Genomic DNA, 576,716 nt, shown 5'->3' on the forward strand with positions numbered 1-576,716 from the left:
GGAGCCACTGCCTTGGCCCAGCAGCTGGCTGTGCACGGGACACGTGCTGCTAACAAGCCACCAGCCAAGGGGACATGAAGGTCTCATTGAGGGACATCCCTGTCAGAGCACAGAAAAGCCCTGACCACACACCTGGCCAGCACAGCAGACAGCTCCTTGCATGGCAGGCAAGAGGAGGGAGTCATCCAGGACACTGTGCTCCTCATCAGAGATTTGAGAGCTGACCAGAGCCTGCGTCTGCCAAAAGGGCTTGGTAGGGCATCACAGGTGCTGGTGGCTGGTGTGGATCCTCACACTTTGTTAGAGAGCCCTGTCATCCCCCAGAGCCCCAGCTGGATGGCACAGCAGGAGCAGAGCTAATTACTGTGCAGGGAGGAACATGATGGAAATGTCTATACAACATAGTGCTTAACTTTCTTTTCTTAATAGAGGGGCTATTGAAAAAGATGCTTTTTACCTCATTGAGAGTTCCAACTCAACATCTGAGTTTCAGCACAGTTTTCCATTCAATTAGGACTATTAAAGTCATCTTGACATTTGAGAAGTTAAAATGATTTACAGAATACATAAGCTTGAGCTCAGTAGATAAAAGAAGCTGTTTTTTCATTGTGAGCCTTATGGATTTGATACTAAAAAAAGGCAGCATGTCCTACTCAAATACTCCCCGTTACAATGCCAGATGGGAATCTGGCACCAGAAGCTGGAGCTGGCAATAAGCAGGGGTCCTGATTTGTGATGTGAAAGGCTAAATAATGCTCAGAAATAACTGTCAATCATTGATAGAGATGGAACCATTTTGGTAAAATGAAGTCTAAGTAGCCCATCTGAATAATTTATTGTCACAGCATAATCTGCAGATTTCAGCTGTGATTACAATATGAGACTCTATTAAAGACTAAAAAGTACAGAGAATAAAGCTCAGAATAAATCAGAATTGTAAAACCACTGTCAGCAAGAGGAGAGAAAAAGTTCTCAGCTCTGTGTGCTGAAGGCATCATTTTGGGAGTTTCTGAGAATTTGGTGCATGAGTTCAGATGACAAGTTAGAAATCTAAGTAGCATTCTTGGTTTTTTTTCCTGAAAGATGTTGAAGTTCTTGAAGTTAATGCAAATTGAGAGCATCAACATTTCTGATAATTCAAGAACTTATGAATAGAGCTTTCAATTTGAATTCCATAAAATTCAATGCTTGGACACTGCCACAAGAAAACTGCATATTTCTGAGGAAAGCTCTGTCTCTGCAGATTATTGGGTTTTGACAGAGAAACTAACACACTAGGACCTACTCTTCACTTCTGCCTCTAAGCTCTATTATTAGTATTAAATTGTTAGATAGATGAATAAATAAAATACTGAAAACACTTTATAAATGTATCTTAAGTCAGACAGTTGGACTTAACCCCTTTTCCCACAACAAGGGCCTGCTGCATTTTCCCTTCAGTAACCACTCTATGGGATGAGCCCTGACTTACCCTGAAATGCTTTTTATGACTTGGACAGCTGTATATGACACTTTGGTTTCATTCTTGGGGTTTTGAAGGCACAAATGCTTTCAAGTCCCCCCCAAAACAGCTTTGGAGATGGCAGCTGTCTCCTTCCTCTCCCACAGTGGGGTCTCAGTCAATGACAGCAGCTTCTGGGCAGTTTATAATGAGCATAAATAAGGAAACCAGAGCTTGCTGCACAGGCTCTGAGAAGCACAGGAATGAAGGAAAAATGAAAAATGCAGTGGTCCAGATTAAAACCTGATGGATAGAAAGGCAGCAGTAATGTTTGCACAGATGTCTCCCAGTGGAACCTGTCTTCAGTCTCTCCCTGTTAGGGCTGTGATGAATGACATGGAAGGAACAAAGCCTGTGCTTTCAATTCAGCAAGAAGAGGATGTAAACTTACTTTAAAATTAAAGAAAAACCTAAAAATGCGCTTTTCTCAGCAAAAAGTGTTAACTAGATTAAACCTCCCACTGAGAACAGGTCTAAGCAGAGGGAAGAGAGCTGTAAACAAAAGATTTCTTACAATTATATTTTTGTCTTCTGGCCATTGTTGGATCCCCAAAGACTTCCAAGAAAGGGAAGAGAAAGAAACAGATCCTGGTATAGATGAAGGCAACTGAAAAGTATTCCAGGCAAATTTGGACACCTAAATTCAAACTGCCTCACTGGGTTTCTTCACCAGCTGTATTCCCTAAATATCTGAAGATATAGGCAAAATGAAAACAGCAATAGCAAAAATTTAATAAAATAACTCTAAGCTGTAGAAACATGAAACAATAGTGCATACAGGTAAACAGCTGAATTTCAGAATAATCCCCTACATTTTTGGAAGGGATTTTTTTCTACCTTGTGTACTTTCTGACTAAGGTCAGCCTTAATCCTGGCTGTCCCATTCCCTCCACCCTCCACTCCAGGGGAACATACCAAAGTTTCTGTGCTGGTATCTATGGCAGAAGAAGCATTTTTGTGTTTTCCAGTTTTAAGGGGCAGTAATGTGTTGCTGGGTTAGACAACAGAGAGTCCCACCCAATACTGATCTCAGTGGTGACAGTAAAGAGGTTATTTATGGGAGCACAGGAGCCTCAACACTTTCTCATACTTTACTTTTACTAGATTAACTGCATATTCCTGCCAGTTTCTGTTTATGTGCTTGTTGGACACAGATGTGTTTAATCCCTTTTTCAAACTGCTGACATGTCCTCATTCATGTCCAGTGGTGTCAAGCTCCAGAATCTCACCACCTGTTTTCACAGCAGCCTTTCCTGCATCTGTTTTACACCATTCTGCTCGTTTCAATCAGTGCCCCTTTTTGGGATATTTGATGACTGCTGATACCACAGGCAGCACACCTGGGATCTCCACAGTTCTGAGAAACCCCACTGAAATTCCCCTTCATGCTTCTTCCCTACCAAGGAGGTGACTTTTCAGGAGGTATGGTTGATTTAGAAATATTGTTTTCATTAATCAGATGTAATTTGTCAAAACTGGCGATGACTGTGGAGTAACGAGAGTCCTTGGAAAGTGCAGTAGTCAGCAGTGTGAAATGGCGTTTACCAACAGTAATTATTGTATTTCTGTTCCTGTGCTTAGGTAAAGAAAATAGCTGTGACAACGGTTGGCAAACCAAGTCCTCATGATAAATTCCATTCCACCAGCAACCCTGTGCTTATTTTGGTTAGCTCCCTTGCCCTTCACTTCACAACACAAGTAAAACCTGCTCTAGTGTGTGGCAGTTTGTAATTTATCCATCAAAGGTATTTATAGAGCGCTGGTCCCCGGAGAATTCATGCTCTAGACCCACTGATGTGTTAAAAGAAAGGGAATAGAGCTTATTACAAGGGACTTCTTAAGCATTTTTTCTTGGCAACAGGCTTGATGAAGCAGACCTTCCTTTGAAAAGCCAAAGGTTTTAGGAAAATATTATTAAAGGAAATGTTGCTGTCTGAATGCAAAAAAGGTGAAGAAAAGGAGATAGCCTAAGCTGTACAAAAACATCTGTTTGAAGAATAAATGTGAATAAAGTTCAGAAATCAATACTTTTTTTCCATATAGTGAGAAAATTATTTCAGTTCATTTATTTCAGGCAGTTCCATTCCTGCCTAAAGCACCAAGATTCTGAGCACCCAACTGAAATAAAAGGTCATCCTGGTCAATCAGAGTCATGTTTTCATCAGCAACACTGGTTGTATGGTGAGGTCTCCTTCCCAGTGAGACAACCATGGCATAGGAATAGGTTATGGGGAGTGAGATCTAGTATGGGACAAGAGCTTTAAGGATTTTCTCCTTTGACAGTGCGTTATGCCCATCATCCTAATATTCATCTCCTCTGAAAGAGCTGAAAAAGAAACAAACCTGCAGAACCACACAGGCTGAAAAAACTCTGGTTTTAGACTTCTTATCTCCAGCCACTAGACAAATGAAGAAACTTGTGTCTCACTGTCTTAGGGTGTGATTTATGCCCTGCTCAACACCACCCTGAGGCCAAACTGACACTAGCAAAAGCAGCTCCATGGGAGCCAAAGTCTAAGCCAGACACGAGGTTTATGCTGTACATCAGCTCCATAAACACTTAGAAATATTGTGTGCAAGAAAGATGAATGAAGGCTGTTAGCTGGACCATGGGGGCTGCTCTACACATGGCAGGTTTGCACTGTCTCAGCACAGGGTGAAGAGTTGCTGCCTGCCAGCCCCATGTTACTCCTCCTAGCACATCAAGCCCACCCAGATACCACAGATGTTGTCAACAGCCTCCTTCCCTCTCCACTCTGTCTCCAGAGGGCACTGTCAAGAAGCCTTCCTGGCAGCACTTTAAAAGCAGATGAGATCAAGCATGTATTTAAGAATAAATATATTTAAAACAACCAAGCCCTTCAAACCCATCTGTTGCTGAAGAACATAAATTCAAATACTACTCACACTCCCTTTAGCTCAGTGCTCATGAGAAAGAGAAAAAAAAGATGAAGCTATTTGCTGATTTCCTTGACAGTATTCATATGATATGTCCCTCCTTGGGACTAAAAAGCTGGCAATTTTTCATGGCTATGCAGCACAAAGTGGTTCGTTTTCAGGCAGGTTCTCCCACAGCCACTGGGCAGGAAAAAGTGAAGGGTGTGAAGACTGAAGGTTGAGGGATATTAGGGGGTGAGACCTAATCACCCTACAACTAACAGTAGGTGAAAAAGAGACAAAAAGCTTGAGTGAGATGGAAAAAAGCAAACTTCCCACAGCAGGAAACTGGAGCTCCTTTAGTGAAAATAACATTCAATAAACTAGGAGACCCTTTTCCAATGTCCAGGAGTGGGACAGTGGATTCATGTTATCCTTACTCAGCCTTGCTGGAAGAGGTGAGCAGAGTTTTACCTCCCACAGGTGAGAAGTGGGCAGTGGGCATGGCCAGCACAGGCACTACATTAGAAGAAGAGGAAAAGGGACACCAGCTGCCCCATGGAGCTGGCTGGGAGGCACACAGCTGGCAGTTTGGCATTCCAAATTACTTCATTTCAGCAAAGGCTTTTTATCTGTCATCACCACAGGAGCCTATGGATTTTCCTTTGTAAGGCAGCAGATGGCCATCCAGGTAACCTCACTGTGGGTGAGAGAGGGTCTAGGAAGCTTGTCACAGCAAATCAGGCTGGCTTCTCTCTCCTTCACAACCAACAAGGAGGGAGTGTCATGGGGGAAGTCCCAGGTCAGATGGGCAGAAATCAAAGCCACTGGCTTTGCTTTTGGCTGCCCCCTCTTGTCTCCCCCCCTCCTGGTGATGCTGGAGGCAGCAGAGGCACTCTGGGACTGCCTGTTATCAATCTGATGTGATACCAAGGCTCTCCAGCAGAGCACCAGTGAAAGAAAGGAACAGCAATTTAACAGCCTGTATCTCAGCTAAGTAGAAATGAATTTTCATGGGCAGGAGTGGAGAGGAAAAAGCATTATCTACCCCAAGCACTTGTCTTCAGCTGAAAATCTCAAAAGCCTGATACGAGCAATGCTGTTAGACTTTCTTATAAAAGGGCTCCAAGGATTCTTATAATAGCACATAATACCCTAAATATGAGGTTGCTACTGACTTTCCTAAAAGGAGACAGCTATAACACAAGTGGTACTTGATTAAAAAAAAAAGGTTTAAACAACATGTTCTAAAGAAATTTCCTCACCCAAGACATTTCTGTTTAGTTAATAGAAAAAAAAATATGAACGGACAGTATGCTGGGCATTACTTTTCATCAAATCAATGGCTTCCTTTTCTTTCTTACATGTGTTTTATAAGAGGAAAAAAAGTCAAAATGGACAGCAGTAATCCTAAGACTAAAAAATATAAGTTATGAAAATAAGTTAGAAAACTATGTTCATAAGTAGAGTTTTAGAGAAGTGACCAAAATCATAAATGACTGAGATAACAGAAGCTTTTTTTTTAGCTTAAGTGCAGAAGACTGAATAAGGAGAACACAACTGGAAGTTAAAGAAACATAAATTCAAAGTAAACTTTAAAAAATCACTTTACACCTCTCATAGCTGTAAGCAGGTTGAATGACCTGCTGCTCAAGGTTGTGAGGTGATGACCTTGGGATTGCTCAGGAAGGGGACTGGACTAGAAAATGTTGCAAAATAAGGAAACTCCACCAAGTGAAATAGCTGTTACTTCCTGGTTCCCATGTGTTCTTGTTTTATAAATGTTTCTGCTTTAAATATCATCTACCCATGCTGGTAAATCTAACATTATGCACTGTGATTTTCCAAGCTTGTAAAAATATTAAGTATTTATTAGACCAAGAAAGTGATAAGTTTCTGTAAGAACTTGAGATTTAAGTAACTTGATATTTAGGATGCAGCATGTAACCATTCAATCATTCTGATATTTTAGATAGATGAGAAAACAAACACTGCTTATCTCTGTACACGTAACAAGTGTAATCATGCTAATGACAGAAATCATAACCCAACACAGATGTGAGAAATAGACCTAATATAACAGATGTATATTCTATTACATCTGTGCTAAAAGGGAAGTTTTCTTCAAGATGAAAACACTGAAATGAGCTCTTGGCTACCATCATCATTACATGACAACCTGGAAAGATCCTGTGAATCAGCATCTCTTTGGTGCCCTGCTAACCACCCACAACCTGCATGGAGCAGGGCTGCCTTTGCTTAGCTTTCCTGGAGAGTGGTTCTGCATGGCAGCTGTGAGGCACCAAAGGCAAGGCTGTTCTTATTTGGCACTTCCCCTTTCTTGCCTGCCATAATAATTTAAACATGGATTCAGAAAGCTGCTCTGGCTCATCAATTCAACAAGGCAGGCAGGAAGGCACGTTTGAAATCCTTCTGAAACAAGGGCTGAGTCACTGCTCCAGAGCCAATAAAATCAATGTCTTCCTTGGAGTTTGGATCAAAGCAAAAGCTGGTGTGGTTGGGGATTTTTCTCCCCACCTGCTGCATCCAGGCATCCTGATGGTCCCCATGCAGATCAGGCAAGTCTCTCTCCCTTTTGAGCCATGTCTTGATGGCACAGAAATTTAAGCAAGCATCCTTTAGCTGTGAGGGCTCACATGCACTAATGGATCAAAACATGGCAAGGGTTTGATTGCAGGCACCAACATGAACCACTCCTCCAAACAGAGAGTGAACAAATGCTGGTAATTGAAATTTGGCTGTTAAAATGCAATTCTTCAAGTAGAATAATTTTAAATGTGGGCAGTTCATCAGATTTGCTAGATGGTATATTTTTTTTTCTTTTTTACTAGGGTTATCTTTCTTTTTCTTTGTTTTTGGTTTGGTTTTTTGTGTGTGTGTGTTTTTTGGGGGGTGGGTTGGGCATTTTTTTGTTTGTTTGGGGTTTTGGGGGGGGGTTTTGGATGGATTTTGTATATGTTCTATAATAGAGATGGTTCAATTGAACTTAGTTTCCTCCATTACACATTATTGCAATAGTAGATACATATAAGTAGGAGTTTAGATCATGAGTACAGAGGTGACAGTGGCAAACAGAACAACTCATGTTGTGGACATTAGCAAAGGCAACCTAAGTTTTAATTTTCCATTGGTTTCTTCCCCAACAACCTTTAAAAGTTTGAAATGCATTTAGTCTTAGTCATCACACTGGCTGAGGAAAAAGCAAGATTTCAGAGCAAGATTTAATTAGCTGTCTCCTAAACATGAGACAGAATTTTACTTAGGTTTGGGGTAATTTTACGTTCCTTTCTAACTTCACATCCCCAAAAGACAGTTTTTTTCAACAAACCTCTGTTCAAGCCTTGATTTATTTATGTAGATAATAAATGGTTGTGAGGTAGTTATTCTATTCTTCCTTTGATCCACTATTAAAAGTGTCATTATTTACACGACTTTGATCACACATGTGAGAGTAAATTTAGGACAAACAGCATTTAAAACAAAAGATAGAACCAAAGATAGACAGCTGTATTTTCTTGAAAGAGACAAGATATCATCTATTAGATTTTTCTGTTCTGTGAAAAGTTCTCCAGACCCATTTACTGAAGGTAACTCAGATCATTTCTGCAGCTAGTATCAAGGAGAGAGTAAAATATCCAGATCAAGATGCTGACTCAGCACTTGTTCAGTCTCTTTGAATGACTCCTCAGAGATGCCTTCATCTCTCCCCATGCCGAAATGCTGATGAATTTGCACTGCTGGTGTCTGCTCTTATCATTCTCTGGCCACAATGCATAAAGGAGAAAAGGTGCTGGCCCGTGGGTATGGCCTGGCACACAGGAAGGATGGCAGGGCAGTGTCAGCCCCTCTATATTGCACTCCTCAGAAAATTATTCCACTAAGTCTGTGCTTAAAGGGAATTTGGCAGGTAGAGGTATGCAAGTCTGTGCACTGGTCTTTTATGTGGCTGCTTGGTATGTGTCTCCATCTCCAACTTTATGAAAGTACTTCTTTTTTAAGAGCTGTCACTCTCCTATTTTATATAGGAAAATATTGGTTTAAAGAGAGAGATATGAGCAGTCCATGAATTTTCTCATTGTTTCAAATGGTTTTCTATAATTTCTTAAGAAAGAATTACTGGTCCATAATCGCCAAGGCCAGTACTGTAGGGGTTTTTTGTTTGGGCCTTCTTTTTCTATGAATAAGTGTTTGGCATTTGCCAGTCCTCTGGGATGTAATATTAAAGTCTGTACCAAGTTGATAGAAAAACTCTTAGAGCACAGATTAGCACAGTTTAGGAAATGGACAGAAAGTGTATGTCGTGTTCAACAGTTTGACAAGTATCTTCTCTTGATATCTTTAACCTCCAATAGTGAGTTAGTTCTCCTTTCCATAAGGAGAAAGACTGGGCAAAACTCTTTTTTTCATCTTCTGGTGAAAATGGAAGTGTGAAAATGGCCCAGCTCCTGTGCTGTGTTCACATTACCTCTGACTATCCTACTTGTTCTCAGGCTCCCCAGCTGATCTCATCTTTGATTCTGCTTCCAATTTTCAGAAGAACCCTGCTCACTGAGGTCAAGAGAAGTGACTGTAGCAAACTCAACACAGCTCAGACCTGCATTGTGCAGAACTGGAATGGATCCCTTTGGACATAGTCTTTGCCCCCTCCCTGAAGAGCAAGAGTACAGATTCATTTCACAAACAAGTCTTAGGAAAGGGAAGGAAAACAGTTATCTTTTATTATTCAATTTTATTAAAGCTTCTCCCCAAAAAGAGAGGGAGAAGAGCTGTGTGTCTTCAGAGTCATCTGTGCCCTCAATACACTCAACATTTGCACTAAAATGGTGAAAAGAGTGAAAAGGGCATTGGGTCATACTGTACTACTCATATTTTATTCATGCTTTAAATTACAAGTTTAAATGAGAAACATCAAATATAAATCTTGACAGATGCTTACTAATGTTTTCTTTATTCATCTGTATGAAAATGTAACAAACACTTCAGTCTGAAAGCATATTTCTTTTTTTTTCCTGAAAAATTAACAGAACTCTTCCTGTTTGTTCACAGCAATAAAGAAATTACGTACATATACATAATTAGCTGCAATTTAAATATAGAAACATATGGATACATGGAGGAAAATATTCCCAAATGTGCCTATTTCTGGATTTCAGTGGGTGTTTAGGTTATTCTGATAGAAATTACATTAAAATGAGAGCATATATATAGAATTTTGTTAATTCTAATGCAGTTACTTGACTTGTATAATGGTGCATAATTATGTAATTTGGGTAAATATCCTTAGTACTTGCGCTGTGGAACTATCTGAGAAGATGCTATTGAGAAATGCCAGCACATTGTGGTGGCATGCACGGGCTGGCTGAAATAAGGCAATCACAAAAGCTCCTCTCTGTCCCATTTCTCACAGGAATTGTCACTTGCTCACTGCACTGCAGTCACCCTTGCCTTGCTGCCTTACTTACATCCATGTTTACATTTCTTTCATATCCACTGGCTTCTTCATATGTGTTTCACTACTAATTATTTTCCTCTACCAAAGAAGTAAAACATTGCTGGCACTTCAGATCTTATCTAACCATACACAGTGAGCCTTTCATTTTCCGAGGGTTTCCATTCATTTTCTGGGTGACCATTCAGCATGAGAAAAGAGACCAAAACCAGCAGTGACTTCTGACCTTGGTCTCAATTCAATAAAGCACCAAAATTGCCCTTTCACTGCAAAGGCACCACATTGGCTGCAGGTATCAAGACACTGGGAGGCTGGAAGATGTAAGAGATGGCCATGGGCTACCCTGTGCCAGGCACAGACATTTCCAGGCAAAGGGAGGAGCAGCAGAGAGGAGCAAACCCCCATTCCCTGCTCCCTGCACTGCTTGGGGGTGAAAGATCAGCAGAGAAGCAATGAAGCTGAGCAAGGAAAATGGGGAAGGAAAAAGGTGCTGGTTTAATGTTTTTAATGTTGTTTATCCCTACTCTTATGTATTTAATTGGCAACAAATTAAAAATTATTTTCCCCTAGTAAGTCCTATTTTCTGTCCCCATCCCACTGCAGGGAGTGAAGTGAGCAGCTGGTTGAGAGCTTGGCTGTTAGCTGTGGCTAAGCCTCAGCAAAAAGATTTTGTTTGGATGTTTGTGTTCTAAATCACTCAGACCTAAGAGAATTTCCATCAAGCCCACAATTTCAGAAACAAGACTCAAGTCCTACCTGCGCTCTGCTCTCCTCCTATTCCTGTTCCAACATCTCAACAATCCATTTAGATGCAACAGCTAAGCAAAGCATTTGAGCAGAATTTAGGCATTAATGATTCGAAACCTTCTTCATTTTCACAGCTGAAATACTGGTTCAGTTCTCTTTCTGCCGCTTCCTGGGAGGCCTCCAGAAGTGTGCCACATTATTCTTACTTAGCTTGCTTTCTCAGAGTACTAAACTGGCCTGTATTTCCAGCTCAGGCATAGTTTAACAGACCTTCTCTGAGTATCTCCCAAGAGAGGAGGAAGGTAGGCACTCACACACACAAAGAGAATCAGGAGAAATCTGCAGTGAGACAGAATTAATCATTGAACAGCTGCTAACAGGACCATTTGTTGGAAGATCTAACTTTTCTTGAGTAAGAAATGTTACTGCTGCACTTCCAGGGACTGCTGCTGTTCTTGGGGAGAGGGGATCTGGGTTCCCAGATCTGAAGTTTGGGGCCTTAGCTCTAAAAAAATGCAACTTTTAGTTTGATATTCTGCTCTGCAACTAATTGCAAATCTCACTAAGGGGAAAAAGGCTTTGTTATGTCCTATCATTTTGAAGGGAATGGTCATTGTGATAGTCAGTGACCTCTTAAAGTGAACACATTCACCCTTGTTCTGAAACTCTTTAACATTGCAGGCATACAGGGAGAGCTAAAATCTGTAATTTTTTATCTGCTTTTGCTGGGGACAGTTCTGCACCCACAGATATTCACAATGTGTTAGATGAATTTGCTCAGTATTCTCCCAACTCAGAAGTCCCAGTGTCCTTCTAATGTCTGCAGATATTCTTGCAAAGGATGTCATTACCCCATCTGACAAGTTCATGCAGCAAGCATGCACTGAGTACACTTTAATACAAGCACTGTTTATTGAACTTTGTCAAATACCAGTCATTATTAGTGTCCTGGGTTGACTATATGATGCTTTTATCCCCAGTTGTCTCATTCTGTTTATGTTGAATAATAAGTTTTGCACCTTTAAGAGTGTTCCAGAGAGTGAAGGGGGGGAGAGAAGAAGCGGCAGGTTTTTTTTCAGACACTGCACTCACTCCTCCACATTCCTGCTCCGGGACTGTTGTTGTCTGCAGATGGACAGACAGCGGGACAGAGCTCTCTTTTGCTTTTAGTTAGTTTAAGCCAGCTGAGGCAAAGAAGTTCCCTGGACTTTTGTTTTTTTCCCTTTTCCTTGGGCCTCTTGAAACCTGCTCTGGACTGAACACCCAGGGGAGCACCGGCAGCTGCACCTGTGGCCCACCGGGCCGGGCCTGGCCTGCGACATTTCCAGCACCGGAGGGACTGATCAGAGCCTGAGTGAGCTGAGCCACAACCTGGGCAGGGACTTTCTCAGTTTGTCATCTCTTTTGGAGTGGCAAGGGATTTTATTGTTTGATATTGTTTAGGTTTTATTGTTTAATAAACAGGTTTTTTCCACCTTTCTCCAAGGAGGTATTTTCTCCCGGACCAGTTAGGGGGAGGGGCCGATTGGATCTGCTTTCCTACCAGAGCTCCTTTGAGAGATTCTCTCCCAAATTTGCTCTAAACCTAGACAAATACAATTAGAAAGAAAGTAACTACTACTTCAAATCAGCTTCATACTTTAGTTATAGGTTTCTAATATATCTTTAATTACAGTGATTACAAGCCTTTATAAATTATCAGCTGAGTCTTTGCCTTCATCTCCATCTGCTTTAATTTATTGTTCCTAAAAAGAGGATAATTATCATTTGCAACCAACTGCTCCTTAAACACACTCGAGAAACGGGATTTGTTCCTGAAGCTCTTTCTCAGTTGTTTCTCCCTTTATCTTTTTTTAAACAAGCACATTTCATGTGGTTTCTCTTTTTGACCAACAGACAGACCAGTCTTACAGACTCCCTAACTGGCCACCACAAGTTTCTGAGTTTAGAAGGGCTTCCAGTGGATGCCAGGAACATGCCCATGAGGACCAGGGTGGCCACCCATGCCCTGGCCCTGTCTGTACAAGAGTCACGGTCTGCCAAGGATGGCAGCTGCAGTGTGTCCCTGCCCCAGAATGGGAGAGAGCCTTGCACTCATCCAGTCAAGCAGAAGGGTCCCTGCAACTGCAAGGAGGGAATTTTTTGTCAGTCTTCTGGTCTGAGTATGGTGACCTACAGATGACAGACATTGGCATGAGCCTTACGTGGGCTGTGGGCCAACACTGATGGGACAGCACATCTGGAATAATCACAGAGGGACAGCAGGATATCAGCTTGGCCAGAGGGACTGGGGGCCAGTGCTGGCCCATGGCTATAATGGCCCTCAGGGCTGGTGACCAGGGCAGTGCTGGATGTCACGTGAATGTCTGACAGCGTGTAGCATCTGAGCTGGCCCCATCATGGGCTGGAGGCAAGCCAGTGCCCAAAGGTCAGCACTGGAAAGAGCATCACAAAGAGGCATGGAACAGATGAGAGAGGCTGGGCTCAGGTAATGGGCATGCCTGAGTGTGTGAAAAGCTGCTTCTCTCAGAGCCTGTCTCTTGCTTGCTCTGCTAAATTAGGCCCAGCTTTGCAGCATTACATCATCTGGTGTTCCTTTTCCTCCCATTAAGATTAGGTAAATCACATCATAATGAATTGCAAATTTGGAATGTTCATTAGAAAAAGACCCAGGAATATTTTATCTTTGTCGCAGTAACAACCCTAAAAGAAAAGGCTGCTGGAAAATTCTTATTACAATTTTGAACTTATATCGGCACAAAGGAACCAAGAGAAAGCTGAAATAGCTGTAGATAAGATCTTATTTAGAAAAGCAGGGCCATGGTACAAGGAACAGAGCCATCAGAGTAACAGGCAATGCTTCTCATGAAGTTTTGTTGACACAAACAGGACTGCTGTGAGTGAACTAAGGAGACTGGTAATGAATCAAGCTTAATGTAGCATTCTAAATTCAGTGCTCTGTAAGAATTAGAGGTAGGTAACAGACAGCAAGACTGTAGAATCTGTCCATTAGAGACAGCTTTGGCAGAGGACAAATAAAATAGCACTGTAAAATACTGCACTTTCAACAGCGGACTAAAATCCATGGTTGCTTTTGGGCAGAACACTGTTGCTGCCTTTGGCTTGCAGTTGATGTTGGTCAGCAAACCCACAGATGCTTGATTGAATTTATCCCTTTGTTAAATTCATAGGAAATTGTGCAGACAACCTAGATGTCCTTTATTAGCAGAGTCTTAATGATTCATCCATGTATCAAGGAGAAAAAAGGAAGGTAAAGAGAATCATTTTCTCATAAACATGCAGGATAATCACACAGAAGAAAGCTGCATTGACTCTTCTCTTTGGTTTTTAATGCTCCCCCATCCTTTTCAAGTGGATTTCTGAAACAGTAGGAGTCGATCTAGTGCTAAGGGAAATATTTAACTATTTCAAGACTTTTTTCATCTCAGGCTCATACCTCTGAGATCAGTAGTGCTTATCAATGTGCTATCAGATTACTCAGCAGTACAAAGAAGATCCAGGGCAGACACAGGCAGATGGTCATATTTCTGTTGAATAACCTCCACAAACAGCAAGGGATTTATTCCAGTTTTATGGAATCAGGAGCAGTGGCTGCAGAGGACAGCTGAAACCTGATCTTGTGTAAAGCTTCTCAGTATGAAGTTAGCCCATCCAACTTTTCTGGAACAAAATCTGAATCCACGGGGTGACTTCATATCATGTCAACCCACTTCATTTTGAGTTCAGTATTAGGAGCTCAGAGCCAGACATACATGCCATGAGCCAAGGTCAAAGGAAGTCCCTTCACAGTACCAGAAAGTTTAAATCACTTCTGAATTCACCTGAATTCTTTAGAGAGAGTATTTTCTGTTGACTCCAGGAGAGTTATACTAACACCAACCAAGGCTTAGTTAAAAGTTAAAGAAGTTTCTGATATTTTAGCACTGAAAATAACTAAGTTTTCTGATGTGCAACCAAGATTTCTGATGTGCACCATGCAGTATGAGTATGGCTGCAGCAGCAACAGCAAGGACTCAATAGCCTGGACAGAAATGTAAGCTATAATGTCCTCTGCATCCTCACACTGTGACTGCAGGCTGGAGCACTGAACTACACAGCTCAGGCTGACATCTTGCAAGTCTCCACTGTGGTCTCCTTGCATGCTTGCTTGTGCATGCTGTTACATGTGGCACTGTGCTCATTTTGCAGGACTGGTGGCAAAAAAGGAACATGCTGGAGTCACTCAAGCCTAGAAGACGACCTTTAGTATTTAATTACAATGTTGTGAGTGAACACCATTCTTGTGTTCAGTGGCCTTCTATACTTCTGCTTTTAGATTGGTAGTGTAGACCTTAAACCTTTTCATCCCTGGATGATGCAAGTTTGCTTGAGGGATATATTTCCTTAAACTTGTACATATCTGGGGAGAAATTCAGTTAGCACAATGCCTCAGAATCTCATGTTTCTCTATAATCCAAATTTGTTCATTTTAAGAGGAAAAACAAAGACATAACTGTTACATAACACCCATGCCAGTGTGATTTTCATCACCCCTGCAGATGATCCAAGCTGCACAGCAAGCATTTTGCAGGGCTCTTTAACAGCAAACATAACTCAGTTCTTTAGATTTTGCCTTACTTTTCTCATTACCTTCTTGCAGGAGGCTTTTTCCTGGCTCCAGGGAGAGCAGAGATCAATAACACAAATCTAATATTAGAAACATCTGCAGAAGAGCAGGATCCATGGGTGTGCTCCTGGCATGCCATGTCCCCCCAGCAACCATGCCAGGACGTGACCCTGGACCACCCCAGCCACACACCAGGAGATATGAACACCCCAGCACCCGCTCCCTGCTTGCAATAACTGTATCCCCTGCAAGTAATTGGAAGAAGGAAAGGTGTAGAATAATGTCTACATGATTATTTTCATCCACTGGTATCTGAAGGGAAGATTAAAATTATTCCCAGAGTTGAGAATAATATTGTTGCAAGGCCTAAGGAGCTACAGGAGTTTGAAAATAGGCTGGATATTGCTTTTTCTTCAGTACTGGGCTCAACTGGAAGACAGTTTGCAAGTCTGACAACTGGAGATGGCAGTTTGCTACACAGCCCTGGAATTGTAGGGTTCTCACAGAGCAGCATCATTACCAGCACCCTCATCCTGCAGCACATGGCCAGGTATGCTTAGAATTTCATGGGTTTAATATCCATCCACACAGATCTTCGAGAGGAGACTTATGCTCCTGCCTACAAGCTTCTCACTTCTGCCAAGATCTAGAGAACTGCATTTTCAAGTAAGACCATTTGTTAATGAAATGCAAAAATAGCTAAAAATTTGGCTTCTTTTAGCTCTTGTTTCCCAGCGGGAAAGACTGCATAGAGTTCTGTAATAGCTGTCTAATGGCATGAAAAAAACCCAGTATCCAGATGTAGCAGGGTTATTTTTTAGTTTATCCAGTTTTCTACAAGACATTATCTTCCACAGCACCCTTCTTAACTCTTTAGCAACATAATACTCTCTTTGCAGCTTGTTCAGCTCTCTTTCCAATACTTAAATATGATTTCAAAAATAACTCTTTCAGAAGCCACACAATAACATTTCAAGTCAGGTAATCAGAGTTTGACTTAAGGCAAATGGGTAATGAAATTATATCCAGTATTGTACAGTAACCAAAAATAAATTGAGAAGAGAGTCCTCTTGTAGGCTGTGGCTCAGCACCAGATATTGCTGCTCCCAGAGGAGGCTGTTTGGGATGGAAAGCAAAATCTTTCCTTTCTCATACACCAATTTAATCCCAGAATGCCAAGGTTTTTCCATAGAGACCACATCAATACCTCCCACAGTGGGCTTCTGGGGAAGTGGTGAGGGAGAGGATTTGACTTCAAGTGCCAATTTCAAGTTAAAATGGACACATAACTTACAGAAATAATTAGACCTGAGTTGCTTCTAGGAATAATGCCTCCAATTAGTGAAAACTTACTGGCTGGAAAGAAATTGTCTAAAAAAACATAAGCTAGGAGTGTCAGGGAGTCTGAAAGGAAGCTGTATAATGACAGTAGCCAGTTAGTGGAGAAAAGGAGGCCAGCTCCTCGCTTCCCAAGCTCTTTTTATTTGAAGTCAGGAATGACAGACAAGTTCAAAGACTAAGGTGCAATTGAAACAATCTCAAGGAAGACTCTATAGCAAATAAACCTACCTTCCCATTATCAGCACCCAGCATGAGACTGGAGGAGTAAAGGTGAAAGAAACCAAATAATGTGCTTCAACCTAAGGCAAGAGTAAAAACCTCTATGAGACTGAAACCTGCATCTCCCTTATATCCATCCATATGCACAAGGAATGGATATATTAATATCAATTTACTGTATTTTTTCCATCAGATACAGAGAGGGTAGGGCAAATATTGCCTTCTTTTCATAAATTGGATATAACCCAGTATTATAGGAAGAGCCTTGAAATATAGTGAAGTGCATTCGATTTCCAAATCTCTATTACAGTGGCAATAAAATTAAAGAAAGCAGAGGCAGAAGTGCCTGTATGCAAATTGATGCCTTGTAAAATTGGAAGTTTTTAAAATGTATTTCTAAAATGCAGAGCAATAAACCCATGCTCGCATTATCATCACTGCTCAGGCATTTAAAGATTTGCTAGACACATTCACCATGCCTGCATCCCGCTCCTTTTTTCTCCAGTACAATCTCATTAAAAGAACAGCAGGATAACCCTTCTGACATGTTCACATAACAACACAGGCAAATAGGTTACTTTGGATTCTCAGGCTGGTTTTCTTAGTGTAAGTATTGTCCATCTTTGCTTTCTCATCTGTGTTTTTAAGAGCATGGATAAGAAGACAACATATACAATGGATCCCTCTCAGTTTGCAAAACTAAAATCATAATCTAAGAAAGTCACAATATAAAACAAATGTCAGTACTGGAGCACAGTACAGATGGAGGCTGAGGGATTCTTCCAGTCCAGGCAACTTACTCTGCACCTTTGGAACAGGCTGCAGAGTAAACCAGGGCCTTGCCCATAAGATTGTCAGACTTGCCAAGAAGGAGAAAAAGCTGAGGAGCAAACACTGAGGAGCAAGCTGGAAGTGGATGACGGCATTATTATTAGCCCTTACCTGTGTTCCTACTTTACAAAGGCTGTGCCCCTGCCAGGCTGAGGGAACTGGTGGATGCTGTCCCAGTCTTGAGGTGGGTTCTTGGATCTGGATGACCCACAAAGTGCTCCACAACTTACTGACCCTGTATGTCTTGGAAGATGATTGTTGACTGATGCTTTGTTACTGTCTTGTTGGGTTTCTGAGAGAATGGGGTGGGGGATGAGAGGCAGAGTGAGGCTTTGTGCCTTGGAATGGCTGGCAGGTAGTTGTAGGGAGAGAGCATCCCCTAATCCTGCCAGCAGAGCCAGGCAGCATCCTTTTGACTGGAGGCCAGAGCACGTTTCTCAAATGGTGGTCTGCCCACTAGGCTGCTCATTTCTGGCCAGTGCACATGGGGACAGACACTTCTGCCAGACAGACAGACTTGTATGGACACAATCATGACCTGATCTGCAGAAGGGAGGCCACTGTAATTTCCTTCATGCTATTGTTACACCGGAGGAAAGGGATTCTCCCTCTGTCAACTTCTGAGTTGGGAGCCATGCCTGGAGCACTCAGAGGCTCTGCGAGCACCACATTCCTGATATACAGCACATTCTAATGAACACAGAAAGCTTCACAGGGCACAGACAGTGCTTTTGCTTTGCAAACAGGATGCAGAGGCATGGGCAAATGGCAGTCACACAGAAGTCCCCAGTTCTCCTGATTTCTAGATTGTAGCTTTATCCAACTCACTATCTTCAGGAAGCTGTTGCTTTTAGTCTGCGCTGTGCCAGAGCCACCAAGCCTTAAGGTCTTGAATGCCCAGCAAAAAAATAATCTGCAGCCCAGAGATGTCCCAGAGCTTTAAGCCATACAAGCTGAGCTCCTGATTCACCTGCTGGGCAACCTGCCAGTAATTGATCTGCAGCACTTCATCTTGCTGCAAGATGTTATCCCTGTCAGCTTGTGATATTACTGAATTCTTAACGATATTAAAGAATTTATGTGACCAGCACTAAAGGTTTTTAATTTTTCTTTTACTTTAGAAAAATCACTTCTGCTACAGAGAACTTCATCATAACTGCCACAGGGAGGGAAATGAAAACGAGGATTAGCCAGCAGATAGCATCTGTAGGTCGTATCTGAGGACAAGGAAGGGAGCAGGGTCATTTTAATTCCAGAAGCAATTTGGTTGCTGAAGCTTGTCTCCATTTACATTTAAGTGGTTATTGCATCCTGCTTATGTACTTACGTCCATTGTGTAAGTTCATAGACAACTTTTTGCTTTTTTAATCAAATATATCTAGAACATTTTCCCTCTGTTCTCTGTCCCATAACTTAAGCTTCAGCATTGTTCAGGAGACTTATTTTCTGCTGACTAGATTTTTTTCAGGTCTTTCTGCCACATCTTTTTTCAGCTTTTCAAGAAAATGGTCACCTTTCTTTTTAAAGGATTCTGAAATCTTTCATGGGCATCCAAAAAAGAATGAGTTTCTCTCTTCTAATTTTCCATTGGCATCCAAAAAAGAAAGCGTTTCTCTCTTCTTTGCAGTACAAAAGCATTAGAGGTTTTTTTCAGTCTTCTAGAGGGTGAAGGTCTCAAAACAAATATAAAGTTATTTTCCTTAACGGTCTTACAAGCTTAACATCAATGCTTTCCGTGTAACAGCTCTCACCGGAACAAATTCATATAATCCCTGTACCTCAGAAAGATATTTTGCAATTACTCCAAAATATTTTTGTGAGAAACTCAGGAAGTTTTAGTGCGTTGCTTAGAAGTTAACATCTGCGATTTCCTACTGAGTTCTGAGATTTAAATCAATTAGCAGTAATTGGAACTGTTTACAGAGGCCTTCCAAGTGGAACAAGCATATGTTGGAATTTGAAACTAAATATTTAAGTCCCTGTACCAAGTGACTATCCTGCAAAGTTTAAAAATATTTTGACCGAATGTGTTGGTTTTTTTTAGTAACTTGTTCTTAGCAGAAACTATTTCTAGTGTTTTTTAAACAAAAACTAAAATCATAAGGTTTGGAGGAAAAAAGTTATTTTCATTTTATTTTTATGTTCTCTACTTCTCAACATGTAGATGATTGTGCTGCACTAAAATCTCATGAGCCTGAAAGAACATCAATTAACTCATTAATTGTAACAAAACAGCTAAACTTGCATGGAGTACTCTTGAAAATTTTCTCCTGTGTATAAGTGTAATAAGCCTACCACATCAAATGACATTCAGAAGTGCTGTGTGCAGTTTTCTTAAGGTATAAAAGGGATCAGTGACAGCAGTAGTTAGTTGTGCAGGACTGTACAGTGCAGTTTTGAACAAACCTGCTGGTTTTTCAGTATGGAGAAGGTACTAATTCAAGAAGTTAACTGGGAGTTTGCTGTACCACTTCCCCAGAAGTGAATTCCCCAATTGCTCCTAAGCTACTGCACCATGATGAGAGAAGGAACAATACACTCCCAAGATTTTCATGGTTTGGGAGCTTTCTAAACCTTCAAATGAGAAAGGAAAGTGGATGGATCAGAGTCTGTAGTCCCAGTTTTTAAGTGGATTTACTAGTGCTAGCACTTCTGGAAGCTGTCTTTATGGAGGAGGCCTAAAGCAGGTGCCAACCTACTGCAGATGCCTCAGCACCTTCCCCTTATGGGACAGGGAGCTCTGAGAAGCTGTGAGACACAGAAGCTGAGATGCACTAGTGATGCTGAGGAGCAGTTTCACCTCTACAGTGAAGGGTTTGCAGGACTGTGAGTGCAGATGTAAAAATGACTATTGCATATTAGAACTGAAGCAGAAAAGATTAGTACAAATGCTTATTTCCATACTGTTATGTTGTCAGGGAAATCCATAACAAACACGACCATTATTGGAGAAAGCCAATTCAGTGGAGAAACGCTTTTAAAAAGTTGAAAGTCAATGGGAGACACAATTATATTTTATTCAGGTCAATAGGCACTTTCACTGAAGAGGACAATTATTGAATAGCAAACAAGAAGATGCAAAGCCATAATTACTCAGTAATGAACCAAGCCTGGAGGTGGCTTAGCAACTATAACCTGGGAACAACCTCATCAGCCATCTGCCAGTAACTTTTTCAAGCTAAATGAATGTTTACATGAAGAAAAGTGGGAGCAGTGGTGGGGGGCAGTGAGAAGGAGGGAGGGGATCTGTTAGGGGGTGGGTGGAAATGCACACCACACAACTTCTTTGTGGATATACACCTGAATCTTCAAAGAATGCTCTATGTCCCCACTGCTCCCTTTGCAAGTCTCTTTCCCAGGGACTGGGGCATGGGGGCTGAGAAAGTCACTGATCCCCATAATGCCTTTGCAAAAGATACAGAGGTAACCACTGACAGGCTCCAGCAGGGCCACCATCCAGGCCTTCCTCTTGCTGTTGCCACCAAGATTTTTTCATAGCTTCTTCTCACAGTCATGTTTATTCCTCTTCGAAAGGCAGGAGCCTGCTAGATGCCATTTCCCCACATTTTCAGCCAGGTGCCTTTCCTCAGCTGGATGTTGCATGTCCTGTTTCTCCCCTTCTCTTCAGCCCTCTGTGTTCTTTAGCCATCCCACCAGCACCCTTGCCTCTCCACCCAAGAATTTCACTTCTCTGTGTTGAACCTCATGATGTTCCTGCCAGCCCATTTCTGCAGCCTATCCAGCTCCTTCCAAATGTGAATGTTGGCGGCACCAACATCTGGCACACCACCCACTGCACCCATTTTTGTGTCATCTTCCTCCCCCTGACCCACCTCACCTGAGGGGAAGCCACAGCTGGGGTCCAGCCTGGAGTCCCACTCCCGGCTCTGCCCTGGGGAGCAGCCAGGTTCCAGCAGCCCCATGTCTCTGCTGCTTGGGCTCTCTCCAGTGCAGAGGTGGATGGAGGAGACTGTGCTCCAGAAGGCTGTGTCCCTGCCCCACCAGGAACCTGAGAGCCACTATTTATTTTGCCTTGTGTAACTTGGGTCATTTTAATCCTGCCTGCCCTGCACAGCATATGGATGAAGGCTGTTTGTGCAATTATCTTTCCATAACCTAATTCTGCAGAACGTGGCTCTAATCTACATCTGTATCTCCTTTCCACTGCTCTGACATTGCAAAAAGGCACTTAAATCCACTTCAAGAACCTTTGATCCAGAAAATGTCATAAAGCAAGTGAAAATTACTATTACAGCCTTCCATAATTCTGTATTTCCTTTAACTGTAGTTGTTCCTTGTTCTTTCTTCTCAAACATTATTTTGTGACTTATTTTCATCCTAGCCAATCTCATCTTATCCTCCACAAGCTTTCTGCATATAAGGCAGGTGATGCAAATTAAGAAATGCTTCCTTCCAAAATTTGTCACAGTCCAATTCTTTCCCTATGCTTTCCATTTTAAGCCCAAAATACCTCTAATTTGAGGAGCTGAGTCTGTGATGATTGTGGTGATGACAGACCAGAACAACTGATGTTTTTGGTGGTTTTTTGTCCTGACATCTCACTCCATTCTGATTTAAGAAAGGCATTCAAATTGCCTTGACATATTTACTTTGATTCCAGCTTCACTGTCTTTAGATTAATATACTAATACTGAAATATTTTACAATAATTCCTAAGTCTTTATTTTCTGTTGAACAACATGGGCCTCATATTAAACAGTTTCAAGTGTATTTGAGAGACGAAAGGTGACAGAACTGGTAATTACCTCATTTCTCATTAAAGATGACTTAGTACCCCAGGGACCTATATTAGAATAAATATTCTATCTCCTGTTTATTAACCTTTGTTCTTGAAAATGGTGAATGAGTGCTGATAAAACTGTTGTTATTGCAACTGCCTCAGGAGCTGCCACCCAGTCTCTAATATAATTTGGAGTCACCTTACCAAGAACAAATTGAACTTGACTATATTATGCTCCAGACTATCTTTATTTCTGACAAGTCCTTTGAGCCTAAATATACAGATATTATTACCTGATGTTTCACTATCTGAGTGGAATCTACTAACTCTTGCATAGTTTTATATATACTAAGATAGCATATAAAACATATAGCACATATAACTTATATAGCACACACATATATACACATATATATGGCATAGATAAGATTTATAGCATATAAAATATGTATATGCTGTAGGGAATCAAGTGCAGAAATACATGGAGTCCCTAAGTTACCTGGGATAATGGGTTTTTTTTTTGAGGGTAAACTCTCTTTTTTTAAGGAACACAAGCTTTCCTATGCTGTATGAGAGCTGTCATCTGTCTTGTTTTCAACAGAAGTCAGAACATTCAAAAGAAAGTTCCTAAAATCCTTAATTTGGCTGCTATAGTGCAACTTATTTGCTTATATACAAGACATGTGTCCTGAAACAGAGTCTATACTGCTTCAGTAACTGATTATTTAAAATCTGGCAATTTCCCTTTAATGCCAGTACTAATGAAGTGTTATTATTTCAGCTGCACAACCTTTAAAAAAACAGAACAAACAATGAGGAAATAAAATAAGCATTGGTTTAATAACAAATCAGGACTGTGCCTTGATGGAGAACAGTCAGTTGTGGAGTAGCTGAGTGTAACCATGCAATTTTGGGCAAGTTTGGTAAGACTAAGTTGAGTAAGAAACAAGGTAGCAGAAATCAAGAGGACTAAGCTTTTAATGTGCTCAATTACCATTTCCAAAGAAAAGTAACCCAACAGGATTTATTACCCTTGTGCATATTAATATTTTCAGTCTCTAGAAAGACTAGACAAGTTAATCCTTGATAGTTCTACCATATATTACTTCACATAAAATTTCAAAATTTTTTCCTACCAAAAAAAGTAACAAATTGGGTGTCCTGAAGGATTTCAAAACTATCAAAAATACTTAGGACTGAATTCAAATATCCTGCTATGGATACCTATCATGGACACTGAAATTATTTTAGCCATTGGCTGACTAATATGCCTCAGCCATGGACACAGACAGTGGATGCTCTGAATCACTCAAACTTCTAAATAGTGCATAGAGGAAGGGATAGAATGTGGTTCTCTAATGCTCAGCCTCTACCAAAACTAATGGATCTGGACAACTGGAAGTTTTCACTGGCACTAAAAAAACCCTGGAGAAAAAAAAAAATCTGGTATTTATATAGCCTCTTAATTTTTTGCTATAAAGATCCCCAAGAATAATGACAACGATTTTTGATAAGAACTGGAAGATATACTTAGAAGCTAGCTACACTGATTGCTTTTTAACCTTTTAACTTCCCTGCCTGATGGTCACACTGACAGGTTTGACACTTTATTTAGTGGGGATTGGTATTAATATCATCTTGGCTAGACATTTGACACCTACTTCACCTTATTATTTTCCTATGCATCTCCTCCAAGGGCTGATATATTTTCAATAACATTTATTGCTAGGAGAAGCCACTGGAGCACAGAATGACAGATGAGAATATGAAGACTTCTATCTGTTATCAAGCTCAGTACTCATGAGTGATGTGGGAAGCCACACCACAGGCAGGCAGCCAGGACATTTCCTAAAGTCCCTCAAAATTATACATGTTATTGAGTTTGGAAGAGAGTGCTCAGCTGCCCTACTAACTGAAGATTGCACAGGGAGAATCAAAACACAGTGAGTCCTACATTTCTCTGCTTGAGAGCCCTGGTCAGTTATTTAAGACTGCAGAATCTCAGTTTTACTGTATATGACAGGTATGCCACTGAAATGTGCTCAGTATGATTTCAAGTGGAAAAAAACAACACAGTGGGAAATACATGGCAAGAGAAGAAAGTCCATGTCTCAGCTTTTATAGATAAGCATTTCCACTATAGAGAAATAGAGTAGAGAGCTAGAGTCTTTATCATGTTCAGGGTACATTTTACAGTTCTGTGAGAGGTTGAGTGAACAGCTTTGACAGGTGAGATCATAAAAGGTGCAACTGGATCAGTCCAATTGATACTCCAGGAACAAAGTTCTACTTTTCAGCACCTTTGTCCTCCATTTTTCTCCCCTTGCAGGAAAAACTAAAGCAACTAAACCAAGGTGAATGTCTCCTGCTTTGCGAATTGCAGCAGTGTGCTGTATGGTCAGAAAGCCATCACAGGGGCATGGAGAAGAGGGCAGAACTGCACAGCTGGCACTGAGTCTTTAGATGACACCACTAGGCAGAGTCTTGTCTTAGATATCCCATCCTGGTGATGAGTCTATTCTTCACACACTGATGGTCAGATCTCAGGCAAAAGTAGGATCTGAATCCATGCTTCCTGCAGCCCAGGTCAGTGCCCTGCCCACTTGGTCAGATTTTAAAACTGGGACTTTCATTTCTTCAGTCCTGTTAAGAAGTAAGCTTAACATTCACTACCACTTTCATTAAAAAAAAAAAAAAAAAAGCACAGCACTTGACTCTGGGAAAGGATTTCGAGTTGCTAAGACACAGGAGCCTGTCTCTGAAGCACCTCCTGCTCACCAGATTAGGTGGCTGCTTGCATTTTCCCCATCCCTGGGACCCCCAGGGATGCAGCCCAGTGGGGCTATGCACAATGTGGGCTTAGTAATTCCACAGGGCTGCTCCACCAGTCCCACATGCTGCAGCATTTCACTTTCATTTGTCAAGCTTGCTTTCAGTGTGCCCTCAGCCTTAAAATGGTTGCTAGGGAGTGCTGCTTTTTGCTTGGGAAAACAAAAAGAGGAATGTGAAAAAAGCTGGGTAAATACTTAGGTGCATGCGTTATTACATCTATGCCTTTGTTGTCTTGCTTTGGAGATGGCAGCAATAATTCCCTTTGCTGCTTTAGGATTTAGAAGTCAGAGTAAGATGCTGGCAAATGTTCTGATATAATTGCTGGTAAACTGCTTGTACCCCCAGCCTACCAGGAGCTGCTCATGAATGCAGAAAGAAATGGAGAAAGATAAGCTCACTCTTATCAGGGGTGTTCACTCTTTCAAAGAGGACTAAAAACACAGCATGGCTCAAGTGCACGGGTGACAAATTCCCACAAGATCACCGAGATTTAGGAATGCTCATCAGTGTCCTGCTAAGAGCCCTCATTGTGGGAAGAGAGGACTTCACCTCCTCACCTCTAGGTGACCACTTCCCCAGTTGCCTATTAGGGCTGTGGCAGCCTTCAGCAAGGAACATCTTGTTTAACCAAATGCTTTAACTCCATCTGAGTTAAAGCAAAATCCAAGTGGGAACATTTATTTACAGCATCCAAAATAGACACTGCAGCAGTAAGGGTTTTAAAGCATAATAAAGAAGGCTATAATCAGCCTACTTACAAGAGAAAATATAAAAGGTCCTTTTTACTCCATCTCCTTCTTATTTGCTGCAGGTAGTCTTCAGACATGTCAGGGACACTGTCTCCCTGCATGCCATGTGTCACAGGCTGTACTTGTTAGAGAAAAACCTTTCCTCCACACCACCATCTGTAACTAATCTTCTTTCCAGGGGCTCTGAGCAGATTTATTTCTTCCTTTAGAAACTTTTTGTCTTTCTATCTGAAACTTACTTCCTTTTAACTTACTCAGCAGATGATCTTGACACTTCTCCAGTTAAATTAAGAAGTCTCACTTCTCTGGAGATGCAAATGTCACTTTGTCAGAGCAGCTGTCATCCCCTGTACTTTACTAGCCAACAAGCACCTTCTTGACTGAGTGCCACTTTACCTGCTGAACCTTCCTTCCCTGCTATGGTGACTCAATTGCTTTTCATACAAAAGTGTCTCCAGGCACCGAAGTTTGAATTTAAAATGAGATAGAACATTCATAAATATCCTTGGCACAAACATCCAGTGCAACAAGTGAACACAGTCATTATCATCTCTTGAATGAGATGGTAATGCTGGGCTTAAGGCAAATGAAGGAGACAGAGAGGAAAGCCTTTCTTCCAAACACACATGAAAATATCTCAAAGCATTGACAACAGAACAGCCTTTGGCACCTGTAACAGATATTTTCCTGGCAAATGTCATATTTCCAATCCACATTAACTCTCTGTGGAACGAGAGGCAAATACAAATTGCAGTTGAAGGGGAAAGTCCAAGCTTTTTTGTATGTACACATGAATAAGGGTCAATTATTTCAAGTGTCACTCTCAGGATGACCTGTTTTCTTTAGGGCATTCTATGTGTTTCTGGATGGGATGACAAGGAATGACAGAGGAGCTGACAGCTCTATTAGCTGCAGAAACAGCACAGGTGAAAGCTCTTGTATCACCTCTGAATAATGAGCTGGATTTCAGAATGCAGCCCAGATTCTTGCAGGACAAACCATGATGTGACAGATTAGTGGTAGATGAAGCAACACAACCTGAGGACTTCTTTTATATCCAGGGCCTTTACTAATATACCTAACTATAGATAGTGCAAGAAAGGCAGGAAAAGTCCTACATAAGAGCTGCAGGGTCAGAAGAAAGCAGATTTCAGTGACCTGGAAAAGGTTTCCTGGGCAAACCTTTAAGCAAGACGCTGTGGGTGACATCCCAGTGTTTTCCTTGTGAAAACATCCTAGTGTTTTCCCTGGCCACACTCCAGTCTATTCTGCAGGTCAGGTTGATTATTTCTCACCCTTCCCTCTTGCAGCACAGCTGTTGGGTCTGGACATAGCAGCTCTAAAGGTGCAGGGGAGAGATTTTGTCCCAGGTTCCACTCCAGAAACCTTCCTTTGTCTCTTTACAATCAAGCAGGACAAGACAGGAGTCCTAGGGAGGAGCCAGGCTGTGTTCCTACACCCTGGCAAGCCCATTCAAAAAGGCATTAGAGTGTGATGATCAAATGCAGCTACACAGAGTCCAGGTCAAGGCTGGTGTTTGCCCACAGCCAGGAAGCCCTCTGTTTGGGAATTGCTGACATTCAGTGCATTCAAACCAGTGTGGCTTTACCCCTACTAAAACATGCACTTGAATTATAACAAGCAGCTCAGACATGAGCTGCTGCTAGGCTTGGCTAAAACATTGGCTGTTGGTCTTTTTTGTTTATTCTTGCTCAGTTAGCTGTTGTAGAAATGTGCTTCTTCCAATTTCTTCCAGAGAAATGCTTAACTCATCTTCCCTTTTTTTTTGCCTGTGAAAAAAAATTGTAAATAAAGATTGAAGAAAAAGGGGAAACTTTTTTTAAAGTAACAAAACACCAAATCATTTTTGTTTTCATCCTGAGGCAGTATGATGGTATGATTTACTGGGAGGGGAAAAAAAGGGGAGGAAAATTAAAATTGCCAAGAGAATTAACATATTCCAATAGATACTTAGGCTACTAGTTTTGTGGAAAAAATGGGGAGGTTTTGGGGTGAAGGTTTTTAACCTCTTTTAATTATGTATTCAATAGATGGCAAAAGTCAAGAAGGGATCAGAAACAGGCTCCCTATTATGTGCAAGCATAGAGACAGACACACAATAGACATGGGGACAATATTGTCTGCCATATTCCTAACTCAGATCCTTGTCAGTGCTGCAAGAGAGTGAAAATCCTTGTAGGATTCTTTACATTCTTTCATGTAACATCTCTCAGCAGCTGCTCTCTCCCCGCATTAACACAATTCCCAACACATTAAATAATAATAAAAAAGTTATTTCCATTGTTTAGCTTATAACTTATGTCCAAAAGATGCAGAAGGTTCTTCATTTGTGAAACTGTGAAAACAAATTCAATGGGGAAGCAGGAGGTGCTACCAGTTCCCTTTCAACTGTTCTCTTACTGAATGTACTAAAGACATTTCTCAAACCTACTTTCAGATAGAGAGTACTGGAATTGCTGTATCTTTGCAGAGAAAGAAGTGCCAAAGATTGTATGTCAGCCTGAGAAGAGCAGATATGGAAAGTGTTCCATGAGACTAGAGAGTGACAAGGAATTTAGAAGCTGCAAGGCATTAATGAGGTGCATTGATTTAATTAGCTAGCATAACATCATTTATCATGGCAACCACGAGAGACGTGCCCATAACAGCGACTGCCTGAAGGTCACACACACATGTAACATCTCTCCTAAGCCACACCAATGTCCAGCTGTAAAGACCTGTTCTACCCAGGCTTGGAAAGAAGTCAGTGAAAGACAATTTTGAAAAGCTTCTACAAGAGTAACAGAGTGATATGTGTTGTCATCAGGTCCATTCAACGCCTTAATAACGTGAAGTTTCTGGATTCTCAATGTTTATGGGACTTAAATGTGGGAAGTAAACAGTAAGGACTAATTTTAAGAGTGTTATCTGTAATAGAGTCAGAATCATCAAGTTTTAGGACATTTCATGGTTTTATAACAGCACATCCACGCCTGTCAGTCTTTTCTGCCTACTGTGTCTTGCCTGTTCATTATTCAGGAAAGAACTTAAATAATGATGAGGCTCTGAAAGAATTCTCAGTAGCAAAAACCTTCATAAGGGCTCATTTATGGTCTCAGCTACCTAGGGATAAGACTCAAGAGCACTGATGAAGTGAAAAGAGTTCCTGGGGACACATGCTGGCATAAATGGGTGTTGCATATAAGCTAAGCCTTATTAAATAAGGGCCTTGTAGAATCCTGGCTCAGGCCTGATATTTGGCTAAGTAGAAGAGGACTATGGGGAAGTGACACAGCTGAATTAGAGGTAAAAAAACAAGTTATATAACCATTATATGTTCACATCGTCGTGTATGCTGGTTGGTTGAACTATGTCTGTTATGATTTAAAACTGTGTAACTGATAAAGGCCTCACTGCTTAAAAAGACCTGGGTTTTGCAATAAAGCTGCTCTCCTTTGCACCTGCCTGGGGACTCTGTGTTCCTTTTCTTTGTACAAATGGGGGTTTAATTTGGCCCTAAATTAGAAACCATTTGTCAGCTGGGAGCTCAGATATCCAACGGCATTCAGTGCTGCCCCTCTGACACTCAATAGTTTTCCAACTGGAATTTCCTTACATTAGTAAGGAAATTGTCAATATTTTAATTAAGTTTTTAATGTGATTTTCTTTTTCATTTTCTGAAAGCATTTTACAAACATTTACAATGTGTTTTGAAAGTGTTCATATTTGTTTCAGTTTTTAAGCAGTACATGGATCTGTTAACCTTTCCTAAGCATGTGTTTCTTTAATTGAAACTCCTGTTTTTAAGAAGGCATAATAGGATCCATGTTGATTAACTTCCTCATTCACCTTTCTATCAGAAAGTACAAGAAAGGCATCCCAGGAGCATGTGCCTTCCACACCTTCTATGTGCTGGCCTGGAAGCTCAGCTTCACCCCTGACCATGTGAACCCTCGAGCAGGGGAATTTCAGGTAGAGTGCAACAATTCAAAACTTTGTAAAGAAAAAGCCCTCCTGCATTTCATGGGGTGGGAAAGTGTTCAGCACTGAGACTACACAAGTGACAATCTGTGGGGTAGGATTTGGCTGCAGGGACTTCTGCTGGTGCATCTTTTGGATGCCTGAGTTGAACAAGGATGTTGGAAATTAGAACCCCCTCATAACTTTGTCAGTGAGTCTGTTCCTGCTGTATTTAAACTGCCTTTGCATTGGTTGCACAGCAGAGCCAGACTGAGGGATTTTTTCTGTTCCAGAGAGAAAGTGGTGTTAGGCTGTTGTAGCTCTGTTATGTGCAGAACATCTCCTGACATCTAGTTCTAATTCTTCTCCCTTCATCTCCTTCACCCCTTGCTTGTTACCTTTTAAAGTTTCCTTCGGGGTAATTTAAAAACATATTATTTTTAAATTTAGTACAGTACCAAAGGACCATTTCTAGCACAAAATGGCCAACATAATTGCCCAGAGAATCTGGTGTCGCTTTCAGAGGTTAGAGGGCTGTGTTCCTGCTGACAAAAGAAATACAGGTTGCACAGACATCAGAGTATTTGCATGGTGCATGAACAGCATGAAAGGAAAAAGCCTGGAGAGTAAGGGTTTAGTGAGAATGCAGGCAGTCATCAGGGCTCACTGAAAGAGTTCAGCTTTTGGCTTTCTACCCTGTTTCGTGCAGTATTTGCTGTTGGACCCTGCCTTATTCTTCAGGTGCTATTTCTCTTGTGGGCTACCAAGTAGGAAGACAACATTAGCAAATAAGTGAAATTTTGTCTGATACCATCCATTAGGAGGGACAGGACATTTCTCTGCCTGCACCTCTGTTAAACCTTCCTATATTACATACCCTTCCTAATGACCTGTAGGATGTTCAGCCCAGCTAGTATGATGAAACTCAGATTATACAAAAAGAGCACATACTTGAGAAGTCACCTCTTTATGCTTCTGTTGGTGGCAACAAGGGGAGGCAGCATCCCTCCTAGGTCTTAGCAGCTGCCTGTAAAAGAAGGGACACCTCTGACAACTTATCTGAGGGTCTGAAGTACAGATTTTCCACTTTGGAAAAGGGGTCTCCCAGAATACCTTGCAAAGACAGGACTGTCCCCGCTTTTGCATGCAAATGTTAGATCTGGGTGTTAGACTGGAGTTACACTTAATCCATGCTCCTTGATATGAGGCAGGAAATTCCAAATCTGTGATCAAAGCAACACACATACTATGTAACCCTTTTAATGTTTCTTTTTCAAACAGATGGAGTAGGACAAAACAAGCAGCACATGTTTTAAGAAGACTGGCTATTACATTAATAAAAACTCTGTGACAGGATAACTGTGCTGCTGCACTTTAACAAAAAGAAAAATTCCCTAGACTTGCATGAGCTATTGGCTCATTGGCTAACATAAACCTGCAGTCTGTTTGCTGGAGAAGCCCAGGTACTCTGCCAATCTCAATGAAAGAAAAACTGCAACTAGAATAAACACCCTGGGATCTTGAAAAACTTGGGAAGATATCAGCTGCTGTTAAACAGCAAAGAAATAAAACACTAGTGAAACTAATAAATACATATAAACAGGTTTAAGGTGTCCTCTTTAGGAACACTATCCCATGAGTTAAAGATCTGAAAATTTATCTTTTAACAGCTCTGGCACACAAGGAGCTAATACAAGTATTTACCTATCTCCCCTGTGTAAGTGCTTCACTTCTTGTTCTTGGCTACATAAATCAAAGGCAGGGTAAACACATTACAAGTTAAGAGAAGGAAATAATATGATCTCCTAGCAGACACTGGGAGCAACAGCTTTCCACTTTCGTGCCAAAATGCCACACAACTCTCAGTCTGGAACAAGATATGCCTTCTTTTAGAAATAGTCTGTAGCAAATCCATATTTCATCTACTAAATCCTTGACTGCTTAGCTTAAAACTCACAGTCTTTTAATATGTTTCTCCTCAGACTATCTCTTTCAAGACTAGACTGTGCTTTTCTCTCATTTTGTAGGCATAGATAAAGACAGAGCTATAGACAGGTGCAGATGCTCAAAGAGGAACAAAGTGTCCAAATCCCAGAGTGCCAGCCACAAAGCCCCAGGATATCCAGTTACACTGGTCAAAAGCCAGAGTGGGAAGAGATAGAAAAAAATCTCTATTCTGATATAATTTGACAGTGAAGAAGGGTGGACAGAGTCCATATAGATGCTCCTGATACATAAAAAAATACCTCAGAATTGTGGATATACCTGAAAGTGGGAGACAAATGGATAATATAACATTGACCACGTTGTCCACATTCTGTGCTCACAAATCAGTTTTCTTTTGACAAGACTCATTTTTCACAGCAGTATCTTTGTCTCCAAGCCCTTGCCAAACAGTTATAACTTCATCAGTGCATTTGGGGATACATTTAACAAAATTGCCTTTCGCAGAAGTGAGATGGTACCAAAGCAATGCAATTCTGAAAAACAAAAACACAGAGGGAAGAAGAAAAGCTATTCTGAAAAACTAGAGAATATGACCCTTAATTTCCTAATAAAATGCCCCAGTGCATTGTTGCTTGCCTATTATTCTCTTTACGAATTACAGGAAAATAAAATTACCATAATTTTGCAATGTGTGCAACATCATTTCATTACAAGGAAAAGAAGCCAAAATTGTGCTTTATTATTGAGGAATGATGTCAGTATTAAGACTGCTTGAATGTGACCTTTGATCTTGAGTTCTTCATGAAATCAGATGCACAAGGTGCAGTTAGTGACCTAGAGAGACTGGTCTCTGAAGTTGTTTCAGAGGCTGTGTCTAAACACATGACAATCTCAGAATTCCTTAATGCTTTCCTCTAAATAATCAAAAACATTTTCATATACACCAACAAACACTTACACCCATGCTGAGATTTTGTGACTAAAACTTCAAGGCATAAAATATCAAATGTTAGTGTGCATGTGTCTCCTTGTCCATCACTGTATCATCTTTGATTCGAGGATCATTTTTAAATTAATAACTAATAATAGCTTGGCTTACCTTCTGCAGCTGTACATATGGCATTTGTTGTGGATGTATTAGAGCAATAAAAAACATGATATAATATATAGACCATATTACTAATTTTCAGGAACTCTGCTTATTCATCTCTCCTTCCCCTCATAATACCAGGCCAGTAGCTCTAGCAGGCTTTTGTTTGAACAAGGCTCACTTGACATGGGTTGCTGCTTGAAATGTGCTTAAGCAAGAGAAAACATTTCTAGCTGGGGATGGAGGCAGAGGAATGCAGAACATCCTGAGGACAGAGCAACCAGCCCTTGGCTGATCAATGCAGCCTGCATTTGAGAAACACTACTAAGTGACAGGGCAAAAATTTTGTGGTGTATACTAAATGTTTTAAAACACAGCTTGTAGATTAAAAAAGTTCCTTCCAACTAGAATTAAATAAAACTTGCCGGTGACCTAACACCTGCTGTCTGTGCTGCTGTCTCATGGAGCTTTGAATCAAGTCCATGATCTCAAAGTCCTCTCTTTGAGACACCTGGAAACCTGGGCTCAGGATAGTTATTGCACTTCCCACAAGAGAAAAGCCTTTCACAGTGGCCTCTTCACTAATGGAGGGACCACACACAGGAACTCTGGACCATGGCAAATCCAAACACCTTCCGCTCCTAGGCACGCTTCTGTCACTCACCTTTTCTAACAGAGCCACCAAGAAGGCTGGAGGCTTGAGTCAAGCAAGCATGGGGGTGTCCTCCATGCTCACCCCCACAAGATCATGGAATCAGGCACTTTGCAGCTCCTTTCTGCAGAGAGCCAGGGATTGTGTGGGTCACACTTGTGAGGTGCTGCCAGTGCTGCAGAAGGCACAAAGCTGCTCCGACACGGCAGCGCTGACAAACTCCCAGCACGCACTGATGGATCAGAGGGCTGGCACTTAAATAAAGCCTACCCAGCAGATAGTGCAGTATTATTAGCCCACGATGTAAATAACCATACATATGGAAAAAACAAAGCACAGATCTGTCTAAGGCCTGACAAACATCTCTTTGAGAGTTTATACACTCAGGCAGGAGAAGTCTGAATTGCCCAGGCCCTGCCTGTAGCCATGCTATAGACACAGCTATCAAAGTTGTGACATCTAGCATCCAAGCTCAGACCAGCAACACTTTCTATTGACAATACCAGAACACGACCCTTGTCTTGCTCCCACTCTCATAACTTGATCTCAGTTTATCATCAGTCTGTGTTTGGTACTCACAACAGAAGGATGGAGTGTAACACTGCATTTTTTAAGGAGCATTTGCTTATTGAGTCTCAATCTTTTTGTACCAAAAACCAAAATTAACAAACCCCTCTGGAACAAAACAAAATAAAACAAAGCAACCCCAAATTGACCAGAAACCCAGTGCTAAATAAGAATGAGATAATCTACAATTTTTACCTAATAGCTCAAGTGTATAATACTCCAACACCTCTCTACCACAGTGGGGGCTCCATTCACTAGAGCATTTGTCTTTCATGCATGGTCAGGAACAAGTACTGCCCAGTGAGTGTCAATAACAGCTGAAGGGCTGATTCTGCTTAGATCAGTCCTGGCACAGGGCTCAGGAGGACAGCATCAAGATCCTGACTCCTGCTGAGGTCTGAAATGAAATTCCAAGGCTCAATTCCTCAGCAGAAACCCAAAAGAGAAGTAAATGGCTTGAGGGAATTGTAGTTCTGCCTATAAGCTGTTCTTATTAAACATGTTCACTAGTGACCATAGCAGAGTGACAGGTTCACTAGAAATGTTATAAGAACACTTGCTGATGTGACAGCCAGAAGCATCATAAATAAAGATGAGGATCAAAAATACTAAGGAAAGGATCAACATACAAAGCATGAGATCATGCACTTACAAAGTAATCGGATTCTTCTGCCAGAGAATAATGGCATTCTCTAGGTCTCCACAGTTGGAAATGGAAGGGAAGAAGAGCTGGGGTGAGCCAGCCTCCAGCAGATTTGAGAAAAAAGAGAAGCACTCACAAATACATGAAGTGAGGTATTCCCAAAAGAAGTAAGAAAGTATTAATGTGTCTTTGCTAAGATGCACACCTCGAGCATAACTTGCTCACTCCCACACAACGGAGATCAATTCATGCAGGTACAAACACAGAATTTAGTAGAATGCCAAGTTTATCTTTGGGAATGAAACCATTAATAAAATTAACATTGAGGAGATAGAATTGTTCCCTAAGTACAGAATAGGGTTTAAGAACCCAGGAAGGAAATTGCCTACATTAAAGGATGCTGTTGGCACAACAACAAAGAGGTGCACTACAGCTGGGGATACACTTACCTCAGAAATCTGAAGATTCCTATCAGAAGAATGAGACTTTGGGTCAGGTTTTCAGTAAGGGTAGCAGGACAGAAAAAGCCAAAATCAAATAAACTGATCAGTTTTAGGGTGGATCAGGATATGAAAGTAGTCATATGAGAGAGAGCCATATGGAAGAGTGACATCTCTAAGAGGAGATTGGGTTTAAGGGTTGGAAAAGTCTCATGGGTTCTGAATTCCAGGTCTTTCAAAAATGCTTTAAAATTATATTCTATGGAGAAAATAAAAATTATTAATCTTAATAATGTAACATCTCCCCAGTAAGGTAGGACACAAAAATCCACTTTAAAATGTATGCACTAAAAAACAAACAGCTTGCTTGAGGTCTTCTTTACTTACTAGTCTTCTGGTAACTGTAACAACAACTTGCAATTAGTTTCTACCTAATATACATTTGTGTAAATGGTGACTACTGCTAAGCAGTGTCAAAATCTAGAAGCCGAGGAAGATATAGATTGTAATGCATTCACTAATAAATCCACAGGTAACTAGAAATATTTGCAAAATAAATCAGTGTTACTGTACAACAAGATGTTCTTTTGCATTCATGAGATCATTGAAAAAAAAAAACCAGCCTAGGAAATATGTTTTTATTTACAAATTACAATGCCAATTCCAAAACCCCCAGCTTACAGAGATGTTTCTTCATATGCCTGTTGCAATCTAAAGAGAACCTTTAAGGACATAATAAATGTCTCTTTCAGGCAGGCTGTTAATATATTTTCCTCTCCAGCATCTCAGAGCCCTCTGCTGCTCTGAGTGATGCCCTTCCTCTGTGGGGCTCGCTCACGCCCTGTTTACCTGCACAGAGAGCTGCCTGAGTGCCAGAGCTGTGCTTGCTGGATTGGAACAGACACTGCTCTTTGTGCTCCCGAGATAAGGGGTTGCAAAAGTCAAGCTGGTTTTGTGCATCTCAACCACAAAATATCATCTTAATAATTACTGTGAATCAACTAAAATAGCAACTCATATCTTCTTCCCAATAGCCATAGATTTAAAAGGTGCTCTTAATTTAGTGCTTTTTCATCTTGCTTCACGTGTTTGAGAATATTTCTTCCAACAAACTCACAAAACCTCCTTCCAGCAGCAAAGCACAAGCTGTAAATTGTTCCATACCTCAGTTTTCTTTCAAAGCTCAGACAAAGGATTGTTCTTGCCCTTTTCATATTATGCCCACATAAATCAAAGCCCAGTAAAGGACAAGTCAAGTAATCTGAGCAAACAGCCTACACTAAATATATGACTGGATTGTTGCATGTCATGCTTCCCATTAGTCACAGATAGAAACTAGAAACTTCTGACGAGGTTGACAAAGAAGCTGAGAGTAGAGCCATTGCATCGTGGATTTACTCAATAAGCCTGTTAAGCTAGGACTCCATCATGCAGAGCTGATAGAGCACTGACTGAATTTCTTTCTTCCCTCTGCTTTTTTTACAGCCAATGCCCTTTCTTGCAGAAACACTTGTGAGCTGTGCAGCACCCTCTAATTATGATGGTTCAGTGATGGAACTGACTCCGTATCTGTCCAGATGTGTTTTCATGCTTTTCTCAGATATAGTCAGCCCTGTTCCTATCTATGTGCCAACCCAATTTTATATTCTGAAACAGGACTGACAGGGGAAGACAAGAGACTCCATCTCCCTCCTGTTACACTGAACATCGTTGGCTGATATAAATTGGCAACAACTCCACTAAATTTGGGACAGCTACATCATCTTTATTTTGTTTGATGGTCTGCCATCTGATGATCTGTGCAACTCAGCTGATGGCCACACAGGGACTTTTTTCCCAGCTGCACTGCTGAGAAAATGACCTTGTTGCTAATGGGAAAACCGTGAGTCTTATGATACAGTCAGAGATTCAGAGGTGAGGACACACATGCAGTAAAAGACAAGATGCCCAGCCCACTAGGGTTGTAATAACCCAGTGTCAGTAATGAAGGTGTAAAGTCTGTTTCACAAGCCCCTCATTGGTGGTGCTGCCACAAGGACATGGTGGAGCCCATCTGCAGCTGTGCCATCCTGCCTGTGCTACAGAAAACCATTATCACAAAAGAACGTGAATAATTAAATGCTTTGCAGTCTTGAGGAAATTATTAAAAGCACATAATATAGACTTATAGATGTTTAATATTTTGAAATAAACAGTTTTCTACTATTTACACTGGCAAATTGATAGATATTTATATTATCACTGAATATAAGAGGGTAGAAGAAGTATCTATCACTAAGAACACAGAACTGACCTGCACAATCCATGCATAAGACAGCTAGCTGGGAATAAACTCTGTGGCAGTGAGACAATAGCACTACTGCCATGTTTAAAGAACACCAGCCAAACACACAGAACCACAGAACTGTGGGACCTGGACCCAGCAATTGCTATCCACAGCAAGAAAAATGTCATGCTATTCAACACTCATGGTCCCATTCAGGTATTAGAAGACACAGATGTTGCTACTGAGCCATTTTCATGGGGACCTGCAGAATTCCTGATATTCATTGCCAAATGCTCCCTGGCATCTGCTATGAGGCAACTCAGCCTGCTCTGAATGAACAAACTGAAGCTGTTTCAAAAGACAAGAGCTGCTCAATGTCTCTACAATTTGTTCATCTGCAGATTTTGCAGTGCTTCTATGACAGTGATTCAATGGTAGCAAAAAACCCATGGAGGAAAACCAAAAGGAATGAGGTTGATGAGCTAAAGCAGTACCTTGAGCAAGTTACCTATCATTTATAATGGAGAGCAGTCAGCTAGGAGAGGAATGATAGTACACAAAATCTAAAATTGAAACCACAAAATGATGTTTGAGAGGAATAAAGATGAAGGCAGCAAAACAAAAAGAAAATTACTGGAAAGCATTTGCATTTAAACCCAGTATGTTTGAGAGCAGAATCATCTATTGTAAATTTTAATTAAAGCTGTTCCTTATATGCAAAAGTTTCTCTACACAGAAAAGTAAGATGGAGGCAAACTAGAACTTGCCCTCCAACTCACAGGGTAAGGCCAGTACAGCTCTCTGATTAACCCATTTGTTATTCAGTTTATCCTAACCTACTCTAGCAGGGATTTAAATGAAGCAAGAAAGCCACCCTAATTTTGGAATTAAAAGAGCCCCACTGGGACTCAATCTAGTATGCCAATTTACTATTCCAGTTAAATGGTCACCCTTTTTAAGAAGTAATAGCAAGCCCTACACAAATGCAATTGCCTTGTGACCCATTAATTATAGCAATAATATTGTTGTCTGTTGTTGCTAATGGCAAGTACAGTACTGGTCTGACAGTCATGTTTTCTGCACCACAGCAATAGCCAGCTTTATAATCTAATAACATACAAGAATTAAAGCTAACATTTTTAATATCTTCTTGGTGCCACACAGTATTTGGTAACTGCATTAGGAAAGGATGCACATCTCAGTTAATGCAGGTTGTGATCATTGGTTAGTTATTATTACTTCAGGACTAACATCATGTGTGGAACTACAGAAAGCAAAAATTAAGACAGCTTCTGCAGTGAGAAATGCAGACCGAAGGAGATAAAAATGCTGGAGAGAGAAGGCAAGCAATAAGGACCAAATGTTTTGTAAGGGCACAGCTTCTAGGCTAGCCCCTATCTTGTTCTTGCTTTTCCATCTTCATGGAGCTACTGTCTGCACACTTCAAAACTAAACAAACTTTCTGTTACAGTTGTATCCTGACATGGTATTTAAGCTAGACTAAGATGTACCACTAACTCTGGATGCAAAGCAAATAACACAGTAACTAATTGTACTTTGCAATTATACCACTTCTCAAAATGCTGATGTTAATAAGCAAACATAAAAATAAAATACTCTGCTATTTAACAGAGGGAGAAATGGAGGCAAGAGCAGTGGTAGGCAAGGGTCAAGGAAGAAGGTGTGAGGGGAGCTCAACAGTCTTTCTGAACATAAGTCCGTTTTTTATAAGGGCCCATGGTTCACTGCAAAGATAACAAAGGCCAAGTTTTGCTTTCATAAAGCAGAGAGAATTCAAGAAAGTGTCAAATGAACCATCAAGCCTCAAATCCACTACTGGCTCAGTAGGAAATGTGACATAAAAAATAGGAGGGGAGAAAAAAGATCCAGTAAAGTTGTCTTCAGAAACAGGAGTTCTGAATAATGTATTGCCAGGTACCTGGAGAGCACACGAGCTCTCACATTTTCTGAACATGGCCAAATTAATCTATTTTCAAATGGAAAGACATCAGAGACAATTATATATTATCATATGTGGTCTGATATTTTCCAGTAATTTCAGTAGTTAAACATCAGTAGAGGTCTCAGAGCTAGAATCAAAGAAAGGGAAAAATAACACTAAATGTGTCAAATTGCCCTGCCTTGCTGACACAGACAGGTAATTATGACCATTGAGAACATTGAGAAGGAAAATGTCCCCAAATGGGAGGCCAGCTTGAACAGAGAGATTAATTCTTTTTATTTTGGGAATTTCACAACTTTACTTGCAATTGTGGTGGGTCAACCCTGGCCAGCAGGTAAGCAAGCACCCATCACTCATGCCCACGTTCCTTTACCAGGAACAGGAAGAGAACAGGAAGAAAAAAGCAAGAAAATCTGAGAATTGAAAGACAGTTTAATAAAGGAAGAGGGAAAAAAAATCAAACAGAAATGGAACCAAGCAATGCAAAGGCAGTAACTCATCACCTCCCACAAACAGACCAATGCTCACGTATTCTCTGAGCAACCACAAACTTGGAAGGCACCCCTCCTCCCCTTTCTTCCTCTACCACCACTTGCACTGCTGTGTTTGATGCTGTATGGTACAGGATATCCCCCTGGCCAATTCAGATCAGCTGTCCCTGCTGTGTCCCCCTGCTAAGTTCTTGCCCCTCTTTACCGGGAAAAGTGGGTGCAGAGTGTGAAATAAGAGAAAGTTCAGCTATTGTCAAAATATGGATGTTGGAGCCACCATTGGAGCCACAAACCACAGCACCATAGGCTGAAAAATATTTTAAAGATGGAATATTTTGGTGTGGTATGAATGATTTCCTTCTGCAAATTGCTCAGTCCTCCTTAGATACTTAGGTATTTACCTGTTGTTAGATATTAATTATTTTAAGATGTTTGTTATTTTAGTTGTTTACTATTGTTACTTATCTGTTACTAAGTACCTATTATTAGCAGATACTTAAAATAGAGACTCGACAAGGTAAAGGCCTTGTCAAGCCTCTAAAGAAGAGAAATGATGCCTTAAGTTTTAGCATTCATTTTTTCCAGACTCTATGCTGCCTAGGTGTGTAGTTCTGAGCTTCATATTAAGTGTGAGTAAGCTCTCAGAGTAGGTGGACAAAACAATTCCTTTTCTAGCTTGAGACCAAGGACAACCTATACAAGTTTCAGGCCCAAGAGCATAAACAGCTGTGGACTGAAGAGAGCAAACAAGAAGGATGGGACTTCATAATCTGAAGGTGTAATTGGACAATTAGCCCCAATATGCAAATGGACCAGAACTTACGAAAGTGTGAGACCTCGTGACCGGTTGTCCATTTTTTGGACCGGTGACCATTTTGGGTTCATCCTGGGTGTTGGCCCTGGCCAGGCTCTTGTACTGCCCAAGGTGTATCCATTAAAGCCTTTAAATAAATACCTACTTTATTCTTTAACTCTGTCTAGCCTCTGTTCTAGGTCAGCCTTCTCAAGGCATCATGGGAAGCTAAAGCTGTCACAGAAATTAGGCAGAACAAATGGTAAACTAATTTAGAAAAAATATTTTATTCATAAAATGACTCAACATTGGTGCATAGATAAAATATCTTGGAGCTAGATAATTTAGTCCCTGAATACAAAACTCAGAATAATTTTGCTCTTCCTTCAATACTGAAAATGAAGATAATAACAGAGAAATTATATCCAGAGTGGGTGCTGTGAGGCCTCAGCTCCTTGTTTTTGGATACTGAGGTGTCCAACACTTTGTAGGATCACTTCCTATGTTAGGATCATTTAATGAGTAAAGGGCATGTTAACTTTCCTTGAAATAATAATAATAATTATTCCAAATAACCATAAAACCCGATTCTTCAAAACATACATCATATGATGTATGCAGAAACTGTCTTCCTTCACTCTCAAGCAGAGAGGCAAACCTTAATGCAAAAACAATATACATGATAAACATGTACGTTTTACAAAAAACAGATTTTATATTTTAAAGTTGGACTTCTAACTTCACCAGAACAAAGAAGGTAAAGAACTCATATTAGTATCCATGACATTTTAAAACATTTGCTATCAGTTGTGAACTCTCCTAAGGATATATACATTGCAATGTATATATAGCAATGTATATCCTAAGGATATACATTGCTATATATACATTGCATATATACCTAACACTGGTAAAGGTAGTACAAGATACACAGGGAATTTCCTTTTAGCAGTGAAGACAGGATAATAGTCACCCCAGCTGGATGTCACAGGAGTGACAGGTAAGTCACTCTTCCAATGACATCTAAGAATGCACTGGATACAAAAGTCAAGTCTTTGGTTTTGAACACATTCAGATATGAAAAATACACCCACCCACCCCACCTCATTTTCTTTTGTATTGCCAAGGGATTTTCTTCTAAAAGTCCCACTATTGGAAGTTATCTGTACACTTTTCTCCTGAAAATAAATCTAACAACAGTTTTCAACACAGGTATCTTCGTTCTTCACATCTTCAAAAAGGCAACCTACAAAAGGAAGCAAAAAAACAGTGTGATTAATTTCAACACTGCAGGTGAAACAAAGATGCTTCTTTGTATCAATAGAAATGATATAATAATCTTTTTACTTAATGACACACTAGTGCAATCAGAAAACAGAGGATGTATTGCTATTTTTCCACCTCTTCTCTACCTAACATGTCTCCTAAAAATTCCCAAACTTTCTTTTTTTGCTCAAGCACTGCCTGTATTGTAGAACTAAAATGTTTTCTTCCCCTAGAATAACAAAGACTGTTTATCTCATCTAACTTCAAAGGCTATTTGATAGTATTTTGAAACTAGCTTAGATTAAATCTTTGATACATTCCCAGTTTTGTCTGAATATTAGTTTATTTGAACAGTGCTGTCACTCTACGTCAAATACCGATTCCAAAGTCACAATGAGAAGTCCAAAGTAATAAAGAAAAATGTCCTACATTTTGAAATAACCATAATCTTACCAGAGGGGAGAAGATAAATACTTGTATATGATCAGAAGATAGCAAATTATGTACCTCTTCTCTTTACTGCACTAAGTGCACTGTCTAACAGCTATTTAGAGGGAAGGTGATCTAACAAATACAAGCAATCTACAGGATTTCTGCTGTCCCAAACTCATTTGTTCTTGGTCACATGCATGCAGCAGTTTCTCCTGTATGGTTTTGATTTTGTTTGGCTTTCTTCAGGATATGCAGTATACTAATGCAGAAAGTTAAGTAAGATGACTGGAAATGACACATCCAGATTCTTATCTGATAAGGAGATTGCTTCACATATTTCTTGTTGATCACAAAAACAGAAAAACAGATGTACAGATGCCTTTGCAAAAATGCAAGAAGAGAGAAAGAAAAATGACCACCAGGTTACACAACTGTCTTCTGAAAAGATACAACCTATTCCTCCTGTCTGATGAAAACATACAAGAAAAGAACTTCTGAGACAGACACTTCCTCTTTGTTCTCTGCAAGAGCTTTCAACAGTCACTTAAGTGAAGATTAAAATGACCATCAATTACAACTCTGGATTTTCAGAGATGACCCTCTCTACTCAATCATCACTCTACTCAATGCTGTGACAAAAGAAGTCATGAAGCATGATCAACCAGAAGGAATTAAATGCAAGCATGAAGTATCACTGAGTATCCAGAACAGAGGATAAAACACAGCTAAAACACTCCTTTTGGATCCTGTGCCCAAAGTATGTTTAAGAGAGTTATATGTCTGCTATAAAGGATGTAAAAAAAAAAAAAAAAGCATTTTTTAACATTTTTAACATATCTAACATAGTTCTCAGAGAATCAGTCACACAAAGGATTCATGTCTAAATATCACATCTACAAGGCATAAATGGGACATGACAACAATTCTTGGTTCAGAATAGAAAAAAAATACCATGCAAGCTCACTTTCTGAACACTCTTTTGCTACTCCAAGACTAACAGCAATAACCCAGTAGAAAACTGCAGTTACTGCATGGAAGGGTTTGTACAGACAACACAACTGAGATCCCTGAAATCTCCCACATTTCCAAATCATTCTTTTCTTCTTCTGAACTGGAACTAAAATTCAGAAACAAAAATTTTCATGTCTTATATTAAACAGAAGGAAGGAATTCTTTATTATAAGGATGGTGAGGCATTGGAACAGGTTGCCCAGAGAAGTTGTGGATGCCCCATCCCTGGAAGTGTTCAAGGCTAGGCTGGATGGGGCTTTGAGCAACCTGGTCTAGTGGGAGGTGAACCTGCCTGTGGTGGGAGGTTGGAACGAGATGATCTCTGAGGTCCCTTCCAACCCAAACCATTCTATGATTTAAAGAGCATAAATTTTCAGAAATGTCTATAGGCAAACCATGCCAACAATCAGCTGGCTCACCAAGGGTGGAAGTTGGCCTGCCTTTCCCATGCAAATCTCACCACACTGACACATGCCCATAAAGTGGTTTTTTTCAGCTTCATCAGCATTTTCCAGCAGTAAGCTGCTACATCAAAATAATTTCTGTCAGCTCAACCAAGGGGTGTTGTAAAAGTTAGAGACTACTCAACATATAGGGAAATTTATCCACTATGCCAAAGATTCCCATCCTCAAAGACAAAAATTGAAAGCAAAATCAATATGCTTGTCACCTTTCTCATGATTTAATTGCTCAGATTAATAGAGACATAATTATGAGCAAATGTAAAGTTTTAGCTCTGTGGAAGAGTCATAAGTTATACAGGCTACGGATAAAACCCTGGCACCAGTCAAATCAAAGACAAAACTCACAGTGATATTAGCAATGCGAAAGATTTGTCCTTGCATTGCAAGGAAAAAAATAGAAAAATCAAGAAAAGCAATAACCATCTCAATACACAAGACTCAAAATTTTAAGCAGATTTTTCTACCTGAGATTGCAGACTCCTTTGCTACACAGTTTTGATGTGCCATTAGAGTGGATATATTTGTTTAATTTGACTGCTTGCTATATTTTATAATGCATGAAATACACTTTTCTTCTCCTTTGAGAGAGTTATTTGCAACATAATGCTTCCCTAGACTGCTAGGCTCTCCTACTGCCCAATAAACTGAAAAGCAACGAAAGTAATAAATTATTACTGTCTGTGTTTATATTTACTACCAATGTGAATGAAAAGAGCATATTAGATCATCCTACAGCTGACATACCAGCAAAAAAAATGCAAATCAAGCTGTTTAAAAACACCTGCAACCCATGAAAGTACTTCAGAACAAAATCATCTGAAATGAAATCACTTAGGAAGTTTCACCTTATCCATCCAAAGTTCAATATGAGGCATATAAAATATTCCTTTATTATACTGTTACTGTAGATGCAGTTGGATATCTAAACAGCAGTAAATTATATGTTCTACATAATAAATGAATTACTATAGGTTGGGAAAATGGGACTATGTGGTTTTCCCCCAGTTTTCCATCTATTAGGATACAGTCTCTACAAGACAGACAACTACTTGCTTCTTCCAGCTTTAGTAGCAATGCTTTCAGCAGTCTGCACATCCAGCATTTCACTGCTATGAGAGGATTTTGAAAGAAAAATGTGTCAAACACTTATCTCATCTACAAAGGTTTATTACTAAATTCAGAATAAAAGTCAGTTCTAATCAGTTTTTTTACTGACCTTACCTCAGCACATTGTCCCCTTCTGAAAGCTCTCAGATTACCCCTTCAGTAAACAATAAAGCAGCATCAGCTTTGTTAAAAATCTCTCGGAGTCAGGACAAGTTAAGATATCCAGGTACTGATGCTCAGTTTTAGAAGATGTGTTCTCTTGGCTTTCTCAGAAAAATCATAGAATGGTTTGGGGTGGAAGAGACCTATAAAGATTATCTAGTTCAAATTCCACTTGCCATGAGCAACCTGGTCAAGTGAAATATGTCCAAACACCGAGGAGTAAAAGGTGAAAGAAAACAGTTGCAACTTCTTAAAATATTTTTTAAACTATGGAGACCTAATGAATTTAGAGATAAAAGAAGGTGGTTCCAGATGGCTGAAGCTGGTGAAAAGAAATCTCTTCTACCAAGTGCTACCACTAGGTGAACTGGCAGAGTGGATGACTGCTGTAAGAGAAGCAGGAGTGTGAGAGAAGCAGCTAAACAACATATTTTAAAGAAATGCAATCTGCAAATCATCTAAGCAAGGAAAAAGAAGTTCAATCTTTGAATCACCTCCAAGAATCATCCAAGGAGCAGGTTCTTACTTCCACAGTAAAACAGGAAATAATACATCAAAAGCTGCATTCCCATGTTGTAACACAAGTTTTGAAACTGTTCTTATGTTGCTCTCTTTTAAGGAGTCCAAGTGAATGGTGCATAAAAATCCCTATGTATGTCTCTCAAAGCTGACAATGAAGGATTTTAAATACCTAAGTCTCTCCTAAGAGCTAAACAAAAGTATGTAGAAGATACAGAATTTCTCTTTAGTTTTAGAGAGGGAATTGTACTTCAGTTTACTTCTGCATAATTATAAAGGAAAATAGTGGGTTGGAAGTAGTTATGTATGCTTCAGTTTCAGCAGAAGAAATTAAATCTCTGAATGCTTCCTAAAATATGACTGCTGTGGTTTTTTCCACTGCACAACAAATAATAAAACACCACCACCAGCTCAAACCTCAAGTTTAAATGTATAAAATATATTTTACTTTTGTCTTCTTTGAACATTAGGCCAATTTTTAAACACTACCATGCCCAGTTCATAATGCTACATCGTGTTTTAGAAGAACACAACTTACATGGCTATCTTAAATCATATCTACTGCAACAGACAGTCTGTACATAGACAGATACCCATGCTTTAATCCTGCACATGTGCTAGTGTGAAATCAGCCGTGATGAAACGACTGCAGAGGAAACGCTGATTACACACCAGCAAGGCTACAGCCTACAATCAACATCAAATGCTCTATTTATTTCCACTCAAGACTGACAGGTAATCAAGCAATGCCATGCTATCCATGTGCACAGGAAGAGAATAACCTTCCCAAAAAGACAAGGACAGCTGTGGGCAGAGCTCTGCTCCTAGATCCAGCTGTGCTGGATGATACTAATCTCACAGGCTCATGGTGTCTCTCTGCTGCAAGTTACCATTCCTTTCTCCCCACAAAAGACCACTTCAGAGTTTCTCCTACTATCTGGTGAAATCAGACTGTTACACCAAACTCTACCCTCTGGTCTGTATTAAATGGATGGGTTTATCCTAGAAACAAGAAAGGGAGGGGCTTGCACAAACAATTCTGCTGGCAGATCACAGAGGAGAGACAAATCTCTGGTGGAAATGAGAGTGAAAAGCTGAGGATAGTGGTATTTTCCACATGTACAGCTGGATTTGAAAGATAACATATACTCAAAGCCTCAGACCAGTCTAATTCAACCAGATTTGTATTGCTACAAATGTTATGGCTAGTGCTAAGTGTTATGGCTTAAGCCTTAATAACTACAGCAAGTACAACTGCTTGTGTGGTTGCAATTATATTGCAGTCAAGATGCCTTGTACATAGAATACACTTATACCTTGGAAAAAGACTCAGAGAAAGTGATATAAACATGTTTGTGTGAGTATAACTGAACCTACATATCCCTTATCCCCATATTTAATAATGCACTAATACCACTACAGGGACAATGTGCATAAACAGACAGAGAAGGCCATAACCCTGCCTGACACATTTCTCACTCCTGTAAAATAATGACAGATCAACGAGTGGGAGGATTAAAGCATCTGCACCATGCCTAGGTCCCAGCTCTATAAATATTTGATTTCTGATAAACTCTGTGAGAAGTTTGGCATTGCCACAGGTGCTGAAAAGGGACAGAACAGACAAAGGAATAAGGTCTTTCCCAGAGGGGAAACAGTGCTCCTTCCATTCCTGCACCACTACCAGAAGCAGTGACAACTTATAACTGTTACCATTACCCTGTGGATTAGCAACTACTGGCAATAGCTGGTTATAAATAACCACATTAAATCTTAAGAGTTCTCCTGCCTACCCACACCATACAGTTTATATATTTGTTCTCACCTAACAATCTGGGATCAAGCCTGCAGATGCACAAATACCCTGTTCCAGAAATACATTTGGCACCAGTGTCAATGAATGGACACAAAGCAGATGGCATTAGATGAGCAGAGACATGAAAGAACATTAACTGCTATATTTACACTTGCTCCCACTGAATCCAGAGACCCATAAAAAAGCAGCTGTCTTTTCCAGACTTGAATGTTACCAAGCTGTTGCATATTACCCCAAGATCTCTGGGGTAGCTTTTGGGTAGAGCAAAGGTATTTTTAGAGGAAATTGGAGAGTAAAGCAGCATGTTCACTACTAGAAGAATAAGAGAAGCCAGAGACAATCATTATGGTTGGAAAAGACCTCCAAGAAGATAGAACCCATCAATCACTGAGATGATCCTACCTTGACAGCACACTATGTACTTGCCCCATAGGGCCTCCTGGCAGCCTGCAAACTCCCTGGCTACACTCCAGCAGCAAAGGTGTCTCTGTTACACTGATGGTTAGCTCTTTTTCTTCTGTACTCCAGGCTCTTGTGATAATAGTTGAACCTTGGGTCACTCAGTGCCTGTTTCTCCTATGGCATGGAGGTCATGTAAGCAGGATTGGCTGCTCTAATATCCCCTCCACAGCCCATCAATGGCAGCCTCTTCACACAGCACATCAACGTTTCCCAACATGCTTTAAATGCCATGCAGTGAGAAGTCTGGTTTTGAGTATGCACCAGAACATGAAAAAGTGTTTCATCTAATTACCCTTCCTTTACATTTTTGGTCTAAGAAAACCAAGGGAACATCAGCCTGTGTTCAAAGCACCATAACTTCATATCACTGGGTTGGTATGTCTTAAGTATTTTACTATAGAAACAAAAACTTTTGAAAAAAAATGTCTCTAGAAGAATACAAGTCCCTTGAAAAGGTCACTAAAACAATACTACAGATTGACAGAACAGATACAGTTGTACAAGCCAAACTCAAAATATTTAATGAAATAACAAAATTAATGTGTAGGGTCAATCTAAAAAGTGTTCAAGACTATCACTATCATGCTCAAGTTTCAAAGAAACTAAAATACATCTGGCATACTCTCTCAGGCAAACACAGCAGCACTGTGCTGCAAGACTATGTCATGAAGGCAATAATGAGGCACAGATTGTGGAACCATGCTATCCCAGCAAACTAAAACCCTGCAAATTGGGTTGAAGAACAAAGGGATGTGGAATGGTGGCTTTGCAGTCTGACCCACTAACCCCTACAGGGCTCAGGTTTGGGTAGGGAGGAGGGGGCATTCTGTGAAGGACTCTTTACCTCACTCACTCCACAGGATGTCGAGGTCATTCTTTAGCAGACATCTGCAGGGAATTTCACATCTCAATGAGTATGTGCTTCAAACAGCTTTAAGGTCTCACAAGAAACATAATTTTGGTCAGTGCAATGCTACCACAGAAGCAGAGGAACAGAGGTGGCAATGAAAGCTGGGAAGAGCCTGGCTTCAGCAGACCTATCATCTAAAGAGTGAAATTCCCCAGAACTCCCAGAAGGCTGGGGAAAGGTAAGTCCTCCACTGTACAATGTGAAAGGCACTGTACATCTCTGGGCTTTCCAGTCTTCAATGCAGGAAGAAACTGGTTAGAACAACACTCAGATAAATCACTTCTGTCCAAGCTGGAGAAAATGTGAAATACACCCAAAACAACCAAGCAGAAAGAGAATTAGATTACTTTCATTCAGTTTCTAGTAGAATTAATTTCAACAAAAGCAAGGGTTTCCTCCTTTAAATATGATTTCTCAATCTGAAAATGTACCTCCAGGATTTAAGAAATAAACCCATCTATAAATCAGCATGCATTCTTTCAACCTAATCCTTCCTAAAGTATTAATTTCTTATAATAATGAAGCTGATTTGAAATGTGACAGAGATAAATTACAAAAAGCAAGAGATTTCTCTTAAGAGTACCAGGCTGTGCATGTGTACTGCAAGCTATCACTTTGCTATTGTTAACAGTTGCATGATGAAACTTGCCAAAGCTTTAGAGAGAAAACCACTGGCAGTTGCAAAAACTGTAGAAAATAAATCTCTGCATGTTTTTAGCTGATAGAAAGACAAGCAATTCTTTAACATTTTAGATCAAGTAGTTCTTCGTGTGAAAAAAGGAAAAGTTTTTTTGAGTTTGTTTTATTTCAGGATGAGATGGCTATTAATCTTTTTGTTTCTTTACATCTAGGAGCCACAAAACTTCATGGCTTTATTTTGTTTCCTGCCAACTCTTCCTCATTAGCCTGTACTATTTTTATTTCCATGGCAGATGTTATTTCTTGAGGTACCCATCATTAAGACAGGCACAGAAATAGCAGTATTATTTAACTTTGCTAGTCTTACACACACTTTCTTGAATGCAAACCATAACAGAGTGTGTAATTGGGTACTAATGTTACATTGCAATTACTGATAGAAAGCAAATTGAGCTAAAAAACCCATGGAATTTGGGATTTTCTTAGTCAACACCAGATGAAGTTTGGTTTTTACTGTAGTAGTCACCACACTCCAAACTTAAAACTAATCATGCAGTCAGAGCAGCACATGTTTCTGCATCAAGTGGTTTTAAACTGCTGCAGAAAAACATTTGTTTAAGCACATATATTCATGGCAGTTGTGAAACACAGGTTAACCTATAACAAACAAGGCACTGCAAGCTGCTGTGTCAATTAACTGCATGCTAGCTGTATCCTAAAGCTAGAGATGTGAAGAAATTAATGCCTGACAGCCCAAATTTAAACATATGATGCAGTCTCTAAAAACTTCTCAGCCTTGCTGAAAGGTGTGTCATGAGGCTGAATTGGAGGAGGGTGGGTCTGCCACCCCTGCACTCCAGTGGGCCATTCCACACTCACAGGCTGCTGTCACAGCAGGACTTGCTCCTGATTCCCTGAAAGCCATGTCACTCTGAGCCTTGGCTCTGTTTTTGCAGCTCTCATGCCACTAGATTTCTCTGTACTCTTGGGAATGTGTTTCAACTGATCAGAATCAATAATATACGCCGTATCTTCCCCAGAAAGGGAAAGAACTGACACACTGGTGCTGCTGTGGCATTCAGCAGCTGCATTTTTTATAGTATTTCTGCATTGAAGATGAGGATGAAAAAAGCCCTGAACAAGGCACTATGAACAGTCTGCTGTCTTATAAAACAAAGGGCTAAACAGAGAAATATATGGATTTATTTTGTTGACCATGAAGCAAGTGAATTGTACCTAATCCAGAGAGAATAAATAGGGTGAGCTAAGTGGCCACATAACCTCTCTTAAACAGTGAATCTCCTGTCTCAAAATTAAGCTGATAAAGTATGGTGTATGTCAGGTGTGTTTCACAGCACACAATGCACTTACATCTTTGATTAGATGCTGGCTTTCCCAGATGTGGGACGTTCTGGTCATTTGCATGGCTGTTGCTCTCAATTAGATGCTCTTAGGTGGTATTCTCTGCAACAAAATTTATGAAGCATCCTATCTCACCAAAATACCCTTGTACTCTATTTCAATGCCACTATGTCTTAAAGAGAGGAAAGTGCTAACATATGTGAAAGAGATGAACTGGTTTCAGGTCTTTATTACACTGTAACACAGCTGGATTCGAAGCTGGAAAATGTGTCTTTTCCTCTCCTTTTAGACATGAAATACTGTAGCACACTCTAAAACAGAAAGGTGACTTTCAAGTGCTGCATCATACAAACCAGAAAAATGAATAATATATTCTTCTATTACCAGCTTCATTTTCCAGCTCAAATGATCCCCTCACCATAAACTAACATTTTCTCTATTACTCCCTCTTATTGAATCATTCCTCACAGTAACTCAAATTGTCTTTCTCCTATTTTTAACCACTACTCCTAATCAATCCTTCTCCTTTAAACACACACAACACACCTTTCATCAGGATTTACCTCCAACCTGCACAATGTCAGATATACTGCAGTAGAAGATAAAGTCTTGCTCACAGTTTCTCCAGGAAAAGATTACTACAAAAATAGTTATTTGTTTCCCAGCTGCAGCAGCAGGTAAAATCTAGAAGTCAGAATCCCCTTCAGGGCCCGGCTGGAGATGCCTTTCCTTGCTTATGTTTCTTGTCTTTTTTCTCCCCTCAACTTCCTTGCCCTTTATTTGAGTAAAACAGCAGGCTAAGCTTGTTTCAGGTCTAGAAGAAGCATGGTGGAAAGATAAAGAGGAACTGAACAGCAAACCTAAGAAGAAAGGAGGAGAAAGCACTGTATCTTGCTATGAACTGAAGTGTAGGCAAGCATTTGCACTAAATAAAAGAGATACAATTGGGGTGCATTAACAAAGCTATCATGCAGGCATCAACCAGAGAAATTACTTGGCTCCTTAACTCCCAGTGTAAAAGTAATACAGTTATCTCCTGGATTCGACACTGGCAAGATGCCAGAGATATTAGATATTAATGTTGTAGGTCAATGCATCTTTGAACTTTAATTTAATGAAAATCGGTCTTTCTCTTTTTGTCCAAATTTAGATCCCTGTTCAGAGTCTGTTTGAGGCCAATCATAAGACAACCTTCTCATCTCTTACACTGAAATGCCTTAGAAAATCCAATAGACAGGTAAAACTGACACAGGAAATTATAGAGCAGCACCAGAGGTCTCGTGCTCTGCCTTCAAACAGATTGTTAGGAAAAGATTTGTTAAATACTACTGTGGTAAGGTGCTTTACAAACAAAGAGGCCACAAGGAAACAAACCAACTACTTTGGTTAATACTCTACTTGCTGATGGCCTGGAGGGTATAATTGCAGTTTAATTTTGCTTTTGTCTCTAAACTGTTACATTTTTTATCTAAAAAGAAAATCTACCAAACCCTGAAAGAAATAGTCCACCCTCTTTGTATCCTGCAATGTTTATAGTTAGTTATGTCATAGAAACCAGTACATAGGTGTAAACTGGGTTTCTAAGAGCCTCCCTCAGCAAATGCTACAGGAGCAGAGCACACTGTGATGCCATGCTGAAACTTCTGGCATATCTTGTCACATACTCGATGTTGCCACAGTGTCAGACATGGCCATCTCTTGTGTGCACACCCATTTCTCAACATACCAAACCCAAATGTTACCTGACATATGATTTGAAATACCAGTAAGATGTGAGGAGGGGGCAGAGGGAACATGACATAAAATGGGTGCATTAGAGAACAGAAATAAATTATATCTTTTATTGAGAGATTGGTTATATGCCCATATTTACACACAATCTTTATTTTTACATGCAATCTGAACCATAACTCTAAAGAAAACAGTAGAGGAGATTAAAGGAGAATGTGGCACTGTTATGTAACACTTTAAAACTAGATAGGTTGAACACATCTCTTCATTAGATTATCTTTTGAAAACTTCATGGAAAAAAAAGCAAGTTCAGAAAATTAGCTGCTTAAATTCTCTCTTTGCTTCCTGGCAATTAAAACTGGAGTGAGAATAAATACCTCCCTGCATGAGGTATGAGGATTAATTTGTTTGTGTATATAAATGGGTATTTAAGTATCAACTACTATTTTATTTTTAACACTTTATTGGGACTACTGCGTTCCTACCAGAGTTCAGCTTTTGGCAAGAGATTAAGACTGAGTTAAAACAGGAACAGGTGTTAGGAAGATGATATGGCTACAATAAAAGCACAAACCAAGAAGATGAAGGAAAAAAATTATATAAGGCATTCATTTGTATCCTGTGAAATAGAGACACACAGAAGAAAACAAAACCACAGTAATGAAGGAATATTCCGGAAAATATCTTCTCCTATTATGATTCATTCCCAGGGGAACAGAGTCTGAGCAGGGCTGTCCTTTGGTCCCAGGTCATCCCGTTCCTGTAAAATCTCATGATGCCTATTAAATGGCCAAGCATTCAGTAAACACTGCTTAATACTGGCTGGGTAATAAAACATTTACAAAGCCTCTAAAGGATGTAGGATTTTAAGGCCACTCTCAGTGAGATTTGAGCTCCTAAATTATATCAGGTATTTTTACAGTGTAAAAATTTTTGATTTCTGGTCTCTAAGATCCCTACAGCCGTTACTAGGTCAAACTGATTTTTATTTCTAGGGATTGAGCACATTCTTTTGCCAGCTGCAACCAGAAAAAAAGCTGAAACCACCCATTTTAAGGCTCAAACACATGAAAACATGTTTTCTTGGTAAAAAGAACCATTACTGACCTTGAAGCTTCATAAGAAAATACAGAATTTACCATTTTCAGAATATTTTTCCTGTAGCAATAAGATAATTGAAGAGAAAAGCTTTCAAGTAGTTTGTTTTTTTGAAAGCAGACTGTGCTCAAATATCAATCCTGCAATTTAAACCTCTTTTCATCAAGGTTTACTATTAATTCATACTAAAGTAAAAGTAAATAAAGTGAAGATTTTTAAAAGCAAAGATCTGTGGGGAAGTAGGTGTTGAAAGATGTATGAGGTTTGTTACTACTATGTTTATTGCCACATTCTTGTGAGAGTAGGACATGGTGTACAAAATAAATAAAATTTAACTATGGAGATACCAAGAAGACTCTCCATGGGCAGCATGAGCTCTCAGCTCTGGGAACTCTCAGCATGATTGAACCTCAAAAGTCAAAAGTTTGACTGAGAACATCATAAGAAATTAAAATGGTTGTCTAAACTATATTCAAGTCCCTTATGTCTTTCATTATGAAAAAGCGTGCCTGTAGAACAACTGAGAGAAGGAATGTAGTAATGTAATTTCTGCATGCTAGATGTTTATTTTCCTGGTATTATATGATTCTTGCATTTTAAGAAGGTTTAATGCAATTAACTTTGACTTCAGTACATTTAAATTGCATCCTTTCTAAGTATTTCTTGTCAGTAGTCACCCATGAGAGAGAAGTTTATTAAATTAGCAAGAGAGTAAGAAAGATCTTAAAACAAGTTATGACAGAGAATTCTCTTTGAAAACAATACTGAAAAAACAATTTTGACCAGAGACAAACGTCCTCGTCCTCTTGATTCTAATAATGTCCTCAACAATAACATGGTTATTCCAAAGTTGACCTTTGAATCAAAGTGGATCTTTCATTCTGTACACACATTGGAACACCTCTATTGTCCAAGGGAGGCAATTATTCATGTGGTGAAGTGCTTATAGGAGTCAAATCTAGACTCATAAATAGCTTTTGGATTCCTGCCTCTGATAGGCACCAGACAATTTTAAATACTTACTCTCTATCAGGACAGATTTGGAAAATTTTGATGAATGCATCAATTAATGACAACTGAAAGTTAATTTGCTTTCCAAAAGGAAGGGCTGTACAAGGAACCAGGGGGATCTTAAGACAGATGTTGACCCATTGATGATCCATAATGTTATCTGCAATAACAGGACTAAATTTGATGAAATACAAGAATTCCATGAAGTCCCAGATATAAACCAGACCAATTACTGTGAGTCTGTGAAGTAAAAACTGCTCACAGAAGCTAGGATAAACATCTGATAGCACAGAATTCAGACCAAAACCCTTTCTGAACCAGTCTCTTCATTAGATTCCTATCCCAGCATGTCAGAAGAGCAGCAACAGTGGGAAATGCAAGTTAACACTCTAAAGCAGAGGTCAGACTGACCCTACTCACTGGCACAGCAACTTCCACTGCAGGGACAGGACTGACCTTTTGCAAAAATGACCTGTTGCATACTGCAGTATCACTGGAAGTTCTGAATCTCAGAAGCCTGATACTGTTCTTCTCAATTAACCATGACTATTCAAAAACAGGAATAAACCCCACATATAGGCATTTAATTATTCAAACACTCATCCCAAGCACAGCCTTTTTTGGAAGAATCCAGGATATAGCTGCAATAAAAGCACAAACCAAGAAGATGAAGGAAAAAAAAATATATAAGGCATTCACTTTCACCAAATGAAATATCAAAGATTATACATGGACCCCAGCAGCCTTCACTAATGTATTTCACCAGAAAGTATGCATTTCTTTGGTGGAAGGTTAAGCAATAACCAAATGCTCTTGCAAACTTCCTCCCCACTGTGTTGGCACATCTGCATAGTCACTGGATAATGCCAAAGAGGCAGAAGGAAGAGACAAGGTTACATGCACAAGAGCTGGGGGAGATGGAAAGGCTACCTTAGATTAGATAGGTTGCTGCTGAATAGAAAATTACCACCCTCAATACCACAGCAATGGGAGCTGATGTACAGATCATTAAAATAGTCAAAATAAAGGTATAGGCAGAGTCATGTGAATGGACACTGAATGGACATGGTATTAAAACATCTGCAAATACACTCTGAAAGCAGCGGGTTCCATAGGCAGCTTTTCACCATATTCAGCTTTATACAGAGAAGTCACATAAGGAAGCAGGATACAGAAGGCAGCTTTCCATATCATCATATCATATTCTGTTACTTCCTGAAGTTATTTTCATGTCTGATTTATCATGGAAAATAAGGTAAATGATTCCATATGTCTTCTCTGACCTCCAAGTGATCCTGCCTAGAAGCCCCAGACCTTTGCTCTCCCCATAGATCTCTGTTACTTCTGAATTGTGAGGAAGAGTTCACATCCTTAAAGATGTGAAATGTGACAAAAATTAGGCAAACACTCAGGAAAACCTCAGGCATTTACACACAGTTAAACACAACCACCAAACCAATCTCCCAAGAAAACCTTCCGAGAACTGGATTTAAAAAGTAGAGTGCAGGTGCATCTATTGAACAGTGCACCCTCTCCTCTTCCCTCACTCTTATTTACTCATTTCATTTCTAATAAAAACATATCAGCTCTGAAATTGAGGAATGTGTATGCATCTACTACCACAGCATATGCTTGCACTGTGACAGAATCAAAGGATTAACAAGACAGAAATTCCTGTGAGCATTACCTATCTCCCTTTATAACCATTTTATGGAGCTCATAAACAAACTGTTTCCCCCCATACTCACTTTCTGCAGCCTCCCTTTTTTGTCCACTTTTGCCACACATTGATTGAAATTTGAAATAATCTCCTTGGATCATGCTTTTAATTTTTCAGCCAAGTGCTATGCACAGCTTTTATCTGTAATAGTAACAGATTGCCCAAGGACACACACAATGAATGAGTCATGGAAAGAGTAAGGATTTCCTGGCTCTTAATCCAATGCTCAGACAAGGCCTCTCATGTTTCCAATTTTCAGGAGCCAGCAGGTGGGGAGAAGAGAAGACAAAAGAAAAAAAAGATGGGAGGGAGTCTTTCTTAGGTAAGCAAAATAGTCAACCAGAAAAAAATCTGCACAAGCTCTTCTCAGTTCCAGATAACTGATGTATGAGTAATCACAGAATCTGCTGAAAAGCTTATATTTGATTAAAAAAAAATGCAATGGATAGAACAGAGGAAATATATCAATCAGCAGGAAAAAGACACCAAAAAATTCTTAAAGCAGAAAGAAAAGAACAAGTTTGCTCAATAAGCCTGGAAAGAGAAGAGAAAGGAACTTACTTCCTTTCAGGGCAAAGGGATTTGGAAGCTTGCTCCCAAATAGGAGTGTAGGTAGCAGCATTAGCATATGCCCACCACAGAACTGTGAAATAATCTGGGGGTTGTGAACATGGAATTAGGTGACATAAACCAGTTCTCACCTGAACACACTCCAGAAACACTGTGTGTTACTCTGGTCTATTTAACTTAGGAAGCTGATTCCCTTCAAGACCAACTATAATTAGCAAAAGATGAGGAAGATGCAAGAGACAAATACAGAGTTGATGTATCAGCATCCCCAAAATAACTAATATCCATCCTAATAATGCCACCTACTCCAAAACACTATGCAACTGTTTATAAGACCCATTATGTCACAAAAGAACAGGAAAATAATATTTCATCCCCATAAAAGTAGGCCACCCATCACATTCTGAAAATGGATCCAAGCAAAAAAACCAACAGATTATGATACAAGTTGTACTCATTTATCACTGCAAAGCACAGCTCACACATGGGCTTCTTTGACAGCACCCTGGATAACTGGCTGAAATAAAACCCATTTCAAAAATGAAATACCTGTTAAAACACTGGTGTCAGACAAAGACATTAACTGCACACATGTATGGGGTACGTAGGGGTTGCTGGTCTCATTGGGCTGGGATAATGCAATTATTTAGAGACTACCATCGAACCAATATTCACTCCTGACCTATCCATCACTGCAGAGATCTAGAGCAACATCTAACAGGTGCAATCAACCCTACACCTCAGAAATTGAATGGCTTCTTTGGGTCCCCAGTTAAACAGCTGACTGCAACAACAGCCACCACCATGGACAGCAAACCATATCAGCAGAGGGTGAGAAGCGAGGGAGCCAGGAGGCAGCTCCTTCCAGGTTCTCAGAGACACACAAGCAGTGAGTAGCACAGCATTAGCCTGCACAGTGCCTGAGGCCCTGCTGACTAAAGGTTGAGCTACTCAATGTCCTTTTTGCCTCAATCTTTGCTGATCATCAGCCTGCAAGAATCCCAGGCCCCTGAGACCAGCAGGGAAGACTCACCCTTCATGAAGGAGGACCAGGTAACAGAAAATAGTGGACATACATCTGCATCAGGAAAAGTGCTGCTAGCAAGTTGAGGGAACTCATCCTTCACCCAAATCAGCACTGGGAAGGTCACATCTGAACTGGTGAGTCCAGGTCTGGGCTCCCCAGTACAAGAAAGATATGGACTTAATGAAGCGAGGAAAAGGCTAAGAACAGGCTAAGAAGAGACCATGAGGATGACTAAGATATTGGAGTGTCTTTCCTGTGAGGAGAGGCTGAGAGCTGGGACTGTTCAGCCTGGACAAGAGAAGGTCCAGGGGGATCATATCAATGTGTAAAAATACCTGATGGGAGGGAGTGAAGATGAGAGAGCCAGACTCTTCCCAGTAGTGCCTACTGACAGGACAAGAGGCAATAAGCACAAATAAAAGAGCATGAAATTCCTTCTGAACACTTTGACTGCAAGAGGGTAGAACAGGCTGCCCAGGGAGGCTGTGGAATCTTCATCCTTGAAGGTATTTAAAACCCAACTGAGCGTGGTCCTGGGTAACCTGCTCTAGTTGTCTGTGCTTTAGCAGGGGGATATCAAGAGATCATGTCCAACCTCAGTGACTCTGTGACTCTAAATGTATTTCTGTTGCATGCATTTTTAAGTGAACCAGCTAACTAACAAAGTTTAGTAGTTCTAAGGCATCCTTGAACACAAATAGTTCAAATGTTTTGTAAAACTTACAAACTGGATTTTGTCTACTCCGCTCTTTTTGGGGGGTTTAGTCAGTGCAAATTTCACATTCCCTCTTAATTTTGCTGTCTAAGCTTCTTTTTATAAATCAATCTCCTTCATTCATTTGAAAGATACTTTAGTCAAATATGACAGAAAATGCTTCTGAATTAAACCTTATCTTGCAGTTTTGGTTGCCTTCTCTTCTCCCCTTCTCCTTTGCAACCTCTTTATATCACAATATAGTATGAATCTGTCCTTCAGCTTATGGCTCCATGTAGTACATATTATTCTCTTCAAGCTTCTTTTCCTCCCCTCTCTTTTTCTTTGTCTGTTTCTCAGCCACTGAATACTTTCCAGTTTCAGAGGAAAATAACAATTAGCTTTTATTATTATGAGACCATTTCTTGTACTGATAAAAATCTTATTATGCAAAACAAAGCCAGAACAATTTCTTTAACAATGACATTTTCATGTTCATTTTTAACTTCTTTTTAGAAAACATTAATGACCTTCAAGAAGAATCAATTTTCCAGATTCTTTCTTCCAATTCTTTTTCTTATTTTTTTAATCCAATTTTACCATCAAGGATAAATATATATGAACAAAGTATACACTGGAGTCATATCTCCCTGGAGGCATCACTTTGGATTATCGAAGTACAATTATTACAGCACATTGGTCTGCTTTAAGACTTCTAAAATACTGTTTAAAACATCTTCCTTAGGGCAAGGCCACTAAAAAAATATGCTGCTGAACCATAATTGCCTGCCTTATAAAAAAAAATTTAGCATTTCCCCAAGTTCAGTGAATGAAAAATAGCATAAATTAGTAGAAATGTAGAAAGATGATTATCAAGAACACGTTAGAAATGTTCCAAAGCTGAGGATCACAGCATGACCTTAAGGTTTGAAAGAAATAACCTGAAATTTTTCAAAATTTTACTAGCTTTATAAGATAAACACTAAGAACTACCAAAGATCAACACCAGACACTTAACATTTCTGCATGAAAACTTTTAATAAAACTGTAGTGAGTAGAAAAAATAAAAATGAAAAATTGTTTGCCTCAGACTTCTAAAACAATAATTCTCCTAGACTTCTCACTAAACCCTTTGCTGCTTGACACACAACACGAACAGATATTTTTTATTCACTTTGAACATCTGCCACATCATTTCACTTTGTATCCTGAATTTAAGCATCTTATACAAAATTCTATTGTACTGCATATACAACTAAAAACAACTCTCAAAAGGGACTTTGATCCTAAAAATCTTAAATTGCCTTACTAAGCCAAATTAAATGAGCATGGTTGCTTCCATGTGCAAGGGTTACTTTTATAACGTGACTGACTCTCCCTACCTTTATTGATTTAAAAGAATAAACTGTCCCTTAGCTTGCTTTTTAAAATAGAGGCTTGTAATCTTTAAATCTCAGGGATCTTTCCAAAAACCTAATTTTTTTCACATTACACATTTTTTATGCACAGTCACAGATACATGTCCACGGTGCATTACACAAAGTCCAACTATAGGAAAAAAATGTTTTGCACTTTTCCCTATCTTCTATGTCTGGCTAATCTTCATTTTCCCAAATTAAAAAAACCAAATAAAGCCTGTTTAGAAAACAGAAAGACTGAAAACAGAAGGAAAGAAAAGCACAGACCTTGAACACCAGGAGTAAAATTAAATTAGTTAACTGCTAGAAGCATGAAGCATTAATGAAATAGAAATAGAGAATTTTTCCCTTATGAGGAACATTTATTCAGTGTTAATTAAATTCTTTTATTCAAAATCTATACTTACCCAAGTGTAAAAATATTATATCATATCAATAACTGCAGAGTGTAAGCAAGTACTACATTACAAGCATCTTTTCCCCATCTAGTGGAGTGAGGCCTTTAAATCATTTATACTGATTGAAGTCTTCAAATAAAGGACAAAAAAAACCCAACAGAGAACCCTCTGCATGAACCAGCAGCCACAGCTATTAATTCGCTTGTCTAACAAATAGCTATCGGAGATTAGCTTCAAGCATTTGCTTGCAAAGTTCACATGCAATAGTGTTAATGAGGAACTTTCAGAGTCTGCAATAATTATTTCCCTACAATATATCCAGCTGGCTGGTTTATTCATTTGCAGGCCAGTTCTGCACCACTGAAGCCAAAGAGAGTTTTGATATTAACTTCAAAAGGTTCAGGTCCTTGCCTACAATGTTGAGCTATCACCACAAACGCTTCAGGTGAATTTCTGTAATACCACACAAACTAATTAAATGCAAAGCTGCCACCACTGAAGGACCACCACTAGAATTTTTAAGCTTACAAGATGAGGAAAAGGCTCTTAGGTCTTCAATTGGACACCCCAAATGATTGCCTAACTTTAAAAACCACTCAGTATTTGTTCATTTGAATGAGAACTCAAGGTAATCCAAAGTCCTGGCAATTTTTATTGGAATGGTGAAAACTGGACTGACAAGTCACTTCTGCATAAACAGAGTAGCATGTAAGATTAAGATAATATCTTTACATGAAATTCTTTTTCTGTGACTTGCATCTTCTTCAAGATGATTACCTTGTTGTAAAAAAATAGTATGGGGTTGTTTTGAGAATCATATTGGAATCACATTGAATATTTAATCATATTAAATATGTCATATTTATTCAGGCATTCAATTGCTTTGTAAATTATCAGAATGTAGGCTGGGAAAGGAGTATAATCCAACAGTGACACTGCACTTTAGCAAGTATTAGTACTTTAACCAGTATCAGTATTGTTGTAAAAGAGTCCCTCTTGACTTCTTCATTGTTTTGTATTAGGAATGCATGCCCTGCCTTTGCAGGAAAGGCTTACATAAAATGATTAGCTATGAAGTGTCACCAGGGCTTTCTCCAGCTTCTGAGCTACACTTAAAAAATACATAAGCACTGTCTCACTTCTGACAGCTCATTTTAACTAAGTTACAGAAGCACAATAATTTCCAGGTGGAATCAGAGCTCTGCTTCATCTAAATCTAGTGTTGTAGATACAACCTTGTTGAGCAGAGTCCTCAGAAGATGATCTAATTACCAGGCAAATGGGAGAATGGTCTCTCCCCAAACTCCTCACAGGAGTGGCCTAAAAAATCTAGAATAAGATTCAGTAAGTCTAAATCAATCTTAGCATTGAGCAATATAGCTCAGACACATAAAAGCATACAGAACAGAATACAGTAAATTTTACAGACATTATTTAGTCACATTATACATCCCACCTTAAAATAGGAAAAGCAGTCATGTAAAGGAATATATCCTCAGGACAATCATGCAGAATAGACACTTCTGATTAATTTGACTAGTCATTAGCTACTGCTCCACAAAAATACAGCTGAAAATGCATTTCCTTTCTGTGCAAGCAGAGAAGGCAAACTGAAATATGATAGGAAGGCTTCTGTGTGTTCAGCAGACTTTTTTTTTTTTAAAGTTTAGGAAGCACAATTGATTCTACTTCGCTACAAAGAAGGATATAAAGCCCTGTTGTTCCCCCCTCCCACACCTGAAAAGAGGAAAATACAATTAGGTAATGGTAAGCATTAAAAGTTAGTGTCTAAACAGGGAAAAAGTGCAAGAAATAAAGAGCTGTCTGTTCATAAATGGCATGGAAACAAAGCAAATTTGTATCTAATAAAAATGAGAAAGTAACATGGAAACTCATCAGCGCATAAAACTCAAAATGGTTAATAAATTGGGAAACAAGACAGAATTTAACTTCTGTAAATGTAGCAAATGATGAATGAAATAGACTTTGTATGAAAACATGAAATATAAAGTCAGCAGCAAGCTCTCTGGTGAGTTAAGAAAGAAATCTGTTAGCTAGTCACCCCCCATTACACAGTAATAGCCTTTTTTTAATTTGGTGGGACATATAAAAATAGCAAATATGTCAAAGACTGGAGCATCAACAGCAAGAAAACCTTTTATTTAAAACTGAATTATGCAGTTATCGATAAGAAGCAGAACAAGGGTCAGCAGTACCAGTCACAGGAAGTGAAAACATCTGAACAGTAAAACATTCAGTCATTTTCAGGATAATATTTAGAAATGCCATGCATTCTGGAAGAACTTGGAAGTGGACTGATTAGTCAAAACAGTCAGTACAATTAAAATAACATCTTCACTTGTACAAATTTTCAGGCAAGATTCTTTTCCATGCAAGGTGCTTAATATTTTTTTTCCTTCTGTTTTGCATATAAAACTCAAGCTCAGTAAAAGCAACAGAAGAAATATAGCTCCCTGATCTGGTTTCATTTATCTACAGTGCCATAGCTCACAAAAACAATGGAGACTAGGAAATGGTGTTTTAAAATAGTCTCTTTCTCTATACACCATGCTTTTATAGTTTACATTAGCTATATAGGAATACGGGGTTTTTTTTCTTTAGGAATAATATTTTTTTCTTTCTTTCCTTCCATAAGGCAGAATCACTTCCTATTTTACTTGTCAGGCTTCTGGGAGACAGATGAAGAAACTTTAACCAAAATGCCTGGCAAAAGTCCAAACAGCAATCACATTCTGCCCACCCAACACTCCCTGTGATCTCACTCTGCTACGGCATCTTCAGATTTCTGCAAGTTTTCTACATATTCTTAAATGGTTGCCACATTTCACCTCAAGGCATGACAGCTTTCTATTGGATGCTAAACAGTCTCCTTATTTTAGTAGGTTGTGTTAATGCTTACACACCCTTTTGCCCTTCTCTTTCCTCCCACGGGAATATTCCAAATCTTATTTTAGCAGCTCTATAAAATGCATTGGCTGAGATACCTCCACACACTCCCATGTGTAAACCAGCTTCCTTCGTATCAAAAGCAGTGGAACTATTACAAAGAAATATTCACAAAACTGATCTTTTCTATAGATCAAAGCAGCAAACAACTTAGAGAAGGAAATAATAAGGAAATAATCTTGTCCTTGTTTTGGCCAGTCACAATTGTGTTGTTGTGTATGTCAATGAGAACATCACCAGCCTAGTAAAAGGGTAGTTGGTCTATCTCATCTCTTACACTTCAGGTTTCTCCCTACCCCTGTACAAACAGTGTTCTGTCCTGTTCCCCATGCCATGCACATTCTAGCTTTTCTAAATCCAAACAGAGTTTTTTTTCTTTAAGAAGCAGAAGCTTTCAAGCAGGACCATTTGTCATCAGCCACCACCCCCAGAACAGACCTATGATTTAAGCACAAACATTTAGAGCACACTACTCTGTACTGACATTGCAACAGAATGATGGACTTCTGCTTCTGAGGGAAGGCAAATTGTATGTTTCTCACTGGAGGCATTACTGACTTCTTCACCAAAAGATCCATTCCAGACTCATTTTCAACTGACAATAAAAAGAGGAGAACTTAACAGCCCTCTTCCTTTTTGTCCACCATGTACTTTATCATAGTCAAGTCATCGATTCAATTATTATGCTCTGGGTTTACAGCCTTCTGTTTATTTGTCCATTTGTCTCCTTGAAGACATTATTACCGTTTCCAGCTCTTGAACGTGTAACACTCCTGAGCTGCTCTAAGTGCCTTGGCAAGCTGACCTGTCTGTTAATAAAATGCTAGGATTTATTGACAACCTCCCTCAGGATTCCTCAAAATCTTGTAATTTGTGATAACATCATATCTACTCCAGCCTATAGCTGAAAGAGAGTTGTATCCATCCGTTTTTAAAGCACTTTTAAACCTACTAAGAATCATCCTTATAAATACATCTTTTACTCTGCAGAGCTTTCTGGACTCCTCAAGAAGCTTCAAAGATTCTATCCAGACTCTTAATGGAAATGAACAAAGTTGTAGCTTTCCCTAACAACACACATTCACAAAACACACAGCATAACAACATGAACTCCAAAGGAAAATCTCCTTTATAGAACCATTGTTATCCAATGACTCAGTATTATTTTTAAAGCAAAAGAGCTCTTTGTAGCTGATAATGTGATTTCTGTGCATTTTTAGCTACAATACTGACACTTGCACCTCACATAAATCAAGCTATTAATTGCAATCTGGGTAGAGCTAAGATTATCTCAGAGATGCCAAGGTTTTGGAGGCAAGCAGCCTTATACAAACCACATTGAACATGTATTGCAGTATTTGGTTGCGCACAGGTCTAAATATATCTTTTCAGCAGAGCTTGTTTCTCAGTCACAAACAGCCTCAATTAATAAATAGGAATGGATGGTCTAGTAGTATATCAGACCTCCCATAAGACTTCTTTATGTATATATTCAGGTATATAAAACACGGGTATTTGTCTTTTCCACAGTGTGGTGCCTATTGATAAAGACAAACTCTCAATTTCTGCTTAATCGTGCATTACCTACACAACTACTCAATCATTAGGACATAATAACTACACTTTTAGATTTCAGACTTGGAAAAATCAGAACGTTCACAATAGATGAAAACTGGAAAAATTAGTTCTGCCTTCACCCCTTTCAAGCAGTTTATTCACAGGCTATACCAGACCATCTAACAGGATCCCTGCAATTAATTGTACATTCACATCTAAATGGTAAATGCCTGTATTGGTTTTGCATAGCAAGGTTTTGGTAGCAGGAGGCTTCAGGGGTGGCTTCTGAGAGAAGCTGCCAGAACTTCCCCATGTCTGACACAGCCAATGCCAGCTGGCTCCAGGATGGACCCACAGCTGGTCAAGGCCTAGCCTATCAGTGATGGTGGCTGTGCCTCTGGGATAACAGCCTTGAGAAGGGGGAAAAACCCTGCTCAACAATCTGGGAGAGAGGAGTGAGCCTATGTGGGAGGAACAGTCTTCAGACACCAAGGTCAGTGAAGGAGGAGGAGGAGAGGTGTTCCAGGTACTGGAGCAGAGGTTCCCCTGCAGCCTGTGGAGGAACCTGTGCCAGAGCAGGTGGATGCTTTAGGATATAGTGACCCTGTGGGAAGCCTGTGCTGGAGCAGGCTCCTGGAAGGACTTGTGAATAGAGAAGCCCACACTGGAGCAGGTTTGCTGGCAGGGCTTGTCACCTCATGGAAGGGATCCACACTGGAGCAGGGGAAATGTGTGTGAGTCCTCTGCCTGAGAAGGAAGGAGCAGCAGAGACAATGTGTGATGAAGTCACCATGGCCCACATTCTCAACATCCCTGCACTGCTAGGAGGAGCTGTCAAAGAATTGAGAATATATTCAACCTGAAAAGGGAGGGCTTGGGGGTAAACATTTTCAAGATTTTGTTTTACTTCTCTGTACTTCTCCTACTCTGATTTGATTGTTAGTAAATTCAATTAATTTCCCCAAGGCAAATCTGTTTTGGCCATGACAGTAGCTGGTGAGTGATTTCCTCCCATCCTTTCATTGACCCAGAAGCTGTTCATTGCAGTTTCCTGTCCAGCTAAGGAGAGGAGTGATAAAGCAGCTTTGGTGGGCAACCAGGGTCAAACCCCCACGATGACATATCTCAGCATCTTTTCTAAGAAAACTGCTTTGAACTGTATTACTATATGTTTATGCAACAGGTGGTTTTTGCTATATTCTAGGCAAAGGGAATTGCAGAAATTAATTTCTTTCAAAAGATCTTCCCTCTCAAGCAGCAGGAAACCATACTTCCAGAGCAGGCACTTGCCTGCATCTACATGTTCACTGCTTTTTACTTGGAGCACATGTTTTTTTTTGTAATTTAATCTCCTTCTGTTTATGATAAGTGCAGGTTCACTCTCTCTTAATTTCCTCTTTACTGTAGAACTGCCTTGGAAGAAAAGAACAATTTACCCTTCCAAGAAACTGATGACAAATTTTGAATCTTGGTTTAGAGCCACTGCTGTCAAGGTTCTGATTTTCCACCACTGAGCACTGAAAGAATCACAAAATCTTGTGCTTCCACAAGTAAGCCTGGCTTGCATTTTTCCTATTCATAGCTTCAGTTTAGGTTTGCACATGATTGATTTCATTCTGTTTCAGGCCAATATAAATGGGCAGTTCCTTCCCATTAGAGGAAATGTAGCCACGCCACATATTAGATAGGGGAAATAATACCTTCCCATTAGCATGACCCAAGCAGCTACAGATATCACAAAACCATAGCCTAGAAATGTGAGCCTGTGCTGCAGATATGGATGAGACATATAGGGACACATAAGGACACATGGACATTTTTCAATGAGGTCCTGCATATACAGAACTGAACAGTTCTCAGTAATAAACTGCATGCAGAATAGTATGAAACATTTTTGGTACAGTTTCAACAAGAAGGTAATTATAGTTCAACTAAAAACTAATTATAGTTCAACTAAAAAATTGGTCCCTTTGAGATTGAGGTTAACAACAAACAAAAGGGATAGTCTCAACACATACACCTGAATGCTCCAGAGATACTTTTAAAAGATAGCTTACAGTGAGCACCAAGTAAGATAATCTGAGTGACATTATATAAATCAACTTAATATGGAATCATTAAGCAGCAGACAAAATAATAATTTCTTAACTGAACATCAAAAATGTCTATAATTCTGCAAAGAAGTATTCAGATTTGTCATTGAAACACTAACTCGCTTAATATCATTTGCTCTTGGCAGGATTTATTCATAATTTTATATTTCAATTTGTTCATAGAGTTTAAGAATTTTTTTCCTAATTATTCTGCAGTGTTTCAATAGATTTATTATGGCTCTTATTGAATGCAAAAAACATGAAAAAACTCCTAAATATATACATGATAAGTTCTTCTATTTAAAAGCTGCTGAAATATTTGTATGCATGTTTTACAAAACCACATCTGCTTTCAAATATAAGAATTAGGTACTTCTTTCCTGTTTAAAATAAATAATTTGAAATTAAACTTAAAAACTTACACATAATAATCACAAATAAAACAGAAAAAAGTCCATTCTGTGTCATCCTGGAAACCTATCTGAGTTAGTCAAAACTACAAAAAGCATATAGCAGGCACTTTTATAGTTACCTGCAAAAATCAAAACATCATTATTTTGGGTAAAATCTGAGTAGCCAAAAGAGGCTGGCATTAAACATTCAGAGTTGGTTCAGTGTAGTTTACATTATATAGAGTCGGTCTGCTACGGAAAACAAACATGACTGTATTCAAACAGATTACAATGTATTTGCAGTGGTTGCTTCATAATATTGTCAGTGTTAATGCAAAAGTTTCAGAGACATGGGCAAGCTTGAGAGAAATATTTTTTAAAAATTTGTACTGTGACTAGGAACTCATCATTTGCCTGTGAAATACTATAGAATATACATATTCAGGCCTCTACTTCATTTTGTGGGAGACTTGCACTAAGCAAGTAATAGCCTGTGATTTAAAAAAAATGTTTAAAGGGATAATAAGACATTTTACTGCATAAATTCACTTATTTACTATTCCTTTCTGGCATAGTTTAATAAAAGACACAATATTTTGAAAGCCATTTCTTCACTCCTAACATTTTCTTTTATTGTATTTTTATCCTTTTTTGCTGCTGTTTGACAGTGCTCCAAAGGAGTGGAATCCAGCTTAAAAGAATACATGCATCTTCTCTAGCTCCAAATGCCCAGAACAAATGGAAAAGCTGAACAGATTTTTGTAAATTTTACTCAGCTGTTAGCTTCAAAAAGGATTGTCAAAAGACACAGGTGCATCTGTTATCTTCAGCTAACTTCTTGCAATAAATAATTCTGAAATTGCTTTTCATATATATAGTGACACATAAAACATAAAAGTATCGATATTTAAAACCACCAAATATCAAGGGACACTTTAGTTCGGAGCAAGCATAGACCTGAGAGACAGCAGTAATTTTATATTTTGTTTTCCATGACCCTTTTGATACTCATACACTAGAGCTACTAAACTATAATGAATACTGTATTTATTCATTCTTATCTTTTCTGAGCAACTGATATTCTGTATTTCTAAACAATCTTGCCATTAGCAAGTTTTCTGCACTATATTAAGAGACTAAATGACAGAGAATTAACAGGCTGTTCTATGAGAAACCTTGGGTTTTCCTTCTTTTTTGAAAGCAAAGTAAATGCAAATGAGTTTTCCTTCAGAGATGCCACTAGGGATTCTTACTGCAATGGTAGAATAAACAGTTTTTTGGTTTTTCTTAAACAGTGGCTTCACTTCTCTTAACCAAAGCAGACACTGTGCTGAAAGCTGGATGCAGCTCCAAAAACTATCAAGAGCTATTTGAAACAAAATTTTTAAGCAGCTCAGCAGTTCTTAATCACAATCTTCCTTCAATTTCAGCCAACCATAAAAGTAAAAATAAAGCCATGATCTGTTTAACTGTGAAAACTGTTGTTTACAGTCTGTGGCCTTATGAATAGTGCCTTGATAGGGCAAGTAAAATGTCTGGTTTCTCACAACAAGAGCAGTAAGAGAAAATGTGCTCAACAGCCCCATATATCATCATAAGAATTCAATATCCAGGACATTTTCTGTTCACTGTGCTTGAATTCAGAGAAAGACGAGATAAGGTTAGAAAAACACAGCAGAGATTACTTGTCACTTTAAAGCATCTCCCTGTGTTAACTGTTCTGTGCTGTAGGCTCTGAAATACCAACACAGCCTCTGAGACTGTGCTCAGAAGCAGCAGCTGAGCAGGGCTGTGATAAAGTGCATGATAACTCAAGTGGGTGCTAGCTACAAGTGTTTGCAAGTATTAAGAATAATACTCAAAGTAAAGCCCAACCATTCCTAAAGCAAAGGGCTGACAGCTCAGGTGGGTGGATAGCCATACAGATTGAGTGTGTAATAAGGTAACACAGCTTTCTGTGCAGAGTCATGGAGCTGAAGAGAAAGCGGCAAAACAGCGCTCAGAGCAAAAGCAAACGAAAAAAATGAATCTTTTCTAGCAGCAAACTCCTCTCTCCTTTCTTACTGCTTTTCTCATTGCTCCAGGGTAAGTATCAAGTGCCTCAGTCAATCCTATTACCTTGATCTGAGACATCCTTAGTATGGGTGAGGGATTACAAGCCTGGGAAGGTACAAGTCAGGGCTGAAAAACCATCTTCTCCAGTAAACCCAGGAGCTGCCATCAACCAGCAAGAAACAGTCCTTCAGAGTTTACAGGCTCAGGCTTCCTAAGATTTAACTCTCTACAGCCCACCAGAAAAATGTCACTGCAATTGCTCAGGTGAAATGAGAGATGAGCCAAAGACAACCTAATATCTAGGCTCAACAGTTGGGGAAACTTATAAGCTGGCTGTAGTGAGCACCTTAAACTCAGCAGAGCTATGTAGCACAGTCTGCTCCTCTAGCAACATAAATCACACTGAAAGATCTTTACAGGGTCAAAACTGAATTGAAAAGTGATTTCAAATATTATGTTACTAAGCAGTAGCACACCAATGGAAAATAAAATGTAATTTATGTCTCAGCACTGATACAGAGTCTGCTAAGCTAGTCCCAGAGAGTACTTCCAGAGCACAAGGCAGAACAGAGTTTATTACAGATTATTAGCAACTAAGCAGATTTCCTTTGTGTGCTTTTTACAGCCTAAGCATCACCCAATGCAGATGCATACCAACTAAAATTTTGGCTTGTCAACACTGCAGTACTGTAATATAATTGGGAGGGGGGTAAATACATTCTCAAAAAACATGAGTGCCAATGAGATAATTTTTGGTTACCTAATTAAAAAACCTGGATTTTTAAAAGCTCCTGCAACAGGGTATTGGGAGTTAAACTCTAACTTTTAGATCATTACATTAGAGCTTCCTGTTAGATACATTTCCAAATACTGTATGAAAACATAAAGAAAAGCACCAGTAGAAAGCAGTGGTCCATTTAACTCCTCACCATGTGTCCAACTGTGGAAACACATATAAATGAAAGGAGAAAACTCTGGCACTTTCTGGGGTTGTTTTTCCCTTCTAATTCCTCCAGCATTCAGTTGCAGGACCCTGGCCCCTGCTGAACAAGACAGCCACTGTTCCACTGTGTAGATAACAGGGAACTCTGCAATTATTTTCAGTTCAAGTACAAGTTTCATTGTAATATAGAATTAAAATGTTTTAAATTTTTCTAGACAACTGCCAGATTAAGGACTACCACAAAATAAAGCATAGCTAGTTTTGTCATTTTGCCATTATTCCATTAAGATACATGGAATATCAGTTTTCAATTAGTGCCCTTTTATTATTCCCTTTTTGGCTCACAATCTTCACTATTTTGGATGCAGCATGATCTTATGCCCAGGCAACAGCACAATTTAGTTTCATTATTCAAGCTCTCTTCAGATCTTGCCAGCTTTTTCCAAGAAAAATACAAAAAACTAGGATCTGTAATTCTAGTATTCGCTGAACATGAAGAAGCAAGCCAGAAAAAAATCCCCAAAATTATAAGGCTGGCAAACCATTATAAAGCATCAGGGAAAAGCCTGGGCAAACTTTGCTTCTGCTTCATGGATTCACTGACTGAGATCCAAACAAGGTTTATAAGGATAAAAATAAATAAAACAATATTTTACTGGACAGTGTTTGCCCTCTAGGGCAAACATTTGGTGATATTGACTGTCTGCCAAGGAGAATGACAGTTGGAGTCACAGAATTTTATCAAAAAAGCCATTTTCCTTTCCTCCCACTTGGCAAAATAGAACATTATCTTAGCAGAGCAGGTTTCTAACTTGGGCTTTTCAAAAACTGCAATGTGTGTTGCTGTCAAAGACAGGACATGATCACATTGCCAACTTTGGCACACAGGCAGGAAAACCACGATCTGTGCAGACCAGTAAATGAGCCTAGCCCAGTACTGTTTGCTTTCATCTGTTCCACAGAAATCTGGGGTTGAAAGGCCATGGTCAGGGGGTCTCCAGGGGATGCATGATGTCCCACCCCATGGCTGACATAACCCTATGCTTCCAGAACCATGTGCCCCTGTTGGGCAATGGTTTCTTTACAGAGGTAGCCTCACAAAGCTAAAATTACCCAGGAGCAACTGAGCACAATCATCCAGAGTCAGCCAAGGAAAAAAAGAGTTTGATGTTTTGTGTACTCTGAGGTAAAAACACCAGCTGACAGACATCTATCACTTCCTGTCTCTACCCCATACACAAATCAAAGGGAATCCCAAATACACAACATGGGACTGATTATGCACAGAAACAATACAGGACACACAGCCTCGGCATACAGGAAGAGACTCCCTTTTAACCTGTCAGGGGTAAAGCAGGGGAGACTTTACCACAGACTGCTGGTAATGTAAGAACAGGAATACATCCTCTTGGATAAGACAACAAAAATGTTCACTTCTTAATAGGAAACATGGACTACTCAGCTGCATGGATTACTACTGCTGGCCAATCCTTGAAATTTATAATTATTGCAATCTATTGGCATGCAGGAAATTCTTCCATTTTATGGCCTCTAAATGTACAACCCAGTAACAATTCTGACTTTGTGTATTAAAATAACATTGAAGCAATCAGTGGCTGTTGCTGTACCCAAGTGATCACCATGTACAGATTCTCTATTTCCAAGCACACAAGATGCAAAGTGAGAAACAAGGCAGGTACCTATTTCCTAAAACAGGAGTTTTCAGCAGCTGTACATCAGTGTAACTCTCTTAAAGTCAATGACTTGATTTTGTTTTACAACCATTTTTTTTGCTTCAAAATCTACAAAAAGACTACTTTTCAGTAAACATAGCACAAGAATACTAATTAGAGGTGCCTCAAGTACAAACAGGAAATACAGACAAATAGAGGCTACCTGATTTCATGTTACAAACCGTTAAGAACATTCAGTCCCACTAAGATGATGACTCTTTCATAGCTGCCAGAACAAACACAGACTCAGCATACTTCCTGCTCAACAGCTGGTTACTTAAGATTTGCATCAATACTCAACCTACAGACTATGTAACTACAGAGGAAGACAGAAGCATCATAAAAAGGCTGAGTTGCTATGTCATATTATCATGAATTCAGTTGTCTCTGCTGCATTTGTAAAAATCATACTCTCCAACCACATTACAAAAGAAATAAAAACCACAGTTTAACATGCCTGCAACAATGTTTCCTTTGGAAAATTTTTGTGACTGCTGAGAACTTCCAAAGTAACACACAGAATAATGTTTTCATGACTGGAAATATCTTTATTTCTTTAAATTTCATCACTTTAAACTGTAACGAACTGATTAAAAATCCAATGGCATTTTCCACCTTGTTCTACATTTTAATATAACGGAGAGTCATACAACTACAGAAGACACACCCTCTGAAAGGGTTTATGGCCCCCAGGTACCTCTCTTTTTCCAAAAGTAACACATTTCTACTGAAATAGAAGCTGTTCCTACCTGAAAAGAGTTCATGCATCGAAGTGAAGGTGGGAGAGATGTGGTACTCAGAGCCAGTATCAACAATAATTCCAAACATGTTTCTGATGGAAACTTTAAAGGATGAACTCCCATATCATCTTCCCATGCATCAGCAAGCCTATAAGGTTAAAAAAAGCTTCTTCATTTTCTTAAAATACATCTAAACCATGAGTTTCAATTAAGTATTAAAATGTGTCATATCACTGTGATACATTTCTCTTCATGTTTTCCCTGTAAAAGTCAAAGATCAGTGTGTTTTACCAGAAAAACACGGTTTATTTAGATAAAGTGCCTTACCCATACCACCAATATCTTTCAAAAATATACATAATGTGAAAGGAAAACTTAGCCTATTTTAGAAAAATTAACTTGTGTTTCTAATTCAGTTTCATTACTTCTGAACAAAATTTCATCTGTGACTTGTAATTTCCCATTATACAATGAGTTTACACATAGAGTATTCTTTGCAGTACTTTAATATATATATTAATATATAATTATATAATGCTTCCATTTTTTATTTTGTTTCTAGAAAGATTCCATTCAATTTTGAAGACAGGAGGTCAGGCATGATTTTCAACTTACTAACAGTCTATACAAAGCAAAAATCAATCCCAGTTCACCTTATACAGATTTTTTTATTTGGATGTAGTAAAAGAGTTAAGATTTCTAGAGTCACTCATAAAAACAACATTTCAGAAGCATATTCCTGTAAACTGTTCCCACTATCACATGGTAAAGAACAAGATTAGTTCAACAAGATTTACTCAAAACACAAGATCATTCTGCTTCCTATAGTGCAGGCTTATTTCTTCCATAATACACAAACTGACAGACTGATCAGTCATCCAGTTACTTTAATAACTTTGGGTAGGTAATATCAGATACTTGTGGGTAAGATGAATGCCATTTATTCTCAGCACACCTGAGTGCATTGCTTTAGAAGACAATGCTTGCTACCCTTCCCTGTCCAAGACTTCAAAATTTCAATAAACAATCTTAGCATCGGCTTTCACTTTTAAACTCCTCCAGCTCTTCTGACTGAACCACTGCCTGTGAACATAACAGCTTATTTTAATGTACTTTCTAGAAATAGCTGCATTTTTTTAGACACTTGGGGCCCCAGCATTCAGCATGGTGAAAACTGAGCAAATACTCTCTTCACAGTATCTGTGTCATCCTGAATGGTTCTCATTCTCTCAGGCCTCCCAAACCAAATGACTCACTGTAAAGTCTTGCTTCTTACACACAGGCTTGCATATACACTTTTTATACACAGCACCTTCTTAGTTCTTCTAGAAGATGTCCTACTTAGTGTAATTTACACATCTTTCTTCAAAGAGTGGGTGTACTTTCACTTTCTTACCTCCATTTGACTGAAATCAGCCACTTAAATTTCAACTCTTTGCTTTTTTTCCTAATATTTACATCTTTTTCTCTTTCCTAATTTATCTATGCATATATAAGAATCCAACTCTGCTTTGATACACAGAAGCAAGACCTATAATGCAAAGAATGCCAGAGGGGCTTTCATCTCTCTAAAAGAAGTGTTTTCTCTCTTTTTTTCTTTGTCCCCACAATAAAAGACAAAGAGAATCATATCACATCTAGATTACCAGATATATAATTTCTTTTCTCAAACCTCACCAGAATGAGTCATCTTGACAAAAGAAGATCTAAGTTTTACATGGTAAGGAGAAGGAGGAAGGCACCCCCTGGCTCTTCTGATGGCAGTGCATCACTTAAGATTTCCAACTTATCTGAGACCATACCAAAGGGCAGAGGGCAAAACCTCCCACACATTAACAACCTTTATAATATGTACTATCTCACTGGACATTTATACTGTGACACATGGATCTGGAAAAGTTGTTAAAGCTACTACAAAAAACCCCAACTGACCAGTAGGACAGGAAGGTGATATATTTAGAAGAGACTCTGGAGTATTCTCATTATTGGAAGGTACAAACCTCCAGTTAAGTCACAAATACTATGTCAGTGTTGAATGGAAACAGGATTCTTTTATAAGACTACAGACTGCACAAGTGGCCAAGCCCAGAAAAGGCAGCCCTGAGTGGTTCAGAGTTCCAGGTTGGATGGGGCTCTGAGCAACCTGGTCTACTGGAAGGTGTCCCTCCCCACACAGGGGGACAGCAACTAGAAGATCCCTAAGGTCCCTTCTAACCCAAACCATTCTGTGATTCTATAAATGTTCTAGAAGGAACACTTAAAGCTAGATGATGAGCCCTAAGTACTCAGGAACCAAGGAGTCTTGTTAACTGTAATCCAGAATGGAGCTTTAAATTTCCTTATCCCTTGGTAATTTCATTTCCATACATAATTAGAAACTTAACTTTGTATGCTCCTTACTCATTCTTTTCTCCACATGTTCTAAAGTCTGGTGATGCAGGAAAATTTAGGTGAAGCTAGCAAAATAGGGGCTCTCTTTTTCAGAAATCAGCAAGTCTAAACAAAGCACTGTGCAGGCACCTTCAAACACACCTAGAGAGTTTGGAGACTGGAGGTGGTATGCTAAGGTTCTGGGTCTTGGGAAGGTGTTTCCAAACATCAACACCCTTTCTTCAAAGAAACTTTTCAGAACTCCAAGCAATATTCAAACATCACAACTTACATCAGTATCCTGATTCTATTCTTGTGTTTTGATACAAGGATTTTTTGGAGATGCCTCCTCATTTTAAAGTCTAACTACTACAGCCCTGACACCAAACTGGGGATTTTTCTTTTGTGGCTGTTGGATTATCTGAGGGAAAGAAGGTTCGCATAAAGACATTTAGCCTAATTATATTGGAATTCTTGTTTATTAATTGCTCAATTATTAGTATTTCCTGAAATTATTCCAGTGCATTCCCTTATTACAAACAAAACATATCCCAGCATTTACTGCTCCAGGAACACACATGCTAGGAATTAGTTCTTGTGACTTGCCCTTTCACGGCATTTAACACAAATGGTTGTGGAAAAATCAGTGCTTTATTAGATTTCTCTTGGCTCTTCTCTATCCCTGTTGCTGTAAGAAGCACTTTTCCATAATCTCTATTGTAGAGGAAAGAGATAAGCATCTATGCATAAAACAAAAGCAAAACAAACCGCAAAGAATCCATTGTTTTTCACCTTAGTTTCATGGTCTTTCCATATAAGGGGAGTTGTCTCACTTCCAGTACAGGAGAGAAGACTTTGCTTTTTACTGGAAGAGGTAGATGGGCTGATAATGCTCCTCAGGAGAGTGAGCATCCACAGAGGACAGCTCAGCTGATCACTCCCAGCACAATTCCCAGACATCACAGCACAGCTTCTATGCTGGCTGAAAGGAATAAGGGGGGAGATAAGACATAAGCTTGAGGAAAGTGAGGTTGAAAACAGAAATAATGCTGTACTTCCTTCAGCAAATATTCAACTTTTCTACACCACAAAGAAATCTTGAGATTCTGGACTTCACAGTCTGACACAAAAAACATGATTCTCAGTGTCAAACAAAATTTATAAATTCTAAACAAATTCCCTAAGTCATTGTGGGGTGCAAGGCTGCACCTAATTTTGGACCAATTTTGTGACAAGTAAAATCTCACCACTACTGATTGGCCTTGCCAGTATTTGAGGGAAATGTATCATTTCAGCTTTAGATACCAGGCTTTAAAAGAGTAAGATGTAGGAAAACATACTCAGGAAAATTTTACAAACTCAGATCATGCTCTGAGTCAAAAAAAGAGCATGCCAGAGTGATTTTTTTTTCACAGGATGTTAAATCCACCTCTGCAAATCACCATTATCATGCAGTTTTGTCTGTCAGTGATCTTACCAACAGGAAAACACAAATAATTCTAAGCATTTCATCTGCCACTCCATTCTTTCTGTTAGCATTCAGAAACATATAATCACAAGAATGATTATATGTAGGTGCTTTTATTGAAGAGCTCTGGGTGTCAGGCGTTACCAACCCAAATCTGACTCTGACATGCATTCGGGATGAACATGTTTTTATATTCTATCGTTATATAACTTTCATGTTAATTATTAAACTTATATTGTTCTATTGTATACATAGATTTCAGCCAAGCATGGCTTCTCGTGACCCCCCCTTAAATTTCTAATATAGTTTCTCATGATTCTTCTTATGATTATACAATAATTTTATTTAATTACTAAACAATCATCACATCTAACAATGATATCATTTATCATACTGCTTACGCAGGTGCAATGATTTGGCAAAACACAAAGCCCAACATTTTCAGAGTCTATCTTTAACATTTTCCAGGGCCCCACTATCATTTCCACTTTCTCTTTTCTTTATCCCACTCTTTCCCAAAACTTGTATTAATCCTTTTAGCTTATTTCAACCAAATTTTCTTAAGAAAGATCTCAAAAAAAATAGATTTGGAGAAGTTTCATGTTTTCCTGATTTTCAGGAGAGTACTGAGAAGAAATGCACATAAGTTGCTCCACAGAGAAAAGCTGCTAATGGAACACAGCAACATATATACCAGCTAATCAAGTGGTGCTTGCCTGGGAGAATATGAGCATGAATTTATTAATATGGTATTTCTATCTAGCAACATCAACTACTATAAACAAAGTAAACATGTTCTTCAGAGCCCACCACACTCCCTAATGAGTGAAACAAACTGAGAGACTTGGTGCTTTTACTTAAGTGCACTCTATGTTGTGGGTTCAGGACAACTGGAAAAAAAATGTTAAATTTTGAGGCAGGAAGAAGAGTTGGTGATAATTGAATTGATCCCTAGCAAGAAAAACAGACAGAGGCCTCCCCAGTGTTAATCAAACTTGAGATGCAACCTCTGCAGATCAGAGGTTGCATCTCAAACCTCAAACTCAGAACTTCCTCTGGTCAATCTAAGAGATATCTATTAGTCTCACCTATGAAAACACAATTAACAGACATTAGATTGAAAGATATAATTAGAACCTTCACATAACTTTCATTCTGAAAAGGACAGAACCACATACGATGAATGCTAATAAAACTTCCATATATTTCTGGCACACAATTCAGAACTGACCTAAGTGGTACAGAAATGAAGAAGTAAAACTCTGCTCAAGGAGGGCTAGATGCTGATGTGAAACAACAATGTGCTATGTGCTGAACTGTCAGAACAGATCACTCCAAACAAGTAAGGAATAAAAATGACAAACTGAGACTATCTTCCCCCTTGTCCTTTTCAATGCTTTCGCTAAGGAACTGGTCATTTGAAGGAGAAATTTATATTTTTTTTATATAATTCTCACATTCCCATAACCAGTCAAAGAAATACAGCTAGGAAAGCAAAGTTCCCATAGTCACATGTATAAAATGTTTTTAAAAATGAAGTGGTATTTTCAAAGTTGTTTAGTTGATAATAATGTGAAATCCAGGAAAATTTTGATTTCTTTAAAAGATAAAAATAAATCAACAAATGCTCTCTGAAATTCAAGCAATGAATTCTGAAAGCAGAGAGGAGTAAAACTTGAAAATTACTCACATAAGATGAAAGTCACTTCTCTAACAGAAACAATTGATCACAACGGTTTTAGAAAATGTTTTACATTTGAATCACCATGCATCAGGGAATGGTATTTTTCCACTGCTCCCTGTGGAATTCATCCCAATGAATTGTCTATATAAGTTAGAATAACATTTCAAAACTGTGTTCTTAAAAGCAAGTTTTAAAACACCAAAATAATGATTTACATTCATTTCATAATTTCTTGATGTAAGTAGTAAACTAACACAGTCATCCATCAGGTCATGGAACCCACACACAACATCCTAAGTCTTCATGGAAAAATGCAATATACATGGGAAATCAGGGAAGCAAAAGAAAACTTTGCATCTCAAACTTGAGAAAAACTGATGAAGATTCTCACAAGATTTTTAAAAACTGTACCAGACTTCTGACTAGATTACATTTATTTCAAAAGAATCCTATTCTATCAGTGCTAAAGACGTTTATCAATAATAATCCTTCATTGTACATGAGATTCACTTTTAAATGCAACTGAGCTGTCTCAGCAACAGACAAAGTAAGGCTGTTTTTGAAGAGGAACAGATAAGCCCTTTTTTCCTTTCCAGAACATCCCCATCATCACCTCTAATTTAGCAAGCTACTTCTATAAATACACTAACTGAGGGTAGTCTACACAGGTCAAAACTGAATAATGGGGAAATGCAAAAGCTCTTACTCAGTGCTGCTGAGGCAATGTACTAACTATATTTTATTAATTATGATCTAGGTAAATGTGCTCTGCTTTTAGGGCTCCAAATGCTGTGAAACTCTTGCAGGAGATGTTAACTGTAGCTTCAGTGCTTTGATGAATCAAGCCTGTGCTGAAGAATCCAATATAAAAGCTGACAGAAGCTCAGCCCTGAATCTCAGAGCTCCCTGAATGTTGTTAAAGCTGCCCTTTCCACAAGCTACAGCTCTGAGAGAAATGACAGATGACTTTACTGAACCAAAGGACAAACCTGCTAAATTAAATAACTATTTGTAAAAGTGATTTAATCTAAAAACAATTCTTAATTATGGTTGATGATGTGTCTATATACTTAATGTACCAGGAGGCTAAGTTATTTATACCTTTAATTATCCTTCCAGCAATCTAAAAACAACATAAAAATCAATGCCTGCTCATTAGCTACTGAACTCTTACCAAAATTTAAATAATATGGACGACTAAGAAGTGCAGTATTTCACAGTCTACAGTGAAAGTACTTCTTTCCTTTGGAAAAAAACTTGCTTTGTAGAACCACTGCTTCCATCCTGAAACTAACATCTGTGGTCATGTTTTACTATTCATTATTTATCCTGAGCAGCTGGGAGCGTGAAGTGTGGCTTGGAGCCAATTTTCCCTGGGATCTTTACTAGTTGCATGGTATCCCACACCAATAGGTATTAAATCTCTCATAAGAAACAAAAACCATAAGAACAGAAATTTAACCCACTGGTGTCCCTGCAAGGAAATGAGCAAGAGAAGAGCAAAATATTTAGGGAAGTAAGAAGGCAGTGAGCATGCCTCTGTATTTTTTCCAATGGACTACAGTGGTCAACACAGAAGCTCCATCTTGAAGTTTTAAACATTTTTTTTTCAGTGTAGCACTACAGAGACAAGACGTCATTTAACTGAATTTCTGTATTTTCACATGACCTTAAATACTATCACTTGAAAAGCAATCTCATTATAAAATTACTGATATATAATCCTTACACTAAAGTGCATCATATATATGGCATATAGTATATATACTTTAATGCAGTTTATTTAATTATATTAGTTATATATACAACAATCCTATTAACATACAATGATACATATTTCTATAAATTACTATAAGAGTTGCATATAGAAGGATATGCTCACTATTAACAGTATTCTAGCTTTTTTTTCCTGAGTAATGAATACTTTGATTGGAAAAAATATGCAAATCTGGAGCCTAGTCAAAAAGAAGTTAGCTAGAAATCCACTGCAAAAACAATTCACCAGGTCTAAAATACCCTGTCCTGCAAAATGTAAGCCCTTCTTGAACTTTCAATGTGTCACCATTTGAAAAGGGCAAGTTATTTAATACTAATAAGAAAGCCTTATAATGAAAATTCAGATTTAATCTCACCAGAGTACCAGTGTCATAATATTTTTCAGATGGGCTGACATAAGAGGTATCAACTGGTCTTGTAGTATTTCAAAGCACCTTTTAATTAAAATTATGCTATTTGCTCTGATGAACGCTTTTATGATTTAAAATACATACTCCACATGCAGTTTTCTCATTTCTAACTCCAATATATAGCATAGATTAAATAACTCATGCTAAAAGGTACATTAAAAGCCAGTGGATTAAATAATTTTGTTTGCATTAAACAACTACATATGAATCTCAATGACATTAATTTTATTAATGCATTTGAAATTATTTTATAACTTCTTGACATGCTTTGATCATTGTAAGCTACTTAAGGGAAGTCAGAAAGAGAAGTAAAGCTGCCTATTTCAAACTGTAAAGCAAAACCCAAATTACTTCATACCAACCAACATTTTTAGTAGACTCAACTGCCCTATATTAACTTAAACTACATTGGTTTTGGGACATTAATTAGGAAATGCTATTTGCCGAACAAAGCCTCTGCGTAGTCCACAGAATTAAATTCTTTTTTTCTCAAAGGGTAAAGGGCAAAAGCAGAAAACCAAACAATTGTGTTAATATACTGGTCCAAGACAGACAAGGTTGTTTACAAGCAGATTATTCCTCTGAAGCACAGAAAGCTATCTCAACATACTGCAACTTCTAGCATGGCAATAAATCTTGACATTTTAGTTCTGTCCAGGAGTAACTTTGCCATGGAGTATGTAATTTCAAAGTAATGCTCAACATACTTCTCCAGACTAAATATTCTTGGGTGTTCACCAACTTCTTTTCTACATTGCCTTTCCTCCTCCATCTGGCTGCTATGCAATTTCAAAAGCATTAATTTTAAGCTGCAAACTCTTATCACCCATAAAATATTTTCATTCCATTGCAAAACAGCACCAACTGTACAGTCTCTGTGGAAGACAAAACACAATTTCAGCTGCAAGAATCACTGAAATAAAGCTTAAACATCACAGAAGGATTAGCAGGTGTTCATCTATTCTGAAACCTGTAGGTTGAAGATTCATAGGATCTAAAATGGATGTATGAAAACCTAAATCAAGTAACAATGTCTAAAGCAGACTTATGTTCAATGGGACACCTAGATATGTGGGACCACAAACACTCACAAATGTACTAAATTTAAAATTCTCAACAGTACTCAAACTATGTACAGATGGTCTGTGAGTACAACTAAGACATATTTAGTCTTTGTTTAGTTTCAGCACCAGGTAAGCAGAAATAGGCTCATCCAAGAATGAAGAGAAAAAGTGATTTTAATTTCATGGGAACTGGTCTTGGATATAAAATCCCAAACCTGCTGGGTATGGCCCAGAATATGCTCTACCAGCAAAACCACAGTCCATAAAGGCATAGCAGCAGCAGATCTATCCACAGAGCAAACCCATAGCAACAACTATCTATGGATAGAGACAGTCTTTCTTCATTCATCTACAAGATCAACAGCTTACTGCAAAAACTGAACCTGTAAAAGCAGAAAACTGATGCAAATGCTTATCAGTTACAGTGAAAGTCTTTTTAGAGCACCTGACTGAAGAATAGAAGCTCACAGAGAAAAAGCTCCTGCTGGGCTTGTGATGTCAAACATATCTAGATATAACAGGAAGAAAACAAGGCAGACAGTGAATTCTGTCACAATATATATTTTTTAAACTACTTTCTAAAAATTCCTACGTAATTTTTGCCTACCTGGGTGCAAGAGTAGAATCCACATTCATTTAATTTTCCTACAAAACCAAGAAAAGCACTGGAGTTTAGCTCTTGCTGAGCATCGCCTAAAGTCTGCTGTGACTGCTCTTTAACATCCACACTATGCAGAATTGCTGGTGCAGCTCCAAAGTACAATGCAATTGCTGACTTCTCAGCAGCAAAGCAATGAGGTCCCACTAAAAGGAGAGGCAAATTACTGTCATAAAAACTGCATGGCCAAAGCTTTAGAATAAGCTTCTTCACCTTCATGGTTGTGTTAAGGCTTTAAGTTGCATTTTTTTTCATGTCTTACTGCATCCCAGGTAGAAAGAATTAAAGTAACTTTTCTGAAAACAATAAAGATCAGATTCCTGCAGCCAGATCACTGCTGATAATTCACCATAGTGGAGGATGGCAGTAGCAAAAGTAGTACTATGACTGTACAATGCAGTTTTCTTAAATATAGCTATACAACTCAGAATGATCGGATAGATTTGAATGCTTCCTAAAATACTTTTCTTCACCTTAAGCACCTCTTGATTCCTTCCTGGATACATCTTGCTCTATATTAGAACAGATTGCTCATTATTTCCCTAATGTATGACAATAACTGTAGACTACTGTGCTTGGGATGGATGCAGAGGACACAGCAGTGTGCTACTGACCTGTGCTAACAGCCTGACTGGTGCCATCTTACTTGCAAGGAATATCAAATGTGAACAGCAGCACCACCAAACTAAAAGGCCTCTCTTCCCAGTATGTCTGAACCAAATACTTGACTTCTCAGGTTACATTTCTTTTTTTGGTTTTTTCTAACCTCTCAACAAGTAATGTATTTAAGGGTATGTAAAGGCCACTTGCCCCAGCAAATGCATGTATGCCTCTTCTAATAGCCCTTATTTCCTGAACGGTGCAAGTGTATAGTAGAGCTGTAGAAAAACAAAGTACTGTGTAAAAGCTCCTTCAGGGCACCTGCTGGCATCAATATAGTTACTCTAGTAAATGCAAAGTAATTCCAGACAGCTCACCCTTAAAAGGTTCATTTAATTTTAGGGAAGCCTGCTTATGGGACTAGTGATGTCTGCTGCACCGGCTGCTTTCCTCAGCAGACTCTTCTTGCAACTGTTGTTGTCAACCTATAGTTTTTTTCATGATTGACAACATATTCCTCTACAGGAACACTTGCTTTACAGATATTGTGGGAAAAGTATAACCCAAAAGGTTTATCTCCAAAATCGTGCAAATAAAGCAAATGTGCTTAAAGTCAGGGCAGGAGAAGGAAGGTGGAGGCAACTGGCAAGACAGACAGAAAATATAAAATCACAGAATCATTTTGATTGGGATAGACCTCTAAGATGATACAGTACAGCTGTTAACCTAACACTATCAAGTCCAAGTACTGCCACAAACACTTCACTTTCCCAGAGAAAAAAAAAGGTATTTGCCTTGGTGTATTTTTTCTGTAAACCAACCTCAAAAACTTACAGAATCTTATCAAGGGACTCTAGAGATGGGTCATAAATGTAGAGCACCTTCTCCTCACTGTCTGCACATTAGCAGCATCTCCTGCATGCAGCTGAGCTTCCCACCTGAAGGCTGAGGCAATAGGCTGCCACTCAGCCCTTTCTTCCAGAGGCTGACACTAGGTAGAAGGACCAGAGACAACTCAAAATATCTCTGCTGTCTCCTGGGCTCCACTTCCACCAAACTCTCACACAGGAATAATTTTACAGACTCTTTCCTCATGCTTTCCCCTCTCAATGCTGGAAACTCCAATCATAAAATAGGAGACTCAGGAGAAAGACATTTATGTCTTCTACAAAAATATTGGCATGTCTAGATTTTTGAATGCCCAGATGTTATCAATAACACTACTCTCCTGAAAGTGCCTTTACATCTCTCCATGAAACTATAATCTTTATTTTAAAATCATCAAAATGAGGTGTTACATTAGTGAACATAAAAAATATGGTGTCAGGTATCCTATTATAAATACAAGGGCCCTTCACAGAAAGTTTCCCTCTGTACAAATGCTACATCCAGTATCTGAGAATTATTTTTCACCATGTAAAATGTGAAAGGTTGATAAAGAGGCAATCAAAAAATCCAAAACCATCATTCTAAACAGTGGCTAGGCAGATCAAATACAAGAATTCTAGTATTCTATTCTTTTGTACTAGTTCAGTACAAAAGGTTCCAAAACCCTCATGAGCAGTATGCCCAGACCCACTGAGGGTCAGATGCTTAAGAAAGAGAAGGCCTATGTAATTTGAAATGGCATTTAATTCACTTCAGTTCACCCAATCACTTCTCAGGTGAGCAAATTATTCTAAGAGCAAGGGGATAAAAAAAAGCTGGAGACTGTAAAGATAATTTATTTTTCAAAGAGAAGTTCTCATAATGAAAACAGGGGCAGTGAACCAAGCCGCAGTACCTTAGCAAGGTTTTTTACTAATATATCTATTTCAAAATAAATTAGTATACAATGTCCAAGACTTTTAAAAAAAATACTTACTATTCTTGATATCTTATAATAATTCTAAGCATCACAAATGCAATGTCAAGAATTATTTTGAGTTATTAAGCTCCTAGTTTCATCCGTGACGGATTTGTTTTCCAGTTTAATTTGTTTGAAGTCCTCCTTGATTCAATGAGACATTACTGAAGTCAATCCAAAAATACCTGGTTTGCTTGCCCAAAACAGCTACCAGCTGATTTCCAAATTGGTAACTCTGATTGAAATATCTACAGAGCAGCAGCAACTATGTCATATGTGCCCAACTGCAATAATCATTATTAACAAAATCTCAGAGATCTGCAGAAAAAACAAAAGAAGGCCCCACAATAGCAAAACAATTCAAGAGATGAACAATAATTGTTTGGTGTTTCATCAGATTTAACGATTTGCTAACTCTTCATCCTCAAAAGCAGAACTTTGTATCCAGACTAAATCATTCTACATTAAGCAAGGTAGGTAACAAGGACGTTCCAAGACAATGCTCCCATCACCTATTGAAACAAAACATCATTGGGGCATAGGAGGGATTACATATTCCTGTTGGATCTACAGAGTGTCAAAATTCATGCAGATACTGCTTAAAGACCAGTACCTGTAGCTTAATCACTAATCTAGAACATCTGTGTGTCTGCATTAAGTCATACAGTACTCAGTGTCACTGCTTGAAAACACAGCAATACCATCCCCAGCCACATTCAGGCTTCCATTTTTTCTTCAAGGTTTTCTGGGACTGTGCAGCTCAGTTACCTGTAGACTGCCCTGTATGAACTCTCAGTGAATCTAAATACTTTTACAGCAAACACTGAAAATTAAAACAGTAGAAATTTACCCAAAGGAAGCTGAATAGTGTACATATTTATCAATCTATAATCCTTACAAAAGGAGAACACCTGGTTTCTTGAGAGAGACAAAGAATGCACTTAAGTTTCTGATAGACAGATTGCTCAGGTTTAAGCAAAGGAGTGAAAATATATAAAGCAAGTCTGGTGCTTTGAAAATGTGGAACTTAAAACTCTCTGGCAACCACACTGTGGCCTCCTGTAAAATACCCTTCCTAAAAATATTAGGTTCAATTTTTATAATTTAGTTAAATGGCCTAATGTTAAATCAGATTTTTAATTTCCAAGCCTGTGGAAACAGTTTCATTTCTTAATTCCTCAAAGAAGACAGGAGAGAGTTGAACATAAAATATCTCATGAATTCATTTTCCTTCTAGAGGTCCCCAGGAGAAGGAAGTAGAGGGATGCTAAACTGAGGCCCCAACAGTGGCATACCTGAGTAAAAATTACCTCTTAGAGAAAGAACAGAGATTTGGGTGCTGAAGAGTGAGACTAAGAAATCTGATTAACTGTACAGGAGAATGAATTCTCCTGCTAGGGAATGAAGTCTATCTTCCATCCTCTGCTTTTCTTCAGCATTGCAAGTAGTTTTCTTCTAACAATGCTACAGATTTTCACTGCTGGTTCCTAGTATAGTGAAATGGCCTTAAAGTTCAATGCTGCCACTCCAATTGACATTTTATATTTGTTAATAGTAACTGTGGCTTTGCAGTAAAGGAATTCAGAGGAAAGATCCCTCATACCTTTCTGTATTATTTCAATTCTATGTTTATCAAATTATCTTCATTTTTAAAGTGCTGTCTGAAGAGTAGCTTTGCTCTGCATGGCTGAACATAGGAAATGTTTTGCCTTCAATAAGGCCTTAGATATCTAATTCCAAATCTCAGTGGGCCTTGTTAAAGCAACATCATAAAATTTTTACACATCCTTATGAGTTTGGAAAAAAAAAATTGTTCTATGTATCAGTCAGAGCTTATACTGACTAATGTGGCCTTAGGGAAGGGACTGTTGAAATTCATGCATCTAGCCATCACAAATGGATTGATAGATGCAATTATGATAAATCAGCATAGGTTTATTAAGTAAGATTTTTTTTTCTTTAATTAGTAGTTACAGGTGAAAAAAAGAAGACATTCAGACCCAATGCATAAATACTGTAAAGCTGGTGTAACCTGCTATTTCTGTGCACTGAGAGCACACTGGGAGGTACTTGCATCACTCACTCCTGGTACTCAGTGACCTGATGGATGAGCAGGGCTGATGAAGCCACTGGTTTCAATAGCTGACCCTGCCTGGACACCTGAACTGCTCATCACTCATTTCCTAAACTTCCGTGGTTCAATGTACAGTGTCTTTAAGCAATCCAGAATTGGCAACAATTTACTTTCAACCACATGCTCTACACTGCAGCACCTGAGGACTTGACTGTCAAGTGGCTCAGATGTCTGTGCTGTAAAAGCAAGACAAACAGTTGGTGCAGTAACCTCACCTAAGACCATGATTGAAAAGCAGGGTTGCCTTCTGCAAGACAATCTGAGTTTGCCATCTAGGCTGTGCAGGGAGAGTGGCAAAGAGGCAAACCCAGCAGCAATGTGGTATCTATATCCTTGCCTTGTTACTAATGGTCCCACCACTGTCCCCAGGAAAGGCTCTAACCACAAACCATGGGAATTAAGCACTATGTAGAAAACATAGCCCTAATATGAGCTCATTGCCACTGTCACACCAGCCAGCAGTCTCAACACTGTCACTGGTACCAGAGGGATGGTGTCTTTGATACTCTGCCCTAACAGTATTGAAACAGGTGTGCATTCAGGGCTGTGGAAGAGCCACAAATAGTAACACTGGTTTTGTCAGCAAAGCAAACCAAGCAAGCAGCAGAGAAGAATTATCTGTGAAGAAAAAAATCAAATTAAATCAAAGTTGAATGAACCAATGGTCTGCATGATGAGATGGCACTGCTGTTACCCTGTACATAAAGCTCTAAGTTCCCTAGCCACAGTATAAAGCACTTGGCTGGGTGTTCTTACAGAGGTTATTCCTACCAGCTGTGCCACATGAAGATTTATACATGCTCCATAAACTTTAATTCCCTTTTAAAGTCCTATTATACCAAGCAGGGGGCCATTTCTAAAGTTGAAATGGATTTTCAGAACAATATAAAGACGAAAATGTTTTCTGGCCTCTGATTTTTAAACCTCTGGGTAAAATTAAATCTCTTCCACAGCACTGTTGATATTCCATATAGAAATATTCACAAATACCAGGCACTCCAGAACATTATGTCTGAATCCAAAGGGAGAAGTTATCCTGCTGTACAGAAAAAATGCTGTAATCACTGTTCACAAAAATCTCTCAGCTTGATGCTTTGAAGTTTTTTCCTGATGTACTGACTTCAGAAGAGAAGGAAATTCAGTATTTTAAGATGCAATTACCTGCAGCAAAGAAAGAAACACCACAAATAATAGAAGTGGTAGATCCCGAATTTGCTGACAGCAAGATTTATTCTTTCTAGTCATTCAATCTAAACCATTGCCAAACAAAAGCCTAATGATTGAAGTTAGAATTTCATATATGTCATATTTTCCCTTTCACACCAAAACTACAATTTTAATAGACGAATTTATTTTTATCACGCTTTTTCCACTCCACAAAAAATTATACCTCTTGCAAAAATTGTACAGAAGCTCACTCTATGCAGGTAGCACAAAACTGAAGTATCAGATGTGGCTAGAAGTCAAATTTAACAAGCAATTAAATCCTAAATTAATAAAACCAGCAGTCAAGAGCACAGCTTCCTCTCCTAAAAGTAAACTTCAAGTTAAGTCAAAATCCTCAACCAGTATAAATTTTTTTACACCTTTTACTACATCCCACAGCTCACTTTGGAAATTTACAGCAGACCAACTGCATATCTGGAAAGACTCAACTTTCCACTTGCCCTTTTTCCATGTCCTCTGCCAGTATGTGTCCTCACATGTCTGTCAGTTTTCCCCTGTGCAGGGAAATACTCTTCCATAAATAAACCCTCCACCCTTCCCAAAACTGTCCCTAGTTTTAACACCTCCTCTCCTCAGAGCTATTTCCCAAGTTTTCCCTTTCAACTATTCTGAAGCTTCCCCCTTTCTGCTACAGCAGAGATTTACCAGTGCCTGTTTAATCCTGGCTGACACTGATGGAGCCCTTGGCAGCTTTTAGGTAGAGCTGTCCAGAGTCCTGCTGTCCGGCTGCAGACACAAGGCACAGCAGGAGGAATCACAGAGCCACCCACCAACCATGTGAGAGCACTGTGGGGGCTGCAGCCCACACAGACACCTTGACACAGTCAGATTAGTGAAGGCAGATTGTTTTGGCTCTTGAGTTTTATGAGCTTTCTTAAAATGTTATGGGTCAAGGAAAAGGGAAAGTTAGTCTCAGCTTAGAAACACAAGATACAGAATAAGGGAGGCATGCAGCCTGGCAGCCAAGTTCTGGACATGAGCAAGAGCAGAAGAAGAAAAAAGGAACAGAAAGGGGATTTAGATGGAAGACTTAAATCTATGTTTAAACCAATGCTGATGCAAGAATTCATGTTACAGACAGACTAAAACAGATTTTTGATAAAAGGAAGCGAAGGATGCATGGAATAACTGTCGCAGACATCTTTCATGAAAAATCATGAAAAATCCTTTCTTAGGATTTTTCCTTGTTAGAAGCTGCAGTTTCAGCAACCAAAAGTAAACAATGGTTATCTGCTGCTGTGGAATGCAACAGGTAGACCTGGGATTGGTCTCCTGTAGATGTTTAGATTTACTGATCACTAATGACAGAGCTGGCTCTTGCTCTCTGTCTGAGACACAGATCTTTGTTATTCATTCTTTTCTATTCTTAGCTTAGCTAGCTTCTGAAGAAACCTTTTCCTTTCTATTTCTTTTTAGTATAGTCTTAATGTAACATATATTATAAAATAATAAATCAAGCCTTCTGATCATGGAGTCAACATTCTCGTCTCTTCTTCATCCTGAAAACCCTTGTGACCACAGTCACAAAAAACTGTGTCAACAGACACCAGCTCAATGAGAAGTCTTTCAGTAGATGACCTTGTTCAAACAGGAGATGCAACAGCTGAAAAAAAGACTGCTATAAACCTTATGTATATTAAGTTAATTAGAATGGAGTTCAGATGTAGGAGAACACACCATAGGTAAAGAAGTAAATCCACACTTGATAATTAACAAATGGTTGAGTAACAGTCCAATCAAGACTGTGGTACCAGTGTGGCTCTCTGTGCAAAGATGTTCTGAGACTAAAAGGATTCCTGGCTCAAAACATTTCAGGTGCATATGGGAAGGGGTGGGTTGGGCCTTGGCTTCCATGAGGCAATGATGTGCCCCACACACCCCCAAGCCTCTATGCCAGCCCTGCAAAGGATGCCAATCCCTGGCACAGCACAAGCAATGCTCCACACTCACCTCTGGAGCCCCACTCTAGCCCCAGAGTGACCAGATGACCAGAAGTCCCACCAGGGGAGGGGCCCAGGAAAGCCAAAGGGTATCTAAGCCAGGACATGCAGTGAGCACATCTTGGCACTATCTCTTCTTGGAACTTCTATCAGCTGAACACCACTGGAAACAGGAGTGGTAGCTATACTTGTTCTCTTCTGTACCCTCCTGTCTTTCTCTTTTTTCTACTCATTCCTTCTTCTTACAGTTTTGAGTAACTTAAAAATGGATGGGATTGGAGCTTGCTAAGTCAATGCTTTGAGAAGATGCTTTTATGTTGATTGAATGGTGCTCTAAACTTACGTCAAAATTTTCTGATTTTCCAAAGTTGCCAGTCAATTTTTTTATTGTTTTGACCTCTTCAGAATATCTTTACTAGTATTCTTCCCGTGCATCTAAGTCAGAGTACATAAAAAACCATAAGCCCTTTTAAGACTCTTTTCAAGCATGTTTTTGGGGTCTTACAGATGTCACTCCAAATTGCCTCCAGAGAGCAAAAGAGTCAAGTTGAAGGTGCATTTTAAAGTCTTCTGGCAGAGGTAGAAGTTAAACTAGACATATAAAGAGAAAATACTCACCTCCCTGCAAGAACAGCTACTGAGCTGTTACTCTCATGGCCACACACAGTGGGAAAACAGACATGGTCAATCCAACATCTCACTCTGAGTAGATTTAATAGTCCAGTCTTTTGGAAATTACTTGTCTGAAGCTCTAAAATTCCACACAATTTTATTCCCTGAAACAACCCTTCCCAGCTTTCCAGTCAGATCTCCTCCACATCTCCCTCAAACATTCATGACCACAGATGGTGAAGTGGATTGAGAACTGAATGAAGGAGAGATCCAGAAGGTCCTGATCTGTGGCACAGGGTCTAGTTGGAGGCCTGGACTAGTGATGTCCCCCAAGGTTCAGTGGTGGTCCCCCAGTGTTGCTTAACCTATGCCTCCATGTCTTAGATGGAGGGGCAGAGGCCTCCTCTCCAAGTTCACTGATGACACAAAGCTGGAGGAGAGGCTGATACCCCAGAAGGCTCTGCAGCCCTTCAGAAGGACCTCGACAGAGTGGAGAGAGGGGCAGAGAGGAACCTTCTGAAATTCAACAAAGGCAAGTACCTCAGGTACTTGCCAGGAGTTACTCTTCCTGCACCTGGGGAAGAGTGCCCTGGGGCTCTACTACAGGCTGGACACTGACTTGCTGGGAGATGGACCTGGGGGTCCTAGTGGAAAAAGCTGTCCATGAACCAGCATGTGGCCAAGAAGGCCAGTGGTACCCTGGGATGCATTAGGAAGCGCATTGCCAACAGGTGAAGGGAGGTGATCCTGCTCCTCTACTCAGCTTTAGTGAGGCCACAGCTGGGGTCCAGTTCTGGGCCTCTTATTACAAGAGAGACAGGAGCTCCTAGAGCAGGTCCAGTGGAGGACAACAAAGTTGATGAGGTGACTGGAGCATCTCTCTTATAAAGAAAGGCGGAGGGAGCTGGGCCTGTTCAGTCTGGAGAAGAGGTAGCTGAGAGGGGACCTCATCAATGTCTATCAGTATCTAAAGGGAGATGTCAGAGGTTGGAACCAGGCCCTTCTCAGAGGTGCTGAGCAATAGGGCAAGAAGCAATGGGTAGAAACTGATGCACAGCAAGTTCCACCCACATATGAGGAAGAATTTTTTTTACTGTGCAGGTGACTGAGTATTGGAACATATTGCCCAGAGAGGTTGTGGAGTCTCCCTCACTGGATATATTCAAGAACCATCTGGATTCAATTCTATGCCATATGCTCTAGGATGACCCTGATTGAGCAGGGTGGTTGGACCAGATGGCCCCACAGTGGTGACTTCCAACCTTACCCACTCTGTGATTCTGTGATAGGTATCACTTATTATGCTTATTAATTATACAAATAATTTAATTTATAGCTTAAGGCCAGTATGCAGAGGAGCCATCATAAGAATTACTTGTTCTGTTTTGATGCCACAGTATTCAAAAGAGGCAACCAGCAGTAATATCCTATTGTTGCTGCACACACAAAGATGGAAGTATCCTGACCAATTTTATAAATAAGCCTTTTTTCTTTGGTCTCAAGTCATACACTCCCAATTTGCTTTAGCCTTACCAATTCAAAAATATTTCAAGTAAAAGTGGCAGCTTAAATCGTAAAGTATTGTTAGTTTACACAGCCTGTCATGGAGAAATACAATAGAAACAACAAATGCTAATTAATTTAAAACAGGTCAAGATACTAAAATCCAATAAATAAATCAAGTTTTGAAGTTTAAGTAGTTAATGTCAACCATCTGTCCAATAAGCTTTCGTAAGATTTGCTTTTTCACTCTTGCCTCATTATTTGATTCCTGACTGCTCAAATAGATCCCGTCATTTTAAAGGCATTACAGGAGGTGAGTACTTACAGTTCCCAAGCGAACCCAACAGTCTTTATAAGTCTATGAGAAACAAACTGCAAGCATCCAAGTGGAAATCTGCTATGTTTGATGTATGGTTATAAAATTACCCTCAATCGATCAGCACTATCATATTTAGGCTACCCGGTTTTAAAAAAAGCAGTGTTACAAGGAAAGCAAAATGAGAGCTATACATAAATACAGTAAGACTTGAGTAGATGTGACATTGATTTCCTTCCAGCAAGTAAGTCTAGCCTCTAACTGTAATCAGCAAGAACACTACATGCTGTAGTTTAGGATCCCCATGTCCATTTAGCTGGTGGGAATTCTGAATTGTGGTTTGCTAATCCCCACCCAAAATCTAGCAGGACGTAATTTCATGGGAGGTCAAAAGAGTACTACACATCAGTAGTGAACTTCTGGAACTTGTCACTTGATTGTGGAGGCAGACAGCACCACAAGGCCAAAAAGTATTAATACAAACAAATGACCAAAAGACAAATGAACAGACAGTAAAAGAAATAGGCAGGGCTGTATCCTCTGACATCTTTAATACAACCACAGAGCTGAGCACTACAGGAAAGTGCTCACACACTACTCTGAAGAACATTTCTGGATGTTGGAGGGACAATAAGAACTAAGCAGAACATGCTAAAGTGCTCTGACCCAGCATAGCATTTCTTACATTCCTATCATCCTATAAGTGTTATTAACTACCTGGCAATGCAGTTGTTTCTGACAACACATTTTAAACTGGTTTCAGATAGTCTTGTTGCTTTTAATTTACAATTTTTTTGCCACCCAACTTGACATTTCTCTTATTACCAATCCTAATATTCCTCAAAGAGCTGAACTGAGCAAGATGAGTCAAAGACACATGAAAACTACCAAAATTGTGCCTACCTGAATTGCAGTGTTTCACAAATAAATATGAAGAATATGGAAAGAAGGTAAAAGCCTGAAACTTATTTTTTGTTTTACCACATTACAGAATCACAAATACTGATTCAAAAGCATATTTGTGATCAGAGATCTTAAAGAAATATTTATCTTTTCTTTAAAAAAATTTGACCATAAGAAGTAGTTAAGCAATCGCCCTTACAGTCAATTTCATATTTTTACATTGCCAATTATTCTGTAGATAGTATTTAACACTTTTAATGCAGAGAACAAAAGCAGTACCCAGCAAGACAAGTATTAATACAACAGCATTTTTCACAATACATAAGAAGACAGGCAGGCTATCAGTCAGATAATCAACAAATGGATAAGCAATTTGGGATTACAAATCCCATTTTAAAAACCAGTAGGAATCCTTCCTCCTCTGACTTCAATGTGAAATTTCAAAAGATGAACAAAAAAAGCAACCTAAGTAAAAAACTCAGCAGGAATGATAAAATGAGCCAAATTTTTGAGAAAAAATATGAGAATTTGTTCAGTAGACAAAAAGTTTATTCCAACACTTTTATCTACTTCAATTAGTACTTCTAATTTTCAATAGCAAAGATTAGATACCAAAAATACAACAGCCCCAAAGAGTGGAAAGATATATCAGGTCAGTGTTTAAGAGCAAGAACTAAGTTCCTAAGTAACTACCATAAAAGGCTGCTGCACATGGCAGGTGTAGTTTCAATAAACAAGAAAGTCAGGATATTTCTCCTGAAAGTTATACTTAAAAGTTGTGCACACTTTTTCCCAGAGGTGAGGAAGGATGCCACTGAAGAGCAGTCTGCTGCCTAAGCCTTCAAATTTCATGAGGCTTATAGCTTCCACATGTCTATCAAACTCTGAGAAGTATTCTTTTCCTTCCTGTCCCAAAACCCTGACTGGGCATCAGACTCTATCTTTTAAAAATTTCTGCCTGACTGTTCAGCCATCTCTTCCAAGGTAACTCATTCCACCTACGGTGTCAGTTCTCTTAACTTGATACCATTAAATAATTCAAGAAGGGAATAGGAAAAAAAAAAAATCTGAAGCAAACCAGAACTTTCATGTTCTATTTACAATCACATCTACTCTTTTAATGATTCCAGATAGAGAAATCAGCTTACAGATAGCACAAACCAGGGAAACACTGATCACTCCTCAGTCAATCAATTATAGATCTATGTGGTCCCATGTGTTTTCTACAGGCAAGAGTCACCAAAAAACTACGAAAATCTCAGACATTCAAAAATCAGTGAAACAGGACACAGTTTGATGTTTTTATGAGAAGTGAATTACTCTAGGGTCATATATAGAATGAAAGCCATTCTTGGGAGAAATAAACAACATTCTGGAATACATCAATAACAGCTTCATAAACAGCTAACAATATATGGACTGTAATAAAAGCACTAGGACTCAAACCCTCCAGGTTTTCAGCCACAAACTCAATTTTCCAGCTTATTCTTGTCCCTCTAAAGCTAATAAAATGAAAAACTTCTGGAAGTAATTTTTCAACTCCCAAATTATAAGCAGCAAATTTTTATATAGGAAAAGGTTTCTGCAAAAGCTGTAAACCATTCAGAGATGCATATGAGATACAAAAATCTATCAACGACCTTTTGACAAAGCTTTGCCTAGCACTCTACTCTAAAGGGAAAAGTGCAATTTTCCTCCCACTGTACCTACACATATATTTTCTGAGATCAAGTTATGGTCAAATTGCCATGTAACCACATTTTCAATTTTCTTCATACATTTTTACAACACTCTCACTTCAGCAGTATTTACTATTATCACTCCCAGCAGCTAGGGCTGTTTACATAAGGTGTTATTTGCCAAGAACCTGCTACTTGAAAGGAAGACCTCTTCTGTCTGCACAGCAGATTTGTAGGTGGAGAAAAGTAGCCCTGTTGAGAGAAAAGTGGAGGGAACCAACATAATCACATGCACATGATCTATAAAGGACAGAGCAGAAAATACATGAGGTATCCTTCTCCAGTGGAACTCAAACACATTTAAAAGGTACTTTTTTCATGCAGTTTCTATTAATTTGCTGTAGAAGAATTTTCATAAAGCTCCCCCAGGGGCTAAAAGCCTAACTGCAGACGACTTAGCCAGAACTTGTGTTATCACACATAACACACACCTCAGTGTTTCTAGCTCTGTTTCACTGCTGAAGGAGTAAGATACAAATCACTACAACACTTTAAGGCTACCCTCAGGAAGATAGAGGAATACAGCTCTAAGGAGAAATGACAAGAACTACTATAAGAAGCATGTCTGGCTACATCTTAACCCTATTTTAACTTCACAATGCCTTAAAAGTTACTGAATGTCCTCAAGCAAAGCAGTCTAATATACAGAGAATACCCAGAGCACAGCTGTTAAGATTCCTTGCCAAAATAAAGGTATTTGGAGAGAGGCTCCACATGACATGTTCACAGTTTGTTCCTATCCCATATGTCAGTTGCTCTCCCTGAGACTGGATGAAGAGAGATGATTCTTCCTTCTACAGACAACATGGAGCTGGGAAGGGCCATCAGCAGGACACATGATGGGAACAAAAATGGCCACGACCAAGAAGGAAAAAAATTCTGAACAAATCAGGATGTCATTTGATAAAGGCACAAACCCTGCACAAAAAAAAAAAAAAAAAAAGAGGAAAGCTGCTCATTAGACTACAATCCACCTGGAAAGGAGCTGATGGTCAACAGAGATGAACAAATTTGACGTGAAATTAGCATATTGTTGATGCCACACAACAGGTAATTAACTCCACAGCAAATCTCAGCCGAACTCAGACCACAGCTTTGTTAGAAAAGGCTTCAGGATCAGCCACCCCTAAACAGCAATAACTCCAAATGGGTAATTAGCAGTCAGCAGCCAGTAATGAACCACGGCCATTTATCCTACTTGAATGTTTGTTTCCTTTGCATTATTAACATTTAGAGCAATAGTGAATGTAAGGTACAGTGATAGATATGCCAGTGATTTACTGGAGGAAAGAGAGTTCTGTTGCTCACTGAAGCAGTGTTGCTCACAAGACATAATTCCTAGTTTAAGGGGAAAAACACTTCTGTATCCAAGGAAGAGCATTAAGCATTAAGTTAATTACAAAGAATTGCAAAACGGAGCTCTGAATAAAGGAGGGATAAAATGAGTTTTCGAGTGAGACAATAAATTTCTTCTGACACCCTGGAAGTCTTGAAATGAAGATCACATTCAAAAGCTTCTACATTCCCCTCAAGAAAAACATTCAAGTGCATCCCCAGGAAAGGGTGCCTGAATGTCAATTATTAGGCAATATCAGTCAGACTCTCTTTAGCAGCAGCATTTGCCAAGGAAGAATCTCACAAAGCCCAAGATGTCAATTGCTACAATGGAACCGTGTATTTATCTCACAATAAGTAGATTTCTGCTTGTGTACATAAACTAAATACAGATTTTGTTTCATTTCTTTACACATGTTTTACAAATATGTGATTGTGCTACTATCTTTAGATATTAAAAACAATACTTCTAGGTAACCTTAATCTGTTTTAACCTATGGCCCAGCTAACCAGCACAGACTCTGCAGTGTCCACAAGTAAGAAAACATCACACAGCTCAGATTGTGGCCCTGCCAGAATTGGACAGAACCCAAGTGTACCCAGGGACTCACAGGAACTGAAGAGGCCCTCTGACCTAAAAGAGGATGCCAGAGTGCACACATCACTACTGGGGTCTGCTGGGGTCTATGTGGTATGCAGACCTCCTGTTGATCCCTTTCTATTCTGGAGGTGTCCTTGCTTATTCCTCTCTCATGGGAAGCAGGTCCTGGGCTCTGAAACCTTTCCATTATTCCAAAGGCAGGTGTATGTGCAGAAGACAGCAAGGTTAAATGCTATAATTTTTATCAGAATGTGGACATCTGAAAATTTTGGAACTTGCACCAATCAAGAAATCATGTATGTATGACAACATGACACTTGAGTTCTAAATGCGAATGCATCACATTAAATAAGTCATACTGGTTTTGATATTTTTGCTTATGCTGTGTTTATTCCTGCTCAGTATAGAAAGATTTCAGTCTGATTGCACAGATTCAGGTGGTACTTGAGGCCAGCTGATAAATGAGTTAGTGGAAACAGGTTGAAGTACTAATGTCCTTTTTACTGCGCTTTCCTAGAAATATAAAAATGGAAAAACAATACTAAACCAACAGTTTAAAAGCTTAAAAAAAAAAATCTTCCCATTTTCTCTTCCATAATTTTACTTGCCCAGGAACTAGATAGAGAAAATACCAATTACTGTCAGAGAAGAATTAAAACCTCAGTTGTTCTTTATGCTCACTGCAAAATCCCAAAGATAAATACAAAGTAGTGGAGTGGGGAAAAAAAAGTTGCAAAAAGGTGATTTCTAACAAGTCTGTCCGTGGAAATAGAAAGAACTGAATATAATCTTACACTAAAATACTGCTGCTGAGAACTTCATTCAAGAAAAGCATTTGTGAATGCCAGGAAAATGACTAAGTAGATGACTTTTATCTCAATAATATGCCAGAGTAGATGAACGTGTGTTAAGATAATTAAGCTTTCTCAGTGATAAAGAAATGAAACTTGAAAAGCCAAACTGGAAGTTACACTTCTGTAAGACTTAAGAGTAGTAAGTGAAATATCTTTCATTTTAGACAGATTCTTGCAAAACATCTCCCATTCTCAGAATAAGCAGTTTAAATTATAATACTTCAGGATATATTTTGGATCCCTAAATAACATTTAGATCATAAAGGTTTTCCAAAGCCATCTTCTGAAGCTATTACATCAAAAAAGGTATTTTTTCTCTTACATGACTAACATTAACAATGTAGAATGACCTTTTCTCTAAATATTAAAATTTTGCATTCTCTCCATTCATCACAGTTCATTTCTGCTATTCACTATTGCATCTGCTTGAATTATAAAAAGAATACACTTGGCAACATGCAGGATAAACACACTATAATGAGTCACACATGCTTGTAAGTTGTATGTTTCTCCTACAAAAATATTAAATTCATAGACACACATTTGCTTGTCTCTGTGAGAAAAAAATTTCTGTTGCACTTTTATGAGGTCTCGGGCATAAATTATTTGTGTATTGACTGAGTGTGGAGTGAATGTCTTCATTCATACTTATTTAAATCTTTCCCCTAGTTTCCAAAGTTTAAAGAAAAAACAACAATAAACCTCATTTAAGTGTGACTTATACAAAATCAATTTTTTCTTTTCTGTCACTGCACAAAAAAAGCAGTAAATTATGCTTAAATCATACTTCATCACCTGCAAACATTGGAGCCATTGTTTAATCAGCATGCTCTTATCTTTGCTCTCCAACACATAAAGGCTCTAACATGTTAGGCAGCGTATGTTTTTCATAATGTCGAACTCAAAGATTGCTGAAATCAAATGTTTCCTTTATGAGGGCTCCAGTACACTCAGACATATGAAAGAAAAACATTTTTATGACACTGTACTTGACTACCTTTGTCACTTCTCTTTTCCCTTCTCTCAGGGCCCTGCTTCTTTTTGAAATAACGTCGTCATTGGGCTGAAAGCAAATGAAATTTAAATGCTAATACCTAAGTTACCAACGTGTGCCCTTAGAAACAACAAAACTCTTTGGTCTATATTTTAATATTAAAATGCAAAAAATCTAACAACAATCTGGTTGTTCTCTGTAATAGAAACCAAATACTAGTCCTATGGCATTTTGCTTAAAAAACATTATAAGAAATATGCAAATTCAAAGAGGTTTATATCTGAGATTAACAGACTGTCCAAAGAACATGGAAGAAATACTAACGCAAAGAAAATGAATACCAGAATCTGAGTTTAAAAAAGGTTGTACTTACTCCTTATTTCTGCATTGAATGCATGGCTGGTAAAGGACTTTGAGAGCATTCCAGGATCCCACTGGTCCAGAGCTAGGTGTAAGGATATCTCCAAACAGTGTAAAACCACTGTGGGAGGAGGAACTTCCTAAAGACTCTACCAGCAAAGTGTCAGAATTTAAAAGCCAGATCTATAAATGAAAAATAATTTTGTTTACTGTACATTAGATACATTTCAATTTGTTACTTTACTGTGACCCTAAAGCAGCTGATACTAAAGCCACATTCTTACAAAGTTTCTAACAAAGCATTAACAGACATAAATTGATATTTTATTATTTAGAGAGTCTGCACAGCTTCTAGTGGAGAAAAAAGGGTAACACAATACTGATTTATCAGTATTGAAGTTGCCTCTTTTTGTGGCTGCAGCACATTCCCTTTGGTAGGAACAAAAGCAATAATCCCAAGTCATCTCTTTTAGTACCAGATGTATTATTTCTCCAATTTCATAATTTTTAGGCATTAGTCAAGCATATGGTGCTGAGCAACTGAGGGCTAAAGACAGGAAACTGAAAGACTGCCCACTGAAGTGCCAAAAATTGAGGATTTTTAGAAGAGGCATGGTGGTTATGACTCTATGGACCTAATACATGAAAGGAAAAAGACAACAATTAACATGGTCTAAAAGGCATGTTGGAATTTACAAACAGCTGCAGCAGACCTTCACTTGGAAAATAAATATCAAATTTCATAATGGGACTAGCATTCTTCAGCCCTATTTGCTCACAGCAATTTGAGAAATATTTACTGGGAAGAGTTTTGAGAAATCTGAACTTTTTGCATCCCATTATGGATCTTATTTAATCTTTGTGTGATTTGGTATCAGCGTTCTGACTTGGATCCAGGGCTTTCCTGCTAAACACCATACAAATAAGTCAGGCTTTTCCTTAATTCACAGCCTGCAGTAGTGAAGTGATCCAAGTTAACAATAGAAATAAATTTTTACAAATCTGGCACCTGTATGAAATGTTTATATATGAAATATTTATCATAGAAAATGGGATTTATACAGTGTTGCTCACTAGAGAGCAATCTTCTGTTTCTCATGATCTAATCGGCTTCAAGTAAAACAAGTTACATGATGTTATGCAGCAGACACATGATATCCCCTGTGGAGGGAGAAAGCAGTCATTAACAGGACACATAGTATATGTTGTAATTGAATGTGACAGTCACAATTTATCAGAGCCCAAGGCTCAGAACATTACAGTGGAAGCTTCATAAAGAAGGAAGGAGATATATTGACAAAGATATCTTGGAAGGGGATAGTAGGAGGAGAATCACTTCAGCATATGCACATGAATGATGACAAGCAAGCACATTTGGCTTTGCAAGAGGTTGTTCATCAGTTTTGCTCTAGTAACTCACTGTACACATTTACAGCCTAAACTGCAAAATATACCTCATTAGCTAGGACCATTACACAAGGTGCTTATAGCCAAGTGCTGAAGAGGTGTTGGAAGAAAATGAAACACAGAAACACATGCCACTGCCAACACAAACTGAACAGAGTTTCTTCCTTCGGCAATTTCTAACAATTCTGTGTGGAAGGAGCTTCCTGGGATGCTTTTCAGCAGGAGAATATCCTTCAAACTAGACAAGGGAACAATGTAGCAACAGCTGTCTGCTCCTTTCAGAATCCTTCTGCAATCTGCTGCAGAGAAAGCAACCAAAGCATTTCATTTGCAACATAGTCCATTGGAAATGCACCTCTTCTACACAAGTACCACATGTGGCATCTCACAATCATGTTCTAGAACTTGTATGAATATCTTTGTCTCACCAGCAACACAACAGATCTGCATTAATAATTTAGCACACAATATAGAGAAAGTAAATGAATCTCTGGGGGTGGAAGGATTCCCAGCCATGAGCAAAATCAACAAATCAACTTCTGAACTATACTTACTTCTTTAGGCAGCATTTTCATTCTTTTCCTTATGTATGAATTATTTTTTGATCTTGTTTTCAATCTGAGTGAACAATTGCTCACCCAGACTCAGTGTGTTGACTCTAAGAATTTTATACATGTATTTCTGGCTAACAGTTTCATATTTGGAGCTGTGCTTTCAACTATGTTATTCACAATGTGCAATCTCTCCTTTCTTTCTACTTCTTTGTACAGCAGAGCTGGCACAAACAAATTCCTTCCATATTAACTCCAGTAAGAAAAGAAACTTTGCAGAAGATATATATACATAAAGTGTAGAATTAATTCACAATGCCATTGATTACCTTTTCTGAAATGACAGAATCAGAAAAAAGTATTGAGGGGGTGGGGTTGTTGATCTTCCTTTCATTGTTTTCTTTTGGTTTCAAATCACTTTGTCAAGAGACTTAAAAAGATTTTCTTTGGGGACAAGTGGCAACAAAGCTACCCCAGTTATACTTCAAGGGACTTGAACCAAACAGCTGAAATACCACGATTTAGATTCTGTGATCAGTTTCCCTATATCTCAGTCTGAGTTTCCAGCATCAAATTGTGGACAATTAGGCATCAATTTGAATTTAACATGGGTAAAAAACCTGCTAAATCTTTTTCTTTTTCCTTGCTAGTTCTTTCCTAGTTATTGCAGACATTACCATTACTTTCATCATCACCCAGGTCACTAATGCAAACATCTTTCATTACAGCTATTTCATTCTCACACTCAGAGTGCTCAGGTAAAGATGTCATTTCCTCGTATTTCACAAAGAATAAAGCTCCCTGAGAGAGCTGGGCAGCTAAGTCTCAGCAAGGTTCTCATTATCTCACTGCTTGACCACTGCAATGTCCACCTCACCTCCAATCTTAACAAATACAAATTGGTTCTGCTCATGCCCTTCAAGACAGGGACAATAATCAGACTGACAGGTCTCTCCCATTTTGTTACATACTAATTTTCTTGGGATTTCTTCCCACTCCTCTCAGCTCACTCCTGAAATACAAGCTGCCTTATTTTCAAAACACTTTACAGTCTAATCCCACTCCAAAAAACACCTTTCCTTCAATACTGAAAGAATGGAGATAGTGTTCAAAGAGTCTAAACCACCACTGCACACTTTTTGATTTTCACAGATGTAATCTTTTTGGGTCTTATGAGGTTGATCCCATCCATGAGATGAATTCCCTGTATCTATCCATAAAATTACTTATTTACTGCTTTCAAAGCTACACTTTTTGCAGTAGAGACAAAATAGGTATCTATTGAGATGCTGCTATGCTGACCAATAATGTCCCATTTTTCTTGTGTCCTCCTATCTCACTATCTGTTTGCTGTCTTCCTCTTATTCTCAGCTTCTAAATCATGCAACTACAAGGCAGGGAACCCTTCAACACTGGAACAAAGAGAGGAGGCAAGTGATTCACAAATGTGAAGAGGGCAGAGATATAGTTAGGACAAATAAGGATACCTGTATGTACCACTTTTTTCCCTGAAACAAAGAAACTTTTTTAAATTGACATCCTTTAAAAATGAAAAAAAGAAAACCCAACATCCTAAGTAGTGTATAGCATAAACAACAGAATATGTGTAACTTAAAAAATGGAAACCTATATTATGGTATGTGCAAATAACAGAATTGAGAGTGTTAAGTGATACATCCAGAGGAAATGAGGAAAATAAGTATACATATTATTTGTGGTTTAACAAAATTAAAAATACTTGTGAGAAACCTTAACCTTAATTATCACATACACAGTTTCAGCTGTGTGTATTCATGTAGGTAAGCACAAGCTTTGGCTCATTATCAAAACAAACAAGTGGGACAGCTGGTTCATGATGCATCAATGATGAGACTACTTGTGTAACTTGGCTGTGTGCTCACAGCCTCAAGCACCCACGTTTTACTGTTGAGCTATTGACAATCATTAATACAAACAGAGCTTACATTAAACTTGTGTCCACAAGGCCTCCGAGTCCTAAGACTTAACCCATGACTCCAGAACAGCTGTTGGTGTGTACACAGTAGTGAGAACCTCATCCTGGACAGGAGTAAGGACTTTCTGATGTTAAATACTAAAAACACCTGCAAAAAACTAACAACTCACCAATATAAAGGAAAAGATGCCAATCAGAAGCCAGTCCCTATCTAATTCAGCCTACTCCTCTAATCAAAACATTGGCAAAAATGCAGCTCAGAGTTAAAAGAAACGGCAATCTACTAAATAGTGTGATTTTTCTGTTAAAAAATAATCAGTCTGCTGTATCTAAACGATTAGACTTAAGCACCAGAATTTTACATAACTTGGGAACAGATAAGCTACAAGGGAAAAATCACAATAATTTTTGATGACTCCTCAATTAGAATATATATAATTTTAGGTATGCTTATGAAACCTTCATTTTATCATCACAGAACAGATATTTCTCAGTAGTTGTACAAATGTTGTCTTGGCATTAAAATTTATTTAAAGGCAACAGATATACACTTCCCTCAGCATCTGGATGATCCAAAATCATAGAACTTGGACAATGCATATGTACAACAGTTTATATAATTACATTGCCTCAAGAAAGTGCATTTATAAGTTTATCCAGGGCACGAATCTCTAATCATGTATTTCTTTGTGTCTATGAATTATTTCTATAAACTGCAAAAATACAAATTCTATACCCATATTTAGTTTGGACATAGAAGGAAACATCTCTGGTTATAAGAAGTATACAGTATTAAGTTAACTCTTATCCATCTTAAAAGTTTGAGGAATCTAGCTGTCACCATCTAAATATCAAGCTTAACCAAGTTTAACAGCATTAGAACATTTGGAATAAAAGGCAATTTTGTTTTTGTTTTCACTTCACTTCGCAGTGCAATGTACTGACTACACTAATAGTCCCTGCTGACTTGAGACAGTGCTTGAGAAAGATGCTATACAATTTGATTCACTTCTGGTGATTAAAGAGAAGAAGTGCTGGAGCAAGAAGGTGAAATATAGATTAAAAAATTAAAACTTAAGCTTTCCATATTTTCTGGATACAAAATAGTGTTTTTTCTGTGCTACTTATAGTGCATCTGTAGTGTATTAATAAAATTTCTATGTGCACATCTAATTAGAGTAAAAACTTGTGGATATTCTTACTTCAACAAATGTACCTCAGAACCACTTCAAGAACTGGAATTTGTTAATTTTTTTAAACCTACAATAATGAACACCATAAATAATACATTTTAGGAACTGGGATACATGGGTTAATCTTCTTCATCAAGATGAAGATTTAAAAACTTACCAGAATATAGGTTTTTCCATTATCTCCTTTTATGGTGAATCTAAATGTGCTTTTAGCAGAGGATAATTCCAAAAGACACTGAGCAACAATGCTCTGTACAAACTGAGACCTGTTTAAGAATTAACCACATTATTATCTGTTTTCATAGCAACTACAGTCATTCATATCTATGCACTACGGGTAAATGAGTAACTCATACTTCAATTCCACTACATCCTACAATCACATTTTATTGAAAGATGGGGCTTCTTTATCTTCCTCTCACTCAACACCAGAGAACTTTTTATTTCCTACAACAGGAATTTTTTTAATAGATCAGGATTCTAAATTGCTTTACATCCTTTATTTTGGCTGACACCAACTGTCAAAGGTTGAATAGAAGCTTTTCCCCATTATATTTTACACATATGAACACAAAGTTCAGAATTATGCATGTTGCAAATACAATTCCCAAAAAGAAAGAACTGTGATTAAACCATTGTACATGATACCAGGTAGCTAGATCAAGTTCTGTTTCATCTTAGTCTTAAATTCAAACTGAATTACTTGAAAATTCAAAAGTCTCACTTCAAATTAAACATTTCAAACTTTACTTAATTTAACTTTACATGAAATAGACCTCTGTTTCCATAATTAGTAACCAGGCATTGTGCAAACTTAAAGAGTTCAAAATAAAAAAGTATTTTATTTTGGCTTAGCACCTCAATAGTGAGACACTGTGACAAATTACACACAATCTCCTGCATCACACACAAAGATGAGCAAACAAAACTGCACACGAGTGAATTCAGGCTACTTTGCCTTTACAATGCTTAAATCTGTGATGATTATATAAAATTGCACTCTGTTATTATATGCAATTATTCAAGAAACTACAATATTAGAGCATTTCTAGAATCCCTTCTAAAACATATGTGATTATTTTGTTACCTTGGTGTTGGACTGAAACCTTCCTCAGCTGATTGAATAACCACCTCAGTGACATAATATTTAACGGTACCTAAAATGAAAAAAATATTTTTCAACTATAATAGAATAACCAACTTAGTAATATTAGACTGTAAGTCACCATATCACTACACTAATCAAATATTTGTTCAGTAGTCAATTAAGAGGTGCAGCAGACAATCATATTTTGCTTGGGTTTGTAGGAGTAGAAGCAACCATAACAAAAAAAATCTACACTGCCTGAAGAAAACTGCTCCAAGCTAATTACAAGATCAGCAATTTCTCATTCATATTGATCTTTGTTTAAGGCTGGGAACAATCATCTTGAAACCAAGCAAGTAAGAGCTCAAGCCAAACCCGAAAGATGAATTGAAAGAACTTTCCTAAAGCACTGAGATCAGCATAGCTTACATAAGTATTTTAGTACCCTCTGCTGCTTAGTAATGCTGCAGTGAATCACTAGAGACAGTTTTAATAACAGCTCACACGGGGGAATAATTTCCTTCTTTGCTCAAAGAGCAGAATGGAACTTCTTTCCGAGAATCACGCTCACTCAACGTTAACACTGCATACATTCTGAATTTCAATGTAACTGTTCACCAAAAGCTCCACTAAGACAGCTTTTCACACTAAATGGAAGTATTTGAGGACATAATTTAATCCCCATCAATGAAGGCAGGTCAAAGATGATCATATTGAAGATCTGTGCTGCAAATACAGCCTAACCAGAGGGCCAGCAAAACAGGTTAAGAGTCATAAATTCATTCTACTAAGTCTCAAGGTGTGAACAACTGGAAGATTAATTTGGTCCACAAGTTTTAAGGATGGAAGGGTTTCATCTGATCTCTGTCCACACATACCATTAAAACTGGATGAAAGCAAACATTTCAGAAGGACACTTAATCTGTTTTAAACTCTCCAAAGGCTTGGTAACCCCCTCTCCAGGTAAATACTACACTTTCTAAATTATCTTCAGTGTTAGGAAGTTATATTTTACCTCTAAATTTAATTAAGTCCGCTCCATATTATATGAGTTCTTGGAGAATGGAAGAAAAGACAGTTCAATCTCTCTAGTTCCTCAGCCATTACCCTGAGTAATGAATTAGTGCTACTGCTACAAGGGTATTGGGAATTCAGATGTTTGCTTGCAGAGGGATAGAAACTGTGATTTCCCAAGAAAAAATCATACAAGTAAATGTGGATAGAGTTGGGGGAAGGAATAGCCCATTGGGGAATCTCAAGGCTGAACCTGGTCTCCACAGCTACAGCACTCTAATCGTGCTTTATCTTCAAAACACTGATATCTACTCATGAGGAAGCACCAAAGCATGCCAGTCTAAGTTTGCTCTCTAGTCTCTTTTCACAGAGATGGTTCTGCCTAGACTTACATTATACTTCTCTTTTGTTCTCTGAACTCTACCAAAATCTCCAGCACTACTGAAGAAACATGGCCAAAACAATGGAAATCCTATCTAACTTCAGCCATGTGCAGAGTCCATACCACATCCCTGCACACTGATAGTGTTTGCCTTTCCCCACTCCCACTGATCTATTACTCATGACCTTGTTATTCATGCTCTTTTCCCAGCACTCCTTTCCCAAAGTCACATCTTGCTTTGAGGGCTTTCAAACATTGTACCTTAAATTTGGTTTCATTAAAGCCTGTATTGTTCAGATCCCTGTACAGGACAATCAGAACATTCTGTAACAGAAGACACAGAAGATCTTCTGTCCTGTCTCACCTTATGGCACTTCTTAAACAGGCTTTGCATTTTCTGAGATGCTTTTATATTCACCAGATCTCTGAACTGAGGCAGTGGAAGAGAGGGAGGATGAAAGAATGAATCCTGCTAATAACAGTCTTATCATTGCTTCTCTTCCAAGAATAGCTGAATTTTAAAAACAACCAGACACTCTTCTTTACAACACTTCAGGTAAACCCTGCTGATCCAATATAATTACAGCTTTTAAACCAATAATCCCATCAGCTCATCATCAGATGAGGCACAACCTGCTTCTTTGAATAGGCTTCCTCCCCACAAAACCAGGCTGACTGTTAGCAATCTTCAGCTTCTAGTTGTGTTGATCAAGTTCTGAATTTACCTTTCACTTATTCTGTAGAACTGACAGGAAGACAAGCAACCTGTAATTTCTCAAATATCCACTTTAACTGGGATTCCTAGTAAACTGGAATCATGCATTGTGCCTTCCAAAGGTTTGGAATTAGCCAAATATGCCACAGAAACAAGGATAATCAAAATTCCTGCTGAAAGTAATTTTCAAGGCCTAACACAGGAAGCAACAACAACTTCGTCTGTTCCAGAAGGGAATGAGACAAACACACAGGAATTAACACTGCACCTTATTGATAAACTATTTTCCTTCAGTGTTTTTAACCTCCAGTGTCCAATGGCTGATGCAGTTAAGTCTAGTTGTGTTTGGACATCTCATACCTGATGAAACTGTTTCTCCCAGCATTGTCTTGCAGCGCTTACAAATTACTCTGGTATTTTCTTTTGACTTCTGTGGGACAAAAAAAAAATAATCATTAAATGTCACTCAGATATTCTGAAAATGGAATGCATAGCTTAGTATAATTTACAGAGCAGACAGGACACTTTTTACTTGTTTCTGTCCTCTTTATGTTTACATGCACACATATTTGCCTTAACTACTTCAGCTTTCTACACTTGGACTTGCTTGCATGTTTCATACTAATGTTAAAATCTGGCAATATATCCACACAACACAATCTGTAATGGGTAACAGGAGAATCTTGTAATATTGAGTGACTGGATGATAAAACAGTAAGCTAAATTTGATTGTGCTAAGGGCAAAATAATGCATCAGAAATTAAGTACTCCCTAATATATACATAAAATAGTATGCTGCAATGTGACTACCATTACTCACTAACAAGTTCTAGTAACAGTTCACTGTGGACAGTTTTACAGGAGTTGAATACCAGTTCAACGTTCAGCAGAGAGCAGAAAATGTCTGCAGATTATTTTGAGTTACTAGGAAACAGCAGAAATACACAACACAGCATGATATGCCAGAAAGGTGCAGTGGATTCTGTTCTTGAACAACCCTTCTCCCTCTATTCAAACAAATACAGAAAAGGTATTGACAAAGAGTAACTGTCAGAAGTGCAAAACAGTTTCCATATGTAGCATGAAAGTACATGTAACAGGAGAACATATGGAAGACAGAAAACTGAGGGGTATCATTGAGATACCTAAAATCACAAATGTTTAGGAAAAGCTGAACAGAAAAAAAACCAAACATATGCCCTCATAGCTCATGCTATGAAATTCCAACCCTGTTTGTATCAAAAAAACAGGAAGGCATTTGTCACACGATGCATAATACAGTTTAGTACTCACGATAGGAAAGCATTTTTCATATTAAAAGTATAAACAAGTTCAAAAAGCCTTCATAAGTTCAAAAGAAGCAATGTCATCAAGGGTCTATTAAAAACAAAAAATGCAGATAAAAATATCTAGTTCAAGGAGTCTCTACACTCTCCAGAACATCACTGAATATTTGCCTTAGCTTTATGCATCTATTACCGCCCTTTGAAAAAGATCTCACATCTAGAGGAAATCTACCCTATTAGACTCCTACTAATTACAGTGTTAATATTTAAATTCAATACATCAAACAAGCAAGCACAATTCTTACTTTAATCCAAAGTCTAAACTTCAGAACTGGTTCTGTGTGGGCTTATTAACCTAGTGTAGCAACTAGAGCTCTGATCTGAAAGCAGTACACTTTATATATAACCTTAATGATGGTAAAAAACAGAGAATCGAACTAAGAGCCTGAGAGCTGACTATGTTGGAAATACAGTCCCCTTGTTATGGAGATCAGGAATACAATCTGATTCATATATATGCAGTTATCTCCTTTCCCAATTCCTACCTTGCTAGTCCTCTCAAACATATGCAGTGAAATTACTTGCTCAGTGTGAAAAGCAAGGATAAACAGACAAGGTTTTGTGTAAGCCAGTGTTTCAGACTGGTACAAAGACTGCACAGTACAAGTGCAGAATACACACTACTTCCTTGAAAGCTACAACTTGAGTATTTTTTTCTGACTATAGTTACAGGCGCTGACTGAGAACTGTGCCTAAACACATCACTAACTCCTTGTATCATGCTTCAATGGAAAAAAGGATAGTTTTAGCTCAACTAATTAAAACAATTTATCTGTTTGACAACTTGCAGCTGCTGGCAATCTGCAGATGCAGGTGGATCACAAGCCTAATAGTTTCTGTTCCTATTCCAAAGGATCACTGATATGGTGTCAGGAAAAATATTTTCCCCAAGAGATACTATTAAGATGCTGCAAAACCATGTGACATTTAAGAACTATGTTACACTGGAAGACTAATAGATGTGAAAAATATGTTTGCAATGGACGGATGCTGTCTTGGTCCCACTGGAGTCTGGAAAAGATTGTTTAAGCATCTCTGGTACATTCCTGCTACTATTTTGGTCATAGGCAAACACTTTCCAAAGAACTGCAATGCAATTAAAAAGGAACTTTCATACTGGGGCAGACTGCAACACTATTCTCTAAAATGAGAACATTTATGCCAATAGCAATCTGTCTTGCCTGTAACTTTCTATTACTCATATTATGGAAGAAATTTCTGCTTCAGTATGAGGGTTTTTTTCCTTATTAGTCTAGCTTCTGCTGGATCTAACAGTTGTGCTCATTTGCTTGGCAACTGAGTGATGCTGGAAATAAGCAAACACAGAAATGAGAACTCATTGCAAGTGTGAAAGATGTAGAAAAAGGGATTGGATACAAACAAAGAACAAATTCTCAACTTCGATGCAAGTATAAGGAAGCAAACATGAAAATTCATCACACTAAACTACTATTGTATGCCCCGACATAAAACAGCTCCTCCCTCATTCAAAAGTTCTGTTGTTATCCTGGTTCAACCAACATCTCAATAAAATCTTTGTTCCACATCCTTTTATTACGTTTCTGCTTCCAAATCAATCCTTTACGCACATTCTCTTTGATCAAGAAGTGTGCAATATGAACTCCATGAGCCCTGCCTCTTCCCATATTTAGTCCTGGTGTTCTAAGATCTCTTTTAAGACTACTGAAATGTGAGAATTCATTTTGGCAACCACTGGCAGAAAGCATTGTCCTCTTGAGAATTTGGTATCATCTACTCCACTTCCTTCTTAAGGAAACTTAGAAGAAATAACTCCACTGTCACAGAGTTAAGCCAAATTAATCTGCTTCTGCCATGCTGATACCTTTCCAGCATATCAGTCCTTATTTTCCTCTCTGCATATTCTGTTTTTCAAAGAACAATGGAACAAGAAACCAAAGGGACCAAGCTGCAAGCCTTGCAGATAGGGACCACAGGACAGAACTGCTCCCCACACAGAGGGGTTGCTTGGAGCACCGCACCAGCAGCCACTGAACTGTGAGAATCCTGGTGATTCTTCCTGGAGATAATACATATCACTATAAGCAGCAGGTAGAAATCAGGCAGTCTGCTTCTCAAGAGATAAAATGTTTCATGCTGGAAATCTCTACAGAATAAGCCATCAATTTTTACAGGCACAAATCGCCAAGGCAGCAATGTACACAGTTTAATACTTCGAATTGTGAGAAAATACAGCATGTGTAGGCCCAACCCTTGTTGTACAGGGTAATCTACTGCTTGTTTGCATTTGCAGTACAAATGTTCTGGCAGATGTTCTTCCACGGCAGAAGAAAAGATCATTGCTTGAATGGATGTTCTTCTGGCAGAAGAAAAGATCATTGCTCGAATTTTCATACAAGTGCTAGATGTCCAAAAGTAAAGCACTGAACTGTCTTTCTTCATGGGTTTTATCCCACCACTGAAACATAAGCACCAACAAATGGTGATGGGCAACATCAAATTTTGATGTTTCTAAGCCAAATGACAGCCTTCTTCGTACAGACTTGGTTGATGAATCTATCCTACCCTGGAACACCTCACAAAAATCAACATGAAGAGCTATAATATAGGATGGCAGGTTCCTTTCACTAGACAGAGCAGTCAAGCAAACTCAATTTCCTTACTATGCTTTAAGAACCTAAGCCAGCCACATCTAAACGCAAAGCACGCATTCTGATATTTTCAAGTCTTTCTAAAACTAAAAAAAAAAAAGATTAAAAAATCCCACTTCTCTTTAATCATAATCATGATTATGCCTCAAGTCACCATGTAAGAAAAAAACAATTGCTACTTCAATTTCCACCTCATTCTCTGCTCCACTACCCTTTAACAAACACCTAACCCATCACAGTTATTAATTTACTGAATTCTGATGTCCTTCACTCATGATCATTTTGGGGTAAAATATCTGGGTTTAGAACTACATAATTAAGCAGCTTCTGTTTCTAGTACTAAATTCTACTTGCATACTGAGGTCAGTACCAAGACTGTGGTGTGAGCTTTAGAAAATGTAAAACATAGCCTGGAATATTTTCTGGCTTCTGTAGAGTTGAATATCAAGAACTTCCTATGACCTTCAGACCAGTTCTGTAATACATACAAATTAAATAAACCAGTTTAAAAAAAGTACTTTACAATGAAAAAGTCCAAAAAACTTCACCTAAGAACCATTTAAAGAAAATACTTTACCAAGTTGGAGTCACTCTGTGAAACATGGTGTCCAGCCTCTGAGCAGCACACAGGAGATTCAGGCACATGTGATTCATTTCTTGTATTCAACAGAAGAAAAGTGTCTCCAACAAAACAGTCACCATGCTGAGGGTGCAAAGTTCTTCTGGCAAAGGGGTCAGGGTGACAACACCACTCTTCAACTAAATCACTCCAGTTTTCACTCGGTAGAGGAAGAACTCTGAGAAATTTCCTTAGAGGGAAGAGAAGACAAATACTTCAGTTATGTTACAATTCACTTCTAAGTCACTTAAAGAGAGTTTAGGCTTCCTACAAATAGTGGGGGAAGTATGGCATTTTCTCAAAAGGAAGTGCTTGACTCTCTTTCCAGCCAAAGGCACTTTCTTTGGGTATATTCTGGGAAAGCAATTGCTGATTTTCCTGCCAAATCTGTGATGAAGCATTTCCCAAGGGTGAATCTTCAATGATTTTAAGGCAGAATTTAACACAGTCCTCTCTTGAAATGAATCACATGGCAAAAATAAAACAGTTCTACCCAGTCATGAAAAATATGACAATGAGCATTTGCAACTACATGTATTATTACTTCTTGTACTGTTCCCTTGCATCAAATGTTGCTATAAAACCAATAGAAACAGACTCATGCCACAGCAAGATTCAGCATGTTGTCTCAGATACAAGACTTGAAAAAGCTAATACCTGAAAAAAATACCACAGTGTATCTTCAATAAAAAAACCCAAACAAACAAAACAACAAGCAAAGGATAATTCAATCTTAATTTAGATTCAGATACTCGGATCTGACTTTCAGAAGTCACATACAAAAAAGGCAAATCCCTTCCTCCTGGGTAGCTGTATGGACCAAGGATACTGTTTCTGGAAAAATACTTTGTTTTCATTATCAGTATTGGATTTGCATTTTCTGCTCTCTGCCTAGTTTCCTTGAATGGTTACCCTATTTCTTCAGCTGTCGCCTGAAATCTTCACCAGAGTTTCTTGATTCTACTCCTTACTTAAAACTTGCAAATACAACTTTGCTTATGGTGCTACTTTGCAAATAAAAACACAGCTGCTAAGCCAACAGTTAGACATCCTCCCTCTCCTGCAGTTCCCAGACTAACATTTTCTGAAGATGTCATTTCTTCCCACTGTAGCTTCTTGGTCCTTTTAAATTGTTCCGTGGGTGAAAGAAAAATGTTCCACTAAAAAAAATCCCTTTTATCTAGATACACAATACATTTTAAACTCTGCTTGCTCCACCTGCAGATGAAAGTTGGAATAACTGATCCTCTGATGCAGCTTTACCAAAACTAAGATCACCTCTCAGCACTGCCCATGTTTGTCTTCATTTTCTGTGGTCTTATATATTGTTTGAGATACTACTCAATCCTGCCAAAGTGACAGTTTAGTTCTGATGTTGGTCTAATTGATTCTTTACAATTAGTTCCAGTGCCTGGACTCACACTACAAAAAAGTCTTCCTGTATTGCTTTTTACACAATAGTAACAAAAAGCTCAGCAATGTTCTTACAAGGGAAAAAAAAAAGACATTACCATAAGCTGCAGACTCATGCTGTCCTGTTTCATTAAATCAATGTTTCTTTACTCTCACAGTCTACAGCATAAAGATTTTCACTTCTTTTCCAACAAAAGCAGTTTTTCCAATCAGTAGGAATTTCCTAAACAAACTCCTCCTAACCCTGAGCTATACAGAAAATAAACCATTTCCACTGTATTTTAGGCTTTTGCCACCCATGGGTGGGAAGCCATATGCTGGATTACCAGAACTGGAAAAATGTAAACTCATAAAAACAGAGCCTTCCTAAAAAAACAAACAAACAAAACAACTTGAGGCTACTAAATAGCATGATAAATCCTAGAAAACAGGGTGATTTATCTTTCCAAACTTGCTCCTAATAACAACTGAGTTTGTACTTGAAAATAGCCACCTAGGCTGCATTCACAGTCAGAGAGTAACAAACAATTCTTAGATTGGTACCTTTAGGAGTAGCTTTCTCCTGAAAGTGTCTAATCTAGCCAGGCTGAATCTCCTGCTGTAAATAGTTCCCAGATTCCAACCAGAAAAGTAGGTGATTAACTTATTTTTAAAAAGTTTGAAGTTGAGCACTAGTCTATAAAAGCCCTGCTGTAAGGATATAACTCTTAAATGATCTTCCAGTCTAAGGTAAGTGTTTGACCATAGAGACCCCTGTAAGACTGGATGAAGAAAGGTAAACCCAAATGTCATTATTAACTAATACCCAGTAATACCATTCTGTCTACTGAAAATACTGAAAACTGGAAGTAAAATGGACTTTAGACTTTTAAACATATAATAACTGTTCAGTTCTATCAGAGAAAAAGAAAAACAACTGCATTTCTTTAACTGCAGTTTCCATTATTTACCTATTAAAAAATCTTGGGACAGCCCAGCTTGTCAGTTAACTGTCAGGCTTAACACTACTTATGTAGGAAAAGTGTAATTAGATTTCCCCTGCCATGAGTTTTTCCATGGAATATTTGTGCAGTACCAATTATTATTTGTTAAATTCAGTCTCTCCTGTCCAGCTGACGAGGGGAGTGATAGAGCACCTTTGGTGGGCACCTGGCATCCACACACCACAAGCCTTTAAGAATTTCTTCATGACAGAAATAAAGTCTTAAAGACTTATTATATATATGAGGTACACTTAGCCCAACTGGAAGGAGAGAAAGAAAAAAGAAAGTATCCCTAATTCTTTGCAGCTCTTGCACGATGGAAGAAAAAAAATCTAATCATTTTCTCTAATGTATGTAATGTGAGGGCAATTGAAAAGAATGAAAGAGCATAACTCTCTGAAGAGCTATCAGATTTATGGAAGGAAACAGACTGAGGCAGAGGATTTCAGAAAATGTATAGAGTAAATTTTTGTGCACCAAGGAAGGATTATTTACATTTAACCCTTTCCTAGTACATTTCTTAATTTAACCTTTAAAAGGAAGACTTCCTATGCAGTCTCTAACAGCAAAAAAATAAGCTTTAGAATAGGTTTGGGGTGGTTTGTTGGTCTTTTTTTTTTCTTTCATTTTCACCTAGATTCCTCGTGCTTCAACTGAAGATTACTGCCACCCTCTTTGCAGCAACTTCCTAGATATTGGAACAATCTTATGTCTTCTCCACAGCTTTATCTACACTACCCCATTTATTTAAATTTCTTCTTAAAGGTATGATTTTCTAGATCTCAGGTGTTTCTTATTACAGACCCCTGCTTAGTAATTCAGACTTTAATATGCTCTCTTTCACACAGTTCTGCAATTTCCTTTCAATCCTTCCACCTTTGCTGTCACTGTCACACTTAATTCTTCCTGGAGAGAGGAACACATGAATTTTGTAGCTGGAAGTTCTGACTATGCTACTCTCTTCCTTTTGTAAATGCTGGAACAGAATGTGTTGGATACACTGGCAGCTCCACTTTTCTACTCGTGTCTTAGGTTTTTTTAGTGGCAATATTCAAGGGATTCAGAGGCTCCCTCCAAGGAGAAATGCCAAGTAAAAAGGCATGAACATGCATTCTTTTTCCTTTCTCAAAAATTCTGCTTGTGTCACATTACAGGATGCAGAACCAAAAGATTTAAACTACATGGATATGAATTTGATGTGCTGAAATTCAGGAAAATTCCCACTCAGAGATGCAAATATAAACGGGCAACATGTTTTGAAAGCAAATGTTACTGAATACAAAGTTTCACTACTTTACAAATGTATCAAAATAAGAGTTATTACTAGACTTTCTGATGAGATATTTCAGAAGAGAAAGTTAAGAAATCATCATTCAGTTACATTCAGCTAGCCATAAATCTATACCTATGACAAGAAAGTAACAAATTTAGAGAATGGGACTTATTTGTATTACTGTTTTGAGTACTAGGAGCCACACAGATCATAAAAGGCTGTAAGTACATCTCTAACAATTCTTATATATTCAGCTGAAGCCATCAATATTGTTCATCAGAAGAGCTAGACAATGCAGCACCATTTTATTAAAATTCTCATTCACTCTGCAGACTTTTTAAGGAACAGAGATAAGGACGAGTCACACAGCTAAGACACAGTTCCTGTTTCCCAAATTTAGCATCCCTGAATTATGTGGAGGCAGGCTTTGCTTAAAAGATAAAAGGAAGCTGTGGTCAATATCCCCATTCTGAGCAGCCACTTTATAATTACAGCATGATGACTGAAGGAAATGTATAAGAGACTGAAAAGAACTGAAAAGGATACCTGAAATACAGAGAAAGAAAGAAATCAAGGAGCAAATGAATAAACATCTAAAAACTGCTTCAGGTAATTTTGCTTTTTGTCATCTGCAGAGCTTCAAATGTGTTCTTGTCTACCAGTTTCAAAATAAATACCTTTTAGCTGTCTCAGAGTACACAAAATAACATGAATACCAATCACAATGGCATTTATTGCTATAAATACAAGACACTGCAGTACTCACCGGTCGTTCACTATGATGTCACCACAGGACTGACAGTAAAAGATGTAATTCTTGTTGGGTTTCAGGCTTTCCCTCAAAGTAAAAACCACATCTATAGATGGAAGGAAATATATTAATCTTCAAAATAATGTAAAATTTTCAGTCACTTGTACAAAAAACTCTTGCCAAATACCTCAAACCAAAAAGGAAAAATCTAACAGACAAAGAAAAAGGCTGACATTTTAAACACAACCTTAATTTTTTTAAAAGCAAGTATTTAGATTTAGGAAAAATTTGTCATCTCCACCTCATGCCCCATATTACTAAGTAGGAACTGTATATGTGAATAATTATTTTCAAGGTGCAAATCCTCTTTAGAAGGGAAGCTGATATATTGATATAATTGAAAGGATTATAAAAATCAAATTCAATGCCACTCTTTTGTAATGATATTTCTGACAATCACTGTATCTGCAATATGAGGGGACACACTGATATGTTACACAAATAGTCAGGATGGGGAGCAGGGTCAGGCACTAGTTTTACATTTTCAGGCAGGTAAGAAACCAACCACTGTGGAACCACTCCAGGAAAAGATAGTGAGCAACGGCCTCTGCAGGCCAGGAAAGCAAAAAGAGTCTCATAAAAGGCAGCCCAAACAACTTCTCCAAAGTAAAAAAAAGAAGTTATAAAAGTCTCCCTAAATTATCTGGCAACATTAAGTGGAAGGAAAGTAAAACTTTAAGCCTAGTTCTAGGTATGAATATGCTTTGCATCACCCACTTTCTCAAAATTAAAAATCAAAGTTTACTCTCAGCACTGACATTCAGTATTTGAAATTTAGGATACAATCAAAGAGAAAAGTACTTTAAAACATTCCAGAATTTCAACTATTTTGCATAATAATATAAAACATCAAAGGGTAACTAAGACTATCCAATATACATGTTGATTACCACCTTGTTCACATATTTATTTTTCACTAGCATGACTTTCCAAGGTTGATTTTTAAAAGTGCATTGTTGGTCTTTTGAAACATGTCTTGTTAATAGGACACATTAAGTAATTTTAGTATAACTGAGTTGTCAAAGCACAGGCATAATTACAGATTAAAGTACAGATGCCATCTCAGCATACCAACAGAGTATTCCAATGTGCTTCTGGTGTTGCATTACTGTATATTATGTATTTTATCATCCTTTTCTACTTTAAAAGCTCAGAATGGCAATTGTGTGATATTTAATATATCTTTCTGTGTCACATCGTATGAAATGAATCTAAACATATTGAGCTTGATGCCAGGATGAAAGAAAGCAACAGCTGTACTCTTATGCCTTCTATTTATTGCAAACACATCCTAGACCTGAATTAGCATCATGGAAGTAAAGAAGGTAACTTTGCAGATATTACCTGTGACATTAACCTCTGAAACCCCAGCTATGAGAATAATGGGTCCCAACACAAACCCTTTCTGATTAAGTGGTTAAGGCTGGATAAGCATAGCGGTTGCCTGGATGAATCAGATTACTCCATTACCAATAGGATGGGGAGGAATGGGTACAAATTTAAAGAAAGAGAGTTTAGGTTAGATATTAGGAAGAAATTCTTTACAGTGAGAGTGGTTAGACACTGGCACATGCTGCCCAGGGAGGCTGAGGATGCCCCAACCCTGGCAGTGTCCAAAGCCTGCTTGGGGAAGTCCTTGAGCAGCCTGGTCTAGCGGGATGTATCCCTGCCAATGGCAGCGGGAGCTTGCGACTAGATGATTTTTAAAGGCCGTTCCAACCCCTTAGCATTTTATCATTCTACGATTTTCACCTACCAAATGCGGAACAGGAGAGAAAGAAAATCACTTTGAAGTACTATGGGGAAGCACAGGAGGGGAGAACTGTGAGCAGATCCCAAACACACCGCGTTTCCCTTTCATTACGTCATTTTTACACTTTCAATTTCTAAAACTGACAATTCCAGAAGGTGTTTGCCCTACAGAATCCACACTTCACAGCCTCTCTCAGTTAAACCTCCCATGTCCCAGATCTCCCTCCCCCGTTTCGCAGCCCCTGCCCCTGCCGGCCCTCACCGGCGGTGGGGGGCGGGCGGCGCAGGCGCACGCGCAGGTGCAGCCCGTCCCCGCGCAGGCGCCGGAGCCCGCGGCACGAGGACGGCGCCAGGCTGACCCCTGCCGGCAGCGCCGCCGCATCGCAGCTCCCGCCGCTCCTCACTTCCAGGGAATCCGCGCACACCGACACCTCCACCGGCGCGCTGGGGAGCTCCGCCGCCGCGCTGCGGAGGAAAAGCAACGGGTATGCCTCAGGAAGGAGCTGTCGGGGTGCGCTGCTGCTTTACACAGGCCGGCCCGCAGCTCCCCCGCAGCCCCAGTCGCGCCCCGAGATCCACGCGGTGAACGAGGAGCAGCCGAGAGAAACAATGCACCGTTCTCAGGAAAAATTTATTTGCACAGTAGTGCCGAGCCGAACAAGCAGGGGGAGGAGCCCGCAGGCAACCCGGTCCCCGCGCTGAAGGCTAAGGACGCCGAAAGCCAGACCCGCCGCGTCCCCCGGCTGCCCCGCCCGGCCCGAGTGGCGGCGGGCGGCAGCGCCCCGCACTACCGGACAACCAGCAGCGCGCTCTGCGTCGCCCGCCTGATCTCCATGAGGAACGCTGCCGCCATGCCGGCACCGCGCAGGAAGCAGCCGCCCTCCCGCCGGCGCAGGCGCGGCGCCGCCGCCCGCCCGTCACAGCGCCGCCTGCGTGGGATCAGAGAGTCGCCCCTAAACCACATCACCCAGCGCTGCATTCGGGCGCCTCCTCAACACTTCCAGGGATGGCGACTCCACCACCGCCCTGGCAAATCCTCTCCAGCCCTTGACCGCCCTAGCGGTGGAAAAGATTTTTATAAGGTCTAATCTGAATGTCTCCTGTATCACTTTAAGGGCATTCCCGCTAGTCCTGTCACAGTAGGCAAGGCAGAAGAGACCAGCCCCCAAAAACTCCTTTCAGGCAGCTGTAGAGAGCAGTGAGGTCCCCCCGACCCTCCTCGAGACTAAACAACCCCAGCTCCTCAGCCGCTCCTGAGGCTGAGGCTAAGACAAGTTTTCTAGAGCACCGTTTCCCTTCTCTGGACGCTCCAGCACATTAATATTCTTTTTAAACTGAGGGGCCCAGAAACTGATCACAGCACTGGAGGTGAGGCCTCCATTGCAAAGCAGAGGGACCACCACTGCCCTGGTCGTGCTGGCCACACTGTTCCTGATACAGGCCAAGGTGCCACTGGCGTTCTTTGCCACCTGGGCACTGCTCGCTCCTACGCTCCTCGCCAGCCCCCCTCGATCCTTCTCCGCCGAAGAGCTCCCAGGTCACTCCTCCCCAAGGCCGTAGCACTGCATGGCGTGGCTGCGATCCAAGCGCAGGATCCAGCAGCTCGGCACCGACGGTGCCCTGGGAGGCAGTGGCGGGAGGGTGTCCCGGGGTCTGCTGCGCCCCCGGCTTGGCCGCTGCTGGCCGTACAGTCAGGCCTGGGGGCACAGGGACGAGTCCCTTCGAGTCCCGAGCCCCAAGGTCCAGGTCTGCGCAACCGGCTGGTCTCACGGGGTTTTCTTATGCCCAGTCTCTGCTGTGTCAACATCGGGCTGTCATCTCCTGCTTTCCTGCCACACCACCGCCGGGAGGAGCCTGGGTCTGTTCTATCGGGCACCTCCCCACAGGAGCTGTGGGCTGTGCCTGGGGGTGCGTGCTCCGGATTCGTGGCCAAACAGGGTTTATCGTAAACTGTTTTAGCTGTTGCTGAATGGTGTTTGCACACTGTTAAGGCCTCCTCAGGGTCTCGCTCTGCACCACCCAGCAAATAGGCTGGAGGTGGGGAAGAGCCTGGGGCAGGGGAAGAGGTTGTACAGCTGACTTGAATCGACCAAAGTGATGTTCCATGGCACATAACATCAGGCGTGACAGTAAAAACTCAGGGCATAGTCCTTCCAAAATGACCATTGCTCAGATACTGACTGAACATCAGCAGTCTTGTTGTCGGAGGTGGTGAGTGATTGTCTGTATGTTATTTCCCTCATCCACTAAAACATTATGATCTTAACCCACAGTTTTTCATGTTTTTGCTTTTCTGGTTCTACCCCTGAGCTAGCAGCCGGCTGGGGTCACTCCATCATGACTGCAAAGTTCAGTCTGTGCAGAGGCCTCTGCTGAGACTGCTGGCAGGCTCCCCAGTACTAGGGACTGTGTCCTGTGGCACTACTACTCACCCCTTGCCTTGTGAAGAGAAAACCCTTTCCACCCTTTCTTGCAGCTTTACAAGTCTTTCTGAATTCCTCCCGATCCATGTGCACCCAGCTCTTGAATGCTGTCACATTGTACTCATAGCAAACTCAGGCAGCTGCTGCTCAAGGGTGAGGTTTTCTACTGCCTCTCATGAGATCTTTTATCAAGAGACTGTAAGTCCACCCTGACACGCCTGTGTGACTTTCCCTTACCCTATGAACACTGCCACCACTGCACACTTCATCCAGGATGCCACCCTCACAGTATGTAAGTTGATGCTCAGTATTCAAGGACACCATAGAAAGAAATTTTCACTTGAAAAAAAGGAGTCTTTCTGCAATGTTAGAAGTGTTTACTTTTTAAGAAGTCACAAGACCCTCTGTGGTTGCAGAGAGTTATTTGAAAACATGATCTGTAAAGCTTCAAACAAATAGGCAAATTTGCACAGGTTACTTTTATAGCAATGTATGATCAAATACAGGATTATAGTGAAATAATTCATAGTCCTTGGAGTTATCAAAACCAAGTAGGAGAGTCCCAAAGAAGAAAATGGAGTAGGGTTAGATTTTGTGGGGAAAAAATACAGCAGGCAATAGACAGTTTCAACTGAGTTATTTTGTTGTTTTTTACAAAGCATGAATTTATTGAAGTGTTCTAAGATGGGACTGTACTGCTGTTCTGAGTGTGGTGGTGTGGGGTTCTGTTGTTGTTGTTTGTTTCCTTTTTTTTTTTTTAAGGAAGAAAAATAATTAGTCCAAGTGGTGGGTTTCATTTCAAATTACTTCACAAACAAATTTATATTGTGAACTAAATTGTTGTGGACAAGTAGGTCATATGTCAAACATAAACCCCATGTAATTATAGGAGAATTGACTCCTAGTATTAGTAAAAGGGCCTTTGATGTTACAAAGGCTTAGCAAATCTACAAAGTTATGAATAATCTTAAGTGTTCACAGGGTGTGAGCCTCACTTATTCAAAATTGTCTATTAGAGGTTTCTCACCATTTCTGCTGTGAAATAATTACAGAGAAAGGAAGGTAGATTTCTACAGAGCTGGACCCAGCCCAGTATTTTGACTCCAACATCAGTAAAATAAGGAAGAGCTCCGTAATGTGGTTGTTTCCAGATACTTCCCCTGTGAGTACATCCCTACCCAATTCCTTCAGTGTCCACTTATAGATGTGTTTGTCATCAATATGAATAATGTATCCTTCAACCTACAGATAGTGTCCAAGTCCCCAGCCCCTGGTGCCAATATGGTTTAGAAGTTTTCTGCTTTGTAGAAAATAATTCTCTGTGCCTCCTCATTCTCATACTGTGGGGTTTAGTTAACAACAACTTTGTTGCCTTTTGTGATTTTGTAGAATTTGATCAATACTCTACTTTGCCTTCTGTCTCTGCATTGAACAGTCACAGTCATTATTGCTGTTGCTGTAATATAGCAGTGACATCTCTCCACAGTGCTTTTCCCAACTTCTCTACATCTCTCTTGAGCTGTGAAGACAAGAATTGATGCCATAATCAATCTGAGGCTGCACCAGCCTTTTACACAGCAGCCAAACAACTACCTCTGTCTTGTTCTCAATATTCTTCCCAACGACATACAATGTTTTTTTGATTGCCACTGCACATAAAGTCGATGAGGCAATTTGAAAGAAAGTGTTTTGGAGCTCTGAGCTGTAAATGCCACAACTAAATTCAGCACAAGGGAAGCTTAGAAATCCAGCTGCTCTGCAATGCAGTAGCATGTGAAAGCACATGGTCAGTTATGGGCAGTCACTTCCCCTCTGTGTTCACCACTGTTAAATAGCTCCAAAAGCACGACCAACCTAGTTAACAATTACTTCTCAAAGGCATTTATAAGTATCCTCAAAGAAAAAAAATTAAGTGTACTATTTTAATAAAAATACATGACACGTAGAGTCATACTTGATACCTCAGAAAACCAGTGGAAATTGTCAGCTTTCCAAAAAGTTACTATTTTTCATTTACTGATTCCTGGTATAGTTTAATGAGAAACGGAATTGCATTTACTCCTTATTATTATCCCAAGTCTGGAGAATAAAGTTAGACTTCATTAAATATTGGCTGGCAACGTAAGTCACCGAGTAGACGATTTATAAATATTATGAGATTTTCCCTGGCAATATTTTAGAAATACTTGTCTTCAGACAAAGCCTAAAATATTAATCATGTAAGCTGAACACACCTTTTATTTTTTTATTTTGCAGTTACTCAAGTAATTTATAACCATAAGCTCTGTTTGCTATTATGAAGCTTGCTTAAATTTGAGAACTGTAATGATGACTTAAAACGAACAGATTACAGTCTAAGAGTTGTACCCTTTGTACTGTGGAACTGGCCAGTTGAAAAATCACTCTTGCAATGCAGTAAAAAAATGTCCTTTGAATACCATCCTTGTGGGCACCCATACACTTTCATGTGTAGTAAGGATTCAAGCATACTAACCACAAGAAATTTTAGAAAATTCCCATTACAGCTACTGCTAACATAAAGGTAATATCACATCATGGCATCACAGACCAGTTTGGGTTGGAAAGGACCAGGTCGGGATTGGCCTCTTCTGCCAGGCAACCAGAGAGAGGACCAGAGGACATAGTCATAAGCTGTGCCAGGGGAGGTTCAGGTTGGACTTCCAGAGGCAATTCTTTACAGAAAGGGTGGTTAGACATTGGAACAGGTGTCACACTCCAATGGAGATGTTTAAAGAAAGACTGGACATGGCACTCAGTTCATGGTGTGGTTAACACGGTAGTGTTTGATCGTAGGTTGGACTCGATGATCTTAGAGATCTTATCAACCTAATTGATGCTGTGATCTTACAGATCATCTCCTTCCAACCCCTGCTGCCGTGAGCGGGGACACCTTCTACTACAGCAGATTGCTCGGAGCCCCATCCAATCTGGCCTCGAACACTTCCAGGGATGGGGCATTCACAGCTTCACTGGGCAACCTGTTGCACTATAATTTTCTAAAGAAGCCCCCACTTTCCATGTTTACCTGCGCTGTATTTGGTAAGCTCCGTAAATACCAGGCGAGATAAACAAACACGCACTCCCGCGGAGCCCGCGCCCCTGAGCACGCGTCCCGCCAGGGGGCGCAGCGCGGCTGAGCGCAGCGGGCGGGGCGGGGCGGGCGCGGTGCACGCCGGGAGCTGTCAGGGCGGCGCGGGGGTGCCGGTGGCGGTCGGGCTCTTCCGGCTCGGGTCGCTCAGGTAACGCCGCTCCCTCTGCTCCTTCCCCGGGATCTTGGCACGGGCACGCAGCGCGGCCCGGCGGCGGCTGCTGCTGCTCCCGCTCCCCTCCCTCCACCCCCGTCGCCGTTCCGGTGTTGGGGAGGGTCCGCCCCTGGAGCCGAGCCGAGCCGAGCCGAGCCGGCCCTCTGCTCTGCTCTGCCCTGCTGGGCTCTCCCCTCCCCTCCCCTCCGGCACTGTCGTGGCGGAGGACGGCCGGGCCATACTGGGCTGTGTGCGAGGGGCAGGTGCTGAGGAGCCCGGGGAGAGCGGTTATAGCCTGTTAATTACGCTGCATCCATTGACCTGTGGCACCTGTCCACGCTCCCCACCGTGCTCTGTCCCCCCGCAGCGCGGAGCGCGCCCGGGTGAGTTTCGGGCTGCGGAGCCTCTCCCCTCGCCCGCACCGGCGGCGGCCGGCGGGGCCTGGCTTCGCCCTTCGTGGTGGAGCTTCCCCAGGGAGCTCTTCCCGCCTGCTTGGGAAGGAGCTTGGCGTTGGGCTGCTAGGGTCGTCCTGCTTTGACCTTGGGCGTCCAGGGGACTGCGGGCCTCTTTTAGGTGAGATTCCCGGTTGCTGGAGTTACTGCGTGTGTCGTATTTGGAAGGATACATGGGACATACGGATGTCACTGAGTTGTGTGATGCAGGGTTAAATTTCATCTGTTGATGCAGAGATGGCCTTAAATCTTGTGATGCCCGTTCGAAAAGCATAAATATATGACAGCTTCTGGTGTTAAACGTTTTTCAGAAATAATATTTTCATACCTGTGACGATAACAGAGAAGCTTGAACAATTTATCTCTTTAAGTGACCTAAAATATGTAAGATATGAGGTGCAGATTTTAAAGAGCTTCTTCTGGGTGACTCAACCGTTGTTTTTGTTGCTGATTGCAGGAACCCTTTCACTCCTAGATCTTCTTTCAGTATGCAGTAATAGTGAAAGTGTTATGGTTCTCAGGTTAACTGCAGAGTGTTACTGATACCTAAATTCGGGCTGTAGGAGTGTGAAGAGTTGGGAAGACTGTATCTAAGGGGTAACAACAGGCTAGATACTTGTGGATAATAAGGGGCCACATTATAAGGTTGAAGATCCTAGTCTCTTCATTTTGCTGCCAAGGCTTGGCCTGTGTTAAATACTTAAGCAGGCCTGGCTATCAAATTTACTTTCTTTGTTTGTAGGGGTTTATTTTGTTTTGTTTTGGGGTGGTTTTTTTTTCGGTTTTTTGGTTGGTTGGTTTTAGGTTTTTTTGGTTTTTTTCATGTTGGTACCTTTTCAAAAACAGAGTGGAATACTGTAGACCTTTTGGTAATAGTGTGATGCCTAAATATTGTGATTATCCAAAATGTACAGTAATTTTCAAAATGGTATGTATGAATGTTACAAGGGGGGATGTCAGTTTGGAAACAGGCAGAATATTTACAGCATAATTTGTGGTTTTGTTTTCATTGACATGAGAATTGGCACTTTTGGAAACTAAGCAGCCTGTAAGTGATGTGGGGAGAGGCTGCATTTCTAGCTCACTTCCCAACTTGTTGGTAGCACCTGTGATGGTAGATATTTAAACAGCATTTTGCACAGAAAAGGTATCTTATATCTTCCATTACTGGAGTGGCTGTGCTTTTGCATGGATGGTTCTGTTCACAACATAGGCAGTGCTTTTCCTGTGTAAAATTATTGGCATGCCATGCAGACCATTAGAAATGCTCATTGCAGGCACAGCAAGCTGTGTGGGTAAGGTGGTGCTGTGGTTCAAGCCCAGCCAGCAGCCAAGCCCCATTCCCCTACCTGTGGTACAAGGGAGAGAATGAGAATGATAATAGGAAGAAAACTCATGGGTTGAGATAAGGACAGTTTAATAGGGAGAGCAGCACACATGCAAGGAAACCACAGCAAAGAATTAATTCACCCCTTCCCATGGCAGGCAGGTGTTCAGCCATCTCCAGGAGAGCAGGGCCCCATCATACCTAGTGGTAGCTTGGAAGAAAACACCATCGTTACAAATGACCTACCCCTTCCACTTTCTTTGTATGCTAAGCATGATGTCATGTTGTCTGGAATATCCCTTTGGGCAGTTTGTGTCCCCTGTCCCAGCTCTGTCTCCTCCAAACATCCCATGCACCTCCAGCCTGCTCACTGGCATGGCAAAAGTACGAAAGTACAAAAAGTAGAAAACGCCTTGGCTCTGTGTAACCCTGTCCAGCAATAACAAAAATATCTCTATATTATCAACCATGTTTAGCACAAATCCAAACCAGCCCCCTACCAGCCACTGTGAAAAAAATGAACTGTACTCTGCTGGTGTAAGTGGGCTCAGCCTGTAATCTCCTGCCATTGTTTTCTGTTTGAATACAGGGAGGACACTTCTCTGTGTTCACCACCAAGAGAACCCTCAGTTCTCTTGGCCACCGTTCCTGCTGTCCACCTTTAATGTCTTCTTAGCCAGGAATGACTGCTTGCTCTGGGTTGGCTGGCTGAAAATGCTTATTGATATTCTTTTCTCTTTTCTTCCTTTTCTTTTCTTATTTTTTGTCTTTGGTGGAGCTCTATTATGTTAAATCTGCAGTGTGTAGAAGAGAACCAAGAAGAGATATGAAGTATGTTGTTAAAAACCTCTGTTTTGAGAAGGGTTGAAAAAGTAGGAGATAGAGGCTGCACTAAATGATGCCTGCTAAAGCATGAAATAGGAAAATGGAAGTAATTTTTCTGTATGCACGTAAATTGTCTTCCAGATTAATGACCATGTTGCTCTGACTTGTAGCTGAAAAGAAGCTGAATGATAAATAGAAACAGTAAGTGATGTGTTTCCCTCTGAGAGGCCGGGGAGAAGAAACACTGCAGGATCAACCATTTTCTCCCAATAACTGAAACTAGAAATGAAAAGAAAACACCAAGGAGAATCAGTAAATAGTTTTACTAGTCAACACATTCCTATTTTTATCAGAAACTTGTAGTTCAGTATAAGCATTAAAAAATAATTAGAAGTCAGGGAACAGTGCCTAACTGGGTTTTTCATTTGCAGAAATTGTAGCAAATTTAGCCTTTTATTTATGTCTTTTGTGGCTTACTTCTGAGGATAGGGAGAGTGAACAAGTTTTGGTCCAGGCACCATTTTCAGAATAGTCAGGAAAGGATTCTACTTTAAAAATTCCTTTGAAATCTACCTCTGGAACTGGGAAACCAGATGCATTGTAAAATGTAACCACAGTCTAGATAATGCAGAGATATATGCACAACATATGACACTATTTCAGAATTAAAATCAGAATAAAATTATAGAAATTAGCTGAAATTTGAAATTAATTAATTGCTAATACCTTAGACCTCAGGGCATAATAAAAAAGGAAGATGGACCAAGTCTTGCCCTAATGCACTGTATTAGGTTATCCAAGTAAGGTAAGGATAAGGATATGAGAGCTCCTGACTTGTGCCTTTGTGAAAAGACCTATCGGGATCGTTAGGAGACAGAATGTTAAACCCACCTGAAGCTACATATTAGAACAATGGGTATGGATTAATGAAAGGCTATTGTGAGCAAAGAATAAATGAATAAATTACCTGGCTACCACTTTTTTGTTGCTAATTTGGTAGACTCTGTGTTAAACTGTGTATCAGAATATTTTGAGAAGTCTCACTGTGAAAACACAGCATTACCCTGGAAGCAAATCTTCTCTCTCAGTACAGAGTACTGCAAGTGTAATGTAAGACAGTAAACCTCATCTAAGTCTTTTTTTTTTGTGTATTAAGCTGAAAAGTATCCTGAAGTTGGCAAACTCTCCTTTAAAACAAAGTGTAAAAAAAAGTAGTAAAAAATATAAGTGTAAATGAAGTGATTCTGGTTTGAATTTATTTCATTGTTATGTTTGCTATGGATTTTTTGCTGTTGTTTATTTAAATGTTTTACATATTAATTTGTCTTACTAATTTGACAAGAGTAAAAAATATGCAAGAAAGAAAAAGAATACCTCAAGATAAGTCTCCTCCCAATAAATGCTTGGGAAAGAAAAGCTGGCTAGGTAAAAAGGAATTCTTTTCAGAGGGAATATAGGGACTATTTGAAGACACGAGGCTGAAACACACAAAAGCGAAAATAAATTGCCATTTATTTGAGGAAGGGTGTCATGTTCCTGTGCTCAAGCAGCTGGAGAGAAGATAACTATTTGACGTGGTGTACTTATCAAGCACTGCTTGCCACGGAGGGCAGTGTTCCCAGGCCAGGGGGTGTGTGTGAGAGCTGGGCAGTGCTGTGCCACGGAGGGCAGTGTTCCCTGGCCAGGGGTGTGTGTGAGAGCTGGGCAGTGCTGTGCCACGGAGGGCAGTGTTCCCTGGCCAGGGGTGTGTGTGAGAGCTGGGCAGTGCTGTGCCACGGAGGGCAGTGTTCCCTGGGCAGGGGGTGTGTGTGAGAGCTGGGCAGTGCTGTGCCAGGGAGGGCAGTGTTCCCTGGGCAGGGGTGTGTGTGTGTGAGAGCTGGGCAGTGCTGTGCCACGGAGGGCAGTGTTCCCTGTCCAATGTGTGTGTGTGAGAGCTGGGCAGTGCTGTGCCACGGAGGGCAGTGTTCCCTGGCCAGGGGGTGTGTGTGAGAGCTGGGCAGTGCTGTGCCACGGAGGGCAGTGTTCCCTGGCCAATGTGTGTGTGTGAGAGCTGGGCAGTGCTGTGCCAGGGAGGGCAGTGTTCCCTGGGCAGGGGATGTGTGTGAGAGCTGGGCAGTGCTGTGCCACGGAGGGCAGTGTTCCCTGGCCAGTGTGTGTGTGAGCTGGGCAGTGCTGTGCCAGGGAGGGCAGTGTTCCCTGGGCAGGGGGTGTGTGTGAGAGCTGGGCAGTGCTGTGCCACGGAGGGCAGTGTTCCCTGGGCAGGGGGTGTGTGTGAGAGCTGGGCAGTGCTGTGCCACGGAGGGCAGTGTTCCCTGGGCAGGGGGTGTGTGTGAGAGCTGGGCAGTGCTGTGCCACGGAGGGCAGTGTTCCCTGGCCAGGGGTGTGTGTGAGAGCTGGGCAGTGCTGTGCCAGGGAGGGCAGTGTTCCCTGGGCAGGGGGTGTGTGTGAGAGCTGGGCAGTGCTGTGCCACGGAGGGCAGTGTTCCCTGGGCAGTGTGTGTGTGTGAGAGCTGGGCAGTGCTGTGCCACGGAGGGCAGTGTTCCCTGGCCAGGGGATGTGTGTGAGAGCTGGGCAGTCCTGCTGGGGGACTGCGAGGGCACAAAGCTCCCGGTGCTCACAGGCGGTGCGGGAGCCGCGGCGAGGGCGCGGCTGTGCTCGCACCAGGACACTCGTTCTCCTTGTGACAGTGCTTTTCCAACCCACTGAACTTGTGGTTACCATGGATGTGCCTACGGCAGGTAAATTCCTTCCATATCCTGTTCCGAGTAATCCCAACAACCTCATTGCTAATATTCAATCTCAGGAGCTCTTTATGAAGGTGAGAACTGACACTGTGGGATGGTGTTGCAGGTTTGCTGTGGATAGCTGGAAAAGGCCCTACCAGCTCAGGGAGCAAGCCAATCTTTTTTTGGAGCATGGCAACAGTTTCTTTTGGTCCAGGGAGCAGTAGTTGATACACTCTATACAATGTTACACATTACTTTAGAGTAAGGATTTTATGTTTCTGTTTAGCTCAGTAATGTGAACGTGACTGGTGACTCCAGATTTTATTTCATGTTCTAGTGGAAGGTGTCCCTGCCCATGGTGGAGGAATTGGAGCTAGATGTGCTTTATGGTCCCTTCTAATTCAAAACAGTCAATGATTTAGAAAAACTTCCTATATATTTGTTATTGTTCAAGTGTCAGCTGTGAGAATGAAATAATTATTTTTAAAATGTCTTTAATCAAATTGCTTACACTTCTCTGATGGTTGCACTCTGATGGTTGCAACACTCTGAACACTTGTCAGATTGAGTGAACGGTAAATTTTAGGGGTTTTGGGGGTTTTTTTGTTTTGTTTTTTTTTTTTTTTTCTTCAAATGTGTAATTTAATATGAGAGAAATAGTGACCAGTTCTAGATTTAGACTGAAATATTGGTTGTTCAAATACAGTGGTCAATAAAGGGAAGAAGGGGACAGAAAAAGTACTTGAAAGTAAGTGTTGAAGAATAACCACAATTTCAAGGAGGCATTTTCCCATTTTTCTCTATGTTGTGTAGTTCTGACTTAAATTGCCATCTGTTTTTTAGTAAGACATGTTAGATGTTTAGCATAATTTAGAATAAGAAGCAAGGCTATCTGGGGCTTTGTTGATTTTTGGATGTAAAATGATCACTGATTAAGCTATAACTTTTTGCATAGATAATTCAGCAATCATTTGTTGTAAGACAGGAAAATGGGGAAATGTTATTCTAGTAAGAAGAAAATATTTTAGTTAATGGTTGACCTGAGCTGTAAGAAAGAGGCAAATCAGCATCTTTCATTTACTGAGTGACATAAGTTCAGATCTGTGAAATCTGAATATGTGATTTGATCTCATGAAGAATGATACTTTAAAAGCAGAGACTCTAGTGTAAAATTCTGGCATTCATGAGGTGCAAAAGTACTTAACTTTAGAAAAGATGATGTATGTTTTACTTTGCCAGAAACATTAAGGTAGCCCTGAGCAGTATGCAGGCAATGGTGCTCAAGGGCTGAAAGAAAAGAAACCAGAAGTGTTCTGTTGGTGGGTCTGGAGTCAAATTAAAATTTTATTCCAGTATATCAAACTGTTCCTTAGTTCACCTGTTATATATTGAGAAGCTATAATAAAATAAAATTGAGTAGAGGGGTTAAAATGTCACCCTAAACTCAGTTTCTAAGAGGCAATTGGAAGAGATATATATTTGTCCGTGAGAGTTAGAAGTCTTTGGTCACTTGCTTCTCCCCTCTGATAAACAGACATAGATTTGATATTTTTTTTTAATTTCAGAAAAATTGTGCTCTAAAGCATATTCATTTAAGGTTTGTTTATAACTATAAATTTGTTTTATTAAGTAGTAACTAGAGCAGCCAAATCCTTAGAAGAGTTTGTTCCTCTTTATGAACTCCTATCTAGTGTAAGCCACCTTTGGAAGACCATATGACAGGAATAGCAGAAAGAACATCTTACATTACATACCTGAAGTACTTGCATCAGTCTGTGCTCAATGATAGGTTTATTCCAGTCTCTTTTCTGTGAAGAACATGGAAAAGAAGGAAAAATGTACTTATTTTCTTTTTACTGACAGTTTGATTTTTTTTTCTGTAATAATAAATAAACTTGTTTTGTAGCTTTATAAGTAAGGAGGGTACACATCCAGTTGGGTACCTAAGCCAACCTCTGTAGTACAAGCCTTAGATTTTCTCGCATTTAATTATTTTTTGATACAACTCCCAGGAAAACATCTTGTGTTGATTTAGAAGTTGCCAGTGTGTGTAATGCAGATTATTATATAGATTTGATTTAATTAAATTTTGTTGTGAAAAAAATTTGAACACCTAAAACAGAGCTGTTTTTTCACTGGAAGAATATAATGTGCTATGTCCACTTGTGAATATGACTAGGTAGAAAAGTGTACTGAGAAGTTATTAATCACAATATTAAATCTTACTAAGTGTAGACTGTTGAAGGATACTAATGACATAATGGCTAGTTAATAATACTGCTAGGTGGGGTTCTTTTGTTTTGTTTGTTTGTGTAGTATGGGAGAGATTCTTCATTTGTTATTCTACTGAATAGCAGTTGGCCAAAATAACAAGTTCAAATGGTTCTTACGGTTCAACAAGTTCAACAAAATAACAAGTTCAAAACGGTTCTTACTCTTCAGAAGACATCAGAGATTCCTGTTTGAAAAATTCTGAAGAAGAGGACTCTGTGGAAAGTCAATCTAGAAACAGATGATTAGCTGTAATTGGAAAATTTTTATCTGTGGTTATAGAAGAATGTATGTGTTTTCTGTATATGAATTTTATCTGAAGAGTCTGGTGTGGGATTTGCAAGACTTATTTTGCTATTCATGTTTGTTAAATGCTTCTGAGGGGAAGCAAAGCATAATAAATTACCAAATGACAAGGCTTCTGTTTTCTTTGTATTCAAATCTGTGTTTGTATTGAGTCTATTTAAATACAAATGTTTTTCTGCAATTGCTGGCTTAATATGTGGGCACCATACATGGCTTAAAAAGCAATACCACTACAGTGAAATCAGAATTTTTTGTCATCCGCTTTTTAATTGTCTACCAGTTCTTTTACTGTATGTCCCATAGCTGCCTTTGAAATGGTACACAATGTAAAAAATGCCTTGGAATATTGCATTGCAAAGCAGAAACCCTGAGGAATTCAAAGGAGCAAGCTTGTGAGCTCAGATTCTTACAGTACTTGGAAAAAATCTTGAGATTTTTTGAAGTGACTTGATGTATGCAGATTTGTACTCCACAATCAGCCACTGGACCTGTACCAGTATTTCAGTATTGCAGATTGGTATGAAACATACAAATAGAGCAATTATCTGATGCTTGAAAAATACAGGAGTGGAATAGGAGCAAATCAAACCTGAAGAGGAATTTTGGGGTAAAATAGATAAGGAAGAGCTTATGAATCAAGTCTTATAATCTTGTGATTGAATCAGAACAGAATCCAGATAAAAGCTGCATTTGTGGAATTGATTTGGTGATGCTGCTGTTCTCTCCACATTCCTTTGGCTTCAGTGAAAAACATTTAGAGCCCTTAAACAGGTGAATAGTTTGTGTTGAGGTGAGACAGGAGGCACTTAGGTACAACAGCTATGAAGAATGAGCACTTGCTGTGGAAACACAGCTGAAGCAGTATTGTTTTAACATGAGTTGGAGGAAAACCAATACCACCTCACTGGTGAAAGCTGCTCTGGGAATACACTATGCACAACCCTCAGCTAAAGAGCCACAGCCTCGGACTCCTATTCAGAGTCATGTGCCAAGACTCCACAGACATCCAGGTGTACCCAGAGTCGTGTGGTATCCATATTTTAATTCCTGCTAGAAGGTGAAGTAGAAGGTAGTAAGTGTCAGGACCTACTTCTGCAATCACTCATGATTTAAATATAATTATATAAAATTATTTGAAAGTGTATAGTACATCTTAGTTTCTTCCTCATTGGTAATAAACTTTCTGCTGGGACAGGAAGCATATTTACTTTTTGACATTCATTTAAAAAGTCATGGCCATCTAACAGGTCAGTGATTGCCTATGCCAGACTCATGAGAATGGCTAAACCTTCAATCTGAGAAGTTTGGCCCATCTCTTCTGGTATACAAAAAGGGAAAAACAAGCCCCAAAGGATGGTGCTCTTAATATCTTTGTTTAAAAAGAGAAACAAATAAAGAACATTGCAAGGAAAGTTGGCCCTCATGCCAAATGGTGGTTGTGTAATGACTAGATAAATGCTTTGTTCTGTAGGCTGTGTGATGATGTAGCAGAAAATGCTATTTTTCAATTTTTATCTATCAAATTTTATTATTTAACCCATTTTTTCAAAGTAGGAAACCATGGAAGAATAAGATTGTGATACTTAGAAGGAAATAGACACTACCAAGCTTTACATTGTATTGAAATACCAGCTGTAAAATCAAATGTTTTTAATTCTACATTTTTATTATAAATGAAGAGAACAGGAAAGTATTGATAAGAATACATTATGGAAACATGAAAAGATTAAAAACTACATTGTGGAATATCTTCAGACTAAACAAAAAGAAAACCATAGTAAACAAGTTTATTTTTATGGATGAGAATACATAACAATTGACATTCCTGTAATTTTAATGGTTGTAGAATAGAAAAAGTCCAAGGTTTATAAAAAATAATACATAACATTTACGTAGTATCCTCTCTGGGTGCCTCACTTATTATGGCTACTTATGATTTGTCTAAAACTGAAGTTCCTTTGTGGGAAAAAGTATGCAAGAAATTCTTTGCATAAATTCTTTTGGAAAAAAAACCAACATTTTTGAGACAAAAAAATGAGACCATAACTGTAGAGTACTAAGAAAACAGAGTGTGTTTTTTCTTTTCAATACAAAACTTCATAATGATTGTATTTGCACAGCCAGTGTGCAGAAGACTTGTCTAAAAGTACGGTTATTCAGATCAAGATGTTAATGTATGTTGTTTTCAAAATTAATGGATTGTTCTGATTGGTTTTTAAGTCTGAAAGGAAGCTACCTGTTTATCCCTGTGCTCTACCTGGTTTGTTTAACCTTTGATAATCCTTTATCAGGCCACTCTCAGCTCTCAGGTCTTTGAAGCACTTGAGGAAGACAGAGCCTTGTCCCCCACTCAGCCATGAGAGGTTGCATTTATGCTTTAGCTGGATAAAAAGGATTCTGATGCATTCTTCACTCTAAAAGAATTATTTACTGTGTCAAGTTCTTTCCCCATCCACTGTGCATGTAAAAATTTGAATTGTACTGCTTTTATATGTTGGTTCTTTCTTCTTTTTTCAGTGTTAATACTTTATTTCACTTTTGGAGATCAGGCTTTGGTGGTTGTGCAGCTGTCTCTCTGAAAAATCTGTTGGCATTTTACAGGTTTTCCAGAACAAACCTGATCTTTTTTGGGATTTATTCAGAAGTGGTTATTATAACATGAAACCATGTTAAAAGGGCTTGGTTTTTTTTTTTTTTTTAATTAAAAGCGGTATCTAAGTGCTTTATGCCAGTGAGAAATTGTGAGATCTATCAATTTGACACTCAATGTGTTTTTTAAATAATGGTTTGCATTTCTGTTTTGTCTTGGAGACAGTTTGTCATTATTACTCTGCCATCAGAATCAAGAGTATAGAAACCTTATAATTTTTTTGCCTTTTTATTCACTCCTTCCATCCAGCTCTTTTAATTTTGTCTGCCACTTTCTAGTTTTTCTCTGTTCTTGCAACTTGCCTTACCATACTCAGAAGACAGTCTGATGAATACTACTTCTTTATACATGTTCCATGGTTTGTTTGGTTTTTCAGTCATGCTTCAGCCTGCACTGCTGCACACGATTTTTTCCCATTTCCCTTTAATCAAGACAGAAGAGAACAGCATCTGCTGAGTGTGAAGTCTCTTCTAAAGCCAAGTACAAAAGAGATCTCAAAAAGTTTCCTGCAATAACACCTCCATGAAAAGGGGCACCAAATCTGCCTTTTTCACAGATGTGCTGCAATAGCATTTCTCGCTGAGTTGTATTTGCTTGGGGTAAACATAGCCTTAAAAACTCTTTTCTTTTAAAGGTTAATGAACCTCTGCTATTAAAAAAAAAGTAGTCTATGACCTATAAAAGTACAGGGTGGTGTTTCTGGAACTAAAATATCTTAATTACTTGGTGTAGACTACCACACAATGAAAATATATTGGGCAAATTGCAAAAGCCTATGATTACAGAACACTGGTAAACATGTACTTTTGTTGTGCCTGGATGACAATAATATGAAAACAAAGTAGGGTTGCATCGCTGGATTAGAATAGCACGTCTTGTAAAAGGAAGTGTTGATGCACAGAAGTCCTCTTGAATAGTGTGTAACTATTGTATGTATCCTTCAGTTTTGTCTTCTGCTTGGAAGTGATTCAGAAAGATTGGTGTCTTCCTTTTGCAGAAAAGCTGGTTTGTTGTAAGGTGGGCATTTCTGGTGATGGACCCAGAGAAAGTAAAAAAGAAAATGAAAAATCACTTTGTTGCATTGTTTAGAACAAACAGTGCTTTTTGGGAGAGAAAATGCATTATTTTTCTAGGGATTTTTTGTTTGGCTTGAGATTCTTATTTGTTTGGGTTTTTTAGTAGGACTTGATGTTGAATATGTGTTAAATATTTGTTAATATTTGTTTACAATGTGTTAGCTTTTGTTTATAATTTGTTGTAACCTGATTTCAAATTTTTTTAATGTCTTTGAGGAAAATGTAGTGCTGCTTATACATATTTTAACAATCATTTCAGGGCTTTTTCCTTTTAACTTTTGACTAGGTAATGTCTGTACATGAATTGCAAGCTGGTCTCTAGCGGGGACACCGTGGGAGGATGAACACGGAGGAGCTGGAGCTACTGACTGATTCCAAGTACAGGAACTATGTAGCTGCTGTTGACAAAGCACTGAAGAACTTTGAATATTCCAGTGAATGGGCAGATTTAATATCAGCCCTTGGGAAGCTAAACAAGGTATGCTTGACAAGTGCTCTTAAAAAGACTCAGGAATTGCAAAAGGTTCTGGTGTAACAGTACAGAAATGTGAGGTTCCAGCCATCTCCTGCAAATATTTCAGTGCTCTGAGCCAAATGTTGGGTGTGTGCAAGGAGCAAACAAATCAAACACTTTTCTTTCTAGGGTTGAACCCTTTGTAATTGGAACTAAAGGAAGAAGTTATTTACATTTCTAGTGGAAATAAATGCAACATCTCTTTTATTAGTAATATTTATTTCTAATATTGTTCAATGGTACAGAAATAATGTGAAAAATAGTAACTGATATAGATGTCAGCAGTAGTTTTATGAAGCATAAGTTTTAAAATGAGGCTCATATCATTCATGGACCAGAGAATGCTATTGTTCTGATTCATTTTAACAGTTAATTTTAATGGACAATATCATTTTAATCTTTAATAGCACTTCACAAATGCATACAGATCATGATATTCATAAAAATCTTGTTGTAGTCAGTTGTATGTGTTTCTAGGCAGCCTCACTCAGGAAAATGACACTATAGTTGGAAGTTGGATCATTATTTTGCATAAAATCTCGTTTCTTTCTTTTTTTTTTGATTGTAGCAGTTCTTGCTGCATATTCATGCAATGTGAAGGCTATGATATAGAGAAAAAAAAATCAAAATATGTAAAAGCAACTTTGTTCTCCAGTCCTGAAGTGATTGCATAGTTTCAGACAGTAGTAAAGTTTTGTATGTGATCACACTCTTTAAAGATATCCCAGGCTCATGACCCACAGTTTATTAGTCCTCTTTGAGCTAGTGATAATGGATTTTATGAAATGGAAATAGCAATTTTTGTCCTCAAATGGATGAGTAAATGACAAATGGACAAGCTGTAGGCAAGAAGCCCATTACAAGCAAAGTTGCCTTGGTGATACTACCTGTAATGAGTGTATAAGTGAAAAGCATGGCAAAGAAAAAGCTCCATGGTAAATTTTAATGGCCTTGGCTTTTTTTCTTGTAACCTAGGTTTGTGTGGAGACTTATGAAACACATCCAAGAACTCCTTTATAAAATGTGCATTTGATGTTGAACATCTTTTGTGCTGTTTTTCTCTTTTTGTGCTGGTTTACCAGGTGCTACAGAACAACGCCAAGTACCAGGTAGTACCCAAAAAGCTGACGATTGGCAAGCGCTTGGCACAATGCCTGCATCCAGCTCTGCCGGGAGGGGTTCATCGCAAGGCACTTGAAACATATGAGATCATCTTTAAAATCATTGGACCCAAGCGCCTGGCCAAAGATCTGTTCCTCTACAGGTACAGTATTTTAAACAACTCCATTCCAAATGTGTAATCAAGATCCTTTTGTTTTCCTGCATTTTATATTTGCAGTATTACTTTATTATATAGCAAGAATCAATCAGAAGCAATTTCTTTCCCTCATGTTATTGGTGCTTGTCTAATATTTTTCTTCTCAATATTGTATAGCAGAAGAGAAACAGATCACCTAAATTTTTGTTGGGAACTGATTTAGTGCAAGAAAACCTGGAATTTGTTATTTTTTCATTGAAATGAAGTGTTCTGCCTCTATGTACCATATGTATAGTAATTGAAAAGTCAGCACCTCATTGTATTAACATTACATTTTAGTATTTTAAGTGTTGTTGGAAAAGAATCTGAATATAGTTTTTTGCAAAAACCTGTATTATCAAATTAACAGAACAGAAAGGTTTTGTTTTGTTAGCATGGAGGGCGAGTACAAACTTTTTCTCGGTCTCTGGAACTGATGATAATGAAAAGGAAGGATAACCTTGAAAAGTTAAGTTTAGTCAGCATATACTGATTCCTAGACCTCCATGATGAGGTGTACATTTTGGGTTGGGTAGGGTGGGCAAGACATTAATTTATTTGTTATAAAATGAATAGAGGGATGTGTGCACACTGTCACACGTTTCTTAATCTTTACCTGTCCCTAGAGATTAAAATTTCATTGGTTTGAGAAATAGCAGGATAAAATGGAATTCTGTTTTGGAAGAAAAACTGTGCATTAATGCTTGGAAAGAAATTGCATGCCTTAGCATCAGCTCTTCTGTCTTGCATGGTCATGATGTTTATATATAATCACATTGAGGATGACAGTGTTTCAGTTCTCTGTTTCCACATGCTTTAAAAGACACTGTGAACTCATAGCTCATATTTTGTGCTTGTACAGTGATTCAGTAGCTGCAAGATCTCATTAACAGTAAGTTCTAGGGTAATGGAAAATGCTACTTTGTACAATCTAACTAAAAGCTATTGTTACTGCTGCTAGGGCAAAGACAGACATTCACATTAAGGCATTATCAAAGATTCCAGTATTTGTCATGAAAGCAGAATGCCAGTGTCTGAACATCAGATCTTGAAGTGTGAGTAATAGCCTTACAAAGAATGACTGTGGGTTAGTGTGTTGCTTATTGAACAAAAAGACATTTTCTGTAGAAAAAAGAAGCCAACTGACAATGGTTAAGGACAATTTCTGCTAGTCAGATAAAGGCAAAAAACATTTTTACCAAAAGTTTTGTATTTTGGAACAAGTTTTGTAGAGTTTTTTCCTATGTTATGGACAATATCCTGTATACATAGGTATTTCTTTTAATAGTAGATTTGTAGGTATAAATTTTAAGACCCTTTCCTTAAAATTATCCATTTTACTGTTCTTTGATTTTCTTCTTCATATGTCAGGGTCTTCTAACCTGAGTCTTTAATGACTTTGAAAATTGAAGTTGTGTTCACAGGCATTTGATTATTGGTACAGTTTGTAATAATATAAGATATTTAGTAGCAGTAGCAAGTATTATTTTAATATCTATGTAACTTCTTCTTAGGAGATCACATTTATAACTTTCATGAACTTACATTCAAGTAAATTCAGAACATACTTCCAGTTTTTTCAGGCCCTTACAGGCTGTGTTATGAACAGAAATGCAAATAGGGTTTATTGTTAGTTTTAGAATCTGCTTTCAGACTGAGTTTCCAAATTTCCAAAGTAGATATATACTTTGATGCTACTTAACAGTTACCTCAAGGCTACTTGCTGAAATAAAACACCATGGTTTTTCTTTCAGAAAATTATTGCTATGAATTTCCTCAAATTGTTGTTATCCAGTCTTGTTTTTTTTTCTTAATAAGTGCAAAGAAAATGTATTTTTAAATACAATTTTCATTGTGATGTGGTTCAGTGTGGGCAAAATTAACATTTTGTTACGCAGAGATGCTTCTGGTTTATCATATTTATTTTATTGGTGAAAGACATTAATCTATAGGCCTTCAGTGCTTGTTCTCACAATAGTAATAAAACTCACAAGCCTTGGGGTACCAACCTGTCCATCCAAAGTCAGTCATATTGTGTGGTTGTCTATGCCTAAGCACAATTCTAAGATAAAAATCTGATGCTTATAATAACTATACTGGATATGCCTATAGCAGTCTTTAGAGAGAAATAAAATTGTCATATGAGAAGCTTCTTTAAAAAAGGTAAAATTTATTTTTCACAGTTCTGGACTATTTCCACTCCTTGCCAATGCTGCTATGTCTGTCAAGCCAACATTATTGAGTCTGTATGAGATTTATTACCTCCCTTTGGGGAAAACATTGAAACCAGGACTGCAAGGACTGTTAACTGGGATTCTGCCTGGGTTAGAGGAGGGATCAGAGTATTATGAAAGGTAAGGATACTTATGTTAATAAGGTGATATGCTTCATCTGGGGGTGTTTACTGTAACTTTTCACTACGTACTTGTATGTGGATTTTATTGTTTTCAAAGTGCTTGCTTTTTAATTTGATGCTGTTGTATTGCAACAGAATGGTATGGTAGGAGGTTCTTAGCATTAATTAGGACAAATGAACTGTTAGTTGTTCCTGCTAGTAGTTATGGAAAGGGAATTGGCATTAAGCAGGTTAGTGTTATATGCCAGTCTCTTCTCCCAGGTAGCAAGAAAAAGAACAAGAGAAAAGGGCTTTAGGTTGTTCCAGGAGAGGTTTAGGTTGGATGTTTGGAAAAATTGCCTCACTTAAAAGTTTGTCAAGCATCACAACAGGCTGCCTGGGGAAGTAGTGGAGTCACCATGCCTGGAGTTATTTAAAAGCCATGTAGATGTGGCACTTTGGGACATGGTTTAATGGTGGATTTTGCAGTGTTGGGTTGGACTCAATGATCCTGAAGATCTTTTCCAACTTCAACAATTCTATGACTCTTGATATGGGTTGAAATACATAGCTGAAGCATCTGGGCTGCTGAGGTAGCATCTTAACATATTAAAGGATGAAGTTACACTCCATCACTTGGAATTCTTGGAATTGTTCACATCTTGATGTTTCCAACTTCAGAAACTTGAATTTTCACAACTTGTACGTCAAGAGCACTTCAACACCGTCTTTTTCTATTTCTGTGTAGGCAGACACACACACACACAGTGTAGCTGGCATCACTACAGCAGGGAACAAGGTCTATCCAGCTTGCCTCCTGGGGCCTGCCAGAGGGTAGAGAGGTGTTGCCACATGAGTTGGAGGAAATGAGAGCAGGGGAAGGGATTGCTTGTGCTCAAAGAATTAGGGTATTTTTATGCCTTGCTATTACCAGATGGACTCAGTGCAAGGAATGAGAGGGCAAAAGCCATCTGCTTTGATTCTTTTCTTCAGCAGCTATGCTTTCCTGGTGTCTGTCTGAAACCTCTGTCTGTCGCAACACTTGGCTTTAAGCTGCAAATGAAGGAGTTATTTGGCTCTTTGAACATAAGGAGTACATAAGGAATATATAAAGAGAAGCTGTGGGCAAGCCAAAAGCATTTTGCAAGCCAGATTGGTCCACAGGCTTGCTCGCTGGATTGCTCTGTTCAGGCTGCATTATAAGGTTCAGTGTATAACTGGGCCTCTCTTGGACTCTCAAAAGGAAGTTTTGACCTTCCTGTAACAATTAATTTTAATACTTCTTAAAAATGGGGGCAGGAGCAAGAGCTGTGATATAAGCCCTGATGCAGCTGACTTGGTTTTGCTGCAGGACAAACACACTGCTGGAGAAAGTTGCTTCAGCTGTGGATCAGTCAGCATTCTACAGTGCTCTCTGGGGGAGCCTCCTCACCAGCCCTGCCGTGCGCTTGCCTGGCATCACTTATGTCCTCTCCCATCTGAACAGGAAGCTTTCCATGGAGGATCAACTCTACATAATTGGCAGTGACATTGAATTAATGGTAATGTTGTAATGGAACAATGAACTTATAATAAGTAAGTAACAACACTGAAGTTACTTACTTATTATGTAATGTGTTTTGTGGGGGGGATTTAAATGTGTTCTCTCTCTTTGAACCTGGCCTTTGAAGAGAAAAAATGCATGTTTATTATAGCTCCAGTTAAACTGATGTTTTGGTGCATGGTAGGAGTGTTTCAAAGCTGAATTAATGTATCAGAACTGCTTAGGTTTTGTGTAAAACTTTCCATTTATTACAGGCTTCAGCTAGAAGTGGTTGCGTTTTGTTGCAATTTTTGGTTCCTTTTTTTTCTTAAAGATAGAGAATAATTTTGTCTTTTAAACTTAAGATATTCATTGGTAGTATACCAGAAGCAACAGCTGTTTGTATAATTTAGGGGATCTGTTGATTTTATATTTCCTCAGTGGTGAATCTTTTAATTTTCCTGTTTTGTCTTGTTTCATTACTCAAAATTTAAAATAACTTGATTTAGTACTTATCATTGTTTGTAAATAACTGTTCTTATTTTTGAGTGCTGTCTTATATCTACCTCCTTAAAATAATAAATAACCATTCTGGGGGGGTCTGCCATTACTTCAGGTGGAAGCAGTAAGCACTTCAGTGCAAGATACCAGTGTTTTAGTACAGAGGAGCACATTGGACCTTATCCTTTTTTGTTTTCCTTTCCACATGAGCCAGGTAGGTTATTAACATGAGAGATGAATTGACAAATTCCTAAATGTACTTCACTTCCTTAAGTCAGTAGCAGTATTTGGTTGGTTTTTGTTAATGATTTTCTCCAAGCTACAGCAAGAGTCACATGTAGGAGTTTCTCTGATAGGTTTGGCTATTTTCATGTCATGATCTCTGCTCTTCTGCTTTTTAACTTGATGTGTTAACTTTGAAGTTAAAGTTAACTTCTGTGCATGTAAGCACGAATTATGTTTAGTCTATGCAGAAACTTTTAATTTGCTCCAGTTTGATGAGAAAGCAAATTACTTATTAATTTCTAAGTTTCCAATTCCCAGTGTTCAAAATAAGCAAAAGTTAATCCTCTTAGCACAACAGATTCAGAGCACTAGAGAATTGAAAATGGTTTTTGGTTTTGGGTGAGTGGTTAGCTCTAGCTTTAGTGGGAGATAGACCTTACAACTACTAGATAATTTTTTTTGGACTGCATTTATTGTTAGTTATGTCCTGTTTTTAAATGATCCATGAATTATGTAACTCCTAGAGGAAAACTTATGTAAGACTGATTCTCATCTTGTTAGAAATTAGGAAAAACCTGCACTTGTATGTAAGAAAGAGCTATGATCTTGCTTGTGGAAGGACTTAATTCACATTTATCAGTTACTATAGGAGTATTTGGAGTGTGTCTATTTAGGTACTGAAATGCTGAAATTATCAATACAACATTTTTGCAATATTAAGAATTACATGAGCATTTAAAGTAGTAAGAAACTGAAAAAGTACGTTAATTTTTTTTAAACTGGATTTTAAGAATTTTCTTCCAAAGCTTTTGCCTCATAGTAATATGAAATGTCTTGTAATAAAAAGGAGCTGTTAGTAAAATCTGTTATTTTTACTGTTTTTAAAGGGTGTGTGTTATTATATAGTATCTGCTCCAAACAATAATCATATTTTGGTTTTCTAAGAGCAAGATTGTGTTTTCTTGTACTATGAGGAATTCAGAAATGTCAAAACATGAAACTAGCTGTGTTTTAATGAACATTAAGCTGCTAACATAGAAAAAAGCATTACTTTTCATAATTAAACTTAAATGTGTTTCTAACTTCTTCAGGCTACACGTCCAGACATGATCAGAATTTTGTCAGCAGCCCTTCACGTAGTGCTGCGCAGGGATATGTCACTCAACCGAAGGCTTTATGCATGGCTCCTGGGTAGGTTTGTATTTCATTCCATTGGCACTAAAAGTGGAGGGTGGACTGGATTTTCCTTATCAGTGTTTGCACTGCTGGGTAGAAAGGATCTTGGAAAAATGAAATACTCAATTTCTTTCATAAGAGAGAAAGGCACTTTTTATGGACATAGAAGATGAAGAATGTCATCCTGGAACTCATTCCTGTCATATAAATTGTTGATGCATTTTCCTCTAACAGCATTATGGGCCATATTCAAGGGTAGAGCCTGGTGTAGTAGGCTCATGGAGGCAGGCACTCTGAAACTTTTTCTCTAAAAACATAGGCTGGAGAAAACAGAGAATAGGCATTATAGAGTGTAAATGGTAGTTGGAGCACAACAGTATGGAAGATAGAAAAGAATGCTGAAGAGCATTGGTATTACAGTATGCAAACTTCAAACTTCATTAGATCTTTGCCTGATTGAATTAACAGATCACCAATCACTTCTCAACACCTTTCTGGAGTAAAAATTGAGTAATTTGGAATACAATTGTACCAAATGACAGAAAATCAATACAGTACAAATTTAAATTTGTATACAAAACCAGCATATAATTAGAAGAGGGTAGCAGAGAATTATAGCTATTAGAAGGCTCTTGACCATTCAGAGAATAGTTAGAAGACCAGGGATTAGAAAATTTTAGAAAAAAATTACTCTTATTCAGCCTTGTTATTTTAAGGAAATGAAGCCTGTAGTCACATGAATCTGATCAGTTACTCTTTAAACCCATTTTGAAAGAAGTCAAAATCATGGAGGTTCCTAAGTGTGTCCCAGGAACTGGAGACTGAATGAAGAGACATGAAGTGGCTTCTCTACTTGATATGTTTTGCAGTCTGCTGTTACCCTCTTTGACTCCCCAGCTCACCAGCAAGCACATATGTGCTTCTTGGGCTACCCAGGACCTTGCCCAGCTGATAGTTATGATGTTAGAGGCAGGTAGCCTGTGGGTAGTGACTGGGGAGGAAGGAAGTGAGTAGCAAGGGGCCCTGAAAGAGAGCTGAAATTATGAGAAGGGAAAAAGTCAGCAACAGTGTTCTGCATGAGGGGCTTGGTTGTGTTGCTGTAGTGGTTTAGAAGTTAAATATGAGAAAATCCTGCCTTCTTTGGTTAATCATTCTTCAAGACACTGACTTGCAAAGGATTAATCTTTTAAAGATAGACAATGAAATGCAATGTTATGCTCCATACCTGCATTTTCAAATCTGGGGAAGAAATAGTTTCTAGATTAAACACTGCAATCATGTTTCATCTAAATTTGATGGATTGGATATGTCTTTTGCTATTATTGAAAAAGGTATTTCATATATTTAAAATATCATGCTGCTTTTTTTAGTTGTAGAATCTTCTTATACAGCTATTTCATGAACATAGTCTCCACTGAAAGTCATACAACTTTGGAGAATACTTTTACAGTGACTTCCATGTCCTGTGTTGTGAACAGCTACTTCATCTATTTGCTATATATTTGGACAAACTTTCTGACAATATTGGATTTTTGCATTTTTTTCTTTGGATGTTGTGCTGCTTTTCTATTATCATGATATTCTATTCCTAATATAAGACATTGCAGATGGAGATCAGTTATGTTGAAAGACTGTCTGAATTCTGTTGTTCTGTATGGCATTATTTAATTCTGGTGTGTGCTATTCCTTCTTGTTGTTTTACAGCTAAAGGTTACCTATTAACATTCTCTATGAATAGAAATTGTGTACATCTCCTTAAATCATGTTATCTTAACCATAGATTTTTTTTTCTTCCTTAAGCCTATTTTTTGTGCAATTAAAAACTTACTGGGAAAAGAAAAGAAACTTACAATACAAAGATCCACCCCATTAGTGTAATTTTGAACTAAAAAAAAATATTTTTGTAGTGTGACTAATATTCTTTCTAACACATTGCTGTGTTTTGGTGATCATCTCTGTCTGCATACTTAAAACACTGAATTTTGTGTTCTCATTAATATGGAAATATTTTTATGTGACAGCTTGTGGCTTTATTTTAAGGATTGTGGGTTTTGCAGCATTTGTGGATATTTTTCAATTGTACAAGATGTAATTGGTTGATAATATTGCATAAAAAAATTATTTGTGTGCAAATTGCTTGTGTGAAAATATAACTTAGTTTCCCTTATTAAACTCTATAAAATCATCTTTTTCTTGCCAACATGACTTGGACTTCATACTGGTAAGTTACCAGTGCTAGTGTGTTGATTTCTAGTTTAAAGAAATTGGCAGTGTATTCTATTGAACTGCAAATATTTATCTGCTTTGCCTTTTGTTTGCTTGAAGGTTTTGATAACAATGGTGCCCTTGTAGGACCCAGAAGTACAAGGCACAGCAATCCTGAGGAGCATGCCACTTACTATTTCAACACCTTCTCTAAGGAGATGTTAGTCCAGGTAGCTATACAGTTTTATTTATACAGTTTTCTTGGGGCATATATTTTTATAAACAGATCCTGATCAAAGTTGCTGTAACTTTATCTTTTGACTTGCCAATGCAATGTGACAATGTAATCTTGTCTTTTTGTGATATTTGTCTCCTATTCTTCCAAAACATTCTCAGTGGAAAAATGAGGACCTCTAGAATAGCAGAATGAACAGACTAAATATTAGATTTCTCCCTCTCCTTTTTCACAGTGAATGAAGCATACGTGGATGTTACTTGATTATGAGCCCAGCACACTGGAGCCTGTTCTTTCATGAAACTGAATTGGAGAATTCTCTTCTGTAGATATGGGAAACTCCTCTGTGTCTTGGGAATCAGAAAAAAGTTATCAGATGGCACTCAAAATCTGTGTTAAAAGGGTCTTTCTCTCCCCTAGGAAAAGGGAGCATCTTCTGCTCTCTGTTGGCAGCCAGGAATAGTTGAGAAAATTGGCAGTTAAACTAGTTTACCCTTAAAGCCTTCCTATGTGAGCTGAGATCACTGGTTCTAAGAATTGTGCTGCTTTTCTCACAGTAATCGAAATACAGATGTCTTTTAAACTTCTCTGAGTCTGATATTGAAGTCAGGAAGACATTTTATCTTTAAGGCAAATTGATAAGGTCAGGATTTTTCTGAGTCAGAGCTGTGATGCTGTGTATGGGAATGGCAGTGGCAATTCTAACAGTAGTAGCTGACAAGAATATTCAGCTCATCCCGGTTCAAAGCTGACACCCAGCACAGAGCTAGCACCTTCAATTTTATCTGAAAGTTGTGAGATCTGCTGTTCTACTGATGAGGAAGAGCCCTCAGAATTCCAGTATTCCAGCAGCAAGGACCTTGTTGGCACTCTCTCACTGTTTGCTTATCACCCTTCTGCCTTCCTTAGCAGATGATTCAGAAATTACTCAAATGTAAAGGAGAGGCCTGAATGAGATACAGTTTCACCTGTACCTTATGTAAAAAAACCATGGTGAGCTTTCAGCGACGTTTAGGCATGGTTAATAGTTAAGGTCATTTTAAATCTGTGCATCTTTCAAACTTAATCAGTGTCAATAAAGCTTTTCTGTCTGAAGAGTATGGACATCAGAATGTATTTTGTATATGCCTTGCCTATACATAATACAAATGACATATAGCTTCTAAAACCTTTTGCTGTCTCTTGAAAGACTTTTAAAGCATTGCTCTTTTATGCCTTATTCTCTAGCAGTCTCTTTGTGTTCTGTTTTATCCAGTCAACTCATATCTTATTCATAGATACAATGTACTGAAAATTCTGGCCTTCTAAAGACATATGAAAGGACAGAAGATTTTACTTTTAAGATACTTGCTGATAATACTTGGTTTGTAGCAGATAGCAAGGCCAAACTGGTTTTCATGGCTATTTTTTATCTCTCTTTTTTTTTCTTCTTTGTCCTTTTTTTTTGAAACTGTAAAAGAAACAAACTATCTCAGACAGTCAAGTCAGCCAGGCAGAAAACTAAGCAAAATCTGTCGTCATCTCATGGGGCTTTTTTTAATTCTGCAGCTCATTCCCTAAACTGCTTTGGTATAGAAACTCAGTCTTCCCATTTATTTCAAAGTTGTCATTGCTATTTAGTCAAGAAAGTATTCATCCTCATGAATGAGTATATCATAGGAGGATGGTGTTTTATTAAGCCCTTAATATCTACCTACTTTATCTTCTCAAATAATTTGTTCATTAATGCTCATGTATTCTGTTTTATTCTTAAGAAATTAATTGAATTACCTGCCTATAGTACTCTATTTTGATTTTAAATAAATGCAAGTTACCAAGTTCTGTTCACAGAAATGTTCTCAAAGGCAAAGTTGAGAGAACTTAATAATGGAAGACTGAGCTGCAGTGAGATGACATAGTGGTCTCCACTACTGAGAATTTTCCCTTTATGTGCAGCTTTTATTACTTTCTATCTTTCTTATTATTTTCCTGATATGTTTTTGCTCTTTGTAGGCAATGGTTGGAATATTGCAAGTTAATGGACAGGGAGAAGAAAGCACATTAATGCAAGACTTAAAGCCTTTTCGAATTCTTATCAGTTTGCTGGATAAGCCTGAACTGGGTAATTTTCATTTACTCTTTTTAATTTGTTTCATGTGATTCTGCTTTGAAATTTTTTCTCTTTTTTATCAAATTGAATAAGTTATATGCTTAGTACTGTCAGGTTACCCAGATTTCTTAGATCTTCCAAGCTGTATCTGTGTTTTGTATTTAATTTAATGTGTTCATCAGATTTACCTTTTACCAAATGCCATTTCTTCTACTTTCCACACAGGAAACAGTAAGTCAAAGTCATAGAGAGAACTAAGTGTATGTTGGAAGATGTGCACATTGGATCTTTTTCATTTCTTTCATCAAATAATGACTTTTACTATTATAAATCTCAGCTATTTCTTTTGGGAATAACCTGTTCTTTCTTTAATATACACACAGAGAGAATAGACATTAACAATGAAACAGTTAATTTTTTTTCAGAAGAACCTATGCAGAGGAAGCAAATCTCTTTTTTTGGTTTTGTGGGTGGTTTGTTGGGATTTCTTTTTGGTGTTTCTTTTCAATTTTCCCTCCCCTATTTAAAGTGTTTAAATGCCCTCTTTAGCAGATAAGGGCTGAGGACTATGGGACAAACGTATTTACAGTTAAGACTTGGATATCTTGCCTTTTTCTTTGGAATACAGTTTTGAAGGTGAATGAAAAAAATCAAAATAGTTTTTTAAATCCATTATCAGATTTGAGGGTGGGATAATAAAACCATAAAAATAAAATAATTAAAGAAAATAATTGATCAGGACAGAAGAACTACAAGGAACAAAATATCTGTCAGAAATTTGCCATCTTCCTTGTAATTTATGTTTTCTAGGGATCAGTCTAAATGTTCAGAGGCAATGTATATGTTAAGATTTCATGCAGAAGCAAAGCTTTGAGGATTCTTTCAGCAAAATGAGATAGAATAATCTAAAAGGATTTTTGCTTAATTCCGTGAGCATACTCTTACTGAAGGCAGCTCAGTGAGATTAGGAAGCACATAAAAATGATATCTCAAGCATGATTACTTTTTAAATTCCTTTAAAAATAATTTGGGGTTTTTTTCTTCAAAATTGAGATTTAGCTCAAATCCAAAGGAGGAGCTGTTTATAGAATCATAGAAAGTTCTGTATTGAAAGGGACCTTACACATCATCCAGTTCCAATGCCCCTGCCACAGGCAGAGAAACCTCCCACTAGACCAAGTGGCTCAAAGCCCCATCCAGCCTGGCCTTGAACACTACCAGGGATGGGACATCCATGGCCTCTCTGGCAGCCTGTTCCAATGCCTTATTACCCTCTGGGTAAAGAATTTTTTCCTAGTATCCAATCTAAATCTCTCTTCTTTCAGTCTAAAACTGTTCCCCCTTGTCCTATTCCCATCTGCCTGTATAAGAAGTCTCTCTCCCTCTTTTTCATAAGTACTGAAAGGCTACAATGAAGTCTCTCTGAAGCCTTCTTTTCTCCAAGCTGAGCAATCCAAATTATCTCAGCCTGTCTTCATGAGAGATGTTCCAGCCCACTTGGTATCTTTGTGGTCCTCCTCTGGATTTGGTCCAGCAGGTCATGTTTCTATGTTGGGCATCCCAAAGATGGATGCAGTACTCCAGGTGGGGTTTCACAAGAGCAGAGTAGAAGGTCATAATCACCTCATTTGGCTTGCTGGCCACATTTTTTCAATGCAGCCCTGGCTGCAGTTGGCTTCTGTGCTGTAATTTGCACACTTTCAAAAATACTTCCAAAAAGGATATAGCAGACTATATCCTGAGCTAAAAAAAAAACTGTCTCAAATTAAAAAGAAGGATGATGCTCAAAAGATTTTATCTTGTATTTGCATTTAGATATTTGAGTGTGTTGTCCATATGCTAACAGTATGAGATAGCTTAGGGATGAGTATTTCAAAGTGTTTTGACTGAAAGGCACCTCTGATTAAGAATCCATGAAGTCCATTTACATGTTACTGAGCTGGGCTAGTAAAAAGGGTGCGTTGGCTGGAACATGATGTGTCCTGCTGTGACTGCACAGCTTTTGCACTGGTGTGTTTGCACCAGCTGTCATTGTACACACATTGAACATGGGGCTTGTGCTTTGTGTACTCCCAGGCACTACAGTTGTCTCAGTGTTTCTGGAATGCAAACAAGCCAAACCTTCTGACATTCAGGTAGTTTATGAGATTGAACCAGAAGAAATGTTGTGGTTTCAATGACTAAAGCTAGCTAATGATTCCAATAGCTTTCAGCTGTGGACTGTTGGCAATGCTATAATTCAAGAGTGTGACTGCTGGTATTTCTCCCTAGGCCCTGCCATCCTGGAGGATGTGTTGATTGAAGTGTTTCGAACATTATATACACAGTGCAAAGCAGAACTGGAGCTTCAGACAGAACCATCTTTCAACAAAGATCACACACAGCTAAGCAGGTAAATAACGAGTATAACGTATTTTGTATTAAATAATACATCTTTGTTGCTGGAACCATGACTGTGAAGCCTGTAGGACTGTGGCATGTTTTCTGCATGGTACAGGAGCTATTGACATTAATTGCAATTTGTGTTCAGTGCAAAGATGTGAAGTGATTTGCTTTATTATTTTATTTTTTTTAATATTTAGCATAATTTTTATTCTTTATCCATGACAAAAATGTTTGTTTGATTGATTGTGATATTCTTTATATCTGTGTTCTTCAAAAACAAAATAGACTGAGTTTTCTTGTAGTAGAAAAATTAGGACTGCTACAAGAGAGCCGGGGAGTGGGATTTAGAGTTTGAAGATTTTTATTTAATATTTTGAAATTTGGAGAGGACAGGGGTGTTCAAAGCTGGAGAGGGTAGGAAACAACTGTAAGAACAATTATGGTAAAAGCAGATATACTAAAACTGTGTTTAAAAGATAAATATTAAAGAAAGAGGAGAAACCTAGCAACTGTGAAAAGACATCGGTATGAGCAGCCTGCCAATATCCTGAGCCCTTGAGCAGCAGCTACTTGTAGGGATGGGAGGAGGATCATTTGTAGTGTTACTTGACAGTGGGTAAACTCACAGCGATGTGTAGTTATATAACTTGAAAAATAAGTATAAAAATATGAAATGTTCTTTCTATTTTCTTTCAGCAAACTGAGAGAAAACAAGAAAACAGCAGAATTGATTAAAACTGCCAATCTTCTTTTCAATTCCTTTGAGCCTTATTATATGTGGGATTACATTGCTCGTTGGTTTGAAGAGTGTTGTAGGTATGTGATAATATTTAATCTCTGTGTGGGTGAAGTTGAAGTTAATTTTTGTTTTGTATACTTTTTTCTTCAAAGAAGTCAGTCTCATGAGATCATTAAGCCTGTAAGTATTTTTTTCCTCCCATCCCTATAATTTCAACATTTTGGCCAATTTTCATCAGAAGTGATTATGGGTCTTAGCAACATGAGTTCTCATAAACTCAGTGTCTGGGTTAAATCAAGAGACAGAATTAGCCCCTCTGCTGAAGGAGAGACCCCAGAGTGACCTCAAAGCTAGTTCTTGTTCTGTCTGGCCAGTACAGGATTACTCATTGTACAAATCACTTTTGGTAAAATTGACAGATTTGCCAGACACTTGATGTGTCATCATTTGTACTGCTCTTTTAGGGAAAAAGAAGGGTGGGGATTCTGTGCATGACAAGCAGGGCTACAGGAGAAAATAGCAAACCATACATCAGGGAAAGGTGAAAATATTAGGAGGGAATATAGGAGGGAAGGGAATGAAGGGACCACAGAAGAACAGAGGTTTTTGCTGTGGCAAGGGATAGATGATGTAGAGATGTCAAATGAAATTAGTAGAATTTTTTTTTCCATTGCTTATGGAATTCCTTGATAAAATATTAAGATACTTGGACATGAATTTGTCTATGAGCCAACAGTGTGCTAACTGTGTGTGTGTCTTGGGCTACATTGTGAGGACCATGGGCAGCAGGTGAAAGGAAGTTATTTTTCCTTTCACTTAGTGTTTCTAAGGACAGACGTGGAATATTGTGTCCAGCTTTGGACATGCCACCTGAGGAGAAGTGTTGAGAAACTGAAGAGACTCTGGTAGAGAAACTGCTAAGCTGGTCAGTTATAGGACACTGCATTGAAGGTTGAGGTAGGTGAGTTTGGTTTAGCCTGGCAAAGAAGGAAATTGAATGGCACCTTATGACTTCCTGAAAGGCATTTGCAAAGTTCATACAGCTATACTTTTTATAACAGCTGATGGAAAACAAAGGACAGCAACAAGTGCTCACTCAAGTGGTCAGGTTGGACTTTGAGAAAAGCTTTGCTAAGGACATGTGCAGCAGTGGAAGAGGTGGAACAGTGGAAGCCAGGAAGGCTGTGGAACTTTCTTATGAGATTTCCAGAACTCTGCTAGACAAAACTGTGGACAAATTTATCTAGTGTTTTTAGCAGTCCTGCTCAGTGTGAGAGGTTGATCTAGATGTCTGTGACTTGATTTTTGTGTGTTGGGCTGAATTGCTAACATAGTCATCTACAGTCAGGTAACATGCAGGTGAGTATTTCACTTCATATAAGTAGTGTTACTGTCAACATGTATACAAAATTGCATCATAAATAAATGAAATCTGGAGAATTTTTTTGTTTGGATTTTTTCTGCATCATTTGCTGTATTATTTAAGTTTTTGTCTTCCATGCTCAATTTTCTGTAGCGTGAATTTCCTTATTTTACAAATGAAGACTGTTTGTTTTACACCAAATGATTGGTTACTGCTTTTTCTGAAAGGATGGCGTGGGGCCAAATAAGGTACTTAACAGTAAAATGAGAAATTGCTTATTGTTTTATAGTGATTATCCCCCAATATATACAGCTTTGCATTAAGTTACAGAAATATGGTCAATGTAAGGGGAAGGAAAAATATTGTGAAACTCTATTTGAATTTTGCAGGAGGACTTTACATGCCAGACTTCAAACTGGGCCTGGAGGTGATAGTGAGCAACCTGAGTTACCTCTGACAAATTTCTGCTTGTTAGTGGATTTTTTGTTGGATATTGTTTCTTTGGTAAGAATTCCTTTATCCATTACTAACATTGGGATTCTGTATATTTATGGTCTGCAGAAATACTGTATATACTTTATTAATTGCTTTTCTTGAAAATATATTGACATAAATTGACATTAAAATAAGTTTTTGGTTCATTGTATGATTCTTGATAGACTGGTTAGACATAACTCAAATGGGTTTATGATGCTTATACCTGAAAATTTTAGTCTGTCCTCATTTTATTTTCTGTGTATTCATTGCAGGCCTAGTCTTATGTAGTTTGATATGCTAGTTTAAATGTGCAGCTTTCTTTTAAGGATCTTTTAAATGTCATGATAAGATGTAGCTTCTTTTTCTGTTGTCATTGCTTAATGTAGCAAAGACTGTTGGAACTGTTTTTTCTATAGCTGTCTTTCCTCAATTCTTTGCTTTCTCATTTCAAAGCCTACTAGAAGTATGAGAGTGCTGTGTCAGGTATGGCAATCAGCCTGTTCTTCCTTTAGCTCTTTACTTGTTTATGTTTCATTCTTAAACTTTTATCTTAAGATTAATAAAGTAATAGTAGCATTCTTCAGCCTTCTTATGATGTTTTAAATGTATTTGTTGTATAATGAACAATATGTGCTAGTTTGAAAAAGAGCTAAATATATTTCTATTTGTTTGTTACCCAACTTAAAAGTTAATTTTATAAATATTTTTTAGTAAAGCATGTATTTCTTATTCTTGGATGTTAAGATATTAATTTTCCTTTTTCTGTATTCAGTATGTTTAGAACAGAGTTAAGCAAATGATAGGTAGCTCTGTTATAGAAAATAAATTTCAGGATGGAATTTGGTGTGACAATTAACAAGTTTTTATTATTACTTTGCTACTCCTATTACTAGGAGACTTACATTGAAATACAGACTGAACACTTGCCTCAGCTGTTGCTCAGGATGATTTCTGCATTGACAAGCCATCTTCATACTTTGCACTTGTCTGAGCTTACTGATTCTCTCAGACTCTGCTCAAAGATCCTTAGTAAGGTTCAGCCTCCATTACTCTCTGCTGGTACAGATGGTATCCTGCAGCTTCCTACTGGACAGAGCAGCTCCATCAAAGAATGGGAAAATAAAAAGGTAACTGATTAGGTTTTGCATCATCTTGCAAAATTGCTTCTTATGTGGAAAAAAGAAATGGGTTTTGTACAGCCTGTGTTGAACACCCTACAAGTCTTTGATTATATGTGAAACCTGGGTAATCAAAATAAATCATAATTGTGGTAAAATTTCTTGAATCTTAGGGTTTTTTACCCAGATATAGTATTATAAATGTATAAATCACTTCAGAATCAGGGCCTAAGAAACAACTAATCAACTAAAGTTTGTAAAGCACTTCAAGAGTATCATGAAGTAAAATAACTGGACTGAAAAGAATTCACCATTTTGATTACATATCAGGCATATGTAAATTCTCCTCTCACCTAATTTATGTGCATTGGTTTAATACCCATCATGTATTTAACTGTCACTGTTAAGTTCTTAGAATAATTTATTAAAGAAATAAAATAAACCAGCCAGCAGCTATTTCTCTTTTATCTTGGTCCACTTTGTTCTATGCAGCCATGGCTATGTTAAGTGACATGCCCTGAAATCCTTGTTTTCCAGCTGAAAAAACTTAAGGAACATCATAGAATAAATTAGGTTGGAAGTGACAGTTGCAGGGCACTGCTAAAAGCAGGGCTGATTTCAAAGTTAGATTTTACTTTAAAGCTAGGTCATGTCACTCAGGATGATATTTGTCTTAATTTTGAGTATTTCCAAGGATGAAGTTACCGTGACTTCTCTGTACAGCTTGTTTGTTTGCACTGTTATTTAATCAGAATTTCCATTGCTACTGCTTGTGTTGGTTGCTTGTGTTCTTTCACTGTGGATTTCTAAACATATCTAAATCTTTTCAGCTGCCTAATGGGAACTCACAGAGAGCAATAGAGCCATCTTCACACAGCTTTTAGCATTCTTTTAAACTAAGTAAATCCACTCTCTGAGCATTCCTTCTACTTCAGGAGCACGACCTGTGGTGATTTTGCATTGGGCATACTCAGTATATCAGAGTTTCCTTTGTACTAATGAGAATAAAATTGGATACAATATTCTGGTTGTGGACCTAAAACTGCTTAGAGGGGACTAATTACTTCCCTTGATTTAGTGACAGTACTTCACCAAAGGAGTCCACTGCTACCTCACATTCCCATAGTCAATTAGGACTCCAGCATCCTTTATTCAGGATCCTATCCTTATTCTCTCTAGCTAATTGATACCTGTCTTGTTTTGTTCTTTTGGGTTTTTGTTTTTTTTTTTTTGTTCCCTTTTTTTTGTTTGTTTTAATAAAGCCTGCTTTAATTGAGTGATACTGCTCTTAGAACCTTCAGTGGCCTTCTACTTCCAATTACATCTGTCTCATACATGGCCATGGTTTCTCTTAAGAGATAGTGAAATGATTTGCCATGCTTCTAATGACTTTTAGATTGTATTTTGTAAAATACAATAGAGACATAGTCTCTTCCAGCTTTCTAGTACATTACTTTAACCATTTTCTGCAGTAATATCTCAAATTTCCATTCTTATTCCATCTCTGGTAAAGCAAGACATTATTCACTGTAAATAATAATGTCACTGTTTTTATTTACTCATGAAAAGTTTTTCATATTATTACATAAGGTTCAAGTTCTGTATTTAACACAGGTAGTGATTAGAGTCAAAACAACTGGGCCTTAGGTCTTAGGCAACATCTGCCATCACTGGTAAAATGCAGGATTGGAAGTAAGTGGGCACCTGCATTTAGGGCCACTGACTGATGCATTTCTATTCCAGTTGTTTCCCTACCTCACATTCTCACCAGGAAACAGACACTATACTACCAGTTACTCTGACTGTAGAGTGCTAGAGCAGTGCAAAAAGCCACTGTGGTTGCTTTTTCTGAGTAAAAGCCATTCATCTATTTATGCATATTCTGAATTATAAGAAATTAAGACATATAAGTCATGAAGAACTGTTATTGTTGCAGCAATCTCTCTTTCTTATTTTGAGGAGATGATTTATTTTCTTTGTAGTTGCAAATGATTAGTAGTTTTTAAATGAGAAGTTTATATCTTTTTGTAATTATAACTTTGTATTTGATGGTTTATGATGCTGTATAAATTAATAATACGCCTATATATTTCAGCACTCTTTCATCATAGACTAGACATAGTTATGATATGAAGAAAATGTTAAAACCAATAATATTTAAATATTTTTCTTGATAAACAGTTTTCTTTTAATGTTAGCTTAGTCTGGCAGGCTTACAGTATCATTTTGCATGAAATATATGAATACATTTAAAACTCTGGAATAAAATTGCTGCTTTCAAATGAAGATACTAATAAATATTGTTTTGCTAAGACCTAAATAACCTATTTTCAGCAGTCATTAAACTTTTATATTGCTCAGGTGCCATCAGTGTCACTTGAAAATCCTAATGATGTGTTTGAAGATGGTGAAAATCCTCCAAGCAGTCGATCATCAGAAAGTGGATTCACTGAGTTTGTACAATACCAGGCAGATACAACCGATGACATTGACAGAGCACTGAATGAAGGTCACAGTGCACCTGGCATCCCTATTGTTGGTAGCACATCCTCAGAGACTGAGACAGCATCAACCGTGGGTTCTGAGGAGACCATTGTACAGCCTCCTTCCATAATGACACAAGGGACAGCAACTCGTAGTGGGAAAACAATCCAAAAGACTGCAATGCAGTGCTGTTTGGAATATGTCCAACAGTTTTTAACCAGATTCATCAACCTCTATATCATTCAGAGTAATTCCTTGTCTCAGCCCTTAGGGGCAGAGCTTCCGGTAGACCCCACTAGAGCGCAAGGACAGAGCACAAAATGGGACAGAGAATCACAAGATGATGCTAAGGTGAAGAAAACAGCCAAGAAGAAAACACCAAAAGAATACCTGCCTGCCTTTATTGCTGCTTGTCAGCTCTACCTTGAATGTTCGAGCTTTCCCGTTTACATTGCTGAAGGAAACCGCACTTCAGAGTTACATCCTGGGAAGCCTGAAGTTGGTAAGCTGCACTCTCATTTGTGCTTTGTTTTTTAAATAATATTTTTTAAATTTCTGCCAAAAAAATTTAATGTAATAGTGTCGTGTTTTGTGTGTGTTATTGTTTTCTGTTCCTCTCAGTAATCGATTTTCTTCTATGTCAACTAGTTTATGTTTGGAAAATAAATTATTTTCTCATAGATTTTTAAGAATATTGCTGGCATGGAATTGGACAGTAATTAATATTGGGGTGGAAAATATAAATTATGCAAACTGAAGCCTGAGAGTAGAATCTATATTGTTGAGTCTTCCTCTTTACTGAATGGATCCACAATGTTTCTTTGTCATATTGCAATAGCCACAGCTCACATCAAATGTTTTTAGCTTCCTTTTATCAGCTTTGGATTGATGTGCACATTGTTCACTTCGGCAATACATGGAAATTGTAAGCTACTGACCAATAAAAATCATACCAGCTAAGAAATTTAATTAATACTACATTGCTCCTATGAAAGGCACCGTTCTTGCAAAAAATTCTTCTATAATTGCATTAAGAAACAAAATAAAAGTGGTGAGTTTTGGTGAGATATGGATGTGTTCACAGATGTATGAAACTATTCAGTACAGACGTGATTAAAACACTGACAGTTATGGATTACTGTAAATTGTGACATTTTAGGATGAACAATCCTTTTTACAGTTTGTTGAGTCTTCAATTTACAGTTCCAATTTTGGATCCACTTCTGATCTGCAATCTGAGAGTTACTTCTTAGAATGTTTTCATGGTGGATATGCTTGGAACATGCAGGAAATAGTAACACTAATTTTGTCTACTGTCGCAGTCGTCTCTGGTTTTATTTTTTTCTAGGAAACTTCCTAGTTGCAGCTTTTTGTTCTTATTTACAATTTTTAAAGCAAGGCTAAGTGGTGATCAGTGCTTGGAGTTGGATAGTGTTTTTGGTTTTAGAAGCAAGCATCTAATTTAACATGACTGCTTCTGTTTCTCTGGTCTTTAAGATGTGTTGTTTATGTCTTCATTATAGGCAGGAGCAGAATGTATATTTGACTTTGTAACATCCAAACATATAAAATGTTTGTCAGTTGAAGGCAATTTGGTTATAGCTGTTTATTAATTATGAGCATGACAGTGCCAAAGATCTGGTACCTTTTATAAAATATCTATCTCAGAATATTTGTGCTTTTATAGCATGACCCTGAAAATGCTAGACATTTATTTATTTATTTCTCCCAAACAGCCTACAAATGAATGTTGTGTCCAAATACTAAAATGTCAGCTGTTTGCTCATTACTTTTTGGTGCACATAACACTTGCTTTTTACTGCCTTGTGCACTGTAGAGCAGAGAGCCTGCAGAGCTTGAGTACTGTGTGCCTTGTATGAGGGCAGTGCTTCTAGGAATCCCTTTCACTTTTGGTAAATGTCTTGGATTTGTGTTTCTTGTTCATCATCTGAACGTTCCTATTGGTGAGTTATCATTTGCAGTCTATTAAACAATGTAACTTTGAGGAATAAGCATCAATTGTAGGTAGGTAAAACCAACAGGAAGGATTTTGTTTCAAATGTAAACATCTGTTGTATAGAATGTCAGGTCAGATGAGAATAGTGCTGGGCCTATTTCCCATAACAGAGAATTGCACTGGAACAGAGAATGGAAGAAGGTAGTTTCCATAATTCTCACACTATCATATCTATTGATATGAGGCTTTTGTACTGCAGAAGAGGCTGTGTTTGTTGAAGGGTTCCTAAATTTGGAATGTTATGATCCTATAGCTCTTAATCACTGGTCAGTCTGTTTTTTTGAAGGAGACGAGTTAATCTGATATTTAATATAATTGTCCTTTAGTTCTGCTGTATGCCTAATTTCTCAGCTATCTTTAATTGAAGAAATTGAAAAGGGAATTGAGTGAAGCTGAAAACAATGGTTATATCTGTACACTTTAAAATACAATATGGAATTGTTAGGTATATTTAGACTCCAGTGGAGCTGTGGGTATAAATTAGAAATTGCATCATTCTTCTCTTAATTCTAAAAGGGGGCTGTATTTGTGCCTATTAAATAACACTTCTTCACTTGTGTCTGGTTCTGGTTGTATTTGCCTTTTTAGGAACATGATCAATAGAGTCCTTTTGAAGTTTTAAGAGAAGTTAGTTTGGTATCTGTAAAATAAAAGGATGCAATATTCACTTGGAGAGTTGACTGTGAACTTTGGAGAAAGACACTTCCAGTATCAACCCAGACTATGGCTTGATAAAGTGAGAGGACAATAAAAAGGGGGAAGCAACCAACTACAGTGAAAACAGAGGATGGTCTAATGGATCATTGCTCTGAACCAAACCATCAATTTTTCTCCAATACAGATTTCTATTTTTAAAATGTTGCCAGGCAAATCTATTTTTGTCAATTTAAAATTAGTCTGCATATGTGTAATATATTATCCTAGGCTCTATAAAATATATTACAGAATTATTTCAGACTACTATCTAGGGTGTTAAGAGGATTAACCTTTGCAGGTTCCTGATTGCTGGTGAAGAATTTTGTGAAGAAGAAAAGTGAATGAAAGGATGTGCTAACTACTAAAAGTCCAGTTTTTTCTGAAGCTGGAAATCATCTGAATGCATTTCCATAAAATTTTTCTCTTACTTGTTAAAATTTTTCTATTAATTTTTGATTACTAAATGTTTGAAGTGATACAGTATTGCATTGGATTATTTTTAAGATACATCAGGAAGTATCTTCCTCTTGCATTTTCCTAAATGGACAGGTTAAAATATGAAGGGACAATTGCACATATAATGATAGAATACAAGAGGAAAATTCCATAATATTTAGATTGTTAAATAAATGCATAATCTGTGCTTTTTGTTTCAGACTGTGAACAAGTACAGCCTCCGCTGTGGCTGCAGACTTTAATGAATGCTTGCAAGCAGGCAAGCAATTTCAGTGTTCAGGGTGTTACTATTTCCCTCGTGATGGACTTGGTTGGATTGACTCAATCTGTTGCTCTTGTCACTGGAGAAAATCTGAACAGTGTGGAAACTGCTCAGCCTCTTAGTCCTAACCAGGGAAGAGTGGCTGTCGTCATCAGGCCTCCTCTTACTCAAGGCAATCTGAGATATATGGCTGAAAAGACAGACTTCTTCAAGGTTAGATGCAGTATCTCATTGCTGTTTCCTTTAGACTTTTTCTGTCTGGTGAGGAATAAGTCTTGACCCCTTTACCATCCTTGATGTGCTAAACCAAATTTTCTTGCTGAATATTTTGATAACATTTGTAACCTGTGTTAGAATCTAAATGAAATACACAGTAAGTTTTTTCCTGCTGACCTTACTGACCACTTGTGTGACACTTCTCTTACTGACCACTTGTGTGACATTCCTTGTTTAATTGAATATTTTAAAGATATAAACAAAACCTGATTGAATAGCAGCATTAATCAGCAAAGGTATAAAACTGAGATGTGCATAGTGTAGGACTATGTAAACAATTTTTGCATTTGTGTAATTCATGTAAGAAATCTTTTGAAAAAGTTAATCAGCAGCAGCGTATATTATGTAGTTAATTATATTTCAATGAAAATTTATTTCTGTACTGACTCCTTAACAGGAGTTGTTTTTGTAGTAAGTTATTGCAGTTTTCTGAACACTTCCTTCTCTTCATACAAGAGGAACCATTTTACAGATTGCCTCTTGGTCACAGGGTGTCATCAGATGTGATGTCTCCCATTGTTGCATGGAGCAGAACAAAGCATGATAGTCATTCACTTGTGTCTTGCAACTTTTCTTTTCGTGTACAAAGCATATAGCTTTAACTCTTTGGGACCAGCTGGGTGATGGAACTCCTCAGCATCATCAGAAGAGTGTGGAGCTTTTCTACCAGCTGCACAACCTCGTCCCATCTTCCAGCATTTGTGAAGATGTTATTAGTCAACAGCTGACTCACAGAGACAAGGCAAGTTGCTCATGTATTTACTTAAAGATGAGTAAAATATATACAGAAATATATTTAGATGAAGGACCCCTCAGAGGAGGGTATGAATAACTTCAATATTGAAAGAAATATTGCCTTACATTGTTTCACATGTTATTTTAGGTCTGTGATGAGTCTCTAGTTTCATGCTAGGCAACAGAGGTTTTTCACCATTCAGCAACAGGCTTATGCAGGAGACTTTCTTATCAAAGTCATGTGATGCTTCCCAATACTTAAAGCATGTGCTTAGTTTTTGCTGTTGTTAGTAGGAGTTCTTATCATGACAGGTACTTATTTTTTTTTCCTCACCTAGAAATTTGTTTCACATAGAGGCTGTCAATTTGACATTCAACTTGAGACCTGTGTAGTGCTTTAAATTTCAAGTATATGCGCAATTTTCACAGCTGCAACAGTATGAATAGAAGGGAAGTACTTGCTTACACATTCTGGCAACTCATGGTTGTGTGACTTCAGGAGTGCTTTCCTTTTTGCCATTCTACCAGAGTTACCAGGTCAAGAAGAGTGAATGTGAGCCCGTCTGTCAATCAGTGCAGTTCACAGCTTGCCATATTGTTGAAATTGGTGATGATTTTTAGTGTCACTTAGGCTGCTCTGTAAACTGCTGTGACTGTGGATGTAGAACTTGGTTATTTCTGCCTACCTTCTGGAGAAAGCAGTAATTTCTTACATCTTCACAGCATGGATTGCAACGGCTTACATGGAGTTATCTCTATGTGTTTGGGAATTGGTATTTTCACTCTATTCAATAACTCAGTGTATTATTTTGTGTAACTGTATGCATTTTGCAGTAGTCTTGTGGATTATTTTCCTGTGAGAAACATATTTTTCTAAATACAAGTGATGCTATCTCTTTTGGTTTTTGTTTTTGGTGTGGAGAGGTTGTTCTATTTTTAGTTTGTTTAACATGAACTGTTTGGTTTTTTTCGTCATTTTCATAGCTTTTACCTAAAGTTTCCGTTATTGTGGCAGGTATTGGATAGATAAGAAGCTGTTGCAAAGCTTCTTAAGTTGTATGATGTAAACTAAGTCTGGAAGTACGTCAGATTGTTAAAAAAAAAGTTGTTTTAACAGTTTTTAGTTTTGTCTCACTTTGGTTAAAGGTACAAATACCTACAGTTCATGTCCTATAACCATATATTCTAACAACAAACAAGTGAAAATCTTTGTCGTCGTGTCTTTGCTTATTTAGTAATTTAGTTTAAGCCCTTAGAATACTCGAAGTAATTTTGATTATTTATTTGGTGTTGTCCTGATTGCTGTGCTTTGTTAACTCTTACTATGGCTTACTAGCTTCCTTGTCTTTTTGGGTGAAGCTGTTTTTATACGTGTGTTCAAGTCATATTACGACATTTGCTGTTGTTTGCAGCCTTGCTGGAATAACTCTTTGCCTGGATCAGCCTCAGTAAGGAGATAAACAGAACAATTCTTACTTTACACCATTTTTACCATTAAATATCCTGAGCTGGACTTCAGTGATCCTTGTAGGTCCCTCCTAACTCAAGATATTCTATGATATTCTGCATATTAGTGCTATGACTGTATTAGTCATTATGAATCCTTTGGGCAGTAAGCATGTCCTATTGGTCCAATTTGTTCCAGAGTTAAATTTACATGTTAGGGAAGAGCTCAATCTACATATCTAGCTAGAAAATTATTCTGTTTCTTTCTAGTATGGCAGTAATGGCATGAAAATAAGTTGAATAGAAAGAGACAGGCTAAACTTTAAGGCAAGATGGAGATAGGAGAGAATCCTTTCATGGTACTCAATTGCTCATAGGCACCTATTGTTGGCTTCTACTGCTTTTAAGATTAAAAAATAGTACATAATCAAAGAAGTAAATTTCATTATATCTTATATCATTTAGGATGCTGTATGACTTTCTTTTTCCAGTTTTATCAGAAGTTTTACATTCTGACAGATCTAACTTATGGTTTGGTTCACAGAAAGTAAGAATGGAAGCTCATGCCAAGTTTGCAGTGCTATGGCATCTCACACGAGATCTTCATATTAACAAATCTTCTTCCTTTGGCCGCACCTTTGACAGGTTGGTGATTACAAGTCTGATTCAGTTGAAATAATTTTACTCCAAAATCTTTGACGGTATTATACGGGGCAACATAGGGTGTTGAAAAATTGAAGAACTACAGTGTAGATATGAGAGGAAGGAAGAAGGACAAAAAATGAATTTGTGGACAAGAATTTGTGTTAGACAAAATTGTTTTCACAGTGATGATTATGTAAGCTGTAAATTTTTCCTGGGAGCTATAAAGAGTGTGGGGAACGAACAGTGACAATATTCATTGACCATCACTGTGCTGTATATTGAGTTTAATATCTGAGTTCTTGCTGTGTTTTAATGTAGGAGCAGGAGAGAGAAATCAACCCAGGATTGAATTATATTATGTAGAAAGTAACAGTAAAACTAAAAAAAACTTAAAAACCAAATAGCAAGCAGGTGCTAAAACATGAGTTCTTCTGTTTAATCTGTGTTTTGTGTAAGAGGTCATTTATGGCAAGCAGCAGAGGATTTCTGTTTTGTGTTCTGGTATTGGACTACCTTCTTAGAAAAGACTGAAGATCTGGACTCTGAAGTGCTTGTGTCTTCCTCAGCTAGCGCAAATGTTGTGGAAAAGTGTTTATTTAGATTTTGTATTGCATACTTAGCTGTAAAGTGTAGAGTAAAAAGGTTATTTCTTTATCTTATGCTGTCACTCATTGCATAAATGGTGATAAATTCTGTGCATACAGCTAAAAGCTTATATACTACTGGGGAATGTAAAACAGGAGGTAAAATTCAGAGTCCACTATATATATTGTTTTTCCTTGTCCGAAAAGGATTCTCAAGGCTCAAACTGTTAAGAAACTAATAGTTGTAGGAACTGCTGAATTGTCAAGTATATTTCTCCTCTCTATTCTTGAAGACAAGAATGTTTTATTTTCCATATATGTTTGTGAATTGGCTTTTAAAATTGTATATTTTTTAATGGCATACCACTTACAAGACAACCAAGGCTTGTTATGCTAATAGCTGTACAAATACTTGATATTGCTACTATTAGAGCAACTGTTAAAAGTGACTTTGTTACTAGCTCTTCCTGCCCATTCCTTCATTGGACTAGACTAAAATATAAAGAGCAAGTTCAAAGTTTTGATTTCAAAGAAAATACTGCTTTGTATGGAGAAGAGACTGGAGTATGTACCAACATTAAATTTGTCATGTATGAGATTGAAGTGGGATTACTCTGTGAGTAGTGGACGATATCCACTGGATTGTTTCTTCTTTCCATTCTAGATCTTTGTTTATCATGCTGGACAGCCTCAATAGCTTGGATGGTTCTACTTGGTCAGTGGGACAAGCCTGGTTAAATCAAGTGCTTCAAAGACATGATATTGCAAGGGTTCTTGAACCTTTGCTCTTACTGCTTCTCCATCCAAAAACTCAGCGAGTTTCAGTTCAGAGAGTACAGGCTGAATGTTACTGGACTAAATCTCCCAATCACCCTGAAGAAGAAAATGAAAAGCAGTTCATGCAGAAGTTCAGCTGTGCTGATGGTATGTACACAAGAAGCCTGTAGGAAGTTTCTTAATTTCTTTGCTTGCTGTTTACATGCAATGTTGAAATCATAGTAGAAATTTTTGAGGGTAACTGAAAAAACTGTTGGAATAACTATGGCTTATATTTGCATTTGTGTGGTATTTTCCTAATTCCAGTTTGTGTGCCCCAAGTACTGTTTAAAGTTGTATTGTTTTTACATTAAAATGATATGCAAGTATTTTAATGCAGAGCATTTTGTTACATCTTACTGAGTCTTAGTAGAACATAAGAATATGGCTTGATGCTTAATCAAGAAATTAAACATTTTTATGGATGATGCGGGGCTGGCTGAAAGCATACCAAAAAGTTTTGAAGGTGTTTGCATGTATTGCATAATTTTAGTTTAGAATTTACTAATTCTGTTTCTTGTGAAAATAAAAGCAGATAAGACTGCATAATGCTTCATGGAGAATTATGTTGTTTTGCTAAGGTATACTGCTAAAACAATTTTGCTTTGTTTTTGCGAGCTTGTCATTTGCTTATTAACATATTTTTTCTTCTGTGAAATAGAAAGACACTCTTTACCCTGCCTTCATAATTTGAAATCTTAATTATAGTTTAAATTCTAAATTTTAATTCTGAATTCTTATTCTGAAGAACAAAATCTTATATGTATACATTTTTTTTGTGTTCTTCAAGCATTCTCCCACATGCCTGTAAGCCAAGGACAACTTATTATACCTAAAGAAGGCAATGAGAAGCAACTTGGTGTGGATGAAATGGAGAACTTCAGCCTGACCGTCAATCCTCTGAGTGACAGGCTTTCCTTGTTAAGTACCAGCAGTGAGACCATACCAATGGTTGTGTCTGATTTTGACCTTCCTGATCATCAGGCTGAAATACTGCAGAGTTCTGACTCTGGCTGTTCTCAGTCATCTACTGGAGACAACATCAGTTACGAAGTGGAAACAGAAAGCCTGAGTGCTCAGGATAGCTCTCAGACTCTGAAAGAAGACTCACCTGATGAAATCGTGCAACAAGTGGTTACAGATCTTATATGCAAAGTTGTAAGTGGTCTTGGAGAAGAAGTTGAATCGGTTAAAGACAGTCTGCACTCTGAGGATGCTTCATGTAAATTCAGCTCATTGGATAGCTCTGTAGAGGTTACAAAAAGTGATGATCAAAATATTCAAAGTAGCCAAAGTAGTTTACTTAGTAATGACAGCTCACAGTTACTATCAGCCTCAACTGAGACTGGACTTGAGAGCTTAGGAGATGAAATGTCAAGAAATAACTCTTCACCTTGTATTGCAGAAAGTCAGCAATCCTTCTCTGATCTTACTCTTTCTTCCACTGAATCAAAGTCTAGAAAACATAGCCACAGTAGTATTCAGTTCAGCTTTAAAGGAAAGCAACCAGAAAAATTGTCAGAAAAAGAAACAATTGTTAAAGAGGCTGGTAAGCAACCAGGTGCAAAACCTAAGGTAAAAATAGCCAAAAAGAAAGATGAAGAGAAGAAGAAAGCACAAACAGAAAAGCTTAAACAAACAAATGTCTTCTTTAGTGATGGTCTTGATTTAGAAAATTGGTACAGTTGTGGAGAAGGAGAAATTTCAGAAATAGAAAGTGATGTTGGATCCCCAGGAATGCGAAAATCTCCTAACTTCAATATCCATCCGCTGTATCAGCATGTGCTGCTTTATCTCCAGTTGTATGACTCTTCAAGGACATTGTATGCTTTTTCTGCAATTAAGGCAATTCTGAAAACAAATCCCTCCGCTTTTGTAAGTGCCATCTCCACTACCAGCGTCAACAATGCATACACTCCTCAGCTTTCATTGCTCCAAAATCTTCTAGCCAGGCACCGAATATCTGTAATGGGCAAGGATTTCTATAGTCACATCCCAGTTGATTCTAACCATAACTTTCGGAGCTCTATGTACATAGAAATTCTCATCTCCTTGTGTCTATACTACATGCGGAGCCATTATCCAACTCACGTTAAAGTCACCTCACAAGACCTCATAGGAAACCGCAACATGCAGATGATGAGTATAGAAATTCTGACACTCCTCTTTGCTGAGTTGGCAAAAGTGATAGAAAGCTCTGCCAAGGGCTTTCCTAGTTTTATTTCAGACATGTTGTCCAAGTGCAAGGTTCAGAAAGTGATCCTGCATTGTCTGCTGTCTTCTATCTTCAGTGCCCAGAAATGGCACAGTGAAAAGATAGCTGGAAAAAACATAGTGGCTGTAGAAGAAGGCTTCTCTGAAGACAGCCTTATAAATTTTTCTGAGGATGAGTTTGACAATGGTAGTACTCTGCAGTCACAACTTCTGAAAGTACTTCAGCGGCTGATTGTGCTGGAACACAGAGTAATGACTGTACCTGAGGAAAATGAAACTGTGTTTGACTTTGTCATAACAGACCTGGAGCACATTGGTCCCCAGCAGCCGATGACTTCTCTGCAGTATTTACATTCCCAGCCAATAACCTGCCAAGGCATGTTTCTGTGTGCAGTGATACGAGCTTTGCACCAGCACTGTGCCTGTAAAATGCATCCCCAGTGGATTGGCCTTATCACTTCTACGTTGCCTTACATGGGAAAAGTTCTTCAAAGGGTGGTTGTTTCAGTGACTCTTCAGCTCTGCAGGAACTTGGATAATTTAATTCAGCAGTATAAATATGAAACTGGATTATCTGATAATAGGTATGTAGATGTAGAGGTATAATTTTTTTAACTGAATTTGATTGTTTTGAATTACTCTGCTGTCAGATGAACTCATTAAAAAAAAATTACTCTTCTTTTAGGCCTCTCTGGATGGCATCAGTCACTCCCCCAGATATGGTTCTCACTTTATTAGAAGGGATCACAACAATAATTCATTACTGCCTCCTGGATCCATCTACACAGTATCATCAGGTAAACTTATCTGCGTGTCTGAGACGTTCCTAGGCAATTCATGTCAAATCAAGGACTGTGATTATATTAGCAGTTATGAAGATCTGGGTGACAAAAATAACAAATATGTTGTCTTAGCTATAAATATGGGGGTTTACTGACAATACAAACAGAAAACCACGTTTCTTTGGATGATACTTTTAAGAGAATACTCTTATATTTCTTTGCTTGTTTTGGTTTTCTGTTACCCTGAAATAACAGAAGTTTAATTCTTTAACTTTAAGACCTTTAAAATTCCACTTTATAGAGCTGCCTTTGTTGTGTTCACCTTGCAATATGTCTAAACATTATCCTTCTGTTCCTTTTGTATATTTACAATTTTTCTTTTTAGTCAAGCAGTATTTTTAGATCTGATATTCTGAGCATAGTGTCTCTTAAGAATTTGGTCCAGGTTCCATGAGACACTTTTGCCCTTTTTCTCAGTAATCTTGTTTTTGTGCTTTTTCACCATTATTACACCCCTTTGCTTTCCATTCATTTGAAAGTGACTGAAAGTAGGTTTTGCTTATGTAAATAAATAATTTTGCCTAGAGTATTAGCTAGACTTAAAATTCTGAAATAATTGTTTTGCAAAGGTATAGGCAGAGGGTACAAAATTGATTGCTATAGACATGAGACCTCCCGTGTTCAGAGTACATTTTATATTGCACAACTCAACAAAAGTTTCTCTATTATTTTAAAAGTCTCAAAGCTGTACATATTTTAAGAATTAATGAAAAAATTATGAAAAAGAGTTAAGGTTGAAAGCTTCCATGTTAGGTAAGTCAAAATTTTCTTTATTTTAAATATGCTGTTTATGTTCTTCTCTATCTCCTCTTCTCTCCCACTAGCTTTTGGTTAATGTAGATCAGAAGCATTTGGTTGAAGCACGTAATGGGATCCTCTCTATCTTGCATATGATCATGTCTTCTGTGACTTTACTGTGGAGCATCCTGCACCTTGCAGATTCTTCAGAGAAAACTACTGCTGCTGCTGCTGCATCCATCACCACTATTAATCTTGGGTCAACTAAGGTTAGAACACGAGGGATAATATCATTTAAATTGTTCGTTAATATCTTCATCAAAATAAGTTCAATCCTCTTCCCTTAAATCTAAATTGAATTTTTATGCCTTTGTCCTCATCTACTCACTCACCACAAAAAATAGGCTTTTATAAATGAATATTGAGTATGCTTTTAAGCTAAAATTTATCGTTCAGTGCAATATGTCACCTCTTTGCTTTCTGCAGAGAAAAGATTTTGAACTTAATGCTAAGATGCTTATCTGAAAGGGTATGTGTTCTGCTTTCGTATTTCAGAATTTGAGGCAACAGATTCTGGAACTTCTGGGTCCAATTTCAATGAATCATGGTGTTCACTTCATGGCTGCTATTGCATTTGTATGGAATGAAAGGAGGCAAAACAAAAATACTTCAAGGACAAAGGTACGTTTATATTACAGTGGTCACTTCAAATAGTGCTAATACTTCTAAGTGATTTTGTGTTAGGAAGAAGAAAATTCAGACATTCCAGTGAAAAAAGACAATGAAGTACGGACAATATTTGCATTTCTAATTAGCAACTGTACTGTCAGGGAGGTACCACTAGAATGGGACAATCTTCCTGAATTCTTCAGGGGAAGAGTAAGTGATACCAGGTCTCTAGATGAACTGTTAAGTGATAAAATTTCAATCCCATGAGGACAGCTGCCTTAGTTTTGGCATAGCCATTGTTTGTGTTGATAGTCTGTGACATACATCTGGTTCTTTTAGGTTATTCCTACAGCATGTGAAGAACAACTTCTGCTGGTTGAGCTGGTTCGCTCTATCAGTGTTATGAGAACAGAGACTGTCATACAGACAGTGAAAGAAGTTCTGAAGCAGCCTCCAGCCATAGCAAAGGACAAGGTATGGAAACTCTACAGATCCTATTGATTTATATGATGTCCTCTTGAAGCAACTTAGAACACTGATGATATGGGTACTTGATTGACAAAGCTGAGCAGCACAATGTGAACATTTTCACTATATCTTAAGAGATAAATGAAAAATATAACTTCACAGAGGGATGTCTGAAAGGGCATTTTTAGTGTTCTATTAAATTAAGCTATATGTTTAGGCATTGCAGTAACATTATAGCATTGTCAATTTTACCCTAGTGAGGGGAAAAAAAGCCACTTCTTTCTGATAACACAGGTTTCATATCTTTTTCTAGAAGCATCTTTCGCTGGAAGTCTGCATGTTGCAGTTTTTCTATGCTTATACTCAAAGGTGAGAATACAAACCCAATTTTATTTCTGTCATCAGGAAACAGATAATCAACTTGAATATTTTACATCTTTTTGTTACAGGATGATCAATAGTCTGTGTAATATAAATAGTGAAGAAAGAATGGGTTTGATCTGTAGGTTTGTTAAAAAAGGTGGTTTATTTTGTGAGTTCCATAGTACTGCATCACCTTTCTTCCTCCACCTAAAAATCCTGCATGTAATCTGCCCAAAGAAAGCTGATCTTAATTGTGCTGTAACTCATTCATGCCATTCCAGCTTTGTAATGAAAAGCGTCTTTTAAGAATGCTGTTCTACCTTCAACTGTTTCTTAATGGCTTGATGTAGCAACCTCGTATTAAAAGAAGCTGTAAGGGTGTTGATTCCAAATATCTGACAGCAGAGATACGATGTAAAAAGAAATTGGGGGAATACCTGAGGGAGATGATGTTTTCATCATTGACATTGCTGCTGTCTCTTCCTTAGGATTCCAGTGACCAGCTTAGTAGACAGCTGGGCAGCCCTGCTGCTTCTGTTAAAGGATTCCATACAGGTTGGTCTTCCAGCCCCAGGACAGTTTCTCATACTTGGGTAAGTGCTCCTGGTATTTGCAATTTTCAAATATGCTCAAATGTAGGTGTGTGAAATTATTCTGAAGTATTAGTGTTTCTAAATCTGTCCCTTACTTTTGACTCATAGAGTTATTGCCTAAGTTCTGTGGGCCTTATCAAATTAGTTTCTTCTCTGAGGAATGGCTACATATATTAAATTTTATACTATAGTATGATATAAGCCACAACCTCACCTTAATGATTATTTCAGTGATTCAGGCTCTTTAAGCAACAGATGTAAGTTTCTGATTTTTCCTAAAAAATAACAACAATGACTATTTCTTAGGTATTTGAAGCCCACTAGAGTGGGCTGAATTCTCACCATGGAAACAGTTTGTGGACTGTTAGAAATATAACTTTGAATATATTTTCTGTATAATGCTTCAAGGACGATTTTCTTCAATATTTTGAGTTTATCTTCCCTAGTAAACTGTCTCTGAAGATATTTTTGTATATAATCAAGTAAAACCTGTTCTTGTTAAACTCTTATGATAAAAATTAACTTAAGGAACTTGAAAAGATGTTTCCTGGAATATTGATAAGTAGCAATCCCTGTGGGTTTAGTAATTAAATATTGCACAAATAAATGTCTTCAGATTTGTCCTAACTCTGAAAACTGCTGAATAATGTATCATGAGAAGAAAGTCCATATTCAACTTCTGTATTTTTTCAGTGTTCTTAATGAGTTCATCATGAAAAACCCAAGTCTGGAGAATAAGAAAGATCAAAGAGATCTACAGGTAAGAAATTTGCTGTATGTGTCTTTTTAAAATAACTGAACAATAAATCATAGAATCAGAGACCTGGGTTGGAAAGGGCCTTAAGATCATCCAGTTCCCAGCACAGGAAGGATACTGACCTCTTGGAGCAAGTCCAGAGGAGGGCCACCAAGCTGATTAGAGCAGCCTCTCTTAAGAGAAAAGGCTGAAAGAATTTGGTTTGTTCAGCCTGGAAAAGTGAAGGCTTCCAGTACCTGGAGGAAGCCACAAGAAAGATGGAGAGGGTCTGTTTACAAGAACATGCAGTGATAGGACAAGGGGGAATGGCTTCAAAGTGAGATTAGATTCAGGTTAGATATTAGGAAAAAAATCTGTACTGTGAAGGTGGTGAGGCCCTGGAACTGCTTACCCACAGAAGTTGCAGTTGCTGTCACTGGAATTGTTTAAGGCCACTTGGATGAGGTTCTGAACAGCTGGTTTAGTCTAAGGTGTCCATGTCCATGGCAGTGGGGTTGGAACTGGATGCTCGAATGTACTAGAAATATTTGATATCAGTTCTGTAGTATGAAACTACTCTTTAATATCTTCTCCTTATATTTACAATTTTTTGAAAAAGCTCTCCTTTTCTGTGAAGATATTAATCACTGGTAATATAGAAATTATTTGAAAGCAATTCTATATATGGTTATATGGATTTTCTACATGTCAGGACAATGAATACAGCCCCTCTGCACAAAGTTCTTAAAATGTTTGGGGTTTTTTTCTACCAGGATGTAACACACAAGATAGTGGATGCCATTGGGGCAATTGCTGGTTCTTCCCTGGAACAGACCACTTGGCTGAGACGAAACTTAGAGGTTAAGCCTTCCCCCAAGATTATGGTTGATGGAAACAACTTAGAATCAGATGTTGAAGGTAGATTCATTTTCATCTTTATTTAAAACAAAACATTAATTTTCATGCTAAAATTAATCAAGAGAACACCTTTGCTATATTTGAATATATGTCAAATTCTTCAGTATTGTTCTAGCACTAATGTGTCTGGAAAGCTTGTGCATCTTCAAAATGCTTATTTTTAAAATATGCTGTAAGGTAAATAATGGCTTGAGAAAGCTAACTTTGGACATTTTTTTATTATTATTATCTTCATTTAGATATGCTGTCTCCAGCAATGGAAACTTCAAATATAACTCCATCTGTTTATAGTGTCCATGCGTTGACCTTACTTTCTGAGGTAAATGTTTCCTTGGAGATAATGAATAGTGTCTTTTAATAAACTATATTGTAAAAAGCTTTGGACTAGAAGCTTGGAGAAAGAGATTTAATGGGAAACACTGGTGTGAACAGATTCTGGGTCTTGCCACATAAAAGTTTGTTACTAACCCATTGAGATGGATGAGGTATAAAGCATGGCCTTTCAGATGTGTGGTATAGCCAGCCTTTTTGATTGTAAGCTTTGTATGTTTATCTTTGTGTTACATCTTATTTACTGCTGATAATTACAGTCAGTCTTTGCATTCTTTCTTTGTTAGTAGTTTATTCTCTAGAGTGCTTTAACTAGGAATTTGTGCTTCTGTGCTTTTACCTTAAATGTGTTATAAAAATGATGGAATCTTTATACTCTGGATTTTGCATAGTACCTGAAATGTGATCACTTCTATCATAAACTTGAATGTTCAGTAAAGAACATTACACACAAAAAAAAATGCTGAATGGTATGTAAAAACCAATTTAAGAATGCATTATAACATATCTTCCTCTCATTTTATAGGTTTTGGCTCATCTCCTGGACATGGTTTTCTACAGTGATGAAAAAGAGAGAGTTATTCCTTTGCTTGTAAATATTATGCACTATGTTGTGCCCTACCTCCGTAATCACAGGTATCTTTAGTTTATTGAATTGATGTAGATGCCTACAGCCAGTAGAAATTTGGATGGTGGCACTTAAGTTAAAACAGGCATGTTAAGGATTAGATGTCTGTCTAACTTTCTATAGAGCAACAATTCAAAATTGGTTTATGTGAATTTTTCTTTGTTTAGTGCTCACAACGCATCCAGCTATCGAGCTTGTGTCCAGTTATTAAGCAGTCTTAGTGGATATCAGTATACAAGGAGAGCATGGAAAAAGGAAGCCTTTGACCTCTTTATGGATTCCAGTTTCTTCCAGATGGATGCTTCCTGTGTTAACCAGTAAGACTTTATTCTTCTTGTTTATATCAATGGCCCTTACAAATTTCATGTATTCCATTAACATAGGGACTAAAATTTCCCAATAGATCTTTACAGAGAGAAATAGAGATTTTCTGTGGTTTAGGTTACCACATGAAATATGAAACTGATATGAGGTATATTTCTATGCACAAATCTATTTTTAAAAATAATTCTCTTAAAATTAAAAAAAAAATGTGAGGAAAACATGGATAGCATTTTGTAGAAACATAGAATGATTTGTATTGCAAGAGACCTTAAAGATGGTCTAGTTCTAATACACCTGCCATGGGCAGAGACACCTTCCACTAGACCAGTTTGCTCAGAGCCCCATCCAACCTGGCCTTGAACACTTCAAGGGATGGGACATCCACAGCTTCACCAGTCAGCCTGTGCCAGGACATCACCACCCTCACAATAAATTTAGATACTTCCTAGTATCTAAATCTGTCCTCTTTAAAAGTGGGATTACTTTACTTTAAAAGTAATTCCCTCTTGTCATATCACTCTATGCCCTTGTAAAAAGTCTCTTTCAGTTTTCTGGAGGCTCTTTAGGTACTGGAAAGCTTCCAGAAGATCTCCCTGAAGCCTTCTCTTTACCAGTCTGAACAACCCCAACTCTCAGCCTGTCTTCATAGGAGAGGTGCTCCAGCCCTGTGATTATCTTTGTGGCCCTCCCATGGACCTCTTCAAAGGAGTGCACATCCTTCTTATGCTGGGGGTCCCAGTGCTGGATGCAATACTCCAGGTGGGGTCTTACGAGAGAAGAATAGACAAGCAGAATCACCTCCCTTGATCTCTTGGCCACGCTCTTGGTGCAAACCTGGATGCAGTTGCCCTTCTGGGCTGTGAGCACACATTGGCAGATAAAATTCAGTTTTTCATCTTCATCCACTGTCAGCCACAAGTCCTTCTCCTCAAAGCTGTTCATTTCAGTATTCATTTTGTGCCCAGCCAGTATTTGTGCTTGGAATTGCTCTGACCATTCTGCAGGACCTTGCACTTGGCCTCATACATCATAAGGTTTGTATGGGCCCACTTCTTAAAACTGTTAGGGTCCCTCTGAATGGCTTCCCTTATTTTCTTGGAGAAAGGGGTTCAAGAAACACAGTTTCAGATCAAGTAACACCAAATAAATGGTACCTTATGAGGCAGAGAGCTTGGATTGGAAGCTTTAGCCTAAACAGAAAGAGCAGAAAAAATTTGCAAATGTTCCTGAAAATTCTTGCTTTTTTCTTGCTTTTCTGATTTGTGTATGATTTTTCTCTTTTAGTTGGAGAGCTATTATGGATAATTTGATGACACATGACAAAACCACGTTCAGAGATTTGATGAGTAAGTATTGATATAGTGGTGACTTCTCTCCAGTATAAACATTAAATAAATGAAAAATAAGTATATTAAAGAAAACACTTGTTCAACATTTCTTCCAATTTGATTTATTCAGTGTTTTTCATGTTTTCTTTGACTATATGTTTCTGGAGCTCCATAAATAACCCGAAGTGAGAGAATTTGATACCATCCTGGCACGCAGTGAATTTTGCCTATATGGCAAAGCTGATTAAGCAGAGTGGATGCGGGTGGTTTTTGGTTGGTTTGGGTTTGAAGATCTGACACTTAACTGCTTAAAAAAAATTGATCCTGCACTTTATAATTTTTTGAGCATCAACACATTCAAATTTTGTTTTTAAAAAATGGCTAAACTCTTTCCCAAAAGCCCCTAAACCCAGCCACTATTGTGTATACTTGCAGGGTTTCCTTCAACTTTCATTTTGAATTTCTGGTTACGGATTCAAATTGCAAACCATACATCATCTTAACATCTGCTTTCAAACCCCAATATTGTGAAGAAAGAGTTATTTGTGCAGAAGGGAAATTCATCAGCTCTTGGCTGCACTTTCCCTTTTCTCTTTCAGCACGAGTGGCTGTGGCCCAGAGCAGCTCCCTCAATCTGTTTGCTAACAGAGAGGCGGAGCTGGAGCAGCGCGCCATGCTCCTCAAGAGACTCGCCTTTGCCATTTTTAGCAGTGAGATAGACCAGTACCAGAAATACCTGCCAGACATACAAGGTCAGTAAATATATATCTGTCAGTGGACTTCTTCCTGTTAGCTGTGGAATGCTTGTGTGACAGTGTAAAAGCAATTTAAATTTTTGTCCTGTTAGATCAGTGTGTGATACTGTTTCCATAGCTGAAACGAAGTTTCTGCAGCTTTTGGTTAAAATGTTTTCAGTCTTAAATGACTACAAGATATGCAGATTTTGTGGTTGCCAGTTGTCTTTAATCCAGATAATTTCACTGATCTGTCATTTTATCCCTTGATCAATATCCTTGGATACCTGCACAATATGTCATGTCAACCCAAGTGTTGACATGAACATCTGAAGTGCAAAAACCGATCAATTAGGGAAAAATAGGAAAACTGACCTTGACATTTTGAATTCTTGAGTTCTTTTGCCGGTGTTTTTTCCTCAGTTCAGTTTATCTGTCATATTTATCATTGAAGTTTATTTCTTACAATGAACCTTTACCTTAGGTGACTGGGAATGGAAACTGCTAGGATCTTCTTCTTAGGTGATGCTAATAGTTAGCAGCAGCTTTTAGATGTACCATTTTTTCATGGCACCAAAGGGACACTTTGGTCTCTTCTCCTATATGGAAAATCAGTTGCATCAACTTTTTTGTTTTGTTTGTTCTAGAATCTATTTTTTATTTGTTTATATTTATTTTTTAAATTTAGTTATATTTAATTTTAATTAAGAATATTTGGGTTGTTGGTTGGTTTTTTGTTTTTTGTTTTTCTTTTAATTTCCAGTCGATTCAGTAGCTGAGATTACTATGTTCATGGAATAAGGTGATTTTACTGGTCTGAACTGCAACATGCATGTGTGCTGGTTGGACTGAAAAATTTCATTGTGTCTGCCTCTGTATATAGAGGTGATCATAATTCAATAAAACCATATAATCCCTTTGTAATTTCTCAAGTATTATGATGGTGCAGTGTTTTAATAACAATAATACATCTGAGTTGTTCAGGATGATTTTGTATTGTTTGGAATCTGTTAACTCCTCCTCTGGTAATTAGTGAAACTCTGCATAAGATAAGCAAAGTTCCCAGATGCACTATTGCATTTATCTAGAGAACTTTCCCAAAATAGGCAACTGCACTCCTTAGAGGTTTCTCTATTTTGTTCCTTCTTTGGTGGAGTGGTTATTTCTTCATGTTGACAGAATAAAAGCAGTAAAGTACTGGAGCACTACCATGGCAGATACTTAAAGTTAACATTGAGAGTAAAGGAGGGAAGGAGAAAATTCTCATTGGAATTATTCTGAACTGAGGGATCCTTCTTGGCTTTTTGTTTCAGAAAGGCTGGTAGAAAGTCTCCGGTTGCCACAGGTGCCCACCCTTCATTCCCAAGTGTTCCTGTTTTTCAGAGTTTTACTTTTAAGAATGTCTCCACAGCACCTTACCTCACTTTGGCCAACCATGATCACTGAACTGGTGAGTTGCAGGTGTCATTCATTATTTAGAAGACTGGTGGACATCTGAGACACAACCTCATTCTTCCTCAAGATTTTTAATAAAATCTCTTCTAGAGATTGTACAAATAAATGTGCAATGGCCACAAACTGAAAGCTGACTTTTTTTCATAGTCCTGATGTCTGTTTTTTGTGATGAAATTTAGTATCTGTTAGCTTAGACTGTTTCAGCTGTTCAGCTGTCTCCTGAATTAAATTTGCATTTGCCCTCATTGTTCCCTACTGAATCCTACTTCAATTTCTGTACCCTCTCCACCACTCCCACTCCTGCTCTTCTTTTTCAGTGTTCCCTGTTTCTATTTTCTTGGTCATTCTTCTTCCAGCAATGGGGATGAGAATCCATGTATAGGAGTCAGAATCAATGTTTTATTGGCACTTGATGACCATTCAGTTCACATTGTGACTCAATGTTATAACTAGATTTATACAAGGCTTGGCTCAGATTTCTTCTTTCTCATTTTACTTTTCATAACAAAACAGTGAAAATACCTGTTTCCAGAGTTTCTGCCTGCAGAATCTCCTGTGTTGGCTGTTTGACACACTCTTTTGGGTTTCACCTTTGGCAGTGGGAATGGAGGAGAATGATTGGTGCATGCTGTGATCCATTCAGCCTGCTATTCAAGGAGTTCCCAAGGGACTGAATAACAGAGAAAGCAAACCAGAATCATTGCTGTGATTAATTATATTTTCAATCTGCAGATGCCTAATGTAGCCCCTAAATAACCACAGATCCAAGCAATAGAAGGAGGAAAGCTATATAAAAGATTTTAAAGTGTGTTTTTTTAGCAATAGATGTATTTAATTTTTAGCCTGTCAATAGTACAAATACTAGAAAATCCATTCTACTCAGTGTAGTCTTCTGACTCCTGTGCTGTGTCCTGGCCTTTACACAAGTTACCACAGTCTTGGAACTACTTTCAGTTAGCAGGACTGTGGTGCTTCTGGGAATTCACACCTGAGCCTGACCTGCTCCATTAAACAGTCCTTTATTCTCATTTAGTTTTGGTCTTGCTGTCTTTGTAGGTAGTGGAGGGGATTAGCCTTTGAGAACTTTCCTGGCCATAAAAGAGACAGTTCCTTGTGTCCTTTGTGTTATTCAGGTTAGATATAAGGGATGAGAGAGCTTTAAGGTGCCGGTGTCCACTCATACAGGAAAGGAAATAAAGCTCCAAATTATTTGTCTAAGGCTTATTACTCAGGCTTTCCCAAGTCACAGTCCATTGAAAATGGTATTGAAATGTAGCATTTGATCTTCAGGTACAAGTGTTTTTACTGATGGAACAGGAGCTCACTGCTGATGAAGACATTTCCAGGTAAATGTATGAACTTCCTGCTTGTTTAACTTTATAAAAATTCCTTGCTATGCTGATGGGGAGCGAAGTAATTCTTTAAAATACTTTGTCATAGAGCTATTGAGCTAAAAGGAGAAGGACAAGTAAAGGCTACTTCAGTCTGACTGCAGTACCAGGGACAGACTGTTCAGGACAAAACAAAAGAAGTTGTGCTGTCAGATTGATCATAAATCACTAAGGGAAATTATAAGATACAAGTGTCTGAGTTCTTACAATGTCTGCCAGACTAAAATGCACTGCTGCTGAAATTAAATTATGTGTGGCATGACTTACACCTTTTCTGTGTCATACACTTATTCTAAATAAGACTGATGCACCTTTTTCTTTGTCTAAATGAAACCATAGTTCCTTCTCTTATTAGGTAAGTGAAGTAGGTAATTTTTCTTGTTTTATTATCCATTTTTATCTCATCTATTTTCTATATAGTGTGATCCAATTTCAGTTAATTCTAGGAGCAGAGGCAGATTTCTTAAATGAGCCAGAGTTATTTGCCCAAGTTTTGCTCACTTTTTTCCTAGGTTTTTTGTTTTGTTTTGTTTTTTGGAGAGTTTTTGCCTCAAGTGAAGTAATATCAATGTGACTGACAATTTTAAACTTCCTCATAATTTAAATATCTGGGAATAAGATACAGTGCAACACATTCATTATACACTGACATTTTCTCACATATAATATATATATGTATTTGTATATATGCATACAGAACTGCACTCAGGGCACAGACTTGTGTTGGGATTCGATTTATGAATTCAGGATAATGCTGGTAAATAAAGAGTTGTGTGTTTGTAAAGACGAGTAAGAAAAATAAAGTTTTCAATGTGGCAGAAGGTTGTTATGACTCACTTCCCTGCTATAATATATTTTAGAACTTCTGGCCCATCTGTTGCTGGTTTGGAGACAACTTATACAGGTGGCAATGGTTTTTCCACATCCTACAACAGCCAGAGGTGGCTGAACCTATATTTGTCTGCTTGCAAATTTCTGGACTTGGCTCTAGCTTTACCATCTGAAAACCTGCCTCAATTTCAGATGTGAGTAGAAAACGTTGTCATTTAAGTTTTTGGATATTTTTCCACGTCTCTTGGTAAAATTCTATGTATAAAAGTGTTTGGTTTTCTGTTTCCCTTCTTTCTTTGGATTTATAAAAGTGTTTGGTTTTCTGTTTCCCTTCTTTCTTTGGACTTCAGCCAGGGCAGCCCATACTTCACTCCCTCACAGTATCTGAGTGGCCCCCAGGGGAAATGATGCTGTATATCAAATTAGTTCAAGCTGGTTTGATTTTGCCTGTGGCAAGAGATTTGCCACACTTGAGAGATCATTAGTAGTAGTGATTTATTCAAGTATTTTGTTTTTAAAGTTCTTAGTTGCAGTAATGCCTAAGAACTCAAAATACACCCACCCATCTCAGTGAGTAATGCATGAAATCAGAGCACTGCATGTCATCTCAGCATGACTTGCTTAAATTGCTCCTGCACAGTCGGTCTGGAAAATGTGGCAACAAACCTTCATAGAAAGGGGATCCCATAGGTTAATATTGGTCAGTAGTGGGTACAAACTGCTTCCTCAGTGCCTCTGCAATCCTGTTCCATTGGGAAAAAAATGAATGCAAAACCAGTGGCATTTGCTGGAGATCCTGGGAATGAGAGGCCACGAAGGACAAAAGAAAGTATCGTGCCTCTTCCTTTACACTGCACACTGGTGACTGTGTGAGGGCTGCTGTCCTGGCACAGCTCTGTAGACATTTGGTCACCCCTAATTATCCTGCAGTTTAAAAGACACTCATGTGGGTTGGAGACTGGAAGGATTTGTGCACACTGTGTCAGATTGTGCCCTGTAGTATTTCTAAATCTAATGTTGAACATTTTTGTCATTTATTTTTTTCTTGTGATGGTCTCTGATACTTCACCAGATTTCCTCATCCACTCATATTTTTGATTGCTCAGAAGAGCCTGCATGTTCAGTATGGATAACATCTGCTTGTGTTATCTCATGGCAGGTATCGTTGGGCTTTTATTCCAGAAGCATCAGATGATTCAGGCTTGGAAGTCCGAAGACAAGGAACACACCAGAGGGAATTCAAGCCCTACGTGGTGCGCCTGGCAAAGCTGCTGCGGAAAAAAGCAAAGGTATGGTGCTTTTTCCTTTTGCTTTTCACTGAAAGGTTTCATGTACAGTAACACACAGCAGTGTTTGGGTTTGAATATTTTAATTTTTTTTAAAAATGAAGAATGGAAAGGATTTTTTTCTGGTGTAGGAGATTCCAGCTGAAGGAATCTCAAGTCAGGCAAAAAACACATGGAAGTATAGAAAACAAACAAACAAAAAAGCCCCAAAATGAATCAAACAAACCACAGAAAAATTTATAACCTGCTATGGTTAAAATTATTATGATCACTGACTTTGGATTTCTAAATTAAAAGTATTATTTAAATAAAAAGTAAAATATGCTCCATTATCTGATAATAAAATAAACACTTAACATAAAATCACTTTCAGACAGCCAGTCATATATAAAGATACTAGTCTGACTACCTACTTTTTTGAAGTAGAAAACCAGTTTTGTTAATAACAATCAAAAATTTTAAAAAACTGTTTCATTCTTAAACATGACAGAAATAAGAGTGTTGAGACTGAGCAGAGGCTTGGACTGTGATGAACAGAAGAAGGCAGAAACAGTTCTGGGGAAATCTTGGCTCCACAGTTGGTAGAGTGGGAGCAGAATGAGGGCTGTCATTATGTTGGTGCATGGGATTTATTAAACCCCAGTTTATGGGCTTGGAGGCCTGATCTGCTGATGAAGCCAATGGAAGCTGGCCAAGCCCTGTCCCAGGGAGATCCCTTCTGCTGCCACCAAGTAAGAACTGTCAGATATTTTTGCTGCTCCTGCTGTGAGGACAGAGACCCCTGGGGGCAGTTCACTGGGAAATGTTGATGGGTGAGCCAGGGAAGCAGGGAGGAAGTGCAAACCCATATGGCAGAAAGTTTTGAAGTTTTATTCTCAGGTTTCTCTGTGTAGATGGCTTTGTCAGGTCTGTAACAGTGGCAACTCTCTGTAGCTACTGCATTTACAGTCTCTAATGTCTTCAGTGAGTTAAAGGAACTACTGCTGAGATACAAGTGGCTACATAAAATTTAGGGATCACTTAGTTGCAGGCAGATCTGAACTATTGAAGCAAGGCTCACAATTATGGGGGACAAAACTAGTGTCTGAAGCATATCTGCATTTTGCATTTTATAATTTTTTTGAACCATGAAGATGAGACTAAATTTCTCTTCTTGCATGCATAAAGGAGGAATGAGTCTTAACTGCCTGCTCCTCAGGCATAGCCTCTAACCCTGCTGTTCAATGTAGTATCTGTTAGAAAGTTTTCACACTCCAAGTAATCTCTGTGCATGAATTTATACATCATGTGTGATTTATAAATATACATGCTGCTGGTAAGTACTGTATGCTGAGATAGATGCCTGAAGTCAGGACTCCCACAGTATGCTTCAACGATTCAGAAAACTTCTTGGAATTTCTGGAACCCCTTAGTCATGGCAGCAGTTGCACACTGAACCATAGGTAGGTGTATAATGATGAGATAAACACGAGATAATGAATATTTCCTTCAGGCCATTTCCTCTTTATACAGAGGAGAATACTATTACATATAGCTGTGGGGTTTTCTTAGAAAATAACTGCAAAAATTGAGTGGATCCTTATTTTCCTTCAGGGCATTCTGACTCATGTTTAGATTCATGTAGTATGGTGTTGCTCAAGTTCTGTTATCTGAGGGAAATGTGCTTAAAAACCTCCTTTGGCAGTGCTGGAAATAAACAGAGGCACAAACTGGCAGTGCTGGTTTTCTCTAGTAGTGTCTTGGCCACTCTAGCTTGAGTCTGCCATTTCTGGATGACAGATTTGTTGGGGTGGGTGATGTTCCTAGCTGAAGCACAGCACCCAACCAAGCAACTGCACGGCCTTCACGGCAGAGTATTCTTCTCATATTTGAAATGCAGTCTGAAAGTTCTCCTCTTTCCTTCCACAGGACAAACAGGAGGACTTTAAGACGGTGGTTTTGGAGGGAATGGAGATGGCCAAGCATCAGGTGAGGGTGGCCTTTGATGCTTGAGTTGTGAAACAAGCTTGCCATAATAATACCATCACCTCAAGGCCCTGGGCACTATTTAGCATTCAGTAAGAACTGAGAGATCAGATTTGGTATAGAACAAAGCTGAGAGAATTTTGAGGTATAAGAATGCTTATTTTTACAGATAACTTTAATTTAAAAAAATGCAAAGTTTTAAATTTGGTTTCCTGTACAAAATATATTACAAAAAGCTGATGTTAGTTCTAAGAAGAATTATGATTGCAAATCATTATAAAATTAAATTGTAGAATAATTTTTGTCAAACTGCAGGTGTGAAACACACAATCCCTGGTTGGTCTCCATCAAACTGACTGTTGTTTTAAGCATTTATGGAATTAGTGGTGTTTGCCTAGCCATACTGCCATGAGGCAATGGCTTGGACAGGTTGTATTTCATTGCTCAGAGCTGGAATTTGCACATGCACCCCATTTGGTTGGCTGCTGTGTGACACTGACACTTGCTGTGTGCTGGGGGCACATCCTGTCACCACTGGGTAATGCTAAGCATTGTACAGAAACAGTATGGAAGAAACTTCTCCTCCTTAATACAATTATAAGTTTTTTAAGGAGAAACTCTAAAAAATAGTAGCTTCATTTAAAGAAGGAGGCATCAACAACTCCTTTTGTGTTGGAAATTTAGTCTTCCTCTTGCTGTGGTTTGGTGTGAGCCTTTCTTTTCAGAAGACTTGTAAAACTCAAATAGTGGTCTCCTGTGCCAGGGAGCCAAGCCCCCAGATACATTCATACTGAATTTAAACCTAATTGGGGTTTGCAAAATGGATGCCCTGTGGGCTTCTCAATTGCAGGATAGCTGCTTCATTTGAAGGGCAAAACCTGTATTTGTTTAAGTATCATGTCTTGAAAAAAATCTATTTGCTCAAAGGCTGTGCAATCAGTGATCCTTACCTTATCCTCTGCTCCCACTGCTGTCCTTTCCCCTTCATTCTTCTTTCATTACCAAGTGGACCCCCTGCCTCAGCCATAGGTGCTACCAGGGCAGTGGGACAGGGGTGGATCCACAGGTGGCTCTTCTTGGTGAGGACTTTTGTGCTTCTTTTCTCCTTCCTTGCAGAATGAAATCCAGTACTGCTGGAATTCTCCTTCATGGTAGAAGCTCTCTGTACTGGTTTGTCAGTAACAGTACAAACAAGGTGTTTCTAGTGGTGATAGTACCTTAGTGTCTAGATTTGAGTATGGTTTTTGACTCAGAGATAAAGGAAATAGGGAAGAACTGTATGAGAATCTGGATGCTGGTGCTCAGGTACTTCATATGCAGATATTCAAGGCAGCCCTAAGCAGGGTTACAGCAGTGTGCTGCTGCTGGTGGGCATCTGGTGTGTGACTGCTGCCTTTGCTTGTGGGGTTCCTGAAATTCTTTCCTTTGACATTCCCCCCATGAAATGGAAGGAACATAATAACTGAGTTCTTCTGAGAATACACAATGAGTAACTGAGCCATTTTCCTTTGAGAACAACTTCAAGTGTTTCTCAGAATGTCTGTGTGTGTTATTTGTGATACTAATAATAGCACTGCTTTTTGCCCTTCCCAAAAACTCTGATCTCAAGCTGCAAAGTGAAAATGCTTTGGATCTATTTTAACCTCCTCTGGGGTTTATCATCACTGATGCTGGCAGTGTCAGCTGGTGAAGTGAGTGTGTGAAGAGAGGAGCCTGCTTTGGAAAGCAGCTGAAGTAGCTCACAACTTCAGCTGTCACCAGCTTGGGCCATTTGTGTTGCCCACAGGATGCTGCCTGGGAGCAGCTCCACAGGGCTGCATGGTGGGGGCTGCCTTGCTTTGGGACAGCCCTGGGCTGAGGTGTTGGACTTGAATGCTCACTGTGACTCTTCCATGAGCATCAGCTGACTGCCACCTGAACACTCCCAAGCATTGCCTCTGCAGGCTGTGGTGAGGGGGAGCAGAGGACCAGCTTTGGAAGCTCCACTTCAGCATTGGTGTCTTTTGTGGACAGGACAAATGGGTTTGGACTTTAGAAAAGTACTATATTATACATTAGTCTTTTGTTTTCACCTGTGCTTTTAATGTTTTGTCCTGCATTATTTCCCATGTCTCTATATTTGCAGAAAAACCCAGAGGAGGATGGCTCAGGGAAAACACTAAGCTGGGAACCAGGTCACTTGCTTTTAACCATCTACACCGTTCGCAGCATTGAGCAGCTCTTGCCTTTCTTCAATGTACTCAGCCAAGTTTTTAACAGCAAAGTCACAAGCAGATGTGTTGGACACTCAGGGAGCCCTGTCCTTTACCCCAACTGTTTTCCAAGTAAGGACATAAAAATGGAGAACCTCAAGACCTTCTCCAGCAAAGCAAGACAGAAGATAGAAGAAATGGTTGAGAAGGATTTTCTGGAAGGTGTCATAAAATCATGAACCAAACTGGTACTACTCAGCCTATATGTAGTGTAACTATCTAAATGAACTACTGTATCTTTCCCAGTTGTATAGTATTCTTTTCTTATTTTGTATGTAATGAAATACTTAATGTTGTATTTAAGTTAAATATTTGTAAATAAGAGAAGTTCTGGATGTGGCCTGAATCAAGTTTAAATATTGGTGGCTCATATTGATTATGGTGCCTACTATTTACAGTAAATGTTTTGTTGTCTTGAGTTCTGTCTTTAAAAAAATGAAAAAAAAAATACAAGGTGCACATTTTTTCAATTTGTTTCCAGTTTATTTTTGTCTTTTTTTTTAAAGATCTATTGGAACTTGTGCTTATTTAATAACCTGTAAAATGCTATTATGGCAGGAGTTAAAGCAGCACTACAATGAACTGTTTGTCAGAGGTAGACACCCTGAACCAAAGTATGCCAAGGAGGATACTGGTGTGTTTAAAACATTGCATCCTGTTGGCCCAGCTCCTTCATGGTGCTGGGGAGCAGTTAAGGCCACAGAAGACAAATTTGTCTCTATCCCTTCCCTCTCAAGTGTGATTATAAATACTATTACTGCAAATCACTTTCTAAATCATGTCATAAAGTATCTAATGAAGATAATATTGCAATAATAGATTATTATTTGCAAATATTCTTTTTCATTATATTGTTCCCCCCTCAAAATGAGGTGAACTGAATCTGAAGATGAGTGACAGCCTCTGTCTTACACTGTTTGCCCACAGCTGATTGGGCTCCTGGGGGGAAGGTGGGGATGATGATCCTGCAGCAGCCACTGTGAGCACAGTCACAGCAGAGCTCTGGTCATGCAGCCATGGCCAGTGCTCTGAGGGTGTGGGTGTTGGAGGTCAGGCACAAAGTGACAATGAACTAAGCTGGGGCAGGGAGGGGCAGAATTCCTTCTGGACATGGCCAGGGCTTGTCAAGAAGTTAGACAAACTCGGGGAGGGGAACATTCAACAGCAAGAGCATCTCATTTAGAGGTAAGTTGATAAAGGAGGTTAAGAATAAGCAGAGTGATATTACACTCAGTTCTGATCAATCCTTGCTACTCCCAGGAAGGGCTGGCTCTGTGCACAGCAGCACATGGTAAAAAAAATGATATTAAAAGATAAGGGAAGTTGTGTGCTTTAACTCCATTCATTATATAGGCTGGGGTGGTGCTCCTTTTCCACCAGCGAGGTGGAAAACAGCCAGGCTCACTTCATGGGCGAGTGCATCTGCATTCTCCTGTGGAATGTTGGAAAAGTTAGTTATGCTGCTGTCAGCATCAGAAGAACAGAGCAAATACATGATATTATGGCAAGCATTTTCCTGGAACTGTTGTGTTCCCTATATTGCTCCACCAGCCACTGTCATCATGAAAAGCAGGTAGGAGCATGTGAAGTGGGGAGAGCAAAACCACTGCTTTTGCTGTCACCGTTAAGTTCAGATCTGGACTAACTTAACAGCAGCCAGAATTTTTTTTCTATTTTGCCTCTTATGAAATTGTGTAGTTAAGGACTGCATTGGTAACTTTCTTCTTAACCCTGAGCTCTCAGAAGGCTGGTTGTCTTTTCAAAATCATCTGGTGTTAAATCTGCCTTTATAAACATTTATATTTTCATTTTGAAGATAAACATTGAGAACATTAAACATTACTTTTCTAAATAAAAGAAAATCCAAAGTGACTTTTTGTGATCACAGTCTTTTTTCCAAATTAAGCATTTGTTAAGTGTGATTAAATGACAAGTATGGAAGCAGACTTCCTTCATCACCCCCTGCTAGGCAGAAGATTGGTTCATGTGAACAAGGCCATAAATGAGTCAAGCTCTGACCTGTGTGTCTGCTTCAGCATAGATCCTGACGACGTCCTCTGTTCCCGACGGACGGACAAACGCCCGGGACAGTTTGTACTTCTTCACAAGGGCATCGATTTTCTCCTGCAGCCCCGGGGGCGTCAGTGCTCGCCTTTCTGCATCTGTTGTGTCAATAACACGCCTGTCTGCCACCTGTGGCATCACAAACAGGATAAGACAAATTCAGGGCTGGCTATGTCGTGCTGCCTGGAGAAGGAGTTCAGTTTGGGAGCTACTAAAGGCTACTCAGACACTTGGGGGCTGCAGGATCCCTGCAGCATCTGCTAACCAAGTCTTGAGAGGCATCAGCTGCCCCTTTTTTAAAAAAGGGTCAGGTCTGAACATGCCTTCTTGGTCAGCTTGAAGTGAAGCTACAGCTTCTCTCAGTAGATCAGAAACTTAAATAGTTTCCTCCAGTTCAAATAGAGCCCAGAGCTTCCATACTGTGTCTAACAGAATGCTGCCGCATGGCACCTTCTGCTCAAGCTTTGTCAGAATGCTGAAAGGATACAGAAGCAAGAGCTTGAACATTCAAGTTATACAAAGTGGCACAAAAAGAAAAAGCCAGCTGTCCAGCAGGCAGAGGCCTTAGAAAAAACAGGATTTTTCTAATTTGAAAGTTGGAATTTATTCTTAAGTTAAAATTTGAAGAGTTTTGGCCAGGTTTTTCCATTAACATAGTTGGCTATTATTTAATATTTTTAAAGTCATATTTCTATTTTAGTCCAAGTGAAATTCTTGTCCCTCCTTCAGGTTTTTTCTCAGTTTCTTTGGCCTATTTCTGCCCTTTCACGGTCTGTTCCAGCTATAAAATAAAAGCAGGCAAAAGATGCTGTGAGCAGGCCCCCTGAGGCTGCTGTGGCCTGAGCCAGTGTGGCTGGTATCTCACCTGGACCTTGAGCAGCCGATTGGGAAGGTCGGTGTAGAGGGCGTCCCACTGCTGCACGCTCAGACCCTTCAGAGCCAGGATTGCCTCGATCACCAGCATGTCCGACACAGCATCGCCAACAGTCTGCCAACAGGGAGGGAAAAACACTGCAGCAGAGAGCACAGGGAGGCAGCACTTCATCAGGAACCCTCCAGCAGTCCCCAGCAGCAGCCTGACAGGAGCTCACAAACTGGCTAACCCTGCCAACACCGTGATCCAGTACCCTCGGTTTTTACCTGGTTAATCAAGTCAATCATGTTTTCAAGCATCTTTGCTGCTTCTCTTTTCTCATTATCTTTCTCCTCTTTTACCAGCTGTCGAATTTTAGTTTCAGCAGCTTTACTAAACAGGACCTAGAAGAAAAAGATAAGAGCTTGTCAAGATGAAACCAGGATATATGCAGTAGTGAGGACAAAACTTTTACCATCTAAGCCTGAATAGCCATCATTAAAGTTCGCTACCATGAATTCCCATCCCCCCACAAGCACAGAGGAGCTGGTGGCAATGCTGTGATAAAGACAAAAGGAGTAAAGAAGTCTATCTTCAAACAAGAAGAAAAAGTCTTATTTATAAAACTAAGCAGAGACTGAAAAGACCTCCTTCTCCAGGTAATTTAACTAAAATTTTGTACCTAGTGGCTGATCATATGGATTACCTGCTCATACTTACTGTGCCATGTCCGTTTGCCTCAAAATAAACACCCACATCAAACTCCTGGGCCTTGTGGTGCAAGTGTTTCACTCCTGTTTTGACACAGTGCACAGGGACCTGCAGGCCAAGGGTGTGCAGAGAATGACAGCAAGGTTACAGACTCTCTTCAGAAGGCTGGAACTGAGCACCAGCCTGCAAGGACTGTTACAAACTAACCCCTGTTTCATGGCCACTGAGGCCCCCGAGCTAAAATGCTCCACTATTTCTGCAGACCCAATTAAAAAATATTTATTCCTGTGAGAAATAAAGGCTAATTAAAGAAATAAACTCCAAACCTAGAAAAATCCAATTTAGTTTATAGCTTCAGGGAACACACTAGATTCACATACAAACAGAAATAATACCTTCCCTCAATTCCTGAACATTTAGCTTGCTGCAGGAAATGAATCAGTGTCAAAGTATCAAGGAGCCTCTACTCACTCACTTAGTTGCAAAGCTATAAAGTCCTCAGTTTGTTTAAGTACCAAGGGATTTAATTAAACACTTTTAAAATTAATAAAAGCTGACTAGAACTTTTTAAGCCCTGCTCTTTTGTATCTCTTTTGCCACCAAGAATTTAGTCACTACTGGAGGTTTGAAAGAGTAATTTATTTTTGCTTGATTTTAATTTTCCTAGCAATCACATTACAGTACATTTATTTTTAAAATAAAAAAATGTAAACTACCTAGGAAAAACACGGAGAATACCTTCAGTGTTTCCTGGAGGTAGCGTGTTGAATTCCCATTGGCGTATGCTGTTTGTACCACTGCCATCTTGAAGTCCTGTTTCACCTGAGCAAACCAATAAAGCAAGTTTTACTGTCCAATAGGCACACAGCCAAACACAATGGATAAATGGAAAGATAATCAGAACTTTTAAATGTACAATTAAAACTCCTGGGTACTAGAGGGAGGCACCAGCTCACTGAGAACTTCTGTAGCTGTAAAAAACAAGAATTCTGTTCAAGTATTTGTACATTCCATATTGACTTTTCTTGGGTTTGGCTGAAGCAGCTCTTCAAGCTTAGACTTTCCAAACCCCTTTTTGGCCACAGCACTGAGGTACAGGACTGATCTCTTTTTAAAGCTGGTTCACTTTAGGTAGATGTAGAGAGACCACATACCAAGCAACACAGCTTCCTTAGACTATTTTATACTTTAAAAATTAAAATGCCAGCATTCATTTCATATGTTAGAGTTACCTTGGCAAGAAGTTCTTTTAGGAAGATACTAATTAAAGTTGCTATTTTATCTCCATCAATCAGGTGAAAATGGCCAGCTGTGTCCTTATAGTAATAAACAATTCTATCTGCATCACCATCAAATGAGCAGCATCTCTCATTGGGCTTCATGTCCAGCCCTAGTGCACAGAGATACAAATGCAAGTTAAAGACAGGAAAAGAAACAAAACCAGGTAATTTATTTCAGTGAGTGATTAGGAAAATACATTTTCTTTTCAGAGCACAGATCTGCATACAAATGACTCCACTCAGGCACAGTTAAAGCCAGGATCCAGACAGGAGGCACAAGCATCCATCCCCAGCAGGTCCTGCCACTGTGCTGCTCCCAGCACTGCATTTCTCCAGTACACAACCAGCGTGGGAAGGGGAAGCAGCACCATATCTTGGTGTTCAGATTTGGCCAGCAGCTGCAGTGAGAAGACAGCTGTCCAATGGAGAACTCAGTTTAGCCTCACAAAGTCTCATATCCAAACCAGCCTGCTCTCCCAGTTCAGGGCTTTGCTTTTATACAATTCTCAGAAAATGGACTGAAATCTTTTCCTCACTGGTTTCTGTCAATGAGTCAGCCTGCTGGCACCGAGCTGTTAATTAACCCAGCCCTTCTGCAGGAACCCGGAAAAGTGTTTCTTCACAATGCAAAGGGGAGTAAATAAATAGCACTAAGCCAGTCCTGACTGATCTTTGGACTCTGCCAGCTTAACATTCAGAAGAGACTGCCAAACATATTTCAGCCAGTCAGAGAGATGCTGTGCTCCTCCAAGCAGTTCAGACTAATAGAGATGTGCCAAACCTGGCCAGGCTATTCCCTCTTTCCATTGCACAAGGAGAACCATTCATGCAGTCACTTAGTAAGAAACAGGGAGCTCCACTTACCCAAGGATGTGGACCCTTGCCAGACCCTGCAGAGGAGGTAAAGCAACATAAAATTACTGACTACTTACCTCCAGGTGGTTTCTGGTGAACTTTCACAAAATCTGCACCACATAAGTGATTGAGTTTCTCCTTGGTTCCATCATTATATATGTGGAATAGCACCTCTTGTGGAAAGTAGGGCTTCATTTCTGACAGTTTCAGGGCTCCTACTCCATTGGCACAGTCAATCTTCAGGTGCCTCTGAAACTCTCCGGAGCAGTGAGACTTAGTGCAAGGGAAGAAGGGGCAAAGTGAACCATTACCCTAGAGAAACCACACCTAGAGCATGCTGAATTAGAAACTTCAAGCCCAAACAGGCTAACAAACAGAAGAGATTAATTTTGTACGTTTGCATGAAGAAGACAACACCTACTATTCACCTGTTTTATCAGTTCCATAAAAGCTTTGGAGAGTTTTTCATAATAACCTTCCAGTGTTGCTTTCCCATACTGCCCTTGGGTGTTTTGACAGCAGACCATGTAGTGGAGCTGTGGTGTCGTCACCAGACCATAATCTAGTGTGAAATAAAAGGAACAATACTCAGAATAGAATTGCAAATTAATTGCTGCTTGAAAGTTTTACAGTAAACAGACAAGTGCAGTACAGGAAACACCTATGGATTTTTTCAATTTTGTCTTATGAAAACATAACCCTCCCCTGCCCTGCCTTGCATGAAAGCCATACAACCACCCTGAAATAAAACTGTCACAAGCAAGGATGGAAATGTGTCTGGGCTGTTGCCCTAGGGCTGCATAAAGGAGTCACATTTACATAAAAATACTTGAAATGAGATTAGAATTGCAGAAGTGGAACCTACCATGGTACTGACCACCTAGAACCTGGATACCATCTATAACTGACTGGGACAGCTTCTTGCTGCTTGGCCTGGAAAACAACAAGTACATCTGATTACCCTGGCAAAGGCATTCATCTGTGGACTCTATGGGAAGGAAGCACATGTGTGTGGAAGACTCTACAAGCTTCCTGCCACGAGATTTAGATTCACTGTGAAGAAATCCAAACCTTTCCCTGCTGTAGGCAATTCCCAATAAAGTTTGAAATCCAACACCCTCAGGGATTGCAAACACATATAAAAGGCTGGGCACAGGTGACACCACACAGTGCCCACACAACTCCCCTGAAGACAGCACTGGTACTTCCATAAGAGCAGGATATAGCTACAGCCTTTTGTCATTACCTGGTGTCTCTACCAATAAAAACCGAGGCATCTTTGTGCAGGTTCACTGCTGCTTTTTGGCAGATCTCAGTTATCACCTTCTGTAATTCTTGCTCCTCTGCATTTGCTAGTTGTGTGGCATACTCTTCCCAGGAAGGGTGCAGCATTTCTCCAAGAGGATCAACCAGCTTTACACCATTGTCTTCCTTAGCAGAACAACAAAAGAACAAAAAATAGTAAATCTAAAAGTGGGGAACTAATAAAATCTTTTTGAAGACAGACACATGGTTCAGTCACATTGCTTTTTAAAAGTGGAGAACTTCTGGGATGCAATAGCTTAGCTGTTTATTTAAACCTCCCCAAAGAACCACTATAACAAGCATACTAAGCAACCAACTCTTTCTCCCTTATAATTTTGGTGTGAAATTCATTCGACATTAAAATTACACAAGAGGAGATTCTAATAACCTTCAATGCTCCACAGCAGCAAAAGTCTAAATGCCTGATTTGTAATCACTGCATTTGCATGTTTATTTTTAAAGCTTACAGATTTTACTCAAAGGTTCTTCTCTTCTCAATGTTACTCCTAGCTCCCCAACATTAGAAAGTTAAATTGCAACATGAAATGCTTCCTGTGTTACACCATTTCCACATGACAAAAAATCCCGCTTTTGTGCACAGGGGAAAAATATCTTCAGCTAGACCAGAGGCTGTATTTACAGGGAGCAGGCTGAATGCTTTAAGCAGGTCCAAGAGTCTTCGGGGTCTGGTTCTCTCCGTGCTATGATGAGCTTTAATTCCAACAAACTGATCACATCTTTCCACCCTTCTACCAAAGCACATCATTCCACCGCACCGGTGGCCTGTTTGAGGAGAGGGCAGTCCTCCCTTACTTCAGGGTTGTGAGACGCCGTGACCATGATGCCAATGGTCGCTGTCACGGCTTTGGAGCGGAGGGCGGCCAGGATCCCCATGCGGAACACGACGTGGTCCAGGTGCTGGGCCGCGCTGCGGAACCCGGCCGTGCCGTAGTGCAGGGTCAGCCCGGCAGGCCGGGGGTGCAGGGCCGAGAACTTCCTAAGGGCTTCGGAATCCATCCCTAGGGAAGGAAGCGACACGGATGGCAGTGAGAGGGGACAAGCGGCTGGGAGCTCCGGAGCGCTGCCAGCAATGCCCTGGCACCAGCACCGGGAAGGAGCCTCCACGCTGCCCGGAGAGCAGCGGATAAACAGCGGGATCAGACACACGCAGATCACGGAGGGACGAGGCGAGGAGAGCCAGGATGCCCAGTCTGGATCCAGGGAGAGCCAGGATTCCCAGTCCGGACCCAGGGATCCGAACAAGTTCCCGCAGCGGCGCTTCCCGTTTCTCACCGTGACATCAGCCGCTCGGCCGCGGCTCTATGCACTGATTGCCGAGCCCAAAGCAGCGAGTCCTGCCTCGCCAGGCGCTTGCAGGGCGGCCCCAGCGGTGTCCCCGGGATGCTGCCCCGGGCGCGGCTCCGTGAGCACCGGCACTCGGACACCAGGCCGGGCGGGCGGGGCCGGCCAAACACGCGCCCCCTGCACGGCTGCTTCCCTCGGGACCCCCGGCGACGGCGCGGGGACGCACGGGCTGGGACGGGACGGGACGGGACGTGGGGGACGGGTGGGGTGGGACGGGATGAGTGGGATGGGACGGGATGGGATGGGTGGGGCGCGATCCCGCCGGAGCCGCCGCCGCGCGCCCCGCACAGAGCCGGCGCGGCCCCGCCCACTCGCGGGGCCCCGACCAATGGCGGGAGGGTGGGCGGGGCGGCGCACGCCGCGTGGCACTTGGGCCACGCCCCCGCCCGGAGCCGCGGCCGCGCAGGCGCCGCCCCGCCCACCCGGGAGCGGGACGGGGAGAGGCCCGGGCCGGGCCGGGCCGGGCCGGGCTGGGCTGGGCTGGGCTGGGCTCGCTGTGACAGCCAGACCCGCACAGCTTCGCTGACAGCGCGCTCGGATTACAAAGTTGCCCCCCCAGTGCGCTGCTTTTGGCTGGGGCCGGGTTAATTTTCTTCCCAGTGGCTGGTACGGGGCTGTTTTTGGATTTGTGCTGAACACAGTGATGATGATGATGTGGAGATGTTTTTGTTATTCCTGAGCAGGGCTTACACAGAGCCGAGGCCGCTCCTGATTTTTGTACAGCCAGGCTGGGGAGGGGCCTGGGCATGCTTGGGAGGTTGGGAGGAGGCACAGCCCGGACAGGTGACCCCAATTGACCAAAGGGACATTCCAGACCATGGAACATCACGCTCGGTATATAAGGCAGGGAGGAAGGAGGAAGGGGAGGACGTTTGCAGCGATGGCGTTTGCGTTCCCAAGTGACCCTGAGGTGTGATGGGTCCCGCTCTCCTGGGCATGGCTGAACACCCGCCTGCCCATGGGAAGCAGGGAATTCATTCCTTGCTTTGCTTGTGTGCGCGGCCTTTGCTCTCCCTATGGAATTGTCTTTATCCCAACCAGCGAATTTTCTGCCTTTTACCCTTCCGAGTCTCCCCGATCCCGCGGGTTGCGGGGCTTGGCTGCCGGCTGGGGGTGAGCCACGACACGCAGCCAGCACGGGGTGTACGTGCTGATAAATCCCATAAATAATGTACCTCTGCCCACGCACATCAGCGCGGGGCTCCGTTCCGTTCTTCTCCATCCCTGAGCCCGGCAGGGCCCGCACGGCTCCGCCCGACCGCCCCTGCCCGCTGCGGGCTGCGAGGGCCCGGCTGCTGAGGCTGTGTTTAACCAGATTCTGCCCTTGAAGAATCGCGGGGCTGCCCTGGGGGGCTGAAGCTCACCATGCGCCGAACCGCGGGGTTTGACTGCAGTCCTCTCGTTCCAGGCGGGCGTGGAGGGCAGTGCAATGGCTTCCACGGTGAAAGAATGCCTGGAGCTCCAGCTGCTGGAAGTGGAAATGCTCCTTTCGATGTTTCCCAAGAGAGGAGAATTCAGCCTGGATGCGGATGCCGTGCCCAGCATCCAGCGCTACCTGAGCAATGCTGACGGAGCCCTGCCCCCGCAGCTGGAATATCGCATCGCTCTCCATGTCGGGGAGGCCAAGGTGAGAGCTGCCAAGGAGACTTGCTCATGGGTGCTGTTGTCTGTACTCCTTCTGCACACACTGGAAAAGGCTGCCCAGAAAAAAGGGGGTAGAAAAACCACCCCATTTTTTTGCTCTTTGAGAAGTCTAAAGTAACAGAAAATCTCAGCTGCCGCTGTGTTGGAAATATAATATTGCAAAAATAGCCCCAAATGGCAGACTGCAATTATGAGGAGTCACAAGAACACAAAAACAAAACCAGCCTATGAGCAGAGAAACCAAACTCTCAGTAGAAGGAGTTACAGCAGTTTAACTGATTGAGGAAAGGGACTGAACTAATGGGTGTAAATACTTGCACAGAGAACACAGGTCTGAGTGCATACTAATGCACTGACTGGAAATTGAAAACAGACAAATTCAGCCTAAAAGCCATTTTCCATGGTTTTTACCTTCATGGAATGAAGGTAAATGAATCAAACAATTTACTGGGTGGCCTCATGATTTTTTCGAAACTTTAGGTACAAACTTAGGTATCTTTCTAAAATGCACCCTTTCACCAACCCAGAGAGAGAAGTTTTATGAGCCATGTAGGGAGGGCTTGTGTAGGAGTAGTGGGGTTTTTTTCCATAGCAGATCATCAAGGGACTTGGAAAGATAATTAGTCATTTCATGATTCACTTGTCTCTACAGGACTATCATAAGATTGTGCACTGTAGTGAGTACCCCCCAATAGTCTACAGGAGCTTGAAGCACTGAGGACACATAAATCCTTTCCTGCTCTTGGACTAGAGGCAGGGTTCAGCTGCCAAAGAACTGTGGTGCTCTGTTTGAAGGCACTGTAGGAATAATCAAGACAAATTCAACAGCCCAATGTTCATAAGAGATCAGATAAGATAAACTTGAGGTCTCCCTGACCTGAAACGTTCATAAATCTTTTCATCCCCTATAATCCTGATTCCTCTTTATGGTGAATACTTGCTTAAAATAATGGTAACACACAGAATCATACAATGGTTTGGGTTGGGAGCAACCTTAAAGGGCAAGTTATTTCCAACACTCCTGCCACATGTCTCTATATGCAGTAGGTACAATCACAAACACCATTCCATGTAACTCTTGGCCTTTTTTTCCAGCAGCTGGGCTGAGTTCATTATTCATGTGCATTTGGTAAGGGATGAGATTATCAAAAGCCCTTGACTCCAACAGTTCATTGCTGTAGCAACACTGAGCTAGAAATATCCCTGGAGGATAACTATGTACCTTCTCCCAAGCCATAGCATTAGTTCTGTGAACAGCACAAAAGCTGCCTGGATAACACATGGGAAGTGTTGTGAAAGTGGCAGCATGATGCAACACAAGAAAAGGAACAGACAAAAGAATGGGTTATTGGGACAAAAGGGAAGTGGGAATAGTTCCAGTCAGTAGGATGCTGCAATCTTGATTACATCTACTCATAATCTGCCTCTGACAGCGAAGAAGAATCTAGTGTGTCTTCAGAAGCTGCAGCATTAATCTTTTCTCTGTGTGTGTCTTCTGTTTTTAAGGTAAAAGTGGAGTTGCAGGTTCTCCTTCCTCATATGTACCCTCAGGTGGCTCCTCAGCTTTTTGCCAGATCAGATGCTCTGCACAGACAGCAACAGTTGCAGCTCAATACTCGTCTCACGTCTCACATCAGCTCTCTGGATCCAGGAGATCTGTGTGTGTGTGAGGCTGTGCAGTGGGTGAAGGACAACAGCCTGCCCTTCTTGGAAACCTGTCAGGCCTCATCTGAGTGTGCTGCTGAAGCAGTCAGGGCTAAGGAAAAGCTGCGTCGCATGTGGATCTACAGCCATCACATATACAGGCAGGAACTGAGGAAAAAGATTTTTGACTGTGCTAAGAAGTTAAATCTGACTGGCTTCTGCCTAACTGGGAAACCTGGTGTCATCTGTGTGGAGGGACTCCAAGAAAACTGTGAAGAGTTCTGGCGTGTTATTAGATATCCCAACTGGAAGCACATTTCATGCAAGCATGTGGAGAATATAGAAACAGAGGGAAGTGTTGATAATCTTCGTCTCTTTCACAGTTTTGAAGACCTGCAGTTTCAGGCACATGGTGATTATGGCCTGAGGAATGACTATCACATGGATCTTGGCCAGTTTCTAGAATTCCTGAAACAGCATCAAAGTGGACACATTTTTCAGATTTTATTTGGTGTTGAAGGCAAACTTTCAGACAATTGAGAGAAACTGTTTATGAAGAGTTCTAATTCTGGAGAGCAAGAGGTGTTGCTAACGCTGAAATACTTTGCCTTACAGCTACTGTGAAAAAGGAAACTTTTAACATCTGAGATGAATGGTTCAAGTAGTTCATCTCAGCTTTTGTGCTGAACTGCCACATATTTTTGAGATGTGTTCACTGATTTTCTAAGACTCTAAAACTGGCATTTGTCTCTGTGAGCCATGCCTGATAAATATTCCACCGTGTGTTAGGAATTATACACTTCTGTTTCATCTGTACTGTGCTGTGTGAATTTCTTCCCATCTCATCTGAACCTACTCTCTTTCAGTTTAAAACATCCCCCCCTGTGTTGTCACTACATGCACTTGTAAAAAAGTCCCTTTCCAGCTTTCTTGCAGGCTCCCTTCAGGTACTAGAAGGTGCTATAAGGTCTTGCCAAAGCCTTCTGTCCTCCAGGCTGAAAAATCCCAATTCTCTCGGCCAGTTGTCATAGGAGAGATGCTCCAGCCCTCTGATCATTTTTTGTGGCCCTCCTCTGGACTTGCTCCAGCAGGTCTGTGTTCCTTTTACGTTCATGTCCCAGAGCTGGATGCAATGGTCTTTTTGGGGTCTCACAAAAGTGGAGTAGAGGGTGAGAATCACCTCCCTCAGCTTCCTGCTCACGCTGCTTTTGATGCAGCCTAGGGATACAGTTGGCTTTCTTGGCTTCAAGTGCACATCACTGGCTCAGGTTGAGCTTTGTGTCTACCAGTACCAAGTCCCTCTCCTCAGGGCTGCTCTCAATCCATTCTCCACCCAGTCTGTGTTTGTGCTTGGGATCACCCTGACCCAGGGGCAGGATCTTGCACTCAGCCTTGAACACCATGAAGCTTGCACACACCCACCTCTCCAGGTCCCTCTGGATAACATCCCTTCCCTCCAGTGTGCTGACTGCTCCACGTAGCTTGGTGCCATCAGCAAACCTGCTGGGGCCCCTGAGGAATGTCACTCCCACTGGTCTCCACTTGGACATCATCCATTGACTGCAACTCTGCAACCAACCATCCTTACCCACCGAGTGTTCATCCATCAAATCCATGCCTCTTCAGTTAAGGATGTCATGAGGCAAAGTGACTGTCTGGTTATGTTAATAACAATTTTTCATCTGTTCAATTCATGGCATTTTATGTTTACACTGTTAGGCCAAACACCTTGGAAATGAAAATGGGTCAGATGAGACAAAGTTTAGTTTTCCCCCTTACATTACATAAGGAAATACATGTAAAATACAGAAAATAGGAAAAAGCCCCTATATGTGTAAAAAAAAAAATATTTAATATTACATAAAAATACAAATAACTTGAAGAATCCTTTCTTATGTAAAATTAGTATGGAGAGAATTTTCCAGCAGCTTGTAAGAGGCAATGCTGTTAATGGTTCATTAGGCAGCGTTTCCCTGCAGGGAAGCTGCTGAGTGTGGATGTGGAGGGGGAGTGTCCAGTTTGTAATGCATGATCATATTTATAATAATATATATAAATATAATATGTAGTTGAAGAACACTACTGAAAAGTTCCCTGGAAGGGCCACCAGCCCACCACCTCCCATTCTGCCTGAGTGCCTTCATGTGCAAAGGGGTACCAAGCAATAAAAGCAGACTCACTGCTGAGCTGCACGACTCCAACACCCAGGAACTCAACAGCACCTGTTTAAAGACTGTGTTTCAGCACACTTAGCTGATGACAACATAAATAACAGATATTATTTTATTTCAAATTAAATACAAGGAAGTGTTTAAATACCCTTCTCACAATAGCAATACATTGAAATGTAGAGGATGGCATTGAAATGCAGAGTGTTTCTGGTTGCTCAGCATATGATTAATGTCTTTTCCTTCACTGTGGTAGGTGTACTGTTTGTGTGATCATAACTTCTGCCAAAAGCACAGTGAGGCAAAAATGTTGACATGTTCCCATTAGGCAGTGAGGGAGAAAGTATCTCTCTTTCTGAATTTGGGACCTGTAATTTGCAGCTGTGACAGAGCTGAGGGGCTAGACAAATAAAATTAGTATTTGGTTTCCTGGAGATAATCTCTCTTGTAAAGATTAGAGAGAAACAGAAATGTTCAAGTAACCTTTTTTTCCCAGAACCATCCAGAAAATATAGTACATTTTTCTTGGAGTGGTAATTGTTTAACAACTAATAATTCCTCAGAGTCTATTCCTGGCATTTTGATACTCCCTCATTGTCAAGAACGTGGAGTTCAAAAAATTAGGCCAAACATTTGCAATGATCAATAGTGGTTATCTTGGTGGGGGAATTAAATCCTCAATCTTATACAGGATATTACCTTAGCTAATGTTAAATGTTATTGTTAGTAATGGTAAAATGTTCTGATTAGATGTGAACAAAAGGTTCTGCAGATTTGGTTCTTCTAGAAAATTTTCATTTCATAACTCCACACAAGAGTGACCAGTAAGCATTTTCTCTGGAATAAAATATTCTAACCTTATGGTTGTTTAAAGTTTGTTGGTTTTGTTTTTTTTTTAAATAATAGGTTCATAAATTATGCAAATTACACTGTGACTGTAATGGATAAAATATCAAATGTATTTTTAAGTGCCAATTTATCTGCTTAAGTTCCCATTGATGTTTGTGACAAAACTCTTGACTCAAGATATAACCATTTTTTTAAAAAAAATCTGTCAAACTGTAGTGTAGGATATCTCAATTAAAATAACCATCAAAATAACCAAACACAAATATATCTCTCAGATTAATTTTTATTTTCTGATGTATAATTGATGATGTCTTGATCTGAGTTTCTAACCAACTACTATGAATTAGAAAAAGTTTTCTGCATCTTAAAAAATTAGCAATTCTTAGGCTTTCTAGGCAGAAACAACTTTAATATTTTAATGCTTTTTAAGTGCAGCTGATTGTTTGTTCTTCATTAAATATTTACAGTTTCACTTTCATGGCCTCTTCAGGCCAGGTGTAGGAGTCAGCCACGAAGTTGTTGTAATCAGTGCTGTACACCTGAGAGCGGATGAAGGCTTCGACGTCCTTGGGCTGAGGATAGGTGGAGGCCGTGTTATTCCTGTAGGCTTCTTCTACGAGCTGGAAAGATGCATTAGAATCCTAATTAGTGCTCAGAAACTATCTGAGTACACTTAACAGGATATAAAAGTAGGACTTAGTTCAAAATCAAGATAAGACTTGGCCCTCTCTGGTGCTGGCAGTCACCTGTGTTCTCACAGGCTCCAGGTAAGTACCCTGTGAATTAGACTACAACAGGATGATGTTTGTGTTTATGTGGATCTGCCTTGGGCTACTTTTGAACAGGATTGTGTTCAGACTGTTACAAATACAGTGCTCCTCTCTGCACTGCCTTAGCTTTCACTGTGCAGTGGTGGATAAAATATTCCACAAGCCCCAAGCACTGAGATACAATTTCTGTTTTTCTCTCATCACTCGATCCTCTTTTACCATCTTCCCAAAGCACTGTAAGAAAAGTGTGGTTTGTTCAAAGCTTCCATGCTCCTTACATATTAGAGAAGTTTAGTATTTGCCATAGCTTGATAATATACTTCAAAAAAAGTAAACACATGGGAAAAAAATAGTCCTATGCAGTGCACAGAATGGCTGGGGGAAATACAAATATTTGCTTGCTCTTTTCTCACCCAGACCATACCTAAGTGAATCAATTATGCATCACAAATACAGCTGCACATCAAAGTAGCCTCTCACATCTGAAGATCACCTACTTGAGAAACAAATATCTTCAGACTGAACATTCATCTGTGAAACAAAAGAAGTCTGGCAGACAGGTTTTATGCAGCACTGTGAAAAGATCTGCTTGAAACTATTTGGCAAACACTCTAATGCTCCTCCTTTGAATAAAAGGGAGATGTTCTTCTTCCTGCTTTCCTGAGCTCTCTTTGAAACATAAATGTTCTAGTTTGGTGAGAAGCTGAGAACCCAAATCTCCTTATTAAGACTTCTTTTCTAGGATTAGTCTGAATCCCAACTCAATTTGATTGAGAAGCACTTTGGGTGTTTATATAAGCATATCTTCAGGTCTGTGCACATAATTATTGTGGTTGAATAGGGTCTGAATTCATACCCGATGCTTGGTATTCCAAAATATTTTGATAGTGTTCCTCTCCTGGAAAAGGCAGAGGCCTCTTGGGCTGGGGTGTATGAGCCAGAATAAGTATTTTCAGGAATAAAGTTTCAACAGAGAACAGCAGAAGGAATCACTTGGTAACATTTTCCTTCTTTTGTATTTTCTATAACACGTACAAACAGAGGAGGAATTTCTATCACTGTGTTTCTGCCAAACACAGAGCCAGTTTGATTTTGCCTGAGGAATTTACATAACATTTTCACATCTACAGAACAGTTACTACTTGCCTAAGAAGACATGAACTTTGAGAAGGATTTTTCCTTTTCTTAAATATACAGAATGAGTGAAGCTCTGGAAGCTGTTTCATGTATGAGGGTTCCTTGTTATTCTTTCAAAAGCATATGAAGAGGAATTATTCACAGTAAGGTGACAAAGAGAGAATAGAATAATTTTAGGAAAAAAGGTCACAGAGGACAAACAAAAAGTTGAAGCTGATAACCATGAAGGGACAAAAGCCCTTCAGCTGTGCAGCTGGCATGACTGTGGTGAACAGCAGAGTCTGTGCTCTACAGACATACACACTTGCTGTAGATCCACAGCTCTCCCTGTATTTGGATTGCCTTTATATTTCTGAATTTAAAATTTAATTTTGAAATTGCTGTATGTCCAATATGGATTCAAGCACACCAACTTGTGTGAAGGTGTGTTAGGTGATAAAATCAAACCATGTAGAGCTGGTGGGAAGACTAAAAGCCACAAAAGGCTGAAAGGACTTACCCTCACAGCAATTTTCAGTGACACATCCTGAATAGTGACTAATGGAGGGTAGAGGCGACCTTCCTGTAAATTCTCTTCTGTAACTTGCTGTGCTATAACCTGAAATAACACAAACATGTGTAACCAGATATGCAGATGCAGCTGTAGCTTGATTAGACAGTGATATTGTCTTTAGCAAAGAAATGTTTCTGCTTTGGCAAATTCCACAGACACTCCTTTACCCACCTAGACAGCATTTTTAGAACCACCTTTGTCATTAGGAGAAGCTACACAAGAATTAGAAATGTTGGGAGTTACACCTTTTTCTCCCTCAGACAATAAAAGCTACTTAAATCTTGAGTAAATCCATGACACACATAAACTAGCAAATATATCTCATAAACTAGAAAATAGTTCATTGTGAGATATAAATTCCAGCCAACAATTGCAGTTGGGCCAAAGACTTCTAAAATATAGAGAAGCCCCTGTCATTCTGACAGCTGTCACATTAACCTGTGCAGGGAACAGAACTGAAACCCTTAAGTGCAAAATGCTCTGAAAGAAATTACTGGCAGCTGGTATTTTTGCTATCATTAGCTACATTTTGTTTGTCATTTGGGGACTTGAAATAGCCTTTCAGGGTGATCCAGATGTGGATAGAAGGAAAGCTCTGCTCTGGATAACATCTGGTGGAGCCATGTATTACACACCAAGAGGTTCTGAAAACACCAGGCAAGTCCAGGAAACGCTGAGAGTTAAAACTGATAAAAAAGCCCAAAGAGAAAGCAAGAAGTGCACTTTTAAGGGACTATTCTAGGAAGATACTTGAAACAAAGCACAAACAAAACATCCCACAGTTCCTGTCACATCGGGTAACAGGACTCTGTACTATGCTTGTAAACATCTAGGACTGCATCAGAACAGGTGTCTGGGTGCATCCCTTCCAGCAGAAATAGGTTAATAGTTTGAACTAAAGTAAGTCCAGGTTCAAAAGAACTCAGTGTTCTCTTGTGCAGTCTAACTAGAATGTTGGTAGCTGTCCTAAGTTTTTTCCATTTGGAGTCAAAATGCTGACAAGAGCAATAGGCTCTTGAGTGTAACAAGGGAAGAAAAAGTATTTGTTTACATTTAAACCTGATCTTGAGAAATATAGCAGAGAAAAACCCTCTAGGGGGAGCTAAGAGAATATAAAATCAAGTTACTTCTCTTCATAACAGCAACCAGGTTATTTCAAAATGATACAGAGCCCTTTGATGTGCATCTGAATGTAAGGAGGCACTCACAACATGAGGTCCCTGATGTTAACAGCATAAGAGGGCTCTGCAGCAAAGCTGAAGAAATCAACAGCAAGTTGCTCTTACTGCAATGCTCACTGAAAATTAAAGGTTCAGGAGTGGAGTACTTCTCTTTTGTGATTCTGTTTTTGATAGAAGGCAAGCCACAAAATATTTGGGCAGTGCTCAAAGTGGGAGAGGTAGCAAGATCAACTGTACAGATGCCATGTTGTTCCTTCAGACACACTTCTGTAACAGCACTGAAAATATGCAAAAACACAAACCCAAGCATTTCCAAAGAGAACAACACCTTCTTCATGTGGTGCTTGAAAAACACTCCCTGAGAACATCAGATCAGTGGTAGGGGAAGAAAAGATGAATCTACATGTGGGATTACTGAGAAAATAAGAAGTGCCACAGAAAACATAATTGTGCCAATGTATAAATCCAGAACGTAACACCAATTTGAGCAGGGTGTGGTTTTTCTCCACATACTTCAAACAAGAATGGGGTAGAATCATGAGGGGGCATAGAAAATAAAAAAGATTTTTTTTTTTTATCAAGGAAACAAAAAAAAAAATAGACTTGGGAGAAAAAGAGAAGTCTGAAAGAAAATGCAAAGGACAACTGAAGGTGAACATTTCTGATGGTGCTGTAGGGAAACCAAATCATCAAAGAGCAGAAAATCCCGAGTTTCTTTTTCCACAGGACTCATAATTAAAGTGTGACACTAATTGCCAAAAGATGTTAAAATGTATAAACATGTTTTAAAAGCCACTAGGCTCATTCATGAAGGAAAAATCAATACAGGGATAAAACATCCAGCACGGGAAGGCCATACACTAAATGTTGCCAGAATCTGAGAAGCCATTTCAGCAGAAGGATCACTCTGTATTTCTCTCATTTATCCTCTTTTCCTCAGCTTCTGCTAGTGATTGCTTTCACAGGAAGATATCAAGCAGTTTGGATCCTAGGTACCACCCAGTATGGCTATTTTCATGTTTTAAATATTAATTAATTAAAGTTTTTAATAGAAAAAGTAGCAAAGCCTCATTGCAGAATCTAAAGTAAAGGCAACCAAGACAAAATGGCATAAAGCAAGTGGAGGCATCTTGGTTTTTGGAGGACATATTCCCCATAATGAAAAGATTTTGTAGGATTATTTCTGAATTAAACTGCAGGTCACACATGCAGGACTATTTCATTAGTTCATAATTCTCTGCCTCTTTTGTTGTGTTTGGTAGGACTTAAAAGAATAGGCAACATCCCTTGCCATCACAGAACAAGTGCCCACAGTTAAGAGGTATTACAGCTTACAGTACCTTAGATTTATCATTTAAAGTCAAAGTTACCCTCTATTTTACTTGGCAGGAAGAAAAGAAGATTGAAATCAAAATCTGTTCTAGTTACAACAGCTACTTATTTGTGACTTCGCTCAGATTTATTTTGAGATGTGGCAAAGCAAGAAGAAGGAGGTGCAGGCATGCAGCTTGGGCTGCTTCCTTTCTATAATTTTTTTTCAGGCAATCTAAGAAGGTCCCTCTACCCAAAATACATGTGTTTGGTTCTCTAAATTTTGCAGCATCTGGGATGCTTCAATTTCAAATAAGGAATACTAAGCACCATTCTAAAACCCCCATGAAACTATTCTGATTTTATCCTTCCAGTATAAAAGCCAAGAACATAAACCAAAAAGAGCATTTTTGCTTTTGCTTTGCAGTGGGATTATTCAGCTAAGGGCCTTCACAGGCCTGACACCTCTTCTGGCAGACCCCTGTGGCACCCATCAGCTCAGCTCAGCCAAGCCCCCAGCCCCTCACACGTAAGGAGACCAGATGGGAAAGCCCTGAGCTGGGAGCAGCAAGGGGAGCAGCTGCCCAGGGATCCTGCCACCAACAGAACTTTCTATGCAAGACAAAACCCACATTTTTATATGTTAAACTTTTCTAGAGGTTTTACAAGGGAAGGCAACTGTATAGCAAAACCAGCACCAAAGAGTCAGGAAAGAATGACTACCTCAAGTGAGAATTTAAAAGCTTCCTCCCAATTTCTGCTACTATTTAACTTCCCTGACTGTTAAATTTCTTTGCTCAGAACTGATTTTTTTTCTGACTTCATAGACTGTCACATAAACACAGTTCAATCCACACATGTGCCACCTTTTGTCATCAGCTCTCACCATACAGGAACCATTTCACACAAACCAAAATTAGAAGCAACTTCTAAATTAAGTAGGACAACTCTAACACAGCAGTTTAGACCAGGAAGTGAGGATCACCATATCCAACTGAAATTACAGGGGAGGATTTAAAGGGAAGATATAATTATCCAAAGGCTTAGGAGATGGATCATTGCCCTTTTATGATGGTTAAAGCCAGTGGAGACAGGCTGGGCTTTTTACTAATTTTAAAGATGGAAATTGTGCATGTCTTTCTTACAGAAGGCAGGCTGTTAGCAAACCCCTTTAAAGATGCCACAGCATGCACCTCAAAAAAACCTCTGAAAGTCCAACAAGGACAGCATGCAAGTGCCCACCCCTTAAGAAAGCTCTGTATGACATAGGATCACACTGGCTATCATAGGATCACACTGCCTATCAGCTGCCCTTGAGGGAGAGCCAAGGACCACTTTCTTCCCTTTAAACCATGAAGAGCACAGAAGGAACAAGAATCTGGAAGGAAATATTACTTAGAGAAGCTGCAGGAGCTGAATAATGCATTCACACATCTGCTAACTGGTGCAGCTTTTTTCCCCTCTTTTTTTAAATTGTTTCATAATTCAAGCAATTTTGTAAGCAAAAGATTCACATGAGTCACCCCAAAGCTACTAGCATCAATAATAATAATTCCTTTCAATCTACAATCAAACCTATGTGCCTGTGCATGCAAACTGTACATGTGTGCATTTACCTGTGGTAACACTGTACTGAAATCTTTCTTTTTTATCCTTCCCAACAGAAGGTATAGTTTATGTCAGGTGTCCCTGGGGCAAGTGTTAACTTTTTAAAATTACTTGTCCAAATACAATTTATAAAATAAAGACCTTACACAAAAAGCAGTATTTTCCCCATTGTAAAGTTTAGCTCTTTCTGTTTAATTGCTCATTAATACTAAGTCACTAAATTAATGAATTTAAATAATTTTGAATACAGTACCTCAGCAGTCAAGAGGAATACATTCTCATCAATATGTCTCATTCCACAGGCAATAACACCAAGGGCAACTCCTGGGAACACATAGGAATTGTTACCCTGTCCAGGATACAGAGTTTGTCCACTTGGAAGAGTGACAGGATCAAAAGGACTTCCACTGGCAAAAATCCCACGTCCCTAAATTGTAAGAAGAAAAAGAAAGCACATTAATTGAGAGATTGCTGTTGAAATATTTCTCACATCCTTCTAAATATCCATCAATAAATATCCATTTAAATAATGTGAAAGCTGGGTTGAATCTATTTAGCATGTCCTCTGAGAGGGTGTTAGAGCTGTTTGCCTGAATATGTCTCAAGAACATCAGGATGCAGATCCTGGAGATCACTGGTGATTCTCTGTGGCTGTCTGACCTGATCCTGGAGATCACTGGTAATTCTCTGTGGCTGTCTGACCTGATCTGTACCATTTAGAAGGAGGGAAACTGAAGCCAGCAGTCATTATTCACTTTGTGCATCCATGCCAGAAGAAGCTCCATGGGAAGTACAGAGTTGTAAAACCCTAAGTGGGCAATACTGCTATGGTAGCAACAGGTGATGCTACCGGGCTTTTTTCCCAATAACAAAGCACCCAAAAATGATACTAAGGCAAATAAATGTTGTGCTTTTGGATGGGGTGATTTCTGAGGAGCTGTGGGCAGCCAGAGCTCTCTTTTCTTCCCAATCCCCTATTTCAGGCCCTTGAGCCCATTCCACAGCTCAACAGAATGTCCAAGGTGCAAGCTCTGTCCCAGGAACATCACCCATCGAGCAACAGCACAAGTCAGTGTGGAACCTCCTCTGCCAGGACCTTGGGGGTTGCCTCTTTGTAACACACTGAGCAGGGTGAAGGCACCAACTCTGGCACCTGCCAGTACTGATAAACCATTAGCATGTTTCCCAGCAGGTTTCTGGGTAATGCCAGGCAGGACTGTGGCTGGCAGAGCCCAGACTGGTGCAGGTAGGCAGTAGGGAAGAGCCAGCCTGCTTGGAGGAATTAAGGGAATTCAGCTATATGGGTACAGGTTACACCATAACACTTGTCCTGAGGACATGAGATCTGCCTCTAACTCAGCTTAGGGTGCAGTTCATGTGGGAGTGGCACTGCATAGGGCTGGTGCCTGCAGCCCAAAGGCCCCTGGCTCCTGCTCTCTGGGGAGGGAGCACCCTCAAATTTAAACACTGAATTTAGGTGGAGAAGAAAAGCCAGCCTTTATTTATGCTAGCACTGCTAAAGTGATAAATATCACTGTTAAATACTTCAGAGGCACTTTGTATCAGAAATATCTCTGTCTGTTTTAGAGAACTGGAAACTGAAATGCACTATAGTGCATTTCAAAATAGGCTACTGTTGCTATTCAGCTCTTCAGAAGAATATTCTGTTTTGTTTGGTGTCATGCACTATAATCCTGGCCTGCTTATTATATGTTTTGGTGACAAATCAAATACTTCAGAGTGTCTTTTGCTCTGTTTACCACTTGTGGTTACCCACTACAACCAACCCTTCATGTAGATTGCTTCCCTGGCTCCTGCACTGTGCTGTAATTACATCCAAGCTGTGGAGAATGGACATGCTAAATTTGTCTTTTAAACACTGAGAAACTGTCATTCAAAATGCCCTGTATTTGACAAGAAATCCAAATACACCCACTATGAAACACATATACATTTGAAATTCTAGGCTGAATTACAGGATAATGTGTTTATCAGTACTTCTATAATAAATAAGCAAGCACAGTTCTCTTAATTTTTACCGACATTTATGTAACAGAAAACTTTGTAAGAAGAATCAATTACCCCAGTTCTTAATAGAATGATTTTAAAGATTCTGTTTCATGTATTGAAATATTTTCTTACCTAAAAGAGTATTTATGAAATCTCAAATGAAAAGCATGCCACTGTGTGTATATATTACACAAAATGGTACAGTTCATAATGCTCTAGTGATTGATGGTGACTGATGCTTTGGTTATAAAAGATTATGAGTTTTGCCTACACCAATAAAAGCTATGAAATGTTTTTACAAGAGTGCAAGCTTGCAGTGAATTCAATGAAATTGTCTTGATAAAATCTGAAAAGTCTTTTAAATTATTTAACTCATTTTATCTATATACAGAGACATGATTAGTACCTGCCACTCCACCCTCTGTCCTCCTCTCTTTTAAAATATAATTTCAGACTTTTCATAACTTATACTGGAAAGATGTTAATCTTTGCTCACCTCTGTGTATTTGTAGCACTGCTCTGCAGTACATTCTGCTTTGCTGGTGGGATTACTGAGAGCAAAAATTATAGGACGTTTGTTTAGAGCAGCCATATCCTTAAGAATTTGTGGAGTAAAAGCACCACCAATTGCAGCAACTCCTAAAGAAGAAAAATACACATATAACAAGTAGACAAATTAAACTAGTTCAAGGTAAGACAAGCATGTCACTTGTTAAAGAACAAAGCTCCTTTCTCTCTTTCTCCCTCTTTAAAATGGAGTTCAACCTTTTTCCTAACATGTAGTTGGAATAAAGTTTTGTATAAAAGACTTTGCAATAGTGAAACTTCTGTATTATCCCTAGCATAAGGCACAACCTATTTGCCCCTGTATGATCTGGTGAATTTCTCCTTTCCCTTTCCTCAGGCCCTTTGTGTAAGATGAAAATGTTATCACCTAACCTGCAGCTAGGTCCAGTATGGACTAGATAGATGCAGCTCTGGGTCCTAAAGTTCAGTGCAACAGACTGGATAGTTTGTCCCAAATCCAGTGTGTCAGATTTCAGATTTTTCTGACATGATGAGTAAAGTCTCTGCCTTCTACATCTGAGCTGAGCTGACAAATAATAATTTTGAGTCTAAGCCTTCCCTGACAGCAACAATTTCTTAAATACATCCCTTTTCATTGCACTGTAGATGCTTTTCTATTCCCTGTACTGTCCACATTTATAACTGCTATTCATAGGAACTGAATGCCACTCTTGCAGGATGAAATCATCTAACTTAGGTTGCACTCTGCTGCATTGCAGACTTGCAGCCAGATCTTGGATCACTTAGATCTTGGACCTCAGACAATTCACAAAGAAAGAGGGGGGTGTGTGAAGTTTTTGAGATGCCAAGTACTCCTGTATTTCTGAATAATCTACAAGAGCTGGGGATTCAAGGATATCCACACCTTCAGTGAAAATAAACAGATAAACAGATCTTGGAGTAAAATTACTTTATTTTACTGGAGGCCTCTCTCACCTGGCTCAGAGAGAAGGCAGCCTCCTTTGTCCTCACAGACCCCAGTGCCTGACACCCCATTCTGCATTCCACACAGCATCTGAGTTTCAAAATCAGGGAAAACAGCTTGTTTTTCCTCTCCTGGGGAGTGGAAATGGATTAAAACCCAGGCTGGGAGAGGAAAGCCTGGAACTTGAGCCTTTCTCAGCTCAGTACTGTAACATCTCATCACTGATGCTCAAATGAGCATCTTGACAGTGCCCAGTCTGAAAGGACAGCTTGGGATTTGCCTGAGGAGAACATCAGGTCCTTGGGGGGAGATGAAAGGGGCCCTCACTGCCCAGAGCTGGCTCTAAGATTGTGCTTCAGGACAAACATTTCTTTAAGGCATCTCAGAGTATTTTCTGACTGATTCCACATGGAGCATGATATCATCTGTTATATACTATTATTTTTTGCAACTCTGAGCTCTCTGAACTTGACCTTCTATGAATGGACAGGAATGCTTAGATGCAAAAGCTCTGGCAGACCAGCTGAGCCACTCTGTGTTTGATGAACAGTTGTATAACAGCCTGTTAGACACCTTAGTTTCTGGTTAAATCTTCAGCTGCCAAGTGTTTAATGTCCACTAAAACTGCTTCTGGACAGCCAGCTGTAAGAATGACAACTATCTTCAGATTTAAGGTAAAGCAAAATGCTTATGGCTATTTTTTTTAATTGCAGTTTCTTAGACTGGGTCTATCTAAATTAAGGCTTTTCCTTGAGCCATTGCAGGCAATGAAATGTGTATAAGGATTATTTGCTCAGACAGAGCTAAGTAAAACAGTGGGAGGAGGGCTATCAATGTATTTCCCCATGACTCCTGGTACTCCAGGGAACATACTGAATGTCTGGTCACTCAAACCAAAAATCCCCAATATTAGTTTCTATTGCTGTTTCTGATGGAAGAGGCTTCATTATACAGAATTGATAAGAGAAAGTAACCTTGAGGGAGAGTCACATAGCTTTATACATAAAAATTACCCATAGTAAAACCCATATTTCATGGCAGCAAATCTTCCCTAAGCATCCACACACCTTTATCTGGGTAAATATTCATTCATTCTACTCTTCTGTCCCTATAGCTTTTTCAGCCTTAGAGTATACTAAGTAAATTCTCTGGACTACTTGGTCTCCTCTTCCAGTCATATCTTCATGCAGCACAGGAAAAGAAACACTTCATTTACCTCACTGATGACCACTAGTAAAAGTGGATTTTACTGAACAAGGACCATGTGGTGCAGGCATAGTCAAAAAGGTAGCTGTTAAAATGTAGGACAATTATCACTGTGGCATTTCAGTTTTCTAGCACCTGATGAATGAGTTTACTAGCCAGATAGATTAATCTTCAAGTCTTACTTATTTAAAAAAAAGACCAAGAGTACTTGCAGTTCAGTCCTGAAACTGTCACTGAAATACAATAACCAAACTATAGAGAGCTGAGCAATCCTTTATTGAGATCACAGTCCTTCAGCTTTTACAAAAGAAAAGGTATTGTAAAATCTGCATTTTGGTCTGCAAAAAAGACTGCTGGCTAAGGACTTAAATGTGATCAAAAAGAAGACTCAGATACAGCACCCTTGTATTTGCATAGCTTTACATGAGCTTAGCTCAGTTTTCTCACTCTAACTTATTTGTATTGTATTACATCTTCCACATTACACCAGAAATAATTTAGGAAGGTAGTAAGGTCCTCCATCAGATGTTTAAACCCAGTCAGATTCTTTCCCCTGTAAAATGGATGCATCAGAATGAAAGCAGTATTACTTGCTTGGATAGTTACTATTTGTTCAGTTGCTTAATAGAGTCCATTATGCACCCAGTGTTTTCTGAAAACACACAAAGGTAAACTCTGTTCAGAGGAACTTGATCTTCTCTTCAGACAAAGCCACATCCCCATTTTTTCTTTTCAACAAAGAATAAGGTCATTGCCTTAAAGTCAAAGAAATTACCTATTAGCACGGACGGTTTTATATCTTTAACAATATCTTCTAGATTTTTCATTTCACGATGTTCATGGGCAAAACGCTGTTTCTCATGTGTTAATGAGGCACGGCCCTGCATACAGAACAACAAGAAAAATAAATTTAAGTTTAATGGAACCTAATATCCTGTTTATATATCTGGTTTAACATATTCTATTTTCATTTCTATTTTTGCATCTATCATATCAAATGAAGTTACACTGTGTACAGCTAATATGCTTAGGATAATGTAGGACTAATCTATTTGTCTAAGCAGTCAATAAATTCAGTAATTTTACTTTAAATCAAAAATAGCTGTAGAACACCACAGTATTAACATCTACTTGAGCAATTATAGATTTGTAACTTAGCAAAACAAAAAAAAATTCTCCTAGCTTTTACAACTTTGCTCTTGCCTGAAAGTATGGAGACTATATGGTGTGAGTATTTAGACTATAGTGGAGCATACATTTTTCTTCACAAGTCTATAAATTTGAAAATTTTGGCTCAATTTAGGCATGCATACTCCATCAGACATAAGCCACAATTAGCTTTTCTAACAAAACTGAGCAAGCTGATGCTTCATTTCAGACCACAATTCTGCAGTGTGGCAGCATGTAGCCATGCCAGTCCCATCCCCAAAGCTCCTCTGCTGGTCCTGGCTCTGCCACTGCCAGAGCTGGTGGGCAGAAGAAGATCTTGGCTGTTTCTCATTTCCATTGCAAGGAAAAGTGCCTCCATCCCAAGGGTGCCACAGGAAGCTGTCATGTGGTCAGGGCTGACTGAGCTGCTCTGCCCCACAGCGTGCCTGCTTCTTTTGGCTTACTCATGATTACAGGGCATTTCCAGAGATCTCTCTTTTCTCTACACACTTTTATATCTGGAAGGGATATGCAAGTCTTAAGTGTTCTCCTAGAGTGATCAGCACAGAAATACTGAGCTAGGGGCACTTGATTTCCTTTGTGGATACAATGTGGAATTGTCAGCCTTGAGGGAATGCTGCAGTATTAATCATTTTTGGCATGTTCATGCCTGAATCATTGCACCACAGTATGCATTTTGCAGCCTGCCATTTCCCAGCATCCCAGCAGATGTCCCCAACAGTCTGCACACACACTTTGGACCCATCTCATTTTAAAGCAGGAATTTTCCTTAACTTTTTCAAGGGAAAAATAAGAAGCTTTCTTTTTTGTCAGCAAAGAAGAAACCTCAACATTTATGACTTCCAGACCAAGAGCTTGTCACTAGGATTAATTAAAAATACTTTAATAAAAGCCACTTCTCATTCTAATCTGCTGATTGGTTGGAATTTAAATGCTTGGTGCTGGGGAGCAAGGAGTGAGTGCCCTGGGCCACCATCCAGTCCCAGGCTGCTTCCTGAGATGGTTCCTTGATGGTTCATCATGGTGCTGCTGAGGAGGCCAGTTTTGCATCTGACCTTAAAACCTCTAGGAGACTGCCTTGGGCTACCAAGGAAAAAAAACATCACCTCCAAGGGCTGTGAGCAGCTCACTCTTCAGGCTGTGGCAGGCTGGCAGTCCTGAGCCACTCCAGGATCTGCAGATCTGGACAGGTTGCTCAGGAAAGGTGACCTTTGATTTTTTCTGCAGTAGGTAACAGCCAAGAGATCCGGCTGACATCTTAGTAGATAAAAATCTTGCTATTCTTTCATTTTCAATTTCAGTCAAAACAAACAACCAAAATCCTTCATGAAGCAGACTTTCTTTTTTATACAGTTTTACACTTGACTGGCTTTTGAGTAGGTGTTAAAACACTTACTGATGAAACACCAGGGATTCAAAGTCCTGACATTGACAATGATCTCTCATTTAATTGGCTGCAAAGGAGTGCTCAAACAGTAAGGATGTGATCCACTGCAATGTTTTTCAGGCTGCTAGGTAGAGAGACTAGTGCTAGACAGATGGGTCAGTTCAGGTCAGATACACTTCTGCCTTACCCTAATTTCTATCTGCTCTTAATTTCACACATGATATTCTACCATTCTAAAAAAAATTATACTCAAACAAACAAACAAACAAAATCTCAATGCAAGTTAAAACCCAAAAAAATTTAATATTTACTTATTTATTCAGCTTTGGTCTGAATTAGTTTGATCCCATTAGTCAACACAGATCATGTCTCCAAGTAAATTTTTTTCCAGCATATTAACTAAGAATGAAATATTAAATTATGTGGCTTAGCAAAAATAACAACAGCTATGTGCATAGACATTTGTGCTTGGAAAATGCTTATAAAAGAAATTATATGGTTGGGTTGCTTTTTTGTTTTTGTTTTTTAGTATTTATATTTTAAAATAAATTAGAATCATAGAATGGTTTGGGTTGGAAGAGACCTTAAGGATCATCTCCTTCCACCCAGCCTGCTGTAGGCACAGATACCTTCTGCTAGTCCAGGTTGCTCAAAGCCCCATCCAACCTAGTCTTGAACACTTCCAGGGATGGGGAATCCACAACTTCTCTGGGCAACCTGTTCCAGTGTGTCACCACCTTCACTATAAAAAAATTTCTTCTATATTTTTAATATGAACTGACCCTCTTTCAATTTAAAGATGAAATCCCTTGTCCTATCCGTCCCTGCCCTTGTAAAAAGTCCCTCTCCAGCTTTCTTATAGGCCCCTTTAGGTACTGGAAGGCTGATAGAAGGTCTCCTGGGGCCTTCTGTTCCCCAGGCTGAACAATCCCAAGTGTCTCAGCCTTTCCTCATAAGAGAGGTGTCAGAAATGTATCTTCCTTGTTAATTCAGTGATCCTGAAGGACCTACATAACACCTCCCTAAGTTCTACATCCAAGATATCAAGACCAGCTAGCTGATTACATAACTTCAATAGTTTAGAGGCCAGTCCTTTAGACAGTATTTTTTTCTCCACAAACTGATAAATTTTAAAGTTCTGCTCTCCACCAAGCAGAAAGGCAGCAGCAGGACCATGACTAGTTTTCCTCTGTGCCCTGCCAACAGGACAAGCAAGAAGGAATAAACAATTCAGTTTTGTGTATCTTCCTTAAAATAAGGGGTTGCCAATCCATTTAGTACAAGCTTCCAGACATCCATCCCTGAATGCCTATAGCTGGAATAAGAAATCACAGAGCTTTTGTCAGCCAGCAGAAAGAATAGGATGGAGCCAAAATGCAGATGTCTCAATTCTGGATTTGTGTGGTTTGCTGTCTTGTCTCCTTCCTGACACTGGAGTGGTGTGAAGTGGCTGGACCTGTCAGTGCTGAGCTGCTCTGACTAAAACATCTTCCAGATACACAGAGCACGTCTTCTGACATGTCCATTTCCAGCCCTGGCTTAGCCAGCTTTTGTACTGTGGCTGCTGGGAAATGAGCAGTAAAGGATCCACACAAAGCAGCATAAATCAGAAACTGCTCTGGTCTGCTTGCATCTCCATAATCCTAAAACACTAACATGGCACAGAGCTTACTGGTATTTCATTTCTTCTCCTAATAGGAAAAAATGTAAAATACACAATATTTTGAAGAGTTTGAATGAGCTCTGAGGGTTCTGTGTATGAAGCTCTGAGTCTTTTAAGTAGAAACATCATCTTCAGTCACATTCAGATATGTCTTCTAAGTCCACTGTCTTGCTCTTTCAGCATCATTAACAATTCCTTCAGTCAATGAAAAGGGCACAGAAAAACCAGCAGTTTAAAGACCTTTGCAGTACACCAAACCTCTGTACAGTCTCACTGTTTCACTGAAGCACCTCAATGCTTACCACACAGGGAGAGAGTTTTGGACAGATTTTTTTGCAGGAGCTGCTACCAAAGGATGTTATTGCACTGTTGTTTGAATAGTTGTACAAAGACTCCTCCAGGCCAGGCATCAGCTGCCTTAAAGGTGCATTATGTTTTCTATTATGTATAGCATATGTAGATGTACATAAAGATACATGCCTCACTCCTGCATGAAGGGACACTACCCAAATCCAAATAGAAAGTCTTTCACACTGAAATCCACAGATGAACCAAGAGATTTAATGTGGTATCTGTGCAGCTATTTAGAAGGGAGGACACAAACTCACAAACTCTTTCAACAGAAAAAAGAAGGCAAAGTGAGAAAAAGAGGCTATATATTCTTCTTGCTTTTACTTCCCAAATGTATTCATCATCCCAAGAGAGAAATAAAAAAAGCACCCAGATTATTTCCTTATAATTTAAAATGCTATATAATTTATATGTTTTTCTTATCTTTTTTAGAATAAGTAATGTTCTGGGGGCATTTTAATAAGTTTGCTTGACTTGGGAAAAAAAAAAAAAAACAATCCAGAAAATAAAAACAAGCAACCAAAAAAATACTAAAAACTAATGTACCATGAAGAAAATCATAGTATTTCTAATGGATAATCACACTGCCTGAATAAACTACACAATATACTTTCACTAGAGTACTGAAGGTTGAGAATATTAATAACACTCACAAAGATTAATAATTCTTAAGTCCAAAAACTCAAAATAAAAATTACAGAAATTACTTAGTGAGAAAGTGCTGCTTCTATCAGAGTATCATTCTGTACCAAGAAACCTTTGGGTTATTTTGGATTTGAACAAAAGAGAACAAAACAGCCTGAAAATAGATATTAGAAGTTACTGTAGTATCTGAGATGGAAAGTAATATGAACTAAATTTTTATTAGCAAATGAATTACAAAGGTGGACTGTGTTAAATCAGCAGATGAAGTACAGAGATAAAGAAACAATGGTAGCATTCTCTGTGACATTATGTATGAAAGATGGTGGCAATCCTAAAATGTCTCTCCTTAATGGGTCAGAGTCGTTGGTATCATATTTTATTATTACAAAACACAGTCACATGAACACCGAGACCTTTCAATTCAAGGAGCAAAAGGAAGTAACAGGACTCAGTGGTGAATAGTTCTATGAAGAAATTGTTTGTATTTTGGATTTGAAATGAAAGCAGTTCATAAGGGAGCAGTTTCAGGGAGGATTCTGAAGTTTTTAGTTTAAGGGTCTGATCAACAGGGATCAGATTTCAAGCAAATGTACATCACAGTTTTCACAGAAAGTTACTCTTATCATCACATTATAGCCAAATTGAGGCTCAGATAACAAACAACAATGACCCATCAATAAAACCCTGAGAATTTTCATAGAAAACAGCTGTAAAAACAGGAGACCAGACTGCACGGCAGACATCTATGGGAAATTAGAAAATGGGAGGCAAACCTTACAAATGCCACCAATGTGCAGCCTAATGCCACAGCCTCTTGGAGCTGGGGCTGCTGCAGGAGCCGGGGCTGCAGAGCAGAGCAGCTCTGTGCCAGCCAGGCCAGAGAGGCAGGGCTGGGAGCTGCCCAGAGCTGCTCCTGCCATCAGACCTGGGCAGGGCTGGGAGCTGCCCAGAGCTGCTCCTGCCATCACTCCTGGGAAGGGCTGGGAGCTGCCCAGAGCTCCTCCTGCCATCACTCCTGGGCAGGGCTGGGAGCTGCCCAGAGCTCCTCCTGCCATCACTCCTGGGCAGGGCTGGGAGCTGCCCAGAGCTCCTCCTGCCATTAGACCTGGGAAGGGCTGGGAGCTGCCCAGAGCTCCTCCTGCCATCAGCCCTGGGCAGGGCTGGGAGCTGCCCAGAGCTGCTCCTGCCATCACTCCTGGGAAGGGCTGGGAGCTGCCCAGAGCTCCTCCTGCCATCACTCCTGGGAAGGGCTGGAAGCTGCCCAGAGCTGCTCCTGCCATCACTCCTGGGCAGGGCTGGAAGCTGCCCAGAGCTGCTCCTACCATCACTCCTGGGCAGGGCTGGGAGCTGCCCAGAGCTCCTCCTGCCATCACTCCTGGGAAGGGCTGGAAGCTGCCCAGAGCTGCTCCTGCCATCACTCCTGGGAAGGGCTGGGAGCTGCCCAGAGCTGCTCCTGCCATCACTCCTGGGCACGGCTGGAAGCTGCCCAGAGCTCCTCCTGCCATCACTCCTGGGAAGGGCTGGAAGCTGCCCAGAGCTCCTCCTGCCATCACTCCTGGGAAGGGCTGGGAGCTGCCCAGAGCTGCTCCTGCCATCACTCCTGGGCACGGCTGGAAGCTGCCCAGAGCTGCTCCTGCCATCACTCCTGGGCACGGCTGGAAGCTGCCCAGAGCTGCTCCTGCCATCAGACCTGCTCCTGCCATCAGACCTGGGCAGGGCTGGGAGCTGCCCAGAGCTCCTCCTGCCATTAGACCTGGGAAGGGCTGGGAGCTGCCCAGAGCTGCTCCTACCATCAGCTGGGAGGCAGCTGTGATGGAGCAGAGCCCCCTGACGACTGCGCTGTCCCACATTCGAGGCACTGCTGGCTCTCAGCCTGTCTCACAATCAGGGCAGCACAAATCTATTTATATAAACACTTGCCTCCATTTCACTGTGTCAACTGTGGCTTATTTAAACAAGAGCTCAGAGATCAGTACACAGATAAATTCATAAAATAATTTGAAGTTCTTAAATGCTGAAGACATGAGAACCACAAAAGACATGAGAACTGTAGACCAGGGAGCAAAGCAGTCCATTAGTAACTTGCATATTTCCAACTCCAAATGTTTTGGTTTTACTTGCATTTTTCCTGTGAATTCCTGCTGCAGAGTTTAAATACAAACAAACAAAAAAGTAATTGTGAAAAAAACCCCATGCTTAGGAGTCATAGGAGAAGGTAGTGAAGCACCTCCCTTTTGGGAGATGGTCTCTATGTGGCTTTTTTATCTGTTTCATCACAAGTAAATCCCTGGTCTAAAGGCTGTTGAGAACTCCAAGCAGCGACTACAGGGAGACCTCCATGGGGAGGTCCCAGAATCATGAAAGAGGTGGCACAGGAGGGGCACAGAGAGCGGGCTGGGAGGGGACAAGCCAGGCTGCCACAGCCAGAACTGCAGGACAGCATCAGGTACAAGTCAAAAAATGCAAAATAAAAAGGGTGGAGGCATGGATATGGACTCACTGGGCAGGGGTTGATTGAAGTCCAAGGGCCTGCAGGTGATAGGCACCCTGTGCCACCTCATTTAGGAACCAAAAATTAGAGACATGCAAGTCCTCCCAAAACCCCATACTGAGATTCTGTAAAGTGACAGTGCCTCCTGGTCAAGCCCATCCTCTAGCACTTAAAGGTGAAGAAAATACATTAAAACTAAACCAGGCAACTTGGGCACACAACTAATAAACAGTTTGTTGCCAATTGTGTGAAAAAGACACAAGATTTTGAGGAGACAATGTCATAATAGTTGGCAGTAAAACATACAATTATGGTTAAGAAATACAATTCTGGTGTTGATGTTAAAACTCATTGTTAGAAAAGTAGGGCTGTTTTAGTTCTATAAAATTTATAAAGTACCCTTTCCATGGTTAATAGGTTAATAGGTTAACAGGCAGGACAAAATTTATAAAGACAATTATTTCAAGAAGATAAGATCTGAGAACCAGAGCAAATCACAAATCCACAGAACAGCAGAAAATGGAGCAAATCAGTAATTATTTTCAGTAACAGAGCACGAGCAAAAGAAATAATCAACTGCTCAAATTAGGTCCCCATCTCACCAGTACATCTAATGCACACAGACTCAAAGAGTTACGTGCCAACAAAGGCAAGGGGCTTTGGTGGTGTCTCTTTTAGAGAAACACCCCACCAATCACCCTTTTGCCTTGTCCTCACTTGTTTTCATGCATTACTCACTGAGCATGAGTAACGCCACGAGCATTCAGAGAGAAATTAATGTTTCCTTTTTGCAAAACTTGTACTTGATATAGAACATGACAAATGCGAGATTTAAGTGCACAGATTAATTCCCCAGGCATCAGAAAAACTGATGAAGCAAACAAGGATTGCTTTGCTGGGATGGTACATGAGTAAAATAAGGCAGAAACTGCTTTGAGTGATTGTGGCTCCTTGGAGATACTCAAGGCATTGCATCTTTGCTAAAATGTAAATGATTTTTTTGGCTCAAAGAGTCCCAGCCAGTTGCCGTCAGCCATAAAAGAACTTATCAAGAACAGAAGTGCCAGAATAATTGACTGTTGATAAAAAGAAAGCTAGAAATAATTAAAAGCTAGCAGAACTGGCAGACAGTGGTTTATAAAAGTTAAAAACATTATCAAATTCATCTAGTATGAAATTGAAACTTTTTAAAAGAATGATTATTGATTTTTTATTTTAATCAGTAACAGACAGTCTGGATGGGATTCAGTTTGATATTATGATATTTCATTTGGAGCTCTGAAAATTCTTTCACTTGTTATATGAGTCTGGCACTGAAATTCTGGTATTATTCCAAATGTCCCCCTTTCTCTTCCATCATTCTCTAAGCAAAGACTGAACCATGTATGTACCCAGCTTTGACCAAACCATGAACTTTAATCAGGGTCATATACAATGCCAGTTAATTGGTTGTGAGAATCTTTTGCAAATAAAATTGCCAGGGATAATGAAATGGGGGAAAGAGGATGAAAAATGAAATCCTTTTATGTGATTATCTACAGGTTTACTTGGTTACCTCCATTATAATTAATCAGGACCACAGAAATTGTTAATTTTTTGGGATCTATTTCAGTCTTCCTCTGATATAGAAGATCAATATTCTGAGGCCTTCAGCCATCAGACTTCAGTGAATATTCTTGTGCTTGTCATACAGGGTTTAAGATCACACATCTAATGGATATTTAGAATACAAATCATTCAACTAGACACAAGTATTACTGTGCTGAACTAGAAAGAATAGAGTGCAAAAATGTCCAAAGAAACATTTCTCCATGGTGACTTACTCTTTAAAATTAAGGATGACATTCATCCCTCTGCAAAGGAACAACTTTTGTGCACTAGAGATAATGTGTGTACAAAAATGCCTTGCAAATTATAGAAAAACTTCACTGCAAGAGAAGCATGTTTGGCAGCCCAGGAACATTCCCTGTCCATCCTCAGCACAGGAGCAGCCATCCATGGCAGAGGGTGGGGGGAAGTTTCTACTAAGTCCATTTAAATATTAAAAATGCCTTATTAACTGTATCATATTCCTAGGAAGTTCCAAGAACCCTCTTGCCTATCACCCTACCCAAGAACAATACCTGTTCTTGGTATTGCCTTAGAAAACAAAACAAAAAGCAATAAAAAGCCTCTGCAGCACATTACTGAAATGCTCAGACAATGGTGAACCTCATGAATATCCCAACATTCTCATATTCTGCCTTTGCTCACCCAGTTGACACAAAAGAATTTACTGTCATGGACTAAGACTTGGCTACTAATACAGCTACACATAACACTATGGCAGCTTTAAAGGAGACCCAAAATGTGTTCACCACATATCACACATTTATGTAACCTGTGGAATTAACAGAAAAAAAAATAAGAGAGCACTGAGAATAGGGGAATGGAATATGGGAGACATTACCCGCTTTATATAGGTAAATATATATTCATCAGACAGACTGGGATTGTGTGATAATTTAGAAATTCAGAACTAAAGATGAGTCCCAACTGATTATGTATAATCTTCAAGTACACAAGAGTGTAAAACCAACTTTAAAGTGTCTCTTAATTAAGCATTAAAATTTCCATTTGAATGCACTGGGATACTTAAGACAGTAAGTTTGAAAAAGTCACACAATTTTAAGTATATAATGTGCAAAACTTCCTCACTCAACCTTTCGAAAACAGTTTCAAAAGGTGAAAGCATTCTGAACAAACTTTAAAAGACCAAACAACAGCCCCAAGCTGGTATCTACAAGACTGTAAATTCTCTAGAAGGAATTATAGAACACATCTATGGACAGTATAACAAACACAGCTCTATCACCAGCTCTTTTACCACAACATAGCAGAAAAGTTGGTCATCAGGCTTGGTTTAATGAAAACAGATGGTTCCCATGGGGGGAAAGTAAAATTAACAGGAGAATGAAAACACAGCTGCACTTGAACTAAAATTAAAAAGCCACAAAGGAAAAATTCAGCAACAAAAGCCTGATAAGTGACTTCGTGGCAGCTTTTAAGGGTGGGAAAAGAAGAAAAAGGTGGAAACTGCAGCCAGGTCAACAACAGTTCCCAGGTTATTTTTCTTAGAACTGGTTGAAATTCTACAGAAAGTAGATGAAAGGAGAAAACAATATTTAAATCTGTAATAACACATTGCAAAATCATTGATCAAAGGCTAGCATAGAATATAAATTATGTCAAAATTAGTTTAGTTGGACAAAGTAACTGCTGAGTCTTCAGCAATCCTGTTATTTCTTATACTGCTAAAGCAACTGATCAGAATATTTCTAGTACTGAAAAGGTCTCCCTGCTTCACATAGAATTCTTTTGATCAAGCAGGTTTTAGTGAGGCAAATTTTAAGGGACTCTTATTATCAGGTTTCCACTGATACATGTCTTTAGTAGTAAGAAATAAGTGTCAGCGTAGTTCATGCCAAATTTGATTAACTGGTGATCTAGGTTCTGATTTTGGTAATTCTTACCTTTGCAGTAATGAACGGGTTTGTAATAATAGAGTTCTGATTTTGTTCTCATAAATCTTTCTCATTTTATTTCTCTTATCTCATTTCTACAAGTTTGGAAAGTTCTTCAATCCTTGCAGCATTTTTCTGCAATCAGCTAAAGTCAAAATAATTTCCTAAGTGGACCTAAATCACAGCATTCTCTATCAGGCCAGAAAAAGGAACCCGGAATAGTTTAATTATTTACTCACTGTATATATAGCTTCCCAGCAGTTAAATCTCAAGCCTCTTGAGGCTTACATTGTATTTTCTTTCTTTGCAGGGAGGGTATTTTGCCCATTTTTTTTTAACTTTTCAGTGAGGGAACATTTTGCTGCAGAAGAAAGCCAAGAGAGGACTTGCAGAGCCCTATACCAAGGACATGTTTCCTTTTGTCAGCCCAGGCCTTGCACTGACAGATGTCCCTCAAACAGAACACAGCAGCAAGCCCCCACCCGTTCTCCAGCCCTTCAGGACAGCCAGATGGGAAAACTGGTGCTGCCAGGTCTTCCAGGAACACAAGCAGTGACCTGAAATATGCACCGTCGGTTCCTGCTGCTTGCATCAACATCTGGCCACAAATTCAGCCCTAATCTACCTCAGACAGCTGTTATGTCTGGCGATCACAAACAGTTCACAAATAAACTCCAGGCAGGACATGAAATTCAGTGGACTGCTTTTTGGACAAAACCCAAATTAAAGCTCCACCAAGAAGAATAAGCAGAGGAAAGGAACATCGAAGCTGTGTGAAACACTGATTGGTTTTGGCACTGCTTGAGAGTGCAGAAGCTCAAAGGTGGTGAGGAAAGAATGCAGTCACCGAGTCACTAAAAATTTAGAACCTATGAAAGGAATGAGTCCCTGCTTACCAAAAGCAACAGCCCAGATTCTCAGCTGACTGGCAAATTAGCAGTGAGAGGTGTGAAGGGACTGGGACAAGAACCAGGGAGCAAGAAGAAAGGAGAAAGGCTGGTTAACAACCTCGGCTGGATGGACATGCAGCAGACACCTCTTTTACTGCTTCAGGGCTGTGAACCTCCTACACTTCTGCCCCTGTTTGTCTCCTCAATCACTAGGAGGTGATTTTAGTTCAATAGTATAATTTGATATGCCCAGTTTCTATGGTGAAAGAAATGGTGCAACCGATTATTCTTAGGCAACCTCAAGGTTTCTGCAGCCACAGACAATACAAGCCTTGAAGCCTACAAGCCTTCAGTCATTTATATTTGGAGATAAAATCACTTCAAAATTATTAGATGAAAACCAAAAGGATTAAAAATACACATTAAACAAACAAAAAAAGCACCAGGGGAAAAAATCTGTGTCCTAGATACCTGCATTCTTCTGTACCTGATCAGGCTACCTTTGTGCCTTCTGGCAAGAGATGACCAAGATGACCTTGGTATTATTTGCCCATCTCAATGTCTATGATTGTACTATTTTCCCTTTAACAGTATGAGTGAAAGGTGCTGTGATGCTGTTCAATAAACCAGCAGACACTGCCTGCAGAATGCATCCTCCTGATGCACAGTTGTGTGAACCACAAAAGACCTTTAATGTCAGACAGCCAAAGAACACTGTGAAGTGTGTTACCAATAAGGATGACCACAAATACTTCAAACCAACCAGCAAGGTGAAAAAGCAAAGGCAACTGGCCTGTCATCTATTTCCTTTAAGTAGTTCACAAACTATTAAATACATAACCACCTTTTAAAACACACCAGTTTCTTTATTCTGGCACATGGAATTCATATGTTTCTTTATTTTGGCACATGGAAGGAATGAGGTAAGGGTGACTGATGAAGTCTCTCAGCAGCTTCAAATTCTGACCAGTGTTGATAGCACTGCAGACCACAACATCTGCAACATGAGCTGTATCACTGGGCAGAGAAGCTTTTTGTTGCAATGCATCTCAGTTCTTGCAGAAGGATGACTTGCCTGCTATCCTAGTAATGTGCCTATACATCTTTGTCCAAGACTGTGCTAACAAATAATAGCTGCATTTAGATGGGAAATATTAAACACTGAAGTTGAACATTTCTTTTCTTACACATTTTTTAATGAACTGCTGAAAAATTTTCTTCATTATGTGCTCATCCCTAATAGAAACAGAACAGGAACTCCAAGCATAATCATCCCACCGGCCAGTCTGTCATTAATTTAATAAACTTAAGAAAAGAAAAACAACTCACTATCCCAAGAGAGATATTTTTGCAGTTGCTTTCACAAAGAATATGTCCTTGTCTTTATCTACAGAATACAAGTAAGTGTTGTGATATTTAAAATAATGACAAAATTGTATTACCTTTACGACTAATCCCTTCGAGTCAACCAACCAAATTCTTTTGATAGCTGCATCTTTGGATAGCCCTTCTTTTTCCATAGCCATAAGAATGAGGTTTGCTATCCCCAATGCAGCCTGAAGGAAAAATAAGAAAAGTAAAGTACAAAACAAGAAATTAAAGAAATCCCCTGCTCACATGTTTAATTTCCCTACTATTTTAGATAAGTTTTCTAATTTTAATAAACAACAATATGGAATCATTATTTTTTCATAAAATAAACCTAATGAACTGTAGCTACCATTTGGTAATTAGAAACCATATCACAGAAGAAGAGCCTAGATAAATATTAAATCATATAGATAAATCATAGCATAGATGAATCTTCAGATGGCTCTTAGAGTGTGGAGAGCACAATAAATGTTGAGCTGGAAACTAGAAAATGCTAGAACTAACATTTGTTCCACATAATGATAGTTCCAGCCCTGGCAGTGTGCCAGGTTGGACAACAACCTGGTCTAGTGGAAGGTTCCCTGCCCATGACAGCAGGGGTCGAACTCAATGATCTTTAAGGTCCCTTCCAATCCAAACCATTCTATCAGTCTATGATATTCATCTCAGCATACATGAAATATTTTTTCGTCTTTGAAATTTTTGTAATTTAAACTCAAGGAAATGACAGTCTGCATGCCAGAAAGTAAAACACAAGAGCTTTTGCTCTTATCTTTTTTTAAGATGTCCATCAGAAAGGTAAGTCTCCTTTTACCTACTATTCATGTGTTTTGTAACTCTAGACTTGGCTGTGCTCCCAGTCAAAGCAGGGGAAAGAAAAACTCATGTATCAATCTTTTGCTGAAACGTTTTTCATTCTTACTGGATTTTATAATATTTCATCCAACAGATTAAATGCCATACAGGTACAGATTGAAAACCAGGCAACAAAACAAGCCAACAAACTGGCCAATATTTCTGATTACAGACCCATACATGTATTTTTTGGGGTTCTGTTTCTTGTTCTTTATCACTGATTTTCATTGAGAACCAAGTGAGATTTTCCTTTTTTTGCAAAGAAATAATTAGTTTTATTAAGAAACAGCTCCTGCAGCAGGCGTGATAGCTACCATTACCTCTTGGCAGCAACAGCCACATTAAAACTATTGACAAAAAAATAAACATCAGACCATTAATTCATCTGCTTGTTGAACATGGAAGAAAACCAGGGGAAGGAACTCCAGAAAGATGGATAGTCTTGATGCAGTAAGGTGATGACATGGTAGATATGCATAAAAGCCACTTTGAAAACTGCAGACATAGCACCAAATATTTAATGAAATTAAAGAAGCCAGCATGGGGTTGTAGGCTTCATAAAAGAGATGACAAGCCATACTGTAGATAAGTACAGCCTGCACTTGTGTGTCAGCAGCTTAGAAATTAATACTCAAAAATTAGTATAAAAATAGTGTGCATAAAGATATTCAGAAATGGATGACCTTAATATGCAGAATACTAAAAAACTATAGTCAATGCAAAAAAAATCAAAGGGGCACTTCTTACTAAATAATACTGACTTGGGTAAACATGTTAAATTTACTTTCTCCTCTATATCTCCTCATCTTTCAAAAAATGTTTTGCTTATATCAAGAGCAGTTCAATAATTTACAGTGGAAGAGCTAAAACTTGAAGTTCTAAAAAGAGAGCAGATCTCCAAAAAATGTCTTATGAAAAAGATGAGGCTTCACCAGATGATCAGAGCTTTTTCTGTGAATTTACATTTGAACTAAAGAAGAACTTTCTGCAGGTGTTAGTAATTATTCTACTCATTTAAACGTCTTGTTTATAAGACACATGTAACTCAAGTAAATATTAATAAAACTCATCATAGTACAATTTCCCCAATGTATAAAAACACCTACCTCTCCAGCTCCCTGGAACAACACTGTGTGATCTGACAATTTGTTCTTGGTGATACGCAGAGCTGCAAGAAGACCTGCAACAGCAACAGATGCAGTTCCTGAAATAAAAAAAGGAAAAAAATATCTGGTTATTCTTAAAAGAATTATGAAACTTTACATTTTAAGTAATACCACAGCACCTTTTGGCTAAAAGATACAAATACTGAGGGTAGTAACTAACAGTCGACTGGAGTTAGAGTCTGCTCTACTTCATTCTTACAAAAATTAAATGTAAGTGAGAATATCATCAGAGTAACATTAAACAAAATAGATTGATTCTATGGATGGGTATAATGGCTAGGCCATTCAAACTCTTGTAAAATATTCTAGTTATGACCTTTTTTAGAACGAAGGCTGTGAGAGTCCAGAGAGAAATATTTTGAAGAAATCCAGATACTGAAAATTAAGTTACTGGTTTCATTCTTCAAATAGATATACTTCAAGTACAGTAAAATACGAGGCTAAAATAAAGCTTCATTTCTCATGGGGAGGTTGTCAGAGTGGAATATCAAAATGAACATTTATAGAGAAGCTAAACCAGCTGAAAGAATAAAGCCAGCTTATTTAACACTTCAGCCCACTGTGACAGGAGTTTCAGGTTAGTATCTTTTAAAACATTTTTCAAATCTTTCTTTAGTAATGCCACACAGGGGAAAAGGTTAACATTTAGTTTCGCGATTTAGCCTGGGGAGGTCTTTTTTCTCCAAATCAGAACCCCAGAAAAAAAGACACCTGTCTGTCTTTGAATGGAGAAATTTTGGTCCTCATTGTGAGAAACAGCTATTAATAAAAAGTAGAGCAAAAAAAGAATTCAAGCAGGCATCTAATTCAAACTGGTTCACAGTGGCAGAGTAAATCTAACCTCTGTGATTGCTGACATATCTTTGTCTAACTTGTCCTTAAGGTCTTCTTTCAAATATGCTTATATCTCCTCAGCAAGCTATTCCAGTGCTTAACTGTATTCTAGGTTGAAAATTTCAAATCTAAACGTTTCTTTTCTTCTTCTATTTCTTTTCAGCCTCTTATCTACTACTGGAAAGCCTGTTACTTTGCAGAAAGTAATTCATTACATTTGCAGACTGATGGTGTTCCAATCAGCTTTGCTTCTCTGGAACAATACCAATTCTCCCACTCTTTCAGAAAGTTAAGTTTTCTTAACTTGAACTGCTGCACCCAAACTGATACACTGCCCTGCAGGTGAATTGTCAGCTCTGTTGAGTCAAGTTGTCAGCTTCTGTCGAGCTCAAGGAAGTGGTATTTGGTCACCAGGAGCTCACATCTGGCTCTTCTGACTGAAAGACTGAAGGTGATTCTTTCTCCCCAACAAAGCCTACTGGAAGGGGAAGACTTTCTTTCATGTGTTTGTGACTTCATGCAACAAGCTTGTATTTTTCACAAATTATTATCATCACTAAAGCATAAGGTAGCCCACAAAAAAAAAAATCAAACTCTATTCCTGCAAGGAACTTGGATCCCATGGACAGGAATATAGTAGTGGGTTAAATAATACCTCCAGCAAAGTTCTGGATTTAGAGGAGATTCTGAAGAACCAATTGCAGACAGCACTGATTTCTCTAGAACTGAAAAAGCTGTCCAGATGCTAACAATTAGGTACTGAAAGTCAAAACACGGGTTTCAACAGTCTTTGAAGATTTATAATGCCTATCTGATTCAGAGAGAGCTGGACCACAGAGAGATTAACACAGGCCCTGCAATGTCCAGTTCCAGGAATAAGAAGTGAATTCTTCCCTTTCTGGGCAGCAGCTGTCACTGACTGACTTAAGGAAATCAAAGATGGGGCCGTTAATTATTTTGAGAAGCCTGCAAGAACTTGCAAGAAGGAGATCTGCTGGCTCCTACAAGTCTGTTCCCAATCACCACTGCCCTATCTGCAATTGCCTACAAGCCACACAGTTGAGGGGAGAATTCATATTGCTACTGACTTTTCCTTCATAAAAAGTATGAAATGGGTATGACCAGCCTGACAAAAGCACTTGGCCCAAAATCTGCATATTGGACGGTTGCTCTCAATAAGCAGCTCCTCTAAATTTGCTATTCACAAGTCTATTTTCTCAGAAACAAGGTGACTTTTAAAGCTGAGATAACAGTAATCCCCACATTAAACTCTATGAGGTGCTCAAAACAGGCATTCATACTTCAGGCACACAGACCACTGATGGTCAAATATCGGTAGCTAAAACTACAGGACCTAAAAGAACAGAGGTAGTAAGAAGTCTGGTACTGGCTTCTTTGTACTGTACTTTTCTTCAATGATATCCTTTGGGTGTTGAAGACTAGGTTTGAATCTGTGGTTTGTAGGTAGCATCATCTAAGTTTCAAGAATGGATACTTTTTCAAAAATAAAAGGTTTTAAAGTTAGAAAGTAACTTTTTGAAGTAAATCCACTTAAACAGTTAAAAAACATGTGCCTTCAGAATTATGTTTGTTACATGCTTTTGATTATGACTTTTCACTTCAATCATCAGAAATACAGGACACCTTGTTCTCAGCCCACTTAATGATTAGACCATACAAATCTGGCATTTTTTACTTCTTTAGTCATTTTTACGACTTGTTCTATCCCTGATTTCTAAATAAAAATCTTTAAAATGGTTCCTCTGAAGCATGGTTTTGGGAACAATAACCACCAGGCTGAGACACTTCCACCTCACAGTCTCCCAGAACTAGCTTGTTTCTTTCCCAGATGAAATTAAGTCTTCCTCAGGCAAGTGCCAAGCTGGCAACGACCAAAAATGGCAAAAAAGAGAAGTCAGAGTGTGCTCTCAGTTTCCCTTGGTACTCTACCAAACAATCCTCATAACCAGCAAGAAAAAAATCCCATTGTCTCATTGGATGCCAAATTCTTTCTCCTATTTTATTTTACACAGCTGTGCTTGCAGGGGAGGAGGAGGGAGCCTACATAACAGAGCTTATTCCTAGGACCATCAATCTGGTCTCCTGAAAAGGAAAGCTGGGCTGGAGCACTCTATGATCCCTGTCTTCCTTAAAGTTGTGGTCACCACAGCACCCTCCCCCCATCAGAGGAGTTCTCAGAGAGCCATGAAAGCTTCTCTTCAAGTTGCTTTGTGGTGACAGAGTCAAAATGAAGCACCAGAGATTTATAACAAATGGGAATGCTGGGATACCACTTATCTTCATGGCTGATGTACTGTTGCTAAGCTTGTTAGCCAGAAAAAAGGACTGTCATTAAGTATTACCAGTTGGGATATTTTTACAAAATTTTTCACTACATGGTCTTCTGCTTTAAGGAGAAATAGAAGATATATGAAACATAAATAAAATCCTGCACTGAATGTCAATACATTTTGCATTGAATATTTGCACAGGATGTGAGCTACTGTTACCTGTATGTCCATCATGAGGATGATTCAGAGCAAAGTTTATAACTGCAATAGATAAAGGCTTAAATACGACTTTTCTCTCAAATCATGATTTGCACAGAATTGCTGTAAAAAGGGCGTTTAGAAGTATTCCACACCAATTTTATTCAGCCTTTTGACTCTGAAAGGAATAATAAGCCAGTTGATTAGATTACTGAACCCACTATCACTTCTGCTGGCAGTGGCTGTCATCACTCCTCGTCAGCAGCTCCCCTTATTCCTTCCTACTGAAGGGGGGCACTGGCAGCCTGAATAGCAGATCTGTTTAACCGGAACTGCTCTGACTAACGCCATGACCTTACATTTCACCCTGAATACTGGCTCAAGTTTTTGAAATTCATCAAAATGCAATTCACATCCATCTGCCAAGGCAGATGCAAACAATTTTTTGCAGATATCATGAGGCACAAACAGAATTATTTGAATTCTGTGATTTTTTGAATTCTGACTGTCATTGCTGTAGGAAGCGGAGAATCAGATTGGCCAGAGCACAGGTTAAATCCCTTGTGTGCAGGATAAGATAGACATTGTTCAAGGATATGATTTTGAAAACCCATTCTATTCTCCACAGATTTCTAGAAGGTTAATGAAAGCAAATTTAACAATGGATATTTTCCTAAAGCAGTGTCAACTGCTGCAACAGCAAATATTTCATTATAGTTTTTTAGGAAGGTAAGTCATGTCTTGTATAAACACTATAGATGTGAAATATCAAGGTACACTATTCTATACCAAGTCTTCATTTTCTGTGCAAGATTCTTTAACCTTGTTACAGTAAACTGCACAAATGAGCATGAACATGTTAAAAGAAATCCACAGCCTTTTGAGGTTGACACACTGTAAATGCTTGGAAGCACAGACTACCATTTCAGCAGATACAACTGAACAAAAGAAATGGGGGAAAAAGCCCCAAAATGTGAGGAATAAGAACTTAATTTATATTGGATGCAATTTAATTTAAATTAGTGAGAAAGGGCTTATTACACTGAAGCCTTTGTCCATTATTTAAAGTTTCAAAAAGTAAAACTTGTAATCAAGTGCTAGTAGTTCCTTTATGTAATTTTACCTATCTCATTTTAAAAAGCTAGCAAACAATAAGAGGGAAGAACTTTCTACAGCACATCCAAAAACCTGAGGTATTCATTCTGGACTAAAAGATTAGGAAGTGGTAAAAGTAAAATTCCTATTTCTCAATACACAGCATAATAGAAATCACATGTTAACATTGCCAACCATCCAAATAGCACTTCACAGTGTACCAGGGAAAAAAATCCATTCCCATCTCCTACACATACAGGAAAAAAGAGCAAAGATCCTATGGAAAAGGTGAGATCTCAGTTGCTATTGAGGCAAATGCTACAGCTGTGGGTAGTTGAAAAGGCCCCTCTTTTAAGAGATGGCAGCTCCTTCTTCTTGCCATGAATGGGCTTCTCAAAGCTGCTTGTGCACAGTGCCCTGCTCTGCAGCAGGCAGTGAAAAGAGGGGAAAGGCTGTAGGCAAGGAGAAATGCAGCCTGTCTAAAACACCAACCATTTGGCAGATTTGGAAAAGGATACAGAGTCCCAGCAGCACAGGATGGCTGAGGCTGGGAGGGCATTTAGTGTGACTCCCTGCTCAAGCAAGCAGGACCACCTGGAGCTGGCTGCCCTGGAATATGGGGAGAATGGATTTCTTTTTTAAACCCATAATGAGCAAAAAGAGAAACAGAGGAATACTTTAATTCAAATTAGTGAGAAATTCAAATTAGTGAGTACCTACATAAGCTTCTGTATACACATGGAAAATTACACAAAAGCTACAGTAGGGTATTTACTTGAAAACAGACTGATTTCAATCTAAATTTATCACTGAGTAACAAAGAGGTGATATCCTTAATATACCAAAAGAAAAATACACTTCACATAACCCTACAGCATATGTCTTAATAGGATTTTTTTAAAACTATTTTATTTTTAAAATTATTTTATTTTAAAAATCTCAGCATGTTTCATTTGAAAGCCAATGTCTCTGAAAGTAAAGCACATGTCTATGAAAGAAGTTTTCTACAGTTTGCATATCTTATCAGAATTTGAGATATATGATATAAATATCTGAACTATTATATGTCATTCCACTCTGCATTTTTCAAAATCCCGGTCAGAGAAAGAACTGGAAGTCCCATGCCCATCACAACCTTAACAACAAATCCAAAGTCTTCTCTACAATTTGACTTCAAGAAGTGAAATTTCCAGGCACCAAATGTATAAATTTTTATATTAATGTTAAAAGAATTGAATCTTAAAAAGGACAATGTTTGTAACACAGAAATTCTGATTTCTGAGAATGGCACCGATTTAACATTGAATTAGTCACAACATAACTTCCAGGTATAATTTTCCTGGTTATTCAAATGGCAGTCTGCTGAACACTTAACATACATTTTAAATAAAATCAAAATACAAAATGAAATAATTATGTTAAGTTATATGTGGTCTACATTTTTTACTTTATGTCTCTTTCTTTTCATAAAATGTTGATGCAATCAAACAACACAGCTGTTTAAAACTAATGACATCTAAGGTCATGATGGATACTGAAGTTAATTCCAATCCAGTGCAATCTCTCTGTGTAAATATTTTTATTGGCATAAAATACAGGCCCTGTGTCCATTGTGGGGGAAAGCAATGGAATTGTGGGTACAGTGAAGCTACAAGAACTGTAACTCCAGTATCACAGAACAGAGAAACACTTATTTTATGTAGATTGTGTTATACTACAGAAGTTTGTCATTGTCAATTGAAATTCCAAAAATTCCAGTAATTGAAATAATTGACCTACATAGAGGCAGCAAGGCCAGAGAAATTTATGCAACTATTTGAAATGTATCCATGTCAGCAGTGACTGCAACCAGTGACCACATGATAAGCACCAAAAGACCCACAGAAAAAATGTATGTCTCTTAAGACATGCAAACATGCCTTAAGCCACTGACTGTGCCCAAGTAGCAAAAACTCCTTCAACAGACCCACCAAAGTCAAAATGGCTGTGGAAAGGGAGCACTATGGCACCCTGGGTTTGTGAAGGGCAGGAAGGTGTGGCCCAAGCCAATCCCAGGCACAAGCAGGATTTCAGCACTGCCTACATTGTACCTAGGACTTTGGTTTTAGCAGATCTTGAGAGACTTGTTCAACCTCCCCGCAGCAGGGAAGGGAACTGGTTCGTTTCTTTAAGGAAATTTTAAACTGTGAATCCCAAGCCTGCTTCCTTCAAGGGTAGTGACACAGAGAACATCTCTCACCCCGAGAAACAGCTTTGTTTGGCAACACAGGTCCCAGGGGTCCATTCCCAGGAAGGGGTTGGAAAGAAAAAACCATCACATATCATATCTTTTAAAAAATTCCACTCTTTCCTCATGACACCTCCTTCCTAAATATATTGGAGATGAGCAAAGCTAGCAATCTGACCTAATTCTAAATGTTGTGAAGTTTGCCATTACAAAATTAATTCATATTTCTCCCATATGGGAAATTATGATCCCACCCCCGCTCAGTTTTGGAAAAGGTTCTCTAATAGCTAAAACCAGATAAAAGTATTTGTTTTAAACCAAAGGCTTTCTCTGATTTTCATTTCCAATAATCTGTCTCAGTATTTCAGAGAGAGAGGAAAAAAAAGCACCAAGCTGATCTGTGGTTAGAAAAAAACCAGATTGGAATCCAAGGGAAAAAGTGAGTATTTTCTCCCTAAGGAAATATTGCTATTGTGTTTGTAAGAAGATATTTTGAAAATACAAATATGGAGAAATTATTATAATTTCAGAGGGAAGAAATTCACCACCTATCCAAAACCAAAGATGCTTTCTAAAATGTTAAAGTACAAAGAATTTTATTATTCCAATACAGATTTATACTATTTGGTCAGAATCCTGTTCACCTTTTTCTCAATTGCTTGTGTACAGAGAGGTAATGTAGAAAAAGTTACAAAGCCTTCTCCAGAGTAAAGGATGTGACCGTACTGTAGCAGGGATTGAGACTGTTTCCAGAAATTCTTAATTATGTCTATAGGTGATCCTTAACGGTCAATCTTTAGTGGTTTTCTGTGCCCAGTGTTTTGGCAGACGTTTTCTGAATGTTCTGCAATCGTCAGTTAGGGGCAGGCTGACCCTGTGTAAATAGCTGTGAGCTAAGAGAGGGCAACTGCATTTGTCCAAGTTGGTACTTGCAGATGGGTATATGCAGCTTGTCATGTTTTCTTTATCCACTTTTAGTGACTGTTAAAAATCAGGATCATATATTAGGGTATTTTTTAGATTTGAGATACTGAAAGGTCCTCATTGCATCAACTAAGATACATAGGGATCTTTTCTCTGGATATCTTATATAGAGAAAGAAATCCTCAAGTCTTTCTATGAAAGATATTAAACATTTCTTTTGATCTTAAAGTAGCTTTCTCTTGAAAAATGTTAGTACTAGGAGAAACTATGTTTAAAATACCATGTAAGCATTATCTTCAGAAGATGATGGCAAATTAGATGCAGTGTTACATTTCTTTGCTTTTATTGGCTTGGCACAACTTGTCAGCTTTACTGTTGTAGAAAACACAACTTGTATACAGAGAAAGCCACTCTTTCAAGTAGCCTGGAAAAAGTCACGCTATTTATAAACTGAAAATCTCAAAGGATTGATAAAGAAGTTAGCACCATCCATTCTCATTATAGTTGCTAGGTGAAAGATCCTTAGGGTTTATAAAGCTGGAAGAGGAAGAGTGATGAAAGCTCAATGGGCTCTTATTCTACTTCCACACTACAGGAAAAGATGACATGCTATGAAAAAAAAGTTACTGAAGGTAACTAGGGATATGATGACAAATGACAGAGACCAGAAATAAATGCATCCACTTTCACCCCTTGGAAGCTACATAGATATTAAGGATGGAGATCACCCAAAAGCCACAGGCATTGTTTGTGAAAATATCAAAGGCCCCATAAGCACAAATTAGATTGCAGAAAACTAATAAATTAAAAGGCTGCACTTCTAAGGAAGGCTGATAGCTGCTATGACAGCTGAGACAAAAGCCAAAGGGATACCTTCCAACACTTCTGAATGTCAAGACACCTCCTTCCAAGGTGCAGGAGAGAGAATGAAGTGGTTTGAAAAGGCAAATACACAAAAGGCCTCGTCAAGTAAGTTTACCCGTAGTTGGTACACTTTTGCTGAAATACACCCACTTCTCTGAAACCACATTCTACTTGAGTCTCTTTCTGATTTGGATTAAGGACCTTCATCCTGCAAGGAAAGGGAATTCCCTGTGGGAATCAGGCCTCTAAACAACCAGGGAAACTTCCAGATGCTGTTTGGCCTGCTATAATTAAGTGCTGTAGCCATGGCTAAACTCGGACCCTTCAGGGTAGGCAGCACCATGCTTCTTACAAAAGGAAATGACATTTTGTAATTAGTTTCTTTCCTATCTGGGAGGTTGTCCTCCATAATCTGTTTCAGATGCAGTAGAAGAACTTAATCAGGCTTATACCAGGAACAAGGTTCATGTGGATAGTCAAATCCATAACACCAGAAAGACAAGGACTATTTGAATCCACTACCATGCACTCAGTCACTGAAATATGATCTAGGTCCCAAGCATGACTCAATAAGGACTTCTGGGAAACTCCAGCTCCTAATAGTTGGCTTAAAGTGTCACTGAAAGCCATGAGAAATGAAGACAGGTTAACTTTCATTTTTGACATGTCACTGCTGAGACCTTCACATACCCAAGGAAACATCAGGGATAAGAGGTAGCTGGATACCCAGGGCCCTCTCTGGAAACCTCTCTCCAGCAGCTCATCTGACTTCAGACTGCTCTCAAGGATGGAAGCCACTGCCCTAGAGAAAGTTATTTTTCAGTGCTCTTTTCCTGACCAGATATAAGGCAACCTGAGTAGTAGCATACACCACTTCAGCCCTCCTTGTCTGTCTTCTTGGGAGGGAGGGACAAGATGCCTGTTTAGATTGAGCACTGGGGAATCCCCCTTGTTGACATTTCCAACCCTAGATATTTTCCCTTTTCCAGCTCATTCCACAAATGATTCAGATAGGAAAAAGAGAGCCAAGGGGATCATTTCCATCTAAAACTGCATAAGACTGTGAGGAAAATTACATTAATATTTAACAGAGTTGTCAGCTTAAGAACTGAAAAACATTTTGACATTTATCAATCTAGTTGCATGGAGGAACAGTGGAGCTGTTGTCACTGAAGTGACAAAAAACCAAGAAAGTACAGACCAGGTTTGAGCTTTGACATTTGCTCAAAGAAGTCAGTAATTTATATGGAGAAAGCCATTCACATATTAAACTATTAAAAAAACCCCAAACCTGAAGAGCAAACATCTAAATAAAGTATGAGGTGTAAATGAGAGATGAAAGGTTAAGAGCAAATGCAGCTCACCAAAAATTCATGCTGAGGAAACCCAAGGCAAAACATGACCTATACATCTATAAATATTACAATAAAGTTGATAATTTTTTCCCCTCTGGAAATTAAGATTTATTTTTGTGGCTTGTGGGAAGAATACTGAAGAGAAGAGAAAAAGTTTGTTACCTTGAATGTCATCATTGAAAGTGCAATACTTGTTACGATACTTGTTCAGGAGGCGGAATGCATTGGCATTAGCAAAATCCTCAAACTGAATGAGGCAGTTCATGCCATACCTAGAAAAACAAGAAATTATGCATTATGTTAAGAAAGTTTCAAAATTATACATTAAAACACTAGTAACATTTGTGGTCAGATTTTAAATTATTTTAAATGCAAGTATAATGTGAATCATACAACTCTCAACATGTTTCTGTTGTATTTGTTATCTTTACATTCGTACAGATTACTTAGAAGGCATAATCATACTATTAATAGTATTTACTCAGTTCTAAGTTATGAATAGAAGATCAGTGGAAAAGGCATTCACCCTCTGCAGACATCTCAACAGAAGTCTCCACAGAGCAATTACCTAGAGAACAAAAAAGGTCCCTCCCAACACAAACCATGCTATAATTCTGTGGTTGTTTGTTTTTTTTTTTTTTAATCTGGAAACTCAAGACTCCTGGCACTAGATTTGTATGTCAATACCGAACAAGTCATCAATTGCCCTGCTGTGCTAGTAAGATTAGTCCTAAAATGAAAGTTAGTAAGAAGTTAAGTTAAATTAATATTACCACTACAGATCATGGAATGGTTTGGACTGAGAGGGACCTTAACAATCATCTTTTTCCAATTCCCTGCCATGGGCAGGGACATCTTTCGCTAGACCAGGTTTCTCAGACCTTCATCCAACCTTGCCTTGAACACTTCCAAGGACAGGGCATCCACAGCTTCTCTTGGCAACCTGTTCCAGGGCCTCACCACCCTCAGAGTAAAGAATTTCTTCCCAGTATCTAACCTAATCCTACTTTCAGTCTGAGGCTGTTCCTCCCTGTCCTGTCACTACATGTTCTTGTAAATATTGCCCAGTCCTTATATGCATTTTTAGTAGTACTGTCTCTGGATTCTTTGCATACCAGTCACATATGGCATTTTCAATTACTTTCTTACAACAAAAGCAAAAAAAAACCCCCACAAAGCAATGAAAATATATCTACAAAAACTACATAAATACTGGATTTAAGCTCACAGACATTTGCAAGAGGGCAAGATCTCTGCAGCACAGTCTCAATCCTGATTAAGCTAGAGAAGGCTTTCCTTATTTGCTAACAGCACAAATGCATGAGAGACAGTCAAGCTGTCAATTCATGCTTGATCCAGAAAAGCAATACATATATATAGTGAGCAGTTCAGTGTAAATACATTAACTGAGGTTTTTTTGAAAATACATATGTTTGGCAACCACATTAAGCAAAGCTATCAGTACTTTAAAAGAACCCAAAAATTCCTGTGACTAAACTCATTTCCATGGAAAACACATATTTACAGCCATATTACAATTAGCCAAATCTATGGGGATTCCACTAGCAGGAATAGTAATCCTTACTAAAATAAATACATCTTCAGGTTTGATGGAAAAACCTGGACTTCTTCAGCAGCATAATGACAGGCAACTATTTAAAAGAAAATTTCGCAAATCCAGTACTGTAAATCACAACTGAGTTCAAATCAAAAAATAGAGCTAACTTCTAATTAATTTAAATTTCTAACCTGCTTCAGTTTCTGCCATAAATTTCTGTGACTCCATAAAGGTCCAGAAGTTGACAGTTGCATAATAATATGAAACTAATGAGATTATCACTCTGGAATCCTGGAGCTTGGTTATATGTGTTTCTTGGATGTCATTAGGATAGTCTGTTTCTTTATTTTACCATATATAACATTCCATTTTCTCATCTGTATTTTATTTTTCTCTGTTTTCTTATCCATTACCCTTCTAGACAAAGACCAAAACCCCCTGTGAGTTATATCAAAAGAGCATCCCTGTAGAAAATAATCATCCTATACTGGACACACTATCCATATGAATTCTCTGAGCCAGATATTGTGGCTGTTTAATTAAAATGGAAAAAATGCAGGCAGTCTAACTCTGGGCCTCTGAGATTGTAGCATCATAGCAGAAAAATTTCTAAGCAGCATTCTTCTGCACTGCACGTGTAACACCTGGCATCCAGGTAAAACCCTCAGACTGCAGTGCTGCACACAACCAGCAGTACTTCATAAGACTTATGAATTTTGAGGTCCATATTCTCAAAAAAGAGACAAGAAAATTATCCACTATTTCTCTGCTTGGAGTATTCTTGTCCTCAAAAGCACTAATAGATGAGACATACAGATGAGGTAGTACTCAATAGTTAATATCAGGCATTCCAGAAAATCCCTTAGCAACAAAGAATTGGCTACAAAGGTGCCTCACAGTTCTGGAGGCAGTGACCATACCAAAAGAGCCATCAATTCCTCTATGATCTCCACATCTTCCTATCACAATCATTTAAAGCAGAAAGTTGAGCCAAAACCTAACCCAATATTTTCCCTCCTGTATCACTCTGCAATAACCTTCCACCCTTCTCACACTCTGATGAACAGTTTTAGTTTCAGTGGCTTGTGCACTATAAAGAGGAACTGCTCGGATCAACCCTTGTGGAAGCAGAACATGTCCTCTCTGTTTGCACCTCATACCCTGCTGTCATTGCACATTTTGGGCTTGGATCTGCACCTCTTTACAGGTGGGTAGGGAACACAAATGACTGCAAGAAGAGAAGGGAACCAAGCACTTTGGTGCTTGTCCATGGGCAGCCATCAAACCCTGCTGTGCCTCTCAAACCACACAAATTCCAGCAACTGTGGGCTGCTACAGTTCTGTGAGTCATACTATCTTTCAAACATTATGAAAAGAGAAAACAAAGGCTGCAGCTATCCTAAAATTTGACCATCTCAACATCTTCCATCAATACTAGATATAGCACTGACTTCACTGCTCACTGAGCTTACTCTGATGATAAAGAGTGCCTGATCAGGCAGGTCCAGACACCAGTAACAGATGTGCTACAAACAAAAGCATCACATTTAAAACCACCATTCAGTGACTGTGGTTGACTACTAAAAGGGAGCATGTTAAAAGACAGCAACTTCAGGCACGTCAAGAAGATTAGGAGACAAAATTAGAAGAAATTGTCATGACAGAAAACTCTCTAAGAGGTAACTTTTATTTCAAAAATAGTGGACTACCTATTTAATATGATAGTGTGAAAGAATAGAATGTACTGCTTATTTAAGTAGCTAAACTTCATAATCATACACCTTACAACAATTTTATCTTCCTCTTTGAAATCTGAAGACACTCAGATCTCCAACACAAATGAAAAACATTTTATATGAATAAAACATTTTATATGAATATGTCACCAGCAGCAGAGTTCCTGAAGCAAGCAGACATTTCATTCTGTTACAATGCTGCACAAATGGGGGTGGGAGTGTTGATCTACAGAAAGTCTCTGCAGAGGGATCTGGATAGGCTGGATCTACAAGCCAACACAGCCATATGAGGTTCAACAAGACCAAGTGCCACATCCTACACTTAGGTCACAACAGGGCTACAGGCTGGGGGAAAAGCAGCTGGAAAGCTCCTTCGCAGAAAAAAACATGGGGATGCCAGCTGACAGTGGCTGAACATGAGCCAGCATGTGCTCAGGTGGCCAGGATGGCTGATGACATTCTGGCCTGTATCAGCAATATTGTGGCCAGCAGGACCAGGGCAGTGATTGTTTCCCTGTGCTTGGCACTGGTGGGGCTGCACCTCCAGTGCTGTGTCCAGTTCTGAGCCCCTCAAGTCAGGAAGGCATTGAGGTGCTGGAGCGAGTCCAGAGAATGGCAATGAAATTGGTGAAGAGACTGGAACACAACTCTTGTGAGGAGCAATTGAGGGAGCTGGGGTTCTTTAGCCTGGAAAAAGGAGAGTTATGGGTGATCTTATCACTCTCCACAACTAGCCACAAGAAAGTTGTAGCCAGGCTGGGGTCGGCCTCTTCTCCCAGGCAAATAATGACAAGATAAGAGGACAAAATCAAACTGCTCCACGGGAGGTTTAGGTTAGACATTAGGAGGATTTCTTCACAGAAAGGATGATTAGACATTGGAATTGGCTGCCCAGGGAGGTTGGTGGAATCACCATCCCTGGAGGTGTTTAAGGAGAGACTGGATGTGGCACTCAGTGCCATGGTCTGGTTGACATGGTTGTTTTTGGTCATACGTTGGACTTGATCTCAGAGGTCTTTTCCAATTTAACTAACTCTGTGATATGAGTCACATAAAACATATCATGCCCAATGGCTTGCTCAAACCAGAGCCAACAGTTCTCCTGCTACCACTGCTTTTGACTCAGGGTTTCACAGGGGATAACTGGGGAGAGAGAGGAACATGTAACCAACATGAATATTCATACTGAAAGGTGGTACAAATAAATGGAAGAAAGAACCTATCCAGTGGGCAACAACTGTCTTAACCAGAAGAAATTATGAGATCTGGTTCTACACTGTCAAAACTTAAAAAAAAAAAAAGAAGAAAATATTGTAGACATTCCTCCTCAATGTGCAACCATAAAAATGCACTAATGAATTCTTTAATATTTTCGTGCTCTGGAAAACACTTCTCTGATAGCAATAGCTTGGCTTGAGTCCCACCTAGGGACTGATGGACTTTTGCAACCAAGTGTTTTGTAGCTGTGAATTCCTCTCTTCTGGCTGTTAAGGATGTGTCACTGCAGTAGCTGATTAAACAAATATAAATTGTCTCTAGAAAGTGATAATCCAGATCACTGTTTCCCCTTGTAAATCCTGTTTTGTCACCCACGCCTTTCTGTGTACTTGGATTTTAGATTCCTGCTCCAAGTCACACAGGCAGTCTGAATCAGGATCCAACTGGATAGAAGTTCAAAGCTATATCTCCTTTGTTTTGTTATGAAGAGAAAATGCAGACGAGAGGTGGCAAGCATGCAACATCATATTAGTCATCAAGTATGGGAGGCAAATGCTGAACAATGGATTAAAATGAACCATCCCACTGAATAGCATGTGGCTGCCAAAAAGCGTCTCCAATTCTTTTCCCAATTTACAACATACTTTTTGTGACAGTCTTAGCTAAGTTTCCCCCATTTATAAGTAAATTTGTATTCAGTTGTCTATGACAACAATGTTAATGTTCCAAATAATTCTATGGAGTATATCTTTATGTAAGAGGCAGGAGAAAAATGTCCACAGCTCTATAACCATCCCAAATATATAGTACAAGTATTTTGGCAACTCAATGCTCTAAAGACCTCAACAGGGAAAACCCTCAAGAATCTGGCTTTTGGTGACAGTGGGAACTATAAAAGTTTGGGCATAATTTTGAATTCAAACCATATGATCAGTAAAATCCACGCTTACTTCTACAGCTAGGAAGGTTTTCTGGATGTATATTTGGATCATTTGTTCTTACTGCCAGCCATTGTTTTGGAAACCTTCCTAAAGGAACAAGTGGTTGCTTTTTAGGTTTTTAGAGCTTCCAAACTCCTATTTGACTACTTTTTTTTTTTTTTTATATTCGTTCATACATGCCTGGAACTGAAAAAGCCTTAGAAACCATCAGAATTGGTTGCTGCCCCCCATTCCTAAGGAGGAGCAAACCAAAATGATAGCAACATTGGCGCTGTGTTCCTTGCCTTGTGCGTCATGCAGCTGCCCTGCCAGCCATAACCATTTATAGTCCACCAGGACAATGTGGAAATTATCTCCTTCCTCCCCGCTCCACATGCTGTAAGCTTGCTCATTACCATATATCCCACTGCGCAAAACAGATTTAAAGGATAAAGAACACTGCTACAAACTCCTCTTTGTGCCAGGGTTTGCCTGGATGCCTCCCTCCAAACAACTCTTTGGACCAGGGTGCCTTCTCCTCCTCCTCTCCTCCAAGCTATCTTTAACTTCATTTCACAAGGCAATGAAACTGCTGCAGTGAGGTCATACATCCATCCCAGCTCCTCTTCCACTACAACTGCAACCCGCTGCTTAAATTCAATGCAACTGAACGAGGGGGTTAGAGTTTTGCACAATAAATGCTACGTGTATATTCTGTGGAAAAGGTGGCCCAGATGAGATACCCCCCCAGCAAACACCCCAACCCCTCTGCAGCAGATGGGGTACTACTCATGCTGTCTCTCTCCAATAGCCTGATGTGCTACAGCTGCACAGGACAAAAATCTGTCCAAGGTGCACTGAGCTCCAGCCAGTTCTACAATGCAAATACCTTCCCAGAAGAGGTATCATTAAATTACAAATAACTTTCTCTGTCCTGAATTGGACCAGCAAGTCAGACAGGACATTCTTCACAGGAAGAGATTTTCTAAAGAACTTAATAGAAACTGTCAGCATCTCCGCTTTCCACATGAAGGACTTTGCTTAAAATTCCTTTTTTATTCCCCTGTAGGCAACCACTGGTTTTATTTTAGCTACAGAAAGCACATACTTTCATAGGACTGTTTTTCATAGCCATTTTCCATTTCCAAACCAATCCTTTCCTGAATGAGCTCAGTCCATATCCAAAGTAGGCATGGAGATGTGGGAGATGGCAGCATTTAGCACCCACCCTAGTACCAGCAGCAGACCCTTTCTTCATTCACATTTCCTTAAGGAAATAAAATTCTACTGAAGGTTTCCATATTAGTGTTCCCTGGCACAACCATAGAGCTCTGGCACTGTACCAGTGCTTCTAACACTCCTCTGCTTGCTCCTTCCCTGTCCTGAACATATGTGGTACTCATTTCCATGGCCTTTCTATCCCAGGAGTACTGAGGAGAATGGGCTGGAGATGACTCATAATTTTCTCCCTTTTTTCCCCCCAGCCACCAGCATCCAGGTATGGACTTCACAGCTCTGGGAATAGAAAGGCTTAGGAACAGAGCAGCGCTCATTTAGGAAGGTCTTGAGAGTGGTGGTCCTAGACATTGTTGTTCATAAGCAGAGGAGCAAAACCAGATTCTCTGCCCACAGTCATGCTCTGTGTACATAAAGGGCTTCTCTTAAGACAAAAGGTAATTAAATCATAAGCTAACAGAAACACTTGCTACAAGAAAAGGACAGTTGCTGTTTTTAATCTGTCATCAGCCATTTGTGTGGTTGCATCACACTGTAGCAGGGACTGCTTGGTCTTTAAATTGAAGCCTTTCAAAGTCCATTCTACTGAGACAATAAGTTGACAACAGCTCTAAACAGACCCACTCTAAGTTTTTGTGCATTTTCAAATTGCTGTTGAAGGATGCATCATGGATGCTCACTAGTGAACCTGAACTAGATTTCTTCTAGTTCAATACCTGATGGAATTAACTCCCAAACGTCTTAGGATTGTAATATATAAAGGCTGCAGAAGAAGTAAGTTACCTAATTGTAAAATTTTATTTATTCTTGTTGCAAAACAATTTGGTTTTATTTTTTGATATTTTTTCTAAAGTATGCCACACAACAATGTTGTCAGGAACTGGGCTTGATCATAACTTAGACATTTCCACTTCACATGTAGAGACTTTTGTAACAGAATTAGGGAGGATGTTGTGAATGAAGTATGAATGGAAATATGTGCACTACTGGAAGCAGCAGCAAAACAGAGCTGACAACAGCACCACACAAAGATAACAAAGAACAAAGCCAACTGAAGGAAAATTTAAAATGTTTCATTTACATCAAGATGAGCAGGCCTGAGCTCTGGTAAAGCCAGAGCAAAGACACCTCTGGGACCAGGACCCTGCACCTTGAAAACAGCAACAATCCCTACCACAGCACATCACCTGTGGCACTCTTTATCCTACAGGCACAGCAGGAAGTCATTACAATCTGAAGAAATTCAACATGAGGACATACAGACACAAAAAATTTATGGAAGCTGAAGTAAGAAATACCCTGAGGCAAAATAAGCATGCCAGCACAGCTGCTGGATCTTAAAGGCATAGAAGACCTGTATAAAATCAAATCTATCACCACTTATCACCAGAAGCCCAGAGAAAGCATTGAAGATGTGATAACCAGGGTGCTTTTGCCTTCATTGTCACACATGAGCACGCCTGGTCAGACCACATAAACACAAACCTGCTGATGCTTTGAATATGTAGGTATGAGACTGATTAATAAAATCAACTTTTTTGAACACTGCTAACATAAATCCACCATTCTCTCTTCCATAAGAACTTTCACTGAGTGCTGTCAAATCAATTTCCTATGGTGGATTGTGTCAGGTTGCCTCCTCTCTGCTGTCAAACAGTCCTCTCAGCAGGAAGGTGGATGGATGACACAGTACTGAGATACAGCATAATGCACATTATACAAATAAATTATACTTTTGAAAGTTCACAAAGTCAGACATCAGCCAAACTCTTAGATGCAGTTCTTGACATCCCCAAACATCAGCCCCAGAAGACCAGATCACTGCCATGAAAAAATACACCACACAAACTTCCACCAATGCAGAGGGATGAGGGCTTGCCTAACACTCAGGTTAAATTGGAAGAGGCAGAAAACTATATTGTAAATTTTGGTAGTTTTCCTCCTTAGGGGGAAAAAATGGTTCCATGTGAATTTGAAGTAAACAGCAAATTGAATTACTGTGATGGTTTCTCATGAATTTGTAGTGGTCCACTTTTTACCTGATCCTGACCCCACCTAAGCCAAAAGTAAAGCTCCAGGAGCCTGAAAATGTAATTCCACTTCTCTCCTAGCTATTCTACTGCTTTTTCCAGTGTTACCACTTAGCTGATTTAACTGTCACTTAGACCAAAGAACAATCTCAAATTACCTTCAGTTTTACATTCACTTAAAAGAGATGAGTGCAGATTTGAAACAGATGACCTGAGATTTTGGTTTTTTTTCAACCTCTTCAATTCTTCTTTAGAGACTTGGCACTGTAACATTTTGGCTGAGGGAAGGAATGGTACTGAACAGATGGATTGGTCAAGTGTCTGAGCAGACTAAATCAGAAAAACAGAGAATCAAGAAAGAAATCCATCTCAGCTGGAAACAGTAAGCAGTTTTATTCCTCATGAATCTTTAGCTGTAGCTAAAGGTGTGCATCACTTCTTGCCCTCCAAAAGATAAGAGTGGTCTTTGTAAAACGCTTCAAGCTTACTTTTAAAATTTTAATTAAATGGCTTTATGCTAAACCAAAAAAGAACTGTTGTTATCAAAAAAGAGCATGTAAAATGCATTATACTGTCTGATAAATCCTCCTACACAACTTAAAATAATTTGAACCTAGTTTCAAATTGGTGTTACCTGGTTACTTCATGACTACAATCTTTAAAAGTTACTGATTATTACTGTCTGATTAAGATTGTCAGCAATTTTACTTTGCCAAGAAAAATATTGTAAGTTCCGAGGTTTGCCCTGGTGTTGGTATGCATCTGCACACCCTATAAATTAGATTTTTACTGTTCTTAATTTTGCAAAAGTCATCAAAAAGAGGTAAGCATAGCAGCACTTGAATGGTGGTCAACAATTGTACAGTGCCATCACAGGGAATTCTTCTACAGATCTTTCAGCATGAAAGATATTGTGTTACGTATATTACTACTCATAATTACTGTGATTAGTGGAATCACCTATTCCAAGAAGCCTGGATTCCTAAATCCAGGCAAGACATGTTTCTCTGGACACATTCTCAGATTTCTGTATGAAAAGGAGAGCTGCTCTTGGAAAAGGTAAAGGTTTCAATTTGGCTGGACAAATGAGAGTTGCATTGATTGTGTGTGGCATTTTGCTTATACGAGATGAATTTTCTTGAGAATGAACCTTTGTATATTCACTGCCCAGACAGCAACTTTTCCCACTTTCCAAAGTGGAGAAGGGTTTTGGATTATAGAAAAAAAAAATAAAAGAGATCTTTGGCTGATAATCTTCCACCAGAAAGTTTCCTAATAATTTTTGATTGAATTTATTTAACTGAATCTAATAGTATCAAAAGATACTACTTTAACAAAGCTTAATTTATTACTGTATTTACTTAAACATATGAGAATTCCAGCTTGGGTCAAGAGGACTACACCTTTGCTTTAACTTAAGTGCCTGTTTTGATGCCTCAGTGAATCAGGCCTGAGTGATTTATGGCAAATGCAATGCCTTTTTGGAAAAGGTTTTGTATCTTTTGCCAGAATCTAAAGATTGCTAAGTAGTCTTAGGAGGTTGAACCAAGATGATTGCAGTTCCTTACATATTTGACTACATTTGTATGAGATTATAGGTATTTTTCCCAAAATAAAAGAGGCAGCTGGATAGCCAAATTAGTAGAAAGCCTGGGGCAGCACATCTGCTCTTCCCCTCTGCTACTTAAGGTATAATGAACAGATGGAAATCTCAATTCCATCACTGACAGCCTTCATCTTGACTGTTAAAAGGCAAAGAAGTAATGAGCTTTCAGAAATGTCAAAAGGAGATTGTATTCAACAGGAATACTTAAAGCATTTCTGATAGATGAAATACACTCCAAATATTTGTACTGTTTGATCATTTATGAAACACACCTCTTCCTTTCCAAGTTCTTGATGGTGTTTTTAAGGCATTAAAATGTCTTATGTACCTGCAACACAAATTGCACTTGAGAGAAAAGCAGCATATTCGAAGCTAGACTGAAGAAATGGAGAATGTAAAACCTTAAGAAAAAGGGAGCTTACTATTTTCAAAGCATTATTTAAACAGCATATTGTTTGATTTGAGGAACCGTGACTGTTACAGTGGAATATTACAGAATCACAGAATGGCTGAGGCTGGCACCTCTGGAGATCATCTCACCACCCACCCACTCAAGCAGGGTCAGCAAAAGTGGGCTGGGCAGACCACGTCCAGACAGCTTTTGGACTATCTGCAGGGACAGAGACTCCAGCTTCTTTGGGAAACCTGTGCCAAGGCTCAGTCACCCTGACAGTAAAATGGTTTTTTCAATGCTGAAATTTCTCTTACATTTGTGTCTTACTTTCTCCTGTCCTGTCATTGGGCACCACTTATAAACAGCTTAGCTCAGTCTACTTTAAACCCTGCCTTCCAATATTTGTACACTCTTATGAGCTGCTGCTTCACTGGAATAGAGAGCCCCAGCTCCCAGTCTCTCCTCACAAATGTAAATTCAAAAGTGAAGGATGCTACTCTGGATTAAAAAAAAGAATTAAAAAGCCATAGCTAATGGACATATGCTACTGCTGAGCAACTGTTACAGCCAAAATGTTAACATAAATAAAGTCTGAACAGATAAGGGATTATCAAGTATGGATAGAGCAATCTCACCTTTTTATTTTTTTACAGTATAAATAGCATTGTAATGACCATTTCTGATGTCTGTAGTTAAATATTTAAATATCAAATGAAATTTATTCTAACCAAATGCCTCATTTTATGTAGAAGGCCAAACCCATTCACAAAAATGTTTTCTGTCTTTATAAACTTGCAATACACTGACCGTGACTAAAAAAATGCTTAAATAACATGGAACTCCAAACATTTAATTGACATGCTCAGCACTCTGTGGGCTGACTGAAAGGGCTTACAAAAGGTAGGTGTTAAATGGCTATCTGAAAGAAACAAAGAAAAGTTGCATTGCAGATGTAGCGGGGGAAGGTATTCCACATTAACAGAGAAAAAACCCCAAATCCTCCTAAGCAAAACATGAAAAAATAAAAGGTAGCAGAGCTGCATAACTAAAGCAGAGATGAAGCAGAGGCAGCAATAAAGCTGTGTAGAACCATGAAAGAACAAAAACTATTTTTGGTATAGGAAAGCCAATAAAGATATTTTCTCCAGAGGAAGTGTGAACACAGCGCATCAGAGGAAAGAGAGTTTGGCAGCAACATTTGGACCACCTGGAAGGAAACCCAGTTTGTATCACAAAGGCCAGAAAGTACCGTAATCCACAAGGGAGAGTATCCAAGACTATAAATGTTTTGGAATCTATTCCAATAAAGCATAAACACAGAGAAGAACTATGCCCAGGGTCCTACACATCCTAGCAAGATGGAGAGCACTGTTACTTCCTTGGAGCAGACAGGTGGGTTCTGTTTGAGTAGCATTTCTGGTGCCATTTAATTTTCCATCTCAGTACTACTCAGCAGAAATCAAATATCAGTAAAAATAGGGCCATTTCCTGTGCACATCACATGTAAGATACCCCAAACCAGATAACATTATAAAAATCAATGTAAGCATGTGTTCAACCAAACTCTTTAGGTCCTGGGAATGGTAACCTGCTATTCCTCAGACAGCATTCTTCCTTCTTTCTGCCCTTCCCTAAGCAGATTTGATACAAAATAGTGAAAACATGGATTGTAGCTTCCATACCTTGCATGATTGTAGGAGTACCAGATACTCTCTAAAGATAAAAGCACCAGGCACTTACTTTTGGGCCACAAGTTTATTATCCTGTATTAAAAAGCTTTTCCAATCAGCTCTGCAAGTGAAACTGCAACCCAAGTTAATAAATACACATTTAATCTGCCGCAGTTGGCATCAGCAAGCTACAGGAAATCATTTTCTTTTAGAAGAAAACGAAATTTAATAGAAGTTCAGAAGGGCTTCACAGGCTTTACACAGTTGCCTTCAAGCACACTTCTAGACTCATGATGGTTGGCCTAAAACTGGAGCTCCTCCCACTCAGTTATAGCACATTTTGCATCTCCCTTAGCACACACGGTTTTCTGACCAGTCACATCAGTCTTACAAAAGCAAGTTGTGACTGCTTGGTTGGTCTCTAATTTCACATGTGATGATTGATTTAAGTTATTCTGGACCAGAAAAGGAGTGGTTCACACACTTTTTCAGATCAATAACCACATAAAATCAGTTCAGAACTAATCAGAAAATTTTTAACAAAAATTTGTCCTTAAGAAATTTGGTATTATGTAAGAGTAAGAAAGAAAAACTGAGAACACTTTCTTAAGTACTCAAGTAATTACTGTTTTGAAAATATTAACCAGAATTTAAGGGAAAATCACATTTTATTAATACAAGCTAAACACATTTTTCTACTTTACTGATATGATTTACTTAAGTCACAATGTTCAAAGGTCCACACAAAGAGTAAAGCTTCAAAGATTAACCAAAACTCCTTGAATGGCTCCTCAACACTGCGAAAGTTGCCAGCACTATTAATATTTAAACAAAGTCAAGGCTTCATGTATTAACTTCAAAATCACTCTTAATTAGATTTTTACTGGGGAAAAATTGGAGGAATGTTTATGAACTTTGCCACAGAACTGGAATGCTCAAGCTCAATAAAATGGTATATTTATAAGGGTAATGTTTTTTCCAGAAGTCATCATCAAGAAGTAACAGCCACTCTTGCTTTCATAGCAGAAAAACAGAAGCGTTCTGGAATCCCGAGAGAAAGGGAAAGTATGAACATTGTATTTTATATTGAAAAACTGGCAACATTTCCAGCTCACCTACACTGGGCATATTATTACTGCCTGTGCTAGTGGCTACAGTTACTCTTTATCATTGGGAATTTAGCTTTCTTAAAAACTGCCTTTGAAGTAAGTTCAAACTTTTCAGTCCAAACTATCTCACTGGTAAATTTATATTCAAATATTTATTAAGAATGACTGGAAAAAAGGTTAATTGGAGACTAAATTAAGCTCCCAGAAGCGATCTAATTCTATTTTAACATTTTAAACAGGTGGTTAGAAGCTCTAAATGGCTCCTCCTCATCATCTCCTCAAATATTTGAGATCCTGGGGATTATAGCAGTGATCTCAAAAGAGAACTGTATAAAATTACAGCTCTTATAATCAGGGACTAAATAAGAAAAGGAAGTGGCTGCATGCTCCTCAGAGCTGTTTATAATCCTCTGCTAAGCCAAATATTACCTACCCTTTTCACACTACTATTTACACTTTCCCCAGGGATCATCAGACAAGTACCAAATGGTCTCCCTATGACTGTCACAGAGTGAAGGAAGAAATTCATGTTTAAGATATTATTTTGCACTATAGGGGCAGCACACTGAGATGCACTTTTTCTCTGATTTTATTTCAGGATGTTTAGACCATAACACTACATCTAAAGCAGAATCCTTGGATAAGGCTATGGAATATTGACTTTGCAGAATATACATGCATTTCAAATTAGCTGGCTCAGATACCACCTACAGTGGACTGCAAAGGTAGGATGTTCTAAATAGTTCAAAAGAATATTTTTTATGGTGTTTCTAAATTCTATTACTAATCATGTTATTTGCTTTTTGTATGTAACTCACTTATACCTTCTATTTTTCAATGTTAATTCAACAAAAAATCTTTGTATATATTTTAGTGGGCTTGTTCAGCTGCTTTTTTGGAGATGAACTGTTGGAATTCTTATTGGATTCAAGCACCATTGATGATACACTGAAGATACAAGACCCAAGTCACACCTTTTTAGAAGGATTGGAGGGAAGGGAAGTTTTATACTCATTCCAGATTCTCTTTTTGGTGTTTGACATAAAAACTTTCTGTTAATTGCAATTACTGGTAAATTCTATGATTTCTATGATCCAAAGCCATTAATACATATATGTATTCCAATGACTTCAGATAATTGATAGGAATGTTCAAGTTATCTTGAAAAATATACCAAAAATACCCAAAAAAATATACTTTGGTTACTTCAGTAAGTCTCTTGCTCATGATGTATTGATGAGAGATCCATCTGCCTTTTAAGATTAGTTAATATTCCTTTTCATTAGCCAATAATCTGACTTTCAGTCTTTATTGTCCAGTGAATACTGAAATGTTCACATCCATAGTTAGAATTATTTGGTCTACCTGAGTACTCACTATTTGAGTGTATTATATGGACAATAGTGTAGCACCTACTGAGAGGAGTTTAAGAGTGCCAGGTAATGCAACTTTACTGTTTTCTGGGGTTACTTATTCACAAAACTATAGAGTTGGATTCTCCAGCTCCCTAAGACTACCCTGCATCCCAAAAACCCAGAACTTTAAATCACAGAAGAAATAAAAGGCCTTTGCTTGCAGAGATGAATCATCCTGTAACTTAATTCCAGCCAGAAACTTCTGAGTAAGGAAAGGGTATTTAATAGGTATTGCAGAAAATAAATACATGCATGTGGGAAAAAAAGTGCAAAATATTCTACTCCTGTGCAATGTCTACACTATGCAATGAAGTGCATAACAAAGAAAAGCAGGGTTTTTTTTTAATTTCTGTAATTTTTTTTGAGAATAAACAAGCTCAGCTTGAGCTTCCTTAGCATGGCAATTATTATTACATATCATAAAGCAGTGCTTTTAGTTTGTCTGTGTACTTCCTATGACTGTGAGTTTTCTGAAAGAGGCCTGATAATGTATTTATAGTAATAGATTACATAGCCTAAAAAGTGTAAAAGGTTAATTATGCTTATTCTATGTTAATAATATTACCTATTTCTTTCAACCACCTCTCTGAAAGCTATTTTCTCTGTCACCTAATACACATGACCTTTTTAAAGGCTAAGTTCAGGTGATGCCAAGCACAGAACACCCACAAAAGCCCTGTGTGACCCAAAACTCTCAAAATACTTATTTTTTTCAGAAATGTGGGGAGGAAGCAGAAGGAAGGTATTACAATCATTTTTCCTCCAGTCATTCCAGCATCTATATGCATGATCATCTTTCTGGGAAGAAGTGCTTGCATGGGGAGAAGTTATATGAAGAAATATGAATTAATAGATTGAATGATGCTTCCAACTTGTACAGTATCAGTCGAATATCTAAATGTGCATGTTCACAATCACTGTGGCATCTGAGGTGGCTCCAAAAATCCATTCCTCCCTTGCTAGTTGAAATTCAGTGGATGTATACATTCCATAACACTGAATATAATCAGAATTATGTTGTCAAATTATGTTCCTCTAATGTAAACTGTCATGTACTACCAAAGAATCTCATCTGGGTCCCCTTAATGAAAAGGCTCCTGCTGATAATTTTCTGGTAACACAAGATAGCTTAGAGCATGGCATCTATTTCCCCTTGGTCCTTAGTCTCCAAATTCCACCTTTGTGGACAGACTTAGATCTTTGGTTTGAATCATGTTTTTATTTGCTGGTAGGCTTTAGGAGCTAAAAATATAAATAAGGTCAGAATGATTATATCATAAAATTTGGTCATACTGGCAGGATCATCTGTGTATTAAAATTTAAAAAAAAAACCAAAACCAGAAAGTAAATAGCAAATGTCTCTACTCACTGCCAATAGACAAAAACCAAAACTGTTTCCTAACCCTGTATCATATTGAACCATGTGCACAAGCAATGCAAAAGGTAATGAAAAAAACATTGCTTCCACTTCAAGAAGATATGGAAGACAGGCTGACAAAAAGAGTGGCACAAAGAAGAATAGGTGCTACACTTTAAAACTGCTTATTTACTTAATTGTACATTCCACTGCAACATTCCATTTAACAGATTAAAAGGATAAACTACTATAGCAGAAAACACCAGGAAATATCTGAATGTTCATCTATCCTACAATTATCTTGTATTTTCAAAATTAATTTTTGTGAGCTGTAATAATCAGCAAAAATTAAAATGTATCTTATTTATATTAATGAAAGTGATGAATTTTAAAATGTATTTTTCACAAGCTTTAGGAGAGCTGCCATCTGACCCAAATTACTTAATGAAAGTACAACCAACTGATCATGGAAAGGGCTGTCAGTAGGGTATTGCACCACTATTGAACGTTCTCCTTCAGGATTCTGGAAGAAACTCCTCCAGGATTCAGGAAAATATTTTCTTACACAGAAAGCCAGCCAATTTCTTTTTGTTTTCATTTATCTCAGGGCTCTGCCAGGCAGCAATAAACTAAATTGAGCCAAGAATTAGGATCAGATGGTGAACTGAGATTAGTTCTGCAAACTTCTCTCTATCTGACAAATATAGCAAAAGAAGGTCTCTCCTCATTCTACATCTCTCCCCTATATGATTTAGGAAGCTAGATCATCTGGACCAAGACATTAGCTACTGTAGTCAGGGGATACTTTGTTGTTGTTGAATTTATTCAGTTTCTTATTCAAATGCTCACAGGACATTGACACGGATGGATTTTTGGTCAGGAAACACATGTCCATTTCACTGCTTCCCTCCCCCACTTCCCTTAAAAAAGCCAGGAAAGATGTACAATAACTGTAGCTGTCTGCAAAGTCTCTTCCCTAGAGATGGGAATAATGAGGTCTTGGAAATATTTAAAGTCTACTAAATAAGAAAAGCATCTAGCAATGATCTGGTAAAACAGTTTTAAAGCCATGAGAATCCACTCAATATCTCCAGCACTATTATTTTTAACTAAAAAACTAGGACTACAGCCAAGTTTATACTTCTGGAATTATTATTGTTTTAGAAATTTATACATATTTACACACATATGTATCTTTTAAAATGTCTACATTTCCTAGCATTCCATGTAGACAACTAGGGCTTTAAATCTTCACAAAATTCAGCTAAAGAATCAAGTCCCCACCCATCTCTAAGTATTTGAAGTATAGATGTGTCCAAAATGCTTTCAGTTCTTTGCCATTTAAAATAAAAGGCACATTAAGATTTTGCAAATTCATAAATATTATATAATTTCTGGGATAATGACTTGGAGCAGTGATAAGAGACTGTCTCTAGGGATTCCCTCATGAACCTCCTGGCTGGAGGCATGGACAGTACTATGAAAATAGTTAAAACATTTAAATACAGTGAAGGAAACTCAGCTTATGCAGTCTGAGTCGTTGCACAATGGCTATGACGTACGAGCTAGTGCACAGCATAAAGACTATAATAACAATAATCCCCCACAGACAAACACTACAAATAACAGCCCTAGATGTCCATTTGGCAACTTCCACATGTTGTTTCTTACCCTTCAACAACCAAGGAAGGCTAGAAGCATCACAAGAGCCATCTGGCACTAGCCACATGCCCAGAGGTGGGCTCTTAGATGTAGCACTCAGCAGCTAAATTTTTTCAAGGCTTGGCTTGAGTCTCCAGCAAAAAATTCTCAAACCCTTCTAAGTCATGAGCAATAAATGCCATGACCTGAGGTCCAAAGGAATTTCTTCCCTGTGAGGATGAGTGACATTGTGGCTTTCACTCCCTCCTACAAAAATCTCCTTGTCAGCTCTCAACTTTCACATCTAGTCCAAAAAAACCTCTATTGCCCTTTTTTGTAGCTTCAGAGTACTTTAAAGAAAGACTTTCTTAATACATCAAAGTGGTTTTAGATGCTGGAATCTCACATTTTTCCTGATCTTCTTGCAGTGTTTGCTTGATAGAATTTGAACACAGATCTAGTACGTTTTGTTGTACAGGACAGCCTTATCTTTATGCCGAGACAAACAAATGGTTCTCCTAGAAGTACAGGGTATGCCCTAAGCAGGACTATCTGGAACATACCAGATCTCCAAAAAAGCCAAGTTTTCAAACTGCAGAACTGCAAACAGATCACAGAATCCATATTTACTCCACCATTGAAGTCTCCTCAGCAAATTGTACAATCCAAAATGAAAAATATATACTTCTTTCAACATAGTCAAAGCTCACAGCAAACAGAATAGTTCCAGTTGAAAGAGACCTATAGGAATCATCTATTCTGTGATTACCTCAGGGCTGACCATAAGTCAAGGCATATTATTAAGGCCATTACCCAAAAACATTGACATAATGTGCTTCTCTTTCCTCCAAGAGATGGCCAGAGAAATACAAAAAAGTTTGTTGGTGCAGAAGTAAGGCTGTGCAGAATTTAAGGTTTATCTGGACCCCTCTAAACAGATTAGCTCTGCATGCCACTATTTGAACAAGCAGATCTAACTGGAAGAGACTGAGCAAGCTGTGAAAAAGGGGGCTGCATCCCCACCATTAAGACCAGATGGCTCTTACATGGAAAACAGGTGTGATCTGTCACTGGAAAAGAACAGACACACATTCAAAAAAGGGAAAAAAGGCATGTGGAGCAAGCCTTTCTCAAATACATTCCCATATATTTACAGTAAAACTCACTCATAATGACAATACACTTTTGACTGTAATTTTATGTTGCAGGATTAATCAAATAATACGTATCATCTACAAAAATAGTCCCCAAGTTTTCACTTTTTATTTTTGTTTAGTGATATACAACAGATTTGGAATTATACTAACAAAATGAATAGTAGTATAGGAGCAGTAGGGGACAGTAGGATACGTGGCGAAAGTTCGAAGTCTGTATTCAACACACAGCTTTTTTTGGATATTTTGCAGAATTTAAATCATAAACAGATGTTTGTGGAAAGAAACTGTCTCCTCTTTCTTACATACAATGTATTAATCACTCTAAAATAAGACTATAAAGATAGTATCTTGCTGAGTCCTTTGTACTTAGCAATGTTACTAAATACTTAATTTACATCCCATTTGGGACAAAGCTTTAGAAGCAAAATTTGGGATGCTTCAGTGATCTACAAAAACAGTTATAAAAACTATTTAAGTATTTCTTATTTTGAGTGGGGACAGTGATAGCAAGGAAGTATTAATGAAGCTGAAAAGCAGCAGTTGTTGCTTATCATCTGTTTATCCCTTAATAAGGGCAGGGTGGGAACTGTGGTGTGCTATGACAGAACCAAGTGAGGAACCAAGGATGTGGGACATTCAGCAGCCAGCCAGAGCATGACACAGACAGCAGAAGTTAGGAGATCATGAAACAAAGTCATTAAATAACCAAGACAATGTGTTTAGAAAACCTGACTTAGGACTGCAAATCAGCAGCCCAAGGGGATATAAAAGAGAGAACAGCTGTGACAAAGAAGGATTAGAGATAATTATAGGGTGGGAACAAAATTGGCTAAGAAAACAGGTAGGATTAGGACTGAACAAACCTATCCAGAGAGAAGTGGTGTTCATTTTCTCATTTACCAGTGAGGTAGGGTGCTGCTATGTCAAGCAAAAAACATCCAAGACACATCACACCAGACAAGGTAATTGTCTTTAAAAGCTTCTACTCTTGCCCCGCTAAGGAAGGAAAAAAATTCAAACAGACCACAAATAATTGTGTCATGACATTCAAAATCTAACTGAGGTCTATACCATATTAGGGGGAAAAAAGTCATTCTGACATCAGCTGGTCTATCAGAGCTGCTTGAATCCACAAAATCTGGCAAATTACTTTTTTTACTCTGGTTTTGGTTTGGGTTTTGGAGAGATTTTTCACATGCCTTCACTATTCTTAATCCACAGCATCACTGGGATAGAAGTTGCAGTACTTTAGTGGTGGCGTAGTTCCCTCACTCATTATGGTCCTTGCAGCCAGGAACTCAGTTTAGAGCAGAAAAGATACAACTCACTGGTGGTCTCACACAGCACACACAAGAGGAAAGCATACAAAAAGAAGATACCAGATTTTTCTCAGCAGAGGACCATCTCTTATTACATGCTCTGAGGTTACAGCAGTCATGCCTGCATTAGGAGTTTCAAGCTGACACCTCTGAGCAGCAGAACACTGGACTTTATTGACTAATAACTAAGCAAGAAAAATCAAATGTTAGCCTTATTAAAAATGAAGGAACTCAGTTTCCTGTAAATGTTACATTTAAGCAGTCTTCAACCACAGGCACAGTCTGAACCCCAGTGCCAGGTGCTGAAAGTGAAGAGTGTCCCTAGCACAGATGGCAGTTAAGTCTATAGTTACTATGAAGTGCATAGCATTGGACAATGACAAAAGCAATCTAAGCCAGGTCTATTATGGTGCCATCTTTGCTGCTCAGAATTAGTTCATAGCACCCTCTTGCTTTATGACTGACAGGTGAGTATCATGCTAGCAATTGTTTTCCTGCACCCTACTTCTGCCAACAGTTAGGCTCTTCTACTTTAAAAGCATTATACTACTAAAAATGGAGCAAACTTAAAACATTTTCCTTTCCAATTAAAATAATTACAATCAAAATGGAACTGCTTTCCATTCTAGCCATTCTTATCTAAATGAGATACTCACTACTGTTTGTACTATACATCCACATTTGACTTCTAAAACTGAACACAGGTGTGGAGTTTGAGGCCTTTTTTAAAAAACACTTTTCTATGTGAAGAAGCAGAAGTTAGCCTTGGCCATCTCTCTTAGAATGATTCAACTGCTTCAAAGTCACTTCTGTAACCCAGGAGAAGAAATGCAATGAAAAAACTTCAACATCCTGGGCAGTTTAGTTAATATTCATTTTTCACTTGTAGGTTTTACCTTACAGAACGGACCATTTGTTTAAAAGTCTCTTCAAACTCTGATTTCATATTTATCACCTTGCTTAGTTTATGTCAGTGCCGTTCAATTACATACCTGAAACCCCACTAAAACACCTACATGCAAAACAATAATTTCAAATACTTGGGCAGAGAACATTACTTAAAACCTCCATCAGCAACATTGCTGTGTTATCAGCCAAAAAAAGTTACTTAGGTGAATTTTCCCATTTTTTCCAATCACAGCAGGATTCCTAACACAGAAAGAAGGCAAGACAACAAAAATGAGATGAAATTTGAAAACTGTGGCAGTATTTATTCAAGCTAAAACTTGTGGTTTAGTGGTTTTCTTTGGAGCACAGACTATGTTCTTTGTCAAAAATCTGTTTTGTCCCATATTCTATTAAGTGGTTCTTTGACATTACCTCTGCTCTGTGAGCCAAAACTGCTGCCAAGAAGCCTCAACTGAGAAAAAAAATAGCTCTGTTGACCTCATCAACTGTTTATACTCATATTAGCTCCTTGTTCTTGACCATCTAACCTCCTGCTCCAAAACACAGAGCAAAACAATTTGGTTTAGCACCTTATTCTGTCCTGCATACCTAGAGCTGTATGAAACAGCCACTTCCTTGTCTTCTCCTCTAAAGTTTTCTCCATTATACGGTTTTATACCAATAGGTGCAGTTACAAAATATAAGAATTATGGAGTTTTTAATACAACCAAAACCCAGAGAAGCAGAATGATGGCTAACAGACTTCATCAGAGCAGCTCTGTCAATAGAGCTCAAAGGAGAAGGCATCTGGGACAAAAGCACAGCAGTGCCAGCTCTTACATCCAGAGACCAAACTTTAGGAGTCGCCTGCCCAGCTGGAGGTGTCTGTTAATGCAATAGAGCAGCACAGCTGCAAGAGGCTGAGTAATTCAGGTAGAATGCTGGTTAAAAATGCACAGTGGATTCTACACACCATGATCTCCTCCTCGATTCTGGATTTTTTGCCAACAAGTCACTTAAGTGTCTTGAGGCTATGGGCCTGCAGCATTTGAAGGTGGTGCTGCGATTAAGTGAGGATGTGCAGCTGAATTTGACATCAGGATCATACCCAGTACTCCTCACATATATTATTTCAAAAATGGCCACCATGCCTTTTAGTTAACAGCTACAGATGAGCAGCTGGTTCCCATTTTGAAATCTGATTTGGAAAATATACAAAACCAGCTGCACTCAGTTCTCTTATCCTGAAAATATCGTTCTTTAAAAATATTTTCCATATATAATTTACAGCTTCTATACTTTTCTGGCAAAGAAAAGAAAACAAGTCCTTAGACTGTGTAGTCTAGCTTAAACTAAAAAATCACTTCTTTTATACAAATTTAGAGTAATTAAAGGATTTTAAAAAGCATTTCTTTCTATCTGTTATGGCATTCTTAAATCAGCTTATAAATGTGAAGGATGAATTATTTAACTAACTGTTTTCCCCATATAACTTCAGTAGAATCACTGCTGTCCTACAGCTGAAGAAATGTAGCATTCCAGAAGTCATACATGTGTTCATATGATAATTAATTTTTCAGAAGGCAAGACTGTAATCAAAGATTTTAATAAAAATTTGACAGTGTAAAAATATCTCTTGATGTCTGGATCATGATATCCTGCCAGAGAAACAGACTCCATAGGTTTTCAGATGACTCCAGGGCTGCCAAATGCAAAACCTCTAACAAGACAGGCTTTCTATTCTGCAGCACCTGAAAAAGGTTAGATAGTAGATAGATAGATATGGTGCAGAACCAAAGTATATGTAAGAAAGTAGACACAAGTATTATTGCTAAATTTGGAGATTCTCATAGTTGGCTAAAGCACATGAGAGATGAGATTACTATGAGAATTGTAGAATTTCAGAGACTTGCACAAGTGCTTTCTGTTCTTACACATGGGACCACAAACACAGATGACATCTAGGCAAAAAATAAGCTGGTTAAACATTTACAAAGCATATACCCTACCTGAAATTAAGACTAGATAAATTCTTTGTGGGAGCTTACAGCTTATTAAAAGAATACTGGTTTCCTCCTGTGGTTTTTCACTTCAGATTTGAAGACTCTTCCTTTACTAGTAACTATCAAAACATTTCAGTTTATCTAACAGACACAAATAAGCTTGCTCTTATTCATATGTTCTGTTGAAGGAAGAAGAACTCCTGTACAGAGTTTCTAGATCAGAGCTCTATTCCAAGAAAGAGCAAAGATCCCAAATAACTGTTCCACCAAGGTCTTTTAAAATAGGGAGAGAGAAAAAAAAATTAATTTACTTATAGCAGTAGAAATGAATCACAAAGCAATTATAATAAAATTAAATTTATACATCTTTTAACGAAGTATTTCAGAAATAGTATAATCTATGGTTCTGTGATTCTAGAAAGGTGGTTTTACTTTTTCTAGCAGTACTTAACTCCATTTTTATTAAATTCTGCATAGTTTATTTTGAAAAATCCCTACCAGCAATCTCTTTCCAGTAGCCATTTAGGCTTACTACAGATCAGCAAGTACACGAACAATTAACTTTGATGATAAAATCCACCAAATTTTAGTGGAGTACTGGAACGTACTTCACTAATTATTCTCTCACTGTTTCATAAGTAAAATGTTCGACAGCTTTCTGGTTTTGTACAAAGTTAGATCCCATTTTTAAAAAGAGAAATATCAGTGACATGGTGCCAGAGATAAAACAGTAAAGACTTTTCTTCTGCAGGAGCCAATGCAGGGAGAGCAGTAGAAATTCTTTCCACCACATTATGAGGAAAATCTAAAAAATAAGGGATGAAAAAAAAAAAAAGCATCTTCAAATCACTCATACCCCAGTCTAGTTTTCAAAATGTGTCCCTTTTTTCTCTCATATACACCTCCAGTTCTATAAAGGATGACCTACCAGATGACTATTATCTGTTTCTGGGGATACAATCAGTTCCTTTGGAACTCCAAAACTTAGTTCTTAAAATAAATTCCCTTACACAACTGCGAAGAACTTTTATGATTTTGCAATTAAACAAACACATTAGCTTAACAGATAACATGATTTATTCAGAAGTTGTTAGCACTGGCAGCACTGTTGAGTGTCTGTAAAGTGTCAGTTGACTGCACTTACATATGGTAGTGGGCTTGAAGTGTCATATTGCATTTTTCAGCCATGGGTAATATTTTTTACAGTGGTTTATAAACACCAGTGATTGCTAATGCAAAAATAAGATGTGAATCTGGAAATTCCAAAAAGGGTAAAAAATTCTGCAGATACCAAATACTGTCTCCTTACCTCTAGATTAAAAAAACAACAATGAATCCGTGAAATGAATCAATTGTATGATGTTGCAATTAAGAGCATCAATCTTTAGCTCCCTTCAATTAAGCAAGCTCTCAGTTTGCTTTATTGGCATGAAATTGGTATAAAGAGACTGCAGGGACAGGACAAGAGAGGCAGTTCCCAGCATTCAACTGATAATGTACACAACTGCAGAATTCAGCTCTGGAATGCTTTTGAATCCCAGTCCCAAAATCCTGGCAAAGAGTTCATATGACAAGGCTTGCACAGCTGAAACACTAACACAGCCATAACCTCAGTATACAGTTAAATACGTGCATTTCACAAGTCAGCATTTAAATCCATATTTAAGCACCAAAAGAGAAATATCCTGATTGTCAGAAGTACTGTTTGTCCACACTTCAATACACTATACAGCTAGGCAAGGACATATGGATTACTGCTAGAATTGTAGGATGGCCAGGGAAGTCACTAAAGTTTCCACTGCAATTTTCCTAGGAAGACTAAAAAAAAAGTGATTGAGTCTAGCAAGGGCCCTGTCTTGCAACAATCTCAAGGAGCATGGATAATTAAATTCTGGGAAAACACTCATTTGTCTAATCTGGGCCTATAGCTCTTTGGCTAATGTCACTCAATTTTTAATACAGTGATGACAACACTTTAAATAAAATAATACTTGGGTATGAAAATATCTAAACTTCAGTTCTAAGATAGATCCATGGCAATATATCTAGTCTCTCATGGTATATTTTATTTAAAAAGGATACAACTACAATGCAAAATAATATAAAAATGCAGCTATACAGCAATTTCCAAGTGCCTGACACACAGAACACTGAGTCATGATGGCTTATTGCTAAACCAGACAGTGACAAAACAAGTCAGTAACAACCAAATGATGAAAAGGGTATGTCAGTGGTATTTATTAATGGCTTACTATTTGTAGGCAACCAGGCAGCAGAGGCATGCATGGGCATGAGCTGATCCACTGCCATGGACCAGAAATCTCAGCAGCAACAGTTTGGGTGGTATACTCTGAATAAAGCACAGCAGTGTTGTTCTCTGCTAGAGGTAAAGGACCAAAGAGAGATGAAGCACTGAGGTACTCAAATCCAATTAGCCAGACCATCAGTGACTGAAAGTTTTCCTGAGAGCTGAAATATAGGTAGAAATACTTCTTGACTTCTAGTGGGAAAGAGACTGAGCTAGGATAAAAGGGAGAGATAATTTACTGCATTCTGATGTGAACTGAAGCCAAACTTTTGATATTTAACTTTACTAGAGTTTCCAAAAGGGGAAAAAAATAAAAGAAAAAGGAAAAAAAAAAACCCGAAACTGCTGCTTCTGACAGCCTGGAAAACTACTGTACTTCCGTAACAACAATATAAACCTTGTTAAAATATTACACTCACACAAATTATTCAAATAAATCAACATTCACTCCATTTACAATACAGTGCACCAGCTAACTTCTGTTGGGAATGCTGCCCACCATTTGCTGGAGCTATAAAAGATGAAGGAAAGTAACTGAGATTATCCAGGCCTTTTCCATTTGAAAAATCCCTTTCTAAAATAGTTTGGAGAAGAAAGGACTAGGAACAGCATGTTCTACACTTCTTGAGTTTTGAATGGCTGAAGCAAGTCTGGGACATAATTAAGCATTATTAGAATACATAAATACATCCAATTTGAGCTGCAGATGCAGTTTTGGTACAAGAGGCATATTAAAAATAGTAAAATATTCCCCCACTTGCTCTATCCTATCTCAAAACCCAAAACAACAGCTTTCCCTCTCAGTACCATGCTTGAGGATTTTGGTACTTTTTGTTTTCTTTAAAGCATGAATGAGGTTTTATTTCTTCAAGGCTCCTCTGCTAATCTTTGCTAAGAATTTCTCTTAAGGTCTTGCATCACAAGCAATAATAGGTTTCTCTCTGCAAATAAACTTGATGTGATTAGGTTCTGTCTATTCTGCTATGATTTTGCTTCACTGACAGACTCACTTTTCCTTATGCTACTTACTGCATCCAAAAAGTCTGCACAGCATATATTTGTAACATTTCCAGCAACCATATATGACTTAACCACCAAATGAACCAACAGGAAAGGGAAGAAGGATACAAGGCACTAAATAACAAAACCAAACCAACCAATCAACCAACCAAAAAAATTGCTTGCCTACATTCTTCTTTGCATTTATAAAGATATTCATGCTAGGAGTGAATTAATTAACCTACTCCCCCTTACACAACAGAACACACAGAAGCAGATGTTTTCTACCAAGTCTTCTTTCCTCCATGTCAGAGCTGCCTGGATCTGGCAACTGAAGGAGTGCCAAATGTGCACACAGGCATCCCACCTCAAGAAACACAGTGCAGTTAGTTTACTCCTCTTTTTCCCCTACACAGGCAGGTGAGGACAATTCCAAGCAGGGTATCCCACTAAGCACCACAGCCTGGGGAAGGATTCAGGGTTCCTTAACAACCTTCCTAGAGACGGCATCATCTGTTGACAATTTAAATGTTGCAAGTGGAATCAGTTACAAGTCATCATGGTTAATCACAAGATTAGAAGATTCTCCTCAGGCAAACCATCACAGTTGCTTGAGCTATTATAATAAAATATAAATTCTGATTATGAAACTGTTTGAGTTTTCCTCTTCCACTGTCCATTATCCAAAGAAACAGATCCTCACTTAAAACCACAATGTAAAAATACTTTTTTTTTTTTCCAAGAGCCTTTTTTAATAGTCAAACAAGCTAAGGAGCCTTCTAAAAGGTCTTATCTCATGAGTATAAAAAACTCCACCTGGGAGTCTAGGTGGGCAAGGAAGCCTGGACCCAGGTAGTTTCAGGAAGAGCACAAACCCATCAATGACTGGAAATGAACCTCAGATGTAAGCACAGGAAGGAACTGAGGGTAGGTTCAGAGAACAACTGTAGCTGTAGTCAAGGCAGCCTACAGGCTACTGCCAAAGGACCCACCTTTCTCATATCCTGCTGTCCACAGTGATCCTCATTAGGAACTTAATATTCACTGCATGGTGGAAGGAGCAGGTAGTCATAGATTTGACAAATTGCTTCAAAGGGCCTAATTCCCAATGAGGGAAAAAATCTCAATACAGAAGGATCTTTGCTAAGTCTGCCATAGGAGGGAGTTGTTGCAGCAGCATTTCTTCTGCACACTTTCTGACAGCCTCTTTAGCTTGATCAATATGGGAACATAGAGGCACACCAAGACAATGTAAGTCTTGGTCTTGCACCACTAAAGTGCAAAAGAGGACAGAGGCACCAATGCTCCCACAACCTGTGCTTGGACAGGTCAGAATGACTGTGTGGTCCAACCACTCCCTTAATGATGCATACCTATATGCACCTTTTAAGTTGACTTCTTGCCAGTACATTCTCTTGCCAAAAGTAAAGACTCTATGAATTAATTAATTTAGTCACAAATTGAACTATATTCTAATGTAATCTACTAAATGAAAACAGCTATTAAAATATTTTTCTATTTTGATTTTGTGGATATATTGCTTTTACAGTTGTTCTCAAAGTTAGCTAAACCATATTTACCATAAAACATTGCTTTAAAGTAGTACATGAAGTGAAATGAAATACTGCTACCATCTGTGAATAATGTAATCAGGCAAATGAGGAATAATGACTGCATCATGGTAATTTAGGATGGAACACAGTGAATTACAATTGTCAGCAGTTTGGTTTATAGCTCACAAACTTGAGAAAAGCACAGCATATAAAAAGAGTGGGGAAGGATTTAATCAAAATATCATTACAGAAGAGAATGTAAACGACACATGGCATTACTTTTCAAGGGTCCATGACTATTATTTGTATCTTGAAGTGTAACTGAAAACTTACCATCACACACACACACAGAAAGATAACTTCAGTGATACAGGGCTGCTCATACACATCACAAATCCCCAAGGTTTAGCTCATAACAGTGGAATAATTCCATCTAAATCTTTGGGGTTGTGGTAGATAGGCAAGGAAATAATCTATGGAAAATCCCCCAGATTCTTTCCATTTTCTAAGTTTCCTATCTGTTCATAGGCCAGAGGTGCAAGTCAGTATTTTCCCTGCCTACTATAATGACTTCTATTGGGGATGATCAGAAGCAGAAAGCAAGCTGGTAGGATGGTGTTCTTCACTTCTCTGACATTCTGTTGAGGGGTTCAGGGTAGCATTATCTTTACCAGATTTGTGAAAATTAAATATGCTTTGAAATGGGGAAAAAATTTCCATACTCTTTAAATCTCCTCCTTGCATTAGACAAGGAAATTCAAGTCCCTGTTATTAAAAAGATGCTTTTTTCCTCTCCTTTCATTTCTTGTTCCATCTCCATTCTACATATTTTCCCCTCAAGCATTTCCATAATCCTTTCACTGCTGTACATGAATACCTCTTGGCCACTGATATATTTCTCTTTGCATCATCACAGTCGAGCAGAAAAGAAACAGGAACTGGAATAAAAAGAGAGTTATTTTCTCTGGTTACACATGAAAGTTTGGTGGATCAATCCCAGCTACCAAAGTGTTGTTTAGCAATCCTTCCTTTCAAAGTTTCCTCTGTAAACATAGATATTTAAAAACAACTTGGCATTTGGAAAAACTTACTTGTCTGTATAAAATGTTTTATGACCCATTTCTGCACAGGGCAGAAACTTAACAAATGTGTCTGAATTCCAGTTGGTATTATGTTCTTCACTGATGAAGACAACTGTCTGTCTTTTTCTCCTGTCATAAAATATTCCTTCCACTTAGAATATTCTTGTTCCTCTAAATTATTGCACTGACACAAAAGCAAGAACCACCTGGTAATGCCCAGAGAAATTGTAGTACCTGCCCTCAGAGAGGGTAGCTGCTGGCACTGGTAATAAATAAACAAACAGATAAATGTATACATATGTAAATAAATAAAAGCTGTTCACTGGATTTTTGTCACCAGAAATCCAGATACTTTCCATATGTTCCTGCCTTCCCTCATGTGGGAAAAATCATAATGTACTAGTTCCATTCTGCCATGATAGCACACTGGATACTGTACCAAAATCTTTAAGTAATGATTAGCTTAAGTTTAGGGTTTGTTGGTTTGGGGTTTTCTTTTCTTTTAATCCTGACTCTCATAAATAATTTTGTTTCATAAGTGGAACTTTTTTTTAGAGTGAATATAAGCAGAAGCTGAGAAGGAAGAAAGTATTGCAGTTGATGAAACTATACCTTTATATGAAGCACTTTCTTTATTATCATGCCATTCATTGTATAAAGGTGACATTTCAACATGAAACACTATAAATTATGCTGCATAAAAATTTATAAATTTTAAAAAATTAAGATTTTCAAAATTTAACAATCATTCAAGATGACATCTAGGAAAATTGCCTGGAAGCCAATAAAAAGGGCCTAATTCTAACTGTACAGAGCGCACTGCCCTGTACTGCTGCCCACTCCTTCTTGCTCCCAGGCAATGCTGCTAAAACCTGGCTCTCACTTCTGTTAGCATTTGGCCTCTCTGGAGCATTATGAAGGTGAAAAAGACCTAAAAGAGGTAATTCACATAGCTTTCCAACTTGAAAATATCTGTCATCACCCTGTCTTTAATTTAGACTTATTAAAAATACGTGACAGCCTTGTGCTTTACACTATTCATGATTATGTATGTCTTGGAGATGTACTGAAAACACCATGACAGCAGATTTCACCAGAATTTATCCCATTCCCAGAACTGATTAGGCAGTGCTAAATAAGCAATCTTCTTTTGGAGCACCATGGCAATAACTAACAATAAATATGACTAACATAAAATTTAACAGACCAAACATGCATCTAAGATTAGCAAAGCAAATACTCAGTGAAACAGACAGCAGAAGGCCAAGAAAAGTGAAAAGAGGAAAAACATAATAGAAACTTTCATAAGGAAAAAATAACTATCATGTAACCAAAGTATACAATTACCTAGATCACCACAACGTTTGTAAAGGAAATCATGACCTGCATGTTTAACAGTCAGACCTGCTATGCCAGAATCAGCTGTAAGTGCTAAGTCTGCCAGCGGCACTTTAAACACAAATCTGGATTTAAGGAAATGTAAAATTATTGAGCAATTGGACTCAATTTTTATTTAACTACATCACTTTTCCCTTCACCTTAGTAAATGGGTATCATAATGAATGTAGGTGTCACACTACAGGCAAAACAACTCACAAGTAAACCACGCAAAGTTGGAATTACAATTTTTAAGTGCTGCACTTCAAACATGAACTTCAACCACTGCTGACCAGGACAGATTTAGCTGAGAACAAAGTGATCTTTCAGAAGGTCAAGCAAACACAAATTGCTCAAAATTGCTCAAAATTACAGAGCTTAAAAGATGTTTAAGTAACAAGCGCATGTCAACCAGACCTTCAAACATTACTGAGATAATCTTCTGCTTGACTCTGATTATTTCCTTTAGTATCAAGAACAGTGGCTCATTTTAAAGAAAGGGCAAGTTAGAGAATGCATTATGTTAGAGATTCTCAAAAAACAGACCACAGAGCAATTTCTAATGCTCTGAACATTCTTTTAGGGAGGTTACTCTATTAGAAAGGTTCACCAATGTTATCTGCAGTGTTTTTCAGCAGAGTAGCAAACATACAACAGGACAGTCACACCAGCAACTTCCATAGGAAGATTATGAACAAGGGAGTGGCAGTGGGGATGATGGGGAAAAGTGTAGGTAGTACATGAAAGAATATGGGTTTCAGGCACAGAAATTAATACCACTTCTTGGCCAAGTTTCTTTTGCACAGCAACCAAGGCAGAAAGAACAGAAGTTATGTATACCCAGGTAAGGTCTCTCATGCAGATGGGGCACAAGGCAAGACTGAGGAGCTGGAAAGTATTTCCAGGTTCCATAGCTCAGCCTCACCTTTGGGAGGCAGATGGAGAACACACATTCCACTAAGGATCCTGGCAACTGAGCTATTTTAGATATACACATTGAATGCAGAGCTAGAACTCAAAATACTTTAACAAACAAGGAAACTATGAGCAAATGTGTTATTTGACATGCAAAGAGAACTATTTTATGCATCTAATAATAAATTTAACTACTTTCTGTATATGAAAAGAGAAGCAGTGAAAGATCAGACTTGGTACCAATACCATGACGTTTAAAATTAAACACTGAAAAATCTAAATCTTGAAAATGAAGTTTGAAAAACTAGTTATATCCAGATGAATTTTGCTGCTCATACAAGTCAAGAAACTGCAATATTGAAGGTAAATACCTAAGGCAGTTATAAACTCATAAAATACTATGCTCAAAATAAAAATTATCTGGAACCTAACCTAACTCTGTTGTCTTTTCATAAGCTACTGACCTTTATTTCTCTCAAGATGAAGTTCACAGTGGAATTCATCAATAAGTAGCACAGATATATCACTTACCTTTCAGTCACAGCTTCCATGAATTCATCAAGAAGATCATCATAGGCTTGACCTCTAATTCTCTTGTGTCTCAGCCCAATATACAAAGGATCTTTCAGCAATGCCTGTTGAAAAAAAAATGTTTGAAATACTACATGAGCAAGTTACAATACTACACTCAGTTAATAAGAAAGAGACAAAAATAGAGTGTTTGAGGATTAACCCAAGCATATGAAGAACATATCAATTTATCCACCCCTACATTAAGACCAAAGAAACAAAGAGATTAAAGAAACACCCTTTTGTATCAAGGAAAAGGGATACCCTAATCTCAAAGGAAGTGTATAGTTTCCAAGTAAAAAAGTAAAGTTTACTCTGAAATGTCAGGTTTCAAAAGTATCTTTTAAAGTTTTGGTAATTTTCTATTTTTCTTTTATATCCTGAAAGTGCTCTGACCTTTAAAAAAAGCTATTTTCCTTAATTTTAGCATAATGTTTCACAAATCTCTCCCAGAGTGCATCATTTCAACTGTGTTGATGAGCTGATATTCAGAAAATGTGCAGTTTTCTAAAATTTAATATGCCAAAACGTAACCAACCCATTCTCTTTTCCTTCCAAGCTTATTAGATTATCAGTTATATTCTAGAATTCTTAATTTCAGCTATCCATGTTCCATCAGTTGGGTATGATTTCTGAATTTGTCTATGCTTAAATCTTGTACTTCTTTCTTTAGCTGTATGATCCATACTTCCATAAAAACACTAAGGCTATATCACTCCATGTCTTCACTACTAGAAGGTTTGATGTATTTCCAAATTATAACTTGCAAATTACTAAATTTATACTTCCCCACAACAAGCATCACACTTCCACTGGCTTTCCCAGGAACTCAGGTATAAAGACACTCTTTGTTATTATTTCTCACATGCCTCTGAAAACAAATAAGCTGATTTCCCCATTGTCTATAGTGTGCAATCCTCCCACACATGCCCAAACAGCTTGCAGAATAGCTCAGAAGCTAGCAAAACATTTTTCATCCAAAAACAATTTGTAAACTCAGCAGGGTGGCAGAAATTTTTTGTACATCAGCTTCAACTAGAAAAACATTGTAAAGAAAAATACAGACCAACTTGTCTTCCAAGTGAGAGTCTTCAGAATGCAAAATTAAGCAAAAAGTCTGGAAAGCTTTCTCTTCCTGACCCAGACTGGGAAACAGAAATCTGATTTCAGAATTTCAGAGAAGGGCCTAAATTCCCATCCCAGCTTTGTTTTAAATTGTAAAACTGAAAAAAAAAATCCTCTGGGTCACAAGCCCCTGTTAAAGAATGATTTGAATCAGTATGGAACTTAAAATCTTTGGTGGCATTCTGCCTCCCCAGGAGTTCCTGATACAGACCTATAGACAGAGGTGTTTGTATCTCCCTCACATTTCTCCCCACTTCCACAAAGATGTCAAGAAATAAGATTCTAATCTTTTAAAAAAATCAAGCAGGTGTTAAAGCTGAATTTTCTTGCTAAATTAATCACCAATTCAGAGCAATTTTTAATACATTACTTACAGCCATTCAGAAGTTGTTAGTTCAGCTTTTTGAAGTGAAACACAAAGCTCAAAATTAAAATTACTTTGTAAGTGAAGGTGACATTATTACACTGTAAATATTTCATTTATTCCCTTCACCAACACACAGTAGCATTTATGTCTAAGTAGCACATTTTTTTCAGAAATAATTTTGCCTGTGTATTCACATTATGCTAAATATTCTAGCAGCAAAATCAAAATAATAATTCTGTACCTACTCTACATGCTGCAGGAAAAACTGGCAAGAGTTTGATCTAATATTTGTCAACGTAATTTTCCCTTTTGTATAGTCTTCTTGTTTTGATATAATCACTTCAAACTTTATAGTCGAGAACTATTTCTGAAATTCTTTTTTCATTTCAAGTTTTTCTAGTTATTAAAAATTATCTCAAGAAAACTTGAAAAATCAAGGATAAATTTATGTATCTGGAGGATGAATTTGCACAAAGTGCAAATTAACTTTTCAACAACTGGAAATCTTCAGGCAATTTTGGAGAGCCCATATGAGTTGTCTAACACTTCTCACCAGATTGAGCACACAAGGTTGGAAAGAAGAACGGCCAAGCTCAGAAGCCTCTGTCAGGAACATCATGGTAGGACTCAGAAGCAGCAATCTCACCTCTAAAATCCCATTGCTGCAGTTTTCCATGCCCGTAGGCTTCTGCTATTCCATGTCCTGTGCATGGATACCGCATGCTCCACTGTCCAATTCAGAGGAAATAACTTAATCCCTTTCCAACTCTCCTAATTTTCTTCCTAAACTGATTTGCTCTTTTTGAAGAGCTTCCACAAGCTTTTTATTAAGCAATGTCTGTTTTCTCATTTTATAAAACAATGCTCAAAGTGAAAAACAAATCTTTGGTTCCTTTATTTTTTAAATTCTGAAGGCATGTTTCTAAAACACTTTGCAGCCAGATTGAACCAGTCTAATTCCTTCAAGAAGGCAGTTTAGATGGGCAGTGATTCTGTGAAAGTTCAAGAGAAACAGGCATCACATTATTCTGTTCAAAAAGTGCTAAATCAGCCTTTAAACATACATAGGCTCCTACACTCCTTTTGCTACTTCTGCATTTTTCATATCTGTGAGCATTTAAATCTATAGTCAACACAAAAACTCAGAACTCCAAAGCAGTTCCATTTACAGGACCATTGCTTGAGTTTATTCACCTATCTTTTATGCTGAAATTTAATGTGAAATATTTTAAAGAATTATTACAGTGTTTCTGGAGTGTTGATAAACCTCTAGCCTGGGAAGTCTCACAAGCAGAGACAATTAATTCAGCGACACATCTCTGATGAAAAGCTTGGCCAGCTATATACTCACAGTTCAGAATTCCTTTACAGCTCAGTGCATTCTGCTTAACAAACGTTACAGTTTGACATGAAATAGCCCCAAAAAGTTCCTTTATGGTCCTGTTTGGAACAACGTATGAAGAAACCCGTGGCGGACACAAAAGAATGAAACATTCAGCAAGTGAAAAGAACAGTGGTCACGTCTGCGCCCTGAGTGGCAAACCATTGTGGAGCCGCTCCCTTTCCAAAGGCCGCTGAAGAATGAATAAGCTGCTTAAGCACATTATCCCCTTATTCAGGTCAACACCATGCAAACCAGGACCGTGGTGCTTGTTTTTTTTGGAGGGTTCACACATCTTGAGAGATTAACATTTGCTACCAACTATTTCATGGCTTTCAAAACAGATTACCAAAAAAAAAAAAAGTTCCATCATACAATCGAGTATGTCAAACTGACATGATGATTAGGTACTTTTCCTCAATGACTTGGGTTTCTTTTGTTACCTAGCTTGTTGTCAAAGCTTAAACTTTGGTTTGTTGTTTTGGAAATCAAATCTCTCTCAAAACATAACTCTCCTTTTCCCAGGTTAGTTGGTTTGTTATACATATCACATGATACTGAAAAAGTTGATGCCAGCTTATTTTTAGACATGTTTATTCTAAGACTAAAAAAGGTTCTGAAACATTCAGGTTTACCAATGTGGTACATTCAAGCTTTAACAGAAATAGTGTTTTCTAAGAAAAAAGGGCTTTTTTAAAGTTCTGGTAGTGGAAATATCAGGTAGATCTATTTAGAATTAGCTGTGCAAAATAACAAGTTCTCTGAAGCACCACCCGAGCACATTAAAACTGTAATGACCTTCGGGGGTTTTAAGAAAAAGGTAAATCATTTATGCCATCTTACTTAAAGAGATCAGCAAACCATCAAAGTTCAAGCAAGGCTGAGCTGTGCACCTGGCTCTAATTTAGCTACAAAAGCCAAACCAGTGAGAAACAGAAAACTGCACGCTTAAATATTTCATCAGTTGAGCACAAACACACTGAAATGTCATTTATTCCCAAACTTGGCACTGAGATGTTTCTTTGGAACAAATACATACTTCAGTGAACAGCTTCATGGAAAATTGTAGGGGAACATCTGCAAGACCCGAAGCCTTTCCACTGACAAAGATGGAGCAGGGATAGTTCAGAACCAATCAGTGCTACGTAGACAGTGTTTGGTGTATGGTAATGCTTCAGAGTAGCATAACCCCATGCCATTAAAATGCCAAAACCCTCCAGCAGCTCTACAATGGGAAATTATTTGCACTAGAGTCACAATCACAGAGCTAAAAGAGAATTGTATTTGTATGGGACATCTGAAGCTTTGGGACAAAGACATGCCACATGCCAGAAATTAAACACATTTCAGAGCATGATTCATCTAACAGGGCACACAGTTACCAAAAACACCAGGGGGAGGCCGCTGCTTTTTCAAGCCTTAAAATTTTCTTACATTAATACATTCTAAATTCTTTCTGTAACTTTCTTGTCTCAGTTTTAACAGGTTGGGGAAGGGCTGGTGAGCAAAGGAGGGTTTCTGCTCTCCAGGAAAGCTGCATATTCCAAACTTCTATTTTTGTTCCACAAGACTGAAATTTCACTTGATGTGAAACTTTTTCCAATAAAAACAGTTAGCTGGTTAGGAACATGCCAATGTTTTGGACTTAACTTCAAGCTTCCATCAATACTCATCAGCCAGTAATCAATCTGCATTCATTTAAACTTTCAGCTTGGAAGCACTAACATGCTGAATCACAATTTTCTGTCCTTCAAGAACTGCTTATGGCTGCAAAGTGTTTTTCACAGCATTAAAAAGTGTGTAAGATTTCAACTTATAGTAGACTAGAAGGTCTTTCTTTTCTTTGAATAAGCTTGTTTTGAAGCCTGAAATACAGGATGATGACCTTAAAATGTGCAACAAATTCTGTGTTTCCAAATGCTAAGTGAACTTTGGATGAGTTGAATGCTAGTAATTGGGTTTGAGGGTGTAGAATACTTTGCAAAAATAAGTTGCATAATCAAAGAACTTAAAATTTTTTCTGAGATTTTGTTTTCTTTGAATTACACTAGCCATATGACATACTCACTAAGAAGTCACGGCCCCTCCTATTTAAACACCAGACCTTTATCAACACATTTGCAAATGTTAGCAAGGGGCTTCCTGCACAAGAATAAAAGGAGCCTTACTCTGTTTCTCCCTAAAAGAAGGAGATCTCATCTTTGGGAATCTCAGCTAATACTTTATGTAGACATCTCCAAAACAGGTACTGGCACACAGAGCAGTAGCTCTCTCTGTCCCTCCATTTCCTCCATGGGCTCCCTCCATAGAACAGGATGTCACAAAAGATCCCAACATCGAATGCCAAAAATTGGTATTCTATGGTAAATTGGTAAAATGGGTCATTCTAGCTATAAAAAAAAGGAGGAAAAACCCCATACACCAGACACGAGTTTTAACAGTTGATCCCAGCTGTGCTCACCTTACCAAAACCAAGCAGCTGCCAGTTCTTTAGATATGGCCATACTATAATTAATATTTTCCCACCTGTAAGCCTAAAAACATCACTGAAAATTGTCCCTTGTCTGGTCAGACAAAATTCTAGACCTTCAATAGTTAAGTGTTTAAAAGATAATACATTCATAGTGCTCCTTTGTAATCAATCTTGAATGCAGTGCTTGAAAGGAATGACTCCTATGGAATAAAGTTATTAGCAAAGAGTATTATGATTTTTTGAGACAATTCAAAATATTAAAATTTATTAAAACTCTGGTGAAGCAATATCCTGATGTAACAGAAAAGTAGTTATGGTGTTTAAAAATTCTGCTTAAAAGAATTTAAGGTTGTGGTAAAAAATACAGAGAATATATTCTCTTTCATATATGTATAATGATACTACAGATTTGCAAACCCAGACTAGACATTTGAAATTATTTCTCCTTAAAGACAGGCTTCATTTATTAAGCCCAACTTGTTATTTAATTTCATAAAGTTATTAAAGTGTCAATGTGACCTTTACATCCTGCGCTTGTTTCTGCTCAGGGAGTTTACTCATTTCTAAGCTGAAGAGAAATTACCAGTTGTAGCTTCTATGCTCACTGAACCTTGTCGCTTATATTCCAGTGATTTCCCACGCATGCAGACAGCCTTGCCCAGCTGAAAAACTGTCAGCTCCAGCAAACTTTAACAACAAAATAAAAATCCCTCTAATGGCTGGAAAGAATGCCTCATGAAGGAATCTTGTAACACACTATGAAATTACCACAGCCCACCCCAAGCAAGACTGCACAAAGCCAGGCTGTGCCAAGGACATTCTGTGGGATGTTTCCGGCGCATGGCTGTGGCACCGAATAAAGGCCCCAGTGTGCGAGGGCTGGGGGCACACCGTGGCTGCGTGCCCAGGGGCACAAGCCTCCAGCCCCCTCGCACGGCACCATCTGCCTGCCTCCCCCCATCCCGTGCCATGGCTACCACAAGGGCTCTTCCAGGAAGTCAAACACATTCCCCAGAGTGAGCACGCAAAGCTGAAGAGCACCCAGCAGCCCCCTGAGGGTAGCATTTACAAACATACCTTAGATACACCACATGTGAGCCCTCATTAGCAAGGCAGCACCAAGTGCAAAATCCAAAGACAGAAAGTTGCAGCAGCAAGGGGCAACATGCATTTGATTTTTCAGGTTTTTCAAGGGACTGCTGTCTCTTCCAAGTCAGACAATGCATTTGTGTTTGGGGCATGACTCACTTGTGTCCACGAGTCAGTTTGTGGAACCAAGTGACAGATGAAGAGCTCAAGGGCTGTTGATGGCCCAGTGGCAGAGGAGTGTTGCCTTCTAGTGTGAGTCTCTACATGCACCTGAGTCACTCTCATAGCTAAACTCCAAAATGCTGGGAATGATAAAACATTTTATAGAAATTATACTTTTATAGAAATTTTCTCTTATGATTTTTAGGTGTAATTCAAGATTTCTGAGCTTGAAACATACAGCTATTTACAGCCAGTGGTCCATTAATGATGCATATGCTCAAGAAGTTCCTTTCAAAACAACCTGGAATTCACAATGATACCTGAACCTCTCTACTTGGTGGGCTCTAAAAACTATAAGTAATACACACTACAGCTAGGCTAACCATATACAGCCATACTTTTCATTGAATACTAAAATTTAAAAATTTTTAAAGCAATAATACATCTGACATCAGATTAATTATATCTTTTTCAAAGCAATTTAGCTTTCATTCCACCTGCTCACCTTTCCAGTACACAGTACAAGAGATTCACACAACAATAACAAAGCTTTTTCAGTAAGTTACCATTGATATTAAAAAAATTAGTGCAGTAAATTTACTTGGACAATATGGCAAAAACTGCTCTGTGAACCTTGATCTTTATGGCAGTTTCCAAACAGGAAAGACCTGGGAAGAGCTGCGTAGTGAAACATACCTCAAGCATAACTTTGCTAGCCAGCAGATAAAGCAAAAAAATAATGGTGTTTCCCTGAAATTTAAATGCCATTGGAACCTTTTTTTTAGGTCAAACAGCTTACATTGATTATTTTCAACCAGTTCACCTTCTAAAAACTATTAGATATATGTTTAAGAGGATGGCCATCATGAGTCATGCCCTGTTCATAAGGAGAAAATAAGGCATTTTCCTGAGGATTGGATTATATGTTTTTTATGAAGGTACTATAATTGAAAAAAGAAAAAACTGCCTTCAAAGCTAGCAAGTTAGCTTGATAGTTTTTCATATTAGAAAATGAAAACCTAAAAAGTTTTTCAATTTTAAACATACAATTGTGCCACCATCTTCCGTTACAGAAAGCTATCTTCAAAACTAACATAATAAATTCCTTGTTAGACTGATCTTTAAAGCACCAGAGTTCTCCTAGTACCATGCTTGTGTATCAGCACCATAGGGATTCATCAGGTCCTTCTTTTAAATCTACATTTACTTCTGCACCAAGTGACAGCTGTCACAAGCAGCTCATAACTAAGGCACATGATTACTAGGATGAAGGGGAAATTACTTCTAATCTTGGAAAAATATTGAGGAAAAGTATAGAAATATTTATTTCCTGTGCTAATTGTGCCAATCTGAAAATAACAGAATGCTGTCTATGAACAGGGTACTCTCACCATGGATGAAGTGCATGTTCTTTACAGAACAGGTTCTCAAGCATTAGAACAAGCTGAGAAGCAGAAAAGGGGTTGAGTTCCCATTCCTGGAGGTATTTAAAAGTACATGTGGCATTTTCAGGACATGGTTTAGTGGTGGACTTGGCAGTGCTGGGTTAACAGTGCGACCCAGTGATCTTACAGGTCTTTTCTTATCTAGCAGAATTAGCAAGGAGAACAAGGAGGGTAAGTCACTGTGCATTTTAAGAAAACAAAACAAAGCAAAACAGCAAGATAAATACTCTGCATTATGTTTAACAGTCTGAGAGACCTCTCCTAAAGTTAACATCTGTCTGGAGGGATAGGGACAATGCCAATTCCATAAATGCCTGTAATTCGAGTTGGAACTTGGAAGACACTCAGAACCATGGTTTTGGAGGAACATCTCATCAGACACAATTTTAGCATGCATAACTCTTTTACACAGTAAAACTGAAAACAAATGGCTGTCTGCATGCCAGTGGCATTTCTTGAAAAACTTAATCATTTGCCTATTGAGAAAACAATAGTCCTGAAGAATCCAACATAATTTAGGACTTCAGCACATTGCGCTGCATGTAATCACTAATATTTTAACATACAAACAATAGTCAGAAAAATCTGAGAAATCTCACCTATTTTATTAATATAATTTTCAGAAGAAATCTCCTGAAACTCCTGGTATCTACTTTCTATAAAAGCTTTTTCTGAATCACAGAAAAGGCTCAGATGGACCATTAAGCTCCCTACACAACTGAACCCCACAGGTATCACAGAGTTAAAGACTACAACTTCTTCTTCATGAACCCTAGCTGCTACATGGCTAAAATCTCAGCCACATATCCTGTCACACATCAAGAAACATTTTACAATACCCTACACTTTGAAATACAGCTGATGGATAATGGGAACTGGAAGCTATAGAAATAGATTACTGCAACCAAACTTTCAGAAGTTTCTTGCTCTCAAAAAACATGAGGGATGATGTGCTAAAACCTACTTGAAGGTCCAGCCATAAGTGTTTATAATAAATCACATAAGGTGGCCAAACAATAATCTTTAAGAAGAGCCCAAGCAGTACTCATGGGAGCCTATATAGTACCCTAAAAGACAACTCTAGCCTCAGTGAAATGCTTTAAAGAAGTTGGAGATATCTCTCTTTCTTTTTTCCTGTAGTTAGCAGGAGTGTAGCTATCTCAATACATTACATTTTTTAGCTTAATCAAGAGAGTAATAAAATACAGCTGCTTGGGGTGGGTCAAACTCTTTTAAAACATTTAACTGTTCTATACCATTTTTGCAAAGCAAGAAGCACACATCATTCCCTTTATGTTCATGCACTTACAAATTTTGTTTAGGATACGTAGCTGGAATATCCAATTATAAGGACTCATTCAGCTTTCAAAACCAGACAAAAGTACAGAAAAAAACCCCAAACAAACCCAAAATCAAAAAACAAACCACCACAAAGTGAAACAGCAAAGAGTAAAGACTTATTGTTTTGAAGATGACACCATCAAAGGCTTGTTATTAATTAGCAGTATTCAGAAGAATGCCATCTTAATAATTTTCCTTCATCAGAAAAATTACAAAGATTACATAAGCCTTCAAAAACCTTCAAAGACCTTTTTCACTCATAGTTAATATTATACTAATAAAGAGGATTTTCCTAATATTGTATCAGCTTGAACATTATGACAGCAGAGTGTCTCAAGTACATCAGACTGAACAGACTTTTAACATATCAACAGATACCATTTACAGAACTGAAAATCTTGTTCTAGGTTACCAGTATATCTAATTTCTACACCAACAGTAACAATATTTTCTTGGTTTTTTTTCATTCACATGTAACTATAAATCTCCACCACTTGTTTTGACCTCTCCTCAGTTTTATTAAACTTATATCTATTTATTTCATTTACTTTCATAAGCTATTTCCACATGGTCTTTCCTTTGACCCTGACATCCCTGTCTCCTGTGACGACATTCAGACATTTTCTTTCTTGGAGCCAAATGGGTTGGACCTCTTCCTAAACCAACAAGTCACATCAACAGTGTCCCCTGAACTGAAAAAATACGTTGATATTATTTTGGTGCTGGCTTCTCAATTATATATCTGTCATACCACTAGTCAAAAAAAATAAAAAGTCATTCTGCGCACAAAGTACACTTGCTAGTGCAAGGCCAACATTTGTAAGAGTGCCTTACAATTCAAGCGTGACAAGCTTTGTCCCAGATGCTAGGCTGTCTTATGTGGAGCCATAAATAATGCATATTTTCCCACCTTTTGTGATAATAGCTATATTTATGCCCATTCCTTCTCTTGTCTCCCCCACTGCCTGTGAAATTGCTGAAGAGGCTGACAGCAGTTACTGTGAAAGCCAATGAAAACAAACACTATCTGTTGCTGTCTTCTGAGCATAAAGAATTGGAAATGTCCAATGTATCTTCAAACAAAGTCTGCCATCAATTTAGTCTATGGATATTCATGCATGGTATCCAAAATAAGCATTTCCAGATATGCATTTCTGCCCTCTTTCATAGATCCCCTTGCTCTGGAAAGTGAAGTAAGAAGAAATTAAATGGACTGACAGAACTGCCTGTAACCAAAGTACACAGCTCGTTCACTCTAGTGTCAGCTGAAACTGTGACTTAAGTCCTGTGTCACCACCTATATTCTTTCTTCTAAAACCCTCCTCTCTTCAGCTTCCCAGGTCTTAAAAATCATTGCCAACACATTGTTTGGTAAACATGAAAATGTGAGGCACCACCTAGTTTTGTCACATTTTTTGTGGTCTAACAAAATAGAACATTTCACAAAATAAATAATCACAAATAGCAAATGTCACAATAATAAATTAACAGTCACAGAAAAAGAATACCATATATTCCTAGCCAAAAGGACAATATTTAAAGGATAAAAATAGATCAAAAGTAGCAGACAATTGCTGAGGTCTTCTCACGCACTAAGCAGTGGAATGGCATTTCTCATAGAGCAGTAGAATGACACTTCTCAAAGATAAGAGTTTCTTTAGTAAGAGGTTGACACAAGTTCAAAACCAAGTTTCAGTCTCTGTACAAGTCCCCTGAGTCACCCAGTAACCACGAATCAGATGCAGAGAGAAGCAAGTGAAGTGCAAACTGAGCATGAATTCATGTTAACTAACTTAAGAACCTATACTGGATACTTCCAGATCTAAACTAGTCTAGGCTCTTTATATAGTCAACAAGTAAAAATAAATATTAAAAACCATTTTAAAATACAATTTATCAGACCCATTTGAGACAGTTCCTCTACAAGAAGCAGCACCTGTTCCCCTTACAAAATTATCTCAGGAGGATTAGCTTAAGTTAAGATTACAAGCTCCACGTCTCTTTTTAAGTCTTTCTGAGCTTACCTTGTTTGGCTCCAGACTCTCAAGACTAATAATTCAAACACAAGATTATAACTGTCCATTCCAGTTAACCCTAAGTATGGGAAAGAAAGAGGCAAAACCATTGCTACCTAAGTGGGTATACCAGAAAAGTCTAGATTTGGGTTTAGTACATAGGCAACATGGAAAGGCTGGATGGTTACAAGAAGACTGCAAATACATCTTTAGTATTTTATGAAAGCATAAGAGAACTTTAGGAAAGGCAATTTAGAATGATGGTGGATGTAATCTGGCACTGAAATATGCAATAATATATTATCTTATACAACATGCATCTTAAAAAGATCATACGTACTTGAAAGTCTCCTTTAATTTAATTATACTGGAACAAGGAACAAGTGGATGAATTTTTTAAAATGCACTAACATTTTGCTGTATAATAACAACAGTAAGTCCTGGGTGAAAAAATAAATATTTCCTCTTTTTTTTAATGTATTTAGAAAGGACTGTAAGTACTTTTGCTACTGACAGGAAATGAGGATCAAGGTATTTTTCACCTTCTGTTAGGGTAAAAGAAGATGAGCACCATAACAGTAGTAATGTAAACACAGAATGCCTTTCTACTGCAATAGTAAAGAACAAAGACCATTACAAGTGACTGCAACATTAAAGAAAATGCTGATAGTGTACATATTCTGAAACAAAAATATTTAAAGAGAATAAATGTTTAAAATCCAGGCCCATTTATATTTGAGTTTTATTGGTAAAAGCACTGGTACTCACAGCTGTTGATGTGTGCCTAACAAAATATGAGAAAAGAAGCTAAATGAAAACAAGAGAGGAGATGCAATATGCTCCCTTGGGAACACCATGGTAAAGAATAGCAAATGATCTTCTACATTTGAGAATAAGTCAAAACTTTTAACAGCTCTAAATACTGTGGGAAATGCTGTTCCCCTCTGGGCACAATTACTTCATGAAAGGGGTAGGCAATGTTTTGTGTTTCAGCTCCCTTAATATATCATTAGTAGAATGCATTCCTAGGAAGCAGAAGACATTTGTACACAATTTTCTTGAAGATTTAATATAGCCATGGAAATACACAGTAAGACAGAAGATACAGAAGAAGTAATTAAAAAATTGCAGAAGGCTAGGGACAAAAGACAAACTCAAAGAGTTGCCTTTAGAAGACTGAAACACACTGGAAATCTCAGTATCTTGATTTATTACCACATAAAACTAGATTACTACTAAATCTAGATTTATTACTACACTTACATATTCTCAACCCATCTGAGTTAAAACAACATATGAAATTTTCAAGTTGTGACTGTATTACAAACATATTGTAGCTATTCAATAAGAGCATTAAAGAGCAAGAAAAGGAAAATTCAAAAATTACAGAAGAACATCAGCTGTCAGATACTCATCTAACTCATCCACTCTAATATGTTACCCACCAGTCCCTGCACCGAGGGAAAATGGTGGGCCTGGATGTAAGTGCCATCCCTTCTCCAGAGCATTTTTTAAATCTGCAAGTGTAATATGGATGCTGGCACAGTTCCAGGTGTTCATGTTACTTAAATAAAGCATGTATAGGAGAGATTGATGATGCCACATTTATTTAAGACGTGGATCTTTTGAAACATACTGGAAAGATAACACTAAACCCCCTCAATTTTAGAGCACACATCTATAAAAATCAGTGTCCATTCCCTCTTCTAACACAAATTCAGTCCATGTCAAATAACTGAATAGATTTAAAAGGAGACTACCAATTCTGACAAAATAAAGCAGTTTTTCTCTTTCACAATGGGCGAGACAGGACTTCAAATTGAGATATCATATTACTTTTCAATATTTCTTAACACTGGAGAATGGAAAAAATTACTCATGACACTGACTCTAGAGAAATTAGCATCCGATCACATTGTTTTCTTGCCAACTCAAAGTTCAGAAAGGGGAAGAGAAAGGAATGGTCATCTATTTTCTCCCTTCCTCAAGTGCTGACTGTATACTACCAGAGAAGGCAGTACAGCAGCAAGATCTACTGGGAAAAAATCCATTTGTAAAAAAAAACTTAACTGTTAAAGGGAAGTGCAATTATGTCCTACCAGACTGGCACAGACAGGCAGCAACCAAAAAATAAAAAAATACACAGAATATTTACTTCATAAATAGTTAGTTAATTAACTATTATTAATTAATTAATGCTTGGAACTCAGCACAACTGAGCCACAGCATTACCTCTGAGCACTTTCCTTGGCCTGATTATTTTGGGAGCATGTAAAAAAAGCCTCTCTCCATCACCCAGGTTAATTTGGTCAGTAACATTTCAACATACCTAAATGAAAAGCTGCACATCTGGAAACCTGTTTTGATCACACATAGTGTCATTTGTATTGCAGAAATATGCAAAACTACTAGGGAGCACACTGGAGAATATAACTTAGAAATGAGATTCTCATATTGCACCAGATACAAAAATAGACTCTTTTTATATAGAGAGGACCAACCTCTATTCATAGAATTCAGGAAATGTTATTGCTATGTTACAGTAAAACCATCACTGAAATGTCTCCAGTTCTAACAATCATCATTCAAGGGGAAGGCAACAGGACCTTTTTAAAATAATAATAAATTTAAAAATTTAAAAATTTAAATTTAAAATCATTAATCTCATAAAGAGAGCATACTCATTCCCATTACATATTTACTACATTTAAAAAGAAGTGTAGAAGTGGCACTACTCTAAATATGAATGCAGATTGTTATCGTCTTTTATTTAGAAATCCCTGCAGCTCTGCACAATTTATTTACTTGACATCTCTATTTTTGATTTGATAAGGTATGAAATTGCAGGTTTCCTCTTTAATCAGTTTTCTACTGTCCAGGTTTCTATTTTGGTTGAAATATGAATAATAAAAACAGATTTGTTTCTTTTTTCTCATCAGATTTCATTTGCACATTTATATGTAGGTACTCCTCAAGAATATGAAACTTGGAAGGCTACTAATAATTCTTAGAACAACTGGAAATAATATGGGGAAATACAGAAAGCTAGCTAGGATAAGCTGAAAAGCTGAGCCTGAATTTGCACCTCAGCTTTTCTGGACTGCATATTCCAGCACAGATGCCTGTGATTCCTCCAGAGGAATTGGAACTGCCAGCCTGGGCATGCTCATTGACCTATTTAGGGCAACTGTGAGAACCATCACATTCCTGTACTTCAATATTTTAGTAAGTTAAGAGAAAAAAAAATATTCCAAAGCAAGCATGTAGGAGACATCTTGAAATAGCAACCCACAAGTCCCTGAACTGTCACAGAGGAAGGAGTAGCTGCCTTAGCAGCTGCCCTGCATATTTCTCCCTCTTGTGCACTTTTCAGTGCTTAAATCATAGAATTATAGAATTACTTAGGTTGGAAAATACCTTTAAGATCAGCGAGTCCAACTGTTAACCCAGCACTGCCAAGTCCAGCACTAAACCATGTCTCTAAGCACCACAGCTACATAGCTTTTAAATACCTCCAGGGATGGGGACTCTACCATTTCCCTGAGCAGTCTGTTCCAATGTTTAACAACCCTTCCTGTGAAGAAATTCTTCCTAATATCCCATCTAAAACCCACCTGGTGCAGCTTGAGGCCATTTTTTCTCATCATTATTACTTTGGAGAAGAGACCAACAGTTCAGATACACATTTTTTTAAAGGCAAACTGGCCATCACTATTCATCTGCACATTAAGGGTACATATATGTGACCCATCAGCTTTTTAGCTGTGTCTACACAGGGCAAGAGAATATTTGTGTGTCCAGCTTCTTTGCAGCCATTGCAGCTGCAGCTGGAATGACCTCAGATCCCTGAGCAATCCACATGGCACTGTGCTGCTGCTCAGAGCACCACAATGTCTTCTGCTAGAAAATGCCTGTGTAAAAGGTCCTTTCAATATGAGCTGTCCTGGCTCTTCCACATTGTGTAAAGGTACTGTTTGAAAGAGCTGGATGCTTTCTACCTAAAATTTATGGTAAATAGTTTAAATTTAAAACTAACACACAATCTTTCCAAATCTCCCACAACTGGCCGTTGCCAGTATTGAATTTACACATGTGATTAGTTTAGAATTGGTCTGGCAGCCATGAACTTGTCAAAGCCCATTTTCTAAGGTATCAAATAAACACAGTTCTCATTCCTCTGCTAAGCATCCAGTATTAGATTAAAATTTTTATGGTCAAAATAAACCCATTCACCATTGGTTTGACTTCTATGTAACACAAGGCATCAGTCTTGCTAGATTTCATTACTCCTCTGTCTGGAAATAGTACTTTAACAAGACCATGTCTCTTTTGTGACCCTTGAACAATAAAATATTGCCTCCAAGTCACTGATAAAGATATTGAACTTTTCAGAGCAGAAAAAAATCCCAAGATACCTTAAACCCACAAGTGTTTTATTATTTTTCACAGAAATACATATTTTAAATTGCTTTTTCATTAGTCTTATTTCTTAAAAGTAAGAATTCAAATGTCTTTCAAGGGTAAAAAAATAAGTCAACCAAAATTCTGTAAACTCTCATTGGACCAGGATCATTTCATTTTCAGTAAGAGCCTTACCTTTAATCTAATCTTTTTGATTTTTTTCAATTCATCCCAGATACATCTAAAGAAAAAACTAGTACTTCCTCCACACCCAGCTCAGCATGGTGCAGGGAAAAAATTTATCACATTTATTTTTTTTAATAACTGACAAAGCATTATTTGGACATTGTGATTTAAGGAATTTGACAAACTTTTCAAGCTTTTTCAACATATTCATTTGCTGTTAATAAAATGGGAAATAGGACTTTTTGCTAAGATAGATAAAATTTACATTTAAGAAGTAGCTATCATATTTATAGGGACAATCTAATACTTCCATAAGTACCATCACTAAGGAAAAGCATCAGGAAAAACAGAAAACCTCATTCTTACTATTCATAATTATTTTCATTAAGTTACTTTTCTTTAGTGTCTTTTGCTTTTTTACTGCCTATAAGGATAGTTTCTGACCTTGGTTTCTATTACTAGGCTTTGCTGTTTGGTTGATTTTATTAAAGTGCCAGTATTCACATCCCTGTAAGCCAGACTGATTTTTAGCCAACAAGGCTTGTCTCAACATTGTTTATTTCATGAGAGTTTATTCACATCTTTTAAGCAGAAAACAATCACCACTCTAATTTTGATGTTTAACTGTTCCCCTTTGATCCAGCTTGATTCTTTCCATCCTCCTTAAACCATCCCTCTTCCAGTGCTGAACATGTGTTTCAGGTAGGTCTCCACTAAATTGCAGCTGGGTATATCTTGACAGTTATTAATTTTTCTTCCACAGTCTATTTCTTTAAACATTGCAAGGTGATTTAACATATATCTCTGCAAAATTAGATGAACACTCAAGATCCAGAGGTCACACCACCTCAGGATTTCCAACACTTTCATATCAGCACTCAGACTAATGCCTCAGTATGTTTTCATTGCATTGAAATCCCACCGAAGAAGCACCATCCTCACACCTGAAACATACACGGCTACTGGTAAGGCATAACTTCGAGTGAGATTGCCATGGTTTGTAGTAAATAACTAGCAGTACTCCAAATAATATTTTAAATGCTTTGAATAAAAATGTTCCTCAGTAATTACTCGCTCTGTCAATACCTTACAAAACAGGCCTGTTATTTTTGGCAGCAGTCAACACTGCTTCTTTTGGACACTCAGTCCCACACTGACTACATGGAACCATTTACTGGCTTGGTCACACGGGACTTTCTACTAGGTCAAGTTTTTAACCATAAATAAGCAGTTTCTATTTCTCTTGCTTATTATATAGGCAATTGTATAAAAATGCTCTACTTGCTTCTCTTTTCTCTCCTTGATTTTTATGAGTAACAGGATAATATCCTAACTAAAAATACCTCTGCTAAAACTAACAGTAACAAGGACTTTAATAACCATCTCAAATTGAGTGAGATGCTCCTCAAAGTTTGTGGTTTGAGTTCTGTACACAACAAAACAATATAGGATGAGAGCTTGTGAAGTTGGGGTTTTTGAAATCTGCTTTTGAGTAAGAATTAATCTTTCTGGAGAATTTGCAGGTTGTGCACCTCCACATTATAGCTGCCAAAAGCACATTTTTAAAACTTCCTTTGAAGAAGGGAGGCCCCCACAGAATGGGAGAAGGAGCTAATCTAAATGGAAAACATCTGCACATTTAAAAAAACATGTTCAGCATAATTATTATTTATATATGCAAAAGTTGCAAGAGTGATTTCGATTGTGTCTTACTATGGAAAATCCTGACTAGACTAAGAAAATACAGCCTAAAAATACACTTATTTGTTCAAGAGGTTTAGCTTTAAAGATAAGGAATTGCAATGCAATTCTATGCCATAATATAATCAGCTTAGCCAGCAAAATGTGGATGCTTTTTGGCCATTTCAGTGCTCTATAGTGACTCATCAACTGGCTACACGAACATAAGTGTTAAGGAGGGAACAGGGGTGTGCCACTGGGTGAGAGAAAGGGTGTTGAGGGAAGAAACTAAGGGAGATAGTGCCATAGGATCCCTGACTTTGATAAAGAAGCCTGAGAACTATATCCAAGCTCCCATTAATGAATAACTATCAGGCCCATGTCATGTAATCAGTTTAGGGGTACAGCAACAAAGTCACACCTGTTCCCAACCCAAGAGCCAAATTATTCAGAGGTCTCATTCCCTATGGTCCTAATAAGAAGCCATATCCCAAAATGAAAAAAAAAAAAAAAAAAAACAAACAAAAGGCGTCCTCCTGATCAGAAGGTATTTCAGAGCATCAACAAACTTAAGGTCACACAAATTTTATGCACATTGTAATACTTTGTGTGCCACTCCTTCACAGACATTGAACTCAATGCCTAATCACAAGAACAGTGACATAAAAGTTGGGCTACTAACATGAATAAGCCCGTTTTGCTGTTGCTGTGTGTATATATAGATGTTTGATATCTTTCAAGCAAATAAGCTACAAAAAATTTAAAATTACTATGAAACACCAACATAAAAGCAAAATGAAAAACCTATTGAAGTAACAGAAGTAGCTAATGCAATTAACTGCCAAGAAACATTCATTAATGGATTACAAAACTGGCCCAACTGCTCAAAACCAAAATAACTGCTCAAACCAAAAATAAAAATGTTTTATAGCTAATGAGACTTATATGTGAATTGATATGGCTACTTGCTACAGTGCTCAGATACATCTCACAAGAAAGCCTGTCAGCTTTTAGAAGGGGGCTCTGGTGGGACAGAGAGAGAGGGGAGCAGACATTTCTTGTTCAGTAATGCTTTCATCATGCAGTGTCTAAATGACCCCACTGGGGCAGGGCTGAGGGCGTGTGTATAAAGCTGAAGATGCACACACCCAACCCAACAATCCCAAAGCCCCAGCTAAATTTACTGGTGCAGGAATGCTTTGTTTAGCTATAATACACATAAATCTCTGATACATTTATCATGCATGAAGTTTAACACTTATAACACAATATCTTTATGTCTACAAAAGTGTAAATACATTGTAGGTGGTTTTCTTTTTAGTTTGACATCATTCAGAGTCTTCAAGTATTGCAATATTATTTCAGACAAAAAAAAAGGGGAAGATCAAGGCCAAGTAATTAACCAGTAATCCCAAGAGTACTGTAAAGAAGAGAGTCAATTCTCAACAAGTTTAAACCTCTGAATTTCACACAAATGGGAAGCTAAGTTAAAGAGGGTAAGGTCCACCTACCTGAAGCACTAGAACCTCACTTGGGGAAAATTTACAGTGCTTTTTATAACTAAAGGGAACATACAACTGAATTAAATAGACACCCCTTGCCAGCACAGATCAGACTACAGCCTCAAGCATTTCACCAAAATGAAATAGTTATTCTGAATCTGAATTCAAAGTTCACATCGAAAATCACTGTAGAGAAATTCTGTGACAGAAGTGGAGAAAGAATGCTGCTTTGAATTATATTTTTAACTCTATCATCCTCCTCTTCTTGAGACCAAATTTCCTACACCCTATTTTAACATGTACAGTGTATGAAGCACATTTTTAGAGACAACAGTGTCCTTAATTACTTAAACATTACAGAACAGTCCACACTGCACATTAGGATGAGTATATCTACACTGTATATTAGGATGAGACATTTTCCTTACAACTTTTTAGTTTGCACAGAATCAAGCCAGTATTATAACAAAAACCCCTCACTACACCTCAGAAAAGGAGTTACCTCATTATCTGTTCCCACATCCAACATCACTGGTAGACACTGATAAGGTTTTACTCCTCCACATGCTGTATAAAGTGCCAGTTTACCAACAGGAATGCCCATTCCATAACAGCCAAGATCTCCAAGCCCAAGAATACGCTCACCATCAGTCACCACAATAGCCTGGAGGAAGAAATGAAGGTACAGTAAAAATCACTTCCTTGCTTGTATGTACCAAGTATTCCATTATTTTCTTACCATAATTTTTTTTTTACATGTATAAACTGTAACAGGTACAAACAAATCAACAGTACAAGAAAAGCAAAAAATTGTTTTATTATGTTTTACTGTGGTTTTTTTACACTATTTTAGACCTTTGCTTCACTCTAAATGGGACTTTCACATAAAACTTTTAAGAATACACAAGAGATTTAGTATTTAGTATTACATTACAAGAGAACTGGCATTGTTCCCTCTCACATTTTTCTGTCAACAGTATGAAAACAGAATAGGAAGGGAAAGGAAGTTATCCACAAAAAAAAGAACCACCACAAACTCCTGGGTTTTGTCATGTCTGTTTTCAGCAGAACCAGAGCCAGTCACTCCTACTGGCCTTTGTCATGGCTGTCTACAAGCACCTAGTTCTTAACCTTCAAAGATCTATGTCTTCCTCCCTTGAGTAAATAACACACTCCATCATGCTTATACATATCAGGAAGCATGTGTTCTTATTGACAGAAATATAATGTGTTCTTATTGACAGAAATAATCTTATTGACAGAAATATAAAATATAATAATTTAGTAATCCCCAAAAACTGTCTATGCTAATAAGACTTTTCATAATAAAGGAGAGAAGTGCTCAGTATGGCAAACAGCTGGCAACACAATAATTTTCTTGTCATGGTAGCAAGACATTGCTACTCGGTAGCGAGCCATTTTAGTTGGAAATTAAAGATTTTTTTTTAAGAGTGATCATGAAGATTGTAAGTGGAGAACTATTACTTAAACTCTAGAGTGTGGTTGCCAAGAATCATGTGGGGTCTCTACCCTTGGAGATACTCAAAACTCAAAGGCTGGACACAGCCCTGAGTAACCTGTCCTGGCTGACCTTGTTTGAGCAGGAGGACGGCCTAGATGAGGACCTTCCTACCTCAACCATTCTTTGATTTCCTGAAATGCAGAAAAAGCATTCAGGGTGGATTTTTACATAATATTCAACGTAATTGACCAATTATCAGTAAAGGACACTGAGAGCTAAAGTGTTTAAATGACTCAAACTTTGGCTCTAACAGCATTCTTTCTATTGAAAAAATGAATTAAGAAATCACCAAAATCTAAACTGATAAAAAGCTCATTAAAAATATCTTAACCAATTCATCTTGGGTACAAAACAGCATCAGCTTTGTTATGCACCTAAAACCTTACTTACCTTGATGACACTTTCTGGCCAGGATTTAAGCATTGTAGCAATGTGACCCCGGTCATGGATAGAAATAAAAAGACCTCTGCAAATAAAAAAATACTTTTCATATAAACAGGTAACTAAATAATTATAAATCAATATAATAGAAATAAATTAAGTGTAATTGAATAAAATAATACATTAAACTAATGCAAATGTGTTTCTAAGATACATAAATTCAGTTCAATAGTAGAGCTTAATTTTGTATGAATAAGTAAACTAATCATCTGCGTTTTTGTTGTCCCTGATCACAAAATGAGTTCCTCCTATGACAGTGATGAGTACTGCCCCAGAAGTCCTAATATTCACAAACAAGGCCAAAGCTTTAAGCTGCAAACAAAACCTGAAATAAGCTAGATATTATCATTACATAAAATAAATCATGAGCATTCAGTTATGTGTTTGAAAAACAGCCTCCCTATTTCTTTAGATTGCCATTTTGAGTCCACTCAGAGTTCATTTAATTCAATTTCTTATCTACTTTTTTCATGTGAGATGGTAGAAAAATACCATCTCTCAAAAACCATGAATGCACTTAAATGCAATATCTCAAAATCTACAAAGGAAACGTCAATGAAGAAGCCCATGCCAAAGATGCATTTTTGTAATTACACTTTGCATTACTAAGTATAAGGCATCATCTTCTAGAATTATTCTAAAGAATGTCCTGTTGCCCATTTAAAAAATTTTAAAGCTAAACTTAGAGAAAATTATTGAAAAAATAATTGAAATCTAAGTCTACCAGAATATGACCTCATATTCATACAAGTGGGTCCTATAGGTCTAAATAAACTAATAAATCAAGAAAATGCTCATCAGCTAGGACTGCACATATACCAAGTCAAGCAAAAAATCTCCTGCAGTGTAAAATGCATACTAACCAAGACAGAAAAATTAGTCCAAACATTATATTTAATCTCATATGTTTAAAAATTTCAAACATATTACATTATACGTTTGTATATAAATTATCATGCAATTTGTATTTTTATATTGAATTTTGCATTTCATATTTAAGGGTCTTTATTCCTTCTTTGTCAAAAATATGCAACTGTAATTCTTTATTATTTGGGACAAAAAGCAATGTGAGCTATGTTGTGATTAACCAAAGTATTTCATTTTACGCATTTTTCCCTAGAAGAAGAAATTCTCTCATCTTGGCATTTCTAATTCATTCTCCCTCTTTGTCCATTTCCCATGCTCAGAACTAACACACAGGCTGGATATTAAAGTATCTCGGTTGTTTCTTAATAATGTTTCTTATTCTAAATTGTTGCATCTGTCAGCAAATTAATTTCTCCATCCTAGTGGAGGCAACAGGTCTTCAGGGACAGGAGGGTTAATTTTATCACACTTTTGAGAAGTTCTGGTATTTACTGCACACAAGCATATCTATTTGTGAGCCATCTACCTGAAAAAAGATGTCCCTTAACAATGAAATCCACAAAACAGCAAAGAAAAATACATGATGCTTCCTTTCTGATGTATTGTACCATGCATCATTTTATAAAACAGCCTGTGAACTGTTAAATCATAAAGTGCATCTTATCAAAATTGCTAGCCTCAAGAGACAGCTGTGACAGTGTGTGAAAGCAAGCACAGAGTGCTGGAAGAAAGCAATCTTGTGGGATCACGCCTCTCCTTGTCTCCATTCTCCAATTTACACCAACCCAATAGATTTGTGTTAAATGAAGCAAGATTTTGTATTGATTTTGTAAAGAGTCAGGGCCCAGCCCAGTGTGCCTAAATGCCCTCTTCCTTGCAAGCTAGGGAGAGAGGTCACCCTGGAATAAATTCCCCAGCAGAGGAAAATAAAGGCAGGGTGGCTGCTCCAGAAGGAATTTTGTTAGAACATTTGTAAGGACCTTTGAATAAGTATTGAGAACGTATTTCAAAAATCTGTTCAAGCAGGATCAGATTCAAGCCACAAAGGAAAATATAAGCTGAAGTGTAAAGAGAGATGTCAAAAGCATTCCACTCCCCTCTTTCTCCCTTTCCCTCCATTTTTTCTGTAGTTTAGTCTAAGACATTTCTGGATACACTGGCCTGACCAAGAAGATGCTCTTAAATTTAAGGGAACAGAATAAGAGAGATGATTTTTTTTCTTCTTTTATCTGGATCTCTTTAGTTATCCTTCATTTCTTTAACTGAAACACTTTTCTTCTGTAAAGTACTGTCTGCAGGTAGATACACGAGGTTGGTAAGAGGAACCCTGACTCACAGGTGTCAGCCACAAGAACACTCAGCTGGTATTACTGGGACTGAATTCACTGGCAATTCTACCTGCAGACAGCCATCAAAAGGTAGCATTACATGTGTTTTTTTTCTGTTCCATGAGGTTGTGCTATAGTTAGGGAAATTACCAACTGCATACGTTTATTTTAAGTGGGATAGGGCTGCAAAGGTAGCCAGCAATTTGGCTACCTAGCAGACATTATAGTTATTTTGGGGTTGTCACAGCACAGCTACAAGAAGAATAAAGCATGGGGCAAGCTAGATGATTTAAACAGGATTCATATCTACATGTATTTCAGTCTGGAAATATGACTGAATTATCCATTTCAGCATCATGTTAACGATAAAAATAAGCACTGTCATGCCAGTGATGCACACCCTGCTCTACTGGATGAGAAAGAGATGGCCTGCAGGATGTGCACTTGCACTTGTCTGACAAAGCACTTCAGGATGGGGCTGCTAAAGCAGATGGACAAGTAACACATATAATCACATGGACAGGTAATACATACAATCACATGGAGAAAGAAGCAAGACACAGCAGAAAAAAATATGGGAAAGAATATGCTGCTTGTTTTTCAGTGTACACATATTCACATTTCTAAGAAGAAAAGCAACTATGGGGAAGCAGGATTAAGTTCTCTGGCACACATTTTCAGAGCAGTCCAGGTTGGCAAGCTCACTGGAAAAGCAACTGTATGTAGGTTTTACAACACAGTGTGGTCCTTTCTATTTTAATTGGTATCTCAGTTATACATACTATCTTTTCTTGCAAGGCAAGAAGGCCAATCACCAAAACTGCGAGTTAAAACTGTTCTGAAGCTTACAGCCTCAGACCAGTGTTCTAATTAATGAGCTCATTTTGAATATGGTGCAGTGCAGATTCTCTTGCCTAAGCACATATGATAGAACTTGCCAAGCACATATGCAGAAGTGCTCATCTGGAACCAGTTTGCTCCAGTGAGCCCCCAGCTCAGCACTGGCTTATACCAGCCCAGCCAAAGCAAGCACTGCTAGTGACACCCACTGCAGCTAGCCAGAAAATGTATGAAACTACAGCAGAGGAATAATTAGACAAAGAAGTAACTATGCCTCCTTTCTTCTCATCACACCAGCAGTAAGACTGAAGAGTAAGGGGGGGAAGCCCACATGAGGACATCAGATCCACTCAACAAAGGGTGGATCTATCTTGGGTCACTGAGCTCACTCCACTGTAGCAAATTTTACCAGTTATGTGGAGGTCATTCTACAGCACATGATTTGGGTCTGTTTTATTAAAATTCTCATCTATGAGAACAAAGTCAACAGAATTAAATGGAGTATTTGTTTATTATGTTTCGAGGAAGCAATGATCTACCAGCAATGTATTTGTCTATTTTCTATTAAAGAACATTTTAGGAAAATGTGTCATTGTAACAGAATAATCCTTTCTTTCCTCTTCTTATAACAACAGGAGGCAATCTTAACATGTCTCAGAAAATGCCAAACATGTTGAATGAAAAGAAGTTCAGACTTTTCTCACAACCCTACATATTCAAGACTGTTATTTGAATTATGAACTGTACATAGAGTTACAGTAGAGGTGACTTCACTTCCCCAGGCAGCCTAAACCAACAAGCCTAATAATAATAATTAAAAAAAAAAGAAAAAAAAAAAGAACAGAAAAAAAATCTCAGGGGCAAGACAAAGTTTATTTCTCAGCCTAGACTCTTCCAAGCTTCTGCACTTGGCATGGAATAGGTAAAATACTTCTACTTCCCTGGTCCCCATTGAAATTCCCTTGTATTTTTAAAATCATAAAAAGCAATACAATACAAACTTTGTACTAGGAACTAAGAGTACTTATATCCTCCCCAAAGAACATTCTGCTCTTTTTTCACCACAATTCCAATTTTGACTGCTTAATGTGGTCTCATTTCTTCATATAAAATATCCTCAATGTTTTCATTACACCTTACCATAGGAGGTTCCTTTGCATAGCAAGACCACTGAGGCCTAATAAATATAAGAGAAGGGCTGATTTAAGAAACGCAGCTGTTGACAGCTTTCTTTATTTTCTTTACCTTTTCCTTTGTACAGGGATGAATTTCATTACTTTGCAGTACACAGGTATGTTTTTCCATATATAAAATAGTTGATGCTGAAATAGCAGCTGCTACTGACTGTCAGCCTGAATTCATCTGTGTTAAAGAAACCTGGGCTTTACATATTCTAGACATGGCATACTCAAATGATATTTAAACAGAAAAATTTGTAAGAAGAAAAACGAAGACAAAAACAAAAATCAAATAGGAAGGGAGCATTAAGCAAACAGCAGGTACCGCTAAAACCTCTGAAAGTGTGGAGCTATACATGAGTAAGATGTAGTTCATAAAAAAGTAAATTCAAGCAACATATGAATGACAATGAGAGTAAGATACTAATCCTGAAAAGACATAAAAGTTTATAAATATTATGTGTTATTTCATGCTTAGCATTTGGTTTTGTAAATGACTACTGATTACAAAATCTATTTTGTAGAGGACATCAAATACTCCAAAAGACAGTTGGCAGATGCTAACATCTGCCAACTCTATTTTGTTATACATAAAAGAATAATGAAAGCCTCCTATATTTTTATAGAGACTCAAATGCCCAATTTGGCATAAGAATGTAGGGAAATTATTAAAATACAGAAAAACACAGTCTTCATAATCCCTGTAAATGGGAAATGCTTATGTCAAGGGGTCTGAACAGTCTATCTTCAGCTACACGAGCAAACCAACATTTAGTTTTATTTTAAGAATCTCTTCTGAAAAACACTGTTTCGTGACAGTCTTTATCCAGTGTTGGCAGCCTCTGTAGCCTCCTTTCCCATGCCCAAGTCCATCAAAGCTGCTCATCAATCCCTAGTAGTGAGTGTCATGCTCCAATAGACACTACAGTTAAAAATAACATCCACAGAGAAGAGAGAAGTACATTTTGGACCACTTACAGAACCATAGAGTATCCAATGTGAATTAGCCTTTAAAGCTGGCAAGTGATAAAGTTAACCTGAAAGACAGCAGCTGTAAGCATGGCATTTGAAAATATGACCTCAGGGGAATTAAGTTTCAGAAAAGAAAGGATAAGGTTAGGAGAAATACAAAGTACATAACTCTAGTGACTCAAAGATTCAGATGCTGGGAAAATCTTTTAGTACAAATGTTAAAACATTATTTAAAAATAAATTCTAATGATAAAATAATTAAAAATACAACTGGGGTAGATAGCTACTTAAGATTATAATTTTCCTGATGCAAGCCCCAGTGAGTTGCAGTGCTCTCAATGCTGCCAGAAGTGAATACAGTATCCACACTACACTCAAGCCTGCCCAAGATCTTCAGCTAGAGTCCATGGCTCTGCCTTGTTTCTTTGACAAATGTCAATGGACACTGTGTGCTTCAAGGAGACTGATCCAGGTGGCACTCACTCAGAAGAGCTGGTTCAAACAACCCCATGGGTTCCAGGAACTTCCACATAAAATTCCTTCTGCCCACATCTTGGGTTTACTCAGAAAACCAACTTCAGGTCTCAACACATTCCCTCTTCCACCTCATGTGGGATTAGGGAAGCAGGGAACCAGGGGCTGCTATTCCACAATTTGCAACATAGTGATTTATGTAACTTGCTATAACAGTCCTGATACACCTGCAGCCGGGGCCAGATCACACAGACATTGCTCCATCTGCCCTTCTGCATCTGAAACCAGCTCCAGAGCTTGCATACAGCAGACATTTTCTAAATTGTAGCACAAGAGAGTGGGTGACAGTGAAAAAAAAATTACAAGCTGCCCATAGCAGTACAGACTGAAGGCAAATGACAAAAGAACAGAGACAAAACCTGCATCAGTCCTGTCTTACTACTTTTCTCCAAAAGGTCTGGACTTTTTCAACCCCTTGAGATTCTTGCTACCAAAGCATGTAATCTCTACATTATGAGTTTGAGTGTACACAGATCTTTGCAAAAAACATCTTTTTTTCTTGAAACATTTTGCTTTTACTCTGTAAAATGCCCACCAGATAGGCTCTAGAAGTGGGAAAAGAAGTCAAGGCTTTGGTGCAATAAAAAGCAACCCAATGAAGCAACCCAACCTCGACTGCTCTCATTCAACCCCCAAAAAAATTATATTGTAAAAATAATCAGAGTAACAGCATTACAAGCCTTGCACTGGAAAACTTTAAAACCAATTTTACATGGTACCAAGAATAATTATAGCTTGACACTTCACTAATAATCAAAAAATCTCTAGTTAATTTTGGAAACCTTAATGTTCACCTCAAACTATACTAAAAATACTTCATAGTAAAAACTTCATGGACTTAGTCATTGCAGACATTTTGCATTACTCATATAAAATACTCTTTACTGTATATCTAGATATCTAACACTTTTTCATTTAGTGCCTCACCTCCTCTACTTGCACAGCATTTTGTGGTCTGAATATCCAAACTAATGATGCATCCTTTTCATACAGAAAGACTAAATCAAATAATATTTTTATAGTCACTCCTTAAAACATGAATTTATCAATTTTACTATATTCCTAAAGTATCACTAATCTAAACAATCAGCTTAACCACACAGCAGCAATTCAATGGGATGTGTTTGTTTGCAAAGGAAAAGGCAGACTCTGCAAAATACTATGGTTTAAGCACTGGAGCTCTTTTGCTCCAGAAGCTACTTAAATTCCTCTGACAGTTGCTCAATAAATAACTTAATTACTTACACTCTAATGGGCACAAATAGAAGTATTTGAAGACTGTGAATGAGAGAACAGTTTATCAGAGCCAGACCCATTCATTTTTAAGACAAAAAATAACCTACTGTTCTGTTTCAATAGTTATCACGTTTGTATTATTTTATGCAAATGTTAACTGCGTAGAAAGCCATAAACAAACACATCGTGTTGCAATGCTGGTGATGCTTCTCTAAAAAAAAAAACACTTTTAAATGCTACTTAAACTGTGAAATACTCAAACAAGTGAGATCACTATCCTTATTTACTTCAACAACTTGTGCTGCCTTGGGTCATTGGAACATGGAAAATTTCCTGTATTTAGACAATAACATCCTTTAGGGCCTCTTAACTGACCTTTAAATCACCATAATTTGCTCTCAGTAACTATTAACCAGGATAAAAGTAAAGACTTACTAAAAAATGCTTATTCTTATGGCATATCCTACCAACTTCAATGCAAAAGTCACTTCTGAAATGAGACACCATCTTCCACCATTAGTAGAGCTGACTCTAACTGCTGAAAATTAAAACTCTGAAAAAGTACAAATCTCCCTTTACCATATGCACATTTTTAAAAATGCAAACAAGCTGATAAGCAGCCCTATTTCTGTACTTCCTGTTAAATTTACAGCATGAATGAATGTATGAGACAGACTGAATTTTTAGTATTGTGTTCAATAACAACTTTTAACATGGGGAAAACAGCTGCAGGTCCAGCTCTATATCAGACAGAGAAACTGAGAAGCAGCATGATTATTCTTAAGACTTATGTAATCTGATGTTAAAGTTCCAACACACCAGTTATTTTCTGAAATTTACTCACAGAAGAAGTATTAATATTTTTCCAGAAAAACCCAGGACATATATATTACCTATACAAAGTGGTTTTAATCGTAGGGATCAAATATATTTAAGAAAAAAAATATTGGTTTTCTGACACAATTAAAATTACTAGAAGCCTTCAACATAAAATTTGAGAAAATAATTATAATAGATGGAACCCCAAGGAAACATTTTGGGCATTAAAAATCTGTAATATATTAACCTCCTCCAACAGAGGCAAATAGCCTCATACTTTTCCTCCTTTTTATAAAAATTCAGTCATGACCCAATGTAAAGATTTTCATTTCATGAAGTCAGGGTCAACATTTTGGGAAAAAACACAGCATGCAACAATCCCAGCTAACACAACCTAATATTGCTGGTCTTCACTACACATACAGGAAACAAAGCACAGGACACAGAAAGGACCTAGTGAGGAGTCAGAGCCAGTCCCATGGGTATTCAAATATCATCATCTAGCAGTCACAACAGAAGTGTTTGTGAAATGTCATTAGGGGGCTTCCAGCCTCTTCAAGAGAATCAAAGCCTCAAGTTCAGTGTCAGAAAGCACACCAGCTTTTCTGAGGACGTTGCCTTTGGAAGCCCACATGGCATATTTTATGTCATCTTTCAAAGACGACATTTGTTTCACTCTAAGACTGAATGAACAAACCATTCACCAAATGACTGGCATTACAGCCACCCTCATGAAGAATCCCCTTTCAATGCATCAACTGGAGCATTGCTACATTCTATGTTAAGAGGCAAAGTAAAAGTAGAAATAGGCACATTTCTTGTAGAGTAAGGCAAAATGGAAATCTTTTTCAATACACTATTTTCTTAAGACTGACAAGTTCCCCATACTCATATACTAGTTATTCATGAAAAAAAAATATTTGAACAGAAAGCAAACCATGTTCCATATTTTCATTGCCAGAGACAAATATCTACAAGTCATGTTTAAGAAGCTTCTTTTGGATGACCAAGGGAAACTCTCAGACATACTGTTGCCTAAAACAGGCTGTATGAATAACCTGACCCTTAACATACAGTGCAGCAAGCCTGTAAATTCATATGTGCTTTCAATAAATCTAAAGAACACTAAGAGAAAAGTTAAAAGCAACCAAAAATACCCTCTGATACAATAAAGTTGTCATAATATTGTGAACTTTTGGAATGGAAATGTGCTGCTGTGTCTCTGTAAGCTGCATTACAGCTTCATCACAGGAACAGGAAGCTCTTCCTTTAGGTGGAAAATTCCACCAGAATGATAAAAACAATAGTTAATTTCAGTATACTAGAGTACTAAAATGAAGATGTGAGAGCCCCTAAACTCCCCTCTTCTTTAAGACTAAACAAAAATTCATGTTAAAAGTAGTCACTTTGGAAATTAAGAAGCAAAAATGTGAACTGGCTTTTGACCATCTTTGTGCCAAAGGCATGGGTTCTAATTCAGTACAAACTGAAGCTTGTTCTTCTTTTTTTGTGTTTCTCAGTAAATGTTTCCCTTATTTCTGCCAGTTGATTTAAGCCTTCTATATCACTGTCTGCCTTCAGCTGGAAGTCCTTGCTTTTCTTACAATAACAAATTGCTTTGTTTGGTTTATGCACATTTATCTATTTGATCTATGCTCCCAGCAGGCTCTTACCCACCATTTTCTAAAAGACAGTGAATTTCATGCATGTGGCTTAATTACCTAACAGTCATTAGCCAAAAAGCAGAACTGACATTCAGTGCCACCACTTAACTCAAAGAGCAGTGGTCAGGAGGTCAGATGCCTCACAAACCTTTTTCTCCACGCAGCTGCAAATTACATGATGTTACTGCTACTCTACAATAGATTCAGTAATGTTATTCTGACCTAGTATTTTTAAGTATATTATAATTAACACTGCTGACATTTTTAATTCAGCTGTGCCCATAAGAAAACAATTTTATGCAGCTGTAAATCTTTGCTAAAAAGGGATGAAAGTGCCTTGCAAGAAATAAAAGGGTCCACTTCTATTCCAAAACTTTTTTTTTTCTTGTCTTTTTCAGAAGCCTCCTATGCATATGGCTCTCCCAAATGGAGTATGTAAAAAGTTCCTGGACCAAAACATCTAGCTATAAATACAGAGAAACACAAGATGTATTACAACACACAATCATCCCATTTGTTATGCTCTTAAAGGCTGAAAATATTTATACTTTGTCTTCAGTTTTGATTTTTCATTTTAAGACTTGACTATCTATTTAGAAAGCTTGTAGATAGAGACAGAAAACTGTGATGTTAGAATAGCCAAGCTACTGCAAAGTTGCAGTGATTTTACGAGGGTTTTCCTTCCTCTTTCGGACTTTACCAAATACAGTTACAGGAATTACTGTAGGGTTCTTTTAAAAGCTACTAAATATCTTGTATTGGAAATGCAACAATGAGACAGTGTTGGACTGCTGAGTAATGACAGCATTTTGAACAGAGAAGCTGCTGAATGGGGAAGCAGGGGATTTGGGTGGTGCCAAAGGACGTGCAATAAATGTACAGAAAATGGGAGCTGGAGAAACTCCAGTGTAAGCACACCCCTAAAGGAAAACATCCTCTGGGCGTGGGCTGGAATATATACAGAATGAGCTAATAAAGCAGTGTAATGCCTCTAAATCACTGGCATCTCATCTGAATACTACTGGTACCTTGTTTTGCAGTATCAGATGATAACATCAGGAATTACTGGGGACATGGAAAACTCTTTGCATAGAAGGACAGAGTAGGATTCCACTATCTCAGAGAAGATCTCAATATTAAAACAAAACCCTGCACTAGATGTTTATCAGTCAAATATAACAGTTCTCTGCTACAAGCTCATGTTACCAATGCAAAAATCCCTGCTGCTGGTGATACCTAATTGTAAACACATGCAGCAACACCATTTATTTTTCATCCCACTGGTATCTGGAAGGAAGCTCTTTCCCTTCCATAGCATAGCTCTAGGAAGGGAGAAAGATACCCACACATTTTTCTTAGTACTTCCCAAGCAATGAATTGCAATGTGCTTGTTTTCTGTCACAGTTGTCTGTTTATTCATGTGACACAAGCTGCTACTGTCTGGGTTGTCCTAAATGAGTACTAGAATGGTCAGAATCCCAGTCCATGGAGATGGATACAACATGCAAACTACTGTAAAGAGCAACCTACAACTTCAGGGCTGTCCCAGAGCCACTCAAGGCAGAAGGGAGGCAACTATACCTATCATTCTGTACAAAAGGAAGGACATCATATGCAGACACTGCATGGAATTTGATAGGCTGTCCTTGAAAAGGTATTGAACTAAGGAAACCTAAAGTTCTCTTATTGAAAGGAAATGACTCTTAAGATTTGTTTTCAAAGTCAAATGATGTTGACAATTAGGAAACTAAAAATCTGTCTGTTTTACAGAGGCTGTTTCATGAGGGGAAAATTTTAGTAGATAAATATGGCTTGTATAGAGTTAGACAGAGCTAATAAATAGACCTCTCCTGTACTGTATGACCTGATACTTTAGTATTGCCAGTGGAATCTTTGGCCAAGTAAGGGTGTGAAATTGAAATAAAATCTCTGCTCTTAAAAGTACATTTCATTAAGGAATATACTGCTTTGGGAAATTGGGGAGCTTGTAACCAGAAGGCAGGCATAGAGTCAAAAATCTCCCAAAAACTCCAGGAAAATAGGAAGACATTGAAGAGTAACATGGTTATACTTTGATACAAGTCATAGTTGCTGATATGACACTGTAACATGCCAAAATAATACCTTATTTTAAAATGCAGATACATAGTTTATTTGTTGCAAAGAATATAGCCTACCTTTTATGTGGTATTGGCACTTGAAAGAAAATGTTAGTGAGAGTAAAGACATTTCACTTGGGATCATGTACTTTTTGTCCAGTCTTCTGCACGTAGATCCACAAGATGACTGTTTTAGTAAAGGAAACAAGAAGGTTCTAATAAATACTGCATTACTTACTGTCACACAAACTGTCTTTCCCATTTAGTGAAAAGCATCTGTATGAAACTTCTTTGTTTCAGAGGACTGTCTTAGTAGGATATAATGAAATGAGAAAGATAATCACATGCCAAAATCCACAGAAATAAGTTCCCATTAGCTCAAAGTGCAGATGCCTTTGAAAAGATAAATTTGAGTCCCCCAAATTTGTGGAGAAGGGAGAACACTCAGTTCTAACCTCACACAACAAATAGTAGAAATTATTTAAAAAATAACAGTACAAGCCAAATGAGGACAGGGATCCCCTGGAAACATCCAGGACTCTGTGAAGGAAGTGAACAAGGGAACAGAAAGGCATGGCCAGTATTTTAATTTTGGCCCTCTTGCTCAGAAACCACCAAGGATGTCTGTAGAAGAGCACTGAGTCTTGCTAGCAGTCTTCCATAGAAGGCTGTGTTAAGAATGACCAAACACTGACTGCTGCCAAACATTTTGAGAGTTATGTTTTGAGAAGGGATAGTCTCATTTCCTCCTGCTCACAGCCAAGATGTATTCCATCCAGAAAAAACAGAGCAATGCACCTACAAACTTAGGTCTGAAAGCCAGAAATTCCATGCTTATGATGTGCTTTAGGATAAAGCTTTTATGACTGTGATCAAAAGTCCCTGAAATATTACCTGCAGAAGAAATCATGTATGAAGTTTATGAGAACAGGAAGAGGCTAATAATAGATAAAGCTCCAACTCAGACAAGACTACATGGAAGAACAACTCCAAGTGCTACTTCTGTAAATACCACCCCCTCCAAGTACTGTAGGTTGTACCTACATGCAAGCACCAAGTACCTACAAAAACCATGGAGGATGTTCTATTTCATACTGCTAGGTCATCACTACCTACTCTCAGTTTGGCACAGGCTAATCATTCATGATTTTATCCTGAGGTGAAAGTTTAATAAAAAAATAAAAATTCACACTGTACTTAAATGGCGAAACATATTGCCAAAATATTATGAAAAACCACGAATTTAACAGTTCTAGAGAGACCAGATGACTACATGCATATAAACGGAAGAATATCATTATGTTTTCAAAAATCAAGACAGAACTTTTTTTCCTTCAATAACTTCTTACATGAGAAACTGGCTTAATATTTACAAAGCACTCTATGACCAAAATGAGGCCCACTGACATCTGTGCAAGGTCATCACACCTTTCTCTGCAGCACCACTACTGTCTGCTGACAGACCAAGTTAAATACATGTTGGGAACAATCCAGTCTACAAGACTGTCCAGGAGAAAAGAGGAGCTCAACACTCTGATAATTCTCCTTTTCCAGCTTTTCAGAGCAGAGCAAATATTTTGCTGGGAAGATTCTATTAGTCTTACCTTCAAGACACAGAAGCAACAGAATGCTAAGCAAAGTTTTAGCTTGATGAAAGTAAAAGCAGATCAGAATCATGCCAGAAAGTAAAATTACTGCATTCAATGACCTCAATGGCAAGGCTATACACAGGGAGAAAAAAAAAAAAGGAAAGAGAAAAAAGTTGCCTGGAATATGTCAACAGTTGTCATCTTCACAAAAGATGAAAGTGAAAAATGACCAAAATGTATTCCAAAATTCCTGGGTGACAAATTGCAACTGGCATCATGATGAGGCTTTAGAAGCCACTAAGAGAAAGGTTGTCTAAAATTAGAAGAAATGCTACAGGTATACTAAATCTTTGTTGAAATGCTACAAAATAATTTGCCACTCAAACCAGATCCTTCTGTAGAACAGAATTCGAACAGTTTATTTTCAAGAAACATTTTGCTGTTCTTTATGCCTTAATTGCAAAATATTTTTATTTCATATGCTGTCCTAACAGTCAAGACCTTACAAGAGATCAGTTAAAAAGCCTGCACATTTCCTTTTTTCCACTTACAGATTAAAATTCTATATAGTTTTCAGAAAATATTAGGAAAAATAACTGTGAAACTAGTGCTTTGTTACATTTTTAATATAATTTTATGTTACAAAATAATCACATCTAACTAAATGAAGATACTAATAAAATCCCTAAATAGACATATGTATACAAATATATGCTTATCTAGGGGAAGAAAAAACATCTAGATGTGCTGAAAGAAAACCTAAGGGAGCTGTTATACTGTTGAAGAAGTAACCAGAAATGTCTGAAATAAATCCAGACATCCTAATAGTCTCAATCAAGACAACACCACAGATCTGAAGGAGAGAGAGTCTCAGAAAACTTCCAGGAACTGAACTTTCTTGGCTCATGTGACCATGGAGTACTTGACAAGTTTCTGGCCTCCAGTAAGCAAAATCTGGTTTTTGAAGAGATTTGGATGCCACAGACATCCACTGAAATTAAGAAAAATAATTCCAATAAAAGCCTCATTAAAAACCACAAAAAGATTATTAAATGTATCAAGGGATCAACCTTGTGCTGGCAAGCAGACTGCAACTTCTGATGCCAAGGTCTAACATTTTCCATGTTCTGTCACAGGAAATAAATATTTCCCCATTCTCTATTTCTTTTCTTTATTAAAAAGTGATGCTATCTTGCAGCTGGCAATCTCAGCATGTAAATATTTGTCAACAAAAAAGAACTCACATTTGCAACATTTGCATTCAATATCGTGCATCCGAATCATTGTAAATGTAAATACATAAAATAAATGTAAATAAATACATTCTTTTTGAGAAACATAAGGAAAAGAAAGGGTTAATTCTCAAATTTGTATGTGCTGAGTGACTACACACTTCAGTGAGGAGGAAATCTGGTAAATAATTTCAAAGCTGACATAATTTGCCTTTTAAGAGACTGCACCAGACCCAATAGAGCTGCTTTAAAAATGGTTCCTAGTCAGCCTGATAGTCTGTGCCTGCATTGGGAAATTATTTCAGAGAACTCTGCCATGCCTGTGTAACTGCATCAGCAACCCAGGCTTGCTCTGATCATATTCTGATTGAAATGGCTTTTCCTTCTAGGAATGGCAATATATAAACAGTCACCTAACATTTTAACAACGTCCAAAGTCTTCAGCATAGCAGTACTTGGCAATTATACCTCCCTTCTCTGAATGCTGAGTTTACACAAGAATCTAAAACTCCTGGGTGTTCTCTATACAATGTAAAAAGTTGATTTTGGATTCTTAGAGGAAATTTCCATTGAGCTTTCCCATATTTATTCTTGTTGGATGAAAGAACTGTTGTATTTCAGAAATCTATTTACAAAAATAGATTCTTTCTTGGTAAGTAATCAAAAGCTGTCATATCTATGTACATGCCTTGTGCAACTGAAGAATTTTTTCTTTAGGAATTTAAATGATGGAGAGAAGCTCTGAACCAAGAAGTGATCTAATAGAGATTCTGAGATAATGTTTTTAATGATAACATGAGCATTACAATAGAAGCAGAACATCATTATATTCCCAGTATAAGTAACCTTCTATCTGTACAGGTCCAAATTCCTTCTCTGACCACCTCTCTGAAGGATCCTTTATTCCCTCATCCCCCTCAACAGTTAGGAAGAAGACCATACAGACTGGTCTTCTAAATTATGTTTACGTAACAATGTGGTGTAGGTAGGTGCACGTTACAGATCTGCTATCAGATCTGTACTGTTTGCTTCTATAATAATACTCTTCATTAAACTGGTGGATTTAAAGCTGAATATTCAGAGTAAGTAATGCAATCTTGAGTTGAGTCCCAATAGTTGACTATTATAAAAAAATGTCAATTATACAGATGAGCTTCAAACCAGTGAGTCAAGTTACTTTGCAGCTGCTTCACTTGAGAAATGATGCTTAATCAGATGGTCAGCTAGTCAGCCGGTCAGCCATGAATGTTTATTCTAAAATTGCAAACTATTGCTTCAGGATGAAAACCTTTTCCTGAGCCAGAGTCCTTCTGTGACTGTAAGCACATCATGTGAGCCCATAAAGTCTTCTAAAAACACATAAGGGAGTCACAGAAGATGATCTCATTTAATGATTCCATGAGAAACCTGCTTTTTCAACTCTAAATTAATTTTGCTGTTCCTTGCCTCAAGAGATAACTTGCAAGCCAGGCACTTCAAACTCATTTCACAAGGTAAAGAAGTATAATTGAATATTGGAAAACATTCTTACAGACATAAACTAAATATGATGCTGCTTTACAAACTGCAGTGAGAAATACGATCTGCAGCAAATGAGTAATTTTTAACTCATTTACCTCCAAGTCTGTTTCTAATGGGATCTGTATTAAACTATGAAATAGCAAACAGTGGGAAGAGGCAATATTAAAAAATATTCTGAAATAAAAAATCATTGTGAAAGAAAAACAATCACTTCTCTGTAAAGACAGCACTTACATATGAGTCAGCATAAAGCAGATACAGACAGTTCTTACAGAAAATACATTTTTTTAAAGTATGATCAGATTATACCTTGTTCCTCGATCGCAACTTCTTGAAAAAAAAATCCATCAAAATTGTAAGATGATATAGCCTGAACTAAATCTTACATCTTTTACTCCTTTTCTCCTGCAGAATATTAAATTTGATGTTTATATTTTCTTCTCCATCCATCTCATGAAGGATGCTGTTTATGAGGTATGCTGGTATATAAGGCTTAATGCTAACTAGGATGGTCTAGAATGCAATTTTAAACTAAATTATATTGATTGCTTTGCATAGTTGGTTGGAATAATTTAGAAAATCTTTTTCTCAGGGAAAAAAACTTATCTCTAATGGTGCAGTGGAAGACTGCATTGTGGGTATTTTCTTAAGCAGGAAAGAGTCTGTTAAAGATCATAGAACCACAGAATGGTTTGGATTGTAAGGGACCTTAAAGATCATTTCGTTCCAACCCTGCTGCAAAGGAGACATTGAGGTGCTGGAACACATCCAGAGAAGGGCAAAAAGGTGATGAAGGCTCTGGAGCACAAGTCGTGGGAGGAGTGGCTGAGGGAATTGGGGTTGTTAAGCCCTGAGGAGGCTCAGGGTAACCTTATCACCCTGCCTTATCAACTGCCTGAAAGGAGGTTGTAGCCAGGCAGGGGTTGGATCTTCTGGCAGGCAATGAATGACAGGATAAGAGGAAAGTCTCAAGCTCTGCCAGGGAGTTTCAGGTTGGATATCAAGAATAATTCTTAACTGAAGAGGTGGTTAAGCATTGGAACAGGCTGTCCAGGGAGGGGGTGGAGTCACTATCCCTGGAGGTGTTCAAGAAATGTGCTATGGTTTAGTTGACATGGTGGTTTTCAGTCAAAAATTGGAGTCAATGACCTTGGAGGTCTTTTAAAAACTTAACAATTCCATGACTCTAATTAAACTCGGTGTTTTTCTCCACAGATGCTTCACACATCTGGGAGAAAGGGAAAAGTATGTGCATGGGCAGAGGTGCTCCTTGTGAAATATTTTACATGCAAAGAATATCAAAATGAGGAGTAATGAGACCAGTGTAAGCAAAGACTTAATTTCCAGACACATTTAGCACTTCCTGGAAGGCCAATAAAATCACCACGGTGGTAAATACAGGGGCAGAAAAAGGAGATGACTTCTCGTACTAAGGGAGGCACCTAAAAGCCATGGATCATTACATAGGTTTAAATAAGGATTCTTGAGGTATTTTTGAACTTTTTAATATGCACAGAAGTGGGAATTCTTGTTTTCTGCAGTTGACCAGATGGTCCTGACTCATTATATCAGTCACAAGGCCAAAATGATTCTCACATTAAGGACAAAACCTTGAAGCCATAAATCTCTCTGAAATATTTCCTGCTGAGGAATTTGTAAGCAGTCATTTGTTCCCTTACATCTTCCAAGCTTCTTACTTTTGATCAATGCCTTCACTGTAAAAAACCTATTTCTGTTAACAGCTACAGCTCATTTATCTCTTTCTTTGCCAGAAAATTCTGCAGAAGGCTCCAAGTTTGCACATGAAGGCAGTGACACACACAATGTTCTCAAACAGCAACTCACACTTGGTGAGTTGATGTTCAAGAGGCAGAGTGAAACAGAAGTGTCCATCCTTCTTTCATACCACTTCCTCATCATTTTATAAATACAGATATTGTACATAGAATAAAAACACTCCAGTAACCAACATATGAAGCAAGAAATCATTAAGCAGTGAAACAGGCACTTTGATGATTTGTGATAATTTTTAAGATATCAGTAGATACACATAGACATCCTTAGTTTGTACACATATTGTTTGAACGTATATATATGTGTGTGTGTGTGTGTAATTTATACAGAAAAAAGTCTTTGTTTTTAAGTTTCTAAGACAAAACTAAAACTAAAGTTCCATTCTTCTCCTGTCTTCTTCTAATATGCAGCTAGGATTCTAAGCCAATATAATAGTAACACTATCCAATATATATATAGTATATATACAGTACATATACTATACTGATTATAACTATTAAACTATACAGTTTAATAGTTATAATCAGTCAATAAGATTAAAAATCTACTCATGTTTTAATGCAAATCAACCAACCCTTTGCCTTCTTAATGCAGATAAGAAATGCACAAATTATTGCTTAATGTGGACAAAAAGTGTAGCTTGGATGATCTCAATTACTGCAGTTTTGGTTTACATGCAGCTGGTAAAAAGCCCCTACAGAAATTTGCCAAGAGGAAAATAAGATTCAATTACTTTTATTTGAAGTATAAACTCACATACCTTGGCCTCCGGAATGCTAAACCATATTGTTGGCAAGCCAGTCCCACAGTGGGAGTATAAACAATAGGCATGAACTTTTCAATGTCAGAAGCCAGCACTTTATAGAAAAGCTTTTCATTTCGATCCTGAAGACTCATTAGCAGCATGTATCTGTGGAGAATTACATAAAATTAGACAGACATCAAGGGAACATATAAAGTAGATTTAGAAATAAATTTGGTGTTTGGATAGTTAAAATTATGTTTGTTCTATAATAGCCTATGTCTTATTGAAAATTTTCAAATTCCTCCTAGTCTTAACAGCACAAATGGTTCAGACACAAAGTATAACAAACTGGTTGACACAAAGAACCTGAAGCCATCACAAAATTGTCAAACTCTACATACTCAGGAAGATAATCCCTCTCAGGTATAAAACACTGTGCTGCAATTGAGGATTTAGTCTGTCAGAACCTTATCTGTGTATATCAGTTGTTCCACTTGAAATGAGACCAGCATTAAATATAACTTAAACAAGCTTACACACTTGCCCAAAGAAAACAGAACTAAAAACATTAAGCTTTGCATGCTCTTTCCTAGATAGAAATTTATCTTAGATCCAGACTAATACTTCAAATAAATACTGAAAAACAAAGCTTTTGAAAACAAAGCAGACACACATGGCCTCTCATCCCTTAAGTCTATGTTTGACTTGAAACCTGCAATGTTATATCTACTAACTAAAAGTAATTTTGCGGAAGGTCTATATTTATTTAAAAAGAAAACCAATGAGAAAAAAAAGAACCATATAAACAAGACTGAAAGAAATCTTGAACTACTTTTTGGTACCATCACACTTAGATTGAATAATTACATTACTGTTTCAAGATACCAATCAGGAAGCCAAACTCCAGGGCTGAATGTGACAAATTACATCAGTCTATGAGAGACTTCAAGTTATACCAGTTCACATAGGTATGACTGTCACTTTGTGAACACTTAAAATTTAGAAATTTAGTGATCTTACACCTTACCTGTCTATTCACTAGTTTTAGCAATGTTAAGTATTCCTGTAAAAAATAAGTAGTCTTATATACCAGTAGGCTTATATAAAATCTTTAACTTACGTATACAATTTATGTAGTTTTTTAAATTTGCAATGGATTACCAATTACTTGCACTCAAACAGTTTAATATGCCCACCATTTTATCACACAAGTGTTGAGGATACATATAAAACACATTCCTTCCAAAAGCCTAGAGATTTTTGTACTTAACTATTATTAATATGAACTTTCCTTCTGCATAGTTAGGCATCACATGCCCCAATAAAATCCAACTCATTCTTTAGGAAGACACAAATGTAGTCAGGTAACCAAAGAACAGCTTAGTAAATCTGAACATATTCCATTCAAGTTTAGCTTGCCTATCCCTGTCTATCAGGGAAGCACCCCTATTGGGATCTGTTCTGTAAACCTTCAGCCAGCACTAGAGGCAAGGCAAGTGAAGCCAGTTTGGCAGTTGGTGACTGTAATGAGGTGACAGAAATGAGACAAAAGAATATCCCTGCCCCTGTGTCATGAAGGGTATTTTAGACCCTAAACAGATAAAGATCTAGAAACCAAAAAGTTGCAGTTTCTCTAAATACCATCACCATGAGGCAGCTGGAACCACCTTCCATCATACACATTAGTTTTGAATGTTCTCCAAGGTTAAATTATATTCTGCTCTTGCAATTCTCAGCTACAAATATACATACATATACACTAATTTTCTTTCATATTATTACGTTTCCCTAGAGCCTTTCATTTTCCCAGTATTTCATTATGATATAGCACATATTGCAATGTCCTTGAATTCTCAGAGCATTTTCTTTATTAAAACCTTTCTCCTGAGGATGGACTATCCCAGCATTTATCCTGAAATACAAGTTCTTGCACATGTAGTTGTAAATACACATGAAGACTTTCCTTTTGTTACTAGAGAACATTTAAAGTGATGTTAGAGAATATCATGCATATTTTTGGCCCCCACTCTATACTGGACATTTCAACAACATGTGAGCCACAGCACCATTCCTAAGCAGTTGCTGAAGTTTTTTTTTAATCAATTTCTTTTAAAATGAGGTGTGGCTTAATAGTATAAAATACCTTTTCATCATCATTTCTTATTACTCAGATCAAGCCTAGATTTTAAACGGGGTAAAGAAATTTTACAAAAGAAACTAAAAGCTTGGCAAAAGGCTCCCTTGGGGCTTCAAACGAAAAAGCTGCAGTTTTAACCATTTTTTAAAACTCTCCACTTTGTTTTTACTGTAGTATAGCGTTAAACTGGGGATTTATTTTCTTATTTATATTTATCATGCCACTTTTATATTCATGATATACTAAAGAACTTGCAAAAGGAGTAACTGCATACTACTTATATTTTCAAATATTACATACTTGATCATATGCACATAAGTATAAGAAATACTATTATAAAGTGAAAAACACTTCTAGGGAAGTGCAATTTTTATCAGGCTTTTTAAATGGCAGGTATATGTCTTCCTTCTCAGCATTGCAATTTGCTTAGTTAAGGGCATCAAATTTCTCAAAAATTCTTTCTAATGGGAAAACCAAAAATGCTTCATACTCAATGTAGGTTGTTTATAATGCATTAGACAACAAGTATGCATCTTCTGGCAACATCCAAGTATCTACACAACTAAAACCATGAAGTGCCTTTCACCATTGTGTTTAAAAAATACATTTAAAATTCAGCATTTAATGGAATCTTTTACTGAAACTCATATTTAATCAAAAACATAATGAAAACAACTAATAAAACAGTGAAAACAATCATTTGTGCTATAAAAAGGGAGAAAAGTATTGTCTGTCCTCAGACAAGGAGTCTTGAATAAAGATTTCGGAGAAAAGTTTCAGAGGACAAAAACCAAGGTCTGGCAAGTCAGACAGAGGAAACTGCCAAGCATTCAAATTTCAGCATGTCACCCTTCTCCCCTGGCCTGTATTTCACCTAAGAATATTTCATACTAGTCTGCTACTATGAAGGGAATGAAATACACTAGCAACCAAAGGATATAACCCACATATCATCCAAAATCCCAAAGAAAACTGATATAAATATCAGAAAGTTACTGATGATTCTTAGGATAACTGGCCCAACTATCACTGGCATGCACTTTACAAGGCCAAATGGAGAGGTGAAAATAGAACAAATCCCACTTTTTTTTTCTCTTATCTTGAAAAATATGAGAGTAAACAAAGAAGGTGGGAGGAAAGGCTATTATTTTTAACCTGTGTAAGACACTTAGCTCTATTACTCTGCTTCATCAGTATTTATATAAAAATTCATTAAAAACAGAGAACTTTAAGAAAAAAAACAAAATAAGACCATCTTCTCTGGAAAAGCCATTTGATGGCCCCTCTCTAATGTTAACACATCCAGTATAACGTTTTACAGCCTGACTCTTTGAAGAAAGAAAAGCTCAGGCAGAAGATGCCACCGTGCCAGGAGCAACAATTTTGGTATCAATACAGAGCAAGAAGAAAGACAATTAAGAACATACAGGGAAGAAAAAAAAAATTACTTGCAGAATCCATCACAGCTTTTCCAAATTAAGCTGGAGGAATAGAATTTTTTCCTCTTACTGGTGTCCTTTTTGCCAGGCATACCAGGCAATTGACTTGCTGCTGTTCCACATTCATTTTGTATATGAACTCTTGGTATTTCAGAGTACAACAATTTCATGCTACAAGTTCACAAAGGCATTTCAGCAGTGCCAAAACATGTCATGCCAGGGCACTAGCTAGCAACTTAGCTTTATGAATTTACACACACCCTCTTTCCAAGCAAAACCAGGCCCATCTTACCAATGTAAAATGCTGCCATACACAGCATTAATGTTTCATCAGATGATTCCCTTCTGTCTAAGGTATTTAACAGCTTCCACTCCTGCAATATCTAAATGCTTGTACTTAATCTTTGGTTCTTGGACATAAAACACACAAGTACACACCTACTGCCAAGCTCCAGAAGGAAGACAACAGCCTCCCTTCACCTCTTCTCAATAACTGTTTCTATGGGAGCAAAGACTATGCCAGATGCACACTGCAAGAAACATGGGAGTTTTCCTGAAATTAGGACATTTACACTCAGTAGAAGACAATAACTGCTCTTATGCAGGATTGTCCTTGAGCACCTGCCTTTACAGGGAGCCCCTGAGATTTCAAGTTCCAGTTAAAACAGCCAAAGCTTCTGACATTCTTCATCAGTGAAGAGATTCAAGGAACAATTGTGTCAGGATCACATTCACTCTTTTTTAAAATTCTTTGATAGGATTATAAACATAGGAGGACCAGAGTTCACATATTGCCTTGAGGACTAAGCTCACCACATGTAATGCACATGTTCTGCAAGCAGGCTCTTTATTGACATACTCCAATGAAATTGTCAGACATTTGACTTACAAACACTCCTGCAAGTCACATTTTGCACATGCAGATTTTTGCACTCTCAATTCACAGACAAATTTTACCTACAAAGGAGCCCAAGATGTCAATGTTTACAATCTTAAAAGGAAGTATCTTCTTCATGCAAATGTTATCAAGTCTTTTCATCAGTGGTCTCAAAGGTAGACCTCTCCATGTAACACAATGTTATTTTGCTAAAAAATTAGAGAAAACATCACAGCTATATAAAGCCCCAGTAACACATGAGGACAATATTTTTTTATCAAAACAAAGCATGACATGAATAGTCAGTTGAGATCTGCTGGGTGTTCAGACAGAGTATAAATATGATTTCTTAAAGAAAAAAAATTTGCTTGGGGGGTACTTGTGGATTTATATAATTTAATATTCTTAAGGGACAACCTAAATTAATTTGCACAATTTGCATCAATCCAAGATTATCCCTGAGAACTTATTTCTTAACTACTATGGACCTGAGTGATGAAAGCATACACTAGCTGAGATTGGAAAAGAGATTGCTTCATCTGAACCCCCCCTCAAAGCAGAGACAACTAGAGCAATGTGCCCAGGACCATGTTCAGTCAGGTTTGGAGTAACTCCCATGGATGGAGATCTCACCACAGTTTCTTCAGCATTACAAATGGGGCCACAATATTTATTCACACTGTAAGGGGAAGGAGAAGATTCAAATATTTGAACCATTACAAAATTACAGCTGAGAAAATAGCACAGACACACATCACAGAAAAAACTGCAAAATAAACATAGCTTTTCACTTTTTTTGGATGTTAATTACTAAAACATTATTTGAACTATTCTGACTAGTAGACACATTAGTGAGAAAAAACCTAACTTGTAATAGTTTCAAGTTATTTCTGTGAATATTTCTCAGTTGAACTGCATCACTAAAACCGAATTAATAAGAATAAAACTGCAAAGCTGCACAGTACAATATAACCTTTATACTAAAGCAGGAATTACAATAAAACTGGCTTTATAGTACAAAATGGCAAGCTACAGTCTAATGTTCAAGACACATGGATGGAATAACTTAATGTTAGTGCTTCTGTTTTACAGATGTCTGGTCACAGGAGCAGGAAACAAATTTCTTCCTGACCCAACTATGTACTTGGAAAAGAAAAAATGCCAAAGAAAACTCATAGGTGGGAAATAATGACACTAAGTTTTTGTTTAATTAAGTATTTACAGATCTTAAAGTTAACAGGGGCAGTTTTGGAAGAATATTCTCTGAAGCAAATGTTTGTGGTTACATTTATTTATAACCACATTATATTTCTTTATACTTTTGTATTATTTTTTTCTATCATACATGGATTAGTTACACTTTAGAAAAATATTTCCTTCCCCACCCCCAAGACAGACAGGTTTATCTTTCCTCACTTTTTGACACAATAAAGATAGCTGCAAAGTATTGACACAATACTTGGAGACAATTATTTTTGTTTTATTATTCCCAGTGCAACCAAAACTTCAGCATACAGTGTTTTGCTGCAGTTCAAAAGGTACATAATTCAAAGTTTCAATACTCTGTCATTTAAAACTGATAGATTAATTCTTTCTTCCTTCCTGAAGAAATTTTTCATTTTGGCAAAAAGCCACTTGAATAGCCAGAAATTTTTGCTAACAAAACCAAAGAATTAAGATACTAAAATACTGCTATGTTGAATAGCTAGATCTGTGACATTCCATCTGTGATGTTTTGAGAAGCAGGAGTGTTTTTCTGCTATGACCTGAAGTAGAAGCAAAATTTTTCCTAGTTAAAAAACACATATAACAATAGGGTAAGACCTTTTTTCCTATTGTTTTCAAGCTATAGGTGAAGAGAAATTCTGGCAATTCAAGCTGAAACAAGCAGTTGGAACTGCTTTAAATGTCCTGAAACAAGAAGCTGTATTATGAAGGGACTACCTCAACACAGAGTTAAAGAGGAGATGGGGACAGAAGGACAGAGAAAGTTTTCTCCTATGGTAACATCAATAGTTGAATCAGGGGGCTTCATGAAATTTTACACTTTTTTTACACTATATGCAGGAACTCATAAATATCCAGCCTGGGAAGCTACTACTCTGTCATAATAACTAATAATGGCCTTCCTGAGAGCACTGGAGAATAGTTAACCTACAAAAGACACCACCACTGCAAGCTCTTCACTTGCAAGGAAGGCTGTCCTCATCCTATCCTGACTCCATAAAAAACAAAAGTTTGGCAACTTGAAATTGTAAAAAAGCCTTGTCACCAACAGATGGGTACCTAGAGGCCACATATTACATACTGACAGGAAGACATCCCATGACAGAAAAGAGTAAGGCAGAGGAGGAAGAAATGAAGAAAGAGTCCTTTGTTCTAGAGCCTATAAAATACAATTTTTTAGGAAAAAAATTTAGCATTCATAAATATTTAAAGCCCTGTTGTCGTCTTATTGTGAAAGCCCCATACCTTCTTGGTGATTTTTCATGGGCAGCTCCTCACAGCACTGACTCCTCCTTCAACACAGCCAACAAACTCCAAGTCTCACCTCAACCTCTTAACTCACTCTTTTGTAGCACTCTTCTTATTGGACACAGCTGTGGCCTATTAAAGGCAGGCCTGTTCCTAATATTTGGTGATTAGCACAGCTGCAACTCCTCAGGTGTGAGACTACCTTCTGCACTATTCTCTTACATTCTATCCCTCCACAAAGCCCTTTCCAGATTTCTTCCTTAAAAATACCTAAGCACAGCAATACTATGTTAAATATTAGTTATATAACATTTTACAAATGTACTATTTTTTAATGCATATGTATCTATATGCATGTAAAGTCATTATTGACTTTTAGTTTCACATGAGTTCATTTGCTTCCAGTGACCTTTATCACCTGCTGATAATGACCAGTATCATTTCGTTATCAAAGAAAATTCATGTGAACAGCTCTGGAAGATTAGAATTTTAAAGTAGGAGTTGATTTTTTTTGAATGTGAAAGAGAATTTTTTATGAAAGTTACTCATAAATTGTTGAGTAGAATGAAGTTTCATAGCCATACCTGTCTAGGTCACATGTCAGCCTTTCAAAATTCTTGAGAATTGTATAAACCTGAGCGTCTTGACCAAGAAAGCAAGGTGGCAATAATCCATGAATATTCAATTGTTGCCTCTCCTCCAAGGTAAAAGCCATGCCCTAAAAAAAAAACAAAAAGAAAAATATAACCCATGTATAGATGTACACAAGAGATAATTAATTTAAGAAAACTTCTGCAGCAAATCATAGCCCAGGTAAAGTCAGCATCATAAAATCTATTTAAAATTAAACAGAACTTAGAACAGTGCAATTATTTTGGGAAAAAGGTTTTATTGAGCCATAAGAAGACCTGTACAGATACAACAACTCCATCTCAGCACAGAACAAGTTAACATCTCCTGACACCACATGAGTAGCACCTGCAAAACTGCTAAGTTACAACTGAAGAAGAAAGCAGCCATACATTCACTCCACTCATTTTCTGCTTTTAATGAGGTCTGCCTGTCCAAAACATCTTCAGAAATTACCCAAGCTACTGTAAGAAAGGTGGTGCCTTTTCAACAGAAACATGACCGTGGGTTTAGCACACCAGCATCAAGCATTCTGGCTGCTGAAGCTTTACTCTGCTGTGGTAACTACAGCCAGTTAGTTGGTTACCTAGACAGGTTCTTTTTTGTTTCTATTTTTGTTGGTTTTTTTCCTCAGAAACAGTCACCTCATAGGGTTTATTCTTATGGAACAAAAATATATTACAAAAGCTTCCTGTATCATACTAGGATACATTTCATACACCATTTTTAATCTAAATTTTGAAGTGGTTATGTGACTGTGACGTGGAAAAAGTAGGAACAAAGTCCTAAAGCAACCCAGCACACTATCTGCTCTATAATTACATTAATCAAGTTGTTACCTTAAGTGAAATGAAGACTCAAGAAAAAGAAATATCTTATAATGAACACTTTACAAAACATCAAATATTTCCAAAATGTGTTTCTCCTTTCCTAGACAGGAAATGAAGGGAAACCAAGTTTAATAAAGATCAGTAACTGTTTTGCTGTAGTTCTCCATGTATGCAAGATTTCGCTTCCAAATGTGTACACAAAGGCTGCATTTTTTCCCCTAATGAACTTTCTGTGACCAGATAGGTCATGAATGTCTTCAGCTGCTATCCCATCTTGAAAAATCATGGAAGAAGGAAGAGTCAACACTCATCACAAGTTTATTCAGTGTTGATCCCTTTTATCTCCACTAGACTTTTTTGGGCTTAAAAAAGCCACGTGTGCTCATGCACACTTCAGAATCAGTTCCAAGTGACTGGACTTCAGGGAGCTGCATAGTTTTAATGGATCTTCTAGTGCTAGTAGTAAAGTGACAATCCAGTTATTCTCTGCAATTCTCCTTTCCCCTGTTTCCATTAGTCAAATGGAATGAAAAAAATTTTTGAATGTCTGTGTTTGGCTTTACGTTAGGAATAAAATATGGCCTTTAATTACTATAATAGGGTTTCCCCCCTTACTGGAAAATATATCTTATTTTAAAACAAACACATGTGTTACATCTTGCCAAATGCCTTTTTTAAAGAGTACTTCATCTTGGAATAGTCTGTTTTCCATGTATTACTACAGCTTTATAGTAAGTGTTAATTTCTTTGGTTACTACGAAAACACAGCACCCACCTACACCCCTAGGATTTATATGGTTAGAAAATCCTTTACTTGAATATTGCTCTTTGGCACAGATATTATTAATTCTTCAAATTTCCAGGATGAAATGTTAATTCTTTTCTTTCCCCCTCAGATCCCACATTTACTCAGAAGAAAAGAATTATTATTAAAATATATCACCTGATAATTTAATAAGAGAAGGCCATTTTATGAAATAAGTGTATCCTATTCCATCTGCTTATAATAGGGAATACTTTAACTATGTACAATTTATGGTTTATGTCTATATTTCTTGCACTAGCCTCGGATTTTCTTTTCTACATAAAAATTCTTATTTTTTCCTGTTTGAAGTGTTGTTTCTCAGCCATCCAGCAGAGAGGGCTCTAGGTCCAGCTTGGTTTACACACTCCTTTCTCTCCCAGAGATGCATATTTTGTGCACACCTGGATGGGACAGACTTCTGTCATCTAGCATCCAAACTATTATAAACTACGTAGCTATTTTTATTCTGTAGCTTGTATTACAAACAAATTTTTAAAGAACAACAGTCTGACACTCTAAAAGCAGCATAAGAGCAACAGAGCACAACCATAAATATTAGCCTCTGCCAAATTAGTTTTGATTTATTCACTGCTTTATGCTTCATATACATCAAAAAGATGAAAAGTATAGTTATTATCAACCTTCCCAGTTAAGAGTATGCAATTCTTCAAGAGCTGTATTTCATATGTTTCATTAAATGCCCTGGTGTGCTTTTGGCAAAACTAAGTTATTCTTCAGCCCCCTTATACCTTCCTTTCTCAAAGGTCAAAACTTTGGTTAATTTACTTTATTGCTCTTTACATATAAATACTCTTTCAGATTCTCAGTTTTACACAGAAAGCTGAGTTTTCAAGAAATTTAACTCACTGCAAATACATTTAATTTTGAATTTGTCTCTCCATTTGTAATGTTGTGACGTTTTGCAATTGTAGCAGTGATTTCTATTACTGCACATCATTCAGGACTCTTTCATTATTTAATGTCTGTGGGTTTATCAACTCCACTCTTAACTGTCTGTCCTCTGCTCATAACCTCTAATCTCCCAAAGCCCCTCATCTACAATGTTGGTGTAGTGCAGTTACACATACATCAATATTCTTCTTCATCTGCAGTACTGAAAAAGCACAAAACAGAATAAACAGCACAGCATTATCTTGTATCAGACAGCTTTTTGCACTGGCTTTCAACTGAATTTTCAAGCGGTGCTTGAAAAGACAGACAGCATATTCAAAATACTTCAAGAGCCATCTCAGCCTCTATTCACAGTGAACAGAGACAAGTTTCCTCTCTTAATATAAACTAGATTGCCCTGACACAGTTTTTCTTCAGATAGAATACTCAAAGCTCATATAATTGCTAGGTTTATATAAACCTCTCTAGAAAAAGAGAGCGTACTAAAGCAATATGTGCATCCTGTCCATGCACTAATGAGATTCAGCTTTACTAAAAAGGCAGCCAGTATTCATTGCAGGGATCCTTCTCCAATTTCTCCCAAGACCTAGCCATCTTTTGTTCTAGTAAATCAAAACTTTCATTTTTAAAAACTCCAACTCATTTGGAAGAATAGCTCATCTCCTCCTGTTGGCCTCACTGCAGGTGTGCCACAGAAGTATTAGCCTAAGAGCATGTAGAAGGAGGCTGGGTTAGAAGAGGAAACTATGCCCACATCCAAGGTTCTCTGTCTCAGTGACTCTTTCATCAGTCTCTGGAAGGGAAAAATCAAGGCTCATAAGACTTCAGGGCTTCAGGAGACAACCACCAACTTGAGCAATACTCCAGCTCAAGTACTCACATGTATATTTGACCTCCTGTACCAGTGAAGGGGGAATGAAGAAATGAGGAGGAAGCTGAAAAGGTATAGCAAGGATGTGTATCTGGAAGTACCATAATCTCTGAATTGCTGGTCTAACATACTGCTAGAGGAAAATTACAGGCTCCAGAGTATTTTGAGGATGGACAAGCAGGTTCGTCACTGTCTCAGAGTCCATCAAAAAGGAAAATAATCTCTGTTAAAAAACTCATTCTGTATATCTAAATCATAAAAGCACAGTGAACAAATTCCAACAATATTGTGTAAAAAAGTCTGAGGGACCCAGCTATGCTCAACATCTGCTGCCACAGCTGGAAAGAGGAGAGGTGGCACCTTGCCACTCCTTGCAGGCTCTCACCACAGCAGCTGGTATCCCTGAGCAGAGGCCAGGGAGTGCTCTGCCAGACAAAGCTCTGAGAAAACTCCACAGCTGCCTGCAATACTTGTCTGCTCCACATCTGAATCATTTTTTTGAACAAATGGACTACAGAACCCCGCAACTCCATTCTTAAAAATTCCATTCTTCAAAACAAATGAACAAAAAAAGGACATGCAAACAAGATGAATGCTTTTGGCTGAAAGACCGAAAACATTCTTCAATTACTAGGGAAGAGTTTTTTCCCCCAGTTCATCCTAAATAAAGAATCAGTGGCATCACTTCCAGTTGCCAGTCACACATCATCCCACGCTGCTCACACCACTTCATGTACAAGTCTCCAGGAGAAATCCAACTGCAGAACTAGATGCAGCCCTTAGGAAACCATGATCTTTGGTATGCATGACTGTTTGCAGGCAATTCTTTTGCTGGTCAAGCTTTAGCCTTCAGCAATTTTGGCTTTTCATACTACACTAGTACTGTTAGGGAGGAATCCAAGTCAAAATTAGTTTCTTTTAAGGAAAACTTCTTTGGCTGAGGAAGCAAAAAAATGTATGCATAGTCCTGCTAGGTATGAGCTACATAAAAACAGTTTCAGACACCTAATGTCATAAACACTTAGGATCAAATCCACACAAACAAACCAACTAAAAACATAACTCTTCAAAATTTCATACATTCAAAGAAATTTTTATAAAACCTCTATAAAAATATAGAACATATGGGTTTTCAAGCATTTAAAGCTACATTTAAGAGTTTAATGATCTGCAAATCCCTTTGAGATATTTTATATAATTTGTCTTTTTTAAAAAGTCACCTTATGAAAAGGCAAAAATAAATTTTTACAAGCATTTCCTCTCCATTTTTCACTTTTATTCTCCAAACATGACTTCAGAAAAATCAGATAAATACTTCTAATACTCCATGTCCAACACTCATGTCAAGGCAGAATACACCAGGAAATACTTAGAATAACTAATCTGAGCACAACACTCCATAATGAACTCATTCTGCTGAAAACAAATGTGGTTCATGGCAAGAAAGTGGTGTTGGAGCAGTATACATAGCTAAAGATGTTTCTTCTGTTTTCTCTACCCATAACTGTCATGACTGCCAAAAAATATTACAAGCAGAGGCAGCTAATGCAGCTATTTGGGCAAACATCTCTTCTGCAACCAGCGCTTTAGAGCACACCAGACACAGAACGTACCCCAGCAGGTAAGAAAAGAGACTGATTTTTCTTAATGGTACAAATTCACACACAGTTTTCTCTTAAGGTGGTTTCTTTTGGACCTGAAGAAAAAAGTATTTCTGCAAAATGTCAATTTGCATTAACTCAGAGGTTCATGTTTCTTCTTAAGAATACTTGCTGTAATGTCTACATACAAAAGAATGGCTTGAATAGCTGAATCTAGTTTCAATTTTTAAAAAAAACCAAACTCTTGGATTACTAAAATTTTGGAGAAAAGAAGAAATCCTTTCAAGTGCTGTTTATGAAGGCTAGGGAGAAAGATGACAAATACAAATTGATAAGAAGAAAAAAATATGATCAACAGCAGAAAGTTATGACAGTTCAAAGATGAATAGCATGAAGTTAAGAAATGAAAACTGACTATGAAAATACAAATTTTCTGCTGCAATCATCTGGCAGACAACACCTTTGCTTTCAGAACCAAAGGACAACGATAACCATTTTTAATGTACACTTTATTTAAAGTATTATTAGTCTGCAAGTAGAAAAGTCACAGTGTGACAGATCTGCTGTCAAAAAAGTTATTTTTCTCCAAAACTATGCTCAAGTTCTCTTATCAGGCATTTCATGAGGCATATTGGTTAGTTCTGGATTATGCATCTCAGATTAAGGTTTAAAAATCAGTATACTGACTAATGATTAATAGTCCATTAGATTCTCTGGCAGAGAAAAGGTGGTTTTCTTGCCTTTCTACAGTACCTAACACACAGATCTTGTACAGGTCTCGGCCTACAGCTGAAATCCCTGAGCTAGCAATGAATCCTTCTAATTAAGTGCCTTCACTGGAGTTTGAAAAACCAGACACAGACAGGCATCTACCCTGGTTAAGATGAGGAACGAGAAAAGCTAGAGAAGGAAGACTGGTGAAGTGTAAACAGCAGAATCCAACTGAGATACAGCACTTGTGCTCCTTTTGATAAGCCCCCATGCACAGGCATCCACCACGACGACGTGTCAGACTGTGAGGCATGCTGAAGGTAAATAAAAAAAAAATACAATAGCTGATGGGCACAGCTCTGAAAAGAAGAAAGAAAAGAAAAGAAGAAACTGCCCTTGTTTCAGCTATAAAATGCCAAAAGGCACAGGTTTTATGCATTTTTCTTTAAATACAGCTTTTTAACAAGTACTTTAAGTTGAAAAACTATATTGTGACATTTGGCATTTACATTTCAAAACTTTTTTCTAGAGTTGTGGTAGATCTGCTGCAGTGTGTTGAACACACAATTTTTTTCCCTAGAAACATCAAGTGACCTGAAGCCTACTCATAGCTCAATTCTAAATCCATAGGATTTTCAAAAGCAAACATAAAAAGTCAAGTCAACAGGTGAAACTGAAACAAAAGTCAAAACCAGCTTCCAACAAGTAAAGCCCAGATAAATACAGTAGCTAATACACACACCCATGGACTCATGACTCAAAACAAATGCAGATGGCCAGAAGGAGATCAGACTTTTCTTGGCAAATTCATCATGGGAATGTGTGGGCAGCTTGGCAGCCATGCTGTGAGCTGATACAGTGATTGCACACAAGCATGATTCAGACCAGCACAGTATAAATGACACATCACACCATTCTTATTTTTACAATCCTTTAAGCTAAGGTAAATCATTATCTGAACATAAGCAAGCAAACCAGTTTTAAGAAGCTATTTCTATATATGTGTTTTATTATACACTTACAGAGTAAAATCTTTTTGCATTGCATAATCTCCCCTCACCCTAATTTTGAGAAGACTGTATTACACAAACAGCAGGCAGTAACAAATAAACAGTAAAAGAAGTCACCAAGATAATAATGTACAAAAATATATCGCATGCTGTGCTTTAATGCAGGATGATGGCTTGGGTCTAGTTAAAATTCTAAATTTAGTTATTCATATGCAATATAGGAACCTATCCATCCATGATAATTATAGGATAAAGTTTACTCTAGAATAGGTACCTTGCAGTCACTAATCCAAATTACTCCAATTACTATATTGACTACAGACCAAATTCAGATTTGCACACATAAGCACTTACTGAGAACTGGGAAGTTCAAAGGTATTGGAACAATCAACATTGCTCATTATGACAATAGTATCAACTATAAATCCACTGCATAGCAGGCTATCAGAGCACCAGGCAACAGCCAGGCACAACACTCTCTGCATCTCAGGGGCCACTAATTGCCTGTATGTGGCTGCTACATCAAGCCTCTACCATCCTTTTGACTCCTCAATCCACATGTCCTGTTGAAAAACCGCATTACTCTGAATTATTCATACTGTTTGGGATACTTAATCCCAAAGCAACTAAAAAAATTGCTAGAGCTGTATTTGAGCACTTTCAAATCAGAGCTGGCTGTCTCAAAATGTGGCTGTCTCCCTATTGCTGCTCCCACCAGGGAGCTAAAACGAACATAGGCATGAGCAAACCGGGAGCTGGACCAATGGATGTGGCTATCTTTCATTAACAACACCACCTTGATTCTGTTTTTAAGAGCAGCTAAATTAATAACAGGCTTAATAATTAATATCAGCTTGGTCTGTGTGTCTCCTGACTCAATTCCCTAGCAGACATATCCCACCAGTGAAGAGAGACCTGTCTTGGCTCTCTTGGTTGCCCCTATCAGAGACCAAACAGCCGCCTAAAACACAGTTTAAACTACAGAGCCAGAGAAGCTGAGCAAATATTCTTATGTTGGGATTTGGGTTTGTTGTGGTTTGGTTTTGAGGTTTTTTTGTCCCTGGATATTTCTGAGCCATTTTTATTCTTTTATAACTCCTTTGGGATGTACTGACCTTCAAAGAATACTACTTGGGAAAGCTCTGCCTATGGGAACCAGCCACAGGAGCAGTTTACCATATCACTTACAAACTTGTTGAGTGTGTTCTTATGACAGATTATAATTTTCAATACAGTTTGCCTATGCTATAGATTAAAAACACTGGTTGTAGGCCACTTCAGAGCTCTAGCCCCCTGGATGAAGCATGGTAACAAAAATAATTTTGTTAATTACCACCTTTGTCAATACTGCTTGTCTTCTAAAGATGCATCAATGCACAGATTTATTTTTAGACATTAAATTTATATGAATAGCATAATAAATTATAATTTGAACAATAGTTGTTTTTTTAAAATAAAGATGTAAAAATAAAAAGCAGTTTTACGACCATACCTGAAATTCTACTTAAAATAATAATTTACTTGTATAGTAAATTATGAATATTAAAATAAAATTACTATGAGTCAGTTCCCTATATCTGTAATGTGTAACTCCAATCAAAGGATGCTTGCAATGCTATCAGTGGAATAACTGACATGGAATCCCTATTTACAAAGGGAATTTAGATTAAAATAATGACAGCTGACATAAAATATATTGTTAACCAGAATTATGCCAAACAAAATGCCAAATAATACCTCTCTAACTGTACAGTTTTACAAATAAAGCACAGTCGCCAGGCACGCAGTCTCCAATATACAATATTTACATTTGCAAAATCAGGTGTTATTTGAGAGTCAGGCATGATTTCCATGTAAGTGGGAGAGGAATTTCAGTAACTGCCAAAAATTCCATCTGTCTGAAATAAGTACTTAACCAAATAAGGGTTAGTAAGCCCTGAAATCCTGAGGGGATTTGATAAACCTGATATACTTAACAGATTTTATTGTTGCCTTTCAGAGACTAAACAGATTACCAACTACTGTACTCTAGGCTTCTGATAGGACTAAGCAACTAATTTCATTTCACTGGCATGATAAACAATTAACAAAAATAAATATTTTAAATACCGTAAGACAGAGTTGTATAGAGCAGAGAACAATCTCAATGCTGTGGTCTTGGCTTCCACTACTACTAGAATGGTGCACACTGTCCCTGCTGACCCAAGTGGTGACAGGGCCAGCCTGGTGAACTACAGAGGTGTGACCCAAGAGCCGATGGCACTGTCGTGTTGAGCAACACCAGGCACACAGATTATCAGGTCACTCATGGGTAGTGTACTGATTCACTGTGCCTAAAGTGATGAGTCTACTCAAAATTAGTCCTCTGGGCACCCTCCACAGACTGAAGTCAGCCTGAGTGGGACCCTAGGTGATGCCCCTTTCTCTTTTTTAGGATTATAATGAACTATTTCAGTCAAAATAAATGACATTAATACTTTCCACTGTCATAGGTAATCCTATGATATATAATTATAGTATTTCTATTACCACAGCCTGGTAATGTGATCTGTAAGCCTTTCTGTCATATACATTTATTGCATATATTGCACACCTATCAAGCATTTCCCATTCTACAGATGGAAACTTACTTTAATTATCTCAGTCTTAGGGGTGGTAGTACATGTAAACATGAAAAAAGCCCACCCAAACTATTTATTTGGGAGCTTGTTACATCCAATCTTGGCATTTTTTCTCAGAACTGGGCAGTACTCTGAAACCAAATATAAAGCCACATGAAAAATTTACACTCTGAATGTACCTGATCTATAGGCACAGCTTTAATTGCTATCAAACAGAAGGCATTCAATTTTTGCTATAACCACAGGCAACCTATTTGCAATACTCTCTTGCAAATACTTTCCTTCTTGCTGAAAAGTCACTGAAGATTCATGTTATCATGAACAAAATGACAAAAAAAATTTGCCAACTTAAGACTTTGACTGAGTTCACTATTATTTTTCCATTTTGAATTCTTAAACATGCCATCTAGCCATCAATAGCCACAGTCATTAGTAGAACCACAGGCTGAGACTATTACAGCATCTGAAATAGCAGCTATGGGATAGAAGAGTACACATTGTCATATATCACACACATTCCTGAAAATTGTAATCTTACCTGAACTTTGCTACAATTTTGTTTGGTTCCATCCCTTTAGATTAAGACAGGAGGAAAATAAAATGAAGGGCCAGATAGACTGGGAAGGCAAACTCTTTCAAACTCAACAGGGAAAAAAAGACACAACTACTCTAAAACTTTAGTGTGACCTCTGATTTTGTAACCTAAAATTGTTACTTAACCAGTTCTACAGAGACAGCAAAGTCATGCAAAGCCTTCCAGAGTATGCAAAAAGTTAGCTGATTGAAGGAAGATTTCTACTAACAGCAGAACAATTCCATTTAAAACTGCTGCAGCAGCCGCATTCATACAGCTCTGCTTTTGCCAAAATACAACCTGCATATCAATAGTATCTGCTTGCATAGAAAAGATCAGACAGAAAAAAATCACAGAAAAAGCTGTGATAAAATAGGGTATATCACTTTTCTTTTTATTTGACTGCTCTCCAAAAGAGCCTGACTCATCAAAGCAAACAGTAGACTGAAGGAAAGTGAGCATTATGGAAATAAAATCTGAGTGGTAGTTAAGGAAAACAGCCAATATAAAACCAGCTGAATTTGCTATCAGGCACACAAGAGCTCTACCTGAAAGAAAATCCATGAAGGTGGAAAAATGACAAGAATCCTCTCCCAGGAGACCCGATGCATTTCAAGTGCTACCGTTTTCAAAGCAAACCAAGGATTCGTTGCCCTTTTATTTAATTGTGCCACACACCGAAATTAGAGTCTAAAACAACATGAAAAGTAAAACTAGACAGAAAAAAATCCACCAAAAACCCACCAAAACAAAACAACAAACCAAGAACCAATCCCTTATGTTAAAAACCAATTTTCTATGTTGATGTTGAAAAATATAACCTGACAGTAAACATTAAATACAAGTCTATTTGAAACTGAAGGAAATATTGCTTCTCTATTCTAACTTTTCACATTTTCTATGATCTAACTATGCAGACCCATTATAAGCTTTTACTATCTACATAACAGAATAACTGCTCCCTTTCCTAAAAGAAAGTATGATGCCAGACCCATCACTTGTATAAAATAAGAGTATCTTGTTTAAATCTAATTAATCTGGAGTGAGCTTTAACCACTGTCCTTGGTGTAAGCTTGTTCTGGACACACTGAGATAGCAGACCTAGAAACACAGCATCTACACAAGACAGTATGGAGCAACCAGGAACACAGAGGAGGAAGAAGTTTTAAGACAAACTGGAAAAACACAGTACTTTCAGACTAATAGCTAAGGCATTAAAAAAAATCCCAAAAAAGCATTTATGCAGTGAAGGCAGAGTAAAATAAAATGACAGATCTAAGGAAATACTTCAAACAGTAATTCTTAAGTCTTACATGGGGTCCTTAAGCTTGAGATACCGATTCACAACATATTTTAGGCAACAATGAGAGATGCAGTTAAGAAAGATGAAAGATCATCAATTTTCACCAGTTTTATAACCTTTGTAGCGAACTACAAATTAAGTCTGTCCATTTCTTGAAACCTTTCAACAATCCAGAGTAATATTAACATGTCAACCAGACCAGTAACACCAATATTAAGCCACTTTCATGCAAAATTGAACAAAAAATCCACTTACAAAACCAACTCAGACATTTGTATTCTATTTGTTTATTAATTTCCACATTACAAACCAGCACACTAAACTTCTTTTATTAGTTCCTAAAGTTCAAATAGCATATTTTTTTACAGGAAATGGAAATATGCAAAAGACCACAGATACTAAGGGCTATATTAAGAAAAAAAATCCTCTCCAACAAAGTCCTAAATGAAATCCATATCCCAGTGGATCCACAGTTCTTGAACATGAAGCATCACTTCCAGCCCTGATCACCCAAGGGGAAGTTTCCTATGGGGCACATTACCTTTCTGTGCATTGTTATGGAAATGGAGAGAGTGCTGGTTGTTTCACATGGAAAGTGCAGACACTTTGCTGCTTTAATTAAATGAATTTTAGTGTTCACCAGGTACATGGTGGTTGAAAGACCAGCTGACAAAGAAAACCATAGTACACAAATATTAGTTCATCTAGCACAGGCAATATAGCCATAGCCATCACTGAAGTTTTATTAGTTTTACTATTTCTACACATATTTGAGAGCATATCTTATTTCCAGGCTTGCAGTAAGTAGATACTCTTCACATGCATTTGTTGCATACTATTACAGGAATTCCCACATGAGAATGTCAAGGATCTGCACTGTCTTGAAGGGCAAAAAATAGGGAGATAAGAAAAGAAACAGTAACAAGAAAACCCAGCAGAGACAGAGTTTGACACTAACACAAAATTTTCCATTTCTAGGTTTCATTCTTTTTCTCTAAAAGGTTAAAGGATCACAATAAAATGGCTGAAAAGCTCATAGAACAAAACACATACTTTTTTTCTGAACTCAAATGGCAAAACAAATGGAACCAACAATATTTCAAAGAGCACAAAAATCTGCTCTTTAGTTTTAGTCAATCGAACTGCCTTTGGGAGGTTTTAGACAGCTTATGGTAGGAACTTGAAATGGAAAATTAGACCAAATTCATTGTGGTGGTTGTACCTTGGCTATTTATACTGTAGTGACACTGCCAGATGCTAGTCAGACCATTTCACGAGCAGGCATAGGAGCCTTCAGATATTCACAATCACTCCTGATGATTTTGTACTGAGAACTTAATGGCAAGCTTCACAACAAAACAAAATCCTTCATTTCACCACTGGTCTTGACTGTTTTGGCAAAGGTTACACTACTTGCTGTGTGAAGTGGGAGTGGCAACCTTCCAAACCAGGATGACTGGTTTCAAGAGGGACTAGTTGGACTCTCCTTCCCCAAAAGTGTTGGTCTCAAAAATAGTTTCTGCTGTTGTACAGAAGCATCAGTATTAAGTCTCTCAGCATAGCAAAGCAATCCTTGAAAGAAACAGATTTCTTTCACCAGTACTGGCATGCAAAATAGGACCATATGTCTAAGCTATAATATGCAAGATTTTCCAAAGACAGCTTATTTTTCTAGTAGGAAATGTAATTTACATAGACTGAACTTTAGGATTCGTTTACAAGATTCACGAGAAAAACTGGCTTCCTTGTAGTATAGAAAAACCACTGCTCACAGGGAGCAAGCTTTAATACTGCAAAGTCACTAGCCATACTGGGGACACCAACCCAATTTAGTTATGTTTATCTGCCTCTCACAGTGGCCAAGAGGAGTAGCTGACTTTTCTAGAAGAAAAGTAAGAACAGTAAGGAAAGACAAGGAGTTGCTGCTGAAAGAGCATGACAGTAAGCATGACAGTAAGCAGAAAAAGCAAGCCAAACTGGTGTGGCTGAAAGCAATGGGAATGGAAAAGTTAAGCAGAAGGCCCAAGCAGATGGGGAATGAAGAGCCAGCAAAGCAAGTGAAACAGTAACAGGATTTATTTTCAATGAATAACTGAAAGAGAGCTCAAAGGTAGGAGTCACAGACAAAACACAGCAAGTCCAACCTGCGTAAGGAACACTAAGATCAGAGAACACACACGAATGCAAATGTGAAGGCTGAAGAAATGAAGCTCAGATGAAGACAAGAAGGAAAAAACAGGTGCTGCAAGTAATTGTGCCAGAAGAGCTTTGGACTGCTGCAATGTGCTTCACACACACTGCGCACACAAAGAACGGTACTTTGCTTCTGTTCCTAATTATGCCTGGATTGAAAGCTCAAATCACACTGCAAAAGGCAACGTTTCTTTTCCCAGGCAGGGGTGGGCAGCATTATCCCACTGGAAGCTCACAAGGAGAATCCAGAACCCCAGCCAGCTTTCAGCGGGAATTACAAATCACACAAGTTAGAGGGGAATATGAGGGTCCCTCAAACAAAGCAGGTACCCAAAACACATCATCAATGGGGAAAGCATCTCCCAGTTTGGCAAACTTTTAAAGCTGAAATCTTTAAATTACTGTGTTGAACCAGAACTATTTATTAGTCTTCTGTAAAATGAATGCTTTTGTTTAAGAGCTTAAACGAGTCTTTCATTAGTAGTACTACAGAAAACATTAAAAATCCTTCTACTAGATACTCTTAATTTATTCCACATGTGGGAGAATGAACTGAGAGGCATTTAGAGATTTCTAAACTTTTACATTCTAGAGTAGGGACACAGGTTGTGAAAGGCATATATGTGACTCAAATAAACACAGGTAATTAGAAAATTCTGATTGTATGTGTCCAGAATCCACATTTATCCTGTTACACATACAGACATATTCTTGAAAAACTAGGTAACTTCCTCCACAGACTACACAATTTGTCAAAGAAACATCTTCTGGCACAAACAATAAAAGGAAAACACAATTTTAAAGTAATAATAATTAAGTCTCAAAGGTTTTAGTTTGGGTTGCTACCTATGATACTATGGTATCTAATGTTTGTCATTTCTCAAGTGTCAGTGATAGCCAAGTTTGTTACCTAAAAGTAGGTCAGGAGAACCTCCTGGCTGGGCTCATGTAGCTCTGCAGATCAGTAGATCTTGTACTAACAACTGTGTCAAGTTTGAATGCCTTCCCATTCTTTGCTATCAGTTACACTGTTAAAGAAATCTGCCTGTTCAAAACCAAAAGCCAGTCAACTCACCTCCTTCTAAGAGGAATTTTATATTACAGGAAATTCAGAAGCCTTCAGAAATAAAAAATTTTTGCTTGTTTTTTTGTTTCAGATGAAACCTTGAGTGAAAATAGACAGCACTGGCAGACGTCCACAATAAAATTCCAGAGATTTAGCATACCTTCTAACCCATTAACACAAAACTTATCTAGATCATTGCATATGTTTTCACTCAGTTCAGACAAATGCACAACAATATTACAAAAATCACCATTGCTTACTCTGTTTACAAAACAACACTAATTTCTTTCTGCTCTTTGCTTTCCATAAGCTTTCCAAGCATTTGTGCTGATTTTAGATGTATGGTCTGACTTCAGGGGTGGATTATTTAATAAAGAAATTGTAACATCCATAAATAATACTGCAGGCAGCTTGAATAAAATTCAAGTAAAAGAAAACATATCCCTATATGTCTTCTTCTTCTTCCTCCATCACCATTCCACAAATCCAACCACATGCTGGGGTCTGAAACAGCTGACCAGAAATTGAAAATATCTGCTCAGATTAGCACTATTTGATAGATAATTATCACTGGAGGGGGAGCAGGTCTTGCCTGCTTCCTATTGTTTGATTTTTTTTTTTCTTTAACTTACCTTTTTTCCTTCTAAAGAGAGGAAATCACTAAAATATATAATGAACTTTAAATTTAGATAGGAAAAAAGTCATGCCAACATCAGACAGTTTTAAGGGGCCAGAATCCAGATGCCCTACATAGGCTTGTTTTTAGGGGCAGATACATATAAGAGCACTCAACAAAAAATGCTTTAGTTATTACTTTGTGGATGTAATGAACTCACACATCACTTCATATTTTCCTGGCAGCTAAAGTCCCCATTAAAGCAATTATAAACTTTACATCTAAAGTATTTGATGTAGAAAAAAAAAATTGCCCTTAAGTTGATACAATGTGCAGGAGAGATATAAAACCACAAATGACAACACTTTACCCTAGTACCTATTGGGTTGAGAAATGAAAAACAGGACAACTGATAAGAAATAATGGGATTTCTTGGGTTAATATCTTTTAGTAGCACCTAACATGCACATATTTGGCACTTTGGCTGTATCAAAGTGAAAATAGAAATGCTGCTTTTAACCAGATAATTTACAGTCCCACATAACCCATAAAACCATTGCATACTTAACCATCTGAACCATCCTTACCCATTTATATTAGCTTTCATTGCTCCCTAGAAACCAGATGTCACTACTATGAATCAATTTGAACAAAGTCTTTTTAAAAAAATACAGAAAACCAGTTAACAACTGGACATAAATTTAAGAGAACAAATGTTTAAAATGTAGTTGCCCATGAAGTCCAAAGCATTATTATATGCAAAGAGGTCATGACAGTCAAATACAAGAGAATCATGCAGCTTGGAAAGGCCTTAAGCAGGTCCACTGGTCCAGCCCTACTCAGAGCAGGTCCAGCTGGGCCAGGATGCTCCAGGTGAGCACTGACTCTCTCCAAGGATGGAGATTCCACTTCCCTCTAAGCAGCCTCCTACTGCACTTGACTGTCCTCAATTTTTCCTTCTATTTTTCCTCAGAACTATTTCAAATTTCCCACACTCAAACTTGTCTTGCTGGCCTCTGACTCTTCACTGTGTCACCAGGTCAGCCAGGTCTCTTCCTACAGGCCTTCTTTCCTCTTGTTTCCCAGCACCTTCTCTTGCACAGAGTTATTCTATCGTGATGGCTGGGCTGCTCATCTGCCTTTATCTAAATTCATGACATTCCTGTCAGCCCATTTTTCAATCATTTCTAGGTCACTCCAAAAGCAGCCTGCCTTATAACATGTGCAGTCCTCAGGCTTGCAGATAGTGCAGTCTCTCTCATTACACAGCTCATCATACAGATGCTAAATTGTTCAGCCAATTATGCTTTAACCACAGTATTTCATTATCTGAAATAACAATTTTGCTCTACTTCCCAGTGGAACAGAAATTCATAAGTAGAGCATAAAAGTAGTGGTCTGAACTGAGCAGCTCTCAACATTGCTCCCAAGTTTCCTCTCATACAAGTAAAATTTAGAATGAGCCATGTGTAATTTCTGTGATACCCATGTGAATTTGAACTTTCTCTTTACAGGCTTTTCTCATATCATTGAGATATGTGTTCTTTCCTTATCTTCCCTGGGTGTGGTTGGCCTTCCTTCAGCCTCTATTCCCCTGTGGTCCTTGACAGGATTTTCTGGACTGTGGGGTTTGTTTGGGTATGGATTTGTATTTTGTTTCTAAATTCAGGTTTTTAGAAACTGAAAGGATAAGTTTTCAAAATTCTTTAAATATGAAAATGAGTAAGAGGTTCTAAGAAACCTCTTCTAACTTCATCTTTCTTTGGGAAGAATATAGCAGTTAATTTGTTTCTCTGTTCAACGGGTGAATACTTTGCAACCAAAGAAAGCATAATAAATATCTGATAATTACTAGCAGCTTACTGTGCTTACTTGAATCAAACTTTTCAATTTTGAGGAAAATTTTTATAGCATCATCTACTGGTCTTCCATGAGAAACTTTTATTTGGGATTATGAAAAGTGGGCAAATTATTCTAACCTCATTTTTTCCAATTAACAATATCATGTTATCCATAGTTTAATGTAACAATGTAAATTACTAATGGCTGAAAGATACACGTCATGTTCTTTGTACTGTCCTAATTATAATTAATATCACTTCTAAGTTAGATCATAAAAATATTTATAGCCTCAACATGATTTCTTTGTTTCAGCATTGTTCTTAGATAGTCAGAGAGAGACAATTTCTTTCCTCAGTATTTATATTGTGTTCACTCACATTATTTGACACAGTAGAGAAAAAAAATCTAAAGTCTGACTTTGTAAAAAAATGACATTGCTGAGGGATTTTGTATGTCAATTCTGAGCCCTGAAGAGTTGTAAGTAAAAAAAGAAACAAACAAAAAAGCCAGTGGACACTGGAGAAACATTAAAGTACACTGATTCTGAGAGGATTACCAAACCTACCAATATTGTATTGTTAAACGGCTCCAATTATCACAGCTCAACCAAAATTCCCCACAGTAGCAGTCAGTTAATGGATGAATATATTTTAAGGTAAAATTCCAGAGGAGATCATTTTCATCTGCATACAGGAAAGTAATTCAGAATACTATTTTTTTAAACACTGCAGATGGTAAGATGTGTCATCAAAGGACAGGGAAGAGGGAGAGAGAGAGATGCCTCTCTCAGGGAAGTTGCTTCAGCTCAGGCCCTGCAGGTACCAAGCCCCAGCAGAGCTCTGTGTGCTCTTGCCCAGCACAGAGCCAGCACAGACGGCTGTGCCAGGCTGGGTCACATGGAGGGAATCCCAAACTCCAGCCAAGCAGTTCCATGAGCAACAGCCCTGCTGCATGTGCCAACAGAAGAATGCTTTTGGAAGATCAGTTCCTGTTGTGTAAAACAGCAGCAAAGCTATGCTGACAAAACACTTCCTCCTGCAAGGCACACACCCCATCTCCATGAGAGGGCTCTACTGACACAGCTGCTTCAGCAGAGCCTTTGTTCAGCCCTCCACAAAATCACTGCCCATCCCTCCCCAAGAGAACCTTTGAGAGCTCTTCACATCATTGCCATAAAAAATAAAACAAGTCTGGTTAAATAATTTTTGGTCCGTATCTTGTTTCTGCTCAACAGTCTGTGCAAACCACCCTTTAAACACATACACTCACAAAAAAACTGCTTCAATCTGGTCACACATTTGCAACCAAACAAAATGAAAACTAATATATAACCTTGGTTAATGCAGTACCATGTCTGAAATTAAGAGTGTTGTTATTCTCTTTGCTTAAGGGAGAGCTGATAGCAATGTCACATGTCATTTCTTGAAGCAGAGTAGGGGAAATGGAACACCAGTCAGGACACACTTACACAACCTGAAGTTCAGCCCCTTGAATGAGGTGATTCTTGCATGCACTTCACCAGCTTTCTCTTATATAAATACTAGAAAACACCCAACTACTCTGAAAATAAAAAAAATATATTGGAAACCTTTCAGGCTGGGACACTTAAAAATGCTGAAGTACACAATTTGTATTCTGCCTTGGTTTTCAAAACCCCTATCCAGACCTGCTCTATATCCTATAAATGAATGTGTTACATTTTGTCAAGGATTAGTGTCTAACCATTAGAAGATTTACAGAACCATGTAAAAACAGTTTTCCAGGTGATCTTTCTATTACAGGACTTTTTAACTCTAGGAAGTTTCTTCCTGGGTATACACACAGCAGAGAACCAAAATAAAAATCAGAGGATACATCACCAATACTAATGAATATAAACACTGTTGTATGTTCTTTTCCACACTTCCCATACTATGAGAATTCATGGGAAAGCTGGCCTGCAGATGGTCTTACAAGGTATCAGAACATGTGTTACCTAAAAAGCTGGTTCATTATTCTGTTCTTCAATTCCACATTTTGGTAAAACAAGCTCTAAGATCCCTTTATTTATTTGTTTTATGGGGTTTGTGCCTGAATAAATATGCAGAAAAATGTATTAATGGAGGGCCTACATATTTTTTTCAAAAACATGAGAGTTTGAGAATTTAAATGCTGTATGTTCCTGCTAACATGAGGAGCTGCTGATTGATTAGGATCCTGGCAGTGGGTCAGCAATGGGTAAGGCTGACAGACCAGCCTTTCTCACCCACTGAAACCTAGATCAGATGTAACTGTTTGTATTTGAACTGGCACTAAGCAATAGCAAGACAGGCTTTATAACATTATTCTATCAGCTTAACAGCATAAAGGCAGTTAGCTATTTAATTCTTTTTAATGGCTCCTATGAAATAGTACTTTATCAAGACATTAGACAGGAAGACAGCAATAGCCATCCAGCAGTGGTAAGAGATGCAGGAATTTGAGCACTTGGTTTGATCACTGTATGTCACACATGCATATGTTACTAGTAGCTATGGACATTGGATCCCACCTAATTTTTAGAACACCAGTTAAAGTAAGCACAGCAGAAATATTTTCATCATCTAACTCAGAGGAACTATTTTATATTCACACAGAGCAAGCACTGCTCCTAAGTGAGAAAGTTTTCACTATGTATAAGTGGAAAAAAGCAAAAGCATGTTGTTCATAGGCAGGTCTACATGTCAATCTTTTCACTATTTCATAATTACATTCTAACAAATCACATACTCCTCTCAACTACAGCAAATTATCTGTAGGTAGCAAGCCAGCAGTATTTTAAGTTGCCTTTGCTAGTTTTAGCAACTCACTCAGGTGGGGCAGATGACAGCTTGGAAGAGAATGACAGGACACTCCCAGGAAAGTGCTGCCTTGTATTTTGGTGCATGTTGAATCTCACTGATCTCATTACAGGTGAAATTCTCTCACTTCCCTGTTATGAGAAGGATGGTTGCTCAAGCAGAAACAAACCATGGTATATCAGCACTAACCAGCAAAATCATAAAATGCATCTGATCAAAGTGAAATTTATATAAATGTTATTGTCTTCTCTTGCATGGATTTAAACCACAGCATACATTTGTGGTTTAAATCAAACATACAATGAAACATTTTACTGCACTAAAACATGTTGGGGCCTACAGGATTGCCTAAACCCTGACAACTAAAGGCTTTGAATTCCTTATTTCCTAATGATACATATTAGCTACAGGCACATTAGGTATTTTGCTTGAACTGGAGGCAGTCTTTTGAATCAAATTTCCTGTCACCACTCACTATATTTCACTCATATTGTGGAACAGTCTTGTAGCACTTGAAGTCAATTCTTTTTGGATAAAAAGTAGTTAGAAATAGGTTCCAGGAGTTCATCTAATATGCCTGAACTGTAAGTAGACGTTCAGTTCATGGGAACAGACTACAGTTAGCTCAAAAGTACAAAAGAAACCTAAACCAACTAAACACAAAACCACCACAAATACTCTGCTCTCCAAAGGAAACAAAACAAACAAAAAAGAAATTAAATAATTTTTTAATAGCTCCAAGCCTCAAAATCTCATTAAAAATCCTTAATATTAAATATTGTGGGTGTCTGATGTACAGATCTATGCCATTTCCTACTGAAAATAGAGGCCATCAACCACAGCATTTACTACTTGCATACTGCTTGCAAATGTATACATGTGAGCACATAACTTTATTTAAGATGTAAGTGATTGGTATGGAAACTATTCTAATATGACCACAGGCTACAGCAAGTGTTATGTTTTCCTCTCCAACAGAATAAAGAAAAATGTCACATTCTTTTTTATTGCGTACTTGTTAGATTTCCACTGACACGTTAACATAAGCAAGAATAATATGATTAAATTATTCTGAGTTGTGCAGTCATAAGAATTGCACATGACTCAGAACAACTGCAAATTGAAAAAAACAGCTGTACGTCCAAGAGGAACTACAGCAACAGATATTGGCTTTCTCTCTGAAGAGGTTCCTGATCAGTGGTGATTCTGACTCATGAAGCCTTTTTTTATGCTACTTCTACTCTATTATCATTGATTAAGTCAAGTGCAGCCCCAACATGTCTTCTTTATTGCCAGCCAAGCTTTAGAGTTTACTCCTACCTCTTGTAACCCCATAGTTAACAAACCTCTAGCAGACAAGTTTCTTCTCTAGTCACCAAGATTGCTGAGCCTGTAGAGCTCCAGCTTGTTTGAAGGTCTAAAACACAACAAGGAAGGTAGTCAGTTGGCCAGTAAATGCCACAGGGGTTGCTTTACACCTTTGAAGTAGACAGTACATTCAGCAACCTTTCAGTGCAGTGGGACAAGCTGTTTAAGGAACTCAAAGGTAAAAGCATACAGGCATCCCTCTTTCCTCCAGGCTACAGGTCCACCAGGCTCCTTTTGATCTGGTTTCATTACATTCCCACATGTTGAAGTATTTTGAAGCTGTCCCTGCTTTGTCCCCTAGATAAGCTCCAGGGGTCCCCTTTCAACCCAAATTATTCTGTGACTGAGTCTCAGTTTCTAAGCTACTATTAGGGCACCCAGAAAACACTGAGAATCCAAGCAAAACCTAAAGCTGTAAAACAGCTTTAAGAAAGGTACTTGACATGGGAACAGCTGTGAGCTGAAAATACACAGAAAAAACAGAACTAAAGATTCCAAATATAAGAGGCAGAATTCTAGCAAGACCAATTATCCCCTTTTTCAACTGAGGGAAATCAGTTATGACAGCGAGACCAAGCTTTCAACTCTTAACTACAGCAACCTATCTGTGGGTTGCTAGCCATGAGAGTTTCAAGTTGCCACTATTAGATTTTGTATTACTTTATTTAGTAACAGAGGTAGTAGTTACTTTAATAATTCACTCAACTGGAACAGAAGACAGCTTGACAAAGTTTCTGTGGAGGCTTTTAAAACCTTCCCTTTTTATGTCTCCTCTACAGCACACTTGGACTGTGGCTTGCAGTTTAATTTACAAGCATCAAAACCTAAATGAGCTGAGGAGAGTAGAAACAACTAGGGTATAGTAAATAAAAGAAATAATACCATCACAGCTTAGTTGCTCTGTAGACCCAGCCAGAAGGTTCTCAATCTGTGAAATTAAGTTCCTTAGTGATAACGGGATTGTTCACAAAGTAGTTATTAGAAGAATTCCTTGAAATTACTATGAACAACCTGGCTTCAGAAACAGCCCTAGATGGCCTCCTCTTGGGCCAGAAAGAGCAGGACTGGATGTGAACTAAAGGGTTCTGATAGACCTTCCCTTCACAACAGCTACTTCCACAAACAGAATGAACACTTACTGGACTAAGTATTTCCCCAGCTTCTAGAGGAGCTGCCCTAATTACTCTGTATTTCCTTTACAGAAGTGCTGATTTCAAAATCATACACTCACCAAAAAAAAAAAAAATTACACTTTCAAAATTCCACAAACAGCAGCAGGGGAACCAGAAACACAATAACTTCTCTTTTCTTAAAGTATTCCAAAACTTGCACAATATTGCTAGGAGACACCTATTCAACAAAATATACAAGTTTGACATAGAAGTCATGCACATAGGCAATATGTATGCAAACACTTCTTCCCCCTGCTGCTGTTTTTATAAGAAGAATATAAATGCTTAGCCAAGTAACTAAATCTCTGATTGAAGCAGGTAGCAGTAATAGTAATCCCATATCAGGCTGGCAAACTGTTCTTGTTGCTTGAGTACATACAAGGTAAGTCTCTAGATCACAGTTCTTTTTTCTTATCATAGTCTTTAATCTCCTTCATTTCTGCTAGAACAACAGAACAAGACACAAACAATCCAGGAGGTTACTGGAAAGTGTCAGAGATGATATAGGAGATTCTGGGTGAACTAGTCAGGGGTGATGCAAAACTGGGTTGACTTTTCACAAATTAGGAAGACCTGACTGGGGACACAATAATCAATGCCATCCTTAGGTGTAATGACCATGAACTAGTACAGTTCAAGATCATAAGTGAACAGAAAAAGGCAAGCAGGAAATAACAGACTGGACTTAAACCAAGGGTAAATCATCCCTGATCAACCTGATTGCCTTCTATGGCAAAATGACTGCACTTACAGACAAGTGAAGACAGAATATGCCATTTATGTCACTTTAAGCAAGGCTTTGATAACTGGATCTAAAAAAATCCATGCACCCAGTTTGGGATATTACAGTGTAGATGGGTGGACACCAGATGGGTAAAAGGCTGCTCTTGGATGATGGGGCTAAGAAGGAATCAGTTAATGGATTCCACAGCACCTCCCAGTACGAGTGCTGCACGAGTCTGTAACGGGACCCATCCTGTTTAACATCTTTATCAACGACCTGGAGAGGGCAGTGGAGCACAAAATCACCAGGTGTGCAGGTGGCACCAAACAGGGGCAACTGTGGATATACACACCCAAGAGCAGGGCTGGCATCCAAAGGGACTTAGCCTGGAGAAATGGGCTGACAGGAACGTTACGAAATTCAACAAAGACAAATGCAAAATGCTGCAATCCAGAAAGCAAATACAGGCTGCAATGATTCGGGCTGGCGACAGACTGACTGGCTGGGAAGAAGTGGGTCTGTCAAAAAGGACATGGTGGACAGCAAACTGAGCAGGAGCCACTGGTGTGCACAGGCAAAGGCAGCCAATAGTATCCTGGGCTGTATCAGCAGCAGTATGGTATGACATGGCCTGAGGGAAATGATCATCCTGCTTACTTGGCACTCATTAGACTGCAGAGTCCAACTCTGACTCCCAACATTGCAAAGACATTGATAAACTTGAGCAAGTTCAGTAAAAGGCAACCAAGATAATGTGGGCTGAAGCATGTGCCCAGTTATGGAACTAAGCTTTTTTAGCCTGGAAAAGAATGTTTTGGGAGGAACCTAAGAGCAGCCTTCCAGCATCTATGCTGAGGCTATCTAGAAGACAGATACAGGCTCTCTACAGCAGTACACAGCAGAAGGACAAGAAACAACAAGCATAAGTTAAAAGAGAGGCTCAGACTAAATATAATGGAAAAAGAAATTCCTCTTGAGTACAAACACATATATAGGTTGCCGAGAGAAGCTGTACAGTTTCTATCTGAGAGAGTTTTCTGACCTGACAGGATACAGCCCTGAGCAACCTGTCCTGTCTCCATATCTGGCCCTGCCTTGAGTAGGAGGTTGGACTTCTGAGATCCCTTTTGACAGGAATTACACTATGGTTTTATAAGAACATTTCACTCACATTCCCTGTGATATTACAACCTTGTTTCACTAAGCAGCATTCAGACAACAATCTTCACAGAAAAAAGGATCATTTCAAGAAGCACCACAGTTTTTAGCAACAGAAAATAACTAAGTCATGAATCTTGGACAAAGTATTGCAAAGCCTCATTGAGACAGGCCAATTGCAGTGCAATGCACAATAAAATAAACCCCCCAAAAATTTCTCCAAAATTAAACTAACATGCTTTGACAAAACTTACTATACAGATAAAATGTCAGAGCACTGACTAAATTGGGTAAGTTAAATAATGGAAAACGTTCATAAAAATACTCTCTTTGCAAGGTCCTTAGCATGGAAAACTCTAAGAGAGGGAGCACTTTTGCTTAGAAGGTATTATTTTAAAACCAAGACATGCTGCTGTGATTACTTCAAATACTGCAGTGCCATATGCCACATCTAACAAAACCACTCAATGGTTAACATGCATTTTCCTTTAACTACTCATTTCAAGGCAGAGTCAAACAGCAGCAAACTCAATCTAGAGAGGCTGAGGCTCTCTTCAAGCTATGACTCAAAAGAAGTTTCCAGCCAAAACAGGTTCTGCTCTTGCAAACATTTATTTTGTGTTGGAAACAGACATCCATTTGCCTATAACAACAAATAATGTGAAGAAAGGACAGGACAGGTAGGAAAAATTCCTGTTCGTACCATCTTTACCCTAAGCTGCATTTCTCACAGTGCTAGCACAACACCCACAGCACCAAAATGAGATTAACGAGGATTTTACTATTATTATTATTAATTAGATTTGCTGAGGATAACAGGTTGAGGGAATGCAGAGCAGACTCACCAAAAGAGATCCAGCTTTGGATCCCTACAGCTGTATGTCTAATACTGCCCTATTGCTCTGTTCTCCACATGGCAGCTTCGCCTATGTAAAGTAATGAAGTGTAAGTAACAGGTCAGTACAAGATAAATGGGGCTTTTATGCATGTGCCACATTTCCTCATGGCAGCTGAAAGATTATTTCTTTGTATTTAAGTAAATAGATGCATGTAAGTATTTTCAGGGACAAAAAAAATGCTTACCATGTATACTTTGAGAGTTGCACTGCTGGCAAGTTGGAGCATGGCCAGACAAGCATTACTTTTCTGTAGCTACTTATATAATTATTTTCAGGATTAGATTCACAGATATTAATTTCTCATGTAGGCTTTCATGTCACTGCTGAAACTCGTAACAGAAAAAAGGAATCCACTTTGAATTAAGAAATAATTACAAAATAGGAGAGGATTAGGATATCATTCTATATTTTGGTGTGCAAATAGATTCATTTTGCTGACTGTTTAACCTGCATTGAGTTATCTTTCAAAGAAAAATTTATTTTCCTGGGTATTTACACTACAGAAGTGTGATTTCCAAAAATATCACAAGAATTCATACCTAAAGAAAATGTATGCAACTCCTTTAAATTAGAAGACAGATGCATGTATCTGTTTTAGCATATTTTAGGAAAGAACCAAAAAAATTTAAAAAGTTATCTTTGACAGTAATAGCTCCAGCATACAAGATGGTTTTATTCAGCCTTTATACACAATTTCTTTGCAGGATATTTTCTCTAGGGAATCAACATCTAAATTGTTAAGTTTGGGAAAACAGTGGGTGTCAGATTTGTATCACCTCTGCCGATTCAGTAGTTAGCAAAATGGCCAGACAACTAAATATATCCTTAGAAAGTCAGCCTGCATTCACATCATGACATGCATTTAAGTCCTGGAGACATGAATTCTAGCTTCTTAAAGAAGTGAAGTTTCACTGAGTTAAAAACTACTGAACAGTGCCTAGAAAATACCTTTTCTTGCAGGAAGCATTGACCTGAGTTTCCCCAGGCATTCAGGTGATAAATACTGAACACTTTCTCACCTCTTCTCCTGATTCAGCTAGAAGGGAGGCAACCCTCCGAATGCTGCCCAGGACCAGGAGGCTTAAAGGAGGCAGCCAAGGGTCAGCTACCACTTCAACTAATTGGAACTAATCTGCATGCAGCACAGCATGGCCTGAAGCCAGGCACAGGTTTAGCTACACAGATGGATGAGTTCTTCCTGCCTATTTAGATCTTCATTTTACCCGCACAGCATTCAGTATGGGCCATGATTTGCAGTCCTGTCTAATGGATTTTCATGGATCTAGGAAACTGTATGGTCAGGAGACTGCATATCCATTAATACCCCCTCTACTTTTAATTGAAATACAGCAGAAAGTAAAAGGACATGGATAAAATATGTCAGGACCGTACAGATTCAATATGGGTCTACTTAGATATGACTTTTAAGGAACTATCAGCTTGCTGACTGATTACTAGAAGATGATTCCCCCCCAAGGAAAGAAACTGTACATAGAAACTATGTTATAGCAGTATAAAGACAACGATGTAAACACATCTAAATGACTAATTATACAAGACCAAGTACTTCATCCTGAACACTTCTCAAATGCTGGTTGCCTATTCAGATGAGAAAACTAAATGACTAACATTTAATATTCTTACTGCTTGACCTAGTTTCCAGTCCAGTGCCCAATCTACTACAATATTTTGTCTCTCTTGATAAAGCAGAGCTCAGTAATTAAGGGGGGAAAATGTGTGTACTCATAGGCATTACATAGTTCTGAAGTAAGACAAAGAAAGCTTTAAAGATTTGTCAAGTGTACCTCAAAGCAACCCAGAAAGGGTGTGTGTCAGCCACACCACCTGCTTAAATTGCTGGTGGTACACTATGACAATTCTATGATGCTTTCCTATATTCATCTATTCTTCTTGCCTGTGTTTTAACCACTACTCCTTACTATAGAATAGTTAGAGGACTTGGTAACTATAAAACCAAAAGAAAGTTACTTCTTGCCATAAATGACACAAAGTTCAGGAAGTTTAGGAAATAATGTTAGTTTGAAGGATGAGTGTTCTTTATTCTACAGAAATATTTCTTTTCCCAATAATTACACCTCAAAAGAAAGCACTCACTTTTTATTTTCTATTTGGTGTTTATCCCTGTACTCCAAGAAGCACAAGAGCTCAGTACCACAAACAGCCTGGCAGGAGCTCAGAGGCTCCAGTTTCACACAGACTCCTGACCTGGAACACTTTTGCTCTTACAGCAAACACGAGTGGCTACAAGACAGAGCCACACTGGTTATGTTTCCCCAGGTAAGATGCAAAGTGAGATGCTCTACTTTTTCTGAGCTTAGATAAAGTGTTTCTTTCAAGCAGCTGCTGAGGATGAGTGCTGCAAGCCCTCTTTGTACTACAGTATACAGTAAGACATCTTTTCTCATACCTCTTTACTCACTCAGATTTATTTATTTATCCCCAGCTACAATAGATGCATTTAGCTCAACCACTGCATTGTGCTAAATGTAAGAATCTGCATGATCTATTGGAATTAAAAAACATAACTCAGAATTAGCAAGCTATTTTTTTACTTGACCCTTGATTGACCTAAAAACCAGGCAGATTCCAAATCCTCTATTACATGAACAAGAGCAATACTTTATCCAGACTTCATTTACAGAAAGCTATGCAATTGGTAAGCCTCAACCTCAGAGAATCTGTCATGAACTCTTGCCTTAAAAAAAAACCAACAACACAAAACCAGATAAACCGCACCGATTTTATCCTCTCCCAAGTCTATAGTAAATTACAAATTTGCATCACTGAATTCCAAAATACTCCTGGGATACAGGCAACTTGAAACATACTGAGTTGATGTCTTGGAATTGAAAGGACAACTGTCCCACATGAGCTCCAGCCAAAAGCAAGGAAAGAATTTCAGAGAAACCTTTCGAATTAACATGTCAAGCAGTCACCTAAAACATATGATCTGAGGAAGATTGAAAAGACTGGACAGAGATAAGAAAAAACTGCTGCAAGATCTCACTCCTGCAGAAGGTGCAAGAGCCTGAATCTCAATCCCCTGAAAGAAGGCTCTTCATTCTTCCCCAGCCCTTTTTCCTAGGGCATGACTTTTAAAACTGGCTAATGCCTGGGCAAAACCAAAGCTACACAAACCTAAGGACCTTAGGGAATTACTCCAGTAACTGCTACAGCACAAAATCAAAACTTTGAAATTAATTTTCACAATTTTTTCCATTTTTCTGTAAATAGCAGCAGATAAATTTACCTTTCAATAGTAGAGATTCAAGTCAAATCAAACCAAAGTTAAGGGCTTTGGCAAACTCAGTTATTCATTTTACTTGGACAATACTATGTTCTTCTATTCTGACTTTTATCTGTAACTATTGAACTCTTTTCTACTATTTAGGTAAAGAGGCTTTACTGTCTCTTTCGTAAATACATCCCACACACATAAATCTGCTTTGTAAAGTCAGCTACATGGAGGATGAAATCCAGTAAGTCAGCTAGACACCAGTACTATAACTGTTACAGCATGCTTCATTATCACCACTATGCACTCCCTTCCAGGACTGATTTAAGGCAAAGATTTTTTTTTTCTTGGTCATGAAAAAGTCAGAATTATTTTTGCCTTTGTGGAAAAAGGAATTATTTCAAAATAATTCTTGATCTTCTCATGCAGAGCAGTACTATCTAAACTCCATGCCAAAAGAAAATTTAAAAGGGTATCACTCACAAGGGGCAAGAGGAAGAAAAAAACTGTGATATCCAATCTGAACTGGATATGAAATTATTTCATATCTCACAGCACCTACTCTGTTTCAATAAAGATAAATACAATTCATTAATAAGAGAGATTAATCAAAAATACTAACAGAAGACTCAAGACTGCATCTATTTAAGCAAAGTTACATTGAACCAAAGTAGCTTCCAATTTTTCAAATAACTTCTAATGACAAGAGGGGTAAGAAGAAGCAGAACAATGATTTTGTTTTAATATGAATTGTTTTTTGAGGGAAAAAAATTCTAAGCCAGAAACGGGTAACAGCTGCTACTCAAACAAAGTAAGTAAAACCTAAGCATAAACATGCAATGATAAAATTCATGGTTGCTCTATGCCTCACTTATATCTTAGGACTGAGGAATGTGCTTTCTGAGCTCCCACACCAGACAACTACATCTTGACATATTTCCACATCTCTGGCTGAAAGTCAGAAGCAATCAGATCATAAGAGCTTTTTTCCCTTCAGTTCTATGTTGTGTGTTCTTTATGTATATAAAAAGCGCTTCCTCTGCTTCCTCTATATTGTAAACAAATTCAGGTCCTGCTCAGAGTCTTATGTTTCACACAGGAATAGCCACTAGTAGTGTTCAAGTAAATTACAAACACTGATTTGAGCAGAAAGTACACAGTGGCCTGCAAGGACTGCCTCCAGGGTGCCCCATGACCTCCTTCTTCTAAGGCAGGATTTTTGCTTCCGGAATTATGCAACAAATTACATTAGCAAAGCTTAAGACCAAAACATGTTTCCTTATGCATGCAATGCAGGCCTTATTTTTCATTAACTCCTAAAATAAGCTATACCAAGGAATATGCATAAGTAATTCTCAGACAAAATTGGAGATCTGTTTTTAACAGAAACAAATTTAGCTTTCTCCACAGCATTTTTAATCACTGAAATTACCCAAAGATTTGGATTGTTACAGTCATCTTAATTAAACATAAAATGAGATACTGTAATATTCATCACTTTAAAAAAAATAGTCAGACCAGCCAAAGCCACTTACTTTGCAAACTATGAATATTTCAACATTGCTTTCTACACTGGCTGCTAGGAAACAAGCAATCTGCAAAGGTTAAAGGAGCTCAAACTCTCCAGATGACAATGGGTTGGTTTTTTGGGTATTTTTAAGGATTAATGCACCAGGATTAATGCCTTATTAATATCATGGCAGTTTTGCAGCAGCTTCCTCTCTTGAATCCTTCTATCATTCATTTACTGTCATCTTACACTATTAAAACTGGTATTAGGATCAGGTTCTTAGGTCTTTCCCTAATACCTCCTACACAAATTTATCATCCTCATAAATGTCATGAGCTTATTTGTGAGAATGGTCCAATCCTTAGCTTTTCTATGGCTGGGAGATCCTGTTAGATCCAGCTCCTGGAGCTATCTGTAATGTGTGTCACACTGGCAGTCCTTTGAGGCAACCTTAAATTCCTACTATCATGCTGCACATCACGAAATCAAGAAAATTAATCATAATGATAACCCAACACATAATTACACAGCAATTTTTTTATTTCTCTGGAAGCATATAATTTCATTCTAGAAATAAAAAAAAAGAGATAAATATTTTTAAAATGTAAATTCATGGAGATTCAGTATCAATATGCCTGACAGCAATCATTTACTTCTCAATTAAAGGTATATATTTGCTGCTGAGGGGAGAAAGGTCAAGGCAAAGAAAAGAGTGCCTGACATAGCAGCTCAATCTATGAAGGCTGCATAGGGTGAATAGTAATAAAAAATTATTCAATTTATTTTGACAATTTCCTAAAGCACCTATTAGATGGCTTCCCCTATCTTCCTTGACTTCATCTATGACTTTGATTTTTTTTTTAAGTTGAACAGACATACAACCCAATCCACAGAGAGTTTGCACAGTTGCAATTCCAGAACCACAAGTCACTTCATAGGCTTTGAGAATAGGACACCAACAATAAATAACACTTCTTAATATATCAGTTGGGTAAGGCAGATTTCTCATGACTGCAAGCCCTTCCAGAAAGCAGTGCTGGTGACTGTGTATGAGCTGGTGACTGTGGATGACACTCTTCTCCCTGAATCGTAGGGCAGAACATCCTAGTGTCAAGCCAAATTCATTCTCTGCCTCTAAATACAAACCATCAGCATCTTAACTTAAATATTGAATTCCTACGTCAGGTAAAACACTTGGAAGCACCAAAACCTTTTCCCAGTCTCCTGCAATTTAATACAGAGGCTTGCTACTTCTACCTGTCCATGAGGAAGATTGTTTCAAGTCCCACCTTTCCTAGTTTGTGGGTACATGTTTGCTGTGTCATGTTTTCTGCAGTTTCCTGTACAAAATTTTGGCTACCATATATTACAAACTGTTAATCCTATTCACATTCTATTACCTTTTCCCTATACCAGATTTAGCTCCTTGGTGTTATGTTAAACCAGATAATAGAGATAATTTCTGTAAAACTATTCCCAGCCATAGGCCAGGCCTGATCTGGGCATAGAGAAAGCACCTCCATGAATGACAAGAACATTCAAACAAAGCTTAACTAATGGCCTACTACCAACAAAGTTTATTATTGTATAACCAATCTCATTAGACAGGCACACAAACCAAGAGTGTTATTTCTGGTTTTTTCTGCCCTTTCCATGCTAGTCTTCCAGCCATGATGGGCCACAGAGCACACAGGCAACCTCCATATATTTGCTCCCTCCAGGGGAGCACAAATGACACCTTACAAGAGCTCTTCAGATTTGCAGGGGGGACAAACCACTTGCTAGTGCAGCTGAAATCCCAGGATCATGTCCTCCACTAAATGATCCTTTTGAAGTTTCTTCAAACAGCTGTTCTACTAAAAATTCTCAACTATAAACTGGAAAAAACTTAATGAAGGACCTAATTGAAGGGTATTAATACTCTCTTTCAGACCTCCAGAGCCTGGAGCAAGGAGACCTTTGCATGAAACTCTGCATCAACCCCAGCAGGCATGGCCAACAGCAGCCAGAAGCAAATAATGAATGAAATACACAACCCACCTGAACAGGCAAGGGAGGAAAGCATGACAAAGCAAAGATGGCACATTTTAACCTCTGGTCATTGGTTAATGAGAAACATTCTGTCACACACAGTTCTCTTCCTCCTCCCCTCCACAAGGCAAGCAGGGCTGTGGGGAGGGAACCTTGTGCCTCCTACAGCCGCAATTTCTGGTTGTTTCAGCAACAGCTTGATACAAGACACTGATTCAGCAGAATTGGATATATATATTAAGTGCAGAATGCAAAAAACAACCTCCGTACTTCAAGATATTCTCTGCAGTTTATTTTACCTAGACAGAAGTAAAATTTCTCAGTGAACTCTACTCCTATTTATTGTCAGCATCCATAAGTAGGATTAAAAAACAACACCCAAGTACTCTGGGCAGCATCTCTATAAAACCTACTGTTGAAAGGCACATTTAACTCAATTTTCATACAGAAATCCTGCTTACAAGGTGCTCTGTGCCAAGATTAATGTTTCTATTCAAATAGCATTTATAACCAATGGCCATAGGATTTCTCAATCAAAAGTAAAAAGGTCAGTTTTGTATTCAACTACTGAAGTTCACAAGAAAATTACACAACTGAAAATAGTTTTTAATGCCTGAGGCAGATTTGCAGGAAAACAGTTCTAGGTTTCAGCTTCCTGTGACAACTTACCCCACTACTCAGTTGCTATTAATGCTTTTTAGCTTACTGCATAACTTCTTCTCCTTCATTTTATTTGCTTTTAATTCAAGTCACAGAACTTTGTTCCCAACTTGCTGTCTCAGCACTCTGTTTCATAACTGCAAGAAAAGAACTGGAGGCAAACAGAAAGAAAAGAACATAACACCAACCACAGCAACTTACCTACTAGGTCAGGAGCAAAGTATTGGAGGCAACAAACACTGTGAGCTATATACATTAAATAGAAGACAGCGATTTAAACACTTTGTGCTTTTTCCAAGTCTTTCTCCTAATTAACAGCACGCAGGACAGCCTGCCTTAAAATAAGAAACGTGGAAAAAAAGCACAGAATTTAATTTTAAAGCCCCTCCACACATACTGAAAATAAAAGCAGTCATACAAAAGCCATCCTGCTTGACTACTCCTCCCTCACACCTCAACAAGGTGTTTACAGAAAGGAGGAACAGACTGCCAGTGTGACAAGCTCCTCACCCAGCCCTGTGGTACCCACCAGTGAGCCGCTATCAAGCTCACACCCTTACCCAAAAGCCAAGCACACAGAGTGGCTGCATTCTGCCATCCTGCAACTTATGGTCCTCATTGGTAAAGAGCTAACAGTTCTTGTAGAAGCCAACCTCACACTAGAAGAACTTCCTGGTTTAAGTTGCCATTTTGCAGAACAGCAACTAGTGTCAAAGATCCCAGTAAGAGATAAAAAATGTAATGCTTGTCAAACACATGGCCAAAATTGATAGGAGATCACTCTAAAATACTTCAAAAACCAGATTTATTAACTTTCTGTGCTAGCACAACCACTATACCACATATTCTTGTCAAAGACCTGAAAAATCCTGTGGTTATCCCTTTCAAGATCAGAATTGCTCTGCTATGTGATCTTGAAGGAATAAGAACCAAGAACTACTACTTTTAAAAACTTCAAAGTTTTAAAGGGCAAAAAGTTAAAGGAAGTAGAAGACAGTAAGAGTGATCAGCAACTATACTAAAAAGAATTCCTCAAATTATACCTTTACTTTCACATGGAACTAACAATCTCCTCATCCAAAAAGCACTCTCATTCCTACTGGCGTTTAAAATTAAATAATCCCTTGCAATATGAAGTAACTTCCAGAAAATCTATCTCACAAATTAATTATGAATTACAGATAATTCTAATACACAATTTAAAGAAGTGTTTTCCTCCTCCATCCCCAATGTCATCAGCTTTCTTCCAGACTAGCTATCTACACTAAGGCCACAGCAACATTCATTGGGCACTGGCCACTCCAGAAGACCCACCCAAAGCACACACAAGTTTAAGATGTGAAAATATGAACACTATCAAGGAAGGAAAGGATAGATATCAATAGAAGAAAAAATAGTCTTCTATTGCTTGGTATTTGTTAAAGGAATAGATTTATTTAAAGGAAGCTCTTAAATGCTTCTTCTATTTTACCCATCAGACAGAGAAAATTTCCCTGGAATAACTCTGATTTTTTTTTCGAGGTTTGAGTTTCGAGGTTTGAGACCTGTTGCAGGGTTGTCCACTAGTGTCAAAGTCATAAAACCCTTTTTATATGTCACCTAATAAAAATCAAGTTTTCTTTTAGAGAAGCAACTAGTTGTGTACAGAACAAAATCTATCTGTATTTCACAAGCATTCTTATGCCACTGTCTGAAATGTAGAGCAAAACAGGAATTCCATGGGCCTCTCTAAGAAGTTTGCATTTGATTTTTAGTAAATTAGTACACCTAGCATATGTAAACTGACAGGAGAGACATATGTTCATATCTTAATGACCCTCTAATCACCTGCTCATTCCCTCAGCCTGGAATTGATTATTCACCAGAGGCACCTTCCCTCTTCTGCCTCTCCTGAGGGTTCCAGTTGAGCCACTGTTGGCAGTAAGACACTGGGATGAATGGACCTTTGCTCTGTTTCAATATGGTCCTTCTGTAGTAAATCCCATAGCAAGCCGATGCACCGACAATCAACTCCAACAACTGATGTCACTTAGTGAGAATTGCTAAGATTCAGGGGCATCACATCTGGGAGACATAAGGGTAAAACACCAATGCAACTGCAGGTGGGACAGACACTGAGTGCTCTCAGATATTCAGCAGCCCTATCAGACAGTCTGTTCTGAAATTCTACAGCGCTTTAGTGTAACTAGAATAAAGAGAAAGGAAAAAAGAGAAAGAAAACAGTTTACAAGCACATTATACTCAGCAATGACAACAGCAGTCACTCAGTAGAGGAGATAAAATTAGTTATCTGGGGAGGAGAAAGAGCCCTCCAGCACTTAGATTTAATAGAGTCACTTATTTACTGCTCACTGAATTGCTCTGCAAGAATATAAAAGCAGCCTGGAAACAAAGCATTTCTTCCATGGCAAAGTTTCTCAGTCAGGGAAGAGTTTACACTTGGCAACTAATACAGGCCATTGGGAAAGTTTTGTAGTGAAATGCGTGTTTGTCTATCTTCACACCAAGATTCTGAAAATAACCAGCTTACAGGAAAACATGATTTGCTTAAATATTAAAAGGTAAAAAATTAAAGATGAAACTGTAGCGTTAAACTGTTTGCGTGCCTTAAAACTGTAAACAAAGCATAAATGAGATTTACAGTAGGGAAAGAGCAAATTACTTCCACACTTCTGTAGCTCATCAGCCTAAAGAGCATACAACTCCCAGCCAAATCTATTTCAGTGAAAAGAAGTGAAACTGTGTTTGTTTTCCTTGTAATTGCTATTTACAATGTGTTTGGTTGCCTAAGGGAAAAAGACAGATAATTACCAGAAAGTTTCTAAATACACTTTTAAACGCTAACAGCCTAAAATTTCAGACAATAAACTGAATTACAATAATTGTCCATAGACTTGGACACACATCCTCAAGTAATTAAATTCAGTCTGTTACAATCCACTGTTTGGCATTTTTTTTTTGATGTATCACTGCTGCTGAGATGGCACAAACCACTCAGGGACCCAAAATGCTTCACAGGAGGTGGGGAGGGAAGGGAAGGGAAATAAATCACAAAACTACCAAACATCTTTTATTGAACTTTTTTGCACTGAAGGTTGGACACGTTTGTGAATTACTAACATAGTCAAACATTAACGATTTAAGAATGACATTGCCTAGGGAGTCAATTTTGCCATCCAAGTAGAAGTAGAAGCCAAGCAGAAAAGAAGAAATTTGGGTGTTGACCCTGGCATTCACACATCCTTTTCTTTCAAAAGACAGGAAGGTTAAGTATAAAAAGCGATGGACAAGTGTGCAGAAATCCAGTTTTATTGTTGAATGAGTGGGGCATTTAAATGGAGCACCTAAACGGAGACAGGGTTTTGGGATTGGGTTTTCTGTTTTGATTTGGTTTTTTTTTTAAATCTAGCACTTATTTCTTCTTACATCTGTTTTTAAAGATGTTCAAGTATGAATGGTCCCATGTAAAATTTTCAATTTGTCTGAGAAAAGGAATGTGTTATTTGAGGACATAGGCCCCAAGCTTCTACATACTGAAGTTTGCAAGCTAAAGCTGGCAAGCAGGTAAAACAATTCAGCTTTACCTGAATCTGTCTTAAGAGACTGAAAACATCATTTGCCTTCCTTTTCTGCAAGTCACTTCTAGATACCACTATTTAGTACTTACAGTCTACTTTTGTCACACAAGTGCAAATAGGCCTCTTAAAATTGGCACCATATCCAAAAGAAAGTGCTGATCCTAAGAAATTGCAACTCCTTGACAGGGCCAAGGTAGCAAAATGTTCTGGCACCTTGCAGGCCTGCAAGAAATCCCTGTACTTTAGAATCATTAAAGGAGATATTTTATTGACTTTAAATTGAATTCTCAGCAACCTGATGCTCGTTTAATGACCTTGATAATAGAAAGTGAACTGGGAGTAGCAGCTCCCACATGTGCAGGCAGGCCACAAGCTATCAAACTGGCAACCATGTGGGCAGTCCTCAACATATCTGAATTTAGTGCACCTACACAGAATCAAATATACACATATTAGGGTGTACATACATATATTAGGGTGTAGTACATCTACACCCACAAAAACATCACCTGTCTCAGTCAGAAAATGGGATTATCTATCCTTTACCGGACCAGGACCAGACTCTTCTCACAGGCACAAAGAACATATTTTTCAGCCGAGCATTTCTAACATCAAATTTTGTTCACTGGGTGGATGTGGCTGGTAAATAAACAACTATTCTCTGCTTTACAGTACACATGTGCTGTACCACAGCTGAGAGAGTACAAAAGAATAAAACCTAACCCAGGAAGAGCATGGTGCTAACCCACCAAGGCTGGCAGTCTGATCTTCACAAAGGCTTAAGAGCTGGACTAGATAATCCTTGTGGGTCTGTTCCAGCTCAGAATATTCTGTAACTCTTTTATCCTGTATATTAAAATCAAGCAATGCCTTCATCTTTAGCACCTCATCTGTGACAACCCATCCTTACTTTACACTGTTCAGAGGCAAGATGGAAGGTGCATGAGCATAGCAATGAGCCTGCCTCTGACTGCCCTTCAGTCAATGCACTTGAAAACAGGCCCCTTTTTATTTCTTTAAACAAGGTGAGTTTTCTGTTGGGTTGGCCTTCCTGGTTATGCTGAATCAGATTTTTTCCATGAATATTACAGCTGCTTAAACGCAAACCCAAGCAAAACAGCCTCTCCTTGGTTTCTTCTTGGGAGTTTTATATTTTGGTAAATTTTCCTTTAACCTGACCTCAGGAGACCTTCTCAGGCCTGCACAGACTTAAGACAGCCTCTACGGAAACTTTGTAGTCAAGCACCAAGACTAATAAAAGCACTATTCATCTAACTTACACATGGAGCTTTTAGTGATGAGTCAACCTGTCCAGTAAAACTACGGACACAGTTTTTGTCCAACAATTTATCCAAATCAGCAACAAGCAAAATGACTGTATATACATTCCAATGCAGATGTACAAGTCAGAGTACCATTCCAATTAATGTGCAAGGTGAAATTTGGAGGTAAGGGTCTGACCAAGGTTTCATTTGCTAGGTGTGGTTTATAATCTACTTTTAACCAATTTTCATTTTGGCAGTAGATTCAGGGCTTGTCATGCCAATTTAATTATTCTATTATTTGAACTTTGCATCTTTATCAAGGCAGTTGTGCAAACATTACTCAGCTTTATGTTTCCCAGATTAGTTTTACACGTTTAGAAAGTTTGATGAAACTGAATTGCCATTCTTAAGCAAACTGGGAATGCGTCAAAAAGGTTTTGCTGTGCTATGGCATCTCTCAGAAAAGCTGACTGCATTAGCTGATGCAGAGCAGGGAGGAAACTGCAGTTGCATTTTAGAGCTCCAAGAGGAATAGTTGCGATAAACACATTTTCCACCCTGCCAGGGGAGAAAACGCAAGACAGCACCAATAGAGACTTCTGCCAGCAGGAAACGAGGTGGGGCATCCGTGGAGAAGAGGACTGGAAAAGAAGGAGGGTACCGGGAAAACAGAAGCACGGCAGCAGGAACTCGCATCAGAGCGGCGTAACTTTCAGCAGCATCCTCCTCCCCGTGCTGCTGCTGCTACTCCTCTCCCCTGGGAGCTGCCGAGGGATGGCTCCGCGGCCCGGGCCCGCAGGGGAGGCGGCGGGCAGGGCACCGGCCGCCCCCCGCCGCCCGGAGGAAGAGGAAGCGGCGCCGGGCCCGCAGGAAGTGCGGCTGCCCCGCGCCCGCCGCCCCCGGCCCGGCCCGGCGGCCGCTGCGCCGTGACAGGTGGCGGCGGCCAGAGGCGGCCCCGGCCCCGGGGGCAGCGGCCGGCAGGACCGTTCGTCACCCGTTCGGCAGCCGCCCTCCTCGCCCAGCGGCGCACCTGCCCTGCCCGCCCCTACCTTGTTGAGGTGGGGGTCGCGGAGCACGTCGTAGCCCCTCTTCATGGTGAGCTGCAGGGGCCGGGCGGCGTCCCGCCTCTTCTCGTCTCCCTTCCCTGCTTGCATGGTTCGGCGCGGCGGGGCTGACTGCCGTCAGGTCGCTGCGGGAGCGGAGGCAAAGTGGCGGCGGCTCCTCCTGCTGAGGTGACCGCCCGGCGGGGTGGGATGATCCTACCGGAGGGCGGGAGGGAGAGAGGGAGGGGGCAGAGCCGTGGCGAGGCGCCGCCGCCGCGCGCGGGGGTCACCGGCGAGCCGCTGAGTCACCGGCGGCTCCGCGCGCAGCCGGGCGGCCGCCCAGGTGCGAAGGGCAGCGCGGGCGCGGACCCGCAGCCCTGCCCTGCCCTGCCCTGGCGGGGATGCAGGCTGTGCTGCCTTCCAGCGCAGCGGAGGGGCCGCCCGCAGAAGGAGGCCGGTCTGGGATCACCTGCTGCAGGGGCTCGCAGGCGCGGCTCTGCCTCGTCACGCCGGGTTTGGCACGGGGGCTGCCGAGCACCGCGCCCGGACATCGTCGGCCCGGAGCTCGCTGACCCCCCCGGCGCGGCCTCCCGCAGGAGCCGGGGCTCTGCGCTTGAGTCACGTTCAAGTTTCACTTTCCTTCTGCTCTTTAAATGGCCATGAAATCCAATCTTTCCCGAAGGGGACGGACTGCATAGCTTCGTACAGTCCGGAGCACGTTTGATGCAATTAGCTGTGGGTTGGCCTCGGCTGTGGTGGTCGGGGTTATGCCTGGTCAGGATGGAGAGCACCGGGGCAGAGCAGGTGCTTAGCTGGTTTGTACCGCTAGCCCCGGTTGTTTTCAGTATGTCAGTATGTTCTGAAATTCTTTACATGTGTGCAAAGAAAAAAAACAACCCTTTGTGTGCTATATCACTGTGACTTTATTCCTCTAAATTCATGTATGTAAGCAAAAATAATTTCCATATGGATGCTGTAGTCCTGCTGGAGAATTTACACAGCTTTAAATGTGTGACTAGAGGATTAATTTAGTAGAATTTTGTTTCTGTTGTCAAGCAGCAATGAACAGATACAGATTTTGCAGCTCTTTCAAACTTACCTCTTCACATTTAATCAGTAGGCCTTGTATCCATCCTACTACCTAATCTTATATATAAAAAATACAAACTTCCACAGAATCTGGCTTTTACCGAATTTCCTATTAAGTAGCTCTGAGAAGTTTATTTGCAGATAACCAACAAAGGAAAGTTGGAAACATTCCAAGTTTCTATTTCTGGAAACTTGACTTGCAAGTCAGCAGAAAATTCAGTAAATAGATCTGTCCCTTGCTCCACCATCTCAGTATTATGGAAAGCAATAAACTAAAATTAAAAATTTCTTCAAAACTTTAAACCTGAAGTCTTTCTGATCAGTTATCCAGCTTCCCTTGGATTTCTCTGACTAGCTAAATGTCTTCCTCCCCACCCAAGTCCTGAATATTACTATCAGGTATCAGGGATATGTGGTTTCATTTCAGCTCTTTTTTAGTTATAAAATTGAAAAGCAACATAGAAATATCCTTTCTCCTTTCTTAGTGAGTACACTGAAACCATTCTGATAGAATGCTTACCTAGTGCAATATTTTGTCTGAGAGTAATGTGTACTGATGTAATTTTTATCTTCATGTTGCAACATTGTTTATAAAAAAACCCTCTTTGATTTATGTGAAAAGTCACTGCAATCATTGTGAGTACCTGCTCAGAGGTCTGACCCCAGCCAAGAACTCAGCCTGACTCATTCTGCCCAAGTTATAAAAGGTATGTAATGAAGCAGCTAATTGAAGTCAAATTCATTGGGATATATACATTTTTTAATGTAATCAGAATTCAGAAACCATTTACTACTGTGTTTTTAGTGTGAATTTACTCCTCCCTATCTTCCTAAAAATAAAATTTATTTCCATTTGTTATGTTCAAACACTAATAAAAACTAAATGATAACTATCTTTTGAGATAAATGAGTTGTAAGAATGGCAACAGATCTTTTCAGCTCAAAAGAAGACCAAAGAAACAAGAAGAAATGGTGTCATGTGTCACCTGTAAAAATCTTCCACTTGAGACCTGGAACATTTTACCATTTAATGAGATTAGTAAGGATTTATTTGTCCAAGTCTGCTGTTAGTGATTACTTTTCTTCTAGATGCTATACCTTCCTTCAAATTCAGTTGTGCATTTGTATTGCCTTTACAGAGTGTCTTTGATCAAGAGAAATTTCAGAGTGGCTTTTCTAGGACCTCAAAATATTCAAACTGTAAAAATAATTCAGGGGTCCAAAGGAGTAATGCTCAGCAGTTACATCTGCAGTCAAAGGTCATTATTCCAAAAGAGGACTGCATTGCATAATAATGGCATAATATAATCCTATTTATAGGACTATAAATAAAGCTTTTGTAAGTGACCAAATTATTTGTAATGCCTGTGTACACAATATAGATTTTTTGTACATGTTAGCCCACGTTCAGATTATTAATGGGCATTGTACACTGTTGGTGGGTTTCTGACAGAAAATACAGTGGTTTTGCCCTTTTGGCAGGCACTTAATTCTTTTTCTCAAATGGTTTCTGTATGGAACACTTTTAAAATTTACTCATGGTTTTTCATAAGTACTTATGGTTTCTTCCCACCTTCTGTATTTCTTGTCTCTCTCAAATCTCCTCAGATGTATTGAGGATGTATGAAAACCTCCACTTGAAACTGTCCTAGGAAAAGAAAGACTAGAAGGAAGATGGGTGGTGTCATTTAACCCTAGACAGAAACTAAGCACTGTGCAGCTGCTCACTTGCTTCCTGAGAGGGGGAGAACTCAAAAAAGGTAAAACATATGGGTTAAGAACAATTTGATAAACAAAATGAAGTAAAATACACTGTAATAATAGTAATTAAAAGTGAGGTAACCAAAAAGAAGAGTAAAATAAAAAAAAAAACAAACGTGATACACAAGACAATTGCTCACCACCTTCTGACCAAACTCCAGCCCAACCCTGAGCAGCAATTGGCCCCTCATGGCCAAATCCCCTGATTTAATTTAATGAGCATGATATTGTGTGGTATGGAAAATCCTTAGCTGTCCTGCCTATGCTCCCTCCCAGCTTTTGTGTCTCCTTGTTGGCAGAGTATGAGAGAATGAAAAGTCCTTGACTGAGGGTGAACACTATTGAGCAACAGCTGAAACATCAGTGTTATCAACATGATTCTCGTACTAAACCCAAAATGCAACACTCTACCAGATATTAGGAAGAAAATTAACTCTATCTCAGCCAGGAACTTGACAACCTGCTTTTTCATGCCAGTAGTAAAGACAGGTTAAGTCCAGAAAAAGAAATTTCTTTATTGTATTTAATTAAGATGACTCACTGTGTTTAAATATTTAAGAATGGAACTTTGGAAATATCCTTGTGTTACACTATGAGTGATCAGAGGATTTAGATTCCCCCAAACTATTTTTTGAGCCACTGTTGATTTTGGGAGTTGCATATCCTGCTGTGACACTGGGGAGGGGTTATGTTTCAGGGCTACCAGTTTAAAAGAAAAGGAAAGGAACTCCTATGTCCTGATGAATACATCCAGTTAACTACTTTTAGGGTGGTACTTGTGTGTCGTGTCTGACTTACCCCATTAAGATCTGTAGTCAAACTATTACCTGTAACAGTTGGGTGCTCACTGTGGGGTCACAGTACTCCAGGCAAGACCTCACCAGCCCTGAATCAATGGAAAGCTTTACTTCGTATGTTTGAATCATGCCAGTGCCCTCCATACTTGTCAGCACAATGTTTGTTTTTTTGCAATAGTGCAACACTGTTAACTTCTGCTGGGCTTGTGATCTGGTATAACCCCGGGTCCTTTTGTGAGGGGTGGAGGTTGGGTAAGTTCATTGGGAGAGACTTTTAAGATCATTGAGTCCAACTGTTAACCCAGCACTGCCAAGTCCAACACTAAGCCATGGCCCTAAGTGACATGCCTACACCACTTTTAAATGCCTCCAGGGACAGTGACTAATTAAAGGATGGAGATGCTCCTTTAACCCTTCTTTTGCTGCTCATGTATTTATAGAAACGTTTGTTTCTATACATTTGTTTATTGAGTTACAAATTTTTATTGAGTTATAATTTTTTTTGTTGGGTTGGCAATACCAAGTCAAATTTGGCAGGGACACAAGGTTAGTTTTAAAAAAGATTAATTTTTTCATGACCCACAAGATAATTGAAGCATTTTTAGAATCTCTTTAACATAAACATTTTACAGTAGTGGGTAGCAATCCTGACTTGTGCTAGGGAATTTGAAAATGAAATTGGATTTTTCATCATTGGGACAAATGTTTTTAGTTAGGCTGAAGGAGAAGCAAAAATTGAACTGTATAAGCAGTATAAGGTTATTGTTTAATAATTATTTTTTTATTATCTTGAAGTGATTTTTATAACACAAAAGTGTTTTTTCTTAAAGATATACTTCAAAGTAGACAATGCACTCCTGAAGTTAAGAGCAGAATCTAGTAGAAGGTTTGAAATGCCCAAGTGCCAACACTCTCAGCGCTGCCAGCCTGGCTGTCCCTGCCCACACTCCCAGGGCTCCCACCCACCCTGCCATGGTTCAGTAGCCCATATCAGCTCTCAGGGTCATCAATCACTGCCCCAGCAGCACCACAGCCCTGCCTGGGCCTGGCCATGGGCCCTGTTGTCCTGGACCCTGACCACCTTGCCAGCCTGGCCTCCACAGCCTCATCACTACAGTCACCCAACAGTCATGAGGTGTCCCTGACCACTTGTGGGCTGACTGGCCAGCCTGGCCTCCACAGCCTTGTCACTACAGAGTCACTCAACAGTCACGAGGCACTGGGCTGACCCCACTTCATGTCCTCAGCTCAGCCTCAGCAGCACAGCACACATGGACAGGGCTGCCCTCAGCTGCCCCAGCCTCCCCTCCTCCTTCAGTGGGGGTGGTGGCACAAGCCATGACTGGTGACACCTTGCCTGCCTTGCTGGCCCAAACGGGGACACCACTGGCCCCAGCCCACACCACAGCCTGGCCAGAAGATGGGTGTGGAGAAGGCAGAGCCAGGCTCTTTTCACAGATGAGGAGTGCAGTGCTAAAAGGAGGCAGTAGCAAGGTGCACTCAGAGAACATCCAGTTAGGCTTAAGCACAACATTTTCAAGCAGAAGGGTGGTGAGCACTCAAGCGGGCTGCCAAGAGAGGTTGAAGAGTTTCATGCCTGCAGCATTTCAAAACTTGACAAGTCTGTGAACAATCCAGCTTTGAAGGTCAGTCTGTTGACAACAAAAGGTTGGGCCAGATGAACTTCAGACATCCTTTCCAACGTGGACTGTTAGGTGATTCTGCAGGTAGTACACTTCTGAGAGTGACAAATTCTCTGAACATGCAGGCATTTCTATAGGAATTTCATTAGAGCCACAAAAGGCTGTTCCTCCTCATGAATTCACCAGCTTTCTTTGATCTCACTCTTTGATTTCTGACTCTCCTCCTATTAAGGCTTCTATAAGGCTGTTTGACCAGTGGGATTTTTACTCAGAACTTGCTTCATACCTCTCATGCTTGATCCCTTTCTGCTAAGGGTTTTATCCTACATGCATTAAATTTAGTTAAACTGTTGAACTTCAACAACTAGTGGTAAGTATCCTAAGACTCCACAATTTTGGAATCCCTTGCTGGGTTCATAAAAATACTAAAATTATTTCAGCATAATACATACATAATATATATATATTAATTAATAAAACAGTAAGAATGCCTGTTGCAATTGCTGTTAGTCAACATCCCATTGTCCAGGTGTCACAGGGAAAAAGCCGTGCCTGGCCCAGTACATGTTGCTGGAGATGTTGAAGCACTGTGAGAGCATGTCCACATAGACATGGCACCATTAGGAACTTCCAGCACTTCTCAAGTCAGATGTAAATTAGGAAGAGACATATAGAAGTAGTTGCATGTCTACATAGCTACTCACACTTCACAGTAGGCCTGGAGTAGAATGAGACTTTAATTTTCCCACATGCCAGTGTTAACATATTGACTGGTAGACCATGTCCTTGTAATTATAGTAAATCTAGCACAAGGCAATTAAAATATGCATGCCACAGTGCAGCATGTTCTCAGAAGATATTCTGGCTGTATTTATGTTTCAAGAAGATTAAATAATGCTCAAAATAAGCACCCTTTTCAAGTGTTTTTCCAAATAGTGCAGTTTTCTAAGAATTTGTTGTATTTCTACAAAAAAATACCCCAAAACTATAGAGGCCCAGTTATTCACTTGTTGTCTTTTAATCTCACAAGAACAAAACTAATGTGAGGAGTAATAGATTTCAAAGGTGATTTAAAATGCCAGTATTTTGAATATGCAGACACTCTGGAGTGACTTAAATGACCTACATAAAGGCGTGAAAACTCACATTCCTTCTCTTCAAGCTATTCAAAATCAAACAAATCTTCCTTGAAATATCCTGTTAAAATTAATTTCCTGAATTGGCTGGGGACGAGGAATGTAAAATATTTCTAGATTCCAAAGCCTGCTTATCTGAAGGATAGGAAATCTTGATAGTGTTATCTTTTCATCACTAATGCAAATGCCTATATTTAACACTGCACCTAGTTTTAGAAATTTAGATGTGTACATTTATTTCCACCTCAAATATTTTAGAGGTATTTTGTAGAAGAATGTTTCAGATTAGGAGTTTAAAATTTTTAGGTTGTTTGGTTAACTGTCTCGGAACAAATTTTTCTTGGCTTCATTTTAGTTGCGCTAACACTGAATTTAGAGCTGAAGATTTTTGAATGCCAGAATTAAATTACTATGACTTTATGGTATGATTTGTATCATAATGCTGGGAGTTCACTGTCTTGCTAGGAATAATAGGATTTAGAAAAAGGCCCCAAACAGCACTTTTACTTAAATTGCTGTATCAGATCTATGTTCCAGCAATAAGAGTGGAAAATCTGCAAGACTCCTTCCATTGTTTATAAAAAGAGGGTGAATTCTTTTAGCTCTGCCAATTACAGACAAAATTTCAAACAACTTCAGCACCTTTAGGATAATTTTGGAATAGTATTAGCAAGTGCACTTCCATTGTTTGCTTCCATGGTTATGTCTGGCCCAGGAATTTTAACAGTTTAGCAACAGACAAAGCATGCTCAGAAATTTTCCTCTTTTAACTACTTTGTCTCCTATACACAGGAGCCCATGAAGGGCTTTTTCTTTTCCACATGCTAATTACCATAAATGTTTTGGAGATTGTTCTACTAACTCTATTTTGTTTTCCAAATCATTAGCAATGTTAAAAACAAACCTTCTGACAAAAATGTTGGCAGAAGCTCAAACAGAAGTCCTAGTTCATCAAGGAAACCCTTCCCTCTGCAAAGGGACCTGTGTGGGGTCCTTTACATGCTGTTCAATTGCCAAAGCACGTGAGGTTGAGCACATGAGATTCCAGCCATGCTTAGGTTTTTTATGTACAAATCATTTGGACAAGACCAATTAAAAGTTAAAATCAGTTGAATCATCAGGGAAGTATGAGGCAGAACTTTTAGAGGTAGAGAATTGCCACTATGCTTTAACAGGAGGCTGTAAAGACTAGGTAAAGGGATCATGGGCATCAATGGCAATGATGCTTGCTTTGCAATACTTGTAAAAGGCCTAGGTAGCTTCAGCATGAGTACAAAACACAAGGGCAAAAGAAGTAGGAATGGCCTGGGCTGGAAGGGACCTTAAAGTCCTTCTTTAAGGTCAACTTTCTGCAGTGGGCAGGGACACCTCCCACTAGAACAGCTCACAGTTGCTCAAAGCCCCATCCAACCTGGCCTTGAACACTTCCAAGGATGGGACATCCACAGCTTCTCTGGGCAACCTGTTCCACTGCCTCACTATCTTCATAATGAATAAATTCTTCCTAATATCTAATCTAAACCTGAAAGAGCTCAGTCTAAAGCCCCCTTGTCCCATCACTACATGACTTTGTAAAAAATTCCTCTCCATCTTCCTTGTAGGTAGTGGAGGGCTGCTCTAAGGTCTTCCCAGAGCCTCCTCTTCTCCAAGCTGAACAATTCCAGCTCTCTCAGCCTGTCTTCATACTGCAAAGCCCAGGATGTGGTTCCCTGTCTGGTCTGCAAGTACACTTTTACAGCTCATGTTGAGCTTCTTGTTGACCAAACCCCCAAGGTCTTTCTTCCCAGGACTCCTCTCAGTCCATTCTCCACCCAGCCTGTATTTGTGCTTGGGATTGTCCTGGCCCAGGAGCAAGGCTAGGGTTAGGATTGCACTTGGCCTTGTTGAATTTCAGGAGGTTCACATAGGCCTATCTCTCAAGATTGTCCAGGTCCTTCTGGATGACATTCCTTCCCACCAGCGTGTCAACCATACCACACAGCTTTGTGCCATTGGTAAACCTGCTGAGGGTGCACTCAATCCCACTGTTTATCATTTTACCAAGCTTAACACCTGAAAGAGAACACTCAAGTAAGGGCTCATAGTTCATGCTTCACCAGAGCATCATGAAGAGTGTTTCTCTCCGACCACTTTTAAGATGATTCTCACCTCATGATTATTCCGGTAGTAGCAGTCAATGTCCCATGAACTTCTTCACTGATAGATTTGTTCACCTTGTCATCCAAAGAGTCTTTCTATACAGCTCTATAGAGGCCCTCAAAGGTCTGGAGACTATAGCTTTAATACAGTGGTTCTGCATACCATAAATTCTTAATATGAAGTTAACAAGCATCTAATTAAGATTTCTACTGAGATAACAATAACTTCCCATACCAAAACCCCAAAAGGATGCTCTAAGACAATATTTTGAAGATGAACTAATGTGGTCATTTTGAAGTTTGACAATCTTTTCCAAATAGCATTATGTCCTTTTTCATAATTAAGATTATTTCTTCTGACCTTAATTTGTAAAAATAAGTCCAATGTTATTTTCTGTTGTGCAAAAGAAAAGAAATAACAGAGACTTTGTTTAAACAGCAGATTTTCTGGTTGCAGGTGGTCATGTACAAGATAATTCACCATTACTGTGGATTTGCAGTTACAGGACAAGAATGACAGAGTTTCAGAAATAATGTGGCGTTGTTGCCTGTGCATAGCAATTAGTTGGTGGCCTAGTTCAGATGAGAGTTTCAGTGTCTTATAAAATGTCAAAAGAATAGCTGTCCTAGTTAATATAATTGACTGCAAGGGACAGTTGAAGGGCATGGTTTATCTATTTAAGGAAACATTATCCAAAAATTAAACAAATTTGGGCAATAAATAAGCTGTAGGGAGAAATATGAGTAAATGATAAATTTTAGAAGTGGACCAATAAAAACATTACTGCACAGCACTAAATGTCTTACCTGGCAAATAATCAGGTGTCTTCTTGCTTAAGTTTGTGAGCAGTTTTATTGATTCATACTTGTAAGAGGAGACTTCTTGAAGAAAAACATTACTCAAAATGTGTTTAAGTGTTTGTGTTCCATAAATAAATATGTAAATAAACATATCACTACTTGTTACTGTATCCTACCATTACTGCTTGTAAAGTCCTTATAATTCTTCTAGTGAATGCTCACACTACAGGTTTCCCTTATGGCTTTACCCAAAACCTCTAAATCTCCATTAAAAAGATAATGTTATTGATTTTCAGCAAATCCCACTTCCATACAGCCCATGCAGTCTGTGCTGTGACTGCACAGCAGTGCCTCTAAAGGAAGGCACTGCTGGGGGAAGTACAACACCTACAATGACTCAGAGGCCTCTTTCCTAAGTGGTGCTAAGTAAATTAAAGTAATCCATTGTGTATGTTTAATATTTGGATTGAATATAATCTGCCATTTCGTTACTCACTCATTTGCTATTGAAAGGACTTTTGAAATTGCATCTCACTCTGCCTTCCTCCCTGCAGCTGTAAGCATACAGTCAGGCTTTCTTTTGCCAAGCTCTATTTGGCAATGAAGACAAGTTTCATGAGTCAGAAAATACAAGACTTTCTCAAAATCCTGTTATCATCTATCTTTTCTGTGTGGAAAAGTTACTCTCTGAACTTGCCCTGACAGTGCAAAAATGCTGCAGGTGGCATTATTTATGGTAACTGAACTAATGGTACTATCAGTAATACAAGAGTATTATCCTTGTTCCCTAAAAAGTTTGAGCTCCCTGTTCTCTGAAAACCACTTCTTGGTTTACTTCTGATGCCTCTAATCTGTGGCCAAACCAAAGAACCTCCATTACCCCAACAGTTTTAGTGTTGGCTGGCCAGCACTAACCAGTCCTGCAGGAGGTGGATACAATGTGCACATAGCTGTACTGTGGAGCACCACTGCAATTTACTGCTGCACTACTCAGCTGCTCAAATCTGTCAACCAACTTGTCATTTAAAAGCATAATGCTCATCCTACTGTACTGTGCTAATTCCATGTGCTAGGAGCACTGGTCTGCAGAGAGGCAATTATGGATTTATTGTGGCTGTCCATGAAGCGGTTGTCATATTCAAGCTCTGGATGCTGCAGCCTATCTGGGTGCTTATTCCCCCATAAATTTACCAGCAGGAATAGATGACAGCAGCTTACTAGTTAATGCTCTAGCAGAAAGTGAAAAAAGCTAAGAGAAAACCAAACATTAGAGGTTTTGACAAATACCTTCAAATACATCTGCATGGAGGATGAGGAGGGGCAACAATCTTCTAGCAATGCAGGCCTGTCCCAAAGCAAGTCCAGTCATTGTGGAACAATGAATGTGGGCTATGTTCCCAGAAATCACAGTGTGGTGGAGGTACCATTGGCATAAGGTTTAGTATCCATTTATCCTTGGTAATGCAGACTGCAGGTGGTGGATAGGACATGAGGAAATAATAATAAAAAAAGGTTCTATGTGGTACTATTAGCATGTATTAAAGATAACTTCAGAATACCTTATCACATGAAACAGTGCTTCTCCATCATAAGGTGACAGATCTTGCCTCATTAAATAGCCACCTAAAAGTGGTGGGCTTTTTCCCCCTTTTGTTACTAGAATTAAAAAAAAAAAAAATAATTGCCTCCAGTGCAAGAGTCCCCAATTCTTTTCCACTGTGTGATGTAAATACAGCATTAACTAGTGAAATATAGGTGGACTGGAAAGGAGTTTTGCAGAAGGCAGGAGCTAATGGTCCACACAGCGCTTCCATAAAGTAGGTAACTGAGTAGGCAGGATCTTTCTGTAACTTTTCTTGTAACTGACTGTAGTCAGTTTTCTTGTAATGAAATTATACTAGTGCCTTGCTTTTACTTCTCTGATCATGCCTCAAAACTGAGCTAATTTGATTTCTTTCCTGCTAGAAATTATTTATTCTAACTGAGTCAGAATCCAGTGAGCATTTTAGACCCCAAAGGAATTGTTTGTTCTAAGAATTAGCTACGTGGGATGTGTAGTGAGTGCAGACTCAGAGCCTTGAACAGATTGTTCAGCTGAAAGGGGGAGGGTAACCTCCTTACACTACAAGATATCAATTTTAACTTCTCTTTAAAAAATAATTCAAATAGTATAACATGGTTGCTCACCGGCCAGATGTTGGTATGGTCAGTTTTAGCTACAAGGTCACACACTGTGACTGGGTGAGGAACAGAATCTGTGAGAAATATAATCTCCTTCTCAGAAAAGCACCACTGTAATCACTATGTCCTAACAAGCATGACAGTGCCAAGGTGAACTGAGAGTATGTTCAGTTACACATAGCATTTGCACAACATTTAATCTACAAAAGGTTTTGTAAAGACCAAGTGAATAATCTTCAAGCCACCTACCTGGAAACACGTAGTTGCACTTTTCTACTTTCATTTGGTAAAACATTATGCTGAGTGTTGAGTACCCTAAATCTCCTTAGGTTTCCAGAATAAGCCTATGGCTTTTCTAGAACTGTGCCTTTAAATGATTTAGCAGCTTTCAAATACACATAGTTGGTGTATATGTAAAGACATAGTCTCTTCCCCTCTTAGTTTTAAATCTGAGGTCCTTATCCAGCAAACATTTCCCTGCATATTATATTTTTATATGTGTGAGAGGTTCACATTAAACTTCCACTGGGAAATATTTACAGAAAGACCACACCTGCTGAGCTTTAGCCTTTTGGCAAGGGCACTACAGAGGCCTAATGGGAATTCATGGAGAAGAAAGGTTGCCTGCATTTTAAAAGGGTGTGAACCCTCCAACTTCTGAAGCTATGTGCAAGTTTATATTTAGATAACTTGAAAGTTCTGCCTATAAATTGTCAGAGAGAATTAATGAGTAGTGCATGTGCAGTATATCAAACATTTGGTGTATCAGCCACTATTTTCAAATGCACCAAAGTACGTGTGTTCATTACTGATGGCTGTATACAATAATACATGTTTAAAGTTTAAAAAGACACATTAATTGAATGTATCTGAATGCAGAAACCAGTGACCCACTCTCTTTAATAGCTGGGAAGCACTTTTTATGTTCCAGCAAGTACTTCTAAAGGGGTTCATGAATCAAGCAGTCCTGAGACAGTTCATCCTAGAATATAATACTGATGTTTAAAAGAAATAAAATACAAGTTCTATCTCAGCCATGGCTTCAGTTTCTGATTTTTTTTTTTCTCTTGGCCACATTTTTTTCATGTACTCTACTGTAATGTATTTTTAAGAAGCTATGTCATGTTTTACAAAAGAAAAACATTATATATGAAGCAAATAACCTTTATCTTGCCTGTGGACTCCATGCTACAGCTGTAAATCTCACATTTCTTCTTTCTTACTTATTTCTGATGAGAGACAGTATGAAGATATCAATGGTTTTGGAATGTATTATTTATTTATGTTCCAAAGTTGTTAGCAGTTATCTTAATAAAACTGAGTACTCTGCAGCTCTTGCCAGCCTTGCAGTAGCTCTCAGTCCTCTTTCCCTTCTCACCCCCAGCTCCTTAGTAGGCCTATTATTTCATTTTGAGTTAAGATACAACGTGTCTCACAGTTTTTGCTCCTGAATCTTCTCCCTTACACCTAGAGATGGCATTCATATTAATTTGTAGCATGATGAGCCTTCCCTGTAGTCTCTAAAAATATGTCTGCTATCTCAAAATACATTCTCTCAAATGGCAATCCAGATTCCTGGGCACCATAGTTTAATTCAAGATGTATTAAAAGACTGCATGAAGTGAAGACTTTAAATCTGCCTTTATATTTAGCTTCTTTTTTTTTTCCCCACTGGTAAGTGAACCATGTGTTGTAACAGCCTGCTCATTTCTAAAGAGCAGTGATGCTGTCTCCTGCAGAGGCTGCTTCACTATGAACTCCCTCTGCAAGATGCTGAGTTGCTCTGGCCCTCATTCATCCAAGTCTTGAGATGCTGAGCTGCTGGACTAAGATCAGTGCATAATAGTTTTCAAGATACAGCTTTGTTCCAAGAAGCATTGCTCATCATTTACTCCTGTCAGAGGATGGGGCCTAAATAAAGGAAATAATCTTGTCTTTCTGTTTTGTTTGTCTAACAGAAGAGAGACTATTAACCTAGACTGGAGGACTTTAAAATCAGCTCAACTTACAATATTCCATCCGCTTTGCTCTGTAATGATGTTAAGGTCATGATAAGCTGTATATTTCTGTGTAAAAGTTAAATTAATAGCAAAAATAAATTAATACCAAAAAATAATCTAACACATTCTAACTTTGTTATTATTTCATCAAGCAATAATAAACTGGGAATTTGGCCAGTATATTAAAAATATACTTAATAAATCTTATGTTATTCTTGTGGCTCCCTTCCACATCAGCATATTTTGTGATTCTGTGAATTAAGCATTTAGATGTATATAGATTACACAGCAAAACAGTGAATAATTGATTCATGTATGTGATTACTAGTGTACCAATTAAAAAAACAACCTTTTCTTGGAAGGCAGGAAGGCAGTGCAACTTTGACTTAGGACTTACACAGTAATTTATGAACTGGGAGGAGAGTAGAAAACTGTCTCAAACATACCAGGCATACGTTCTTTAGGAAAAGAAAAATTTTGGTTCATCTAACTGGCACTCATATATACACTGCATTTTAGTGTTAAATGTGGCAGTGGTGCCATCCCAAGTCACCCACTTCTGTATCTATAGATGTTTGTGGAGGCAACACGGTAAGCAGATCAGCAGCTCAAATTAATTAAAATTAACTATTTTCCTCTGGATTTTTTCTAACTGAAGTAATTATCTGGACTCTGTATGATGCACTCAGAGCTATATACCAGCATGTAGAAGTGATGCAAAAAGGCTGGAGGGGTGGAATGCCAGCAATAGCTTCACTTGGTAGTGGCACCATATACTTGTCGCTGAGGTAACAGTGAAAACCTGAAAATTTGTTCCCAGTGTAAATGGAAAACAAGCTTTAAAAGACCTGTTCTAGGTAGATAAAAGAGCTTTGTAGTTGGCTCTGAAAAGAACTTGACCTTCTGCCAGAGACCGTGCCAGTGGACTTGAGGAATCTTGCATTACTACTGGCTGTTCCATTTGTCAGCAAATACATTGTTGTAGAGAATGTTGTGAAGATATGTTTCTTCAGTCTGTGAAGTGGTTGCATGAGAAAAGCCAGATAGGCAAGAAGGGCTATAATGGAAAACAAAAACACTCAAAAAACATTGTTATGTATATAATTTTGCTATGTTATGTATATAATTTTGTTTCTTAGGAAGTGACTTGCAGGGGTTTGCAAATACTATCTACTAAATATGCTGCAGTACCTTTGTCCTCAAGCTAACCAATTTTACTGTTCAGTTTCAGTTTGCATGTGATTTCACATTTCCCAGGTGCTGGAGCAGAGATTCCCCTGCAGCCTGTGGTGATCATGCTGAGGCAGATCATGGTGAGGCAGCTGCCCCTCAGTGGAGGTCCACGGTGGAGCAAATATCAACATTGGAAGCAGGTATCCCATGGAGCATCTCACCCTGGAGCAGGGGGATGCCTGAAGGAGGCTGTGACCCTGTGGGAAGCCTGTGCTGGAGCAGGCTCCTGGCAGGACCTGTGGCCTCATGGAGCAAGGAACCCACTCTGGAGGAGGTTTGCTGGCCCCATAAGGGGACCCACTCTGGGACAGTCTGTCCCTTAAAGGCTGAACCCTGTGGAAGGGACCCACACTGAAGCAGTTAATGAAGAACTGCAGCCTGTGGGGAGGATCCACATTGGAGAAGTTCATGAAGGACTGTCTCCTGTGGGAGGGACCCTGTGCTGGGGCACTGAAGAGTGTGAGGAGTCCTCCCCTGGCAGAAAAATGAGGAACTATCTGAAACTCTCATTTGCTGTCCCTGTGTTCTGCTGGATGTGAGCAGGTGGGGAATTCACAAATGAAGATGAGCCTGGGATGATGTAGGGGTGGCAGGAAGGTGGATTTTAGATTTGTTCTTATTTCTCATTACACTACACAGGTTTAATTGACAATAAACTAAATTACTGTCGCTAGCTTGAGCCTAGGTTTTGCCCATGATAGTAATTGCTGAGTGATCTCCTTTGCCCTCATTTTCACCACGGAGCCTTTAGTTGTATTTTTTGTCCCATGTCCAGGTGAGGAGGGGAATGATAGAAGGACTTTTGTGGGCACATAGTGTCCAGCTAGGCTCAACCCACCTCTGTCAGTAAAAAGACATTTTGTAAGTCCAATCTTTGGATATGTGACAAGATGGCCTTTGTAATGTTATCCAGATAATCTGTAGTGATTTTAAATCCTATTGTAGTTTCTGTATCACTAGTTTTATTATTTGATTAAAATCCAGCAGAGCATTAAGGATTAAATTTGTCTGAGGATGAATGATTTACAATTAGTTAGAAAAAATGAAGGTATTAAAGAATATGCCAGGTTAATTTATTTGACAAATGAGTGTAAAGCTACTTACACAAACATTTCAGAACACAGCAGCACCTGGTAGGTAATAAATTTTGTAGAAAAAATTTAAAAAGTAATTAGTTGAGGACTATAAAAACAATGCCAGGAGGTATAACTAAGCTCCATCTCACTAAGAATGCAGGGGCTGACTTTCTCTGCACCCCATAGTTGTGCTGGGTCCCTCCAGTACATGACAGCCTGTAGGCCAAGGGATCCACTGGTAGGGAAGATATTCTATACTTGGCAGTTAGGACACAGTATGGTGGTATCCAGCCTGGGATTTATGCAATTAATTTGTACTACAATATCTGCTAATGCCAAGCTTTTAGTATTTTCCATTTTAATGTCAATAATACTACAGTAATGTTGACATCTAGCTTTCTAAAACACTACATGTTCTTAATTTGTTTATGTTGGCAACATTTGTTATTTTACAGTAGTGTAGGAAACACCTAGTGGTGAGTGATTTAAGCCACTTGTTGTCTGTTTGAATTCGGTCATGATTTTGCTATAACAACAGGATGAACAGTCTCATTTGCACACTGCAAATGTAAAGAAACAAACTGTTCCAAAAAGTCCAACTGTGCACATTTATGGCTGTGGGCACTGTTACCTTGGGTTGTTGCATTCAATTATTGTAAAGTGTTTGTATGTTCCATATCCATTATTTCACATAGATATTAATTGTGTTCCATATATTTTGATAGCTGTTTAGCCATGAGGAGGTATTTTCATAGAAGCATCTATTTCTATGGCATGATTTCAGGCCATAATAGTAATTATCTACTCTAGGTATACTACTGTATATGTTAAGCTGAAATTGTTTCTTCTCATACATATCACTTTATGGTAATCTCTACTCAATTTTATCTGCCATTTTATTACCTGGACACTCAGTGAGTATCAATGACATATCACTTGCCTTGTATTTTTGCAGCTCTCTTGTTCTTCTATTATTTCTAGAGTCCCATATTGTTGTTATTAGATTTCTAAAGTCCATACCTCTTGGGTGTATTCTCATGGCTGTAGATCTTCACAGCATGGACTCCTTCTGCTGCATGCTGTTCTCTCTCAGGTCAAGGCTCCTCCAAGGCTCTCCCCAACCAGCTTACCTGCCCCCTTTTATCCTGGTCATCTTCATCAGTTACAGCTGCAGCCCAATTAAGGACATCGCAGCTGCAGCCCATCGAGGGCAACTGGGACCTCTGGGGCAAAGCCTCTATACAGATATTTAAATACAATACATATCCTCTACTATACAGCTCTTCACATTGGCCACAATTTTAATTTACCTCAGTCATAAGTATACCTGCAAATATTGTCTGTGGTACCTCCTTTGTCCTGGGAGGCCTTTCTTGGATTTAGCTTACATAGTATGAGTTTGAGAGGCGAGAGTGTACTGAGACAAGAAATCTTCAAGAAACTCATGCTCATAGGAGGAAAATGTTCCCCTTCCTTCTCCTTCCACGCTGGGCTGTAGCTACTTTTAGAAACAGAAGATCTCACAAGGCTCAAAGGAGGATGTCCGGGTACTAGTGGTACCTTTCTTGTGTCTTCCCTACAAAATTGGATGTCTTCTGCAGTTAGAGAGACCTAATACATCAGCCTCCACACATCATCTCCATGAGCTCAATTGCCAGGAAAGTTTATTATCTAACTTCAGAAAAATTCCCTAGGAAAAATCCCTAGGAAATCAGGGAATTTGCCATTCTGCTTGAGAATTTGCCATTCTCAAGCAGAATGGCAAATTCCCTGATTTCAGGGAATTGAAATTTGCTACCTATTGACAGTAGGTAGCAAAAGCTAAAGGCTAAGGTTATATATTAAAACCTGCTGTCATTAAATTAAAAGTGAATTTGACTGTTTCCTCTAATGAATGAAAAAGGCAGTGGTTAGGCTTGGGAATGATGCCCTCTCCCAAGCAGGCACAAGGATGTGGAGGAGTGCTCTCTTCCTCATGCAGCATGCAGATTCCCTGATTCCTTACTTACTCTTTGCACCAGCCTTCTCAGTCCTCTTCCCTTCTCACACAGAATTAATGCTGACCTTGTACAGAAAAACTGATTTCTCATTCATCTTCTTCCCTTATCCATCAACAACTAACCCTAAATACTGTGCCAAAGATTTCCAGTACTACAAGTCCTCTTTCCTTTGGGGGCAGGAGCCCAGGGGAATTTTCCTGGCTCTTCATCTCAAGCAGGCATGGGTTCTTATTTACTAAACCTGTCCATGTCCTCAGGCACATATTCCCAGACTCATGAGTTTTCTCTGACTCTGACTCCCTTCTGCCAAGCCTGCTGCATTCAATGATTGATCTTGTATCTAATTTCACTAGTCACAGTTTTCCTTGGCAGAACTCTAAAGGGTCTTAATTTGCTGATGTAGTTTGTCTAGTTAATTATTGAGTTTGGGTTTTCTTTCATATGATTGATATCTCTGCCGGAATTGCAGTAGCTATTAACAGAATTGTGGTTATTTCATTAAAATACAGAATGCTGAAATACATAATGATATTCTGCTTTTTCCCCTAATTACTAAAATATTTTATATTTTCATATAATTTATTTATACTTTCATATAATTTATTATTATGAAAAAGAGTTTGACAGCCAGATACAATAAATATATGAAGGTATTCCAAAGTCATATCAAAACTCAATGCTGTTTTAATTTGAAACCTGAAATTACATGTCTAAGTTTGACAAGAAATACTTACTCACACACACAGTTGTAGGAACAGTGTAAAACACTTATAGGATTATACCAGCTCATGAAATTCCCTGTACCTATTAAATTTGTGTCTATAGCACAAAGACTTGACAAGATGTGAGCAAGTCTTAGTGTTGATGACTGTTAAAAGAAGAAGACATTTGCATGGCTAGAATCTGAAATAGGATGTATTGGAGATTTCTTTATTACACTGTTCGTTTATGTAAGAGGAGGTCAAACATGAATGACATTTATGTGGATTTTTTGCATTCTGCAAAATCATGAAGTGACAGAATAAGCCTATAAACTGAAGATTGCTGCTTAATTGTCTTTCTTTTAGCAGCTGGAGGTTATTACAATTCTGAAGTTTATGTAGACTTGTCACAATATTTGTTCATAGGATTGTCTTGTACTGGAATTCCAGATCAATGGAAAACAAGGAAGCAAAAGAAATATAAACCTATCATAAGAAATACTGGATAAATAGAGGGAAAAAAGGCAGGAAAAAAAGAAAGGAAGAAAGAAAATCTGCGATTTCTGCTAAGCTAGCAAATATAACAGCTCAAAAGTCAATGTTCTTGCAACTAATTTGGATGCATGGTTTGCTAAGGAGTATGACAGTATAGAACACCATCTTCTTTGTAATTGATATTGTGGAGAAAGGAATTTGTGTAAACAGCCACCCCTCAAGTACAGGAATTTTTCTCCTCTTAAACTGTTTTCTCTTGCAGAGAAGTGTAAAGCAGTGGCATGGGAAAACAGAATGATAAAATTTTAAGTGTATTTATTGTGAGATATTTAGTTTCAAGACACAATCTCTGATACGTATTTTGAAAGTGATAAAAAATGTGGATCCATCTTCTCATAAAAGATAAACTCTGGAAACAGATTCCACTTTAAATAAAGATCTGGATTACCATCCCCATTTACAAAAACTTTCAGTATCCTAAAAAAAATATAAAGGAAGCATTAGGACCACAAAACACAAGCTTTCAGACTTTATTCTAAAAATCTTTGGACTTATATCCTTTAATTCAAGACTCATAGTTATTTCCCCATAAGAACACAAGTATTACTTGGAGGATATATAGTCCAAAAAATTCTTGTTACCTTGCTGTTTGGGTTGATTTTTTTCTTTAAATTGATCAAAATAATTTATTCTTTAATGTATCTTCTAGTCTTAAAAAGTTGATAGTTTTTTTTAAGAAATTACATTTCAAAATTATCTTTAATTATACTTACAACCCAAATCCAGAAAAAAAATTATTCTTCTCTAATTTTCATCATAGGAGACAATTGCAATAAAGTACCTCTGATTAATTGCACCACAGTCAGAATGGGATTTACCTCCTCTAAATTTAGCCCCCTGAGAGTTTGGCAAGTGTGAAGTATTCCAAAAAGGTAACTTTAGCCATTCAAGCTAATCTTTCTAGGCTCCCTCTATAGCTTTCAATAGATTGAGAGCCAAAAATCCTAACTGCTCTGCACTGAGCCTTGAAAGCCTAAGTAAGTGCTCCTCCTTTGTCTGACATGCCTTACCAGCTCTCCTTGTCTTCACTCTAGTCATAAAATTTCTTTTGATAGCTCCTAGAAGCAAAAAGCATCTCATCTTAAAACAGATGGAGTAGATAAAGCTACAGAATATTGTGAGCTTGTAGACTAAGTTGCTTTTTTTTCCTCCATTGCCAAATACAGTTTCTGGAGAAAAAACACAGAAAGACAACTCAGTAAAAGATACAGACATTTTGAGTCTGAGGTAATGAAAGCTTTGAAGTAACTTACATCTAAGTCTCTCAGAAAGAAATCCAAATTGCATACCTGGAACACATGGAAGAAAATAATTTGCAATTACTTTTACCCTGGTCCTGTCTCAGCTGAAATCAATAAACAAATGGACACGTATAAGGTTAAAGGTTGGTCTGAAGGTTTAGTTTAACTGAAATAGTTGACTTAGAACAATGACCAGAATGAATAACCACAGTGAAGCATCTCATTCTTAGTACTTATTCCATTACACTGATATTGATACACTGAATGCAATAAAGTGTTATGAAAACAGTCAACAAAATGAGGCAAGATAGGTCATTAGTTTTTAAATAAATGCTGCTTCACTTAATTATTTTATTTTATTCTTTTTTAAGAAACCCATGTGGTAGTATTGGTTCAGTTTTTTAAATATTTTTATGCAGACTGCAATTTATGACATACTAGCTTTATAAATTCTGTGGGCTCATACTCTACATTGCTAATACTATCATGATGCCAATCTGTGTGCAATTTAATTTTTAAATAATCTACTGGAAAAAATTACAGCTATGATAACAATGGGCTGTGAGGCAAATAGCTCAAATGGCAATTTTTCCTTGGCATATGCTTTAATGGGTTTATATTGTGTGGAGCTTAGGTCAATTAAATGTAAAAGCAGATTCTTGCTATTAGTTCTTTCTTATTGAATGGGTATAAACAATACAGTGTAAAAATTAACAATGCTTCATATATTCTCCCTTGGCAACTATGCCTGGTGCTATGTAGGGCTACTGGTTGTGGGTTTGTTCAGCTGATTTCCAGCATGTTCAGGGAACACAAGATACTTTGGACTGAATGGAAGTCTTAACAATGAGGCTTGCAGCTGTTTCTGTGAGCTTGTGAATGCCCAAATTGGGAAATAATACCCAGAATAGAGCATATGTCTATCACCTATTTATTTAAAATAAGCATCCTTTTTTTCTGTAAAGACAGCCCTAGACTCTGTTTTTCACCTTTTCTACCATATGACAGCAGTTGTGACATTACCACAAAAATCATCCTCTACAAGACTTTCTCTAACTACTTTCCTAACTTCAGGAGAAATGAAAATCTCTGTTTGATCTTTATGAAATTATTCTGCCCATAGAGAAGGACCTGATCACTCTCTTTATGAATCAGCAATTGCTGAAACCTGCTGACTTTTCATCAAACACAATAAGAGATTCATCAACTAAAATACTTTAAAGGGGAGCCAGTGATGAGGGAGTTTGAAAGCCCAGTGGGCTCCGTTGTGGGGTCTCCATCCTGTGAGATGGATTGCATTGACTGCACAATTACAAAGCACAAGGCTTAATTTTGCAATTGTGTAATAGCACTGCATATGAAATCTAGGAAGCTGTTTAAGAATAACTAAATTGATTTTAGAGTTTTAGCTAATAACTGTAGCTAGGGACTAAAATCAACATGGGTAGAAAGGTCTCTGCCAACTGCTTCACTGTTGTGCGCTAGGAATGAAAGAAGAATAAGAAGGTTTGGACTAAGCCAAATTAATTTTCTATTAACAGGGTTAATAAATACATATTTGTTATTTTAACTGCTGCAATTTGATTACCATCTTTTTGAATTATGACTAAACCATGTAGTATTTTTAGCCCAACAATGTTTTGAATCAAAATTAGTTAAAACCTTGATTTTAAAAATTATCTTAATTTCCACGTAGACAACTGACATTTTTAGAACTTCAAGTCTAAGCAACAATTTCAGTTTTGTAATGTTTGCTTCTTGCAAAACAATGGAATTTGACTTCTGCAAATATTAGCAGAACTGATTTGTTCTTTGGATAGGAGAATTGAAAAATAAAAACTACATAAATTAATGGAGGTACATAAGCTTGGCCCACTCTACAAATTAAAACCTTTATCCAGTAGTATTTCACACTTCTAGTAATTTACAATCCTAATTAATAATTATATCTTTTGACAATTATGTCTTAGAGATATTAGAAGTGAAAAAAAATCTTTTGTTGAAGGAAAATATGAATATTTCATATAAGGAGAAATTTTCCTGTCGTCATCTCAAAAAAGACTCATTCTACAATTAATAAATGAAACTCACCAGTTGTGATTCTGTATGTTTTACAGAAAATAGCTGATTCAGTGGAACTGAATGCAGTGTTTCCAATTCTTTCTGGCAAGTGGAAGAATAAAGAAGCAAAGAATGAAGTCAGGATCACACCATGGGAATACCATCATATTTTTCTAATTAACTCCATTCAAGAAAACCTTAATTGAATATTTTAGAGTTAAGATAATAATGCTGCTAAGCAGCAATGCAATTTGCTGAAGTCAACAAAGCATGACCATGATAATGTAAAGAAAAATTCAAAGACAGTGAATTTTCCCATTATTCATATCTTATTCCTGTAGGATTTTATTTTCTGTGCTTTAGGTTTTAACCTCAGAGTCATATTAATGTATTATTAAATCACTAATGACTGTTGTTTAAAAATCTTGGCTTCCTGAGCCCAGTTAATAATCCAGATGAGCAGTCTACCTCCCTAGGGGAATTTTCTTCTGTGGAAGCTGGTATGAGCTTCCATACCAGCTCATAAGTTTGCTGGTATGGAATAATAAGTTTGCACACAGAATTATATTTTTGATGGGCTCTGCTTGTACACATGATTTGAAAATAATTTGTAGTGAATTTTTTCTGGAAATTTGACCCATTACTTTTGCTTCTTTACTTTTACATCACCCATTTTAGTAAGTAAATAATACATTTTTTTTGCCATGGGATACTCAAATAAATGAAATAGCTAGTAAGTTATGCACTTGGCATCCTTACAGACAGTATATGCTTGCATTATTTGGCAGAACGCAAAATACACATGTATTGTGAGCAGCACTTCATATCTATGAATAGTTAAGCTGGGAGAACAGTGGTTATGCTCTTCTAGGCCTGTGTAACCACACGTTTTGGAATCTCTGAATAAATTTCTGAATGAACTTCAGTGGCCATTACGTTTATGAGGTTTACAGAAGGCAGATGCCCACTTTCTAAGTATTGGTAGCTGCCATATCCCCATTTGGACCTTTAAAAGGTTCCAGGAAGCAATGCAAATTAGCCCTTAAGTAAGCAGTATTGATTGGTTGAAAATTTTGACGTCTTGAAATCTCTGGTCATGTGCAAAATCCCAAGCCAGCCCGACTGGGCCTTTCCTTTTTAATTCCTCCTCTGCAGTTTGACAGATCTTGCAGGAAAAGTGCAGAAGAGTTGATGGATTCACTGAAAATTCTGTAACTTTGCTCAGCCATTCTGAGGTTCAAACAGTCCACCACGGGCTGGAGTAAATGTCTACACATTGTAAAATCTTCCTGGGTTTGAGAAAAAGGGGTAGATAACTGGAACAAGGAATTACAAATGAGAATGAAGAGGTTCTAAGCAACTTGGGACCTCCATTCTCTGGAAGAGTTTTACATTATTCTAGAGAACTCCCTTTTATTGTTCTGTTAGCAACTGGGAAGCCTTTCTGCTGGCTGGATGCTTATTTAACTTGGAAGGCAAAGCCATTTTGTTCTGTAGTAAGTGTTTAAATTAGACATATATTCTTCAGCATCTATTTCCAGAAGAAATCAAGGGACCAGCTATTTCCATATATTTCTGGCAGGCTACAGTTAATTTTCTAATTCATGTGACTACAAATGGTGGTTTCCTACTTTTACTCAGCACTGACTGTCAAAGTATAAGGAAGTACAAAGCTGATACACTGTAAATGAACTATCTTTTTTTAAAAGCTCAGAGATAATTGAAATACAGAACAATATCATCACAGTTCTGAACATGGAAAAATAGAATGCTTTCTGGAACAAAGGTATCTTTTGTGCTCTAAGATAAAGCTGCTGAACTACCTAAATATGCTTAAACAGAAACTGAAGACTGTAGCTTGAATGCCAGTTTTCAAATGAGGATTTATTTTTAGATGCAGTTCATGAATTGCTAAACTCAGGATTTTCAAGTGGAAGTGCAGAGCTGTTGCTGCAGCCGTAGGCTAACAGAAATTGTGATTAAAACAGAACAGGTAATGGCACAAGCAGAGCAACTACATATTTTTGGATTTCTTCCAAAACCTGTATTGTGACAACTGAAGTAATGCATGTGCACATGTATTTCATCCTGCAAAAATTAATTTATTATTTGTGTTATAATTGCTTATGCAATCTCCATCTCAAATCAGGACTCTACATCATCTGCTGATATATATTGTAAATGGCATATAGACAGAATAGAGAGTACAAAGAGATCATAAAATAATGATGGTCTGCATGCTTGGTTTTCCTTGGTTTCTGCTCATCAATAGCCTAAATGTGATAAGCATTCTTTGTGTGTCACAGAAAGGAAGAGCTTTAAGGAAGCATTTGAAGGGGCCTTATGAAGTACAAGAGAAGCTCCTTTTGAAGTGAAATGGAGAGAGCCAACAGCAGAAGCAGGTGAACCCTGATGGTGTTCACTCCAACACAGTGTGTGGAAAGCACTGGATGGTGTAACAGGCAGTGAGAGGAGTTGGCATCATAATAACAAGAAGCACCTTAATGAATAGAAAATGGGGAACCATAAGCCACAGGTGAAGACACTGAACTTGTGCTTGCTGTGGTGGGGAAGGATTGTACACTGAGCAGTCCCACAATTTCTGGTAATAATCTGAATGTATATAAATGTCTGCCCCTGCTGCAAGCAAGGTGAGGTTTGTAGAAATACAAGATACAGGCAAATCCCTTCTTAGGGAGTTTTGACAAAACATACAGCTAAGGAGGATAACTGAGTAACTGGTAACTGAGTCACATGTAATTTTTACTTTAAAAATCTTGGCTGAGCAAAAGTATGTGGATGGGTGATAATTCTGAAGAGTATCAGTTTTCCATTACAAGTTGGAGCTATAACTTTCCATTTATTTTAACTTGCATGAAATTCATTCTAAAGTCAATCTTCTCACATCTGTTTTGTTTTAGTGTTGTTACACTCTGCAAGGAGACTGTGGTTTAGAGAGTTAATCAGAAGAAAAAATTGTAATGGGTAGAGGAGGAGAATCTATGTGGTTATTGAATCCCCACCATTGTTTTTCTCTCTTGAGACCTGCTACAAAGTGAAGTGAAAAAGAACCCCTTTCAGTATCTTACTTTGAGCTTTGGGTTTGTCTCTCTTACCTTATTAGTTGTACCAGGAAGAAGACCAAATAAATTAATAGGGATGAATATGATATTGGTATCAAACAATCTGTAGAATTGTTGAAGACGTCACTGAAGATACACTCTCCAGTACATTTAATTCAAAGAGACATTCAAAATAAGAAGTGCAGGTATTCTGGGATAATAAATAAACCAATATGCTACTTTTGATTTGCTGATCCCTTTGAAAGTATTGGTCTGATTCAATCTACCTCCAGGTGCTAGAGGTGTCCTGCTCTGCACTGCTTGCATTGCATGCTCTGCTGTGTTATAGCTGAAGTAATCTACTAGAGAATTGTGAGGCAGGAATGAACAGAAGCAGAACTTTTTCCCAAAAAACTTCAGCTTGTATCATGGTTAATTCAGCTCTTGTTTTTCCAATTACCCTCCAGACTTATGCCCAAATTTACAGTTTTCCCAAGCAATATCAGAAAAATAAAATGATAACTTATTTCCTAATTTCTGTCATCTTTCTTTTTTTCTTTTTAATTTTTCAAAGACATTAACATGTTTTTTTTAATTTGCCTACCACATTTAAAATATATGCATGCTGTATCTTCCTTCTTCTGTCTTTCCTTTGTCAATGTACTGCTCTTCTGGGAGAGACCCTTGAGTCTTTTTGTGACTGCATGCAGATGCATCTTTCCTGAACCTGGATGTGTCATGAATGACATTGAAAGGTTACTAAACAGTCTTAGGACATGCCTTTACTAAGATAAAATTCAAATTTAGGTCAGACTTTATTAGGAAAAAAAAAAGGCAAAATCATCCCTCAATAGATATTCCTGTTTATCTATAGGCTGCCTTTGAGGGTACTTCTGCCTGTAACCTCTTGATCTCCAGAAATCCTTAGGGCACTGGCACAGTTGGAATAACAGTCAGGAAATGTGATTCTCTTCAAATGCTACTGTAGAAATCCATACTGAGAAAGTGTGAAGGGTGTCTGATGAGGGTGAGGCATTTCTGCTTTCCCTCTCCTTGCTGCACCATTTACTGCGTTGTTAGCATGTGGAAATGATTCCAGCAGCAAACTGAAAACCTACAGACAGCTTTAAAACTATCTGAAATATGCAGAGGCTTTGTGATCCAAGAGGGATGGTTATAAGTGATCACTTCCATCTCCTGTATCACCCACAAGAAAGATCCCCCATTTCTTTAGCTGCAGCTGTGCTTCCCCACTGCTACCAACGTGGCCCAGTCCTGCCTTACACAGGGGTGGTCACAGGTGAGAATATATGAATGACAGCTACATGAGGTGCAAAACAGAAGATGAAGGCTGCATTAAAAACATGTCCTGGGTGCTGTTTGGTTTTAGTTTTCCATGCCAGCTTCAGAGGTACAAAGGTAATGTGCACTTATCTGGGTGGCAACAAGGCATAGCTAGCAACCCTGATGCCATATTCACCATGGGTTTTGGCAATCAATATAATGCTGTTTTCCTACCAGTAATTATGGCTCTGAGAAGTATAAAATGCCTGTGTTCATTCCAGTGGAAGATTAAGTTTGAAGTCTAAAGTGAAACCTTAAAATTTCCACCATTATTAGTTATTACACTGTTAATATTTTTAGTGGAAACATCCAGGTATTTCAAGCTTGTTAATGGAATTTTTAAAGAGTGTCACTAGGTTTTCTTCTGATTTGACTTGATACCTACATTTTACTAAGAATTTAAAATAAAAAAGTTTACCTTGTGATGGAATAACGTTCTGGAATATGGTTTAGTAAATGGTCCTTTTTAAATGTGTTTTTTCCTCTCAGGTTTGTAATAATTTTAAATTAATGCATCTACAGTTGAAAAATGAGTCTTGTACTCTCCTGGGCATGTTTATAATGGCAGCAAATGGTTTATAGTCACCTTCAGTTAACACTGACAATAAAGACTATTCCATAATACCCATGAATTAAAGCCAATATCCCCTTTTAAATTTTTTTAATGCAATTTCTGTTACTCCATGTTTCTCTATTTTGTCCATACTTCTAGAGGAATACTGCTTCTATATTCTGTTTGGAAGTTGAATACTCTGTTTGGAACTCAGTTTTATGCTGAATGTCACGTTTTTTCCAGTAACATATTGCTGTTAATTCCTCTGATTTCTCAGACTTTTTAAGATGTGCATTTCACTGTCACTCACCCTCTGCTGCTTTGAATGGTGAGATTAGGTGCAATGTCCCTTGCCAGTTCATCTTTCCCTGGATTCTCTTTCCCCTCTCTTGGGTCGATCATGCTGAAGGTAGGTAAAATCTAATTTTATCTAGCATGTCAATGTCACTCTATTAACTTTCCTCTGTGGTATGCTGTTTCCATTATAGGAGTTTAGAGGCTTGGGGAAGGGATGAATATCCAGCTTTAGCCAGGCAAATTTGGGGTTTCTTCCAAAGCTTCTCAGAGTCTTTGTTCATGCACTTCTTTTCTCCTCACATCAATATGTCATTTATCCATATCATGGTATGCTGCATTAGCATCTGTAATTCACTGATTTTCCAGCAAAGCTGCTGATGGGCTGTGCAATGGAAATGCCAGTTGGAGGAAACTATTTCCTTCAAAGTAGTATGCTCACAAAAATGGTGTGGGTTGGATTTTTTTTTCCTTAACAGTACCTGCTTGCAACCTGCCAACACATTGCATGCATAAAAATATTTGCCAACTGACACATCTCCAGAAGTACCTCTTCTTGTGGAAATTTTCCTTGAGGAAAATGTTCACTTTGCATATATATATGTGTGTGTGTGTGTGTGTGTATTTGTATGTAAACTGAACATTACATATATATAGATGTAAAGTGAACATTGTATATATATGTAAATAATTTCCAGGATGATACACATCAGGTAAGAACTGTAGGTTTTGTTTGTTTAGTGATGATGAGTGGGTAATCAACTCTGCTTTCCTACTAAGTGCACAAATGTTAGAGCAGTGAGCCTGTCCAGCTTCATTTTCAACTGCTGCTCTAGAGGGACATAAAAATGTGCTAAAAGTCAGGAGCTGGGTGGTGACTGGGCTATTAAGTAACTTACTTTCTGCACTGTTAGAAGAGCTTCTCTCCTGTGGGTCATATACTGAGGCAGAACCACATTTATTTTTCCTTGCTGCCTCACTGAAGAAAAAAATGTAAAATCATAGAATGGCCTGTGTTGGAAGGGACCTTAAAAATGATCTTGTTCCACCCTCACTGCTGTGGACAGGGACACCTTTCACTGGACCAGGTTGCTCAGAGCTCCATGCATCTGCTTGATTCGATCACAGACTTGGCACTGTTTTAACTCAGAAATGGGATTTCATCTGTTTGTGCTACTACAAAATGAGGTTTTTTTCATGTCTATTACTTACCCATATATCTAGCTCCTAAACCCATATTGTGAAAATCAAGTCACAATTAGACACCTCAACTTTCATATCCCTCCTTTTTGTCATCTCTAAGTTCCTGTGTTGATGACAGTGCACTCATTGCTAACCTCCATGTGTCTGGCACCACAGTCTTTGTATGTCCAATCCTCAGTGGATACCTCGCTGTGCTGCAATAGTCCATTGGAATTCTCCTGAATTCTAGCATTTCAGGAGAGCTAGCAATGCTGTTTGCCGTCCTCTCTGTCCCCATTGTGTGCACTGCTAAACAATTACGCCATGTATTGCGGTTTTTGCGTCTTTTTCAAGTTCTCAAAGGCAGGGTTTCTAACAGAGGCCTGTTTCATTCAGGGTTTCAGTCTAACCGGTCAGCACTGTGTCACAGGCACCTCTGAACAGCACAATAACCAACCCCACTGGTCCACAAAACAAAAGGGCCTCTGTGGCAACAGGCTGCCACAGAAGAGACACTACCATGGAGACTATTCGTGATCCTGTAAGAAATATCCATTGTATTTCACATCCCTTTGTTCTGAAAGCAGTAGGAAATATCTCACGTCCATTCATCACGAGCCAATGGGTTATCCCAAGTTTAGAGTTTGGGAATTGGAAAAGTGTTAAAACTCACCAAAAATAGTCTGGAACCAAAAATCTGCCTGGGATGAGAAAAGTAGAAAGGAAGGGAAACATCTTTCAGCTGAGCTGGAAGAGTACCCACAAGTACTCAAGCTTCAACTTGAGAATTAAAGTATGAAGAAAAGGGAGTTACCTGCACTATCCAAGTAATTATTAGTTTTGGAATAAAGCACGTGGATGCATGTATATGCAAGTACAAGAAGAACTTGAAGGGAAAAAGGGAAGAGTTTAAAGCTGTCTTCTTGTGGGTAATACAACAACTTTTAATTTGGTTACAGGCATTTGCATTCTTTTTTACATCTGTGAACCTTGTTTCAGTTTTCCTGAGTTGCACTGCCTGTCTTCCCTTAATTCACATGTGAAAGAATATTTTGTGGGTAGGTGCAGTACAAGGAGGTTGCAGACAAGGCATGTTGTTGCTATGATCAAACATTTTTTGGATGTGTGCAAGGCCCACGTGTTCCTCCAGCACCGCAGGGCCAAATGACATTCCAGGAGCAGCTGCCCAGCCACTACATCCACACTCAGTGCACGTTCCCCGCAGGGAAAGCTGAAGCTCTTATCTCAGATTTCTACCTGAAAAAAAAAAAAATCTGAGAGAATCTTACTTGGAAACACTTTGTAACCCATTTTGTGCATTATTTACCCCAAGATAAGAATACAGAAGTTCTGTGAATTCACTCAAACCCAGGCTACAAATCTGATGGTAAAAACTTGGGGTTTTTACTTTATGTTCTTTGTGGATATGCAGAAAGAATTTTGATAAAAGTTAGTGCATTCTTGATGTTAATGCAGATTTGGTTTTATTTTTTTCTCTGACTTTTGTTTTTTTTTTTTCTAATTTAGGTATCATTCTTTCAAAGTTGCAAGTGAACATCTCTCAGTCAGTATATGATCTCAAACTTATTTTTGGAACACATAAAAATACCAAAAGGGTTTGCTAATCTTTTGATGAGATAAAATTACTTCTGAAGGATAAAATTAGCATGCCGTAAATTTTCCAACAATTATATTTTTACAGTCCTAGCATGTATATTATACAGTGTATTTTTAAAGTATCAGTACTCTGAAATCTACATTAGATACGTCTTCTTCAAACTCTATTTTGAATAAAATTTTAATGTGATAATTATTTTTTTTAAATCTCTCATTATTTATGAAGAATTATCCATATTGTATAATATTGTTATTACAAGAAATAAAATATCAATGAAACAGGCATCCTGGTTTTGGCTAGGGTAGAGAAAATTTTCTTCCTAGTAGCTGGTTGCATGCTGTATTTTGGATTTAGTATGAGAACAATGTTGGTAACACACCGATGTTTTATTTGTGGCTCAGCAGTGCTTACCCTGAGTCAAGGACTTTTCAGTGTCTCCTGCTCTGCCAGTGAGGAGGAGCACAAGAAGCCAGGAGGGAGCATGGCCAGGGCAGCTGAGCTGAACTGGCCAAAGGGATATGCCATACCATGGAATGTCATGCCCAGTGTATAAACTGGGGGGAGCTGGCCTGGAGGCACAGATCACAGCTCAGGGCTGGCTGGGCTTCAGCCAGTGGGTGGTGAACAATTGTATTGTGCATCACTTCTCTTTCTGGAGCTTTATTCCTCTTTTTCTTTTTTTTTTTTTTTGTTTGTTTGTTTGTTTGTTTGTTTGTTTGTTTTGTTTTGTTTTGTTGGTTTGGTTTGGTTTGGTTTTTTGCTACTTCTGGTTTGGTTTTTTTTCTATGAATATTGTTATGGTTATTGTTCCCATTGTGTCCTACTTGATTTCAATTATTAAAATGTTGTTATTTCAATCTATGGGTTTTAACTTTTTCTGATTCTCTTCCCTATCCCACTGTGGTGGGGAGAGTGAGTGAGTGAGAACCTGTGAGGGGGCTAGGTACTGGCTGGGGCTAAACCATGACACAGAATTAAAGAAAAATTGTTTAAAATCATTTAAATTTGAAATTTAGATTCCAAAATCAGGAGGGAGGGGACTGATGGATCGAAAGCACACTGATCCCACCACCCAGAGTTCAACAAACAGAAATGAACATGCGCCATCTGTATTTTCTGAAAAACAGGAAAGAAAATACAAGATAAGGGGGATCAGTTTTTCAAGGGATGATAGTTTACAAATAAAAATCTGCTTTGTGCTGCACTAATCAGCATATTCATAAATGGTCTGGAAAAGAGATGAGCAGTCAGTGACAAAGCCTGATGAGGCTATTATTTTGGTTAATAAAGTTGAGACGACCTTGATTATGTGCAGGAAAGTTTATGGGAGTGACTGAGCAATAAAATTGCAGTGGAGGTCAGTGTAGATGGCATCTCCTGCACAAGAGGAAAAGGGCCCTTACTTCAGGTATGAAATGGCAGGATCTGATCTGGTCATTTCTTCTCAGGAAAGAGAGTCCTGGAGTTATGAAAACGGCCCTATGGGAACATCAGCCTGGTTATCACCAGATGAAAAATTAAAATAAATTAAAAAATCCTAGTAAGTATTAGGAAATCGGCCAACAACAAAACAATAATATCTTTTTGCTGCCACAAAAATCCATATTTTGCTTGCATCTTCTGTATAGGTAAAGAACCATAGAAATATTGGTTGAGAGGGACCTCTGCAGGTCACCCAGCTCAACCTTTCCCTTGAAGCAGGACTACTGCCAACACCAGATCAGATCAGCTGTGGCTTTGTTTATCTGAGTGTTGGAAACCATCAAGGATGGTGATTCCACAACCTGCCTGGGTCATTTGTTCCAGTGTTGCATATTCCTTTTGGTGAAGAAATTTTTCCCCATGACCAGTTTGAACCTCCCTAGCTGCAGTTGCAGCTCAACACAGCTGCCAATCCAAGTAAGCTCCTTGTTTTCTACTTGCCACTGCCAAGAAGTGTTTGGCTGCATCTTCCTTCAGATGCTTTTCTGGTCCCTGAACATCAGCAATAGGATGGAAAACAGGAACGTTTTTGATGTAAAGCTCAGCTAACTTAAACAGAATTCTTCAGGGTGGTAGAGAAGTTACAGAGTATATGATAGAGAACTAGTCAGCACCAAATGAAGATAGCAGTAGCTAGGTTGAAAGACACTAAAAGAGGCAAGATTTTGCACAAAGATATGTTTGACCTGGAGAACTTGTTACCAGAGCAAGTTGTAGATACTACAGATCCATGTAGATTAAAGGGAAGATGGGCAGGAACCCAACAGAAGAATACAGTGAAGGTTGCTAAGAACATAGAAACTGCACCTGCCTCATAAATTTCAGACTCTCTGAGTCTTAAAAATTGGTGGCAGTGAAATGCTGGAGGGAACTACTGCCTTCAGTAATGCAGCCTGATATTGATCTAGCAAAGCCCTTGTCTCACCCACTGTGGAAGCTTTTATGTTCAATATATTGTTTGTAAAACTTCACCACTTTGCCTGCATTTCTCTCTTGCCTTGTTACTTACATTGGTAATTCTTCAGGTCACTTTCTCTGGCACATGAGATGTTATTATGTTATTACTATTTTGCTTTGTTTTTAAGTTCTGCGCACAAACAACAGCAAACCCAGAACAGTAAATGAAATCTAAATTTTGAAAAAATAAGCCTCAATCTTCAAAATGAAACTGCAAGCTGCAGTTTGCTGGTCAAAGCCTTGTTTCCAACCTGTTTACAAATTTGGTTCCACTAAGTTTTTGAAGTAAAGACTTTTAAAGGAAGGATATGCCTATGATTAAAAACACAAAGCAGCACTCTGGAGAATTCATTCTGATCTCCAGCAATGCCACAAATTTCCTGCTGGTTTTGGCAAATCAATGGGCCTTCATTTAGCATGAAATGAATTTTCAGTAGATGAATTCAATGGAAGTGCTTGTGTTAAGCACTAGCAGAGCTGCTTAGTGAGGGTACTTTTCACCTTGCCTGTCTGTGTGGCAGTGGACAGCTTTGGGGAGGGCCCTGTTGTAGCGCCAGGAGGTGATCCAAGGAGGAGAGACCTCCACACGAGGCTTTCTGCCTTGGGAGGAGAAACCACAGGAACACCGAGGGAAAGGAGGACGGCAAAGAAGAACAAAGAGTGATGAGGAAAGGGGGAAGGTGCGTCTCACCTGGCCTCTGAGGCCCAGACGAGCGGGAATGGTCCAGAGGAGGGGGCAGGGAGGGTCCCTGAGGAGCAAGGCCCTTCAGAGGAGCGGGGCTGGGAGACAGGGTGAGGGCAGGGAGGAGCGGGCAGGCCACGGTCCGTGGGAGCGCCATTCCCCGCTCCTCGCCCTGCCCAGGAGCGCCCTGGCGGGGCAGGAGGAGCGGCTCTCCCCGCTGCCGCCGCCCGCACCGCAGGTGGAGCGGTGCCAACGGTGCGAGCCCCGCTGCCTTCCCTTGGGACGGGGTCCCTCCATCTCCCCGCTTGTCCCCGCCTCGCCCCCCGGCCCCGCAGCCTCTCCCGCCCCGTCCCCGTGCGGGGCACCCCGGCCCCGCTCCCGGCGCACGGAGAAGCCGCCGCCGGGGCGATGCGCCTCCCCGCTCCGCAGGCAGAGCCCCTTCTTCTCCTCTCTCTCTTCCCTTCCCATCCCATCCCCTCCGAAGAGACACCGGGATCTGCCTCCGCTCCCCTCGGCCCTCCCCCTCGGCTTCCTCCCTCTCGCCTTCTTTTACTTTTTTTTTTTTCTTTCTTTCTTTTTTTTTTTTCCTTTTTCCATCCCCTCCCCCGCCTGGGAAGACCTGGCCGCTCCCCCCGCCCCGTGCTCAGTAGCCGCGGGCGCTGGGCGGCGGACGAGCGGCGTGGAGCGGGGAGCCGGGAGCCGGAGCCCCGGGGCTGCGGCCGCCCTCCCCTCCGTCCGTCCTGCGGGCTGCCAGGTACGACCAGCACCCTTCCCGGCGTCGGCCTCTGGGGAAGAGGCAGCCCCCAGAGACCTGGGTGGGCAGGAGCGGAGCTGGGGACGGGGGCTGAGGGGCACCGGGCACTGCGAGCTAACCCGCGTCTCTAAGGTGATAGTTTTCTTGCGATGTCATTCTTCCTACGCAGGTCGTTTTTAAAAAATGATGGGGCTGAGCGATGTCAGTACCTTGAGCTTGGCAGCTGAGATGTTTTGTACAAAGTCCCTGCCTCTTTAGCCTGATGCATATATTTTTGATAGGACTAAAACGCCACGCTTTTATCTGGTCCTTGTTTTTTCATATTTGAAGCCGGTTTCACAAGACGGCTTAACAGGACTGAGGCAAGGGGAATATTTATTGGGTTTTCGGGGGTTTGTTTCTGTGCTGTGCCTTCTGCGGGGAGCAGACAGGGAGCCTCTTCACCCTTCAAAACAAACTCCTTTAATTCTGATTCATCCCCTCAGTATTAGGGCTACCATCTCCGTGCTCCTCTGGAATTGACACTAATTTCATCCAGATTCGTCACTGCTGGAAACAGATTTATCTTGGAATAGCAAAAATAAAAGAGCCGTGCCAAGGTATTTAACTTGCAGGCTTTGTAGAGGGGGAAAACTCCTTCGGATCAGGCGCGGAGAGGCAGAGCCTCCGGCGGAAAGCAGGACCAGGGAATGCCTAAGGAGAGATAAAGACCTACTCCCCAAATCCTCCTCTTCTTCCAGGACAGCCCTGTGCTTTCACACACAGGAGCGGCCGGCAACAGCGGAGAGGGCAGAGGGAAGGCGGCCATCCCGGCAAAGCCCTCCCGTCCCCGCCGTTCCTCCGCCGGGTTCCCGGTGCCCACCCGCTGCCGTCCCGGGGACGCCGCCCGGCTGGCAGGGCTGGACGCCCGGGGCTGCTCAGCAGCAGAGCAGTGGCCTGGACGCGACCTCCTCGCCCTCCGCCCGCTCCCGGCGCGGTGGAGCTGGAGAGGATCCCGGCCCGTGAGGGTCGGGAGCGGCGGCGGGCGCGGGGCCCGAGAGGATCCCGGCCGGGGAGGGTCGGGAGCGGCGGCGGGCGCGGGGCCGGGGCCGGGCGCGGAGCGGCTGCGGGCGCTGCGGGAGCGCCGCCCCGCGGCCACGGCGGGCACTGCGCCGCTCAGTGGCGGCCCTTTATTTTCCCCGCCCGTGGGATTTCAGAAATGAGCTGTCACGCTCGCCGCGTAAAATTAGCTCTTCCGATGAGTACTGAAGCTGCCTAAATTTTTGCAAGAGACAGGAACCGCGGTGTGGGTTTTTTTTTTGTTTTTTTTTTTTTTGTTTGTTTGTTTGTTTGTTTTTTTGTTTTTGTTTTTTTTTTGTTTTGTTTTGTTTTGTTTTGTTTTTTCGCAAATAAGAGAGGAGGACAACATCCATACACCACTGTACAGAGTGAGTGCACCTGGAGGAGGTCAGGGGGAGCAGTGGTGGATAAGATTAGGGCAATGGTTTCTTCCCGGGAGTGTGAGATACCAAAAATTTGTTTTCTATTTTGCTTTGTCAGAGTAGAACTTTGAATTCCAACTTCCATGTCATTTCAAGAATAAGGCCAAAAGCAGCTAAAGGAGATGGTTACTATAGCAGCCTCTGTTATTTTAGGGCCTAGAAATCGGATTTTAAATTGTGTAAGGCGAGTTTGAAATGTGCCAACATTTCTACAAGAATAAGGAAACCTTACAGTAGAGGATGCACTGAACAGACCAAGATAAAACACTGTCAGGAAGCTGGACTGAATTTTTCTTCTGTCTGAGCTACAATGGCATGTAAATTTCTTCCATGATAGCCTGAAGAGAAACCTATTTTAGTTTGGCTTAATTATAAGCCTTTTCCTGAGCATCTGACATGTATTCAGCTGGAGTAAGGTAGAACAAAATATTTGAAGGATATCCTCAAAAATTAGGTATTTTTTCCTGTGGATGCAGAAAGGTTTAATGTTGGAAGCAAGAAATGACAAGAGCTAAAAATAGTTTTACTTGTATGGATATGCCTGGCAGCTGGAATGCCACCAAAGTTATCGGCTGAGTTTGGAAACTGCAGGAAGAATTTCAACATTTTCATATAGCTGGGGATCTCTCTCTTTCTGGTTTCCATCTTGTCTTCTCTCAAGTAATTCATCATACCTTAAAGAGCTGACTCAAGAATTCCAATTACTGTAAGCCAACCCAAAATCTGTATGGGAAAGGAGTGAAGGAAAGGAGAGGGCAGAGCATTTTGGGGTGTGGAGGAAGTGTGGAGAATGGGTAACTGAGGGTTTTTTTTCTTGCAATCAGCTTGAAGCCTTCTCAGGACATTTCTTCCTTCCCCTGGAGGCTGTATTCTCTCTCCCTTTCTCCCACCCTGCAAAGTTATCTTTGCACCCATCTACACATTTCCATCCTCATCATCTGGCAAGAGGAGCCCTGTGTTTCCCTTTTGCCTGCAGCCTGTGCTGTGCCATGGCAACTGCTGACATTGCCCATGCTTGGAGCTGGCCTCCTCTAAACAGCAGAGATGGGCTTAGTAAAGAGACCTTAAATGCATGGCTGGAAATGACAAAGCTGCCTAGCAGAACCACTGCTCTGGTCTGTAATGAGAATTACTGTGTTTATCAAGTTCCTTGAACTTCTTCCAGTTATCCTGAAGTGTAGTTAGTTCATTCCCAGTGACAAGTGGTTCATTATAAATGAAGAAAATCTTGGCTTCCAAGACTGCCTTTGTAAGTAGTGAGCACTTGAGTGTCATGTTTCAAATTGAGGGCTCCAAGTCATCTATGGAAGGTTCTGTGCTTTGACTTTTTTTTTCTTTCTAAAGAGTGGCAGAAAGGAGCCATAGTACTCCACCCATTTGCTTGCAGAAAGTCTCTCTATAAAGCAGGGAGAAAAAAAATGCAGTTCTCTATAAACCTAGTTATGAGATCATCTGGGAAGACATCAGCCATCAGAGTGGAATGACATCAACCCAGACTTTCTATGTGAACAAGCAGTTAGTGACTGAACTTTCCTTAGGGCTCACAAAGTTCAGCTACAGAGGAATATCAAATATCCAGGCCCTCAGGAAAAGCTGAAAAATGGAGGAGTATTCTAGGGAAAAATAGAAAAAAAAATAATAATTCTCAAACCTGGTATTAGAACTGTCTTGTTCAGCAATAACTGAACCAACACTTTGAAGGTAACTTACTATATCAAAGTTAATGTTTAAATGTATACATTCCTGCTATACCAATAAGCTAGATTGGTGTGAACAACTGGTGTCCCTCCACAAAATATTTATCTGGGATGGTTTCCTAGCTCTGCTTTCAAAACTGTCAGATATCTTTTCATATGACCACATACACCCCAGAGCTCAGACCTGTGAGTCACTGTAATCTCCAGATGTCTTAAGAAAGTCCTCACATCTTCTCCAAAACCTGAGTTAGCTACTTTAAAGCCAGGGAGGGTTTCCTTGTATTGTAAAATCTGGTGTGTGTATATATCCTAGTAAGTAGACTCCAGCTCAAAGTTGGTGTTCCATTCTGGCAAAGGTGAAAAGTGTTAAAACTATGCTAAAACAAATCCAGCCTCTTTTTGTTGCATCAGAAGCAACAAGCTGTGGTTGAACTGTAGTGCTTACTTAACAAAAATAAACCCTTATTATAGACAACAAATATGACTATAGGGTAAAGATGCCTCAAAAATCATAGGAGTCGCTGGTCCATTACACAGCTTTGAAAGCAATGTTCCCCACTTCTTTTCCATATACTGGCTGTTTCACTGGAGAGCACCACTTCTACTATTCTAAACTAAAATTAAGGAAAGTGGTTGTGTTTGCCCTGGCCTACACTGCCATTGCAATATAAACCAGAGAGCTTAACCGCATACAAATCCTTGAATTGCTTGGCTTTTAAAGTTTAATCATAGACCCTTTCTTTCTTCACTGCTGAGGTTTCCATGTAATTGGAATGAAGGATGTTGGAACTGAGCACAGGTTTCCCAGTGGCAGCTGCCAGTAGTTGGATAATGCCACTGACATCAATGCTGCCAAAAGAGAAAAATGGTCTTTTCAGTAATGTTTTGAGTTCAGAATCAAGAATTCTGGGTTCAGTTTCTGGCTCTGCCTCAGACTTCTAACAATGCTACATTTTTCCAGCATGTTCTCAACTAAAGATAGGAATAATACTGCTTTTTGTCTTTCCCATTTAAAGTATTCACTGTTAGTATGGTGCATCACCCCATCTAGGTGGGGCATTCCACTTGTGACCATAAGGCACACAAAGCACAGTTCCTACAGCCTTTGTGGGATCCTGAAAAAGTTACTCATGTGATGAGTAACCAGAATTGACCCTCCTACTCAGCTGAGCTTTGCTGCATGTAATATAACCAGGAGACTCCTCTACACCAGCAACATTCTGCTTTCCTCATTTGTCTGTCTATCCTAGAAGACCTTGGTTCCTTGGGATAGCAGTTAGCAAAGTGGCATTTTTCATACAGGCAGATTCATAGTTCTCATCTGGGTGAGTAGTGGAGAACCATTGGTGACTTTTCAGTCAGCTAAAGCCACGTTTTGGCCATTACATGAAAGAACACAATTGGTCTGGTTTCCCAAAGGTTCCTAAGTCTCATTAGTGTAGTCTGTCTATCCATCTCTGCTTGGATCCCAGCTTCTGAATGCACTGAGTGTTTCCAAGCGTGTTCTACCTTCTACTGTATAGCTACAGGAAAGAGAAGCAGAAACATAATATGTAACTGCATATCTTTGGAATAAATAAAATCAGGATGTTCTACTTTGGAATGAAGAAAACCAGGATGTTCTACCAAGTGGAATAACTCAAACTGCTGTCCACTGAGGGAAAAACAGGTAAAACTCACCTGATTTCATCTTCCAGTAGGTAGCTCTGCATGGATGCTGGCTGAATTATCTGCATCCATCTTGCTAGAAACGATTGGAGTTAGAGGCAAAACAGGGAATATCTGAGGCATTTCTATTTTGAGCAGATTGTAGAATTCTATTCCACTGATGTCAGTTCTAAAATTGCATGATTATACTTAGAAGATATTAAGATAACTGTATGTATTTCTGAAGTGTATTTTCAAATCTCTCTTTCTTGTTTTAGAAAAAAATAAAATAAAATGGAGCACATGTTACTGCTACTCGTAATTTTCATACCTATATTGGGTCTCAGTAATGAAACAGAAACTGAACAAGATTTTACTTGGCACTTAAAGAAGATTCCCCAGATTGTGAGAGAAAGAACTTTCTCCCTTGACAGCCCTAAATTTGAAGCAAAAACCAAATTAGAGCTGAACAGTGTATGTGGAATTGAATGTCAAAGAAAACTGCCAGTGCCAAGCTTGTCTGACTTGAAGAGCCTCTTATCCTATGAGACTGTTTTTGAAAACGGCACACGGACCCTGACTGAAGTGAGTGTCCTCGGAGCAGTGCCTGACCCAGCTGCAAACACAACCACACGAAGGCCTTTGAGGAAGAAGAGGCAGATATATGGGACAGACAGTAGGTTCAGCATCTACGACAAGAGGTTTATGACCAACTTTCCGTTCAACACAGCTGTGAAGATCTCCACAGGCTGCAGTGGCATTCTCGTTTCCCCCAAGCACGTGCTCACAGCAGCCCACTGCCTGCACAATGGCAAGGATTATGTCAAGGGCAGCAAAAGACTGAGGGTGGGCCTGATGAAGACAAAATCCAGAGGCAACGGCAGGAAACGCAAAGGTGCTAAAAGAAGTAGGAGAGAAATTTCTGCGGCCAAAGAGGATCCCAAAGCCGCCACAGAATTTAGGCGACCATCCAAAGGCGATGAGAGAAAGCAGAGGGGATCTGGGAGGAAGCAAGGGACCTCAGATGGCATGCCCTCCTTCCAGTGGACCCGGGTGAAGAGCACGCACATCCCGAAAGGCTGGTTTAAGGGGGTCTCTGGGGATATTGCCCTGGATTATGATTATGCTGTTCTTGAGCTCAAGCGTCCCCACAAAAGGAAATACATGGAGCTGGGAATCAGTCCAACAATCAAAATGATGCCTGGGAGCATGATCCACTTCTCAGGTTTTGACAATGATCGGTCTGGGCAGCTGGTCTATAGATTTTGTAGCATTTCTGATGAGTCCAATGATCTGTTTTATCAGTACTGTGATGCTGAGCCTGGCTCCACAGGATCGGGCATCTATCTCCGTCTGAAGGAGCCAAACAAAAAGAAGTGGAAACGCAAGATCATCGCTGTTTACTCAGGCCACCAGTGGGTGGACATCAATGGCGAACAGCAGGATTACAATGTAGCAGTACGAATTACTCCTCTCAAATATGCCCAGATTTGCTTCTGGATACATGGGAATGATGAGAATTGCACACAAGGCTGAAGAGAGCCGAGCCTCAGTTCTGCTTAGCACCCTCACTGCCAAGAGTGAAAGGCGGCCGCAACAGTGACTGGAAGAACATCACTCCACGCCAGAACGTTCTTGAACTCAAAGCTCACAAGTAGTGCTATGGTGACTTAAGGAATGCTGAATTTCTAGGGGAGGGGTAGAATTGTCAGACAAAGTATTTCTAATTGTAATCAACCTAGATACACACTTAAAATCCCAAACTATATTTATGTTTGCAATTGTGATAAATTCAAGTCATTTGTGAGGAAAAAAATGGCTGCACCTGTTTGTCATTTTTTTCCCCAGAGGAAGGGTTGAAACATCTCAAACTGGTGTTATTAAGCAATATCTATTTTTTTCCAATGGATTTACTTTTCTCAGGGTTCTGTTCCAATTCTTCAAATGCAAGTTGTGCATATAGCATGTTCCTGTATGTGCAGAATGAACTGCATGAGAACAAGACATTATTCTGGCATTCTCTAAAGACCACAGGTCCATGTTGAGAAGCAGCACTATAGTTGATGATGGTTAGTTTGGAAAACTTCCTCTTCTGGTTGCTGTAGGAACACTCCCATGGAAATTCCAAATTTATGTAGCTGAGGGTTACACCTTAAAGAAAAATTCACTCCATTGCTCAGTAAAAACAGCAAAAGAGAAACTAACAAAAAAAAGTTTCTGTGTTTGGAAGAAGAAGACACATTTAGACATATTTAATGCCTTTAAATGTTCTTAGAGAAGCTATAGAAATCTTAAACACATGCATTTGCCTTCCAATTAATATTTGGAGAAGTGTAGGTTTAGTTTCTAGTCAAATGTTTAGCTTTACCATTGGGAGAAGTCACTGACTCCCGAAGTGGCTACTTGACAATCATTTGGAGCTTCACAGATGATATATTTTCTGGGTGCTAAACATTTCTTTAGTTTTTATAAATTACTTTTATACAAGTTCAGCTTCATAGATAGGATAGTATGTATTAGACTGGGAGTTGGAAATCGATATTTTAGTTTGGCTTTATACAGTTTTGCAAAGTGTGTGGTTTTAATCATGTTATATTCAGATTCCACCTCAACATTATTCACAGGGTTAATTAAAAATTTCTCCCAACTAAATTATAGCACCTTCTGAATGGTAGAACTATCCTGTGCTTTATAAAAGGTATCTTGTTAGATAGCAGCATTAGTTAGCAAATAATTTGGTTCAATATGTTTGCAGAACTGTGTATTTAATGAAGACACAAACTGAGCTTGACTTTTATACACCTTTAAACACAAACCACCTTCTTAAAAACTGTTGTTGTTTGCTATATAAGTCTATATCTTTTATTTTATGTCAAGATTTTGAAGTACACAGAATTCTTATGGTGCTACATTAATCTAATAACATAAAAAGATACTGTGCCTTTCTGATCATATCCTTTGGATTTCAATACTTTCAGAGTATTCATCACTGTATTATTTAATTTTTTTATCATAAATTTATGCTGACCAAAATACATTTTCTTCCTGTGCAGGGGAAAAAATATAAGATTTTAAAGTATTTTTTTTAATCTTGAAAACATGCTTTTGATGAAATAACATGATTTTAAATAACCCTTTTTTTTTTTAGTATATGGTTGAAAGTGTATAACCTGACACACTGAATGTGCAGGCAATTTTGTCCTATTATTGCCAAAGCACAAAAATTTAAGACTTGCTTCCATATCATAATCTAACAATATTTGATTCATTGGAAGAGATAGAGATCTCACTTTAAAGGAAACTATTTCTTTTAATGCCAACCTTTCCAGGAAACTCAGCTTTTCTTCCTTTATTATGTTTTAATTTTATTTTGTGTGATTGTTTGCAGAAAACTAATAATAATTTTTAAAGTTTAGAAATAAATCTCTAAGATTTTAGGGTTAATTATTTTTAATTGTTGTTAACATCTCTATTAACATATGTGGCTTTGCTGACAGTAAATTTAAATCACCTCAGTCCAGTATTTAATACTCTTGCTCTATGCTACAGATTTTTAGTATCCTTTAGTCAGGTCTGCAACGTTTTTCTTGAGTGCCTTTTTCCATAGTTACTGTGACAAATAAGGTACCACATCATTAATCTAATACAAGACAACCCAGGTCCATGGATTTTTTTATAATTATTGTCATTGTTGATTTGGGTCCAAAACCGATCAAGATAAAGGGGCCTTAGTAAATTCCTTGTTTTGTTGAATCTTATTTTGGTGTACTCCTCAGAAGAAGAAATAAAATCTATATCTTTATCACTTTGGGAATTGGGAGCAAGGTAAGAATGAAAAAGGTTTGATGTCAGCTTCCACATAGTCTTGTTATAATAATCATCTGTTGTAAATATCTCAGCTGCAACCTGAGGTTTCCATACCAGGTTGATAAGAACTTTCTTTTCAGAAAATAAGTACTAGATGCTCATTCTGTAGTACTAAAAGATTAAAGAGGTTGGCCAGAGCAACATAAAAATTAATTTCAATCAAACAAACAAACCTCTGTGTCGCAGTGCCCGTGCTCAAACACACGCAAATACACAGGCTTGGAGACCGTGGTTGTTTTGACTGAGTTTTGGTGTTGTCAGCACCTTCAGGCCAGGAATGCAGGTAGAAGAAGACACAGACAAAATGCTTTTCCTGTTGTCTCAGCATGCTAGGCAACACTTTGGTCTTCCACTTGGCCTAATAGAGAAATAAATGCTTTATATAGACATTGTGACTACCTACTACAGGGACTTCGATTCATAAATCAAGTACTTATATGCAATCCCAGGAATTCAATGTCCTGCATAGAGCTCTTGGTACCCACCACTGCAAATGGGACAAGAATTGCTGAGTCATCTCAGATTTTCTTAAAAGCCTGCAGTTACTATCTAGTTACCAATGAGAAAATATGAGGAGGAAAATATGATCCCAGCAGATTACATCCTGCTGTTGTCTAGAACACCAGCAGCAAGGCTGGGTTTCCAGCCCTTCTGATGTTTCCCTAAAGGATTTTTCCTCTCTCAGCTACCAGGATGTACATCATTTGTTTTCATCAGTTCTAATTTTTTCCACAAGAGTTTGTATAGTAGATCTTTTTATTTAACTGTATTCTGGGCTTTAGGAAAAAACAACTTCAGTCAAATCTCTTTTCTCCTAGAGGGCTACTGGAATTTATAAAATCAACAAGTAAGTTTTTTTCAGGGCCAAAGGTAAACCTCATATGCAAGCCATTAACATATCTAGACCAGCTTCTACAAGGTATTTGTGCATGTGTTCAATCTGAGGCTCTGAAACACACAGTGGAAGTCAAGGGGGTTATCTGAAGTGTGAAAAATTAAGTCAAAGTTTGTATTAACAAAAGAAAAGCACAACATTATGTAGGGAAATGATTTATCTTCACAACATTATGTAGGGAAATGATTTCTCTTATATGAGGTATAGAGTACCCAATGTTGTAATAATTGCTTAAAGAAACTCCTTAACTCCTTAAGATTTACCATCTTAATTTTGCAGATTTATGTGTCTATATGGAGTACGAATGAGCATGAATATGGCTTAAATAAAAAAAAACCCTCATCCACATGTGGAGGAGAGAAGCAGCTGGGGAATTCTTTCTATTCTGCTGGTAAGGGATGACCTGGCAGCAAATAGCAAAAAAAAGAGAATGAAAGAACAAGCAGTTGGTATGAAAGGCCAGGAAGATGGAGATGGTGTGCAAGGGATAAAGAAAGTGCAAAGTAACAGATGAAATGGCTGCAAGGTAGCAGAGGCACCTATTGTGAGAAATAGTAGGCAGATGGTAGACACTTAATAGTATTAATTAAGATGTGAAATTCACAAGTTTCATGACAATTTTTCGCAGTTAAAGATAAGGCATTTCTTCCCAGCCAATGGCAACAAGGAAAGGGCTGTGAGAGGACTCAGGCTGTGGCAGGGCCTGCTGGCAGGCAGGGGTTTTAATCCTGATCTACAATCCTTGCCTGAATTTGCAGGGATTATGCTTCTGTTCATTCAAGGCCCTTGGAAAGCAGCAATCTGTGTTCTGACCAAAAGGCTTGGCAGTATGAACCTCCCAGTACACTGGATCACCAAGAATGTAGTGAGTAAAGGGAGTTTCTCAAACCTGACCTTTTTTTGGGATTCCTGTAAAGGCTGTTCTCCATTGGGAAAAAAATGAAGCAAAAAATTCAGACTTAAGGCATTAAAATGTTGGCTCCATTTTTTTGCATGCATCTAGAAATTCTAGGCAATAGATTTTTTTCAAGTGTCTTCTGTTTGTGTTTGGCATCCATAGAAATTTAATCAACTGCTTCCAATTTTAAAGCACAGATTATTGCAGATAGTTCCATCTACAAAGTCCTGGATTAAAGAATGACTGGGGGAAAAAAAAAGAATGTTATTAAATTGAAAGCTTAAAATTTCACTCTAATCTCAAAGGATTTGGAAGTATATTTTGGTACCCTTTGCATCAGTCTTTTGCTCCAAGTGTCAGAGCATTTAGATTAAAAACATCCAGAAGTAGCTTTGAGGACTCTTTCCTGTTCTTTGCTTTTTTAAGACTGACAGAAAACTTTAGAATATTTTTAAGGGTGCAAAATGACAAGCCATTTGAGAAAATAAATGCAAACCTTTGCTCTGTTAAGACATTATATGATGCACTTATTCTGTCAATAAATATTTTCTGTTGTTTTTCTTTTCCTCTGTCATGATGTAGTTTGTTAGCCATGGTTGTGTTACACAAACTTCATTCTCAAAGTGCCTGTAATGATTTTTCGGTGAATCATCTGGGACTTGGTCTTACAAGATATTAATGTCTCTTTAAACTTGTTCTGGGAAAAAAAAACCTCCCTGTCTTCCAGATAATTACTCCATCAGCAAATTTGATGAGTAAAAAAATTAAAAAAATTAGTTCAGCAAGGAAATGACTCATAGTCTACGCCACAAGTTATTAATTCTAAAATAAGTAATTAGTTCTGTTTCTGCTATTTGCTATAGTTGCACTTTCTGCCTTGGAGAGCTGTTGAACAAGGCCAAATTAGAAGTATGTAAAATATTATCATCTTGGTTCTTAGAATTATCTTAACTCTGTGCCCTTGAAACTGGTGCTGATTTTATCTTTGAGGGTAAAAGGAGAGATTTTTGGCAAGGTCAATAACTGCTGGAAATATTTAATGGAAAGTTAAGAAATTATTGCACCTGTAATTAACAGTGTGTTTAATACAAGCAATATTTACCAGGGGTAAGGGCTTACCCACTAGCTCTTATATGGGGAGAAGTAAGTGCCACAGGGAAATAAATAGGATTGAAAGCTTTTTGACCTGGAAAAAAAGTCCTTTTGGGGCTGCTAACAGGATCTAAATATTTTCATTGCTGAAATCTACTTTTTGCCATGATCTGGGCAAATGCCTTGGTGCCTGAGAAATGTCTCTCAGCCTCCATTCAGGGAACACAAACAGAGACCCAGGGGTGAGAGCTGTGTCCCCTGCAGGCCATTCCCAAGCCACTGGCACGGATGTGGTTTCTTTGGTGGAAGATACATTCCAACACATGTTATGGATCACACACTCCCTTGGGCTTTGGGGGTCTTGAACTGGAATCTTATCCAAATGTCTATTCAGCCCTAAAATGTTCCCATACAACCCAGGTCCTTGTGCAGGTATTTTCCAGTCATACTCCCATTTCCCATAGTGTTTAACAAATGTTCAAAAAGCCTTCCCCAAATAACAGACAGGCAAATCATCCAAAGAGGTAGCACCTTATGCTGTGTATTATGCATGTATTCCTAATGAATCATTCATTCCTTCTGCTTAAAATATGTCTTTAGATCTTGATAATGGCTAATCCTTCAGTTGTTATTGCTAAGAAAAGAAATCAGATATACTGGAAAAGCCACACAAATATTTACTTGTGCCTCTTGGTAATTCTGTACACACCATACATTTGCAGTTGCTATGGCTCTACTTTTTCATGTGAAAGAGTTTAAAAAATTTGGATGAAACCATATTGGGCTGGTTTTCAGACAAATTACTCAGCTGCCCTTTGGCTGCAGTTGCAGCATTCTCCCACCCCTCTGCTCCAGTTTAATTTCCAAATTTATGGATAAAATGCTGTTTAAAGCTTTGCTTTATCAAGGATGCAAGCAGCCAGGAGACAGCACACAGCAGTGGAGCCTTTGTGGCTGTATCTCTCTGTGGACATTTTGAAGCAGAGAGAAGAAGAGGACAAGAGAAGGCAAAGGTGAAGCCCATGAACAGCAGTGAAAAACTCAGTGCCTTACTGAATGGGAGAAAATGTGATTTCTGTTCTTTCCTTTTCAAAGGTAACACTGGCTTTTGTATTTACAATTCTTTTGTGTTTTCTTGAATGATTCATCAGTTAAATATTTTTGGCTCTGTACAGGAATGAACCAATGGTAGTGGGGATACAACATGGCCTTGAACACCAGCAGGGGCTTCCCCTCCCCAAAACACACACACTAAAAAGAATGCTAAACTACCCCAAAGGGAATTACCAGTAATACAAAGAGGGGGCAAAAGTCACCTCTAAGAAAAGTACCAGTTGAATATTTGGGAAAAAAGTTTATGCATAAAGGCAATAAGGCAATGGAGGCTTTATAGTTACATGTGGTATATGGGTTTTTCTGCACATGTCTGTGCAGGACATTGATGCATTCCAGAGCTGTGGTGAGTTGCATGGTGAAAGAAAATCCACCTGCTGGTTGTCTATCCCACCACCACCCCTCAGCAACAGGGACCTACTGTACTACCAAACTCTCACTGCTTATTGTGAGTTTGGGCTCAGAGCTGGCCTTCATAAACAGTGGATGTGAACAGAGCCTTCCAAGGGTGTGGCCACTGACATTTTAGGTTTTATACATTTTGCTTTTCATCTGCATGGAGGATGTGGGAAGCCATTTTTAATAACAGTGAGTTGAAACAGTAAGCTCTTGCAAAACAAATGCTGCATCACATTCTCCTCTCATTTACAATGCTTAGTCTTGAAGGGAAATTTGACCCATCACATAGTGTATATATTTACTTGTAGAACATTATACACTAGCCTTTTGTGACCCATACATTTATTTTTCTGAAAGAAATAAAAAGGAAGTCAATACTCAAAAGGGAAAGTAGCTTTGTCAGTGTTCAATTTACTGCTCAATTTACTTCCTTGCTTGCCAATTAACCTGGTAAAACAGTGATCTGTGATCCAATAATGCTGCTCATTCAACTGAGGTGCTCGAGTCCTTCACTTCTTGAAACTGCTTTTTCCTTACCAGTTCACACTAGATAAAATCAGGCCTCTGTGAGAAAACAGTGTTCAAAAACTTAAAAAACCCCACAAAAACAGCTGCTACTAATTGTATTTCATTATTTCATATCAGTTTCCAACTTCATTTCATTCTTTCCTGCCTAACTTGGATTCTTTCTAAGTGAGAGAGAATTCCACTTTAAATTGTTTTAACTGTGCCCATTTTGGATTTTTCACCTAATTTTCTACTCTAGCACCAAACACCTGGAATTAAATTAAATAATGCCCAAACATTGCTGTATAACAAGGAGCTTGGGTTGCTGTTTAAGAGCAGCCACTTCAAGTTGTTATTAAGGTAACAGCTGTAAACAGAGAATGAAAGACAAAATCACTGAAAGCAAACTAGTGTTCACAGCTCTAAGACAACACATCAAATCTGGAGCTGGCCTTGGGAAATGCTTTTGTAAGCTTTGAGTCAACATAAACACAGGCTGCCAGCTGAAGGAACAATCTTGTGACATCCTTACAAAACAACTCCGGGAAGCCCTCACAGCTCCTCCTGCCACAGATACTGATGGAGGGAGAAGCCACTGGCTCTGGACCACAGCAGCAAGCCCAGGGTTTTATCTCCTAGGCACATCCTGCTCTCCAGAGGAAACAGATTTTATTTCACTGGTTTAAATGACTGCAAAAATAGCAATGATTTGATGCTATTAATCAAGTTATACTAACTGGGCTGCAAATGGCTCCTATCACAAGATCAACTGTAATGACAGTTTCAAACAAAAAGCAAATGATCCCTGAGAGGGAGATCTGCCTGTGTGGGATCCACATGCACCTGCAGAAATTTGGCAGAAACTTGGTTGGTAGCTGGCTGTGGGTGAGGTTTATTACACCAGTTATTTGAGCCTACTGCTAAGGTAATGTCTTGTTGCAGCAGCACAGCCTCCTAGGGCTAATCCAAGGGCAAAGCCTGGAAAAGGGCAGTTATAGATGTTCCAGAAAGGTCTTGCAGCATTTCTTTATGTACCATTTGTGAAGGAGAACATCACAGCTCTACAGAAAGGGCAGAATCTCCATACTCCAGTACGTACAATGCACCCGCCTTCCCTCCCTTCTCCTCAGCATGATCAAACAGCACAAATTAAAAGCACTAAGTATTGGAAAGAACTCAGGACATGCCATGCTTCATTATATCCCTATGACAGCCCTTTCTTCATACTCAAGGAAGAGCCAGGGCTGTAAGCACAGCCTGCTTGCCAACCCATGCTGGCCCTCATGTGCTCCTCTCTTGCCACAGCTGTCAGAGCCCACATCCACAGCCAAAATTACACAGTCCTGGGACAGAGGGGTGCAGCCACCTACTTTTCAAGGCCACAATGTAATTTTCTTTTTTTTAAGAAAAGGCTAGACTTCCAGGTAAGTATTTTTAAGCACATAAGAAGTCACATTTCTAGATCCAGAAGCCAAGTCCCTCTTCCTAATTTGAAAGCAAAATTTTTGTGTATTTTTAGGCTTGTCTGGCAACATTACTGTGGAACTAGCTCCTGGTAGAAACATGGTTGTGATGGTGTTCACAGGGGTCTCAGATTGAGGGAAGAGGATTTGACTCTGTGTTTCAGAAGGCTTGATTTATTATTTTATGATATATATTGCATTAAAACTATAATAAAAGAATAGAAGAAAGGATTTCCTCAGAAGGCTAGCTAAGAATAGAATAAGAAGGAATGATAACAAAGGCTTGTGGCTCGGACTCTCTGTCCAAGCCAGCTGGGCTGTGATTGGCCATTAATTAGAAACAACCAACACAGGCCAATCACAGATCCACCTGTTGCATTCCACAGCAGCAGATACTCATTGTTTACATTTTGTTCCTGAGATTTCTCAGCTTCTCAGGAGGAAAAATCCTAAGGAAAGGATTTTTCATAAAAGATGTCTGCGACACATGATAGAGCTCAGAGGTACAAGACTGGTGGGAAAAAAAGTTACCTATGCAGCAGATAATTGCTAAAATAATGGCAAAAAAAATGCAAAAAAACACCAAAGCCACAAACTAAATTAACAGACATTCTTAAAAAGATTTTACAAGACTTTTTCCTACTACCTATTGGCTATGTGCATTAAAAAAAAAAGTTTTGCTTTGTTTTGTATTGTTTTTATTTTAGTGAGATTCCAACATCATCTCTTAGCAGAGGGCTTTTTAGGCAGCTCCATCAATTACAGAATTAGGATTTCAGCAGATAGTGTTACATGCCCTGGAGCAACTCAAAGGCAGTGGAGATGATGATGATAATTAACCTACTGATGAGACTGGTTTTTTGAAAAACAAACAAACAAACAAAACCCAATCCAGATATTCTGGCCATTAATACCCACAAAACTTTCCATGAGAGCAGAGCAGTTCGAGCCTGTGTCCTGCCTCTCACTATTGTCCCTTCCATATTCACAGCTGTGGTGGTTTGAAATAGCTTGGGTTTGGTGAGGATGGTTCTTTTCCTTGCACAGGTTTCTTTCCCCTGCTACCTGTGTCACATACACGTGTGTCATGAATGAGTGCAACTAGCAAGGAAAAGAAACCTGTGCTCTCAACCTGTTAATGCTACCACCACCCTTATCTGAGAGGCATCTGAACATGCTGTGTCCTGCCTCTTCCCTCACCTCTCCCATCACCCTCCAGAGACCTGCAGCTGCTTCTTGTTTCTGTCTCTCCTGCCAGGTGCATGAGCAGGCCACATGCAGGAGAAACAGAGTTTGAGATCCTGCAGCTGAGGGTCTGAGGAGGATGCATAGTCCCATCTCCTCCAGAGCCCCTCTGCTCTGCCATCTTGGCAGTGTGCTGAATTCTCCCAGGACAGTTCCTGATGCACAAGGAATACAAACACATGAAAAGCAGGATGTGGAGAGACATTCAGACAGATTCCCTCTTCCTTCCAAATTTTTCTTATTTGATGAAGATTTAGCAGTGCGCCGAGTCTCATTAATGTCACAAAGAGTCCAACAGTAATGCTCTATGTTGATATTATTTAAACAGCCAAATTTCTCCCTTTTAAAGCTTTTTAAAATTATTTACTTTTAGAATTCTTATTTCTGTTCTTCTTTTCTCTTTTTCTTTTTATTTCTTTTTCCAAAATGACTACACTCTATGAACCAAGGTATCCTGAAGGGCAATTGCTTAAACTACAGTTCTTCGGGAAGCTCTCTAAGAGCACAGAGGAGCATAGGCTGCCCAAGAGTGCAATGCTGCCAGGGAAGGCACAGGTGCTACAGTTCAACAGAGTGCAGAGAATACCAAGACTGATATCTAGAAAGCTTGATTGGCAAGGGAAGTTTGAAGACAAAGGGCATAAGCCAGAAGCATGACCATGATAACTGTCCAAATACCATCACTGCTATTGCAAAGAGTAAAGAGTGTGTCCCTGTGCACAGAAGAAATAACAGTTCAAGGTGCAGCAAGGAATGGTCAGGTAATACACCAAAAAAACCCCAGCAACTCTTTCAGGGTGAAGGGATGATGTTCTTCAGTAGTGGTTGGAAAGGCTGTGGAATGATGGAGGTCTTCTAGGAAAAACCTGCTTTGTATTATTCAGCTTTGGTTTTAGAGCAGGGAACTAGAGTAGATAAATGAGATTTCTATCTTATCACCCTGCCTAGCAGTCTTAAAGTGGAACTTTCATGTGCTCTGACTGCATTGCCTTTGCAGTGGAATGCAGAAAGACCATTTCTGTGTTGATCTTGTTTATCTGTAGCAGAAAGCCAAATTTTAAATGAAACAGTATGCATAGTTATGGTGATCTTTTATATTGGCAATAAAATGCTTTGGCTAAGAGAAAAATATTGTATTTCGCATGAAAGCCTGTCCCAGGAAAGCACAGATTGGATCAGCTTAGGTCTTTAGTTTGGCTAAAGAAAAATTATTTCATTTCAGTTGCATCTCTCCTCCATCTCTGACAGATCTATCAAAATACTGGATTTACTAGTTCAAGTTTCCAGCCACTGCAGGTTTGGTTTCGAATGGAAAAGTGTGGCTGGCATGCAGAACTCTGCTACTAGTAAAAAATATTCTCAAAGCCTGCCAGCTATTTTAAAGGTCATTACATGACAGAAGCACATCCATGACAGGCTCTTCATGCAAACTGCTGAACTGGGTTATAATCCATACACGAGACCAGCTATTTCATTTTAAGATTTCCAGAGCAACCACTTGCAATACTGGAGTGGTTACTAAAGTTAAATGGTTAAAATGTGAATTAGGACAATTCCTATGTTAGCCTCAAAGGGGTAAAGCTACAGCAAAAGCAGCATTGCTGGTTTGAGATTATTTTCCATGCTAATGACAGAAGGAGCTCATGGGATACAGCCTGGCTTAGGTTACTGCTTCCATGGCTTGCAATTCTTTTGCAGTTCTCTGTTTCTCTAAAATATGCAGTTGAATGGAATGTAGCTGGTTTGCCCATTTCTCAGCACACACTCCTCATCTAAGGAGACATGGAGGTTGTTAGTAATATGTTTGCAAATTCTTGGAGGTATTTCTAAAACCTGCTAAAAGAAGCAACCCACCCAGATCCAGCCTTCAACATCTGTTTGGGAAAAAAAAAAAAAAGCTGTCTGAAAAATCCACAAGCCAGGCTAAATGACATAGTAGGATTAGAGTCAATCTTGATGATCAGTCATGAAACCAAATGTCTAAAGAAAATATTTTAACAGATACATAAGACACTTTATTGCAATAAATAATTTCCAGGATTCTAAAATTTCAGGGAACTCAATCCTAGACACAAAGTACTATAATTTGGGTGGACAGAACAGTGTAACCCATCTAAAAATTACATTTTTCTTCACTGAATGTATATATGCAAGACATATCTATCAAGACATAATATTGCATCTTAGTAATCATCAAGAATGCTATCTGTCAAGATATGTTTTAGAACAGAAAACAACTCTACTTAGGAACCACAAGGTGCATGTTTTTGGGATAACTGAAAATACTGGAGAAACCAGGTAGGCTTAAGTATACATGGACACAAGTATTACATGTCCTCCAGCAACATGGTTAAAGAGTTGCTCATGAGAAATAGGTTTTCTTGGTATGTCAGACTAAAGAGTGCGCAGAGCATTAGCAAATTATACATACACACACATTAGTTTTACAATTGCTACTTACAATCCTAAAAAATAGCTGAACGTTTAAATAGAAAAATCTGTTTACTGTCACTATGTAATCTTTGTATGTTACTTTGAAAAAAACCAGTATTTTTTGTATGGTCTCTGTTAATCAATGGGAATCAACTCTCTTGTCTGTACAAGGACCATGGTAACAAGGTGTTTTCATCTGCATATTTTGGATTTTAAAATATAAAGTTCAAAAGAGAAAAAAATTATCCAAATAAGTAGGCTCACATAATTCCACATAAGTTTAGGAAGATGCTTGAAAACTGTCCATGCACGAGCCCAGATGCACTGCTGGGTGATGTGTATACAAGTGGAATTGATGGAACTTTTGTGTCAATTCAAAATGAGGTTGAGTGTGTTGAATGCTGCCTTGCCTCTCTCCCTGCCTGGGCCTCGATCATGCCTTAGAGAGCAAAACATTTCAGCCATCCTGCAGGGATCACAGGCAGTCAAATGGTTTGAGAGAGAAGCACATTTCCAGTACAATTTGCCTTGGAGCCAGAGGTTCTTTAGGCAAATTCTACACACTCAAATCTTGAAGAAAACAAAAAGAGGCAAGCAGCTGGATTTCCATCAAGACCATTTCTGAAATGAGAGTGATGGGAAAATAATTCAGGCGCAACAGTGCAAACTTTCACAAAGATATCTGCAATACTTGGGACCCAGGCAGCAAGGAAAGTCACCAGCTACCTGCAATTTTAAATGTATTTAACTATCTATATTTATTTGAATATTTAAATAAATATATATATTTTATATTCAAAATCAGGACCGTTCATGTGCCACAAAAACACAGAGCTGGGAAAGCTCAGTGTGTCTGCTCACCCCTGAGCAGCAGGGATGATAGAAAGGTGCTGTCATGATGGGCTGGAGGGGAGCTGGGAAGTGGGGATTTCCATACACTGCTGGAAACCTCTTTTCAAGCACAAAGAGGAAGATGTGCTCCATCTCCCAAAGGCATGTCCACAGAAACAAATCCTAAACTAAAATCTCAAAGTAGCCGTGAACTTTTGCGCAAATTCAAAGGCAAATTCAAAGATGCTCTATTACCTAAGCCAGAATTTGTAAAGTAAGACAATCTTATTTATGCAGTATATTGGTCTCAGTGTTACTATTGCCCCCCTCCTCCTTCTTCCTTTGTTAAAAACTTCATTTTTCCATGTTTCAAAGAGAATTTTTCTATTTTCTGTCTTGATGTTTTTCAAAACAAATTCAATCCTGCTCTTTTAGTTGGCTGGAGAAAGTGTGGGATTACTACAGAAAGGAAGAATCACTAAAAACCCCCTTGACTAATCAACTCAGACTAACAGGGTGTAATTACAGACACATCATAGACACATAAGGCATAATCTTAAAATTAACTTCAGAATTTAACTTGTCCTACGCTTGCATCTCAGTAGCATTTTAAAAAATCCTTTTTATTTATATGCTGACACACACAGAGTATGAAAGTTGTCTTTTAAAGCTTGGTGTCTGCTTGCAGCTGTATATTGTTCTTGCACACAAAATCTTTTTGCTGACATTAAACACCCACACTGCAGGCCTGCAGCAGCTTACAAGGCTGAGGGCACAGAGCTGCCCCCTCCCTGGGGGTCACACTGTACCCACAATATTTCAGTGCCCACCCCCTTCCTTAATCACAGACAGCCTGCAGCCCCAAGAGCAAGAACACACCATTAATCCCCCACAGCATTCCCTAGTGCATCCATCTTCTCCTTCCCCTCCTTAATGCAATACTATCCCCTCTCCCACACAGTCAGCCTCTTTCCAGACTTAGAAAGGCAAAAGTACAGACAAGGACTATGGCAGGGTGACGTTCTTGGGAGGGCAGGGGAGGATCCTACCCTATGTCACCAGATCCTACCAGTCCCTGTACTTTCCCAGAAAACAACTTACCTGTCTCCAGCTACCAGTTTAACTCTGAAAGATTGGCTCAGATTGTGCAGGATATGCCTTCATTAGTGCACTTAGTGGTAGGAAATCTCTGCTTCCAACAGACCTCTTAAAAGGATGGTTACTTTATAATTTTATTGTATTGAGGTAAATGGAGAAATCTGTCATCACAATGGGTCACAACCAGGTAATAATTAACATAGACTCTCAAGATACTTACAGAAGGCTGATCATTTTTATTAAGAAACCCATACTTTTATACCCTAGTTTGCTATAGGTGGACCTAATTGGTCATCCAATCAAAATACCCTCACCACTGGCTAATTAAGAAACCACCCTTTGGTAAACAAATCTCCATAACACATTCCACATGTTCACAATACCAGGTGCAGCAAGTTAAGAATTGTTTCTCACTCTTTTCTCTGATCTTTTCACAGTCTTTCCCAGAATAATGCCTGGGAAAGTTGTCTGTTTTTCTCTGTGGCCAGAGAGCTGCTGCCACACTCTTCCATCATAATAAACTATATTTTGAAAATATGGCTCAAACTTGGCCATGTTTCTGCCATGAGCATTTTAAGGCAGGTGCTTTACAGTGCTGTGCAGAGTGGGCATTCACCAACCCTTCTACAGGTTCTCCAACACCATCAGACTACAGGTTTGCTCTCTTTAGTCCTTGCAGTGGATGGCACACCCAGAAACACTTTTCTTCACTTGTTTCAGTTTCTGTTTCTGGTCTACTGCCTTTGCTAACTCTCAAAGGCTATTCTTACACCTCTAATTGCATGCAGAGATGTCCTGGGCAATGAAGCAAGCATTGGAATTCTGCTGCCCATATCACTTGCAGAGTGTAATTAAGGAAAGGGAAGAGGTGGTGAAGCTTCAGAATCCAAGATCTGGAGCAGAAAAAACAGCAGTGCTGTCTGCTTTTAAGTATGTATAGCCTCACTCCTTCTGTACTCCCATCTCTGAAATTCATATTTCAACCCTTCATTACCATTCTAGTGTCTGCCACTTCCCACACTGCTCACAGCACTAGCAGTATATAACACATGGAAAAAAGATTTTCTATTTTAATGAAATTTCTGATATATTTCAGGTCCTGGAAGGTCTGAATCAATAACTCAGTGTATTATCTTTATGTCACTGACACTACTCCTACCACAACAAGTTTCATTTGGATTGCCTAGGCATTAAGAATTATTGGGATGTTTTTCCTTCCCCATGCAGAGTAAGTTATCTGATCATGCAGCTCTTATTCTGGGATGAGAGATGGGGAAGGAGGGGCAGGAGTAAATGTTTATGTCACAAAGACAAAACAATGTCAGCTGTGGCCACCAGACATTTCGTGAACTAGGTGCTGTCTGCCCCCAGTAAGTAGTACCCCATAATATCAAAGCAAATCGGAAGCAAATCTTCCTTTCCCTCTCTTTTGCCCCCACCCCAGAACAGCTTTTGCTCTTGACTTTCCTGCTTGTTTTTAGGGCAAGTCACTAGCCTTTGCAGCTGCCTTACTAAATCTTAAGAATGGAAGTTCAGGTAGCAGCCTGACTGTGCAACCAGCCTGAAAGGCTAAGGTGGTCCCTAGGATCTTAGAAGACAACTTAGAGGTTTAGTTCTCACCATCCAAACTTTCATCTGTGGAAACACCAGCATCAATCCAGAAGCCATCAACTCAAGCTACAGTATATTTACAGCTAAAGTTTTCAAATAAAGCCAATTAAAATTAATGAACAAATGAAAAAAGGAGTGGAGTAGGAGGCAATGCTAACTCCAAACATTAAAAAAAAAAAAAAAAAAGAGTCCATTCTGCAGAATGAGTTGGATTTTTTTCAAACCTCTGCAATAGGCTGAGTTCAGATTCTCCAGGTGTTTACCACTCCTTAAGGCACTCACAGCTTAAGGAGGAGCTACAAAAGCCTTGTGGCCAGAGGTGCCAGCTTTCAAAGAAGTCAGCACACAGGTCAATAAGAACTTGGATAAGGGACATATCAGCTGTCTGAAATCTGTCCTCCTCTCATGAAAAATGCAGGGGAAGGAGACAGTTTCTTCTTTCTGCAGATGGGAGCACTCCTTTCCACCCACTCTTCCCTACAGCTTGTATTGAAAAGTGGTTAGTCATAGCAGGACACAGACACGTTCGTGCCTGGATGAGGAAACTCAGATGATAACAAGAACATGTTCTTGTCTACAGGCCAGGAGACAACCACGTGGCTGCCTTGCAAGCCAGATTTTATAACTCCTTTGTGCTAGGGAGAGCAAGTCACTTGTTTAGCCTTAGTCAGCATCTGGGGAAATACACTGGTTTTACTTCCCACAGAGAACAAACTTGTGCATGCTTTTCCCCGAAGCTTCCTTTTTGTCCAGGCTTCTATTTACTCACAGAATAACAAATCACACACACACACACACAGAGCTGTTGGCCATGACATCTACAGAAAATGAACCAGAATCAGGACAAGGGCTGTGGACATGGATGAAGTTAATGCAGAAAGCAAATTATTCTCTGGTAGGAGCATGTACCTGGCAAGGAGAAAACCCTCACCCTGAGGTCTGGCCCCTTGAAACATGGGATGTTGTAAACATTCATTTGCAATTCAGTGAGTAGCAGCTCATCCTCTCAATTTCAGTAAGACACTAATGAGCTTGTCTAAATATATTTACTTGTTTGATTATGATTCCTCTCTGAAAATGCTGTCCTTGAGAAGACATGCACAACACAGTGGTTAGAAGTCAAGCATTCTCTGCATTTGGCAAGACACAGCACACAGGCAGGGTAGGAAAAACCAAGGTGAGCCTTTCTGGGGGTGCAGTTACTGACCTTGTCCAGGTCTTAATAGTGAGGAAACACAGCGATTTGCTGAGCCCTACCCATTTTTAACCCAGAAATTTGGGATGCAACTGAGAGCTCATCATAAGGCTGGGATATAAAATCAATGCCCCCTTTATCCTGCCCTGGGGCATTGCAAATCCTGCAGTGCCAGGTGATGGCACTGTGACAAGAGGGTTCTGGGCTCCCCCAAGTGCAGCCCTGCCCTCCACCCACCTTTCCAAGGAAGGCCTTTACAGTCCTGGGGCAGTCCCTGAGCCCAGGAGGCTCAGGGGGCTTTTCCTACCCATGGTTGCCATACACTGGGCACAGCTGAAAACAGCTGGGAATGGTAAAGAGATGAGATTATTGATGGGGTTATTCAGATACATAAAAGAAATGATTAAAAAAAATCCTCTAGGACACACTTGGTAATTAATTGGTTGCAAAATTGGTGCAATGAGGGCAGAAAGCTGTCGATGTGGCACTTAGGGACATGGATGGGCAGGAGGTGGCAGTGTTAGGTTAACAGTTGGACTCTACAATCTTGGATGTCTTTTCCAATTTAAATCATTCTATGATTCTATAAAAATCATTACCATATGCAGGAGACTCACCAATCAGTGTCAGGACCCAAACCCTCTCAGACTTTATTATTGTGCTCAACATCTTAATGAGTATGAAACTGGCAACAACATATTTACTTTGATCAAGGTGTTTATTGCATCTCAGAGGGCACACATGCACTGGGGTTTTTTGTTTTTTGGGTTTTTTTTTTTGTTTGGGATTTTTTTTTAAACTGAAATACAAAGAAAAGCCATTTTGAAATTAACTTTTTATAGAACTTTCCCATTACAGTGTATGTTATCCCCACAGCAAATTCAGATACAACCACTTTTAATGGTACCATACATTGATTAAATAGTTCATTTGAAAGACTTTAGGTGAATATCTTTCCAACCCAATATGCTTTTACAGAGAACTGCCAAGCCACTTGTAACACTGATCAACAGTGACCTCATTGAAGAGTCAAGATCTTACACCAAGCCATCAGCAGAAACAGTATGAGAACAAATAAAAATCAAAGGAACACAGTATGTACAGTAAAGGGCATGGATCTCTGGATCAGAATTAAATCTAATCACCAATAATACAAAAGCTACTCACAGCGCATTCGGGGCAATGAGAAAACACTATCCTAAGGCATACACAGGTAAGCACTAAATTAAGAGATGTACAGAAGAACTGAACAGAGATGAGTAACATCACTTGTAATGTTTTGACTACAGATATACCAAAAAGTGCTCTCGTATTTGAAATCCTTTACTGCCTGCACAACTAGGATTGCCTTTTCCCAACTACATGGAGAGAAACTGACCCTTTACTTATTTTCAGTGCATTTAGCAAGAACTGATAAATATGCCAATTATAAATGCAAAAACTTAAAGAATTAAAATAGATTTAAAAATAAAAACAGCAATAAATATGGTATTTTTTCCGATATGGGTTTTCATTCTTGGTAAATCATTGAAAAAGTATTTGTTATGGAAGTTTTCCTTTATATTACTTTAAATTATTTTAACATATACAGTGCCACAAAAATAAAACATTTTTTTTCACGACAATTGAGATTCCTGTGACTGGAAAAAAAAAAGGTATTCTGCACAATTTTGTAAGTATTTTCTTTACTATCTGGTATTATCACACTATGTTTTGTAACAGATAAAGGAGAAATTGAGTCCTAGGGGAACTTTGGGTGTCCTCAAAAAGTTATATACATTGAAACCTTCAAAAACCACAGACATTGCTCCAAATGGCTCACCAAACAACAGCTGCATAATCTGCCCCTGTGGGATAGGTTCAGAAAAGCACTAGAAGGCATCAGAAACATACATCCATTGTTTAAATTGTAAAACACAAATAACCCAAGTACACAAATTTCAAGAGAGTAGGGATAACAGCTAAGGTAGTACACATTCCTAATGTTCACTTTCACAGCTGTGCTACACGTTTCAGGAGGAAGAGAAAGTCTGAGTAAGCACTGGGTTTGGTACTGGTGGCTCACTGAGAAACTCTGAGCATCCATTTGTAGTCTCCAAACTCACGTTTTTAGCATCCAGTCAGAAAAAACGCAGCTGTGAATATAGAAAAGTATTAGATGAAAACTGATATAACGAGTTAGTAAACCATGTTCTACAAAGAACATGAAATCTGCTCATCTCTCCACATCTCAAAGGATTTACCATCAGATTCTAGTGAAGCAGCAGTCTTCCCACAGCCAGTTATGAGTCTCTCTATTATAAATACAAGTTGAAAGCAGTGAGTCCCAGCAGTGGTGTATCTCCACTCCTGGCTGTCTCTGCCAAGTGCCAGGTACACCTCTCTGGGGCTGGAACTGGGAGAAGGGTGAAGTGGAACTGGGAGATGCCTACTAAGAGCAGCCTGAATCACTGCTGCCAGCTCCAGTGCAGAGTGGGCTCAGAACAAATTTTAGAAATAAGCTCTAGGAAGGAAGAAAAGTGACTCATGAAGAAGGCTTTAAAGTTATGTAATGATTGTCCTCTCCTCACCTTATTCTAGACTTAATTATAAAATGCATACCTTATTTCTGCATTATTATTTTTTAATTGGCTTAAGCATTAATTCAATTTTATACTCCTACTTAGGCCCTCCAGAACCATCAGAATAATGTTTTGGCCTTTATTTCCTTCCATTATGCAGCAGGAGGTACTGTTTTTTGCCTCTCCTCCATTTTTCTTTGCATTTACTCCTCTGTTCCTCCCCATTGTTGCTCTACACAGCACTGCTCAGGACCTCAGAGCCTTACCATTCAGAAAGGCAGTGCCTTGAAAAATTGTATGGCAGGGTAGAACATTAGCTGGCAGCAGTGAAGAGCTGCAAACAACTCCCCCTTGATGACAAGAATATCTAAGTTTTTCCCCTTTTGACACCTTCACACCTATGATACCAAATCTGTTTCAACACCCACAAGAGTGGAAAAAGCCTCTTCTGCACCATTTCCCTCCCCCCACAATTTGTACCCTGCTATCAGTCTATGTGTTTCAGTAATAACTTCAAGAAAATACCCAAACGTGAATGCTTGGACTGAATGGAAACAAGGAAAAAAATGGAAGTTATGCATTGAAGATTTTTTTTTTTGCCAAAAGCAACTGTTAGAAAAAGTTTATCTGTGAGTCAAGATTTCAGGCTAAAGTTAAGAGTGTGGACAGAGAATTTGGTTTTCGATACAGTGCATGTTTCTAGCTCTGCAGCTGCGATTTTATCTGTCATATTCAACCTAAACAACATCTGTGTGCCAGACATGTACCAGAGAGTGACATGCTCGAGCAGGCAGCCACAGAATACCTTATCGTTTACAAGAAATCCTTGATGTTAAGATCCGCTAATGGGTCCTTTGTTGGAGGTTTCTTGGGGCTCTGAGTAGCAGGAGTTGGGCTTGGAGAAAGCTGACAGACGCCAGCCAGGAAGGCAGGAAAAAAACAAAGCAGACAAGGATACACAAGCGTTAGATAGACACAGGCAGTTCCCACACAAGCACATTGCAAGCATAAAAAGTTCTCATTTGTCTGAAGTCCAGCCGTTTTGCTCAAGCATTGTTTGGATTCCGTAACAATGTTTGGCAGGTTTAGTGGCTAGGGCTATAAATACTGCAGATTCTAACTAGCATAGCTTGAGATCCCTCCCTCCCTGTAAAACAGGGAGGTGTTAGAACCTTCAACCCACACAGAAGAGACAATTGTTAGATGTTAAAAACCAAGTTCAGAGCAAGCAGAGTGCATCCTCCAGGGTACTGAAATTCCCTGTTACTGGCAGTTAAGTACAAATTATTTGACATTGGTAATGTAAATAAGAGTCCAAAACAAACTGGAAATATGACTAGATCATACTGGGTTCCACCTTTGACAGGTATAAAAATGGTCATTCAATAGAAACCATCAGTTTTGAAGTTCCATGCAAAACTTCTGATTATGGTGGTCAAATGATTCTCCCATTCTGCCCTTACTCCTCCCCATTCCTACCTCAACTCAGGGCACAAGAGGTATTTTATATCTAGCCCTGGCACCTTGATGAGCACTCTTTCAGAAAAAAATTTCTGTGTCTCATCATGGTATTCTTGGTAAGTGCAGAGATAGTTTAAAGTGGGAGGAAAAGCAAAACTAAGTATATTCTTACTTACAGCAGTTTCAAGTTCTTTCTATTTTTACACAGAAAACCTTGACAAGCTTCATTGGGAATGTAGTTCCCTACATAAAAATGGTGGTTTGCTATATGTTGATTGCTTAGTATTTGCAAAACAAGGGCAGCCTCGTTTCCAGGGTTACCAATGAGCTTTTACAGCTGCAGAATCAACTTTCATCTCCCTCCTTACTTGAAAGGCAAGATGGACTTCTAACTCACAAAAAGAAAAATACTACAGCTAAATAATTTCCTGCATCTCCTTTGGAAAGGTTTTTTCTTTTCAGTGGTATTACAAACCAAACTCTATTTGAAGTAATAGCCTGGGACAGGTGTTACAGCTTATGCTGCATCACCTGCTGAGTGTAGCTATAGTAAATTTTGGTAGGCTGTGAACAGAATAGCAGTGCCTGAGAGTTCCACTTGGACCTTTATTCAAATATCCTCCAAAACCAGATCTTGGATGCAGTTAGCTGTAGGAGACTTTTCAAACCTGTTCCATTGGTCTCATATAAGGCAACTGCAAAAAAATTCCAGGTGGTTCATGTGATTTGCTGCAAGGCAGGCAGCTGATCCTTGGCCCAGAGCTAGAGCTGAGCTGACATAATGCACACACAGGAGCTACTTTCTAGAGACATGGAGAGCAAGGAAGCATTGGTGTAGCCGCGATGCTCACCTGTACACCAGGGCCAGCGGCGGCTCCAAACGGGGGCCTCATCATGGGCTGCCCGTACATCACCGGCTGCTGGGGCATCATGGGCACCCCCGCACCTGCTGGGGGCTGCAAACCAACACTGAGTCAGCAGGGGCTGGGTGAGGGAAGGACAGAGGTGTAGCAAAAGAGACTCACCATCCCAAATGCTGCTCCTGGCTGTGGGACAGGTGGAGTACCTCCTGCTGCAGGAACAGCACTTGCTGGAGGCACAGCTCCCGCCTAAAAAAAAAAAAAGGGCAAAAAAGCACAAAAATCTAACAGCAACCATCTGGAAACCACACAGAGTCTCCAGCATTCTCAAAGCTGTTCTGGAAAGTAGGACTGTTATGCAGCACATATGCAGCCTCAAAACCACAATGCTTCAAAGAATGAGAGAGCTGAATGAGTCCTTATGCTCAGCTTCTTTCTTTATGAGAAAGCAATGGTGACAGACTCCATTCTCTTCATGAACAGAGTCCATTTACTGACTACAACTCAAAATAGGCCCAAGAAAACAGTTTCCTTCTCCTTCTCACAGTGTAAGAAAGCACCCAAATTTCATAACAGCTAACACACTATGACACTTATTGTAGCAGTGTATTTTAGTAAAAGCTTAAGCAGACTGTAAAGCTAAAGGAAATAGCTGCTATAATTAGTTTACAGTGAAGAAAAAATAATTATGCAGCAAGATTCATTGAAGTTAAAGCATAAGTTCACACACTTAAACCACAATCAGAACCATTACTAAGGACAGTTTAGTTCGTCCTGCTATGATTTTCATTCATATTGGTATGATTTTCATTCAAATAATAAAAGGCAAAAAAAAAAAGGTTATCTTCCACTACAATTCAGGGAGAACTGTTAGTTGAGTAGTCTGACTGGATATACAGCACAAGAGCACCTTTAAAAAGGCCACCCCACCTCACTTATTTAGCACAGCCTACGCATCATCCCTTTTGGCTGCCTTCTGTGTAACTCCCATGCAGTGTCTCCTTATAGCCTTGAAGACATCTAAACCTTTCCTTTTCACAGATATATATAATCCAAATTATGAACAACTTTGAGGAGAGGCAGAAAGTATTCAAGGAAGGGATGTAAAAAGGGCAGTAGGATTTCATTATTGCTCTTGTATGGCCTAAACATACTGGCACCATTTCTCAGGCTGTTACAGGAGCTGTATGGTTGTGCCTGTGCCTCCACATCTTTATCACCTGCCTCGAGTCAGTAACATCCCATGACACGTGGAGAGCAGCTAGCACACTTACAGTTCAAAGGAGAGTGTGTTTCTGGAGATATGCTGGAACTGTACAGTCCATTTCTGTGAATGCTGCATTTTAGTGCCTTTGGTTGATCCTTGCTTCCAGACTAAAACATGCCAGTTTTTTAAGAAGCTCGAGACAAGTCAAGATAACCTGTCCCAGACTTATTTATCCAAACTACTACATTTTCTGGCTAAGAATTTATGAACTCTATTCTAGTCTGAAAGTTTCAGGGAAGCATTTCAGTTAAAAATTATACCGTGCTAGCAGAGTCTCCAAACTAAAACCAAGATCTGGACAGTGAGGTATGTAAAGCAAGAAACTAAACCACACAGGTTCATGACATCAGATGCAGTGATCTGACTGCTTTTACACAGTACACATTGTAGCTCAACATCCAGTCAGGCAGATGCCAAGAAAATGGCCATACAAACTGAATCTGCTCCTGCCTCTAAGCACAAGGTCACTTGAGGGCATGGGGTTTGATGTAATTCTGCTGATTTTAATCCTGGAATTGAAACTTCACAAGGAAGGCAAGAAGTGACCAAAACTTAAGTGGTTCAACAGTGACACAAATAAAAGCTTCATTTTTTTCATTCATATTTATTTTGCCTGCAGACCTGGGTTTCTTTGGTTTCAAAAAGTACCTAAGTGCATGATTCTGAAGAAATATATACAACACAAATGTTTCATGAAATAGTACCAAAACTACCCAGTTTCCCAGAAAGACCAATTACTTCTCAGATGGTAAAATCAATACAAGATCAGACTGATGCTGCAGAAGCTCAAAATTTCAGGCAGTACAAGTCATCACATAGTTCACATCAAAGTAAAGCAGTAAAGAGATAATTTTCAAGCTTACAGCACAGAAATGGTTAATCACTACTGCCATAATCAAATTACTGGTTGAGAATTGTCTGTTGGACAGACAGTCCAAGGGGAGCTGTGTTAGAAGCTTCTAGCTAGTTTTAAAGCCAGCAGTAGTAACTGTAGTGCAGGTGAGTGCTGTTAGTATCTCCATGTTTAGTAGTAAAAGGTCAAAAAAAATTCACTTACACTGTACAGTATTGCCCAGCCTTTCTATCAAGAAAAAAAAGTTGATGTTACAACTAACACATGAAGTGAGGTACAGAGAATTCTTGTGTCTTCCATAGCATTATGGAACGTGCTCAGAGTCATGTCAACACCTGACTGTGGCAGCAAGGAATTGAAGTGGTTGTGGTCCCCTTTCAGAGTTCTTTCTTTCCTTTGCCAACCCAACCTCGTTCAAATGGAGGCTGTTTTAAGCCTTGTGAGACATTTGATGAGGTTGATGAGATGAGGTATTACTTCTCTTCAGAATACTTTTGTAGCTCACACATTATCAAGTTGCTCTTGTTCCAGGTTTAGATTTTTAGCCCAATTTGACCCTCTTCTCTCAAAATTAGTGCCTTCTGATACTTTTTACAGGGTAATCTTACCTTTTCCAACTGCTCTACCCTGCTAAATAAGCTACCTACTCCTAATCTAACATCAGGTACTTGATCAGTATGAATACTGTGTAGTCTTTTGATCTACTTCATCCAGTAAAACTTGTGGAAAACCTACGTACTTTCTCTCCTTATAGTACACCAGCTTTGGATCAATAATGTTTTATTTTGAGCACTTGACCTGGCCCTGATCCTGGCCAGATCTACATGGCTAATCACCCGCTTGGAAATGCCCACAGGTATTAAAGGTACAGGTAGAGCAATACCTTGATACACAAGCTAGTGGATTTTTCATTTACTACTCAATTGTTTATTTATACCCACTGTAAATGGGTTCTTAAAAAATGTGACTTGAAATACTCATATAATTTACACAGAAGCAAACTCTTTAGCCTCAGTAGAGCGGAGCAGTCCCTACAGGCATGCTTGCACAGCCTCATCAAATATTGGAAGTCCAATACCAGTGCTGTCTATGGATTAACCACCTACCAAAGGACCACCTGGGACACCACCAGTTGACCATGTTGCAGGTGCTACTTTTGGCTGCCAGTTTGCTCCTCCTGTTAACTTTTTCTCTCCAGCATTCCACTGCAGGTCTCCCCTAACAGAGAGGGAGAAAGGCAGGCTATTATTTGAACACTTCCACAGTGAAAATGAAAAGCAGTTACAGCATACATTAGCATTAGACGTGCAGCTACATTAGCTTATGGTGTATGCAGTTATTAACAGAAAGATTTACTTTTAGTGACACTCAGTTTCAAGGGTTGTTAGCAGTAGACACCAGAACACTCTAAGCTGAAGTCAGTTACATGGTTATGGCCTTTGTGGTGAGAATTAAAGAGAAGTTTTGCTTAGTATTGACTGAAGGTAACATATCACATATACCCTTGCAAAGTAGGAAGAGGGACTGCTACTGCCTATTCTACTGGGGCCAGGCAGGAGAGCTGCCTGCTAGATGTCTTTGAAAGGCCATTTCAGGGCTGGAAATCTTGCTCAGACAGCTGAAGAAGGAAAGCATTCAGTTCTGCAAAAAGTTGATAGATACAAGAGAAACAAATCATTCATAGAATAAAAGGGCTGTCGAAAAAACAGGTTTTGTTACAGGCTGCCCTACCCAGAATAAAATACACCATTTGAACAAAGTAGATTGAAGGAAGCTACATTTTGAGGCTAAACCTCATGATATGTTTGTGCACATCCCTCCTATCATCCACAGAGACACAAAACATTTTGAAGTCTTGCATACAGAGGAAGGCTCAGGGCACAAGCAAGCAGTTAGATTAGGAAGACAAAAACATAAATGCAATGTTGTAAGTATTTCTTTTTGCAAAAAGAAAGTTATCACTGCATGGAATGAACCTCTTTTCTATTTTGGAAGTATTTCAATGCCTACACAATAAGTACATCCAACATCTGTAAAAATATAACACAACTATTACATATTAGCATAGATTACTGAGGGGAGCTATAAAAATATATATTATCTGGACTCTGTTCATTATAAGCTGTTTGGAAATCAGCTATCCAACATGAAAACAGTAATTTACAGGAAAAAATATTTCTAACACTCAGATTCAAGACAGAGGTTTTGTAAGCTATATCAGGAATGCTGAACCTTAATTATTCAGTGAACCTGTACATAATAGAATACTTTCTTCAGAATTTTTCTGGACTGGGAGGTCAGAGCATATTACCAATTCATTGCTACTTAATAAACACTGAAATAGATGTAGTGCTTTACACCAGAGTAGAAAACTTCCTTTTATCTTTAAGCAAAGTTGAACTTACTTTTTAGAAGTAGTACCAGAAATTCCAAGATCTGAAAATTGTAAGGAAAAAAGGAAATAAAAAAGAAACCACACATTTAGAAAACTGGAGTCTGTCAAAGCAACAGCTTACATTTCATTGCATTGGGGCCTATCAAGAGCAAAAAAGTTTTGGCTGTCTTCATTTAGACAGCATCAGAGGACTGGCCACATCTACCTATTCTTCAGGACAAACATCTGAGAAACCCTGCACATGTCTTGCACTTGAGAAAGTCACTTTTGCTTCAACAGCAAATAAAAGTAACTATATTTAGGCCCACAAAATGCCAAGTTATTTGAGAGCACGAAACTATTTACCATGAATGGTAACACTAGTTTCTGTTCCTCATTACACATACAGAAATAAAAAGCTGTATTCTACGTACACTAAAGGTGGACATTGCCTATAAGTTTTCCACTGCTTTATCTGCTTGGTCACACATGGAAACTCCAAATAATTTCTTTAATTACCCTTTGGAAGAAGCCTTAAGTTAAATTTTAAAGAGTAGTCTTCTCACAGGACCATTATAACTCCTGTAATTCATAAATTGCTGTTTGATTTTCTCCTCCAAACTTTGATATAGCAGGTGATTTGCAGAAGACATTTGAAGGGATTAAGAGTCTTGCTGACTTCCAAGCACAGTATTTTCCTCCACACCTAACAGCCATGTCTGCATCATAAGATCAGTTACATCTTTGTTGTGGTGTGTTTACATATACTAAGGGAGTATTCATCTTATACAACTTCAGCAGGATTACAACTTAGCCTAGGTGGGTTTCTGTTAGGTTTTTTGCAGGGGTTCCAGCTACTGATCTCTAATTACAAAGTCTCTAGCCCTTTTTCCTACTACAGGAAAGTACATATTTAAGTTCAGCATTTTAAGAACATGTTTGGTAAGTTCTCTGCCCCTGAAAGAAGGCCTGTTCTTGAGTGCACTCATCACCCCACTGCTACTCTTTGTCTCATTAAACATGAAGTCAGCTATTTGTGTCCACCTCCTTTGCTGCTTAAACTGCTGTCAGACACTTTGGACAATTTTCACCTTTCCACTTATTACAGAGGGGCACATCCATTAAGAGTCTGATGTGCCTCTGAAATGTAGCTGGGATGATCAGATATTACAAATCACACCTACCAAACAAATGCCAGTATTTGACTCAGATCCTGGGCTCCAAGAAGGACAAACCCAGACTAAGTGAATCAGCTATCTGAACCAAGCCTTATTCCTGCTGATAGCTTCCCCACTTTCCACAGCAGAACAGGAGGATACTGAAGCAAGCTAAAATAGACAATTATTTGCTCCATGGAAAAGCAACATGCATGCCACACCACTTAAACCCAAAATTTGTCACTTACTGCCTACTAAGTTTGCAAGAGACGAATCAAGATCGCTCCCAAGGCCTTTGCTCGCTGCTGCAGCAGGGACTGTTGCTGTGGCTGTAGGTGCTACAGGCTGACCAGAAGGAACCATAGTTGGCATAAGAAGATCACCTAAGCCATCAAACACTGGAAGTGAAAGGAAAGTGAGTTAGAACAGCAGCTGTGATCAAAAATGCACTGCTTGCTACTCTGCTGTTGCTCAACGAATACAGCACAGACAACCACACCACAAGTCTTACCGAAACACCATTTGACATTGAAAGTAATGCCAACAAGGGCATGCATGTCATTTTACTAGACACTGAATGTACAGTAATCCTCAAAAAACTATACCAATGAAAACTAACATGAGAAGACATGCCTAAAAAGGGGATTTAATTGGAGCATTGAATCTACATAGATACAGCACCACTTCCACATGACACTATTTTTCTTACAACCATCCTTACAGAGATGTCAGATACACACACATTTGTCAGGAGATATTCATTTAAAGGTTTTTAAAATGAACATCTTGCTGCAAACACCAGTCAGAATTACTGTGGCAAAGGCAGTCTTATACCTTGACATCTCACAGCAACAGGATTGGCAGTCTCAAGATGTTACTATTCACTTGCAAGCAGCAGGGAATCGGGAAAACCTACTAACATCTTATGAGATCAGAAGGAACCAGAACCATCCACACAGACAGTGCTATTCTCCTTAGTCATCTAACTCAGAGGTTCATTTTTTAGATCCCTTGAAGTCAAACTGCTTGGTACATCTTATGCCTGAGTTCTATCTTCTGATCTGTATTTGAGGTACATGCTAATGTTAAGTCAACAGGGAGGGGTAGCATGTGCACTGGCAAGCAACCAAATAACCAAGCAGCAGTATTATTTCCATCTTTTTTTCTTGTACAGTTGTAGAACTCACCAATTTTAAGTTTGTAGCAAGGACCCAGCATGAAAAATATAGAATGGAAGAGATGCAAACAAAATGATAGCAGTGATAAAAGTTTAAGCTTATAGTCAGGCAAAGAACTCTAGGGCAGTTTCTGTTGTGTGTGCCCTAAGGTGCCATGCAGGCTCCAGAGCATCATCAGAAGCAGTGGCAACATGACTTGCTTCTGTACTTGATTTACAAAGTAGAGTTTTCCTTGTTTGTGTAATTCCTGATTCATGCTATCAAGCACATGCAAGGATGATGTATACACTAGTTTGTCTTTTACTGACATGGTAGAATAAAAAATGGGTACAGAGAGCTCTTGGGCACACACCAGCCTTATCACCACCCTGAGGCTCTTCCAGTAAGAAAGAAAAAGGAGGTCACTGATATTGCCTGTACTCAGAGCCTAAATATGGTGTCATTAACTCATCTACTACACAAAATGTATTAGAAAATTCACAGGAAGAAACCCTGTAGCTCACCTGATGCATCAAATGAACTGCCAGTTGTTGGAGCTGTTGTTCCAAAAGCTGCATCAAAGTTAGGCTGTAGTAATCCAGTTTGAGCTGGAGTGACTGGGGATGGTGATGGAGAGGGAGCAATAAAGGAACCTCCAAAACCTTTAAAAAACACATAAGAGAGGTGAGGATGTTAGAGTCAGCCTTGTTAGACTGCTTACCAAAACCTCAGTCTATAGAGGGTGGAATGATAAAGACAATTCTTACTAGGCCATTTTAAAATAAAGAACATTTCAGCGGCCTGTGTGAGCTTCCCTATGTTTATTAGGCTCACTTCAGTATAATGGAACCAAGAGGCCCTCATAACCCAAATCCTAGACCACAGCAAGTCTCATGCTCACAGTAGCTAACCCTGAATATGGAAAAATGCACTGGCATCAGAGATCTGCCCTCATCTCTTCACAGTCTGTTCTTGACATGAGTTTGTCGTGGAATAATGTAGGTTGGAAGGGATCTCTGGAAGTCAGCCAGCCACACATCCTGTTTAAAGTAAGTTTAATCAAATCAAGTTGCCCAGCCATCTGCCTTAGCACCTTCAAGAGGAGCTCTTACTGGCTCTCTGGGTGGCCTGTTGTCATATCAGACCATTACAGTATTTAATGAGTTTCCCACACACATTTCCTTTTTTTTACTATCTTTGTGCACCTCTAAGAAGAACCTCCTCTGCATGCTCCTGTGAGTTTAGACATCTATAAGCATCTTTTTAAGGCTGAATGAGCCTAGCTCAGCCTCTCTGCATGTGTCATATGCACAAGTCATCATCTCTGTGGCACTGAATTCACTCTGGTATACTCCACATCAAGAGATTCTCTAATGCATTCCAGAGTACCCATGCCCAGCTGCATTCCCCATCTCCCTTCCAGCAAGTGCTACGGTGGCTCCAGTTGCCCTAGTGACAAAGCTTGTGATAGTGATGCTTTCTCAGGCTGCCTAAAAGAGGCTTCCTCTACTTGCCTCTTCTTGAGGAGGTGGTCTGCAGCAGATACCTGCTGAAACCCTAGATCACCACCTGCCCACTAGCCCAAGGCAAAGCTCAGTGCATTAAAATATCTGCACAAAAGTACAGATCTCCACAGAACCAGACCAGAAGCAGGTTGACCAGATCCAGGGATGACAAAGGCAGCTCACTGCAGCAATTCCTAAAGTACAGGAGCCACCTAAAGAGCCTGTCTTTCCACTTTCCTGAGTGAGAACAAGGAGCCTGGCAGAAAGGTATGAGCCAATATCCATTAAAATAAGGTTCTGTTTAGAAAATTTTGTAAGCTTTTGCAAAGCCCCATAAAGTGTCTGTTTTTCCAGCTACAGAAGAGAGGACTCCCCAGCTTCTGGTGAAGATTTGTATGATGGCTGGTCTTAATTTCATGGCTTTTCACCTTGCACAATTTAAGAGCAACATCAGGCCCAGAAGCCATAAAATTCTTTAATGAACCAAGTTCCTAGCTGTCTAGAGATTGCACAAGACCCCAGGAAAGGGTGCAGTAACAGCAGCAACTGAGTTAGATGTGTTGTCTGGACACCCCCAACTGCCTGATTTTGAGGTTGCTTTTACACAGTCAAGTAAGATTTCATATAAGAACATGTTATTTGCATACATACTAGGACATACAAGCACACAGTTTAATTGAATAGAAAGATCTAGAAGGGAAAATGGCTAGACTGTTTTATTTATCAGCAAAGTTCTGGTTTTGTCTGCTGAAAGGCTTGGAGTAGGAAAACATTTCTTCCAAAATTCCTAAGCAAGCCAAGAAGGGGCAGGAACTCATTTGACAGCAGAACACGTAAAGCAATTAGGAATAGTAAGTATACTCATAACATTATGCATATAAACACTTAGTACAACCAAACACTCATAAACCATGAAGGACACGCCTTCAGCCATGATATGAACTCCAGACACTATTAAATTTAAAACTGGATTACACTGCAGGCTATACATCTGCCATTATCTAGAATGAACAAATGCTTAGCAATATGCTGCAATGTTTATAGACTCCCTCTGTCTGCCAAAAAAATAAAATCACATCTACTTGGAGCCCTTTGAAATGTATATTCAAAACATAAATAAAATAAAATTTAAAAAATCATCAATTCACCCCAACTGCTTCAGGTCTGCTTGAGTATTTAGACTTAGAACATCACTTTTATAATTTAGGTTTTGATTTAATGCAACTCATCAGATTCAGAGTGCATGTTGCTGAAGTTTAAAGGCCATATGGAGCACAATTCCTGCTTGCATTTAAGGTTAGTTATGGATAATGACATAAAATATTTTGTCCTGTAATGTTTGCATAAGCAGAATTAGCTTCTGTCCACCAACCTTGTTGCACCCAGTCTCCTGATAGCACATGTAACTGCAAAACACTGTCATGTTCCAGAATCTATTAGTTAAAATTTGATCTATGGCCTTAAGCCATCTATAAACTACTACAAAGACCTATCAAAGAAATATGAAAAAAAAAGTAGTCTTCCACCTTTAAATCAGAAGCAGTCTGTCCTAAAGCTTTAGCATGCATTTACACATTATGTCCCAATTTAAGAATCTGGCTTCCTGATTGAAAATGGATGTATGCCTTATTATTATCTAGACAACTTCCTTCATTCCTGTGGCACAACTAGACAATGTCCACACTTTGAGAAGGTACTTGGAGATGTAGTGATAACCTACCCACCAATTCTACAAATTGTGCTGGTTTTGGCTGGGGTAGCATTAATTTAAATCATGACACAAATTCCCCTTTCAGAAACATGGGAGAATTTAGGACAAGTCTTCAAAGTAGAAGTGCATGTGTTGGGATTTTGCCCTTTACAAACTTCAAACTGGGATGGGGAGGAGTCAGAGCTGTTTAGCTCAGCCACTACAATACATGGTATAGCAAGAATTTTGGAGAATAGTACACAAAGAATTCAGCTGAAGCTGCTTACCTGTAGGGTGCAGACTAAAATAATACAGTTATCCAAACTTTGATATAGGCTGTGACAGTGGTGAGAGACCTCATCTCACCCAGTGTGAGGAGAGGGTCTCTATCACTTCTCTGTCCTTGTGCTCAGAAAACCATGCTCACATCAACCCACTCTCCTTGGCAAAATGCAAGACTGCTACCAAGTCAGTCATTCAAGCTACTAACATTTAGTTGCTCAACCCAATTAAAGAAATGAAATTGAATGAACTCAAAATTTAATTAGCAGTAAGGAACAAGAAGAATAGCCTGAAATATTGCTTAACTTTAGTACTGTTACAGACAGCCAAAGAAACTTCATGGAGACACTCATACTCTGTGAACAGTACAGAAAAATAAGGCTGTGTGGGAGGTAGGAAAACAAAGAACATGGAAAGAAGATAATCTAGGAAGTTAGCTTGTACTTCAGTATATTGTCTCCATTATAAGCCACTCTAGTTTTAATTAAAACATCTAAAGTACTAAGAAATCTTGTGAATAATTATTTTATTTCACTATCTACACCCAAAGAACATAAAAGATTTCAAACACCATTTCTTAGTATTGCTCTAAAGTAACAAGTTTTTAGAAGTTCTTTATTACCAGCAAGTAGGTCTGCAGAAGCTGAGGAACTAGAAGCAGCCTGGGTAGTGGGCTGGGGTTCAGGAGCACTACTTCCAAAAGCATCTAAAGGGAATTCCAGAAAGCATCAAGAAAAAGTGAGACATTCAATATTAAATACATCAATTCATCACTTATCAAAAGATGACAAAAGAAAGTAGCTTCATACATCAGAAGAAGAAAATGAAACTGCTTGGCCATCCTTATTGCAGAGCAGTACCATGGATGCAAAGTTCAGGTGGAAAAAGGATGTACAACAAACCAGCACCTGAAAGAAATCTCCTTTATTTGGACCTCTTCTCAGATACAAATCACAGCATTCAAGACAACAGGACTTTGGAGATGAATGCATTGGCTGAAAGTTTGGAGTCATTCCAGCCAGAAGCCACTAGCTCACATGAAATCTTCTCAGAGGAATATCTCACTAATGTTTGGAATTCACTGCTTCTAAGCACCACTTCTGTTTCTCAACATGCCTAGAGTTGGTTGTGTCCATCCTAATTTCCACCTTGTCAAATCCCATGATCCAGATATACCCAGTTTGAGACAAGTCACCCTCCAAAGTTCAGCTGCTTTGAGAAACGGAACTGAGAGGAAACAGCATGACCATGGAGATTAGCAACAAAGAAAAAGGACAGAGCAGAATTTCACTGGACATCTGAGGAAGAGCCACACATGCACTGACTGGGGACAGAATGGCAAGTGTCATGACAACAGAAGGACCAGAAAGCTTATTTGCAGTTCATTATGGTGCAAGTTTAAGAACCAGACGTGCCAGACGCAGCCCTAAGGCCACACAGAAAAGTTGAGAAGGGGGAAACCCGCAGCTTTAGCAAAGCGCAAAGGTAATCGAAATGAAGTGATTCAACTCTGAAGTGGTGAGGAAACAAAAATACCCACCACCAAATAGGTCAATCACACCTGAAGAATCCACCTTTGCTGGAGAGGCAGCGGGTAGAGGAGAGGGGGCTGCAAATGCATCCACTGCAGTAAGCATAGGATAAATAATATTTAGTATCAGCAAGGCAACAGTGATAGCTAAATATTTCAAAGCCACGTGGGCTCCAATAGTTAGTACCACAGGTTTGGTAAATTCGGGTAATAGTCTCCAGAACTGCAAACAGAAAGTGTTACATTTCTCACACAGCAACTGAAAACCACAGTACTTTAAAGAAAACATTGCTTATTAAGTATTTTCTTATGTCTAGAGGAGGATTTGCTCTCCCAACAACCACATCACTTACTTACTGAACTTCAGTGTCAGCCACTTCATGATTTGCATCTTCAGCAAGTGCACATCTTATGACCAAAGCAGTGAATGCGAAAAACTTAATATGTCTTGATATTTCAGTTTAAGGATGTAAATTGGCAGTAAGTTGATTTTTTTTTTTTTTTTTTTTACTTTTGGAAAAAAATCCAAACCCAGGAAGTCTGTGGAATGGCCTGTGAAAACAAGCACTCACCAGATAAGAGATCACCAGTGAGAGAACTCTCAGGCACAGGAGAAGCTCCAGGTTGTGGAGATGAAAATGTATCTTTCAGGAAGAAAAGAAAGAACGAGAAGTAAGCATCACTCAATTCAAGTTTACACCATTACACAGGCTCAAAGCAGCAGAGTATCAGAAGAATTCTCTCTTTACCTGTACCAAAGAGATCTATGCTAGGAGTAGCATCAGGTTTAGGTGCTGCAGGTGCATCAGGAGCAGACTCAAATAAATCTAAGGCCAAGAACACAACACATCTTTAACTCATTTTTGAAAGGCAGGACTGAAAACAGAAGTTTCCAGTTTTGCACATCATATTTGAAATTAACAGGCTCTCTGCTTTGAAAGCCTAGCACACAACACGCATGCAACAACGAATCGTTCATTTGGTACTCCTGACAGATCAATCCACCAGAATCAAAGAGTTAAAAACAAAATTACCACCAAATATATCTAGAGCAGGAGGAGCGGAGGTGGTGGCGGTAGCAGAAGTGGTGGCAGTAGTGGTGGTAGTGGCAGTAGCTGTAGTAGCAGTAGCAGCAGCAGCAACAGCAGCAGCTGGAGAAGGAGTTGTTGCAGGAACTGGAGTGGCTGCACTAGTTGTAGGGGTAACTACAGGAACAGCAGTCTCTGTTGGCTTCATAGCAAAGAGGTCCAGCTCAGGAGCAGCCTCTGCACTACCTTCGGATGGGGCAAAGGGGTCTTGTAAAAAGGAGAGGGGAAATATATGTGTATGCATACTTAGGATCAGTGAGGGAGGAAGTCAAGAACAAAGCAACTATAGGCAATGCACATACTGCAAATACACGCACGCACACAGAGGAGGTCGCGCTAACATCTAGCTTACTTATCCAGACATGTTACTTAAGTTTTTCTAAAATAAAGACTGTCTAAAAGGCTGAGAAGACTAGTTACTAGAGGGGAGAACTTTCAAAGGTTCTTTGACGAGGCCAAAAAACCAAATATGACAAAGGACTATCCAGGCTACTGTTAAAACTCAGCACTGACAGAACTGTTCGTTAGCACTACCAAATTAACATGAAGTCACTGGGACTCGGCAACAGGCAGTTTTGTTAAGCATGCTCTTCAGTCTAAAGTTTGTTTTTACCAATTGCAAACAGTATGAAATTTTCAGAAAAACACACTGCCATGTAGTTTAAAAAAAAAACAAAACAAAACAAAAAAACCCCCAAAAACCAGCAAAACAAGAGACTATCTAATGACATAAAACCCACCATTTCCTGAACATGCATCAAGAGCTGCTGCTACAGGGGTTGGGGTAGCTGGTGCTGCTGCCCCTTCAGCTGCTGCAGGGGCTTCCCCAGGAGAAGCTGCAAAGGCATCTTGGGTGCAGTTTAAAAACAGAAATTAAAAAAAACAAAAAGGAATAAAGAGAAGAAAAATATAGTAAAAGAACCAAGTTAAATTGCATAGGTAGACCCCCTTATACAACATGAATGTAATTACTCCAACAGCAAGACAACTCATGCAGCGCAAAACGCTTTGTCTCTCCCCCAACCCCACACAAGCAGGTTCTAGACAGGGTCTGCAGATGGAGCTTCTTGGGTTGCCCACAATAAGCACAATGAGTGCAAAAGAAGGCATTATTCTCATTGTATAAGGGTTCAGAGCAGCATGCTCATGTACTACCCAAAATCAACTAATTAACAAAATTAACTTAAGAGCAGATATTAACAACTTGCATGCTCAAAGCCTGTATTACATGTGATTAATCTGCAACTGTGAGTTTACTTGCATAGTGCTTTGCACTGTTATGAATAACAATCCAATTACTCTGGTAGATATTTGCAACTACCATTTCTAGTCTTTGAGCCAAGTCAGTCATGCAACATCTGAAACATTGAACTTACTTGTTTTTTAACAGTACTCCAACTGGATCTTTCTGAGGCCATAATGTGATGCATAGGTTATATTTACTCAGCTTGCTTCAAACAGATCAAGATTGTTCATTTTAACCAATGGCTGGCCAGCCATAACCTGTCTGTCCTTTTAGGATCACTTCTAGGCCAACCAGCCAAGTTAGAGAAAGTGACTAGTTTGGGGTTTTGGAATGACTTGCTCATTAGGTTTTTTTGAATTTTTTTTTTTTGTTTGCTGCTTGCTCTTTGACTCTTTTTTTCTTTTTGTTTGCCAGTTCCTAAGTGGCATGCTTAAATTTCAAGCTATGAACAGCATTATTTCTAGGCTTAAACCAGCATTTGTGCTCTTAATTCTATGAAGTAGTCCTAATGGACTGTGCCATTTGGACTATCCTCATACGCAAGCATTTTCTCCACAAAAAAGGACAGCACAATGAGGATTAAATACTTCAAGATGCTTGTAAAGGACATTTTTCTACTGCTACAAAAATTAGCAAGTTAAAAACATCTTTTGGGAAATACTGCAATTGCACTGTCAAATTAGCACAGGAAAAAGCTTAACATGCTTTAACTCGAATGTCAATTTTAAAATGAAAACAACCATTTTAAAAACAAATTCGTGCCAGGTAATCTAAAAAGCTCAAAAGAAACATGCATCGAAACTTCAACAGAAGAGAAGAAAGCCCACTAGTCTTGTACAATAGAATTAAAATGAGTTAGTAGCAAAAAAGGCCTGCTAATAAGCCATTTCAAATATAATTCTATTTTTCAAGTAACAGGGTTGTTCAACAACAAAACTGGATGGCAGTTGTCCAAGTAAAAACATCAGAATGAGTCAAGCATCCCAGTGCTGTATCTGTACCAGACACTGGCATGCTCCATGTGGAAGGAATTCAGCACAGAACTGAACTGAAGGGTTTGCATCATCCTGCTTGAGAAGATGTTTTGTGTAACATCATGTGTGATCAGTTTTGCACTACAGGGCCAGCTTTCAGATGAAGGGGCACCCTGGGCTCTTTCAAAGAAATGTATTTGTGCCCACACAAGCTTGTAGGCCAACAGCACAGACATTGGTCAACCCTACTTACAATTACTTCCCAGAATGAAAGGATAGACTCCAGATAACATTTAAGGCAGAAATTCAGAATGTATAGAGCTAGCCACTAGTTTTATGTTGGGATCACTTCAGCCTCAGAGTGATACCTATTCCTGTCCAGATTTAGGCTATTGAAGTTCCACATATAACAGATAATAATATAATAGATATTAAGGTGGGCACAAGTCCCTTCCAGCCCACAGATGCAAGGAAACAATTTGGCACCAGCTTTATTTCTTTATTTTTTACTGACACTTGTGTGTAAGGTTCTTGTCAAGTGCTGTAATTTTTTTAGCATCAGACTTGGGTTAAATGGCAGGTGGGATAAAAACTTCAGTTCGTACTGGAATCTAAATGAAAAATATCATTGTAAAAACTCCTAATATTAGTTACTCTGATAAGTTCAAGAAACCTATACGAATATAGAGACACACCAACCTGAACAGGTGACCCTACAACTCACAGCTTAAACCAAGGATTTGCCATTGGGTTTAAGCTAGTGCTTAAGTTCTTTTCAAAAGGCTCTGCTGCTCCTGCATAATTGCCCTCTGCTAAAATCTAGCCTAACATGCAAAAATGGATACAATTACATCTGCATATTTTATTATTAATAAAGACAGTTTATTTTCTTTTTTGTTCCTTCATATTGTTGTAGTAACGCTACATTTGCACATTCAGCAGTGTAAGAGATTTTCTCCCTTTAAAGCAGTCACTGTATTCTTTATATTTTTGCATCTCCTGTCTAAAAAATGAATTTAGCTTTTGACTTCTAGAATCAAGTAACATATGGTCCTCACTTGATTTTCTTGACATCCTGAAAACTTAACAAGATGTTGCTGAAACCTTTGCAAGTTCACACTGCACGGAACACCTGCCAGGAGTGACAGGTATGTATTATGTACTGCATTACACTTGAATTCATAAATATAGTTCTTACTGAAATAACGTGCAAACAAGGGGCTTTCAAAGTTGTTAAACACTGAAGTAGTGCTTCAATACATCTTGTCTGCAGAAAAATAAGTGTTCCTGCTGAGTGATCTCTCGTCTCATAAATCCAGGCTTTCTTTGATGCCATGGCATCAATACATAACAAATTTACTCACACAAATGATACAATTGACTTGTAATCATTAATGTATTATGAAACATGTGAAACAATCCTGTGGAAGTCACAAGTAGAGGAAAGATGATAGAACTGAAGCGTACACAAGAAACTGTTTCCAGAGTTTTTTCCCTCTTCAGTCACCCTTCATTACTATTTGACATAGAACACCTGACCTGAGTTATAAAGAAATAGTTCACTATGTTCAGAGATAGGAAATAATAATAACTATGCAAAGTATTTGTTGTCTGTTTGGTATTTATTAACTAAGTGCTAACTTGCTATACTAGCATGTACCAGCATAAGGGACATTCCTTAGCCCTTAACAGCCAAAAGTCTTCAGCAATTTGCCTGCAGTTTCTTTACAGGAAGACCATAGTTGTGCCTATTTACAATTCAATTACCTTAGTGCCTAATAACTGACATTTGCACAGTGTCTGCCATGACTTGTTACTTACACTGATTACAGAGTAATCCCACAACAAATTGTAACTCAAGTGCACAATACACATAACCAAAAATACTGTTCCCAAATTTTATTACTGAATGGCATATCAAGGTATTTTGCTTTTCTTCTGCCTTTGCATTTCTCTTTCACAGGAAGGATTCCAGCTGCTCTTTGAAAACAGCATCCTCTTAAACGTTTGTCTTTGAAACATGATTAGGAGTTCCTCAAGTTTGCCCAGGTCACTGAAAGTTTGCCTCTTAATGAGATGGAGTTCTTTAAAAAAGCTATGCTGGATCAATCCTGCATTTCTCATCTGCTTTCCAATACCATACTGGCAATGAACATATAATGCAGATCTTATCTCTCAAAGACAAAGCCCAGCCCTAGGCAACATGCAGACTCCTATCAGCTGAAGTATCAGCCATACAGTGCAGTCAACAGTTATTCCAAAGCCTCCTCTACTGCTTCTTCCTTCAGCTTGGCTACCTTTTCCCAGCAGCTTTCAGCTTCTTTCCCTACACAGACACTCCCTGAACACTCTTTACATTCTTTCTCCTGAGATCACTGCTCCTGTACCTTCTCCTACTACACCTGACCACAAGAAATTGTGTGAAGCAACAAAGCCCTGGCAAGCTGCAAGAAGTTAAGGTGCCCTTGAGGACCCTATCTCCAGTAGACCTCAAAGGTGAAATACCTACCTAATAGGATTAAGTGTAAGCATGTCTAGCATCACAAACACTAGAGAGTAGCAGTGTCTGCCCAAAAACGACCACTTCTAGCACTGCACACAGTCTTAAATTAACAAGGGATGTTAGCATATGATGCTAGAATATACTTAGAGCACAGCCTTCAGGAAAAAAAAACAAAACAAAAAAACCAAAAAAAATTCAAACCATGGGCAGAGATGTGGAAGTTCAACACAGACTCATAGATCTTAAAAGGGTCTGTCCACTGGATGTCTTGAAGGCACTGCAAAAGTAACTTTACTGCTGAGTGTGTTTAGAGATTTTTCTTATTGAGAACAAGAGGTTTTCTGCTATCATAAATAATAGAACCTTGCTTCATTCTGAAGCGTTCCAGAAAAAAAAAATCAGTATGCATCTAATACATAATCCACAGGAGATTTATTGCATTTGAGTGACAAAATACATTCTCTTTAAAGGAAGAGATCAAGCCACAGAAGTCCGCATACCGCAAGAGTGAAATTCTTTCCACACTGAAGGGTGAAGCTCCACTTCTTAACATGCGTCACTAAGTTATCTAATGATCAGTTAAATCTCTAAACTAAACTAAACACATCCTGGTCTTTGCCTGACAAGCCTGGAAGCAGGCACATGATTTGGCAGTAGCTGTTTTTCCAGGCAGAGTAGTGGAAAAGGTAGGAAAAAAAATTGCATCTTGTTGCTGTAGTACTGGAAGAACAAGAACAGGTAGTTGTTTTTCTAATCCTGTTTCAAGTTTACAGTGATTTCTATCCATTTAACTATCCTTTCATTTTTTTCAAAAAGTCATATACCTATTACTAAATTAATTAATTACTAAATTAATTACTAAATTACCAAGTTAATAAATCAATAATGTAATTTGTAGTATCCAAGACTGGCTCAGCCTCAGTGCTTACATACCATAAATTTCACACTATGCCTCTGCAGGGTTATTAATGAGCACAGGCCCTGGCTTCTGCAACATGCTCCTGAGAGCAACGAACATCAGGCTCTCTCTCACTTCTAGTGGCATCCAGAACTTTGCCCATGACAATTTTGAAGATGCTTCTCAACTGGATGATCTTGTGGCATTTGGATTATTATCAATCTTTGTAAAAGGAGGGGTAAGCAGCAAGTAGCAGTTGTATTCCTTTCTTAGGGCTTTTCAGCATTTTACCAGGGCATATTTTGGTGCTGTCTGTTGAAGCCACTCCTAAAAAAACCCTTCTAACTGAGAATTTTCAGGCTTAAGGAAACACCTTTGTAGTCAAACTGCTTATGTATGAGACCACTCTGGCACACCTGTCAGTAGAAGTGATAAATAAACACACCCCACGGAGAAGATAATGGAATTCAGTCTTGATAGCAAATAAGCTATTACTTATTCCTGACATTCCCTGTCCTGCTGGAAGTGTGCATGAGAGAAGAGAAAACTAGAAAAACGCATTGGTCAGGTGATCTTAAACATAGTTTGTAAATGAGAAGGTTTCTCCATTACTGGGCTGGTATATTGTTAAAAAAATGTAATTTCTGGCATGCTCTTGGGAAGCCTCCTGCTCCACAGGAGTACCAAGAAAAATGACAACATACAGTGGGAAATGTATTCTCACTCAAGTGGATAGCAGATAACATTAGGAACTGAATGAGCACGACAAACTCTAAGAATATTTCTCCTTTTTTCCTTTACATATTATTGTTTGCATAGTTGACATTAAGTTCAAGTTCATCACCCCTTCAATTTTCTGCAAATACTTGTGAAATAAAACCCAAATTCAAGATTGCTGAAATGCAGTAATTTCAGCTGGCTCCATACTCTATTTGGAGGAAATATCCAAAAGAAACACAACACAGCACAAGCGTGACACGTAACGAAGGGCAGGACACTGCCACATCCATCCCTTCAACTACAAAAGCAGAGCTGCTTTTCTCAGAAATTGTAGTAGAGTGCATACTTATTGAATAATGTGGAAACAATTCCTGCTTCCCCCATGTGGACCTGAGACATAAGGTTACCCAGTTGTTTTTTTTTTAAGGTTTACAGTTTTCCATACATTTTCCCATATATATGCAGCTGGTTAAACCAGAGGCCTTATTATGCAGCTGAGCTCAGTATTGTTTGCCTGCATCACAAACTGGTGTGGAGCACTACAGCAACCAAACTAACCTCCAAAGAGATCCACCTCAGCAGTGGCAGCAGGGACAGTGGTAGCTGTAGTGGCAGCAGCTGTAGTAGTTGCAGTATCAGTAGTTGGAGCAGTAGCTGCAGTAGGCTCTGGGGCAAATGGATCTGAAATCTGTGGCTCCGAGGTAACACCGGAAAGTGCAGCCAGATTATCTATATGCAACCATGTAACGAAGAGCAAACAGGAAAGGTAAGGGGAAAGGCAAAGACCACAGTTGCTCAGCTCCAGAAAGCTGGAGCTTTTGGTGAGGAGTCTTAACATACAGAGGACTTAGAAATTAAAAATACTACTCACCCTCTCCCAAGAGGTCTAGTGATTGTCCATTAAAATGACAGCAGAATAAAAAAACAGAGTAATTAGTAGAACTGCCAGATTGAAGATGTTCATTAGCCAAATGTTCATGCTAAATCACATGTCTAGGTTATGCCTAGAAACATAATTTCTACACTTGCTTTTCTAACATTCAGGAAGTTATTTTGACATGAAAAAGCTCATTCTGTTTAATAACTCTTCAAAGCAGGACCAGTACATCCCTAGAACACTTCACAGAACTGGCACTAAAGCAAGGATACTTTAGCAGTGAGCAGCTTGCAAATAGTGTTGTTACTTCAGGATATAATACATGGCATCCCTAGTCCCCAAATATATTCTGAGAGACAAACAGGTGGTGGTTCTTGGACTTGGGACAACTGTTAAGTGCAAAATAAATAAATAAATCAACAGAGCAGCTCCTCTTCAAAAGCCTTTTCTGCATCTATGATAGAGCAAACATGCTCTGCACGAACAACTAACTGTTAACACTTGCTATGAGGAGTATGAATGTTGACAGCATAAGCATGAGCAGACTGGCTCTGCTCCAAGTTTGGCTCCTTAGTCAACTGCTTCTGAAAGCAAATGAAGCATCTTTAATGACAGACTTTCCTACAATTTGATGTCCTCTAAAATCAGTCAGATTGAGCTCCAACACAGAGTTATGTTTTGCCTAGATATAAATCAGCTATGAGATATAAAAACATGCAAAAACTAATGAGTTTGTCCTATTAAATTTTTATTCTGTAGTTAGGATAGCCTGAGCTCAGCACCTCCCTGTTTACTACCCAATAGCTCAGTGCTGCTCCTAGATTCTTTGTACCCATAACAGGGCCATGGGTTCATCTTACCCACACTGAACAGCAAGCAGAGTCCTGATGCTCTACTGTGGGTCAGCATTTGGAAGCAAAATGATTTGAGCAGGAGCAGCCCTACCTTCACAAACTTGTCCTTATTTTTAAAACACTTGTAAAAAAGGCAGCAAAAACCTACATTTAGGTTGTTTACAATTTTCATAATTGGTTCCTTGGGCAAGCTCTACTTGATGGCACAAGGTGAACTAAACCAAAATACCATTCTAAAAGAGCAGAACAGTACATTAAAAATGCAGCACTCTGGTATCCCATTACTGCACACCAGGTGAATGTCAACAGCTAGACTTGAAATAAACAACTGTTGGCAAACTTTTAAGTTCTATTAGCTCAGTCTTCAATGCCTTTTTATTACTATGTTATAGAACTTAATACAGTGAAGTGACAATTTTCCAGCACAAAAATCTGTGCTTAGTCTTAATATGGGAATGATTAAAAACAATGGAGTTTTGTACAGTAATATTAAAGTAATAATACTGTTAGCAAATCCATGTTCTAAGGCACACTGTAAGGTAGTTCAGAGAAGAAATTCAAGTCAGTTTGCTTTTATATCCAAGAGTAAAACCTCACAAAGAGGCAGATTTTGACCTACTGTATGTTTTGTAATACTATAGTCTACTCTACCTGCTGAATGGCTATCTATTCTCCTTGCAGTATGCTGCAAGGCACCATATTATCCTATCTTGATGGTTTCCTGATACCATAGAAGTGTATATTTTCAGAAGTTATAGTTCATTTGGTAGATGACATATTATGTATTCAGAAATACAGTAGATTTACAACAAAATATACAGTGTACTGTACATAACCCCAAACATAATCCAAATATACTGAATATATAGCATATGCCAAAATACATAGAATCTACACTGCCAGCAAGACTGAGAAAAGCAGGACTGTTTATTGTTGATATGTCTTAATGCTGCAACATGAATTATTTGATATTCACATTTTCCTAGCTATTCTGAACCTGTAATAACTTCAGCACTTCTTCCAGCTTACTCCCTCTAGTACTATTTTCTCATGAGTTCCCACATTCACTTGCTGCAGCCCAGAAGAATAAGCAGCTCAAGTAGCAGGGATGCATGGTTACACAGCCTCCCAAAATTCCTGGGTGGAATGAAGGTCATTTTGTCCACCCTTCTGCTCAGAACAACAGTGCTCCCAGCACCAGAACAGGTCAGTCATGGCTCAGACTACTCAGGTCTTGAAAAACCTCCAGGAATGGAGAGCTCACTAGCTCACATCAGGGATCTGCCTCAGTACTGCCCTACCTTCCAGGTGAAATATTTGTATTCTGTCAGAGAGTTCAAACAAAACCAAATAAAACAAAAGCCCAACAAAACCAAAACAAAACAAAACCAACGATAAAAAAAAGCAAGATTCCAGTGCAGTAACAGGTCATCATACCTGGACTGCTGCCAGCAGTAAAGCAGACAAAGCTGAAGCTTACTAAGTTACCAAAATGCTATTCTGAAAGATAAGACTGAAGTATATTTAATGAGGGTAGCAACAATTCTAGCCATAGGAAAATAATTAGCTGTCCTTTTCTGTCATGGAGTAAGACTAAGGACACTACCAGACAATTTTCAAGTTTAAACTTTAATTCAGAAGAATAACAACACCTAAGTTTCAAACTATGGGTGTTCTGCCCAAAAAGAAAAAATTAAACCAAATCAACTTTCAATTTCTACGCAAATCAATACTTTACAATATTACTGGTTATTTATTTTTATTTCTATTATTGCAGGAATGAGCAACTGTTTAAAAAATTAGCTCTTTGAAACATGTCAAAGCTTGTATTTCAGGGCTTGGCAATGACAAAGTAAGACAAATAGGACACAATCAAAATACTGCAGAATAATTAGTCCCAGGCATCCTAGAATAGACGACTCTCTGGTCTTGCTGTCTGGATAAGATTATCTTACTGTTAATAAAATTGACATTTGCAAGGATAAAAAAAAGAAATTAATTCAACAGATTAAACTGGAATATGCAATACAGTGTCTACATGACAGCCCTAGCTATCCTCTCTTAATGAAGTGGCTGAAGTACAATGTCATCTTTAATGAACTACAACTAAGAACAGAAATAGAGACTACAGAAGGCACCAGTGGCAGTATGAGCACTGACAGCAGAGTCAGCATGACTCAGTGTTGCATTCCTGCTGGGAGCAGGCTGGTGAGTTCATTAAGCTGCCACACAGGATCCCTTAAGATTACACCACAATTGGTTTACAACTGTATAAATTAAATCACATTTACTGGCCTAATTCCTTGTTTTAACAGAACAAGAGTGAGCACTGCCTACATTTACTGTGGTCCTCCAGATCACCAGCTGTTACTCCTGCCTGGAACAACAGGGTCAGATTTCAGAGAGCTGGTTAGTTATTCCTTTTGAAAGCAACTAGCCCTCTACTTCTATTTCCATATTAGTATTCTAAGCACACACAGAAGATACTTTATTAAAATATATCAAGGCTTGTCAGAGGTAATCACACTTGCAGCAGAACTAATTTGCCACTGTTTGCTTTACACGCATTTTTGTTTTAAAAGCTATTTTTGTTTCTCCTCCTATTGATCTGTGGCCTTTGCCCTATGAACAGAAGAGCTGGTTTCTGCCCCCACCTTGCCAATAAACACGCAAGCAGTTCTGGTTCTTCTGTTTTGAAGTGCCTACCCTACCTGCTCACCTTCATCCATCCCCCTCCTGCTCACTTTTAGTCACATAATCCTGGCCCCCTCAGCTTTGCAGTCAGGCCCTTATAAGCAGCTTATGCATATCCCTGGAAAGAAGCAGCAGCCTTGTGCTGCAGAGGGATGCCTGACTGTCAGGTCAGCACAAGCCTGGGAGTGAGTTGGGAACATCCTGTGCTAGCAGAGAAAGAGGCAGCTTTCAGTTCAGCCAGGCAGGAAGATGGAGACTGCAAGGAGGGATGCTGACAGTGAGGTTTCTCTACCTCCCCACGAAGTGCCTCCAGCAGCAGCAGCAGCAGCAGCAGCAGCGCCCGCAGGAGCAGGTGCTGGAGCTGCCTGCCCAGCAGCGGCAAAATCTGGCTGAAGATCCAAGAGATCACTGGATGGCTTGGAAGAGCTGCCAAGAAAAGGAAGAGAGACATTAAATACTGGAGGAATTTGTCCATTTCAATCATTTTTTTTTTAAATGTCATGACTGGATTAAGGAATCAACTGTAGTTTGGATGAAATAGACTTTTTTTTCAGGCTTTATGATTAGAGCAGTGTCCATAAGCACCTCTAGTGTAGTGAGTCCCAAGAATATGCTACAACCCAGGATGAGAACCTTAACTTACTTCCATTTCCTGATAATGGCATTGCAACAGATCTACGAGACTTAAAATTCTTTAAAAAGACCCCAAATAACGAAATGAACAACAACAAAAAAAAACCAGACCCCAACCCAAATCCAACTAACCAAACCAAAAGAAACCCCACCACAATACCCAAAACAGAAAATGAAAAACTCCAGGCAGTGCCTGAAAACAGAGAAAATAACTGTTGTGACTGAAACCAGCACCATTCTACTTCCATATTTCATCATGCCATGTCAGAAAGGAAGAACCCTGCATTTCCAGGCAATGAACTCCCTTTAGGTGGAAGAGAATTGGCAGAATTTCTATGGGTTAAGCGAGTCAGTTATTTATTTAGGACACCAGATCTTGTTCATCTAGAACATTTAAATATCAAACAATTGACTTTGGTACCTACATCAAGCTCAGTAACTCAAATACACTTTTTAACTTACCTGACTGGAGCAGCTGTAGATGAAGTTGCAAAAAGATCAACTGGAGGAGATGTATCAATAGTTTTTGCTGGAGTAGAACTAGGAGATGTAACAGTTGTGGCTGGAGAAGACTGGAGAAACATTTTAAATATACATTCAATATACCAGCATTTCTCCCCAACCAGCTCATGCACAGATGCACATACTTTAAGAACTAAATTTGGACATAACATCTTTTTATTGTGAGCTGCTTTCTCTTCTCAAATAATTTAAGGAAGACTGGACTAAATTTTCAGATGTTAGTAGAGCTGAGAAACCCCAAGGTGACTTCAAAGAAGGAAAAAAGTTTCTACAAGGTTTATTCTAAAGGAGTTGTTTCTGTAACTGTCAGACTCTTCATTTTGTCTATGGAATGAAATAGATGTTTATCCACAACAGCACCTCAGTACTGTAACCACAGAAATGGTGAGAGAAGAGAAATGGTTGGAAACTAGTTAAAAGTGTGTTTGCAAACCTTCAGAAGAGAGTTTAAAGAGCCATCAACAGCATTCAGGGTTAAGTCCTTGGAAAGATACAAAAGACAGCTCATCCTATGACTTTGCTTCATTAGCTGCTCCAATTCTGGATAAAGATACTTCAAGTATGGCAAGGACAGACACCCAGGAGAGTATACTGCAACTCCTCTGTGAACTTGAAGACTCAAGTTACCTTGTAGAGTGTCAATTTAATTCCAAAAGATACTGTAAGCTTTGGTACAGCATCTCACATGCTAGAGATCCCTTACCTAACAACTGAAAACAAGTCCTAATTTTAGTACTGTTTGCCATTCTGACCACTTCCAAGAAGGAAAAAGAATGGCAAATTTGAAGAGATTTTCTCCTGAGTTCTTCTACTGCCATCCCATCATCTTAACTCTAGCAGATGGGTGTAAGCTTTTTGGACTCTCCTCAAAGCTTCAGTAAGGTTTGAGACTACAATGGTCCCAATCCCTCATGTGCATAAAGGAAGAGGTGGTTAAAGCTGTAAGAACACTTTCTGAGCCATCATGTAGTTCTCACCAACTGCTCTCATAAATAGCAGTTTTTTTGTTTGCTTTCTTTTGGTTTTGTTGTGGCTTTTTTTAGTAAAGGGCTTTTCAGAAAGAAATTTAGGAACTTTCTCTAGAATCAAGCATTGAACCCCCTGCATTAGATTCAGAAGATTTCATTGAGTTTTTTCTCCACAGCACCCATTATGAGTCACAGGTATGGCACCTGGCAATGCTCCAGGGATACCAGGAGCTACTATTACTAACACCATAAAGCTCATTAGTTTATCTGACACTCAAACCAAGGCATTTTCACTGGCAGCTCTTGCTTTAAATTAAGGTCAGCAGTCTCACTACTGAAGGTCATTTCTGAAACTAGGTATATTGGATTAAAATTTTCTTCCTTTCTTCCTAGCTTTTCACATGAACATGGTTTTAAGAGTCAGAACTCCCTCCTAAAAAGCTATGGAAGGAGTGAAGGATTTGCAGAAGAAATACCCCGGAGTAAGTTCTTGGTGACATGAGAACTAAGGTGGAATGAAAGCAAAAAAAAAAAAAAAAAAAAGAAGTTGAGATAAAAATATGTGTATCTTTTATGCTTTCACAAGGAGAAGTCATCACATTCAGGTGAAGTTCCTTAGCATCCTGACTGGCACAAGCACTGCAGCCCTTCAGAACAGCGACATGCTCTTATGGGGCCACTGTTTATAAAGACATTAAAAGATCTAATTTTGTCAATTAGGTGGCAAAGTCTAAAAAGTAGATTAAGAGATGGAAATTTAACTCCTTACAATGTTCTAAACCATATCACCTGAACAAGAATTATCTAGTATAGCAACTGGCAGTATTTACCTTGCTCAGAGGAGAAGGAGCCCCAGATCTAGAAAAAAAAGGGGGTTTTCAGATAAGTACAGTTTGAAACTATATTTCTGGTCATCAAAACTCCTGCAAAAAGACCAAAACCTAAGCATGAAAGCTTTCTGAAGATCTCTTCAATTGCATGCCCTCTACATTTCTTAAACTTCCATGTGCCACTTTAGACAAGGAATGCAAATTTTACTTCAAATCTCAAATAAATCTTTTAAGCTAACTGGCATCAAAGGATTATTCTGCCTTTTAAATAAGCTCTACTAAATGGAGGAAATGCAGAGATGCATGCAAATATCTTGCTTTGGGGCCTACAGGAGCCAGCAGGAAAGAGTTAATGGGGCAAGATGTCACCATATTAGAAAACCATGCAACAGCAGCAGAACACCACCAATACTGAAGCAATTTTCTAACATAAGTCTTCTGAGGATGTGTCAGCAAATTTTCAAAGTTTACTTTCTTTTAAAGAAAGTCAGAATTACTTGAAAATAACCACATTTAAAAGTATGAAAACAGTGAGTTGGAAAGTTCAAGCTGAAAGTTCTCCCACATGCACAAAAATCACACTAACAGTAACTGACAGAGCCTTAATCATAACTTAAAATGCATGTCAGTGCATTTGTTTGCTTTCATTATGAGTTATGAAAATACTGCTACATATTTTTAGAGCTGCTTTGATCTAAGAGATGAAAGGAGGAGCTGAAGATAAAGTTGCACCAGTATTGAACTAGCATCCATCCCATAAGTTACTTGAATTGGGTAAGTCCTAGGAGCTGTAGAATAGATTAGAAGATTTCCAGATCTTCTAATCACAGAAATGACAAAAAAATAATTTAATGACTATATACAAAAGCAAAGAACAGTTTAGCTCAACTCAAAGAAAATATCTATTTTTGTGTGTTCAAGAAAATATTTTAAAAATACACATAACCATGCCTGCAAGTGATGTGTAAAGGTATGTACTTACCCTTCACTAAATTTCAAGGATAGCAACAGTAAAAGAGAAAACAGAGGTTTAGCTTAATCCTTCCTAGACTTAGCCATGGCAAGTATCTCGTATGAAGATGCAAAATCATTAGAAAAGAAATAGATTTTGATGATAAAAGCCTTAGCAGCACACATCCCCAGTTTCTTCTAGTTTTCCTCAAGTAATTTTAGTTCATTTTGGAAAGTGTCTAGTTGTTCTGTGTGTTTCCCCCACCCCTATCAATTCAAGAAAAGGTTGCCATTAAGATGACTTTGTAAAGGAAAGGAAAAGCCTTGTCTTATTTTCTAGCTAAATGACAAAAGGAGGTTGGGGGAAGCAAACCTAAACATCAAGTAATCTCACACTGTCTCCATTATGCCTAGATACATGGTACAACATATATACCTACTTGTTGCCAGGTTTTTTTCCTTCCAGTGAGTTTAGATGTTGCTCAAGGGTCTCCATGAGACTGCTGGGAGCCTTGAAAGTGAAAACAAAGATACACACCTCAATGTATTGCAGAAATCTAACCACAGCTTGAAATCCAGCACCAACTTCCCTGAAGTCCATTCATGCAGTTACTTTATTTACATCAGTGTGGAAATAGTGGATTTCCGTGCTAGAAGTATTCAGGCAAAGCCAGTTTTTAAAAATGTATTACTGCATCCAAATTTGCAGTGAGAAAATGTTTACCTCCACTATGCAGCACCTGAAGCCTAAATCCAGGATGTGCTGCTCATCATGCTTTAAATCAGTGTTAAACATGGACAACAGCACAGCATCCACAGAGCTGATTTTAAGATTCAAGGTCACACTTAGTTTTGCTTGTAGTGCGATCCCTCAACGCCCCTTTCATGACCAGAAGGTTAGAAAGCATTTGCAGCCTAAACAAAACAAAGTCCTTTCCAATGCCCCCAGAAGGAGCTACCTTTGGCTCAAGACTCCCAACATCACAAAACCTTATAGCTGTTCTCAAAATGGTACCCTGGCAGAGGTTACTGTGCAGCTAGCTTGAACTGCAGAAAGATTTCTATTTTAGATATCTATAAAAAACTAGGCTTTTTCAGGCATCCCTGATCTGATAAAAAGGTTTATTTTAAGCAACCTTTTTGTGGTCAGCAGCCAATACCCACAGGCACTTGCTGTTACAATGGCAGATAGAAAAAGTAGTTGTAAATGCAACTACTAGGGCTTAGCTATTCCAGTATAAAAATAGAGCCTGGATAAGAAGACTTGAAGATCAACAAGCAGGGAAGAAACCCTTGAGAGACACAGTAGCATATAATAATTGAATGTTTCATCAGGGTTAAAAGTTCATCAGTTCATCAGTCTCTAAACAGGGAATTCTCTTTACCAGTCTCTTTCAGATCAACCACAATTCCTGACAGCAATATCTATGATGTTTTTCATAAATAACATCTTTAATTTCAGGGCAGACATAATTGTCAAACAAGTCAGTTTGTGATGCTTGGAAACAGGCATTCCTCTGCTCCTACACTGAAAAACCAGCTGGCTGGCTGAATCTTTCAGGATGCATAGCACCTGCTAGTACCAATGCACAGCTGTACAATGCACAGTGCCTGCATATTGATTTCAGCATTAAACCCAGTAACTTAACACATCCAGAAATTTAAAACGCTCAAAATAATCTTAAATGACAGATTGAGTTTAAATACATCCTACATATATAAGCAATGAAGAGACATCTTGACCTTGCTGCTTTTACAGGCATATTTATTAACTTTTAATTCATTTGGGCATAATAATAATTGGTTAAACACAAGTGACCTAGTTATAAGAATTCTCCAGCAAAAAGTAAAAAGTAAAAGGTAAAACAAACTAAAAAATGCAGAGAGATTCAGACTTTCACGTATTCAAAGAGGCTATATTGTAAGATACAGTTGTGAGACTTTAACATGTAAGTAAAAGCTATGTTTAAAAAGAAATGTTAAAGAAAAAGATTGCATACTGTTACCAGTTATGTCTAGACATTATAGATAGCTTTCCAGTATATTCAAAAGCTATATTTAATATATATATTAAATTAAGCTATATTCCAGTATATTCAAAGCTATATTTATATAACTTTCCAGTACATTAGTCAAATGTTTCTTTTATATTATCTTGCTGTTTTATATTACAGCAAGGTAATATAAAACTTATCTATCAAACAGAACTCAGAGAAGAAGCTTCAGAAAATTTCTACTCAGATGCAACAACTTGGAAAGGAAATACTATCTGGTATCGAATTTTCAACACTGAACATCTCAATTTCTTCTAGATACAGCTTTAACATTAGATAACCTATCAGCATTGTGCTGGAACCTTAGATATGGGTTCCCCACTAGCTACTAGGGGCAAAACTGCCATAGTTCAGGAAATACCAGTAAATAAAAATGAGCCAGGATTTTTAGCTGCTAAGATGCCTTCTCAGCCTCCAAAATTTTGCAGGCAAATAATAAAGTCCAAAGATGAAAACTATCAACTCAAATTACACTATTGGCACCACTTGTCTAGCTTTACAGTGTATGTACACATGCAGTGTCAACACAAACAACTTCTTGCAGAACACTACCAACTATTGCCATGGCTTGCTATAGGAATATAGGTGTACCATCTACATAGAATTATGTACCAATTGTCAGCTGAAATTCAGTTTTATTATTCACCTTTTATTTATTTCTCTCTGAAATACTCTGTCAAGGTCTCATCCATAGGCTATACAGCATGCCTCAGGCTAGCCTTAGCAAGTGAGTCCCCAGCTGCCTTTGGGAGAGTACAGCTGTGAGGGACTACCTGAGCAGAGACTGAAGTGGTCAGGAAACTGGATGAGATGATCATTGGAGACCCCCTTCCTTCCAAAAGAACTGTTCTATTCTAAAGTGCTGGCTCATGGGGTGGAAGGTAGCAGTAACTAAGGTGCTGCTGAGCAAGTGCAGCACTGACTAATGACACAGAACAGGCTGGTGCAACACAAGCAGAAGCAGATAGAAGTGCCACAGAAATTTATAAAGTATATTTCATTAACTGGTTTCCAGGTGATTTCTCCTGGTTTAAGGACTTAGTTCATCACTGACTCCACTGTGTTAAAAAGGAGCCCCTGAGGTACAGAGTTAGGGGAAACACTGCATCAGCTATTTCAAGATTAGGTCTGATACTGCACACACTGCTTTTGTCTGCTGAAAGGGTGGCCTGACTTTATAGCCCCATTGTATCTGAAATCCACAAAGATTAACAATCTCCACCTTCTCACGACGTCTCACTTTCAGAATTTTTAAGTGGTGTTTAACTGAGAGAGACACTATTCTGATATTGATTTAAACCAGGCTTTCAAGAGGCTATCAAAAACTGCATGAACAAAAACTATGTGAATAGCTGGGGTGTGCACTGCTAAGTAGTTTGGGTTGCTCTTATGTTCCAGTTTTACTGGCATCAAATCTGCCACAGGTGAACTCTTCATCATGGATCTCCTCCTCTAAGTAAATACCCTCTTCACATTAAACACAAAGCCAGGCACCCAGGCCAATTTGCAAATAATCCTTAAAATGGACCAGCAGCTACAGCATGTTAGGTGGTAGGACTTCACCAACATTTGCATTCCTGGTGTGCTTTCCTAACTACAGAACTTTTATTTATTACACAAATGCAAAAAGACTACAAGAGAATCTTACCTGTGTAAGATCAGGGATATCACCTTTGTCAATTCCAACTTGCTGTGGAGATAAAAGAGTAAAGGTAAAATCTAAATGCGTTATTCCACTGCAGCAGGCATTAATTTTGAGTAGAACTGCTCTTCAACTATAAGGCATCCTGTCTTTAGAAAATACCACAAAGTTAGAAAGGACATGTCCATCTTTCCAGTAGCTACCTACAACAACCTGCAGCACTTTTTTTCCCCCCACAAATTAAATATCCATTTAAAATAAAAGGATAAGAAAATGGAGCTTGATTTCACACACATGGACCTCATACTCTATACTGAAATACACTGGTCATATACTGTTGTCTCAGAGGAGAGCAAATTAAGGTCTCAGTCTGCAATCTTCTATTAATAGCCCTGTTGCTTCACACTGTGGCTCTTCAGAGTGAGTGCTAGCTCAGCTTTTGCAGAAGAAGAGCAAGCCCCACTTCACCTCGTAGTCTTGAAGTAGAGTCACTGTAACCCCTGTCCAAAAAGCTGACATGTGTCTCTAAAGTACTTTACTCCCTCAAGTTCAATATTCATATCTGAAATTACAAGCCATTAAGGAGTCTATCAGGCTTCTCCATAGATAAGTCAATTAGCAAAGAAACAAACTTTTTATTCAGCTCATTACTACTGTCCATTATAATGAAGTATGAAACATGGAAAATGTGCACCCTGTGCCAAAGAGCCAACTACCACAAATGAGAATCCAGCAAAGGAGTTAATTAACCATGTAATATTCCTATTATCCACATAAGAGGATGATAACAAGGAGCAAAACCGGGACAATCTCACATTACAGTTAACTTAACGCTGGCTGCAAAGACTAAAAGAACAGACTTAAAAAATCTGCTTGCTTCTATTCCCAATTACTGTATCTTTCTCTAATGTTCAACTCTCTCCTAGAAGTATGCTTTTACCACAGCATTTCTCAAAAATATTGGAACATTTGAAGTTATGTCATCTCTTAATTTTAGCAGGAAAGTTGAGTTTGGCTGCACCATAGAGACATGTAGAAGTCCTAAGCAGGCTTAACTACAAGACCTGAAGAAGCAGATCCAAGATCCAGATCCAATGGATCCAAGGTCCTTTGAGACAGATGCTTAAAAATTGCAATTAATATTTTACATTGGTGCTAACAAACAAACAAACAAACAAATAAAAAATAACCACAAAATACTTAAGTGCTGGCCTCCAGAAGACCCAAAGCCACTTACCTCTGCAACTTTAAGAAACTCTGATACTCTGGTCATTCGAGTTAGAAATCGTTTGTAGATTTCAAGAGCATCTTTACATTGTCCCTTTTTCATTTCAAAAAATTTCTCTAAAGAAATAATGTAGTAAATTTCAGTTAAGATGTCTTACATTAGGTCTTATATCAGCAAGTCTTGTTTTCACAAAAATCATGTATCAAGAATATGACACTACATTAACATTTACATTTACTCCTTCGATATTAATCTAATGGCATCTCTTGCCTAGTATAAGTTTAGAAGTTGGGCTTGCTGAGCTGCTGAAGAATTAAATAGGCCATAAAATTGAACCTCAGCTAGCCATAGCATTGTTTGTGATGTCACTTTTTTAAAGACTGAAAAGTAAGCAGGTGAAGCAGCTACTCAACTTAAAATTCAAAATAATTAAGGATACCTAAACACATACTAATATATGTCCTTTCCAAATTGTCTTCACTCCAAAGAACTGTATTTTTTTCACTTAAGTAGTCCCTAAATTCCATTTATGTCCAATATTAAACACAGCTGCCACATATTTCAACCCAAACTTACACTTCAAGTAGCAGTAGACAGCAAAATTCCAACTGAATTTTTATGCCTAACCCATTGTGCCATGCTGGTGATCACACCAGACTGCCTGAGCTTCAGAACATGCTTGAACATGCTCAGAGCCTCCTTTACACTTTGTAGGCTGATGGTAGGTAGGATTGTGGAGGGGATTCAGCTTTGGCAGTCATGCTTTCAGGCAGATCAGAAATGTTATTCAGGAGTATATAACTTCATACAAGACTATCACATAATGTTATCACTCACTACAGCTACCTAAAGGGAGGTTATAGCCAGGTGAGGGTTGGTCTCTTCTCCCAGGCAACCAGCAAGAAGACACAGCCATAAGCAGTGCCAGGAAGGCTTAGGTTGGACATTAGGAGGAATTCCTTCACAGAAAGAGTGACCAGACTTTGGAAGGGGCTGCCCAGGGAGGTGGTGGAGTCACCAACCCTGGAGGTGTTTAAGGAGAAACTGGATGTGGCACTTAGTGCCATGGTCTAGGTGATAACGTGGTGTACAGTCACAGGCTGGACTCAACAGCCTCAGGGGCCTTTTCAAACCTAGTTGATTCTGTGATATATAACAGAAGAATGTGGGCATCTTAAAAATGCAAAAGCTTCTAACTTTGCATGGCATATTACACATGCTCACACAGCACTGTACATTTCTTTAAGCACAGATATGGTCACTGTCTTTAAAATATCTTTTTTTTAAGGACATGAGATGATCCAGCTTCAGATAAATACAAATGTAAGAGGGTACAGCTTAAATTTTTCTCTCATTTCAGACTAGAAGAGTCAAGAAAAATGTAGCTTTAATGAATGTAAAAAAACTGAAGCAGATCTGAAAGTCATTCTTCACTCACGTATGGTATGTGAGATAAAAGCCAGGTTACTTACCTAGTAAGTTAATAACCCCATCATTGTAGCAAGCAAAAAGTTTGATGAGATCTTTAAACAGAAGCATGAATGCAGCATTTATGACACCATTTGTCAGTTCATTTGGATGAACCTACAAATAAAATATCAGTTATTTACAAAACAGGTGTCAAATGCAAACATTTTGGCTTACATCAGGTATTTGGTGCTGTTATAGACAGAATCGAGCACTGAAGTTTTCATGCTAAGACACTGAAGAGAATTTTGGTTAGCAGATCAAGGATTGCTTTCTCCACCACTCCAAAACAATCCACTATAGCAGAAGAGTATCCATGTCAACAGCAAACATCTTAGTCTTGTCTCCTTCACTTATCATGAGGAAGAGGAAGGCAGAGATGCTGTTTACAGTTTTAATGTAATGGACAAAAGATGTCAGTTTACAGCAGAGCTCAACAAAAACTTAATCGTCTATGAGGTAATGTATTTGGACTAATGATGTCAAGATCCTTTCTCACATTAACTTGGGAAGAAAATATGTGCTTATTTATTAAAAGGTCTTTTTTTCTTAAAAATATCTGCTCTTCTGAGAGCACTATCACAATTCCTCTGCCATTTAAGGAATGGAAAGCACAATGAGACGTACTTCAAAGCCTTTCCTCTGAGAGCTGTAATGGGCTCTTCCTTCCACCTCAAAATGTATCTTGCTGCCCACCAACAAGAGAAGAACTAATTCCTTCAAAAACCTCTTTGAAATGTTACTGTGGTTTCTACAACAACTGATTCCTGTTTTTATCCTTAGGTCAGATAAACAATCCCACCAGCATTCATAGCATGATAAATATATTATACACAGTTATTTCTATGAATAGTCTAGATTAAACTAATTAGCCAATTTAGTCCACAGCTGAAAACCAGATGATGATTTTGAGGAAGCCAAACAATGTACATATGGTATTTTAATGGGGTTTTTCCTCCCCCCCTAAAAGAAGCTGGTTGCCAAGAGACAGAAAATAGTGTTCAGTCTCCTGCTTTGTCCATTTCTTCCCCCTCACTGATGCAGAAGATGAAACTCCAAGTTCTCTCTCCACAAAACCAAAAGTGCAATCTTTACATTTCATGCATATGGGCAAGGGCCATCCTTGGCCACAATACCTCAGTGGGACACTGAAAAGGGGATTTTTTGGCCCTCACTAAGGGATGATGAGTAAAGCACTACCTACAAGGTGAAAGGTGTTCATTATAATGCATCATTTATAAGTCACTGCCCAGTGTTAATTCTGTGTCAGCTTCAATACATACGTCAAATTCAAGTAGTGCATCAATTTGTTCCTGTAATATTGGCATACTCTTCAGCAGCTTTTCAGGAGCCATTGTTCTCATTACACCTTCAGCTCTGCAAGAGGGAATACAGATTAGAATCCATGCTGTTTCCTCTTTCCCTTCCACCAAACTGATCTGTTGTCTAAAATTTATGCTTGAAACACCTATACCTCATTTCAAACCATTTCAAAACCACAGTCTGATTCTCCTGCTTCTCATGTCATCATGAGAGCCGGCATGAAAAATCCTTTACCCAGCCACCCTTCCTGACAGCAAATGAGGAAAGGTTTTGTGTTAGAGTGATGAATGCAAGAGATTGATCTCATTATGGAAAGATGACATTGAGAGCTTAAATGACTAACTAGAAATACTGTCACAGAAGTACCTAGAGAACTGATATACTTTGTGCACCAAGTTTATTATGAATAACTAATGACAGCTCATTGCTGACATGTCCATGGATGCATAGCATTCCTTAAGTGTCATCCATAGTCTTAAAGCAGTCATCAAGCATGATCATCTTTATCTCTGATTATGACAAATCTGCACAAACATCATTATGCATTGTACTGTTCTGGCTGCAGACAGGTGTATATATATGCAGACTGGAAATGCATACCACTATTCTTACTTGTTTTATGCTATATTCTGAGGCAGCACCTTGTTCTAGGCACCAGAAATAACAGGCACAGAAAGCCTTTCCAGGAATTTAGAGCAAGGCAGGAACAGTAGGATCCCCAGCAGCCCAAACTTAACTTTATTTAACATCAAATGTTCAAGAGTGAACTTGTATGGTCCCCACTAAGGGAATGGCTTCCAGCTACACAGCAAAGCTGCTGTGGTAGACCCTAGACTTCCTGGCTGTTTGAGAAGCAGAAGAGAACAGCCTGGAAGTGATGCCTGCATTAACAGGTCAGAATCCCAAGCTGCAGAACACACCAGAACTGCCAGGAGGATCCTGTATGCAATTCATGATTAGCAGGAGCATCTTTAGTATGCCCTCCATCAAGCTGCACCTTCACGGGGTGTTAAGCCACTTGCTGTGTCAACAGTGCTTCAAGAGAGCATCTAGAGCTCTTAAAGTCCCAGTTAGAGGAGTCAGAGACCAGAAAAATATCCTCATAAATACCAACACATGACTCTGTGCTGGGTAATTTTTTTTTTTTTAACACAGTTCTTGTGGGAAATAAAGCCAGCAGTTTACAAGCTTATTCTGTTCCCTTTATAACTGCTTGCTCTGTTGCCTGCTAATGCCTTCAGGTGTTCACTTCAGCATTTGTTTGCAATCAGCCATCTCTCTTAGGGAAAGTGTCTGGAGAGTAATGAAACATCCTAAATGTCGTTTCAGAGTGTTTCCTTCTCCAAATCCTAAACTCAGTCTCACTGCAGCAAAGTTTAATTAGGGTAAGATTTAAACCTAGCATTAGGTGCTCCCAGTTTCACAAGACACCTTACTTTGGTCTTCAATATTTGTCTTACTATCCAGTCTTTCCTCTCCTCTTTAGATAATTTTTAACCAATTACAAATACTTTAAAAATAAGGTTTTTCATTGTAGCTACACAAAGCATATAACAACAAAGAGAAATTAAATTAAGTGTAATGCCAAAATTAAGAATTTCATCGGTCAGACAATTTTCATGGGTTAGACAATTTACATATCTAAACTTTGCTTACCCTTTCTTCACTCTTGCAAAGTCAAATGCCATTTGTCTGTAGGAAAATGCTTTTTCATTCAAGTATCTACTATAACGCCTTATAAAGGTGGACATGTCATAACCTGCAAAAAAAAAAGTTTCACATTTTATTATTTAATTTTCATGCTTGTCAGAAATTCTTTAGTAAATGATAAGATACAGCCAACAGACCCCAAGATTACATGGTTTCTGTTACACCGTGCAATTTCACATACAGAACAGTCATTACAAGACATCTTTCAGCTTCTGAACAAAAATCAGTAGTGGCACATGAAAACAATCTACCACTGTCCTCTGTTTCCAAGAGATCATACTAAACACCAGTGGCATGGTTCCAGGGGAAACCTGCTAGAGGCCCCTACATGGTTATGGGGTAACATGGTGGCCAAAAAGTTACCCTTCTATTAACAGGGGGAAAATACCAATTTAACAAAAAGTTTTTACTGAACTTGAATTTGGTACATGACTTCCAGGACAAAGCTCAAGCTCAACTTAAACACTCTTGATGTTTCATGTATGTTAGCCACTCTGACTCTTACATGGACCTTCAAAATCCCCCTGACTTGGTTTACCAGAACAAAGAAATCATGATGACATCCCCAGAGATTACTGCCTTCCTTGAACTGTTACACCAGAAACACTCGAGGCACACAATACTGTACAAGGTGCCTTAAACTTCAGTGACTTTCAAGCCTGTGACACCTGAGCAGTTAGTATTACAGCTATCCTCCAGAGTTTCTTCCTCTAAGGCACAGAAATGTGTGCAGAAGGCAACTCATCTTCCTTTTCAATTCAGCCTCATTTTTGCTACCTTTCTAACAATCCACACCCTTCGATTTAGTCCCTGATTATATTTTCCCTTAATATCTTTCATCATTAAGTATCCCTGGCAATTCAAACATAACGCTACCAAATCTGATGCCTCATTATCTATGATACACTGTGCATTATCTATGAAATGGCAATCTAAGTTTAAAGAAAGTAGTGAAGAACACAAATGCACGCATTTAACAAAAAAATTGTTGCCAAACACCAGTGTCTTTGAGCATATATATATACACATATATCGTGTTTAGCTTAGATGAACACACAGTATTTGTTTAGCTTTGTTCCTTCTGTTACCACATCTAAAAGATGCTAAAGTTTTTTGGTGTCCCATGTCTACATCAAGGGATGAAATAATGTGGCATTGCTTTGAATTTGCCCATTATTGTAGCATGTCTGTAGTCTGCATACAACTTACAAGTATTCTCTGACAGCTGAAGAATTCTATTTTTCCTCTTTTCTTTTCTACCATGAAACAAGCTTTTCTTCTGCTAATTGGGGGCACAGGAAAATTCTCTAATAATTCCAGAGGGAAAAGTAGAAAAGCAGGCTTTGTAATATTCAGAGGGGAAAAGTCATTAATTCCTGCCTAGACTTTCTAAATTTATTACTCAAATCAAATCAAAACCAACCAGTTCTTTTGGTGCCAACAGCCCTACCATTAAGAAGTTATAGATCATGCCTAAAAAGCAGTGTCCCCAAGCAACCAAATTACTATTTAAGACTGAGTAAAATCCAAAAAACTAAATGAAAAGTTATCAATTTCAACTTTTAACACCCATAAGAGTTAAGGAGATAGCTGACCCAGCCCAGATTTCAACCAGCACTTAAAGGATTTGTACAGTTTCACCTTTTGAGTAAAAATATTGCAGGAAATGAGAAAAATTGTCCTGAAGTTGTTCAGCAGTTCATTTGTGCTCCTGCATTTATTAAGTACTTATAAAAAGGCTTCAATAGTGCATTTTTATCTTATTTATATCTTATGAATTTAGGAGCAAATTAACAATAGTATCTTATTTAAAATCTTGTTAAGATTATATACATAAATTGGCTTACCATGAGATCCACTTTTGTCCAGAAAATTGCTGAGATTGAACAATGTGTTTCTAGATGCCAGGTACTGAATAAATCTCTGAAACACAAAGTAATTTTTCTTATCAAAGGCTAGAAGGCTTTGTACCTTCTAGCAGCAAGATTACCAAGTCTACTTTCAGCATACAACATGACACCACTGTTTTTGTCTTAGCCTGCAACACCTTCCCCAAAACGTTTTGTCCATTCAGATTAATGACTTTTAGTCAGAATCTCTAGTAAATATGCTACTCTATATATAAAAAAATAGATTATGTGCAAAACATAAAATATATTGCGAAAGGAGCAATAAAAAATGTTAAATTCTCAGGGATTTGAGGGAGCTCAAGATTTATCTGCTTACAAAGCACATATCCAGGCTAGTCCCAGACTTCTCAATCCAGAAGCCCTCAGTTTCAGCCAAGCTGAGGGCCTGTTTTAATAATAAGCAAAGCCCCTCATCAAACACAGGGACTAACAGCCTGAAACAGTTAGAGAAATCAGATGAGAACATTGACCAAAACTTGGAATGGAAAAATAGGAGTAAGAATTTACACTGTGAGAAGTTCATTGCATGAAAACACTTTATATACAGCCAGGGAGGAACTGTTTCACAGTCATACTGAAGTTCTTTAAATGTGCTGTCTCTTTTTATGCAGACATACCTGTCTATACAGGTCAATAAAAAGCAAGGATAAGGATAACTTCATCTAAAAGGCTATCAAGCTAAATTTACAGCTCTAGGAAGATTTTAACCCTCATGCAGAGAAGGCTATTTGGATGGCAGTTTACACATGCCAAAACATCAAATTTTACCTTAGTCAAATACTACCCAGGTAGTATTTAATCCTGTGTAGCTGTTTTCAGACTGAGTGTATAAATTGTCAGCATTCTGGTACAGGCTGCATCTTGGTCTTATGTTATGGTTTTGTAAATGGAAAGACAGTAAACTTGCTAACAGTAAGTTTTCATCAAGAATCATTCTTGCCCTTTTTTCCCAGGTCCTTTCTGGTTCAGACAAGATGCCTCTGCACTACTAACACTTTTGGCTTGGAGTGTGTTCAGTGCCAACATGGCCTTGAGAGAGCTGTTCACACTTACCTCATTGCCATGGACCATTAGATGATGTGTGGTGACTAAGGCTTTGAACACGACCACCCAGCTACTATTCGTCGCTCGCTCAAAAAGCGTATCAGCCATCTGAGGGATATTCACATTTGTTTCATTAGTTGCTTGGATCAAGTCTGTAGGAGAGACAAAAGGAAGGTGTTAGGTGCTACAAGTATGATAAAAAGTTTGCAGCATGGCCAAGTTCTCAGACCACCAGGCTGCAGGCCATGGTTGTGACAAACAGGAAGTTCAGTGCTTACATTCCACAATCAAAAAAAAGAAACCAAAACAACAACAACAACAAAAATCCCAAACTGAGATTATACTAGTACATGCTGATAGCAACAGTGGTCTAACTCTTTCATCCAAAACCAACAGTTTTCCAACAATTCTGTCCTGAGCTATGACCAAACATTGTTCCATCTTTATCCCAGATGAAGGTAGGGTGCACAACATCATGTGACTTTACTGCTTGCAGGTTTTTAAGTTAATTGTCACTGTTCATTACCTCTGAGTTAGAGAAGTAAGTACTATTGAATTCTTCAACTACCGGTAACATGCCAAGCACACTGAACCCAGTCACATCAGCAAAAAGAGGCATCACCAGAAACAGGGACTCTGTCATCCCAGAGGTTGTTTTAATTGGCAAGCTCCAGCACACCTCCTAGAGCTTCTACAGAGCCAGGAAGCAGAAGAGTGCATTCAGGCACTCATTAAGACCTCCTCAACAGCAAGAAAGAGCACAAGGAATGACATTAGTTTCTACTGAAGCAACTGCACCTCACATTAAGAATATGTAAACTTGCACAGAAGAGTGCATGAAATTATGTTAAGCAGTTAAATCATAAACAATGGGGCAGCAAGCTTTCCACTATCCTCTATATCCCTCAGGATCTGTGATTCACTACATCCCCTGTTACCTACTGACTCCAGTTTGGCAGCCAGCAATTGCCTTCTACAAGCTATCACCTATTTTTGAGATACAGCTGGAAACTGCACACTGCAACTGCATGCCCAAAACTTCTGTGATGCTAGACACAGCCCTAGCAAAACTCATGGAGACAACTTCATGCAAGAGAAAAAGTACAAAACACAGATCTAACTGTCAGGCTGAGGCTTAAAACTGGAAGACCTAAGCAAAAAAAACTTACAAGTTTAACTACTAGACTAAGCATTATCTGAAATTAAAATACTCATCTTTTACTTTCTCTCAGAGGAATCATTGTTAATGATTTCTTCCTTATCTCCAGACTAGAAATTTTCCTCCAGCTGTTGAAGTCATTCAGTCATGACAGATATTCTACCTCAAAAGCAGACAGAATGTTTTGTGACTGCTCCTTGCACACCTAAACTACGTGAGTCTACAGGACTCCAATTCACTTGGGCAGTAGGGTCACCACTTGGCAAACTTTCTTTCTCTCCCCTACATAATCCCAAGCAATGGAGAGCATAAATGAGTGCTAAGAGTGGAAAGTCAAGGCTCAGAACTGAACTACTGATTCTGCCTTTGCAGGACAGGAAAATTCCAGAGGACAAATCTGTCTAAATAGATCAATGAGTCACATCAGGGACTGAGACCCACCTGGTGTGTACAGAAATCCACACTGCTGTACCAGAAGCATTCAAAAGTTCAGGTTTTGTTTGTTTGGTTGGTTTGTGGTTTTTTTTTAAATTCCTGGCATGTAATCTTCATGGATTTTTTACCTTCTATTATAAAAACTTCATATATTTAAGATCCAAGAGATCTCTAGCTCAGAGTCACAAGCTTGGGAAAACCATAGTGCTTGCCTGCATACGAAATTGTTTATTGTATGGGCATAAAAACTGCAAGTTGTCCTCAGTTTCAGACCAGGGGAACAATTTTCTGGGATGATACAGGAGACAAAAATTATGTGATCCATTTGCCAAGTTTGAATGGAAAATGTATGTTGTCATGGCATTTTGTTGTCTTGGTAATAGAAGATGGAAGTTTTTTGCAGAACACCTTCTGAAATGTGTTTACTTCTATAACCTCAGTAATACTACCCTTGAAGGAGGCAGTTCTGCAGACACAAAGTATTATAATAGCAAAGTCACACTATTGAATGACAGCAGTTCAGGATCACAGAGCTCCAAGAATTCTCCTTGATCTTGTGGTACAAACAGACCAATGATATTTTATTCTGTACTGCTGGTTAGTGCATTACAGAAGAGAGTGGTTTGTAAAAGCCTAGAAGCAAGTCACAAGTGGCTTACTCACTGTTTACCCCTCTCCAAGATTTTACTGCAGGTGACAGCATTTGTCTTACTCATACAAGGAAATGCATCAAATTTGTCAGCTTTCAGTCTTGGGCTTCAGGATGTAGATTTCTGTGAAAGAGGGATGCTATAAATTGTGTTTTGGTGCACTTTAGACAATGAAACCCCAGAGCAGTCCATCCACAGAGATGCTAGCAATGGAGACAACAAGGCACTGCTATATGATGCCACAGCACTGCTTCTGAAGTCACTCAGTCATTTCTGTCTCTTCTCCAAACTGCTGGAGGGTACAGCATCTCAGTCTGAAGCTCTCAATGTTTTAGGACATGAGTAATTATAGTGTGCAAAATAGAGAGGCATGATTAAAATTAAGTCTACTACTTTCGGTGCACAGAAAAGAATTAAACCATGCATGAAGATGTCAGTTGTCATCTGAGGCCAGAAAAAGGAGATTGGGGGTGGGGGAAAAATTCTTGCAGAGCTGTTTCCTATTTAGTCACACCACAAAGATAAGGTATTCAAATTTCCTGGGTTTCTTTTCCCAGTATCACAGAGTCTCAGCTTAACCAGCACCCATCAGCATCTGGAATGAAGCACCAGCACAGCTAACTTTACAAAACTGAGCAGCAGGGTTTGGTGGCTAAGCTAAATTTTAAAATAAGAGTTGGAAAAAATAATTTTACTTTAATGTGGTAAGGAAGAACAGATACAAGGAAAAATAAATCATATGCAGGAAAAAAATCTAGAAACCACATTTTCCAAATATACAGATTCAGACATTTGCTGGGTGGACAAGAGACAATAAAGATTAGTCTTCCAAGGAAATCACAGGTACATTTGCTAATACAAAAAAGGTAATTTTAAGAAGAAACAGATGAAGAACAACCCAACAGAAACCATATGAACAATCTTGCAAAGTTGATTCCATTTGGGGCACACACAAGTAGGGCAAACAAGGATTAAAGGTACCTTCCTGAAGAAGTTTCTGCTACTGCAGGCATCCAGTACACTGACAGCTAATCCCCAAACCCAGACACTGAGCTCAAATACAAATTACAAGCACAGTCAGAGATCAGAATTGTACTGCAGCAGCAGCAAGTGCTACTTCCACAAATTTCACAGAAGTGAAGTAACTGGAGAATGAAGATCTATATATACTTTATTTGAATCCATTTGTTTACTGTGGGACTAAATCACAATTGCCAAATCACAATATGTGATTTCTCCTACTTCCTCTCTTCACATTTTTGTAGTTGCTATTTTAAAGACTTCTCCAATTAAAGATATTTAAAAAAATATATAATTTTACTTCAATATACTTTTTCTAGTTAAGCTTTGAGATGGAAAATCAATGCAGTAGAAGAAATAAATGGTTATAAATTCTCTGTCACCGTAACTTAAATCTAAACTGCAGTCTTTAAGCTCTTGGACAGGTCAATTTTTTCACCCTGACTTAAGACAACTGCAACTTAATAATACTCTAGGTTTGCTTTTCTTCCTCAATTAACACCTCCAAAAGACAAACCTGCCAAAGAGAGGAAGAATGGTAGAGGGTTCAGAGCCCACTAAAGGATGGGACTAGCTTTAGTGTTTGTTAAGCTCATAAGGTAAAAAAAAGGGAACAGTAAGAATGCTTCAAAGGTTTCAGAATTTCAGATTCTTTCCATTTCATTAAAAACTAGTTTCTAGCTCCTTTTTTTTTCTTAATGAGAGAGATTATACAATACTTTAAAGAAACTCTTAGTCCTTTACCTTTCCAGATGATATCCTGGATCTGGGCAGAGCTTTTTTCCTGTTTTGTTTTGGCCCCCCTGCCTTGTCCCCTCCCCCCCAAACTCTCTAATAAGCAGACCTGGGATTTCCCAGTTCATGATTAATTATTCACAATTTACATTTCAGTATGCAGAGAAACAGCAGCAGAGCACAAGACCTCTCTGTTCAGAGAAATATCAGTGCCAACTTAAGAGCAGCTGTCATTCCAGACTGAATTAACACACAAGCTGCCTCAGCATCTGAGCTGTGTCATACATTCAGTTCCTAAACTTTGCCAAATCTCTCCAGCAGTAACCCCCTTACAGACCTTCCTCACTATTATTCAAATGCTACAATAGACTTCAGGAGTTTTTTTCTCACTTCCAAGTATTTAAATAATGCCTTGAACATATTGAAAAGGAAATGCAGGGTTGTTCCAAACCCAAGCTAGCCAAGAACAGAAAGAAGCAGCTCAGAGTAAGAGTTTACAAGCATCAACTAAGAAAGTTAAGTAGGCAAGTAGGAGTAGAGTCCCTCCCCTGCAAGACAGAACTGTATTAGGAAGCTACTGGAGCACTGTGCTAACAAATGCAAGAGCTGAACTTCCCCGTCTGCAGAAACCTGACCACAAAATGGTACCAGAAAGCAGAACAAAGTTACCAGTTTCTGCTTCTGCAACAATTGCTCATAAGAACATTAGCTAATTTGAATGTTGTTTTCTTTGTCTATCAGGCAATTCCATGGAAAAGAGTTTAAATTTGTTTCTGAGGTTATAATTTATCATTTATTATTTTCACTTCCAGCTTGCCCTGTCAACACAAACGCACATCTTGGTCTGGCTTGTAACAATGACCCCAACAGCAGTGCATGCTGTCTCCTCCTTCCTCCCCAAAAGTCTGCCTCAAGGGTTGCTGTATCTCACCTTGATGCCAGCAAGCCTATCTTTTATCTAAGTCCAGCATCTTGCAGATATTGCCTTGGAACGTCCATGCCTATGCCAACTCAAGACACCTAAACACAATCTTCCACTGAGCATGTGCTCTCCAGGTATTTTACACTCCCAATAATGCAGCTGTAGCTCTTGGGGTGCTACCTCCTCTCTCCAGCCTTACTTCAAATACCTCCTACTTCCAAAATAAACCTCAGACTCTCATGAGGACAAATACTTGCAGCAGATCCTGAAGCTTGAGAGGTCACAACAATCAGTCTTTGAACCACACAACAGCACCCCACACCAAGACAAGCTTTTATATACTATTTCTTCCTCTCTGCCTACTCACAGGCATATTGTACTACCAAAATATTAAGTGTTTTGCAGAACTTATCAATCACATGAAGGGTCTGCAGAGAGACAGGGTAAATGACTGAGTACTAGCAAATTTCTCTTGAAGTATCCTCCAATTTCATAACCTGAGATTTTAATTAACCTTAGAATCATCCTATTACCCCACTGCTCCTTTTAAAATACAACAGTGCACCCCCTCCTATATTATCAAATACCTCTTTTGAAACAACGTGAAACATCTTCTGCCCATACACACTGCTGGATTTTATTCCAACATACTTCCATATGGTTTGCACCCCTCTTTAACCAACATATCATTCAAGATATTTGGCTTTAAGTCATCTGCAAAAATCACCCTAGCGCATTAGCAGTGTTACATCAGTTATGCTGCACTTAATTATTTACATGTATGGATTTTCCTCCTGAGAGGTTCAGGTTCAGCTCTCTTGGAAACAGGAAATAAAAGCCAACCATCAGATGGTCTTCTACTGGATCTAAAAGGGTGCAGCTACAGCAGCTATCTCTCTAATAATGGGGAAATAAGCTGTCTCTCTAATAATGGGGGAAAGTGTGACTACACTGTGTTAAAAAAAAATTGATCTTGCTTTAAGCAATTCCTTCAAGTTTCATAAACTATGAATACTTTTTACATAAAAGTTCCCAGAACTTAGAGCTCCACTGCCTCTGTGCACTGGGCAGAACAGTGTGCACTACCTTTAATGTTTACATTGGAGTTCTCTCAAGGAGAGTAGGAGAGCTGACATTCAGGCCAGCTGAGCTGCAGAAGCTCAGACTCTTGTGAGGACAAATACTTAGAACACAACTTCAACACAAAGGACAAATACTTCAACACAAAGAAGTGTTAAGGAGCACTCATTGAGGTTTTAAGTATAGTCTTTAAGACTGCAAATTAATTAGTGATTAATATAGGTTATAGATATTAATATATTTGTTAATATACAATAGATATTTGTTTTATGAACAAAGTCTGAGACCTTGCTGACACCTGTGATGCAACCAGTCAGAAGAATAAAAGTTTCTTCTTTACTCAGGAATTACATACCTGGAATAACAGAAGATAGGCTACACAAACATTCTAGTAGAAACATACTATGGAAATCACCTTTTTAGCCCCCCACACACAAAGCCAGAACACCAAACAAAGGGGGAAAGGCCCCATGGTCCAAGAATTCTGCCTGCTTTCTTCCCCATTACTGCTACCACAGCTTTTTAAAGCATCTTCACTACAGGAAAAGTATTAGTTATCAAGCATGGAATCTTCTCCCTGTCCAAAGTCATAAGAAGCTCAGTCTTGAACCTCATTTGTACAGAATTCACTCACTTTGAATAGCAAAGAATCTGTCTCAGGCAATAACACAAGTTCACCAAAGTAGAGGAAAGATGAGGAATCACAGCTTTAATGATCTTTTCCTCTCACCCAGAGAACTCACTTCCAACCCTCTTTCCACACAAATTCTGCTCCAAAACTAGCTCAACAGAAACATGCGTTTTTCTTCTCAAATACAAGAATTAAGCATTTCTGCTTAAGTTGATATGAAACACCAAGTAATTCTGGAGCTAAATGTGCCACTTCTCTCATTTATTGATTTTCTGGAAGTAAGAGCTGAGTCACAAATCATTATTGCAGTGCCTTTTTTGCATAGTTCTTAACAGTTTAAGATATGAAAAAATCCATTTGTATTTGCTGGACACCAACCAATGGTTATAAGACTAAAACATAACAGCAGCTGTCTTGAAGAAATGTTATTTCCCATCCTATTGTAATATGGCTGGGGGAAGAAGAGACATGGAAAAAACCCTGCCAACATTATAAATAGGTTTTGACCAATAACTTTGCATGAAAAGGAACTTTTATCCTGCATGGCAAATCTCAGACCTCATTCTACAAGACATTTCCTTCAGCACTTCCAACCTGGAAGCCTTAACCAAAATACACATTAATTTAGAGACAAAACTGGAAACACCAGCCAATCTTCTGCCTAGCCTTCAAAGCATTTATTCAATTTCCTCTAAGGGAATTGTTCTCTCCATCCATACAAGCATTAAAGTGACAGTTCTCTTGCATCTTGGCTCTTGCTGCAAACAACAGAGCAATTTTAAAGGGATTATACACTTGTAAGATTATTGCTTAGAAGGGTAACAGTCAATAAAGCCTACTTAAATTACTATTGTCAATTGCCTATTGACATTAGGCACATTCACAGCCTGATACCAGGATTCCAGCATTGGCCTGTGATTATCTTTTCAATGAAAGTGACCAACCCCCAACATTACCTCTTGACTGCATCAATTCATAACTATTATCACTTGGGAGCTCACTGGAATATCAGCAACAGGATCAACTGCAGCTTTTAGGTAGAGAGTACAGCTACACTGGAAACAAGGATTTCATATTTGCCACAGTAGCACTGGGCCATTTACTGTAATCTCTGCACTGCAGCAATTTCTAATCCTAATCAGCCTTTACATGCTGGGCTGATCTTACACTCCAAACACATCTGGCAGAAAGTGGTAATCAGCTGGGGCATGGTACCTGAGCTCTTTCAGTCTGAGAAGAATTCTATCCCCAAATTATCTCCTTTCCACAGAAAACCATCTGGTTTTAATAAACTGCTAGAAGTGAAACTATCACTACACTATCAACTCTGCCCAGAACAGCAATTTGTAATCCACTAAAAAGCTGAACGAGACTGAAAACATATTGCAAGAAGCCTGATGTTCCAGCTCTAACACTTAGATGTTACATTTTGGGAATACATTAACAAAACAAAACAAAAATTGGGTGGGGATGAGACAATGTGCAAACAACTTCAGTGACATGGTAACTAGCTACAGCCTTTGTGCTGGAAAGAGATCAGTTGACTAGGCAGCCTCAGAAGCTGACACATCTGACTCAATATCCAGACCATGGTCCATGCTTTTACTACTCCCTCAGCAAAATTATTCTGAGTCCAGTTTTTTCATCAGTGGATGCCCCATAATAACACAACAAGAAATTTTTAACTAGGAATGATATGCCCACAACCATGCAGGCAGCCCTGTTGAAAACATGAACATACCTGTAGGAAAAAGAAATCAAATGCAATACAAACCTCTGCACGAGCCAGTGCAACAGTATGACCTCCTGGAAGCACATTGAAACAGCTCCAACCAAGCAGCAAGTACTTTCTAACATGGCTACTATCATTCCAATCCATTGTCTTGTATCTGTGTATCTACCATAAGGCAGAAGAGTTCATAAAACCAGATGGCAGCCTTGTATATGAATGCTGTGCCTTGTCTTTTTAACAAAATGACACAGTTAGACACAGCTTTACCCTCTCCTTGCTATGAAAAACAAAAAAAAAGGTAAATATGGACCTGCTCAATTCCTTTTTGTCCATTCCCTCATACTACACCAGTTAAACAATATTCCTTTTCTTCTGCCACACAGACAGGTGAGTTAAAATCTCAAAAATCTTGAAAACATTGAGGTCTACGTCCAATTGACTTGACTCTTCAACATGATCTGGTAGCCTACCACATACTGCAGATTTATTGCTGTTGAAAAAAACCCCAAAATGTTAAATTCAATGGAACATCCACCTGAGAGATAGAAGATGCAGTAAGGACTATTGAACACAAGGATTAAAAAAAACCTGACAGTACTAAGTTACTATCAACAGTTTGAATTCACCAATGCCTCTGGATTAAAAATTTGCCACTGGCAGTAGAAGTCTCCTATCAAGCTACTGATGAGTGAGGAACTTGGAATCCATCACACAGGCTCACATCCAGGCAGAGAAGCTTTGTGCAGAGTCAGATCTCTAGACTGGAACACCCAGAAGTGTCAATTTAACACTTTAGCATCATATGGAGCATGATATTTGAAAGGTAGTTTCTCATAATACTGTCTAAGCAATTTCCAGCTTTCTGATGAACAAGAAGCAGCTCTTTAAACTCACCTATCACAAACATAGCAAACCTTGCCTGTTAACACTTTTGCCATTCACCATCAACAAAGCAATCTGAAGTTCAAATCAACTTTGCAAAACCAGAAAAACTCTAATGTAGAGTCTTTCACAGTCATTTCAAGGAATGAAAGATCAGATCAGAAAGTTGCAGGTAAGGCTCACATACGAAAATACCATTGTTTCACTTGCCAGCAACAGAACATCACTCCTAATAAAACATACATGTTTTCAAAACACTGGCATACTAAACATGGTGAGTTGCTTCTGGCTTGCTGTCCCTTAGCAGAATGTACATTCTCCTATAAATACATTTAGATTAAGATATAAAACTTAAGATTAGGAGCTACAAGCACAATAAACATACTCTGGATTCCAGTCATGCATCAGGATCCAAACCCAAGTCTCCATTTGAAAAGGTTGGATTTGAAAACTCCAGGGCTGCTAAAAGACTGATGCAATGGTAAGATAAAGTTTTAATATATATTTGACCTTTATATATATCATGAGAAACAGCAGCCTTCAGAGACAGGAAGCAGGCCAGCTGGCTTGTCCCCTTCATACAAGCCCTACACTCCCTGAAGCAAGAAGTGAAAGGGAGAGTCCTGTGAAAAGCAGTTTGAACTCCCCCTGAAGTGCATCTAGGTCATCTCTCCAGTCATGTTAGAGATGTGCCCCTCGCAGTGCTGTCCCACACTGTGGCAGGATCACCCTCCACCCCCCTACTCTGAGCACCTTCCCCATCACTGGTAACCCTGCACACATTTAAACAATGTGGGCGACAAGTCAGCATCTTTTATTCATGCTTCAAGCAGTCCTGTCTTTCTCTCACTTCTTGGAGGACCATTTTAGAACATTCTGTAAAGTATCAGAGTGATTTAAGATATATAACAAAACTATGCCAGAGGCACCAGGAGCCTGCCAGGCTCTGCAGGCGAACCCCTGACCATCTGCTATGGAAGCACCTGCTGCCATCATGTCATCTGCTCTCGTGCAAAGCCAAGAGTCACTTTGAAGTGATGCACTGTACTGTCAGCAGTCAAGCCACAGCCTTGTATCACCTCCTAGGACAGAAAAAAGTTTAAGACACTTTCTTGAAAAGATGTGTTCTTTGGTCCCTTAAGTGCATGGTAGAACAATCTTAGCTCAAGTGGACACCAAACTCTCCAATCTATCTTTACCAGTGTTTTCATCTCAGTCTCCTAAACACTTAAAAACAATGAGCAAAGAATGCTGTTTTCTTTTTTATTCCTTCTTTGAGTCAGTAAAGAAACTTTGTCAAAGCATATGGCTCAACTGTTTTGTCAGAACTCTGAGGCCCAGTTGCAACACAGGAGTTCCTGCCAATTTGCTTTTTACCTGTGGTAATTCTGTATATTGGCTTACAATCAAAAGAAATTGATTGTCACAAGTCAGACCCAAGCTGCAGGCACATTCTGTCAGCAACCTGCAGCTCTCAGTACGTGAGAGGAAGGGTTTGGTGGTCTTCAAGCATGATCATGTCTATCTACTCACAAAATCCCCTCTACAAAAAAACATCATAACATATTTGAGTTTTATCAATAGCTAGAAAAAAAACAGACTCTGGGAAAGGCAACTGACTGATATGCTGCCTCTGCTCAGATGGCCAGAGTAAAAATTACTTAAAGACACACATTAGCATAACATCAGGGCCTTTTGGCATCCAATCCCTTTCATTAAACTAAATTAAGATACAGATGTAATCTACAACAAAGTACGAGATCACATTATCCTGGGCAGAAAAGAGACACAGAAAGGTATTTAGACTTGGCTGGTCCAGAAGTCAGTTGTAATATTCTGCACTGTCATTTCCTGTGCCTACAACCAAGCCCTGATGCCCAGTGAATGCCCCATTTGCCAGAAAATACTGTTCTAGTATTCCACCTACATTCATTTCAAGGTTGATGTCCAACATCACTTGTGATGCTAGTGCAGATGGATAGTATACTACATTCCCTCTCTCAGTGAACTTCAACTCTCAACTGCTTTAGTAAATGTGTTTCACAACCTAAAGAGAAGACTTTATGAGCACAAACAAAACATGTTTTGTATTGATTTTCAGTTTTTTCAGCCAGCTCTGAAGAAAACATGATCAAAATAGCAAGATAAAAAGCATTAAAAACAGTTTTAAAGGTCCAGCATATGGTTTGCAAGATTCCAGAAAAAGCAGACCTTACCATACTCTGCAAAGTGACAAGCTAGCCTCTGCCAAGTATTCCAATTGCCTTCCAGCAATTGCCAACATCTGGTTTATTCAGCTTAATTTAAGCCACCACCTCTCATCCAAGCAAAATTTTGGACAGAAGGAAAATCAAGCAGCCTTGCTGAATCTGATGGGATGGGATACTCTAATATCAACTCACCAGTGAGGCTGCACACTGCAATCTTGCTGATACTGCTGACTCAGAGGAACAGAAGTACTGCTGCAAACCCTGCGCTACAGATCACTGCCTGCCAGCCTACTGGGAAAATTTCTTCTATCTTCTCATTTAGTCTGAGTTCAGGGTTCAGTCCTGTGCCAGATGACCCATCCTTTTCTTTATATCTCCTGCAATGACATCCAGACCCTGATTTCCTGCTTGCTTTACTCCTTGCTTTTTCGTTTTCATGGTATTTGAAAGCCCTCACTCCAAACCAGCCAGATTATTTCTAATCTGCATGCCATGTGTTGAAGCTTGGAGGTGCAAGGTTTATCACTCATTGGTGAGGCTCCTGTATTTACCCAAGGCACACAACAGAACTTGTGCTTTTTCCACCCTTACTATCATCCTGATCTGTGCTCCAAAAAAGGAACAGGGCATGGTAACTTAAGGACATTGTTTGATACTGTTTGGACTCACCTTTAGGCTATGCTAAGGCATAGGGAAGGGATATAATGTTATCACTCCAACCCCAATTTTTCCCTATCCTCAGAAATACTGGAGCCAGCTCCTTCAGCAATACTGTATGTCCAGAGCTGACTGAGGAAGGTCTATCCCTTTGTTTTCTTCAGTGCCAGGGAGTGAACTCTATGCACATGGCAAGGTTTTAGTAGCACTGGGAAATGCTGCAGCTGCGACTTCAGAGAACAGGGGGCTCTTCCAGATGTTGCAGAGCATATCTGCTCCAGCACCACGGAGTGCATCCTGTACCTCCTGCTCCACCTCTAACTTTGGTGTTCCCTTTGCCATTTCTTTTTCCCACTTCCTCTGTCTGTTCAGTATTTTCTGCTTTTTCTCTGGTTTGTTTTCCTTGAGGTGCCACAAATTTTGTGGATGGGCTCAGCTGTGTGTTGCAGCAGATCCACTATGGACCTGGCTGTGTCTGGCACAGAGCACATCCTGGTCTCTTATGGAAGCCAGCCCTGCAGCCAACAACTTGTCATGGACACCCAGCAATGGGGGAAGGTAAGCAGGGCAGGAAGAGCAAAGTAGTCTCAAGAATCCTGAGCAGCAGTAGGAAAATGCTAAAAGCAGTGTGCCTCTACTACACTACCATTTCTTCAAAAATGGGAGCTGTGGGAGCAGGAAATTCTCTATGGCTACCATTTCTCAGTGCAGCAAGAAGCAGAGAAAATGAGTAGCCTTCAAAATGCTTCATGACCTTCAAAGTTATGCTGTCATCTACTTTTAAGCACTACAGAGGATCTTTCACATGGCAGAGACACAGAAGCATGGGCTGACCATACCTACAGAGCATTTTCTAGGAGACTTCACAGAATTCCTCACTAGTGTGAAAGGCCCATGTAAAGATGCACAGAAGATAAAGTGTTTAAGAGTGAGGCTGGGAAATCAGACACAGATCAAATCAAAACACAGAAAATCAATCAAACATGCAGATTTTTTTTTGTTGTCATTTAGAAGATGTTCAATTGCTGCCAAAATCTAAGGGAGCAACACTATGAGACTATTATGAAGCATACTCAACTACTAAATAGGAGTGATTAGAACCATGTTCTGGTTACTGCCATTCTGACCATCTCATAAAAAGCTACTCCATTATCAAGGTCTACAATGGAAGTCAGTACAACAGAAAGCCCTGACTTGTCCTAGAATTTGTCATCCATGACCTTGAAAAAACATGTTTAACAGAAGGATTTTGCTTACTCTTGAAAAAGACTAAGAATACCTGCCCTCAGGACTAGTCAATCTTTATCAAGTTACACTGCTTACATGAAAAAAAGGTTAACGTTACAGTACCTATTCATTTTCCTGTTCTCTCATCTTCCCTCTTCCTTTCCTTAGGCATTGCACCATAAGACAACTTACTCATAGAACAATTGAAATGCACAGAATCAAGTGATACTGCCCATATTTCAACATTTGGATCTTAACATGAATTCAAACTTCTACCCTGATTCAAATATATTTTGAAGAATTGGCCAAGTGTCTTAGCTTGATTAGGGCAGCCTTCTCTTGGTATTACACATGCCTTAAAAAAAGTATGGGGCTGGGGGGGAATTGAAAGTTAATGCTACTTAAATACTCAAGAACAACTAATCTAACAAGTGTTCTTATTACCTCACCTTACCCATGACAGACATTTATTTCTACTCCTATTCAAAGATCTGCATGCCTACAAATGAAGTGTGTCCTCAATACCCTTTTGGGAAAGGACATGGTAGAAGCCCACAGAAGTAGCCATTCAACATAAAAACTGATGATGAGTCCTTACACACAATAAAAGTGCTAATCCAACATCCAATAAAGTATTAAAATAAATAACTGCTTGCTTGGATGTTTTTCATTTCAGGTGTGAGAGCAAGTCATTGGGGTGACAGAGGAGTTCACACTATAAAATCCACACCAGCTATGACAACAAAAACTGAGACACAGTATTCCAGCTGATCTTCAGCAGTAACATTTAAACAAAGTCAGTTCTCTGACACACAGAATTACTGCAATACAAGATGCAGTGAGACATAATAGCAGTTTCATTAGTAAAATGTGAAGGATTAAGCCCAGTGTGTACAGGGACTCTGTTCTTGGCAATTCTCTTAAAGATACTCCCACAGCTGTAGAGCCCAAGTGTCACCTGGACTTCAGAGCAATGCAGTACATCTGCACCACTATTCCCACTAGGAGAGGGCCACAAGAGCCAGCAGTCCTGGAACACTCCCCAAATCACTTCAACAGCAAACAACTTCTGAAATATGCACATCTTAGTTAACCTTGTCCTTTAACCACTGAGTCAATACACACTGAACTCTAGGCACTCAAGGTAGTTCCACTGACCTCCAGCTTTTCCCAAAAAACAGAGACAGACATATTCCCCAGGAGTAAGACAGAGGTTTCTAAGGCTAACCTGTGGGACCCAGCAACATCATCTTTACTGAGCCTAGGCAAAAAAGTTTAACACACTGCTTTTGGTCAACACACAATTCTATTTCAACACTAAAGAGCAAAGTGATTCAAACTTATTAGGTCAACACCAGAGACTGCAGAAGAAAGGTAGAACATGGCAGGAAAGAAGTGTCTGTACAAGCAAAATACTGACACCAGCCCTGCAGTTCAGTTTACCACCATGAATTAAACTATAAACTTCTTTTTTAGAGCCTCTGCTTGCCAGGTAGATGCAAATATGCAAAATTAGACTTGGGATGAAAATAAGTTCCAGCAGACACACAAGTCATTTTCACAGCCACAGAAAATCAAATCCTGCTATTCATCTGCTTTGTTTTGACTTTTTGCAAACATCTCCCAGCTCTTCATCAGGCTTCTGAGAAGGTCCTCAACCTTATGAGAATTGTTTTGAAGAAGTAAGGAGACACATGTGGTCTTTTCAGAATGCACACTGCAAAACTTCCTCCTGCTGCAAAGCAATTCACTCAGCAAAATAAGTCAAGGAAAATCCCAGCCATTTCTATCATTTTCACAAACAGGAACTTGTTACAACCACCTGCAGATGCAACAACCTCACTAGTTTCCAATCCACTTCCCTAAATGAAAGCTTGAAGGTCTGTTTCTGAGTGAGATTCTATAAAAAGAGCTGAATTGAGATTTACTCACTTTTCCCTCATATATCAGGTGGTTTCACATTTGGAAGTTATATTATTTCCCTTCTCCAAAAGCATCTCCCTGTTGATACCATCAGAGTCATTCCCATTTGAGGCTTGAAGCAGACTTTTACTTGGCCCACACAATTAAGCCCTCAGTGAAGCCTTAACACATCTTTCAGAACAGTTCTAAGAATCAAGCTCCTATGCTGTGCACAAGTATTGCCTTCCCACTTGAATGCTCAGCTTATATATCCTTAATGTAGCCCATATGCCTCATTCACACACTGCAATGGCCCTTCCCACTGCATCAAAATAAAGTTGCTAACTCCCCACTTCTTCACAGGAATAATAATTTAGCTAACAAACATTGGTTAGCTGAAAGATAGGAATCCTTATAAATGTGGTGATTTTTAGACAACTTTTGGATTACAACAGTTTTGTAATACAAAAATGATCAGAGCTCGACTGTCCCACACCATCAGAGCATCCTAGATTTACATTCCTTTTCCCACCACAGGGACCTGAGAAGCTCATTTAATGCCATCTGGCACTACTTCCAGCAGTTGTTGAAAATTCACTAGTAGGAGATCTGGAGTTCAAGAAAATGGTAAATCCTGTTAACAAGCATAAGATAACAGCCAAATGATACTTTAGTGCTCCTTCTCATGACCAGCCTGTCCAGCACTGAGAACCCATGCCAAAAGACAGCAGCATCTATATTACAGTCTGGATTTGAAAGCTATAACAAGTACAGAAAACCACACGAAAGTAAACATTTAGCAGCCCAGCTTTTCTACATTGAAGACATTAATTCTGTTCTTTTCTCCCTTACTTACACACCACCTTTCACCTTGTCACCTATGATCTCCCTATAACCCTCTGTAATTATTATCTTCTGCAGCAAACATATGAGAACAGGCATTATTGTATCCTATCCTTACAGGACTACTTAACCCATGTCAAATAGTTGATCTCTCAATTTAATTTACAAAGCCCAGTTGCTAAGTAGGGCAGTGGAAGAGAGGTTGTGTGACCTGACACCTGGCCTCTAAGACACTAAATAAAATTATGGAGTTCCCTAAGGACACAGAAGACCAATGCCAATACCAGAATTACAGATCTTCATAAGGCATCATTCCAAACATCACTCTGGAATCTCAATTTTTAATTGTCTAAACCCTTCATACATAAAACTTATTGTAAGGCACTGGGAAGTTTTACCTTTCATTCTTCACATCTTCAAAAGCTACTTATCCGACCTGAAATGCACCCAGACAATTAAACTCTGAACTGCTATTTACAGCTTGTAAAATAGGAAAAAAAAAAAAAAAGAGCAGACATATGTCTTCCCAGGAAATGATAACTTCTTTTAACTTCTTTTCCTCGTTTATGCGTGACATGCAGGTAGGTAAGAAATTCTGTGGAATTCTACTTGCTTCTGTCTTCTGTACACCCACTTTCTTGAATAGTACTATTAGCACCAGTATCCAAACACAAATCCTTTACAGTCCTTACTATAACACTGGTAGATTACTCCTACCTCACTTTAACCCTGCCTATTCCAGATAGTACTTTTATTTATATATGTATATACACACAGAAACACAGAGACACATAGACACAACATGCTTTCAAATACATGAGCTATGCTTTTTTTAAGCTAAAGCTTCTAGTAAGAGATATGGTCTGTATAGGACAGTCCAGACACAGCCTAAAGTGTTTAAAAAGATTAAAAAGTGTTGACAGCTACCAAAAAACAACATAGAAGAAACATCAATAACCAAGATGATTTTTTTAAATATACAAGAAAACATGACAGAATATATGATATCAAGACCAATTATCTACTTAAACAGTTTAGACTCCCGTGAGTCTTCAAGCAATGCTGCTTACATCAGCATTTCTTGGACACATTGCAAGAGCATCTAGATATACTGAAAGACCAGTCTACTGTTTGCTTCTTGGAGGGTAAGCTACAAAGTCATTAGAAGTGAAATCTGGAATTATTTTCCAGAAGTAATGCTACCCCCTTTTAACAAATACTGCATCATCAGAACTGTACTTATAAACACCTGCACCAGCATTACTTAGTAATGGCCAGCAGCCAAGAGACTGCCTCGTATAAAACCTGCTGATCTTTACTTGAATGTACCTCTTACCACGTCCAAAAAGACCATGGGAAGCCCACTTAGTTTTAGATATTAACACCTGCTGTTGATCTGCCAAGTTCAATGCTGGACAGAGATTCTACTGGTAAACAAGGCCAATTAACATCCCACAACCAAATTCTTTCACCATTCTACTACTTGGTGTCTCCAAGCAGGGGCAGACAGTTGAAGTGAAATTGTCAGGATGAAACATGACTAGCTCATTGTTTTCCAATAAAGGTTTTGCCTCAACCTTGCTTCATGCCTTAAATAGCTAATGTCAGTCCAGAACAGATCAAAAATCTGAGATAAAGCCAACATCCATCTTCAATCAAACATTGACTCACACTACTGGACAGCTCACAAAGTTGCTGTCTGATATCTGGGACCTCAGCAACAGCCCTTAAACTCTCCAAAGGTTGCCCCAGTCTGCAGCACAGCGTTATCCCAGTGCCTTGCCATTTAAGCACGCCATCATCCGAACCTCTTCAGAAGTGGAGATGCAGTGCTGTAGAGATGGCCCCGCTCATGCTGGTGCTTGACCAGCTCTGGGAATATTATTTATGTATATCCCATCCTAGTTTAATCCTGACCAAAGCAGGCAGTGGCAAGCGCGTGTCCATTTTGCCCTGTGATTCTCTCCCCCCGAGCCCCTGCTCCATAAGGCGCTGTTTCCACTGTCTTCCTGGATAAAAGGCAAGAGGTCATGAGGAAAAAAAATGGCCGAAAGAGCAGTATTATGCAATAAGAGAAGAAATGCAATAATAACTCATCCTCTCCTGGAGATTTCCCATCACCCTCATGCTTTGCAAGCTGGATTAGAGCAAGCGTGACAGCCAGCCGGCTCAAAGGCCCGCTAAAGTGCCCTGCGGGCAGGCTCCTCAGCCCCGGGCCTTGGCTGGGGAAACAAAAAGGGATGCTCACAGTCCAGGTGCTTTTTCTTGGGCCCCATCACTTCATGCGTGGTGGCTTTGCAGACGGCTCTGGCTACGGCCGATCCCGTAACGCTGTACTGAGCAGCTGCGATGCGATCTGTCAGCGTCTGACCCGACATCTTCGAACGGCGTGCTGGCTGCTGCCTGCTCTGCAGGGGCGAAAGACACGGGAGGGGAGGGGGAGATGCCGGGTCTGCGGCCGGGGGGAGGCACGGAGGGACGGGCAGGGGCAGGGGCGCACGCACACGGGCACGGGCACAGCCCCGCCACACGCACAATGGTCCCTGGGGCAGCCCGGCCCCTCCCGAGGCGCAGCCCCCCCGCCCCGTTGTGTAAGCCTCTGCCTCGCTGGAAGCCGCCCGGGGCAGGAAGGAGGGTATTTTAGACGCTGCAAGGAACAGATGAAGGGGAAATAATGACGGCAGCTGAAGGAGGCTGCACACAGATACGGTGCGAGCCCCCGGGATGGGGGAAGGCAGCCCTCCCGCACCTGCCTCCGCCGCGCCCCGGCCCCGCTGCAGCGCCCGCGCCGCCGCCTCCCCGGTGCGAGATTATGGCACCGTTGCGCCATGTTCTGCCCTCCCGGTGCCTCCCCCACCGCCACCCCCGGCCCCGACAGGGACCCCCCCTCTCCGCGCCGGGAAGCGGGGAGCCGCTGGATGCGGCGGCGGCGCCCAGCGCCATGCAGCATCCCGGCGCGGGGGGACAGCGGGATGGACCGAGCGCCAGCGGCCGACCTGTCAGCGCGTCCTTCCCTGCCGTCCTCCTGCCGCCGCTCCGGGGAGGGCACTGCCGGCCCCCGCCGCGACCGCTGCCCGGCCCGGCCCGCTGGCGAGGCGCCCCGCGGCGCAGCAGCCCCCCCCGGCCCCCCGGCCCCGGTAGCCCCAGGTGCCGGGCGGGCTGCCCCCTCCCGCCGCCGCCGCCGCCGCCGGGGATGCGCTGGGCGTCCACGCCCGGGAGCCGACGCTGCTATTTCCAGCCGGCGGCTTAATCCTCCCGCAGCCTAATCCCCGCGCTACTGCCGCAGCAGCGCCGCCCCCTAGCCCGGTGCAGAGGGCGGGACGGAGCGGAGCCGAGCGGCGCTGCCGCCGCCGCCGCCGCCGCCGCAGATCGGTGGCCCGGCGCAGTCAGGTGACCCCGATCCCCCCCGCATTCCCGCTTCCCGGAGTGGCGGCGGGCACGGCCGGAGCTGCTCCCACGCGGGGGCTGTCCCGGTGGGGAGCCGCGGCTCGGGGGAGCCGAAACCGCTGATGCTTCCCCGGTCTGCATCATGGTCCTGTCGTGAACGCTTAAAATAGTGCCTTGAGGGATCCCAAAAGCGCGCACAGACTAGATTTGTCCAGACTGTTGTTATGGTGTCATTGTTATCAAAAACATCTGAAATATGTCCCCAGAAGGGTTTTTTCTCTGTTATCTAAGGTACCCTACGGGTTTTGGTTACAACCCAGCCACACTCGGGAGGATACATTGCTACAATTTTATTGTGCAATTGAAGCCTACCGGAGTGATCCGTGGAGTATTGGGAAATGTAGCATACATATATTACCATAAATTGGCTGAACTTAGTTTTGGAGTAAAGTGATTTAAGTGGGTGGGGTCTAAACGAAATGGCACTGGTAGCAATTATTCGAGCTGCCGGTAGAACAAATTTCAGAAGACGATGTCAGCGCATGTTATTAATTAGCTGGAGAAAACACTATGTACAGTCAGTATTGAAGAGTTGTGCACACCAAGTGATAATTAGGTTGTGTTGCATGCAAAGACACACAGCACCATTTTCATTTCTTATATCAGGAACAGAACACTGACAAGGGATTGTGGTCTGTGACAGTATGAAACAGCAGATTTCTTACTACTTCATTACTTCTTTTTCTCTTCTTTTTTTTCTTTTTTTTTTTTTTTGTTACCTAACAACACAGAGATTTTAAATTTCGAAGTAGCCTGAAAGCTTGAGAATGCTGTTAAATGTTAAAATAATGCTCAAAAGTTCAAGGTATCTTTTCTGTGGGAAATCTCTTCCAAAACAGCTGTAAAATGGTGCCTTGGACCACTGAAGACAAGTGTTCAGATTTGGACATTTTCAATATTGGCTAAATCGCCTTCTTTTTTTGCAGAGCAGATAGAGATTTTTGGATTTCAAGATTCAAAGGTTTTCTCAAATACAGTGTTTGACTATGGAGAGGAATTTAATTTCAAAAAGAGATGTAAAGTGTATATCACTGTTAGCAATCAGCATTAGGAGACTGCAAACTTCAAATATTTCCATAGAGAGACTCTCATATTCCAATAGTGAGAATGTGTCCATGCTTCTCAGCTCTGTTCCATATTGAGTAGCAAATAAATAAACCATGGGGTTGCACAGAAAGATAATACTGTGCTCTTTAGCATTACTATAATCCACTGTTCAAGTGTGGACAAATTTTAGTAATACTTAGAAACTGTTTGTTACCACAGAAATGTTAACTTCAATGCCTAGGAATTTGTCATTAATGACATGATTTATGGCAGCTAGAAACATGTCTTAGCAGAAGCACACAAACAATTTTTCCTCTGTACTTCACCATCAGTTATTGGGGTCATACTCCCAATTGATTTCAGAGGAAAGAAACAGTTGGGATCTAACAATACTTCATGTTCCATTACTGACATTAAGAATGACTCTGAAATTTTCTTGGTTACACTGCCAGGAGTTTAGAACGGCTTGACTTTAAAAGAGAAACTTCCTTCTTAACTGGTACATTACGGAAGAAAAAAAAAAACTACACAAATTGTTTTATTGTTTTGGAATTTATTGACTCCGCACAGCAGAAATTTAGAATGGTTTTATTTCCTGCAAGCAGGATAGTTTTCAACTTTATGCTAGCCAAAGTATTTAATTAGTGATACTACTTTTATTAACATCTAGTGTACATCTTCAGTGTGAAGTTCTGGATACTTTATTAACTAGTCCATATTGTTATCAACAGTTACTGTCACTGAGATTCTCATCTGTGTCACCAAAAATTATGATTGTTAATACTCAGCTAATTTTTTATCTTCATATTGTCAAAATATTGAAGCAAAAGATAAGTCAGATAATCTGTACTATTGCCTTAAAATTTATGCAGTTTCTTAATGAAAACCTAAGGTGCTTTAAGAAGGTAAGAGAAGAAGACGTTAGTACTCTTTAAATTCAGAGTGAAGGGATGTGATCTACTGAAGCTGTATTACTTTTGGATTTAAAACCAACCACCACTCTCCCCAAAATCCCCCAAAACAGGAGTTCGTGCTTGTAATGAAAGCCACACAGGAGACAGGAACCACCTTGAATAAGGATACACTGTGGAGGGAGCTGTCCAGGACTAAATAGATGGTGGGGAGTTGGGGTTGCCATTTCACTGGATAGTTTTAGATGAAGTCCCAAGAGGTTGCCTGGTGTGCTGGCTCTGTGAACCCCAGGCTTACAGCTTGGCTGGTGGAGGTCTAGATGAGGGCCACATAAGCAGCTGGAAAGGGTTCTTGCTGTTAAAAATAACACAGAATCGGTGATGTCTTTCTTGACTCTTTGTAACTGTGCTTTAAACTTAATGAAAGCTTTAAAGAAGATATATTAATGACAAACTGAATAGCCATTTTGAAGCAGAAAGATAATTCTTAACTGAATTTGAAGTGAGAAAAATAGAGTTGGTCTGTGTTAACTTCACACTCAAGCACACGTGGAGGGAAGGAGGCACATGTAAGGGCTGATTCATCACACCTCACACCTGAATTCTGCCCCAGAGATGCCCATCTCTTGTCTGATGTAAGGCATATAGACTCTATTTTCATGCACTAAGGTGCACTGAAAATCTGAGGGTTTCTCACCATAATTATGCTTTTTTTCCTTTTTTTTTTCCCCAGTTTCTCTTGTCAAGTCTTCCAGTTCTTCAGCCGGCTTTGATACCCTTTCTTCCTGCCTTCACAGGGCAGGCAGACATTTAGACTCCAGCCTGTCTGTGCCTGAGCCTGCATCAGACCCAGTGCTGTTGTTCTGCTTCTCCCTCTTACTCTTAGGGCCAGTGGTACAAAAAGAGCTCCTGGAGAGGCTGGCTGTAACCATAGTGATAGCAGCAGTCCTGAACAGATCTGTTTAGCTCTGGGGAGGGGGGGGGAAAGGACTTTTCAAAGGAGAAGCATCCTCCTGACTTTGTATCAGATTGATGGAGCCAGGTAGTTCGCATTATGCTTTCTCTACAATGCAACAGAAGTTGCAAAACAACAGTAGGTACTCAAATCATGCAATACTCAGGACTTTCTGTGCTTCTGCTCTCAAATATAACCTCATTGCTTGGTCTTGTGTAGGTTCTGTCCACAACTGTTTGTTCAGCCTCTGTTCTCACCCTCCTTAATGGAATTTGTTTCAGTAGTTCCTTTGGTTTGCTGTGAAATAAAGCAGCAATGAGAAATTAAAGATGCTTGTCAATTTTCCAGTCAGAATGATGTTCTAAGAAGGATGCAGCCTGAATGTGTTTGTACATCCCAGGCAGAAGATTCATCTCATTTTGGAGTACTACTTGAGCTACTGAATCTAAGAGAAGAGCCATACACAGTGGTAAGGGTACAGGCTGTGGCATGTGTATATATTCTACATCCCATAGGAAATGCCTTTTTTGTGTCTTTGAAGAACTTTGAAAATTAAAAAGTTAATTTGGATTAGAGAGAGAATTAATAGAAGAGAAAAGTTACACAAAGCATAGCTAATGAGCTCTTTTGCTGCTGGTTAAGCCATGTCACAGTGAGGTCAAGTTCTGCAGAATATGGAGTGTCTGCACATTACAGGGCTGATGGTTTCAGAGAGATGGTAATTGGCACGTTCTGTACAGATGATAAAGGTGTGTTCCTTCCCCTTACCCAGCACCATGGTTCCCACAAGGACCACCTGAAAATCTGTATTTTCTTAGAGACCTCTGTTGACTGATGCATTAATGGACACCATCATCCACATCACAAGGACAGCTTTTGCTGCTGGAGTAGTTTTTTGGGTTATGTCTGGCAATAAGACTGAGGTTAATAGACCAGAAAGGGGACAGATGGACGTGTGTATCAGAAATAGAGCAAAAGTCCTGTAATTGTGAAAGTCAGTACCTGTGAAATTCCTCACTATTTAGTATTTTGTAGTCTTGATAGAGTTTCTAATGCACAAGTCTGGAGGTATGAAGTGTATTGCACTTCCACACAACAGATTCAGACTAGGCCTAAATTTGTCTTTTTCTTTTTTTTAACCTACACAGAGCACTAATCTTTTACAGATTTATTTTTAAAAGTCTGTGTACTAAAAGCTACCTAACTTCCTGCTTCTATAGGTAATATGTATTCTAATATAGCTAATGTGGAAATAGCAGCTTTCTTTTGATATTAGACAGAGGGGAGAATTAATTTAAGAAAGTTGCAAGTCAGCTTCAATACAAGTGTTTTGCATTCCATTGAAGCTGTTGATATTGGAAAGGAGAACATTTATTAAAAATATTAGATGAGGACATACTGAGCTTCACAGACATCATAAAACAGATTTGCAGGAGTATAGAGAAACAGATAATTGAGTACTAATTGACATTTGTTACTCATTAACTAATTGACAGTCATGTCTTTGAATACAAAGTAACTCTGAAGGCATTGATCCCAACTGCATCATTTCGACGAAGAGGGCAGGATGCTGCCTGAAACAAAATCCAAATTTCATGTACTATAGAAATTTTGATCTATGGAAAGACAATAGGCTTTTAAGCTACCTTGGCTTTGTGGATATTCAATTTTCCTTTTCAAGAAAAACAACTTTTTTGGCAAAGATGTATTATTTTGGTATTCGTTATTTTGGTATTCGTTCATGGAAGCATTTTGCTATAAATGGTGAATTGTTGTAATAATAATAGTAATAATTGTACAATTGTATTTTATATATATATATATAACAATTGTATTTTAACAATTGTATTTTAATAATCAACAATTGTATTTTAATACATAACAATTGTATTTCAATACAATAGGGGCTGTATCCTGGCTATGACCATCATATAGAACCAGGGATGCTTCACTGACTTCCGTCTGCTCTGCCAGTAGAAGCATTAAATGCTGTATCTTACATTGAGCACAACTGGTACAAACTGGGCCTGAGAAGCAGCTAGCAATGATTTTTTCAAGGGAGAAAGCCTTTCTATATTCTTCCAAAAAAGAAAAGGTTTTCAAGAGAAGGGAATTCCATTTCTTTGCTCTGCTAAATCAGTGAAGGCTGCCAATCCTGAAGTCTAAGCCTGGTCTCTCACCTGCTTCTCTGGCTCTTGGCAAATCCCCAATTTCTGCAAAAGCAGGGCTGCTTTCAAACAGTAACTGTTAACATGCTGAATACTCCTTTGCAAATGATGTGCATTTACAGCATTTTTTTATTTTACATGTTGTCCAGTATCTGCAGGAGCTCCTGGACAGAGAATGTTAGGCAAAAGCTATTAAGACCGTGGGCCTTCAACCAGGTCCAGGGAGGGTGACCCACCTTCTCTTTAAGAGCTCTGCCAGGTGATGTAAACTGATTACTTGAGCCTTTTGACATCCTAGAAGCAGGTTTTAACCAGAGAAGAACTTGGTGTGTCTTGAATGAAGCTGATCCACAAGAAGGAGGCTGCAAGGATTCAATAATAATTTTCCTGATGGTCCATGGAAGTGTGCTACCATCTGAACTTCAGGACTGAGCTTTCAAGCACATACTGCCTGCCCTATCTGCTCCTGCTCTAGGCTCAGAAACCCTCAGCTGTATAATAAAGTGACAGACAAAGTCTTCTAGGAAATTTCTGAAGTTATCATTTCAGTGACAGATTTGTTCAGCAGAAGTTCAATAGATGCCAGATATATGTCAAATGGCAGTACAACTTTCAACCCTGAGGGTAAAATAAATTTTAAGCAAAAAAAAGCTAAGGATCTATTTAATAGGGATGGGAGATTATGAATTGTGATATCTTATGACCAAATATGACCTCTGCTCACTTGAAGAAAAAGTTGATTTATACAGTTAAATATATGAACATATGCTAGGATTTATGTATGCAAATATGTATATTATCATTATCATATATTTAGCAATACTTAATACCTAATCTTTTAATAGTTTTGGTATTTTCAGTGCACATCAAAATTTTGCTAAGGGCTGTGAGCCTAAAACTCAGTCTGCTAATGTAAGATCAAATTCTTCAGCTATTATGCTTTTGAAGTGGTAGTGTGACTGGTACAGCTTAGTGAGTTCTCACTTCCTACTCTTCCAGGCTTGAAGTTGCTCCTTAACTGAATCTGTACACCCACAGGAGGACATTTTTGATTGTACTGGCCTCCAGTGGCAACCTAAGAACCATTTTGGTTATGAGATGTAGTCAATCAACTCCTTCATGCCTTCTTCCTGACTTTATGACTCTCACATTTAATTGGTCTTGCTTGCACAATACTGACTGTGCCACAACTAGGTAAAAGACTAAGCCCTTCTGATTTTGGATTGCTTGATAAACTAGGATCACTAACAACACTTTAATGCCGTCAAGTGCATATATCTAGAAGCAAATCCTATAAGATTACTTGCTGGAAAGCTTTTACTCTGAAAAAGGATTAGGGGTCATTGCAGGCAAACAACATATTTGAACTTTCAGTGTGATGCTGTGTGGAAAGACCTTGTGAGGCTTAAGACTTTGTAATCAGATACTCCCAACAGGACTGGGGTGTCATTTCCATTTCTATATATGACTGGAATGACACTGGCACTACAAAACTGCTTAAATCCTATTGTCATGTCCTCTTTATGGAATTTTGAGAAAATGCATTCGAGTTTTAGAAGGCTCTTTCTGTCCTCCTTATAGGGAGGTCCATGCATACCCTCTCAGATAGCTGTTTACCATGACTGTAGGCTGCTTTCCCTAAAGGGGAAGAATTCTTCTCTAAATTGGCTAAATTATTTGATAAAGTGGAAGCAGAAGACAAATAATCTTTGTCAGGAGCACCTGTAAGAGTTCCTTTATTTTTGACATTTTTTTCTGTCCAGATATAGATGTCCTGTGGACAGAGAGGTTCATCCTTTTGCAGAGAATAGTTGGTCAAACTACACCCAAGCCAAAAGGTTTTCCACTGGCTCTCACAGGGTCAGGACTGTACTCAGGGTTTTTACAGTTTCCAAACACAAACTGTAATGAACAGTGTTAAATGTTAAGTTCCCCTGCCCATTCTTTAGCTCACTGTGCAGTCTGATAATGACCACCTATTTGGAAAAAAACATATTCCACCACAGGAAGAAAATTGGCTACTCCTATGTCTGCACACACCCCATGCAAGTAGGTATTTGGCATTGGTTATACCAATTATACAATCCTGATGCTCATAGCTGCTCTTCCTTCAGCACTTCTATTTAGAGCACAAAATGAGACCCTTCTTTCTTGCCCATGGGGTATTCCTCATTTCTTTCCATGTGGCTTCTTGTTGTGAGAGGATTTTCTAGTTTCATCAAAACTGTTTATACTTGGAGAGATCCAGAAAAGCCATCCTCAACTTCTTGAAAATTTGGACTATTGTTGTTATTGTTCTATTTCTAGAGTCTCATATTGTTGTTATCAGACTTCTAAAGTCCATACCTCCTCAGTGCGTTCTTATGGCTGCAGATCTTCACAGCACAGACTCCTTCTTCTGCATGTTGTTCTCTGTCAGTTCAGGGCACTTTCAAGGCTCTCCCTGACTGGCTAACCCACCCCCTTTTATCTCAGTTATCTTCATTGGTTACAGCTGCAGCCTAATTAAGGACATCACAGCTGCAGCCCATCAAGGACAACTGGGACCTCCCGGGCCAAAGCCTATGTACAGATAGTCAAGTACAATACATTTCCTCTACTATATTTCCCCCTTTTCTTTTACTTACAGAACCAGGTTTTTCATACAATACTTCAAGTACAGCACACACATTTCCCCATGACTCAGAGGCCATGTACAACACACATAGCTCCTTGCTCAAAGGCCATACTCTTTCACAGCTCTTTGACCCAAAGGCTATATTCTCTCACAGCTCTTGGCTGTCTTATCTTCTACCAAATATCCACAGCTCTTGGCTGTCTCATCTTCTACTAACTATCACATCGGGGTAACCAATCATTCTTGTTCTATTTCTAAAGTCTCGTACTGTTGTTATCAGACTTCCAAAGTCCATACCTCCTCAGTGCATTCTTACAGCTGCAGATCTTCACAGCACAGACTCCTTCTTCTGCATATTGTTTTGCATCAGTTCAGGACACTTTCAAGGCTCTCCCTGACTGGCTAACCCGCCCCCTTTTATCCCAGTTATCTTCATTGGTCACAGCTGCAGCCTAATTAAGGACATCGCAGCTGCAGCCCATCAAGGACAACTGGGACCTCCCAGGCCAAAGCCTATACACAGATATTCAAGTACAGATATTCAACTACAATACATTTCCTCTACTATAGACTATAAAGGAACAGTGTCATAGATGAGGAGATAAACTCATTTTATTCTTAAGACTGTGGTAGGACTGTTTCCTCACACACTACCTCACAGTTAGGTTATCACAAGAAAGCCTAATTTCTACAGGAGGTGCAGCACTTGACCTTAGTGAACAAAATTACTACTTAAAGAATATGCATCAAAGTTGATTTCTTCTCAAGTTTAGTGTAATTGGGTAAGCACACTGTGGAAAAATACTAATTACCATAAGAAGTGCTTAAGCATCGTCCTTAACAAAGCCAAACTGCGTTTATCCCGCTGCTGTGGAATACTCAGTGTAGGAGGAAAACAAATTACCTGTTAATTGCTTTGAGTACAGAAAAAGGGACAAGTATTTCCCGATGCCACGCTTAGTTAATCCTGTGTGAAGAATAAGCACAACATTATTGATATTTTCCAATCTTTATTTAGCTATCTAATGAGACAGTTTTATAGAAGTGCTGAGTGCTAGCGCTCTCCTTGAAAGTGATGGTACTCTGAGTATCTTGCACCTCTAGAAAGTGTTGGTTTTTTAAGATCCAAAGATTGACAGGAGCAAGTTATTGACCCTACCTCAGATTAGAAATTACATGTGTGAGAGCTAATACTGTGCTAAATTTGGGGTGACTTAGAGAATTCAAGGCTATTATTAGAAAAATTCAATGCTCATTTAGCATGCACACTTGTATATGTAGCCTGCATGGTTTGATCAAGAAACACTGCTTCCAGGGTGCAGAATGGTGAAAATTATCTCCAGGAAGTGTGATAAAGGAAGTGATAATCCAGTACTCCCAGAGTGGAGCCACATAAAAGGAAGAATAGCAGAGCTTGCAAGAGCAGAAGGTTAAAGATAGCTACAAATTTTTATGCTTGAAAGAGAGGAGCAGCCTCTAGAAGCAAACAGGGATTGAGATCAATATGTAGACAGACATTGCCTAACAGATTATGTCTACTGGGCTCCTTATTTATATCCCTGTGTATGCAATCAAGTACCTATCTGAAAATTTCAATCTAAAATAATAACAGATCCACAATCTAGTGGGAGCCTAATTTCTATGTGTTGTTAATAGAGAAATTGTAGCCGTTACTGAATAATATTGATTGTTGACACTTTTCCTCCACTTGCTTTAGCCTTCATTTCTATGGTGTCTTGAATTCAAAGAGCTCCAAGTACTTCACAAATGCTAATTTAACCTCCCAGCTTCTCCGTATGGAACGTAAGCATTATTACCCCAGGGACTGCCTTCTCTTTGTGTCAAGGAAGTGCTCACCACATTGCTGGTGTTGCTAGAGACCTTCCATAATAAGCTGTTTGCAGCACAGGACACCTAAGGTGCAGAACCAGTAAAAGACTATCTTTGTTCAACATGAAACAATTTTGATAATAAATCTCTAAGCACTAAGTCTAAAAATGTTCAGGAAAATACAGTTGAATGAAAAAAGTTTTAGAAGATGCAGCAGGGGTGGTATGTAGAAAATATGTATATTGTGTTATGCTCCATTTGTATTTTGGTATACAAACAGCATTGATAAACACATCAGTGGCTTTCAGGTGTAAATTAAAGTCAGTAAGTCTTACTGCTGTACTTAGCAATTGAGAGTATAGAAGTTCATCCTTTGCATCTTTTTTTTTGTTTTTGCATTTACAGTGTCAGACTTGGCAGATCAGGGCAGAACACTCAGTATTTGTGGGTGTTTCATCTTGATGAGTTTGAGTGGGACTACTGTAGAAGGAGGCTAGCTCACTGCATAATGCTAACATAGTTACATGTCTTTTCAAATAATTGATCATTTATGTCCCTTTAGTAAGCCTTCATAGAATAAACAGATTTTTCTCTATGACATGAAGACATTGCTTTTTACTTACACAGAATTTCACCTGGATTATAAAGCTATTTGATAACTATTTGTGGAAAGACAGAATGTGCATACCTTTCATTTAGACCAGTAAGGTGTGCATTTTATGTACATTAATAGTAGAGTCATCATTAAATAAATTAATTTCTCACTAGGGGTGAACTGGTCTTTTTCTCTCAAGACTGACATTGGAGAGTTCAGCAAATCCATTACGAATGTTTAATATCCAGAATGCTTGACAGTCATTCTAATTACCAATATTGACTTTGGAATAGATGTAATGAAGTGGAATAACTTATTTACATTGCATCTTGTCTACATTATTATTAATTTAAACCACCCATTTTTGAAGATTGAAGGTAGTTTTTGAGGATCTGGATTAGCAAACAAATAATTGAGCAGAATAATTGAGCTGCCAGTGCCCCACTCCTGCCCTATAAATGAACTGGAAACCTACCAGGTTCATCCCACAAGTATTTTTAGTGGAATAAAAACAACATATGGATAGCATGCTGTCTCTTTTCAGCCCATCAGCAGAAAAGATGGCTATCTTAACCAGCAATAACAGTAATGGGGATGCTACATCCCTTCATCATGGTTTTTTCCAGCCAGAGAGAATCTCAGTGGTGACTGAAATGCATCAAATAGAGCCCAGCTCAACTGCACTGTTGAGGTTAAACCTAAATTAAGTGGTGAGCCTTAATTTAAAATGCTAGAGCAGTTTGTAGAGTTAATTCAAACTTTAGAGATCATCTCCGTGTTTAGACAGTTTGGATGATATGAGGCAGTGGAGGAATATCCCTGCATGTTCTGATTTTTAGTGTGCTAGTTCTTCACTGCACTCAGAAATCCTTGAAATGTTATTGAACTGCCTCAAAAAAAAAATCTGAAGGGGAAAAAAAAGAAGGGTTTATTCTGTATAGCACTGCTCACAAACTGGGGAAAACAAAATCAGAACTCTTTAAACTTTCTTTTTCCGTTGTGGAGTGCAGTGGCAGAAAAGGATAATGAGGTAACACCTTTTTGCCCAAATAAATCAGATACAGGCAGCCTTGCCCATGCATCCCTCACACACTTACATTCTCTGCACTAGTTACCTTGGAGGGTTAATATCTGATTGTATTATTTTACAAATCAGCCATGTTCTGGTCCACTATTCAAGTAGAAAGTTTTCATATAGATGCTTTATGAGAGCATTGAATATAAGAGAATAGTTTATAAAAGTACAGAATATAAATTGTTAACTTTTGACAGGTTTTCCTTATGTGTTTGATGCAGGTGTAAAAGAAGAACCTGGGTCTTATAGGCTTCATTAAAGTAAGTGTAAAACCTTGCACAAAGGCTCTGTAAGAATGATGGGATTCTTCTGAGACAGAGTAAGGTTAAGAGAGGCAGAAATTTCCAGGAGAATCAAGAATAAGTGCAGGAATCCAAATAAACCAGATACAGCAATTTTGGGAGCGGGGAGGGTTTTACCATGTTGTCATTTGCATTTCTTAGGGGTCTATGGAAATTTTCAGAAATATCTCCCTTCACAGGTCTGGAAGTTAGGTTTAATATAACTTTGGTTGTCAATCCTGACACACAAATCTGTAAATAAATAAGAATTCCCTCTGAAAATCACCAAGCCATCTTGAAGTTTGCACTGGATTTGCTGATTCTAAACAGTTGGATGAGCAGATTCTTCATGATCTCTCAGCACTGTGAGTCTGTAAAGTTGCTTCTGGCTCATGTCCAATTCAAGGCAACAATAAATTGTTTTAGTCTTTTACAGGAAGATTGTACAGACAACGTGTCTGTTCAAGTGCATATGCATCTTCAGATTGTGATTTTTTGGTTTTAAGCAAGGATAATTAAACTTTTTTTCTCCATGTAACATACATAGTAAATAAAGAATCAGATAATATTTCTGAGTGGATTTAGATATGTTTCAGCTTGGGTCATTATATTTCTGTTTTCCAAAAGGACAGGACTAAATAACATAAGGTTCATAGCAAAGAAGATAAAATAGGATTTTCTTAAAACTATAACAAAAACTGCAGTCAACCTGCTTCAAGCACCCACTTAAAACAATAATGAAAACTGCAGTGAATCTGCTTTAAGCACCCACTCAAGGAACGAGTGAAAAACCAATCACTTAACATTTGATGGTCTAAAAATGATATGTTGACATATACTCAGCTTGAAATCAGCTGAAGATGCTTTGGGGATAGTATTTTCAGAGGAGGTTTCCTAAATAGATAATATTGTGATGCTTTTTACATTACCTAACATGTAAGTATTGTCTTAAAATAGTAAAAAATGTGACATTTTCCTAGAAAAATAATCACTGGAGAAAAAAAAGGGTAAAAAAATGTTCCACTGCAAGTGGTGAAACCAAGATCATTGCAGAAGCATTACTCTCCAGTTCTTACTCAGAAGGGTGAAGTCCTTGTCTCTGGTTGTATTTCCTGTACTCTATAATCTTCTTCAAAGCTACATGTGGTTTTAGCCCTCATTTACACACAGGTCACTGTTATGGCAGAGTACGTTGTGCTAGCAATGCCAAAAGTGTGAAGAGATGGAGATTTATCTCCAGGAATGCAATTCATTTGTTGAAATTTGGACACTGAGCTAAGCTATTTATCTGCTTTCCAGCCAAGAAGTAGCAATTCTGAGCTACACTCCATCTTACCATAAAATAGATGTCTTCATAAAGACCACATGAATCCTGCAGGTGTTTCTCCCTTGACAATGAAGGAAATACAGGTAATAAGTTCACAAACAAATATCCATTATGTGGGCACCTAAAATGACCTGAGTGTTAGTCCTAGCCTCACAATTTAATTTAAATTCTATGGCCTTTACTTCCCCATTAATACTGTTCTTTTCCCTGAATGAATTCTGCAGAGCAAGACAATGGGATAGGACCCTTGAAAAGTATTAGCTCTACAAAACACATAACATACAGGAATCTGTCCAGCATCTTTGTACAGTGTTTTTGTATTCAATCAGGGATTTCAAGAGTGTCAGTAATTCCTTACAGCTGAAAGTTTCAATGGCTTCTCAAGTGCAGAGTGAACACCTGGTCTTCAGCAATAATAAAGGCTCTGGGCTGTATCAATGGTCAAAACATCTGAGACCTGCTGAGCTACTGAAAATACTCCAGAACATCATCCTTTGCAGCCCTCTTTTATGGGGAAAAAAAGACTTTAGAAGGGTGAATTTAGAGCTCCCCACAAGTCCTGAGTAAATAGGCTTTAATATTCTTCCTTGAAACTGAGTGGGAGAGATGGGGAAAGACAAGGGAAAGGAAATTCCTTCTGTTTTGCAGGCACAGATGGAGAAGGAACAGGACATCTGCACCTCCAGCAGGCTGCAGGAGTAGCTGCTTCCATGGAAGAGACCATCAGGAGGGTTCCTGACCTATTTGTGCCATGTGCTTTTATCTCATTACTTACATGACCCAGTAATACTAGAGCAGAGAAAGTTCTGATGTACTGTCTGCACACCTGCTTCAGGGACTTCCCACTCACACAGCTCTGTGTCACACAGGTAATACCTCCCCTGTAAGTACAGCTCTTTAGGATTGGTGAAAGATTTACCTTAACATAACCATCCCATTTCCTCAAGTGGACTTTAACGTGGTTTTGCTAGAAATACAACACTAAGGTCTTCATCCAACATAAATCAGGGTTGTTTTATTGCAAAATTTAGGGAAGACTCTGTACTGTTGTACCCAGTTTGGTGACATTTAGACCCAGTGGCAGCTCTGTCCCTGTCAGCTGGCAAGGCTGGCAGAAGAGACACAGTGGGAGACTGTGTGCATGTGCATCAATGCACAGACAAGCACATGTAACGTGGTGGAGTTTTTAGAGGTCACAGTTGCACAAACCATGAAGGCACCACAAAACCTGGAAGTATATGAAGATGTGCTCACACAGTAGCCCTCAGTGCTTTTTCTTAGCTTAGATGAATGGGAAAAAAAATATCTTCCCTTGATGTAAAATAGAATCGATTTTCTTATATGTAGGCACCAGGAAAGCAACTGGTAGGAAAGATGCAGGTCATTGTTTGTATCCACTGACAAGTCCCTCCTTGTGGAATGTGAGCACTGACTACAGGGCTAAAAAGGTAATAAGCTATTCTTTGATGTGCAAAAAAGTTTTAGAATTTGAATCTAAGAGAGCATCCTGAATATGTTTAGATTTCCCATCCCCAGTTTTTGAACTTGTCTAGAAGTGCCAGACATAGATCATCACAACATAGATTGTTCCAACCCTCTCACAGTCAAGAGCCAGTACAAAATACATCAGAACTGAAAACAGTTGTCATTTCATTTGTTTCTTTCTATGATTCAGTACCTTCTGTGGCTTCAAGATGCATTTGGTTGGCGGAAAATAGACATATTTCTTGTATTTAGTTCTTTAATTTAAGAAAACACAATGTTTTCACTGTCAGGGCATAAACTTTAATAAGTATTTTACCTTCTGTTTTTTTTTGTTTTTTTTTTTTTTTTAGTTTGAACCACTGACTAATAAGGGACATATTTCAGTCCATGTTTCTATAATAAAACTGAGTGGTATTTGATCACCAGTTAGCCAACATTCTTGCCGCAGATTTTGAAGCCACATCTAGACATAATACTAATTCTACTACCAAAAGCAATTATGCAACAATTCACCACTCTAAACCTTTTACTCAGTGCCATCTGTGCACAAGTGGGAGAGGCTAATCTTTTTTTCCTTTTTCTTTTTTTTAATTAAAAATCTTTAAGGCCAAGGAACACAGTTAAATATGACACTGATTTTATGTTCTTGTTCTCTTGCTCACTTGGGATGGCAGTGCTCAGAGCATGCCAGGCAATACTTGTTTAACATGATTCATATGTTGTTATTTTTTTCTGTAAAATCCAACTCATTCTGTCATTGGTAAGACTAAATATCAAAAATATAAATCAGTGCAGTAGTTAAGGGTATAATATATTTAAAGAGTTTTAAAATAAGCTATAATTTAATTCAGCAATCTGACAATCAGTAAAGGCTAAGTCTTATTTTCCTACTTATACGAGTTACTACATTGCAATGAGATTAGTCACCTAACATGAGTAGGAGTTGGTTCTGTAATAAATCTGCAAACACACAAAAAATTTGAGTTAATCCTGAAATACCATTTTTAGCTTGCTCTCATTGTGTCTCTTTAATATTGTAGAGGTCTCCTAGTAGTGACAGTTTTAACCTTGGCTCTCCTGCTTTTTGAGAGATGAAGCCAGCCCTTCATCTGAAAGGTTTTTTTCATAGTTTAATATCCTCATCCGTTTAACTTGAAAGCTAGGCTAAAAAAATGAATAATAAATTTGATGAGAGCTGGTTAAAGAAAACATTGCATTGAATCTGGATTGCTCCCAGCCATCTTAATTGAACAAAGGGAAATTTTCCAAATACACCTTCTATATTGGCTGACTGCCTTAGAAGTTCTCTGAAGCTAGAAGAAAAAGTCCTTCCTCTCCAAATTAAAACACATATTGTAAAAAAAAATCCCAAACGATTAAAATCTGTGGTACGAAGTTACACCAGAAGTAATATAAACCAGACTCTTTCATTACAAGCTGGCACTAGAATTAAGCTGCTTGGTTTGGTGCTGGAACAGATAACATATTTCTAGTTTTTAAGATTGTGTAATTTTGTATATTGATAAAAAACTGGGTTTTGAAAGAAAAGGTTCTCATTATATTTGGATAGGTGAAAACTCTTAAAAGTACCATCACTATTCCCTAGCAATGTGGAAGTTGGTCTGCAAGGTCTGACCCCAAACTGAAGCTGGGGCAGCCAATACCTGAAAGCAGTTAAAGAGAGACAGCTGGTGGCATCAGAAGACTCAACTGGAGCATGGGTTATTTGAAGATTAACCCAAAATGCAGCATTTCCTCAAGGCACATCATCCCTTTGATATATTACCCCATGGCCTGCTGTGGCCAGAGGTCTGCACAGCCTGATTTTCCAGCAGCGTTGGAGGGCAGTGCAGTAGCTGATGACTGTCAGGTAAAAAGTTCCAACCTTGTTATGCTGGTGCTTTCTGGCAGTGGGATGGGGTTTCTTCAACATGAAGCTGCCAAGAAATTCCCTCTGGTGGTGGAAAGGGACTCTAGGAGAGCAAAGCCAGGCTGGTGGTGGCAAAGCCTCTCAAGGGCTTTTCCTGGGGTGGAGGAACAGCAGCATAGGGGTTGTGAGCAGTTGGCAGCATCCGTCGGCCATGAGCACTTTGAAATACAACATCCATGCATCCTTTTGCAAAAATCCCTTTTAAATTAGCAGGTTCTGGGTTTTTCCTGTTATGGCACTCCCAGGATGGGGTCCACCAAACCCCATGTTGGTGGCATGTTCAGGACCTTACGCCTTGCTCTGTAATGCAGTGTTACGAGGCAGTGCACGTGGAATTGAAAGCAGTGGTTTGTATGTCATGTCTAACAACAGCTGTGCTCCCACCATGACACCAAAGGCTTTTTACACATGGAAAGTGTATCTGGTTCTCAGGAGCAGCAGCAACATGTGATTTTCATAGTAAATAAGCCTGATCAGAGAAAGACAGCAAAAATATATATTTTTAAAATGAAGGGGAGTTACTGATTATTAGCTGTACGTGGTATTTCTGTCTGCTCACAACAGCAATCTACCTTGTCTTCTCTAGACATAATTCCCTGTACTTGTCACATAAATTGCAAGTTCATGGAAGCTGCAATTTACCATTGGGGGTATGGCAATCACAGCCACATTGTATTGAAAAATTAGTATACATAGATTTTAGCTTGCAGAGGCATGTAATAAAAGAATGTTTTTAAAGAGCTATTCAGGGTCTTAAAAGTTAGGGAGTGCCAAATTTCAAAGAGAAACTGGAATCCAGCTCAATTTTTGGTAATATCATACCAAATGGCACAATCACATCCATTTCCCTCAGTGTTCCTGCCTTGTTTGTCTGAAGGATGGACAGACCTCACTGAGGGACAAGCAATCAAATGTTCCACTTTCAGTAAGCTCAAGCATTACTTACACATTTTTTAACACAATTATTCACATCCTCTATTGAATTATTAATCTCCTCATGAGATTTACTGTGATGATCTCTTTGCAATATTATCACTGTTTACCCACATTATTTAATGCATTCTTACAGCTCTGCTTTGAGGTTGCTCTTCCCATAATTTTATGTCCAGGGACCTGAGACAGAGAGACCTGAAGAACACATGTGAAACCCAGAATTATCAAGTATTATCTAAATTTGAGAATGCCCAATTTTAGAAACTCAGAGCCTGACTTTTCTTTTTTTTTTATCTGTTCAAGTTGCAGCTAGCAATTTTAAGTGCAGCTGTGAATGTTGAGCCTTTTTCTAATTTAGACCCAGATGTCTCCAATCGGGCCACAAGAAAATGAAAAATGACAGAGGCAGGGATAGCATCAATCTCTCCAGGGCAGCATTCAATTGCCTGCAGTCCCCTGCCTCATTTTCTGCACATTTTATAACTTCTGGAGCTCTTGAAGCAGGAGTCACGCTGACAACAATGAGAACAGATACACGACCCTGAAACCCTCTTTAATTATTTGATTGCAGATAATTTTTTCCCAGCTTATTCAGTGCAGAGAAAGAATGATCTCCAGAAAAACACTGTAATGAAAACAGAGCAGGTTGCATATGAGCCTCACTTTTCAAACTCTGCCTTCTCTAATAAATCAATGGGAATATATTCATGCAAAATATTGAAATAGTTTCTTAATAAAATGACCTTTTATCTTTTTTTTTTTTTTTTTTCTTATCACTGCTCTGTTCTGGAGAGAAATGTCTGTGTGGTGAAAGCCTAAGGCAAGAAAATAGGAAATTTATTTCCAGAATAACTTCTGCCATAGACTTTCTTAGTGACCTTGGGCACTCCTTATCCTTGCTGTCATTCCCTTTCATCATCTTGAGGCTTGGACTAGCACAAGGGCTGCTTCAGGGTAGTTTTGTGGTGCTTGACTCATTATTCTTGGTAGAGGATCAGATTCTTAGGTGCTATGAAAGTGTGAATTATTGTGCAACAGCATGCTGCAACAGAAGTGTCCAACACAAAGTTTTGTTATGAAATACTAATAATGGCATAATTGTATTAGGAAATAAGCCCTTAAAAATTGTTTGTACAAGATATCTTTATTGATATCACTATTTTGTCTTGGCTTGAGCATGATGATTAGGTACCAAGGCCCTAAAGGCAAATATAAAATGTGCAGCATCACTACTTGGCTTCAGAGCAGTACTACACAGAAAAACAAGTAAATGCACACTGTAGGACATACTGGGCTGTCTTACTCATTGATCTGAACTACTTGGTTACCTGCACCAAAATATATTTTTATATAGTCTGAAACAATCAGAACAAAAGTATTCAAGCTTGAGAACAGAGTACTCAAGCTGTGTGTTCATGAGGGCCATGTGTTTGGGACAAGCAGACAAGGAGCTCTCCAGGAGAGCCCAGCACCACACAGGATGTGCTTGAATGGGGTTGCAGGCAGCAGAAGTGTGGAAAGATAATGCTGTAGGTGGAACTGGTGAGATAGATATTGAAATACCACAGAGTTCTTTGGTCATTTTAGAACATACAGGAGAATGCAGGCAAAAAGCACAGAAACAAAATGTCTGGCAAAGGGTCAGAAACCACAGTTGTTAATTTGGGTAGATGTTAAGACTTTACAAAGAGATTAAATTCCTCTAAAGTGGTATCTTTCTGGGGAAAATATGATAGGTGGGATAAGTCTCTTCAATTTGAGAAGGAAAGCTATAAGAAAAGTCAGTGCCTGTAATTTTAAACCGGGTAAGCTTAATAGGATAAAACTCAGGGGGTTTTTAGTGAGCTGGTAACTAATAAAGGGAAGATGTCCCCAGCAAGGATAGTGGTGGATTTTCTGTCCTTTAGGAGTCACAGTTTGGATGCCATCTGGAGGATAGGCAGTAGTCCAAGACAAAAACATCAATATCAATGATATACAGGACAATCTAATGATCCCTTTTGGCCTGACACTCCGGGAACTGAAGTTCACAGGAGTTCTGCCACTGACTTGAACGAAGGCAGGATTTCATCTTCTGTTCCCAAGGCTTTAATAATAGAAAAGGTATTAATTACCTCCACTCAAATGAAAGGAGTCAGAGTGATGTGCAGTACCATGAAGAAAAGCTGCCAACAGAAGCAGCAATGGTGTAAATTGAAACCAACTTTTTTTTTTTTTTAAGTGAGTATTTTCTGCATTTCAGCTGCATAGTCTCTTGAAGCACATCTGTGTGGTCAGTTCTAATTATAGAGCTCTTCTGGGACATAACCCTGCATACAGTGGGAACCAGAGCTGCATCGGCGACTTTGAAAAGCAGCAGATGAGAGGGGGAGATCCCAGTGATCCAGATTTTGCAAAAAGAATGGATGCAATTTTGGTAATTGAAGGCAAAGGAGGTTGTCAAAGATGGGTCAAATTGAAGGTCAACTACATTCTCAGTGAAGAGAAGCAGGATTAACAGCAATGGATAATTCTGGACTCTGGAGATGACTGCATCTCTGTCAAAGAGCCAAGAGAAAATACAGATCCTTCTGCTTCAGTGGGGTTGACTATTGCTTCAACTTCAGAAACTGGCTTATTGTGTAGCTGCATTTAGGTGCCTTGCCAGAAGTGAGGCTGCTGGCTGTGTACTAGTTTCTATTAATAAGACACATTTGAATGTTACAAATCTTCACATTTTCTATTTCTTTCTGTCTCTGTTGAGGGTGTGGAGGTGATGCACCATGGCAGCAGCATACTCTGCTCATTAATGGCTGATGAGTTATTTACCTTCTCCCATGGAAAGAAGAGCTAGAAAACTTTCTATAATAAAAAAAAATATGTCTGGTCTAAAAAAAGATTTGTTAAAGGTCAAATACAGGAAATACTCTGATGATACTGAAGATATTGAAGGAATACTTGTGATTTTCCTGTTTTCATTTAGATTTGCATTTTGTTGCACTGGTTAATGAAATGCAAGAGATCCCTCTAAGGTATGAACAGAATCCAGTAAAGCATGGATGTATATCCAGAGTGAGTGCACAAAACCTACAAACATGTAATTGATCAAAATGTCTGTGAAGTGTCCTGTAAAAGGATTTCAACATCAACTGTTTTTGATAGTGAGTATATATAGTGAAGCCATCAGCACAGTCAAAGAATAATGGTTAATGCTATGCTTTAGATCTTTGAAAATGGAGAGAAAAGCATAAATAAATGGGTTCCAGTTTATCAACTCTGCCTGGTATATGCCTTTTTCAGAAAACCCTGAGATTCCAAACTGAGTTTGTAACAACCATGTTCTGGAACAAAGATTATGTGACTGCTCCACTGAATCAGTGCTTCACTGAATCAGTGATTCACTATCACATTTTATTTGCATGAAGTTGCACTGGTTTTTTCATGATAGTTAGAACTAGGACATAATTTTGCCTTGCTCTTTTCTGACATGACCTATGATCTAAATAATTCACATAGTCTCAGTGCTTCTTGATCTCCTTATCCAAAAATACAATGCCAGTTAAGCCATACCAAGAATCACTTCAATGGAAATATTTGTATTTTTAAAGTTCCTTGCACCTTGCTGCTCTTGTTCCTTGCACCTCTTCTGCTTTTTTTTCCTTTCTCTCAGGTGGTAGGAGAATGACAGCATGTCAAAGAAATATGGCAGGTCCAGCTGTACTTCTGCCTCTGGGCTAGATTGGAAAATAAGAAGATAATTGAGTAAAAGTCTTCTTAGGAGATGTCTATGATTACTAGATTATTACAGGATAGTTTTACCATCACTGACCAAATTCAGACATGACAGTGCCATATCCAATCCTATTTTCTGTACTTTTGATATTACAAAAACCATCTAAGTCTTTATAGGTACTGCTGAAATGTTACATCAATTCACCATGGGAAGAAAAGGTCCCAGTACTACAATGGTTTTTGTCATTTGACAGCTTCATCACACTAAAATTTATCTTTCAGTGTCCCTGCACCCATTTTTTGCTATATTCACAGTTGGCTTTTATTTCTCTTTAATATTCTATATATTTTTCTTTTATGGTATATTTTGGATACAGGTCACTTTTCCTCTTTTTGTTTTTTAATTCCTACTCCCCAGATACACTTAGTGCTTTCTATTACATGTATATCTCTTACACAGTTTAGGCAACTAGCATTATTTCATTGCATTTGGTTCCTTCTGATCCTGGAATACTTGGAAGCCATACTTACTGCTAAATATCACCATTTTCTAAAATCCAGAAAAGTAATTTAGGGCTTATTTGCAAAGCAAATGTCACAAATAGTGAGGTGCTTTCAAATTCTGAACCTTAAATCCCCTAGCTAGTATTATTCTGGCTCTTGTGCAGTCTAAAGCAGTGTAACTATCAATGTGACACAGCTGATCCTACTCAAAACACAGAATGCATCTTCCATGCCCCTTCTCTGGTTCACACACAATATATGCAGATGTACAACACCTTCACTTGAGTATTACATCAGAAACCTCACTGGTGTTGTCAGGAGATGTGCTGCATGGGTAAACATCAGATGACTGAAGCTATAGATTCAGATCTGTAGAAAATTTTTGAATAATTAGGCCATTTAAATAACCAGTTAAAATATCCTTCTTTTAAATTCAGCAGCAGTTCCCACAAGCTCAACTGACTAATCATCATTGCAGCCATTAGTCATATCAGTAGAAATTATTGGTGCAATATTATGAGTAACTGGAGGAAATTCTGAAATCTGTTTAGTGTAGACTGCACCAGCTGTTTGTGGTAGCTCAGAGAAGATGGCAATGCAGCCAGTGGGGTCCAGCTCAGGACAATACATCTGAATTCAAGCACCTGTTGTTGCCCACACACAGGTATCTAGAGCCTTTTGAACATCCCTTGGGCATCCTGCTGAGCCCTCAGCTCCAGCTGCAGAAGGGTTTGGGTCTCACTGTTGTATGTGGCAGCTCTGTGTGGATGAGTGGGATGCACAGGGGCATCTTGAACAGCAGAAGCAGCTGGTGGGTGTGTGGGTGACTCCTGCCCTCTCTCAGGGGCTGTGGGAATTTGGACAATTGTCTCACATGTAGACTTTGATATGCAGACATCTATGTGCAGGTGTTTGCCTCCTTCCCTGTATGCCATTGAGGGAGAGAGATTCATTTCAAGAGGTTGTTTAGACACACTTAGGGCTGGTCCTAGCTCTGGTGTGCTCTACTGAGCACATTTCTCCCCAGATACTTTAGGAGATCTCACAAATTCAGAAGCTGTCCACAAACTCAGAGTCAGACCCCGGGACTGAACCAAGAGGGAGAAGAGAGAAGACACAGACCTCTGCCTTGGGATGGGCAAGCTCTCCAGGCAGGGCTGGGTTTGCGCACATGCCCCTGGAGCACCACTGCCTGCTCCCCTCAGAGGATTTGCTGCTGGGGCAGGAGTAGATGGGGAGCAGTGCTTGCCAAGATTTGGATATGCAAAGCACAGACACACTGCAGCACAGCTGGGGATGGGCTTGGCCACCCCGTGGTTTCTACATCGGAGAGCTGTCTTTGCACAGCCGTGGGCATGGCCAGACAGCATTCCTAAAACAGCACAGTGATCTCTGGCTGTGGCACTGAGGGCTGGCTGTCCTTGAGGATGCACAGGAGGAAAAGGGGGATGACACAGCAACTGCCATCTATAATGGAAGCATCATTTGTGGCAGAAAACAAATGCTGTATCTTCTCTAGCACTCTGCACTCTGCTTCCTTTTTTCAGTAAAGAAGAAACTAACTTCCTAACTTCCTATGAAGTTTCCTAACTCCATGCCCCAAATTAATGTTCTGTGTTTTGTATATAAAGGCCAACCTGAAATTATTTAGCCACTCCAGAAGGTACTGATAGCCTTTAGGAGCTCACATGTAGCATCAAACAGCTGGCAGAAAAGTGACACGTTAATATCCATGGACAGATATAAAGGTGCATTGTATATCAGTGACATTGCTGGTCTCATTAAACTCATCCATATGCACGCTTCTCTTCCTAAAATGATCCCGGGGTGTGGGAGCCAGTCTCCGGCCATAGATGGCACCAAACAACCACGAGCGAAGCAATCCCTTCTTACAGAGGGAGCTGAGGCTGAGGCTGCAGCCGGGACAGCCCCAGCAAACGCTCTGCCTGCCATGAGGGGCCAGGAGCGTCTCAACTTCTTCCAAGACACCGTTCTGTATATCACACCAAATCAAATAACCTTCCTGAATGGCACAATTATTTTTATCTGTTCAATTCTCCTCCCCACATTCGGGTTATTTCTTTTTAAATACAGCAGCACATAGAAAGTCCTACTACAGTCACAGATAGAGAATATTGACACTTGGAAAAAGTGTGGAACAGGACCAGTGCTACCTTGAAGATCTAGCAGTCTGAATAGGTTTTTGCAAAGGGTTGAATGCCATGAAGCCTAATTTTTATATTTTCGTGCAATTAGGTAAAGTAATCCTATTAATAAAATGATGAAGCTGTACTTTAAAACTTAATCACTGGTTTTTATTCTAACAATAGTTACTTGGATGTGTTACCTGTGTTTCTCCTGTGCCTCTGAAACTTAGAGAGTTTATAAATTCCAGCTCAAATTAATTTGTAATCATGCTATTCTTTTTCATTTCTGTACCAATTTAGTCTTTTTGTTTAAATAGTTCTTCTTCCTACTCAGTATTTCCTCCTCAACAGAGCTTCCCACCATTAGACAGTGTAACTTGCAGCCACATAGCAACAGGCTTAGGAGGAAGACATTTGCTCTTCTAGCCTTCACTTCCATACCCTGAAGATACTCCCAGAGGTTTTCCCTCCTTGTCTCCCAGCAAAATATCCATCTGCCATTGGGGCTAGAGCATCATGGGCAAAGGGCTTATGAAGACATCAGCTCGATGAGGCCATCTGGAGGGCAGGAGTCAGCTAAGGTCAGGGGAGGGATGAGTGAGGAATAATCAGGAAAGGGAAGAAGTGAGGGCATGGGATGTCTAAAGAAGAGGTGATGGGGTTGAACAGTGCTGCAGATAGCTTGGGGCAGACTCTCTTGACCAGCTTTGGAGGCTTCTGTCATTGCCTGCAGCAGGCATACCAGGGAGACTAGAAAACAGACATTTTGGGCCACATGTGAGGCCTTTCTCAGCTCACTATTATCTGTTGTCTGGAGTCTTGCCATTAGGGTCATCAGTCTCCTGCAGCTCACTATTCTGATGGTCTCCTGACCTGCTGGTGTCTCACGGCTCTGGGCACCTTGGAGCCCACCCATTCCCCAAGCCTGGCCACCAAAAGGATCCCAGCCTGATCCTCCATTATTTCTCAGAATACACTCCCTAATCATTTGCTTGCCTTCAAGCACACTGTGCCATTATTCTCCATCCCTTCTCCTTCCCTCAGTTATGGCCAGTGCCCTCACAGTGCCCTCCTTGCACAGCTATGCTAACAGCTTTTTCCATTTGGGAGGCTTATTACAAACATTGCAAGGGTAGAGCCAGGCTTCTCTCCCCTCTCTGAAATAGGTCATTTATTTTGAAATTATAAAAATTAGATGAAAATTAAACAACAATCTGATGAGCAGGCAAAATTGGGGACTCATTTGCAATACTTACCCAGAGGTGGGCAATTTGTGCAGAGCTGCTATATTTTGGTCTAGCTCTCTTTGCAAACTTAATTGCATATATTGAATGAAGCTTTGTGTATCCTTAGTTAAGAATGGAGGCTATAAAGACTGCATATTGCTAGATCTGAATGTCTGCTTTCATAATCCTCAACTTAGATGCCCAGTATTATATTTGGGAAGACTCCTTTCCTTTCATTTTAGTCCATTTAATTTTAGTCAATTAATATAGACTGATACTGAATGATTGCTACTGGGACTAAAAAGGGGAAAGTACTATATGAATATGGAAACAGGATAAGCAAATTTATTTTGCAAACACAAATTTGGATTTTTAAGACTTTGTTCAGGTATATCATTAAACAATAATAACAATAAGTTCCAGAGATCAGGGGGTTTGTGTGTATTCTGTAGACCACTTTAGCTATGGAATCAATTATAGTTGCATTGTGAGTTTTGCCTTGGTACATGTGCAACACAAAATGCAGAAGTAGAATATTAAAAAGGTCCAATTGGCTTAGCCCAAAAATTTTCTATTAACAGTGGCTCCCTCTGAATCAAGAGGACAGTATTTTCAGCTTCAGCTTGGAATTTATTTTCCATAAATTCCTTCACAGAAATTAAGTCCATATCAGAGTTCCAGATAAATTCCCCTGCAGATCCCAGGACACCTAGCATCAAACTGCTGTCTTTTAGATAGGCTGAATATTACCTGGTTTCCAAAACCTAGGAGCAGGTTTTGTATGACCTCAGGCAGCAAAACCATCTCTACATGCACAGGCAGGTAGAGTGTTCCCAATGTCCTCAACATGCCTGAGCTCATAGAAGATGAAAAGACTTCCCTGTCAGGCCCCAGAGGTATTTAGAGCATGTACTGATGGTGGCATGGAGGGTGTTATTTTTTTCCTGACCCTGAAGCCTTCAAGCATGAGATTTGATTATAATCATTGTCCCATTGCAGAGCTGCAGAGAATTTATGAGTATCAAGAGCATGGCAGGAAGTTTCCTTTTCTCTGTAGAACCAGTGGGTATATAGGGTGACCCTCACATTTCAAGTGCACACACACACACAGACACACACAGCTTTCCCTACCACACCCACAGGCAGGAGGGGGACAGCTAATTCACCTGAAAGCATGTAAACAGCATCTCTTTCTCTCCTGGGTGAAGCATTCAGGCATTCGCTCCTCTCTCTGTTCAGCTAAGCTCAGAGGGAAATTCCTGAACCATATTTCTACTTCCAAGAGTGGAACCACTGTGGCTTCTGCATATGAGACATGGCTTTCCAAACACCTCCCACCCTTATTTTGTGAAAGGTTTTTCCTAATCTCTGGATTACTTGTGGATCTCTTCCCAAGGCTAGTGCAGTGTGGGGCACTCTCCCAGGTGGGCTGAGTGGGGGACAGGTTTTCCCCCTCATTTGCACCTTCATCCTGGCACCTCTCCTTCCTTACAGCACTATGATTTGTCTTTCTCATTTTCTCATTTCTTCTCATTGGAGCTGCTAATTTCCAGCATATTCTCTTACACTGAAAATGTGTAGAAATATGCTTTTCCCCCCAGTAACTGGATCTTTCTTTTGTAGATGTTAAAGCAAACCCTGCTGCATTGGCACCGTGTACGCAGCAGATCCAGAGTGCTAAGCAGCTGATTCCTGGTACACATTACCAATGCAATCTTCTGAGATCCAAAATCTTGCCAGCAAAGACTTTGTGACTCATCCTGTGAACCATCAACATAAATGCTGAATAGACTTGGACCAGAAACTGAGTATTGGGAGACCTATCAAAACCTGCCCAATTCATTAGAGATTTCCATTCTCATCTACCTTGGGACCTGTCTGTAAATTTCTGGATTTAGCACTTGCCTTCTTTCACCAGATAAAAGCTTTTAGATCTAAACATATAAATAAACAATATAAATTAAATATGTTAATATATATTAGATACATATCAATATACTAAATATATACAAATACTTTGCCAAAACCCAAGGAGATGCTATTGACATATTGTCACTATTGTCCAAACTGTAGTTAAGTCAAAGACAGTGAAATTTGATTTAAGATCTATCTGCCGTGCAACTGTGACATTGATTACCTGCATTTTTCATAAAATCGTAGAATCATTGAGATTGGAAGACACTTTCAAGATCATCCAGTCCAACTGTTGACCCAGCAATGCCAATGTAACCCCTAAACCACTAAATCACATCACCCAGCAGATGCAGACACATCTTGAGCACACTTCTAGCCTCACCTCTTTGATACAACATCCTTATAGAAACCATTCCATTTGCCTATAAGGTTCCACATATTTTTCCATCTTTTTAATGTTGCAAATGAATATAATGAAATAGTTTAATACACTGAAATATTAGTGCTAGTGATGAAAAAATCTCTTTGTTTATTTCCTTTAAAATCCTAGGTGTGACATTTCTAGGATGGCATATTTGAAAGGGTGTAAATTTGATAGGCACTGCTTTGAATTTTGCCATGTTAATTTTATAAAAATGAAAAAGAAAACTTCTGTGGCAGCTGAAAATTTGTTGCTGTGGTTTATATTATTCTTTTTGCAAAAAGAGGACTGTGTAGAGAACTGGTCCTTTTATACCACTAAAGTATGCAATGGAAATCTTTGCTTCCTGTGAGAGCTTCACCCACAGGCTTTTAGGAAGCAGATTTGGGGACCCTCCCTGCCACTGTGGTGGTGAGTGTTTGGGGCTGCCCTCAATTCCTCAGTGCCTGCCACACCCACCAATGCCCAGAGCACCCCCCTGGCTATTTCAGCTTCCTCTTGAGAGGCAAACACAAACTAAATACATTTCAGCTACATGGTTGGCAGGGTTTGTGTTTGCATCCTGGTCGCATGTGGTTCAACAGATGATTTTTCTAAGCATTTAAAGAGCTGCAAAGAAAGCAACATTTCTGGTTTTAGTACTTTAATCACAGTTTAATGATGTACTGTGCTTTTACTGCTCCCTTGCTCTACAGTTTTTCTTCCCCAACACTTATTTCTGATCTTCAGGGCATATTTAAGCACCACAAAATGTAGCAGATTGCAAAGCACTTACTGTGTATCTTGGCACTAATTGCATTACCAGTTCTGTTTTTCTCTCCACAGTTATTACTTATGATACTTATATGAGGCCTTCCCCCAGATATCTTAATTGATATTGATGTTATTGATGACTGTGGTTTGAGAACTCTTGCCTCTGTTGCTGTAGGGCGTTTTGCTCCCAGATTGCACCAAATTCCAGTTATCTTTTTTACTGTATTGTATTTTAAACCACATAGATGTTAGTGGATTATTTAAATTACTTTTCCTTCAGTGTGGAAATAGGCTTCCTATCGCTAGTTTGAACTCATCACTCAAGGGAAGTCTGAGAAAATATGACAGTATGGCCACAGTAGCCCTGGCAAGGTGACTCTTGGGGAGGTTCAGGATTGCTCTGTGCACTCCAACATTCACCATAGGAGGTACAACCACCTTTGGTTGTTTCTTGTCACGTTGCACAATGACAATCAGCAGATTTTTTCCTCTTAACTGTCACAACTAATGAAAAAATCGCAACAAAAAGCTTGCTGCTTCATAGGATCACACAATAATTTGCATTGGAAGGGACTTTTAAAGGTAGTCTAGTCCAGCCCCCCTTCAATGAGCAGGAAAAACTTCTACTAGATCAGGTTTCTCAGAACCCCGTCCAACTCAGCCTTGAATGTTTCCAGGGATGGAGTACCCACAACTCTCTGGGTAACCTGTTCCAGAAGTTTGAAACAGCCTCACTTAACCTGATTAACAAAATTCATGGCATGATATAAAAGTTCCCAGAATTGCTTTGGTTTTGTTCTAACCTAAGCACCAGCTGCTTCAACTGAAGTATTAAAATAAATTGTAGAGGTTTTCTACAGTCAGTTGATTTTGTAAAACTTTTGATGCTTTACCAAAATTGTCCACAAGAGCTGAACATGTTAGAAAATTCATCTCCAACTGAGATAAATTCAGATATGCTTAAATATTGCATTATATTATTTCGGACTTTAGTTGCTTGACAATATCTTTCTAAGATAACAGAGCTTTGGAGGCATTTGTGTGTGAGCTTAACTCATTCTTGTTATGTTTGAACTTTTGTGTATAATCTCTTACTACTGTTAATTGAGACAATCAGTTCTCAGGGAACTTACACAATACTAAGTGGAAAAACTAAAATAAATTAAAATGTGTCCCCAGTACAGACGAGAAATGCTAAAATATGTTGATTAAATGCTGGCATTTGTGAGTCAAGCATGGGAATCAGGTGAAGAACAATATAAGTGTAAACATGTAATTAAAGGTGAATTCTTTTTCCTAAAGGAACCAAGCCAGCCCTTCAAGAAACTGCAAAACCCAAGAAGTCTCCCCAACACTGGAGCCATGCACGAGTTGAGAGCAGTTACTGATCCTCCATGAGAGACCATGACTTGGGAATTACTCCTCAGTGCAGTTGAGGAATTAATTTGAATTAATTATTTGGTTTTAGTAAGTTTAAAAAAAGATGTTCACTTCTAACATGTCTAAGCTAGTTGAGCAGGAAAATAGAATAAACATTAAAGTACAGGACATGCTCAAATTAAACATTATCACTAAAAACCTTTGTAAATCAAGTGCCCAATGTAACTAAATCTGCTGTAGAACAAGCTGAATGGGCATTTCTGAGACTTTCTGTATGGCTGAGAAGGTAAAAATATGGTTCCTTATTTGTGCCATTATGGAGCTTCAGCCTCAGTTTTTGTTGCCTTAGATGCTCCAATATCCCTGTGAGTACTGGTCTCCACTGAAGTTAAGTAGAGGAGATTTATAAAGGAGATTTAATTACACATCTAAGACTTTTATTTTTTTACTTCTATCTTAGATTCAGTTACTAAATTTCCATTTTTCAGATTTCTTATTTCTACTTATTGATATAATAAAAATATTCAAATATAAAAAGAAATTATAAAAATGTAACACATATAGTTGTGTTTGCACAACCTGCAAACCACAACTTTGATGCTTTAGTGATTGTAACAAATGTGAAATAAAAAAATCTAGGATAAAATGTCTGTCAGGTATGCCTCAAATTGAAATTCTCAACACTTTGCTTTATTTTTTGACTGTTGAAAGTAGCTGGAAGAAAACAGGGCCTTTGTTTCTTAAGACTTTGTTTCCTTCCACTATTTCTTTCCTATCCTAAGCCACAGATTGTAATCCTGTTGTCCCCACAGTCTGTCGTGGGAATATGATATGATGCAGTTCTCACTGCTGGCAAAATGTGTTTCAACTCAGAAACACAGGGAACCACATTGTATAATCTCTTTCCTCAGTTTATATGACATAGAGTCGAGTCAGCCCTAACCTATCAAATGGGTAATGAGTAAAGTGTTGAGATAAGGAAAAGAATTAGAAAGAAGAATGTTCAGGGTATATGAGAAATAATCTCAAATTAATATTTTCAAAACTGTCAGTACCTCTTACTTACTGAAAACTAGCTTGTGCACCAGGCTCAATGGGTTCAAATATCTTACATAAGTCTCCTGAGGCTTGAGACACAAAGTCAGATAATGAACAAAAATTTCATCCTGGGCTCTACACTTTCTGCTTAAAACTGTGCAAATTGTCTTGCAGAAGCACATGATGTGCAGTGGCAGGATCCCCCAGTAAGAAAGGCACCAGCACTGCTCAGCATAGCATGTTTCATGGCAATGCAAAGGGATGGTCTGGAAAAGGAATGAATCCTCAGGACCTGCCTTATGTCATTTGTTCTCTTGCCAGGGTGTGACTCCAGGTTTTGTATTATTTCATCACAAAGAAGTCGTGACCTCTTTCAATCCCAGCTGCTGTTTTCTTCCACTTCCCTCTTGTTAAATCAATACTAGCATAGGAAGTGGAATTTGACTCATGAATGCTCACATCTAATCTTAATCTGTTAAAATTTGAAAAGAAGAAAAAAAATCAATAACTGTACAGATAATTTTTTATTAGACAAGGATCTTTATCAGAAAAGGAAAGTTATATGAGAAACAACATATAGGATATTGGATGCACCACAATGATCTGCAGATTTCCCACTCAGCTTTTTGTGTACCTGGAGCAAGGAACGTACTTAGAATCTATTTTTATTTTTCATTATGGAAATGTGAAGATTATGAAGAATGTTACACAAAATCTCCATAGGTTAGGACAGAACATAAAGATCATGCTCTAAAGAACTGCTCACCTTGAATCTCTCTGTGGGTTCTGGCCAACAGGAAGACAAGAAGTCTCTATACTTACAAGTAATCATAGCTGCAAACTGTATTTTTCTTGCCTCATTTTGTGCACTGAGTTGATTGAAGGTAGAGCAAGATCTGCTCAGAGGATTGTCAAGGTTATCAAAATACACTCCCAAGATTTACAGCAAGGAAGGAAAATAATGAAAGATTTCATACTACTAGCACAGTTAATGAGGGAAGAGATGCAGACAGCACACATCAGTTTCTTTTCTCTGCTGATCTCTGAGGAAAAGGCAGGTCATTCTTATCTTGATGAAATACCAACAGGTGGAGTTAAAATTGGAACTCCAGGAAGAAGCAAGACATTGTTGGAAATAGATCTGCACAAGGAAGTCTTGAAAGCAAAGGAAAAATAGAAAAAAAGAAAAAGAAAAATATTTGAGTTACAAAGTACATTTTAACTACCTAATCTGTGAATGAGGATCTTGAGAATAGTGTGACTTTCCTACTCCTATGACAACCCTTCCCCACCTGCATGGCCTGGTGTTTCTTGATAGGCCATTTTCTGAGGAAGTTGAAAACCTGAGCTTTAGTCCTTTCAGTCTGAGATAAGTCAAACAGACACATCCAGGTGCAAAACACAGCTGAGACCTCCCATATGGTTTATAAGGATCAATAATCCCTTTTCAACTGATAACTGTGGGGCAGATAAAATGGACATATCCCAGAGCAGAACACAATCTACCCTGCCTTGTCCCTGAATTTAGCACTCCAAAGGCAGTAACTTGTTTGTCTACTCAGTTCAAAATACACAACTCTGTGAATATGAATAGGAAGTTCCTGTGCACATTTTGTCTAGAGCATTTCTAATTGTAATATAATTCTGAGTTTCAGGAAGGCTGGTCAGATGTGAAAATGTAAAGGGAACTGATCCTGATGATAACGATAAGGACAAAGGGGCGTTTGGTGTTTAGCTCATGTTTTCTTAGAACAGGGCCTGATAATAAAAAGGAACAAAAGAAATGTGATGAATGAGAGTGGGGCTCCTAAGAGGAAACAAAACACAGTTGCAAACAAAGATAGTGAAATAATAGGGATCCTTTAAAACAGTTGGTGCTTTCCTGCAGAACCTAAAAGACACAAAATTCACATCGGCCAAAAAGGCTGATTGCTAAACATTTATGTGTTTGTAAACAAGGTGTAATTTGGAGTCAGAAAGAGTCAGGGCTGGATGATGTGCTGACTGAATGGGACATTGATTTGGTCAATTGAAACTTCAGTGCTCCTAAGACTTCAATGGCTTGTTTAAATAATATAGCTATCCTGTATTTCACATGAAAAATAACCTTGGACACGAGCATTTCCCTGTTTTCAGATTTTGCAAAATGAAATTTGGCACTTTGCAGTAGAACACAAAATGGCAAGCATAAAAACTCATCAAGTGTATCTGCATTTTTTGGCATCCAGTTTAGATGAAATAGAAATAATAAAAAGTAACGAGGCAAGGCCTGATACCAGGTCAGGGCCTGATGTCTTCCAGTGCAAACAAATGCAGGTGCTTTGGTTTCCTTTTACAGAAATACTGACTATATATAAACCCCTTCATCTTTCTTTGTCTCCATTGTAGTAAAAGACATAAGAAACAACAATAGAAATGACATTACCATATGTGCACTGCCAAGTTTAAACATGGATTAATTCAAAAGCAAAAATTCTAGCATTTCTGATGCATCACTGGGCCAGTGTGCAATTCATTCATCCCCACAGTGCTCCAAAGATGCCTGGCCTAAAGTCCCTCAGGAAGAACCTCAGATACTCCAGCAGGCCCCCAGGACCTCAGCTGTGCTGCTGGTCAGGAAACACTTTACCACATTGCAGCTCCCAAATACTCTTCTCATGATGAGTTCATGGCTGTGATGCTTTCCTCTCTGAGTTTGGCCTGAGCACAGCCATTCTTCCCCAAGAGACCCAGGAGCTCCAAACATGTGAGATCATGGGGCACTTCCACAGCATGAGGATGGAAAATTCCTGTACAGCTCCTCTGCACCCCCACCTCAAACACTAGTCAGCAGATAAAAGAACAACACAAATGAAGGGAATTCTGGAGAGTGGAGTGTTACACAGCCCCTCAGATGGAGAGGAAGGTCTGCTGGCTGGTCTGGCACAGAGATGCAGTCGATGCTCATGTGCTGATGTTGGCCCCTATTGACCAATATACAAACTCACATCTAACCATTCACATCTGCATATATGCACCTTCTACTTCTTTGTGTAAGATATAGGTTGGGCTGATGCACACTTGGACAAAAGTAACTTTACTTTTCCAGACTGTGGTGATGGAGCTGTGAAAATCTGACCTTCTTCTTGCAGTGGGGAATAACTGCAGATATAATTCTGGTAACTTGAGGGTTTGGGATTTGTTATAATTAATTTTTTTTTAGCTATGGGAGGACTACCTAGAGCCTTCTTAGCACAGATCCCCCCCTTCCTGATCCCAAAGAAATAGTTTCACTTATTGACACAAAAAATTCTGCTCATAAGACACAGAATAACTTCTCTGAAGTGAGAAGTGTGATCAACACATGCTTGAAAGCATTTCAGGACCATTTGTAGAAATAGCTGTAGTTGTGTGGTTTGCATTAGTACTCTGAACTATTCCCAAGCTGAGACCAGATCTTGGTGTTTGCTCATGCATAAGGGGAAGTGTTAATGTTTACTGAGACAGAATGCTGTTGCTCAAGGAGCTCAATTAAATTTATCTTTCTTGGCCTGTGGTGTCTCACACACAGAGCACCAGAGAAAGGCAGATAAGGACAACCCCATTTTCTGTGTTTTTCAAGTAACTGTGACAAGTGGAAACATCAGTCTGAAAACGACTCTATGCTATTAACAGTTTTTCTTACCAAATCCTCATTATGAAAGAAGAATGTGGAAATGGAAATAGCCAAATTATGCATTGAAAGAGATATATTTCATATGAATTAAAGATAGTTATCTTCATTAAAATAACCTGACAGGCAGCTGCTGTGCTTCATTCAGTTAGAAAGACTTGGTATTCATGTTTATTTTTCATTTACAAAAGAGAACCCCTGGGATATGATAACTTAGCTGGAGCTGTTCATCTTGAAATTTTTATTTGGAATCCAGCCTGGTTTGCAATAATCAAAGGTTATTATCTGATGGGTAGAAGTGGGGAAAAGAATATCTTAGGATTTTTTTCTTGCAAGTTTTAAATTACTTTGGTTAGAATGTGAGAACAGCAACCTGCAGATAGGCAGGGCACTGGTCCAGCTCAGTCTCTGACATTGGATGCTGAGAAGGATGTGATGGATCTGCCTTATCTATGTCTGGTAGTTTTTAAGCTTCTCCGTGCTTTTGGTCTCTCTGGCACCCTCTAGCAATGAGCTTGTAATTTTAATCACATGTTATATGAAAAAGCATCTTCTGATAATTTTAAGCCTGTGATGCCCCACAGCCATGTAAAAATAGCTATTTACATTCTATATCATTAATGATTTACAGATATCCAATAAAATTCTTTTGGCCACCTATTTTTTTCTATGCTGAAGAGTAACATAAGAGAAAATAATCTGTATTATTTTCTCCCCTTTCCTGAGTGTTGTTCCCATTCTCTGATCCTAATTGTTGCCTATCTGTACCTTCTTTTAGTTACTGTATCAGTGGAGCCAAAGTCCAGTACTCAAGATACAGTTTCACCTGTGGCTCAAAGGGTGGTATAATCACGGTTTCTGTTTCATTTTGATACCTGCACTTAATGAGCTTTGATTAACAATGTTTAGTTCATTGGTGAAGAGTGACTTCAACCTTTACAACTCAGGCTTACACCCTCACTCAAAAAGCCATATAAACTCACCTTTAATTTATTTTTTGACTTTTGACATTTATTTATGACTAATTTCACCATTTGCAAGAAGCTCCCTTCTTGAACTTGGGATGTTGGTGCTTTTTCCATTTTTTGCAGGAATACTGTATTTGAATACCTTAGACCTCTCCAGTGCTATTCTTCCATAGTCATATGTAGAAATACTTCCTTTAAACTGCTTAGGATTAAATCTAGAATGGCTTTTCTTCTTGTGGATCATCTGACTAGTTGGGCCAAGAGTTGAAACTATCTAAACCAGTTGTCTCTGAATAATAGCATGCTCTGAGCTCTTCCTAATCCCCCTGCAGACAGCTGCAGCCTCCCCTTGCACCTATCTGACCCTTGCAGCCTTTAATCTGAGGCTGCTTTGCAGCTGCTGTCACTCTCTGTGTGAGTCACCAGAAGCACAGCCTCAACCATCAGGTGGATTTATCATGCTGAACTTTACCCACTGAACAGGTAAATATTTTGTCAGAGTTTGCCTGGCAGACTCCCACGCTTGTCATCAACAGAGAGGGACAGGCATGCACAGAGTGTTGGGAGTTCCACCATCTTTGGGATGGAGGGGCTGTCCTCTAGATTGTCCAGGCTGACCTCCTGCTATTTAAACAGAATAATTATTTTGTTTCTGAAGAAAAATCAGATAATTATAACTGGTTTTTAACTATTGTTCCTTTCTGGGTAGGAAATTCCAACCCAAATTGATTTTACAGCACATATTCTTTCTGTTACCAATATGAAGCTGAGCTTTCTTTTAACACACACTACTGCTCCCCTAATGGTGAAGGCTTCTCTGTTATTCAGATGTATTTGAACTCCACTGTAGTACAGTATCACACTGATTATTTTCTATCAGATTCTTACTACTATAAACATTTAAAATTAAATATTCCTGTTCATTAACCTCCGTCCCTGCAGTCACACAAAGCACTTTCATGTGGAACACTGATCTAACCCCTGTTTATATGTCTGACTCCTTTTGAGTGTTTGCACCCATCTTTGTTGTCTGCTGTTTGGATTTTGTCATCTTCTCTCAGGCATGCAGAGTGTTTTCAGATTTGCCCTTTCAATAATGAGTCACTCCAACTGGCGTGCTCTCCTGCATCTGTCACCTTGTCTTCAATCCTCCATTTTAAAGCACTGCTACATTCTCTTTTTTCTTTTAATCCTGAATGCTAGCAGACCCTTTCCCTTCTACACTGAAAGCTGGGGTTTTCACACATTCTGCATTTTCCTTTGTTATATTTACTGGAAAGATGGTTTATGGAAATAAAGACTGTTAAACACTATACTTGAGATGTTCAGGGAATAGAAATCTTAAATTATAAATATGAATCTGTGTAGTGTCCTCGTGGGACACTCAATCATAGCAGCCCAGTTCAACAAGAGAGCAGAGAGACGTGGTGAGTCTGTTGATCTTGCTGACAGAGTTCCTTGGTACACATCAGTTTGGTTAGAAGGAACAGCAAACACAGTTTGTGCATAATTCATCAAAAATGGAGATCTATGTTTTTAAATAAGCAAACAAAATTCAAGTATTTCTCCACCTGCACATACTTATACAACAGAAATAAAGAAACAGACACATTTGCACACACAGAGATGAACCTTTTGAAGTAAATGATTTATTAAAAATTATATCCCTGGCTCAGGTGCTCACTGAGGCATGCTATTCAGCTGAGCTAATTTCTTGTATCTGCCTTGGAAAGCCATTACCCCAACTGTCACCGTGGTTTGCATGTGCAGCGCAGAGGAAGACACAAAACCTGTGTCCTCCTGCTCTGGGGAGAGCTCCCAGAAAGCTTTCCAGCCTTGAGTTCCATTACAGATTTGTCCTGCTACTTGGCCTGTAGGGAATCCCATGTCCATGTGAAGCCCATGGAAAAAACACAGCCTTGTGCTGCACGTGCTCCTCCACAGTCAGCCTTACATGCATACTTAAAGGGTGTGCTGGGGTGCCATTCATAAATCCAAGCCTTTGCAGAATATTCACGATGCTTCCTCTCATTCCACAATACCAAGAGCACCTTGAATACAAAGGAGGATTAAGCTTGGTCAAGCCAGTACTTTCAGGGGCATCTCACTCCTAACACCCCCCCCTCAAACACTCTCATTCCCTTAAAAGTGGAATTCTCCAGAAAATTAAAGGTATTTGTATATATGACTGAGAGCAAGAAACTGAAAACTCCATGTGGAACATCCTGTATGTGTTATGCATGCATAAACCCTTGGGTATTTTACACAGAAATGTTGATTATAATTATAGTACTAGAACATTTCTATCTGCCAAAGCGTCTGCCTTGCACCTGCTCTCCTACCATGGAAAGAGAGCAATGAAAGAGAACAGAAGCTGCATCAGGAAAGGGAAGAAAAATAGTAACCTCTTTTGAAAAGCACCATCAGTTTTTATTCAAACAAATTTTCCTGGCTTCAGTGTGAGGAAAAAACAACCAGGGATCTTCCACTCTTTCCCTGCTCATGTTATAAGCAAATTCATGAAGGCATCTCAGATCTATAGTTCTTTGAAGAATTGAAATGACAGGATGGATCTTCAGAAGCTGCTATTTTCTCTTTGTCTGATTGAACAGTAACAGGTCTTGCAGTGTCAAAACAGGTTTTCTTTCCCTACCTCTGAACGTCACGTGTTTATTGGCACTGTGACATCGCCTGAGAATTCATACAGCTCCCTTGCAGGTCAAAGTAAAGTCACTGCAGGTTTCAGAGGCAGCCGGGGCAGGATTTAAAATTTCCTTTTGAGGCATTTTTTTTTTGAGGCCATTGAATCCTTTCTAGATTTCCAGTGTGCTGCCAATCAACATATGGTTTTTTCTGATAAAAGCAAAATGTGCACCTGGAAATGAAGCTCTCAGCTATTCTGAGTAAAACATAGTGCTGGGTTTCATATATAATGAAAATTATATGTTAATATACATACTAATATATGTTCAAATGCAAAAAAAAATCCCCAAACTTTCTCTCAACAAGGTACTTAAGAATGCTAATTCATAAAAGTTGCTTTAACAGACCATTCACTTAATATTTTTTAAAATTATGCCTATCACTCCATATTCATGTCCCCTTAATCCTTTCTATGTAACTCAGTAAATAAATAAATAAATTAATAAACCCACAATTAAATATATATGTCTCAATGTATTTAAAATATTTATTTTAAACAGAAAGGTACTTGGTGTGCATGTGAAGCCATATTTTATTATGGAGTATTTGCCAACAATGTGAGGCATCTCTTGCAGTGCTGAGAGAACGAATACCTAAGGAAATAATTTCCAGGATTAGCTCTGCATTTTGGGTGGAAAATGCTCTTAAAATTTTTTGTGTTTTAAATTTCCTCTAATAGCAGCACCATTTAAAAAATACATATTTTTCACAATTTTTATTTAGGAAGATACATCTGACAAAGTTTAGATTTCCTATTTTTCTGTTTCCAACTAGGCCATATATATTTAGGTGAAAGTTAATTTAATATGTACTCATACATATGCAAAAATTCCATATATATTTCATGGTATATATATATATGAAATGTCAGTATTCTTGGATAGTAAGAATATATATATTTATTCTCCTATATAATGCATGTTTTATATACAACATATTTTTACAGTATAAATATAGCTAGAGATAAATATAAATTCTGTAAAGGTGAAAAACAGAGAAACAACAATAATTTAGAATGTCTGTTATAGCTACAAAGTATTTCGGTAACAAAAAAATCCCCAAATTTGTTATGATATGAACTGCTATTTTGAATAAAGAACCAGTTTAGGAAGATGGAAGGTAAATGTAATGGAAAAATGTCAGATTCTTTTTTTATACTCAGGCTGCAGCAATGCCTGGAGGCCAGAGAGATACTTGGCTGACTAACAAAATGCTAATTATCCAGAGACTTCTGTTTCACAGAGTAAAGCCAAATCAGTAATTTGGAAAGTGGGATCTGTGGAATTCTTAAAGCATACTAATGAAAAAAAAAGCCAGGAGAAAATTTAAAAGATGAGACAGTAAAAATTATTAATAATGTGATCTCACACTTCTTGCTATCCTTTATTTCTTATTGTGAATACCAGGATGTGCAGGAATGCATTGTCTCATAATGAGACTGTGGCTGTAGCTCAAACAGGAAAAAAAATCAATAAAACTGTGAGCATAGGAAGGTGATTAAAATATTGAGGATGCAGCTGTAAAAACATTGTGACAATGTTCTTCAAGGTCTTAAAAAATGACAAATTTATGACTATCAGAGAAAATTTTCAATTACCTATTTTGAAACTTTTACCTGTGTATGATACCTGTATCTGAGTATCTACATTCATGTCAAAACCAAATATTATATCCCATAGTTTTCTGCTTGATTTGAAATATATTGAATATTTTGATAAATTTGGTGGTGAATAATATCTTGAATATTATGTTTGGGCATATAAAGACATGCACAAAGGCTTTTGAGGGAAATTAGAAGGGGGAGGATCTTAGGCAAAATTTCCATCTGGAATACACCACAGACAATGTCTTACACTGACAGACAATCGTGTGCCAAAACATTATAAAGACTGTGAGAGTGAGCATCAGAAAGTTAGAAAAATGCCAGGATTATGGTTATCTACACAACCTAAATTCAGCTTGCATGTGTATATGCATTATGGCAGTCAATGGCACCACCACCTCCTGTTTTTCACAAGTCCCTTCCCTCTCTCAGTGCTCAGAATAGGTGATGAGAAGGTATTGATTGGCTTTTCAGCAAATCATTTGTTCTCTGCTCAGCCTGCACACTCTGATAGCTTCCTTTCTTAGCAAAAACAAGACAAGATTTCAAAATGCTGCTCTGATGGCATGGGGATTTGGATCTAGATGATTTTAAGGTCCCTTCCATCCCAAACCATTCTGTAATATTAAGATTCTGCCAGTAACCATGGTGGCTACAGGAATTAAACAGACTCCACAGAGCCTTTAGAGACTACTGCTGCCATTTTATACCAAGTGGCTAAGTTTCTTTAAACCTGGCTGGCCAGTTTGAGACAATGAGGACTTAATTTTTTCCATAGACTTGAAGTATATAGTACTGCATTAAAGGCATGATTCTCATTAATTTCAAATGCACTCATGAGCCTCAGATCTGTAGAGTTCAAGCTATTTAGGACACAAAAATGCAAGAGGGAATTTGCACTTGCAAACCCTGGGAGGGATGGACTTAAGCATTCTACAAATCTTACTGCAGTCTTGTATCAGACAAACAAATACAGAAACGTGTCATTTGGATTCACATTACCTAGCTTGAGACATCTAAAAGCTATTGTCAAGCTAGACTAGGCATTTCTAAGTTAAACTGGTCATCTTTCAGAGACAGTAGAGACACAGATTGAGCCAGAGAGCTTGTCATCTTGCCTGCCTAGTGCATTTTTGACATTTTAGGACATTTTTAGAAGACATTCTCTTCTTCTAGGACACAATCAGTTGTTTGAAGGTTTCTATTGAACAGCAGCCTGAATTTATGTTAGATTTAAATTAAGAACTATTAAACACCTATATATGATGAGCTAAAAGTCACGTGTGAACCTCACAGAATTTTTTTTAGTTTCTGGTTTTTTGGGTGACTGACTGCAGCATTAAAATTGTTCCACATTACAGTCTTGAGGTGAATTGCTATGTTATATAAATACAAATGGAAAAACCAGGTGGGAAAAAATCATCAGGTCTTGCATTAATAGGACCTGGATAGAAAAATTCAGGCCTAAGATGCAGGATTTTGTTCTTTGAGAAAGAAGAGTAACAGTGGTACTAACTTGGAGCCTCTCTAGAAGGCTATGGGACCTTTGCAGCAGGTTTCTCAGGCTTTGCTGGAATAGAGTCTCCTGAGGTCCACACAGGCTTTGGAAAGGTGTACACTGGGGCTACAACTCCTACATTGATTTTATTCCCAACTCAATTACCATCTCCCTTCTCCTCAATGTACTAATATTTTAGTCATGTATCTTCCCAATTTTGATTTTTCATCTTACTTCTTATTAACCAGTCCCAGGTTCTAGCTTTCAGACTCTCTTTAGATTATGTCTGGGAACAAAACATCCAGGCTCAATGTCCTTCACTAAGACTGTTTTCCCAGTATTTTCCCATTTGTAAGCACTTGGAGGTCTTCCTGTCCCCAGTCCTTCACCTCAATCTTCTTACCCTGTTCTGACATCACCAAGTTATAATTTTCCAGTCCAAATTGTCCTTCCCATGATAAATGCCTTCTTTTGCCAGCTCCTATTCTAGTCACTCTTGCTTTGCTTCTGCAACCTCGCTCTTTGGTGACTGTCCTGCCTCTTCTCCCTCCCTGTTCTCTGCTGCCTATCTGGGACTTGGATCCAGTCTCCTTGCTCAGACATTGTCTGTTCTTCCCACATCTTTAAGATGCCCTTCCCCATATCGACTAAAACCTACTCCTCTCCAAAAAAAAGGCACCAGAACTTTTTCATATTGCAAGATGATCTCCCAGTTCCTAGAAGTGTTCAAGCCAAGATTGGATGGGGCCCTGAGCAACCTGATCTAATGAAAGACATTGCTGCCCCTGGCAGGGGGGTTGGAACTAAGTGATATTTAAGGTCCCTTTCATCCCAAAATATTCTATGATTCTTGAAAATGGCTTGGTGATTTGAGCTGTTTTATTTTGATTGCAGTCTCCTCCACTCCCACATTCCCTCCCGCACCCACCCCCCTAATTCCTCTACCACAGGAAAATTTAGCTCAAATAAAATTTGGAAAATTATAAGCAATGGAAATTGTGATTTTAAGGGTACTGACTTTTAAGGCCTGAAAAACAAGTGATATCAGTTTTTACCTTTGGTACCTTTGGCACTTATCTGCATCTTCATTAATAACAGACAGGCTAGCAGCCTATCCCTTGTGCTCAGTGCTACCACTAAGGATCCCTGGGAGCATGCTCAAAGAAGTGCTGAAATTCTGACACGATGGAATTGGCAGCCTCATAACATCAGTCACAAGAAGCCAGTGAGGAGCTGCAGGCTTAGAGGGTCTCTGTCAGCACCTATCTGCAGGCACCTGAGTAAGAGCTCTGACATCCCTGCAGTGCAGTACGAGATACCGAGTGTGCGCCTCCGGCTGGCACTGCTTATCTTCAGGACTCACATTGCCTTTCTCAGGTGCTTGTTTCTCAGAGGTACAGCTCTGTTTCTTGCAATTCATTCCCTCCTGACAGAGGTTAAATGCTCCATTATATACATCATTCTGCATTATACACATCATGCTTAGTGGCATGCATCTTTAGGGAGAGTTGATGCTGTGCTGATAGCTTGGAGAGACAAGGGGAATTGAAAAACAACCACTCTGCCTCCATCGCTATCTTTGTAGCTAGGAAAGCAATATATCTGAAGAAACAGTTAATTGAATGGAACATTGTGAGAGAGGAGATGACATTGCTAGGGACTCTATTACCAGGGGGTCAGATCAGGACACTCCAATGATTATCTTAATTTCTTCATCTCTTCTGTCAATAGCTGTTGAGTTCATTTCATTTGGCTGCTTCTCACTTATTTCCAGAGGCAAGAGGGCAAATCCTGCCAGTGCCACACTGCAGCACTCTGTGCTCCAACTGCAGCAAACACTGTGACATTATGCTGCATTATGAAATGAGCCAGCCAGACACTTCTGCTGAGTCCTGGCATCAATGATGTATCAGTGTTTCACTGACTCCAATTCTATTAAAAGAGGTTAACAAGATTGGTGCTCAGCACTGATGTCTCTGTTCCTTATCTGCATGGAATTTAAAGTGCCCATAACTCAATAGCAAGTGATATTGCTATTTTTTTAAAAGATCCTTGTAACTGGTGGCTGATTCCATTACACATTCTCAGTCCCTTAATGTGCTGCTTTCCCATGTGGATACATTATCCTTTACCATTTGCCAGCCTGGGCCTGGGAGCGGAGTGCAGAGGGGGAGGGAAACGAGGAAGCCCAAGGTGCTGTGTGCAGTCACACTTTGCCACTTGGACACGAGGGGCCTTGCACGTGTAGCACGAACAAACACAACACATTGCTCATCCCCCAGCAGACTGCAACCATCACCCCAGCACAAAGTTTGTAACAGCACCAGCTCTGGGATAAACCTAAGGAACTTGGAGGGTTTCAGTCTCATTGACAGAGTGAAATGCAGAGCTGTGCCCCTTCAAGTGAGGCCATTCACTCCTGAATTACCAGGAGCTGGTTCCCAATAGCAAAAAGAGGGTGAAAGACATCCTTTCTTGGAATTGCATCCCTCCTTTTCACAAAGTTTTCTTTCTGGTTAAATAGAGGAAGGGGAAGAATAATTTCCTCCATAAAATAAAAGAACAATGTTTAATACTACTACAGCCTAGTCAAAATCCAGTGAAATGAGGAGGAGTGGGATGGATATGTCCATGAAAGAGGATTCCATCCTTAGACCTCCAACATACACCTCTGTAGGAATCACCTGGCACTTTGGTTTAAGTGGAATGACTCTGTTTGATTATATACTGCATTTTTGTGTATAAATAGGATGGAAAAATACACACCAGCAATAGGACAAGCACCACCTTTATTAGCCAAGCAATCATTTTATAGCCATTGGTAACACTGGTAATGTGAATAGACTGGTCTGCTGACTTAGTTCTGTTCCTTTTTTTTTGTTGTTAAATAAAAAGGTTAATTTGTATTTTTTTTTTATTTCTTGGAATGTAGTTTGGATCTCATATTATTTATTGACAAAAATAAATCATTTTGTGGAAATGCTGAATGAAGCCCACTTTCAGGTACATTAGGTCTATTGAAAATACTGTATCAAATTCAAATAGTGGTAAGGATAAAGGTTGGTGAACACATCTGTGGTGGTCTTTTTGCTTTGCAAATTGATATTTTATTTTCAAACTATAACAGAAAGAATGCCCTTTGTATCATATCACAGCTAAAAAATTCTTAAGGCCTCATAAGACACCACTGCAAAGTTTTCAGTAAATTGTTTTTGCACACAGATGAACAATCAGAGTTGTTCACAAATTTCCTGTGTGAACTTTGCTTTTAGTAGGCAAAAAAAAAATCAATTTATGAGCTAACAGGCCAAACACATAAATAAATGACATATGTATGTACAGTCAATACCTTTATGCAAATATCAGACATAGACTTAATTCCAAAACTTGGTCCTGAAGTGTTGCTAAAAGTGGAAGCATCAAGATGACGCTAGGCTATAAAATAATCACAAATTTTGTCTGTTGATCAGTTTTCTCAGTTCAGTCTCAGTAAGCAGAAGAACAATTTCATGTGTTTGACCTTGCTTTTGTCACTAAAACAAATTCCTGACAAGATCAAGCCAATTCTCTCCCTATATCAACTCATGCAATAATTTTCATGAAATGTCCCTCCTTTACTCATAAATGAGAGGTATTTCTGCCTTAAGTGAGGTGAATATGAAGCCAGCTGATTGTCCTCTGTCCAGATATTCCCATGTCCCAGTGTGATTAGCACTGTCTTGTCAAATTTAGCTCTAAGCCATTTGTGAACACCTTTTTGTTTATAGTAGCACACTGAAATCTGCACAGATCTCTGTGTTTGCTTTTCTGTGTATCCTATTAACAGTGCACTACATTTCAAAATGTCACACTGCGGAAAGCCACAAAATCATTTTTAATCAATTTAAACCAAATTTTAAAAAAATTACTTTCATTCTGGAAAAATACTACTTGGTATAATTCTGATAAAACAAAATCAGGGTTTTGTTCCACTGTTGTAAAATCAGAGTAGAAGAATCACTGTACAAGAATTTTTGTACTCCATTTGAAATTATTCAATTGCAATTTTGTCCAAAAATTCCTATAAAAATCAATTTATGGCTAAGCAGGATTAAACCCTGTAAATGACTGGCTATGATCTGCTTGGAAAGTGGTAAAAGGAAATTTTTTAAATCTATGAGCTTGAGAGAAATTTTCAAAAAGCCCAGGTACTTTTATTATTGCACAAGAGTAAATAAAACTACAAACCACAATTTTTCAGTTTTCATTCCAGTATAGTAAAGCACAGTGTATTAGATCCTGTTTAGCAGCCTTCCTTTCCTAGAGGCAGTCTAGTTATATATGTACAACCTTCAACTCAGGACTTGCATTTTTTTAAAAAAGTAGAAATTCAAAAAAGCAGGAACTAAGGCAGAGAATGAGGAATATTGCTGCAGTTAGATGAGTCAAGAATGCATGAAGGAACTGCCTTTATTGGACTTCATGTTGAATTCAGAGCTATGTATTCCACTACTGTATTAAAAGAACCAGTTTAAAGAGTATTCCATCACTCCCATTACACCAGCTATTTGTTCAGCAGTGGTATGTAGCTCCTACTTGAAGAGATTTTAGCATGATGAAACAATGCACTGTTACTACACAATGCACAAATTGTAGAAGAGACAAACATGACAAAGCATCTTCTATTCCTGATTTACCAGTTTCCAGCCTGTATTTCAAGGTCAATGGGAAGATAGTAAAATGTTAAGGGTGTTGTTTTTTTCTTTTTGGGGGGGGGTTGGTTTTTTTTGTTTTTTTTTTTTTTTAATGACGTCAATGATAGCAAGTTATTGCAACGACAGACTTCTGTATTTCTCTCAACAAACAGGACTGCATTACTGAACTGTAAAGCCAAGAAGACTCACACAGTGTGAAAATATGCAGGGGAACAACAGCTGTTAGTCATTATTTTCTCCTTATCCTTTCAACACCTCTCTTTCAATTTGCTCTCTAATGGGGAAATCACACTTTCTCCCTAGGATATTTTCTCATTTCAGGCAGGTACTAAAAAGAATCCTGAGACAATTAAGAATCATTGGTCAAAGACACCCCATCTTTTGTTGCTTTTACTGTAGACATTAAAACTAATTTTTATGTTTCACCAAACAGATAAAGCTGATGTTGTGTTCTCCTAGCCCTTTGTCACTACTAATGCGATGGAGGATGTTTCTGCTTTCCTTCTTTAGACAATGGACCTTGCCTCTTCTTTTCCCTTACATAGCCTGTGTTAAATTTCTCGAAGGAGAAATGTGAAATATAAAAATTACTGCTTTCACTTCATTTAAGCCAAAGAAGAATCTACTATCAGAGAGCTTTTAAATATTTCTTTTATGCTTTATCTCACCTGACAAGCTTCACAGTAGCTATTTGGAAAAAAAAGTAGAAACAGTTTTGCTTATGATCACATTTGGTTTATTGCACAAGTTACTATACTTGGCTCGGTTCTCTATTTCTTAGCTGTGAGATTAATATGTATTGTAGTTTGAGCCTTTTGTTCACTGATTTTAATTAATCTCATTCTAGGCCACAGTGAAAGTGAGGCAGGGAAAAACACAAAGAGCTACAAACATAATGTCCTACTAAATTGGACTTTTCACTGGGAAATACGTTTTTCTTTATTAATTCTTAAAGTCATAATTATCAATTTTTCCAAGTGGCCAAATGGCACAAATCTCCAAAATGATAGAGTATGTCTACTGATAAAGTTGGAATGTGTCCCAGCACACACAAGCTTGAATGTGTGCATTCTTCCAACTATTTCTTGCTCAAGGTAAGTGGTTGCTTTCCTTCAGAAAGGCAAGTTGGTCTACATCTGGTTTTGACTTTAGGATGTGAAAGATTACCCTGATTACATTTCCCACACAGCTTCTAACATGTAACATTTTTTACAACTGGTACTGCTGGTACTATTTAGTGAAATGGATTGCGCTGAAGATGATGTGGAGAAGGCACAAGCCTGTAGCTACTCTTTTTAGAGCAACAGCTACTTGCAGTTACTCTTGGGCAATGCTAAGGTAGATACATTCCTATGCCTCAGACAAACTCAAGAAGGCAAAATATTATTCCAAACAGTGCCTCAGTAATGTGGGACAATAAATTACCTGGGGTTTAAGCCCTCCTTCAGCATCTAGGGCAGCTCCATCCCACCAACCCTCCTAGTCCTTAAGGCTGATATTATTACTGTTTACCAGCTCTTATGTAACTTGTTTCTGCTCCTCTCACATGCATCACTGATTGCAACCTCAGAAAGAAAAGGGGAAACAAGAATAATAAATAAAAATAGAAACAAAAGTAAATTCCCTTGGTACCGGGGAACATGGAAACGGCAGGAGCTCCATGTAGAACCTTGCACGTGTAGTGACAGCATCCAGTGCTGGCAGCGGAACAAAGTATTGGGACCACATTAAAAGGAATTAAGACAGGAACGGTAAAAATACCCTATTAAAAAAAAGTGTGTGAGTGTGTGTGTGTGTGCGCGCGCGCATATATTTAGATACAAATATATAAAAAGAGCCACCGCCGTTGCCTGAGGGGGAACACGTCAGGGAGCGCACTGGGTCTGACGCGATTAAGAACTCCTCTGAAGGGCGTCATGTCCTCCGTCACTCCGGGATGGGGGGGTCCCTTTGTCCGTGCCTGCCATCCGCGGCCGGGCCGCGGTGCCCGCACGCCGTGACTCGCCGCTCCGGGGCATAAACAAACACGGCTGGAACAACAAAAGGCCGCGGTCGCGGCCGCCGGACCCCGCCGCCGGGGGGCAGAGCGGCCGGGCGCATCCCCGGTGCCGCCGCCCCCCGCTCCGTTCCCACAGGGCTGTCCCCGCCCGCCCCCCGGCAGCTGCCATGTGTCTGCTCGAGTGCGATTAACACCGACTCGCCAAATCCCCCCCACGCCCGCTTCCCCTCCCCGGGCCATTTGGGGCATGCCCGCGCCCCGTGTTTACACGGCGGCGCCTTCGCGCGGGGCCTTTCTGCGGATGGCGCTGGCAGATGAGCCGGGGGAGGTGGGGGCTCCGCGCCGCGCAGCGCCCGCCGCCGGCTATAAAAGCCTCCGGGCCCGCGGGCGGCGGCGATAAGCGAGCGGCCGCGACCGGCGGAGGATGGAGGGCGGCTGTCCCCGCCCGCTCTCGGCGGCGCTGCCCCCGCAGGGCTACTCGCCCCTCTCCTCCTCCCGATGCGGGGGGCGGCCCGGTCCTGCGCTGACGGCCCTGCCCTCGCTCCGCAGCCCTGCGCCCTTCTGGAGACCGTGGGTGCCCGCGCCGGGTGAGGTGGCCCAGCGGAGCCCCGGCCCCGCCGCGGTGAGTGGGGAGCGGCGTGGCGCAGCATCTGCCGCCGGCATCGCCGCGCACTCGGCGGGGCGGGCATGCTCGGGGAGGGCCCCGTGCCGTGCCAGCGGGCTGACCTCTGCTCTCTCCTCCGCAGCCTCACAGCCCCGGCGGGCTGGCGGAAGCCTCCCGAAAGCTGGCGCAGTACACGCACCCCGTCAGGTAAGTGGCAGTGCCCGGCCGCCGCCGGTTCCCGCGGGGGACCTCGGGGTGCCAGGGGCCCGTGGCGCTGCGCGGCCAGGACAGAGTCCCTCGCTCGCCAGTGTAGTATCGTAACATTAGCTCTCCCGCCCCTTTTGTTTCCACCCATATATTTATGTAGATATTAAAGTGCCTTGGGAATGAATTGGCCATCTACGTGGTTTTTAACTGACAGATCCTTGGGCAAATTATTGCCAGGATTTGTGTATTTAATATATTTGAGTTGTTGATGCGTCTCTCTGGTTTGAGACTTAAGACGTATTACACAGTTATGTGTAATAATAATAATATGGGTGTTTTTTGGTGGTAGTGGAGTTGGCTGAAGCACCCTGTTACTCATTCCCGTGATTAAAAAAGGCACGGGGCTGTAGTTCCTAGGCTGTGTAGCTGCGCAAACATCCAGCGCCCTCCCACAGCAGAGAAGCAGGTGGAGGCGTGGGAGAGAGTGGCAGGAAGAGAAGGTATGCACTGGCTAAGCCACCATTGCCGAGGAAAATACTTGTGTAACTGCTGCTTTAATGATAAAGGCAATGATAGTATCTGCACTGAGAGTTCTGAAAAGGAAATAAAAGAAAATAACAGCAGTTGAATCTGTAGGAGAGTCTGTATTCAGAAATGCTGCTAGGTGTTGCAAGATGCTTAAAATAATTACAGTCAGTTTTTCCAGACAAGAAGTGCCTTTCTTTCGAATCTAGGCTCTCATCACTCAAATAGTGATGCACTAGCCAAGCAACTGTACGGGCAGACTTCACAGTGACAGCTCCAATGCTTAGGTTTGAGTGAATGCTGTTGCTGGGAACATTGGGAATGGCGACCTGTTACAAAGCTAATGTCAGTGACTTTGTTCTGCCAAGGAAGCAGTGTTCTGTTAAACAGTAGCCTAAAAAATATTTCTTGTAATTGCTAGAAAGCTGTCTACTTCTGTTTCTTCATGCATTTCTATTTTAAACAATCTGCAGTCAGCATTTCATTATGTTGTAGTGTGCTAGTCTCTTGGCTCTTGGGACTTCCGTGGTCTATTCCTTCTAGCTAATTCCAAACTGTAAGCAAAAGAGGACACTAGTTGAAAAGGAACAGCAACTTGGAGTATATGAATTGCAATATATTATCATTAGCTGATAGCCCATGCTAACTGTGATCTTATCAGCATATTTTGTTAATTTCTGAATACAACACAGACTGCTTTAAAATCTACATCCATGAAACATCTTCCTTATGGAGTCTGTTGATTGTTTTTGGAAAGACAGATGAAATATCAAGGTCTGATCACACCCAGACCTTTATAATTCCTTTGAATTTTACAATGGTGTGAAACAAGTATCAACAACTACCTAGGCTGGGGACCTTCTGTAGGAAAACTACTAATTTGATTCAAATGTTGTTTTTTTTTTTTGATCCTGTTTGATGCCAATTATATGAATAGTTCCAGTAGGGGCAGCACAGTTAATGAGGTACTGGAGTGGGAAGTTCCAGATGCAGAGTCTTGGGCTTTTGTAGTTTTGCTGCAAAACTCTCATTCTAAATCATCTTTATCCCTTCAGATGAAAATAAGTATCCAGAGAATTCTTTTCTTAATTGAATGTAGAAAGCGACTTAGCAATTGAGCATGTGAGGAAAAGCTCTATAGGATGCTTGTTTCAATAGAATTTCACTTTGGTTTTTTGCATGTTCCTCCATATAAAATATGTAATAACAATAAGCAAATCTATTGTATACTTGTTTCAGACTATTTTGGCCCAAATCAAGGTGCTATGATTACTTGTATCAGGAAGCTGAAGCACTTCTGAAAAACTTCCCAGTTCAGGCTACTATTTCCTTTTATGAAGACTCGGATAGTGAAGATGATGAAGATCAACTGGAACAAGATTCAGGAACAGAATCAGGTTGCTGACTGCAGGGAAGACTAATGCTACTTCTAAGACTTAATTTAAACTTAATATAAATATGTATTATAGTATTTTTAAAGATAATTTATTTCTATGTAAGTTATTCTTAATAAAACTGAGATGCCTTTTAATTTTAGCCTTTTTCCTTTGTTCCTTTCCTGTCCTGGTTTAAGTGGGGAAGGTATTGATTAGTATTTTTCTGTCTGAGGTCCTACAGTTTGTAGATCATAAGCTGAACACCAATTTTTTGAAGCAGAGAACAGATGCCTTACTTTGAAGGGCTCTATGGTTGTGACTTTCTCAAAGTCTGAGGATACAAGGAAAACTTGTCAATGTGATTTTGTAGGCTCCATATGGAAGTGTATCAAGGAATCATTGGATTATGTATTTCCAATTGCGTTGTGCCTGCTGTTACAACAGAGTTTCAAACATGGAGAAGAGAAACAATATAGCTGTTTTTGAAACGGAGAAAAGAGTCCAAATTCTAATCTAGTTCTTGTATAGAAGAGTTTGCCTCACATCACTTGTGTTCTCATGTATATGTGCTGTGTTCTTATATGTAAAAGTGAGTTTTATACTGCATTTGTTTGTAAAGTGGACATCAAGAAACGAGAAAAAGGTCTGAGTTGTAATAATAGCGAGCTTGGTTTTAATAATTGAAACAAAGTTGCATCGCAAAGGCCAAAGCCCCTAAAAGAACAACAAAACAAACCCAAAGCTTTAATTTAAAGGCAGTGCCTGTCAGGGAGCGGCTGTGTACTTACCTGGACCTGCCCTTGCCTTGTGTGTGCAGCTGCAGGCCGCGCTGGCTCAGTGTGCCAGCGCCATCCAGGGAGCGCTTGCCCCGTGTTCCCAGGGCCCTGCCGCAGGATCGAAGCGGGCCCGCACCCGGAGCCTGCCCACACTTAACCTTCAGAGCGCGGGGTGCACCGGCTGTGTCCGCCACAGCCTTTCGGCCTAAGCACCTGGCGCTGAGACCCCAGCTGGACGGAAAATCAATCCTAGAGCAGGGCCGTGCACCCCCCTCGCCCCCGGGGTGGGTACGCTCTGCTCCGTGCCCACAGCGATGTCCGCTCCCGGCCGGTCTCCCCCGCACCGCCCCCGAACCGAAGCCTCCGGCCCCGCTCCCGGCTGGGACGCGGCCCCGCCCGCCGAGGCGGAGCCTGCGCGCTGTGCCCCAGCGCTCCGCCCGCCCGCCCGCGGGGGCCCGGCTGCGGCCCGGCCCGGCACGATGCTCAACGTGCCGCCGTCGGCCTTCCCCGCGCCCGGCTCCCAGCAGCGAGCGGCAGCGGGTGCCCGCAGCAAGGTACGGGCGGCTCTGCCGCTGTTGGTCGCTTGGGGGGAGGTGGAGGGGCCCGCGTTTTTCCCGCTGCGGCGGCGGCTGCCTGGCCTGGCCCCGCCCGGCCGAGCTGCGGTGGCTGCCGGTCGGTTCCCGGTCGGTTCCCGGTCGGTTCCCGGTCGGTTCCCGATCGGTTCCCGATCGGTTCCCGGCTGCAGCTGGGGCAGGGCTGCTGTCGGCCGCCCCTCTCCTGCGGCCGCGGCCGGGTCTCGGGCGAGGGCCCGGCTCGGCTGCGGCGCTGGAAAGCATTTGGTGCTTCTCGTTAGAGAGGGCGGCGGTGACAGCGCTTCCGGCACTTCCTGCCCCGGCTGTGCCTCCTGTGCAGCGATGGAGGCTTTCACCTTGGAATTACTGCGTGCAGCTCTTGCTTTATGTGTTGGATCTTCATCTTTGCAGGGGTTTTGAGAACACTTGTTGTCTACAGACCTTTCTTGGAAAGCAGACTTGGACTAAAGTAGCATTAAGAAATGTTAGTTTATGTATGCTTCGGTTTTTTTGCTTCTGTTTTTCCTGTGGTTTTGTAAGACCGCAGTTCTTTAACCCTGTTTCCTGTTGTTAAAGCTTGGATCAAAAGGGTTCCCAAACTGTGGTCTTACTTGTTTACTATTTCTTTAAATGCTTTGAAAATGCTCAGAAAATAAAGGTTCTCCAGCATGGGTGTGCTTTCTGCAAGGAATTGCAATCATGGTGTTGTAAATTGTGATTCACCGAGTCGGTATTTTTTAGAAACAGACACTCAGTGGGTCTCCATTACTCACTAGGTGCTGTTGAAAAGGAAGGTGTTAGATACCCTTTAGATCTTGTTCTGCCTTTCAGGACAGGCCGTGGCAATACTTCTCTGGAAAGCTACTAGACTTCTGTCCCAGCTTTCTCTGGGTCAGGCTTCCAGTTGCTGTAGGGCTTGTGAAAAGTCTTAATGAATGCTATGAGGCGAAACTTGTCTTACCTGACCGTGATTTTTAAATTTCCTTTCTTTATTGCTCGTAGTTTTCCAGACCGTATCTCAAATGATTTGCCACCACAGGCAGACTTGGTGTCTTCAGCTTGCTTTGGGAAGAGTCATCTGTATGTTTGTTGCTGTTCAGTAATTTCTGTGTCACTACCCAGAACACTCCCTGAAGCACTCTTTCTACAGTGTAGGGTTCCCAAATATCAGTGAATAATATGAGTTGGGTCATTTCTCTTTTGTTTTTGTCTGAGTCCTCCTATGGAGCTTAGAAAATTGTATTCTTAGAATGGCTTTTTTTTCCTTTAGAGGTTGAAGTTGTTTGTATATTTGTTATTTTTCAGGTACCTTTAAAACCAGGAAGGAGTCTTATGGATTGGATTCGGCTAACTAAAAGTGGGAAGGACTTGACTGGTTTGAAAGGAAGGCTGCTTGAAGTCACTGAAGATGAGCTCTCTAAACACAACAAAAAGGAGGACTGCTGGATATGTATAAGAGGTTGGTTGCTGTGATATTTCTTCTGTGTTTTTTACTTGGTTTCTCTTTTCTGTACTTAAAGAAGAAGCAACAAAACTCAAAAAACAAGAATAAAAGCCATGCTCCGAGAGAAACTATGCACCTCCTGTGTTTAGGCCAGGTGTAATCTTGACGTACTTTGGCATAACTTCAAGTAAGAGGTTTTGTGTTACAAAGATTTTCTTTGCTTTCAAGCCTTTCAAAAGAAATCTTCCAAATTGGCATGTTTTATACCTATTTTATAGCTGCCTATGAAAATAATAAAATACAAGATTTTAGGTAATGTATCAAATAAAAAGGACTTAGCAACAAGGCTTTGAAAATGCTGACATGTACACTTGTCAGTCTTGGACAGTTTATTATTTTGAGCAGTTGACTATTTTTAAGGATTGCTTTAGAGCATCCAAAAACATATAAATATTAAAAATACAACTTCAACCTGGAGAATGGTCTTTAGGAAATAATTGTGAAAGCACATGTACTACTTCATAAAACTTAGTAGTGCGAATGAGAGTTGCCAAACAGAGCAAATGTAATCTCTGACTGCAATGACAAATACCTGGGGTGACTATGCAATTCTATTTCTGTTATTATTTTAATGAAATTTTAGCTCAGAAGTTGAATCATATGTTATATGTTTAGCAATGTGTGAAGGTGGTCTGGAGCAATAGCTGTGGCTAGAAGAGTCTTTTCAGAGTTGCAAATGATGTTCCTAGTTGTCCTACAGAAAGGAGCAAAACATTTCCCCTGCATTTAAACATTTAGAGGCTAAAATACACTAATATCACCGTAAATTTATTAGGAGGTAACACAAATTTCTATGAAGATAGAACCACTCTTTCTACAGAAATGTTCCATTAGTGTCTCTGATCTTCTTAATCTCTTAGTGATAACATTGATCTGGTCAGGAGCAGCATTGATATTTAATAAAATGTCATGTCTGAACTTCAGCAAAAGAAAGTTAAGAATTTCTGTGTGAGGGTGATTATACTATTGTTGGGTGTTAAAGGTGATGAGGGTGAAAGTAAAGGTAAAATGTTATTCAATAGTGGCCTTTGAGCAAAATAATAGGGTTGTTAATTTCCTGTGCTGCAGTTTCATGTGCTAGTAAAACTACAGTAGGAGGAGAGATAAGGAAACCTTGTCTGCTATGTTCATTGGTTCCTTTTTCAGTCTGAAAAAGGAACAACTACTGCAGACAGAATTACTGCCTAAAGATACTTCTGTTTTCTTTTAATCTCATTTTACCTTTACTGCGTCTCTGAGGCTGGTTTTTACAAGAACTCCATTAAGTTGCCTCTGTATCTTGCCTTAAATTTTTCCAGGTCTGCCTTTTCTGTGTTCTTAGATGACTAGTGAAAAAAGCATCATATCCAAAAATGACAGTAGCCCTCATATGTGGGCACGTAGTAAAAACATATAATTATGGAAAAGGCTAAATTAGGTCTCTGCATTGGTAGTTAGACTGTGTCTCTAAAAGAAAGAGCAGAAACCCATGAGAGCAGTGTGAAGTAAAAGAAGAACAGGAACTAACTTGGTTCATAACCCCAGTGTTATCAAAGAAAGGTGTCATATAGGGCACAAATTTGTACATAAAGGGGGGTTCAGGGAAGTTAAAAATGCCTGAAGGGTGTAGAAATGATATTTTTCTTTTGCTCCAGCAAGTTTGATGGTAAATTTGAGTAATATTCAGGAGGCCATGGCTATGCAGAATCTTATAATTCTGTGTGTGCAATAATCATTGCTGCACACAAGATGGCACAGTGAATACAGCCATCAGAAGATCAGGTTGGTAAAGTGTGCAAAGATCCTTCCTTTGTTATTGACTGGGTGATTGTTGTTGGTTGGGATGGTTGTTCTTGCCAACTAGGATTGCTCCAAATATGTCTGCCCCAGGCTCAGTGCTCAATGCCTTTCTCTTCTTCTGAAGTAATTAATGTACAATTCCTAATGTCTTCAAAGCTTTTTCTTCAAGCACTGGCACAGTTCTGTTTTTGGTAGCTTTGTTTTGATAATATTAAATATCTTCAAATATTCATGCAGGTAGGGAAGCAATGATCACATTAGCAGCAATATGTCTGCAGTTAAATCTGTTTATAGCTGCATTCTTCAGGCTCCAATAAGCCAGTTGCCTAGCAACAATAATTAGCTGGCATCATTTCAGACCTGTGAAGAAACATTGTTTTATGTTGCTGGAAGTGTAGAAACAATGCTGAGCCCTTTTACTGGGACAGATACAGCCAGAGTTGTAAGCCTTTAATGACCACGAGCTGTGTTAAGTGTCTTATATTGCTGAATCTGAAGAATGGAAGTTTTGTTGCTGATGGTGACAGTATTTATTTCCTTGTGTGGGACAGTTCATTCCTGTAGGCATTTCATTCCATGATGGTGATGGGTGGTACCGGAACAACTATGACAACACTTCAGGGAGAACTTAATTGGAAGGGAAACTGAAAACCTTTTTGTGCACTAGCTGGTTCAGTTTTGTCTCTTTTTAAATCTGCCTGTGGTACTTTTACCCCCTAGCTAGGATACATCATATTCAATTTCTAGGTTGAAGTCTTAACCCAAGGCAAGTGCTGTGGCTTCTGGCATCTGTTGCACTGGCATCTTCATGTAATAAGATACCTCTTGTGCTCTGTACAATTGTGTCTCTTATGTTTCTGTTTTTGTGAAGTCATACTGTCTGTTCCAATTATGCCTACTGTTTGCTAGTACACTCTTTAATTTGTGCTATCCTTTCCATTATTTTTGGAGACAGGAGTGGTTGTAGAAATGCTGCTCATATGCTTTTATATTCTGTTTTCTTCAGGATTTGTATATAATGTCACGCCGTACATGGAATACCATCCAGGTGGTGAGGATGAACTAATGAAAGCAGCAGGAACTGATGGTACAGATCTCTTTGATCAGGTGAGAGCAACTGGCAGCAAATGACACTTGCTCACCATACTTGAAAAATGGATGTTTCGCCATTATTTTTAGGGCATTTCCGTGGAAATGGTGATTTGAACTTTTTCAGTCCCAAGGAAAGGCAGCAGGTCACTGCTCAGAATGACACTTACATGTGCTGGAAGAGATATGTAGTTTAAACTTTGTATCAAAAGACAGTAATGAAAATGTTACTTTATGTTGTTAGAATTACATTTCAATTAGACTTCTTTTTTTTTGTAGCAGAAACAGCAATAAAGCTAGCAACAATTTGAGATACCACCTTCTTAATAAATTGCTTCAATGACTACTGTTGTTGGAGAGACCTATTTTTCTAAGAGCTTTCTCTTTTTGAAAAAAGCTTGTAGAATTCTTTGTCTATTTACTTGGCAGCTGCATTATCAGAAAAAATGCTGAAGCTTCTATTAACTTTAACTGGTGAACAACTCACAAGATGACAGTTGGTCTCTTATTTGTTTACTATTTCTTTAAATGCTTTGAAAATACTCAAAATAAAGGCTCTGAAGCATGGGTGTGCTTTCTGTAAGGAATTGCAAACTTGGTGTTGTAAAATGTGATTCACTGAGTTGGTATTTTTTAGACATGCTGTGGGTCTCCATTACTCACTAGGTTTATCTGAAAAACTGCAAAAGAGCAGAAAAGAAATCTCTGTTTCAGAAAGGAAATATGCTACCTCTTTACATGTCATGCATCAGAATATGTTATGACTTCATTTGCAGATATTTTTAACATTGTAAATAAAGATGGATAATGTTTTAGCTTTGTTGAGTCCTTTGTTTAGCTTTGTTAGTCCTTTCACAAATGAAGTGTTGGTTTTGGGCATAATTCTTTGATTTCAAGAAATCTCTGGTATTGAGTATCCAGTATCAAGTTGGGGCTTGGAATTATCTTGCTGGGTCATTATATGATGTCCTTGAAAACAAAATTCTTGACATCAGGAGTATTTGGGGAAGCCCCTGTAGTTAAGTTCAGATATATACTTGCAACTTTTTAATTTTTTGTCATGGGAATGGAAGCAGGTTTAGATCCTGAAAATACGCTTTTCACTTTTATTGTTTCTGGCTTACGACTTTTCTGTTACTGGAGGTGTTTGTTTTCCCCTCTGCTTTAGCATTCTGTGTCTGTCAGATAGTATTTTTTTTTTTCAAGAGCTTGGTAGATTGCTAGCGTTCCCCAAATTTCTGGAAAAAGTAACTGTCATTCATAATCCTTCATTTCTTTCTGTTACCTGTATATGAGGAAACTACAATTTGTTGATGGGATTCTTTATCTCATCTCCTTAGCTAGTCCAGTTGAAAGTTTTTATTTTTAAATCTAGGTACCATTCAAATTTGTCATGCAACACTTTGTTTCCTTTTCTCTTCTTGTGATGTTATCCTGGATGCCTTATCAGAATTCGCTTTTCTGCCATCCATTTCCTCTACAAGTTCTCCAGTTCTGGTCTGTAAAGCTACTGCTTTTTCTTCACTTTATTTTACTTTCTTAAATAGGGAATTTCCAAATGATTCAGTGATAGTAAGACAGAAGCAAACAGAAATACACCAGCTTGGTAGGAGGTGTTTGTTTGTCTTAACTATTATTTTTTATGTTTGTTTCCTTCATCCCTTTTCCCTTTACTTGTCTAAACAAGACTAATAAGCATTGTGATAATGGCAAGGTCTTTGTTCTGTTAGTTGTGTAGCATGCATCATAAAAATGCTCTTCTAAAATATATTCTGTAGCTCAAGGTTATGATGTTCAGGTATTGCAAAGCATAAATGAGTAAATTAAACTATTGTAACTTTTTTCACAATCCTATTGTTTCACTTAATGACATGATATCTGTAATAGTAGTAAAAATAAGTACTGACTGATGTGATAGTGACTTCTAATGTGTTTAAAAAATAATCTGCTAAATGAATTATATTAGTCAATGTACAAAAATGAACTTTTCTATTTCAGTGCATAGAACAACATAGTAAGAGTTCCAAATTTTATGAAAAAATATTTTGTTAATGTAGGTTCATCGTTGGGTCAATTACGAATCAATGCTGAAGGAATGTCTTGTTGGGAGAATGGCTGTCAAGCCCATTGCTGTTCCAAAAGGTGAGTTGTTTTAAGAAAGAAATATTGTCTATCATACCTTATTCCAAAATTATCTGGAAATTATGAGAAATCCTAAATCACCTCATATTTATGAGGAGAATCTATTCTTGTGTAGAGTTGAAGGCTTTTGCATATATTACTTTTTTTTCACCAGATACCTGAAGATGAAATTGTTGTATAATTGAAGACTTTTAGTAATGTACTGCTATGTTTCTTCTTTTGTTTTTAGTCATTAGAAAACAGCTGTACATGTGTGTTATATGTTTGTGTATATAGAAAAGACCTTTTTACTGTCCTGCCATCTCTCTTTTTCTTCTGATCCCAGAGGGAAAACTATCATAGGCAGCTATCATATTGAAATAAAAGTCAGTATTTTCAGTCTGGTGATTTCAGCCCCTTACATATCTGGCAAGTTGCATATGTGTTGAGTTATTTGAATACACTTCATGGGCAGTTATTTTTTCCAGAGGTCCTTTCATTTGAATTTACCTTGAGAAAATTTTGCTGATACAATAGACTCCTCTGAGCCAGGAGAGCAAGAAATGTAGCATAGTCTTAGAATGCAGGTGTTGGTTTCCAGAAACTTTAATCTTCAGTCTGTTTTTTGGTTTTTAGGCCACAGCCAAAATTTCCTATACCTGGGAAGCAGGCATTGTTACTCAGTATTGACCCTTAGCAAAACTGCAGTGAAAACATGAAAGGATTAATGATTACAACTATTTTTCTCCAATTCTGTGGCATACATAGTTCACAATTTCGGCTATCTGGCCACTCTTCAGCTCCTGCATGCTTGTTTAATACTTAGATAACATTGTCTTAACAGTTAAGTTGAGTTTGGTCTTTGTGTGAAGTGGAATAGTATTTTACATCTCCATGATACTAGGTAGCTAATTCCAGTGTGGAACTTTTAAGGTAAGTGCTACAAAGTATGGAGAAACCTCAGCAGCATAGCTGCCTCACTGAGTTGAGGCATTACAGAGACATTACTGGTACTCTGTCAACTGAGTTAGAAATTTAAAAGTACACATGCATTTTGTTGATTTTATTAATCTAACTTTTCTGCAACTAGAAGGAATTCTTGTTACAGCCAGTCAGTAAAACATAAACACATCTTCATCCCTGCTGGCTCTGGCAGTCCATTTTCTGCTGTTCCCTTCTTCTGCTTTGTTTGTTAATAGGACTGTCTATTTTGCTGTAGTAAAATTTGCAGGATAAAGGTTGTCAGCTATATACAACCAGTTCTGTTGCCTGTGTCACTTTCAACCATTTCAGCCTTGAAAAGACTTAATTTTGTTAATAAAGAATCAAGCTGGTAACAGAACTACAGAGTCATTTAGGTTGGAGAAGACCTCCAAGATCGAGTCCATTTTTTGAACAGTCACCACCTTGTCAACTACACTATGGCTAAGTGCTGTGTCCAGTTATTTCCTGAACATATCCAGGGATGGTGACTCCACCACCTCTATGGGCAGCCTGATACAATACTTGACAGCTCTTTCAGGGAAGTTCTTCCTGATCTCCAACCAGAACCTCCCCATGCAGGGCCAGGAGGCTGACCCCCACCTGGCTACACCCTCCTTTCAGGAGCTGTAGAGAGCAGTAAGGTCCCCCCTCAGCACCATCTTCTCCAGGCTAAACAACCCCAGCTCTCTCAGCCACTCCTCACAGGATTTACCCTCTAGATTGTTCACCAGCTTTCTGGCCCTTCTCTGGAACACTCCAGCACTGTACTTGCTGAAATCCTTCACTCTAAGATTCTCAAGGTTTACTTTGATTCCTGTGGAGTTATATATCCTCCTCCTTTGAATTATCAAAAAGTGATTGACTTACTTCTCTATTAGCCAGCAATAATTCTAGTCTTTTATCTTTTGAGACCATATTCTGCAAAGTTTGCATTTCAGAATAGAAGAATAAATTAAGTTAAGGTGCATGTTTTTGAATAGAGGATTAAATGGGTCCCATAAGTATAGAGGGAAGACAAGACTTCAAATTATGGATTACATTGCTTTCTTTTTGTGACAGAGAATGAGTGTTCAGCAGTAGGATGAACATTAGTATTTGCTGTTTGGTGCAATCTCAATACAGAGCAAGGAAGGCAGATGTAGGTTTGTTAGGGCATTGCTGGAAGATTTATGGTTTTTTACCTTAGGGTATTTTTCCTGTAGTGTGGTGGTTTCTTGGGAGATGGTACAATGGTTTGCTTACTGAACTGCTTAAGGAAGCTGAAGTTGTCCTTGCACACTCTAGGTTGGGGATTTTTGAGGAAGAAGAGTCTTTTGAAAATGCTGGTAATAGTTAGTTAATGTTTTGTCAACTTGTATTTTGAGAATGCTGCTTCATGCTGTGGTGGTGACTAATAGGAAATTCTGAAGTGTCCCTTCTGTAGTGTTACAGTGGATCTTTGCACTGAAGCATGTGCTGTTTGTACTTGCTGAGAAGGTCATGCCTAGGTATGTAAAAGATGATTTCAGAATCTCCCTCAGCAAACCTGTACAGCATGAAACTGCTTGCTGTCCCTGCAGGGTGCTCAGCTGTAAACATTAGCACAGTCTGAAATATTTTAATACTGCTGGTGTTTCCAGAGACACTGTTAGTGTGTATAGTAACATAATCCTTATGTTACTTTAGTGGTTACTTGGGAGTCAGAATGCATGTTGTATTATTGTTAATTCAACAAGATTAGACTGAGAGCTGTGATGTCATCCAAGGAAGAGAGGTAGGGCTCTGCCTTTGATGTATCTCACAGCATCCTTAAAATTGCAGTGCTGATTTCTGTGCAGTGTGTTAAAATATAGTGAAATGAGAATAGGCTTCTAAATACAAGAATTACCTTTCATTAGAACGCAGTTTTTGTGAACAACTTGCCCCTCCTGGCAGAAACCATAAAGTGGTGTATAGCAGAATATGCAGACAAATGTTACCTCAACCAAAAATTTATGGAGTATTTTCTTTTTACCTCAGCTAAAAATGTGTGGAGTATTTTCTTCTTACATTGAAATGGCACAAGGTGAAAGCCTCTGATGAAGGTTGTTCTTAAAGAGCTCTCAAGTAATTTTGGAATACCATTTGGTTGGTGCTTTGCTCTCTGAACCTTTCTCAACTCTCTAGCAATTTTTCTCTAACACTCACTGGTGTGATTCAGAGCACTGGGAATGATATGGAAGACCAGGGAAGAAACATTCCTGTTTTGGTTTTCATAAAAGGGAGTAGGAAGAACAGATTTGTTTCTACTACTTCCCAAACTTGGCTCCTGTAAGAGAGAATATAAATGGAGCCTTTCATATAATGACATTCTGAGATGTGCAATGTAGAGAAGGGCAGAAAGGGGCCCCAGGTATATCCAGAGGTCTAGTTTCCCCACAGATTTACTGTGACCAGAAGGACATGTGGCTGAGAGGTGCAGTGCCTTTCCCATCAAGGTGAGCACCCAATAAAAGAATTGATGCTGTGTAATTCACCTGCTTGGTCTCTTTTTTAATTTTCTGCTAGAGTCAGTTGGTTTGGAATAGTTGTAGTGTACTGTAGAATAAATGAAAAACTGAGATAATAACTTGAAAATAAAATCATATGGCAGAGGAAGCTTATAGAAAAATTTCCTTTTTCCTATGTTCCTGCCAAGGATTGGGTTCATATTTCCAAGGATTGGATTGGTCAGATTTGCAGTCTACTCTGTGATGTTGTGAGACAGGTGTCATTGGAATTCTTAACAGATTCAGTGAGCTTCTTAGCTATGAAGTTTATAATTGCACAAGATAATCTGTGATTGTTTTTTTGAAGTGTCAGAGTTCCTGCATTTCCTATCCTTTAGAGCTGTGCAAGTTTTGGTGCTTGTAATGTAGCAATTTTTAAATTAGACATACTCTTTTGGAATCAGTGCTGCATTTATTTGTTGCTTCTTGATGTCTGAAGCATCCTGGTCATTCCGTTAAGACTTTCGGAATGTTTGCTTGGAGATCCTTACTTTGGCTAATTTAGCATGATGTGGGGAAGTACTGTAGCTTCTTAACTGTTGTGCTTGTTTTTTATTAATGCTTGCAGAGATTTCTTCTGCTGTGCCTGAAGACAAGAAACAGCTTAATGGTAAGTTCTCACCTGGAGCAAAGTTGGGAGTGAATCTCAAACTTATGTGAATATAATTGAATGAGCAGTATTTATCCACACTTCTCTCTTTGCATTTGAATGCAGTAGTCAGGCTGTAGTGATCTGTGGAAATTTCAAAAGGCAAAATCCTACCCAAGTATTGTGAATTTTGTGTTTGAAAGTGTTATATGACTGCTGTAGAATTGTGTAGATAAGGGAGCTATGAGACGGACAAGCAAGGTCATCTTGCCTGTGAAATGCCAGGAAGATTTTCTGCCCAAGTCTTTTCTATCCAGTCAGGTCTTCCATTTATTTTGCCAGATCTTTTTTTTTTTTTCTTTCAAAGTGCAAAATTTTGCATTTCCTTCTGAGCTTCATGAAGTTTTTGTCAGCCCATTTCTCCAGACTCTCTGCATCCCTTAATAACCTTAACCTTCCATGTTTTGCCTGTTTGCATGATTTGTTATTGCTCTGACTGGGAGAATGTGTGCCCTGTAGGTTGCTGCTGACTGTGTGAAACAATATCAGCATTCCCTGTTCCCTAGGGAGTGCTTGCAGTAACTACCCTCCAGCTGGACTTGGTATGCTGATCACACCTTTTCTGACTGGCAGTTCTACTCACTTTCTGTTTGTGTTGCAATCCACCGACCAAACCCAGCTCTTTCCAGTGTGGCTGTGAAGGTGGTGTGAGAACCTCTATCACTAGCCTTGCTGTCCCATAGGATTGTGCAAAGCAGTCCTGTGATGTGTGCAGGGTTGTAATTGTGCTGTTCATCTGGTCACATTAAACTCTTCATTTCATGCCTGCCATCAGCCTTTGGCTTCACCCACAGCTTTTCTTTATCTGTGATCACCATGACTAATAGAGCACTTTGCTTAATTGGTTCACTGATCACCTGAATCACTGTCTTTTTATTGCAGCATGAATCACTGTTTTCATGTAGCATCTTGCAGTATTTCAAAATAATTTATAAATAACTTGGTTTGTCAGAATGTTCTGTTTTATTGTGGCTGTTCATATATTTCTCTGGACCTGCAAAAGCAAATAAGAGTATGTATGAGCATGGATTCCTGTTATCCCTGGAGACCAAGCAATTCATATGTGCGTCCTCAAGAAAGGCTTAGCCCTTGAGAAGGCTTTTATCATTAGGTGATTGGTTTTCTTTTGCAGTGATCTGACTGCTCTGACATTTAGCTTCCTTGGCAGCTGCAGATGTTGTGTACTTAGGAGTAATTAAGGATCAAAGAATGAGTAATTCGACTGAGTTTTAATTGCTTTGGGTTAATTCTAGATGATCAAATAGTTTTGACAGATTGGGTTAGACCAGAGTAGCTCTTTTTGTTTTTATCTACTTCCCACGTGTTGGAGCCACTCAATTATGTGTTTAAGCTTTTAGTCATACTAGAAAATTTACTGGCATTTAGAAGATAATAATCTGGGTAACTGATAATTCATGTGCTAATTATTTTATGCATAGCCATTTCAGGTTTGCAAGGTTTGCCTTTGAATGGGCTTGAAACCAGCACTTACCAGCTATTCAGGCTGCAGCTTCCTCCATCATCATTCTATTTAGCTTCTTTGTGTTAAAACTGATGCAGGATTGCAGTTGCTTTTATCTATCTCTGTCCTCAAGTTTTTGCCAAATACCTTCAATTTATATTCTATCAGAGATTGGTACAGCTGACATTTTGAAAGACTGACCAACTGTTGCTTCCCAGCAGAAGCTGTTTCAGACTGTTTCATGCAGTTAAGTAGTTAAAGTGAATGTCTGAATTCTGTGAAAATTCCTAGCTAAATGCTGTGTAGAAAGATTTGGGCTTCTATCTTTGCTTAATTGACTGGCACAAAATGTTACTTACAAATTAGGTTAGATCAGACATCTCAAATTGAATTTATTCATCTGAATTGTATAAACAAATAATTCTGTTAAAGGGAAGTCATTCAGATAACCTTTGTGTCTTTTTGTGCTACACTATCACAAAGTGTAAAAACACAAGCTACTAACAGATGAAATCGAGTACAACACAGGTACTGTGGTGTGTGGAACTCTATTCTGAAGTAGACCTCCATGTTCTAGAACACTGCTCTCCAAGAGAAAGTGCTGAATAAAAACTAAATACGAAGTGTATATAGTCTAGCTACCTGTGGAAATAAAGCCACCAAATATTGTTCAAGAACACATAGAACATTCAATTAAAAAACCAAAACCACAAACCCCAAATATACCTCAGTATTATTTATATTAAGCAAGCATCCCAGTAATTTTAATGACTGTCTGCTCTTTGCAGGTGTGCTTCCTGAGAAGAAAGGACTGGCTTCTTCTGCTAAAGATTTAAGTCCAAGGTAAGCCTTTCATTAGTCTGTCATTGTCTGTTGAACAACATTCTGTTTAAGAATTCTGTGCAATTCTTAGTAAATACAAAACAAGTTCTTCCATAGGTAGCTCTTGAAATTTCAGTTAAATGAGTGTATGTCATTACCATCCTTGTATAAGTAGGAAAGTTGAAGTTCAGGTTTAAAACAACTTGCCAGAGGTCATATGGGCAGATGATGGTTCTTAACTTGTTCTGTTGATTCCTAAATCATGTGCTGCCTTGATTGTATACAAATGCTTGGCTTATATTTGCAGGCTCCTCACCTTTGTTTCTTGGGAAAACTCATGGAAAGTGATTCCAGTTGGACTGATTACTTTCTTGACTTTAATGAATTTGTCCATAAACAATTGCTGTGCCTTGAAAAGGGGCATCATTTCAAGCTGGAATATATTGAGATTGATAGCTGCATTCAAGTTTCTACAGTATGTAAAGCAAAGCAGGCCCTGAAAGCTCACTGTGATATGCCTGCTGATGTCACTGATGCATCATTTTACTCCATGATACCTTTGGTCCTCAAGATCTAGCTTCTCACCTGGCATCAAAATCCCCTGGGAGTGTGTGTTCTCTGGGCTAGTTACATGCAGTCATGAAATACTGTGGCTTGTAAACAATTGGAATGAGGTTTATTTTCTGAAGTGCTCTCCAAACCTTGCTGCCTTTCTTCCCATGTGTGTCTGGCATATTCTGGCATGTGACTGGAAGGTGTGCAGCCTGAGATGTGTTGGCTGTCAGGAGTGTTTTCTCCTCCCTTTGTCCCTGTTTTTCTGGTCCAGGAGTAGTTGGAAGTTACTTCCTGGCAAGTGTAAGGCCATGCCAATAATTACTGACTGAAGGCTTTCTTTTCTTTTTGTACTTGACACTGGATTTATTACAAGGTTTGGACTTGGGAACATAGGAATGAATGCAAAAACTTGATTTGTGGAGGTGAAAGGAATTGTGGTTTTGTGGTATGTGCATCAGATCTTTAACTCTTGGAAGCCACCCTGCCTATTTAATGCTTTTGTCTGGACTTAAGATTTTAATCATCCATATGCAAGGTTCATATACTACAAAGAGAATAAATGTGCTTTTTTAAGTAAAACTAATGCCATACAATTTTAACTACAGTGTACTGACTATAAGAATACATAATTAGATAGTTATTTTAGTAATTTTGTCAGAATTACTGACTTTGAACTTAGTCTTCAAAAGTAGTAAGTAATATGTTTGGCTTGTAAATATGTTATACAAATTTACAAACAAGCTCTGTTTGAAGGCTTGAGGTTAAATATGTTTTGATATGCTCAAATAAAGTATATGTTTTTTTCTTGATTGTATTTTTTGTTTTACAGTTACGACTGGTTCCAAACAGATAGTTTGATCACAATTGTCATATACACTAAGCATAAGGTAAGTATAATTCATGAAGGAAGAACTACAAGATCCAGTTGTGATCTAGCTTGAATTCTGGGAGAACTTTATAAAAATTTTTGGTTTTCTTTCCCCCTTGGCTATGAAAGGACATGAATGCAGACTTGGTGATAGTTGACTGTCAAGACAAACAACTAAGGGGAGAAATCATCATGGATGATCACTCATATCTTGTAGAAGTTGGTAGGTACTGTAATTTTGCAGTTGGAAGTATTGTATTTTCATTCTACTGTATTAAAACCTTTTCATCAAACCATTAGCATTTTACATGCACCGATTAATATTTTATTCCTCTTTCATTAGAGATGGTTAAAGTGCCTTGATGTAAAGGAATTACATTGTTTATCAACAAACATCTTCATTTTTTTAGCATGTACTAAATTTCTTACATATGGACTAAAACGCAGTAAGAAATGGATTTTAAAGTTGTGTAAAATTTTTCTTCAAGTGTGTTTTTTACGATTATTAAAAAGCCCTCATTCACAAGGGCAAGTGCAATAATTGCAGATTGGTAGCTTTACCTGAGCCATTGTTAAAAGTAATGGGAAAAACAATGCCTTCATGCATGAGGCTTGTAGAAGTCATGAGTCAAATTTCACGGCCAAATAAACATTCATAACTTTTTATTAGTATTATTAGTTTACTCAGAATTCCTGGACTTACCTATACTTTGTGTGTATATGATGGCTGTAATAGAATTTCTTTAATGCTTAACCCACAGTTTGTTTGTTTTTATTTCAGACTTGGATCATGCAGTTTCAGAAGATGTGGCTGGTAATTTCTGTCTCTTGCAGCACTTCTGTATCTCTTTTAGGATAGTCCAGTCAAGAGCTGAACTTCCATGATCCTTATGAGTCCCTTCCAACTCACGATATTCTATGATTCTGATACCAGAATTCAATTTCAATTGGGAATTTCAGTTTATTTTTCTGACTCATCAGATACTTCACAGTTTTACTTACCACCAGGTCCTGACAGAGTCAATCAAACCAAGTCATAACATGAAATATTTTTTCTTAATTGTGGCATTTGGGCCCGTGAAAGTAATAAGCTGATAGTGCTCTGATCCCTCTGAGTATGACTGAAGGCTAAAAGAGCTAGAAGTTAGTTCTGTTGTGTATTTTTAAACTATTCTTTTCTTAGCCTGAGACTTTCTTGGATTTACTTGTTAATTCAAATGGAAATGGCCTTGAAAAGAAAGTAGTAAGTTGTGGTAACTAATAATTTCCAGTACATGAGGACTCTGGGTTCATGAGTGTTTTTCTTGACCAGATGGTCTGTGAAGCTGTCCTGGTTCCACAAACTGTTAAGCAAATAATGTGTATTAATTATGCATATCCAGTTAGTGCTTGTTTTAACTGCACTCTAAAATATTATAGAGAGATAGCTGGAAGTACTTTAATTTGATACTCTACTTTAAAAATTAATTACATGTGTCTTGAGAAATGAGTAATTGTTCTGAATGTCTTTATAGTTTATGTGTGAAATATTTTTTTGTACAAAGTGTAACTAAAAGTAACAATATGAAATCTTTTCTCTTTTAGTAAATATTGCTGAAAAAGTAGGGAAAGTAGAGATTATCTTAAAGAAAAAGGATAATGTTCATTGGAAAAATCTGGGACAGCCCTCTGAGGGTCATAATACTTTTATCAAACGCACAGACAGAGGTAAGAAATTTTATAGCCAGCTACCAACTATTTTAGGACTTCTTGGAGCTTGTCAGTGATATTTGTTTTTTTTCCAGGATTTCTTTTTCTGTTGTTGTACCTTCACTTCTTTCACAATTTGAAATTCTGATCTTGAAAGCCATTCAGGAATTTTCCTAGAAAGGGTTTGATTTGGAGGAGGGTTTTTTTGTTTTAGTTTAGTTAGTTAGTTAGTTTTGTCCCACAGTGGAGTTGAAGGTGAACCTAGAATTGGAAGGGTAACACTGCCTGAGTGTTGTTCCATCTCATGGTTACCTGTGTGCTTAGTGATCTCTCTGTCCATATGAAAACCTCAGTAGACCCTGAGGAGAGCATACATGGACATGTGTCAATCATTATGGGAGTAACTAGAGTGAAGTATCAAAAACCTTCACTTGCAGTTGTTACTGTAGATACAGTAACATCTGTCAGTGCTGCAAGGTTGTTCCAATACTCTGCATCTCTGTAACTTGAGCTCAGATTAAATAAGGGACTTCAAGTCATGTGTAGGTACTAAAGCCAGCTCTGAATAAGCTGTGTCTACAAGCAGTAAATGTTATATATGGATTCATTTTGTGGTAACAGAATAGTATGAACTTGCTGCAGCACCAAAATATGTTACAGTGATCAGTGTGGGTTTGGGTTTTTTTTTCAGCAAGATTAAAATTTTCTGCACAATTACATTGTGTAATATAATCACACTCCTGGTGTTATTGCTGTCACCTAGTTTCTCAAAACCCTCTTGGTCCTTCTCTAATAATGCTCAAAAATTGACTGTTGGATTATAGTGTTCCTTATTCTGTGTGAAAGCAAAGCTGTGCATTTTTAAGAGCTAATGAAATGTTGCACACCGTGTTGTACACCTCTTACTGGCCCTCAGTTACGCTACGTGGACCTTTAGAGTTGAGAGATTATTGTGGTACAAAAAGGAAGACTGCAGGAAAGCTCACCTCTCTTGCTACCTTTAGCTTATGTGGAATGTAATTTTCCTTTTGAGTTTCAGGCACTGTTGAGTCATCCACTTTAAAATTAGATTTTTCAATACAATCCTCTGTATCTAAGGGGTTACAGCCTGATTTAATGTGTTGTCCACTGTCTGTTGGTCATTTTCTCCCTCATCACTTTTTGTGATTATAGAAAACAGAAAGAGAAGATAATCTAAAAGAATAAGAGATGTAGGATATAGTGGCTTTATAGATCCTTTGCAAATGAGGAAGGTTAGATGCAATTGACAAAATACATATTGAGCATTAGTAACTGATGCTTTCTAGATAATGTTATATCTTGTTACACTTTTTTTTTTTGCAGTTTATTTTATTCAATTTTTGTGTATTACTAGTTCTTTTGGTAACTGTGCTTTCTAATATCATTTTACCTGAAAGGATTCCACTTTGACGGCAAGGCTGTTAATAGTGAGTGCTTATGGGAGCAATGGTGTTTAATTAATTGGGATTTTCTTGTCTTTGAGTTTTTAGTATTTCTGTGTGTATTGACCAGTTAAAACACTTCCATTGTATTCAGAACACAGGAAGAAGGGCTGAAAACCAGCCAAGATTGACACTTGGAAGTTTACTTGATGTTATGTCTTTATTACTTGTTGATAAGACAGCATTCATAAATGAGTTTGTAAAGGATGGGTGTGTGGTGTGTGACCACCACATGTGCAGAAGCATTTATACTTTATAAAGTTATCTAATGTTTATTTCTGAAGCAGGCATGTCTAAATTCTACAAAAAAGTGATAAAGGTCTTCTTCAGGAAAAACAACTTAATGCAAAGATGGTAATGGCAGCCTATGATAACTTTATTATACGAAGAAACAATTAACATAAGCCCCTACTTTTTTTCTTCATAGGCTGGGAAAGTCATACTCCCAGATAAATTGCCTATGTACTCTCAAATTCCTGCTGAGTCTATACTAACATTTTGGCCAGTGTATTTTAGTCAATTGGAAGGAACGAACAGAATTGTTGAAATTCCTCAAAGTTGAAGGGGATTTTTTTTTCAAAATGACTTCAATTTCCGTTAATTGCACTGTGACTTAGGATGGTCAGGAGACACAGAAGAATATTCAATACTGTTTCTACTCTTTAAGAAGTATTAAGTGCTTAGTTTACTGGAGAAATAATTATTTATAACCCACAGTATTGCATAGAAAACACAATTCAGTATAATTAGATTGTCAGTATAGGGGGTTGGTGACATTACTTTTGGGTAGGTATTGTGACACTGGTCATTAAAAATGCAAACAAAAACTCATGGTCATAGGTCTGGCATCCTGTGAAATTCAAATGCAGTATAAAAAATAAAATGGAGCTTTTTCATTAAACCAAACAAAAAAACCAAAACTCTAAAACCTGACCCCGTCCAACCAACAAAAATATCATACAGCACAGTCGTAGAGGGTAGGTTTTCATGTAGGTATTAAGATGTGATTTTCTTATTGGTGCTTTTTCTGGGAAATAAGGTATGGAAGCCCACTCATGAAGGAGCATGCACATAAATGCAGTAGCCATATGCAATTAAAAAATTACATGTTAGTAGGGATGACTTGGAGGTGTGTGTGTGTGTTTTTTCCCATGGAGAATAAACTGCTTCTTCCTTCTGAAAATGATTCTGAACTTTTACTCAGACTCCTGTTTTGGAAAGTTATCTAATTACTAAGTTCTGCTGTTTTAAAGAGTGTGCAGCTATTGGCAGATGTTCAGTAAAGAAACAAGGTGCTGCTGCCTCTGAGGGCTGAAGTGGGATGCAATTTCCGTGTTTTGTGTAGTGGTTTTTGTACAGATCAAGTGGAAGATCATAGAGGTTTTTTGGTTGGAAGTACCAGAAGGGAGCAGAGTGCTGCTGCAGCACTTACTGTGTATCAGTGAGACTGACACTGTGACAGGGTGCTGCATGACCAGAGAAAGTTTAGAAGGTATTGATTCAGTGGGAACTTTATTTTGGGAGGGGAGAGAGGCCATCCAGGAAGAGCATGGCTGGCCTTGGGTAATATCAAATAGCTTGTGAAATCTAGTAATTAACTGAAGCATTTGGGGGTGCTGATGATTTGATGGTCAACAGTGAGGGGTCATGGTTGTCTTAGCTCCTAAAACTGGGCTGCTGCTGGAAGTGGTGGGAAGCCACCTTCCTTTAGCTGTGGTCTAACCTCCATTAGCTGTACTATCTCCATTAGCATACTCCATTGGCAGTAGTAGTACTTGAGACTCCATAACCAAGGAACCTGAACAAAATAAGGATTAACATTCAGCTGGTTGGTGGGTGTGTCTGGGTGGTAAATGCTTCCTGAGAATGGGGTGGAATTCCTCCACCTGAGATGAAAGGATATTGGAGATACTCATTTTTTTCCCAAGCCAACAGGCTAATGCTGCCACTGCAGCATCACTAGGATTATGACTAGTAACTAAGAAATAAGAGTTGTCACTGAAGTTTTATCATTGAAGAAAAGCAAAAGAACATCATTAAAGAAAAATGTTCAAGCTCCCTTTCATGACAAGGAAGAACATGCAGTATGCAGAAAGATGATACTCTCCAAAAGCTATTGTTATCTGTACAGCAGCTTTGTTACTAAAACTGAATTTGTATGCCTATAAATCAAGGTACTGTAGTTCTTGAATCCAGCAAAGGTGGAAGATGAGTTTAGAGAGTGATGTCCATGATTGTATTGTTTTTTTGTGGCAAGCCTTTGGTAGTGAGGGGCTGCAGGGCTGCTTCTCCTAGATCAGGAGCTGCAGTTCTGCCACTTGATGTCTGCAAAATGTTTAATCCAACCTAATCTGCTCACTGACTACTTTGGTCACTTTGAAAAATTAGGATTTGCTGCTAGACACTGACATCATGATGAGAGAACAGTACCTTTTGCTTCTGTATAGTAGCAAATTATAAATCTTTGGCATCTGACAGTAACATGGCTTTGTGGGTTGACAAAACCAACTGTTTGGCTTCAGCTTGCTACTAGGGGCTAGCTCCTTTTGTTGAAAGGCTTTTCTGCTTTGACAGTTATTTTTGCTTGTGGCCTCAGATTTTATAGGAATGGCTGATAATGAACTAATTTTAGTTAATGTGGCAAAGACTACAGTCTAAACTAGAAGTTTACTTAGAAAGTTTCCAAAAGTTATATTGGATGAACGAGGACAATTGTGAAAATGGATGAACGAGGACAATTGTGAAAATATGTGTATTAAAAATAGGGAGATGAAGGTTATTTATGAGGAAAAGGCTGGAATTAGTCAGGTTGGAAAGGTGAAAAAATTGTCAGGGAACAGTGAATCAGTTGATGAATCAGTTTTTTAACTTCTTTCTCCATGCCCAAATATGTGTAAGAGTATTAGTTGATGAGTGTTAAGGGTTACATTACCAACCTCACACATCCTTTTAAGCAATTCTTAAGTCTGCAGAATTGACAGCAATCTTGGCATATTTATTTGACTACTGTACTTTGCAATCTTATTGTGTATTGTTTTTCAAAAGAAGGATAGAAAACAAATTTCCACAAACTTTTCATAATATTTATATAACTGGAAAGATGATGTTTTGTTTTACTTCAAGATTGGTATGAAGTAGAATTACTGACTTCCACTTTTTCAGGGCTTTAAGCATTCTTTTGATTCATCTGAAATGCTTGTTCACTCAAAATAAGGGATCTGTAGGATGTTAGATGAAAGATGTGAGAAAATCTTAATAAAGAAATATTTATTTGGTGTCAGAAGCTTTATGTCATGTTTCTGCAGGCATTTGTAGTGGATAACTCACTAGCAGCTATTTCAATAATTTAAGAAAACCAGTGTATGCAGAAAAATGCCACTCATAGACTGACTTAGCTGAAGGGGAGCTCTGGAAGTAATCTGATCTAACCTCCTGCTCAAGGCTGTTCAGTCAAGGTTTGAATACTCCAAGGACAGACTCCCTCTGAGCAGCTGTCCCAGTGTTTGACCAGACCATCCTCATGGTGGTGCCTGGTTGGAATTTCCTTTGCATCTTCTCCTGTTTCATGAGCAGCTCAGCTTTTCATGTGAGCGACATGAGTATTTTTCAATACCATGGAAAAAAAGGGAGAATAAAACGTTGCTTCACTGAAATTGCTCCAATGTAGAAAGTGTTGTTAGAAGGGTGTTATGCTCAAGTATTGTCATACATGAACCTGCCAAATTTTGAGAGGCTTTACATAAAAATATCCAATGGGATTGAGTTAGAAACCTGTTTAGGCAGTGTGGTGCTGTGATCACACTGGTATTCCAGGTTGGAGCTAAAATATTGCAGTGCTGAAACAAAGGCCTGGCTGAAAAATGCTCTCCTAAAGGTAGAGGAGAGAAAATTACTCATGATCATCTATTTTACTGGAGGCTCCTATAAGCTCCCTGGAGCTTTCTCTTCTCCAGGTTGAACAACCCCACCTCTCTCAGTGTATCTTCACAGGAGAGATGCTCCAGCCCTCTGGTGATCTTTGTGACCCTTTTCTGGACTTGTTTCAGCAGGTCCGCATCCTTCTTATGTTGGGGACCCCAGAGCTGAACATGGTACCCCAGGTGAGGGCTCACAAGAACAGAACAGAGGTGCAGAATCACCTCCCTCAGCCTGCTGGGTGGCTGTGGGCAGTCTGGTGCTGTGCTGGTTTCTGTTTTATTTGCATCCCACCAGCTGCTTTTGTTCTGCTTAGGTGTGTACCCGTGATGTACTTGTATGGGGAGCTCAGTGCAGGTGCAATGTGGTACAAATGGTTCTGATAGTTATTGGTGCTTTTCTACTTATTCCCAGTCAATAACTCAGAGGCTCTTAAAATAACATTATAAATGAGTTCTTAGTCCAAAATTATAAAAATTGTTATAAGTAATCATACAAGAAGCATCTATTTATTGTCTTTTTATAAGTATATAGTGAAATACACACATTTGTCACTCTTATTGAAAGATACATATTTACAGAATGACAGATTGAGACTTAACTAACAAATAAAATGTTTTTAGGAGTGTTCTACAGAAAATGCAAGTTGGTTTCTAAGACAGAAGTTACCCATGACACCAAACTCTTCTGCCTAATGTTGCCTAAGGGAACACATCTCCATGTTCCTACTGGACAACATGTTTACCTCAAACACATTATTGCAGGTAAGAAAAATTGAGAATGTTATAATAGATATATTTACATAAATCCTTTTCATAGTTTTGGGAAAATGCCAAGTCCATGGCCACTAACTTCCTGATTGTCGTTAGCAAGTCTCTGCTTCCAGGATCACAATCAGTAATTAATAATGAACTGACTGGATTAATAATAATGGAAAGCTAATTATTGAGATGGCTGGCATTTACTGGTGACCTTACTGGTGGTCTCTACTGCCAACTCTTCCTTGAAAAAAAGCCAAAGCAGTGCTGTTCATCTTTGAAGTGTAGAGGTTATTGTATGTATATGTAGTGCATGTATATGTATCATTAGTCAGTTCCTTTTAATTTGCAGCTTTTTTGAAATGAGAAGGGTACTATTGCAATTTTTTGTTGTTTTTTTTTTTTTTCCTTCTGGGGGATTTATAGTAGTCATGGTTACTCTGCTTTACACTCCAGTTGTGCAATATTAATAATAATGTGAGGTTATGAGAGGAATGTGTCTTGAAAATCATGTGCTTTTCTTCAATGTACTATTCTTCAAAATTTTACAAAAGCTTAGAAGGCCAAAGAAATAGCCAATTTACTATTTTAAAGGGTACTTCTTAAAATTTGCATATTAATAGTTATACTGGTCACTGCACTTAGATTGCAGTATACATGGTAGAGACTTCTCAGAAGAATTTTTAAACATCCATTAATTGAGAACTGTTATGATCTTTTCCTCCTCCTCCTCCCTTCCTAATTCTTTAGCAGTGTCCAGCTACTGAGGTATTACTATCATTATACAACAGCTTTTTGAAATGATACTGCAAGAAAATATACTTCTACAGTATTAAAAATCTGCTGTTTAAATTTAAAATAAATCAAGCTGTGGTACTTGAAAATTAATGAAAATGTTTAGATTTTCATATTCTTTGGGAATGACTCAAGATCTTTTCATCCTGTGTCCTGAATTGCTAAGTAGCATGGAAATACCATACTCAAGTTTTTAATTGGAAGGAGAAGGCTTCCAATTCTGTAATAAAAACTGGTGCAGTGGAAAGTAATAGCTTGTGTAAAAGCATGGGATGGTTTTATTTTTATGTATATACAGGTTATTTATTTACTCTTTGCTTATTTTGGTATTTGTTTGTAATATCTGTATGTAGAGTACTTTTCATATTATTTGAGCTGTATTTCTGTCTGCTCTCTAGGGACAGAGGTAGTAAAACCATACACACCTGTGTTGCCTTTTTTGCCACTGGATTTCCAAGAACCACCTTGCCATGATGGTGTGCATATATATTTAATGGTTAAAATTTATTCCCATGGACTGTTCACACAGGCACTTGACCACCTAGAAATTGGTAAATATATGCTGGGGGGTTGTGTTTGGTTTTGCAACAATTGCATTATTTTTAAAGATTCACTATCTGAGTATTGTGACATTCTAATTGTTTACCTGCTTAATCAGGAATTACTGAAAACTGCTTTTAAATCTTACTCTCCATTTCCTGAGTGTAAAGGCTTGTCCTCACTGTAAACAGGAGTTGTCCATTACAGAAAGCTCTCTCCTGAGTGATGTATGTGAGCTCTATCATGCATCATAGTTGATGGCTTTGATGTCCTATGCTCTGAGAACAACTTCTTGTACTTTTGCATAAAGAAAGGAGGTCTGTTTTATGGGACTTAGGATGTACTTCCTTTTCCATTTCAGATACAGAGGTAGATTATTAATACTGACTTTGAAAATATTTGTGTTCTCATTGTGTAAAATTCATCAAGGCAAAACATTTTATTTGTACATCTCTTCTTTTAACAAGAATGATCCTTATGTGAAGTATATAGTACCTTTCTTTAAGAAACCCTAATATTACAAAGATGAAGGCAATATGAAAAGGCCTTTAAAAATCAGAATGCTAATTAGCCTGTTTTCATCAAATTAATGTTTACTTTTTATTTTTTTAATAAAGGAGACTATATTTCTGTCAGCAATCCTGAAGGCAACTTCAAGAAGTCACAAGTTCAAACTTCAGAAGATCTCCTTTTATTGGCAGGAGGCACAGGTTTCACACCAATGGTTAAGCTGCTGAATTTTGCTCTGACTGAAGTTAGCTGTCTGAGGTATGTGGACTTCTTGACACACAAGCTTCAGTGTTAATAAAACAATTAACACAATAAAATGGTATGAAAGCATTTCTCTGGCATGCTTTAGGGAAGAGTCTGTCTGAAGCTGAGGCAACTTCCACTGATTTGCTTATTGGCTTCTCTCTGATACATTAGAATAGTTAGCTATGGTTTTCACCTGCTAAGCAGCAGTAACACATTGTTCCCAGATGAGTTCCAGTTTTCACAGATTTATATGTCACTTATGTAAGTACAGCATTAAGTATATTTGAATTCATGAAAATATGTGTATTGCATATGCATTCTGTACTCTATAAAATCTACAGAAGAAAGCATTGCTTGTTCTTGCTCAAGGGAACAGGTTGTTATGTCTTGCAGAATTAGCACTTCTGCTTTTGAAACACAGAGAGATTAATTGTACACTAATCTTCATACTAAAGCTACAAAGGATGACATAGACTGCAAAAGTTTGTTTCCAAAAAAACGGACCCCAAATCCAGACACTGTTCTTAGATTGTTATATTTCAGCAGTTACATATAATCCTATTTTGTGAGCAAAGAGACTGTACTGTTTGGTTCTTCCAAAATGTCCTGTATTGTCAGTAGCAGATAAAAAGTGGTTGACTGACTTTGTGAAGCCAAAGGATGAGTCTATCATCTGACAAAGTGGGAACTCATTTTTAGCTCTTTTCAGCACAATTTCATATGGGAGTTCAGTGTTAGTTTAGGGTGCAGCAGCATCTGTTTCCTTATTAGTCAAAGTAAATGAATTTTTCCTTCTTGCTGTGGAGGCTGGTTAGGTGCTGGAGTGACTTGAACTGAGGCAGGTTCCATTTTTAAGGCTTTGTTTTTCTGACTGTTCTAGGCAATTTGGTTCCTTGGCCTGATATTTGGTCTTTAACCCTCAATTTATTTTTTGGGAAAGTACTACCAGACTGTCTTTAATATATGTATGTTTATCTCTATGAGATACATATGTGTGTATATATATGAGCAGTATTGCATAGAATGATCTTTGCAAAGTAACTAGCCATAAGCTTGGTTTGTATATGCTAGGACACAAATTGCAGAAGGCTGAGGAGTAATCTGTACAATGACAGACTTGTCTCCTGAGGGTGCCAAAGCCACCTCTGTCTGGAGGGCTGGGTGAGTGGTGCTGAACCTCTGGGGCTGCACTGTGAATGCTGGAGAATCTTCAGCTTTCCTGCGCTGCATCTGCTGTAATGGGCTCAGACAACTGGATTTTCATTCTTACTGTACAGACAAAGTCTGCCTATTGTCTTGTAAGTCTATTTCTTGCCTACTGTAAACGGGCAAAACAATTTGTTCCCTTCATAGCTGCACTATCCTTTTGTGCATCAAGTCATGATGCTTTTTCTGCAGCCTTGTTTCCTCTCTTACAGGCCAAATTAAATTTGGCCAACGTATTAACTATAAAAGAATATTGGTCCTCTACACTTCCTTTTTCATATGAGGATTTTTTGCTCCTTTTACTGGTTGTGTATAACTGCAGTCAGGTGGGTACATTTCTTAAAGAAGACTGAAGCACAAAGATACTAAACACTAGGTAGGGGGCTAATGCTCTTCTCAAGTATAGGATGCTGGTAATCTATTCTTGATTCTCCTTGATCATTGTATCTTTGTCTCCAGCTTTTCATTCCTAAATTACTCCTCTGTTGTCATATTCATTTTTAATATAGTGTCCCACTTTCATCATTAGTCTTTTCAGAAGGTAATTTTTTAGCTTTCTATCTCCTTCCTCCATTTTAAAATCCTTTAAGGGTCTCCAACTCCTCTTTCTGAGCAGTCTTCCATATGACCTTGCATACCAGTGTTTTTAGTTCATTAAAATCTACATCCCTTGAAGTAGTTTCCAATATGTTAGATTCACTCTCTTTCCTTACAAAGGGCTGATGAAGCTTCTTTTTTGTTGTCTAAGTTTTTGTTATCATTCTGTCAACCAGTTTTTCTTTACTGGTGGGGATCATATCTAAATTTCCACTTCTTCATTTTAGTTGTGTTCCCCCTTATTTCCAGCAAGACTGCAACCAGTTTATTCCAAGTTTATAATTTTCTATTCTTTATAGTGCTGACTACTGAGCAGAACTTCAGCAGATACCTTTGTCTACCCTGGGGAGTAGGGTGTCTCAAAACACCATTCTCCAAATAATCAACTTCTACTTTTGTAACCATGAACAAAATGCATGGCTTTCCTATGCACTTTTTATTGATTTTCCACCACCTGAGTAACACTCAATGCTGTGGTGCACCATGCCACTGTTTAGAGCACTACTTTTGTGTAGTGGGCTTTATTTTCCTTGTTTTCAGAGAAGCATGGGCCCTGGGAAGCATGTAAAGGTTCTGGCACATTCTAGTTTCTGAATAAGATGGTTTTAGTATTTAAAGATGGAGCATAGCTGATTTGGAGCTGTTTTATCTATACCAGGCAAGTTTTTCAAAGCTTGTTCAGTGTGCCTCATTTTGACTTATAATGCCTCTGGAAAAAACAAACAATATAAGTAAAAGGTTTCTGTATGATGCATTAAATTCTGATTCTTTAACAGAAACAATCTGCAGTTAATTTTAATTTTTGTTTTGTATTTTTAAGGACAGTGAAGCTGATCTTCTTCAACAAAACTGAGGATGACATACTCTGGAGAAACCAGCTAGAGCAATTAGCTCTTAAAGATGAAAGGTAATTAAAAGTCTTGTGGAGAACAACTTGTAACATCTCTGTGTGCAGAACAAGTCCTGGGCTTAGACTAACTGTTCAGCTTTGGCACAAGGCCAGATTCTGATTCTGTAAGCTCTTATTTAAGAATATGATAGGACCTAGGGAGTGGAAGGAGATCCATTGCTCACAGATGCATAGCAGAGGCAATGTTGTTATGTTCTGTAGGTCCCATGGGAAGCCAGGGATTTGATTTACAGTGTTTAATAGATGGTTATTGGAGATGATATGTTGGCTTGGATAATTTCTAAAATCATCTAATCATCTAATAAAAAGTTGAGAAGCTTTTTGATGCAGAAAAAATTTGCCTTATCCTTAACAATAGAAAATAGTTATGCAAAAAGGAACACAGAAGAGAGAAGGAGAATGTACCCCAGGAGAAACATTCTGAATTTAGAGAAGTCTTCTAAAAATCATTTTGGTGTCACTGGTTATGAAAATGTTTACATAGAAATTCAAAGTTTAAATAGGCTCATTTAATTTTTTCTTAATAATTGTTGCATTTTGCCCTCAATTACTATGTAATTGCAGATTAAAATGCAAGTAGTGCACATGTAATGTTAAATTAGTTCAGCAGGCCATAGTTCTGTCAGGAGACAGAGGATTATCAGGTTACCCTTTAATTTCAGTTCCCTTGCTGTTACCAAAAAATAAATTGTCACTACTTAGATTTTATGTGATAAACATATGTTTTGTTTATGGTTAATTCTTAGTTGAATTCTTCTTCAGTAGAAACCACTTGTTCCTTCACAACTCTGAAGTGAAAAATCAATACTATTTCGTACCCTAGTGATGTCTGGCACATTCAAAGCTTTGTAGTCTAGACATTGTGCAAATTTACAGTAAAAGCCTGCTCTCCCTTTCCATAGGAGCCTCAGATACAGAAGTGTTTGGTTTTTACTCAGTTGCTATTCTGTTAATGAGTTTTTGAAAGCAATGTTCAATAATGAGTATTTTTTCATTACTGCAATTGCACTGACATTTTCACAAGCTTGGCCAAGCATTCTTATCTCACTGCTTGTGTATTGAGCTGCACCAAGGTTTGTGAAAAAGTGCTAATGGAACAGTAAAATCTGTGCTTAAGTATCTTAATTGGTGCCCAGCTTAATGGCTGGGGTTTTTCTAAGGTGAAATAGAAAGCTGGAATTTTTAACATTGAAAGATTTGGCTAAATAAATACGCAATACTGGAGGTGATTTGACTGACTTGATCAATAGGAATGACTAAATATCTGTGAGATCTGATACTGTGGTGGGGAGCTGAGCAGAACAGGAAGGTAATCATAGGAAACATCAGTGTCATGGTCACTAGCATTTTGTGTAGCAGATTTGTAATTGGGGGTAATATTTATGAAATATTCTTCTTCTTACCAGGTTTGAGGTTCAGTTCATTCTTTCACAACCATCAAAAGACTGGGTAGGTAAACAGGGGAAGATTTCTCCATCTCTTCTGTCTGAGTTTGTGAAAAGAAGCAGAAGAGACTCCAAAGTGCTTATCTGCATCTGTGGTCCAGCACCTTTTACAGAACAAGGAGTACAGTGAGTATTTTAAACAATGAACTGAAAGTGAGAAATTTTTTAGAATTTGATCACCTAATCACCTGTAGTGTTTCTGATTTGGTAGTCTTTAAAAAATGGCTTTCTGTTGTCTGCTTTCTAAGAAAATTTTCAAAATTTAAACAAAAAAAAAAAGGAATTTAAAAAATCACCTTGTGCCATACTTGAGGAGTATATTTATATTTATGTATAGCTGAGTAAGTATCAGCAATGTATAAGTTTTGTGAGTTTACTTAGTACTTCATCCAGAACTTTCTAAAAGCAACTCTTTAACAGTGACCTTTTTTCCCCAAGGTTTTAAATGCTGTTTTTAATGTGATGTTCATAGAAAAGTTGTAATAATAGGAAATAAACTTTCTTTCTTGGTGTTAGCTTGATAAATTAAGTTACAGAAGATCAAAGCAGTTGTTCTATCAGAAGCATTTTTCTCAATTCTTTTAAAATGAATGCATTTATTTGTGTCTGTACCTAGTATTTTCCTTTTTTTAATACATGTTTTAAGATAAAAGGTCCTCTAAATTTCTCTTGAAATTTATTGAAGCCCAGCTTCAAAATATTGAATATGATGGCTTTTGCATTTTTGCAGTCCTACTGAAGTCAATATGTATTGGCCAATAATTATGCTGCCTCTTGAGAAATCTGAGATAATTCAGATGATATCTGTATGTAATTTTAGAAATTGTTTTCATCGCCCAAAAAGTTTGTGTAATATATCTGAGCTCCTGGTCATTGATTGTTTTCTAAATGTATTTGCAGGGATAAAGTAGAATGTGCATGTCTGAATAAAAACAAGGAAGTGGTGCTGAAGTTATGCTTCATCTGTGTCTGTGGTGGGTTTTGAGTTCCAAATATTAATGTTGCCAACTTGATTTCTGACTTTCAGATATCTGAAGGACCTTGGATACTCTCAAGAAGAGATACATGCTTTTACTGCATAAACTCATAGGAGGAAATCAATGTTTGTATAATTCAGTGTTATTTATTTATCTTCATGAATTTAAATAAGTGAGAAACAATTTTGTAAGACTTGAAATTTCACTCTTGGTACCAAACTGTTTCTTGGAAGAAGCATATCTTGGAAAAGAAGTTTTATACTGTGTTTTATCTTCTTTTTGTAAATATTTTTGCTAATATTTAAGTCATCCAGGGTATTAATTTATTGTAGAGGCAAGCAAAAAAGTGTAGTATACATTATGTCAGGTCTTTCATGTTGTTGGTTCATGAGAATTCTGAAATTTGTGACAAGCTCTGATTAAGGTTTTGACTTGATAAAGCTTATTATTTCTTACTGTAAAAAGTCCAAAGAGCAATACTGTCTGAAATTAAATATTGCACTGTAACTCAGGTAATCGGTCATTGAAAAATTTTCCTTTTCATCTGATGTCTCTTATTTGACTTGCAAGTGATCCAGATACATTTCTGGCTTTGTAAACAGAGAAGAAAAGTACCTTTGGTAACATATAAAATTTACATCAAATAATAAAAAAATAATAATTTTACATTACTTCATGTGTTTCTCCAATTTTTTTTATATTTTCATTTAAGTGCTATAAAGAAAGGTTTCCACAAGCTTAGTACTCCAGCTGAGGAGTCAAAACTGAGCCATGGAGTCTTGGTCTCCTACAAAACTTCCCATGTGACCATTTGACTGATGTCAGGCATCCTTTGTTGTGACACAATCTGAAGATAAAAACATGACATCACAGATACCAGGGTTAGGACCACAGAAATATCTAAAAATATTTGACAGGCTGCACTAGTATTAAGTGATGTTCTTTCCATCAGTGTGGTTTTTTACACTCCATTATTAAAAATGAGTTATCATGAGGCAGTAATCTGCAGCCTAATAGTATCTGGGAGAAAAAAGCAATAGAGCAGCTACTCCCCTTGTAGGTGTTGTCATTATTTTATGTAGGTGTTGTTTTTTTGACATCTAGTACTGTTTCTGTCTTCCTGTTGTGTTGAATTGATATTTCTTCCTCCTAAGAAGCAAGACTTGTAGTTAATGAATACATTCAAGAAAAGTATCTTAATTATACCCTTTAAAGAGGCTAAAATTGCTATCTGATAGTGACTGGCTATGCTTAACTGGACTGTCATCTCTTCAGTGCCCCTCCTCAGTTTACTGGACTTGAAATTAGAAAAGGATCTGGTTGTCAGTTGTTGCCCATAGGTCACAAATTATTTCAGAAGACTGTGGTTGAGAGCAGTCATAATTTGGTATCTACAGTGCAGTTAAGTAAAGGGACACTTTTCAAAGTTCCAGAGTGAACTTTCTGCTGAGATAAGCAGAGTTGTGTGTTTTCCCCAGGACTGGCTCTCAAAACCTTAGGCACTTTGAGGATTTTTCAGATGTAATTTAGGATTAATTGTCATAGTTCCAAAAGCCTCAGATGTTCTTTGGAGTTTTGAATAGATTTGTTATTACTGATAACAGATCTTTGTGTGAGTAGCTCAGCAACAAATTGTCATTTGACTTCAACTTGCTAATCCAGATATGATACAATTTGTTAAAAATGCCTGAAGTGGATCTTTTAAGTTTTACTTATATTGTTCAAATACTTGAAAAACTTGTTGCAGGTCATAAATTTTATAATACATTCCTAAAGTGATGGCCACCAGGCTAAACATCTAAAATAAAGGTGAAATGTTTTTTGAAGGCAGCAATCCTCATGGTCTGGCTGCTTGCATTAGGAATTATCCCAGCCTTAATGCTGATGTTACAATGGAGCTGCTGGCAGCCAAGGTTTTTTTCTTGTAATTAACCTTTTTGGCTGGTGATGTGATCAAACAGGCACAAAATGTTTTGACTGGAGAGCAGCCCAGGGCAAAAGGATGTGGAGGTGCTGGTTGACGATGGCTGAACATGAGCCAGCTGTGCCCGGGTGGCCAAGAAGGCCAATGGCACCTGGCCTGTGTCAGCAATGGTGTGGACAGCAGGGCCAGGGCAGGGATTGTCCCCCTGTGCTCTCAATGGTGAGGCTGCATCTTGAGTGCTGTGCCCAGTGCTGGGCCCCTTTACTGCAAGGATGACATTGAGGTGCTGGAGCAAGTCTAAAAGAAGTTAACAAGGCTGATGAAGGGTCTGGAGAGTGCCTCAGTCATATGAAGAACAGCTGAGGAGGGAGCTGGGGTTGTTTGCCAGAGAGGAGGCTCAGACATTCTCACTCTACAGCTGCCTGAAAGGAGGCTGCAGCCAAGTGGGGGTTGGCCTCTTCTCCAGGCAACCAGTGACAGGATTAGAGGGCATCATCTCAAGCTGCACCAGAGAAGGCTCTGGTTGAACATCAGGAAGAATTTCTTCAAGGGCTGTCAGGCATTGGAATGGAGTGCCCAGGGAAGTGGTGGAGTCACCATGCAATGGAATGTTCAAGAAACAACTGGACATGGCATTTACTGCCATGGTCTAGTTGACAAGGTGGTGATTGTTCAAAGGTTGGACTTGATGATCTTAGAGGTCTCTTCCAACCTAAATGATTCTGTGATTCCTGGAAGTTTTCTGTGTTTGTGTGTGAGCTGGTGCTGATAAAGTGTATCTCCCAGCAAATTGTGTGACTTAAAAAACAAGCAAGAGAAACAAAGTACTTAAAATATTCAGTTGAGTGCTTCCAGTACTCAATACAGTGTTCTGTGGTTAAGTGAATATCAAAATGTTTTACACACAAAGCAATTATCTCTGCTCATATAAGCACTACCTTATAGCTTTTTTTATTCCTTTATAGGATGATATTGAGAGTACCATGACTGATCTTGTCAAGTTGAGATACTTTCCCACTCTTTCATTCTTTGCATTACGTGTTTAAAAGGGGCAAGGGGTGAAATGACAGGGGGAAAAAATGGTAAAAAAGTATTAAACACCTTACAGTTCAATGCTTTTTTCTATTTGATCTCCCCAGAGCAGGATTTAGGTTGAAAACAAGATGTCTAAAATGAGCTGCCTGCAGCAGAGCTACTTTTCTGAGCTCTTTATAATCACTAGAATTCAAATCAGCACAGCCTGTGCAGGTCTTGAGAGCTTGTGCTGGATGTGGGATTAAGGATGCCCAGGGCCATTTGAAATATTCAGTGACAAGCCAGACCTGTTAACATCAACATCATCCTTTTTGTTTGTCTCTTTGTTTTTCCTTCCATTTATGCCTGTCAGACAATGTTTTCTATACATCTGAAGCCCAGTTTGATGCCTAAATCTGTCTCAATATCTGTGTCTTTGATCACTAGTAATGTAAATAGTACTGATAAATAGTCACAATAGTACTGTGAAAGTAGGTTTAGGTTTTTTGGTAGTTTTGTTTTTTAACTGTCTTTAGGTTTTTCCTGTGTATGTTTATTTTAAAAATATATCTGCACTCCTAAAGAGTTAATATATGATTTTCCTGATCTTATTTTAAATGGTCCTATTAAAATAGCTGTTTTCACACAAACAGCAGCAAGAAAAAGTTTACTTCATTTTGTATTCTACAGATATTTAAATCTACTTGGAGAAGGGGTTATATAATTTTCCTAGGCTAGTCTGGAGAAATTGGGATTCACAAAACCCCAAACTCTCTGTACCACAGCACTTTCAACTTCTTAAGCAGATATTATAAATATTGAAGCTGCCAATCACTTAGGGGTAAAAAAAAAATCATATTTTTACGTAGCTGTCCTAGAGTGTGTGATCAGTGGCTTAACACTCTAGTCAGAGTCCAAATTTACTTAGTTCTTGGCCAGAGTAAATGTTCTGTGGTTGTCTCTCAATACAGTCCTATGAGTATGCAGTATACAGATTCTCTTAGTTAGCCACCTGCCTTTCTTTCTTGTTATTGGATAAATGTCATGTTTTCCCAGCTGAAATTTTAGGGCAGGACTGCATGCATAGTTCCCATAGAAACATATTACTGTCTTCACACAAACTGGACATGCTGAGTTGCTGTGGCAACACAGGTAAAAAATTCTAGTAGGTGTAGAAAATTGTCAAGTCCATGCTGGCTGCCAAGCCTGAGCATCTGGCATCTGCCAGGAGCTGCTGCTGAGTGCCCTAGAAGGGAGTGACATGCTCCCTAGGGTGCAGATGATGGTGTTAAACCTTAAAATAGCAGAATGTTCCTCCCAACTTGCATATATTTCTGCATTTAACCATGAGAAATACACTTCCCTTGTGTGTTTTGTAACTTCTCAAGGGATGTATTGATTCTGTTATTGATGATTGGGCATGTAGAGGTCAAAGAGGAATGTCTGGATTTTGTCACCAACTTGCAAATGTTTCTAACTGATATGTACCTGCTGGTAATCCTGAGTGTATTTGCATCTTCCCATAGAAAAGGTGATCCTGTTGGAACTATTTTCCCCTATTTGAATTAAGAAATCAGTTTAAAATGCAGTGAGATGAGGTAAGGAAGATCCCCTTACTGTGGATTTAAAAGCAAGTAAAACAAGAAGTTTGAATCAACTTGCAAAAGATACAAAAATATTTACCTGGCAGAAAATGGAGGGGTGGGAAAGCACTTGAGATTATATGATAGGGGAATAAGTGACTTCATGCTAGTTGGATTGTAGTCATACAAGAGCAGCTTTTGCCAAAGTCTGTAAAGACAGGTATGTTAGTTAAAGTGCAGTATGATATCACCTTTCTGCTCACTAAGTCAGGAGTGGTGCCTGGCTCATTCTCAGTAAAGTGGAAGAAAGTTGCTAAACCAATTGACCAGCTCAGGATGGGGAGAGGGGGCTCATCTTATTTCCATCTTGGTCTTGCTGATCTGTGCTTTGAACTGTGTCCCTTTTGATCAAATGAAGGTCAGTGCAGAGCACAAAGTAAAATGTTGAGCATCAGCTCCATAGAAGATGAAGAGGAGACAAACCATTTTAGGGAAGAGTTACCTGCTTCAGTTAAAGTAAGGCCTTATGATGTATTTTATTCATATTAAAATAAATAAATAATTCAGTTGTTTTAAATGTGAGCCTATAAGGCTTTGGTTAACTTTTGAACTCATCTCCTAGACTCTATTTATATTTGAGACATAACCTCTCAAAAACTCCACTCAGGAGACATTTGATCAGGCCTTTGCAATGGTGTTCTCACAGCCACAAATGGTCAGTGAGCAAGGGCAAGGGAGGGAATTCTGTATTGATAATATACTAGATGTTTGGTGTATTGTTTTTCACACTTGTTTATACATCAGTTTGTCCAGTGACACTAATCTCTAGCATAGCTTGTGCCTTGCTGTTGTCTCAAAATGTCTCTCTACCCTACTCCCTCCAACCTAAGGTCTCAAACCACCTCATATGCATGAACCTAAATATTTTAGATACTCCACAGGACCCCTGACTGGTGTGTGTTTGTCCCCCGTGCCTAACACTGTGCTCACCATTCTCCTCAGGAGCACTCTCCTCTGCTCCATGCTGCTCTCTTTCTTTCCCCTTAAGCTGAGTAACTGAGGAACAGAATCAAGTTAAATTCAGATCAACCATCTCAAATTTCAGCTGGAAATCTCTTCTTTCTGTTTCAGGCACCAAGGTGGTGTGCCCTCCTTTTTTTTTTTTCTTATTTCAGTTTATCTAAGACAGGAAATAGCATCTCCCAGCAAAACACATCTTGTTAAGATTATAAAACCTCAACACAGACCTTTAGGATGTGTTGAGGGCATAGGAACATGGTGTCTTGCATATGTAAGGGAGCCATTTGCCAATCCCTCTTGATGAGGCCTTGAGCTAAGGTATAACTTACCTTGGTTAGTATTTTATTCTGTGTAGCACTCACTGACATGCTCTTAGAAAAATAAGAATAATTTAGTAATAAAATATGGCAGTGTATCTATAACTACAAAAATAGCTTCTCCCAGCCTAGCACATAATTGCCTTGGAAAATAATTTCTAAAACATTCATAGAAAATACAGATCTGGCAACAAAACTTGCAAGTAAGGGCCAAACATTTATGTAGTCTCTTTCTGATGATTAGCATGACTACTTCAAAATGATTACAAAGAAAAATTGAGTGCAGCTCCTTTCCTTTTTCATCCTTTGTCAGAAGTCAAGAAAACGCATGAATCCTGTGCATAACTGCTTACTTTTTTCAACTAGGAATTATAATTTTGTATATTCTTCAAGGTAGCAGAAAAAAAATTAAATTTCTATACTTCAAGCTAAGGATAATTAAAAAGAACTGCTTGAAATAGGTTTTCATCAATTATTAACCTTTTATTGACTACTAGTAGTAAAGACACTGGTTTCAGCTCCCTCAGCCCATCAGTTGCCATTGAGAGAACTTACTGTGAGCTCTACTTTGATATCCCAATATGTTCTCCAGTAAAATTGTGCAGCAGATTTAATGCTCCTAGTTTTGTCTGTAATGCATCATAGAGGTTGGTTTTGTGGTACCTTTGAACCATAGTTGTTCTACCAGAAGCCATAAACTGAGACCAATGGACAGCTTAGATGGTGGTAATGGTTAAATCTATTAAAAAGCCAAGCAATGTCTTAGAGCAAGGCACTGAGGTGTCCTGATCTGACACACAAGCTGAAAGCACCAGAACTTTTTTCTTTCAGGCACCTGACTTTGATTCTCTGTATTAGTTTCTCTAGTCCAACTCTGAAAACTATCCTATGCCATGGAGGTGGAAAATGCATGTAACCTTGCATCTCTGCATGTGGCTGAGCTCCCTTTGACAGTGTAAAGTGTGGGCTTTTTGACAGTGGCAGGCATGTGTTTTTCCATTTGCAGATGTGGCTATAAAGAGGTTCAGTCATCAGTGAATATCCCTGCTCCCCAAAACATAAGTGGATATAGCAGAATAGGCATGAGTTCCCTTGGATCTGAGGAATTGAGAAATAAAGACCTAAACTGATTTCCTACCCCAGTCATGTAACAGCTGTATAGTTACCATAGCAATGAAAATGTTGCTTAGCATAAGAGAGAAATTAGCTGGACTGATGGACCATGCCATGGGTGGTTTGGAACAGCACTCACTTCAGATTCCATTCACTGGGAATAATGCCAACAGAACAATGTCACATTTAATAAGACAGGAAAATAACAAGACCACAGTATGTCTCAGGTGAATAAATTCTACGGAAAAAGACACAGGATACAATTATTGTTTGTATTCCATGCACAGTTGTATTTATAATGGCATGCAGCAGTTTTGGCAGTCCAGACAGCTTCCTAAGTGAAAGTGTGTTTGCTTTTATTTCCCCTTTCAAATAGACTGGCATCACAGCACTATTTGCAAATAAATTTTATGTACTCAAGGGAGAATGAGTGTGAGGCAAATTCAGAATTTGTGTCTTGTTAGGCTGTGTACCGTGAGACCCAAAGACAGTGGAATTTTACTCAGTAAATAATAATGATATGTTTTCAATAAAAATAATAAATAATTATTATATACATTTTTTAATGCAGTGGAATCTCCTCCCAGTAAAGCTCTTAATCAAATTCTAAGCATGGCAACAATGCTTGTGAATTGTGTATTGGGATGCTCATGCAACCTGAACATTTGAAAAAGGAGCTGACAGATCAAGACCTCAAGAAGTGGGGTTATCTGGAGGTGTCTCTTAATGTGTGCTGCTTGACAGGAGAGCAGGATGAATCCATCACTCAGGCACAGGTTACTTCTTTTATGTTTGACATTAGAGGTGACCCTGCCACTGCAGAAAGGCCCCTCCTGCGGGCTGGGGCTCTGTGCATTCAGCTCAGTGCATGTTGGGTTTAGGAAGCACGGTTCCTGTGGGGTTTGCTGACCTTGCTGCTCTTCTGTGAGGGCACAGCCTCAGGAGGACATTCCTCTTTCATCCTCAGTCCTAACCTGCTCTCAGCTCAGATTTAAATCTAGGTTGAAAATTTGATATAGTGAAGATGCTTCAGTCTTGTCATAGTTCTCTCATCAAATTGGCTACTTGTTCCCACAGAATGGAAAACTGCTGGCCATCCCTTGCCCAGTAATGGCTGGGGAGCTTTGCCAGGAAGCCAAGAATGTAAAAGTATGCAGGGAACCAGTGGTTTAGCCTACTTCTGTGTCCCCTAGTCATGCAGGGTGGACCTGCTTCCTGCCAGTGAAGTGGCACAAACACCTTGGGAACCAAGTGCAAGTCAAAGGTTGTAGTAGAAAGAAGATGGGTGAAGATGGGCGGTCTCTTGGGAAGAGCATCCTCAAAGGCAGCCCTGTTATAGAGAAGGTCTTTCTCTGGGGCTTGTAAAAGAATGGTCCATTAGCCCAAAGGAGACAGGTAATGCTCAGCAAAGCTGCCTGTCCTGTTTCTGCTGGAAACAAACATTTTTCAGTACTTTTGCAGAGCAGCTGTTTCTGTACTCATTGCTCTGTATGGTGGAAGGTAGGTCCAGCCCACACTTCCTTGGCACTATTTTCAGCAAGGGATGGGCATGGCCAAACATGGCTGCAACCTACGTGTCATGGGCCTCAGCAGATGCTTCGGCATCGCGGCCTTGGAAAAGCAAATTGAGGCACAATTGGCTTAGCCCACTTCTATGTCCATTACTCATCCATCCCTTTGGAACTTAAAGATGCTCCTGATCATAAGGTTTAGTGAGAGAGCTCTTCTTTCCAGCCTAGGTTTGTGTGCTGCAAAGTGCTGAAAATAGTTTTATCAGTAGTTTTGTCACCGGCAATGAGAGTGTGAACTCCTAGGCACTGACAAAAACCCACTTCTGGCTGATCCTGTGATAGTGTCTATTTTAGTACACAATTGACTGTATAGATGTCTGTGCTGGGAATGAATGTACTGCCTAGCCTGGGTGGTTGTTAAAACTGGAATGAAACAACAATGAGAACTGCAGTTCTTTATCTGAAGTTGACTTGGGCTCTTCAGTATCTGTCACTTACAAAAATGTCGACTTGAAAATAGTGCCTGCTGTCTTTTTATTAACTTGGGATGATTTCATGTGTTGGTGGAAGTGAAGGGCAGCAAACACTTTATTCCTTCTCTCTTCCTCACCTCAGCGTTTACTGAAGAGAAGAAATTGCAGCATAATAGAGAGACACAGGTGTTGAGGAGGACATGAACCTGACACAACCAGCAATTTCAGAATGCCTCAGAGTATGCCTTGAAACAATGTCAAGAACCAGGGAAAACAGACGAGATAAATGTAAATGTTTTGACCTGTGTTATTCTACTGACATGTTCACAAGGGTGTTTAGAGATGGGAGTGTGATGGCTAAAGAAGTGTTTGAAAAAGAAAATGAAACCAGCATGAAATTCTGTAATGTGCCTGCAGAAATCCAGGGGTGATGCCAAGGTGCAAAGTGTTACCTTTTTTTCCTTTGGTGTCAATGAGCCCAAGGTCAGGCCCTGAATGTGCATTCTCCTGCTGTCACCTGGGCTTGCAGGAGATGAACATAAGCAGTAAACGTCTTCTCCTTTCTTGCTTCATATTGGGGAAAAAATGTTTGGCACAGACAGAATTTAAGTGCTAATTTGTTTCAGGTCTCCCCTGCTTCTCCTGTAAACATGGTCATTTTTTCAAGTCTACATTGCTGTTGGAAACAAATCCTGAAACTGTTTTTTAATAATATCTACGTCATCTGTGAAAACAATCTGTTATGCATGGAAGAGGTATAATTACCACAGTCACTGTCAGAATTGCATAATTTAAATCCTTTATCCCTTTCTTCCATGGAAGAAAAGGAACTAATTATTGCAGGGATTCCCATTATTTAGGAAGAGCAAGATTCTTAAAAGAAATTAATTTCTTTGGTGACAAATGACTTGTCTCATCCCAATGAGCACTGCAAGCTTGTCTGTGTGACCCCCAGGGAGATGTGAGTGTGAGGCCTTTGTTTCAGCTTCTGTGTTAGCTAAGTGCAGGCATCTGAATGTATATACTTAATTTGCAGAAAACAGTCTCTGTGCACTACATCTTCTAAAGCAGAGTCTCTGCTAGTACTCTGAGATGAGAGTAAACCATGTCCTCCTGGATCATTGGCAGCCAGTGCTGCTGGTGATGCATGTTTAGGCTGACAGATGGAAGATTTATTTACAAAATATGTCCCATCTTCCCTTCAGACATATTCATGGGTATATTATTTTATTGCCACTGCCAAGAAATTCTGATCTGTTTTAAGGACCTGGAAGTCTGTGGTGAGCATTTTGTGTGTCCTGCCTGCCTGATCATTGGCCTCTTTGTCTCTTCAAGGATCTAAACCATCTTTATTTTGCCTAATGAATAAATTTCCTGGCAAGCTGTTTTATATTTATTCCAATTACTGTCTCTGTCTTATATGCTTCTCACTCTTGGTAAGGTACTTTACATAACAGAGCAAATGTGTCAAGACTTGTTTACTCTGTCCTTTGCTTCTATTATCTACCATCAAAGAATTATCCTGGCACTATGGACCTATCCTGTCTCTGCAAGTCACTTTCTGAAATAGCTGGTAAAACATATTACCTGGCTGCTGTTGCCATTAGTTCTGTTAAAAAACCCACCAGCTAAATATTTCAATCATTATTTTACCTGCTATGCAGCATGATACTCTTTTAAACCATACGCTGGTAGGTTGGCACTGAAGAATGGCATTGTCAAGAAGTTACCTTTTAGCTATCTTTTTCTGTCCTCTTTAGACATGAGATATTTTTTCCAAAGTGATCATTGTCCTGTAGTGTGGAATACTTGAAGAGTCTTTATTGAGTCTTGCTGAGCTGGAGCTCACTGTTCTGTCAGTCTGGTCCTCAGCAAGCCTTCAGTGACAAGGCAAACCTTAGCTTGGGGTAGATCCTCAGCAGTGAGGGTTTTCCCAGAACTTACTGCTAATTTACTTAAGTTTTCCCAGAACTTACTGGATCTGGTTTCCATGTTCCCTTCCCAGCTGTCATCTTGACAGTCTTCTCCAGAGTGGAAAAGGGTAAGGACAAAACAGACCAATCTGGACAGGAGGTGGGATGTTTGCAAGAAAAAGCTGAAATGAAAATGTGCCAAGACACAGATTTTCATCAGCTGGTTTTATATAGAATCATAGAATGGTTTGCATTGGAAGGAACCTTAAAGATCATCTAGTTCCACACCCCCATCAAGACTTGTCTTTTTTGTTGTGGGTTGTATCCTGTAGTTATTTCTGACACTTATGTATCTGACATTCCTCGTACGTTAGGCAGCACCCAAACACTGTCCATTAAGTTGGTTGATGAACAATCACATTCAGCAAGCAGATGTGCACAAGTGCTCTTTGCTGTTAAATTGGATAGAAAATCTTGGTATATTGTTCTCATAACTGAAAAACCCGAGCTTAGGATAGGAAAATTGTAAGCTGTACAACCTACCCTATTCCTTTTTAAGTTAGGATATCCATAACAGCAGGGCTCATCTAGAAGTAAACCTAGTGTTACTCTCTGCTTTTGGGAGGGTAAGATTTGAACTTAAACACTTCTTCAGGAGTTGCATAGCAATGGAATTTGCTTGCTCTCACATGGTGTATGAGCCTAAATTTTTCCTTCAGCTTCTGATAATGAGCATCTCAAAACTGGGACAGTCCTTGTTAAGCCTGCTGGAAGAAATGGAATTTCTTCCACTCCAGGTGTTTGTTTTTTCAGTAACTGCCATTGTTGATCCACCTTCAAACAAAAGCATCAGTGAACAGGAAAGTGTTCTACCTTAATTTGTAGTGGGGGTGACAGAAAAGTGAGATGCATGATTCACTTTCCTTGACTACCCAGAAATCAAGCGTAGGATGTTCAGCTCACTCCTGCTTATAATCAGGGGGAGAAAAACAGGAAAGGGCTCCTGCAGTGGATGTGTCAATTGCAGAGAGAGATGTTCCCCCTAGGCAATGATTCCCATCTTTCCCTCCACTTTCCCTGTACTGATCCTGGCTAGAATGCTCTTTATTGCTTCCATAGCAGCTCATATGGTGCTTGGCTTGGGTTTGTGACCACAGAGTGGTGATAACACAGTGATGTTTTAGCTATAGATGAACAGTGTCTGCATGTTTTAGCTGCAGATGAACAGTGTCTGCACAGCATCAAGGCTTTGGTTTCTCACTCTTCATGTCCAGAGAATAGATTGAGGGTGGGGAGGGCACAACCAGGCTGATGTCCCAAACTGAGCAAAACAATATTCCATGCCATATAATGTCATGCTTGGCAACAAAATGGACAGAAGGGTATTTAAATAGATGAGCCATCTTTTTTTTTTTTTTTTTTTTTTGCTCATGGCTGGCATCAGTCCACTTGTGGGAGGTGGTAAGTGATTGGTTTGGTTTGGTTCAGTTTATTTTCTTTCTTTCTTCTTTCACTTCTCCTTTGCTTATTAAACAATTTTTATCTTGCTTTTGCTCTTCCTTTCCTCTTCCCCTGCTCCACTGTGGGTTGGAGGGGCATGCAAGCGAGTTGTGTGGTGCTCAGTTGCCTTCCAGGTTAACCCACAACACAACATTTCTGCATTGAGAAGACAGCTCCACTTCCAGTCAAGCTGTGTGAGTTCCTGAAGCCTTGGTTGGAATAGTAATTGTTAGCACATTTATATATAGCAGGTCACTGAGGCCACTAAAGCAAAGCAGCTCTTACAGGATAGATCTTAACAGTGAATGCAGTAATCAGCTCTCGTTGGTGAAAGTCAGAGAGCTTCTAAAGATACACAGGCAGGAACATCTGGGAACACATGCAGGAGTCTTCTCCACAGCTGTAAACAAGAGCTTGCAAAGCCCTGGTTGTCCTCTGGTGCTGCTTGGGGATGACCTGTCTAGCCATGCCAGTGTGTTGGCCATGCAGCAGCAAGAAAGAATGGTCTCAAGTACCAGCAGCATTTGGCTCATGGTTTTTCAAGTGTCATCTGGCTTTGGTTCCTGGCTTAGCCATGGACTGCTTGGGTCAGACTTTAGATTTAGCAATCTTTTCTCTATGGCTCCACACAATCTGCTTCAGTACTGTGGCAGTGAGAGGGTGTTACAGAAAAGCTTATTATCAGGCCTCAAATAATGATACACACAAGTAGCTTTCTCCCATGTTTTGAAGCTGACTTGCCCAAATTGGATGATAGAGAATGAAGGATGAAGGATGATAGAGAGCTCTTTGTCTCTTTTCCCCTGTACAATGATAAATGTTCCTCCTATGGTTTCATTTTTAAATTAAAGCAATTTAAACCCATTGTGCTTTCTCTGCACCTTTATTTAATTTTCAGCCTCTTGGCATTTTGCTTTCACTCTTCTTCAAAATTTGTTATGATTTTTCCTGCCTGATTAAATTAATTTAGGGCTCTACTTGTCGCTTGTTTATTGTCTAATTCCCTAACTCCCTTCACTCTCCTACTGTTTAATACTTAGGACACATTGTATTTCTCAGCTTTAGCAATCTTTTCTCCATCTTCCCTGGCTGTCGCCCAGTATTTTGCTTGTGAGTAGTTTTCATGACATAAATTCTTCCCATTGTTATCCATCAGCGTTGGAAAGCTTCGAGTCAGCTTCTCAGCAAGGAAGCAGATTGTGCCACCAGTCCTGCACTTTTCAGTACTAGCTAGTAGCACTGTGAGTAGTTCAGCCACCACTTTTGTTTCTTTTCTGATACCAATTGCAAATTTTTGATAATCTGAAAGAGGTGTTTTTCACCATGAGGTTGTGCTGGTATCTCCAGCCTTATGTTCTGCTGATATACCTTGCTTTTGTGCCCTTGTTGCTTCTGTGAAGATGGTAAGAAAATTGAGTTCAATTATATTTTATTCCTGGAACTGACTTGTTGGTTGGTTTTTTTTCCCCTCCTGGAAAGTCATAGAAATATTTAAAACCAAACAATATAGCATAGTGGCAGGATACTCCATCAACAACTCACCAGAATATACTATCTCACTGCTCATGATGGAGGATTTGATGATAGTGGCAAAGGTAAGAGTTGGGATCAAGATTTTTTGTGCACTTTTATATTTCCCCTCAGGACTGATAGGTAGGGTGTTTTCCCTGGACACAAAGTGTGAACATATTTTTATGCTTTGTGTTTCTCAAATCTCCTTTTGGGCATTTTGCTATAATATCCCCCCCTCCCATTTATCCTCTATCTGATTCAGGACAGAGCTGCCCCATTATATGGAATTGTACTCTGCTTCCTACTATGAAGCGTAAAGATAAGGATTTTTTTCCCTGGGTTTTATAATCATAGAAACATAGAACAGTTTGGGTTGGAAATGACCTTTAAATGCCATCTAGTTCAACCCCTCTGCAGTGAGCATCTTCAAGTTGCTCAGACCCCATCCAATCTGGCCTTAAAACCCCTTTTCCAGGGTTTTACCACCCTCATTATAAACAACTTCTAAATTAGATATAACGATTGTTGTATGCTACAACCTCAGAGGACCTTTATCACTTTTCATAATCATAATGTAGTTATCAAATATACACAAGAACTTGCTTACTAGGAGCTTAAGTTACAAGAAAGATATATAGATATTATAAGTTTCATTTCCATTCTCCCCCGTGTAATCCAAAAATTGTTCTTGAAGACACCGAAAAGCAGCAAGAAGTTAATAATCAGCTCTTGCTGGAGAGAAGCACTGCAGCATTAATTGTGTCTCTCATGAGGAGGCTTCAGGCATATCACTTCCACTCACACTGATCATAAAACCAGCACTGTGAATTGTTTCACATTTATATCCATATCAAGCTGATGCCAATTTATGACTGTTGTGTTCTTTTTAAATACTAAAATCTTATTTTGTTTTGATCTGTACAGATAAGGTCCATTAGTTTCATTACAAGGTGTACAGTATGATTCCAAAAAGCTGCCTATTATTGGTATTACTGAGCTGTTAGAACCTCACTCCATTCTCAAACACCACCCTTGCAAGAGGAAAAGCATATCAGGCCTATTGTGACTGAAGGGCTTTATCATATTTGACAGTTTAAACATACCTGGTGTTCTCATTTTAGCTTAACTTTCTAAACCATTTGCTTAACTACAGCATGTTCTTGTAGCAGCTTTGTTTTGCTCTTTCTGGGAATACTTGTTCCATGTGTTTGCCCAGACTCCACAGAGGGCTGAATGCTGCTTGAAGCTGGTGGCACTCACCTCTGCCCTTTTTTCTGTCCCACTGAGTTTCATTTGAGAACAAGTTGTCAATGGGGATTTCAGGAACAGTGTGGACTTCAAAACACAGTGTGGCTTGGATTAGGCCTGGCAGAGTCATTACACTGTTTTTGACCTAAGGCAGCTCAAAAGAGTTGGTTTTTCTCTGACTAAGAAAGATTTTGGACGGTCACCAAAAACCTTTTCTGAGTACAGACTTATAAATTCCATACTCACACAGCCTCTGACCCAGGACTCTCACTGAAGCAAGGCTGCATGCTACCTATCAATGCTGTAGAGAAAAACTTTTCCATACTATAAAATAATCTTTGAACTGTTGGAAGCTACAATTGCCAGACCCTCAGGGAAGAAAGGCCTGCAGGTTAGCAAGTTCAGCCTTTTCAATTTACCAGCAAGACCTTTAAGATGGGGGCTGCCTCATTTAAAGATGAAGGAGTGAATATAGCTCACCTAGTTTCTGGGGAGAAGTCCTGACCTCCTGTCCTTGTGCTGGCCAGAAGGATTCCTGTATTGATCATCCTTGTTCTCCATGCTCTCCAGCCACAGAGATTATTTGGCCTCTGGAGCACTTTAAATCTGATTGTGCAGAAGATAAAAGAGCCTGAGACCTTTTCTCTGACACAGGAGGCAGCTCAAACAACTCTGTTGAACTCAAGAGTTGGATTTGAAGCTGGCCTAAAGTCTTGAGACCTCTGGATGGAAGGTATTTTGCTATACAAACAGCATGTACTTAAATATTAATACCTATTTCCAAGCTCTATCCTAGTCCAAGCAGAAAGATTATTTCTTTGAAGAAATAGGACTTACAAAGATTAGATGCTTAAAAAACCTGTTTGTAGTGCAAGAATATCTTGCTTTATCAAGGAAAACTTTTCAAAGCTGAAGAGGGCTAAAAGCCAGTTACATGCAGGCTTCAGGGAGCTGTGGTTTTACACAAACCGTGTATGCAAAATGAATTTTTTAAAACAGCAGGCCCTTTAAAGAGCTATATTTTCACTGGAGGTTAAATGAGAGATGTTCTAAAGTGATGTTTAATATTTAAAGTGCCTAACAGAAATGGAAACTCTTAAAATTTTAGGAGTCTCTGCCAACCATCTTGAAGAAAGCAGTCAATTCCTTCCCACCAAGAATCTTTTCTGTCTATAGATGGTGGGTCACTCTGTGTATTTCTTCCATACACTCACCAGTGCTGGTGCTATGTGACAACTGTGCATGTATTATAACCAGGGTTGTTCCTATAACATAATAAGGTCTATTTAAGGGGGTCCCCAATCCCATGAGGTTTTAAGAAGGAACATCCTTCTTAAATGAATGTTGTCATTGTAATGACTGTTCAGTATCTGAGCTCTTTATGTTGGACTGTAGCTGTATTTGTAGAAGTGGGTAGGTTGGTATGAATTTTAAAGAAACCAGACTGCTGCTGTGCCATAGCACAGAGCAAATACCTCTTTATTGTCATATTGTCAGCATTTTCAGAAAAGTGCTCCTTTACCTCTCTCATGGCCCTCAAAGTGCTTACCTTAACCAGAAGAGTCTGGCAAGCATCCTTCATAACTGTGCTGCATACTGAAAACCACAGACTGAAGAAGAATGTTGGTTTCTGCCTACTTCCCATCCTTGATTTACCTTTCCAGATCTATTCTGTAAGGAGTAAACTACTTCTCTCTCCTTTTTTGGAGCTACCAATCTTAGAGCTGTGTGTCTCTCTAATACCAACCTCTGCTTCACAGGTTTCAATCACATATTCTTTCAAACCATTTACAGATTAACATAAATCAAGTTAAAACCTCATTCAAATTGTACTTAGCTTTGAGGATATAGGTTCTCCTTCAGACCAGAAATACTGTGTGCATGTTAGTCTGCCTGTCTGATTATACTTGTTTCTCCTGGTTTATCTAATAAAAGAAATTGGCTCCCAGCAAGCAATGCCTCACAGAAGGCAGTATAATAACTTCTTATGGTGAGTTGGCTGGTAGTTCAATGACATGATTTCTGAAGAGGTGCAGACCTGGTTGATCAAGATCCTCTCTGCAACAGTGAATACATGACTATAAATCTTCTGTGAGCAAGCATGCTTCTGGCAGAAGGTGATCCCTGATGTCAGTATCCTCCTCTACTATGGAGGAGACAGCAGGAAGGAAAATACTACAAATTCTAGGCTAGATTGGAGCTTCACAACCTGCCCTAAGGGTTCAGCATAAAATGACAGCCTTTGTAGAGGACCAGAGAATGAATATCTGAATGTCCTCTCTCTCATATATAAGGGAACGTGGAATAAGGGACTCTTTGCAGTCTCCAGCAGCCTGATCACATCCCATTTATCCCTGCAGGGGAGAATGCCCCACTCACAGGCCCATCTGAGCTATGACTTGAGCTACAAGAAGGAGAACAAGGACTGAGCAGGGCAGCATGTGAACTACAGCCTATCACAACCTAAACATCTGAGTCAACACCTGCAAGGCACACCAATATTAATATGCTTGTCAGGTCATCCCTGCCTAGAGAAGGACATGAATCTGTGAAAATACAACAGATGAGCTGCAGAGAGAGCTACCCTTGCTAGGAAGCCTGGGGATAATGTGAAACACTTCCTTTCCTCTGGTCTCAGATCAGCCAGATCCTTACAGACAACTTCAGGACAACTGAATTTCAGTGCAAGGGTCTGTGAGGACTTGAGAGCCTCATGTCTGAAGGCAGAATGGAGCTTAGGCTTCCTCCTTCCCTTCCAATAGGCTATGGAAAGACACAACTACCTTGGCTTCCACTGCAGAAGTGCTCTTCTGCACAGCATGGCAAAATCTGGGCAGTAACAGGAAATTAGGTTTACCTGTTTCTCAAACTCCAAAATAAAGCAAACATAACCTGGAGGAGCTTTGGGCAGCCAGGCACACTCGTGATATCCAGCAGTGGACATGGCTTACCAATTTCAGTGGGTGAACATGGCCTTCTGGTAGGGCTTTGTGTCATGTAGCTTATCAAATCTCAGTGACATGGAGCACATTTCTGTTTCATTACTTACTAATGCTGGGCTTGGCAGGCACTGCAGGTTATTATGATAAATTATGACAGAACTGTCATCTGCAGGATAAACTAGGATATAATGCCTGTGACTCATGAGTAGTTTTGTTGGAATAAGTCTGCTTCATATACAACACAATATTTAGAAAACAATACCTGGAATTTATCAGAATGAAGTCTGCCTGTCCCTCTTTCCTTGTGTGGCTTACAAGATTGAGCCAGAAGCCTTTAAAGGTTTTTTTCCCCTCTACTCCTCACAGAAATAGGAGCTTTCCAGGATCTTCATGAAATAGGGTGTAATACGATACCTCAAAAGAATTTATTCTGTGATCAAAACACCAAGGAAAAAGAATGCTGTGCTAAGGCATTACCAAAAGGATCAGATGAGAGATCTGTACAAGGACAACCTTGATAGGTTCCCACAGGTGGACAAAAGAGCACAAAGTTTGGCACAGGATGAATCAAATAAAATTAAAGCGAAGACTAACTGCAAGCACTGGGGGTGACTTATTCTTCCTTTTCAGGACTTAAACTTTTCTAGAGGTAAATGCAAGTGTTGGGGAAGTTGGGACAATTATCCAAGAATCTGATTATTGATATTTGCTGGCTGTCAGAGAAACTGTTTTAACCCTGAGAGTAGAGAGGTGAGCTTATTCAAAGCCTGACTAGCACCTCGCACTTTTAAGGGAAGTAGGGTATATCTAACAAGTATAAGTCAGTTTTTAAATTAAATTATGAAAGTGCCATTTCCCCATAGTTTTTCTGCAGCTTCCACTTAATATTAATTCCACCTTAAAATTATCCCTTGTGAAAGTGATATCACTACAATGATATGAACACAGTGTGTGAGTAATCCACTTTTTATTAATTATTTATATCTGTCAATTTGCATCAAACTTGAAGGGGTGGCTTCTGTTAAAACTTCACTCTGCATCCATAAATGTTTTAGTCTTGCTTCTAATTTAGTTTCATCTTGAAAGGTATATAAAATATGCTTTCCAGTTAAATATTATTTTTTTAAAACATGACAAACAGAGGAACTCTACAGAGTTTGAAGGAAAATCAGAATCCATTCTTGGCAACTTTGAACCCTGAATTTGTAAGTACAATTGCCTGTCAACAACACTGTTGAAAGTCAGCTTGGACAGCTGGTTTGTAGATCTGCAACCTTGAAAAGTTTTTTTGAGAGTGTAGTACAGAGAAATGACAAAAATTCAGAAGCTTGTTTCTTTATATAATTTTTATTAACATGCAAATGTAACCCTACAGCTTTATTCTTATAACATAGTCATAATTGTTGTAAGTGGTGCAGGAAAGCTCCTCTCTTTCTTTCTGTTTAAACCACCACAGATCTAGAAGGAATTCAAAGCTTTTAACTCTGTAGTAATGTTCCTTTCAAGACTGTTGTTCTGTTGTTGTTTTGTTGCTTTTTTTTCTTTGTTGTCAGTTCTAAATCAGCTGCAGTGAGAGTTGTTTACTTTGCTTTCTATGTGTCTGCTAAACCTCAGACAGCTGCTAACTACACACAAATCTAAAGATTTGGGAAGTGAAAAGGACTGGTAGAATGAATTTCTGCAGAGTTTGTGCTCTAATTGTAAATGCAGTTTCTGGCTGTGTGTCACTAAACCCGGGGCTGATGCTGCAGCTGCTGCAGATGAAGCTCCATCCTCATTCTGGTCAGCCACAATATGAATTTCTGTGCTACCACTCCTCTTCCCACAGCTGAATTCCTTTGCATTTTAAAAATTCCCACTGCTGTCCCTATTAAGAGGAAGAGACAGTAATGATGAGCATAAAGAGTCAGAAAACTAAATGACAGGAGGAATGGAAAAAACATTGTGCAGTGCCCTTATCTACACTTGCAGTTGTGCACCTGCAGTTCCACATCTCATCAGGCAAGAATATTGTGTTTCTTCTGCTATAATCTCCTCTGCATTGCTATTACTGAACAGTCATTAATTCTGCATTTTCACTAATAAGAACTGTTAGAAACAAAATTTAGAATATTTAGAAAAATGCTACAATTCTTGTTCATTATTCTGTGGTTTGGTTTTGTTTGGCTTCTTTGCATTTGGTATAAAAGCTCTAAAATATTTTCTTACAG

General features: G+C 39.0%; 9 protein-coding genes across 33 annotated transcripts; 5 read left to right on the forward strand and 4 right to left on the reverse strand.

The window, feature by feature from the left end:
• Nucleotides 1-41,015: 41,015 nt before the first annotated feature.
• Nucleotides 41,016-119,562, reverse strand: UBE3D (ubiquitin protein ligase E3D). 9 transcript variants are annotated; one of them, XM_054630038.2, is made up of 11 exons: nt 119,360-119,562; nt 118,831-119,033; nt 116,772-116,862; nt 112,295-112,526; nt 108,102-108,171; nt 105,631-105,700; nt 104,701-104,809; nt 103,361-103,420; nt 99,452-99,621; nt 73,054-73,192; nt 41,016-41,993 (listed from the first exon to the last, which is right to left on the reverse strand). In XM_054630038.2, exons 1-11 carry the CDS (start codon nt 119,545-119,547, stop codon nt 41,973-41,975), a joined length of 1,353 nt encoding a protein of 450 aa, XP_054486013.2. In that variant the 5' UTR covers nt 119,548-119,562; the 3' UTR covers nt 41,016-41,972. The 9 variants fall into 9 exon arrangements, with proteins under 9 accessions (XP_054486013.2, XP_077030982.1, XP_077030984.1 ...); XM_077174867.1 differs by lacking the exon at nt 103,361-103,420; XM_077174869.1 differs by lacking the exon at nt 73,054-73,192.
• A 4,585-nt stretch (nt 119,563-124,147) lies between these two features.
• On the forward strand, nt 124,148-186,422 carry DOP1A (DOP1 leucine zipper like protein A). Its single transcript, XM_077174876.1, has 39 exons — nt 124,148-124,251; nt 136,174-136,365; nt 137,484-137,665; nt 139,882-140,052; nt 141,385-141,574; nt 142,172-142,270; nt 143,373-143,472; nt 145,810-145,892; nt 147,890-147,998; nt 150,258-150,378; nt 151,068-151,187; nt 152,863-152,977; nt 153,404-153,433; nt 153,844-154,077; nt 156,430-157,054; nt 159,922-160,196; nt 160,849-161,001; nt 162,985-163,085; nt 164,334-164,593; nt 165,276-167,283; nt 167,385-167,496; nt 168,366-168,548; nt 168,835-168,960; nt 169,288-169,422; nt 169,730-169,785; nt 170,268-170,372; nt 171,066-171,132; nt 171,882-172,026; nt 172,266-172,345; nt 172,883-172,992; nt 173,152-173,301; nt 174,593-174,654; nt 175,236-175,388; nt 176,684-176,820; nt 178,116-178,171; nt 179,077-179,241; nt 180,207-180,336; nt 182,242-182,301; nt 184,424-186,422. Exons 2-39 carry the CDS (start codon nt 136,228-136,230, stop codon nt 184,727-184,729), a joined length of 7,452 nt encoding a protein of 2,483 aa, XP_077030991.1. The 5' UTR covers nt 124,148-124,251; nt 136,174-136,227; the 3' UTR covers nt 184,730-186,422.
• Nucleotides 185,741-193,202, reverse strand: PGM3 (phosphoglucomutase 3). Of its 2 annotated transcripts, XM_054630372.2 has the most exons (13): nt 192,912-193,202; nt 192,432-192,637; nt 191,560-191,744; nt 191,179-191,246; nt 190,742-190,875; nt 190,391-190,586; nt 189,411-189,568; nt 188,917-189,000; nt 188,188-188,286; nt 187,755-187,871; nt 187,480-187,602; nt 186,570-186,743; nt 185,741-185,982 (listed from the first exon to the last, which is right to left on the reverse strand). In XM_054630372.2, exons 2-13 carry the CDS (start codon nt 192,633-192,635, stop codon nt 185,896-185,898), a joined length of 1,629 nt encoding a protein of 542 aa, XP_054486347.1. In that variant the 5' UTR covers nt 192,636-192,637; nt 192,912-193,202; the 3' UTR covers nt 185,741-185,895. The 2 variants fall into 2 exon arrangements, with proteins under 2 accessions (XP_054486347.1, XP_077030990.1); XM_077174875.1 differs by lacking the exon at nt 192,912-193,202 and having other exon boundaries at nt 192,432-192,889.
• A 234-nt stretch (nt 193,203-193,436) lies between these two features.
• On the forward strand, nt 193,437-199,300 carry RWDD2A (RWD domain containing 2A). Of its 3 annotated transcripts, none has more exons than XM_054630019.2 (3): nt 193,437-193,817; nt 194,392-194,610; nt 196,134-199,300. In XM_054630019.2, exons 1-3 carry the CDS (start codon nt 193,644-193,646, stop codon nt 196,809-196,811), a joined length of 1,071 nt encoding a protein of 356 aa, XP_054485994.2. In that variant the 5' UTR covers nt 193,437-193,643; the 3' UTR covers nt 196,812-199,300. The 3 variants fall into 3 exon arrangements, with proteins under 3 accessions (XP_054485994.2, XP_054485995.2, XP_054485996.2); XM_054630020.2 differs by having other exon boundaries at nt 193,437-193,589; XM_054630021.2 differs by having other exon boundaries at nt 193,777-193,893.
• Nucleotides 199,301-199,553: 253 nt separating this feature from the next.
• ME1 (malic enzyme 1) lies at nt 199,554-353,871 on the reverse strand. Of its 2 annotated transcripts, none has more exons than XM_054630403.2 (14): nt 353,448-353,871; nt 314,958-315,091; nt 307,461-307,610; nt 288,977-289,052; nt 287,567-287,728; nt 267,859-267,962; nt 235,999-236,108; nt 225,989-226,086; nt 224,099-224,212; nt 211,332-211,437; nt 208,355-208,497; nt 206,102-206,275; nt 201,695-201,793; nt 199,554-199,908 (listed from the first exon to the last, which is right to left on the reverse strand). In XM_054630403.2, exons 1-14 carry the CDS (start codon nt 353,550-353,552, stop codon nt 199,750-199,752), a joined length of 1,734 nt encoding a protein of 577 aa, XP_054486378.1. In that variant the 5' UTR covers nt 353,553-353,871; the 3' UTR covers nt 199,554-199,749. The 2 variants fall into 2 exon arrangements, with proteins under 2 accessions (XP_054486378.1, XP_077030992.1); XM_077174877.1 differs by lacking the exon at nt 353,448-353,871 and adding an exon at nt 353,060-353,198.
• On the forward strand, nt 353,286-398,832 carry PRSS35 (serine protease 35). Of its 11 annotated transcripts, none has more exons than XR_013181270.1 (5): nt 353,369-353,493; nt 355,153-355,237; nt 356,139-356,290; nt 368,245-368,763; nt 375,911-378,576. XR_013181270.1 is itself a non-coding variant. In XM_077174880.1 (4 exons), the coding sequence occupies exon 4, from the start codon at nt 392,902-392,904 to the stop codon at nt 394,141-394,143; it is 1,242 nt and encodes a 413-aa protein (XP_077030995.1). In that variant the 5' UTR covers nt 353,286-353,493; nt 355,153-355,237; nt 356,139-356,290; nt 392,886-392,901; the 3' UTR covers nt 394,144-398,832. The 11 variants fall into 11 exon arrangements, 7 of the variants coding, with proteins under 7 accessions (XP_077030995.1, XP_077030996.1, XP_077030997.1 ...); XR_013181271.1 differs by having other exon boundaries at nt 378,161-378,576; XR_013181272.1 differs by having other exon boundaries at nt 368,245-368,360.
• A 13,121-nt stretch (nt 398,833-411,953) lies between these two features.
• SNAP91 (synaptosome associated protein 91) lies at nt 411,954-475,540 on the reverse strand. 2 transcript variants are annotated; one of them, XM_077174887.1, is made up of 30 exons: nt 475,170-475,537; nt 474,422-474,581; nt 456,098-456,240; nt 454,982-455,057; nt 453,081-453,183; nt 451,385-451,478; nt 450,107-450,218; nt 448,644-448,750; nt 447,413-447,454; nt 444,151-444,221; nt 443,742-443,747; nt 442,760-442,787; nt 440,902-441,011; nt 440,099-440,232; nt 436,253-436,267; nt 435,940-436,110; nt 429,781-429,888; nt 428,987-429,247; nt 428,702-428,779; nt 428,525-428,596; nt 427,962-428,045; nt 427,044-427,127; nt 423,469-423,606; nt 422,036-422,185; nt 420,662-420,692; nt 419,363-419,474; nt 416,302-416,385; nt 416,128-416,232; nt 414,621-414,721; nt 411,954-413,389 (listed from the first exon to the last, which is right to left on the reverse strand). In XM_077174887.1, the coding sequence occupies exons 2-29, from the start codon at nt 474,549-474,551 to the stop codon at nt 414,629-414,631; spliced, it is 2,742 nt and encodes a 913-aa protein (XP_077031002.1). In that variant the 5' UTR covers nt 474,552-474,581; nt 475,170-475,537; the 3' UTR covers nt 411,954-413,389; nt 414,621-414,628. The 2 variants fall into 2 exon arrangements, with proteins under 2 accessions (XP_077031002.1, XP_077031001.1); XM_077174886.1 differs by lacking the exons at nt 411,954-413,389; nt 414,621-414,721; nt 416,128-416,232; ... (15 more) ...; nt 442,760-442,787; nt 443,742-443,747 and having other exon boundaries at nt 444,098-444,221; nt 474,422-474,576; nt 475,170-475,540.
• A 47,262-nt stretch (nt 475,541-522,802) lies between these two features.
• On the forward strand, nt 522,803-525,852 carry RIPPLY2 (ripply transcriptional repressor 2). Its single transcript, XM_054629735.2, is given in 4 exon segments — nt 522,803-523,396; nt 523,399-523,607; nt 523,732-523,796; nt 525,561-525,852. Coding segments are annotated over 4 exon segments (537 nt in total). The 5' UTR covers nt 522,803-523,299; the 3' UTR covers nt 525,727-525,852.
• A 1,020-nt stretch (nt 525,853-526,872) lies between these two features.
• Nucleotides 526,873-557,107, forward strand: CYB5R4 (cytochrome b5 reductase 4). Of its 2 annotated transcripts, none has more exons than XM_054629074.2 (16): nt 526,873-527,027; nt 528,351-528,504; nt 531,335-531,435; nt 533,475-533,559; nt 537,598-537,639; nt 539,929-539,983; nt 541,347-541,404; nt 541,515-541,608; nt 542,167-542,199; nt 542,970-543,092; nt 549,076-549,216; nt 550,404-550,556; nt 551,163-551,313; nt 553,925-554,011; nt 555,421-555,585; nt 556,487-557,107. In XM_054629074.2, the coding sequence occupies exons 1-16, from the start codon at nt 526,953-526,955 to the stop codon at nt 556,539-556,541; spliced, it is 1,572 nt and encodes a 523-aa protein (XP_054485049.1). In that variant the 5' UTR covers nt 526,873-526,952; the 3' UTR covers nt 556,542-557,107. The 2 variants fall into 2 exon arrangements, with proteins under 2 accessions (XP_054485049.1, XP_077031003.1); XM_077174888.1 differs by lacking the exon at nt 526,873-527,027 and adding an exon at nt 527,402-527,529.
• Nucleotides 557,108-576,716: the final 19,609 nt, after the last annotated feature.

Source organism: Agelaius phoeniceus, chromosome 3, assembly GCF_051311805.1.
Source record: "Agelaius phoeniceus isolate bAgePho1 chromosome 3, bAgePho1.hap1, whole genome shotgun sequence".
NCBI classification, from domain to species: domain Eukaryota; kingdom Metazoa; phylum Chordata; class Aves; order Passeriformes; family Icteridae; genus Agelaius; species Agelaius phoeniceus.

Bases quoted from the DNA above. Each gene is read 5' to 3' on its own strand.
- UBE3D (XM_054630038.2), bottom strand. From the start codon at position 119,547: ATGCAGCGCTGGGTGATGTGGTTTAGGGGCGACTCTCTGATCCCACGC. The intron at 108,172-112,294 runs GTAAAGTATTTT...TTTGTCCCACAG, and splicing joins CACAGAGTGACTCCAACTTG to AAGTCAAAAGAAAATACCAG. The intron at 103,421-104,700 runs GTAAGTTTTTAA...ACACACCAACAG, and splicing joins ATGGAAAAACCTATATTCTG to CTGTTCTGGAGTCATGGGTT.
- DOP1A (XM_077174876.1), top strand. From the start codon at position 136,228: ATGAACACGGAGGAGCTGGAGCTACTGACTGATTCCAAGTACAGGAAC. The intron at 160,197-160,848 runs GTTAGATGCAGT...TCGTGTACAAAG, and splicing joins AAAAGACAGACTTCTTCAAG to CATATAGCTTTAACTCTTTG. The intron at 182,302-184,423 runs GTGAGGGTGGCC...CTATATTTGCAG, and splicing joins TGGAGATGGCCAAGCATCAG to AAAAACCCAGAGGAGGATGG.
- PGM3 (XM_054630372.2), bottom strand. From the start codon at position 192,635: ATGGATTCCGAAGCCCTTAGGAAGTTCTCGGCCCTGCACCCCCGGCCT. The intron at 189,001-189,410 runs GTAACTCTAACA...TGGTTTGCTCAG, and splicing joins TAAAAGAACTTCTTGCCAAG to GTGAAACAGGACTTCAAGAT. The intron at 187,603-187,754 runs GTAAAAACCGAG...CCCTGTTGGCAG, and splicing joins TGATTGACTTGATTAACCAG to ACTGTTGGCGATGCTGTGTC.
- RWDD2A (XM_054630019.2), top strand. From the start codon at position 193,644: ATGTTTTTGTTATTCCTGAGCAGGGCTTACACAGAGCCGAGGCCGCTC. The intron at 193,818-194,391 runs GTATATAAGGCA...CTCTCGTTCCAG, and splicing joins ACCATGGAACATCACGCTCG to GCGGGCGTGGAGGGCAGTGC. The intron at 194,611-196,133 runs GTGAGAGCTGCC...TCTGTTTTTAAG, and splicing joins TCCATGTCGGGGAGGCCAAG to GTAAAAGTGGAGTTGCAGGT.
- ME1 (XM_054630403.2), bottom strand. From the start codon at position 353,552: ATGCAAGCAGGGAAGGGAGACGAGAAGAGGCGGGACGCCGCCCGGCCC. The intron at 226,087-235,998 runs GTAACAAACTTT...TTTTTATTTCAG, and splicing joins TTTCAATGATGACATTCAAG to GAACTGCATCTGTTGCTGTT. The intron at 201,794-206,101 runs GTACTGTATTCA...GTGTTATTTCAG, and splicing joins TATTCCTCTTGACTGCTGAG to GTTATAGCACAGCAAGTTAC.
- PRSS35 (XM_077174880.1), top strand. From the start codon at position 392,902: ATGGAGCACATGTTACTGCTACTCGTAATTTTCATACCTATATTGGGT.
- SNAP91 (XM_077174887.1), bottom strand. From the start codon at position 474,551: ATGTCGGGTCAGACGCTGACAGATCGCATCGCAGCTGCTCAGTACAGC. The intron at 455,058-456,097 runs GTAAGTGTGAAC...TTTGTGTTTCAG, and splicing joins TAATGGTCCATGGCAATGAG to AGATTTATTCAGTACCTGGC. The intron at 453,184-454,981 runs GTAAGCCAATTT...TTTTTTTTGCAG, and splicing joins GGACAAAAGTGGATCTCATG to GTTATGACATGTCCACCTTT.
- CYB5R4 (XM_054629074.2), top strand. From the start codon at position 526,953: ATGCTCAACGTGCCGCCGTCGGCCTTCCCCGCGCCCGGCTCCCAGCAG. The intron at 533,560-537,597 runs GTGAGTTGTTTT...TAATGCTTGCAG, and splicing joins GCCCATTGCTGTTCCAAAAG to AGATTTCTTCTGCTGTGCCT. The intron at 555,586-556,486 runs GTGAGTATTTTA...TCTGACTTTCAG, and splicing joins TTTACAGAACAAGGAGTACA to ATATCTGAAGGACCTTGGAT.